The 576,716-nt window shown below is 40.2% G+C and overlaps 9 protein-coding genes and 2 pseudogenes across 34 annotated transcripts; all 11 read right to left on the bottom strand.

Annotated features, from left to right (window-relative positions):
• Window positions 1-30,020: 30,020 nt before the first annotated feature.
• LOC121008795 (protocadherin gamma-A5-like) lies at window positions 30,021-351,848 on the bottom strand. 26 transcript variants are annotated; one of them, XM_040441526.1, is made up of 4 exons: window positions 349,397-351,848; window positions 38,366-38,424; window positions 36,131-36,222; window positions 30,021-30,798 (listed from the first exon to the last, which is right to left on the bottom strand). In XM_040441526.1, exons 1-4 carry the CDS (start codon window positions 351,812-351,814, stop codon window positions 30,575-30,577), a joined length of 2,793 nt encoding a protein of 930 aa, XP_040297460.1. In that variant the 5' UTR covers window positions 351,815-351,848; the 3' UTR covers window positions 30,021-30,574. The 26 variants fall into 26 exon arrangements, with proteins under 26 accessions (XP_040297460.1, XP_040297435.1, XP_040297553.1 ...); XM_040441501.1 differs by lacking the exon at window positions 349,397-351,848 and adding an exon at window positions 342,596-345,086; XM_040441619.1 differs by lacking the exon at window positions 349,397-351,848 and adding an exon at window positions 336,540-338,966.
• Window positions 48,543-50,982, bottom strand: LOC121008922 (protocadherin gamma-C5-like). Its single transcript, XM_040441694.1, has one exon. It carries the CDS (start codon window positions 50,980-50,982, stop codon window positions 48,592-48,594), a length of 2,391 nt encoding a protein of 796 aa, XP_040297628.1. The 3' UTR covers window positions 48,543-48,591.
• Window positions 143,347-145,906, bottom strand: LOC120986761 (protocadherin gamma-B1-like). The gene has a single exon (XM_040415472.1). The coding sequence runs from the start codon at window positions 145,801-145,803 to the stop codon at window positions 143,347-143,349; it is 2,457 nt and encodes an 818-aa protein (XP_040271406.1). The 5' UTR covers window positions 145,804-145,906.
• LOC120986762 (protocadherin gamma-B1-like) lies at window positions 152,672-155,173 on the bottom strand. The gene has a single exon (XM_040415473.1). It carries the CDS (start codon window positions 155,126-155,128, stop codon window positions 152,672-152,674), a length of 2,457 nt encoding a protein of 818 aa, XP_040271407.1. The 5' UTR covers window positions 155,129-155,173.
• Window positions 171,049-173,615, bottom strand: LOC120986763 (protocadherin gamma-B1-like). Its single transcript, XM_040415474.1, has one exon. The coding sequence runs from the start codon at window positions 173,515-173,517 to the stop codon at window positions 171,049-171,051; it is 2,469 nt and encodes an 822-aa protein (XP_040271408.1). The 5' UTR covers window positions 173,518-173,615.
• Window positions 179,573-182,339, bottom strand: LOC121008911 (protocadherin gamma-B1-like). Its single transcript, XM_040441682.1, has one exon. It carries the CDS (start codon window positions 182,100-182,102, stop codon window positions 179,634-179,636), a length of 2,469 nt encoding a protein of 822 aa, XP_040297616.1. The 5' UTR covers window positions 182,103-182,339; the 3' UTR covers window positions 179,573-179,633.
• On the bottom strand, window positions 190,519-192,522 carry LOC120986764 (protocadherin gamma-B1-like). Its single transcript, XM_040415475.1, has one exon. It carries the CDS (start codon window positions 192,520-192,522, stop codon window positions 190,519-190,521), a length of 2,004 nt encoding a protein of 667 aa, XP_040271409.1.
• On the bottom strand, window positions 275,596-277,963 carry LOC120986765 (annotated as a pseudogene).
• A 54,028-nt stretch (window positions 351,849-405,876) lies between the features above and the next one.
• Window positions 405,877-431,820, bottom strand: LOC121008779 (protocadherin gamma-B5-like). Its single transcript, XM_040441499.1, has 8 exons — window positions 431,776-431,820; window positions 420,291-422,690; window positions 414,733-414,787; window positions 408,375-408,527; window positions 407,684-407,959; window positions 407,256-407,461; window positions 406,256-406,366; window positions 405,877-406,128 (listed from the first exon to the last, which is right to left on the bottom strand). Exons 1-8 carry the CDS (start codon window positions 431,818-431,820, stop codon window positions 405,877-405,879), a joined length of 3,498 nt encoding a protein of 1,165 aa, XP_040297433.1.
• A 7,471-nt stretch (window positions 431,821-439,291) lies between these two features.
• On the bottom strand, window positions 439,292-458,708 carry LOC121008849 (protocadherin gamma-B1-like). Its single transcript, XM_040441599.1, is given in 6 exon segments — window positions 439,292-439,318; window positions 453,132-453,161; window positions 455,476-457,035; window positions 457,037-457,430; window positions 457,432-457,858; window positions 458,513-458,708. Coding segments are annotated over 6 exon segments (2,634 nt in total).
• A 7,925-nt stretch (window positions 458,709-466,633) lies between these two features.
• LOC121008916 lies at window positions 466,634-470,972 on the bottom strand (annotated as a pseudogene).
• Window positions 470,973-576,716: the final 105,744 nt, after the last annotated feature.

Below are 576,716 nucleotides of genomic sequence, written 5' to 3' on the forward strand. Positions count from 1 at the left end.
TTGATATTGACTAACTGAAGGAAAGTTCGTTTTCAGTAGTAGTTGGCTCAGGGCAGGCTTAAAACAATTGTGCACTGCACCCACAAAACACATTTGCTGTAGATCGCTGAGTAAAGAAGCAGTTCTTCATAAAATTTCTCCCTGATCTCTCCCTCACAGCAGCTGCAGCCTATCCCTACACTAATCCGAGCAGAGTGACGGGCGGTGCTAAGTGACTCCAGCTTAAATAGAGGCTGGGTCACATGCTGCAGTTGGCCAATCACAGCCATGCCAATAGTAGGCATGGCTGTGATGGCCTTTTGGGGCAAGTAGTATGACGCTTGTTGATTGGCTGCTTTGCAGCCTTTCAAAAAGCACCATAAAAAAAAACACTGAATCCGAACTTTTACGTAAATGTTCGGGTTCGGATCCGGGTGCCGAAAACCCTAAAGTTCGGTACGAACCCGAACTTTACAGTTCGGGTTCGCTCAACTCTATTGACTTAGCTATTGAAATGAAGCATTCAGCCAAAATTTTTAATAGCATGTTAAAATATGATTTTTATGCCAGAGATGGCTGCATAGAGCAAGAACATGTGAGCAGCTGATCAGAGCCAGAATACAGGGAGATAGCAGAGACATAGTTACAATAAGGGTCCATTCACATGTCCGCATAAATGGATCCGCATTCGTTCTGCAATTTTGTGGAACGGGTTCAGACCCATGCATTTCAATGGGGCCGCAAAAGATGGGGACAGCACACAGTGTGCTGTCCGCATCCGCACTTCCGTTCCATGGCCCCACCAAAAAGATAGAGCATGTCCTATTCTTGTCCGCAGCCACAGACAAGAATAGGCATCTCTATCATAGTGCTGGCCATGTGAGGTTTGCAAAATACGGACACCAATCAATCAAGGCTATTGATGCCCCCCCATATAATGCTAAAACAATATGCAGTGTCTAGATAGACAGTCAAATAAATGAATGAACAAGTGAATACGGGTGCATCAAATTGGCTATCAAGTGTAGGATCATGTGTGCAAACTCTAGGTATAAGCTAATAGGACCAATGTTGTCCCTTCAGTAAAGACAAGTAATGCAGGCTTGCACACATCTAAACCCAATCTTATCTGAATTATTCTTCATCCTTTTTTTTTTAAATCTTGCTTAGAATTGATACCATCTGAGCATGTTTCTCGACAAATGATTAAAATGCTATGAATAGCACTTATTAAAAGCTTTCGCATAATACTATCAAGGAGTTATTTTATGCTGAATGTACTTCTCAGGCAGCATAATATATCACATTGTTTCAGATTTGGCATCATGTAGGGTGCTGGGTGAGTCACACAGATAATGACCCATTCATAATAACTAGCTTGTACTTGCTGAAAGCTGATAAGCACATTTCCTGTCTTTTCTTTTACTGCTCCACATAATGAGGGTAAGTTATATATATATATATATATATATATGGTAGGAAAGCGCAAGGGGCCGTCATCGATGGAAGATATGTGTCACTGAGGTTCCTGGTGAGGTAAGAGCCGGTAATTTTAAGTGTCAGCAGCAGCTAGTGCTGACTGACACTATTGGTTATTTAGTGTGGCTGTAAAGCCGATCCGGGTCGGGGCTCTTACTGGGAGAAGCCAAAGTGCAGGGTGGGTGGCTGTTCCCTGTGTTCCAGGCTGGGTTTTGGTTTGGTGCCAGCCAAACCTGCCCGGGACGTACCCCCTGTAGACCCAGCCCCGGTGGTCTACTGGCGGTGTCACAAGTCTGGACACGTAAGAGCCGACTCTCCCCATCGGGGTGAACCCATGGAAACCAACTATGGCTACCGCCGCTCATTGTATGCCAGGAAGCTGTGCGCCACAAGTACCTCAGAGACTGTAGACAATAGTCACCTGTGCCAGGTGGAAGCGGGGGACACTCTGGCGGTGTCACTGCTGGATTCAGGGCCCTGGTAAGAGCTGCCCTGATGCGGCCTGCCGAGTATACTGGCCGAAAAGTCGGCGTTGTCTGCATTCATGGGGACTTAAAGGACTATCCCACCGCCCTGGTCTCTCTGTCAATGATGGCCAGCAGGTGGACGCATGAGGTGGCCGTCACCACAAAACTTCCGTATGAGTTAATAATTGGGAGAGACTTCCCCGGTTTCCCGGCACTATGGCCGGATACGAAAGTTACCGATACTCGGCGGACAGATGTAACCCTAGCAGAGTGGCCCGGCTCAGGGGGGAGACCAGAACCCTGGGAACCTGAGTCAGAAGGGCCAGCAGTAGGGGTGACGGCCACTTCGGTGGAAGAGGGGGAGACAACCCCATTATGTGTGATGGTGGGAGACATGGAGGACTTGCTACCGGGTCCTGAGCTGGCAGACCTCAATGTCTCTGGGGATAATTTTGGTACAGTACAGCACCAGGACCCGACTCTGTCTCGAGCCTGGGAAAATGTGGTAATAGTTGAGGGTGAGTCGCAACAACCGGGAGCCGAGTCTATGTTCCCCTGTTTTGTGGTTCAACAGATGCTGTACCGGATAAATCAACTAGGGGGGGAACATATTGAACAGCTGGTGGTGCCCAAGGCGTATCACAAGCTAGTGTTGGAGTTAGCCCACCAACATGTTCTTGGGGGACACCTGGACCAGCAGAAAACGCAGGACCGGATTCTACAGCGGTTCTACTGGCCCAGTGTGTTCAGAAAGGTGGAAGAGTATTGAAAGTCTTGCCCAACCGGCCAGATAATCAGCCCCCAGCCAAATTTCCATAGTCCCCTGGTCCCTCCCAATTATTGAGGTTCCATTTGAGCGGATCGCTATGGATCTCATAGTCCCAGTACCGAAGTCTGCTAGAGGGCACCAACACATCTTGGTCATCCTCGAATACTTCACTCTGTATCAGGAAGCGGTGCCACTGCGTATTAAATCAGCCAAACTCATAGCTAAGGAGTTAATGGAGATGTTTTCCCGAGTGGGTATGCCTAAAGAGGTTCTGACTGACCAAGGGACCCCTTTTATGTCCAAAGTCATGAGAGAACTCTGTAAGTTGCTCCACATAAAACAGTTTTAAATGGACGGCCTGGTGGAGAGGTTTAATCAAATATTAAAAAATATGTTAAAAAGAGTGGTGTCTACGGATGGGAGGGACTGGGATCTTCTTTTGCCCGATCTCATGTTCGCAGTGCGAGAGGTGCCTCAGGCCTCTACTGGGTTCTCGCCCTTTGAACTGCAATACGGCAGACACCCTCGCGGTCTGTTAGTCGTGGCCAAAGAGGCGTGGGAGCAACAACCCACACTGCACAAAAGTGTTGTTGAGTATGTCAGCCAGATGCAAGGACGGATGGAAACAGTGTTACCTCTGGTTAGGGAGCATATGGAGGCAGCGCAGCGAGCCCAGAGTATGGTCTATAATCGTCAGGCTCGGGTCTGGAACTTTAACCCGGGTGATCGGATATTGGTGTTGGTACCAACCATAGACAGTAAGTTCCTAGCTAGGTGGCAGGGGCCCTACGAGGTACTTGAAAAAATTGGAGAGGTAGATTACAAGGTACATCAGCCGGGGAGGAAAAAGCCGGAGCAGGTTTACCATGTAAATCTGCTCAAACCCTGGAAAGATAGCCCACGTCTAGGGTTTCTAGGGGTAGTGGAGTTGGTCCCTCTGTCTGAAGCAAGGGAAGAGGCTGCCACAGTGAAAATTGCTGACAGCCTCTCCTCTAAACAGGCTCAGGAAGCCAGGGAGTTTGTTACTCGGAACACGGATGTGTTCTCGGACCTTCCTGGACGCACTTCCCTAATCCGACATGACATTATCACTGAGCTTCAGGCAAAAGTCTGGTTAAAACCATGCCGGGTACCCAAGGCTCGGCGACAAGCCATCGCGGAGGAAGTGCAGCTAATGCTACAGCTAGGTGTCGTTGAGGAGTCAAAAAGTGAATAGGCCAGTCCGATAGTCTTAATACCCAAGCCGGATGGGACATTAAACCTCAGGTAAACAAAATTGAGGCAATTCGGAAATAGCCACGACCGGACTTGGACTACTCGGCAAGTAAAGTCATTCCTGGGACTGGTGGGATACTATATGAGGTTTGTCCCCCACTTTGCTACAGTCGCTGCACCATTGACAGGCCTTTTGAAGGGACAGAAGTCAGTGACGGTCCACTGGAATGAGCAGGCGGAAAAGGCTTTCTCCGCACTGAAGTCGGCCCTGTGTGGGTCCCCGGTGTTGGTTACGCCCGATTCAAGAGGGAGTTTGTGGTACAGACCGATGCCTCTAAAGTAGGCCTCGGAGCTGTACTCTCTCAGGACATCAATGGGGAGAAAAATCCCGTTGTTTTCCTAAGCCGCAAACTTACCCGCAAGCTTACCCTAGCCGAGACTAGGTACAGTATAGTGGAGAGAGACTGCCTGGCCATCAAGTGAACACTCGAGTCTCTGGGCTATTATCTGTTGGGGAGAAAGTTCTGTCGGGTAACCGATGACTTCCCTCTCAAGTGGATGAGCCAAGCCAAAGAGAGGAATGCTCGGGTCACCAGGTGTTTTTTGTCTCTACAGAACTTCAAGTTTTCCGTGGAACACAGGGCAGACAGGCTACAGGGAAATGCAGATGCCCTGTCCCGGGTACACTATCTGGCGGGTGTTCACCCCTCAGGGTTGAACAAATGGGGGAGGTATGTAGCCCAAGGGGCCATCATCGACGGAAGATATGTGTCACCAAGGTTCTTGGCCTTGGTGAGGTAAGAGCCGGTAATTTTAAGTGTCAGCGGCAGCTAGTGCTGTCACTATTGGTTATTTAGCATGGCTGTAAAGCCGATCCAGGCCAGCTCTTACTGGGAGCAGCCAAAGTGCAGGGTGGGTGGCTGTTCCCCACGTTCCAGGCCAGGTTTTGGTTAGGGATATAAAACCCAGCCAGCAGTCTCAGCTGGGTGTGGATTATCCTCCATTTCACAGTGAATCTGTGAAGTCTCTGTGGTTTGAGATCTGCATGATGTGTGCCGTACTAAAGGGCTGAGAGCCGTATTGCTGGGAAGCAGGCCCTAAAGCCTGTTGGGGACTGCTACTGCCAAAACCGCTGACAAGTTGAATGCTTTTTGTTCTGTGGACTTGCCATGGTGTGAATGAACACCAACGAACTGTCATTTTTGTTTATGTATGAATAAACACTGCACTGTTTAAGTCAAAGACTTTGTTTTTGTCTCTGTACTGCGTCCACTAATCTGACTACCAGAGTGAATCCCCAAAATATATATATATTATATATATATATTGTGGGAATTCGCTCTGGTAGGCAGATTAGCGGACGCAGTACAGAGGCAAAAACAAATTTGCCCAGTATCAAATTGTTGAGAAAAAAATGTGGGTGGAATCTATGGCAACAAGTGAGGGCACAGATTAACGTTGCCATCTCTGTGCCACTGATGGCACGCATAGTGTCTGACTCACTGCATCTCATTGCTCATTTTTACAATGTAATAGATAAGCATATAATGGAAAAATAAATATAACGATTCAAGCATCTACATTCCAGAAATAATGACAAGTAATGTTCTGCAGGCAGTGTACTAGGTCTGGATGAATTTGCTTTTCTTACAATAGTAGTCACCATACCACCACATTGCCAAGGAGATGACCAGAGGTGTAACTACTGTAGAAACCATGGGTGCTCATATCAAACCTTGATTGCCACGCTGTCTCGATATTATTATTTTTTATCTGCCATCAATCTGTATTTATTGTACCACTCGCCCCTTCCCTCATCTGCAATGATCCGTTCACACATTCAGGGTTTCATGAGGATTTGGGCATGAATTTTGTTGACATTCTGCATGTAAAAAAAAAAAATCAGCACAGCACTTCCTAAAAATCAGGACTGTGTGACGCTAGGTGATCACTGTCAATGGTATTCAGTATAAAGGGTTAATGGATTGTCCAGTTGAAAAAAACACCCAAGCTGAACTTTCTAGAAATTATATATACCAGAAGAGAGAGAGATCGGTTGAAGATTATAGTTAAGTGAGTAGGGACAACTAGGGGGAAAAACTGGAGGAGTTGTGAAGGAATAGGGTCAGTAGTGAATATTGCTGAGAAGAAAAGAGGAGCCTGGAGACTTTTTCTTCTGTGACTGGGTCAAATGTGGAAATTGAACCTGAAGAGATGCTGGAGGGAAGGGGATCGATGACAATTAGTGTCAGGGACTGAATTTTCTGATGAATGTTTTCAATTTCCTCTCTGAAGTAGGTGACCAGATCTTCAGTGCAGAGTTCTGTAATAGGTGCCTACACTTTTGGACTGAGGAGGGAATAAAAAGTGTCAGTTTATTTTGGATTATTGGATAATGAGGAGATTAGGGTTATAAAATGGGTCTATTTGGCAAGGTGGAGTGCAGAGTTGTAAGTTGTCAACATAATTTGGTAATGGAGGAAATCTAATGTGTGAGTATTTCTCTATAGGTGTTCAGGACTCCTGGAACATCGCTGGAGAAAGTGAGTTTGAGGTGTAAGCCAGGTTCGCTTTCATCTCCATTTAGAGGTTCTGAGCATAGGAGGGTGCTCCTTTATCCAAGGTACTTCTGAGGGTAGTTTTATAGTGTTTTACAGCCAGATCAAGACAGGAGAGGGAATAGATTGGGGACAATAATGACTGTAGAGAATATGTAAGTTTATGAGGGTCAATAGCATGTTGATTTCTGAATGTATGGTAAGTAGGAGTGTGCTGAGATGGATGAGAATTTCTGACAGTAAAGGAGGAAGGCTGAATGCAGGAGAGGAGAGTTTGTAAAGTAAAAAACTGAGCAGAGAATGAAGACCAGGTCAAGGTTGCTACTGTCTTTATGTAGCTGAGAGTTAGAAAGTTGTGAAATAGAAAAAAGAAAAAAGAAGAGGTTAGAGATGGAGGCTGGGAGGCAAATGTGGAGATAGAGCTGTGTATAGGGATGTTAAAGTCACCCAAAATGAGAGTTGGTAATTCTGAGGACAGGAAGTATAGCAGCAAGGCTGCAAAGTTATCCAGGAACTGGGTGGGTGAATCAGGGGCAGATGCGGACACAGACAGCAGAAAGCCCCTGTGCAAAGAATGTGCCTCAACCTAACCTATTTCCTCATAACATTACATACAGCAATACAAAACATACAGGATAAGACTACTTTCACACCTGTGGCAGTACGATCCGGCAGAGAAAGCAAGGAATCAGCCAGACACAAACCGCAGCATGCAGTTTTTGTCCTGTCAATTCTCTGCATTTTTGCTAGATTGTGGCCGGATCTCTGCCAGACCCCATTATAGTTAATGGGCTGGCAGGCATTCTGTCTGCATGTAGCAGTGGCAGATCTGGTGAATTCCGGTAGGATGTTCTCCGCTTGAACAGCCTGCAGGAATAACTAATGAAGATGCGAAAGTAGCCTAATACAGCACCACATACCTCTTACATCCAGTGACGTCTCCTTTGATGTAGATGTTCTCTTTCCTCAACTTCTCCTTTCAGACCAGGCCGCCATGATGATTTATTTCAGTCATCTCTCGACTCTGCAGAGTTTGACAAACAGAAATCTTAGTTTCCATCATCCTCCCCACCTTTTCAACATCCCATCATGCCACCCCCAATACTGTGCCCATTGTGCTACCCAATACTATTCTGCAGAAACAGATAAACCCCCTGAAAATACTAGTGCCACACAGATAGTGCCCCCCTTAATAATTATCAGCACGCAGTGCCCTAAAAAAAACTGTGCCCAGCAAATAGTGTCCCTGACACTAATAGTGTAAACATAATGTCCCCCAAAATGATTGTGCTAAGCTTATACTGTGCCAGTGTGCCCCCCCCCCCCAGTAATAGTGCTCTCCAAAGTCCCACCAATAGTAATAATTCTCTGTCAGAGTGCACTTAGTAGTAATATTAGCCCTACAGTGTCCCCAACAGTAATAATGTCTCCACTGTGGCCCAGACATAATTGCGCTCCTATAGTGCCCATACCATTATTGATGTTCCCCATAGTCCTCCAATTCTAATAAAGCTCACCATAATGCCCCCAGTAGTAATAATTTTCTTTATAATGTGTGGCAGTAGAAAAATGCCCCCTTATGATGTGAGTCAGTACAAAAAAGGCCCTCTTATAATGTGTGCCAGTGTAAAAAATACCCCATTGTGTGGCAGTAAAAAGAAACCTACTCTTAGTGCCCCCAGTAAACCCAATGGTTCATGACACCCTCTGGTTCATGACAGTAGGCTCAGGCCATGGACCCTGCTTGTCACTTGAAGCCTGTCAGTAATTGTTACATGAAGTGAGGTGTCAGAGTGAACGTCAGGATGTCATGATGCAGTTCATGCAAAATGTCGCTGCTAGTCTTGATGCCATCTCTCCTCCAGCTACTGCAGGGTCGCCAGTCGCTGCTACCCCTGCAACACCCATACCGGTGAATCCGGATTTGTGTGCCGCTGCTGTGCAACTCCCTCTGCCATCATGCTATAGGGGAGATCCTAAAACCTGTTGTGGCTTCCTGAACCAGTGCCTTATCCACTTTGAGTTGCATGGGCAGAGGTTTCCCACTGAGTGGTCCAAAGTTGCCTTCATTGTGTCCCTGCTGTCTAATGAGGCCCTTGCTTGGGCAAATTCTATTTGGAAACATGAAGGTCCAGAGACAACTAATTTGCAGTCTTTCCTGGCTACCTTCCGGCTGGGCTTTTAAGAGCCTGGCCGCACGTCCTCTGCAGCATCAGCTATGCTGCGTCTATGACAGGGTTCCTTGTCTGTGGGTCAGTACGCCATCCAGTTTTTTCTACCCTGGCTGCTGAATTTGCATGGAACAATGAGGCTCAACTGGCGCTGTTCTGGAAAGGCCTTTCTGACCAGATTAAGGATGAATTAGCTGGTCGCGACCGTCCTTCCACTCTGAATGACCTGATCACCTTGGCCACAAGAATAGATATGCATTTAAGGGAACATTCTAAGGAGGTCGCATGCACCAGAAGACCACCTCACTTGGCTCCATCCTTCCAGAGGTCAGTTATTCCTCTAGTGTCCACCCCATTTAAAGAGCCCATGCAAATAGAGCACTTTGTGCGTAATTGTCCACAGAAGCTGGGAAACGCCAATGTCTAGGATCAGTTGGAGAGGTGGTCCTAGACAAGGAGAAGTCCTCTCTGAAACTTGCAGTTCCAGTAACTCTCAATCACAAGGGAGTCACAATGTCTGTGCCTGCATTATTGGACTCTGGGTCAGTCGGTAACTTCATTCGGCAAGCTCTGGTCCATCAGTACCAGCTCCCTACCATCTGTCTAGAAAGGCCTCTGTCAGTAGCTTCCGTAAATGCACTGCCACTTCCTAAACCTGTGCTTTCTGTTATTATGCCCCTTAAGTTGCAATCAGGGGTTCTGCATTCAGAGATGACCTCCTTCTATGTGCTGCCAGCGTCCATGAATCCGGTTATCTTGGTCTTCCCTGGCTGTGTCAGCACACTTCAGTTCTGGACTCACACTCCAGTCATGTTCTGAGTTGGAGATCATTCTGTCAGTCCACCTGCTTATCGGAGGTCCTACCTGCTTACTCGCCTACTGTACCTGAAGACCTGCCTGGACTTCCGCAGCAGTATGCCAGTTTTGTGGATGTCTTCAGTAAGAAAGTGGTCGAGACCCTGCCTCCTCATCGTCCATATGATTGTTCGATTGACCTTCTGCTTGGTGCCACTCCTCCTCGTGGTCAAATCTACCCACTCTCGCTTCCCGAGACCCAAGCAATGTCTGATTACATCAAGGAGAATCTTGAGAGGGGGTTTATCTGGAAATCTACTTCGCCAGCCGGTGCCAGGTTCTTCTTTGTGCAGAAAAAAAGATGGATCCTTATGGTCCTATATCGACTATAGAGGTCTGAATAAGATCACGGCCAATAATCGATACCCTCTTCTGCTAATCTCCAAACTCTTTAACAGTATCCAGGGAGCTAAGGTCTTCACAAAATTAGACCTGCGCTGTGCATACAACCTTATCCGCATTCCAAAGGGCAATGGGTGGAAGACTGCTTTCAACACTCGTGACGGTCACTACGAGTATCTCGTCATGCCCTTCAGTCTGTGCAATGCTCCCGCGGTATTCCAGGAGTTCGTAAATGATATCTTCCGCGACCTGCTCTACTGTATGTCTGCATGATAGTGTACCTGGATGATATACTAATCTATTCTCCAGATTTGACCACTCACCGGAGGCATGTATGTTTAGTTTTACAGTGGTTGAGAGAGAATCGATTTTATGCCAAACTCGAAAAATGCATCTTTGAAAAATCTACTGTACCGTTCCTCGGATACCGGGTTACACATGGATCCTGAAAAATTTAATGCAGTAATGGACTGGCCCCGCCTACAGGGTCTTCGCGCCATACAGCGCTTCGTTAGATTTGCTAATTTGTATCGTCAGTTCATCCGGAATTTTTCATCTCTTACATCTCCGATCTCTGCTCTTACTAAGAAAGGGGTGAATGCCTGAGTCTTGACTCCTGAGGCTGAAGCCGCTTTCGTCCAATTAAAGAGGTCCTTTGCTTCTGCACCTGTTCTGCGTCATCCCGATGTCTCCTGCCAATTCTTTTTAGAAGTGGACGCCTCCTCCGTAGGAGACGGTGCTGTTTTACTACAGAAAAGTTCCAATGCCAAGATGTTTACATGTGGATCCAAACTCTTCTCCCCTGCTGAGAGGAATTACTGTATAGGAGATAGAGAGCTTCTGGCCATAAAGCTAGCCTTGGAGGAGTGGTGTTATCTATTGGATGGGGCCAGCATCCAGTGATAATCTTCACCGACCACAAAAACCTTACATATTTGCAGATGGCCCAGCGTCTGAACCCTTTCCAAGCCAGATGGGCGCTCTTCGTCTCCCGTTTTGATTTTGAGCTTCACTTTCGCCCGGCCGAGAAGAACATCAAGGCAGATGCTCTATCTCAGTCATTTGACTGTTCTAACCAGCAGGAGGAGCCCCAGTACATTGTAGATCCTGCTTGTTTGATCACCGTGGCTCCTGTCCTAGTCAAAGACATCAATCCCAGGAGGACATTTGTGCCATCTGCCAAGAGAAGACGTATTCTAGCCTGGGGGCACAATTCCAAACTGGCTCATCACCCGGGGATCCAAAAGACCTTATAACTTTTGTCAAGCCACTACTGGAGGCCAACTCAGCCTAAGGATGTGTGTGAATACGTGTCTGCCTGCCCAGTCTGTGCTCAGAATAAAGTCTCCAGGACCAAACCACCCAGGCTGTTGTTATCTCTTCCTGTTCCTGATTCCCCATGGCAACACATTGCCATGGATTTTGTTACATATCTGCCCACTTCTGCTGGATGTACAGCTATCTGGGTGGTCGTGGACTGGTTCTCCAAGATGGCGCACTTTGTTCCTTTGGCTGGTCTGCCCTTGGCTTCTGAACTTGCTAAACTAATCATGAAACACATATTCCGCTTGCATGGACTACCTTGGCAGAGTCTAGTTTTCTTTTAAGCTCTGGAGAGCTCTTTGCTGGCTGCTCAAAATTGAGTTAGACTTCTCTTACGGTTATCATCCCGATACCAACGGGCAAGTAGAGCTGGTCAATCAAATATTAGAGAACTATCTCCAGAATTTTGTTTCGGCCCAACACGACAACTGGGTGCAATTGCTACTTTGGGCTGAGTTATCCAATGATAACCACTCTAGTGAGTCTACTGGATCCTCTTCATTCTTTATAGTTTATGGGCATGAAAACGAAGGCAGATAAGAGAAGAAGAAAACCACCTTTTCTTGGTGCTGTATTTCTTCAGTTCCCAATATTTGGCAACCATAGGGTTAATGTTGCAATGGAAGTAGGTCCCTTTTGAACTATCCAGGTTTTTTTTATTGCAGGAACCAGGGCTGTGGGGTTTGTCTCTTGGCCAGTTGAAGGTGTGATATGTCACACTCAGGCCTGTTTTTTCTACCTCCTGTATAAAATAAACTTCCTTCTATAATGGGAAGCGTTACAGAACAAACAGCAATTTAATATTCAACGTTCTCCCCATTACCTAGTGTTCAATAATAGCCTACATTTTTAACTAATAAATTATAAGGAGGCTCTAAAACCTGAACCAAGGGATGAAGGTATAAAACTCATATTTTTGAGGGGCAGTCAAAACTGAGATTTTGTACGACTGCTTTCAAGGTGCAAAAGACTTGTGAGTTTTATGTGTCTTCTGTTATTTTCTCCCTTTCTAACAGTTTTGCCCCTTGCATGTCATATTATGTTTTTAGATTTTTTCAAGCACTGTACATTTTTGCATTAAAGCTTTAAACTTTGAAGCTTATTCCTTGCAACTCTACTAACTCATAGCTTTTCAAAGAGTGTTGCCTGACAGCAGTATGTATGTGCTTTTGAATTAATAGATCGATATCTCGCTGGCCATAGTGACTGGATATGCTAGCATGTATTTGGGGTTTGTGGATTGTATTTAGGGTGTGATATATGCTCTACTTGCAGCCTGAAATTGATGGTGAGAAGATTTAGTGAGTGGAGATAGCTTGATCCCACGTCACATGCCGGTCCATGAGGTGGCCCATAACAGTCAATGTACGTTTGCTCTCAGGGTTACTGTTTATTCTTGCAGAGACAACCAGCTGGTGTAGAGAGTGAAACACACATCTGTAGACAGTTATTTGGGGTTCCTTTCTCATGCCTCTCAGTAGTAGCCTTGTGCAGTCAACGGGTGCTGAAAGAGCACTGTGCTCAGACGAGAGCCAGACTTCTACCCATCAGGTATTCATAATGTCTAGCAATAAAATTACTTTAACCCCTTCCCAATCAGCGCCGTAATAGTACGTTGCAGCGGGATTTGACTTGCCGACCAGCGCCATACAATTACGGCGGGCTGATTGGGCGGGTGCAGGAGCAGCGCCCGCCCGATCAGTGGCAGGGGTCCGGCAGTGACTGATAGTCAGACCCCTGCTGTATGCGCCAGCATCAGTGAAAACACTGATGCCGGCGCATTAACCTTTGATGTGCCGCGGTCCGCGCTGACCTCAGCACGTGCGATGTATAGGAGGGAGAGAGCACCCATCTGGTCCCCGCACTGCTGTAACGGGGACTCGATGGCAGGGAAGGCAGCCTAATGCTTTACTTAGGCATCGACGTTGCCTTCCCTCTTAGCCTGTGAGGTCCAGCCCCCTGGATTTCACAGGCAAGTAGGCTGTAAGTGTATTACACTGGTACAGAAGTATTGTGATGCATTGTAAAGGGGATCAAACCCCCATTTCGAAGTCCCAGAGTGGGACAAAAAAAAGGTAAAATAAAAAGTAAATAAAAAGTTTTACAAAAACAATTAAAGGTTTTTAAGTAAAAAAAAGCGTCCTTTTCCCAAAATAAAGTAAAATGTATTTATTTTTTTAAAATAGGGAAAAAAAAGAACAGTAGACATATTAGGTATCTCCCGTCCGTATCAACCGGCTCTATAAAAATATCACATGACCTAACCCCTCAGGTGAAGACCGTCAAAAAATAAAATAAAAACTGTGCTAAAAAAAAACATTTTTTGGTCACCTTACATCACTAAAAGTGCAACACCAAGCTATCAAAAAGGCGTATGCCCCCTAAAATAGTACCAATCTAACCGTCACCTCATCCCGCAAAAAATTTGCCCCTACCTAAGACAATCGCCAAAAAAAAAAAAAACTATGGCTTTCAAAAATGCTTTTATTGTGTTAAATTTAAAAAAAATTAAAAGTAGACATATTAGGTATTTCCACGTCCATAACAACCTGCTATATAAAAATAACACATGACCCAACCCCTTAGGTGAACACCGTAAAAAAAAAATGGTGTCAAAATGGTGTCATTTTTGTCACCTTAAATCACAAAAAGTGTAATAGCAAGCGATCAAAAATTAATTTGCACCCTATAATGGTACCAATCAAACCGTCATCTCATCCCGCAAAAATGATACCCTACCTACAATAGCCCAAAAACTGAAAAAACTATGTCTCTCAGAAAATGGAGACACTGCAGGATGATTTGTTTTGATTAAAAAATGCTGTTATTGTGTAAAACATAAATAAATAAATAAAAGTATACATATTAGGCATCCGTAATAACCTGCTATATTAAAATATCACATGAACTAACCCGTCAGGTGAACACCGTAAAAACTATAAAATAAAAAGTGTGTCAAAAAAGCCATTTTTTGTCACCTTACATAACAAAAAGTATAATACCAAGCGATCAAAAAGTCATATGCACCCCAAAATAGTACCAATAAAACTGTCATCTCATACTGAAAAAAATGAACCGCTACATAAGACAGTCGCCCAAAAAATAAAAAATAAACTATGTCTTTCAGAATATGGAGACACTAAAAAATTTTTTTTTTCAAAAATTATTTATCATGTAAAACTGAAACAAACAACAACAAAAAGTAGTCATATTTGTTATTGTCGCGTCCGTAACAACCTGCTCTATAAAAATACCACATGATCTAACAAAAAATAAAAACGGTGCCAAAACAGCTATTTTTTGTTACCTTGCTTCACAAAAAGTGTAATATAGAGCAACCAAAAATCATATGTACCCTAAAATAGTACCAAAAAAGCTGCCACCTTATCCCATAGTTTCCAAAATGGGGTCTTTTTTGGAGTTTATACTCTAGGGGTGCATCAGGTCTTCAAATGTGACATGGCAGGTTAAAATTATCCCAGTGAAATCTGCTTTCCAAAAACCATATGCAGATGCATATCCTTCTGCGCAATGCCGTGTGCCCGTACAGCAGTTTACAACCACATATGGGGTGTTTCTGTAAACTACAAACTCAGGGCAATAAAGATTGTATTTGGTTTGGCTGTTAAACCTTGCTTTGTTAGTGGAAAAAAATAGATTAAAATGGAAAATCTGAAATTTCATCTCCATTTTCCATTAATTCTTGTGGAATACCTAAAGGGTTAACAAGGTTTGTAAAATCTGTTTTGAATACCTTGAGGGGTGTAGTTTCTAAAATGGGGTCATTTTTGAGTGGTTTCTATTATGTAAGCCTCACAAAGTGACTTCAGACCTGAACTGGTCTTTAAAAAGTGGGTTTTGGAAATTTTCTTAAATATTTCAAGATTGGCTTCTAAACTTCTAAGCCTTCTAATGTCCCTAAAAAATAAAATGGCATTCACAAAATGATCCAAACATGAAGTAGACATATGGGGAATGTAAAGTAGTGACTATTTTTGTAGTTAAATTGAAATTTGGAAATTTTTTAAATTTTTGGGTAAGTTTGGTATTTTTTTTATAAATAAGAATGAAATATTTTGACTCAATTTTACCACTGTCATGAAGTACAATATGTGACGAGAAAACAATCTCAGAATGGCCTGTATAAGTAAAAGCGTTTTAATGTTGTTACCACATAAAGTGACACATGTCAGATTTGCAAAAAATGGCATGGGCAGGAAGGTGAAAACTGGCCCGGGGTTGAAAGGGTTAAAATGCTCTTTGGAACTATTGCTATTGGAAGTTGGCACATAGCAATAGTATCTGGTGGCACATTACAGTAACTTTATATTATCAATGTTTTTTTAAAACTTATTTGGAGCCCTTTTACATTGTATTGGGCCTCATAAAACATAGAGGAACCATACCCAGTTTACTCCTTATTGTTTTTAATTTCCAAAAGCAGAAAGAATAAATCAGTGCAATGTCTTAAAAAGGACCAGTCAGTTCTCCTGACTTACATTATCAATTAAAAATTTGTAGCACCTTTTATTAAGATCTCTGTATTGCTACCGTTGTTTTGTTATTTCCCCTAGAAATGTATGGTATAAATTGACAACGGGGCATTGTCAATTTATAGTGGTACTGACAGTGTCACAGTTTCAGTACCAATTTGACAGTATTAGACTGTGTAAGGCAGGGACAGACCCAATATTAAAAGCCTGGAGAACCCCTTTAATTACCACTGAGAGCTCAGTGTACCCGATGAGCAGCAGAGAAGAGGGCTTGGGTGGCCCCTTGGGCATTGGCCCGTAGGCAAATTTCCCTGTAAGATCTATGGCCAATCCGCCCCTGGTGTAGGACTCCTCTTTGACAAGGAGTCAAGGTACTTTATATCGAGTACAGTTACTCAAATTGAGCTGACATATCCTGTAAAGGAGATGTCCGTGTCGACATATCTCTGTGAATACATTCACAATAACTATTCTTTCTTTTCATGTTACAGTGCAGTATGTGTTACTTTCTGCTATAAATTGAGCTGTTTAATTTGCACGTTTGGAATTTCCCTTTGGTAATATTATTTTCATCTCTTCTAATAATCACAAACATCAAAGAGCTTAATAATGTGCTCGGGAGACAGATTTGAACAGTTTCAAAAAGGGGCCAAGATTGTCAGGACTTAAACATTCTAATTTTATGTGTGACTAGAATAGATGACTCCATCCCTCTCCCTGGGGCTCTGTTTCATTTTTTATTAAAGCTGAAGTGTAAAGTATTTGCATCTTCTAGTCTTGTATTTCTTATTACATGATCACAAATTAGATGGGAGTTAATTAAATCCAAGAAGTATAATGTGTCAGCATGAGCCTTAGTTTAGGTTTTTCAGTCTGGTTTCACAGCGCCCTGCTTTTCAAATGTGTAATACAATGCTTTTGCAGAGCATATAATGAAATCATAGGGCCATGGAGTAAAACTCAAAATTGACCTTTTAAGGCTTAAAATATTGTGCTGATTAATTTCATAATATATATTTTTGTCATTGGCTCCCTGTTTATTGACTTAGCTCCAAATTCTCTACTTCAGACAGACTCAGAGTTGCAAAATAAAATTATGCTAGCCTGCAGTTAACACTAGGTGGAGCTCACTTCATATGGATTTATACCAACTGTACTGAACTTGCTGAGAGCTCTATAAATCTGGAGAAAGCTCCCCGTTAATAACAGCAACAGGTAAACACAATGCTATTGTAAAGACAAGTGGGGAAGTGCTAAGCCTCTCCTGACCATGCTTAGCATTCTCATGTTCTCCCTATATGGTAAGTATGCCACTGTGTCCAATGAGACATTAGATATAGGTTCCCCAACTGCTTATAATGATGATAATAATAATAATAATAATAATAATAACAACAACATATGTATAATAATATATTCTTACAACACAAAAAAGAAAAAGTTTATGTGCGGTAAACTTTTTGATGTCGTGGACTTTGCATGTTCTCCCCATGTTTGAGTGGATTTCCTCCGGGTACTCCGGTTTCCTCCTACACTCCAAAGACACACTGATAGGGAACTTAAATTGTGATCCCCATTGGGGACAGCTTGATTCTAATGTCTGTAAAGCGCTGAGGAATATGTCAGTGCTATATAAGTGCATAAAATAAATAAATAAATAAATAAAATTGTTCTTAGCTTCTTTTGAAATCAGACATATAGCTGTTTTCATCGTTTTTAGCTTACTTTGATATCAGACATATATAGCTGATTTCATTGTCTTTAGCTTCTTGACATCAGATATATAGCTGATGTCATCATCTTAACTTCTTTTGACCTCTGAAGTATTACTGATGTCATCAGTCACTTTTCCCTTCCTTTGACTTCATAGCTGATGTCTTTGTTTTTAGCTGTCTTTGACATCTGGCGTATAGATGTTGTTAATATCTTCCCAATTTTTGATTATAAGTATGCAAATTATGCAGACTATACACAGGTCACAAGGATATATCTTTTGTTCTGAAGTGTGAAAAATATTCCGTTGTATTCTTCTAGTTATTTTTAATCATTTACACTTACAGTATGCATATTCCAACATTTTTCAATTATTTATGCAGCTTTGGAATTTAATGTTTTCACTGTCTGTAGGATGCATAATCAAAAAGCTGAAAATGAAAAAGAAAAATGTGTAAAGCATAAATCAATTCCCCTGATAAAAAAGAATAAAATATGAAAAAATATCAGGTTTTTAAAATGATTTTAAGCTTTGTTTTTTAACACAACTGGAACAGCTTTTTCTAGTGTGGTTTAGAAGATGGAATGTCTTTGTTGCCTTGAGAAACAGTGCTTCATGCATTGACTACACGTGATCACAGAAATTCATGCCTATAGCCTATGCTGATTAAATGTCCACATATTAGAGCTGCAGCATAGAGACAGGCAGAGCATTCCTTTTACAGATATTTTACCTTCTGCAGTTACTACCAGGAGCAGATGGGCTGTCACAGTGAAAATGGATTCCCCCAGTGTCTTCTGGAATGTGGCCACTGCCTAGAAAGAAAAGAGCTTTACGGAATTAAAAAAACTACCATCTGCCATGCTGCAGCCATCCCTGTCGTAACTGCTATATTTGACTCAGGAAACCCTACCATGTCACTAGGCAGACAGCTTCAAGTGAGAGCGTTGATCTCTTTCAACTTCAAAGTCAATCCAAAGTAGATCATATGGTTCGCAATAGTAACACCTTATTTTATTCCAGACAGATGCATGGACAATCCCACCATGGATTACACTAGAGTCCCTGGTATGTTTTGTGGAATACACACACACCGTGAACATATATTCTGTACATACATTTGTACACATGTTTCATTATATATACACACATATTGTACATACTGTGAGGCAGTGAGAGGCCTCATAGCTGCTAGGGGAGATTCATGGCAGGAGTTTCTGTGTCTTCCTCGTCACTAATCAGGTCTGAGGCAGCACCAGGTAACACAAACAGTCTGGGATAAGAGTACCGCCCAGACTGTCAGTCAAAAAGAGAGAATCTTGGTGCAACAGAGGCCTGCTGGAAGCTCTGGAAGGGTGGTCTCAGCCGGGCTGGCTGAGGGGCCACGAGGTTAGGTGTTAGCCTGATCTTTGGGGGACTCCGCAAGGTCTGGGAATCGACGGTCGCTAGGCCGGAGTCAGGCGGACTTCTGGGCCACAATCCCCCAAAGGTACTGGGCTTTGTTACAGCCTGGAAGTGATGGAGTATTGGCTAAGAAAGCCGCATATTGGTATCGTGTTTGAACGGTGCTATAAGTGAGGTAGGGTTATGCTATATTTAGGTAGAGCCCAGACAGGCAGACTTTTATTTTGTACTGTTTTGTTGTTGCTGTGAAAATAAATCTCACGTTTGGACTTGCAATCCAGCTGTAGTGAAGCTAATTGTGAGAATGACCCCCGAAAAAGAGCTAATCCCCCACAATACCTACATGCACACACTGTAAATGCATGCATAAACACATACATACTACACAACTACACTGCTCAAAAAAATAAAGGGAACACAAAAATAACACATCCTAGATCTGAATTAATTAAATATTCTTCTGAAATACTTTGTTCTTTACATAGTTGAATGTGCTGACAACAAAATCACACAAAAACAAAAATATGGAAATCAAATTTTTCAACCCATGGAGGTCTGGATTTGGAGTCACACTCAAAATTAAAGTGGAAAAACACACTACAGGCTGATCCAACTTTGATGTAATGTCCTTAAAACAAGTTAAAATGAGTCTCAGTAGTGTGTGTGGCCTCCACGTGCCTGTATGACCTCCCTACAACGCCTGTGCATGCTCCTGATGAGGTGGCAGACGGTCTCCTGAGGGATCTCCTCCCAGACCTGGACTAAAGCATCTGTCAACTCCTGGACAGTCTGTGGTGCAACGTGACGTTGGTGGATAGAGCGAGACATGATGTCCCAGATGTGCGGGCCAGTCCATAGCATCAATGCCTTCGTCTTGCAGGAACTGCTGACACACTCCAGCCACATGAGGTCTAGCATTGTCTTGCATTAGGAGGAACCCAGGGCCAACCGCACCAGCATATGGTCTCACAAGGGGTCTGAGGATCTCATCTTGGTACCTAATGGCAGTCAGGCTACCTCTGGCGAGCACATGGAGGGCTGTGCGGCCCTCCAAAGAAATGCCACCCCACACCATTACTGACCCAATGCCAAACCGGTCATGCTGGAGGATGTTGCAGGCAGCAGAACGTTTTCCACGGCGTCTCAAGACTCTGTCACGTCTGTCACATGTGCTCAGTGTGAACCTGCTTTCATCTGTGAAGAGCACAGGGCGCCAGTGGCGAATTTGCCAATCTTGGTGTTCTCTGGTAAATGTCAAACGTCCTGCACGGTGTTGGGCTGTAAGCACAACCCCCACCTGTGGACATCGGGCCCTCATATCACCCTCATGGAGTCTGTTTCTGACCGTTTGAGCAGACACATGCACATTTGTGGCCTGCTGGAGGTCATTTTGCAGGGCTCTGGCAGTGCTCCTCCTGTTCCTCCTTGCACAAAGGCGGAGGTAGCGGTCCTGCTGCTGGGTTGTTGCCCTCATACGACCTCCTTCACATCTCCTGATGTACTGGCCTGTCTCCTGGTAGCGCCTCCATGCTCTGGACACTACGCTGACAGACACAGCAAACCTTCTTGCCACAGCTCGCATTGATGTGCCATCCTGTATAAGCTGCACTACCTGAGCCACTTGTGTGGGTTGTAGACTCCGTCTCATGCTACCACTAGAGTGAAAGCACCGCCAGCATTCAAAAGTGACCAAAACATCAGCCAGGAAGCATAGGAACTGAGAAGTGGTCTGTTGTCACCACCTGCAGAACCACTCCTTTATTGGGAGTGTCTTGCTAATTGCCTATAATTTCCACCTGTTGTCTATCCCATTTGCACAACAGCATGTGAAATTGATTGTCACTCAGTGTTGCTTCCTAAGTGGACAGTTTGATTTCACTGAAGTGTGATTGACTTGGAGTTACATTGTGTTGTTTAAGTGTTCCCTTTATTTTTTTGAGCAGTGTATATACAAAGCATAAAAAAGGTTTTTGTAGTCTCATCTCACCCATGTACTTCCCATTTCACAACAGGACCTGGATTTTTCTGAGCTATTTTCAGTTTGTTTTTTAATGAAAATATTAGGGAAGGTAGGGATTCCACATATTGCTCTTTTTCAGGGGACACAATTGGTTTTGTACTACCACCCATGAGTATAATAGAGAGTAATGTATAGCTGAGGTATGTTAGTAAGTAGTAGTCATTTTTTACAGCAGACCTTTAGATTATTGAAACCTGGAAAATCCCTTTAATTGCTTACCACCACATAAAACATTGCAAGTCTTCATATACTGCCTAGCAACAATACTAAAGGCACCAGATAGAGAAATGTAATTGGTGATTATTGCACAGGACTCTAACCTACATTGCACTTATCTGCCTGCTCTGTCTCCAGGCAGTTCAGCTTCACTAATGTATTTCATCCTTTGTTTTGCAGATCTGTAGCAGACAGCTTCTAATCAATAATCCCCTTAGCCAGCTAATTCTCCTCCTTGTTTCTATGCTGCTCTCCCCTCCTCCCCACCAGGCTCCAGACTGTTTACATCTCCGGATCATTTCTTTTCTTGCAGCCTACCTTTCTGTACAATTTCTGCTTCAGCAATTCTAGTTACAGGCACAAAAATAAATCCACAAAAAAAAAGAATGAAAAGAAAAACTGATGCATTTACAATGGTGTGAAAGATTTAGATTTTTTTTTTGCTATAAAAGCCACACTGAACAGTTCTGAAGACCAAATAAAGAGATTGCTCCAAATTTGAGGATAACTAACAGATTACTGGGGGTCCGACCGTTGGGACCCCCACTAATCCTGAGAACAGAAATTCTGTTTCTCTGATCTGATGGAGCAGCAGGTTAAGCATGCACCCTGCCGCTCCATTAATTCTGTATGAGACCACTGAGTACAGTACCCAAAATAAAAATTAAGTTGTTCCATTATTATTTACTTACTTGACCCTGCCCCCTTTCTACAGTCCACTAGACAAGAATATTTGTGACCAGTTGGTTGGGGGCTTCACAGTAATACATTGTGGGACACATGTGACCAGTGGACCTCTGGTTGTGTGCCTCTGCTTTAGGCCCCATTCACACGACCGTATTTTTGGTCCACATCTGTTCAGCATTTTTTGCGGATTGGATGGAGACCCATTAATCTCAATGGGTCAGCAAAAATGGTGCAGACAAGAATAGGCATTGTTACAATGCCCATCCGTATTTTTTGCATATTAGTGTTTTGTGGACCGTAAAATACATACAGTCGTGTGAATGCACCCTTAAATTAATGTTTCAATGCAGCATATTTGCAAACATCTCTGCAACTGCTCCGTACGTGTAATGTAGGTGGGTAAAAATCCATGCACATGCTCCAGAATCAACCACATTCACTTGTATGGAAAGGATTTCCAGTTGCACAACATGAGTGAACCACTGGCATAGCTATAGGGATCGCAGCGGTCGCAGTTACGACTGGGCCCCTAAGCCAGGGGAGCCCAGAGGGCCCCCTTGCCAGTGGTGCTGAATATTTCCCTTTATAAGATGCAGTGCATCTTATAAAGGAATACTAGTGAGCGCTTCCATAATGGAAGTGCTCACTATTATGCAGGAGGATGGGGAAACTCTGTGAGCGCTGCTGTGTCCTGGACGTACAGAGCGCTTTATGACCTGATGCTGCAGGCAGTCAGGTGATTGCAGCACAGGCCCTGAGAACAGAAGAGAGCATGGAGGCCACTGGACCTGGAGAGTGGCGGTGGAGCAGGAGGGTTAAGTTGTTTTTTTTTCCGGCCATTAGCGATGTATCCTTAGATTGCTAATAAGGTCTATGTTAGCATTAAATGTTTTGTTACATACTGAACAGACAAATATGGATGTTTTTGATTCAGCTGTTGCATTTGCAGCTTTGTGTTTATGAAGTGTACGCTTCTCCTGTGCTAGGATTGTCCTTCTTGATTCGTATGTCTGGCAAACCTGATGGATCAGGGAACGCCATGTATAACGATCATGCGCCAGAGATTCCCACGAGGTGATTATGATATCCAGGGACTTGAGAGAGGCTTTCAGTGTTTCTTTGTATAGCTTCTTTTGCCCCCCATGAGATCGCTTACCCTTGGACAGCTCACCATACAAGATCTGTCTAGGGATGCGACGGTCTGGCATCCTTACAACGTGGCCTGCACAGCGATGCTGGGCTTTCATCAATAAGGTGTAAACTGATGGTAAGCCTGCTCTGAAGAGGACTCCTGTATCTGGCAACTTATCCTGCCACTGGATTATCATGATTCTACGGAGGCAAGACATGTGAAAGTGATTCAGCTGTCTAGAATGTCTTCTGTATACTGTCCAGGTCTCACTACATACATCAGGGTGGTTAAAATTACCGCCTGGTATACTTTAAGCTTTGTAGCAAGGCTTATTCCATGGCGGTCCCATGCAATGGTCCGCAGTCTGCCGAATGCAGAACTTGACTTTGCATTTCTGCAGTTGACCTCGATGGAGTCAGAGCATGGATTTCTAACCTGCAGACTCACACTGGTGGATTCCCTCACTGTACAGCAATCTCCTGCATAAACCTCAGTGGGACCCGGCACCCTCCCCTCTTCAGAGCAGAGGGGGCCTGGTTTAATGCTTGGTTTCTCCCATTGACTTCCATTGTGCTCGGGTGCTCTGTAGAGCACCCGAGCATCGCAAAGTGTTCTACTCAAGCACCAGGGCACCTGAGCACTTTGGTGCTCGATCAACACTACTGTATGAGAGGATGTTATAACAACCAACAATGATTTTCAGGTCAGCATAAGGGTATGGCAACATGGTCAGGTTTCCTGATGCGGTTTTGGAGTAAGATCAGGAGTGAGTAATGAAAGGAGAAAAAGTATAAAGAACAGACAACTTTTTATTTGAATTCCCTCCTGGTTTTGGCTTCAAAAACTTCATCTGAAAACCATGATCATTCCTATGAACAATCATTATCAAAGGTGATATGAATGTTGGATAACTTTATTTCATACAAATCTAGTCCAGCACTTAGATTAGAAGGTAATACTCCGTGAGCTACAGTAAATACTCTTTGGTAGTTTGCTGCAATATATCAGTCTGGATTGTATCCACTTGTCAACAGAGGACAGGAAAGGACATGTCCGGGTTTGCAGCCCTCGACTGTAAAATGTAATTTTCTTAATCACTGACAGAAAGAAATATAATAAAAAATGTTGAGAAAATGAAACAAAGAATATTAGATATTTGTAGAACATTTTTAGAAAGCAGTGCTTTCTGTGCCAGTCTTAATATCCCTGTGCTGCCGGAGCATGCACCTAATTTGTGGTGTGGCACATGCCTAGTCTAAACTCAGCACATCCTCTGGCATGGAACCGAACCCGAGTTCAGGATTTTTTTTTTTTACAATAGAAATACATTTATGAAGTAATAACTTCGGCTCATTAGAGCCAATACATTCTAATACTGTACGGCGCTTGCTCCGTACAGTATTGAAACGAGGCTTTATGCGAGTTATAATTATTTTTATTATGCAAATTAGGCCATTGGTGCAATAAGGGTGTCACTATTGCTCCTGTTGCACCCAAGCTCCACTCCTTTCTGTGGCCAGACCCTCTCTTGCTGATTTGCCACTGCCTGGTCAATCAAAGCAGACAGGCAGGGTCTGACCACAGAAAGGAGTGGTGCTTGGGTGCAACAAGAGCAGTGGTGATGCCCTCATTGGACCAAATGACTAATTTGTATATTAAGAAACAATATAATAAATTTAATGAACAGAGACTTGGATCAACAAAGGAAAAACAGCATTTGAATCAGGTGAACCACTGCTATGTGTCTATACAAACAGCTGGATAGGGAGGTCGCCAGTGACAGATTCCATTTAATGAATTGTCGGAACATATATGGAATAGAAGTTCTTTTTATTTGAACAGCAGCCACTCTGCACTATTCTCTTAACTTTTTTCATCTTTAGAAAAAATTGATTACTAAGATGAATCTCCACCCAGCATAAATAACTAGTGGGACTGATGTAAACCAGTTATGCCAAAGGAAAGTGCAAGAACAATGACACTGATATACCATTTCAGCCTCTGAGTCTTCTGCAACTATTTAAAAGAAGGAACTGTGGATTCTTATCTCCTTTATTAGCTCCACTGGAATCTGAAAGTTCACTGTTGCCAGCCTCTCATGCTTAAAATTTTTATCATTTCACTGCCAAGGACATATCTTATACACTCTGGCAAAAAGGCACATCAGCAGCCAATGAAGTGGGAGATATGTCCTTGCTACTCTGTCTCAGGATCTTAGCAGATAAAGCCAGGAGCTAGTTCTTGATATAAAGCTAAGAATGTGGGCTGAAAACAAGACCAACTGAAGAGGGAACTGCAAATACCAGCAGCTCTTACTGCCAAATCTTTTACTATAGGCTCTATAACAGACTGTTACCTTTTGATTTGCCCCAGGCTCTGTTAATATCTCTATTAGAAGCACAGTCAAAATACTATGTTGCAGATTCTTTGATCGTTGATGAAAGCCTAGAGAAGCAGTTCTTTCACCCTTGTCAAAATGATGGACACCTTGGTGGAGTGAAGTGATCCTTTCTATAAGCTGATTGAGTCCATCAGCCACCATTGGTATAAATCATGTAAAGTGGCTTTTGCAGATGTTAACTTAGTCATCCCTTTATGAGCACCCTTTGCTCTCAAATGTTTCAAATAGAAAACTTTTTTTAAATTTATATATTTTAATTAAAGGGTTTCTGTCACCTGAAAAATGGGTATTAAACTGGCTGACATTAGCGATGTGCTAATGTCAGCTTAATATAACTATATTAGTGCCATCTCACTGCCTGCCAGTATTGAGAAAAACAAACTTTTATAATATGCTAATTAGCCTCTAGGAGCAGGAGGCATGTTGCTAATTAGCATATTATAAAAGTTTGTTTTTCTCAATAAAGACTTCAGGCAGTGAACATATAGTTAGCACATCACTAATGTCAGCCAGCTTAATACCCATTTTTCAGGTGACAGAAACCCTTTAAGAATCAAACAATAATTTTCAATACATATAATGAAACATCATGAATACTTTTCTCCATTTTTTAACTTACCCACTCTCTGGCTTGCAGAAGAAGACGGGGGTATTTCGGTCCCCTTTTTTAAGGTTATTGCATGGCCTCTCAGATCCAATGGTTTATGGCAGTGGGAATAGTTCTATCCAATATCTTATAGGGGGATTTAGAGGCCCCCAAAGGGATATTTTTAGTATCTTAGAGACTGGATATTTGGGTCTGCGAGGGAATTACTTCCCGATAAGTAGAATGATACATTTGGTCTGGAATAAAATCAAAATTGATTCTTGGCATTTCACACACTTTACAGTTTACTCCTTTATGGCGTAATAATAATCTTGGGGAATTTTTGTCACTAACGGACTTTAAGTTTTGGCAAAACTCTGGTATCACACTACTATCTAATTTGGTTATTTCTGGGAATATTAGACCTTTAGTGGACTTGCGTCCTGATATAGAATTAGATCCACTTATGAATTTTAGATATCACCAATTAAAACACGCTTTTGTCTGCACTAAGAATAAGCAATATTTTATAACTAAAGATGAGGATTTTACTGATTTCTGTTATAATTTTAGGACAACTAGGGTGTCCATCGCACAAATCTGCAAAATAATTATGAAGGGATTAGGTAAGGTAATTAAGTACAAGGCTGAGAATAAATGGGCAAAGGAGATTGGCACTGAAAATGTCTTGGATTGGAGGGCCATATACAGGAATATAAAAATGGCATCAATATCTAGTAATTTTAGGCTTATACAGTTCAATATAGTTCATAGACTATATTATAAGCCGTTACTGCTCTCTAAGATATACACAAATCAGGACTCCAGATGTTGGAAATGTAAAAGCGAACATGCAGACTTTCTCCATTTGATCTGGAGTTGTCCTATTATTCAGACATACTGGGACAGGATTTTCAATTAACTTAGCCTGATAACGACTTTAAGCCTTTCACCGGAAATCGTGACAGCTGTATTAGGAGATTTCTCGCCCCTGAAGATAGGGAAAAAGATAAAAATTATCTGGGTGAAAGGGTTGATGCTCGCTAGGGTGAATATTGCGAGAAACTGGGGGTCGGATAGACATCCAGATGTCCTGGAATGGAAAAACCTAATTAATAAAGTCAAGAAATATGAAAAATATGCGCTAGCGGGAATCTAAATGTGGAAAATGGGTAACTCCAAATGGGAGGTTCTTCACTGTGGAGGTGTAGGCGTCAGGTGGTTCTAAGTCCCAGTTGGGCTTTGTGTCTCAAGCGCTTGTGGCCGCTCGGCTGGCTCCCAAGACAATGGGGGTGGGTATGGGTTCCCTTTCTGGGAGGGTAAGGATTTAAATGGGTTTTAAGATTGTAGTTAACAAAGTTAATTGTAATCCTTTTTTTTATATTATGGTAACTGCTACTTTCTGAGAAATATTGCTATATGGATTATGATGTTCTTCATTTCTTTTTGTATGGTTCAATTAATAAAATAATAAAGAATATAAAAAAATAAATAAATAAATAAATAAATAAAAAACTACCCACCCAAATGGATTCTTGTTAAAAGCATATAAGATCATAGGACTGCATACAAAGTATTTGGGCCATACTTTGTATGCAGTCCTATGATCTTATATGCTTTTAAGAATCCATTTGTGAGTATAATAAATCATTTTATAATATATGGAGAAGGCAGTGCTTCACTGTGGTTGCGATTCCTTGATCACCTACAGCAGGGTCAGGTAGAGGAGAGACGCCTATCTGTGGAGCTTGATGGTTCTTTTCCATGTCTAGAGGAACAATTGGCCTTGTGCTGAGAGAAAAAGGAGTCTCAGAGGAGTGAGCAGCAGCGAGGTCTTCTATTTAAACAATTTGCTTCATTCTGTGATTTCTACCCACATCACATTGAGGACCTGCAGCGTGAGAATACAGCTACGTATCTGAGTGTATTTTTTTGCTTTAGTGAACCATTTTTCCTCTATATTTCTCTGTTTGTAGAGAACCCTCTCATGTATCTTAATCTTGTTCACCAAATTTAAACATACAGCCACATTTGGTGTATTCCGTGAAAACCAGACCCTAGTAATCAAAAGACTTGCCAAAAACATTACTCTTAATAAAATAATCTTTTTGTCTTTATGGCAATTTACCTTGGAGAGGTCACCCAATATCCAGCATTCTATCAAGAAGGGGATCATTTCTTTTTAATTTTTCCGTAATAACCACATCAATTGCTCCCCAAAATAGAAAATGTCTTTAACATTTATATCATAAATTACAATGAAAACTAAGGTCAGGAAAAATGTACAGAGAACTATTGTTTGGAAGAAAACATTTTATTTGATTTTTTTTCTCTTTCTTCAAAGAAACAAAAAGCCATATAAATATTATTGTATAAAACTTGAGTGTAATACATTGACATTAGTCTATACTGGTATAAGAAGGGTGAAAGAATATTCTAATAATAAAGTACAGGTCAGAAATAGACACAATGAAAAGACAGATGAATTAAATTTAATGTACATTTATATCACAAACCACACAGAAAGATACAGGAGGAATTAAAGTACTGCAGCCCACAAGTTATATACAGGGATGGAAGGATCACGTGATTACTATATTACAATACCACCTATACTACAATGAAGGTTTTGTTATAAAGTAAAGAACTAAAAAAAAATCACCTACTACTAAACAACTTGTGTGACTGCCCTATTGAATAGAGTTACAAGCTCTGAAAAAGGTTATTGTGATACCCAGGTAGAGGGTGAAATAGTGGTTGCATCCTGACCATACAGGATATTGGCATAGTATGCAGAGGTTAGTGTAGGATGCTTTAATATCATATAACTGTAATTAGTGCTGTTATCATTGTAAAGCAGCAAGCACAAGATACAACGCTTCACTGCTCAAGGCATCAGAAATTCTTATCTGCCTACAAAATTCCCAGAACAGAAATTCAAGCAATAGTGAATACAAAAATTCATATTTTCTCATATCTATTGCAAAAATCATTAATCGTTGCCCTTTTTGCTCAGTGAAAAGATAATGTAATATATGTGAAACATATCCCAAAAAATCATTACGAAAAAAGCATCTGCCACTGGATCTTAGCAGCTACCATACTATCACATGTATAACAATAAAAAAATCACAAAGAAATGATCACCTGGAAATGTGAAATAAAAAAAAGAAAAATTATCTGTATTTATTTTAATTTTTGCCAGTGTCATTATAACTATTAAAGGTTTGTAAGACATGAAGCGAATTTCAATTAGAATTTAGTATCATTCTGTTTTTGTGGTGCCCATTTTGCTTTTTCATTATTTTTATTTATATATTGATGCTTCATGTTAAATTTCTTCAATGTGACTTACTTTAATGGGTTATCCAAGCAAGACCCGACAGCAAGCATCCCCACTGATCAACAGTTAAGCAGTAACTCTGACATCAGAACTTGCATTGGAACTACATAGCTCTACTCGCGGCACAAGAGATGGAGCTGGTTACCACAGTGTTGCTTCCATGGAAGTTAATGTAAACAGTGCTGCAGTTTCAACTCTGTCCACTGCATAATAGATGGAGCTGTGGAGTTCTGGCTTTGAGTCCCGACATTGTGCTACTGCATGGTGTGGGGCCACCACTGGTCAGGTAGTGATGACCTATCATAAGACATGAGGAAGTCATCACTTGTAAAGTGTAGGACAACCCCTTCAATTCAGTACATTCGGTCCTTTCTTTTCATTATTAATCATTTTAAAAATCATGGAAAGTCAGAAAACCCTTCATGTCAATCTTTGTTACAATTATTTTTGGTCAAAATGGCTCATTGAAAACAACTGGCCTGCATTAAACGGGCTCACTCTTTTATCATTCTATATAAGAATGCATACACTCCATGCTGGGTACGTACAGTACATGCAGAAGGAAGACGAACCTATAGAATTGCTGACTGAAAGTAATTATTGAACATGCATTCCTTGGTGCAACAATTAAAATAATTGCTCTTTAAGAGCTGAGAATAATCATAATCCTGTCCACTTTCAACATTGTGACTTACAGTATTGCAGGTCTAAATCTTCTGGATTCTACCATGTTCTTGGAACATTTCCAAGAAATTTGAAAAGCTTAATTAATCTTACCAAAATGGACAAGACACTGGCATTCGTTATTTTTGTAGCCATGCTATATTTTTAATCAGGTTCTAAATTGTTTTGTTTTAATTATTTGCATATTTCCATTATTTCAGGTGTCATAACATTCTTTACAAGAAAACTCAGAGACAGGAAATCTCTCTACTAAAAGAAAATTGAACCTAAATTCTAAAACTAAATATCATCTTGTATATTTTTTAATTGTTCATCTTCAAAAAAATGCCATGTGGGTTAACAAAGATTAAAGCATACTTCTCTGATGCTGAAAAATTATAAATAACTATTTAGCAATACATATATACATCGGAAGAATTTCCATAAGGATGCAGAATTCTATCAGCAAGGCTGAACTCTATTTTTATGTAAAAAGCGAATATCATTGGTTAAGAAATGACTTTGCAAAATAGAATAACCTGGCCAATAGAAAATTTTGGCGCATTTTGATAGGGCTCAGATATCCAGTGTCCATACTATTATTCTCATCATAAGCTCTAATAGCAGAGAGCACCCTGCTACTAGCTCTGGTGACGACTGATACAACCAACACTCTAACACTCTCTTCCTTTGTAGATAAGACATCGAACATCACTCTGATATTTTTTCTGAGGATGCTTTTATGGGATTTATATTTTCATTTCTTCTCCTTTTTACCAGATTTCTTCTTGTTTCCTGACGGTGCTCCTGCTTTGCCATCCCGTTTCCCAGCAGCATTAGTGAGGGTTGATGTTGTTCCTGGAATGTAGATATTTTGTCTGTAGTCTGGGACATGTTGCAGTGTGAACTGTGGTCCATAGCGTGCACTAAGACCCATTGTATTTGCTCCTCCTCCGAGAGCAGAAGTTCCTTCAGCAGCTTCTGTTGGAAACCAAAAGAATACTGATCAACTGGAGCATATTAAATAGCTAACTATATTTTGGAGCACATTCATGAAAATGTAGAATAGAACGGTCAGCAGGCAATAACCAAACTATAACAATACATAGAGTTAACTCTATCATGAGGGACATTCAGGTATTGATTTAGTTGTATACGTTATATCCCTGATATAGCTTTACAGAATCTTTTTTAAAGCAGTGAGCAATGAAAAAATATGATTTTTGTCTCACTGCTGGATGGCCCTTCCCTGGTGATCAGCTGTTAGTATCAGGGGAGCGATTTGGCCTTTGAATATGAATTATATCAGGATGGACATTAAAATCCATGGAGGATCATGTTGTCTGCACTCCTAAGCAGCTGCATCCAGAGCGCTACAATATTTCCTCTAGCCTTTACCCCTGTAGAGAAGAGGTTGCCTAAAAATGTTAAGTTCGGTTTGTTTAGAGCTGACAAAAGTCATAGACAGTGTTTAGATTTGTGTAGATCTGTGAGGCAAGACTTTCCTAAAATAAAGTGTAGAAGTGCTTTGTAAAGTGCAACATGATCATGGGAAAAATCCTTAGAAGATCGATTTACCCTTTATCATGTTTAATATTAAAATTCAACTGCAACTCTCTTGAATATATGTCATCAATATCAGAATCTTGAAAAACCTTTTTAATTATACTCTGTGACTTGGGCTCAAGTTTGAACAGGTCTGCCATTGAATACCGTTAAAGTGTGCCTCAGGGTTTGTAAAACTTCTGAGATGTCACAGACATGCCAAACACTTTCATTTGTGGGGTTTATGAGCTGGGACCAAATGTGATCTCTAGCACCAAGGCCCTTTAGCTATTTGATCAGGATCATCAAATTACTAAAGATGTCTGAGAAAAATGTTTTTGGCACTTCTATATACCTGAAAAAATTATAAATCCCCATAGGCATTGTGACCTCATATAAATCTATCACAGCAAATAGACGGTAGTTGGATGTCCAGTAACAATGATCTGCACAGCTGAAAAAAATTATGAAGATATAATGGGCCACATTTCCTTATTGTGTCTAATATTCAGACAGCGTAAACAAAGTAAGCAGGAGATGCACCAAATGTGGCACATGCTCAAGGCTGTATTTAATTCTACACCATTATTTTGTGTTACAAAAAAAGTTGCAAGCCATTAATAAATAAGGTGTATTTTAAGAATCCATTTATTCACTCTGTCTTTTCTAGACACTTTAAAGGGGTTCTCCGGGCGTCTACTATTGATCACCTATCCTCAGGATAGGTCATCAATATCAGATCGTCAGCAGGCACCCACGCCGATCAGCTGTATGAGGAGACGGTGCACGCAGTGTGCATGTGCCATCTCCCTTTTCTCTTCCTGTTCACTGCTGCTGTCTATGGTCTTTGAATGTGTTGAGTTGGGACCAGAAAATGTGGTGCAGCAAAGACTGGAGCAGCATCAAAACAGCAGCAGTGGGAAATCAGTGGAAGTACTTTCTGTCTTTTTGATCACTATTCTTAAAAAAAAAAAATCCCTAAATATATTACTGTCTTTTTATTTAATTGAAACCATTTCGGTAAGTTATTGTGCACATCTCATGTCCCCTTTCCTTGTACATGCTGTCACTGTGTAAATATTTATAGGTCCCTGTATTTGTGGTTTTCTCATTGGTGGTAAAGTGCAGCCCAACCTAACTTAATTGATGGAAACTGAATCTTGTTAAGTGTTGCTCACTACTCCTCCCTTATACGGGAAAACTGTACAATTAGAGGAGAGGAGGCAATTGCCAGGGGAATAAGATACTATGGTGAGGTGAACCAACTGGATGTCTGAGGTGAAATCTGACAAGGAAACAGATAATCTTTAGTGAGTGAGGAGCAGGACTGAAAGGAAGGCCTATAAAGTTGTTCATAATTATTACAATTATCAGCTCAATAGAAAAAATAATCTGCTAAAAAGAAAAGCCCAGAGTAAATAAAAAGTCCAACAAAAGGATGAAAAAGACCAAGCAGTACATATGTCTACCTGATACAAAAATGGACACAGTTCTGCTGTTCATCATCAAATCTAGTTTTGAATAAATAGATTACACAGGAAACCAACATATAGTGATTGAATGTCAAGAAAATTTAGTCAGGTTTTCAGAATAAATACTGCCATTCATTAGTTCTTCCAAAAAGTGGGGCAGCATGGTGGCTCAGTGAGGTCCTAGGTTTAAATCTGACCTAGGATAACATCTGCAATGTTGTTTGTATGTTCTCCCTGTTTGGGTTTCCTCCTGGTACTCTTGATTTCACCCACACTTTAAAGAAATACTGATAGGGAACTTATATTGTGAGCTACTTTGGAGACGGCAAGCAATGATAATGTCTTTAAAGTACTACGGAATATCTCAGTGCTATCTATATGAATAAGATAAATTAATAAAAGTGGTTGTCAGTCTAAAGGAACTGGTACAATTCTTCAATGTTCATCATCAAATCTACCTTTGATTAAATGGATTTGCTGGAAACCATTATATAGTGACTGAATGAGGAGAAAATTAAATCGGGTAACAGAACAAACCCAGCCATTCATGAGTTCTACGGTAAAGTGGATGCACAAATCTTGTTTTGGATAAACTAGTTTGCTGAAAATAACAATACAGTGACTGGATAAAAGTTCCTAATACCATAACAGTAAGCGGTTTCATAAAAGCTTGCCATATTGTAATGGACTTAAAGACTCCAGGCTATTATATTTGTCCATCACATTTGCAACCACTTTAGATTTATATACTGCAATAAAAAGTTTGCAGATCGGATATTGGAGTAACTATGATCAAATTTTATATAATACCGTAATATTTTAGGCATTATAGCTGTAACCTGGAGATTATTTAAATGATTAAAAAAACTGCAACCTACCACATGGAATTAAGTAGGAGGAGTTTAGGTGCAAATACACAGACACACTAACAGGAACAATTTACTATCCCATTAGAAGACCTTGTACAGTACAAAAGATATACAGTATTTCCATTTTTTCACCAACTGAATTCATGTGCTATAATATCTCAGAGGAATTAGATCATAGATGTTAACTGCTTAGAATTCCCAGTGATCTGACACAGCTAAAGGCAAAGGTCCACCATTTGTAGCACTCATGTTTCCAATCAATATGAGTCTATTATTGTGAGGAGCCATTATGAGGCTGAGAACATTTGCCTGTAAGTTCACTTATATAGTACTGTCCAGAAAACTAAATCAAATGGGTAAAACAGCATACGATGTCATCAGCTGTAATATATCTTAGGGTGACTGATTCACCTAAGAGTCAATGAAAAAAATGCTAAACTCTCATTCTACAAATGACACCCACGATACCTGTGCAGTTTATACCAGCCTTCTAACTAAATTAGATCAATGTAGATTATGATTTTCTGATCACTTCAGTGACAACATAGGCCAGTGGACTGAAACTTTACAATGTAATTAATTCAGTTAAATAGCTACTTGTGCATAATTCTCTGCACATATTGATATATGATGCTATAGCCCATCAGAGCACAGTGAATAGTATAGCAATGGGTGTGATCCGATGTGCTCATGGCTAGACAGGCATGGACATTTATACCATGACACAATTATCTGCCATTTCACAAACAGAAAGATGGGGAGCTACAAAATTCTGGAATAAGCAAAAATCAGTCAACTAAGGGAAGAACTTCGACTAAGGGGAGTTCTTAGAGATACAGTACATGGATCATATATTAACACAAATGTCTTGAAAATAAAGGAAAACAATATGATTAAATAAGAATGTACTGAATATAGGAAAACTACAAAAGGTATTTAAAAGTCAAGAGGCGGAGGGTTCAGAAAAAGCGTTCTAGCCTTACAAAGATCTCAACAGGAAATACAAAAATGAAATCAAGTTAGCAGAGTTATCCTCAGGAAAACAAACTGCTAATGACTAAGTGTATATATATATATATATATATATATATATTTATACTGTATATAAATGCCAAAAAGAAAAAAAAATCTGATAACATCGGCCACCTAAAAGATGACCATGGAAATGTAATTTTCTGAGGACAAAGAGAAGGCAGAGAATTAAACTCTTACTTTTCATCTGTCTTCACCAGTGAGCTGCCAGTGCCAGATATCATTCAGGGAGCAGTAATCAAGGTTTTCTGCCAAATATCATTATCTTAACACAAGAAGAAGTACCTCTGTGTCTGAGCAAATTAAATATTGATAAAGCCCCTGGCCCAGATGGCATACACCCTCTGGTACTGGGGGAATGGATGTCAGTAATTCATAAACTGTTGTATCTCATGCTCTTAGACTTTCTTGTTTCAGGGTCAGTGCCACAGGACTGGTGGATGGAAAATGTTGTAGCAAGCAGGTAAAAAGGATGAACTGTGTAACTACCAACCGACAAGTTTGACATCTGTTGTATGTAAAACATTTGAAGGTATTCTAAGAGATGATTTGCAGAAGAATATAGAGGTCAATAAATTATTAACTGATAACCAGCATAGATGTATGCAAAACAGGTCATGCCTAACCAGCATGATGGGTTTGTGTGTGGAAGTAAGTGGTAATCTGGATGCTGGTCATGCATCAGATGAGATGTATTTAGATTTTGCAAAAGCATTTGATACAGTGTCACACAAAAGCCTTGTGCTGAAGCTTCAAATTCAGGCAGTAGGATGCAATATATGCACATAGGTAAAGAATTGGCTACGGGACAGAAAACTGAGTCGTTATAAATGGTACATACTGAAAATGGTCTAAAATCAGCAGTTAGGTACCACGATCATCTGTAGTTCTCTTTAATATCTTTTTTTAATGATATTTTGGATGAGATTGAAAGTAGAGTGTCAGTTTTTGCTGATGATACAAAACTTTCTAGGGTTCTTAAAAAAAATCTGATGAATTGTCAGCCTTTACGGAAAGAACTAGATAAGCTGGCAGAATGGGCAAGAACGTGGCAGATGAATTTTAATGTTGCTAAATGTAAAGCAAATGTAATTGCATGAGGTTACTAGATAAAAAGCTTTTGGGATAACCTGAAAGCCATAGATAACAAAAACAATATGCCAGGAAACAAACTCAGCTTTGCCGTATTATCAATTATGTTATAAGCAAACTACGATAGTCTCATGGATACCTCTTACTTGTAAAGAATGGTTTAATTCATAATGATGTCATGGAAGAAAGGTATTGACATCTCTGCTGCTTCATGGCATTGAGGATTGTCCTCTCTTCATAAATTCACAATATCAAGTTTTGACTTGACCTAGAAGTTTTACATTAAGTGTTATGTAAACTGACCATTTGCTGATGCCAGGATCATTGCTTGTAGTCTTTCTGTTTCAAACTGGTTGTTTGGCCACACTCCAGCTTCTTCTGTGGGTTGTTGTGTTCTAGAGAGATGAAAATATATTTTCCTATAAGAAATAGGCCAATTGTGAGGGAGTAACAGGTGTCTACCCGTGCTGCCAGGGAACACTGAGAGGTGATACTAACAGATGGTTTATGAGGAATGTTCACACATGTAAATGTCATGCTATAGAGGACATTTTTTTTACTCTTTTTTACTCTTTTTTTTACTCTTTTTTTTTTACTCTTTAAACTATGAGAGCTACTCTCATTTTAGACATTTAGGGAATGTCCATAGGATATGTTATAAATGTTGGATAGAAAAGGTTTTCATCTCTGAGACCCGTACCCTATCAAAAACAGACAACAGACATCCTGTAACCCTGTCCCACCTCAGTGGCAGCTGCTGGATTACAGAAACAGCAGTTCTCTGTGCTCGGGTGTTTTTGTAACTGCGCTAGATGTCAATGGGAGTCACCGATATTGTACTGCTATGATGTTTACGTAACTCCCAATTTCAGCATGACCAGCCAACCATCTAAGGACTATGTGGTTGTCACGATTTCTCCTTAACAGATGATGTCAGGAGAAAGAAGGATAGAACTGTTGGACTTCAACATGTCCAATTCTTACGTTTCAGGGATAAACTGCTGCCATTCAGAACATTCTGAAGTGTATAGCCAGTTTTTTGGCACTGATTATAATCTCAGTTAAGTGAAATGGTACTGGATATAGCCAGTATATGTCTAGGGTTCCACTAGAGACCGTGGGGGTCATTTACTTTACTGAAATATGCATAAATTAGGTGTATTTCAGTTCATTTGGAACTGGCGCTGGATCAAACGTCAGTCTTAATAAATGTATCCCTGTATCTCTGCATGTATTTGTGATCCTGAGGCATCAGGTAGGACATGATTTATAATCTGTTTATCCTTTGCAATTGCAGATTACATTTTTTTAATGGGTTTTTACATTAAAGGGGTTGTCTCACTTTAGCAAGGCATTTATGGGTCTGGACGCACTGCTCATGATGTCACCGTGCTTGACGTCCAGGCCTTTCCCTTTACAGAAGTCAGGATCGGAAGCAGAGATAGGGAGCTTTCTGCAGGCAGCACATCAGCCCAGGCCCCAGACAGTAGTGATTGATATTGATATTTATTGGGGCACACCAACATTAACATTGTCACTATGAATGCTGGTAGTAGTATTCTGCCACCTGCCCCTGTGTTGTGCCCCAATAAATATCAATATGAATGCAGATAGCACTATGCTGCAACCTGTCCCTGTGGGCCAATATTAATAGACACAGTGCCTGGTACCAGACAGCTGCTCTTGTGTGCAGCACATGGGCAGCAGACTAGTACCGGGATGTACATAACTATTATTATTGATATTGGGGTGCACGGGCACACAATGTACCCTAATATCATTATAAATGGTTCAGACTAGTACTACTCTGCTGCCCTGGGTACCCCAACATCAATATTAATGGTTCCTGGTACAAGTCTGTTGCTCCTGTGTGCAGCACATGGGCAGCAGACTAGTACCAGGTTACACAGCTGTTCATATTGATATTTGGGTAGCTGGGTAGACAATTTGTCCCAATATCAATATGAATGGTTTAGCCTGCTACTAGTCTGCTGCCCCTGAGTTCCCCAATATTAATATGAACAGTGGCTGGTACAAGTCTGCTGCTCTTGTGTGGCACACTGGCAAACAGGCAGCAGACTAGTACCAGGCTGTACATAACCTTTCATATTGATATTGGGGAATCGGGGCACACAATATACCCTAATATTAAAAAGAATAGTTCAACCTGGTACTAGTCTGGTGGGTAAATATAGTGTTTACATAGCCAATTATACATAGCCAATACAAGTCATAGTGTTGATTTTATGTACATCCTAGATGACTGTGCCTCCAGTGGCCAAACAACCCTTAGTTTGAAAGGCTTTTCATATTTTGGACATACATTGCATATCTGATGGTTGTTTCTGAGATATTAAGCATATGAAAACCCAGAACATAAAAATCAATAAACTATAAAGTCTAGGACCAGCCAAAAATCCAGAGGCCTAACTCTGTAGAGACACTGTATTGTTATATAGAGCAATACACAGCATGAATTACCTTCCTCATTTGGAAGTTTTATACAATATTTGATATGGAAACATGGCGATCACTTACCCACTGGGTCCGGGTCTCTGTGCCTGGGTGAAGCGCCAGTCCGTGTTAGGTTGCCCCTGCTGAATAAAAACAGATAAGTGTATTTAACCCTTATTCGAATATATTAGATCATCTGAAAACAAGAATACATCTTTTTTTATTTTATTATTCTTTTAATGTATAACTTCATTTCAGAGTATGATGTGAATAAATCATTAAAGGAGTCGTCCAACCAAATAAAAAGTAGTTTGAATGGGTTTGTAATTGATTCCACTTATTAATTTGCTTTCAGTAAGATAGCTGCCGGGTGTCCCACTAACGTCCTGCTGCAATTCTGGCTTGGTTTGGATACAGAAATAAAGCTTTTCTCCTTGACTTAGTTATTGCAATGAACCACACTGCTAGCCCCCCTCACGATTGTCACCAATCATGTGTCAATACACAGAAAAGGGGGGTTCTCCCTTTCTGTGTTGGGACCAATTCCCGCTGGGACCGGACATTGGGGCAGCTATTGCACTGAAAGTATATTAATTTCAAACACATTAAAGCAGCAATTTATAATTTCTGAACAACCCCTTATTATTGTAACATGGTAGAAAAGTCTAATTTGTTATAGACATTTCACCAAATACATTTAACTTAATTTGTACAGTACTTAATTGTATAGTTCACAAATTGGTGTATTTTGCAGAGTTGTCTGCCCCACTGGCTGGATCCATCCAGATTTTACATCAGCCATTTTTCTTGCTAGTTGTACATATTATAAGTTAGTTTAGAGTAGGGATGCTCAACCTCCAGCTGGTGTAAAACTAAAACTCCCACCATGCCCTGCTGTAGGCTGTCCAGGCATGCTCGGAGTTGTAGTTTTGCAACAACTGGAGGGCAGCAGGTTGGGAATCCCTGCTTTAGAGCATCGATCTGCAACCTGTGGCTCCTCTTCATTTGCAACAGCTAGAGAGCTACAGTTTGAAGATTACTAAGCTTCAGGTAGGAGGCATCTTAAGGGTGAGTCCTCCAAAAACTGACCATGCACATGTGAATTTGCACCTGATTGATGCAATGTCCCAGCACTTACAAACCATTGGTTGCTGTAGATGAAAACGCTGCCAGATATCTACAACTATCAGAATGACTTCCAATGCAAATGTAGCATGTAAAGTATAAAGTAAAGCAAGGAACCATTTAGATGTCTTGATGTGAGGGTGAATAATAATATAACAAGTTGATTGATGCTTGTTTAAAGAGCATTCACACTAGCTGATAGATGATATATGGGAGCTGAATGATCACTAGTATGATATTTCATCCCTCGCACTTTATATTATGTATATCCTATGTTTATAGAGGGAGATGTGCTTCACCAGTGAGCAGTTGTATGCTCAAATAAAAATCTGATCAAACGAGATCCGACAAACAAGCTGCCCTGTTTTTATAAGAACAATAATGTGGAACAAGGGCTCCAACCTGAAGTTCCAAATGTATTACCACCAATATTACATATTTTTACTGCTCTGGTATGACTGGTAACTTTACTGGTCATATGGCTAACAGTTATAGATATGTCCATGGCCACCAAGGAATGAAACATGATAATTAGGAATCACATGAATGGTTTTACAAGGGACTGTGGACAAAGTTATTGAACTCAAGGTGTCTTATTACATTGGAAAGTAAGCAGCTCTGCTACATTTGAAGGATTTGCATAGGAACAAACCCCATCTTCTACTTGATAGTATGTTGATCTTGAGATATATAATGACCGTCATCACATTGTACTCACAATAATATTATATAAAGTAAAATCATATGATTATGAACAGTCGTCCTAATAAATATCATAGCTAAACAGAAAAATTTACAAGCGCCTATAAAGTGAACTTCCGATCTTTGAGTTTTGGGTTGTTTCTCTGTAGTTAGAATGCTTTACATTCTGTTTTACACAGAACTTTGCAGCTACATCTGTAGATTATTAACCACATACAATGGGACACATTTCCGGCCTCCACTTTACAGTAATGTATGAAGCCTATTGCCCTTTAAGTAATAAATTCAAATATACTAACATAATCCTGGTAGGTTTATAATAATATAATATTATCAGTATGAAAGGCTAGTTCTATAGTCATTAATACTAATAAGGATATCACTTATATTCTCATCTCTATCCAGTGAGTCTCATTTCCTTGTAAATAACATCAGGGAATATTAAATCCTGTTTATAACAGCAGCTTGAAATTATATTCAGACATAATATACATTAATGTCAAAGTGAAGATGTTTTATTGTATTCTAACCCTAATGAAACGGACAATGTGACTGTCCCATGCTCTCAGCTGACTGTAATGGTGAAGCAGCGAGCCATCCGTTCCCTGCTTCACCATTCCTCTCAGCTGCCGGCGCTCCCCAGCAGCACGATGCGGTAACACATCGCACTGCTGGCTGTATAAGAGGAATGGAGGAATCAGCAAGTGCAATGTATGACAGCATCCTGCCTGCTGCTGGGGAACGCTGGCAGCTGAGCTGTGATCATCAGAGGAACTACCGTAGGTGAGTATTTACTGTTTGTTTTTTTACTTTCTGTGAAGACGGCACATGTGTGCATCACTACTCTGAGGGGCCACATCTGGGCATAACTACTCTGTGGGGTCACATCTGGGCATAACTACTCTGAGGGGGCATATCTGGGCATAACTACTCTGAGGGGCCACATCTGGGCATAACTACTCTGAAGGGGCACATCTGGGCATAACTACTCTCAGGGGGCACATCTTGGTATATCTACTGTGAAGGGGGCACAAGTGGACATAACTACTCTGAGGGGGCACATCCTGGCATATCTACTGTGAGGGCACATTTATGCATAACTGCTGTGAGGGGATATATCTGGGCATAGCAATGGTGAAGAGGACACATATTTGGCCATAACTACTGTGAGGGGCACAATGTGGGCATTACTGCTGTGAAGGTGCACATATGGGCATGACTACAGTGTGGGCATTACTACTATGTGTTGGCACAAAGGGGAAATAATTACTATGTGGGGGCATTAAGAGGACTAGGTGTGTATAGTTATGGTTTAGGTAGAGTTAGAGGGGTGGCCTAGCATGAAACAAATTGCCACAGTGCGCTTATTGTCCCTCTTTGCAATTTCCTAAAGTGGAAAGGTATGGAGAAACTCATGTCACATTCTCAGGACTATGGAAGCTGAGTCCTTGTCCTCACACTGATATGTACAAGGAATATAATGGTTCTGAAAGATTACGCAAACACATTTCTTAAAAGCTGCAACTTCAAGGAAATACTGCCAAACAACTCCTCATATCTCAGCTTCCTGTGAGTCATACACAGTGATGGGAATAATAGAATACTGCGGCGGACTTTAGTCACTTCCATTTCCAAGTTTTGACTAGAATTTTGCTTTTAAAGTAGTTTAAAGATGACCATTTAAAATCCTGATGTGGATGACTATAGATAAATAGATAATAGATAATAGAAATATAGATAGATATCAGATAGAGAGATAGATAATGGATAATTAGATGAAATGCATATAGATAGATAGATAGAGAGAGAGAGAGATAGATAGATAGATAGATAGACAAATGGATGGATGGATAGATAAATAAATAGATAATAGAAATATAGATATTAGATAGAGAGATAGATAGATAGATAGATAGATAGATAGATAGATAGATAGATTAGCAAAAAGGCAACACTAAAATATTGACACTTGGGTGAATAACCTTTTTGCATTTTTTTCAATATTTTACAGAGTGCTGTCTTTTTGCTACTCTATTTGTTTCCCCTCAGAAATGCACCTATTTAGTTTTTACTTGTCTGCTACTCTAGTGCTGCCATTCTTCTGCTTTTCTAGATAGATAGATATAGGTGGACGGTTGGATCATCACTGTACGTTGCTTAGATACAGACCTTACAAATACCGTGTGTTCCTGCTGTTTCCTTCCTCTGACCCAATGTGAACCTGATGATTGCACGCTTTTTTCCAGTGTACAGAAAACCAGATCATTAGGGGATTTCATTCCAGCAGTGAGATTACAACTGTCACATGCTGAACTATCATTTACAATGGATATTAGTTTCTGGGTGGGTTTATGCTAGGCATATGTGCATTAAGTGTTTTTTTTTACATTTTGAGACAGGTTTATATTGGAAACACAGGACATACATACTGCCAGCATCTCCCCCTCAAGTACAGAAACCTCCCAATCAATCTAGTAATCAACCAGAATGCTGGGAGTACCAGAAGGAAATTGAGCGTCATTTAAGAAGTGATAAACGGTTGGTGATCTATACAATAGATGTGGCATATTTGCCCTTTGGGGTTGCAGGAACGCTGGGCGACAACATAAGCGTGAGCTCTAATTGTAGCTATACTGGCCGTTACTCAGCTTTCCTGTAAACAGATGTAACAGAAACATTGGTGTCAAATTGTCAACACTTTTCATGGACTTTGCTGGTTTTTGGTGCTTATTATGAGGAAATGAAAAGAAATGCAATACATTTCTAACATGAAAACACTATATCCTGCCTCCTGCTATGCTTAGCTATAAATGCTATGAAAATGAAATAAACCATCTAAAGCAAGGTCTCATGCATATGGGTATATTAACGCTTAGTAAATCTCCGAATAGTATGGAGCCATTATAGGGCACCCATAGACTATGGGACCCAAAGGAAAATTCATATATCTCTGATTTCATATATGTGCAGGGTTTATAAAGGATGCCACACTAAGGAGGCTTTCAGGCCTAAAAGCATTGCGACGCACTGAGTACCATATGTGGCTTTAGGTTGGTTTCACACTAGTGCTCTGCATTGTAACATTGCAGGAAGCTTAAACGTCTGCGTCCGGCCTCATTAGCTATAATAGGGACTGGCGGAGATCCAGGCGCAACCTAGTAAATATGCAGAGAATCGGCCGGAAGAAGCCCATTCAAGCTTCCGATGGAGACATTCAAGCTTCCGGCAATGTCATGATGCAGAGAGATCCGCCAATCGGATCCCTAGCGCTAGTGTGAAACTAACCTTAAAAAAATGTATACTTTTAATCATGATGCATGGTAACATTGCTGAAAGTGATAAATCACGTGATACTTATTATTATGAAATAACAGCCTCTTGTCACATATCATATATCGATCTCTATACATGAACAGCAGTATTATTCCTTCACACTGAATGCTAGCAGCAGAGTGGATGATCTTGAAGGCTTGTAATCCAGCCATACATATAGCATAAGAGGTTTAGAAGAGTTATCTGTGCTGTGAGTATTACCTAATGCTGCCTACACTTAATTGTTGGAGGGGGTGATCTAACCTGTTCTCAGATGTTGGAAGGAACTGAACTATTAATCAGTCTGTTTGTTATTCAATAATTATGCAGGATCATAAGCTAAGATTGAGTAATAGTACATTAGAGCCGGAACAGAGTGAGAGTCATAGCTATGCATTAGTAGTTCTATATTAATGGGACTGTCCTGAGATTGCCATGGTTTACAGTAGTCCTTTTCCCTAATGGAGCTTATAGTCTGCACACACACGCACACACGCACGCACACACGCACACACACACGCACACACGCACACACACACGCACACACACCCATGCACACAGGTCATGTTTACAGGAAGAGAATAACCCTCAGTATATCTCAGTGTGGAAGAAACCCACCTAACACAGGAAGAACATAAAAACTATATGGTTGGATACAAACCAAATACCCAGTGCCACAAGGTTTAGGCCCCTACTTAGTGACTCACGCACGGCTATCTGTGTTCTCCATGGGCAGCACACAGATCCATCGATTTTAATGTATCCCATACATCCTTTTTTTCCAATGAATATGGGTCAGTGAATAAAAATGGAAGCATGCACTACTGTGGTCCATGTTGTTGACCAAACATGCCTATTGAAGTCTATGGGTCCATGAAAACCACTGATAGAACACAGATGGCATCCATATTATTTCAGTGGTTTTCATGGAGCATCATCATGAGATACTCTGGAAATCCCACTATCAGACAGTGCATAGAGAATATAAATGACACTCGGAAGGCAAATAATGGACATACAGTATCATCCAACAAAGACCCTTGATTAACAGCTTTATGGATGAAAGATGGACTTGACATGGACATAGCCTGTATAATGTCTACTTATTTTTACTATTATTTCAGAAATACATGACTTGATTTTTTTCACACTTTTCCTCATTTTTGTCAACCAGAAAGTTTCAAAATGGGCATGAAGACATGTCCAATTGTGTTCAACAGGATTCTGCTTTGCACCAAATACATACAGATGTAGTAGATCTAGATCTAAACGTAAGTGTTATTACATCTCACTATGATATCACAAAAGCCATTGAAAGTCATTGAAAAACTAAACTAACATTTTAAGAGTCAAGACAAGGATCACTATATGTATATATCACTATAATCATGGATGTCACTTGGCAGAGTGCAAAAAGTGCTGCACTCAGTGTGTTCTTAAATGCTAAATTATATTACATTATATTTCTGCATAAAAAAAAAGTTGCATTAGGAGTGGACATACAACAATGTATCATTTTATGCAACATAATGTAAAAAAAAATCTAAAATAGACTTAATAAAAACAGTTTCTACTATAAATACCACCACAATGAGCCAAGTTCAAGAGACATGAAGGATTACACCCTGGGAAAATTATGCAAACTAGTTTTCTCTAATATTTTTTTTACGTAAGATTGCATGGAACATTGATCCCAATAGCAAGGATCTGATCTGTCATTAGTGGGTGTTATAGGTAAGTAAATGCCAGGGTGAGTAAATCTATATATTAGGAGTAAAATCTACATATTAAGTGTAAAATGATGACAACAAAGTACTACTGTATATGAATCACCACTCAACCGAAACCACATGAAACGTAGACTATTAAAACAGTGACATATGAGCCATTTCTCACCTGGGAAGGAGCTCTCATGTTACTAACATATGTAAGCTTGGTTGTGTTCAACATTTCTCCCATTGTAGGAAATGGAAAAGGCTTCAGTAGTGTGAGATTGATGTTTTCTGCTCCTTGTGAAAAATATGTTCTGTAGCACTGGCTTTCTGGGTTGGCTGGATCTTTTCTAACCTCCAAATACTTTAGCGTGCCATCCATATTGAAATGAAGTCCTGGTTGTTGTGTCCCATCATCACTGTCTGGATTGGACTGATTTAAAAACCAGCAAGGATACTGGCACACATGTATGTCTTTTTTAAAACATTTTACTACCAATAGCAATAAAGTAACAATAAATGCCAAGGTAATGGCCACCAATGAGATGACCAGGTACATCACTATGTCTGTGCTATTTCCAGAATACAGAAGAGATAGGAATGTTTTGGTGTTTTCGACATTGCTCACTAATGCTACAAGCAGTGTAACAGTTATTGATAGAGATGGGTTACCCCCATCACTGATAGACAATACAAGTTTCTGCTCAGATTCATCAGTTGACAAGAAATTCTTGACAGTTTTTATTTCTCCCGAAAATGAGGATATATTGAAAGGAAAACCATCAGGAGGATCCACAAAATGAAATGATAGCAGCGCATTGCGACCTGAATCTGAGTCCACTGCAGATACTTTAGTGACCAAATGACCCACTGGCACAGTCTTAGATATATTTAGAAGGCTGGTGACCTCTCCATAAAAGTTTGGGTATAATACTTTTGGAGGGTTATCGTTCATATCCAAAATAAAGACCCATAAAGTGGCATTGGTAAAGAGTTTTGGTTCTCCATTATCTTCCACTTGTACAATGACTTCTAAAACATGTACCTGTTCGTAGTCAAATGAACACATGGCATAAATAACTCCACTTATTGGGTTGACCGATATGAAAGATGAGACAGGCAAACCTCCAAGCTGGTATTCAGCTATAGAATAGGTAAATTTGGCATTATTCCCTTCATCTCGATCCAAAGCAGATAATGTAAAAAGCAAATGTCCAGGTTCATTGTTCTCATGAATAAATGTATTGAAATCTTGATTAAGAAACAGTGGTGGATTATCATTAACATCAGAAATGTTCACTGTAATTGTTACCTGAGATGACAGAGATGGAGACCCCATATCAGTGGCAGTCAAGACAACTTCATAAAGAGAAACATCTTCTCTATCAAGGGGGTTGCTTATAATTAAAGCATAGTGATCCTTGAATGACTTTATTTGAAATGGTCCATCAGGTGACAGGGCTAGTTGTATTTCTCCATTTTTTCCTGAATCCATGTCAAGTACAGAAAAAAGTCCAATAGCTGTTCCTAAAATGGTATCTTCCGGAATCTCACCCAACAGTGATGTTAACATTATCTCTGGCATGTGATCATTGACATCTTCAATTACTATCTGAACAATGCAGCTTCCCTCCATTTGTGGTATTCCTTTGTCTTTTGCACGTACAGTTATCTCATAAAAGTTAGAACTTTCAAAATCTAAAGTCCCATTTGTTTTAATAATGCCTGTGTCTGGATCTAGAAAAAATAATTGTCTGACGGAGATGGGTGTGCGACCATCCAAAAAGTATTCTATTTCAGCATTCAAACCCTCATCCAAGTCAGAGGCATTTATCTGAATTATTGGGGTGTTCACAGGTGAATTTTCTGTCACATTTATTTTGTAAAATGTCTGTTGAAACATAGGAGCATTGTCATTGAAATCTATAATAATGATCATTATTTGTGATGTCCCAGATTTTGGAGGATCTCCACCATCAAAGGCTGTGAGAATGAGGTGATAGTCTTCTCTTTCTTCTCTGTCCAGAGCCTTATTTATGACCAGCTCTGGAGAGAGAGCACTATCATTTGGGCTTCTTGTAGAAAGTGAAAAGTAAATGTGTGGACTTAAACTATATTGTCTAACCCCATTGATGCCAGAATCTTGGTCTTGGGCTTCTTGTAAAGGTAACCTGGTACCTGGATATGCAAATATTTCTGTTATTTTTATCACCTGCTCCGTGCTTGAGAACATAGGAGAATTGTCATTTATATCTAAAATCTCAACGTCCACTCTATACAACTCCAAAGGCTTTTCAAGCACGACTTCTACTGTCAAAAAACATTGTAAGCTAGAGCCACACACACTTTCTCTATCTATAGTTCTATTTACAAGAAATGCACCATTTTGTTGGTCCACAGCAAAATACTGACCACCTCCTGATGACATTAGCCGTATCCTACGTTCAGACATAATAATTTTTGGTACTCCCAAGTCAGCTGTAATATTGCCAACTATTGTGCCTACTTCTACTTCCTCCAACACTGAATAGTAAAGGTTCTCAGAAGATTCACCATTGTTACAAGAAAAAATTAGAATAATTACTTGCCATTTCCAAACTATTGTTGAGATTTGCAGGCCCATTATTTCAATGACATCCCTTGTATACTTATATGTCCTGCTGAAGCCACGTTTCAATGTACATGACCCCAGCCTGTATCTTAAATATGTACAGGGTTTACACTGTAATGTCAGCTGTGCATTCTGTTCTGCAGAATAAGGACATGGAGATTACAAAAATGGAGTATGGGGTGGAGAAAAGAATTACATAGCCTGTAGGACTTTAATAGTTATTAATATTCTCCCAAACATTACAAAGCAGCAAAACTTTGATATCTAACTCACATATGTAGTAGAAAATGTAGGAAATGGTTTGGAAAGCATTAAAAAGTAGTTACATGTAATAAAGTATAAATTACTTTTGGAATATATACATAATGCAGTGTACAACACCACTCACTACTACTCCATTATCCACCAGATAAAAAAATATACTTTTTTTTTTCGGCTTTGAGTTTTTGCCGAATAGCAGCTTGTAAATCTGACATCTTCCAAGGCATTGCTTAAAAACTATGTCAGTGTACTAAAGTTCATGTAAACAGTGGGGAATATGCTGCCCTCTGCTGGATCTACTCAATGTACACGGAATGTATAATCTAGAATTAGGTTGCCTGAGGCTTTTTACCAGCATGTGCTCTAGATTCTGAATTACTATGACTACTTCTCAAATTGCCTGAATATCGAATAAAAACCATATAATTTCGACAATTTGACTTTTTAAAAATACAATAGAATATAGTTCTGTCCATCTATATATAAATATTGCACTGTATAAAGCGTGCCTAGAATTGTAAAAGCAGCAGCAACTTAAATTTCAAATTTACATTAACCTATACCAGACACAAAACCCAAGATAGGCCCTATCTCACCTGTACTGTATCCCTCCACTCAAACTGGGCAGAAATAGCATCATCACTTTCATTGACTAGCTGCTTTAACTGAGGAAAGTTCAAAGACTTCATCAAGTTCAGTGTGTCCCTATTAATGTCTGAAGAACCACTTGTCTTAGGATATTGGCCTTGCTGACTCCCCGGCATCATAGCAACCTCCATGTACCTCAGTGTGCTTGTAGGGTTCAGCTGTAAGGTTTTGTGGGTGTGCCCCATGTAGTGATTCATTTCAGAATTTGCCATTTGATGCTTGTTCCTAAGACATTTTGTGAGCAAAATAATTAATGTCACAAATGACACTACACTAATGGCAACTAGAGAGATAATAAGATACATAGTTACATTGGGGCTTTGTTTGGTCTCAGAAAGTATATCTGTAGAATAATGACTTTCTTTAGATGAGTGATCCTCTAGAGAAATTAGTAAGGTAGCAGTAGAAGACAATGAGGGTGCTCCATTATCTTTTACTACAATACAGAGGTTTTGTACTGGTGAATCTGTCTCTTGGAAGCTTCGAGCCAGTCGGACTTCACCAGTGTGTGGAGCAACTTTAAATAATGAGAGATCTGTTGCTTTAGCAATGTTATAGGTGAGCCATGCGTTGTATCCAGAATCAGCGTCAATCGCTACAACTTTAGTTATCAAAGAACCAGCCTGAAGGGACCTTGAAATAGGCTGCTGTGCTGGAACATGGCGTGAATTTCCAGGGTAAAGTATAGATGGGCGATTATCATTTTCATCCACAATGTGCAGATAGACTGTACTGTTAGATGATAGCTTTGGAATCCCAGAATCCTCTGCTCTAATTGTGAACTGAAGAACCTGAGCTTGTTCATAATCAAATGATTGCTGAGCATAAATGTTCCCATTCTGGGTGTCCATGTAAATAAAAGACATGGCCGGGGATCCATTGATGAGACTGTTAACGATGGAGTAAGTAATGTGTGCATTTTCTCCAAAATCCTTGTCAGATGCTGAGACAGTACAAAGTAACCCTCCTGGCTTATTGTTTTCTTTAATTTCAACATTGACAACCAATCTTTCAAAACTTGGGGGGTTATCATTGATATCGGTGACAGTTACATTTATGGCTGTTTGTGTTTTCAGTTGGGGGTCTCCCAAATCTGTCGCCTGCAGTACAATGGTATATTGACTTGCCTGTTCTCTGTCCAGGAATCCATCTGTTATTAAGGAATAATGGTTTTGGGTAGATGTGATAGTAAATGGAAGATCTGGAGAAATTTGCAAGTGTACTTCCCCATTTTTGCCACTATCTTGGTCAATAACTCTTAAAAGTCCCACAGTGGTTCCTGGAGGTGTATCCTCTGGAATGGATGATACCAAAGAAGAGATAAGAATTTCAGGATCATTATCATTGACATCTTCAATATCTACTTGAATTACACAATGTCCTTCCATTTCTGGTATCCCATGATCCAAAGCCTTAACAGATATTTCATAAGAATGATGTTTTTCAAAATCCAATTGTCTCTTAAGTCGTATTTCTCCTGTTTTACCGCCCAAGCTAAAAACATTAGTTATGTCCTCTGATGATATATCCTCAAAGGTATAACTAATCTCACCATTTGGGCCTTCATCCTTATCTGTTGCGTTTAGTCTTATTACAAGAGTATTTAACTGTGCATTTTCTTTTAAACTGATTTTATAGAATGCATTATCAAAAACTGGGGCATTGTCATTAATGTCTATTACATTTATTGTAATTAAACTTGTTCCAGATCTAAGTGGACTTCCGCTATCAAAGGCAGTCAGAATCAATGTGTGCTCTTCTCGTTCTTCCCTATCTAGAGCTTTTTCTAGAATAAGGACAGGGGAGGGTTTTTCATTTTTCCGGGCCTGTACATTTAAAGAAAAATATTTGCTCTCACTTAACTTGTAGGAGCTCACGGAGTTGATGCCCAAATCAGGATCCTGGGCCCTTTCTAGAGGAAATCTAGTACCAACTGCAGCCAACTCTGTAATTTTAATAGTACGTTCTGCATTCTGAAAAACAGGTGAGTTATCATTTGTATCCAGAATCTCAATTTCTAAGTGATGAAGTTCCAGGGGCTTCTCAAGAACAATTTCCACAGGCAGAATACAGTTTATATTTGTACCACATATTTTTTCTCTGTCTATCCTACTCCTTACTACAATTGCTCCAGTCTCTAGATTGAGAGCAAAGTATTGCTGGCTTTGTTCAGACCCCAGCCTCAGAGCTCGTTCAGAAATCCCTGCTGTGTTTAATCCCAGATCCTTAGCAACGTTGCCTACTAAAGTCCCAGGCTCTGATTCTTCAAGTAAAGAATATCTTAGCTGTGCAGAAGCTAGTTTCAAGATACTGACAAAAAATAAACCCATTACTTGCCAGTGCCAGGTACTGTAGACTCCTTTCTGCTCCATTGGCATTTTTTTTTCAAGATGAAAAGCGAAGAAGTGACAAAATATAATGAACACGACGTGCGAGAGAGGAGAGCAGCTCTGTCTTTTCCAATGTGCTTGGCAGATCTGCTTTCCCGTAGTGCAGTCACTAGTGTGCTGCTTGCAGACATTGAATTGTCAACAATAGAGTTTCATGAGGAGAAATGATGTTGCCATCTAGTGGTGAAATCCTATATAGCAAGTGAATAACAACATACACAGCTCCTGAGGATGCTTTTCACATAGCAACAAAGGTACTAATCTCTCTCAAAACCTCAACAGAGCTTCCTTGGTCTTTGTTAAATTATCAGATTACAAAATTAATCAGGATGGACCTTAAGCCATAAACAAAGAGTTGACCTACTGCCGAATGCTGCAAAGTGTTAAATATACATGTCCTATAATAAAAGAAAATGATCTATGGAATGGAATACACCTATTTATATGATCATTAAACATATAGCACACATACAGCAACCCAAACATAGTATGACACAGTCAGTAAACAACCCTCGTCACTATAGAAGAAAACAACAAGGAAGTGGAATTGATGAACATTATTTTATATCTGTACATGAACAGAGCTTATGTAACCAGCATAAATGCAATAAATGAGCTTAATATCAATAATTTTTCATATTATTATTTTTAAATCACTTTCTAATACAATAAAAGGACAAGTAGTCATTTTACAAAATGCAACTTGTATATAGGTGCATGTGGTATATACATGCCCTGATATCCACTGCAAAAAAAACAAAAACAGCTCAGCTTTCATTTCATATACTAAAACTAAGGGCTCATGCACACGACCATAGCCTGTTTTGCGGTCTGGAGATTGTGGATCCGTAAAACATGGATAGTTGCCTGTTCCTCATTTTGCAGAATGAAACGTCCTGCCTTCTATAGAACGGTCCTATCCTTGTCTGTAAAATGGACAAGAATAGTACATGTTCTATTTTTTTGCGGGTGCAACAGAACAAACATACGTGCGTGCTGTCCGCATTTTTTACATCCCCATTAAAGTGAATGGTTCCGCATCCGACCTGCCCAAAATGCGGATCGGATACGGGAAAAAATACATTTGTGTGCATGATCCTGATTGGAAATAGCACTGTGGACAACAGGGTTAGTTTTTCTGACCACTAATCTTTCAATATACTTTCCGCTGCCTGCAGCGTATATTGAGTTATACTGCATGTCCATGAATGACCTATGTATGTAGGTCCTATTCCCCTATTCAGCCATTCAGAATGTCTACATTCAAATTTGACTGAATTTATAAAAGCATCATCATTGAATGATATATATCAATGTCATTGCATCAGGAATCACACTAGATATATGAAGTGAATATGCCTTTCTGCGTCAACTATATGAAGTAAATGCGCCACAATCCTCTTTTATTTATGGCGTGCTAGACACAAGTAGGGTGAGTTATCAAAGCTATTGTAGTGTAAAAAAGTCACACATTATGGCGCACAGCATATTTGTGACCTTTTAAGCTTTTTAACGCTTAGCTAAAATGGCTAGAAAAGGGGATTGGGCTTAGTGGGAGGAAGTGGGGCTTCACATAGATTTAACTTTCTGGTGCACAGCATGGCAGAGGGACACCTAATTATTAAGAGGCACCTACCTCTTAGTAAATTAGGCGTATCTCACTCTGACGCACAAAGGGATCAAGTTTGGTGTTTGGAAACGTTAGTCTTGATAAATCTCCCCCAATGTATTTTTAGATAACTTTGGCACCAAATTTTAGTCTAGTCCTATTTTGCGCCCTGTTTTATCGCAGCCTTAGTTTTTAGTCTTAGCTCCTGTGGTGCAAAATGGTGTCCTATTCTGGTACATTATGTCACAAACACTGATTTTTGTGGGGCATTGTGTCACATCTTCCCTTAAACACTTTCTGAAAGAACATCCCAGATTTAGACACATTTTACAATCAAAACTATAAATTTGACACAAGCTAAAAATGAAGCAGACATATTATTCTAGCATAAAATAACCCTATCTAAATATATGTAGTACATATACTCTGCATACAAGTCAAGCAAGGTTCTGCTGGTGTGGTAGTGACTAGACTAGTGTGAAACATATTTATTGGATTTCCCAAAATAATTGAAATTGTTAAAGGGGTTTTCTGACACTAATGGTTCCCGCACCCTGTTCTAAACATGTAAAATGAAGTTCTAAAGATGTAAAATGAAGGTACTTTTACATTTACTTGAATTTGGAATGCTGTTGCAATGCAATGCCTGGTTTTGGCTATAGGTTAGGTGATTGTTGATTGAGTGCTTACTTCCTTTTGTGATGATATTCTGCACATTGTGGTCCTGTCCTTTAAATCCACTCCTCCAATGTACAGGACATCATCAGTGGCATGCTGGATGGCATGATGGATTATGGAATTATTGTAGCAAACCTGTCTGCACTTGCTAAGTTATTCCATTGAATAGAACTGCTTATGTGCAACCCATGAAATCTGTTGCATGCCAGGAAATGTAGTTTGAGCATATTGCTGAATCTACAAAACGTCAACAACAGTGCTGTTAGCTCGGAACAAAGAATAAGGTAAGAAATGCAAACTGGGAGAGGCTACTTTCACATAAACGTTTTTGCTGTATGGTTTTAAGATCCGGCAGGGGATCTCAAAACCACAGCAAAACGCTTCCATTCGAATAATGCAGCCAGTTGCATCCATTCAGAACAGATCTGGTTTTATTATATTGAAAATGAAGAAACCGGATCAGGCATTAAAAACTTTGTAAGTCAATGGGCGCCGGATCCGTGCCTGAAAAAAAACTGATCTGGTACCACTGACTTACATGGTTTTCGGTGCCAGATACGGCACATTCAGTTTCCAATGCCGCACACAAAAATGCTGCTTGCACCAATTTTGTGCCCTACATGGAAACATAACAAACAGGACGGAATGCATTCTGATGTACTTCCTTCCGGTTTGCTCACCTTTGTCCCCATTGAAAATGACTGGGGACAAAACTGAAGCGTTTTGCTGCAGTTTTGAGTGCCTGTGCCAGATCTCAAAACTGTAAAGTACAATGCAAGTGTGATAGTAGCTAAAAAAAACTGAATGCAGCTAATTATTTTAACACAATCCACAATTTTTTTAACTTTAAAATCCTTAAATATCCAATGAGAATGCAAGAAAAGATTAACCACACGGTTGTGACCATAGTCTGCTTTGCTTCCAAATGTAAAATCTATTTTTTTATTGAACTTGATTGTAGGCCGACTCTTGAGAGAGATGCTGGACCAGTTAGTATTCTGGCCCATGTGCTCCTGGATTAGTAAAGCTTGAAGATAGTATGTCCTTAACTGCAGAATGCAAATATGGTGAGAACTAATGGAACCACAGCAAGTACCAGGTTCAGCCTGGCAATTAGTGCCAATACACATGCTGTTACCAACTACACTGTGTACTGGCACCTACCATGTGTGAAAAAGTGCAAAAGAAACCTTTCTGAACATGTCAAAAAGTGGTAGAGGGGTGTCATATATTTTAAAGTAATTATGCTAGAAAATTGATGGATCTACCTATATGTAACTATACTTTATATATACAATATCTATTGATCTATACACATATTCCTTAATCAGTAATATTCACATACTCATGTAACTATAGTTACCTGTTTATTAAGATCTGTGGATGCAGAGTCACTTAAAGCATTAATTCCAATCCCAGAGTCATCAGACTCTATTGGATTCTCTATTAGAGCAGTCTGTGCTGGTTTGAGAAAGGCAAATTCATTTTCTGTTGAGTCTAATGCTACAGATATATCATGTGAATAGGGTAGAGTTGATGCTGCATAATTCACTGGGAATCTTGGTCCAACTTGAGAATACATATCTGCTGTTAGGTATCCAAATGTTTTGGGATGACTGGACCTTGCCCTTCTCCACCTGGATACTATGGCAGCCATAACAGTTATAGTAAACAGAAAAGATATTGCTGCCAAAGCTATTACTAGATACATATTCATATTGGATGAGAAGTCAGAGTTTTGTGACTGGGTATTTATCTTTGAAATATCTTGCTGAAAATTTTCGGCGATGACTAGATTTAGTGTTACAGTAGCAGAAAGAGGTGGTGTACCGTGATCCTTCACAATCACAACTACCATGTGTTTCAATGTTTCTTTCTCTTCAAAAGTTCTGGATGTTCTGATCTCACCACTGTATCGACCAATAGTAAAGGACGAGGGTTCTGGAATACTGAGAAACTCATAGGATAGCCAGGCGTTGTGACCAGAATCAGCATCTACTGCTACTACTTTAGTTACTAAATAGCCTTTATTGGAAGAACGAGGAACTGTCTCAAACTGTGTTGACCCACCTCTTCCACTGGAAGGATACAGGATCTTGGGATGATTATCATTTTGATCTATGACATAAATTCGTGCAGAGACATTGCTGGTCAATCGAGGAGTTCCGTTATCTTCAGCCATTATTTTAAATTCAATCTCCCGCAACTGCTCATAATCAAATAGCCTTGGAGCATAAAGGTCTCCAGTTTGAGCATTAATTGAAATGTATGACGATACTGGCACATCACCTATGTTGCTATTAATGATAGAATACCTAATTTTACCATTATCATTAAGGTCCAGATCAGACGCCTGAACTCTAAAGAGTGAGGAACCTGCTACTTTATTCTCTGGGACATATATGTCATATCTTGTTTGGTCAAAAACAGGTGAATTATCATTTATATCTGTCACTTCCAGCCGAATGGTTTTAGTGGTTGACAGAGGAGGAGATCCTTTATCTGTAGCTATAATTGTGATGTTATAGACATCATTATCTTCTCTGTCCAAGGTATTTGATGTTTGGAGTCTGTAGTAGCTGCTAGATGATGTCAATATTTCAAATGGCAATGAGCCTGTGATTTGACAGGAGATATCTCCATTTGCTTCTGAGTCTACATCACGTATATTGATAAGTGCAATCAGTGTCCCTGGTAAGACATCTTCAGGAATTGTGTTGGAAACAGATGATAAAACTATCTCAGGTGCATTGTCATTTGCATCTATAATCTTCACAACCAGCTTGGAATGTGAAACTAGGCCTCCTCCATCCTCAGCTTCAACGATCATGTCATAGTTCTTAGTGGTCTCAAAATCCAGATGACCTTTTGTTCTAATTTCTCCAGTCTTGGGATCCATTGAGAAAATTTGCTGGGCTATTTTGTTGATGTGGCTGAATGAATAGGTAACCTGTCCATTTATACCTTCATCTTCATCAGTGGCATCTAACTGTAACACCAGTGAATTGACTGGTACATTTTCAGCCATGCTTACTTGGTACAGCTCTTTTTTGAATAAAGGAGGATTATCATTAATGTCGCTGACACTTATTTTAATGACAGCTGTTCCAGTCTTTACAGGCTGACCTCCATCCAAAGCTGTTAAAATAATATCAAAAGATGACTGCTGCTCTCTGTCCAGCATCTTCTGTAACACTAGTTCTGGGTATCTTCTACCATCATTGCTAATTTTTTCACGCAGATGAAAATAATTATTTTCAGAAATTTTGTAGCTTTGCAAAGAATTAATTCCAACATCTGGGTCCACTGCATTTACAAGTACAAATTTTGTCCCAGGCTGAGTCAATTCACTGATTTCTAAATTAATGATGCTCTTGGAAAACACAGGGGGGTTATCATTAATATCCTGAATTTCAACCCTCACTGGAAACACAGACAAAGGATTTTCTGCCACAGCTTCAAGGCTTAGGAAACAACTGGATGCAGTCTCACAAATAGTCTCTCTGTCTATTCTTTCTGAGACATAGAGGTTGCCATCTTCTAGGTTCACATGAAAGAAATTCTCCACATTTACAGATGAAATGCGAAATTGTTTCATTGCCAACTGCTTAATATTCAAACTTAAGTCCTTAGCAATTGTCCCTACCAGGAAGCCTTTCTTTGTCTCTTCAGGAATTGAATAACGAAGCTGACCAGATATAGCCTGAAGCCTAGAACAGAGTAATACAAAGTATAGTACTTGCCATTCCATTGTACTCCAAGTTCTTCTGCTTTTGATTTCCTGGAGAACCACTGTAAGAAGTTGATATATCTCTTATGTGCAGAAATATCTTCCACATCTACTGGTTATAGTAGATATATAGTATGGTCAGGATATACTGTACAATCCACTGTCTTTGGGAACCTTACACTCCAGTGTATCGGAAGAGGATGTCTTTCCTTAGCCTGCACTGTCTATTTACTGAAATCTCCAACGGACCTCCTCATCTAACAATGTCACCATACTGGGCAACAGCGACACACAGTGTCTCAGATAGGAATTGCAGGTTTACTGCTATTACTGCTACTGATATTATATTAGAGATTGCATTTTTTATGTTATTATTTATCTACTACATAAGTTTATTAGATATAAACATACAATAGCTATATACGATTTAAATACTAGAAATACATTATTGCAGCAAGCTTTAAGCTGACTTTTCCAATTGCTTTTGTGATGCAAAGTGTCAATTTAAAGTTTGCTGCTTGCTGCAAAAGTATATTAAACATAGCAAGTGTCAATTTAACATTTACTACCTTGTAGTATTGTACTGTAATTATACTAGGTGACCACACATGCACTATTGTATAGAATAATGCCTATATATGTTTCAAGTCCACAAATGATTTATTTACTTTATTTACTTCCTATTTATTTATTACTTCCCACTTAGAATGGCAGGCAACATAAAAAATATCAGACTAATGTACTGTCATCAGTATCAAATACTAACATAAACTAAATTCAATCTGTAGCAGCATCATCTGGAGAAGCAATGCTACTATCATCATATAGCATGCACTTAAAACACCAGGATGTACAGTCCTTATACAGAATCACTGTATAACATAAACTATAGTTTTATAATGACCTTTTATGCTGATCCCAAACTCCTGTCTCTGCAAGTCTCTTCATTAAGAGGGCTAAGTACTACATAACACCTGCAACAATTTTGATCTCAGCCATTGAAGAATAATATCCCACCGCATTGTATGTCCCTACAATATATCCACCAATTACTGTGTCAGTACATATAGTAAAATCCATGACAAATGCACCAAGTCCACATGCAAAATTCTACAGAAAAAAAGGGGAAGGCAGCAGGGATGACTTTTGTGAATTTTGCTGTGGATTCATTGTGGATTTTGCTGTGGAATCCAAACCTAATTCATGGAAAAGTTGCCATATACATGTGAGCCTGAAGCTACTTGTAGTCTGATCAAAAATCAAAAGTGTAACTGAAAAATAACTCAGTATTTACCTAACAATACTTACAGGGTTTTTCAGAGTCTTTAAATGAAATCTGTCACCAGTTTTATGGTGTCCTAACTAAGGGCAACATAAACTACTGACAGATCCCTTTAGCAAAATGCTGGGTCACTTTCTTTAATTGACTCATCTGTGTCACCAAAATCTTGTACTGAACAGCTCCTGTGCATAATAATGAGTCCCAAATAATTATGAGCGCTTGGTTTTCCCCACTCACTTACTGCTGATTTAGTAGGAAAAAACTGTCAATCAGAGGCAGGTGGGCGGGGAGAGCCGTGAACTTATGAATATGGGGACTCATTAGCATGCGCTGGAGCTGTTAGGATTTAGGTGTTAGGGCAGTATAAAACTGGTGACAGATTCTCATTAAAAGGGGTTATGCTGACTGTATATACTGATGACCTATCCTAAGGATAGCAATCAAACAGCAGGCAATGGCAGCATCTCCAGATGATTCCGTTATTCTTCGCACTCACAGAATAGTGTACAGAAAGAGCAGCAAATGCAACGTTTTGGCTATGAAATAGCCTTTATCAAGACTTGATAAAGGTTATTTCATAGCCGAAACGTTGCATTTGCTGCTTTTTCTGTACACTATTCTGTGAGTGTGAAGAATAAAGGAATCATCTGGAGATGCTGCCATTGCCTGCTATTTGATTGTTAATCTGTGGACTGTGGTGGATCTGCAGTCGTGGCCTGGCTGTTGCATTCCAGATAGGTCATTAGGCCCGTGGGTGCTGCTTATCATCATATTTATTTACTATCCTCAGGATAGGTCATCAATATCTTATTGGCGGGGATTCAACAACATGCACCCCTGCCGATGAGCTGTTTAAAGAGGTTACATGCAAGAGCACCATTCAAGTGAATGGAGCAATCATTTGTAATTACACTGCTCCTCCAAAAGGAAGGGCAGTGTAATGAAAATGAAAGCGCTCACACAGTGAGCAGTCTCCTCTTCAAAAACCCGATTGGCGGGGGTCCAAATCAGATATTGATAATCTATCCTAAAAATTGGTCATAAGCATATATAGCCTGCACAACCCTTTTTATACTGATGACTTATCCTCAGAATAGGTCATCATTATCTGATTGGTGAGAGTCCAATTTCTGGCACCCCTGCTGATCATCTGTTTGAAATGACAGTGGAGCTCCGGTGAGTGCCACGACCTCTTTCTAGGCCTGTTATGTCACGTTCATCAGTCACATGGCTTATGCAAAACTCAGTCCTATTTAAGTCTATGCAGTTGCTCGGCAATACCAAGCACAGCAAATATCCTATGGATGACGCTGTGCTTGGTAAGCTGTAACAACACAGTGGTGCTCACTGGTGCAACACAACCTCTTCAAACAGCTGATTGGTGGGAGTGCCAGAAGTCAGACCCCACAGATCAGATACTGATGACCTATCCTGAGAACACTCAGAAAATTCCTTCACATTCACCAGTATACGAATGGTCAACAATGACTATAATGTACAATATTTTATTGATGTTCTAATCTACATTACTAGACCATTGTACAGATGTAGCTGAGCTAAAATTTACTCTGATAACTCTGACAACACGTCACAAAAGCCATTGAAATACTTTGAAAGAGTTAGTTAACTAGGGTTGAGCGAACCCTAAAGTACCGAACTTTAGGATATTTTGACCCCGAACCCGAACATTTCAGTAAAAGTTCGGGTTTGAGTTCGGTGTTCAGCGATTTAATGGTGCTTTTTGAAAGTCTGCAAGGCAGCCAATCAACAAGCGTTTAACTCGCGTGCCCTTAGAAGCTATAGAAACATAGAAACATAGAATGTGTCGGCAGATAAGAACCATTTGGCCCATCTAGTCTGCCCAATATACTATTGGCATGGCTGTGATTGGCCAGTGCAGCATGTGACCCAGGCTCTATTTAAGCTGGAGTCACGTAGCGCCGCACGTCACTCTGCTCTTAGTAGTGTAGGGAGAGGATGCTGCTGCTGTGAGGGAGAGAATAGGAAAGAATCTATCTATATATCAGAACTTGTTAACTTTGCGATCTACAGCGATTTTTTGTTGTTGGTGCAATGCAACATTTTTGTACCCTGCCCTGAGCCCAATAACACAGAAAAATAAGTTTTATCCGTCTGTTAGTTAGGTGGGCGTCGGTGGCCATTTTGTGCAAGTTTAGTGCACCAGCACTGCATATGTGCCAGGGACAATAATTGAATCCTGTTCTTTTAGTTCAGTGGGCAACATATACCCATTATTTAAGTGCACCTGCACTGCATATGTGCCAGGGGAAAGGAAAATAATATAGGTAATCCGTGTGAGTTCAGGGACCCAGGGGGTGACATACTGTATCCCCATTTTTTTCAGTAAAGTACAATCCAAGTAAATCCATCTGTTAGAATCTGTTAGAATCCATCTGTTAGAATCTGGGTGGACAAATTTTTTTTTTTTTTGCTAAACAGTACATTTGTGCCCTGCACTGCATTTGTGATAGTGAAAGAAAATCTGTTAAATCCATCTGTTTACTTGTTGGTGAAAAAAATCATGTTTTTTATTCCATAAAGTACCTTTGCGGCCTGCACTGCAAATCTGATAGTGAAATAGAATCAATAAATCCATCTGTTTCACTGTGGGTGAAAAAAATCTTATTTTTATTTTCCATAAAGTACCTTTGTGGCCTTTGCTGCATTTCTGACAGTCCAATACAAGCGTTATATACTGGTGTTATATTGTGGTTTTAAAAAAACACACATTTTGTGCTAGATACTACATCTGTGCCTTTGCTGCATTTCTGACTGTCCAATACAAGTGTTAAATACTGCTGTAATATTGTGGTTTAAAAAAAAACCCATTTTGTGCTAGATACTACATTTGCGGCCTTTGCTGCATTTCTGACAGTCCAATACAAGCGTTAAATACTGCTGTTATATTGTGGTTTTAAAAAAACACCCATTTTGTGCTAGATACTACATTTGCGGCCTTTGCTGCATTTCTGACAGTCCAATACAAGCGTTAAATACTGCTGTTAAATTTTTGTTTGAAAAAACACCCATTTTGTGCTAGATACTACATTTGCGGCCTTTGCTGCATTTCTGACAGTCCAATACAAGCGTTAAATACTGCTGTTAAATTTTTGTTTGAAAAAAACACCCATTTTGTGGTTGATACTACATTTGCGGCCTTTGCTGCATTTCTGACAGTCCAATACAAGCGTTAAATACTGCTGCTATATTGTGGTTTTAATAAAACACCCATTTTGTGCTAGATACTACATTTGCGGCCTTTGCTGCACTTCTGATAGTCCAATACAAGCATTAAATACTGCTGTAAAATTTTTGTTTGAAAAAAACACCCATTTTGTGCTAAATACTACATTTGCAGCCTTTGCTACATTTCTGACAGTCCAATACAAGCATTAAATACTGCTGTTATGTTGTGGTTTTAAAAAAAAACACGTTTTGTTCTAGATACTACATTTGCGGCCTTTGCTGCATTTTTGACAGTCCAATACAACCAGTCAATACTGCTGTTACATTGTTGGTTGACAAATTAAAATTTTTTGTGACCGTGAAGTAATTGTATAAAATTAGTCTGTCACACTGTTGTGTGACCTCAAGAAAATGTTTCTCTTTATGACACCGGCACAGCCTTACTGTCAGTGAACTTAATTGTTGACTATTGGCGGCTACATTGTCGCCTGACATAAATCATCTGTTAGTTTGGTGGGTGAACGCAAAGACTGAGGAGAGTGTCAAATAAGGAACATGACCCTGGTCGTGGTGCTGTTGGTGTTGGTGGAGCTCCTGTTGCAAAGAGAGGACGTGGTCAATCTGTGCCAGCTACATGCACAAGTGAAACACCTTCCTCAGGTGCGAGAAGGCGACAGAACCTTCAGCGTTACTTGGTAGGGCCGAATGTGGCTCTACGAATGGTGAGGCCAGAACAAGTACATGCTACATTGCCGACAGGGAAATACATTTCACTAATTGTTGGGTGACATTCATCAATTTTTGGCTGTGATATACCCCTGCTCTACCTAGTGGACAGGGAAATACATTTTACTAATTTGTCTGTTACATTGTTGTGTGAAATTCACCAATTTTTGCCTGTGATATACCCCTGCTCTACATGGTGGACAGGGAAATACATTTCACTAATTTGTCTGTTACATTGTTGTGTGACATTAAACAATTTTTGGCTGTGATATACCCCTGCTCTACATAGCGGACAGGGAAATACATTTCACTAATTCGTCTGTTACATTGTTGTGTGACATTCAACAATTTTTGGCTATGATATACCCCTGCTCTACATTGTGGACAGGGAAATACATTTCACTAATTCATCTGTTTCATTGTTGGCTGACATTCAACAATTTTTGGCTGTGATATACTTCTGCTCTACCTAGTGGACAGGAAAATACATTACACTAATTCGTCTGTAACATTGTTGGGTGACAAATGCTCATCCTTTGCGCTAGAAAGTACATTTGCGGCCTACACTGCATTTAGGACAGTAAGAATGGTGAGGCCAGAACAAGTACAGGCAATAGTAGATTGGGTGGCTGACAATGCCTCCAGTTCCTTCACATTGTCTCCCACCCAGTCCCCTGCTAAAAGATCAGAGTTGGCACCTACAGCCCATGGCCATCTGTCTTTTAACTCACCCCCTTGCAAATCAAGCAAGCAGTCTGAGCCACAAGTCATGCAGCAGTCTCTTATGCTTTTTGATGACTCTGCTGGCAGGGTTTCCATGGGCCATCCACATAGCCCTGCCCCAGAAGTGGAAGAGATTGAGTGCACTGATGCCCAACCACTTATGTTTCAGGATGAGGACATTGGAAGACCACCGCAGCACGTCTCTGATGATGACGAAACATAGGTGCCAACTGCTGCGGCTTTTTGCAGTCTGCAGACCGACAAGGAGGGCAGGGGTAAAGATTGGGTGGAAGATGATGTGGAGGATGATGAGGTTCTAGACCCCACATGGAATCCAGGTCATGCGAGTGACATGTGCAGTTTGGAGGAAGAGGCGGTGGTCGCACAGAGGCACCAGCACAGCAAAAGAGGGTGCAAAAGCGTCTGTTACATTCTTGGATGACATTTTACCATTTTTACCATGAATAAACCCCTGCTCTGCATAGGTGACAGGGACCTAAATTTAAAAAAATTGTCTGTTACATTCTCAGGTGACATTTTACCATTTTTGCCATATACAAACGCCTGCTCTGCATAGTTGACAGGGACCTAATTTTTGTAAAATCGTCTGTTCCATTGGTGGGTGACATTAAACCATTTTTGCCATTAAAAAACCCCTGCTCTGCATAGGTAAAAGGGACTTAAATTTCTAAAATTCGTCTTTAATTGACGCGCGCCCCCTCCTTTCATTCGATCCTTCCGCTTTAACAACTTGTCCCACATTTCTGCTCGATCACATTTCAGCCATTGACCTCCCTTGGATGTGGTATCCCTTTCTCACACTCCCTCTCCGGCATGAAAACCTGATTCCCCGTTACCCGTGATCACCATGGTAGGCGCATAAAAGAACATCGAAAGTTGATAGAGAAGATATCCAATTGGATCGTGGACGTCACGGGGACGTGCGACATAGTGGAGCAGTATGTGTGCACACGCCTACACATACTGAATGATGGGTCTGCCCCCTTCAACTTCTGGTTCTCCAAATTGGGCACATGGCCTGAGCTTGCCCTTTACGCCTTGGAGGTGTTGGCCTGCCCTGCAGCCAGTGTATTGTCTGAATGTTTGTTTAGCACGGCAGGAGGGGGTTATCACAGACAAGCGCAGCCGCCTGTCCACAGCCAATGTGGACAAGCTCACGTTCATTAAAATGAACCAGGCAGGGATCCCACAGGACTTGTCCGTACCTTGTGCAGAATAGACATGTATACCGGCCTCATCCAGCCATTGTTTTACTCCAGCACACTTTCTCTTTGTTTTATTTTTTATATTTCCCAATGTTTTGGAGTCTACCCAAATTTGAACAAAATAACAAAATAAAATAAAAATCAAAAACCAGTGTTGGCTACCTCCTCCTCCTCCACCGCCGCTTCCACCTACACCGCCACATCCACCGCCTCCTCAACCTCCTACTCCATATGGACCTCCTCCTCTTAGATCAAGATTATTATTTTTTATTTTTACATATTTTATGTTATTTTAGGTCATTTCCCTATCCACATTTGTTTGCAGAGCAGTTACCATGCTCTTATCCACATTTTGCTGCCTTTTGCAGCCCTCTAGCCCTTTCCATGACTTTTTTTAGTGCCATTTTAGTGCTCCAAAGTTCGAGTCCCCATTGACTTCAATAGGGTTCGGGTTCGGGCTCAAGTTCGGGTCCCGAACTCAAACCTTTTTGCGAAGTTCGGCCGAACACGTCGAACCCGAACATCCAGGTGTCCGCTCAACTCTATAGTTAACCTTTTTGTGCAATTTTTTACTTAAGACATTAACCATCAAGTTTAGCTTGGCTGCATCTATATATACATAGTGAAGAGTAGCAGCACTGTATTTTATTGGGCATGGGCAGCTGTACTGGAGAAGGGTGCAGTGAGTTATGTTTGTTATATCCAAGCATTTGTATTGTCTTTTATATAATACTCGATAGATCTATATACCTTGTATATATACCTGCTTGGGAATTGCTTTAATGTGCTGGAGAGAGAAATGAACAAAAAAAGAGGGGGAAGTTAAAGCATTGAGGGACCTATTTACCCTTTCAAAATTCTATTCTATTTGATCATTATAAATAGTTATAGATTTTTTAGGGCACTAAAGGAACAGGTGAAAATAATATACTTTACTAGTTGTCAGTATACAACATGAAGAAATTGGTACATAATTCTAAGAAACTATTCTCCACCATTAAATCACTTACTATTTACTAATGATACTAAAATGCCCATATACAAGGAAAGATTGTATTTAAGAACCATGGTGATGCATTAGTTAGCACTTTTCCCTTGCAAAGCTGGGGTCCTAGGTTTGAATCCAGCCAAGGACAACATCTGCATGGAGTTTTTACTGTATGTTCTCCCTATGTTTGCATGTTTTTTTTCCCAGGTACTCTGGTTTCCTCCCACCTCTAAAAACTGATAGGAATTGTGAGCCCCACTGGGGACAGTGAGTGACGATAATGTCTGTAAAGCACTACAGAATATGCTGACATTAAATAAATAATATAAATACATTTAATAGATATGAAATGTGATGAAAAAACATGACAACCCTTTGGATATTCAAATATTCAAGAGGGTACATTTCATTGGGGTGATCAAGGAAGTTGCTGTGGGGAAATAAGAAGTTTCAAATCAGGTTGTCTCCAAGGAGAATATAACCCTTCATAGGTTCATGCTGAGTCCTGCTTCCCTGCTTACATAGAGTGATTAATGGGGTTATTTGGTCAAATAAAATGGATTACACATGTAACCTACAGCATTGGTATAATCCTCTCACACAAGGAAAACACCACTAATGAAGTGCCTGCTATATTGTAATAAGACTATTTATAGGAAAATGTACACTGATGCCACAAGGAAAATATCCCCAAAGTGCATTTTGTCAGTCTTCATAATGAGGCAATCAACAAGAAGACAGCCAACAACAATAGCATACATAAAAGCATCCCAGGCCTTAACAAGTTCCCTTGTAGCCAAACAAAAATCAAGCAATCAACTTACAGTAATAAAATCCATACATTCTATCTTTAAAGAGAACCAGTCATCGTAAGAGACAACTCATACATCACCACTGTTTACTCTAATTACTTACTGTAACTAAATCCACAATCCACAAATGGCAACTCGGGGGTCAAGAAGAAAGTTGAGTCATGTGATCTATCACATGATCCTTCTGAGCCAGTGAAAGATCTTGTGATTCCATCGGACCAGGAAGTGCTATAATTTCAGCCTCCTTTTTGACACTATAAAGGCTGTTGCTTTGTGTAACCATACCTAATATATTAATAACTCTGTTCATTTGTCATACTGATGTCCTTATTTTAATAAATCTGCCATTGTAATAGATGAAGAATTAAAGTAAATATTCTACCACTATGTTACTTTCCTAAAAAATTTCATTATTACTTTATCACGTTATCATGTCAGATAAAATGTATAGAAGTAATAATGACATCATATATTAGAAAACAAAATGATTTTTTACATTTTATATTTACATACATTTTGAATACTAGTGCACTGTAAGTCATACTGAAGAAATTACCATTCATAATACGGTAAATACATACCTGAATCTTATTATTTTCCTCAAATAAATAATCTCCGACCTTTTCATTTCCAATGCCAGAATCATCAGCATCTATAAGACTGTCCACAGGAACATTGTGTTGAGGTTTAATAAAAGCAAATTCCTGCTCACTTGGATCCAAAGTCACACAAACATCATAGGAATATGGCAGAGGCAATGTTCCATTGTTAAACTGTGAAATGAATCTGGGATCAATGGGTGGATATAGGTTTGTACTCATAGATCCAAATGTGGTAGAAGACTTTGATTCTTTATACTTGGAGACAATTGCAATAATTACAGTCATCATGAAGAGAAAAGAAATCAAAGCCAAGGCTATTACCAAATAGAATTGTAGATTGGACTGAGATTCTTCTTTGTTTAACTGACTGCTCAGCTCAGGAAGTACCTGATGAAAACCATCAGCAATCACCATGTTTATAGTGACTGAGGCTGAGCGGGATGGAATCCCATTGTCTTTTACTAGAATCGAAATTCCATGTTTCATGATATCTCTTTCTTGAAACACACGTGATGTTCTGATCTCCCCTGTTTGCTGGTCAATGGTAAAAAGTGATGGTTCTGAAGATTGTAAAAAGTAAGACAACCATGCGTTATGTCCAGAGTCAGCGTCCACTGCAACAACTTTAGATACTAAAGATCCTTGTTCAGTGGTCCATGGAACCATCTCAAACACTGATCTATCAACCTCTGGTGACGGGTACAAAATAATTGGTGAATTATCATTCTGGTCAATTATATATATTGTTAAAGTTGTACTGCTATTCAGAGATGGAGATCCATTGTCTCTGGCAATTATTGGGATATTAAATTCTGTATGCTTCTCATAATCAAATGATTGTTGAGCATAAATGACCCCAGTTACTGGATTCATGGAGATATACGAAGATAGGAGATCTTCTTCATTACCTCTGGTCATTATAGAATATGTTATCTTAGAATTGTCTTCACTGTCCATATCTTTTGCTTGAATGCTAAATATTGACGATCCTAGTAAATTATTTTCTGTCACAAACACAGAGTAAATCAGTTTATCAAACACTGGTGCATTGTCATTAACATCTGATATACTCAGTTGGATTACTTTTTCAGAAGTTATTTCAGGAGAACCTTTGTCTGAGGCTTGTATTGTGATGTTGTAGGATGATGTTTTTTCCCTGTCTAGAGTACTCTTTGTAACAATTTTATAAAACTTTCCGGTTGATGATAGTAACTCAAATGGTAAATCACCTTTTATTAGGCATTGAACTTCACCATTTTCTCCTGAGTCACGGTCATGAACTTTAATCAGAGCCACCATAGTTCCAGGGTCAGAATTCTCAGGAATATGATTTGATGATGAGGCTATGGAAATCTCAGGAGCATTGTCATTTTCATCTGTTATTTCTATTAAAACTTTAGCATGAGCAGCTAGGCCTCCTCCATCTTGTGCTTGCACAGAAATTTCATAATATTTTCTTACTTCATAATCTAAGTTTCCCTTTGTTCTAATATCTCCACTTTGGGAATCAATTTGGAAAGCCAAAAGAATATTATCTACTGTGGTACTAATAGAGTAAGTTATTTTTGCATTGACTCCTTCATCATCATCACTTGCAATGACCTTCAGAATTGTTGAATTCACTGGTATATTTTCCCTAACACTTACTTTATATACATCCTGTGTAAATACTGGAGAATTATCATTGAAGTCAGTGATAATTATATTAATTAAGGCAGTGTCTGTCTTTACAGGATTTCCACCATCAGAAGCTGTTAGAATGAGTTCATGCTTGTCTTGTGTCTCTCGGTCTACAATCTTCTCTAGTATGAGCTCTGGAAATACACTACCATCAGAGCTGACCTTCTCTCCAAGAGCAAAATACTGGTTAGCACTGAGTTTGTAGCTTCTCAGAGAATTAATACCTATATCCAAATCTTCAGCTTTTTGTAAAACAAAGCTTCTTCCTGGAGAGGACGATTCACTCATTTCTAATGTCAATATGCTATGAAGGAATTTAGGAGGATTGTCATTTATATCCTGAATATCAATCTTAACAGTGAAGACATTTAGTGGGTTTTCTACCACAGCATCAAATGTAAGAACACATTCAGCTACAGCTCCACACAATGTCTCCCTGTCTATCCTATCAGCAATGTATAGGTTTCCATTATCCAGATTTATGGTGAAATATTTCTCTAACACATCCGACTCAATGCGTAATTTCCTTCTAGAAAGATCCTTCACATCTAATTGAAGATCCTTTGCTAAATTTCCAACAATTGAACCTTTTCTTAATTCTTCATTAATGGAATAATGAATCTGACCAGAGACTGATTGACATAGACAGTAAAATAAAAATGGAAATATTACTTGCCATCTAAGCACTTTCATTGATTGTCCTTTCTGTAGTTGTAATCCAGCCATCTTTCTTTGGAGTAGAAATATAACAGTGAAATTTCTTCTTGCAGTTATAATCCAGCAGAATTAGCAGAAAAATAATGCTTCTCCTTTATGACTCCTATACATGGCACATCCTAATCTAAAATGCTGTGTGTTTCTTCTTTCAGTTGAACACTGCCTGCATCATGGAGGTGATTCTGGATTTGCAGAATATTTCCTTATTGGTGAATAGCGGCGCTCTGAGGTGTATATGGGGAACTGCAGCATTCGTGACAGCTTAATTCCTATCAGAATCTGTTTAAAACTTTGTATATATTTCAAAGGTAATAGAAAACATGCAATAATATCAAAATATAATTGTAAAATAGGCTTTCAAAGATTTGAAAGTAAAGTTACTTCTAAGTCTACTTTCACACTCGCATTTTGACTTTCCGTTTGTGAGATACGTCATGGGCTCTCACAAGCGGTCCAAAACGGATCAGTTTTGCCCTAATTCATTCTGAATGGAAAATTATCTGCTCAGAATGCATCAGTTTGCATCAGTTCAGTCTCCATTCCACTGAGCCAAACTAATCTGTCCTGGCACACAATGTAAGTCAATGGGGACGGATCCGTTTTCACTGACACAATATGGTACAATTGAAAATGGATCTGTCCTCCATTGACTTTCAATGGTGTTCAAGACGGATCCGTCTTGGCTATGTTAAAGATAATACAAACTGACCAGTTCTGAACAGATGCAGAGGATTGTATTATCTGAACGGATCCGTCCATGACAGATGCGCACAAAACGCCAGTGTGAAAGTAGCCTAACATGATAGCAAAGGAAATATTTGTGCTGGACATGGCTGACCTCCAGTCAAATACTAGGACTGATTCTGAGACTCTCTCTGAAGGTTCGAGCATAATATAGTTCCAGGAGAGTAAGTACTGGAACTGAAGACTGCATACTACACAAAAACCTTTTTTCATGTAGTGTTATTGCTCAAGACTTTACAGAAAACACTTAGTTCAAATGCAAAAATAAAATTTTGTTAGGATAACAGGTATAGACATTTAGCTCAGAAACACCCCAAACTAGAGTAAGCACTTTATAGTGTAAGTGATGCCAAGTCCGGTTTTGTAATTTTTATCTTTATACCCACTTGCGTTCTGATGATGTTCTCTGATATACCAGCAGTAAAATGCATTGAAAGGACTCCCATGATAAAGATGAGTCCTCTCAATCCATTTTACTGCTGGTTTGTCGGAGCACAGTGACAGAATACAAGTGAGTATGAAGATAAAAATGACATAATCGGACTATTAAACTATACACTGTTTACTTTAGTTTGGAGTGGGTTTTGGAGCTGACGGATTTCTTTTTAGGGTACTTTCACAATAGCGTTATTCTTTTCCGGCAATGAGTTCCGTCCTAGGGGCTCAATAGCGGAAAAGAACTGATCAGTTTTATCCCCATGCATTCTAAATGGAGAGCAATCCATTCAGGATGCATCAGGATGTCTTCAGTTCAGTCTTTTTGACTTTTCAGGCTGGAGATAATACCGCAGCATGCTGCAGTTTTATCTCTGTCCAAAATTCTGGAACACTTGCCAATCCGGCATTTGTTCCTATTGACATGCATTAATGCTGGATCCGGCCCCGAGTGTTCCAGCAAAACGGATCCGGCATTGTAGTCTGCGCAGGCTCAGACTGCAAAAAATGTGAAAAAAATAGATGCCAGATCCATTTTTCCGGATGACACCGGAGAGATGGATCCGGCATTTCAATGCATTTGTCATACATCTGACAAATGCCATCAGTTTGCAGTTTGCATGCGTTTTGACGCATCCGGCAGGCAGTCCCTGCGACGGAACTGCCTGCCGGAATCCTCTGCCTCAAGTGTGAAAGTACCCTAACAAAAACTATTTATTTTAATAAACAATATTGTGAAAGAAGGAGCCACATTTTCTAAAATGTTTTCTATTGCTGTATCTCTATCTTATAGACAATTCAGTGTGTTCTAAGGACACTTTGGGACACTATGGGAGTTATGGTGAGGACACTAATGGTCATGTATGGTAGGCCATGACTGCTGATTGCTGCTGAACTGTAGTGTTGAGCGCGAATATTCGAATATCGAATTTTTTTGCGAATATCGGCACTTCGCTAATTCGCGAATATTTCGAATATAGTGCTATAAATTCGCTATTTCGAATATTCTTTTTTTATTTTTTTTAATTGTTATATTTTTTTCTTTCCCACTTCCCAAAAGTAGTTCTTACCTGTCCTTAGGATTCCTGGCTTCCTGGCTGCTCCAGTCAGTGCCCGTTGCCGCTTCTGCCGACTTCCGTGCTCATGGAGAGTCCCCATCACCATGGGAACGTCTCCATACTAGAATGTACTGTCGGATTTGAGAATTACGTTGAAATCGCAATGCGATTAATATAACTTGAATTAATCGCATTGCGATTTCAACTTAGCACTGCTATATTCCATATTCGTTAATTCTAACCTAATATGGAATATAGCAGTGCTAAGTTGTAATCGCAATGCGATTAATATAACTTGAACTAATCACATTGCGATTTCAACTTAGACCTGGTTTACTATGGTTGGCTTTGTAGAATTAGCGAAGATGACGAATATGACAAATGTATTCGTCATTTCGTCATATTCCTCAAAACGAAGATAACGAAGTATTCTCCATCTTCGTTTTAGCTACCTATTCATCAACTTCTAGCAATCAAATAGGAAAGTTGACTATAGAGACAGCTGTGTTTAATTCGCTATGCGATTATATTACTTAGCTTTTTTTTAATAAATAGAATAATTATAATACTTGATAATTATTATAATTATTCTATTTATTAAAAAAAAAGCTAAGTAATATAATCGCATAGCGAATTAAACACAACTGTCTCTATAGTCAACTTTCCTATTTGATTGCTAGAATTAGCGAAGTTGACGAATAGGTAGCTAAAACGAAGATGGAGAATACTTCGTTATCTTCGTTTTGAGAAAAATGACGAATACATTCGTCATATTCGTCATCTTCGCTAATTCTAGATATAAAACCAATAGAAAAGTTGACTTAAGTTAAAATCGCAATACGCGATTATTTAAATTGCATATTAATCGCGATAACTTGAATAATGACGAATATTCGATGAATATCGAATATTTTAGCGAATATTCGCGAATTTCGTCGAAATCGAATATGGCACCTCCCGCTCATCACTACTGAACTGTTGCTGAACTCGGAGGTCTCATATAGATTTTGTTAAAGGCAGCATAGTATGGGATCAGGTCCTCCTCTCCTATTAGCCTAAGTGACACAAAAATAGGAAGAAATACAGCAGATTGAGAGTCCACTGTATTAATGTAAATTAACTCCTCATTCCTCCTACACCTGTCATCAGTGACAGATCTGATTGATAGACTGCATATACATGCAGATATATAGTAGACTGTCAGTGAATGTTAATGCTATGTACACTTTCGGGGGCAATTTTTTATTTGAGCTGTTCTGTCACAAAGGGTTATCTGTTTGTCAAGCTATGTGAATGTTCACATCGTGTCAGTCATCTAATAACCCTTATATCTAAATTACTAAAAGATCATTTAAGCCACATTATTTTCAGTAAGATAAGAGCTGAGCTATAATAAGTGTTTATAATGTCAGAAGGTAGCCCATCAGCTCATCTGCCTGACATAAAAGAGTGAAAATTCAGATCCTGCTACATGATAAACTCAAAGCTGTGCAGGGAAAAGGGCTAAACATTTTTAATAAAGAGCAATTGAAAACAATGATTTTTATCTCAAATCGAGTGCAATGCAATAATAAAAAAATGCCCCAAAGCTACATATACAGATGTAGCCAAGCTAAACTTGATGGTGAACACGTTAAGTAAAGAATGGCAAGAAAATGTTTCAATGGATTTCAGTGGCTTTTGTCACGAGATAACCAAGATAACACTATGCAATGTGTTATCATAGTTAATTTTAGCTTGGCTACATCTGTAGCCTTTAAGTGGGGTGGGTGTGGGGGAGCTTTCCCCCTTTGGAATAAAGAGGACTCTTTACTATGAGCCGGCCTTATTCTTTAATAGTCACTATAAGTCAAATGGCACAATATTTTTCTGGGTAATCTGAGCAAATAGGATATTTTCTATATACTACACTGACAGGTATGATTTGAACTTTATTAAAATTATAAATACATACATACTTGGTGCTTTCACTGTTTTACTATTTTTATACCATTAGTTTTATATTTTTGATCATTTTTTAATGCCACAAGACAGTGTTCTTCATTGTTTCTCATATATTATATTATACTAGTACATAATTGTGGCACAATCTGTGACCTTTTCCTCTTCATGCCACTGTTTTGCCATAGTGAGAAAATGGAACATGGTGAGGGCGGGGAAGGGATGTCACTGCAGATCCACCACATTTATCTTTATTTATTCTAGTTTTCTTGTGAGATAAAAAAAAACTGAAACCTACAGCAGCTAAGAGGCTGCCATAGATTTTAGACTGTCAGATGGCCAGTGGGATGGTGCACCAAATATACGAGAGGCTTGTGCCTCTGCATAAATTTGCCTAATCTCACTGTGGTGCAGGGGGGCTCAAGACTGATGTGGAAAACACTGGCCTTGATAAATGTCCCCCTATGTATCTATATCACTATCTTATTCCAACAATTATATCTATTGTTGAGCGAATCAAAGCATCCAAATTCAATCCGAAGTTTAGGAAAAACGTTATTCACTGCAAAGCCGAATTTCCTTGAGCTTTGTGGTAACAAATAGTTTTCCTTAACATGGAGGCTAGAGTTGTCTTAGAAAGAACAGAAAAATAAATACTCACCTCATCAACTTGCTCGCACAGAGGCAATCCACTCCTCTTGAGTAGAAAAGACATGATCACATGGTGACGTCATCAGTGATAGTGCTGGGAGCACATGGTGACGTCATCATGCTCAGCGTAGTTCCTTCGGCAGGTCTTTTCCACTCAAGAGAGGAGCGGGCTACGTCAGTGTGAGGAAGTGAATGAGGTGAGTGAATTTTTTTTAAACCGAAAAGGCCATATTGCACTAGCGTATTACCATTTTCAATGGCCATTAGAAGGGTGCACTTCTGTCTAAGTGTTAAAACCGATCCCATTGATTGATCGGCCTAATAGGGTTTTAACATATAGATTCGTGCTAAACTAATTTATAGCAAATCGAATTTCTTGTCAAAATTCGGCATCTCTAATTATCTTATGCTTGTTTTCTAGGGTCCTCTTTATTATTTGATGGCGTTCTGTGCTGTAACTACTGTTCTGGTTAATACAATAAGTAAAGGCCACTATACAATGATCAAATAATACCAACAAAGTTATCAGATAGCAGCTCTATACATAAGGTAATAACAACAACAATACTATTCACCACAGTGTAATTGTCCAGAGGTCATACCCTCTAGCCATAGGTTTCACCAGTAAATTCTTAATGTTACCAATGTCACTATCATTAACAATTTATTATTTGAAAATCTGATGCCAAATCAAATCAGATAGGAACTATTCTCAGAAAATATATGTCTTATATTTTAAAGGGTAACCTATAATGTGATATTATCTCTGGTTCACAGGATAGAGGGTTACTATTAGATTGGTGGGGGTCACACAGTTGGAACCCCAAAAAATAATTAAAGGAATAGAAAGGCAGGCAGAGCTTGTGCAATAACACTCCATTTATCTCTAAAGGACCACTGGAGATATATGAGTACAGTAATCAGCTATTTCTGGTAGGTCCCATTGAGACAGAGTGTGATACGAAGAGTAGCGTGCATATCACTTAATTTAACGGTGGTTTTCCGGGATTACTCTGGTTTTTAGCAGATATGTTGCTTGACTCTCCTGACCCATTTTCATTATATAAACAAATCACTCTGGTTTGTGTACATCCTATATGCAGCACTTCCTGTTGCTGTATCAAACCAAACCCATAATGCACTTCTTTCTCTGCCACAGCTGCAGCACTGCTTTTACCACATCCAGCAATTTTATAGCTCCTGCCATCCAGCTAGTCACATGGACACTCCCCTAACAATGCCCAGTTAGTTTATACCTCCTCCCATTGAGCTAGTTACATAGACACTCTACTATCACTTCCCATAACAATGCCTAGCTAGTTTATACCTCCTCCAACCCAGCTGGTTAAAAAGTCATTGTGCTATCACTGCTCCTAACAATGCCTAGCTAGTTTACAGCTCCTTTTACCCAGCTATTTACATAGACACTATCCTTTCACTACCCATGTTGCTGCCTTGACACACCCATAGACATAACATTACAAAATGGAAATGGTCATCTGACCACAGCCCTGCATGGAAGATAAAAGTAATAATGGTATTATTATAGCTAGCTTTATAAATTATAACAGAAACCTCTTTAAGATTTTTAATCCTTTGTTAACAAACATTACAATATATAGCAAAGACTTGATAAAGGTTATTTCATAGCCGAAACGTTGCATTTGATGCTCTTTCTGTACACTATTCTGTGAGTGCGAAGAATAAAGGAATCATCTGGAGATGCTGCCATTGCCTGCTATTTCATTGTTAATCTGTGGACTGTGGTGGATCTGCGGTCGTGGCCTGGCTGTTGCATTCTGGATAGGTCATTAGGCCCGTGGGTGCTGCTTATCATCATATTTATTTACTATCCTCAGGATAGGTCATTAATATCTTATTGGTGGGGATTCAACAACATGCACCCCTGCCGATTAGCTGTTTAAAGAGGTTACATGCAAGAGCACTATTCAAGTGAATGGAGCAATCATTTGTAATTACACCGCTCCTCCAAAAGGAAGGGCAGTGTAATGAAAATGAAGCAGCGCTCGCACAGTGAGCCGCCTCCTCTTCAAAAACCCGATCGGCGGGGGTCCAAATCAGATATTGATAATCTATCCTAAAAATAGGTCATAAGCATATATAGCCTGCACAACCCCGTTAATACTGATGACTTATCCTCAGAATAGGACATCATTATCTGATTGGTGAGAGTCCAATTCCTGGCACCCCTGCTGATCATCTGTTTGAAATGACAGTGGAGTTCCGGTGAGTGCCACGACCTCTTCCTAGGCCTGTGATGTCATGTTCATCAGTCACATGGCTTATGCAAAACTCAGTCCTATTTAAGTCTATGCAGTTGCTCGGCAATACCAAGCACAGCAAATATCCTATGGATGACGCTGTGCTTGGTAAGTTGTAACAACACAGTGGTGCTCACTGGTGCATCACAACCTCTTCAAACAGCTGATTGGTGGGAGTGCCAGAAGTCAGATCAGATACTGATGACTTATCCTGAGAACACTCAGAAAATTCCTTCACATTCATCAGTATACAAATGGTCAACAATGACTATAATGTACAATATTTTATTGATGTTCTAATCTACATTACTAGACCATTGTACAGATGTAGCTGAGCTAAAATTTACTCTGATAACTCTGACAATACGTCACAAAAGCCATTGAAATACTTTGAAAGAGTTAGTTAACTAGGGTTGAGCGAACCCTAAAGTACCAAACTTTAGGAATTTTTGACCCCGGACCCGAACCCGAACATTTCAGTAAAAGTTCGGGTTTGAGTTCGGTGTTCAGCGATTTAATGGTGCTTTTTGAAAGTCTGCAAGGCAGACAATCAACAAGCATTTAACTCATGTACCCTTAGAAGCTATAGAAACATAGAAACATAGAATGTGTCGGCAGATAAGAACCATTTGGCCCATCTAGTCTGCCCAATATACTAATGTCATAGCTGTGATTGGCCAGTGCAGCATGTGACCCAGCATCTTAGTAGTGTAGGGAGAGGATGCTGCTGCTGTGAGGGAGAGAAAAGGAAAGAATCTATCTATATATCAGAACTTGTTAACTCTGCGATCTACAGCGATTTTTTGTTGTTGGTGCAATGCAACATTTTTGTACCCTGCCCTGAGCCCTGTAACACAGAAAAATAAGTTTTATCCGTCTGTTAGTTAGGTGGGCGTTGGTGGCCATTTTGTGCAAGTTCAGTGCACCAGCACTGCATATGTGCCAGGGACAATAATTTAATCCTGTTCTTTTAGTTCAGTGGGCAACATATACCCATTTTTTAAGTGCACCTGCACTGCATATGTGCCAGGGGAAAGGAAAATAATATAGGTAATCCGTGTGAGTTCAGGGACCCAGGGGGTGACATACTGTATCCCCATTTTTTTCAGTAAATTACAATCCAAGTAAATCCATCTGTTAGAATCTGTTAGAATACATCTGTTAGAATCTGGGGGGACAAATTTTTTATTTTTTTTGCTAAACAGTACATTTGTGCCCTGCACTGCATTTGTGATAGTGAAAGAAAATCTGTTAAATCCATCTGTTTAATTGTCGGTGAAAAAAATCATATGTTTTATTCCATAAAGTACCTTTGCGGCCTACACTGCAAATCTGATAGTGAAATAGAATCAATAAATCCATCGGTTTCACTGTGGGTGAAAAAATCTTATATATTTTTTTCCATAAAGTACCTTTGTGGCCTTTGCTGCAATTCTGACAGTCCAATACAAGCGTTATATACTGGTGTTATATTGTGGTTTTAAAAAAAACACCCATTTTGTGCTAGATACTACATTTGTGCCTTTGCTGCATTTCTGACGTCCAATACAAGCGTTAAATACTGCTGTTATATTGTGGTTTTAAAAAAACACCCATTTTGTGCTAGATACTACATTTGCGGCCTTTGCTGCATCTCTGACAGTCCAATACAAGCGTTAAATACTGCTGTTAAATTTTTGTTTGAAAAAAACACCCATTTTGTGCTAGATACTACATTTGCGGCCTTTGCTGCATTTCTGACAGTCCAATACAAGCGTTAAATACTGCTGTTATATTGTGGTTTTAATAAAACAACCATTTTGTTCTGGATACTACATTTGCGGCCTTTGCTGCATTTCTGACAGTCCAATACAACCAGTCAATACTGCTGTTACATTGTTGGTTGACAAATTAAAAAATTTTGTGACCGTGAAGTAATTGAATAAAATTCGTCTGTCACACTATTGTGTGACCTCAAGAAATTTTTTCTCTTTATGACACCGGCACAGCCTTACTGTCAGTGAACTTAATTGTTGACTATTGGCGGCTACATTGTCGCCTGACATAAACCATCTGTTAGGTTGGTGGGTGAACGCAAAGACTGAGGAGAGTGTCAAATAAGGAACATGACCCTGGTCGTGGTGCTGTTGGTGTTGGTGGAGCTCCTGTTGCAAGGAGAGGACGTGGTCAATCTGTGCCAGCTACATGCACAAGTGAAACACCTTCCTCAGGTGGGAGAAGGCGACAGAACCTTCAGCGTTATTTGGTAGGCCCGAATGCGGCTCTACGAATGGTGAGGCCAGAACAAGTACATGCTACATTGCCGACAGGGAAATACATTTCACTAATTCGTCTGTTACATTGTTGGGTGACATTCACCAATTTTTGGCTGTGATATACCCCTGCTCTACCTAGTGGACAGGGAAATACATTTAACTAATTTGTCTGTTACATTGTTGTGTGACATTCACCAATTTTTGGCTGTGATATACCCTGCTCTACATAGTGGACAGGGAAATACATTTCACTAATTCGACTGTTACATTGTCGTGTGAAATTCACCAATTTTTGCCTGTGATATACCCCTGCTCTACATGGTGGACAGGGAAATACATTTCACTAATTTGTCTGTTACATTGTTGTGTCACATTTAACAGTTTTTGGCTGTGATATACCCCTGCTCTACATAGCGGACAGGGAAATACATTTCACAAATTCGTCTGTTACATTGTTGTGTGACATTCCCAAATTTTTGGCTGTGATATACCCCTGCTCTACATAGTGGACAGGGAAATACATTTCACTAATTCGTCTGTTACATTGTCGGGTGAAATTCACTAATTTTTGGCTGTGATATACCCCTGCTCTACATGGTGGACAGGGAAATACATTTCACTAATTTGTCTGTTACATTGTTGTGCTACATTAAACAATTTTTGGCTGTGATATACCCCTGCTCTACACAGGGACAGGGAAATACATTTCACTAATTCGTCTGTTACATTGTTGTGTGACATTCCCAAATTTTTGGCTGTGATATACCACTGTTCTACATAGTGGACAGAGAAATACATTTCACTAATTCGTCTGTTACATTGTCAGGTGAAATTCATCAATTTTTGGCTGTGATATACCACTGCTCTTCATAGTGGACAGGGAAATACATTTCACTAATTCGTCTGTTACATTGTTGGGTGACATTCACCAATTTTTGGCTGTGATATACCTCTGCTCTACCTAGTGGACAGGGAAATACATTACACTAATTCGTCTGTTACATTTTTGAGTGACAAATGCTCATCTTTTGCGCTAGAAAGTACATTTGCGGCCTACACTGCATTTAGGACAGTAAGAATGGTGAGGCCAGAACAAGTACAGGCAATAGTAGATTGGGTGGCTGACAATGCCTCCAGTTCCTTCACATTGTCTCCCACCCAGTCCCCTGCTGAAAGATCAGAGTTGGCACCTACAGCCCATGGCCATCTGTCTTTCAACTCACCCCCTTGCAAATCAAGCAAGCAGTCTGAGCCCCAAGTCATGCAGCAGTCTCTTATGCTTTTTGATGACTCTGCTGGCAGGGTTTCCATGGGCCAGCCGCATAGCCCTGTCCCAGAAGTGGAAGAGATTGAGTGCACTGATGCCCAACCACTTATGTTTCAGGATGAGGACATGGGAAGACCATCGCAGCACGTCTCTGATGATGAGGAAACATAGGTGCCAACTGCTGCGGCTTTCTGCAGTCTGCAGACCGACAAGGAGGGCAGGGGTAAAGATTTCGTGGAAGATGATGTGGAGGATGATGAGATTCTAGACCCCACATGGAATCCAGGTCATGCGAGTGACATATGCAGTTTGGAGGAAGAGGCGGTGGTCGCACAGAGGCCCCAGCACAGCAAAAGAGGCAGCAGGGTGCAAAAGCGTCTGTTACATTCTTGGGTGACATTTTACCATTTTTACCGTGAATAAACCCCTGCTCTGCATAGGTGACAGGGACCTAAATAAAAAAAAATTGTCTGTTACATTCTCAGGTGACATTTTACCATTTTTGCCATATACAAACCCCTGCTCTGCATAGTTGACAGGGACCTGGTGGGTGACATGAACCCAGTTTTGTCGTGAATTATCCCCTGTTCTGCATAGTTGACAGGGACTGAAATTTTAAAAAATCGTCTGTTCCATTGGTGGGTGACATTAACCCATTTTTGCCATTGAAAAACCCCTGCTCTGCATAGGTGACAGGGACTTAAATTTCTAAAATTCGTCTTTAATTGACGCACGCCCCCTCCTTTCATTCGATCCTTCCGCTTTAACAACTTGTCCCACATTTCCGCTCAATCACATTTCAGCCATTGACCTCCCTTGGATGTAGTATCCCTTTCTCACGCTCCCTCTCCGGCATGAAACCCTGATTCCCCGTTTCCCCGTGATCACCATGGTAGGCGCATAAAAGAACATCGAAAGTTGCTAGAGAAGATATCCAATTGGATCGTGGACGTCACGGGGACGTGCGACATAGTGGAGCAGTCTGTGTGCACACGCCTACACATACTGAATGATGGGTCTGCCCCCTTCAACTTCTGGTTCTCCAAATTGGGCACATGGCCTGAGCTTGCCCTTTATGCCTTGGAGGTTTTGGCCTGCCCTGCAGCCAGTGTATTATCTGAATGTTTGTTTAGCACGGCAGGAGGGGGTTATCACAGACAAGCGCAGCCGTCTGTCCACAGCCAATGTGGACAAGCTCACGTTCATTAAAATGAACCAGGCAGGGATCCAACAGGACATGTCCGTACCTCGTGCAGAATAGACATGTATACCTACCTCATCCAGCCATTGTTGTACTCCAGCACACTTTCTCTTTGTTTTATTTTTTATATTTCCCAATGTTTTGGGGTCTACCCAAATTTGAACAAAATAATAAAATAAAAAACAATGTTGGCTACCTCCTCCTCCTCCACCGCCGCTTCCACCTACACCGCCACATCCACGCCTCCTGAACCTCCTACTCCATATGGACCTCCTCCTCCTAGATCAAGATTATTTTTTATTTTTACATATTTTATGTTATTTTAGGTCATTTCCCTATCCACATTTGTTTGCAGAGCACTTACCATGCTCTTATTCACATCTTGCTGCCTTTTGCAGCCCTCTAGCCCTTTCCATGACTTTTTTTAGAGCCATTTTAGTGCTCCAAAGTTCGGGTCCCCATTGACATCAATAGGGTTCGGGCTCAAGTTCGGGTCAACATCCAGGTGTCCGCTCAACTCTATAGTTAACCTTTTTGTGCAATTTTTTACTTAACACATTAACCATCAAGTTTAGCTTGGCTGCATCTATATATACATAGCGAAGAGTAGCAGCACTGTATTTTATTGGGCATGGGCAGCTGTACTGGAGAAGGGTGCAGCAAGTTATCTTTGTTATATACAAGTATTTGTATTGTCTTTTATATAATACTCGATAGATCTATATACCTTGTATATATACCTGCTTGGGAATTGCTTTAATGTGCTGGAGAGAGAAATGAACAAAAAAAGAGGGAGAAGTTAAAGCATTGAGGGACCTATTTACCCTTTCAAAATTCTATTCTACTTGACATTTAAGAACACTTTAGCAAATTAAAATAAATATTTGATCATTATAAATAGTTATTGATTTTTTAGGGCACTAAAGGAACAGGTGAAAATAATATACTTTACTAGTTGTCAGTATACAACATGAAGAACTTGGTACACAATTCTAAGAAACTATTCTCCACCATTAAATCACTTACTATTTACTAATGATACTAAAATGCCCATATACAAGGAAAGATTGTATTTAAGAACCATGGTGATGCATTAGTTAGCACTTTTCCCTTGCAAAGCTGGGGTCCTAGGTTTGAATCCAGCCAAGGACAACATCTGCATGGAGTTTTTACTGTATGTTCTCCCTATGTTTGCATGTTTTTTTTCCCCAGGTACTCTGGTTTCCTCCCACCTCTAAAAACTGATAGGAATTTTGAGCCCCACTGGGGACAGTGAGTGACGATCATGTCTGTAAAGCACTACAGAATATGCTGACATTAAATAAATAATATAAATACATTTAATAGATATGAAATGTGATGAAAAAACATGACAACCCTTTAGATATTCCAATATTCAAGAGGGTACATTTCATTGGAGTGATCAAGGAAGTTGCTGTGGGGAAATAAGGAGTTTCAAATCAGGTTGTCTCCAAGGAGAATATAAACCTTCATAGGTTCATGCTGAGTCCTGCTTCCCTGCTTACACAGAGTGATTAATGGAGTTATTTGGTGAAATAAAATTGATTACACATGTAACCTACAGCATTGGTATAATCCTCTCACACAAGGAAAACACCACTAATGAAGTGCCTGCTATATTGTAATAAGACTATTTATAGGAAAATGTACACTGATGCCACAAAAAAATATCCCCAAAGTGCATTTTGTCAGTCTTCATAATGAGGCAATCAACAAGAAGACAGCCAACAACAATAGCATACATAAAAGCATCCCAGGCCTTAACAAGTTTCCTTGTAGCCAAACAAAAATCAAGCAATCAACTTACAGTAATAAAATCCATACATTCTATCTTTAAAGAGAACCAGTCATTATAAGAGACAACTCATACATCACCACTGTTTACTCTAATTACTTACTGTAACTAAATCCACAATCCACAAGTGGCAACTTGGGGGTCAAAAATAAAGTTGAGTCATGTGATCTATCACATGATCCTTCTGAGCCAGTGAAAGATCTTGTGATTCCATAGGACCAGGAAGTGCTATAATTTCAGCCTCCTTTTTGACACTATAAAGGCTGTTGTCGTGTGTAACTGTACCTAATATATTAATAACTCTGTTCATTTGTCATACTGGTGTCCTTATTTTAATAAATCTGCCATTGTAATAGATGAAAAGAATTAAAGTAAATATTCTACCACTATCTTATTTTCCTAAAAAATTTCATTATTACTTTATCACGTTATCATGTCAGATAAAATGTATAGAAGTAATACATGACATAATATATTACAAAACAAAATTATTTTTTATATTTACATACATTTTGAATACTGGTGCACTGCAAGTGATACTGAAGAAATTACCATTCATAATACAGTAAATACATACCTGAATCTTATGATTGTCCTCAGATAAATAATCTCCGACCTTTTCATTTCCAATGCCAGAATCATCAGCATCTATAAGACTATCCACAGGAACATTGTGTTGAGGTTTAAGAAAAGCAAATTCCTGTTCACTTGGATCCAAAGTCACACAAACATCATAGGAATATGGCAGAGGTAATGTTCCATTGTTAAACTGGGAAATTAATCTGGGATCAATGGGTGGATATAGATTTGTACTCATAGATCCAAATGTGGTAGAAGACTTTGATTCTTTATACTTGGAGACAATTGCAATAATTACAGTCATCATGAAGAGAAAAGAAATCAAAGCCAAGGCTATTACCAAATAGAATTGTAGATTGGACTGAGATTCTTCTTTGTTTGACTGACTGCTCAGCTCAGGAAGGACCTGATGAAAACCATCAGCAATCACCATGTTTATAGTGACTGAGGCTGAGCGGGATGGAATCCCATTGTCTTTTACTAGAATCGAAATTCGATGTTTCATTATATCTCTTTCTTGAAACACACGTGATGTTCTGATCTCCCCTGTTTGCTGGTCAATGGTAAAAAGTGATGGTTCTGAAGATGGTAAAAAGTAAGACAACCATGCGTTATGTCCAGAGTCAGCGTCCACTGCAACAACTTTAGATACTAAAGATCCCTGTTCAGTGGTCCATGGAACCATCTCAAACACTGATCTATCAACCTCTGGTGACGGGTACAAAATAATTGGTGAATTATCATTCTGGTCAATTATATATATTGTTAAAGTTGTACTGCTATTCAGAGATGGAGATCCATTGTCTCTGGCAATTATTTGGATATTAAATTCTGTATGCTTCTCATAATCAAATGATTGTTGAGCATAAATGACCCCAGTTACTGGATTCATGGAGATATACGAAGATAGGAGATCTTCTTCATTACGTCTGGTCATTATAGAATATGTTATCTTAGAATTGTCTTCACTGTCCATATCTTTTGCTTGAATGCTAAATATTGACGATCCTAGTAAATTATTTTCTGTCACAAACACAGAGTAAATCCGTTTATCAAACACTGGTGCATTGTCATTAACATCTGATATACTCAGTTGGATTACTTTTTCAGAAGTTATTTCAGGAGAACCTTTGTCTGAGGCTTGTATTGTGATGTTGTAGGATGATGTTTTTTCCCTGTCTAGAGTACTCTTTGTAACAATTTTATAAAACTTTCCGGTTGATGATAGTAACTCAAATGGTAAATCACCTTTTATTAGGCATTGAACTTCACCATTTTCTCCTGAGTCACGGTCATGAACTTTAATCAGAGCCACCATAGTTCCAGGGTCAGAATTCTCAGGAATATGATTTGATGATGAGGCTATGGAAATCTCAGGAGCATTGTCATTTTCATCTGTTATTTCTATTAAAACTTTAGCATGAGCAGCTAGGCCTCCTCCATCTTGTGCTTGCACAGAAATTTCATAATATTTTCTTACTTCATAATCTAAGTTTCCCTTTGTTCTAATATCTCCACTTTGGGAATCAATTTGGAAAGCCAAAAGAATATTATCTACTGTGGTACTAATAGAGTAAGTTATTTTTGCATTGACTCCTTCATCATCATCACTTGCAATGACCTGCAGAATTGTTGAGTTCACCGGTATATTTTCCCTAACACTCATTTTATATACATCTTGTGTAAATACTGGAGAATTATCATTGATATCATTGATAATTATATTAATTAAGGCAGTGCCTGTCTGTACAGGATATCCACCATCATAAGCTGTTAGCATGAGATCATGCTTGTCTTGTGTCTCACGGTCTAGAGGTTTTTCTAGTATAAGCTCTGGAAATACACTGCCATCAGAGCTGATCTTCTCTCCAAGAGCGAAATACTGGTTAGCACTGAGTTTGTAGCTTCTCAGAGAATTAATACCTATATCCAGATCTTCAGCTTTTTGTAAAACAAAGCTTCTTCCTGGAGAGGTCGATTCACTCATTTCTAATGTCAATATGTTATGAAGAAATTTAGGAGGATTGTCATTTATATCCTGAATATCAATCTTAACAGTGAAGACATTTAGTGGGTTTTCTACCACAGCATCAAATGTAAGAACACATTCAGCTACAGCTCCACACAATGTCTCCCTGTCTATCCTATCAGCAATGTATAGGTTTCCATTATCCAGATTTATGGTGAAATATTTCTCTAACACATCCGACTCAATGCGTAATTTCCTTCCAGAAAGATCCTTCACATCTAATTGAAGATCCTTTGCTAAATTTCCAACAATTGAACCTTTTCTTAATTCTTCATTAATGGAATAATGAATCTGACCAGAGACTGATTGACATAGACAGTAAAATAAAAATGGAAATATTACTTGCCATCTAAGCACTTTCATTGATTGTCCTTTCTGTAGTTGTAATCCAGCCATCTTTCTTTGTAGCAGAAATATAACAGTGAAATTTCTTCTTGCAGTTATAATCCAGCAGAATTAGCAGAAAAATAATGCTTCTCCTTTATGACTCCTATACATGGCACATCCTAATCTAAAATGCTGTGTGTTTCTTCTTTCAGTTGAACACTGCCTGCATCATGGAGGTGATTCTGGATTTGCAGAATATTTCCTTATTGGTGAATAGCGGCGCTCTGAGGTGTATATGGGGAACTGCAGCATTCGTGACAGCTTAATTCCTATCAGAATCTGTTTAAAACTTTGTACATATTTCAAAGGTAATAGAAAACATGCAATAATATCAAAATATAATTGTAGAATAAGCTTTCAAAGATTTGAAAGTAAAGTTACTTCTAAGTCTACTTTTACGCTCACATTTTGGCTTTCCGTTTGTGAGATCCGTCACAGGCTTTCACAAGCGGTCCAAAACGGATCAGTTTTTTCCCTAATGCATTCTGAATGGATATGGATCCGCTCAGAATGCATCAGTTTGCATCAGTTCAGTCTCCATTCCACTTTGGAGACGGAGACCAAAATGCTGCCTGCGGCGTTTTGGTGTCCGTCTGATGAAACTGAGCCAAACGGATCCTTTCTGACACACAATGTGGACGGATCCGTTTTCACTGACACAATATGACACAATAGAAAATGGATCTGTCCTCCATTGACATTCAATGGTGTTCAAGACGGATCCGTCTTGGCTATGTTAAAGATAATACAAACTGATCCGTTCTGAACAGATGCAGAGAATTGTATTATCTGAACGGATCCGTCCATGACAGATCCGCACAAAACTCGAGTGTAAAAGTAACCTAACACAATAGCAAAGGAGATATTTGTGCTGGACATGGCTGACCTCCAGTCAAATACTAGGACTGATTCTGAGACTCTCTCTGAAGGTTCGAGCATAATATAGTTCCAGGAGAGTAAGTACTGGAACTGAAGACTGCATACTACACAAAAAACATTTTTCATGTAGTGTTATTGCTCAAGACTTTACAGAAATCACTTAGTTCAAATGCAAAAAAAAAAAATTGTTAGGATAACAGGTATAGACATTTAGAATTATTACCTTACTCAAATGTTATAGTGAATCTGTCAGCTCAGAAACACCCCAAAAAGAGTAAGCACTGTATAGTGTAAGTGATGCCAAGTCCGGTTGTGTAATTTTTATCTTTATACCCACTTGCGTTCTGATGATGTTCTCTGATAAACCAGCAGTAAAATACATTGAAAGGACTCCCATGATAAAGATGAGTCCTCTCAATTCATTTTACTGCTGGTTTGTCGGAGCACAGTGACAGAATACAAGTGAGTATGAAGATAAAAATGACATAATCGGACTATTAAACTATACACTGTTTACTTTAGTTTGGAGGGGGTTTTGGAGCTGACGGATTTCTTTTTAGGGTACTTTCACAATAGCGTTATTCTTTTCCGGCATTGAGTTCTGTCCTAGGGGCTCAATACCGGAAAAGATCTGATCAGTTTTATCCTAATGCATTCTGAATGGAGAGTAATCCGTTCAGGATGCATCAGGATGTCTTCAGTTCAGTCTTTTTGCTGCAGTTTTATCTCCGTCCAAAATCCCGGAACACTTGCCAAAATGTCGGATCCGGCATTTTTTCCCATTTTGTTCCAGCAAAACGGATCCGGCATTGCGGTCTGCGCAAAAATTTGAAAAAAGTAAATGCCAGATCTATTTTTCCGGGTGACACCGGAGAGACGGATCCGGCATTTCAATGCATTTGTCATACGGATCAGGATCCTGATCCGTTTGACAAATGCCATCAGTTTGCATGCGTTTTGACGCATCCGACAGGCAGTCCCTGCAACGGAACTGCCTGCCGGAATCCTCTGCCTCAAGTGTGAAAGTACCCTAACAAAAACTATTTATTTTAATAAACAATATTGTGAAAGAAGGAGCCACATTTTCTAAATTGTTTTCTATTGCTGTATCTCTATCTTATAGACAATTCAGTGTGTTCTAAGGACACTTCATGGGAGTTATGGTGAGGACACTGATGGTCATGTATGGTAGGCCATGACTGCTGATTGCTGCTGAAATTTTGCTGAACTCGGAGGTCTCATATAGATTTTGTTAAAGGCAGCATAGTATGGGATCAGGTCCTCCTCTCCTATTAGCCTAAGTGACACAAAAATAGGAAGAAATACAGCAGAGTGAGACCCCACTGTATTAAGGTAAATTAACTCCTCATTCCTCCTACACCTGTCATCAGTGACAGATCTGATTGATAGACTGCATATACATGCACATATATAGTAGACTGTCAGTGAATGTTAAAGGCTATGTACACTTTCGGGGGCAATTTTTTATTGGAGCTGTTCTGTCACAAAGGGTTATCTGTTTGTCAAGCTATGTGAAAGTTCACATCGTGTTAGTCATCTAATAACCCTTATATATAAATTATTAAAAGATCATTTAAGCCACATTCTTTTTGGTAAGATAAGAGCTGAGCTATAATAAGTGTTTATAATGTCAGAAGGTAGAGATAGGCAACCCATCAGCTCAGCTGCCTGACATAAAATAGTGAAAATTCTGATCCTGCTACATGATAAACTCAAAGCTGTGCAGGGATAAGGGCTAAACATTTTTAATAAAGAACAATTGAAAACAATGATTTTTATCTCAAATCGAGTGCAATGCAATAATAAAAAAAATGCCCCAAAGCTATATATACAGATGTAGCCAAGCTAAACTTGATGGTGAACGCGTTAAGTAAAGAATGGCAAGAAAATGTTTCAATGGATTTCAGTGGCTTTTGTCACGAGATAACCAAGATAACACTATGCCATGTGTTATCATAGTTAATTTTAGCTTGGCTTCATCTGTAGCCTTTAAGTGGGGTTGGGGTGGGGAAGCTTTCCCCCTTTGGAATAAAGAGGACTCTTTACTATGAGCCGGCCTTATTCTTTAATAGTCACTATAAGTCAAATGGCACAATATTTTTCTGGGTTATCTGAGCTAATAGGAGAGAGAGCCTGTCCTTTATTGTGCTGCTATATACTACACTGACAGGTATGATTTGAACTTTATTAAAATTATAAATACACATATACTTGGTGCTTTCACTGTTTTACAATTTTTTTTACCATTAGTTTTATATTTTTGATCATTTTTTAATGCCACAAGACAGTGTTCTTCATTGTTTCTCATATATTATATTATACTAGTACATAATTGTGGCACAATCTGTGACCTTTTCCCCTTCATGCCACTGTTTTGCCATGGTGAAAAAATGGAACATGGTGAGGGCTGGGAAGGGATGTCACTGCAGATCCACCACATTTATCTTTATTTATTCCAGTTTTCTTGTGAGATAAAAAAATAGAAACCTACAGCAGCTAAGAGGCTGCCATAGATTTTAGACTGTCAGACGGCCAGTGGGATGGTGCACCAAATATATACGAGAGGCTCGTGCCTCTGCATAAATTTGTCTAATCTCACTGTGGTGCAGGAGGGCTCAAGACTGATGTGGAAAACACTGGCCTTGATAAATGTCCCCCTATGTATCTATATCACTATCTTATTCCAACAATTATATCTATTGTTGAGCGAATCAAAGCATCCAAATTCAATCCGAAGTTTAGGAAAAACTTTATTCACTGCAAAGCCGAATTTCCTTGAGCTTTGTGGTAACAAATTGTTTTCCTTAACATAGAGGCTAGAGTTGTCTTAGAAAGAACAGAAAAATAAATACTCACCTCATCCACTTGCTCGCATAGAGGCAATCCACTCATCTTGAGTAGAAAAGACATGTGGTGACGTCATCAGTGATAGTGCTGAAAGCGCATGGTGACGTCATCATGCTCAGCGTAGTTCCTTTGGCAGGTCTTTTCCACTCAGGAGAGGAGCGGGCTACGTCAGTGTGAGGAAGTGAATGAGGTGAGTGAATTTTTTTTAAACCGAAAAGGCCATATTGCACTAGCGTATTACCGTTTTCAATGGCCATTAGAAGGATGCACTTCTGTCTAAGTGTTAAAACCGATCCCATTGATTGATCGGCCTAATAGGATTTTAACATAGAGATTCGTGCTAAACTAATTTATAGCAAATCGAATTTCTTGTTAAAATTCGGCATCTCTAATTATCTTATGCCTTTTTTCTAGGGTCCTCTTTATTATTTGATGGCGTTCTGTGCTGTAACTACTGTTCTGGTTAATACAATAAGTAAAGGCCACTATACAATGATCAAATAATACCAACAAAGTTATCAGATAGCAGCTCTATACATAACGTAATAACAACAACAATACTATTCACCACAGTGTAATTGTCCAGAGGTCATACCCTCTAGCCATAGGTTTCACCAGTACATTCTTAATGTTACCAATGTCACTATCATTAACAATTTATTATTTCAAAATCTGATGCTAAATCAAATCAGATAGGAACTATTCTCAGAAAATATATGTCTTATATTTGAAAGGGTAACCTATAATGTGATATTATCTCCGGTTCACAGGATAGAGGGTCACTATTAGATTGGTGGGGATCACACAGTTGGAACCCCAAAAATGAATTAAAGGAATGGAACGGCAGGCAGAGCTTGTGCAATAACACTCCATTTATCTCTAAAGGACCACTGGAGATATATGAGTACAGTAATCAGCTATTTCTGGTAGATCCCATTGAGACAGAGTGTGATACGAAGAGTAGCGTGCATATCACTTAATTTAACGGTGGTTTTCCGGGATTACTCTGGTTTTTAGCAGATATGTTCATGTAGTTGCTTGTCTCATGTAAATCTTTCCCATGCTTTCTTTTTAATCTTGACTCTCCTGACCCATTTTCATTATATAAACAAATCACTCTGGTTTGTGTACATCCTATATGCAGCACTTCCTGTTGCTGTATCCAACCAAACCCACAATGCACTTCTTTCTCTGCCACAGCTGCAGCACTGCTTTTACCACATCCAGCTATTTTATAGCTCCTGCCATCCAGCTAGTCACATGGACACTCCCCTATCACTGACCCTAACAATGCCCAGCTAGTTTATACCTCCTCCCATTGAGCTAGTTACATAGACACTCTACTATCACTGCACATAACAATGCCCAGCTAGTTTATACCTCCTCCCATTGAGCTAGTTACATAGACACTCTACTATCACTGCACATAACAATGCCCAGCTAGTTTATACCTCCTCCCATTGAGCTAGTTACATAGACACTCTACTATCACTTCCCATAACAATGCCTAGCTAGTTTATACCTCCTCCAACCCAGCTGGTTAAAAAGTCATTGTGCTATCACTGCTCCTAACAATGCCTAGCTAGTTTACAGCTCCTTTTACCCAGCTATTTACATAGACACTATCCTTTCACTACCCCTGTTGCTGCCTTGACACACCCATAGACATAACATTACAAAATGGAAATGGTCATCTGACCACAGCCCTGCATGGAAGATAAAAGTAATAATGGTATTATTATAGCTAGCTTTATAAATTATAACAGAAACCCCTTTAAGATTTTTAATCCTTTGTTAACATACTTCACAATATATAGCAAAGATAGTGCAGTACTTTGTTAGACAAACATCTACAGTATGTGATGAATACTTTTGTGTTAAAAATATAAAAGCATTATGGCAGTAATTTGTGGCTAACAAAAAACCTCCCAAGCTTTTGGACCATGAAAGGGCCTCTGATGCCATAAAAGGTTCCAATTATAGTTAATCTGGTTAGCCAATAGAGGTATCACTGTTATGATATATTTGTCCTTTTTAACACTACAGTACTTAGCTATACATTAGAAACATCAAAAAAGACTGCCAGGCAGCTATTAGCAATAAGAAATATCTATATGGATATGCAAGAATCTTAAAAAAACAATATGCTAATTCTGAGGCTTGTAAATAATATCTTTACTTACAATAATATCTGCATTTTAGAAATCAAAAAGGGGCTATATAACTATGTGAACTATAATTGGAACTGGTAGAAGTTTAAAGCTGTTTAAAAAATATCATGTTTTCAATATAAAAGGAGCAAAACAATGAGAAAAATCTATTATTTATACAAAAATGCTGACATATCACATTTTAATATGTTAACTCCCATTTACAAAATGATAACTTATATCATACAACATACCTGTGGAATTAAATTCTCTACAGGTGAACAGTTCTTTATAGTTTCATTTCCAATACCAGAATCATCAGCATCTATTAGACTGTCAACTGGAACATTGTGCTGAGGTTTAAGAAATGCAAATTCCTGGTTATGTGGATCGAGAGTTACACAAACATCATAGGAATATGGCAGAGGTAATGTTCCACTGTTGAACTGTGAAATGAATCTGGGATCAACTGGTGGATATAGATTTGTACTCATAGATCCAAATGTGGTAGAAGACTTTGACTCTTTATATTTGGAGACAACTGCAATAACCACAGTCAACATGAAGAGAAATGAAATCAATGCCAAGGCTATTACCAAGTAGAATTGTAGGTTGGACTGAGATTCTTCTTTGTTAGACTGACTGTTCAGCTCAGGAAGGATCTGATGAAAATGACCTGCAATCACCATGTTTATAGTGACTGAAGCTGAGTGGGATGGAATCCCATTGTCTTTTACTAGAACCACAATTCCATGTTTCATGATGTCTCTTTCTTGAAATAAACGTGAAGTCCTGATCTCCCCCGTGTGCTGGTCAATGGTGAAGAGTGATGGTTCTGAAGATTGTAAAAAGTAAGACAACCAGGCATTGTGTCCAGAGTCAGCATCCACTGCCACCACTTTAGATACTAAAGATCCTTTTTCAGAGGTCCAAGGAACCATCTCAAATGTTGAACTATCAACCTCTGGTGATGGGTACAGAATAATTGGTGAATTATCATTCTGGTCGACTATATATATTTTTAGTGTTGTACTGCTGTTCAGAGATGGGGATCCACTGTCTCTTGCAATGATTTGGATATTAAATTCTTTATGTTTCTCATAATCAAATGACTGTTGAGCATAAATGACCCCAGTTATGGGATTTATAGAGATATAGTAATACAGGGAATCTTCTTTATTAGCTTTGGTCATTATAGAATATGTTATCTTAGAATTGTCTTCATTGTCCATATCTCTTGCTTGAATACTAAATATTGAAGCTCCAGGTAAATTATTTTCTGTCACAAATGCAGAGTACATCAACTTTTCAAACACTGGTGCATTGTCATTGATATCTGATATACTGAGTTGGATTACTTCTCTAGAACTCATTTCAGGAGAACCTTTGTCTGAGGCTTGTATTGTGATGTTGTAGGATGATGTTTTTTCCCTGTCTAGAGCACTCTTTGTAATAATTTTATAGAACTTTCCAGTTGATGATATTAACTCAAATGGTAAATCACCTTTTATTGCACATTGAACTTCACCATTTTCTCCTGAGTCACGGTCATGAACTTTAATCAGAGCCACTACAGTTCCAGGGTTGGAATCCTCAGGAATATGATCTGATGATGAGGTTATAGAAATCTCAGGAGCATTGTCATTTTCATCTGTTATTTCTATTAAAACTGTAGCATGAGCAGCTAGGCCTCCTCCATCTTGCGCTTGCACAGAAATTTCATAATAATTTCTTACTTCATAATCTAAGTTTCCCAATGTTCTAATTTCTCCATTTTGGGAATCAACAAGAATATTATCTACTGTGGTACTAATAGAGTAAGTGATCTGTGCATTGATGCCTTCATCATCATCACTTGCACTGACTTGCAGAATTGTTGAATTCACTGGTATATTTTCCCTAACACTTACTTTATATACATCCTGTGTAAATACTGGAGAATTATCATTGAAGTCAGTGATAATGATATTAATTAATGCAGTGCCTGTCTGTACAGGATTTCCACCATCAGAAGCTGTTAGAATGAGTTCATGCTTGTCTTGTGTCTCTCGGTCTAGAGGTTTCTCTAGTATAAGCTCTGGAAATACACTGCCATCAGAGCTGACCTTCTCTCCAAGAGCAAAATACTGATTTGTACTGAGTTTGTAGCTTATCAGAGAATTAATACCTATATCCAAATCTTCAGCTTTTTGTAAAACAAAGCTTCTTCCTGGAGAGGACGATTCACTCATTTCTAATGTCAATATGTTATGACGAAATTTAGGAGGATTGTCATTTATGTCCTGAATATCAATCTTAACAGTGAAGACATTTAGAGGATTTTCTACCACAGCATCAAATATAAGGACACAATCAGCTGCAGCTCTACACAATGTCTCCCTGTCTATCCTATCAGCAATGTATAGGTTTCCATTATCCAGATTTATACTGAAATATTTCTCTGACAGATCAGATGCAATGTGTAATTTCCTTCTGGAGATATCCTTAACATTTAATTGAAGATCGTTTGCAAAATTTCCAACAATTGAAGCTTTTCTTAATTCTTCATTAATAGAGTAATGAATCTGACCAGAGACTGAATGACACATCCAGGAAAATAAAAATGGAAATATTACTTGCCATCTGAGTCCTTTGATTAATTGTCCTTCCTGCAGTTTTAATCCAGCCATCTTTCTTCCTACCAGAAATATAACAGTGGAGTTTCTTGTTATAATCCAGTGGAATTATAGAATCAGAGAGAGGTCTTTCTTCTTAGGAGTCTGAACCATGTCACATCCTAGTGTGAAATGCTGTGTATTTCTTCTTTCTGTTGAACACTGTCTACATCATGGAGGTGATTCTGGATTTGTAGAATATTTTCCTTATTGGTGAACAGCGGCGCTCTGAGGCGTATATCGGGAACTGCAGCATCAGTGACTTAAGTTCATTGCCATCAGAGTCTATTTAAGTATTTGTAGTTTAAAAGTAATAGCATATATGCAATAATATCAAAATATAATTGGCCCACAGGCAAGATATAATTATAAAAAAAAACTTTAATATAACAAGCATAAATAAATAGAATGCGTACCATCTCAGCTTAACTGAATCTGATCAAAATCTGCAGTAAAAACTCCTTGGCCCACATCAGCACAAATCTAAAATGTGAAAAATTCCAGAGCTTCCTAAAGTCTTATGGGGTTATTTATCAAACTGGTGTAAAGTAGAACTGGCTTAGTTGCCCATAGCAGCCAATCAGATTCCACATTTCATTTTTCACAGCTCATTTGGAAAATGAAAGGTGGAATCTGATTGGTTGCTATGGGCAACTAAGCCAGTTCTACTTTATACCAGTTTGATAAATGACCCAATTAATTTAATATCCATAAAATGGTTGATACAGTTCAAAGTCTACACATTTTAAAAACTAGAGGTGTTCTTGATACTGAATTATGAGCAGGAACTCTTTTAGTTTACAATGGCTTAGAGTTTGGATTGTATTTCCTGTTTTTATGGATACTCATTGAAGACTTTCAATTTTAAGAAGTGCTGGAATTTAATATTTTTAAACTTATTAAATACATTTCAAAGTTAGGTTATTTCTACTACAATACCAAAGGGAATATTCAGGCAAGATAGCCGTGGCAGCCTCTTTGCACTCAAATGGATGAGGTAAGTACAATTTATTTATTCATTTAATCAACCCCTGAAAGGCTTTAGTATTGATTTCAGATGCCGCGACCATTGAAGAACGCGGCATCTGAAGGGTTTCTTTGCAATATGTAAATATGGCTCTAAATTTCACAAGTATATCCTTAAAGAGGTATTCCAGCTTTTATTACATGAGGAACTATTCTGGGGATTATTATTATTTTAAAGCACCATTAATTCTATGGCACTTTACATCAAGAAGTGGCTACATACATGATAAGAATAAAATAAACAAGACATTATTAACAGACTAGTATAGAGGGGGAGACGACCCTGCCCGCAAGAGCTGATCGGTGGGGATCTGACACCCTGTACCCTTACTGATGAGCAGTTTGAGTGTACAATAGTTACAGAGCTGGAAGTCGGCACCAGAACTGCTCAGCTCTGTTTGTGTAGTGGAGGGAGCTCATAACTACAACATTGTTCCCTTTGAAGGCAATGGGAGCAGCACTGCAGTTACATGCTCAATCCAGTGCACAGTTGATTGAGCTGTGTAGTTCCAGCTCTGACCTCCAGCACTGAAGCTACACCCAAACAGCTAATTGGCAGGGGCGGGGGTGTCGTATAGGATAGGCCTTCACTAAAAGAAGGATAACCTCTTTAACGTTACCAGTACTGTATGTCGCTGTCATTTCATTGAGTCAAAATCTGACACAAAGCTTAGTCACATAGAAATTGTATTTAGCATTGATACTTCTTATATTTAAAGGAGTAATTTGAAGTTAATCCCTATTGGTGGAGGTCCTACTGCTGGTACCCACACACATCATGAGAATGGGGAACCTGTACCCCACAGGGTCCCCTGAATTGATCAGGGTAGCAGGTCCTACACTGATGCTCCATCAGTACAGGGAAGGGTACAGGGAAGCCATTTTCAGGATTGGAGGTAAGTTCAACTAGAGAGAAAACCCCACTATCTTACACAAATTCTTTAAGGCAACACTTGTACACAGACCTTTCTTGTAGATCTCGTTCTATAGGAACAGTAAATAAATTAGTAATTTTCTGCCTTTCCATTCTTTTCCTTTTTGAGACTTAATTGCAGACACATGAGTCACATAAAAATGCAGCTTAATGAGGGAGAAAACTACCTAAAAGAAAATGGTCTTTGTTGCCCATACCAACCAATCACAATGCAGCTTTCATGTTTAATAGCATTATAAAAATGTAAACTGCATTGTGACAGTTTGTGATTTAAATATTTGTCATACATGTTCCCCAATGTACAGTATTTATAGCAACATTCACATCTCATCTCAACTCCACAAAATTGATTTCTGCCCTAGTGTATTTATAGGAACATTTGCATCTGTCTATGACTGCAAAAATAACTAAAAATCAGACATTTGAATCTCACTATTACTTCAAAAAAGCTCTAGAAACATCAGTTTTCATAAATCTGTCGTCCGGTATAATTTTAAGAATATTCACATCTCATTATCACTGCAAAAAATCACTAAAACGTCATTTTTCATAAATCTGCCCCAGTGTATTTATAGGGACACTTCACACACAAAAAAATCTGAACTCTGTCTTAGGGTATTTATAGGAACATTGGCATCTCACTATCACTGCAAACCCAATAAATGGGTTGCATAAAACTACAAAAATCACTAAATAAAAAAATCTGTTTTCATAAATGTGATAAATCTGTTCTAGTGTATTTATATGAACATTCGTATCTCACTAGTCACTATCGCTGCAAAAATATTTTTACATATCCTATTCCTAGAAGTTACTAATTGTATTTTGTTCATTTATTTGAAAGATCAACATTTCTCGGGCTCAGTTTACTATTGATGGACTTCTGATGCATCACTAAAGGGTTAGTACAAGAATGGAGGGGAAGTTGGCAAACCCCTCCACTTAGTCAGACCTTTAAAGGGAAGCAGGGCAGATTGGGAATTAATGAAAAGAGGCCCCATGTTTTAGGTACGTTCAAATTGATAGAAGGCGTAGAAGCTTACGTAGGCAGGGCCAGCAATACTTTAGTGCAGCACAAAATACCACCCTAACAGAACCAAATTCCACAGTGCAGCACAATATACTGCCACCCCACCACAGTATTTAACTGTATCACTGTCCTGAGGATACCAATACAGTTTAATTCAGGAGAGCACCTGTCGGCAGTAGAAAAGTGCATAAGTACCTGATGCATCTAGCATTAATTAATGCTAAGAGGATCAGATTTTCATGTACTGTATGTGACTGGTGTCTGTCAAGAGGACTCAGGTGACCCCCTGGCCATCGATCTATTGGGAAATTTCCTTGTACGGTCTATGGCCAATCCTCCCCTGAAGAGAAGCTTGTTTACCTCCTTCTTTATGCTGGCTTCACATTCCTTTTCCTCCAGGCATGCAATGCTTCTCTGGGCAACCTTGCTTTAAACATCTGGTTTGACATCACCGCCACCAGTGACTGGCTACAGCAATGTCAAACCGGATGTTTACAATGAGGGAGCTCAGTGGAGCGTCACAGGCCAGGAGAAGGAACAAAGATACAGTGTCAGGAATCAGCTAAGTAAGGTCTAGCCAATTGGGGAAAGAGGGAGTTGTCTATAAAGAACAATGCGGTTCAAAAGTTATGGAGGGACTTATCATGGGAAATTTAAAGTCAGTATTGCAGGAGTTTATAAAATTTTACACATTTGATAAATTTTACAGTTAAAATTTTTAACGGTATCACTTTTGTCTGGAGACATTACTCCACTTTCTATGCTTCTGTCACGGCCCCTCCCATGACAGAGTTGAGAAGATCAGGGAGATTGGCAACACGTGAGGCTATCTGACATTCTCTGTTCTCACCTTGCAGTTTGTTGTTTAGTAATGACCACACCCCTTGTCGGGTTTTGCCTGTGGTCATCACTGAGGTTCAATTTAGTTCACTCTGACACTGCTTACCATGCAGTTGATATTTCCTGATTGGTGTTTATTGAGATGGTATGTTATTCGTGTGGATCACCGGCTTCTCCATTGCCTCTTTAAAGATAAGTGCTTTTGTTGTGCAATTTGTTGTGACTCTTGTGTGTTGTGTTTCTAGGCCTCAGGGAGATGCTGGGTCCTTCACCTGGGAAAGAACCAGTAGTCTCATTCTCTGCCACCGTTCCTAGGGCTTCCAGGGTCTCCAGGGCCTAGGTTCCGGTGTATGAGTTTTTCCACCTTCAGGGTCTACTCATACTGGCAGGAGTCAGGGAAAGATCTAGGGATTCCTAGGAGGTCACCATCCCTCTTCCTTAGCTTTGAGTTCTAGACTCTGATTTATTTCCTTCTGTGTGTTTTCTTGTGTTGTCCCCTCCCCATTACGTGTGACAGCTACCCCTTTACTGGAATAAAATTGCAACACAATTTATGTCTTTTTAAAAGGCATCAGCTGGTAACTCTAGAGTGAAATTAATAAACATAGCTAACCACATCGAGTTGCCCACGCACTTTGCAACACTTAAGTGGGTGGTGCAAAAAATACAAAACTTAAGCTTAAAAAGTCACAAAGCCTATTTTTGTTGACTTTTTGAAGCCAGAATTCTAGAAAGCAGAGCTTGACATATTCCACTGTCAACCACAACAAGGTAGATACTCCTATGTATCTCTTAATTTAACTGTAAGCCTGCAGGCTGTGAATTAATCCCATCCTGCCCTGACTTTGGTAGGAGTAGGTTAATTCTAGTGATGATCGAGCACCATAGTGCTCGGGTGCTCAGGGGCTCGGGCCAAACCCATCAGGATGCTCGGGTGCTCTACCAAGCACCCGAGTATCATGGAAGTCAATGGGAAAACCTGAGCATTAAACCAGGCACCCCCTGCTCTGAAGAGAAGAGGGTGCATGGTTCATAGGAAAAGGTCAGAAATTGATGAAAACACCACCAAAATGGTTTCGGGAACAGCATGGGGAGGATGTCTGGATGCTTCTTGGACTCCCAGGTCACTGCTGGGAATGATGTTGTCCGAGTAGAATGCCACTTTTACAGACTGACAATAATGCACACAAAACCAAAGATAAAATCGATTTTAGTGAAAAATTTGTTAGGTAACATTCTTTCCTGTATATTTACTTGTGTATAAAGTGCAAGTGATGCCAAAAATTACAAGGAAGAGGTACTCCGATACAACCTGTATATCACATAAAGGAGGGCCTCATTCACATTGTGGTACAATTGTTCAGGTAGTAGGACTCCTACACTAATAAAGCCTATGCACTAAGTCAAAGGGCTGCCAGAAATTACAGGGAATCGGCCGTACAATACACCCTGTGTTACACATAAAGAAGGGCATCTTATACAGCCTTGAAAAATTATGATTGAAGGCCTGCTAGTGAATCTCAAAAACATTTGGAGCAAGGGCCTGCTGATCTGACCATCTAAAACTTTATGGTCGAGGGCCTGCTGCCGCTTTGGTGACTCTAGATAACCTGGGCCCGAGCGCATTTCCTAGTGACGGCGACGATCCATTCGGATGTCTGCCCTATCAACTTTTAATGTTATTTTCAGCTCCAACCACGGTGACCACGGGTAACGGGGAATCAGGGTTTGATTCCAGAGAGGGAGCCTGAGAAACAGCTATGGCTACCACTTCCAAGCAAGGCATCATGCGCGCAAATTACCTATTAGGTATAATTAGGTAAGGGCCTGCAGGTGAGCTGACCCCCAAAAAGATTGTAAGTGAGGGCCTGCTGGTTAGCTGACCCTCTAAAAGATTGTAGGTGAGGGCCTGCAGGTGAGCTGACCCTGTAAATGATTGCAGGTAAGGGCCTGCTGGTGATCTTACCCTCTAAAAAATTATATGCGAGGGCCTGCTGCTGAGCTGACCCTCTAAAGCAGGCATGCTCATCATGTGGTCCTCCAGCTGTTGCAAAACTACAACTCCCAGCATTCTCAGACAGCCTACAGCTATCAACCTACAGCAGGGCGTTGTGGGAGTTGTAGTTTTACAACAGCTGGAGGGCCGCAGGTTGAGCATCCCTGCTCTAAAACATTATGGTTGAGGGCCTGCTGCTGAGCTGACCATTTAAAAAATTATGGGAGAGTGCCTGTTGCTTAGCCGAACATTGAAAAAATGTACAGTGTTCAAAGCAGGCCGGGTCGCCTGAATACTTCAGGTAGGAATAATGGAATAGAACTCCGGTTCTATTTTGTAGGTTTTCGGAAATGGGGCCATGATTAAGAGGAATGGCCGGGGGCATCCGTATTGTGCCGCTAGAGGTGAAATTCTAGGAACGGCGCAAGACGAACCAAAGCAAAGGATTTGCCAGGAATGTTTTTATTAATCAAAACCGAAAGTTGGAGGTTCGAAGACGATCAGATACCGTCGTAGTTCCGACCATAAATTATGACACCGTCTACGGAAAAAGTACACTGAATGTCACAGATACATTTTAGAAGCGCACACGTTACACTGCAGATGTGGCGCTGGTAATTTCACTGTCCGCAGCAGACACCGTCTACGGAAAAAGTACACAGTATGTCACAGATAAATTTTAGAAGCGCACACGTTACACTGCAGATGTGGCACTGGTAATGTCACTGTCCGCAGCAGACACCAGCTACGGAAAAAGTACACTGGATGTCACAGATAAATTTTAGAAGCGCACACGTTACACTGCAGATGTGGCGCTGGTAAAGTCACTGTCCGCAGCAGACACAGACAACGGAAAAAGTACACTGGATGTCACAGATACATTTTTGAAGCGTACACGTTACATTGCAGATGTGGCGCTGGAAATGTTGCTGTCCTCAGCAGACACCGTCTACGGAAAAAGTACACAATATGTCACAGATACATTTTAGAAGGGCACACTTTACACTGGAGATGTGGTGCTGGCAATGTCACTGTCCGCAGCAGACACCGTTTACGGAAAAAGTACACTGTATGTCACAGATAAATTTTAGAAGCGCAGCTATATGTCACTGTCCGCAGCAGACACTGTCTATGGAAAAATAACACTGTATGTCACAGATATTTTTGGTATGCGCACACTTTACACAGGAGATGTGGTGCAGCTAATGTCACTGTCCGCAGCGGACACCGTCCACGGAAAAAGTACACTGGGTGTCAGATTTTTTTTGGATGCGCACACTTTACAGAGGAAATGTGGCGCAGCTGATGTCACTGTCCGCAGCGGACACCGTCTATGGAAAAAGGACACTGTATGTCACAGATATTTCTGGGATGCGCACACTTTACACTGGAGATGTGGCGCAGCTAACGTGACTGTCTACAGCGGACACCGTCTACGGAAAAAGTACACTGTATGTCACAGATATTTTTTGGATGCGCACACTTTACACTGGAGATGTGTTGCAGCTAATGTCACTGTCTGCAACAGACACTGTGTACGAAAAAAGTACAGTGGATGTCAGATTTTTTTTGATGCGCACACTTTACACTGTTGAGGTGTCGCAGCTAATGTCACTTTCCGCAGCGGACACCGTCTACGGAAAAAAGACACTGTAAGTCACTGATATTTTTGGGATGCGCACACTTTACACAGGAGATGTGGTGCAGCTAATGTCACTGTCCGCAGCGGACACCGTCTATTGAAAAATAACACTGTATGTCGCTCATATTTTTGGGATGCGCAGCTAGTGTCACTGTGTGCAGCAGACACTGTCTACGTAAAAAGTACACTGGATGTGAGATATGTTTTGGATGCGCACACTTTACACTGGAGATGTGGCGCAGCTATTGTCACTGTCCGCAGCGGACACCGTCTACTGAAAAAGGACACTGTATGTCACAGATATGTTTGGGATGCACACACTTTACACATGAAATGTGGGGCAGCAAATGTCACTGTCCGCAGCTGACACCGTCTATGGAAAAGTACTGTAACGGTCACGTCCACACACACACAGGGGGAAGGATAGTGACCACTGCGCTCCACCCTCACCCCTGGCCCTGCCTACTTGCCTCACGAGTCCTGATGACAGGGGACAACTGGACGGCATTCCCTAACTTAGGATATGTGCAGGGAAGACAGACAAGACAAAATACGGAATATGAACGGACCGGGTCAGAACCAAGAGAGCTACGCAGTACAACGGATAAAGCAAAGAATGGTCAGGAGAAGCCGGGGTCAAATACCAGGAGAGTAGCGAAGTACAAGAGGAGTCCTAAGAGAGTAGTCAGGTGGGAGCCGAGGTCACAATACCAGGACGGAAGCACAGTACAGGAGGAGCAGGCAGAAGGATGGTCAGGGAACAGGATCAGGTAAGTATTCAGTAGTCCAACAAATAGCCAGGAACCTAGAAATTAACAGGCAACCTGTAGCCAGCAGGCTGCCTGTATTTATAGTGGGGAGTGAGGGTCATGTGACGTGGCCAGCGTCACATGACCGACAGACCAACCAGTCGAGCACCGAGTGATCAGCTCGGCGCTCAAGGCAGACTAGGAGCAGGGAGCCACCCAGCTAGTAAAGCCGCCCTGGGAATGAGGCCAAACACAGAACCTCATTCCAAAAGCTAAGCAACAGTTCTGCGGGCAATGGGGGACCGAGTGCACCTTCGGAACCCCGTGACAGTACCCCCCCCTTTTACGAGGGGCCACCGGATCCAAGACTTCAGGCGATGGCTTTTCAGGGTGTTCTAAATGAAATTTACGAAACCAGTCTAGGAGCATGAACCTCCCTGGCAGGTACCCAAGATCTCTCTTCAGGTCCATACCCCTTCCAGTGAATCAGATACTGCAAGGAGTTACGCACCTTCCTGACATCCACTATTTTAGACACGACATACTCGACAGCATCATTAACAAGAACCGGCGGAGGCGAGGCTTTCGATGGTACTACCGGTTCAAAATATTTTTTAAGTAGAGATTTATGGAACACATTATGAATGTGGAATGACTCGGGCAGCTCCAACCTAAATGATACCGGGTTAATCACCTCCGTGATCTTATATGGTCCAATAAAACGAGGAGCAAATTTTCTAGAAGCTACCTTGAGAGATAGATTCTTGGAGGACAACCATACTTTATCCCCAACCTGAAAGTTCACCCCCCTTGAACGTCTCCTATCGGCCTTGAGTTTTTGAGAACTTTGAGCCTTTTCTAGGTTCGATTGAACCCGGGCCCAAACTGTGCACAGTTCGGAGGAGAGTTTATCAGCTTCAGGGTTAGAGGAGGAGACGGACGACCCAGAATGAAAACGGGGATGAAAACCATGGTTACAAAAGAAAGGGGAGACCCCAGCAGAAGAATTGACACGGTTATTCAGAGCAAATTCAGCCAACGGAAGGAATTTGACCCATAATTGCTGGTCATCAGCAACATACAACCTCAGGAATTGTTCCACAGACTGATTAAGGCATTCAGTCTGCCCATTACTCTCAGGATGGTAGGCGGAAGAAAAAGACAACGAAATTTTACATCTTTGACAGAAGGCCCTCCAGAATTTGGACACAAACTGTACACCCCTGTCCGAAACAATATTTTCCGGGATGCCATGTAAACGAACAATCTCTCTCACAAAAATAGACGCCAGGGTTTTAGCATTCGGAAGTTTAGACAGGGGAATGAAATGAACCATCTTGCTAAACCTATCGACCACTACCCAAACCACAGTCTTACCCTCCGCCAGCGGTAGGTCAGTTATAAAGTCCGTCGAGATATGGGACCAGGGTCTACTGGGAATGGGTAGGGGTCGTAGGTTACCAGCAGGGCGAGTCCTAGGTGTCTTAGACCTGGCACAAACCTCACAGGCTGACACGTAGGACTTGACATCCCTGGTCAGAGTGGGCCACCAATAAGATCTAGAAACCAGATCCTTAGTGCCCTCAATACCCGGATGTCCACAAAAGGCAGAATCGTGACACTCACCCAACAGCTGGAGACGAAATTGTACGGGAACAAACAACTTATCTGTTGGGGTGGATGCCGGTGCCAGATGTTGTTCAGCCTTAATGCGAGCCGAGATATCCTGGGTTAGAGCCGCTAAGAAGATGTTTGCTGGTAGGATGGATTCAGGCGGCGTCTCAGTGGGTTGAAAAGCATGGAAGCTCCGAGATAATGCGTCTGCCTTCACATTTTTACTTCCCGGCCTGAACGTAATGGAGAAATCAAAACGGGTAAAAAACAGAGCCCATCGGGCTTGTCGGGGATTCAACCTCTTAGCGGACTCGAGAAACATTAGGTTTTTATGGTCAGTGACAACAGTTACTCGATGCCTTGCCCCCTCCAAAAAATGTCTCCACTCCTCAAATGCCCATTTAATGGCCAACAGCTCCCTATTCCCTATGTCGTAGTTTCTCTCCGTGGGAGAGAATTTCCTAGAGAAGAAGGCACACGGTCTCAGTTTAGTGAGGCTAGCAGGACCTTGTGAAAGGACTGCTCCTGCGCCGTCCTCGGACGCATCCACCTCCACAATAAAGGGTCTCTCCTGATCAGGCTGGATCAGAATGGGAGCGCTACTAAATGCCTTTTTTAATGTTTCAAATGAAGAAATGGCCTTGGTAGACCAATTCTCCAAATCCGCCCCTTTCTTAGTAAGGTCGGTCAATGGCTTAGCAATTACAGAAAAATTCATGATAAATTTACGGTAGTAATTTGCGAAACCCAAAAACCGTTGTAAAGCCTTTAAGGATGAAGGCCTTACCCATTCCTTAATTGCTAAAACCTTACCAGGATCCATCTTAAAGGCGTGAGGAGTCAAAACATGCCCTAGAAACAGTATCTCCTGTACACCAAAGACACATTTCTCTTGCTTAGCGGATAGCTGGTTCTCCCTCAACACCTCTAATACTTGTTTGACATGGGACACATGAGATTCGAAATCAGGAGAGAATATCAAAATGTCGTCAAGATAGACAATAATAAATTTACCTAAGAACTCCCTAAGAATATCGTTCATTAAGTTTTGGAACACAGCTGGGGCATTGCTGAGTCCAAAAGGCATCACCTGATATTCAAAGTGTCCTATCGGAGTATTGAACGCTGTCTTCCATTCGTCTCCCTCCTTGATTCGGATTAGATTGTATGCCCCTTTCGGTCAATCTTGGAAAACCAGGTTGCCCCCAAAACCTGGTTAAATAAATCCGGAATCAATGGGAGAGAGTATCTATTTTGGACAGTGATTTTATTTAATCTCCGGTAATCAATACAAGGCCTAAGACCACCATCCTTCTTTTTAACAAAGAAAAACCCTGCTCCCATAGGAGAGACTGAAGGTCTAATATGCCCTTTAGCAAGGCTCTCCTTAATATAATCTTCCATAGCCTTGCGTTCGGGCCCTGAAAGATTATAAATTCGACCTTTAGGAAATTCAGCACCCTCAATTAGCTCTATGGCGCAATCATAAGGTCTATGGGGGGGTAGAACCTCTGGAGTAAGGGACGAGAACACATCAGAATATTCCTTAATAACAGAGGGTAATGTATTAGACCTTACTGAAACCCCAGCCTGGACCACGGACAAGCATGAGTCACACTTAGGTCCCCATTTCACCAACTCTCAAGTGTGGAAAAAGAACACTGGATGTCAGATATTTTTTGGATCAGCACACTTTACTCTGGAGATGTGGCGCAGCTAATGTTACTGCCCTTAGTGGACACCGTCTACGGAAAAAGTACACTGGATGTCAGATTTTTTTTTGATGTGCAAACTTTACATTGAAGATGTGGCGCAGCTAATGTTACTGTGCGCAGCAAACACCATCTATGGAAGTACACTGGATGTCAGATATTTTTTGGATGCGCACACTTTACACTGGAGATGTGGCGCAGCTAATGTCACTGTCCGCAGCGAACACCGTCTACTGAAAAAGTACACTGGATGTCAGATTTTTTGGGGATGGGCACACTTTACACTGGAAATGTGGCACAGCTAATGTCACTGTCCGCACCGGACACCGTCTACGGAAAAAGTACACTGGATGTCACTGATATTTTAGGGATGCTCACACTTTACACAGGAGATGTGTCGCAGAGAATTTAACTTTCCGCAGCGGCCTATTAGATGCTATTTAGCACAGGATGCGCAAAAAAAATATACTGCTGCTGTCACACACAATAGACTTTTGTGTCTCTGAAAAGTATTTCTAATAAAAATCTTCCAATAACACTGTCTACACTCTGTCCCTTCCTATGCACAACTCTCCCTAAGGGCTCATGCACACGACAGTATTTTGCGTTCCGTATACGGACCGTATTTTGATTCCGTATACGGTCCGTATACGGAACCATTCATTTCAATGGGTCCGCAAAAGATGCGGACAGCACTCTGTGTGCTGTCCGCATCCGTTGCTCTGTTCCGTGACCCCGCAAAAAGTATGAGACATGTCCTATTCTTGTCCGTTTTGCGGACAAGAATAGGCATCTCTATAATGGGCCTCCTGTTCCGTTCAGCAAATTGCGGAAGGCACACGGGCGGCATCCGTTTTTTGCGGATCCGCAAATTGCGGACCGCAAAAAAAGGCACGTCCGTGTGCATGAGCCCTAAGACTGAGCAATTTAGCGCAGGTTGCGTTACAAACATATATTGCTGCTATTACACACAATATTCCTTAAAAGGACTTTTGGGTCTCTGAAAAGTTTTTGTAAGAAAAATCTTCCAATAACACTCCCTACACTGTCTATCCCTTCCTATGCTCAGCTTTCCCTGACTAAAACTGAGCCGAACACGTATCATCGGGTGCTTTATAGCACCCGGTGACATGCTCTGGCCAGCCAATCACTGTAATGCCAGTAGCCAACATCGCTACGGCATTACAGTGCGTGCCAGTACCTCCCTGAATGTTTATTGGCTGCATAGCAGGCAAAAAAAAGGTGCAGGGAGGAGACTCGAGCATTGCGCTCGAGCACATGTGGTACTTGGCCAAGTACCGCCATGTGCCGAGCATCGAGATGCTCGAGCCGAACAGGTATTTGGCCGAGCATGATTGATCATCACTAGTTAATTCACTTTTTTCATAAATAAATAAAAATTACAATAAGTAAATAAATTCATTTAAAAAATCATAAAAATTAATAAAAAGTGAAATGCAGAAAATAAAAAATTTGAAAGTTATAGGAATAGTTACTAGTATTAGCAAATAGTATAGCAGACTGTGTACACACATACATCCCCCTTTTTCATTCGTATAAAAGTAAAATAAAAAATATACATATATTAATTTTTGCAATAGTATAGTGGAATTTGTGTGTGTAAAATACAAACATATGCAATTTTTTTTCCTTTTTGCTTTTGCTTTCTTAATTAAAAAAAATATATATAGGTATTCGTTTTAGATATATTTATGATAGCAAGATATTTTTTCTGCATGAACTATATACTAAATGTTTTCTGGGGAAAAATATTGACAGCATTCTCAGGATAGTTCATTAATATCTGATTCATGGGGTTCCAACACCTATCACAGCCACCGTTCAACTGATTGAAGAGACTAAGAGACTTCATTATGTAGTGGATATGCTTGGAATTGCATAATAGACACACTTACATGAGTGTGACTGAGCTACGCCTAGGTCATGTGACTCAGGATACACTGGCTTAGTTAGAGGCCTAGATACGGACTCTTCAAATTACTAATTAGCAGGGGTGCTGGCAGTTTTATCACACCAATCAAATATTAATGACCTTTTCTTTGAAGTTAAGGTGGAGGGCCTATCAGTGATTGACAGCTAATACAGTCTTAGAGGGAAGTCTGTCAATCACTGATAGGACCGCCTCCTCGACTTTAAAGCAAAGAATGAGCAAGAAATTAAAATGAATGAAATCCGAGTTATATTGAATCTTTTCCCACAAAACTATTTAATAATTTGCTCTGCATCTCCTGCTCTATAGCATGTTCCCTTTAAGTATCAACAGATAAATGCTGATTTACAAATGTCATAAAAACATACCTGTGAAATGACATTATCTATAGGTGGACAGTTCTTTAAATTTTCACTTCCAATGCCAGAATCATCAGCATCTATTAGACTGTCAACTGGAACATTGTGCTGAGGTTTAAGAAATGCAAATTCCTGGTCATGTGGATCGAGAGTTACACAAACATCATAGGAATATGGCAGAGGTAATGTTCCATTGTTGAACTGTGAAATGAATCTGGGATCAACTGGTGGATATAGATTTGTACTCATAGATCCAAATGTGGTAGAAGACTTTGACTCTTTATATTTGGAGACAACTGCAATAATCACAGTCAACATAAAGAGAAATGAAATCAATGCCAAGGCTATTACCAAGTAGAATTGTAGGTTGGACTGAGATTCTTCTTTGTTAGACTGACTGCTCAGCTCAGGAAGGATCTGATGAAAATGACCTGCAATCACCATGTTTATAGTGACTGAAGCTGAGTGGGATGGAATCCCATTGTCTTTTACTAGAACCACAATTCCATGTTTCATGATGTCTCTTTCTTGAAATAAATGTGAAGTCCTTATCTCCCCTGTGTGCTGGTCAATGGTGAAGAGTGATGGTTCTGAAGACTGTAAAAAGTAAGACAACCAGGCATTGTGTCCAGAGTCAGCATCCACTGCCACCACTTTAGATACTAAAGATCCTTTTTCAGAAGTCCAAGGAACCATCTCAAATGTTGAACTATCAACCTCTGGTGATGGGTAGAGAATAATTGGTGAATTATCATTCTGGTCGACTATATATATTTTTAGTGTTGTACTGCTGTTCAGAGATGGGGATCCACTGTCTCTGGCAATGATTTGGATATTAAATTCTTTATGTTTCTCATAATCAAATGACTGTTGAGCATAAATGACCCCAGTTATGGGATTTATAGAGATATAGTAATACAGGGAATCTTCTTTATTAGCTTTGGTCATTATAGAATATGTTATCTTAGAATTGTCTTCACTGTCCATATCTCTTGCTTGAATACTAAATATTGAAGCTCCTGGTAAATTATTTTCTGTCACAAATGCAGAGTACATCAACTTTTCGAACACTGGTGCATTGTCATTGATATCTGATATACTGAGTTGGATTACTTTTCTAGAACTCATTTCAGGAGAACCTCTGTCTGAGGCTTGTATTGTGATGTTGTAGGATGATGTTTTTTCCCTATCTAGAGCACTCTTTGTAATAATTTTATAGAACTTTCCAGTTGATGATATTAACTCAAATGGTAAATCACCTTTTATTGCACATTGAACTTCACCATTTTCTCCTGAGTCACGGTCATGAACTTTAATCAGAGCCACTACAGTTCCAGGGTTGGAATCCTCAGGAATATGATCTGATGATGAGGTTATAGTAATCTCAGGAGCATTGTCATTTTCATCTGTTATTTCTATTAAAACTTTAACATGAGCAGCTAGGCCTCCTCCATCTTGCGCTTGCACAGAAATTTCATAATAATTTCTTACTTCATAATCTAAGTTTCCCCATGTTCTAATTTCTCCATTTTGGGAATCAACAAGAATATTATCTACTGTGGTACTAATAGAGTAAGTGATCTGTGCATTGATGCCTTCATCATCATCACTTGCACTGACCTGCAGAATAGTTGAATTCACTGGTATATTTTCCCTAACACTTACTTTATATACATCCTGTGTAAATACTGGGGAATTATCATTGAAGTCAGTTATAATGATATTTATTAATGCAGTGCCTGTCTGTACAGGATTTCCACCATCAGAAGCTGTTAGAATGAGTTCATGCTTGTCTTGTGTCTCTCGGTCTAGAGGTTTCTCTAGTATGAGCTCTGGAAATACACTGCCATCAGAGCTGACCTTCTCTCCAAGAGCAAAATACTGATTTGTACTGAGTTTGTAGCTTATCAGAGAATTAATACCTATATCCAAATCTTCTGCATTTTGTAAAACAAAGTTTCTTCCTAGAGAGGACAATTCTCTCATTTCTAATGTCAATATGTTATGACGAAATTTTGGAGGATTGTCATTTATGTCCTGAATATCAATCTTAACATTGAAGACATTTAGTGGATTTTCTACCACAGCATCAAATGTAAGGACACAATCAGCTGCAGCTCTACACAATGTCTCCCTGTCTATCCTATCAGCAATGTATAGATTTCCATTATCCAGATTTATACTGAAATATTTCTCTGACAGATCAGATACAATGTGTAATTTTCTACTGGAGAGATCCTTAACATTTAATTGAAGATCGTTTGCAAAATTTCCAACAATTGAACCTTTTCTTAATTCTTCATTAATAGAATAATGAATCTGACAAAAGACTGAATGACACATCCAGGAAAATAAAAATTGAAATATTACTTGCCATCTGAGTCCTTTGATTAATTGTCCTTCCTGCAGTTTTAATCCAGCCATCCTTCTTCCTACCAGAAATATAACAGTGGAGTTTCTTGTTATAATCCAGTGGAATTACAGAATCAGAGAGAGGTCTTTCTTCTTAGGAGTCTGAACCATGTCACATCCTAGTGTGAAATGCTGTGTATTTCTTCTTTCTGTTGAACACTGTCTACATCATGGAGGTGATTCTGGATTTGTAGAATATTTTCCTTATTGGTGAACAGCGGCGCTCTGAGGCGTATATCGGGAACTACAGCATCAGTTACTTAACTTCATTGCCATCAGAGTCTATTTAAGTATTTGTAGTTCAAAAGAAATAGCATATATGCAATAATATCAAAATATAATTGGCCCACAGGCAAGATATAATTATAAAAAAAAACTTTAATATAAAAAGCATAAATAAATAGAATGCATACCATCTCAGCTTAACTGAATCTGATCAAAATCTGCTGAAAAAACTCCTTGGCCCACATCAGCACAAATCTAAAATGTGAAAAATTCCAGAGCTTCCTAAAGTCTTATGGGGTTATTTATCAAACTGGTGTAAAGTAGAACTGGCTTAGTTGCCCATAGCAGCCAATCAGATTCCACATTTCAATTTTTCACAGCTCCTTTGGAAAATGAAAGGTGGAATCTGATGGTGGTTGCTATGGACAACTAAGCCAGTTCTACTTTATACCAGTTTGATAAAAGACCCCATTAATTTAATATTCATAAAATAGTTGATACAGTTCAAAGTCTACACATTTTCAAAGGCTACACATTTTAAAAACTAGAGGTGTTCTTGATACTGAATTATGAGCAGGAACCCTTTTAGTTTACAATGGCTTAGAGTTTGGATTGTGTTTCCTGTTTTTATGGATATTTATTGAAGACTTTCAATTTTAAGAAGTGCTGGAATTTAATATTTTTAAACTTATTAAATAAATTTCAAAGTTAGGTTATTTCTACTAAAATAGCAAAGGAAATATTCAAGCAAGATAGCCGTGGCACCCTCTTTGCACTAAAATGGATGAGGTAAGTACAATTTATTTATTCATTTAATCAACCCCTGAAAGGCTTTAGTATTGATTTCAGATGCCGTGACTGTTGAAGAACGCGGCATCTGAAGGATTGCTTTGCTTTGCTCCTGTGTGCGCGCGTTCACAGGAAATCTCGCCTCTCGCGAGATGACGCGCCGGCGCGTCCAGGAGGAATGAATCGACCGCCTCCGGAACGCAATCCTGTTTTAGGCGGTCAGTAGGCGGTTAATTCTATGGAACTTTACATCAAGAAATAGTTACACATGTTGGTAAGGCTGATTAGTCAACCTGCATTTGTGGGAGGGGCGGAGGCTCTTCATATACGAGCCACAGCCTCACTCACAGGCATGTGTTCTCAGGTGCACAGGCCGCATGTTACCTTGTCCGTCCAGGTTCAGCCACGGCTGATACTATATGTTTTTGTCTTGTTACCTGGATCGCCCAGGCCGAGTTAAATGTTGTATGTCACCTGGATCGCCCAGGTTCAGCCACTGCAGATACCGGCTATGTCATTTGTCTTGTTACCTGGATCGCCCAGGCCGAGTTACATGTTATGTGTTACCTGGATCGCCCAGGCCGAGATAAATGTTGTATGTCACCTGGATCGCCCAGGCCGAGTTAAATGTTGTATGTCACCTGGATCGCCCAGGCCGAGTTAAATGTTGTATGCCACCAGGATCGTCCAGGTTCAGCCACGGCAGATCACGGCTATGTCATTTGTCTTGTTACCTGGATCGCCCAGGCCGAGTTACATGTTGTATGTCACCTGCATCGCCCAGGCCACGTTAAATTTTGTATGTCACCTGGATCGCCCAGGCCACGTTAAATGTTGTATGTCACCTGGATCGCCCAGGCCACGTTAAATGTTGTATGTCACCTGGATCGTCCAGGCCACGTTAAATGTTGTATGTCACCTGGATCGCCCAGGCCGAGTTAAATGTTGTATGTCACCTGGATCGTCCAGGCCACGTTAAATGTTGTATGTCACCTGGATCGTCCAGGCCACGTTAAATGTTGTATGTCACCTGGATCGCCCAGGCCACGTTAAATGTTGTATGTCACCTGGATCGCCCAGGCCACGTTAAATGTTGTATGTCACCTGGATCGCCCAGACCGAGTTAAATGTTGTATGTCACCTGGATCGCCCAGGCTGAGTTAAATGTTGTATGTTACCTGGATCGTCCAGGCCACGTTAAATGTTGTATGTCACCTGGATCGCCCAGGCCGAGTTAAATGTTGTATGTCACCTGGATCGTCCAGGCCACGTTAAATGTTGTATGTCCCCTGGATCGCCCAGGCTGAGTTAAATGTTGTATGTCACCTGGATCGTCCAGGCCACGTTAAATGTTGTATGTCACCTAGATCGCCCAGGCCACGTTAAATGTTGTATGTCACCTGGATCGTCCAGGTTCAGCTACTGCAGATACCATGCTATGTCATTTGTCTTGTTACCTGGATCGCCCAGGACAAGCTAAATGTTGGGTGACAACTGGACCGTCAGGTTCAGCCGCTGCTGATACTACGCTATATGTCATGTTTTGTTGTTAGAATAAGTCTCTGCCAAACCCCACTCTATCGGTATATCGGGTTTACTCTACTCGCACCCAGAGCTGCGTTCACACGTCCTATACTACTACAGGTTCTTTCCAGGCCCATTTCAAGAACTGCATTCATGTCGCTGTTACATCTATGTTATGCTCCGTTCACAACCAGAGCTGCTGTTATACCAAATTTCATGCTCTGCTTATACCCAGAGTTGTGTTCACACTTATACTGCTACACCACGTCATATACCCCACTCACCAAAGCCGCTTTCCATGTCTGCTGTCACATCAAGTTAATATTCTGTGCACATCCAAAGCTGCATCCGCATGTCTGCTTTTACATCTTGTCCTATACTCCATTCACTACTAGAGCTGCGTTCACGTGTCTGCCTTCGCATCACGTCAATACTCTGATCACTTTCAAATTGCATTCATACGTCTGCTTATACCATGCTTTTCATGCGCTACCCATACTCGGAGCTGCGCCCATACCATGTTTTTTAGGTACCACTCACATCCAAAGCTCCATTCACCCATTTGTTGTTACATCATGTGTTGTACTCTGCTTCCACTCAAAGCTGCATTCTCCTGTTCATTGCTACATCATGGTTTTACTCAATAGTCTCACCGGGGCAGTCTGCACCCACCGCTCTGGTTCTTTAATCCTGGTTCATATTCACTCAGACTGGTCTCCTTTTACTTCTGGTTCGTATTTACTTAGATTGGTCTCCTGCCCCAGTTCACCAAACAGCTCCTCAGCGGAGGTCAGTCGGCCAATAGGAGTAAGTTTCCTGCTATGTTTTCACAAGCTGTTCATTTGTTTGTCACGATAAGAGACTTCTCTTAGCGAACTTGCAATGACTCAGGCTCTTGTTTTTCTCCCATTTCTGTTTCAATTTCATGTTTACATTTATGGTTCGCGGTGGTTAGTGTTATGTATGCACGTGCTTTGGATTTCTAATGTCTATATTTTCAACGCCTGTTGGCAGTTATGTTCCTTAGGCCACCTTCTAGCCAATCCAATCATTCAAGCCTCTGCATATCCTATCAGGTCCGGCTTACGTTTTAATTACTTATCGTCACCGTAACGTCATCCCTCTGGCTTCGGGGGCCTCTGGCTTTGGGGGCCCTATGATTGATCCGGCCTCATGGCTCCGGGGGCCCCTTGACCGTTTTTCATGTTTTGTTTTGTTTGTTAGGGGTACGACATGGTTGTAGGCTGGTTAGTGTCCCAGGTTTGCGGTTGGAGGGGGTCATGGCTATGCGACTCCCCAAGGCTGCATTTAGTTAATGTCCGTTATTATCTCCATTTTCTGTCACGTTTCCCTTCGTCTTTTCAGGTCATGCAGTTGAATTCATGTTGGGGGTCACCTTCCACGTCGGTCATGTCTCGTTCCTAACGATATTTCGCCTTGCATGTTATTCAGGCCACGTAGTTTATCTTAGGTATCGCCTGCCACATCGGTCAGGCTCATGGTTTAATTTCACCTGCACCTTATTCAGGTCACTTATTATAGTCATAATTTCTTGATTTAAAAAAAAAAAAAAACTCTGCCCCATGGCTTCGGGGGCCCGATGACTGCTTCGGCCCCATGGCTTCGGGAGCCCGATGACTGCTTCGGCCCCATGGCTTCGGGGGCCTGACGACGGCTTCGGCCCCATGGCTTCGGGGGCCCGACGACGGCTTCGGCCCCATGGCTTCGGGGGCCCGACGACGGCTTCGGACCCATGGCTTCGGGGGGCCCGATGATGGCTTCGGCCCCATGGCTTCGGGGGCCCGATGATGGCTTTGGCCCCATGGCTTTGGGGGCCCGATGACTGCTTTGGCCCCATGGCTTCGGGGGCCCAATGACTGTTTTCAGTCCTGCTGGGCTGATTGCCTGGTTGGTTGTCCATCTGGGCTGATTTGGCCCGTATGTATCACATACATACCTGCTTCCCTAATTTCCTAATAATCCATGTTGATCGCTCACTTTATGTTTTGACCGCAAACTGGTCCGGTTCGCCCTACAGCATCATTGTCATGTCTTACGCAGATATTTCGTCTTGCTTTAATTGTTTATGCTTTCGTTCAGGTCCTGCCAGAGGAGGAACAAGCAGGGTAATTCCCTCTAGCATTTCAGTCTCCGATCGTAGTCGACCATATCTTGTCAACCAGGTCCCCGCGCAAAGTCTTTGCCTTTTTACCACGTCTAGGAATTCATTTTCGCCGGTAGCTTCACTGCAATTGCATTCCCTCACTCATGGGAGGTCATAGACAGAATCTTGTATATTATGGCTTCGTAGCTTCTTGCCGCACTAACCTCAGACTCTCTACAACCACGTTAAATCGTGTTTTGGACAAGGTTCAGCATTTCTTCACAGTAGAAGATTCAGATAGTAGGTCGGTCTTCACGTCTCAAGCGTTAAAACAATTCTCAGGGGCACACAGTAGAACAACGCGCGGACCACGGCTAGCAGATAGCTGTTGTCTGGGGAACTACTCAAGGATTCTATTCCTATCTACATAGTTCTTTTTGGCCCTCATTCCTGCATAGTCTAGGCAGTTAGGTTTCGGTCCCACGATCTCCTGAGGCTAGGGCATTGCCAGTACTCCCTAGAACCAAAACTTTACAAGGTTCAGTTGGTTTTCATGATCCATTTCACAACGTATTTCCGGTCCTCCATTCCGCTTTGGGGCAGTATCCGCAATATTGAGCATCATGTCTCTGGCCTTGTCATCCACAAGATGGGTTGTAGGTCTCCTTCTGGCCTTGCCTCATACACCCCAAATTTTTTGCTCTAGATCCCTGACGCCTTGCAGTTGGCTTGGGGATTAGTTTGCACATGCCATTAGAGTTCCTTTTCTACCCTACTTGGCTTGGTTTTTGCCCACTTACAGGCCTACCCACGATCATGGCTTAGGGCATACAACAAGCCATTTAGTCAGGTCAGCTAAGACACGCCTAGCTCGGTTAGGTTGTTCCTGTTGTTTCTCTCCCTAGGGTTCTTCGGATATCTCTTGGCCGTAGCCATGACCACAAATGATAAGAATACAATAAACAAGACATTATTAACAGACTGGTATAGAGGGGAGCTTCTAAAATGTATCTGTGACATCCAGTGTACTTTTTCCATAGATGGTGTCTGCTGTGGACAGTCTACGGAAAAAGTACACTGTATGTCACAGATACATTTTTTAACTGCACACGATACACTGGAGATGTGGCCCAGCTAACGTCAGAAGCGGACACCGTCTATTGAAATAGTACACTGTATGTCACAGATATTTATGCGGATGCGTACACTTTACACAGGAGATGTGGCGCAGCTAGTGTCACTGTCCGCAGCGGACACCGTCTACGGAAAAAGTATGCTGTATGTCACAGATATTTTTTAGATGCGCACACTTTATACTGGAGATGTGGTGCAGCTAATGACACTGTCCGCAACGGACACTGTCTACGAAAAAAGTACAGTGGATATCAGATTATTTTTTTTATGCGCACTCTTTACACTGTTTAGGTGTCGCAGCTAATGTCACTTTCTGCAGTGGACACCGCCTACGGAAAAAGGACACTATGTCACAGATATTTTTGGGATGCACACACTTTACACAGGAGATGTTGCGCAGCTAATGTCACTGTACGCAGCGGACACTGTCTACTATGGAAAAATAACACTGTATGTCACAGATATTTTTGGGATGCGCACACTTTACACAGGAGATGTCGTTCAGCTAATGTCACTTTCCGCAGCTGACACCATCTACGGAAAAGTACACTGGATGTCAGATATTTTTTTGATGCGCACACTTTACACTGGAGATGTGGAGCAGCTAATCTCAGTGTCCGCAGCTGACACCGTCTACGGAAAAAGTACACTGTATGTCACAGATACATTTTTTAACCGCACACGATACACTGGAGATGTGGCCCAGCTAATCTCACTTTTAGAAGTGGACACCGTCTATTGAAAAAGTACACTGTATGTCACAGATATTTTTGCGGATGCGCACACTTTACACAGGAGATGTGGCGCAGCTAGTGTCATTTTCCGCAGTGGATACCATCTACGGAAAAAGTACACTGGATGTCAGATATTTTTTGATGCGCACACTTTACACTGGAGATGTGGCGCAGCTAATGTCTCCTTCCGCAGCGGACACCGTCTACGGAAAAAGGACACTGTATGTCACAGATATTTTTGGATGCACACACTTTACACAAGAGATGTGGCGCAGCAAATGCAGCTGACACCGTCTACGGAAAAGTACACTGGAAGTCAGATATTTTTTGGATGCGCACACTTTACTCTGGAGATGTGGTGCAGCTAATGTCACTGTCCACAGCGGACACCGTCTACGGAAAAAGTACACTGGATGTCAGATATTTTTTGGATGAGCACACTTTACTCCGGAGATGTGGAGCAGCTAATGTCACTGCCCGCAGCGGACACCGTCTACAGAAAAAGTACACTGGATGTCAGATTTTTTTTTGATGCGCAAACTTTACATTGAAGATGTGGCGCAGCTAATGCCACTGTCTGCAGCGGACACCGTCTACGGAAAAAGTACACTGGATGTCAATGATATTTCAGGGATGCGCACACTTTACACAGGAAATGTGTCGCGGATACTTTAACTGTCCGCAGCGGCCTATTAGATGCTATTTAGCGCAGGATGCTCTCTTCCTATGCACAGCTTTCCCTAAGACTGAGCAATTTAGCGCAGGTTGCGCTACAAACATAAATTGCTGCTATCACACACAATAGTCATTAAAAGGACTTTTGGGTCTCTGAAAAGTTTTTGTAATAAACATCTTCCAATAACACTCCCTACACTGTCTTTCCCTTCCTATGCTCAGCTTTCCCTGACTAAAACTGAGCCGAACACATATCATCTGGTGCTTTATAGCACCTGCAATGACAGTAGCTAACATCGCTACGGCATTACAGTGCGTGCCAGTACCTCCCTGCACGTTTATTGGCTGCATAGCAGGCAAAAAAAAGCATGCTCGGTGTTTGGCAGAGCATGCTTGATCATCACTAAATAATTCACTTTTTCATAAATAAATAAAAATTACAATAAGTAAATAAATTCATTTAAAAAATCATAAAAATTTATAAAAAGTGAAATGCAGAAAATAAAAAATTAGAAAGTTATAGGAATAGTTATAAGTATTAGCAAATAGTATAACAGACTGTGTACACACATACACCCCCCCTTTTTTCATTCGTAAAGAAGCAAAATAAAAAATATACATATATAAATTTTTGCAATAGTAAACATGAGTGTGACTGAGCTACGCCTAGTTCATGTGACTCAGGACACACTGGCTTAGTAAGATGCCTAGATACGGCCTTTTCAAATGACTAATTAGCAGGGGTGCTGGTAGTTTTACCCCACCAATCAAATATTAATGACCTATCCTGATGATAGCCCATCAATACTAAACTTCTAGAGAAATCTTTTAAAAGGAACCTGTCACCATGAAAATGCTAATTAATCTGAAAGCAGCATGTTATAGAGCAGGAGGAAATAAGCAGATTAATACATAGTTTTGTGGGGAAAGATTATAAGTATAAGTTGTATTTCATTCATTTAAATTTTCTGTTCATTATTTTCTTTGAAGTCAAGGTGGAGGGCCTATCAGTGATTGACAGCTATTACAGTCTGAGAGGGAAGGCTGTCAATCACTGATAGGACCGCCTCCTCGACTTTAAAACTAAGAATGAGCAAGAAATAAAAATGAATAAAATCCGAGTTATATTGAATCTTTTCCCACAAAACTATTTAATAATTTGCTCTGCATCTCCTGCTCTATAGCATGCTTCCTTCAGCTTAGACACCATTTCAGCGTAACAGGTTCCCTTAAAGTATCAACAGATAAATGCTGATTAACAAATGTCATAAAAACATACCTGTGAAATGACATTTTCTATAGGTGGACAGTTCTTTAACATTTCATTTCCAATGCCAGAATCATCAGCATCTATTAGACTGTCAACTGGAACATTGTGCTGAGGTTTAAGAAATGCAAATTCCTGGTCATGTGGATCGAGAGTTACACAAACATCATAGGAATATGGCAGAGGTAATGTTCCATTGTTGAATTGTGAAATGAATCTGGGATCAACTGGTGGATATAGATTTGTACTCATAGATCCAAATGTGGTAGAAGACTTTGACTCTTTATATTTGGAGACAACTGCAATAATCACAGTCAACATAAAGAGAAAAGAAATCAATGCCAAGGCTATTACCAAATAGAATTGTAGGTTGGACTGAGATTCTTCTTTGTTAGACTGACTGCTCAGCTCAGGAAGGATCTGATGAAAATGACCTGCAATCACCATGTTTATAGTGACTGAAGCTGAGTGGGATGGAATCCCATTGTCTTTTACTAGAACCACAATTCCATGTTTCATGATGTCTCTTTCTTGAAATAAATGTGAAGTCCTTATCTCCCCTGTGTGCTGGTCAATGGTGAAGACTGATGGTTCTGAAGACTGTAAAAAGTAAGACAACCAGGCATTGTGTCCAGCGTCAACATCCACTGCCACCACTTTAGATACTAAAGATCCTTTTTCAGAAGTCCAAGGAACCATCTCAAATGTTGAACTATCAACCTCTGGTGATGGGTAGAGAATAATTGGTGAATTATCATTCTGGTCGACTATATATATTTTTAGTGTTGTACTGCTGTTCAGAGATGGGGATCCACTGTCTCTGGCAATGATTTGGATATTAAATTCTTTATGTTTCTCATAATCAAATGACTGTTGAGCATAAATGACCCCAGTTATGGGATTTATAGAGATATAGTAATACAGGGAATCTTCTTTATTAGCTTTGGTCATTATAGAATATGTTATCTTTGAATTGTCTTCACTGTCCATATCTCTTGCTTGAATTCTAAATATTGAAGCTCCTGGTAAATTATTTTCTGTCACAAATGCAGAGTACATCAACTTTTCAAACACTGGTGCATTGTCATTGATATCTGATATACCCAGTTGTATAACTTTTCTAGAACTCATTTCAGGAGAACCTTTGTCTGAGGCTTGTATTGTGATGTTGTAGGATGATGCTTTTTCCCTGTCTAGAGCACTCTTTGTAATAATTTTATAGAACTTTCCAGTTGATGATATTAACTCAAATGGTAAATCACCTTTTATTGCACATTGAACTTCACCATTTTCTCCTGAGTCACGGTCATGAACTTTAATCAGAGCCACTACAGTTCCAGGGTTGGAATCCTCAGGAATATGATCTGATGATGAGGTTATAGAAATCTCAGGAGCATTGTCATTTTCATCTGTTATTTCTATTAAAACTTTAGCATGAGCAGCTAGGCTTCCTCCATCTTGCGCTTGCACGGAAATTTCATAATAATTTCTTACTTCATAATCTAAGTTTCCCCATGTTCTAATTTCTCCATTTTGGGAATCAACAAGAATATTATCTACTGTGGTACTAATAGAGTAAGTTATTTTTGCATTGACTCCTTCATCATCATCACTTGCACTGACCTGCAGAATTGTTGAATTCACCGGTATATTTTCCCTAACACTTATTTTATATACATCTTGTGTAAATACTGGAGAATTATCATTGATATCATTGATAATTATACTAATTAAGGCAGAGCCTGTCTGTACAGGATTTCCACCATCAGAAGCTGTTAGAATGAGTTCATGCTTGTCTTGTGTCTCTCGGTCTAGAGGTTTCTCCAGTATAAGCTCTGGAAATACACTGCCATCAGAGCTGACCTTCTCTCCAAGAGAAAAATACTGATTTGTACTGATTTTGTAGCTTATCAGAGAATTAATACCTATATCCAAATCTTCTGCATTTTGTAAAACAAAGCTTCTTCCTGGAGAGGTCAATTCACTCATTTCTAATGTCAATATGTTATGACGAAATTTAGGAGGATTGTCATTTATGTCCTGAATATCAATCTTAACAGTGAAGACATTTAGAGGATTTTCTACCACAGCATCAAATGTAAGGACACAATCAGCTGCAGCTCTACACAATGTCTCCCTGTCTATCCTATCAGCAATGTATAGGTTTCCATTATCCAGATTTATACTGAAATATTTCTCTGACAGATCAGATGCAATGTGTAATTTCCTTCTGGAGAGATCCTTCACATCTAATTGAACATCGTTTGCTAAATTTCCAACAATTGAACCTTTTCTTAATTCTTCATTAATAGAGTAATGAATCTGACCAGAGACTGAATGACACATCCAGGAAAATAAAAATGGAAATATTACTTGCCATCTGAGTCCTTTGATTAATTGTCCTTCCTGCAGTTTTAATCCAGCCATCCTTCTTCCTACCAGAAATATAACAGTGGAGTTTCTTGTTATAATCCAGTGGAATTATAGAATCAGAGAGAGGTCTTTCTTCTTAGGAGTCTGAACCATGTCACATCCTAGTGTGAAATGCTGTGTATTTCTTCTTTCTGTTGAACACTGTCTACATCATGGAGGTGATTCTGGATTTGTAGAATATTTTCCTTATTGGTGAACAGCGGCGCTCTGAGGCGTATATCGGGAACTACAGCATCAGTTACTTAAGTTCATTGCCATCAGAGTCTATTTAAGTATTTGTATGTCAAAAGTAATAGCATATATGCAATAATATCAAAATATAATTGGCCCACAGGCAAGATATAATTATAAAAAAAAACTTTAATATAACAAGCATAAATAAATAGAATGCGCACCATCTCAGCTCAACTGAATCTGATCAAAATCTGCTGAAAAAACTCCTTGGCCCACATCAGCACAAATCTAAAATGTAAAAAAAAAATTCCAGAGCTTCCTAAAGTCTTATGGGGTTATTTATCAAACTGGTATAAATTAGAACTGGCTTAGTTGCCCATAGCAGCCAATCAGATTCCACATTTCATTTTTGACAGCTCCTTTGGAAAATGAAAGGTGGAATCTGATTGGTTGCTTTGGGCAACTAAGCCAGTTCTTCTTTATACCAGTTTGATAAATGTCCTCACTAATTTAATATCCATAAAATTGTTGATACAGTTCAAAGTCTACACATTTTCAAAGGCTACACATTTTAAAAACTAGAGGTGTTCTTGATACTGAATTATGAGCAGGAACCCTTTTAGTTTACAATGGCTTAGAGTTTGGATTGTATTTCCTGTTTTTATGGATATTCATTGAAGACTTTCAATTTTAAGAAGTGCTGGAATTTAATATTTTTAAACTTATTAAATACATTTCAAAGTTAGGTTATTTCTAGGGATGAGCAAACCCGAACTGTATAGTTCGGGTTCGTACCGAATTTTGGGGTGTCCGTGACACGGACCCGAACCCGAACATTTTCGTAAAAGTCTGGGTTCGGGTTCGGTGTTCGGCGCTTTCTTGGCGCTTTTTGAAAGGCTGCAAAGCAGGCAATCAACAAGCGTCATACTACTTGCCCCAAGAGGCCATCACAGCCTTGCCTACTATTGGCATGGCTGTGATTGGCCAGTGCAGCATGTGACCCAGCCTCTATATAAGCTTGGGTCACGTAGAGCTGCACGTCACTCTGCTGATTCAAGCATAGGGAGAGGTTGCTGCTGCGACGTTAGGGTGAGATTAGGCAGATTAACTCCTCCAAAATACTTAATTCAGTGATCGATCTCCAGCTGTGGATCATTGAAGTGCTGATATTGAATTGCTCACTTTTTTTAGGCTGCCCAGAGCGTTTTTATATCACTTTTTTCTGGGGTGATCGGCAGCCATTTTGTGGCTTGTGGTGCGCCAGCACAAGCTACCACCAAGTGCATTTAACCATCAATAGTGTGGTTATTTTTTGCTATATCCTACATCAGGTGCAGGCTGAGCCTGTGTCACCCAAGTGTATTTAACCATCAACAGTGTGGTTATTTTTTGGCCATATACTACATCAGGTGCAGGCTGAGCCTGTGTCACCCAAGTGCATTTAACCATCAACAGTATGGTTATTTTTTGCTATATCCTACATCAGGTGCAGGCTGAGCCTGTGTCACCCAAGTGCATTTAACCATCAACAGTGTGGTTATTTTTTGGCCATATACTACATCAGGTGCAGGCTGAGCCTGTGTCACCCAAGTGCATTTAACCATCAACAGTGTGGTTATTTTTTGCTATATCCTACATCAGGTGCAGGCTGAGCCTGTGTCACCCAAGTGCATTTAACTATCAACAGTGTGGTTATTTTTTGGCCATATACTACATCAGGGGCAAGTTGAGCCTGTCACCCAGCGCCTAAAAAATAGGCCTGACATTTCTATTCCTCCAAATCAGTACAGTTCTAGCTGGTCAAGTTATATTTAGTGACCATAAAAGCACAGTTTTTGTTCTGGGTTGAAAAACTATTCCCAAATTTGCCATTCTCAAAATTAGTAGTTTCTGCTATATCAGGCCTACTTTAAATCTATCCCAAAAAGTATATCTTAGATTCAAGGTGCTGATAGTGTCATTCTGAAAAACTTAACACACACGCTACCGTGCAGATACAAGTCTAATTCTGTGATTAAAGGTATATCTGTCACACAGCGCGTAAAAAATAGGCCTCACATTTCTATTCCTCCAAATCAGTACAGTTTTAGCTGGTCAAGTTATATTTAGTGACCGTAAAAGCACAGTTTTTGTTCTGGGTTGAAAAACTATTCCCAAATTTGCCATTCTCAAAATTAGTAGTTTCTTCTATATCAGGCCTACTTTAAATCTATCCCAAAAAGGATATCTTAGATTGAAGGTGCTGATAGTGTCATTCTGAAAAACTTAACACACACGCTACCGTGCAGATACAAGTCTAATTCTGTGATTAAAGGTATATCTGTCACACAGCGCGTAAAAAATAGGCCTGACATTTCTATTCCTCCAAATCAGTACAGTTTTAGCTGGTCAAGTTATATTTAGTGACCGTAAAAGCACAGTTTTTGTTCTGGGTTTAAAAAATTATTCCCAAATTTGCCATTCTCATAAATAAGTAGTTTCTGCTATATCAGGCCTACTTTAAATCTATCCCAAAAAGGATATCTTAGATTCAAGGTGCTGATAGTGTCATTCTGAAAAACTTAACACACACGCTACCGTGCAGATACAAGTCTAATTCTGTGATTAAAGGTATATCTGTCACACAGCGCGTAAAAAATAGGCCTCACATTTCTATTCAACCAAATCCGTACTGTTTTAGCTGGTCAAATTATTTGTAGTGACCGTAAAAGCACAGTTTTTGTTCTGGGTTGAAAAACTATTCCCAAATTTGCCATTCTCATAAATAAGTAGTTTCTGCTATATCAGGCCTACTTTAAATCTATCCCAAAAAGGATATCTTAGATTCAAGGTGCTGATAGTGTCATTCTGAAAAACTTAACACACACGCTACCGTGCAGATACAAGTCTAATTCTGTGATTAAAGATATATCTGTCACACAGCGCGTAAAAAATAGGCCTCACATTTCTATTCAACCAAATCCGTACTGTTTTAGCTGGTCAAATTATTTGTAGTGACCGTAAAAGCACAGTTTTTGTTCTGGGTTGAAAAACTATTCCCAAATTTGCCATTCTCATAAATAAGTAGTTTCTGCTATATCAGGCCTACTTTAAATCTATCCCAAAAAGGATATCTTAGATTCAAGGTGCTGATAGTGTCATTCTGAAAAACTTAACACACACGCTACCGTGCAGATACAAGTCTAATTCTGTGATTAAAGGTATATCTGTCACACAGCGCGTAAAAAATAGGCCTGACATTTCTATTCAACCAAATCTGTACTGTTTTAGCTGGTCAAATTATTTGTAGTGACCGTAAAAGCACAGTTTTTGTTCTGGGCTGAAAAACTATTCCCAAATTTGCCATACTCATAAATAAGTAGTTTCTGCTATATCAGGCCTACTTTAAATCTATCCCAAAAAGGATATCTTAGATTCAAGGTGCTGATAGTGTCATTCTGAAAAACTTAACACACACGCTACCGTGCAGATACAAGTCTAATTCTGTGATTAAAGGTATATCTGTCACACAGCGCGTAAAGAATAGGCCTGACATTTCTATTCAACCAAATCTGTACTGTTTTAGCTGGTCAAATTATTTGTAGTGACCGTAAAAGCACAGTTTTTGTTCTGGGTTGAAAAACTATTCCCAAATTTGCCATTCTCATAAATAAGTTGTTTTCTGCTATATCAGGCCTACTTTAAATCTATCCCCAAAAAAATATCTTAGATTCAAGGTGCTGATAGTGTCAGTCTGAAAAACTTAACACACACGCTACCGTGCAGATACAAGTCTAATTCTGTGATTAAAGGTATATCTGTCACACAGCGCGTAAAATATAGGCCTCACATTTATATTCAACCAAATCTGTCATTACTTGTGTGCCTGTATTAGTGTAATACGGTACCTAAATAGATAGCCAGACAGTGTTAGGTGTCTGTAAAAAAAGGCCTGAATTTTAATTCAATACATTGGCCTGAATAATATTTTTCTTATTGTGGTGAACGGTAACAATGAGGAAAACAACTAGTAAGGGACGCGGACGTGGACATGGTCGTGGTGGTGTTAGTGAACCCTCTGGTGCTGGGAGAGGACGTGGCCGTTCTGCCACAGCCACACGTCCTAGTGTACCAACTACCTCAGGTCCCAGTAGCCGCCAGAATTTACAGGGATATTTGGTGGGGCCCAATGCCGTTCTAAGGATGGTAAGGCCTGAGCAGGTACAGGCATTAGTCAATTGGGTGGCCGACAGTGCATCCAGCACGTTCACATTATCTCCCACCCAGTCTTCTGCTGAAAGCGCACAGATGGCGCATGAAAACCAAGCCCATCAGTCTGTCACATCACCCCCATGCATATCAGGGAAACTGTATGAGCCTCAAGTTATGCAGCAGTCTCTTATGCTGTTTGAAGACTCTGCTGGCAGGGTTTCCCAAGGGCATCCACCTAGCCCTTCCCCAGGGGTGGAAGAGATAGAATGCACTAACGCACAACCACTTATGTTTCCTGATGATGAGGACATGGGAATACCACCTCAGCACGTTTCTGATGATGACGAAACACAGGTGCCAACTGCTGCGTCTTTCTGCAGTGTGCAGACTGAACAGGAGGTCAGGGATCAAGACTGGGTGGAAGACGATGCAGGGGACGATGAGGTCCTAGACCCCACATGGAATGAAGGTCGTGCCACTGACTTTCACAGTTCGGAGGAAGAGGCAGTGGTGAGACCGAGCCAACAGCGTAGCAAAAGACAAAGAGGGAGCAGTGGGCAAAATCAGAACACCCGCCGCCAAGAGACTCCGCCTGCTACTGACCGCCGCCATCTGGGACCGAGCACCCCAAAGGCAGCTTCAAGGAGTTCCCTGGCATGGCACTTCTTTAAACAATGTGCTGACGACAAGACCCGAGTGGTTTGCACGCTGTGCCATCAGAGCCTGAAGCGAGGCATTAACGTTCTGAACCTTAGCACAACCTGCATGACCAGGCACCTGCATGCAAAGCATGAACTGCAGTGGAGTAAACACCTTAAAAACAAAGAAGTCACTCAGGCTCCCCCTGCTACCTCTTCTGCTGCTGCCGCCTCGGCCTCTTCTGCTGCTGCCTCCGCCTCGGCCTCTTCCTCCGCCTCTGGAGGAACGTTGGCACCTGCTGCCCAGCAAACATGGGATGTACCACCAACACCACCACCTGCGTCACGAAGCATCTCATCCATGTCACACGGCAGCGTTCAGCTCTCCATCTCACAAACATTTGAGAGAAAGTGAAAATTCCCACCTAGCCACCCTCGATCCCTGGCCCTGAATGCCAGCATTTCTAAACTACTGGCCTATGAAATGCTGTCATTTACGCTGGTGGACACAGACAGCTTCAAACAGCTCATGTCGTTTGCTGTCCCACAGTATGTTGTTCCCAGCCGGCACTACTTCTCCAAGAGAGCCGTGCCTTCCCTGCACAACCAAGTGTCCGATAAAATCAAGTGTGCACTGCGCAACGCCATCTGTGGCAAGGTCCACCTAACCACAGATACGTGGACCAGTAAGCACGGCCAGGGACGCTATAGCTCCCTAACTGCACACTGGGTAAATGTAGTGGCGGCTGGGCCCCAGGCGGAGAGCTGTTTGGCGCACGTCCTTCCGCCGCCAAGGATCGCAGGGCAACATTCTTTGCCTCCTGTCTCCTCCTCCTCCTACTCAGCTTCCTCCTCCTCTTCTTCGACCTGCTCATCCAGTCAGCCACACACCTTCACCACCAACTTCAGCACAGCCCGGGGTAAACGTCAGCAGGCCGTTCTGAAACTCATATGTTTGGGGGACAGGCCCCACACCGCACAGGAGTTGTGGCGGGGTATAGAACAACAGACCGACGAGTGGTTGCTGCCGGTGAGCCTCAAGCCCGGCCTGGTGGTGTGCGATAATGGGCGAAATCTTGTTGCAGCTCTGGGACTAGCCGGTTTGATGCACATCCCTTGCCTGGCGCATGTGCTGAATTTGGTGGTGCAGAAGTTCATTCGCAACTACCCCGACATGTCAGAGCTGCTGCATAAAGTGCGGGCCGTCTGTTCGCGCTTCCAGCGTTCACACCCTGCCGCTGCTCGCCTGTCTGCGCTACAGCGTAACTTCGGCCTTCCCGCTCACCGCCTCATATGCGACGTGCCCACCAGGTGGAACTCCACCTTGCACATGCTGGACAGACTGTGCGAGCAGCAGCAGGCCATAGTGGAGTTTCAGCTGCAGCACGCACGGGTCAGTCGCACTGCGGATCAGCCCCACTTCACCACCAATGACTGGGCCTCCATGCGAGACCTGTGTGCCCTGTTGCGCTGTTTCGAGTACTCCACCAACATGGCCAGTGACGATGACGCCGTTATCAGCGTTACAATACCACTTCTATGTCTCCTTGAGAAAAACACTTAGGGCGATGATGGAAGAGGAGGTGGCCGAGGAGGAAGAGGGGTCATTTTTAGCACTTTCAGGCCAGTCTCTTCGAAGTCCACTACTGGAGGACGAGCAGGACGAGGATGAGGAGGAGGTGGAGGAGGATGAGGATGAAGCATGTTCACAGCGGGGTGGCACCCAAAGCAGCTCGGGCCCATCACTGGTGCGTGGCTGGGGGGAAACACAGGACGATGACGATACGCCTCCCACAGAGGACAGCTTGTCCTTACCTCTGGGCAGCCTGGCACACATGAGCGACTACATGCTGCAGTGCCTGCGCAACGACAGCAGAGTTGCCCACATTTTAACTTGTGCGGACTACTGGGTTGCCACCCTGCTGGATCCCCGGTACAAAGACAATGTGCCCACCTTACTTCCTACACTGGAGCGTGATAGGAAGATGCGCGAGTACAAGCGCACGTTGGTAGACGCGCTACTGAGAGCATTCCCAAATGTCACAGGGGAACCAGTGGAAGCCCAAGGCGAAGGCAGAGGAGGAGCAAGAGGTCGCCAACGCAGCTGTGTCACGGCCAGCTCCTCTGAGGGCAGGGTTAGCATGGCAGAGATGTGGAAAAGTTTTGTCACCACGCCACAGCTAACTGCACCACCTCCTGATACGGAACGTGTTAGCAGGAGGCAACATTTCACTAACATGGTGGAACAGTACCTGTGCACACCCCTCCACGTACTGACTGATGGTTCGGCCCCATTCAACTTCTGGGTCTCCAAATTGTCCACGTGGCCAGAGCTAGCCTTTTATGCCTTGGAGGTGCTGGCCTGCCCGGCGGCCAGCGTTTTGTCTGAACGTGTATTCAGTGGCCTGTTCCAGTGGTGGGTGACGTGAAGCCTGATTCTCTGCTATGACATGAAGACTGATTCTCTGCTGACATGAAGCCTGAATCTCTGTTATGGGACCTCTCTCCTCTGCCTGGGTGCCTGGGCCTAAATATGTGACAATGGTCTGTTCCAGTGGTGGGTGACGTGAAGCCTGATTCTCTGCTATGACATGAAGACTGATTCTGTGCTGACATGAAGCCAGATTCTCTGTTACGGGACCTCTCTCCTCTGTCTGGGTGCCGGCCGGGGCCTAAATATGTGACAGTGGCCTGTTCCAGTGGTGGGTGACGTGAAGCCTGATTCTCTGCTATGACATGAAGACTGATTCTCTGCTGACATGAAGCCTGAATCTCTGTTATGGGACCTCTCTCCTCTGCCTGGGTGCCTGGGCCTAAATATGTGACAGTGGCCTGTTCCAGTGGTGGGTGACGTGAAGCCTGATTCTCTGCTATGACATGAAGACTGATTCTCTGCTGACATGTAGCCTGAATCTCTGTTATGGGACCTCTCTCCTCTGCCTGGATGCCTGGGCCTAAATATGTGACAGTGGCCTGTTCCAGTGGTGGGTGACGTGAAGCCTGATTCTCTGCTATGACATGAAGACTGATTCTGTGCTGACATGAAGCCAGATTCTCTGTTACGGGACCTCTCTCCTCTGTCTGGGTGCCTGGGCCTAAATATGTGACAGTGGCCTGTTCCAGTGGTGGGTGACGTGAAGCTTGATTCTCTGCTATGACATGAAGACTGATTCTCTGCTGACATGAAGCCTGAATCTCTGTTATGGGACCTCTCTCCTCTACCTGGGTGCCTGGGCCTAAATATGTGACAGTGGCCTGTTCCAGTGGTGGGTGACGTGAAGCCTGATTCTCTGCTATGACATGAAGACTGATTCTGTGCTGACATGAAGCCAGATTCTCTGTTACAGGACCTCTCTCCTCTGTCTGGGTGCCTGGGCCTAAATATGTGACAGTGGCCTGTTCCAGTGGTGGGTGACGTGAAGCTTGATTCTCTGCTATGACATGAAGACTGATTCTCTGCTGACATGAAGCCTGAATCTCTGTTATGGGACCTCTCTCCTCTGCCTGGGTGCCTGGGCCTAAATATGTGACAGTGGCCTGTTCCAGTGGTGGGTGACGTGAAGCCTGATTCTCTGCTATGACATGAAGACTGATTCTGTGCTGACATGAAGCCAGGTTCTCTGTTACGGGACCTCTCTCCTCTGTCTGGGTGCCTGGGCCGAAATATGTGACAGTGGCCTGTTCCAGTGGTGGGTAACGTGAAGCCTGATTCTCTGCTATGACATGAAGACTGATTCTGTGCTGACATGAAGCCAGATTCTCTGTTACGGGACCTCTCTCCTCTGTCTGTGTGCCAGGGCCTAAATGTGTGACAGTGGCCTGTTCCAGTGGTGGGTGACGTGAAGCCTGATTCTCTGCTATGACATGAAGACTGATTCTGTGCTGACATGAAGCCAGATTCTCTGTTACGGGACCTCTCTCCTCTGTCTGGGTGCCTGGGCCTAAATATGTGACAGTGGCCTGTTCCAGTGGTGGGTGACGTGAAGCCTGATTCTCTGCTATGACATGAAGACTGATTCTGTGCTGACATGAAGCCTGAATCTCTGTTATGGGACCTCTCTCCTCTGCCTGGGTGCCTGGGCCTAAATATGTGACAGTGGCCTGTTCCAGTGGTGGGTGACGTGAAGCCTGATTCTCTGCTATGACATGAAGACTGATTCTCTGCTGACATGAAGCCTGAATCTCTGTTATGGGACCTCTCTCCTCTGCCTGGGTGCCTGGGCCTAAATATGTGACAGTGGCCTGTTCCAGTGTTGGGTGACGTAAAGCCTGATTCTCTGCTATGACATGAAGACTGATTCTCTGCTGACATGAAGCCAGATTCTCTGTTACGGGACCTCTCTCCTCTGCCTGGGTGCCGGGGCCTAAATATATGACAATGGACTGTTACAGTGGTGGGTGACGTGAAGCCAGATTCTCTGCTATGGCATGAAGACTGATTCTCTGCTGACGTGAAGCCAGATTCTCTGCTATGGGACCTCTCTCCAATTGATATTGGTTTATTTTTATATATTTTATTTTAATTTTAATTAATTTCCCTATCCACATTTGTTTGCAGGGGATTTACCTACATGTTGCTGCCTTTTGCAGCCCTCTAGCTCTTTCCTGGGCTGTTTTACAGCCTTTTTAGTGCCGAAAAGTTCGGGTCCCCATTGACTTCAATGGGGTTCGGGTTCGGGACGAAGTTCGGGTTGGGTTCGGATCCCGAACCCGAACATTTCCGGGAAGTTCGGCCGAACTTCTCGAACCCGAACATCCAGGTGTTCGCTCAACTCTAGTTATTTCTACTACAATAGCAAAGGGAATATTCAGGCAAGATAGCCGTGGCAGCCTCTTTGCACTCAAATGGATGAGGTAAGTACAATTTATTTATTTATTTAATCAACCCCTGAAAGGCTTTAGTATTGATTTAAGATGCCGCAACCATCGAAGAATGGAAGGATTGCTTTGCAATATGTAAATATGGCCCTAAATATCACAAGTATATCCTTAAAGAGGTATTCCAGCTTTTATTACATGAGGAACTATTCTCGGGATTATTATTCCATTAATTCTATGGCACTTTGCATCAAGAAGTGGTTACACACATGATAAGAATACAATAAACAAGACATTATTAACAGACTGGTATAGAGGGGGAGAGGACCCTGCCCGCAAGAGCTGATCGGTGGGGATCTGACACCCTGTACCCTTACTGATGAGCAGTTTGAGTGTACAATAGTTACAGAGCTGGAAGTCGGCACCAGAACTGCTCAGCTCTGTTTGTGTAGTGGAGGGAGCTCATAACTACAACACTGTTCCCTTTGAAGGCAATGGGAGCAGCACTGCAGTTACATGCTCAATCCAGTGCACAGTTGATTGAGCTGTGTAGTTCCAGCTCTGACCTCCAGCACTGAAGCTACACCCAAACAGCTAATTGGCAGGGGCGGGGGTGTTGTATAGGATAGGCCATCACTAAAAGAAGGATAACCTCTTTAACGTTACCAGTACTGTATGTCGCTGTCAATTAATTGAGTCAAAATCTGACACAAAGCTTAGTCACATAGAAATTGGATTTAGCATTGATACTTCTTATATTTAAAGGAGTAATTTGAAGTTAATCCCTATTGGTGGGGGTCCTACTGTTGGCACCCACACACATCATGACAATGAGGAACCTGTACCCCACAGGGTCCCCTGAATTGATCAGGGTAGCAGGTCCTACACTGATGCTCCATCAGTACAGGGAAGGGTACAGGGAAGCCATTTTCAGGATTGGAGGTAAGTTCAACTTGACAGAAAACCCCACTAATATCTTACACAAATTCATTAAGGCAACACTTGTACACAGACCTTTCTTGTAGATCTCGTTCTATAGGAACAGTAAAGTAATTTGTAAATTTCTGCCTTTCCATTTTTTTCCTTTTTGAGACTTAATTGCAGACACATGAGTCACATAAAAATGCAGCTTAATGAGGGAGAAAACTACCTAAAAGAAAATGGTCTTTGTTGCCCATAGCAACCAATCACAATGCAGCTTTCATGTTTAATAGCATTATAAAAAATGTAAACTGCATTGTGACAGTTTGTGTTTTAGATATTTGTCATACATGTTCCCCAATGTACAGTATTTATAGCAACATTCACATCTCATCTCAACTCCACAAAAATCACTAGAAAAGTTTTCAAAAAATTGATCTTCCCTGCCCTAGTGTATTTATAGGAACATTTGCATCTCTCTATGACTGCAAAAATAACTAAAAATCAGACATTTGAATCTCACTATTACTTCAAAAAATCTCTAGAAACATCAGTTTTCATAAATCTGTCCGGTATAATTATAAGTATATTCACATCTCATTATCACTGCAAAAAATCACTAAAACATCATTTTTCATAAATCTGCCCCAGTGTATTTATAGGGACACTTCACAAACAAAAAAATCTGAACTCTGTCTTAGGGTATTTATAGGAACATTGGCATCTCACTATCACTGCAAACAAAAAATAAATGGGTTGCATAAAACTACAAAAATCACTAAAGAAAAAAATTAGTTTTCATAAATGTGATAAATCTGTTCTAGTGTATTTATATGAACATTCGTATCTCACTAGTCACTATCGCTGCAAAAATATTTTTACATATCCTATTCTTAGAAGTTACTAATTGTATTTTGTTCATTTATTTGAAAGATCAACATTTCTCGGCCTCAGTTTACTATTGATGGACTTCTGATGCATCACTAAAGGGTAGAACAAGATTGGAGGAAAAATTGGCAAACCCCTCCACTTAGTCAGACCTTTAAAGGGAAGCAGAGCAGATTGGGAGTTAATGAAAAGAGGCCCCATGTTTTAGGTACGTTCAAATTGATAGAAGGTGTAGAAGCTTATGTAGGCAGGGACAACAGAAGTAGGCAGGTCCAGCAATACTTTAGTGCAGCACAAAATACCACCCTAACAGAACCAAATTCAACAGTGCAGCACAATATACATAGAAACATAGAATGTGTCGGCAGATAAGAACCATTTGGCCCATCTAGTCTGCCCAATATACTGAATACTATGGATAGCCCCTGGCCCTATCTTATATGAAGGATGCCTTATGCCTATCCCATGCATGCTTAAACTCCTTCACTGTATTTGCAGCTACCACTTCTGCAGGAAGGCTATTCCATGCATCCACTACTCTCTCAGTAAAGTAATACTTCCTGATATTACTTTTAAACCTTTGCCCCTCTAATTTAAAACTATGCCCTCTTGTGGCAGTTTTTCTTCTTTTAAATATTCTTTTCTCTTTTACCTTGTTGATTCCCTTTATGTATTTAAAAGTTTCTATCATATCCCCTCTGTCTTGTCTTTCTTCCAAGCTATACATGTTAAGGTCTTTTAATCTTTCCTGGTAAGCTTTATCCTGCAATCCATGTACCAGTTTAGTAGCTCTTCTCTGAACTCTCTCCAAAGTATCAATATCCTTCTGGAGATATGGTCTCCAGTACTGCGCACAATACTCCAAATGAGGTCTCACTAGTGCTCTGTAGAGCGGCATGAGCACCTCCCTCTTTCTACCTGTAATTCCTCTCCCTATACACCCAAGCATTCTGCTAGCATTTCCTGCTGCTCTATGGCATTGTCTGCCTACCTTTAAGTCTTCTGAAATAATGACCCCTAAATCCCTTTCATCAGATACTGAGGTTAGGACTGTATCACTGATTTTGTATTCTGCTTTTGGGTTTTTTCGCCCCATGTGCATTATCTTGCACTTATCAACATTAAATTTTAGTTGCCAGATTTTTGACCGTTCCTCTAGTTTTCCTAAATCCTTTTCCATTTGGTGTATCCCTCCAGGAACATCAACCCTGTTACAAATCTTTTTGTCATCAGGAAAAAGACACACCTTACCATCGAGGCCTTCTGCAATTTTGCTGATAAAGATATTAAACAATATGGGTCCCAGAACAGATCCCTGAGGTACCCCACTGGTAACAAGACCTTGGTCTGAATATACTCCATTGACTACAACCCTCTGTTGCCTGTCCCTCAGCCACTGCTTAATCCAATATATACTGCCACCCCGTCACAGTATTTAACTGTATCACTGTCCTGAGGATACCAATACAGTTTAATTCAGGAGAGCACCTGTCAGCAGTAGAAAAGTGCATAAGTACCTGATGCATCTAGCATTAATTAATGCTAAGAGGATCAGATTGTCATATACTATATGTGGCTGGTGTCTGTGAAGAGGACTCAGGTGACCCCCTGGCCATCAACCCATTGGGAAATTTCCTTGTACGGTCTATGGCCAATCCTCCCCTGAAGAGAAGCTTGTTTACCTCCTTCTTTATGCTGGCTTCACACTCCTTTTCCTCCAGGCATGCAATGCTCCTCTGGGCTCCCTTGCTTTAAACATCCAGTTTGACATCAACGCCATCAGTGACTGGCTACAGCAATGTCAAACCGGATGTCTACAATGAGGGGGCTCAGTGGAGCGTCACAGGCCAGAAAAAGGAACGAAGATCCAGTGTCAGGAATCAGCTAAGTAAGGTCTAGCCAATTGGGGAAAGAGGGGGTTGTCTATAAAGTACAATGCAGTTCAAAAGTTATGAAGGGACTTATCATGGGAAATTTAAAGTCAGTATTGCAGGATTTTATAAAATTTTACACGTTTGATAAATTTTACAGTTAAAATCTATAAAGGTATCACTCTTGTCTTGAGACATTACTCCACTTTCTATGCTACTGTCACGGCCCCTCCCATGATAGAGGTGAGAAGATCAGGGAGATTGGCAGCACGTGAGGATATCTGACAGTCTCTGTTCTCACCTTGCAATTTGTTGTTTAGTAATGACCACACCCCTTGTCAGGTTTTGCCTGTGGTCATCACTGAGGTTCTCACACTGCTTATCATGCGTTTGATAATTCCTGATTGGTGTTTGTTGAGATGGTATGTTTTTCCTATGGATCACCGGATTCTCCATTGCCTCTTTAAAGATAAGTGCTTTTGATGTGCATTTTGTTGTGACTCTTGTGTGTTGTGTTTCTAGGCCTCAGGGAGATGCTGGGTCCTTCATCTGGGAAAGAACCAGTAGTCTCATTCCCTGCCACAGTTCCTAGGGCTTCCAGGGTCTCCAGGGCCTAGGTTCCGGTGTATGAGTTTTTCTACCTTCAGGGTCTACTCATACTGGCAGGAGTCAGGGAAAAATCTAGGGATTCCTAGGAGGTCACCATCCCTCTTCCTTAGCTTTGAGGTCTAGACTCTGGTTTATATCCTTCTGTGTGTTTTCTTGTGTTGTCCCCTCCCCATTACGTGTGACAGCTATCCCTTTACTGGAATAAAATTGCGACACAATTTATGTCTTTTTAAAAGGCATCAGCAGGGAACTCTGGAGTGAAATTAATAAGCATAGCTAACCACATCCAGTTACCCACGCACTTTGCAACACTGAAGTGAGTGGTGCAAAAAATACAAAACTTAAGCTTAAAAAGTCACAAAGCCTTATTTTTGTTGACTTTTTGAAGCCTGAATTCTAGAAAGCAGAGCTTGACATATTCCACTGTCAACCACAACAAGGTAGATAATCCTATGTATCTCTTAATTTAACTGTAAGCCTGCAGGCTGTGAATTAATCCCATCCTGCCCTGACTGTGGTAGGAGTGGGTTAATTCTAATGATGATCGAGCACCATAGTGCTCGGGTGCTCAGGGGCTCGGGCTGAACACATCGGGATGCCTGGGTGCTCTACCAAGCACCCGAGTATAATGAAAGTCAATGGGAAAACCTGAGCATTAAACCAGGCACCCCTGCTCTGAAGAGATGGTTCGGGAACAGAATGGGGAGGATGTCTGGATGCTTCTTGGACTCCCAGGTCACTGCTGGGAATGATGTTGTCCGAGTAGAACGCCAATTTTACAGACTGACAATAATGCGCACAAAACCAAAGATAAAATCGATTTTAGAAAAAAAATTGTTAGGAAACATTCTTTCCTGTATATTTACTTATATATAAAGTGCAAGTGATGTCAAAAATTGCAAGGAAGAGGCACTCCGATACAACCTGTATATCACATAAAGGAGGGCCTCATTCACATTGTGGTACAATTGTTTAGGTAGTAGGACTCCTTCACTAATAAAGCCTATGCACTAAGTTAAAGGGCTGCCAAAAATTACAGGGAACCGGCCATACAATACACCCTTTGTTACACATAAAGAAGGGCATCATATACAGCCTTGAAAAATTATGATTGATGGCCTGCTAGTGAACCTCAAAAACATTTGGAGCAAGGGCCTGCTGATCTGACCATCTAAAACATTATGGTCGAGGGCCTGCTGCCGCTTTGGTGACTCTAGACCTGGGCCCGAGCACATTTCCCAAGGATGGCGACGATCCATTCGGATGTTTGCCCTATCAACTTTCAATGTTATTTTCAGCTCCAACCACGGTGACCACAGGTAACGGGGAATCAGGGTTTGATTCCAGAGAGGGAGCCTGAGAAACAGCTACGGCTACCACTTCCAAGCAAGGCAGCATGCGCGCAAATTACCAATTAGGTATAATTAGGTGAGGGCCTGCAGGTGAGCTGACCCTCAAAAAGATTGTAGGTGAGGGCCTGCTAGTGAGCTGACCCTCTAAAAGATTGTAGGTGAGGGCCTGAAGGTGAGCTGACCCTGTAAAAGATTGTAGGTAAGGGCCTGCAGGTGAGCTGACCCTCAAAAAGATTGTAAGTGAGGGCCTGCTGGTGAGATGACCCTCTAAAAGATTGTAGGTGAGGGCGTGCAGGTGAGCTGACCTTGTAAAAGATTGTAGGTAAGGGCCTGCTGTTGAGCTGACCCTCTAAAAAATTATATGCGAGGGCCTGCTGGTGATCTTACCCTCTAAAAAATTATATGCGAGGGCCTGCTGCTGAGCTGACCCTCTAAAGCAGGCATGCTCAAACTGCGGCCCTCCAGCTGTTGCAAAACTACAACTCCCAGCATTCTCGGACAGCCTACAGCTATCAACCTACAGCAGGGCATTGTGGGAGTTGTAGTTTTACAACAGCTGGAGGGCTGCAGGTTGAGCATCCCTGCTCTAATACATTATGGTTGAGCTGACCATTAAAAAAATTATGGGAGAGTGAATGCTGCTTAGCCAAACATTGAAAAAATGTACAGTGTTCAAAGCAGGCTGGGTCGCCTGAATACTTCAGGTAGGAATAATGGAATAGAACTCTGGTTCTATTTTGTAGGTTTTCGGAAATGGGGCCATGATTAAGAGGAACGGCCGGGTGCATCCGTATTGTGCCGCTAGAGGTGAAATTCTTGGAACGGCGCAAGACGAACCAAAGCAAAAGCATTTGCCAGGAATGTTTTTATTAATCAAAACCGAAAGTTGGAGGTTCGAAGACGATCAGATACCGTCGTAGTTCCGACCATAAATGATGACACAGTCTACGGAAAAAGTACACTGAATGTCACAGATACATTTTAGAAGCGCACACGTTACACTGCAGATGTGGCACTGGTAATGTCACTGTCCGCAGCAGACACCATCTATGGAAAAAGTACACTGGATGTCACAGATACATTTTTGAAGCGTACACGTTACATTGCAGATGTAACGCTGGAAATGTCGCTGTCCGCAGCAGACACCGTCTATGGAAAAAGAACACAATATGTCACAGATAAATTTTAGAAGAACACACGTTACACTGCAGGTGTGGCGCTGGTAATGTCACTGTCCGCAGAAGACACCAACTACGGAAAAAGTACACTGGATGTCACAGATGCATTTTAGAAGCGCACACAATACACTGCAGATGTGGTGCTGGCAATGTCACTGTCCGCAGCAGACACCGTTTACGGAAAAAGTACACTGTATGTCACAGATAAATTTTAGAAGCGCACACATTACACTGCAGATGCGGCGCTGGTAATGTCACTGTCTGCAGCAGACACGGTCTACGGAAAAAGTACACTGTATGTCACAGATACATTTTATAACCGCACTTGATACACTGGAGATGTTCTCCTAGTAATGTCTCTGTCAGAAGCGGACACCATCTATTGAAAAAGTACACTGTATGTCACAGATATTTTTTTGGATGCGCACACTTTACACAGGAGATGTGGCGCAGCTAATGTCAATGTCCGCAGCAGACACCATCTACGGAAAAAGTGCACTGGATGTCAGATAATTTTTTGATGCGCACACTTTACACTGGAGATGTGGCGCAGCTAATGTCACTGTCCGCAGCAGACACCATCTATGGAAAAAGTACACTGGATGTCAGATATTTTTTGGATGCGCACACTTTACACTGAGGTGTCTCAGCTAATGTCACTTTCCGCAGCAGACACCGTCTATGGAAAAAGGACACTGTATGTCACAGATATTTTTTGGATGCGCACACTTTACACTGGAGATGTGGCGCAGCTAATGTCACTGTCCGCAGCAGACACTGTCTATGGAAAAAGGACACTGTATGTCACAGATATTTTTGGGATGCGCATACTTTACACAGGAGATGTGCTGCAGCTAATGTAACTGTCCGCAGCGGACACCGTCCACGGAAAAAGTACACTGGGTGTCAGAGTTTTTTTGGATGCGCACACTTTACACTGGAGATGTGGCGCAGCTAATGTCACTGTCCGCAGCAGACACTGTCTATGGAAAAAGGACACTGTATGTCACAGATATTTTTGGGATGCGCATACTTTACACAGGAGATGTGCTGCAGCTAATGTCACTGTCCGCAGCGGACACCGTCCACGGAAAAAGTACACTGGGTGTCAGAGTTTTTTTTGGATGCGCACACTTTACACTGGAGATGTGGCGCAGCTAACGTCACTGTTTGCAGCGGACACCGTCTATGGAAAAAGTACACTGTATGTCACAGATATTTTTGGGATGCGCAAGGTGGGTAGTCCATTGGCAACTTGGCATCATCCTTGCGACTACCCACCAATACCTACGCCTTTGCTAAAAGGACCTCGGATCATCGCAACAACATACAAAATTTTACACGAATTTCTTTACGAAATAAAGGATACGAAGAAAAAGGTACAAGCTGAACGGCAAACAACCATGTGCTAGATCAGGTGAGACGCCAACTCGGCAGGAAAGAGCGCGCAACATACAGCGTGGACAAGCAAACCGCCAGGAGGATCACACCGGCTACTGCTTCATCAATACAGGAACCAAACTTGGACTACAGGGTGAGTACAAAATATTTGCTGTGTGGGACGCCACCAGCAATAAATAAATATCAAAAATGAACATTGTACAAAATACCCTTTGACGGCAGACAACATCGCCTGTATTTACGAACACTACCGTACCTGAAAATACCATCTAACGATACTGGACTAACTCAAAATCCTTTTTATCTTTATATATAGTCTTTATATATACAATTTTTAAATACATATATTTATCTATACCTTCTATATTTTTATATATCTTTTTCTTGGACAATCATCGTTGTATTTCTTGGACATTCTTGGACTATTTTTATTTTTTTCGACCAATTTTTCGACTATTATTATTGATTATTTTCATTCACTATATCCTGTGTAATTTTCATTGAACATTGATGCTCATCGATTATATTTTTCTCATCGATTATTGTTTTTCCTATCGATTATTTATCGAATATTTACTCCCATCAATTTAAATATCGATTAGATATTTGCATTTCCAACACATATACCTCACCATCCCCTCACCTCCCCACCACCATCTGGGTGATAATCCCAGAACATTCTTACTACAACACCCTATCTCTCATTATAAACCAACAAGAAAACAACCAACCAATAGATTTTTAATAATATACACTTTTAATAATATAATATTTTAATAATAAAAATATTTTTTAAACTTTTGTAAAATAACCAACAATAAATATCCTATAAAAACCAGATATAGAGTGCCTGTCGATTTCTTTACTTCTATCATCTCTATACTTATCAGTAGTTAGGTGAGCCACTCCAGACAAGAGCACCACCCCAGGGAGTAATCTGGGAGAGCCACTATTATTCTTGCATGTTTTGGATGTGCACACTTTACACAGGAGATGTGGCGCAGCTATTGTCACTGTCCGCAGCGGACACCGTCTACCGAAAAAGGACACTGTATGTCACAGATATTTTTGGGATGCACACATTTTACACAGAAGATGTGGGAGCAGCAAATGTCACTGTCCGCAGCTTACACTGTCTACGGAAAAGTACACTGGAAGTCAGATATTTTTTGGATGCGCACACTTTACACTGGAGATGTGGCGCAGCTGTTGTCACTGTCCGCAGCGGACACCGTCTATTGGAAAAGTACACTGTATATCACAGATATTTTTTGGATGCGCACACTTTACACAGGAGATGTGGCGCAGCTATTGTCACTGTCCGCAGCGGACACCGTCTACGGAAAAAGGACACTGTATTTCACAGATATTTTTGGGATGCACACATTTTACACAGGAGATGTGGCGCAGCAAATGTCACTGTCCGCAGCTGACACCGTCTACGGAAAAGTACACTGGAAGTCAGATATTTTTTGGATGCGCACACTTTACACTGGAGATGTGGCGCAGATATTGTCACTGTCCACAGCGGATACCGTCTATTAGAAAAGTACACTGTATATCACAGATATTTTTTGGATGCGCACACTTTACACAGAAGATGTGGCGCAGCTTATGTCACTGTCCGCAGCGGACACCGTCCACGGAAAAAAGACACTGTATGTCACAGATATTTTTGGAATGCGCACACTTTACACAGGAGATGTGGCGCAGCTAATATCACTGTCCGCAGCGGACACCGTCTATGGAAAAAGTACTCTGTATGTCACAGATATATTTTGGATGCGTACACTTTACACTGGAGATGTGGCGCAGCTAATGTCACTGTCTGCAGCGGACACCATCTACGGAATAAGTACACTGGATGTCAGATATTTTTTGGATGAGCACACTTTACTCTGGAGATGTGGTGCAGCTAATGTCACTCCCCGCAGCGGACACCGTCTACGGAAAAAGTACACTGGATGTCAGATATTTTTTGGATGCGCACACTTTACACTGGAGTTGTGGTGCAGCTAATGTCACTGTCCGCAGCGAACACCATCTACCGAAAAAGTGTAATGGATGTCAGATATTTTTTTAATGCACACACTTTACACTGGAGATGTGGCACAGCTAATGTCACTGTCCGCAGCAGATACTGTCTACGGAAAAAGTACACTGGATGTCACTGATATTTTAGGGATGCGCACACTTTACACAGGAGATGTGTCGCGGATAGTTTAACTGTCTGCAGCGGCTTATTAGATTCTATTTCGCGCGGGATGCGCTAAAAATATATATTGCTACTGTCACACACAATAGTCCTTAAAAGGACTTTTGTGTCTCTGAAAAGTATTTTTAATAAAAATCTTCCAATAACACTGTCTACACTCTGTCTCTTCCTATGCACAGCTCTCCCTAAGACTGAGCAATTTAGCGCAGGTTGCGCTACAAACATATATTGCTGCTATCACACACAATAGTCCTTAAAAGGACTTTTGGGTCTCTGAAAAGTCCCTACACTGTCTTTCCCTTCCTATGCTCATCTTTCCCTGACTAAAACTGAGCCGAACACGTATCATCGGCTGCTTTATAGCACCAAATGACGCGTTCCAGCTAGCCAATCACTGCAATGCCAGTAGCTAACATCGCTACGGCATTACAGTGCGTGCCAGTACCTCCCTGCATGTTTATTGGCTGCATAGCAGGCAAAAAAAAGGTGCAGGGAGGAGACTCGAGCATTGCGCTCGAGCACATGCGTTACTTGGCCAAGTACCGCCATGTGCCGAGCATCGAGATGCTCGAGCCGAACAGGTGTTTGGCTGAGCAAACTTGATCATCACTAGTTAATTCACTTTTTTCATAAATAAATAAAAATCACAATAAGTAAATAAATTCATTTAAAAAATCATAAAAATTAATAAAAAGTGAAATGCAGAAAATAAAAAAATGGAAAGTTATAGGAATAGTTACTAGTATTAGCAAAAAGTATAGCAGACTGTGTACACACATACATCCCCCTTTTTCATTCGTATAAAAGTAAAATAAAAAATATACATATATTAATTTTTGCAATAGTATAGTGGAATTTGTGTGTGTAAAATACAAACATATGCAAAAAAAATTTCCTTTTTGCTTTCTTAATTAAAAAAAAATAATCTAGGTATTCGTTTTAGATATATTTAAGACAGCAAGATATTTTTTCTGCATGAACTATACAAATGTTTTCTGGGGAAAAATATTAACAGCATTCTCAGGATAGGTCATTAATATCTGATTCATGAGGTTCCAACACCTATAATAGCCACCGTTCAGCTGATTGAAGAGACTTCATTCTGTAGTGGATATGCTTGGGATTGCAGAATAGACACACTTACATGAATGTGACTGAGCTACGCCTAGGTCATGTGACTCAGGACACACTGGCTTAGTTAGAGGCCTAGATACGGACTCTTCAAATTACTAATTAGGAGGGGTACTGGGAGTTTTACCCCACCAATCAAATATTAATGACATATCCTGATGATAGCCCATCAATACTAAACTTGTAGAGAAATCTTTTAAAAGGAACCTGTCACCATGAAAATGCAGATTAATCTGAAAGCAGCATGTTGTAGAGCAGGAGGAAATAAGCATATTAATACATAGTTTTGTGGGGAAAGATTATAAATATAAGTTGTATTTCATTCATTAAAATTTTCTTTGAAGTCAAGGTGGAGGGCCTATCAGTGATTGACAGCTATTACAGTCTTAGGGCGAAGGCTGTCAATCACTGATAGGACCGCCTCCTCGACTTTAAAGCTAAGAATGAGCAAGAAATAAAAATGAATGAAATCCGAGTTATATTGAATCTTTTCCCACAAAACTATTTAATAATTTGCTCTGCATCTCCTGCTCTATAGCATGCTTCCTTCAGCTCAGACACCATTTCAACGTAACAGGTTCCCTTTAAGGATCAAAAGATAAATGCTGATTTACAAATGTTATAAAAACATACCTGTGAAATGACATTTTCTATAGGTGGACAGTTCTTTAACATTTCATTTCCAATGCCAGAATCATCAGCATCTATTAGACTGTCAACTGGAACATTGTGCTGAGGTTTAAGAAATGCAAATTCCTGGTCATGTGGATCGAGAGTTACACAAACATCATAGGAATATGGCAGAGGTAATGTTCCACTGTTGAACTGTGAAATGAATCTGGGATCAACTGGTGGATATAAATTTGTACTCATAGATCCAAATGTGGTAGAAGACTTTGACTCTTTATATTTGGAGACAACTGCAATAATCACAGTCAACATAAAGAGAAATGAAATCAATGCCAAGGCTATTACCAAGTAGAATTGTAGGTTGGACTGAGATTCTTCTTTGTTAGACTGACTGCTCAGCTCAGGGAGGATCTGATGAAAATTACCTGCAATCACCATGTTTATAATGACTGAAGCTGAGTGGGATGGAATCCCATTGTCTTTTACTAGAACCACAATTCCATGTTTCATGATGTCTCTTTCTTGAAATAAATGTGAAGTCCTGATCTCCCCTGTGTGCTGGTCAATGGTGAAGATTGATGGTTCTGAAGACTGTAAAAAGTAAGACAACCAGGCATTGTGTCCAGAGTCAGCATCCACTGCCACCACTTTAGATACTAAAGATCCTTTTTCAGAAGTCCAAGGAACCATCTCAAATATTGAACTATCAACCTCTGGTGATGGGTAGAGAATAATTGGTGAATTATCATTCTGGTCGACTATAAATATATTTAGTGTTGTACTGCTGTTCAGAGATGGGGATCCACTGTCTCTTGCAATGATTTGGATATTAAATTCTTTATGTTTCTCATAATCAAATGACTGTTGAGCATAAATGACCCCAGTTATGGGATTTATAGAGATATAGTAATACAGGGAATCTTCTTTATTAGCTTTGGTCATTATAGAATATGTTATCTTAGAATTGTCATCACTGTCAATATCTCTTGCTTGAATACTAAATATTGAAGCTCCTGGTAAATTATTTTCTGTCACAAATGCAGAGTACAATAACTTTTCGAACACTGGTGCATTGTCATTGATATCTGATATACCCAGTTGGATAACTTTTCTAGAACTCATTTCAGGAGAACCTTTGTCTGAGGCTTGTATTGTGATGTTGTAGGATGATGTTTTTTCCCTATCTAGAGCACTCTTTGTAATAATTTTATAGAACTTTCCAGTTGATGATATTAACTCAAATGGTAAATCACCTTTTATTGCACATTGAACTTCACCATTTTCTCCTGAGTCACGGTCATGAACTTTAATCAGAGCCACTACAGTTCCAGGGTTGGAATCCTCAGGAATATGATCTGATGATGAGGTTATAGAAATCTCAGGAGCATTGTCATTTTCATCTGTTATTTCTATTAAAACTTTAGCATGAGCAGCTAGGCCTCCTCCATCTTGTGCTTGCACAGAAATTTCATAATAATTTCTTACTTCATAATCTAAGTTTCCCAGTGTTCTAATTTCTCCATTTTGGGAATCAACAAGAATATTATCTACTCTGGTACTCATAGAGTAAGTTATTTTTGCATTGACTGCTTCATCATCATCACTTGCACTGACCTGCAGAATAGTTGAATTCACCGGTATATTTTCCCTAACACTTATTTTATATACATCCTGTGTAAATACTGGAGAATTATCATTGAAGTCAGTTATAATGATATTTATTAAGGCAGTGCCTGTCTGTACAGGATTTCCACCATCATAAGCTGTTAGAATGAGTTCATGCTTGTCTTGTGTCTCTCTGTCTAGAGGTTTCTCTAGTATAAGCTCTGGAAATACACTGCCATCAGAGCTGACCTTCTCTCTAAGAGCAAAATACTGATTTTTACTGAGTTTGTAGCTTATCAGAGAATTAATACCTATATCCAAATCTTCCGATTTTTGTAAAACAAAGCTTCTTCCTGGAGAGGACAATTCACTCATTTCTAATGTCAATATGTTATGACGAAATTCAGGAGGATTGTCATTTATGTCCTGAATATCAATATTAACAGTGAAGACATTTAGAGGATTTTCTACCACAGCATCAAATGTAAGGACACAATCAGCTGCAGCTCCACACAATGTCTCCCTGTCTATCCTATCAGCAATGTATAGGTTTCCATTATCTGGATTTATACTGAAATATTTCTTTGACAGATCAGATGCAATGTGTAATTTCCTTCTGGAGAGATCCTTAACATTTAATTGAAGATCGTTTGCTAAATTTCCAACAATTGAACCTTTTCCTAATTCTTCATTAATAGAGTAATGAATCTGACAAGAGACTGAATGACACATCCAGGAAAATAAAAATGGAAATATTACTTGCCACCTGAGTCCTTTGATTAATTGTCCTTCCTGCAGTTTTAATCCAGCCATCCTTCTTCCTACCAGAAATATAACAGTGGAGTTTCTTGTTATAATCCAGTGGAATTATAGAATCAGAGAGAGGTCTTTCTTCTTAGTAGTCTGAACCATGTCACATCCTAGTGTGAAATGCTGTGTATTTCTTCTTTCTGTTGAACACTGTCTACATCATGGAGGTGATTCTGGATTTGTAGAATATTTTCCTTATTGGTGAACAGCGGCGCTCTGAGGCGTATATCGGGAACTACAGCATCAGTGACTTAAGTTCATTGCCATCAGAGTCTAAGTATTTGTATGTCAAAAGTAATAGCATATATGCAATAATATCAAAATATAATTGGCCCACAGGCAAAATATAATTATAAAAAAAAACTTTAATATAACAAGCATAAATAAATAGAATGCGCACCATCTCAGCTTAACTGAATCTGATCAAAATCTGCAGTAAAAACTCCTTGGCCCACATCAGCACAAATCTAAAATGTGAAAAATTCCAGAGCTTCTTAAAGTCTTATGGGGTTATTTATCAAACTGGTGTAAAGTAGAACTGGCTTAGTTGCCCATAGCAGCCAATCAGATTCCACATTTCATTTTTCACAGCTCCTTTGGAAAATGAAAGGTGGAATCTGATTGGTTGCTATGGGCAACTAAGCCAGTTCTACTTCATACCAGTTTGATAAAAGACCCCATTAGTTTTATATTCATAAAATTGTTGATACAGTTCAAAGTCTACACATTTTAAAAACTAGAGGTGTTCTTGATACTGAATTATGAGCAGGAACCCTTTTAGTTTACAATGGCTTAGAGTTTGGATTGTATTTCCTGTTTTTATGGATATTCATTGAAGACTTTTAATTTTAAGAAGTGCTGGAATTTAATATTTTTAAACTTATTAAATAAATTTCAAAGTTAGGTTATTTCTACTAAAATAGCAAAGGAAATATTCAAGCAAGATAGCCGTGGCAGCCTCTTTGCACTCAAATGGATGAGGTAAGTACAATTTATTTATTTATTTAATCAACCCCTGAAAGGCTTTAGTATTGATTTCAGATGCCGCGACCGTTGAAGAACGCAGCATCTGAAGAATTGCTTTGCAATATGTAAATATGGCCCTAAATTTTACAAGTATATCCTTAAAGAGGTATTCCAGCTTTTATTACATGAGGAACTATTCTCGGGATTATTATTATTTTAAAGCACCATTAATTCTATGGAACTTTACATTAAGAAGTGGTTACACATATGATAAGAATACAATAAACAAGACATTATTAACAGACTGGTATAGAGAGAGCTTCTAAAATATATCTGTGACATCCAGTGTACTTTTTCCTTAGATGGTGTCTGCTGCGGACAGTGACATTACCAGTGCCACATCTGTATATTTACTTGTATATAAAGTGCAAGTGATGCCAAAAATTGTATGAGAGTGAAATGGTAAGGAATCAGCGGCACTGCTGTTCTCACCTCACATATACCCCTTGTTCCAGCAGAGAATCACAGACCAGCGGCTCAGCAATTAGACAGGTTGACGTGGTGCTCAGCGCGAGTGCAAATAGACACTTGATATGATGCAGAAATAGATGAAAATAATCGCGGCACTCACCCTTGTCTTCAAAATACTTCAGTGCTTTATTGCTTTACTATGTTGCAACAGGTTCGCAGGCTGGGGAGCGGGATGGCCCTTCGGTGTGAGTGGGCGGTGACGGCCGTTTCGCACGTGACTTGCGCTTCCTCGGACCGCTATGAGACACACGCACACCGCCGTACTTTTATGGGCGGACCCCCGATCATCACGAAGGCAACCAAGAGACGCTCCACAGGTGCGCAGCTGTGTGTTAAAATGAATACAAAGAGAAGGACAGATTGTGCGCAAACACTGCGATACAAAACAAATGAGCAAACCGTGACAAATCGCAGCAACAAGTTGCAAAAGCCAGACAAATATGTAAGTACATGGGGACTTTACAGAAATACAGCCATATCATTTTTATCGTTTAATCCGTGCGGGCCCATGGCGTTAGCCCTGATGATCCATAGAGCCTCCCGCTGTAGCAGGAGGCGGTGGTGGTCACCGCCCCTGGGGATGGGTCCCATGGCCTCAACGCCAGCAAAAGAGAGGCTCGATGGATCACCATCATGGACCGCGTGGACATGATCAATCAGGCGGGGAGAACCCCGACCTGTCCTAATGGAACTTAAATGCTCCCGCACTCTTTCAAATAGGGGTCTTATGGTTTTACCAATATACCCTATGTAGTTTATGTTACAATGTGTGCCTGCCGGAGGTTTTATATTGGTAAAACCATAAGACTCCTATTTGAAAGAGTGCGGGAGCATTTAAGTTCCATTAGGACAGGTCGGGGTTCTCCCCGCCTGATTGATCATGTCCGCGCGGTCCATGATGGTGATCCATCGAGCCTCTCTTTTGTAGATTTTCGGAAATAGGGCCATGATTAAGAGGAACGGCCGGGGGCATCCGTATTGTGCCGCTAGAGGTGAAATTCTTGGAACAGTGCAAGACGAACCAAAGCAAAAGCATTTGCCAGGAATGTTTTTATTAATCAAAACCGAAAGTCGGAGGTTTGAAGACGATCAAATACCGTCGTAGTTCCGACCATAAATGATGACACCGTCTACGGAAAAAGTACACTAAATGTCACAGATACATTTTAGAAGCGCACACGTTACACTGCAGATGTGGCGCTGGTAAATGTCATTGTCCGCAGCAGACACCGATGACGGAAAAAGTACACTGAATGTCACAGATACATTTTTGAAGCGTACATGTTACATTGCAGAAGTGGCGCTGGAAATGTCACTGTCCGCAGCAGACACCGTCTACGGAAAAAGTACACAATATGTCACAGATAAATTTTAGAAGCGCACACGTTACGCTGCAGATGTGGCACTGGCAATGTCACTGTCCGCAGCAGACACCGTCTACGGAAAAAGTACACTGGATGTCACAGATGCATTTTAGAAGCGCACACTTTACACTGCAGATGTGGTGCTGGCAATGTCACTGTCCGCAGCAGACACCGTTTATGGAAAAAGTACACTGTATGTCACAGATAAATTTTAGAAGCGCACACATTACACTGCAGATGTAAAGCTGATAATGTCACTGTCCGCAGCAGACGACGGAAAAAGTACACTGGATGTCACAGATACATTTTATAACAGCACACGATACACTGGAGATGTTCTCCTAGTAATGTCACTGTCAGAAGCGGACACCGTCTATTGAAAAAGTACACTGTATGTCACAGATATTTTTGCGGATGCGCACGCTTTACACAGGAGATGTGGCGCAGCTAATGTCACTGTGCGCAGCGGACACCATCTACGGAAAAAAGTACACTGGATGTCAGATATTTTTTGGATGTGCACACTTTACACTGGAGATGTGGTGCAGCTAATGTCACTGTCCGCAAGGGACACTGTCTACGATAAAAGTACAGTGGATGTCAGATATTTTTTTGATGCGCACACTTTACACTGTTGAGGTGTCTCAGCTAATGTCACTTCCCGCAGCGGACACCGTCTACGGAAAAAGGACACTGTATGTCACAGATATTTTTGGGATGCGCACACTTTACACAGGAGATATTGCGCAGCTAATGTCACTGTCCGCAGCGGACACTGTCTATGGAAAAATAACACTGTATGTCACAGATATTTTTGGGATGCGCACACTTTACACTGCAGATGTGGCGCTGGTAATGTCACTGTCCGCAGCAGACACCGTCTACGGAAAAAGTACACTGGATGTCACAGGTACATTTTAGAAGGGCACACTTTACACTGCAGATGTGGTGCTGGCAATGTCACTGTCCGCAGCAGACACCGTTTATGGAAAAATACACTGTATGTCACAGATAAATTTTAGAATCGCACACAATACACTGTAGATGTGGCGCTGGTAATGTCACTGTCTGCAGCAGACACCGTCTACGGAAAAAGTACACTGTATGTCACAGATACAATTTTAACCGCACACGATAAACTGGAGATGTGGCCCAGCTAATGTCACTGTCAGAAGCGGACACCGACTATTGAAAAAGTACACTGTATGTCACAGATATTTATTCGGATGCGCACACTTTACACAGGAGATGTGGCGCAGCTAGTGTCACTGTCCACAGTGGACACCGTCTACGGAAAAAGTATGCTGTATGTCACAGATATTTTTTGGATGTGCACACTTTATACTGGAGATGTGGCGCAGCTAATGACACTGTCCGCAACGGACACTGTCTACGAAAAAAGTGCACTGGATGTCAGATATTTTTTAGATGCGCACACGATACACTGGAGATGTGGCGCAGCTAACATCACTGTCAGAAGCGGACACCGTCTATTAAAAAAGTACACTGTATGTCACAGATATTTATGTGGATGCGCACACTTTACACATGAGATGTGGCGCAGCTAATGTCACTTTCCGCAGCCGACACTGTCTACTATGGAAAAATAACACTGTATGTCACAGATATTTTTGGGATACGCACACTTTACACAGGAGATGTCGTGCAGCTAATGTCACTGTCCGCAGCTGACACCGTCTACGGAAAAGTACACTGGATGTCAGATATTTTTTTGATGCGCACACTTTACACTGGAGATGTGGAGCAGCTAATCTCACTGTCCGCAGCTGACACTGTCTAAAGTACACTGGATGTCACAGATACATTTTTTTACCGCACATGATACACTGAAGATGTGGCCCAGCTAATCTCACTTTTAGAAGCGGACACCGTCTATTGAAAAAGTACACTGTATGTCACAGATATTTTTGGATGCGCACACTTTACACAGGAGATGTGGCGCAGCTAGTGTCACTGTCCGCAGTGGACACGATCTACGGAAAAAGTACACTGGATGTCAGATATTTCTTGATGCGCACACTTTACACTGGAGATATGGTGCAGCTAATGTCTCCTTCCGCAGCGGACACCGTCTACGGAAAAACGACACTTTATGTCACAGATATTTTTGGATGCACACACTTTACACAGGAGATGTGGCGCAGCAAATGCAGCTGACACCGTCAACGGAAAAGTACACTGGAAGTCAGATATTTTTTGGATGCGCACACTTTACTCTGGAGATGTGGCGCAGCTAATTTCACTGTCCACAGCGGACACCGTCTATTGGAAAAGTACACTGTATATCACAGATATTTTTTGGATGCGCACACTTTACACAGGAGATGTGGCGCAGCTAATGTAACTGCCCGCAGCGGACACCGTCTACAGAAAAAGTACACTGGATGTCAGATTTTTTTTTTATGCGCACACTTTACATTAAAGATGTGGTGCAGCTAATGTCACTGTCTGCAGTGGACACCGTCTACGGAAAAAGTACACTGGATGTCACTGATATTTCAGGGATGCACACACTTTACACAGGAGATGTGTCGCGGATACTTTAACTGTCCGCAGCGGCCTATTAGATGCTATTTAGCGCAGGAAATATATATTACTGCTGTCACACACAATAGTCCTTAAAAGGACTTTTGTGCCTCTGAAAAGTATTTTTAATAAAAATCTTCCAATAACACTGCCTACACTCTGTCCCTTCCTATGCACAGCTCTCCCTAAGACTGAGCAATTTAGCGCAGGTTGCGTTACAAACATATATTGCTGCTATCACACACAATAGTCATTAAAAGGACTTTTGGGTCTCTGAAAAGTTTTTGTAATAAACATCTTTCAATAACACTCCCTACACTGTCTTTCCTTTCCTATGCTCAGCTTTCCCTGACTAAAACTGAGCCGAACACGTATCATCTGGTGCTTTATAGCACCCAATGACGCGTTCCAGCTAGCCAATCACTGCAATGCCAGTAGCTAACATCGCTACGGCATTACAGTGCATGCCAGTACCTCCCACGTTTATTGGCTGCATAGCAGGCAAAAAAAAGGTGCAGGGAGGAGACTCGAGCATTGCGCTCGAGCACATGCGGTACTTGGCCAAGTACAGCCATGTGCAGAGCATCAAGATGCTCGAGCCGAACAGGTGTTTGGCCGAGCATGCTCGATCATCACTAAATAATTCACCTTTTCATAAATAAATAAAAATTACAATAAGTAAATAAATTCGTTTAAAAAATCATAAAAATTAATAAAAAGTGAAATGCAGAAAATAAAAAATTAGAAAGTTATAGGAATAGTTATTAGTATTAGCAAATAGTATAGCAGACTGTGTACACACATACATTCCCACTTTTTTCATTCGTAAAAAAGCAAAAAAAAAAATATACATATATTAATTTTTGCAATAGTAAACATGAGTGTGACTGAGCTACGCCTAGGTCATGTGACTCAGGACACACTGGCTTAGTAAGAGGCCTAGATACGGCCTTTTCAAATGAATAATTAGCAGGGGTGCTGGGAGTTTTACCCCACCAATCAAATATTAATGACCTATCCTGATGATAGCCCATCAATACTAAACTTCTAGAGAAATCTTTTAAAAGGAACCTGTCACCATGAAAATGAAGATTAATCTGAAAGCAGCATGTTATAGAGCAGGAGGAAATAAGCAGATTAATACATAGTTTCGTGGGGAAAGATTATAAGTATAAGTTGTATTTCATTAATTTACATTTTCTGTTCATTATTTTCTTTGAAGTCAAGGTGGAGGGCCTATCAGTGATTGACAGCTATTACAGTCTGAGAGGGAAGGCTGTCAATCACTGATAGGCCTCCTCGACTTTAAAGCTAAGAATGAGCAAGAAATAAAAATGAATGAAATCCGTTATATTGAATCTTTTCCCACAAAACTATTTAATAATTTGCTCTGCATCTCCTGCTCTATAGCATGCTTCCTTCAGCTCAGACACCATTTCAACGTAACAGGTTCCCTTTAAGGATCAAAAGATAAATGCTGATTTACAAATGTTATAAAAACATACCTGTGAAATGACATTTTCTATAGGTGGACAGTTCTTTAACATTTCATTTCCAATGCCAGAATCATCAGCATCTATTAGACTGTCAACTGGAACATTGTGCTGAGGTTTAAGAAATGCAAATTCCTGGTCATGTGGATCGAGAGTTACACAAACATCATAGGAATATGGCAGAGGTAATGTTCCACTGTTGAACTGTGAAATGAATCTGGGATCAACTGGTGGATATAGATTTGTACTCATAGATCCAAATGTGGTAGAAGACTTTGACTCTTTATATTTGGAGACAACTGCAATAATCACAGTCAATATAAAGAGAAATGAAATCAATGCCAAAGCTATTACCAAGAAGAATTGTAGGTTGGACTGAGATTCTTCTTTGTTAGACTGACTGCTCAGCTCAGGAAGGATCTGATGAAAATGACCTGCAATCACCATGTTTATAGTGACTGAAGCTGAGTGGGATGGAATCCCATTGTCTTTCACTAGAACCACAATTCCATGTTTCTTGATGTCTCTTTCTTGAAATACATGTGATGTCCTGATCTCTCCCGTGTGCTGGTCAATGGTGAAGAGTGATGGTTCTGAAGACTGTAAAAAGTAAGACAACCAGGCATTGTGTCCAGAGTCAGCATCCACTGCCACCACTTTAGATACTAAAGATCCTTTTTCAGAAGTCCAAGGAACCATCTCAAATGTTGAACTATCAACCTCTGGTGATGGGTAGAGAATAATTGGTGAATTATCATTCTGGTCGACTATATATATTTTTAGTGTTGTACTGCTGTTCAGAGATGGGGATCCACTGTCTCTGGCAATTATTTGGATATTAAATTCTTTATGTTTCTCATAATCAAATGACTGTTGAGCATAAATGACCCCAGTTATGGGATTTATAGAGATATAGTAATACAGGGAAACTTCTTTATTAGCTTTGGTCATTATAGAATATGTTATCTTAGAATTGTCTTCACTGTCCATATCTCTTGCTTGAATACTAAATATTGAAGATCCTGGTAAATTATTTTCTGTCACAAATGAAGAGTACAATAACTTTTCGAACACTGGTGCATTGTCATTGATATCTGATATACCCAGTTGGATAACTTTTCTAGAACTCATTTCAGGAGAACCTTTGTCTGAGGCTTGTATTGTGATGTTGTAGGATGATGTTTTTTCCCTATCTAGAGCACTCTTTGTAATAATTTTATAGAACTTTCCAGTTGATGATATTAACTCAAATGGTAAATCACCTTTTATTGCACATTGAACTTCACCATTTTCTCCTGAGTCACGGTCATGAACTTTAATCAGAGCCACTACAGTTCCAGGGTTGGAATCCTCAGGAATATTATCTGATGATGAGGTTATAGAAATCTCAGGAGCATTGTCATTTTCATCTGTTATTTCTATTAAAACTTTAGCATGAGCAGCTAGGCTTCCTCCATCTTGCGCTTGCACAGAAATTTCATAATAATTTCTTACTTCATAATCTAAGTTTCCCCATGTTCTAATTTCTCCATTTTGGGAATCAACAAGAATATTATCTACTGTGGTACTAATAGAGTAAGTTATCTTTGCATTGACTCCTTCATCATCATCATTTGCACTGACTTGCAGAATTGTTGAATTCACCGGTATATTTTCCCTAACACTTATTTTATATACATCCTGTGTAAATACTGGAGAATTATCATTGATATCATTGATAATTATATTAATTAAGGCAGAGCCTGTCTGTACAGGATTTCCACCATCAGAAGCTGTTAGAATGAGTTCATGCTTGTCTTGTGTCTCTCGGTCTAGAGGCTTCTCTAGTATAAGCTCTGGAAATACACCACCATCAGAGCTGACCTTCCCTCCAAGAGAAAAATACTGATTTGTACTGAGATTGTAGCTTATCAGAGAATTAATACCTATATCCAAATCTTCAGCTTTTTGTAAAACAAAGCTTCTTCCTGGAGAAGTCGATTCACTCATTTCTAATGTCAATATGTTATGACGAAATTTAGGAGGATTGTCATTTATGTCCTGAATATCAATCTTAACATTGAAGACATTTAAAGGATTTTCTACCACAGCATCAAATGTAAGGATACAATCAGCTGCAGCTCTACACAATGTCTCCCTGTCTATCCTATCAGCAATGTATAGGTTTCCATTATCCGGATTTATACTGAAATATTTCTCTGACAGATCAGATGCAATGTGTAATTTCCTTCTGGAGAGATCCTTAACATTTAATTGAAGATCGTTTGCTAAATTTCCAACAATTGAACTTTTTCTTAATTCTTCATTAATAGAGTAATGAATCTGACCAGAGACTGAATGACACATCCAGGAAAATAAAAATGGAAATATTACTTGCCATCTGAGTCCTTTGATTAATTGTCCTTCCTGCAGTTTTAATCCAGCCATCCTTCTTCCTACCAGAAATATAACAGTGGAGTTTCTTGTTATAATCCAGTGGAATTATAGAATCTGAGAGAGGTCTTTCTTCTTATGAGTCTGAACCATGTCACATCCTAGTGTGAAATGCTGTGTATTTCTTCTTTCTGTTGAACACTGTCTACATCATGGAGGTGATTCTGGATTTGTAGAATATTTTCCTTATTGGTGAACAGCGGCGCTCTGAGGCGTATATCGGGAACTGCAGCATCAGTGACTTAAGTTCATTGCCATCAGAGTCTATTTAAGTATTTGTATGTCAAAAGTAATAGCATATATGCAATAATATCAAAATATAATTGGCCCACAGGCAAGATATAATTATAAAAAAACTTTAATATAACAAGCATAAATAAATAGAATGCGCACCATCTTAGCTTAACTGAATCTGATCAAAATCTGATGAAAAAACTCCTTGGCCCACATCAGCACAAATCTAAAATGTAAAAAAAAAGTCTAGAGCTTCCTAAAGTCTTATGGGGTTATTTATCAAACTGGTGTAAATTAGAACTGGCTTAGTTGCCCATAGCAGCCAATCAGATTCCACATTTCATTTTTGACAGCTCCTTTGGATAATGAAAGGTGGAATCTGATTGGTTGCTATGGGCAACTAAGCCAGTTCTACTTTATACCAGTTTGATAAATGACCCCATTAATTTAATATCCATAAAATGGTTGATACAGTTCAAAGTCTACACATTTTCAAAGTCTACTCATTTTAAAACTAGAGGTGCTCTTGTTACTGAATTATCAGTAGGAACCCTTTTAGTTTACAATGGCTTAGAGTTTGGATTGTGTTTCCTGTTTTTATGGATATTTATTGAAGACTTTCAATTTTAAGAAGTGCTGGAACTTAATATTTTCAAACTTATTAAATACATTTTAAAGTTAGGTTATTTCTACTACAATAGCAAAGGGAATATTCAGGCAAGATAGCCGTGGCAGTCTCTTTGCACTCAAATGGATGAGGTAAGTACAATTTATTTATTTATTTGATCAACCCCTGAAAGGCTTTAGTACTGATTTCAGATGCCGCGGCCATTGAAGAACGCTTGCAATATTTAAATATGGCCCTAAATTTCACAAGTATATCCTTAAAGAAGTATTCCAGCTTTTATTACATGAGTAACTATTCTCGGGATTATTATTCCATTAATTCTATGGCACTTTACATCAAGAAGTGGCTACACACATGATAAGAATACAATAATCAAGACATTATTAACAGACTGGTATAGAGAGGGAGAGGACCATGCCCGCAAGAGCTAATCGGTGGGGATCTGACACCTTGTTCCCTTACTGATGAGCAGTTTGAGTGTACAATAGTTACAGAGCTGGAAGTCGGCACCAGAACTGCTCAGCTCTGTTTGTGTAGTGGAGGGAGCTCATAACTACAACACTGTTCCCTTTGAAGGCAATGGGAGCAGCACTGCAGTTACATGCTCAATCCAGTGCACAGTTGATTGAGCTGTGTAGTTCCAGCTCTGACCTCCACCACTAAAGCTACACCCAAACAGCTAATTGGCAGGGCGGGGGTGTTGTATAGGATAGGCCATCACTAAAAGAAGGATAACCTCTTTAACGTTACCAGTACTGTATGTCGCTGTCAATTAATTGAGTCAAAATCTGACACAAAGCTTAGTCACATAGAAATTGTATTTAGCATTAAAACTTCTTATATTTAAAGGAGTAATTTGAAGTTAATCCCTATTGGTGGGGGTCCTACTGCTGGTACCCACACACATCATGAGAATGAGGAACCTGTTCCCCACAGGGTCCCCTGAATTGATCAGGGTAGCAAGTCCTACACTGATGCTCCATCAGTACAGGGAAGGGTACAGGGAAGCCAGTCTCAGGATTGGAGGTAAGTTCAACTTGACAGAAAACCCCACTAATATCTTACACAAATTCATTAAGGCAACACTTGTACACAGACCTTTCTTCTAGATCTCGTTCTATAAAACAATAAAGTAATTTGTACATTTCTGCCTTTCCATTTTTTTCCTTTTTGAGACTTAATTGCAGACACATGAGTCACATAAAAATGCAGCTTAATGAGGGAGAAAACTACCTAAAAGAAAATGGTCTTTGTTGCCCATAGCAACCAATCACAATACAACTTTCATGTTTAAAAGCATTATAAAAATGTAAACTGCATTGTGACAGTTTGTGTTTTAGATATTTGTCATACATGTTCCCCAATGTACAGTATTTATAGCAACATTCACAACTCATCTCAATTCCACAAAAATCAGTAGAAAAGTTTTCAAAAAAGTGATCTCCCCTGCCCTAGTGTATTTATAGGAACATTTGCATCTCTCTATGACTGCAAAAATAACTAAAAATCAGACATTGGAATTTCACTATTACTTCAAAAAATCTCTAGAAACATCAGTTTTCATAAATCTGTCCGGTATAATTATAAGAATATTCACATTATCACAGCAAAAAATCACTAAAACATAATTTTTCATAAATCTGCCAGTGTATTTTTTAGGGACACTTCACAAACAAAAAAATCGGAACTCTGTCTTAGTGTATTTATAGGAACATTGGCATCTCACTATCACTGCAAACAAAAAATGAATCTGCAAACTAAAGAACTAAAGAAAAAAATTCAGTTTTCATAAATGGGATAAATCTGTTCTAGTGTATTTATATAAGCATTCGTATCTCACTAATCACTATTGCTGCAAAAATATTTTTACATATCCTATTCTTAGAAGTTACTAATTGTATTTTGTTCATTTATTTGAAAGATCAACATTTCTCGGCCTCAGTTTACTATTAATGGACTTCTGATGCATCACTAAAGGGTTAGTACAAGAATGGAGGGGAAGTTGGCAAACCCCTCCACTTAGTCAGACCTTTAAAGGGAAGCAGGGCAGATTGGGAATCAATGAAAAGAGGCCCCATGTTTTAGGTACGTTCAAATTGATAGAAGGTGTAGCAGTTTACGTAGGCAGGGACAACAGAAGTAGGCAGGGCCAGCAATACTTTAGTGCAGCACAAAATACCACCCTAAGAGAACCAAATACCACAGTGCAGCACAATATACTGCCACCCCGCCACAGTATTTAACTGTATCACTGTCCTGAGGATACCAATACAGTTTAATTCAGGAGAGCACCTGTCGGCAGTAGAAAAGTGCATGAGTACCTGATGCATCTAGCATTAATTAATGCTAAGAGGATCAGATTGTCATGTACTGTATGTGGCTGGTGTCTGTGAACAGGACTCAGGTGATCCCCTGGCCATCGACCCATTGGGAAATTTCATTGTACGGTTTATGGCCAATCCTCCCCTGAAGAGAAGCTTGTTTACCTCCTTCTTTATGCTGGCTTCACATTCCTTTTCCTCCAGGCATGCAATGCTCCTCTGGGCTCCCTTGCTTTAAACATCTGGTTTGACATCACCGCCGCCAGTGACTGGCTACAGCAATTTCAAACCAGATGTTTACAACGAGGGAGCTCAGTGGAGCATCACAGGCCAGGAAAAGGAACGAAGATCCAGTGTCAGGAATCAGCTAAGTAAGGTCTAGCCAATTGGAGAAAGAGGGGGTTGTCTATAAAGTACAATGCAGTTCAAAAGTTATGGAGGGACTTATCATGGGAAATTTAAAGTCAGTATTGCAGGATTTTATCAAATTTTACACATTTGATAAATTTTACAGTTAAAATCTATAAAGGTATCACTCTTGTCTTGAGACATTACTTCACTTTCTATGCTACTGTCACGGCCCCTCCCATGACAGAGGAGAGAAGATCTGGGAGATTGGCAGTACGTGAGGCTATCTGACAGTCTCTGTTCTCAACTTGCAGTTTGTTGTTTAGTGATAACCACAACCCTTGTCAGGTGTTGCCTGTGGTCATCACTAAAGCTTTATTTAGTTCACTCTCACACTGCTTACCATGCGGTTGAGGTATGTTGTTCCTGTGGATCACCGGCTTCTCCATTCCCTCTTTAACCCCTTAAAGACTCAGCCCTATTTCACCTTAAGGACCAGGCCATTTTTGCAAATCTGACCAGTGTCACAAGTGCTGATAACTTTAAAACACTTTGACTTATCCAGGCCATTCTGCGATTGTTTTTTCGTCAGATATTGCAAATCTTGAAATTTTTCAGAAATTTTCAAAAACCCAATTTTTAGGGACCAGTTCAGGTCTGAAGTCACTTTGCGAGGCTTACATAATAGAAACCACCCAAAAATGACCCCATTCTATAAACTACACCCCTCAAGGTATTCAAAACTGATTTTACAAACATTGTTAACCCTTTAGGTGTTCCACAAGAATTAATGGAATATAGAGATCCAATTTCAAAATTTCACTTTTTTGGCAGATTTTCCATTTTAATAATTTTATTCCAGTCACAAAGCAAGGGTTAACAGCCAAACCAAACTCAATATTTATGGCCCTGATTCTGTAGTTTACAGAAACACCCCATATGTGGTCGTAAACCGCTGTACGGGCACATGGCAGGGCGTAGAAGGAAAGGAATGCCATACGGTTTTTGGAAGGCAGGTTTTGCTGGACAGTTTTTTGTGACACCATGTCCCATTTGAAGCCCCCCTGATGAAACCCTAGAGTAGAAACTCCAAAAAAGTGACCCCATCTAAGAAACTATATCCCTCAAGATATTCAAAACAGATTTTTCAAACGTCGTTAACCCTTTAGGTGTTCCACAAGAGTTATTGGCAAATGGAGATGAAATTTCAGAATTTAAATTTTTTGGCAAATTTTCCATTTTAATCCATTTTTCCCAGTAACAAAGCAAGGGTTAACAGCCAAACCAAACTCAATATTTATGGCCCTGATTCTGTAGTTTACAGAAACACCCCATATGTCGTCGTAAACAGCTGTACGGGCACACGGCAGGGCGCAGAAGGAAAGGAATGCCATACGGTTTTTGGAAGGCAGATTTTGCTGGACTGTTTTTTTTGACACCATGTCCCATTTGAAGTCCCCCTGATGCACCCCTAGAGTAGAAACTCCAAAAAAGTGGCCCCATTTTAGAAACTACAGGATAGGGTGGCAGTATTGTTGGTACTAGTTTAGGGTACATATGATTTTTGGTTTCTCTATATTACGCTTTTTGTGAGGCAAGATAATAAGAAATTGTTTTGGCACCGTTTTTATTTTTTGTTATTTACAACATTCATCTGACAGGTTAGATCATGTGATATTTTTATAGACCAGGTTGTCACGGATGCGGCGATACCTAATATGTATACTTTTTTTTTATTTATGTAAGTTTTACACAATGATTTCATTTTTGAAGCAAAAAAAAATCATGTTTTAGTGTTTCCATAGTCTGAGAGCCATAATTTTTTCAGTTTTTGGGCGATTACCTTGGGTAGGGTATAATTTTTGCGGGTTGAGATGGCGGTTTTATTTGCACTATTTTGGGGTGCGTGTGACTTTTTGATCGCTTGCTATTACACTTTTTGTAATGTAAGGTGACCAAAAATTGTTTATTTAGCACAGTTTTTATTTCACATTTTTTACGGTGTTTATCTGAGGGGTTAGGTCATGTGATATTTTTATAGAGCCGGTCGATACGGACGCGGCAATATCTAATATGTATACTTTTTTTTTATTTATGTAAGTTTTACACAATAATATAATTTTTGAAACAACAAAAAAATCATGTTTTAGTGTCTCCATATTCTGAGACCCATAGTTTTTTCAGTTTTTCGGCGATTATCTTAGGTAGGGTCTCATTTTTTGCGGGATGAGATGACGGTTTGATTGGCACTATTTTGGGGTGCATATGACTTTTTGATCGTTTGCTATTGCACTTTTTGTGATGTAAGGTGACAAAAAATTTTATTTAGCACAGTTTTTCTTTTTTCTTTTTTACGGTGTTCATCTGAGAGGTTAGTTCATGTGATATGTTTATAGAGCCGGTTGATACGGACGCGGCGATACCTATTATGTATACTTTTTTTTTTCCTTACTTTTTACCAATTTTTTTTAACTTTATTTGGGGAAAATTACGTTTTTGTTTATTTTTACTTGAAACTTTTAATTTTTGGGGGGGAATTTATTTTTTTTTTAAACTTTTTTTCACTTTATTTTTTTGTCCCACTTTGGGACTTGAACTTTGGGGGGTATATTCCTTTACAATGCATTCCAATACTTCTGTATTGGAATTCATTGGCTGTATGCGTAATACTGTGTGTATTAGGCTGCATTCACACGTCCGTGGTGTGTTGCGGACCCGCAAATTGCGGGTCCGCAACACACCAGCCCGGCACCCCCATTGAAATGCCTATTCTTGTCCGCAAGCCGCGGACAAGAATAGGACATGCTCTATCTTTTTGCGAAGCTGCGGACCCAAAATCGGGGCCGCGCTCCGCAATTGCGGCCGCAGACAGCACACTGTGTGCTGTCCGCATTCATTCCGTCCCCATAGAGAATGAATGGGTCCGCACCCATTCCGCAAAATTGCGGAAAGCATGCGGACCCATTTTGCGTGTGAATGGAGCCTTACTCATACAGCTTCCGGGGCCTGTGAGATCCAAGTGGCTGGATCTCAGAGGCTCTTCACCGGAAGGCAGCGTGATGCCTTCCTTAGACATCGCGCTGCCTTCCATGCCATCGGGTCCCCCCCACAGCCGCATGGGGACCTGATGGCACCGCCGCACAGCTGCCGCAACCGCAGGTAAAGCCGCAAACTGCAGGTCTGAATTGACCTGCGGTTTGCGGCGATCGCCGATACGTGGGGGGGGTCACATGACCCCCCCGACGTTGTGACAGGATGCCCGCTGAATGATTTCAGCGGGCATCCTGTTCCAATTAACCCCTGCCGCACCACAATCGCTGTTTAAACCCATGACGTACCAGTACGTCATGAGTCCTTAAGGACTCGGGAAACATGCCGTACCGGTACGTCATGCGTCCCTAAGGGGTTAAAGATAAGTGCTTTTGTTGTGACTCTTGTGTGTTGTGTTTCTAGGCCTCAGGGAGATGCTGGGTCCTTCACCTGGGAAAGAACCAGTAGTCTCATTCCCTGCCACCGTTCCTAGGGCTTCCAGGGTCTCCAGGGCCTAGGTTCCGGTGTATGAGTTTTTCCACCTTCAGGGTCTACTCATACTGGCAGGAGTCAGGAAAAGATCTAGGGATTCCTAGGAGGTCACCATCCCTCTTCCTTAGGTCTAGACTCTGGTTTATTTCCTTCTGTGTGTTTTCTTGTGTTGTCCCCTCCCCATTACATGTAACAGCTACCTCATTACTGGAATAAAATTGCGACACATTTTATGTCTTTTTAAAAGGCATCAGCTGATAACTCTGGAGTGAAATTAATTAACATAGCTAACCACATCCAGTTGCCCACCCACTTTGCAAAACTGAAGTGAGTGGTGCAAAAAATACAAAACTTAAGGTTAAAAAGTCACAAAGCCCTATTTTTGTTGAATTTTTGAAGCCAGAATTCTAGAATGCAGAGCTTGACATATTCCACTGTCGACTACAACAAGGTAGATAATCCTATGTATCTCTTAATTTGAGGTTTTCAATCCTAGGTTAACAAACCCTAAGATGTATAGCAAAATGAGTATGGTCCTGTGTTAACAAAAAAAAAACCTATACAATGTTAAATACTTTGTGTTAAAAAAGTATAAAAGTATTATTGCATTGATATATCTATTAGCTAACCAGGAAAATTTACTTTGTAAGCATTCACACCATGAAGGGACCTTTGTGCTCTAAAAGCTTACAAGTAAAGAGGTATAGCTGTGAACCCAACATACTGTATAAAAGTGTCAAATTACATTGCAATTTGCTGGCACTCTGTGGCACTGCTGATTGGTGTAACGCACTGTCATTTGACAGCTGCAGTCACAGTGAGAAGTGCTGAGACCAGCAGAAGCGGTTTTGCTGTGTGGCATCCTTGTAGCACCCTGTGACAAGGATACTTTTCAGTGTAAAATGTAAAAGTTGACAGGGAGCGCTCTTCTTAATGTGAGAGCATCCCCTGCTGGCTGTAAAATGAACTGTAAGCCTGCAGGCTGTGAATTAATCCCTTCCTGCCTTGACAGTGGTAGGAGTGGGTTAATTCTAGTGATATCGAGCACCATAGTGCTCGGGTGCTCAGGGGCTCGGGCCGAACACATCGGGATGCTCGGGTGTTAATGAAAGTCAATGGGAGAACCCAAACATTAATCCAGGCACCCACCTGCTCTGAAGAGGGGAGGGTGCATGGTTCATAGGAAAAGGTCAGAAATTGATGGAAACACCACCAAAATGGTTTGGGAACAGCATGGGGAGGATGTCTGGATGCATCTTGGACTCCCAGGTCACTGCTGGGAACGATGTTGTCCGAATAGTACGCCACTGAATGTCATAGATAAATTTTTGAAGCGCACACGTTACACTGCAGATGTGGCCCTGGTAATGTCACTGTCCGCAGCATACACTGTCTACGGAAAAAGTACATTGCATGTCACAGATAAATTTTAGAAGCGCACACGTTACACTGCAGATGTGGCACTGGTAATGTCCCTCTCCGCAGCAAACACGGTCTACGGAAAAATAACACAATATGTCACAGATAAATTTTAGAAGCGCACACGTTACACTGCAGATGAGTCGCTGGTAATGTCACTGTCTGCAGCAGACACGGTCTATGGAAAAAGTATACTGGATGTCACAGATAAATTTTAGAAGTGCACACGTTACACTGCAGATGTGACACTGGTAATGTCACTGTCTGCAGCAGACACGGTCTATGGAAAAAGTACACAGTATGTCACAGATAAATTTTAGAAGTGCACACGTTACACTGCAGATGTGGCGCTGGTAATGTCACTGTCTGCAGCAGACACGGTCTATGGAAAAAGTACACAGTATGTCACAGATAAATTTTAGAAGTGCACACGTTACACTGCAGATGTGACACTGGTAATGTCACTGTGCGCAGCAGACACCATCTATGGAAATAGTACACTGGATGTCACAAATAAATGTTAGAAGCACACACGTTACACTGCAGATGTGGCGCTGGTAATGTCACTGTCCTCAGCGGACACCGTCTGCGGTAAAAGTACCGTAGGATGCACACACTTTACGCAGGAGATGTGTCGCGGATAATTTAACTGTCCGTAGTGGCCTATTAGACGCTATTTAGCGCAGGATGCGCTACAAACATATATTGCTGCTATCACACAGTCCTTAAAAGGACTTTTGGGTCTCTGAAAAGTTTTTGTAATACAAATCTTCCAATAACACTCCCTACACTGTCTTTCCCTTCCTATGCTCAGCTCTCCCTGACTAAAACTGAGCCGAACACGTGTCATCGGGTACTTTATAACACCCAATGACGCGTTCCAGCCATCCAATTACTGCAATGCCAGTAGCCAACATGGCTATGGCATTACAATGCATGCCAGTACCTTCCTACATGTTTATTGGCTGCGTAGCAGGCAAAAAACAGGTGCAGGGAGGAGACCCGAGGATTGCGCTCAAGCATATGCGGTACTTGGCCGAGTACCGCCTTGTGCCGAGCATCAAGATGCTCGAGCCGAACAGGTGTTCGGCCGAGCATGCTCGATCATCACTAGTTAATTCATTTTTTTCAAAAATATATAAAAACTACCATAAGTAAATAAATTCATTTAAAAAATCATAAAAATTTATAAAAAGTGAAATTCAGAAAATAAAAAATTAGAAAGTTACTAGTATTAGCAAATAGTATAGCAGACTGTGTAAACACATACCACCCCCCCCCCAATTTTTCATTCATAAAAAAAGTTATTAGAATAAAAGTTAGTATAGTGGAATTTATGTGTGTAAAATACAAACATATGCACATTTTTTTTCCCTTTTTGCTTTCTTAATAAAAAAAAAATCTAGGTATTCGTTTTAGATATATTTAAGACAGCAAGATATTTTTTCTGCATGAACTATACAGGTGTTTTCTGGGGAAAAATATTGACAGCATTCTCAGGATAGGTCATTAATATCTGATTCATGAGGTTCCAACACCTATAACAGCCACCGTTCAGCTGATTGAAGAGACTTCATTCTGTAGTGGATATGCTTGGGATTGCAGAATAGACACACTTACATGAATGTGACTGAGCTACGCCTAGGTCATGTGACTCAGGACACACTGGCTTAGTTAGAGGCCTAGATACGGCTTCTTCAAATGACTAATTAGCAGGGGTGCTGGGATTTTTTCCCCACCAATCAAATATTAATGACATATCCTGATGATAGCCCATCAATACTAAACTTCTAGAGAAATCTTTTAAAAGGAACCTGTCACCATGAAAATGCAGATTAATCTGAAAACAGCATGTTATAAAGCAGGAGGAAATAAACAGATTAATACATAGTTTTGTGGGGAAAGATTCAGTATAAGTTGAATTTCATTCATTTTAATTTTCTGTTCATTATTTTCTTTGAAGTCAAGGTGGAGGGCCTATCAGTGATTGACAGCTAATACAGTCTTAGAGGGAAGGCTGTCAATCACTGATAGGACCGCCTCCTCGACTTTAATTAATTTTTCTATCACTTTATACACTGCTCGTTTCCATGGTTATGACCACCCTGCAATGCATCAGTGGTGGTCGTGATTGCACAATATAGGAAAAAGCGTCGGCCTCTTTGGTCGCTGGGACCGTGGGAGTGAACATAGGCTAGTGCTTTTTCCTATAGTGTGCAAGCATTGGCCACCGCTGATGGATTATAGGGTGGTCGTAACCATGGAAACATAAAAATAAGTCCTGGCAGTCATTCTTTTTCAATATATCTGTTTTATTCCATCCAAAGTGAAATGTCCCAACAACCAGGATGCGTTTCTGCGTTTTGCCTTCATCAACAGGTAACAGGGACATTTCACTTTGGATGGAATAAAACAGATATGTTGAAAAAGAAGATACGACTGCCAGGTTGCTCCTTCCCGTAGCAGCGTTCACAAACGGATGAGTTCCGACCAACTGGATTATTTATTTGTAACCATGGAAACAAGCAGTGTATAATGTGATTGAAAAATGAATCCATCCAGCAAAGGAAGCAATATGGATAATAACAATACATTAGTTAGTGCCTTGTATTAACTTTCTCTACATAATAAATGCCATTTGTTGAAGTGAGACAACCCATTTAATGAACATTCTGCTTACTGTACTTTTGAGGTAACGTCTAACAGCAATAATCATCTGCAAACCGTTGTCTAGATAAGTTTTATTAGAGTGTATGTCACAGATATTTTTGGGATGAGCACACTTTACACTGGAGATGTGGCGCAGCTAATATCACTGTCCGTAGCGGACACCAACTACGGAAAAGTACACTGGATGTCAGATATTTTTTGATGCACACACTTTACATTGAAGATGTGGCGCAGCTAAAGTCACTGTCCGCAGTGGACACCGTCTACGGAAAAAGTACACTGGATGTCAGATATTTTTTGGATGTGCACACTTTACATTGAAGATGTGGCGCAGCTAAAGTCACTGTTTCAGCGGACAACCTCTACAGAAAAAGTACACTGTATGTCAGGTATTTTTTGGATGCGCACACTTTACATTGGAGATGTGGCACAGCTAATGTCACTGTCCCATCTACGGTAAAAGTACACTGGACGTCACGGATATTTTAGGGATATTTTAGGGATGCACACACTTTATACAGGAGATGTATCGCGGATACTTTATCTGTCCGCAGCGGCCTATTAGACGCTATTTAGCGCAGGATGAGCTAAAAATATATATTGCTGCTGTCACACACAATAGTCCTTAAAAGGACTTTTGTGTCTCTGAAAAGTATTTCTAATAAAAATCTTCCAATAACATTTCCTACACTCTGTCCCTTCCTATGCACAGCTCTCCATAAGACTGAGCAATTTAGCGCAGGTTGCGCTACAAACATATATTGCTGCTATCACACACAATAGTCCTTAACCACTTCCCATCTGGGCCATTTGCCCCCTTCCTGACCAGGCCAAATTTTGCAAAACTGACATATCTCACTTTATGTGGTAATAACTTTGGAACGCCTTTATTTATCCAAGTCATTCAGAGATTGTTTTCTCGTGACACATTGTACTTCATGATAGTCATAAATTTGAGTCAAAATATTTCACCTTTATTTATGAAAAAATCCCAAATTTACCCAAAAATTTGAAAAATTCGCAATTTTCTAAATTTCAATTTCTCTGCTTTTAAAACAGAAAGTGATACCTCATAAAATATTTATTATTTAACATTCCCCATATGTCTACTTTAGTATATGTTGGCATCATATTGGAAATGTCATTTTGGAAATGTAATTTTATTTTTTTAGGACGTTAGAAGGCTTAGAAGTTTAGAAGGAATTCTTCAAATTTTTAAGAAAATTGCCAAAATCCACTTTATAAGGACCAGTTCAGGTCTGAAGTCACTTTGTGGGGCCTACATAGTGGATACCCCCATAAATGACCCCATTGTAGAAACTACACCCCTCAAGGTATTCAAAACCGATTTTACAAACTTTGTTAACCCATTAGGCGTTCCACAAGAATTAAAGGAAAATGGAGATCAAATTTTTAAATTTCACTTTTATGGCAGATTTTCCATTTTAATCAATTTTTTTCTTTAACACATCGATGGTTAACAGCCAAACAAAACTCAATATTTATTACCCAGATTCTGCGGTTTACAGAAACACCCCACATGTGGTCATAAACTGCTGTATGGGCACACGGCAGGGCGCAGAAGAAAAGGAACTCCACATGGTTTTTAGATGCCATGTCCCATTTGAAGCCCCCTGATGCACCCTTACAGTAGAAACTCCCAAGAAGTGACCCCATTTTGGAAACTAGGGGATAAGGTGCCAGTTTTATTAGTACTATTTTTGGGTACATATGATTTTTTGATCATTCATTATAACACTTTATGGGGCAAGGTGACCAAAAAATTGGTTGTTTTAGCACAGTTTCTATTTATTTATTTTTACAGCGTTCACCTGAGGGGTTCAGTCAAGTGAAATTTTTATAGAGCAGATTGTTATGGACGTGGCGATACATAATATGTATACTTTTTCTCATTTATTAAAGTTTTACACAATAATAGCATTTTTGAAACAAAAAAATTATGTTTTAATGTGTCCATGTTCTGAGAGCTATAGTTTTTTTATTTTTTGAGAGATTTTCTTATGTAGGGGCTCATTTTTTGTGGGATGAGGTGACGGTTTTATTGGTACTATTTTGTGGGACATACGCATTTTTGATCACTTGGTGTTGCACCTTTTGTGATGCAAGGTGACAAAAATTGCTTGTTTTGACAAAGTTTTTTTTTTTTTTTTTTTTACGGTGTTCACCCGAGGGGTTAGGTCATGTGATATTTTTATAGAGCTGGTTTTTACGGACGCGGCAATACCTAATATGTATACTTTTTTTATTTGTTTCACTTTAACACAATAATAGCATTTTTGAAACCAAAAAAATGATGTTTTAGTGTCTCCATGTTCAAAGAGCTATAGTTTTTTAATTTTTTAAGAGATTTTCTTATGTAGGGGCTCATTTTTTGCGGGATGAGGTGACGGTTTTATTGGTACTATTTTGTGGGACATACGCGTTTTTGATCACTTGGTGTTGCACCTTTTGTGATGCAAGGTGACAAAAATTGCTTGTTTTGACAGTTTATTTTTTTTTTTTTTACGGTGTTCACCCGAGGGGTTAGGTCATGTGATACTTTTATAGAGCTGGTTTTTACGGACGCGGCGATACCTAATATGTCTATTTTATTTTATTTTATTTTTTCTATATATTTTTTTTTTTTTATTCCTTACTTGGGAACTTTTTTTTTTTTACATTTGAAACTTTATTTTATTTTATTTTTTCAACCCTTTATTTTTTTTATTTTTTTTTACACTTTTCGTCCCCCATAAGGTCATACAAGACCTCTGGGGGACATTTACTTCACTTTTTCTTTTTTTTTTCACTGTTGATTTCTCCTGTAACTGGGGCTGACATAGTAGCCCCAGTTACAGAAGAAATGCACCCCTATAGAGGCTGTACAGCAGCAATCCTGCGCTGTACAGCCTCACAGCAGGGCTGATCGAGGTCTCTGAGAGACCTCACACAGCTCCTGCACACTCCGGTCACGGCGGTCACATGACCGCCGGGCCGGAACAGGAAGCGCACAGCGCTTCCTTCTCTGCAGACACAGCGCTCGGTGAGCGCTGTGTCTGCAGCGATCGTGAAGGCAGGGACACCTGGGAACTGTCCCTGCCTTGTCTTAGGGTTGCCCTGCTGTCACTGACAGCGGGCAACCCGATCAGCAGCTGCACGATTAGCGTGCAGCTGCTATTTCTGACAGGACGTTCTAAAACGTGCTGTCAGAAATAGACGTCCACCCATAGGACGTTTATAGTCTATGGGCGGACGTGAGGCGGTTAAAAGGACTTTTGGGTCTCTGAAAAGTTTTTGTAATACAAATCTTCCAATAACACTCCCTACACTGTCTTTCCCTTCCTATGTTCAGCTCTCCCTGACTAAAACTGAGCCGAACACGTATCATCGGGTACTTTATAACACCCAAAAACGCGTTCCAGCCAGCCAATCACTGCAATGCTAGTAGCCAACATGGCTATGGCATTACAATGCGTGCCAGTACCCCTCTGCACGTATATTGGCTGCGCAGCAGGCAAAATAAAGTGCATGGAGGAGACTCGAGCATTGCACTCGAGCACATGCGGTACTTGGCCGAGTACTGCCATGTGCCGAGCATCGAGATGCTTGAGCCGAACAGGTGTTCGGCCGAGCATGCTCAATCATCACTAGTTAATTCTTAAAACTTTTTTCATAAATAAATAAAAATTACAATAAGTAAATAAATTCATTTAAAAAATAATAAAAAGTGAAATACAGAAAATAAAAAATTTGAAAGTTATAGGAATAGTTACTAGTATTAGCAAATAGTATAGCAGACTGTGTACACACATACATCCTTTTTCATTCATAAAAAAAGTTAAATAAAAAATATACATATATTAATTTTTGTAATAGTATAGTGGAATTTGTGTGTGTAAAATACAAACATATGCACATTTTTTTCCTTCTTGCTTTCATAATTTAAAAAAAAATAATCTAGGTATTCGTTTTAGATATATTCATGATAGCAAGAGATTTTTTCTGCATGAACTATACAAATGTTTTCTAGGAAAAAATATTGACAGCATTCTCAGGATAGGTCATTAATATCTGATTCATGGGGTCCCAACACCTATCACAGCCACCGTTCAGCTGATTGAAGAGACTAAGAGACTTCATTATGTAGTGGATATGCTTGGGATTGCATAATAGGCACACTTACATGAGTGTGACTGAGCTACGCCTAGGTCAAGTGACTCAGGACACACTGGCTTAGTTAGAGGCCTAGATACGGCCTCTTCAAATGGCTGATTAGCAGGGGTGCTGGGAGTTTTACCCCACCAATCAAATATTAATGACATATCCTGATGATAGCCCATCAATACTAAACTTCTAGAGAAATCTTTTAAAAGGATCCTGTCACCTTAAATTGCAGATTAATCTGAAAGCAGCATGTTATAGAGCAAAAGAAAATAAGCAGATTAATACATAGTTTTGTGGGGAAAGATTCAGTATAAGTTGTATTTCATTCATTTACATTTTCTGTTCATTATTTTCTTTGAAGTCAAGGTGGAGGGCCTATCAGTGATTGACAGCTAATACAGTCTTAGAGGGAAGGCTGTCAATCACTGATAAGACCGCCTCCTCGATTTTAAAGCCAAGAATGAGCAAGAAATTAAAATGAATGAAATCCGAGTTATATTGAATCTTTTCCCACAAAACTATTTAATAATTTGCTCTGCATCTCCTGCTCTATAGCATGCTTCCTTCAGCTTAGACACCATTTCAACGTAACAGGTTCCCTTTAAGTATCAACAGATAAATGCTGATTTACAAATGTTATAAAAACATACCTGTGAAATGACATTTTCTATAGGTGGACAGTTCTTTAAATTTTCATTTCCAATGCCAGAATCATCAGCATCTATTAGACTGTCAACTGGAACATTGTGCTGAGGTTTAAGAAATGCAAATTCCTGGTCATGTGGATCGAGAGTTACACAAACATCATAGGAATATGGCAGAGGTAATGTTCCACTGTTGAACTGTGAAATAAATCTGGGATCAACTGGTGGATATAGATTTGTACTCATAGATCCAAATCTGGTAGAAGACTTTGACTCTTTATATTTGGAGACAACTGCAATAATCACAGTCAACATAAAGAGAAATGAAATTAATGCCAAGGCTATTACCAAGTAGAATTGTAAGTTGGACTGAGATTCTTCTTTGTTAGACTGACTGCTCAGCTCAGGAAGGATCTGATGAAAATGACCTGCAATCACCATGTTTATAGTGACTGAAGTTGAGCGGGATGGAATCCCATTGTCTTTTACTAGAACCACAATTCCATGTTTCTTGATGTCTCTTTCTTGAAATACATGTGATGTCCTGATCTCTCCCGTGTGCTGGTCAATGGTGAAGAGTGATGGTTCTGAAGACTGTAAAAAGTAAGACAACCAGGCATTGTGTCCAGAGTCAGCATCCACTGCCACCACTTTAGATACTAAAGATCCTTTTTCAGAAGTCCAAGGGACCATCTCAAATGTTGAACTATCAACCTCTGGTGATGGGTACAGAATAATGGGTGAATTATCATTCTGGTCGACTATATATATTTTTAGTGTTGTACTGCTGTTCAGAGATGGAGATCCACTGTCTCTGGCAATGATTTCAATATTAAATTCTCTATGTTTCTCATAATCAAATGACCTTTGCGCATATATGACCCCTGTTACTGGATTTAAAGAGATATAGTAATACAGGGAATCTTCTTCTTTACCTCTAGTTTTTATAGAATATGTTATCTTAGCATTGTCATCACTGTCAATGTCTTTTGCTTGAATACTAAATATTGAAGCTCCTGGTGAATTATTTTCAGTGACAAATGCAGTGTAAAGCAATTTCTCAAACACTGGGGCATTGTCATTAACATCTGTTATGTTCACTTGAAAAACTTTCCTTGATGTCATTTCAGGAGACCCTTTGTCTGAGGCTTTTATGGTAATGTTGTAGGATGATACTTTTTCTCTATCTAGACTACTTTTTGTAACAATTTTATAAAAATTACTTTCTGATGATATTAACTCAAATGGTAAATCACCTTTTATTTTGCATTGAAGCTCTCCATTTTCTCCTGAGTCACGGTCATGAACTTTAATAAGTGCTACCACCATTCCAGGTGCTGAATCTTCAGGAATAATATCTGATGATGAAGTTATGGATATATCTGGGGCATTGTCATTTTCATCTGTTATTTCTATTACAATCTTGGCTTTGGCAGCAAGACTTCCACCATCTTCTGCTTGTACGGAAAATTCATAAAATCTTGACACTTCATAATCTATATAGCCTTTTGTTGTAATCAATCCATTTCTGGGATTGATAGTAAAAGTCTGAAGAATATTTTTTGCTTTGGTTCTAATAGAGTAAGTGATCTGTGCATTGATACCTTCATCTTCGTCACTTGCACTGACCTGCAGAATTGTTGAATTCACCGGTATATTTTCCCTAACACTTACTTTATATACATCCTGTGTAAATACTGGATAATTATCATTGATATCATTGATAATGATATTAATTAAGGCAGAGCCTGTCTGTACAGGATTTCCACCATCAGAAGCTGTTAGAATGAGTTCATGCTTGTCTTGTGTCTCTCGGTCTAGAGGTTTCTCTAGTATAAGCTCTGGAAATACACTGCCATCAGAGCTGACCTTCTCTCCAAGAGAAAAATACTGATTTGTAGTGAACCTATAACTTATCAGAGAATTAATACCTACATCCAGATCTTCTGCATTTTGTAAAATAAATCTTCTTCCTGGGGAGGTAGATTCACTCATTTCCATTTTAATATTTTCATGGACAAATGTAGGAGGATTGTCATTTATATCCTGAATATCAATCTTTATACTGAAGACATTTAGTGGATTTTCTACCACAGCATCGAATGTAAGGACACAATCAGCTGAAGCTCCACATAATGTCTCCCTATCTATCCTATCAGCAATGACTAGGTTTCCATTATCAAGATTTATATTGAAATATTTCTCAGACATATCAGACACAATACGTAATCTTCTTCTGGAGAGATCATTAATATTTAGCTCAAGATCATTTGATAAATTTCCAACAATTGAACCTTTTCTTAATTCTTCATTAATAGAATAATGAATCTGACCAGAGACTGAATGGCACAGCCAGAAAATTATGAAAATAAATATTACTTGCCCTCTGAGTCCTTGCATTGATTGTCCTTCCTGCAGTTGTAATCCAGTCATTCTTCTTCTCAGCAGAAATACAGATTATTGCCAAAACTCCTTGTTACATTTATAATCCAAAAGAATTAGTAGCAGAAGGTGATGCCTTTTCTTTATGAGTCCTATACATGGCACATGCTAGAGTAAAATGCTGTATATTTCTTCTTGTGGTTGAACACTGTATCATGGAGGTTATTCTGGATTTGCAGAATAGTTCCTTTTTGGTAAACAGCGGCGCTCTGAGGCTTATATAGGGAACTGCAGGATCAGTGACTTAGGATCATCCCTAGTAGATATAACTTAAAATTTTGTGTACTGTAACAGTAGAAAGCTTTGCTATTTTATAAGTATAAACCTTTTCAAAAATATTATATTATGTTATATATTATTATATTAATATTATATGACAAAATATCCTCTGAACATCAGTATATGATTGAAAACCTATACTACTAATAGTAGAAGTTGGATAATCTATTACTATAACTAGGCATGAGAAAATTGACTTCAGACGAAACTTTTGAAGTCGATTCGCATAAAACTTTGGTCCAATACTGTACGGAGCGAGTGCTCCGTACAGTATTATAATGTGTTGGCTCAGTTACTACTTTGCGAAGTCTCGCGTGACTTCGCGTAATAACTTAATAGATTAATTTTTACTGTAAAAAAAACATTTTCTGAACTCGGGCTTGGTTCCAAGTGGTACCTTGGAACCGAACCCGAGTTCGGGAAATGTTTTTTTTTTCACAGTAAAAATAATCTATGAAGTTATTACTAGTGTTGATCACGAATATTTGAATTACAAATTTTTATCGCGAATATAGGTACTTTGAAAATTCGCAAATATTTAGAATATAGTGATATACACTCACCTAAAGAATTATTAGGAACACTTGTTCTATTTCTCATTATTTCAATTATCTAGTCAACCAATCACATGGCAGTTGCTTCAATGCATTTAGGGGTGTGGTTCTAGTCAAGATAATCTCCTGAACTCCAAACTGAATGTCAGAATGGGAAAGAAAGGTGATTTAAGCAATTTTGAGCGTGGCATGGTTGTTGGTGCCAGACGGGCCGGTCTGAGTATTTCACAATCTGCTCAGTTACTGGGATTTTCATGCACAACCATTTCTAGGGTTTACAAAGAATGGTGTGAAAAGGGAAAAACATCCAGTATGCGGCAGTCCTGTGGGCAAAAATGCCTTGTGGATGCTAGAGGTCAGAGGAGAATGGGCCGACTGATTCAAGCTGATAGAAGAGCAACGTTGACGGAAATAACCACTCGTTACAACCGAGGTATGCGGCAAAGCATTTGTGAAGCCACAACATGCACAACCTTGAGGCGGATGGGCTACAACAGCAGAAGACCCCACCGGGTACCACTCATCTGCACTACAAATAGGAAAAAGAGGCACAAGCTCACGAGCTTACCAAAATTGGACTGTTGAAGACTGGAAAAATGTTGCCTGGTCTGATGAGTCTCGATTTCTGTTGAGACATTCAAATGGTAGTGTCCGAATTTGGCATAAACAGAATGAGAACATGTATCCATCCTCTGATGGCTACTTCCAGCAGGATAATGCACCATGTCACAAAGCTCAAATCATTTCAAATTGGTTTCTTGAACATGACAATGCGTTCACTGTACTAAAATGGCCCCCACAGTCACCAGATCTCAACCCAATAGAGCATCTTTGGGATGTGGTGGAACGGGAGCTTCATGCCCTGGATGCGCATCCCTCAAATCTCCATCAACTGCAAGATGCTAACCTATTTTTGTAATGCGAATTTTCGTAATGCAATTGCAGAGTAAAAACATGATTCCTCCCTGCTTCTTACTTGTGGGCCAATGACTCATTGTCCCACAAGCAAGAAGCAGGGAGGAATCATAACTTTAAATGGGAAAAGTGATGAATATTCTAAAAAACAAATATATAGCCCTATATCGAATATATTTGTTTTTTCGAATATTCGTAATATTCTAAAACAAGAATATATAGCAATATAGCGAATATAAAAAAAAAACTAATATAGAGCAATTTAGCTAATATAGTGGTATATTCTACGTTGTCTAATAGTTGTAATTTTTTTCTCATCTGAAGCTACAATTGGAAAAAAATTAAAACTATTGAAAAAAATGATTATAGCACTATATTAGCTAAATTTGTCTATATTTGTTTTTTTACCGAATATTCGCTATATTGCTATATATTCTTGTTTTAGAATATTACGAATATTTGAAAAAATGAATATATTCGATATAGTGCTATGACTCATTGGCCCACAAACAAGAAGCAGGGAGGAATAATTTTTTGCTCGGCTATTGAAAAATTCACGATAAAAATTCGCATTACGAAAATTTTCATATTACGCGATCATTACCTTCTACAAAATATTGGCGAAATATCGCGAATTCGAATATGACCCCTTCCGCTCATCGCTAGTTATTACGCGAAGTCACGCGAGACTTCGCAAAGTAATACCTTCAGCTCATCTGAGCCATTACATTCTAATACTGTACGGAGCACTTGCTTCGTACAGTATTGGACCGAAGTTTTATGCAAATTGACTTCGGATGCTTTATCCGAAGTCGATTCGCTCATCCCTAACTATAACAAAAACCTAAGAAAATTCATGTTGTTCTAGGTTTAGCATCACTTAATTCTTATAAATGATTGATGTTTAAAATCAAACTATTCTACAGGGCACGTCTGTTACTGAATTTAGCGGTGCTTATGTAACTTAATGATCTGAAACTGCTTTATATAAGAAAACAATCACAGGTAAATAAAATACCATTACTAACATTATAGGCAAATAATATGTACCATGCTAATAATAATATGACTTAAGAAGGCAGTAAACCATAGAGGGTACATCAGGTTTATGTGTAATTTCCCACTAATATTAGTTATAAAAGTAGATGTCAGAATCATTTTCAGCTACACACTAGCCTGACAGGTAGTATGACAGCTTCCCATCTTTCACAATCTTAGTATGTGTACGCATCCTTTTGATTTTGATTCAGAGATTTGGGACTGGCTGAGTCAATCATAAATGTAATTTTCGATGTTCAGCAAGTGGCATTTAATATGTAGGGAAAGTTAATACAAGCCACTTACAAAAGTATTGTGATTGTCCATATTGCTTCCTTTGCTGGCTTTATTAATTTTTCTATCACTTTATACACTGCTCGTTTCCATGGTTATGACCACCCTGCAATGCATCAGTGGTGGTCGTGATTGCACAATATAGGAAAAAGCGTCGGCCTCTCTGGTCGCTGGGACCGTGGGAGTGAACATAGGCTAGTGCTTTTTCCTATAGTGTGCAAGCATTGGCCACCGCTGATGGATTATAGGGTGGTCGTAACCATGGAAACATTAAAATAAGTCCTGGCAGTCATATCTTCTTTTTCAATATATCTGTTTTATTCCATCCAAAGTGAAATGTCCCAACAACCAGGATGCGTTTCGGCGTTAACAGGGACATTTCACTTTGGATGGAATAAAACAGATATATTGAAAAAGAAGATACGACTGTCAGGACTAATTTCTTTTTTTCAAGTGGAGGTTGCTCCTTCCCGTAGCAGCGTTCACAAACGGATGAGTTCCGACCAACTGGATTATTTATTTGTAACCATGGAAACAAGCAGTGTATAATGTGATTGAAAAATGAATCCATCCAGCAAAGGAAGCAATATGGATTATAACAATACATTAGTTAGTGCCTTGTATTAACTTTCTCTACATAATAAATGCCATTTGTTGAAGTGAGACAACCCATTTAATGAACATTCTGCTTACTTTTGAGGTAACGTCTAACAGCAATAATCATCTGCAAACCGTTGTCTAGATAAGTTTTATTAGAGTGTATGTCACAGATATTTTTTGGATGCGCACACTTTACACTGGAGATGTGGCGCAGCTAATGTCACTGTCCGTAGCGGACACCAACTACGGAAAAGTACACTGGATGTCAGATATTTTTGGATGCACACACTTTACATTGAAGATGTGGCGCAGCTAAAGTCACTGTCCGCAGTGGACACCGTCTACGGAAAAAGTACACTGGATGTCAGATATTTTTTGGATGTGCACACTATACACAGGAGATGTGGCACACATAATGTCACTGGCCGCAGCGGACGCCGTCTATGGAAAAAGTACACTGGATGTCAGATATTTTTTGATGCACACACTTTACATTGAAGATGTGGCGCAGCTAAAATCATTGTTTCAGCGGACAACTTCTACAGAAAAAGTACACTGGATGTCAGATATTTTTTGGATGCGCACACTTTACATTGGAGATGTGGCACAGCTAATGTCACTGTCCCATCTACGGTAAAAGTACACTGGACGTCACGGATATTTTAGGGATATTTTAGGGATGCACACACTTTACACAGGAGATGTATCGCGGATACTTTAACTGTCCGCAGCGGCCTATTAGACGCTATTTAGCGCAGGATGCGCTTAAAATATATTTTGCTGCTGTCACACACAATAGTCCTTAAAAGGACTTTTGTGTCTCTGAAAAGTATTTCTAATAAAAATCTTCCAATAACACTGCCTACACTCTGTCCCTTCCTATGCACAGCTCTCCATAAGACTGAGCAATTTAGCGCAGGTTGCGCTACAAAGATATATTGCTGCTATCACACACAATAGTCCTTAAAAGGACTTTTGGGTCTCTGAAAAGTTTTTGTAATACAAATCTTCCAATAACACTCCCTACACTGTCTTTCCCTTCTTATGCTCAACTCTCCCTGACTAAAACTGAGCCGCTTTATAACACCCAATGACGCGTTCCAGCCAGCCAATCACTGCAATGCTAGTAGCCAACATCGCTACGGCATTACAGTGCGTGCCAGTACCCCTCTGCACGTTTATTGGCTGCGTACCAGGCAAAAAAAAGGTGCAGGGAGGAGACTCGAGCATTGCATTCGAGCACATGCGGTACTTGGCCGAGTACCGCCATGTGCCGAGCATCGAGATGCTTGAGCCGAACAGGTGTTTGGCCGAGCATGCTCGATCATCACTAGTTAATTCACTTTTTTCATAAATAAATAAAAATTACAATAAGTAAATAAATTCATTTAAAAAATAATAAAAAGTGAAATCCAGAAAATAAAAAATTTGAAAGTTATAGGAATAGTTACTAGTATTAGCAAATAGTATAGCAGACTGTGTATACACATACACCCCGCCATTTTTATTCATAAAAAAAGTTAAATAAAAAATATACATATATTAATTTTTGTAATAGTATAGTGGAATTTGTGTGTGTAAAAAACAAACATATGGACATTTTTTTCCTTTTTGCTTTCTTAATTTTTAAAAAAAAAATCTAGGTATTCGTTTTAGATATATTTATGATAGCAAGAGATTTTCTAGGAAAAAATATTGACAGCAATCTTTAGGATAGATCATTAATATCTGATTCATGGGGTCCCAACACCTATCACAGCCACCGTTCAGCTGATTGAAGAGACTAAGAGACTTCATTATGTAGTGGATATGCTTGGAATTGCATAATAGACACACTTACATGAGTGTGACTGAGCTACGCCTAGGTCATGTGACTCAGGACACACTGGCTTAGTTAGAGGCCTAGATACGGCCTTTTCAAATTACTAATTAGCAGGGGTGCTGGGAGTTTTACCCCACCAATCAATATGACATATCCTGATGATAGCCCATCAATACTAAACTTCTAGAGAAATCTTTTAAAAGGAACCTGTCACCATGAAAATGCAGATTAATCTGAAAGCAGCATGTTATAGAGCAGGAGGAAATAAACAGATTAATACATAGTTTTGTGGGGAAAGATTATAAGTATAAGTTGTATTTCATTAATTTACATTTTCTGTTCATTATTTTCTTTGAAGTCAAGGTGGAGGGCCTATCAGTGATTGACAGCTAATACAGTCTTAGAGGGAAGGCTGTCAATCACTGATAGGACCGCCTCCTCGACTTTAAAGCCAAGAATGAGCAAGAAATTAAAATGAATAAAATCCGAGTTATATTGAATCTTTTCCCACAAAACTATTTAATAATTTGTTCTGCATCTCCTGCTCTATAGCATGCTTCCTTCAGCTCAGACACCATTTCAACGTAACAGGTTCCCTTTAAGTATCAACAGATAAATACTGATTTACAAATGTCATAAAAACATACCTGTGAAATGACATTTTCTATAGGTGGACAGTTCTTTAACATTTCACTTCCTATGCCAGAATCATCAGCATCTATTAGACTGTCAACTGGAACATTGTGCTGAGGTTTAAGAAATGCAAATTCCTGGTCATGTGGATCCAGAGTTACACAAACATCATAGGAATATGGCAGAGGTAATGTTCCATTGTTGAACTGTGAAATGATTCTGGGATCAACTGGTGGATATAGATTTGTACTCATAGATCCAAATGTGGTAGAAGACTTTGACTCTTTATATTTGGAGACAACTGAAATAACCACAGTCAACATGAAGAGAAATGAAATTAATGCCAAGGCTATTACCAAGTAGAATTGTAGGTTGGACTGAGATTCTTCTTTGTTAGACTGACTGCTTAGCTCGGGAAGGATCTGATGAAAACCATCAGCAATCACCATGTTTATAGTGACTGAAGCTGAGTGGGATGGAATCCCATTGTCTTTTACTAGAACCACAATTCCATGTTTCTTGATGTCTCTTTCTTGAAATACATGTGATGTCCTGATCTCTCCCGTGTGCTGGTCAATGGTGAAGAGTGATGGTTCTGAAGACTGTAAAAAGTAAGTCAACCAGGCATTGTGTCCAGAGTCAGCATCCATTGCCACCACTTTAGATACTAAAGATCCTTTTTCAGAGGTCCAAGGAACCATCTCAAATGTTGAACTATCAACCTCTGGTGATGGGTAGAGAATAATGGGTGAATTATCATTCTGGTCGACTATATATATTTTTAGTGTTGCACTGCTGTTCAGAGATGGAGATCCATTGTCTCTGGCAATGATTTCAATATTAAATTCTCTATGTTTCTCATAATCAAATGACCTTTGCGCATATATGACCCCTGTTACTGGATTTAAAGAGATATAAGAAGACAGGGAATCTTCTTCTTTACCTCTAGTCTTTATAGAATATGTTATCTTAGCATTGTCATCACTGTCAATGTCTTTTGCTTGAATACTAAATATTGAAGCTCCTGGTGAATTATTTTCAGTGACAAATGCAGTGTAAAGCAATTTCTCAAACACTGGGGCATTGTCATTAATATCTGTTATGTTCACTTGAAAAACTTTCCTTGATGTCATTTCAGGAGACCCTTTGTCTGAGGCTTTTATGGTAATGTTGTAGGATGATACTTTTTCTCTATCTAGACTACTTTTTGTAACAATTTTATAAAAATTACTTTCTGATGATATTAGCTCAAATGGTAAATCACCTTTTATTTTGCATTGAAGCTCTCCATTTTCTCCTGAGTCACGGTCATGAACTTTAATAAGTGCTACCACCATTCCAGGTGCTGAATCTTCAGGAATAATATCTGATGATGAAGTTATGGATATATCTGGGGCATTGTCATTTTCATCTGTTATTTCTATTACAATCTTGGCTTTGGCAGCAAGACTTCCACCATCTTCTGCTTGTACTGAAAATTCATAAAATCTTGACACTTCATAATCTATATAGCCTTTTGTTGTAATCAATCCATTTCTGGGATTGATAGTAAAAGCCTGAAGAATATTTTTTGCTTTGGTTCTAATAGAGTAAGTGATCTGTGCATTGATACCTTCATCTTCGTCACTTGCACTGACCTGCAGAATTGTTGAATTCACCGGTATATTTTCCCTAACACTTACTTTATATACATCCTGTGTAAATACTGGATAATTATCATTGATATCATTGATAATGATATTAATTAAGGCAGAGCCTGTCTGTACAGGATTTCCACCATCAGAAGCTGTTAGAATGAGTTCATGCTTGTCTTGTGCCTCTCGGTCTAGAGGTTTCTCTAGTATGAGCTCTGGAAATACACTGCCATCAGAGCTGACCTTCTCTCCAAGAGAAAAATATTGGTTTGTACTGAACCTGTAACTTATCAGAGAATTAATACCTACATCCAGATCTTCTGCATTTTGTAAAATAAATCTTCTTCCTGGAGAGGTTAATTCACTAATTTCTATTTTAATATTTTCATGGACAAATGTAGGAGGATTGTCATTTATATCCTGAATATCAATCTTTATACTGAAGACATTTAGTGGATTTTCTACCACAGCATCGAATGTAAGGACACAATCAGCTGAAGCTCCACATAATGTCTCCCTATCTATCCTATCAGCAATTACTAGGTTTCCATTATCAAGATTTATATTGAAATATTTCTCAGACATATCAGACACAATACGTAATCTTCTTCTGGAGAGATCATTAATATTTAGCTCAAGATCATTTGATAAATTTCCAACAATTGAACCTTTTCTTAATTCTTCATTAATAGAATAATGAATCTGACCAGAGACTGAATGGCACAGCCAGAAAATTATGAAAAGAAATATTACTTGCCCTCTGAGTCCTTGCATTGATTGTCCTTCCTGCAGTTGTAATCCAGGCATTCTTCTTCTTACCAGAAATACTGAATATTGCTAAAACTCCTTGTTACATTTATAATCCAATAGAATTAGTAGCAGAAGGTGATCCCTTTTCTTTATGAGTCCTATACATGGCACATGCTAGAGTAAAATGCTGTATATTTCTTCTTGTGGTTGAACACTGTATCATGGAGGTGATTCTGGATTTGCAGAATAGTTCCTTATTGGTAAACAGCGGCGCTCTGAGGCTTATATAGGGAACTGCAGGATGAGTGACTTAGGTTCATTCCTAGTAGATATAACTTAAAATTTTGTGTACTGTAACAGTAGAAAGCTTTGCTATTTTATAAGTATAAACCTTTTCAAAAATATTATATTATGTTATATATTATTATATTAATATTATATGACAAAATATCCTCTGAACATCAGTATATGATTGAAAACCTATACTACTAATAGTAGAAGTTGGATAATCTATTACTATAACTAGGCATGAGAAAATTGACTTCAGACAAAACTTTTGAAGTCGATTCGCATAAAACTTTGGTCCAATACTGTACGGAGCGAGTGCTCCGTACAGTATTATAATGTGTTGGCTCAGTTATTACTTTGCGAAGTCTCGCATGACTTCGCGTAATAACTTAATAGATTAATTTTTACTGTAAAAAAAACATTTTCTGAACTCAGGCTTGGTTCCAAGTGGAAATGTTTTTTTTTTTTCACAGTAAAAATAATCTATGAAGTTATTACTAGTGTTGATCACGAATATTTCAATTACAAATTTTTATCGCGAATATAGGTACTTATATTTAGAATATAGTGATATACACTCACCTAAAGAATTATTAGGAACACTTGTTCTATTTCTCATTAATGCAATTATCTAGTCAACCAATCACATGGCAGTTGCTGCAATGCATTTAGGGGTGTGGTCCTAGTCAAGACAATCTCCTGAACTCCAAACTGAATGTCAGAATGGGAAAGAAAGGTGATTTAAGCAATTTTGAGCGTGGCATGGTTGTTGGTGCCAGACGGGCCGGTCTGAGTATTTCACAATCTGCTCAGTTACTGGGATTTTCACGCACAACCATTTCTAGGGTTTACAAAGAATGGTGTGAAAAGGGAAAAACATCCAGTATGCGGCAGTCCTGTGGGCAAAAATGCCTTGTGGATGCTAGAGGTCAGAGGAGAATGGGCCGACTGATTAAAGCTGATAGAAGAGCAATGTTGACGGAAATAACCACTCGTTACAACCGAGGTATGCAGCAAAGCATTTGTGAAGCCACAACACGCACAACCTTGAGGCGGATGGGCTACAACAGCAGAAGACCCCACAGGGTACCACTCATCTCCACTACAAATAGGAAAAAGAGGCTACAATTTGCACAAGCTTACCAAAATTGGACTGTTGAAGACTGGAAAAATGTTGCCTGGTCTGATGAGTCTCGATTTCTGTTGAGACATTCAAATGGTAAAGTCCGAATTTGGTGTAAACAGAATGAGAACATGTATCCATTCTCTGATGGCTACTTCCAGCAGGATAATGCACCATGTCACAAAGCTCGAATCATTTCAAATTAGTTTCTTGAACATGACAATGAGTTCACTGTACTAAAATGGCCCCCACAGTCACCAGATCTCAACCCAACAGAGCATCTTTGGGATGTGGTGGAACGGGAGCTTCATGCCCTGGATGTGCATCCCTCAAATCTCCATCAACTGCAAGATGCTATCCTATCAATATGGGCCAACATTTCTAAAGAATGCTATCAGCACCTTGTTGAATCAATGCCACGTAGAATTAAGGCAGTTCTGAACGCAAAAGGGGGTCCAACACCGTATTAGTATGGTGTTCCTAATAATTCTTTAGGTGAGTGTATATATATGCGTATAAAAAATATATATAGAGAACGTATAAAATATTAATAATAATAAGTAAATAAATAAATATATGCTAGTGGACATTGTGGAAAGTCTGTGTATATGAGGAAGTGGGTATAAATGTTTTATCTGTTAGAAGAGTGTGGGTTGTGAAAGATTTCTTCAAGTGTGAGCAGGTATATGTGTGCATGATTGTAGGTAGTTTAATTTGGTTGTTCGGTCTGGATTAGACCAGGGATGGGCCCGATATATACATAGAGAAAGAAAGAAAAGAAAGAAAATTATATATATATATATATATATATATATATATAAATATAAATAAAAATATATATAAAAAAATATAAAAGATATTAGTGATAATAATGATAAGGGTAGGTAAAATAAAGAGTGAAAATGAATGAATAAGTATGTGCATGTACAGTTTTGTCAAGGGGTGCTGTCATCCCTTGAATATACAGACAGTGACTATCAGTCATCAAGAGATACTGTGTACAGGTAATTTAGACTGGTGGTGCATGGTTGGTACCTGTATCCTTGTCACCGTAGGCTCAATGGAGGTCACTCTTGTTGGAGATCCCTTTTTGGGGGGAGTATGACGGTCCGCACTGCTGTGGTGGGTGATGAAGTGATGTTTAGTTGGGTGGCATTATATAAAAACAGCATCAGCATGAGGTTTAGTATATGTTCAGTTAAGGGTTAATGAGTGGATATTACTCCACTGGTTGAACTAGGCCTGATGGTGAACTTGGTAATTCTGGTCAGTGCTATTTGTTGGGGGACATGATTGAGTTATTCGTATGGAGAATATAATAGTGAGTGGTATTTGAGCATAAATCCGGCATGTGACAGAAAATAATGAACAATGATTGTCTGTCTGGGATGAGCTTGTAGGGATGGCAATGATTACCTTAATGATGCGGCCGATGGGTGTCCTCCTGTGGTAGCGCTTCTGCACATGCAGCCTGCGGTGTGCAGAAACGCGCTCAATCCAGGGTTTTTGAAGGCGGGGAAGGGGGCGTGGCCGGTGCATGTCTAAAGCCCGGTCATAGGGGTGGGCGGCTGTGTCTGCTGGTGGATGAGGATGCGGGGGGCGGGACTGTGCGCAGTGGGCGGAGTGGAGGGCGGGACTGTGTCTGTTGAGTGATTCGATGTGTAGTTGCGGTGCAGGGGTGGGCTGAAGTAGGCGTGGCTGGGGCACTAAGGGGCGGGAATGTGGGCCGTGGGCGGAGCGAGGTGTGTTGCTGGGGGCACGGCTGGGTTGTCCGGACTAATGGATGGATGGTTGGGGTGCCGTTTGGGGAGGGGGTAGATATTGCAGCTGAAGTGTGTCTGTGGCTTGTGGGGACAGGGCGGCTCCATCAGCTCGCCGGTGTGACGTATGTATAGTGGGTAGGGGTAAGAGCGTGGGCAGCTGGGCGGCGAAAGGGGTGTGGCGGACGGGCGGTCCCGATGGTGGGATGCGCTGCTGTGTAGCTAGTGATAATAAGTGGGTGGCGGATGCAGCAGTGACTGGTGTTGTGATGTATGTGCAGTGGGTGAAATGACACTGAGAGCTGGCAGATGAAGGAAAGGCTAAATTAGTTAAGAGAGTTCTGAGTATTGGAATGGGGAGATGTAGTGAAGAGTGGCTGGGGGTTGTACTGTAGAGTTTGGAAGGGAGTCTGGGGGTGTGGGGGACATGAATGGGGGGGTGGGAATTATGTGGATGTGGATGGAGTGTATGGTGATGGAATAGGGGGAGTAACTGGAAGTGCTGGAGTAGCTGGAAGTGGATAGATGATGAATAAAGGAGGGGGGGCAGCAGGAAAGGGACGCAGACCATATGGTTAGGTGTGGTTGGTGTAAGGTGGCAGTGTGCAGGGTGGACTGGATGTCCGGATGGAGGGTCCCGATGGGAATAATGCTGGATATGGGGCCGAATGCCCCATAGTAGGACGAGCAGAAGCATCAGGACCAGCAGATGATGGGAAGGACAGTCAGCTCCCTTCAGCTGAGGTGGTGGAGCGTTGACTGCCTAAAATCAGGTGCGGCATGCCACTGGGTGATGTGGCGGTTGCTGCGGCAGGCTGGACCACCACATCAGAGCCACGGTTCTCCCAGGCCACTTTATGGTGACGCTGCATATGTTGACACAGGGCAATGTTGCCAACATTGGCACCCTGGCCATGCTTCACCTTCTAACCAAAGATTCTACATATGGCCATGTTCACCTGCTCTGGCGGCTTAACAAAAAACTGCCACACTGGCGAGTAGGTGATTTCTACCCCCAACACTACACACTGACTGACTGCTACCGCTGGTGCTTCAATGAACCCCTGCACCACTACTTTCCGGGCAGGTAGGCTCCTGCGAAGTGGATGGTCTACATTTGGCTCCCGATCTCCCACTGCTGCCACTCTGCTGACTCCAGGCCATGCTAGCGGCTTGCTGGCTCCACCGCTGCCTCGCAGACAAGTGGACACCCTCTTCTCCCTCTTATGACAGCCCATAATTCACCCTGCTTCCAAGTGAAATCAACTACATCAGCATTATCGAGTACTAACTGCACATCACTGATGTCTTCCTCAATGGTCTCTAGGTCAGAAGCCTCATCGCTCACAACACTAGCTCCCATGCCACTCTCCTCATCACTACTTGCCCGCCTAGTGGAGGAAGTGGCGGATATATCCTCCACATCTTGGCTGGCCAGTAGTTGCTGACTGTCCTCTAGTAGCTCGTCCTCGCTGTATAGTGGAGCTGAGAACACAGCATATAATACTTCTCTAGCTGAGGGAACAAAAAAGGACAGAGGCAGGTTGAGGACATTTGAGGGCATAGGGCCTGCTTCCGGGCCATGCCAACTAAGGGTTGTGTCTGACGAACCCACTGACTCTTGGCTGGGGGTGTCTGATGTCACTTAGGACGAAGTGGTTGACCGAGTCAACCATTCAAGAACCGCTGGGTTGCTGCTCAAGACATGACCACTAGATGACACCGGGAGCTCAAGCCTCTCGCTGCGACTCCTGTTGCCATGCCCCCTTACTCTGCTGCGACCTCTGCATGCGTCAGAAACATTTAGGCCTCTGCTACTCCCCTGTGCAGTGCCTGGCAGTTCTCTGTCTGACATACTGTTTGATCAAATAAATAAATAAATAAAAAGGAAATTAAAACACCCCAAAAAGTCAGTAATTTTCTCACTTCACCACACAACTAATGAGCCCTTTTTTTCCACTAATTCAAGCCAAAAAGGGCTTTAGAACATATAACTGCACCGCTGAATGACAAATAATACTTATTTTTTCCCCACTAATACATGCCAAAAAGGGCTATAATTTTGTCACTTCACCGCACAAGGGCAAATACTTTTTTTTCCCACTAATACATGCCAAAAAGGGATTTCGAACATATAACTGCACCGCTGAACGGCAAATATATATATTTTTGCCACTAATACACGCCAAAAAAGGCTGTAATTTTTGCACTTCACAACACAACGGCTAATAAGCCATTTTTTTCCCACTAATACAAGCAAAAAATACTTTAGAATATATAACTGCACCTCACAAGGGCAAATAATACATATAAATATTTCCTTATAATAAACTCTGTTAATGGCGATTCGTTACCATGAAGCGTGAGGAAATTCGGATTCAGTGCAAATCTAATAATTCCTGAAATTCAGAACGAATTCCACTTAGCTTCGATTCGCTCATCTCTAATTATCATCACAAGAGGAAGCTAACACCTCTATTATAAAGTTGGAGGAAGATTCCACCACTGACAATAGGACATAGTTCCTCTCAACAGAGAGTCAAAAGATCCTGAGCCTGATAAAACAACTGCTTCTGCACTTTTTCTGAACATCACAGGAACCTCCTGTCTGACTGTAAGTATGAATTATCTCGTATCTGTTCTGTAAGCTCCAGAGCTGAAAATTGGTTAGAAAATGTAAACACATCTGTATTAACCTCCTCCCGTCCGCCCATAGGATATAAACGTCCGGGAGGTGGATCTCTATTTCTGAATGGACGTTCCAGAACGTCCGTTTAGAGACTGCAGCTGCACGCTAATCGTGCAGCTGCTGATCGGGTTGCCCGCTGTCAGTGACAGCAGGGCAACCCAGAGAGAAGGCAGGGACAGTGCCCAGGTGTCCCTGCCTTCTGGATCGCTGCATACACAGCGCTCACCGAGCGTCGTGTATGCAGAGCAGGAAGCGCTATGCGCTTCCTGTTCCGGCCCGGCGGTTATGTGACCGCCGTGACCGGAGAGTGCAGGAGCTGTGTGAGGTCTTTCACAGACCTCGATCAGCCCTGCACTGAGGCTATACAGTGCAGTATTATGCTGTACAGCCCCTCTGGGGGGTGTATTTCTCCTGTAACTGGGGCTACTATGTCAGCCCCAGTTACAGGAGAAATCAACAGTGAAAAAAAAATGAAAAAGTGAAGTAAATGTCCCCCAGAGGTCTTGTATGACCTTATAGGGGACGAAAAGTGTAAAATAAAAAATAAAAAAAATAAAGGGTTGAAAAAATAAAATAAAAAAAAGGTTTCACATGTAAAAAAGAAAAATTCCCCAAGTAAGGAATAAAAAAAAATGTTAAAAATAGAAAAAATAAAATAAAATAGACAAATTTGGTATTGCCGCGTCCGTAAAAACCAGCTCTATAAAAATATTACATGACCTAACCCCTCGGGTGAACACCGTAAAAAAAAAAAAAAAAACTGTGTCAAAACAAGCAATTTTTGTCACCTTACATTACAAAAAGTGCAACACCAAGTGATCAAAAACGCGTATGTCCCACAAAATGGTACCAATAAAACCATCACGTCATCCCGCAAAAAATAAGCCCATATATAAGAAAATCTCTCAAAAAATAAAAAAAATATAGCTCTTAGAACATGGAGACACTAAAACATCATTTTTTTGGTTTCAAAAATGCTATTATTGTGTTAAAGTGAAACAAATAAAAAAAGTATACATATTAGGTATTGCCGCGTCCGTAAAAACCAGCTCTATAAAAATATCACATGACCTAACCCCTCAGGTGAACAGCGTAAAAAAACTTTAAAAAAAACTGTCAAAACAATCAATTTTTGTCACCTTACATCACAAAAAGTGCAACACCAAGCGATCAAAAACGCGTATGTCCCACAAAATGGTACCAATAAAACCATCACCTCATCCCGCAAAAAATGAGCCCCTACATAAGAAAATCTCTCAAAAAATAAAAAAACTATAGCTCTCAGAACATGGACACATTAAAACATAATTTTTTTGTTTCAAAAATGCTATTATTGTGTAAAACTTTAATAAATAAGAAAAAGTATACATATTAGGTATCGCCACGTCCGTAACAATCTGCTCTATAAAAATGTCACTTGACTGAACCCCTCAGGTGAACGCTGTAAAAATAAATAAATAGAAACTGTGCTAAAACAACCAATTTTTTGGTCACCTTGCCCCATAAAGTGTTATAATGAATGATCAAAAAATCATATGTACCCAAAGATAGTAGCAATTAAACTGGCACCTTATCCCCTAGTTTCCAAAATGGGATCACTTCTTGGGAGTTTCTACTGTAAGGGTGCATCAGGGGGCTTCAAATGGGACATGGCATCTAAAAACCATGTAGAGTTCCTTTTCTTCTGAGCCCTGCCGTGTGCCCATACAGCTGTTTATGACCACATGTGGGGTGTTTCTGTAAACCGCAGAATCTGGGTAATAAATATTGAGTTTTGTTTGGCTGTTAACCATCGATGTGTTAAAGATTTTTTTTTATTAAAATGGAAAATCTGCCAAAAAAGTGAAATTTAAAAATTTGATCTCCATTTTCCTTTAATTCTTGTGGAACGCCTAAAGGGTTAACAAAGTTTGTAAAATCGGTTTTAAGTAAATTGAGGGGTGTAGTTTCTACAATGGGGTCATTTATGGGGGTATCCACTATGTAGGCCCCACAAAGTGACTTGAGACCTGAACTGGTCCTTAAAAAGTGGGTTTTGGCAATTTTCTTAAAAATTTTAAGAATTGCTTCTAAACTTCTAAGCCTTCTAACGTCCTAAAAAAATTAAATGACATTTCCAAAATGAGGCCAACATAAAGTAGACATATGGGGAATGTTAAGTAATAAATATTTTATGAGGTATCACTTTCTGTTTTAAAAGCAGAGAAATTGAAATTTAGAAAATTGCAAATTTTTCAAAATTTTTGGTAAATTTGGGATTTTTTCAGAAATAAAGGTGAAATATTTTGACTCAAATTTATGACTATCATGAAGTACAATGTGTCACGAGAAAACAATCTCTGAATGACTTGGATAAGTAAAGGCGTTGCAAAGTTATTACCACATAAAGTGAGATATGTCAGTTTTGCAAAATTAGGCCTGGTCAGGAAGAGGGCAAATGGCCCAGATGGCAAGTGGTTAAGTCATTGACACCATATAAACTAAATATTTGCCTCCATATTATAATTAATAAAATAATCATTCATGATTTTTATTTTTGAAATTAGATAATGTTAAACTCCATTTATAAAAAAACAAGAAAGATACTCACTTTAAAAATATTTATAGATATATTCAAATACATACCTTTGTTTCTACTGCTGAGTAAGTCTTTACATTTTTACTTTCGATACCTGAATCATCAGCATCTAAAAGACTGTCCACAGGCACATTGTGTTGAGGTTTAAGGAAGGCAAATTCCTGGTCATTTGGATCCAATGTTACACAAACATCATATGAATATGGCAGAGGTAAAGTGCCATTGTTAAATTGAGGAATAAATCTAGGATCAACCTGTGGATATAGACTTGAAGTCATTGATCCAAATGTGGTGAAAGACTTTGACTCTCTGTACCTTGAGACAACTGTGATAATTACAGTCAACATGAATAGAAAGGATATCAATGCCAAGGCTATTACCAAATAGAATTGTAGGTTGGACTGAGATTCTTCTTTGTTAGACTGACTGTTTAGCTCAGGAAGGACCTGATGAAAATTATTAGTAATTACCATGTTTATAGTCACTGAAGTGGACCGTGATGGAATCCCATTGTCTTTTACTAGAACCACAATTCCATGTTTCATGATGTCTCTTTCTTGAAATACATGTGATGTCCTGATCTCCCCTGTGTGCTGGTCAATGGTGAAGAGTGATGGTTCTGAAGATTGCAAAAAGTAAGACAACCAGGCATTGTGTCCAGAGTCAGCGTCCATTGCCACCACTTTAGATACTAAAGATCCTTGTTCAGAGGTCCAAGGAACAATCTCAAATATTGAGCTATCACTCTCTGGTGATGGGTACAAAATGATGGGTGAATTATCATTCAGATCTACTATACATATTCTTAATATTGTACTGCTGTTTAGAGATGGGTATCCATTGTCTTTGGCAATGATTTGGATATTAACTTCTTGATGCTTCTCATAATCAAATGAACGTTGAGCATAGATGACCCCAGTTACTGGATTCATGGAGATATAGGTAGACAGGAGATCTTCATTACTTCTATTTATTATAGAATATGTTATTTTAGAATTATCTACACTGTCCAAATCTCTTGCTTGAATACTAAATAGTGAAGCTCCTGGTGAGTTATTTTCTGAGACAAAGGAGGTATATTCTGACTTCTCAAACACTGGTGCATTGTCATTGATGTCTGATATATGAAGGCTAATAACTTTTCTAGAACTCATTTCAGGAGACCCCTTGTCTGAGGCCTGTATAGTGATGTTGTAGGATGATAATTCTTCTCTATCTAGAATACTTTTTGTAACAATTTTATAAAAATTACTTCCTGATGATTTAATTTCAAATGGCACATCACCTTTTACTAAACATTGAACATCACCATTTTCTTCAGAGTCACGGTCATGAACTTTAATTAGTGCAACCACAGTTCCAGGGATGGAATCCTCAGGAATAAGATCTGACAATGAAGTTATGGATATCTCAGGGGCATTGTCATTGACATCTAGGATTTCTATTAAAACCTTGGCTTTGGTTGCTAAGCTTCCTCCATCTTCTGCTTGCACTGCAATTTCATAAAACCTTGACATTTCATAATCTAAATGTCCTTTGCTTTTTATCTCTCCATTTTTTGGATTGATAGTAAAAGTCTGGAGAATATCATTTGCTGTGGTACTAATAGTGTAAGTAATGTCTGCATTGATTCCTTTATCTTCATCATTTGCACTGACCCGCAGAATTGTTGAATTCACTGGTATATTTTCCCTAACACTTACTTTATACACATCTTGTGTAAATACTGGTAAATTATCATTGAAGTCAGTGATAATGATATTAATTAAGGCAGTGCCTGTCTGTAAGGGATTTCCACCATCAGAAGCTGTTAGAATGAGTTCATGCTTGTCTTGTGTCTCTCGGTCTAGAGGTTTCTCTAGTATAAGCTCTAGAAATACACTGCCATCAGAGCTGATTTTCTCTCCAAGAGAAAAATATTGGTTTTTACTGAGTGTGTAGCTTATTAGAGAATTAATACCTACATCCAGATCTTCTGCATTTTGTAAAAGAAATCGACTTCCTGGGGAGGTAAATTCACTCATTTCTATTCTAATCATGTTAAGAATAAATTTAGGAGAATTGTCATTTATATCCTTAATATTGATCTTAACACTGAAGACATTTAGTGGATTTTCTACCACAGCCTCAAATGTAAGGACACAATCAGCTGCAGCTCTACACAATGTCTCCCTGTCTATCCTATCAGCAATATATAGGTTCCCATTATCCAGATTTATACTGAAATAATTCTCAGAGACCCCAGACACAATCCGTAATTTCCTTCTTGAGATATCCTTAACATCTAATCCAAGATCTTTTGCCAAATTTCCAATAATTGAACCTTTTCTCAATTCTTCATTAATAGAATAATGAATCTGACCAGAGACTGAATGACACAGCCAGGAAAATAAGAAGAGAAATATTACTTGCCATCTGAATTCTTGGATTGATTGTCCTTTCTGCAGTTGTAATTCAGCCATTCTTCTTCTTATCAGAAATACAATAGTAAAATTCCTTGTAATATATATAATCCAGTAGAATTACCAGCAGAAAATAATCCCTCTGCTAAATGAGTTGTATACCCAGTATATCTTAGTGTAAAATGCTGGGTGTTTCTTCTTGCTGTTGAACACTATCTGCATCATGGAGGTGATTCTGGATTTGCTGAATATTTTCCTTATTGGTGAACAGCGGCGCTCTGAGGTGTATATGGGGAACTACAGCATCAGTGACTTAGGTCCATTGCTAACACATATTACATTTAAATATGTTTTTGTTATTAGTGTCAATCATATTATATATGTATGGTATTTATATCACTTATAATAAAAGGTTTTAATTTTTTTTTAATAACTTACTGTGTAAGTGCTTTATGTATATGCATTTTTAACCAGGAGACTAATGTCAAAGTTCTAATACAGGGAATACTCCCTTAATCCTGACTTATACAGGGATAATTTATGAAAACCGTCTAAAAGAAAACCTGTCTTTGTAGAAACCAATTATAGCACAGCTTTAATTTTCGAATATGCTCTTGAAAAATAAAAACTGTGCTATGATCGGTTGCTTTGAGCAACAAAGGTTTTCTTTTAGAAAGTTTCATAAATCTTCCTCGTTTGTGTCTGAGAACACTCTCAGATGCTCAGATATAATATGACCAACAATCAACAACCATTATCTAACTGCTGCTTTTTTTGACCATACGGAGACTTTGGGTCATGCGATCAGAGTTCTCAGTCACGCGGACATCTACGTCATCATACCCGGAAACACACGCTGCTAGTAACCACGAGGAACGCCAACCACTGCAACTATACACAGCGCAGCGCCTATCTTCAGCCACCAACAAGCCTAACACCACCGCAGAATAGACATCAATGTAGGGAACTCTGCAAGGGGGAAGGCCCAGACTAGAGGTAAGACTAGTGCCATAGACTACGCGGGACGCCGCGTTCAAGCACATCCTCGGAACGGCAATATTCCCTTAAATGTGAGTTACCCCAACATTATTGATTATTAAAAGGTGGAATACTGTTCTGGCGATACTGACCTTATTGTGGCTTATGAAGTATTAATTTGGCGGCATTGACTGTACTGTGGTTTGTGAAGTAACATATTGTGGTGTCTGCAATACCGGGACTAATCATTTGATTCCGGAATCACGGACCTAAATGGTTGAACCGAAGTTGCCCTATCGTTTGCTAATACAATATAGTGCCTCCAATACTGGGACTGTCGATTATATATTATACGACGCAGCCAACTATATACGCATAATACCACACAGCATTAGATATTGCAATTGGGTTGAGGAGTCGTCATATTTATCGATTGCTTTTTATCTGGTACTTTTTAACCTTATTAATTATTTAATAATTTTTTAATTAATATATATTTTTTTTATAAATATACATGTATTCAGATAAAAAGTGAGTGCCTGCTGAATTCCATATACAATTTCTACTAAAGTTTGGGTGTACCATAGCAGAGCACCGCTACCATTCAAGTCAGATGGTGGAGCCACCTCACTCAAGCCACACTTTGCTAATGATATGAACAACACTTGGAAACACCAGGAGCGCATTGGCAATGTACCTTACTGGGAATTTTACCTGCAGTGGGCCCATACACAGTATATATATGCAAAAGTATCCACATATATATATATATATATATATATATTTTGGTGATTACTAAAGTAGACTTTTGTGGTTATACCAGGATGCAAGCACACAAATATTACACAGAGATAACTAACACCTAAAAAGTGTACTACAGGGCTCACTGCTAGTATAGAAAATAATTTCTCTAACTAAAAACCTTCATTAGTATTCTTGTATAATGCTCAACATACCAGGCAATTTTAGTCAGAAAAATTGTGCTAGTCTGGTCACAGTGTGTGTGTTCCAAAATGGTATCAACTTGGCTTGGCCACACCACCTCCTAGTTTGGCTCCGCCTACAACATATGGCCACTTCTACAATGGGGACGAGCCCCCTTGAGGCCAGTCACTGTCGCAAGCTGCTATTGTCTGCTCCCCCTTCCCCACCGTGGCCAGATATTTTGATCCAAATGATGGGGAGATGCAGCAGCGGCCGTGCAGGGATCTGGAGTGATGCGGGTGCTGTGGAGCAGGTAAGTATAATCCGTACAAGGCCTGGGGATTAGGGGGGAGTGATATTTTAGATATTGGATATACTCTTTAATAGTCCCACAAGGGGACTATAACATGAAATCCCTATAGTGCATTGCATTTTAATGTCAGTGCCATATTGACATTGACTAGCAAGCTTTGCCAGAGAGGTGCACCCTGCTGTTGAACACTCAAGACAGATTTGGGGCGTACACCAGGTCCCAGCCTGCCTATACACACATTAGCAGTCCTCTCTTTCTGTCACTTCTTCCATGAGGCAGATGCCATTACCTGTAGCATGTAAGAGGATAAACAGCCCTGATCGGCACTCTTGCTGTTCCGGGTTGTTAGAGCTGAGCCTCGCTATCCCCTACTTGGGAGACCTAAGCAGCGATTAGACCGAGCTGCTATGAAAAGTCCATAAAAAGGCAGTATTAGTGGTCACTTAGAGGTTGTGTAAAGTGCCAAAACAAACAAGATGGGGGTCATTTATCATATTTGCTACTGTATGCCTGCTTAGTGGCGCAAAAAGAAGCATGCAACATTTGTGCGTATTTGTGACCTTTGGTGAAATTTTGTGACGTTTGATGTGTAAACCACATCTCACTTGCACCGAATTGTGTTACTATGCACCATTTCATAAATTAGATGCACCTGCACAAACCATAGAAAGACTTAAATCTGACACAAAAACACAACATATAATAAACTCCCCCTATTTCTAAAATGATTGTCCACTTATTCGTTAAACTTTATGTTACTCTATTGCAATACTCATCTATCCTCCTACCTCCTCTAACAACTGCAACTGCATACAAGTAAACATAGATGGATATTTATCAAGTCTGCCAGTCCTGATCTCCCTGTGGTGGAGTAAGATGGAACTTTTTTAAGAAGCAGATGCCTTTTAATAAATTATTCGCATCTCAGTCCCTTCTTGCGCCATGAAACTCAAGTCTACGCCAGACAGGGTCTGGAAAAGACTTGAGCTCTAACTTATGCCAGTTTCTGACTATATAGTAAATCTGGGGGACTAAGTCCTGCCTCTCCTAATAAGTCCCAGCGCCTTTCTAGCCACTTCTGAGTGTTGAGAAGCTTAAAAAGTTGCAAATCATGGTGCAAGTATAGCGTGAACCATAGTTTGCAACTTTTGCAGCATAAACACTTTAGTAAATGTCCCCGTAGTCCCTTCTCTCATGTCCCTAAGCCCTATCTCCATTTCTTTACATCTTGTGTATTTACATGTCAATATGATATGATAGCATATTGCCCGTAGCTACCAATCACAGTGCTGAAACCAAAATGAGGCAAAAACTCCAGCAAAAAAATAAAAATAAAGTTATATATAAAGTTATATATAAAGTTATATATGACCACTATTGGTCACGTATGGACATGCATATAATAATACCATAAAAAACCTGTAAAGTAGATGCCAGACCACTTACAATCAGAATACATTTTATTAATCAGTTAGACCAACACATAAGTTAAAAACAAGTTAGATACAGGGAAAAAGGCGACATCCATTGGAGGAGAACACAGTGGGAACAGTTCATATATGTCCACAAGGAGATAAGAATAAGTAAATAAATTGCAAGTACAGAAAGTAATGAACAGCAAAATGTGCAGGACAAAAAACAGTTACCCATACTGTGTCTTCTCCAGGATAGCGCCAACCCCAACGTGCGTTTCAGCGAACCTTTGCACTTTATTTTCTTATTGTTATCTCCTTGTGGAAATATATGAACTGTTCCCACTGTGTTCTTCTCCAATAGATGTCGCCTTTTCCCTGTACCTAATTGTTTTTAACTTATGTATTGGTCTAACTGATTAATAAAATTTATACTGATTGCAAGTGGTCTGACATCTACTTTATAATTTTTTTTTCAATCACAGTGCTGTACATATTTGGAAATGCAGGTATCACTAATTAAACCATCATATTTGATATAATTATTGTTCAGAAAATATTGTAGTTATAATGCTTAATGGGGATCTATATTTAAAAGGACCTTTCACCACACCTGACATGCCTATTTTAATAATTATATGCATTCCCCATGTAATAATAATTCTGGTGCATCTATTCTTATGGCTCTATGTTGTACCATTACTTTATTTCTACTAGAAGTTGTAAATGAATTACTAGCAGTCTACAGAGGGGTGTTAACAAGTTGGAAGTTTGTCCCTGCACAGTCTGACTCTATTTAAGCAGTGCTGTCATTGTCAGACTATGCAGGTACACCCTCCCCCAACTGGTTACCATCCCTCTGTACACTTACTGCAGACTGCTAGCAATTCATTCACAACTTCTATTAGAAATAATAAAGGAATTATACAACATACAAACATAAGAATAGATGTTCCAGAATTGTTATTACATGGGACATGCATGAAGCTACTAAAATAGGCATGTCAGGAGTGGTGACAGCTCCTCTTTAAACAGTGTTAAAATAATGATATTGTGCAAACAAGACCAACATAACACATTAGGAGGTTTGTACAGGATTAAAAAAAGAAAATTTCTTCTAAACACTTTGCTACATTTTTCCAAGGGTTATGTGTGGTATTGTAGCTCAGATATAGTCACCTTAATAGAATGAAGGTTCAATACCACTCGTGAAAAACATTACCGTAATCTAGTAATTTTTCCCTACTGTATGTCTTGATAGTTTCCTCCCCTTATGTCTCTCTGATAGCTTTTCTAGATGGCATTCTTGGCAGATTTTTTTCTGGGAAATACCCACTTAGCCAATCAGTGGCTGCAGCCTGCCACAGATTATGATTGGCTTAGTGATATTATCCTTCATGTTAAGAGGACCCAGGAAGTATAGACCAGCGGAGACTTGGAAGCATCGGATGAGGGCATTGTGGATTAGTAAAATGAGAAACAAGTTTTTAGGAGATGTTACACCATTTTGAAGCTGTTTAAACACATGTTACCAGCCACAACCTCCTTAATGACTTCCTGTTTTGTGACCATTCTCACTACACACAGAATAGGCCTAATTTCCCTGACAACCAGTAGTCACAGTTGATGCTTTTCCCCATAACAAATTATGTATGGCTCATAATACTGGTGTTTATTTGTCATATTGTTGTAGCATTGTCTGACTCTCAAGTAACTCAAATCTGGTTTCCTGCTATAACCAACTTAAGCATATGGCTTAATACAGGAGAGCTTCAGCGAAACCTTTTTTATCCTTAGGAAGAAAAGTAAATGGGTTCGTAGGGCAATGGCTCACTTCGCTGTGGACCTGGAATGGTGCTCTAGTCTGACTTGAAATCACCCTTTCAATAGTATTACAATTGAGCTAGAATTAGACTTCCACTATAAAATATAGTAGTCACAGGGAGTTAGTAATAATACTTGAATTTATTGTATCACACAAAATTATAATAAAAATATAAATCTAAAACTAAATGAACCCCCCTAAAATTATCTTAAAACATGGGAATATTGTACACATATAAGTACACTTTGTATAATATGGCCAACAAGTGGTACGTATAATAAGTCCCAGATCGGCTGCTTGGGTCACGCAGAATATTTCAGTGCTGAAATCCAGATCTTAATTCAATATAATCCAGTTGGTTCACATGGGTAATTTCATAAATATGGTGCTAATATGGTAAGTTCATATGTGCAGGTGCAAACAGTCCTTTTTGTTTCCCGTATGTGCGCTAGTAATTCAGAAGGATTATCAGATCAATATTATTGCAAACACTGTGTGATCAACCACATCAATATATTCCACCTGGTGTAAATCCTGCAGTTCCAAGGGTTTGCTATCAAGGGTCACTATCTGCGAACACCGAACGAACTGGGATTGCACACACGTCCAAGTAAGCCCACTGAAGTGGGACGCCACAGGGGGCAGACCCTTGGAACTGTGAGTATCATCTATATTCAAGTTTATACAACTCCCAACCCGAATACTCTTACAATGTGGATATGATATAACTCATGAGAAACGGGTAGGATTTACACAAAGTGGAATATATTGATGCGGTTGATCACACAGTGTTTGCAATAATTTTGATCTGATAATCCTTCTGAATTACTAGCGCACATACGGGAAACAAAAAGGATTGTTTGCACCTCCACATATGAACTTACCATATTAGCACCGTATTTATGAAATTACCCATGTGAGCCAACTGGATTATATTTAATTGAGCGACTGACGATTAAAGATCTGGATTTTAGCACCTTAATATGCTGCGTGACCCAAGCAACTGATCTGGGACTTATTATACGTACCACTTGTTGGCCATATTATGCAAAGTGTACTTATATGTGTACAATATTCCCATGTTTTAAGATAATTTTAGGGGGGGTTCATTTAGTTTTAGATTTATATTTTTATTATAATTTTGTATGATACAATAAATTCAAGTATTATTATTAACTCCATGTGACTATTTTATTTTAGAGTGCCAGTCTTATTCTAGCTTTTTTTATCCTTAACCTCTCAAACTTTGACATAAAAAAGACTATAGAATGAAAACCACATAAATAATTTAAAAATAATAAACCATTTTGTAATATTTTATCTACAACATCAAAAGTGTATAAAAAAATGTAGTGTAAACATGTAAATATATGTTACTGATTAAAAATTTCTTTCTATTTGAAACTGTAGATCAGTATATCAGTCATAAACACTGCTACTCTAATTCTTATTTAATAAGCAGCAATAATTCAGATCATGTAGCAACTAATGTGACTTTACTAGGTTTGCAAACCTGAATTTTTTTAAAGTTAACCCAAAAATCACAGAGATTAGCGAAGGTTTTAAGAGGAATTTTAAGTTTTCCAGAAGTGTTTGTTGCTGTAATGTGCATCTGTCTTGAGATTATTTAACATTATATGCCACCCCTTTACTGGACTAAGATTGTAACAACTTTTTATAACGTTTTAAAAACTTTGACATTGATATATCTGGCTTGGATAAGATTTGCAGGTTAATTATGGCCACTTTCCCACTGACTTTTTTATGGATTGTCCAGGAATTTGTGGCATTGGCATTGCAATTTTTATACCACTGTCATTGTGACAATTGATTCTTTAATACAAACCAAATGAACCCCTTCCTCCTACCACACAAGAGAATTTGGACTCAAACCATACAGCTAAAGCTGTGTGGTTCCAATAAACATATGGCATATTTTTATTTCTCAAAGTATAGGAGCACTCTTTCCTAATCATTAACGTAGTTAAGGCAATATACTCTATGCTGCTTTCCCATTGGGGGCTTGAATGCAATGCAGGCATATAAGGGCCACATAAACTCTGGTATAAAAGAAAGCCAGACTTCTTCAACAGATGGCATTGAAAAACGTTTTGCTATGACAGTAATGGAAGTATCCATAATCAGAACTTCAACTTGTTTCAGCAATAACATGTCCATAGTATTATCAAATTAACAGCTTCAATACAAAGTATAAGTCCCAAATGGCTTACAAACCTTTGCAGTGAACTGAGCTCAAGAACATATAAAGCATATAAAATACAAAAATAGATAATCATGGCTAAATCGTACAAGAAAAGACTACTGAAATGAACTTACACATTTGTATATTAATTCATGATTCCCACTTTAAGCACAACCATCATCCACTCATTGCTGAAAATATTTACTTCTATATCAGAATTAATGAATTGTTAGTACATACATTTTATTAATGAAATTGGACTTTCAGATCTCTTTGAGATGACCACTCATATAAGGATCAGAGCTGGTCTTAAATACATACCTGTGTTTCTGTAGATGAAGAATTCTTTAAATGTTCACTTCCAATCCCTGAGTCATCACCATCTATTAGACTGTCCACAGGAACATTGTGTTGAGGTTTAAGAAATGCAAATTCCTGGTCACTTGGATCCAGAGTTACACAAAGATCATATGAATATGGCAAAGGTAATGTGCCATTGCTGAACTGTGAAATGAATCTGGGATCAACCTGTGGATATAGACTTGTACTCATTGATTGAAATGAGGTAGAAGACTTGGACTCTTTATATTTTGAGATAACTATGATAATCACAGTCAACATGAAGAGAAAGGAAATCAATGCCAAGGCTATTACCATGTAGAATTGTAGATTGGACTGAGATTCCTCCTTTTCAGTGTGACTATTCAGCTTAGGATGGACTTGATGAAAATGACCTGCAATCACCATGTTTATAGTGACTGAAGATGAGCGGGATGGAATCCCATTGTCTTTTACTAGAACCACAATTCCATGTTTCATGATGTCTCTTTCTTGAAATATACCTGATGTTCTGATCTCACCTGTGTGCTGGTCAATGGTGAAGAGTGATGGTTCTGAAGACTGTAAAAAGTAAAACAACCAGGCATTGTGTCCAGAGTCAGCATCCACTGCCACCACTTTAGATACTAAAGATCCTTTTTCAGAAGTCCAAGGGACCATCTCAAATGTTGAGCTGTCATCCTCTGATGATGGGTAGAGAATGATGGGTGAATTATCATTCTGGTCTACTATACAAATTCTTAGTGTTGCACTGCTGTTCAGAGATGGAGATCCATTGTCTCTGGCAATGACTTGGATATTAAATTCTGTATCCTTCTCAAAATCAAATGACCGCTGAGCATAAATGACCCCAGAAACTGGATTCATGGAGATATAAGAAGACAGGAGATCTTCATTATATCTGCTCATTATAGAATATGTTATCTTAGCATTGTCTTCACTGTCCATATCTTTCGCTTGAATAATAAAAATTGATGCTCCTGGTGAATTATTTTCTGTGATAAATGCAGTGTAACCTAATTTGTCAAATATTGGTGCATTGTCATTCATATCTGATATGTGAAGGCTAATAACTTTTCTAGAACTCATTTCAGGAGATCCTTTGTCTGAGGCTTGTATTGTGATGTTGTATGATGATATCTTTTCTCTATCTAGACTACTTTTTGTAATAATTTTATAAAAATTTCCTGTTGTTGTTATTAACTCAAATGGCAAATCATCTGTTATTATACATTGAACCTCACCATTTTCTTTGGAGTCTGCATCATGAACTTGAATTAGGGCCACCATAGTTCCAGTGGCTGAATCCTCAGAAATGATATCTGATGATGTAGTTATGGATATCTCAGGAGCATTATCATTTTCATCTGTTATTTCTATTAAAACCTTAGCATTGGCTGCTAGGCCTCCACCATCCTTTGCTTGCACAGATAGGTCATAGAATTTATTGACTTCATGATCAAGTTGTCCTTTTATTTTAACTTCACCATTATTAGGATTTATAGCAAATGTTTCAAAAATTATGTTTGCTGTGCTTATAAGTGAATATGTAATCTGTGCATTGACACCTTCATCTTCATCACATGCACTGACCTGCAAAATTGTTGAATTCACTGGTATATTTTCCCTAACACTTACTTTATATACATCCTGTGTAAATATTGGAGAATTATCATTAGAGTCAATGATAATGATATTAATTAAGGCAGTGCCTGTCTGTACAGGATTTCCACCATCAGAAGCTGTTAGAATGAGTTCATGCCTGTCTTGTGTCTCTCGGTCTAGAGGTTTCTCTAGTATGAGCTCTGGAAATACACTGCTGACTTTCTCTCTAAGAGCAAAATACTGATTTGTACTGAGTTTGTAGCTTATCAGAGAATTAATACCAAAATCCAAATCTTCTGCATTTTGTAATACAAATTTTGCTCCTGGGGAGGTTGATTCACTGATTTCTAATGTCAATGTGTCATGATGAAATTTAGGAGGATTGTCATTTATATCCTTGATATCAATCTTAACACTAAAAATGTTTAAGGGATTTTCTACCACAGCATCAAATGTAAGGACACAATCAACTGAAGCTCCACACAATGTCTCCCTGTCTATCCTATCAGCAATGTATAGATTTCCATTATCCATATTTATATTGAGATATTTCTCTGAGATTTTAGACACAATACGGAATTTCCTTTTGTAGAGATCCTTAACATTTAATTGAAGATCCTTTGCTAAGTTTACCATAACAGAATCTTTTCTTAGTTCTTCATTAATAGAATAATGAATCTGACCAGAGACTGAATGACACAGCCAGGAAAATAAGAAGGAACATATTACTTGCCATCTGAGTCCTTGCATTGATTGTCCTTCCTGTAGTTGTAATCCAGCCATCCTTCTTTACCAGAAATATAATGCTGAAATCCTTTGTTGTATATGTAAAATCCACTGGATCAGAACAGAAATCTATGAATCCTCTTTTTTGTGAATCCTATACCCGGCAAATCCTAATCTGAAATGCTATGTATTTCTTCTTGCAGTTGAACACTGTCTGTATCATGTAGGTGATTCTGGATTTGCTGAATATTTTCCTTATTGGTGAACAGTGGCGCTCTGAGGCGTATATGGGGAACTACAGCATCAGTGACTTAGATTTAAAGTTTTCTGCACATAAACCTATTTATTATAGAAAAGTAGAACACTTACAGAATATAGAAAACTGATTTATATTTTTTTAACAAAGGTGTGCCATATACAATCATTTGTAAACAAAACTCTATTCTAAAAATAATAATAAAAAAAAAAAGTAGTATATTTTAAATCCCATAAGAATGTTCAGTTAAATCTATTTTCCCTCTGCTTCATACTTATTGCTTTTTTCCTCTGATATGCAATAATTCTATTACATCAAACCCTTAGTAAGTCTAAAACGAGTGCCGTGGTACTCATAATCATGGTCCAGTGATATCATAGTGAATCAACCAGTGGCCTTGAAGAAGTCTTTCTATGGCCTAAATATGCTCTTTAAATGAAATAAAGTTTATTGGATGACTGCTGCCTTGAAAGAATGATCTTCAGAATTATGACCGTGCTACTTTTACAAAATTTTTAATAACAACATTTCCAAAAGCTACATAGAAATGAAACTCAAAAATAATTAAATGTTAAAACTAAATTTGGGATATCGATTAATATAAAAATAAAAATCAGACATTATATAGCACATGACAATTTCTTTCTAACAAAGCTAGAACCAGCCCTGTACCGCATGTGGATCCAGAGATCTCATTCATTGCTCTGTTGCATTTATATCAAACTGTCAGCTCAAGGGGAGGGTCATCTCTGCTTTATCTAAGGAGGTATGTCCATTCTCTCTCCCTACCACTGCTCAGGAGGCAGTTCAAAGATGAAACTGAAAATGTGCGGCCTTCTTAGTGAACCAGACAAAGAAATAAGAACAGGATCAAAGAGCAGGTGGCTCTTTACAGAAGACTTTATTGAATAACTATGTTGCAGAATTTTTTATTATATGCAATTACAAAAGTATTCAGATCCAGGTGCTTGTTTGAAAACTTTAGAATATTTTTCTAGGGACAACCCCTTTAATGGTGATAAGAAAAACCTGGGCTTTTGATAGGTGCCATGAATAACTTGAGAACTCTCAAAAGTGTTGTTAGAAATTAATAACTATACCTATTGTCAGTTAAAGTTCCACCCTTTCCAATGCTATGTGCTCATGCATCCTAGTCTTCTCTAAGTTTCTTAGTTTACACATTCAATTTAGCAGTAAGGCAACTATACTATTTTATGCACTCATCAACATATATGTAAGCACAGAATCTTCAGCCTCGCCACATATCTACTCTCTATATCTGTCAATCTTGTCTATATTACTCTCATAGTTGAGCCACTTAACTTGCTGTTAGTTGTTTAGAGTAATATACAAGAGAATTGCGCCTAGACACAAATACAGTACATCACAATGTATAAAATATGTAGCTCTGCAAAAGTGGTCTAATAGTACACTTTAATAAATTACATTTCACCTCATTAGTTTTATACATGAGGACTGTGTGTTAGATTGTTATAAAAGCAAAATAAAGGAGCTCAAAAATTATTGCATGTTATGACGTATAATTGCATATTATATATTCACTAGGTTGGCTAAAGATCCTGTTAAAAAACCTCAAAAGACACAGTTAACAAGTCCAACACAACAAAGTGTCCAAAACACAAAGAAACCGAGTCAACTTTAAAAATATCTGGTATTGCAGCTTATCCCTGTCTCTGATCTTGCTCACTAATATATCTCTTTGTCTATGGAAAATTTTATAATATCTAATTAATTTCATTGTGGCCAATTTATCATTACTTTAACCAAAATATTATGATAATTTACATAGTACACATAGTTTGTTCTATGCAAACACAAATTTGCTAATTATCATGAATCTTTAAAAAAAAATGCATATAAATCTGCCATGCTTCTGATTCTATGTGTCATGCTGCCTACAGATCACATGCATATTCGCTATGACTGTCTCCCTTAATATTAAAGGTCATTGCTGGTCATAGTAGAATGGCACAAACAGGATAGGTCATCAGTATCTGATAGTAGGGTGGAAACACCTGGGACCCCCACTGATCAGCTGTTTGAGAAGGCACCAAAGCTCCTGAGAGTGCTGCAGTCTTCTCCATGCTTACCAAGCATAGCGCCATACATCATATAGCAGCTATGCTTGGTATCGCACTCATCTCTTTCACTTCTATGGGGCTGAGCTGCTCCTACGCCATGTGACCGATGAACATGTCGTCACTTGCCTAGAGAAAGCTAATAGAAGGCCGCGGTGCTCATAGGAGCACTGGTGTCTTTCTCAAACAGCTGATCGTCTGGGGTCCTACAGTAGGTGTCAGACACCCATTGATCAGATACTGATGACCTATCTAGAGGATAGGTCATTGGTTATAAAGTCTCAGAAAACCCTATTAACTGTACAAAATCCAGTGGGCAAAGGTTTTGTATGCAATTATTGATAACGGCAAAAAGATACTTTTTAATAGTGACTATAAACACCATATTACAGCAATAAATCAAATTTAGTAACACATATAAGACACTATACTATGAACAGATAAAATACATACCTTTGTTAAAACTGTTTCCGCAGGATCACGGTTCTTTAAACTTTCAATTCCAATCCCTGAGTCATCAGCATCTATTAAACTATCCACAGGAACATTATGTTGAGGTTTAAGGAAAGCAAATTCCTGCTTGTTTGGATCCAATGTTACACAGACATCATATGAATATGGCAGAGGTAAAGTCCCAGCGTTGAACTGTGGAAAAAATCTGGGATCAGCCTGTGGATATAGACTTGTATTCAAGGATCCAAATGAGGTAGGAGATTTTGAGTCTCTATATTTGGAGACAACTGCAATAATCACAGTCAACATGAAGAGGAAGGAAATCAGTGCCAAAGCTATTACCAAGTAGAATTGTAGATTGGACTGATATTCTTCTTTGTTAGATTGACTGCTCAGCTCAGGAAGGATCTGATGAAAATGACCTGCAATCACCATGTTTATAGTGACTGAAGCTGAGTGGGATGGAATCCCATTGTCTTTTACTAGAACCACAATTCCATGTTTCATGATGTCCCGTTCTTGAAATGAACGTGATGTCCTGATCTCTCCTGTGTGCTGGTCAATAGTAAAGAGTGACGGTTCTGAAGATTGTAAAAAGTAAGACAACCAGGCATTGTGTCCAGAGTCAGCATCCACTGCCACCACTTTAGATACTAAAGATCCTTGCTCAGAAGTCCAAGGAACTATCTCAAATATTGAGCTATCACCCTCTGGTGATGGATAAAGAATGATGGGTGAATTATCATTCAGATCTACTATACAAATTTGTAATGCTATACTACTGTTCAGAGATGGAGAACCATTGTCTTTGGCAATGATCTGGATGTAAATTTCTTTATGTTTCTCATAATCAAATGACTGTTGAGCATAAATAACTCCAGTGACTGGGTTTATGGAGATGTAGGTGGATATAGGATCATGTTCATTACTTCTACTCATTATAGAATATGTTATCTTTCCATTGGCATCACTGTCCATATCTCTTGCTTGAATACAAAAAATTGAAGCTCCTGGTAAATTATTTTCTGGTATACATGTGAAATAAGCCAATTTCTCAAACACAGGGGCATTGTCATTCACATCTGATACATCAAGTCTAATAACCTTTCTAGAAGTCATTTCAGGAAATCCTTTGTCTGAGGCTTCTACTGTGATGTTGTAGGATGATGATTTTTCTCTATCTAGACTACTTTTTGTAACTATTTTATAAAAATGACCTGCTGATGATAATAGTTCAAATGGAATATCACCTATAATTTTACATTGAACTTCACCATTTTCTTCTGAATCAGGATCATGAACATTAATTAATGCCACCACAGTTCTAGGGGCTGAATCCTCAGAAATGATGTGTGTTGATGAAGTTATGGATATCTCAGGAGCATTGTCATTTATATCTATGACTTCTATTAAAACCTTGGCTTTTGCTGCTAAGCTTCCTCCATCTTCGGCTTGCACTGAAATTTCATAAAACCGTAACACTTCATAATCTAAATATCCTTTATTGTTTATCTCTCCATTTTGAGGGTTGATAGTAAAAGTCTGAAGAATATCATTTGATGTAGTTCTAAAAGAGTAAGTGATCTGTGCATTGATACCTTCATCTTCATCACTTGCACTGACCTGCAGAATTGTTGAATTCATTGGTATATTTTCTCTAACACTTACTTTATATACATCCTGTGTAAATACTGGAGAATTATCATTTATATCACTGATAATGACATTAATTAAAGCAGTGCCTGTCTGTACAGGATTTCCACCATCAGAAGCTGTTAGCATGAGTTCATGCTTGTCTTGTATCTCTCGGTCTAGAGGTTTCTCTAATATGAGCTCTGGAAATACACTGCCATCAGAGCTGACCTTCTCTCCAAGAGAAAAATACTGATTTGTACTCAGTTTGTAGCTTATCAGAGAATTGATACCCACATCCAGATCTTCTGCATTTTGAAGAAGAAATCTTCTTCCTGGAGAGGTAGATTCGCTCATTTCTATCCTAATTGTGCCAAGAATAAATGTGGGTGGATTGTCATTTATATCTTGAATATCAATCTTAACACTGAATACATTTAGTGGATTTTCTACCACAGCATCAAATGTAAGGACACAATCAGCTGCAGCTCTACACAATGTCTCCCTGTCTATCCTATCAGCAATGTATAGGTTTCCATTATCCAGATTTATACTGAAATATTTCTCAGAGATTTTAGATACAATGCGTAATTTTCTTCTGGAGAGATCCTTAACATTTAACTGAAGATCTTTTGCTAAATTCCCTACAATTGAGCCTTTTCTTAATTCTTCATTAATATAGTAATGAGTCTGAGCAGAGACTGAATGAAAAATCCAGGAAAAAAAGAAGGGAAATATTACTTGCCATCTAATTCCTTGCATTGATTGTCCATTATGCAGTTGTAATCCAGCCATCCTTCTTCTCAGAAGAAATATAATGGTAAAGTTCCTTGTAATATTTGTAATCCAATGGAAAACAAGATATGAAACCTTTTCTATGAATCCTATTCCCAGTATAACCTGGTATGAAATGCCATGTATCTCTTCTTGGTGTTGAACACTGTCTGCATCATGGAAGTGATTCTAGATTTTCTGAATATTTTCTTTATTGGTGAACAGCGGCGCTCTGAGGTGAATATGGGGAACTACAGCATCAGTGATGTTTCAGGTTCTTTGCTAATAGATGATACGTTTTTGTATGTATTCTTAAAATACATATACAGTATTTATTTTATAAATGTGATTTTTTAAGTTCAAAGTACTAAATATTCTTTATTCATAGTTTTATCATTTTAAATAATGAATAATTGCATTGTTGTTCATTTGGTAATTTTATCAATTGGTTATATACACTCTACACACAACTCAACTTTGAGCTCAATTCAGATGAATTTGGAACTGCAACTGCCATTTTTGAGAAACTGATCAGTTTTCTGGTTATCCATTTATCCAACTGTATACTTTAGCTAAGCTGTCAACAGTAAGATATACCATATACCATAACTAAGAATATTTTTGACTAAATTTACTAAAATAAAGACTAGCCTTTTGCTCATAGTAACTAATCATAGTGCAGGTCTTCAATTATCGGATCTATATTAAATGTTATATAAAAATCATCAATATAACACATTTTGCAATACATATGACACAATGAAAGACGAATAACACCTACATAACCACTAAAATATAATGTTATAACTATCCTTTGCCATCTTGTGCTTGTGCCTCTGATCCTCCCGTCCTGATATTTCATTATACAGATTTTAGATAACTTTTTGTATTTGCTAATACACTGCCTATAGTAGGGGTACATAACCTTTTCTGGTTACTGATGGCAGCAGTTAGAAATATTGCTCATGCAAATCCTTGGTGGCAATGCTCTGATCTCATATAGTTGCAATATTTCTTATGCTGACTCCTAAGTGGCTTATGCTCATGACAGAACTATAGCACTCTGTTACTATAACACAGGCTTCAATTGTGGCTTAGTATAGGATAGCAGAGGATCTCTAAAACAACCCTGGTCTGGTAAATTATATCTTTAGCTTAATAAGTCTCCAAATTTTAACATACAATAAATAAAAAAAAGTCTATAGAAACCTTTAACCCCAAGTACATAAAATGGCTCAACAGATATCCAAAGATATCACGTGCCTTTTTGGAGAAACAAGATTTTGTGATACCCTCTCCATTATATATATATATATATATGTGTGTGTGTGTGTGTGTGTGTGTAGCCATCCATTGGTGATGTTTTAGATTGAAGCAAGGGTTTTGCTAGCCTGTATTGAATTTGTTTAATGAGAAATTTACTGTAGGTCCTTAACTAAATTGAAGCTAAAGATAGACACTTATGACTCCTGTCTTTTCCATCTGTACACCACCATTAAATCAGTACTGCTAAAATGAAAGACTTTTGTGTTATTGTCTAAGACTTTAAATAAGCAGGAAATACTTTTTTTAGAGGGTTTGTCCCATAAAATATATTTTACAGTTTTCAAACCAGCACGTTGATCTGAATACTTTATAATTGCATGTAATTACAAATTTAGCTAAGATACTGAGTTTAAAAAAAAGTATCTTGATAGTGCCACCTTCTGGTTGTTTTTTTCGCACATGCTCATTTCCATCCTTCAACTGCATCCTGAGTTATGCTAGGGAGAGTGTTAAACATCGTCCAGCTGCAGCACAATGGACACGCCCAAAACTACACTCCCCTTAAGCTGTTAGCTTTATATAAATCTAGGAGAGCAATCAATGGGGAGATCTCTGGATCCATGTCAGGTACAGGGCTGGTTCTAGCTATATTAAAAAGAGATTGTGATATACCATATGATTTATATTTTTTAGATTAGTTATGAGTTAACCCCTTTAAGGCACTTTGGGGTTTGTTTTTGGGTATAATTCTTTCCATTGGTGAACCTGTACTATCATATGAATTTTAATTGATATTTAATTATGACAATTTATTAGTTCTCTAATACAAAGCCAGACTCTATTTTCATGACACAAGAGAGCATCACTTCAAATTTTTTCTTATTGGTTCCAAACATATATGGTCTCCCTAGTTATTGACTGGACTAAAATTCTGGCACCACTTACTTGGTCTTTGATATCCCTTTGCACTGTAGGATTTATCCAATTTATAATGAAGCACAGGTCTTATGGTACCTCCTGACGAAGCCTACGTGGTGAAACACGTGTCGAAGTCTAAGCAGTGGGGGAACTGTGTCACCATTCTACAGCAGCAACATGGGTAGGTAACCTGGTATCTGGATTAAGGTGGGACGAGTGGCTTGTAGTTCATCATATATGTCATCCTTATCAGTTTTATCGCACCGTCCATCTACACCCTACAGCATCCAGCGGATAGACGCTTTGAATGGGAGTCAGATAGTTGTTTTTACTAGGGAATAGCAATTGCACCCGCAACTACTCTATTATTCACAGCCTCAGTTAAAATTGTTTGTTACCTGCTGTATATGGTCACATTATCTCCCATTGTGATTCTCCACATTCCAGAGCCCTTGTGGCCTAGTCTCCATGCCTTGTCCCTTTTGAGTCTTATCTGTATTGATCATGTGATTTATATTGAATAAAATGAGATTGATTATCTTTCAAAATCCTTGCTCTTTTTTTGTACAAGTTGTAGTAGGTTGGGGAGTGAGGTTCTGTTTTTGGGTTATTGTAGGCTCTACTTACTGGGAACATCTAACAGCACCACAGTGACTGATCTGATGAGATCTGGACTTTGCAAGAATCCTCCTTTTTGATGACTAACAAATCTACTGTGCTATGTAAGAAATCTGCTCCAGGTCCAGGCTTCGTTGTTTTAATTGTGTTTATTATGTGGTCTGTTTCACAAGGACTTCTTTGGACTTATTTTGAGCCACATATAAAATTCTATGCTATCCTTGTTTATTTGTTTCCCACATTGACCATAATGGGAACTGGTGGGGATCCAGCCACTCCTCAGCATAAATGGCAGGATTTGGCCAGACAAAAAAGGTTGCATAGAGCAAATTTTGACAAGCCGAATCGATATCAGGAAAGCTTATATAAGCATATGTAACTATATGCTCACCAACACAAAGTTTCTCACATTTTAGGACTTTTTTTTATAAAATACATATGTACAGTCTCTATGAAACAACTGCTCAAATATGTAATTGTAATCTGGAAGGTAATGTGTCATCAGTAACTATTGCTTAAATGTGGCTTTTATATTAAACATCAGCAGAGCACCCGAGCACAATGGAAGTCAATGGGAGAACCCGAGCATTAAACCAGGCAACCCCTGCTCTGAAGAGGGGAGGGTGTCTGGTTCATACAAAAAGGTCAGAAATTGATGGAAACACCACCAAAATGGTTCAGGAACAGCATGGGGAGGATGTCTGGATGCATCTTGGACTCCCAGGTCACTGCTGGAAACCATGTTGTCTGAGTAGTACGCCACTTTTACAGACAATAATATGCACCAAAACATAAAATCGATTTTAGAGGAAAAATTGTTAGGAAACATTCTTTCCTGTATATTTACTTGTATATAAAGTGCAAGTGCTGCCAAAAATTACAAGGAAGAGGCACTCCGATACAACCTGTATATCACATAAAGGAGGGCCTCATTCACATTGTGGTACAATTGTTCAGATAGTGGGACTCCTACACTAATAAAGCCTATGCACTAAGTGAAAGGGCTGCCAAAAATTACAAGGAACTGGCACTCCAATACACACTTTATTACACATAAAGGAGGGCATCATACACACCCTTGAAAAATTATGATTGATGGCCTGCCGGTGACCCTTAAAAACATTAGGAGCAAGGGCCTGCTGGTGACCCTCTAAAACATTAGGGGCGAGGGCCTGCTGCTGATCTGACCATCCAAAACATTAGGGGTGAGAGTCTGCTGCTGAGCTGATCATCTAAAAAAATTAGGGGTGAGGGTCTGCTGCTGATATGACATTCTAAAATATTAGGGGTGAGGATCTGCTGCTGAGCTGACCATCTAAAACATTAGGGGTGAGGGTCTGCTGCTGAGATGACCATCAAAAAAATTAGGTGTGAGGGTCTGCTGCTGAACTGACCTTCTAAAACATTATGGGTGAGGGTCTGCTGCTGAGCTGACTATGTAAAATATTATGGGCGAGGGCCTGCTGGTGACCCTCTAAAACATTAGGGGTGAGGGTCTGCTGCTGAGCTGACCCTCAAAAACATTAGGAGCGAGGGCAGCTTAATAAGCATGTTGATATGATGGAGGAGAAGGACGAGAAAAGGAAGATTGAACCATATAACCTTTTTTTGTGGTGGAATACAGTTTATTCAATACACCAAAAAAGCCACATTTAAAGTGCCTTTATGGTCAGCCGCTATCCTCTGGTGGAGTAGAGTAGTCAGGGGCAATCCACACCTTGTTCATTTTGATAAAAGTCAACCTGTCAGCATTTTCAGTTGACAGTCGGATGCGCTTATCAGTTATTATGCCCCCAGCAGCACTAAATACCCGCTCTGAAAATGCTGGCAGCAGGGCAGGCTAGCACCTCCAAGGCGTAGAGTTTGTGCCATGTGTCCAGCTTGGACACCCAATAATTGTAAGGCACAAAGGGATCATTGAGGACGCTGACACTGTCTGCTATGTACTCCTTCAACATCTTCCAAAAATTTTCTCTCCTTGTGACACTAGGCTGCGCATCAGGGTGAGGGTGCTGGTGGAGTGTCATGAAACTGTCCCAGGCCTTGGAGAGTGTTGCCTTGCCTTTGTTGGAACTGCTGTGTGTTCCCCTCATCTCCCCTCCTTGGTTGTCTTATGAACTACGTACTCTGCTGCCAGCGTTGTCAGCTGGAATTTTTTGGAACAATTTTTCCACAAGGATCTTCTGGTATTGCACCATTTTGCTAGTCCTCTCCACCACAGGAATGAGAGAAAAGAAGTTCTCTTTCTAGCGGGGGTCGAGAAGGGTGAACAACCAGTAATCAGTGTTGGCCAAAATGCGTATAACACGAGGGTCACTGCAAAGGCAGCATAACATAAAGTCAGCCATGAGTCCCAACAGACAAGACTTCGCTGTCCTCATCAGGTGGATGACTCTCAATCTCCTCATCCTCTTCCTCCTCTTTGGCCCATCCACATTGAACAGAAGGAATAAACCTGCTATGGGTACTACCCTCTGTAGCGGAGGCAACTGTCTCCTGCTCCTCCTCCTCCTCATCATCCAATTTGCTCTGAGAAGACAAACTAAGGGTGATCTGGCTATCACCCTGTGTACTGTCTTCCCCCATTTCAACCTCTTCCTCATGCAAAGCGTCCGCCTTCATTGTGAGTAGCGAGCGTCTCAGTAGACACAGAAGTGGGATGGTTACGCTGATAATAGCAGCATCGCTGCTTACCATCTGTGTTGATTCCTCAAAGTTGCGTAAAGCCTCACAGAGGTCAGACATCCATGCCCACTCGTCGCTTGTGAAGAGCGGAAGCTGACTGGAAAGGTGATGAACATGTTGCAGCTGGTATTCCACTACTGCCTTCTGCTGCTCACAAAGCCTGGCCAACATGTGGAATATGGAGTTCCAGCACGTGCTCACATCGCACAACTGTCGGTGAGCTGGCAATTGCAAGTGTCACCTAAGAAAATAAGTGTCAACACGATCTGTTGCCGCTTCCCCACTGCAGTGCTACACTGCTTCCACCTACTGACTGATGGCTGACTGGTGCTGCAAGATGAGAATTCAGAGGTGGACGTGGAGGAGGAGGAGAAGGGGGGGTTGCAGGCACTAATGTAGGTGGTGGCAGAAATCCTGATGGAAGTAGGGCCGTCGGTAGCACCTGTGCCATCCTAGGGTACGACTCGCTCCCGGCCTCCACAACATTAACCCAGTGTGCCATCAGGGAAATGTAGCGTCCCTGGTCACAAGCACTTGTCCATGTGTCAGTCATTAAGTGGACCTTCCCAATAACTGCGTTGGTCAGGGCACCGGTGATGTTACGGGACAAATGCTTGTGTAAGGCGGGGACGGCACAGTGGGAAAAATAGTGGCGGCTGGGGACTGACTAACGAGGGACGGCCTCTGCCATCAGGCTGCCGAAAGCCTTGGTGTCCACAAGCCTAAATGGCAACATTTTCAGGGCCAGAAATTTAGAAAGATGCGCATTTAGTGCGATGGCCTGTGGGTGAGTGGCTGGGTATTTGCGCTTTCATTTAAAGGCCTGGGGTAAGGACATCTGTACGCTGCTCTGGGACACAGAAGTGGATGTGGTAGATGATGGTGCTTGCGAAGGTCCAGGTGCAGGGCGGGAAGCATCCTGGCCTGCGTCTTGGACAAGGGATTGGCCAGCACGTAATACAGGGGAAGAGCAAGCACTGGTGTGACCTGCAGACACTGATTGTGGACCCAGGCGTTCGGTTCACCTATTAGGGTGCTTTGATGCCATGTGGCGGATCATGCTGGTAGTGGTGAGGTTTTGATACGGCACAGGTTGCAAATTACAATTCATTTATCGTCCGCACTTTCCTCAAAAAAGCGCCAGACTGCTGAACACCTACCCCTTGGCAAGGGAGATTTCCGCAAGGGGGTGCTCCAGGGAACAGTTGCGGGCCTGTTTCGTGTGGCCCGTCATCTCCCTTTTTCCACCCCACTGCCTCTTCCAGCCTGTTGCATGTTGCAGTGGTGCGGATCCCTTCCCCTCTGTACTGCTGTCCTCGCTCGGCTTGCCACCTTCCCAGGTTGGGTCAGTGATTTCATCGTCTAACACCTCCTCTTTCACTTCCTCACTCTGGTCATCCTCCTGACTTGTTGACCTTACAAGAACCTCACTTATTGACAACTGTGTCTCATCCTCATCATTAACATCTTAAGACAGTAATTGCCGTTGACTTATTGGCAACTGTGTCTCATCATCATCATCCACCTCGTGAAACACTAATTGCCATTCCCCACCGTCATCTTCTTCTGACTGTGGATGCTCAAGAGTTTGGGAATCAGTGCACAAGATCTCTTCATGTCCCTCTTCAAGCATGCTTGGCGAGAGGCCCAAATCAAGGAATGGCGATGAAAAGAGCTCCTCGGAATATCCGAGTGTGGGATCACTTGTGTGCCAAGACTCTCCATGGTGGGAGGAAGGAGGATCATGGTGAGGATTCTGTTGACCAGACTCTTGGGTACTAAGACTGAACTTTGTGGAAGACTGGGTGGTGCTTAAACGACTGGAAGCATTATCTGCTGCAATCCATCCGACCACCCGGTTGCACTGGTGTGACTTCGAGAGTGGTGTCATGCACCGCTCTGCAAACTGGGACATGATGCTAGGTATCGTAGAAGAGTGTGTTTCTTGTGCTCTGGCAGCAGGCACAGTTTCACCATGCCTAGGACCACGGCTTCTTCATGCTCCATCAGCAGTACGGCCACTTCCCCATCCCTTACTGCTTGCCTTGAGCATATTAAATGGTATATATGCTTGAAAGAATGTCACATTTAAAGTAGCATAGATTTTGTTGGTGTATGTGCAAATAAATTACACTGAATGTCACAGATATTTAGGATGCACAAACGTTATACAGGAGATTTAGAGCAGGTAAAGTCCCTGTCACCAGCGTCTAAGAAAAAATTACACTGAATGTCACAGATATTTAGGATGCAGAAACGTTATACAGGAGATGTAGCATAGGTAAAGTCGCTGCCATTAGCAGCAAAAAAATTTGAGTGAATGTCACTGATATTTAGGATGGGCAAACGTTATACAGGAGATGTAGCAGAGGTAATGTCGCTGCCAACAGCAGCGAAAAACTTAGAGTGAATGTCACTGATATTTAGGATGGGCAAACGTTATACAGGATATTTAGCACAGATAATGTCGCTGGCAACAGTAGCGAAATAATTAGACTGATTGTCACTGATATTTAGGATGGGCAAACGTTATACAGGAAATGTAGCACAGGTAATGTCGCTGCCACCAGCAGTGAAAAAATTTGACTGAATGTCACTGATATTTAGGATGCGTTAACTGTCACTGTTAGCAGCGGCCAAACAATGGCAGCCAGATAAAACAATAGTCCTTAGAAGGACTATTGGGTCTCTAACACCTTTCACCAGTAAAACCTGACTAGCAAACAAACCAATTCCTGTCCCTACACTATCTGTCCCTTCTGCTGCAGCTCTCCCTGACTAAGACTGAGTCGAACCATGTGTCATCGGGTGCTATATAGCACCCGATGACGCGTTCCTGCCAGCCAATCACTGTTGTGCCAGTAGCCAACATGGCTATGCATTACAGTGACTGCCAGTACCTCCGCGCACATTTATTGGCTGCGTAACAGCCAACAAACATGCGGGGAGGAGACTAGAGCATGCACGAGTAAAAAAGTGTTCAGCCGAGCATGCTCGCCCAACACTACACTGCGTGCAGAATTATTAGGCAAATGAGTATTTTGACCACATCATCCTCTTTATGCATGTTGTCTTACTCCAAGCTGTATAGGCTCGAAAGCCTACTACCAATTAAGCATATTAGGTGATGTGCATCTCTGTAATGAGAAGGGGTGTGGTCTAATGACATCAACACCCTATATTAGGTGTGCATAATTATTAGGCAACTTCCTTTCCTTTGGCAAAATGGGTCAAAAGAAGGACTTGACAGGCTCAGAAAAGTCAAAAATAGTGAGATATCTTGCAGAGGGATGCAGCACTCTTAAAATTGCAAAGCTTCTGAAGCGTGATCATTGAACAATCAAGCGTTTCATTCAAAATAGTCAACAGGGTCGCAAGAAGCGTGTGGAAAAACCAAGGCGCAAAATAACTGCCCATGAACTGAGAAAAGTCAAGCGTGCAGCTGCCAAGATGCCACTTGCCACCAGTTTGGCCATATTTCAGAGCTGCAACATCACTGGAGTGCCCAAAAGCACAAGGTGTGCAATACTCAGAGACATGGCCAAGGTAAGAAAGGCTGAAAGACGACCACCACTGAACAAGACACACAAGCTGAAACATCAAGACTGGCCAAGAAATATCTCAAGACTGATTTTTCTAAGGTTTTATGGACTGATGAAATGAGAGTGAGTCTTGATGGGCCAGATGGATGGGCCCGTGGCTGGATTGGTAAAGGGCAGAGAGCTCCAGTCTGACTCAGACGCCAGCAAGGTGGAGGTGGAGTACTGGTTTGGGCTGGTATCATCAAAGATGAGCTTGTGGGGCCTTTTTCGGGTTGAGGATGGAGTCAAGCTCAACTCCCAGTCCTACTGCCAGTTTCTGGAAGACACCTTCTTCAAGCAGTGGTACAGGAAGAAGTCTGCATCCTTCAAGAAAAACATGATTTTCATGCAGGACAATGCTCCATCACACGCGTCCAAGTACTCCACAGCGTGGCTGGCAAGAAAGGGTATAAAATAAGAAAATCTAATGACATGGCCTCCTTGTTCACCTGATCTGAACCCCATTGAGAACCTGTGGTCCATCATCAAATGTGAGATTTACAAGGAGGGAAAACAGTACACCTCTCTGAACAGTGTCTGGGAGGCTGTGGTTGCTGCTGCACGCAATGTTGATGGTGAACAGATCAAAACACTGACAGAATCCATGGATGGCAGGCTTTTGAGTGTCCTTGCAAAGAAAGGTGGCTATATTGGTCACTGATTTGTTTTTGTCTTGTTTTTGAATGTCAGAAATGTATATTTGTGAATGTTGAGATGTTATATTGGTTTCACTGGTAAAAATAAATAATTGAAATGGGTATATATTTGTTTTTTGTTAAGTTGCCTAATAATTATGCACAGTAATAGTCACCTGCACACACAGCTATCCCCCTAAAATAGCTAAAACTAAAAACAAACTAAAAACTACTTCCAAAAATATTCAGCTTTGATATTAATGAGTTTTTTTGGGTTCATTGAGAACATGGTTGTTGTTCAATAATAAAATTAATCCTCAAAAATACAACTTGTCTAATAATTCTGCACTCCCTGTATTAAACATATATTATAACAATATTTTTTTTAATTTTACATAGTTTTCTGTCTAGCGATTGAGCTTCATAATAAGCTGGTACTTTCTATTCTGAGCTCAATTCTCAGCATTTATTCATTACCATTACAGGCAAGATTATAACAAAAGTTATCATCTGTATATAGAAATGTTGATATTACTAGATTACACCATTTACAATAGGTTATGCCCATAGCTCACTTCCTTGCACCTCCATATACAATGGCATCTGCACAATCACAGAGCATGCCTATAACACTCTCACACAGATATCATAGAGTTGTCTCTAGACTACAGACTCTTATGATGTATGTTGCTATGATCACCCTCGTGATCACCACACTCATAATCATGTACAGAAACCAAAAGACCAAAATAAAAACAGAATAGAAATAAAAATATGTATCAGAATCTAGTCTTAATGACCATAAAATAAATTATAGATTGAAAGATAATTTTCGCAGAGATGCATTATAACAAACAGTGACTATGAAAGTATTGAAAACAAGACCGGTTTTATTACATACCTGTGTTTCTGTAATTGAAGCATTTTTTAAGCTTTCACTTCCCATCCCTGAATCACCAGCATCAATTAGATTATCCACAGGAACATTGTGTTCAGGTTCAAGGAAAGCAAATTCCTGATTATTTGGGTCCAGAGTTACACAAACATCATAAGAATATGGCAGAGGTAATGTTCCATTGAACTGTGAACAATATCTAGGGTCAACTTGTGGATATAGACTTGTACTCAGGGATCCAAATGAAGTAGTTTTGGACTCTTTGTACTTGGAAATAACTGCAATACTCACAGTCAACATAAAGAAAAAGGAAATTAATGCCAAGGCTATTACTAAGTAGAATTGTAGGTTGGACTGAGATTCCTCCTTTTCAGACTGACTGCTTAGTTTAGGAAGGACCTGATGGAAATGATCAGCAATCACCATGTTTATAGTCACTGAAGATGAACGAGATGGAATCCCATTGTCTTTTACTAGAACCACAATTCCATGTTTCATGATGTCTCTTTCTTGAAATACACGTGATGTTCTGATCTCCCCCGTGTGCTGGTCAATGGTAAAGAGTGGCGGTTCAGAAGACTGAAAATAGTAGGACAACCAGGCATTGTGTCCAGAGTCAGCATCCACTGCCACCACTTTAGATACTAAAGATCCTTGTTCAGAGGTCCAAGGAACCATCTCAAATGTTGAGCTGTCAACCTCTGGTGATGGGTACAGAATAACTGGTGAATTATCATTCTGATCTACTACATATATTCTTAGTGTTGCACTGCTGTTCAGAGATGGAGATCCATTGTCATTAGCAAAGATTTGGATATTAAATTCTTTATGCTTTTCATAATCAAATGACTGTTGAGCATAAATTATGCCAGTTATTGGATTCACGGAGATATGTGAAGACAGGGATTCTGCGGAATTACCTTTGGTCATTATAGAATAGGTTATCTTAGCATTATCTTCGCTGTCTATATCTGTTGCATGAACACTAAAAATTGAAGCTCCTGGTAAATTATTTTCTGGTATAAATGCAGTGTAACCTAATTTCTCAAACATTGGTGCATTGTCATTTATATCTGATATATCAAGCCAAATAACTTTTCTAGAAGTCGTTTCAGGAGACCCTTTGTCTGTAGCTTGTATTGTGATGTTGTAAGATGATATCTTCTCTCTATCTAGACTACTTTTTGTAACAATTTTATAAAAATTATTGGCTGAAGGTATCAACTCAAATGGCAAATACTCTTTTATAAAACATTGAACCTCACCATTTTCTCTTGAGTCACGGTCATTTACTTTAATTAAAGCCACGACTGTTCCAAGGGCTGAATCCTCAGTAATCTTAGTCAACATTGACATTATGGATATCTCAGGAGCATTGTCATTTTCGTCTAATATTTCTATTAGAACCTTGGCTTTGGTTGGTAGGCCACCTCCATCCTCTGCTTGCACCAAAATCTCAAAGGATTTTGTTGTTTCATAATCTAAATATCCTTTTGTTTTAATTTCTCCACTTCTAGGATTGATAAAAAAGGCATCAAGAATGTGACCTGCTGTTGTGCTAAATGAGTAGGTAACTTGTGCATTTACACCTTCATCTTCGTCACTTGCACTGACCTGCAGAATTGTTGAATTCATTGGTATATTTTCCCTAACACTTACTTTATATACATCCTGTGTAAATATTGGAGAATTATCATTGATATCACTGATAATGATATTAATTAAGGCAGTGCCTGTCTGAATAGGATTTCCACCATCAGAAGCTGTTAGAATGAGTTGATGCTTGTCTTGTATCTCTCGGTCTAGAGGTTTCTCTAATATGAGCTCTGGAAATACACTGCCATCAGAGCTGACCTTCTCTCCAAGAGCAAAATACTGGTTTTTACTGAGTGTGTAGCTTAACAGAGAATTAACACCCACATCCAAATCTTCTGCATTTTGTAAAAGAAATCTTCTTCCTGGAGAGGTTAATTCACTCATTTGTATTCTAATCTTTTCATGGGCAAATTTAGGAAAATTGTCATTTATATCCTGAATATCAATTTTAACACTGAAGAAATTTAATGGATTGTCCACCATAGCATCAAATGTAAGGACACAATCAGCTATAGCTCTACACAATGTCTCCCTGTCTATCCTGTTAGCAATATATAGACTTCCATTATCCAGATTTATACTGAAATATTTCTCTGATACATCAGATACAATGTGTAATTTCCTTGAGGAGAGATCCTTAACATCTAATCCAAGGTCCTTTGCTAAATTCCCAACAATTGAACCTTTTTTTAATTCTTCATTAATAGAGTAATGAATCTGACCAGAGACTGAATGACACAGCCAGGAAAATAAGAAGGGAAATATTACTTGCCATCTGAGTCCTTGCATTGCTTGTCCTTCCTGTAGTTGTAATCCAGCCATCCTTCTTCTTACCAGAAAAATAATGGTAAATTGTTATATTTATAATCCAGGAAAAGCAAATAAATCTTTCTTTATGAGTGCTATACCCAACTCATCCTAGTTTGAAATGCTGTGTATTCCTTCTTTTTGTTGAACACTGCCTGCAACATGGAGGTGATTCTGGATTTGCAGAATATTTTCCTTATTGGTGAATAGCGGCGCTCTGAGGTGTATATGGGGAACTGCAGCTTCAGTCACTTGAATAATTTTACTATATACAATATTCCAAATAAAGTTTTGTGTATAAGTAATTGACATGGTTTTTTAAAGATTATTTTGAAGAAATATATTCTGAGCTTTAATTTAATTTTAAAATATGCAAGCCTTGATTTAATTAGGATTATTTTTAAAAGGTAACACATACTACTGTAGTTTTTAAATGTTAAAAATGTGGTATAACATTTTAACATTGCTATCTAAAGTACTATAAAAACAAATATATGTATATTTTATAAAAATGAAATGTGTGTATATATATATATATTCACTCACCTAAAGAATTATTAGGAACACCTGTTATGTATCTCATTAATGCAATTATCTAGTCAACCAATCACATGGCAGTTGCTTCAATGCATTTAGGGGTGTGGTCCTGGTCAAGACAATCTCCTGAACTCCAAACTGAATGTCAGAATGGGAAAGAAAGGTAATTTAAGCAATTTTGAGCGTGGCATGGTTGTTGGTGCCAGACAGGCCGGTCTGAGTATTTCACAACCTGCTCAGTTACTGGGATTTTCACGCACAACCATTTCTAGGGTTTACAAAGAATGGTGTGAAAAGGGAAAAACATCCAGTATGCGGCAGTCCTGTGGGCAAAAATGCCTTGTGGATGCTAGAGGTCAGAGGAGAATGGGCTGACTGATTCAAGCTGATAGAAGAGCAACGTTGACTGAAATAACCACTCGTTACAACCGAGGTATGCAGCAAAGCATTTGTGAAGCCACAACACGCACAACCTTGAGGCGGATGGGCTACAACAGCAGAAGACCCCACCGGGTACCACTCATCTCCACTACAAATAGGAAACAGAGGCTACAATTTGCACGAGCTCACCAAAATTGGACTGTTGAAGACTGGAAAAATGTTGCCTGGTCTGATGAGTCTCGATTTCTCTTGAGACATTCAAATGGTAGAGTCCGAATTTGGCGTAAACAGAATGAGAACATGTATCCATCCTCTGATGGCTACTTCCAGCAGGATAATGCACCATGTCACAAAGCTCGAATCATTTCAAATTGGTTTCTTGAACATGACAATGAGTTCACTGTACTAAAATGGCCCCCACAGTCACCAGATCTTAACCCAATAGAGCATCTTTGGGATGTGGTGGAACGGGAGCTTCGAGCCCTGGATGTGCATCCCTCAAATCTCCATCAGCTGCAAGATGCTATCCTATCAATATGGGCCAACATTTCTAAAGAATGCTATCAGCACCTTGTTGAATCAATGCCACGTAGAATTAAGGCAGTTCTGAAGGCAAAAGGGGGTCAAACAACATATTAGTATGGTGTTCCTAATAATTCTTTAGGTGAGTGTATATATATATATACAGTACAGACCAAAAGTTTGGACACACCTTCTCATTCAAAGAGTTTTCTTTATTTTCATGACTATGAAGGCATCAAAACTATGAATTAACACATGTGGAATTATATACATAACAAACAAGTGTGAAACAACTGAAAATATGTCATATTCTAGGTTCTTCAAAGTAGCCACCTTTTGCTTTGATTACTGCTTTGCACACTCTTGGCATTCTCCTGATGAGCTTCAAGAGGTAGTCCCCTGAAATGGTCTTCCAACAGTCTTGAAGGAGTTCCCAGAGATGCTTAGCACTTGTTGGCCCTTTTGCCTTCACTCTGCGGTCCAGCTCACCCCAAACCATGTCGATTGGGTTCAGGTCCGGTGACTGTGGAGGCCAGGTCATCTGGCACAGCACCCCATCACTCTCTTTCATGGTCAAATAGCCCTTACTTTCAAAGTTTTCCCAATTTTTCGGCTGACTGACTGACCTTCATTTCCTAAAGTAATGATGGCCACTCGTTTTTCTTTACTTAGCTGCTTTTTTCTTGCCATAATACAAATTATAACAGTCTATTCAGTAGGACTATCAGCTGTGTATCCACCTGACTTCTCCTCAACGCCACTGATGGTCCCAATCCCATTTATAAGGCAAGAAATCCCACTTATTAAATATTGTGGAGGCCGGGAGCGAGTCATACCCTGGGATGGCACAGGTGATACCGACGCCAAGGATTGCGGGCCTTAATTCCATCAGGGTTTCCACCACCACCTACATTAGTGGCTCCAGCCCCCACTTCTCCTCCTCTGCCTCCTCCTCTACTTCCACCTCAGAATTATCATCTTGCAGCACCAGTCAGCAATCAGTCGGTAGCTGGAAGCAGTTTAGCACTGCAGTGGGGAAGCGTCAACAGGCCGTGCTTAAGCTGATTTGCTTAGGTGACAAACAGCACACCGCCGCAGAGCTGTGGCAAGGGATACGAGACCAGACTGAGCTGTGGCCTAGAACCAGGCATGATTGTGTCTGATAATGGCCGTAACTTGGTGGCGGCGGCTTTGGATCTCGGCAAGCTCACACACATACCATGCCTAGCCTACGTCTTCAACTTAGTGGTTCAGCGGTTACTGAAAACCTACCCCAATTTGCCTGAGCTACTGGTGAAGGTGAGCCGCATGTGCGACCATTTCTGCAAGACATCTTCTGCCGGTCAGGAAACGCTGCAGCAGCGCTTATAATTGCCAGCTCACGTGAGCACGCGCTGGAACTCCACGTTCCACATTTTGGCCAGGCTTTGTGAGCAGCAGAGGGTAATAGTGGAATACCAGCTGCAACATGGTCGTCGCCTTTTTAGTCAGCTTCCGCTCTTTACAAGCGAGGAGTGGGCATGGATGTCTGACCTCTGTGAGGTTTTAAGCAACTTTGAGGATTCAACACAGATGGTGAGCGGCGATAACGCTATTATCAACATCACCATCCCACTTCTGTGTCTACTGAAACGCTCGCAGATCACAATTAAGGCCGACGCTTTACATGTGAAAGAGGTGAAAATGGGGCAAGACATTACACAGGGTGATAGCCAGACCACCCTCAGTTCGTCTTCTCAGCGCAAATTGGATGATGATGAGGAGGAGGAGCAAGAGGTAGTAGTTGCCTTCCATCTGTTCAGCGTGGATGGGTAGAAGAGAAAGAAGAGGATGAGGAGATTGAGAGTCATCCTCCTGATGATGACAGCATAGTCTTGCCTGTTGGGACTGTGGCACACATGACTGACTTTATGTTACGCTGCCTTTCCCGTGACCCACATGTTTTACGCATTCTCGACCCCCGCTACAAAGAGAACTTCTCATCTCTGATTCCTGTGGTGGAGATGACGAGCAAAATGTTGCAATACCAAAAATTTCCAGCTGACAATGCTTGCGGCAGAGTACGTAGTTCCTTGGGCAACCGAGGAGGGGAGGGCAACACATATCAGTTCCAAGAGAGGCAAGGCAACACTCTCCAAGTCCTGTCACAGTTTCATGAAACCCCGCCAGCACCCTCACCCTGATGCGCGGCCTAGTGTCACAAGAGAGAAAAGTTTTGGAAGATGGTGAAGGAGTACGTAGCAGACCGTGTCAGCGTCCTCAATGATCCCTCTGTGCCCTACAACTACTGGGTGTCCAAGCTGGACACGTGGTATAAACTGGTGCTCTACGCCTTGGAGGTGCTGGCCTGACCTGCCACCAGCGTTTTGTCAGAGCGGGTATTTAGTGTTGCTGGGGACAGAATTACTGGTCAGCGTTTATGCCTGTCAATTGAAAATGCAGACAGGTTGACTCTTATAAAAATAAACCAGGCCTGGATTACCCCTGACTTCTCTAGTCCACCAGAGGAAAGCGGCTGAACATAAAGGCACTTTAAATGTGTTTTTTATAATGTACGGTACTGAATACACTGTATTCCCATGCACCCCTTCCACCACAAAAAAGGGTATTTGGTTCAATCTTCCTTTTCTCATCCTTCTCCTCCTCCTCTTCCGTCTTATTAACATGCTTATTTGTCTGCCCTTGCTCCTAATGTTGTAGAAGGTTAGCTCACCTGCAGGCCCTCACCTACAATCTTTTAGAGGGTCAGCTCACCTGTAGGCCCTAGCATGCAATGTTTTTAAAGGTCAGCTCACCAGCAGGCCCACACCTACAATCTTTTAGAGGTTTAGCTCACCTTCAGGCACTCGCATATAATGTTTTAGAGGGCCAGCTCACCAGCAGGCCCTCGCATATAATGTTTTAGAAGGTCAGCTCACCAGTAGGCCCTCACCTACAATCTTTTAGAGGGTCAGCTCACCAGCAGGTCCACACCTACAATCTTTAAAAGGGTCAGCTCACCTGCAGGCCCACACCTACAATCTTTGAGAGGGTAAGCTCACCTGCAGGCTCTTGCATGTAATGTTTTAGAGGGTCAGCTCAGCAGCAAGCCCTCACCTACAATCTTTTAGAGGGTCAGCTCACCTACAGGCCCTCGCATATAATGTTTTAGAGGGTCAGCTCAGCAGCAGGCCCTCGCATGTAATGTTATAGAGAATCAGATCACCAGCAGGTCCACACCTACAATCTTTTAGAGGGTCAGGTCACCTGCAGGCCCTCTCATATAATGTTTTAGAGGGTCAGCTCACCAGCAGGCCCTCACCTACAATCTATTAGAGGGTCAGCTCACCTGCAGGTCCTCGCATATAATGTTTTAGAGGGTCAGCTCAGTAGCAGGCCCTCGCCCCTAATGTTTTAGAGGGTCACTAGCAGGCCCTTGCTCCTAATGTTTTTGAGGGTCACCAGCAGGCCATCAATCATAATTTTTCAATGCTGTGTATGATTCCCTCCTTTATGTGTAATAAAGGGTGTATTGGAGTGTCGGTTCCTTGTAATTTTTGGAAGCCCTTTCACTTAGTGCATAGACTTTATGAGTTTAGGAGTCCCACTACCTGAACAATTCTACCACAATGTGAATGAGGCCCTCCATTATGTGATATACAGGTTGTATCGAAGTGCCTCTTCCTTGGCAGCACTTGCACTTTATATACAAGTAAATATACAGGAAATAATGTTTCCTTACAATTTTCCCTCTAAAATCGATTTTATCTTTGGTTTTGTGCGTATTAGCGTCAGTCTGTAAAAGTGGCGTAGTACTCGGACAATATCATTCCCAGCAGCGACCTGGGAGTCCAAGATGCATCCAGACATCCTCCCCATGCTGTTCCAGAACCATTTCGATGGTGTTTGCATCAATTTCTGAACTTTTCGTATGAACCAGACACCCTCCCCTCTTCAGAGCAGGGGGTGCCTGGTTTAATGCTTGGGTTCTCCCATTGACTTCCATTGTCCTTATGTGCTCGGTAGAGCACCCGAGCATCCCAAGGTGTTCGACCCCGAGCTCCCGAACACCCGAGCACTTTGGTGCTCGATCAACACTAGTACTTATATGCCGCTTGATTAATAACAAAAAAAATTGGATCCAACACTTCTCTCTATAGAAATTGATAGACACTGAAAATTCTATCCTTTTACTCTGTAACATCTCCCTACAGGTACCATTTTATTCATTAACCCAGGTAAGGAGTTTTTGAAGCAGATGATAATTAGGAATTTATATGATACTTATACAGAACATTAAAGACCATTTAACAGCTCATACATTCCCATAGCTATCAATACCACCTATAACCTGATGACACTCAAATCTACCTCTCTGGCCTAGATGTTGCTTTTTTGTCTGTCAGCATTTCTTTCTTATCTTTCATATCTTCATTTTTCTCCTTCCACTTCTTAAAACTCAAGCCATCCACAATCTGATCCCTCTTTATAGTTCTAGCCTGCTTTCCTTATATATACCCACACATAATCTCTTATCCTCACAAGACCTACTTCCTTGCCTCTCTTGTCTATTCCTTGCACAATTTCTCATGTGCACCTCCCTTATTCTAGAAATTACTACCCCAGCACACCAGTCACCAGACTCTCTCCAACATCAAACCTTCAAAAGCAATCTGAAAACCCACCTCTTTAGGAAAGTCTACTACCTTCCACCAAGCCTCCCAGATTCTAACCCCACAAAAATGTATATCTCAGGTCCCTAAATTAATTTAGACACCAGACTAGGCCACAAAATTTATTCAGACCACAGACCAGACCCCTCAAAACCTCAGATCACACCCACCAGTTTTTACTTACTTCTTATGGGTCTTCTAGGTGTTTCACTCTCAAGCAACACTATACTAAATATCCTGCTGTTGACCAGTAGCAGGACTTTGTATAAGCCACTGCACACATCCATTCATTTCTGCAATCAGACCAATTAGCATAGCTACCACTTTAGCACTTTTTTATATTTATGGTTATAATGAACAAACCTTACAAAACCAGCAAAAATTATTCATAAAATAACTATATATATAATTGTTCATAAAATGATTGTATGATTAAATAGCTGGGTATAGTTATACCCTTTAGGACCAAGCCATTTTTAACATTCATGACTAAGCCTTATTTTGCAAATCTGACATGTCACTCTATGCGTTAATAACTTTGGAATGTTTTTACCTATCCAGCCGATTCTGAGATTGTTTTCTTATGACACATTGTACAGGTACTTCATGTTAATTGTAAATTAGAGTCTATATGATTTACCTTTATATTTAAAAAATCCAAAATTAACAGAAACTTAGAAAAAGTTGCTAAATTAGAATTTCTATGCATTAAACACAAATAGTGATACCTCATAAAAAATTTTGAATTAACATTCAACATATGTCTTTGTTATGCCATCATTTTGCAAATGTCATTTAATTTATTTGGACGTTCTATAAAATTTTCAAAACAGACTTTTTAAAGAACCAATTCAGTTCTGAAGTCACTTTGAGGGCCTTACATAATAAAAACCATCCCATTTTAGAGAATATACCCCTTAAGTTATTCAAAACTGATTTTAAAAACGTTGTTAACCCTTTAGGTATTCCATAAACATTAAAGGAAAATGGAGGTGAAATTTTAAATGTTTATTTTTTTGTGCAGATTTTTATTTTGATCCAGTAAATCAAACCTCTCAAGTAAACGATTTTTATCCAACAAGCCTGTTATAGAATTTAGAAACACTTGGCTATGAATATAAAAATGAATATTTTTACAATTTTTTTTCGCTTAAGCCCTAAATTTTTCATTTTCACAAGTGGTAACAGGGTTAAATGCAACCGTGTGTTAAGTATTTTCTCCTGAATACAACAACACCCCAAATATGATTATAAACTGCTCTATGGGTAGATGGCAAATTTCAAAAGAAAAGCAGCGGCATCTGTGTTTTCTTACATAGAATTTGCTGAAATTGATTTTAAGGGCCATTACTTTTTTACTTTTTTGTTGACTGAGCTGTGTGAGGGCTAAGTCTTTGCTAGACATACTATAGCTTTTATTGGCACCATTTTTAAATATGAATGACTTTTCGATTGCTTTTTATTTAATTTTTTAGGATGTAAAGTGGGCAAAAATTGAAAATCTGTAAGCGTTTTTTATTTTTATGGGGTTCTCTATACTGTATATTTAATATAATTGTATTCTGCTGGTTGATACAATTACAACAATACCAAATTTGTATATCACAAAATCACTTTTAAATAAAAATCTAAGACCCATAACTTTTTTTTCCATCAATGAAGCTGTGTAATTTTTTTTTTTTTTTTACAGGATAGGCTGCAGTTTTTATCGGTACCATTTTTTGCAGTACATATGACTTTCTGATCGCTTTTTATAGAATTTTTTCCATTTTACGATTCTCTTGGTGTTTTTTTTATTTTTATAGGGTTCTCCTTGTGGTATATTTGATATAATAATTGTTTTCTGTGGGTTGTTTTGTTTCATGTTTTACCACTATTATATTATAAAATCACTTTTTATGAAAAATAATTTATTTTTGCATCCTTATGTCTAAGACCCATAACTTTTTTTATTTTTTTGTCAACATAGCTGTGTGAGGGCTTGTTTTCTTTGCTTGATGAGATTTCGTTTTTTTATTGGTACTATTTTGGGTCACCTATGATTTTTTATTGCTTTTTATACCGTTTTTTGGGGAGATGAGGTAACAAAAACAGCAATTGCGTCATTATTTTTCAATTTTTTTATGGCGTTCACAACGCGGGATAAGTAACATGATCATTTTTTAGATCAAGTTGTGTGTAGTTTATTTATTTATTTTTTTCATTTCTTACTCGATTATAAACAGGGGATATGGGAAAAAACTATATTTTTTCATTTTTATATTTTTTTCATTTTTTAAACACTTTTTTAAAATCAATTTCTTCTTAATTCTTGAAGATCCACTGGGGCTGATGGCTGTATTGTACTAAGCCGCCGCCATCACCATTCAGTAATCAGACTGACTGATCCCTGGAGCAATCAGGGGGCAAAATAGAAGTACAATGGGGCACAGACGTCTACTGAGGGCCTCGAGGGACACCTTTATGCAGGCTCTAATCTCCTTTGTCATAAATGGAGATCAAAGCCTGAAAGCAGCATTTTCAGCTGAAATACACCCTGATTGGTTAGTCTCTATGACCTAACCAATAAGAGAGATCATTGACAAAGGACCACTTTAATTGGTCCCTTGCCGGCATCTACAAAGTTTCTTCTGTCCGTGACAGTAGAGACACCAGCACTGTGAAACTTCCTTGTGTCATAGCACTAGTTAGGGGTTTGAGCGTAACTGTAAGCCCAGGTGTATGTAGTTAGTGCTTACCTGGATGTACAGTTCCCAGGTGAGAGAAGTATTATTTGCTATTGATAATAGAATAAATGTGGATTGTCTAAAAGTATTAGTCCTCCATTTACCTAAACATTTAAATAATATTAGTAGCAACACACTACAATATTCGTGGCAAAAATGATCCGATCAATAAAATACAATATATGAAAGGTGAGAAGCAGTGAAATATACACTTTAATCTTCACTTGCTTTATTATGTTTACTATTTAACTTTCTTATGTAGTAAAACTTAACCCTTTATAAATCATACCTGAAATATGGGATTTTCTGCAGGTGAAGAGTTTTTTAAAGTTTCATTTTTAATGCCAGAATCATCAGCGTCTATAAGACTGTCCACAGGAACATTGTGTTGAGGTTTATGCAAAGCAAATTCCTGCTCATTTGGGTCCATAGTCACACAAACATCATATGAATATGGCAGAGGTAATGTTCCATTGTTGAACTGTGAAATGAATCTGGGATCAATCGGTGGATATAGACTTGTACTCATGGATCCAAATGAAGTAGATTTGGACTCTTTGTACTTGGATATAACTGCAATAATCACAGTTAACATAAAGAGAAATGAAATCAATGCCAAGGCTATTACTAAGTAGAATTGGAGGTTGGATTGAGATTCTTCTTTGTTAGATTGACTGCTTAGCTCGGGAAGGACCTGATGAAAATCATCAGCAATCACCATGTTTATAGTCACTGAAGCTGAACGGGATGGAATCCCATTGTCTTTTACTAGAACAACAATTTCATGTTTCATGATGTCCCTTTCTTGAAATGGACGTGATGTCCTTATCTCCCCTGTGTGCTGGTCAATGGTAAAGAGTGATGGTTCTGAAGATGGTAAAAAGTAAGACAACCAGGCATTGTGTCCAGAGTCAGCATCCACTGCCACTACTTTAGATACTAAAGATCCTTGTTCAGAGGTCCAAGGAACCATCTCAAATGTTGAGCTATCAATATCTGGTGATGGGTAGAGAATGAATGGTGAATTATCATTTTGGTCTACTATACAAATTCTTAGTGTTGTACTGCCGTTTAGAGATGGAGATCCATTATCTTTGGCAATGATATGGATATTAAATTCTTTATGCTTCTCGTAATCAAATGACCATTGGGCATATATAACCCCAGTTACTGGATTCATGGAGATATAGAAAGACAGTGGATCTTCTTTAGTTCTATTCATTATTAAATAGGTTATCTTAGCATTCTCTTCAGTATCCGTATCTCGTGCTTGAATATAAAATATTGAAGCTCCTGGTGTATTATTTTCTAGAATAAATGCAGTGTAAATCGATTTCTCAAAGACCGGTGCATTGTCATTGATGTCTGATATGTGAAGGCTAATAACTTTTCTAGATGTCTTTTCAGGATACCCTTTGTCTGAGGCTTGTATTGTGATGTTGTAGGATGATATTCTTTCCCTATCTAGATTACCTTTTGTAATGATTTTATAAAAATTACTTGCTGATGATATTAGTTCAAATGGTAAATCACCTTTTAATATACATTGAACCTCACCATTTTCTCCTGAGTCAGGGTCATAAACCTTAACCAGTGCTACCACGGTTCCAGGGGCAGAATCCTCAGGAATAAGACCAGATGATGAAGTCATGGATATCTCAGGAGCATTGTCATTTTCATCTATTATTTCTACTAAAATTTTAGCGTGAGCAGCTAGGCCTCCTCCATCCTTGGCTTGCACAGACATGTCATAATATTTAATGCCTTCATAATCTAAATATCCTCTTATTACAATGTCTCCATTATTAGAGTTTATGTTAAATATCTGTGGAATATCATTAGCTGTGGTTCTAATAGAGTAAGTGATCTTAGCATTGACACCTTCATCTTTATCACTTGCACTGACCTGTAGAATAGTTGAATTCACTGGTATATTTTCCCTAACACTTACTTTATATACATCCTGCGTAAATACTGGGGAATTATCATTGAAGTCAGTGATAATGATATTTATTAAGGCAGTGCCTGTCTGTAGGGGATTTCCACCATCAAAAGCTGTTAGAATGAGTTCATGCTTGTCTTGTGTCTCTCGGTCTAGAGGTTTCTCTAGTATGAGCTCTGGAAATACACTGCCATCAGAGCTGACCTTCTCTCCAAGAGAAAAATACTGGTTTTCACTGAGTTTGTAGCTTAACAGTGAATTGATACCCACATCCAGATCTTCTGCATTTTGTAATACAAATTTTGCTCCTGGAGTGGTAGATTCACTGATTTCTAATGTCAATGTGTTGTGAAGAAATGTAGGAAAGTTGTCATTTACATCCTGAATATCAATCTTAACATTGAAGACATTCAGAGGACTTTCTACCACAGCATCAAATGTAAGGACACAATCAGCTGCAGCTCTACACACTGTCTCCCTGTCTATCCTATCATCAATGTATAGATTTCCATTATCCGGATTTATATTGAAATATTTTTCAGACATGTCAGACACAATGCGTAATTTTCTTCTGGAGAGATCCTTAACATCCAATCCAAGATTTTTTGCTAAATTCCCAATAATTGAGCCTTTTCTTAATTCTTCATTAATAGAATAATGAATCTGACCAGAGACAGAACGAGACAGCCAGGAAAATAAGAAGAGAAATATTACTTGCCATCTGAGTCCTTGCATTGATTGTCCTTCCTGCAGTTGTAATTCAGCCATCCTTCTTCTTACCAGAAATATAAAGGAAAAACTCCTTATTCCAATTATAATCCAGAAGATTTAGCAGCAGAAAATAATCCCTCTGCTTGCCACATCCTAGTGTAAAATGCTGGGTGTTTCTTTTTGCATTTGAACACTGTCTGCATCATGGAGGTGATTCTGGATTTGTAGAATATTTTCCTTAATGGTGAACAGCGGCGCTGTGAGGCGCATATGGGGAACTACAGCATCAGTGCTAAGTATTTTTACTGTATAGAGTATACAAAATAAAGTTTCTATGCAAGGAATATGGCATTGTTTATGTTAAGATTATTATCATTACGAAATATAAATACTGCACAGACATCATTTTAACTTCATAGAAATACTGAAATTATTATGAAGTATTATCTATTACTGTGAAGCAAATCTATTTTTTCGGTGTAACTATAACTTATCAAGAAAGACTTAGAGTACTTAATTTGTATAGCCTTGAAGACAGGAGGGAGAGGGGCAACATGATCAATCATTTATATACGGTTTGTTAAAAGTTTATATAATATTCAGGAGAAAGTGTATTTATAAGAAATTAAATACAAAGGTCTAGCAGATATGGTAAAATCTACAGTAATTAAATTTAAGCATGCTTTGGAAAACACATATGTCTATCCTAAGACAACATTTAAAATTACATACTATAAGGGCAGACTAGATGTACAGAACGTTAACAGTCCAGCTTGCCTGAGTGCTGATAAGATGCACAGCGAGGCCAAGGAACAAGTACCATATTCATAGATGGTCCAACATCCAATATAGGTAAAACATTTCAGGCTTATTAATACCAGTACAAATCCAATACAGAAGAATAATGCACTGCTAATCTGTTTTGATCTCTGTGCCATGGTCCTTACTTATACTTGGTGGTACAATATTAAAAGTATAGTTATAATGGTATATCCAATGAAAATGCTGTGTGCCAAGTCACATGATATACATTAAGAATAGGTTATCTATTTGGAATTATATGATTATCCAATTTATATCTTAGTAGAAATCTGATCAAGTAATTGCTTTTAAGTCTTCATGAGAAATTTGAAATAACCCACATTATGTTTTTAATTAATTTCATGGATCCATTAGGTTCAGTAAAGACATACATTTTTTTGCACAATAAGTACAACAGGTTTATTATTTTTTGATGTATACAGTTCCTCTCTATGCTTAACTATTCTGACTACAAAAAAGGTGAAGAATTTGGAGGATAGAAACAAGAAACATAACCCATTTGTGAACCAATCATTACATTCCATAAAGTTCTGCGCTTTTCTTGTAACAGGTATAGAAAACAGCTACTGCGTATTTTGATATTGGATTTATACTTCAAATATTATGCTAAGTCTGCCAAGAAAATCTATTACTAGCAAAAATGCTATGTTGACAAAAATTGTATTTTCTTATTCAGTGCTGTGTCTAAACTGAAATCCAAAGGTCAAAGGATGAAGTATTTAAAGTAAGCAGTCTACTGGTCTACAAACACAGGCCTAGACATATATTCAAATCCAGTAATATTGATACATTTAGGTCCACCTTACTTTAGAATCTTTGATGGGCGCTGCTTACCAAATTACATATACTATTAAAGCACCTGTAATGTACACCCAACATATAACAGCTCTTTCAACAGACGTCTAAATTTCTTCACAGTGTACTGTTATCAATGCTTGAAGTTACAGACCAACATTTTTATAGCTGCTACACTATGATAATCTCTTGACTACATGATCTTTTGTTAACCAGCGGAGGAACAGACTGCCAGAATTCACTGAATCCAGCATACAGTACATACTGGCTTTTGACTGGACAGAAAATGCTATATGCAGCATTTTTTGTCCAGCTGAAAGCTGGCATATATGTTAGAAAGGGACCGGATCCCCGCCAGATCCAATTACAGTGAATGGGGGTCCGGCGGTGCACGGTGGTCTCTGGCAGTCTGTTCCTCCATCGGAACAGACTGCCGGAGTTCATAGCGCATATGTGAAACCAGCCTTAATGTGGCCATAGACATTAGATAAATTGTGGCCAAAGGTGTACGGTGGTTTCCTGAATCTTTTTCAATGGCAGATGTCAGGTAAAAGGTCAGGCATTTTGGATTTCAGCATTCCTAATCTTTTTAATTCTAAGAGAGGTAAGCTAAAACCAGAGGTGTATGACAGTGGTTTATTCCCTTCTTCAATGTTCTGACTTAGTGGTAATAGGGTATAGCTGTTGGATAAAGATGAGTGAATTTCTCAAAAATCCTTTCAGGTTGGAATAGTCTTCTACCTGAATAAAACGTACCGTACTTTAAATGCCTGGAAACATATTTTTCTCTCTCTATCGCTCTTGAAAAATTCTCCCAAATTAAATTTGAAGGAATTCTAATGAATCAAAACATTTTTAAAAATTGTAGTCAAATTTCAAATCAAATAAATTGATCCGCTCATTTCTTCTGTTGGCCAAATGTCTGTTAGGTGAACAGCTATCTAAGAGATTATAACCACCTTCAGACACTGCTCAAACTGAATTTACAGTGTATATAGGAGGTTCTATATGTGACAAAAAATAGAACTCTAACAGGTATTTCCCATGTATGCCACAGTACAGGTATAGTGTGACACATGTCACCTCATGATATCCTTTTTAGTGGGTTAACCCTATAGCAAAGCATAGTGAACTATGCTATTTATTATAGTTAAAACAAAAGGTGTGCTGAGGAACATTTCCCTACCATATATCAAAAGGACACTTTTTGGAATAAGACAGTGAAAAGGCTAATAGATACATATGAATAAAATATACACAAAGAACTTTCTTGATACATACTACAAACATATGACCTTATCCTTCACCATGAAATGCAGTGTAATCTGGAGGCAGCATGATATTGAGCAGGAGGAGCTAAGCAGATTGATATTTCATTTTGTGAGAAAAGATTCAGTAAAATTTGGAATGTATACATTTATGTTTACTTTTTTTAAATCTCAGTTGTACACTGAGGATGTGTTATCAATGATATATAACATTCTCTGTGAGCATAGATAGGTAGCTGTCAGTTACAAATAGCTGTATAGGAGAGTGGACATAAGTTCAGAAAAATACAGAGGTTTAAATGTATAAATAACAGGTTTTACAAATATTTGTCTTACAACTCTATATATCGTTTTAACGGTGACTGTTAAGGACACTGTCTACTTCAATGTTATCAGAGACATATTTGTAACTTTAAGTCATCATTTATGTAAATGTCCATACACAGACAATTAATTTTAAAAATTACCTAGTAAAAATCGGATTGTTAGTGATTAGTGTTGAGCGAATCGACTTTGATCTGAATTTTAGGATAAATTTGATTAGCCGTGAAGCTGAATTTTCTTGTGCTTCGTGGTAGCAAATCATTTTAACCTGAAATAGTGTAAAAAAAACAAAAACAAATCATACTTTCCTGATCCATATGCTTACGATGGGCTGGCCGCCACAATCTTACATGAAGATCTCGGCCGAAATCCTGTGTCTTGCAAGCAAGATGGCGGCTGCCAGCCCATCGAGAGCAATTGGATCAGGTAAGTATGATTTTCTTTTAAAAAAATTACACTCTATGTTATTTATATCAGATACTCCGATCATGTATGAACTCGGCATACATAGGAGCGGCGCATTCACCCGTCCCTGTGATTGCACCAACTACAAAGAAATGCGCTTCATGATGAAGTATTTTGTCACAAAGCAAATTGTTTTGTCAAATTCAGCAAAGTAGCCAAATCGAGCTCTTGAATAATTCGCTCATCACTATTAGTGACACTTTTATGCAGAGGCCATACCAAGTACTTTGGGTTACAGGACCTCTAGCTCCTCCATCTTACTTTGGTTAATACAACTGTAAGGGATCGCTCTCTCTCAGGGGGTCACAATCACAGACTTCTCCTCTGACAACGGGGTTCAAGTCCAAAAGATGCTTTATTTTTGCACTTCAGCATAAATATCGAAAATAAACACCTGCCCATTTAGGCACTACCTAATACACGCGTTGTTTCTCCCTCACCTATAGAGCGCCATTCACACATGGGATTAGATCTGGCTTACTCAGCAATATATACTGTCCAGCAGCTTCCAGGCTGTGACCACACCAGCACCCTTAGGGGGAGATGGTCCAGAAGTCCTCCCGACTCTGACCGTGTGACCCTCTTTCTGTAGGCGCCGCTGGGCCCCCCAAAATTTAGGTTTTAGAAAGCCTCATGACCCCTCAGCCCTCCTGGCTGAGACCACACAGAGCATCTCAGGCTCCTCTCTCTCTCAGGCTTCCTCAGCCTTTCTTCCTCAAAGTCATACACAGAGGGTTGTTTTATCCCTCCTTGATTACAGCAGCAGGCCTCACCTACGATCACCTCTAGCAAAAGACAATACATGTAGTGGAAGGGTGTGGATTGGCAGATCCCAATACCAAACCTATCCCGCAGTCCACATGAAATCCAGCCCAGAACAACATCTAGTCAAAAGTGTCTCGGCAAACAACACGTTGCTGAAACCACTGCAGCTTTCTGGATTTCAGTTATCTCACCCAACTGAGGGATCTGGGTGGGATATACACTCCTCCCAGCACTTATACTGTACACATCACCACACAACTTATAAATTAGTCTGATAAATTAGTCTTTACAAGTAATAAGCAGCAAATATCCACTCATTACATATCCATAATCATACATACATATTAGCTTATTCAGGTATTATTACGCAGCAATTTCTTTAAATCTGCAGGATCCTGGCACACAACAGAGGAAATAATTATGAGGGCCCACCTTCCATCTATATAGAACACATGTACATCCACTTTAATTGCATGATAGACTTTTTTTGTTATGATTGCAAATTGAAAATATCATCAGTAAGATCCAATAAATTAATTATAAATCATTGCAAAATAAATGGCAAATGGCAATCAATTTCTCCTCAATGTCAGCTCCTAATGGCATTGGGGGTCATTTATCAAAGACCGGTATTTTCTATCAGTCTTTTATATTGCACTAAATTTATAATATCATGCACTAAATTTATAATATCATAAATAAGGTACAGCCTCCAGCAGTCTGTGCATCTTGGATGGAGTAAATTTCAATTGTTTTTACGCCACAAAACTGGTATAAATGAAGTGAATGTGCTAGGGAAATTACCTTGCCTATATCACACCCTACATCACTTATACCGCTTTTTAGGCAGCATAGAAACACCTCATTCACCTAAATTTAGGTGCAGTAGTGTTCAAAAAGTTGCTTAACAATTGAACCTCATTGTCTTTGACTAGAATTTTGGAGCTCAATATTGTGCCCGACCCTAAGTCCACCAGATAATCCTTGGGTATTCTGATCAACTAGTATTACCATGCTTATGGATGTTAATTGTAAAGAAAATTGGGAAATACCCTGTTATTGTAGTAACAATAATAAAAGGATCATAACATATCTAATTTATCATAGATTTTTTTTCTTTTTGATATTTTCTTTTAAAAAATCGTAGTTTAGTAACATATGAAATGTACCTGTGGTATGAGATTTTCTGCAGGTGTTCTTCAAAGTTTCATTTTCCATCAAAGAATCATTAGCATCTATAAGACTATCCACTGGAACATTGTGCTGGGGTTTAAGGAAAGCAAATTCTTGCTCACTTGGATCCAATGTTACACAAACATCATAAGAATATGGCAGAGGTAATGTTCCATTGTTAAGCTGTGAAATAAATCTGGGATCAACTGATGGGTATAGATTTGCACTCAGGGATTCAAACAAAGAAGATTTGGACTCTATACTTGGAGACAACTGCAATAAGAATAGTAAACATAAAGAGAAAGGAAATCAAGGCCAAGGCTATGACTAAGTAGAATTTGGACTGAGATTCATCCTTGTTTGACTGACTGCTCAGCTCAGGAAGGACCTGATGGAAATTACCTGCAATCATCATGTTTATATTGACTGAAGCTGAGCGGGATGGAATCCCATTGTCTTTTACTAGAACCACAATTGCATGTTTCATGATATCTCTTTCTTGAAATATACATGATGTTCTGATCTCCCCTGTTTGCTGGTCAATGGTGAAGAGTGATGTTTCTGAAGATTGTAAAAAATAAGACAACCAGGCATTGTGTCCAGAGTCAGCGTCCACTGCCACCACTTTAGATACTAAAGATCCTTTTTCAGAGGTCCAAGGAACCATTTCAAATGTTGAGCTATCATCTTCAGGGGATGGGTACAGAATAACGAGTGCATTATCATTCTGATCTACTATATATATTGTTAGTGTTGTAGTGCTGTTCAAAGATGGAGAATCATTATCTTTTGCTTGAATACTAAATATAGAAGCTCCTGGCAAATTATTTTCTGGAAGAAAAGCAGTGTAATCCGGTTTCTCAAACACTGGTGTGTTGTCATTAACATCTGAAATGTCAAGTTGAATGACTTTTCTTGAAGTTGTTTTAGGAGATCCTTTGTCTGAGGCTTGTATTATAATTTTGTAGGAGGATATTTTTTCTCTATCCAGATTACTTTTTGTAACAATTTTATAAAAGTTACTGGCCGATGATGTTAGTTCAAATGGAATATCACCTTGTATTACACATTGAACCTCCCCATTTTCTCCTGAGTCACGGTCGTGAACATTAATCAGGGCCACCACAGTTTCAGGTGGTGAATCCTCAGGAATAAGATCTAATGATGAACTTAAGGATATCTCAGGAGCATTGTAATTAATATCTAGGATTTCTATTAAAACCTTAGCATGGGCAGCTAGGCCTCCACCATCTTCTGCTTGCACAAAGATTTCATAATATTTATTTTCTTCATAATCTAAATATTCTTTTGTTGTAATCTCTCCTTTTCTTGGATTGATTGCGAAAGTCTGAGGAATATGCTTTCCAGTTGTGCTTAATGAATATGTGATCTGTGCATTGGCACCTTCATCTTTATCACTTGCACTGACCTGCAGAATTGTTGAATTCACCAGTATATTTTCCCTAACACTTACTTTATATATATCTTGTGTAAATGCTGGAGAATTATCATTGATATCATTGACAATTATATAAATTAAAGCAGTGCCATTCTGTACAGGATTTCCACCATCAGAAGCTGTTAGAATGAGTTCATACTTGTCTTGTATCTCTCGGTCTAGAGGTTTCTCTAGTATGAGCTCTGGAAATACACTGCCATCAGAGCTGACCTTCTCACCAAGAGCAAAATACTGATTAGCACTGATTTTGTAGCTTATCAGAGAATGAATCCCTATAGCCAAATCTTCTGCTTTTTGCAATACAAATTTTGTTCCTGGTGATGTAGATTCATTAATTTCTAATGTCAATACTTCACGGGCAAATTTAGGAGAATTGTCATTTATATCCTGGATATCAATCTTTATACTGAAAACATTTAGTGGATTTTTCACTACAGTATCAAATGTAAGGACACAATCAACTACAGTTCTACACAATATCTCCCTGTCTATTCTATCAGCAATGTATAGGTTTCCATTATCTAGATTTATACTGAAATATTTTTCAGAGACCCCAGACACAATATGTAATTTCCTTCTTGAAAGAACCTTAACACTTAATTCCAAATAATTTGCTAAATTTCCAACAATTGAGCCTTTTCTTAATTCTTCAAGAATTGAATAATGAATCTGACCATAGACTGAATGACACAGCCAGGAAAATAGGAAGTGGAATATTACTTGCCATCCGAGTCCTTGCAATGATTGTCCTTTCTGCAGTTGTAATCTAGCCATCTTCTTCTGATCAGAAATACAATGTGTGAAATTATTTGTTGTATGTGTAATCCAGGAGATTAACCATAAGAAAATAATTCCTCTTCTTTATGAATCCTATGCTCAGCACATCCTAATCTAAAATGCTGTGTTTTTCTTTTTGCAGTTGAACGATTCTGGATTTGCAGTTTCATTATTGGTGTACAGCGGCGCTCTGAGGCGTTTATGGGGAACTTCAGTATTAGTAGCTTAAGCAGTTTTACTATATATACTATACCAAATAAAGTTTCTTAAGTAAGCAGTGTAGCATAGTTTTATATTAAAACTATTTTTAATATACTTATAGTGCATGAACATAATTTTAAACATATGTTAAAACTGAGTGTTATTTTAAGTACATTTTACTAGTAAAATAAACTTTTTTATTTATAACAATGATTTTTACAGAATATCCTATAATGGTTAAAGCTATACAAGATAAGCAATTCGCTACGAATTTGTGGAATATTTTTATTCACCGTGAAGCCAAATTTCCTTGTGCTTCGTGGTGACAAATCAATTTTCCCTGACATGGTGCCAAAAGTTTCTTGGTTTCTGTTTGCATCTGTATTGTGTACTGTATTTTGTTTTTATAAGGTTTATGATGAATATAAAAGATTACATATTATGTGTCCATATATAATGCATATCATCAATACATTCAGTTCAGTTCAGTTAATTTTTGCAAAACAGATTTAATTTTATATTGTGTACAACAATTCAGGATTCTACTCTTTTGTAACTAACAGAAACAATAGAAACTAAGTGGACAAAGCATAACCTATGTGCGAACCAATGTTGTAACCTAAAGACCCCTTCACATATGTCTAGTGATCAGGTTCAGTTTCCCTCTGGTGTGAAGTAGAAAACGCTGGAGGGGAATTGAAGCCAGAACTGATCGCATAGATTTCTATGGCATCATTCTCATATATCTGGCACATCAGTTGTAATGCCAGATGCCAAATAATGCCTGACAAAAATAATGCATGCTCAGTTTTGCTGTCTGGTGCTATCAGTGGATAGACTCTAGAAGTACTATTCACATATATTGGTGGTGTCTCCTGGACTAAAATAGCTGGCCATACACAACTGATAGATATGAAGCCAGCCTAAGACTGTAAAAAAAAAAAATTTCCTTAGGCCTAAAAGCCAATGGTATATCTGTACTCTAAAATATAAATGTCAAGGGATGAGGCAATTAAAGTAAGCCATCCACTGGTTTAAGAAAAAAGGCATAGACATCTATTAAAATCCTGCACTATTAGATATTGTTTAGGAAATAAGACTGTAGACAGACACATTCTATACCTCTCAGTTTAAATTAGCAAAGTTCACTGAAGTTCACAAATAAATTTGTTTTGTGTCATGAATCGCATTCCAATGTACAACTTTAAACATCTAGTAAACTTCGATTCGCTCAACACTACTTCTCAGTGCATGATTTTCATTGTATATTGTCTCAATAGACAAGATGCACATAATGGATGACTAGAGCCAGTGAACAACCAAATTTTACTGTGACCTCAGTTCTCTCTTTCAAAGGAGGGGACATACTGTATAGTTCATACTCCACTGAGCAATTCAGTCGGCAGTGTAGCAGCGGTTCGTGGCCACAGGTACATTTGTGATACTGAAGCTCTCCTCTGGCAGCACTAAACTCTCCAGTTCTGGAGGTGGGACGAACCTCTGCTTTCTATCGACCCAACAGTGACTTAGCTGGAGCATACACTGATGGCAAATCCCCCACAAAGTCACAGAAACAAAACATGCCCATGGCAGAAAAACACAGGGTTTATCCCCCCAAAAAGATGATGCTGGTAAATAGCTGATCCAGACCCTCTCCATAACAATTGAGGCCATAATTCATTAACATCACATGGTCACATGTCCTAGCCAAAGGAACAATTTGGCATCATAAATTTTTTTTAAAGGAGAAACATACAGTGGATATAAAAAGTCTACACATCCCTGTTAAAATGTCAGGTTTCTGTGCTGTAAAAAAATTAGACAAAGATAAATCATTTCAGAACTTTTTCCACCTTTAATGTGACCTATAAACTGTACCACTCAATTGAAAAACAAACTGAAATATTTTAGGTGGAGGGAAAAAATAAAAAATAAAGTAATGTGGTTGCATAAGTGTGCACACCCTCTTATAACTGGGGCTGTAGCTTTGTTCAGAATTAAGCAATCACATTCAAAATCATGTTAAATAGGAGTCAGCATACACCTGCCATCATTTAAAGTGCCTCTGATTAACCCCAAATAAAGTTCAGCTGCTCTAGTTGGTCTTTCCTGAAATTTTCTTAGTCGCATCCCACAGCAAAAGCCACGGTCCACAGAGAGCTTCCAAAGCATCAGAGGGATCTTATTGTTAAAAGGTATCAATCAGGGGTTCAAAAGAATTTCCAAGGCATTAGATATACCATATAACAGTGACATTACCAAGAACTGGACGTCCTTCCAAAATTGATGAAAAGACAGAACAAAACTGGTCTGGGAGGCTACCAAGAGGCCTACAGCAACATTAAAGGAGCTGTAGGAATATCTGGCAAGTACTGGCTGTTTGGTACATGTGACAACAATCTCCCGTATTCTTCATATATCTGGGATATGGGGTAGAGTGGCAAGACAAAAGGCTTTTCTTACGAAGAAAAACATCCAAGCCAGGCTACATTTTGCAAAAACACACCTGAAGTCTCCCAAAAGCATGTGGGAAAAGGTGTTTGGTCTGATGAAACCAAGGTTTAACTTTTTGGCCATAATTCCAAAAGATATGTTTGGCGCAAAAACAACACTGCACATCACCAAAAGAACACCATACCCACAGTGAAGCAAGGTGGTGGCAGCATCATGCTTTGGGGCTGTTTTTCTTCATCTGGAACTGGGGCCTTAGTTAAGCTAGAGGGAATTATGAACAGTACCATATTGGCACAAAACCTTCAGGCTTCTGCTAGAAAGCTGAACATGAAGAGGAACTTCATCTTTCAGCATGACAACGACCCAAAGCATACATCCAAATCAACAAAGGAATGCCCTCACCAGAGGAAGATTAAAGTTTTGGAATAGCCCAGCCAGAGCCCAGACCTGAATCCGATTGAAAATCTGTGGGGTGATCTGTATACTTTTTATATCCACTGTATTAAAACAATACCAAACATTTATTCACCCTGACAATTGCAAATTTAATTATTTTAATAAGATCCAATACATTACTGTATTTGGAAATTATAACAAAATAAATGGCGAATGATTGGCATGATTGTGAGATTCTAATGCCATTATCCTCTGCTGGACATTTGAAGCCTCTATTGTGCCAGACTGTAGTGCTTACTAGATAGCTAATATGAACATATTTATGATAAAAAAATTTACATTGCACAGAATATAGACATAATATTCTTTAATATAGTTACTTTAAGAGTAGTATATTTAATAACATAAAAATGTACCTGTGATATGAGGTTCTCTGCAGGTGAAGGGTACTTTATTTCATTTCTAATCCCTGAGTCATCAGTATCTATTAAACTATCCACAGGAACATTGTGCTGAGGTTTGAGAAAAGCAAATTCCTGCTCACTTGGATCCAGAGTTACACAAACATCATATGAATATGGCAGAGGTAATGTTCCATTGAATTGAGAAATAAATCTGGGATCAACTGGTGGATATAGACTTGTACCCATTGATCCAAATGAAGTAGAAGATTTGGACTCCTTACATTTAGAGACAACTGCAATAATCAAAGTTAACAAGAAGAGAAATGAAATCAAAGCCAAGGCTATTACCAGGTAGAATTGAAGGCGAGACTGAGATTCTTCGTTGTTAGACTGACTTCTCAGGTCAGGAAGGACCTGATGAAAATTATCAGCAATAACCATGTTTATAATGACGGAAGCTGAACAAGATGGAATCCCATTGTCTTTTACTAGAACCACAATTCCATGTTTCATGGTGTCTCTTTCTTGAAAGACACGTGTTGTCCTGATCTCTCCTGTGTGCTGGTCAATGGTGAAGAGTGATGGTTCTGAAGACTGTAAAAAGTAAGACAACCAGGCATTGTGTCCAGAGTCAGCATCCACTGCCACCACTTTAGATACTAAAGAGCCTTGTTCAGAGGTCCAAGGAACCATCTCAAATGTTGAGCTATCAGCCACTGGGGATGGGTACAGAATGATGGGTGAATTATCATTCTGGTCGACTATATATATTCTTAGTATTGTACTGCTGTTCAGAGATGGAGATCCATTGTCTTTAGCAATTATATTGATGTTAAATTCTTTATGTTTCTCATAATCAAATGACATTTGAGCATATATGACCCCAGTTACTGGATTCATAGATATATAGGAAGACATGGGATCTTCACTACTTCTAGACATGATAGAATATGCTATTTTAGAATTTTCTTCGATGTCCATGTCTCTTGCTTGAATACTAAATATTGAAGCTCCTGGAAAGTTATTTTCTGGTATAAAGGCAGTATAGCTTAATTTCTCAAACAGTGGTGCATTGTCATTGACATCTGATATTTCAAGTCTAAAAACCTTTCTAGAAGTCATTTCAGGAGACCCTTTGTCAGAAGCTTGTATGGTGATGTTATAGGATGATGCTCTTTCTCTGTCTAGACTACTTTTTGTAACAATTTTGTAAAAATTGCTTGCTGATGATATTAGTTCAAATGGTAAGTCACCTTTTATCATGCATTGCACCTCACCATTTTCTCCTGAGTCACGATCTTGAATTTTAATTAGTGCCACCACAGTTCCTGGGGCTGAATCCTCAGGAATTAAATCTGATGAAGAGGTTATGGCTATGTCAGGAGCATTGTCATTTTCATCTGATACTTCTATTAAAACTTTAGCATGAGCAGCTAGGCCTCCACTATCTTTGGCTTGGACAGAAATTTCAAAACATTGATTTTCTTCATAATCCAAATATTCTTTTACTTTAATTTCTCCATTTCTGGGATTAATAGCAAAAGTCTGAATAATATGCTTTTCATTTGTACTAAATGAGTAAGTGATCTGTGCATTGATGCCTTCATCTTCATCACTTGCACTGACCTGCAAAATTGTTGAATCCACTGGTATATTTTCCCTAACACTTACTTTATATACATCATGTGTAAATACTGGAGAATTATCATTGAAGTCAGTGATAATGATAGTAATTAAGGCAGTGCCTGTCTGAATAGGATTTCCACCATCAGAAGCTGTTAGAATGAGTTCATGCTTGTTTTGTGTCTCACGGTCTAGAGGTTTTTCTAGTATGAGCTCTGGAAATACACTGCCATCAGAGCTGATCTTCTCTCCAAGAGCAAAATTTTGATTTGCACTTAGCATATAACTTTTCAGCTTATTAACACCAACATCTATATCTTCTGCTTTTTGTAGTACAAATCTTGCTCCTGGGGAGGTAGATTCACTCATTTCCAAAGTCAATGTTTCATGGACAAATGTAGGTGGATTGTCATTTATATCCTGAATATTAATCTTAACACTGAAGAAATTCAGTGGATTTTCTACTAAAACATCAAATGTAAGAACACAATCAGCTGCAGATTTACACAATGTCTCCCTGTCTATCCTATCAGCAATGTATAGGTTTCCATTATCCAGATTTATGCTAAAATATTTTTCAGACCAATCAGACACAATCTGTACTTTCCTTCTGGAGAGATCGTTAACATTTAATTGAAGGTCCTTTGCCAAATTTCCAACAATTGAGCCTTTTCTTAATTCTTCATTAATAGAATAATGAATCTGACCAGAGACTGAATGACAGAGCCAGGAAAATAGGAAGGTAAATGTTACTTGCCATCTTAGTCCTTGCATTGATTGTTCTTCCTGCAGTTTTAATCCAACCATCCTTCTTCTCATCAGATATATTATTATGGATTTGTTAGATATATAATCCAGCAGAATTAACAGCAGAAAATAGTCCCTCCTATACCGTGCACATCCTAGTGGGAAATGCTATGTGTTTCTTCTTGCAGTTGAACATTGTATAATGGAGGTGATTCTGGATTTCCTTATAGGTGAACAGCGGCGCTCTGAGGCACAAGTAAGGAACTACAGCATCAGAATTTTAGAATTTATTTCTATTAAGTATTGCTTAAAATATAATTTTGCATACAGAAACGATGCATAATAGAGTAAATCTTTACTACTTGGAACTGTAATAATTGCACACTTGATGGCTAAATGAAGTGATTTAATGTATATAATATCTAATGTTAAAAAACTGTGAGCTCATAGTAAATAATAGTCACAATAATTTAATTATAAATTAAGTGCCCATATTAAATATTGTAGTGAGCATTCTCATTGTCAAATTTTTATTTAGATATAATTTGTAGTATTGCCTAGTGTTGAGTACCAGGACTTATCAAATAAAAATGCATATACTGTAGTGAGATTGATATTTATGTTAAGTTAAAATGGTATATATGACAGGTTTCCAACATAACCATAACAACATTTAGATGTGTTTCTATAGATATAAGTATATGAGCAAGGAATAAAAAAAAAAAGATAGTGACAGAATGGATAAAAAAGGGTGATAGAGGAAATCCTACATGAAATGTGGAATTGAAAGTAGACCCTTAAAAGAGTTTTTGAAGATTTTAATACTGATGACCTATCCTCTACATAGGTCATTAATATCTGATCTGTGGTTTTCCGACACCAGTGTCCCCAACCAATAAGCTGTTTGAGAAAGCACGGGGACTCTTGTGAGCGCCATGGCCTTCTCGCAGCTTACCAAGCACAGCGATGTACAGTACATTGTATATCGGTTGTGCTTGGTATCGCGCTCAGCCCCATTCACTTGAATGGAGCTGAGCTGTGCCTAGGCCATCTGACCAATGAACATGTTGTCACTGGCCTAAGAAAAGCTAAGAGAAGGCCGTGGCGCTACTGCAAGTGCTGCTGCCTTCTTAAACAGCTAATCAGCGAGGGTCCCAGATGTCAGATCTCCACCGACCAGATTCTGATGACCTATCCTAAGGATAGGTCAACAGTATTAAAATCTTGGAAAACTCCTTTAAGTATATATTTGTGAAAGTTCAGATTCCAGATGAGCAAAGCTTTGAAAAATTTGATTTGGCAACTTCGGCGAAGTCAGCCAAGGATTGGGGAAGGGGGCAATAAGCGTATTATTGCTGTTCTTGCCTGCAATATCCTGCAGGTTATTGCAGGGAAGAACAGCCGAACACATAATATTATCAGCTCTGACATACCCACTTCTCCAACTCCAGCGCTCTTCTGACCTATAGGTGGGAGCCCTTCTTCTGTCATCTGCTTTTCCTCCTTTTCCACGTCATTTAATATTGATGAAAACAGCTAGCTCCCCCTCTCTCTGCATCTTGCTGACTTTTCCTTTAAATTCATATAGACTTTGCAAGATGATTTGGAAGAAATAAAGCTTGCAAACAATGAAAATGGTCATTACTAAGACATGGCCACATGGCCCCCCTAAGGGGTACAGACTGGATGATATTGGTTGACATGCTGACACTATAATACTAAAGGCCTCCATCTAATTGGTATTGAATTACATATCTTAGTTTACGGCTGATGTAGGAATAAGTAAATGTAGGAATAAACAAATAAAGCTGACACAGAATAAGTCTCCCTGCACTCTCCCTGCACTCTCCCTGCACTCTCCCTCTCTAATATTCTTCTTTTAATCATTTTAAGCAACTCTGTCCCTAGCACATGAGCGCTTGTCACGTCTCTCCCTATGCTTAGCTCACAGGACAATGACAGAACCCACGCAAAATGAGGGTTTTATAGGACTGCAACCTCGGCGGATTGGCTGGCTGCACGGAAATATAGGTGCTCTCCTGTTCCTGGGCTTCTTACTTTCACTTTGTAACATGTGCAGCCGCCATTTTATGAAAAAAAGATTTTTTACTACGAAGCGCAAGGAAATCCGGATTCAAATTTAAGTTTTCCTAAACTTCAGACCAAATTCCTCTTTGAATGCTTCGCTTTGCTCAACACTAGTTCAGATAGTTATATCCTGTCAGTACAAAGTTATATAATACAATTATGACTACATAATAGAAAGCTAATAAATGAATGCACAATGTATGCCAGCAGTTACCGTATTTTTCGCCCCATAAGATGCACTTTTTTCCCCCAAAAGTGGGGGGAAAATGGTAGTGCGTCTTATGGGGCAAATGCTGCTATTTTTACTCTGATAGCACTCATACATCGTGGGCCGTGATGCTGCACAGTGCGGCCTGCGATGTATCAGCGAGGAGGGAGGAGGGGCTGGAGGCCGGCAACTGCTGGAATCGCAGCGTGGCCTGATGCAGTCACTGTACTCTATTACACCGGGCCTCGCACACAGCAGTATTCATATATAAAGTGTAGGCAATCCATATGTGAAGTGTGGAAATCCTCTGCAGTAGGGCTATCCACCTAATACTCACTATGAAACTCCCGTACTAGCAGGCAGGCTGGCCGGTCACTCACTTCATCAGGGCATGCTCTGCCTGCTTCATTAATAAAGTGGGAGGAGCATGTCCATGACCAAGTGAGTGACCGTCCAGCCTGCCTGCTAGTACGGGAGTTTCATAGTGAGTACTAGGTGGATTGCCCTACCGCAGAGGATTTCTACACTTTACATATGGATTGCCTACACTTTACATATGAATACTGCTTTTTGCGGGGCCCAGTGTAATAGAGTACAGTGACGGCACTGGGCCCCGCCGCGATTCCAACACCAGTTGCCGGCCTCCACCCCTTGTATTAGGGGTCACTACACAGGGACAGTCTTATGCGGGGGATCTTTAGATGACACATATATAGCATAAGATGCTATAGATGTGTCATCCACAGATCCCCCATAGCAGTGTCATCCACAGATCCCCCCATAACAGTGTCATTCACAGATTCCCCCCATAACAGTGCTATCCACAGATCCCCCATAACAGTGCCATCCACAGATCCCCCCATAACAGTGCCATCAACAGATCCCCCATAACAGTGCAACCCACAGATCCCCCATAATAGTATCATCTACAGACCACCATTAGTTCAAAACACACCAAAAGCACACCTTTTGATTCAAAATATTTTGTTTTCTTATTTTCCTCCTCAAAAACCTAAGTGCGTCTTATGGGCAGGTGCGTCTTATAGGGCGAAAAATACGGGTAACTGTTATTTAGTTAGAATTAGTTTATATAGAGCTATTCTAAAATTATATGTCTAATATGTTTAATATAAATAAATAATAATATAACAATAAAAATACATTGAAGTTAAATCCATACATATCTATTTAACCCTTTCACGACTGCAATCTGTATATATACGTGATAGCTGCACATACCCCGTGCAGCTATCACGTGTATAGACGTCAAGCCAGCTCTTTAATCCAAGCGCTGCAAAACGCTTGGATTAAAGCTTCTGCCCGTGTCCTGCTGCTGTCACGGACAGCATACAGTCTAGTAATGCCAGCAAGGGGCCAATCAGAGTGGCCCCTTGCCGGCAATCGATCCGATTAGTTAGTCTGGGCAGACTAACCAATCGGATCGCGGCAGTGTTAAAATGCCCGTTTCAGGCTCTGATCTGCGCTCTGCAGATCAGAGCCTGAAAGTCGATAGTGTTCCTCATGCCCCCCCCCCATCTGTGCCGCTCTAAGTACATGGTGCCCCTCTGTGTGCGCCCCCCCCCCCATCTGTGCCCCGCCGATCTGTACCGATCTCCTTCCTGCTCCTCTATCTCCTTCCTGGCATGCGATCCACCCCCTGCATGAATTTTCTAGCCGCCCCTCCTGCGGCTGCCCCATTGTAGTCTGTACCCCCCGACCCCCCCATCCCTTCCAGCGCTGCCCCCGATTCCCCATTCTGTGTGTGATGGCGGCGGCTCCATTCCTGAGCCGCCGCCATCAGCAGAGAGTGTCAGCTCTATGCTGACACTCTCCTGTAACCCTATAGATGCTGCGGTTGCGGCATCCATGGGGTTAACAGAGGGAGGGAGCTCCCTCTCTCCACCATCGGGGCTGCAGCGCTGTGATTGCAGCACCCGATGGTTGCCATGGCAACCGGACGCTTTGCAAAAGCGTCCGGTTGCCATGGCAAAGGCGTCCAGTGCTGCCACCTACAGGCAATCTGGAAGTATTATACTTTGCAATGCAAGAGCATTGCAAAGTATAGTACAACTATCAGCCCCACTGGATCTTCAAGATCAAAGAGGGAACTGATAAATAAGTGAAAATAATAAAAGTAAAAATAAATCAATAAATAAATAAAAATGTAAATAAAAAAAGACATTGCCTTTTCCTATAAAAAAATAAAAAAATAAAATAAAATACACATATTAGGTGTCACTGCGTCCGTAACGACCGTCTCTATAAATATATCACATGATGGACCCCGTCCGATAAACACCATAAAAATAAAATAAAAAAAACAGTGCCAAAAAAGCTATTTTTGTCACCTTACATCACAAAAAATGCAACAGCAAGCGATCAAAAAGGCTTATGACCCCCAAAATAGTACCAATCAAACTGTCACCTCGTCCCGCAAAAAATGATACCGTATTTAAGACAATCGCCCAAAAAATAAAAAAGCTATGGCTCTCAGACTATAGAGACACTAAAACATCATTTTTTGGGTTTCAGAAATGCCATTATTGTGTAAAACTTAAATAAATAAGAAAAAGTATACATATTAGGTATTGCCACGTCCGTAACGATCTTCTCTATAAAACTATCAAACGACCTAACTCCTCAGATGAACGCTGTAAAAATAAATAAATGAAAACTGTTCCAAAACAGCCAATTTTTGGGTCACCTTGCCCCATAAAGTGTAATAATGAATGATCAAAAAATCCTATGTACCCAAAAATGGTACCAATAAAAACTAAAAATAAAAAACAAATGGCGTTCAGAAAACCAATCCAGCACAATCTACCTTCCAAAGACCGTACGGCATTCCTTTCCTTCTGCGCCCTGCCGTGTGCCCGTACAGCAGTTTACGACCACATGTGGGGTGTTTCTGTAAACCGCGGAATCAGGGTAATAAATATTGAGTTTTGTTTGGCTGTTAACCCTCAATGTGTTAAAGAAAAAATATATATAAAATGGAAAATCTGCCAAAAAAGTGAAATTTTTTAATTTCATCTCCATTTTCCTTTAATTCTTGTGGAACGCCTAAAGGGTTAACAAAGTTTGTAAAATCAGTTTTGAGTAACTTGAGGGGTGTAGTTTCTATAATGGGGTCATTTATGGGGGTTTCCACTATGTAGGCCCCACAAAGGGACTTCAGACCTGAACTGGTCCTTAAAAAGCGGGTTTTGGAAATTTTCTTAAAAATTGTAAGAATTGCTTCTAAACTTCTAAGCCTTCTAACGTCCTAAAAAAATAAAATGACATTTCCAAAATGATGCCAACATAAAGTAGACATATGGGGAATGTTAACTAATAAATTTTTTATTAGGTATCACTTTCCGTTTTAGATGCAGAGAAATTGAAATTTGGAAAATTGTGAATTTTTCAAAATTTTGGGTAAATTTGGGATTTTTTCATAAATAAAGGTGAAATATATTGACTCAAATATATGACTATCATGAAGTACAATGTGTCACGAGAAAACAATCTCAGAATGGCGTGGATAAGTAAAAGTGTTCCAAAGCTATTACCACATAAAGTGACACATGTCAGATTTGTTAATTTTGACCTGGACACTGGGGCATCAATGACCCTTGGTCATGAAAGGGTTAAATACCCCAAACCCTATATCTGGAAAATATGTATAATTTCCATATTTACAGTATATGCAAGTTACTCTACATTTCAATTCAAGTTGGATGAGTTACAGTTATTATTTAATTCATGACTTATGTGACAAAGCTAAAATTCTACTTTTTTTTTAATCAATTCTGTCAAAGTATAGGGTGAGAAATTTACTAAGTATACAAAGTATGCAAAAATGAATTACAGAAAGTTTTGCATAGTTCTACATAGGAACAAAGGGGCATATTTATTAAGACCGGCGTTTTAGATGCCGGTCTTAATAAAGCCCCATAGCTGGCGGTGGATTGCTGAAGTTATGAAGAGGCGTAGACCTCTTCATAACTTCTCTGTATCTAGCGCATATTCTAAATATAGGACAGCTTCCGAGATGTCTTACATTTAGACCTTTTTCTAGGCCTGCTGACCCATCCCCTTCCCCACTCATAGGAAGCCCACTTTTTTTTAGACCTGCCCTATTTTTTTTAGACCTGGCGTATTTCAGCTTGATAAATGACCCCCAAAAACTGTATAAACTGAGGAATTGGTCAGAAGTTTAAATTTTAAGGGGTTCTGAAATATAAGCTGATACATGCTATATTATGTAACGTGCGCTCTATTTCACCAATGATTAGTAAATAATATGATATATAAAATGGCATTGACAGTACAACAATAGCCTTATGGTGACATTCTAATTTGACAAATTTTATACAGAAATGAATATACTGAAATCGTGGTATATATCTAACAATGATAAGGTTAGCTGACTTATGTAGGCCTCATTCACATTTCCATTTTTCACTGACGTGTGCTCTCCACATTTTCTGCGGACAGCACACTTATCAATTGATTTAAATGTGTCTGTTTACATTTCAGTATATTTTTATTGACCGTGAGTCATAAAAAAAAATCACGAGGACATGCACTACTTTGATCCGTGATGCAGACCAAGCACGCCCATTGAGATCACAGTCGTCATCTGTGTTGCGTCCATTTTTCAGTGACGTCTAATAGGAGATTCTTTGTAAATGAATTTTTAGCTGAGCAACGACAGTGAATTACGGTTGACACACGGATAGTAAAAACGTACACACGGACCAACCATGGACAATTTCACGGACGAAACACTTACACTTTTTTTCATAGATATGACACTGACACGGAAATATGAACGAGGCCTTACCATAAGAGCGTTTGTTATGTCTAAATGACGCTGAGTGATGTTTTCTCTAAGATTACTACTTTTCTTAACATTCACCTATTGAAAGTGTTTTTCACTGTAACAGATTCCATAATCTTCAATCTAACATATCCTTAAATATGTCTGCCCATGAATAAAGGTATGTATGAACGTGCCATTCTGTATCATGTATATGCATGTAAATGCATACAGTAACTGCATAGTATGTACACCAGAAGTCATGAATAGTTTAAAATCTATTTAATGCACACAATTAGTTTTCTATGCAGTCAAAGAAAAGACATAAATGGTCAAATCTTCAAAACATCAGTGTTCTGTTCCTTAAAAAAATAAATTAAATAGGATAATGAACAGTCCATATACAGTAGATACTGTAACTGTTTGCAGATACATTACAGACTCAGCAGTCATATGAAAAAGCTGCTGTGCCTGCATAAATAACAAAGGTGAACATTTTGATCACAGGAACACTACGACTCCTAGACTGTGCTAATTGGTGGGGGTCTCAGAAGGTCTTCCACCAAGAAAGCATTTTGTAGGCAGTCTATGTTAATATGTTTTTATCCTAATTTTGTAGATAGTGTCTGATGAAAGAAGACTACTTTACATTACCAAGTCTTAAAGTAATTAATATAATAAGTAAATTATACTTAAAATCAGCATTTCTAATGACATCTTCCTTGTGTACCAATATTAACACAGTGACACAGTTATGGCATTGTGGTTGCTAAGTGTATTTGACTTCAGAATGACTGAAACTTTATATATAACAGAAGTATTTTCAATAATATAAAGAAACAGATGGAACAAGCTCAACATGAAAACAGCATTAACAAATTGTTAATGCTGTGTAAAAGCATTTCTAGATTTAAGGTTTTTATATAAGCCATTATTAGTTATCTACCAGGTATGGGACAAGCTCTCTTGGCACTCAAGGCTGGTTTTATACAGATATATAGTACACAATTAGTTTTTACTACAATTCCAAAATGTACATTACCAAAAGCTCCATTCCAATGGTCCTCATTTTCCTAAACAAGCCAACAGCAAAGTATGTAGTAGATACTGTTGTTCATAGCAACCAATTACGATGTAGTTTCTTCCTTTATTACAATTGACGAAATAAAAGCTGATCCTTGATTGGTTGCTATGAGCAACATGGCAATTTGTTTTATGTTTGTTAGAGGGTTTAAAAGATTTTTCTTGACACAGTTTGGCACCACATAGGTCATCTAGAATTAAAGTGTTGCCAATAACAATGGAAATTGATTTGTGTCAAAGGAGCAGTTATGCTCATTTATAGTTGTACATGTTACAAAAAGGGTCACATAATTCCTTGGTAAAGTGTCCTTATTTTTAATTTACCTGACATTTTACTTTTTAGAAACCCAAATTATTATGTGTTGTGTATTGAACAATGCAGGTACATCATCAGATTTTAACATGAATAAAGTATGACCTTATCTCAGAACATAAATAATAAACTTCAGGCCAGTCCCATGGAACTCTATATCTTCCAAATGTTATAAAAAGCCAAATGCTGCCATTTTTGAGAATATTGGGTTCCACTAGGCCACAGCTGAAGCCTTTGCTGAAAATTGCAACATGATAACGGCGTTTCATTGACTTGAGCTGCCTAGCAGGTAGCATAGCTGTTGAACACTAAAAAAATGACTATATTTTGGGGATTCTCTAGATGTATGGCATTTGTAAATATATGATGAACAATAATGAGCAAAAGAAACAGTATCTGTAGGACTATAAACCTGCTCTACTAGTTAAAATTCTTTAGATTTTTTCAAAGGATAAAACCACAAAATATTTAGTGTTAGTGCAGAAAAGTCTATTAAAGACTATAAAACATACCTGCGGAATGTGATTTTCAGCAGGTGAGGAGTCCTTTAAAGTTTCACTTCCAATCCCTGAGTCATCAGCATCTATTAGACTGTCCACAGGAACATTATGTTTTGATTTAAGAAAAGCAAATTCCTGGTCGCTTGGGTCCAGAGTTACACAAACATCATAGGAATATGGCAGAGTTAATGTGCCAGTGTTTAATTGTGAAATGAATCGGGGATCAACCTGTGGATATAGACTTGTACTCATGGATCCAAAGGAAGATGATTTAGACTCTTTATATTTGGAGATAACTGCAATAATCACAGTCAGCATGAAGAGGAAGGAAATCAATGCCAAGGCTATTATCAAGTAAAATTGTATATTTGACTGTGGCTCTTTTTTACTAGGTTGACTGTTTAATTCAGGAAAAATTTGTTGAAAATTAAGAGCAACCACAAGATTGAAATTGACTGAAGCTGAGCGTGATGGAGTTCCATTGTCTTTCACTGTAACTACAATTCCATGTTTTGTTGCATCTTTGTCTTGAAAAACTCTCACCGTCCTGATCTCCCCCGTGTGCTGGTCAATGTTGAAGAGTGATGGTTCGGAAGATTGTAAAAAATAAGATAACCAAGCATTATGTCCAGAATCAGCGTCCACTGCCACCACTTTAGATACTAAAGATCCATGTTCAGAACTCCAAGGGACCATCTCAAATATTGAGCTACCAACCTCAGGTAATGGGTACAAAATAACTGGTGAATTATCATTCTGGTCAACAATAGAAATTTTCAACGTGGTGCTACCATTTAACGATGGAGATCCATTGTCTCTGGCAATGATTTGGATGTTAAATTCCTTATGCTGCTCATAATCAAATGACTGTTGTGCATAAATCACTCCGGTTACTGGATTAATAGATATATAGTTAGACAATGGAGCATCCTCATTATTAATACTGAATATTGAATAAAATACTTTAGCATTGTCCCCACTGTCCATATCTTTTGCTTGAATATTGAATATTGAAGCTCCTTGTGCATTATTTTCTGATACAAATGCAGTGTAAGTCACTTTCTCAAACACTGGTTCATTGTCATTGACATCTGATACATCCAGTTGGATGACTTTTCTAGAAGTCATTTCTGGAGAACCTTTGTCTGAGGCTTGTACTGTGATGTTATAGGATGATATCTTTTCTCTATCAAGACTACTTTTCGTTATGATTTTATAGAAATTAGTCGCTGATGACTCTATTTGAAATGGCACATCACCCGTAATAAGGCATTGAACTTCTCCATTTTCTCCTGAGTCTTGATCCCGAATTTCAAGCAGTGCTACCACTGTCCCCAATGCAGAGTTCTCAGCAAGAGGGGTTGATATTGAAGTAATGGATATCTCCGGAGCATTGTCATTTTCATCTACTACTTCTATTAAAACCTTGGCATAAGCAGCCAGGCCACCTCCATCTTTTGCATGCACCGAAACTTCATAATTCTTTGTCACTTCATAATCTAACTGTCTTCTTGTTTTTATCTCTCCATTCTTTGGATTTATAATAAAAGTTTGAAGAATAATTTTTGATGTGGTACTAAATGAGTATGTGATCTGTGAATTGATACCTTCATCTTCATCACTTGCACTGACTTGCAAAACTATTGAGTTCACTGGTATATCTTCCTTCACAGATATTTTGTACATGTTTTGAGTGAATATAGGAGCATTATCATTAAAATCTGTAACAACTAACTTTATTATTGTTGTTCCTGTTTGAATAGGATCTCCACTATCAGAAGCAGTTAAAGTGAGTTCATATATGCTTACTTTCTCCCGATCTAAAGACTTTTCTAGAACTAGTTCTGGAACTATACTGCCATCAATACCTATCTCTTCTTTCAACCTAAAATGCTCATTTTCTCTCAGTCTGTAACTTATCAGAGAATTACTTCCCACATCTAAATCTTCTGCTTTTTGTAAAACAAACCTTCTTCCTGGGGAGGATGATTCACCCATTTCTATATTAATGTGATCAAGAATAAATTTAGGAGGATTGTCATTTAAATCCTGAATATGAATCTTAACATTGAAGACATTTAGCGGATTTTCCACTACAGCATCAAATATAAGGATACAATCAACATTAGCTCCACACAATGCCTCCCTGTCTATCCTATCAGCAATGTATAGGTTTCCATTATCTAGGTTTATACTGAAAAATTTCTCAGAAACACGAGAAACTATGCGTAATTTCCTTCTGTAGAGATCCTTAACATTTAATTGAAGATCCTTTGCTAAATTTCCAACAATTGAACCTTGTCTTAATTCTTCATTAATTGAATATTGAATCTGACCAGAGACTGAATGACAAAGCCAGGAAAATAAGAAGGGAAAAATTACTTGCCATCTGAGTCCTTGTTGCCTCTGCTTTGCTTGCATTTTCATTCTTGTACTTGTGAGATATTGAAATCCTGTTTTGTATTAGAATCCAGTTGTAAAAAAATCTCAAGCTTTTTCTTTATACAACCAGCATCTGGCACATCCTATGTATAAATGCCTTGTATTCCTCTATACAAATATGCACTGTATTTAGCAGAGCTTTTCTAGAGAGCCAATTTCATTTCCTTCTTGGTAAACAGCGGCGCCCTGAGGTAAAAGTGGGGTATTGCAGCACTAATATATTTATTAATGTGTACATGGTTAGTTTTCATTAGTTTGTATCTTAAATTATTAAGGTAATAAAAAAATTAAAACAATTATTAACATGATTAAAATCATAATAACAGCTTTTCATGAAAGAAAAGTTATTATATAACCAAACCACTTATTGCAGTATATAGACACCTGGTATATAAAAAATAGTACATTAAATATGTTGCCATTTGCTGCTACAAAGTAGCTAATGTTAATAGCAAAGATGTTACATTAAAACAAATCAAACATAAATACTGGAACTATACTGCCATCAATACCTATCTCTTCTTTCAACCTAAAATGCTAATTTTCTCTCGGTCTGTAACTTATCAGAGAATTACTTCCCACATCTAAATCTTCTGCTTTTTGTAAAACAAACCTTCTTCCTGGGGAGGATGATTCACCCATTTCTATATTAATGTGGCATATAATGTTATATATAATCAGAGACATATCTTAAAGCTCATAGGCCACATCATTTGATATTATTATATTGGTGTTCACTTATTTTGCAGAAGATACACAATGATTTACTAAGTCTCCCATTACATTATTACTTATTGTATTATTATATTATATTTAATGCAGACCACTAGGACAGCATTATGATCCCAAACCTAGAAAACCTGCCAATATTTAACTTATTTGAAAATCCTGGCAACAATGATTATTTATGTGATTTTTCTCAGTAACAAGATGCTTATAAATATAGCTCTTATAAATTTTGGATTCTTATTCTTAAAATTGGCAAATTGACCTCAAAATAATTGTTGGTTCTTTAATTTGCATTGGTTAATTTGATACCTAATATGTATAGTCTAAAGTAGATGGTGTGACTATGGCGAAGGCTTGGGTTGGTGAGAGATTTTTATTTTTTTATCTATATTTTGTTATGTATTTTTTATTTTGTTTTAATTGTATGTATTTTTGGTGTACTCTGTGTCTACCAAGAGGTCAAAAGGGACATTTATATGTAATTTTTTTATTTTGCACTTTTCCACTGTAACTATAGGAATTTCAGAGGAAAATAGTGGTGACTCTTTTCATTGATATGGGTCTGCTAACACCAATTAGCTCTGCTATTTCACAAGACACTAGTGCTCATTGAGTTTCAAACCAAGCTGAGAACCCAACCTGTTCCTACTAGATTGCAGGAACTTTGCTGCAACATCACTTAAATATGTCGCTGTAGGTTAGGGACCTGCACCAGCTTTCATCAAAATATGGTGGGTGGTCATTAACATGTTTATACAAAGTGCCTTAGTTGGAATGTATAGTTATTTAGCAATATATTTATAAAGCTACCAAATACTTTATACAGTTATTTTCATATAAACATAAAAAATATCATACATATAGATCAAAAGTTGGTTAAACCAACTCTTGTTTATATGGGGTCTCCTTTGTGTCACCTGTTTACAGATATCTGGAGACAGAGTATGAAGAATCATCCATCAAGCAGTCATGTTGGGTGTTTATTTTAATGGAAGATAAACTGTATTCAGAGGTGTTTGCAGCAGCCAATTTACTTTTTTATTATGAATTTCTATTGGTAAGTTGAGTTAATATTTGGCTGAACACTCATACAATAATGTGTATGTTTTTTTTTAGAAATGCAAAGTTTTTTTTTTTTTTTGCATATAGTTCCCCAATGTCCCAACAGAAGCTGGTTGTTTAGCGAAACCCAGCGTCAGGTAAGTTTGCCAGATGTGCTGCTCCATTTATGATTCTACTGAGTTACCTCAAGTGGTGATATATGGAAAACACATGATTTGTTAGACTGTTGTTTATATTGTTTGCACACTAGTGCTTAGCAGAGATATTTAAGTTGTATATTGATAAAATGTGACCTTTTTATCTCCTGCTTTGAAAATGTATAGACTTATACTAAGTGCCTGTAGTTGGATATTGTATATGATATAAAATGACTTTAATAGCAGTGTGATTACATAAATCTAATTTGAGACAAATGGTAAGGGTAATCCATAAAATTGACAGTCATTTGAAAAGCTTTACGCAAAAGAACAATAACCAAGAATAAAAAATAAAAAAAATGGCATGAAAGCACATGCATGTCAAAGACAGGGGTCCAAACCCTGTGATTAGAGACAAGATAAGTTTTGAAAAATTTGATTCAGCAGCTTCGCCAAAGTTTGACAAGAAATTTGATTTGTTAAGAAATAATTAATTACAAATTGCTATGTTAAAACCCCATCCAGCCTATCAATCAATGCTACCATTTTTCTGGCCGCTTAGTCAGAAGTGAAACTGTCTAATGGCCATTAAAAACAGTAATACGCTAGTGCAATATGATCGTTTGGGTTTAAGAAAAAAAACACTTTCCTCATCCACTTGCTCATGCAGAGACAGTCCATTCCTCTCTTGATTGAAAATGACCTGCCAAAGGAACTGTGCTGAGCATGATGACATCACTGCAAGCTCCCAGCTTGATCATGCGGTGACGTCACCACATAAGCACATGGTGACATCATCACGCTTAGCATAGGTCCTTCGGCAGGTCTTTTTCAATCAAGAGAGCGGTGGAGAGAGGTATTTTTCCCCCATTCTTTCTAAGACAACTCTAGCCGCCATTTTAGGAAAAATGATTAGTTACCACGAAATATAAGAAAATTTGTCTTAGTTTAGAATCAGATTTTTTTCTAAATTTGGACCAAAATCCCTTTGAATGCTTTGCTCAACACTACTTCTGATAAACACTAGCTTTTATTCTGGCAGACTTAAATCATCCATATATTATAGCAGATCAATAGCCACAATTATATGTAGCAGCCAATACAAGGGAAATGCATAGCTGTTGCTGGGTGTTTTGGGAACCAGATTTTAGCTCAAAAGAATTATACTGTATATGATGAGACAACCTCTTTAACAAATTATGTAACAACATAGCAGCAGATCAAGGTAAAGTTAAAGTGTAACTGTTTCAGTTTATTTTTAAAATAGTTGATGGACAGGGATGTTGAACACTTTTGTAATATACTTTATTAGGGAGAGATGTTTCTTTGTACTAGAAAATAGGGTGTAAGGAGTCATTTTTTTTTAGCAAAAGAAAGTCTGTCTTCAGCATTTTACTGAGTGCTGAAGATGCCTGTTTGTGACATACAAATGCTTCTAGCTGCCTCTTGCCACTTCCACAGATGATGACTATATACATATGCCAAAGCAATCTGTTCGAAGATAGCACCAACGTCCCACTTTATGGAAGCGATCCACGGTCACCAGCGGTCAGGCTCCTTTCCACCCCAAACTATAGAAAATAAAGCAAATATGACCAGTGTATTCTCTTTTTGCAAGTTTATTTCGATCAACACATCAGACAAGGCAATGTTTCGGCTTATAACAAGTAGAGAAAGGTTTGGTATAAGCCAAAACATTGCCTTGTCTGATGTGTTGATCGAAATAAACTTGCAAAAAGAAAAGACGCTGGTCACAATTACATTATTTTATATATATATATATATATATATATATATATAAAAACAAAGAAAGGACAGCACTCCAAGTAAAAATATACTGGTCTTTAATCACCCGTGTAGATGGCAACGTTTCAGCTCCAAACAAGAGCCTTTTTCAAGCTCGAAAAAGGCTCATGTTTGGAGCTGAAACGTTGCCATCTACATGGGTGATTAAAGACCAGTATATTTTTACTTGGAGTGCTGTCCTTTCTTCGTTTTTGTTCATCTGGGGTAAGCAGCAATATCCCTGGACATAGCACCCATATTGCTTGTTTCCAGTGCCGCCGCTATCTTTCCTTTTTTTATATATATATATATATATATGCCAATCACCATGTCTATGTGACTTTGTACACATAGGCATGATCACTGCTCAGCAGAACACTGAAGACTGACTCTCCTTAGCAAAGGTTATTTAGAGCTTTTCTAAGATCCGGTACACCTTGTTCTCTAGTATAAAGGAACATCTTACCCTAATTGAGTATAATAGAAAAATGTTTAAAATCCCTGTCCCAACATTATATTAAAAATAATCTGAAATACTGTATTTTTCGCCCTATAAGACTTGCTTTTACCGCCCCCCCACCCCCAAAAGTGGGGGAAAAATAGGACTGCGTCTTATGGGGCGAATGCTGCAATTTTACACTGATACATCGCTGCCGCGCTGCTGCACAGAGCGGCCGGCGTGTGTATCAGCGGGAGGGAGGAGGGACTGGGGGCCAGCATCTTGTTTTGTAATGGCAGCGGGTCCTAGTGCAGTAACTGTATTCTACTACACCGGGCCCCACTCACTGTAGTAATCATATAGGCAAGGTTAATTCATCTCCAATCCAGGCTGTAGTACGATACTTACTACTAACTTCCATAGAAGGCAGGAGGCCGGGGGCGAGCGGGCAGGAGCCGGCAGCATAACTCACTACGTCATGCACCTGCTCCGCCCACTTAATGAATGAAGCAGGCGGCACAGGCGCTTGACGTAGTGAGTTACGCTGCCGCCTCCCACCCGCTCTCCCGGCTTCCTGCCTGCTATGGAAGTTAATAGTAAGTACCGTACTACAGCCTGAATTGGAGATGAATTTACAGTTTGCCATTGCCTATATGATTACTACAGGGTGTAGTAGAATACAGTGACTGCACAGGGCCCTGCTGCCATTACAAAACAAGATGCCGACCCCCACCCACTGTATTGAGGGTCATTCACTACACAGGGACACTGTTATGGGGTATCTGTGGATGACACATAGCATAAGATGTGCCATCCCCAGATGCCCCAATAATAGTGCCATCCCAAGATGCCCCCCCATAATAGTGCCATCCACAGATGCCACCATAATAGTGCCATCCCCAGATGCCCCCATAACAGTGCCATCCCCAGATGCCCCCATAACAGTGCCATCCCCAGATGCCCCCATAACAGTGCCATCCCCAGATGCCCCATAACAGTGCCATCCCCAGATGCCCCCATAACAGTGCCATCCCCAGATGCCCCATAACAGTGCCATCCCCAGATGCCCCCATAACAGTGCCATCCCCAGATGCCCCCATAACAGTTCCATCCCCAGATGCCCCATAACAGTGTCATCCACAGATGCCCCATAACAGTGCCATCCACAGACCCCCATAACAGTGTGTCATTCACAAACTCCCATAACAGTGCATCATCCACAGATCCCCGATAATAGTGTCATCCACAGATCCCCCATAATAGTGTCATCCACAGACCACCATTAGTTCAAAACCCACCAAAAGCACACATTTTGGTTCAAAATATTTTTTTCTTATTTTCCTCCTAAAAAACCTAGGTGCGTCTTATGGCCTGGTGCATCTTATAGGGCGAAAAATACGGTAACAGTTACACTTTAAAGGGAGTCTGTTCTCATAAAATGCGTGATAAACTTGGGGAAATGCCTTGTAATGGTCCCTTTTGCATAGTGATCACTTTATTCTGGAGAAAAAGTACTTTTGTTCTATATGCAACTGGGAAATTAAGTGCACTGAGGGCAGATCCAATCTACTTTTTTTTTTACTCCCTGTTTCCTCTAAAAGCAAGTCTTTCTTCTTGATTTTCTTGATTGACAGGAACAGGTTCTTGCATAGTCTTCTAAACTGTGTTGTCAATCAAGGACTAGGAGACGAAGGGACTGGAAGAGGAAGCAGGATTAGTAAAAGTGCACAGAGTGGCTTGGACCCTCCATTGGTGCATTTAACTGCTCATTTATATATGGATTAAAAGTAATTTGTCTCCAGAATAACACCACGGATCTCTAGGTGAAATGTATCATTACATTTAACTAAGCTAGTTTGACAAGGCATTGTGGCAACAAAATACAGGAGTAGTACCAATATTATAGTAACTATATAATGTAATAGGGGAGGAGTATAGCATTACCTGATTAACATTTTGTGAGATATAATAACCCTGCACCAAGCAGAGGGGAGCAAAAAAGGCCTAAAACCGAAGTATTTTAGTTAGCAATCTTTGTTCATTTTTAGAATATACTAACATAGGAAACATTCAGTCTATATAAAAACCAACGAATACCTTTATATAATCATAATTTCACCACCACCCATTGTTTTATCTCAACAGAGAAACATTTAATAAATTGAAATAAATTGGATAACATATGCAAAGTCCTAAGAAAATTGGGACACAAAAATAAAATTATATTAAAATAAAGTTGGAGCATTTTTAATTTTCACACATTGAATTGCATATTAGGGTCAGTCTAGTCTTGTCCTTTAGCATAGCAAACAACCTTTTCACTAGTTTTTATAATTGCCTGCCTATGTTATATAGTGTAGGAAATTATTCATATACTGTACCAACTTATACATATAAGTATACATGAATTTGTTTTCCAACATCAAAGTATAGGGTTTGAATGAAAATCTTATAAAAGAAACATTTATAATTCAAACTTTAAATTACAGACTATAAATTCTTTAGTTCTATATTCTTAAGTTTAAAGAAATATAGATAAGTGACCTAACAGAAGTTGCCTTATCTTCACACTTTTCAGCACAATAATTTCATTGAGTTCTGTTACACAGTGCAGAGTTGCTAATTATACAGATGTAGCAGACGTTAAAGTAATTTCCCGGCACCTTAACACATAAGCTTATAGCTCTGACTTAGTTGACAATGTGCAAAGCTTTTAAACCTTAAAGTTGGCATTGAGTTACAATAAGGGCTGTGGTTCTGGGTTATCTGAGGGAGGTAGAGATATAGAGGTAAAAGCTTATTAGTAGAATACTAATACTTGCTAGAGTTGTGGTGGTTCAAACTTGGTGTACAGAAAACTTCCCTCAGATAAATGAATTGGATAATTTGATCCAGTCAGTTAAAAGATATGAACAGATCTATTATAGAATGAAGAGCCATCCCTATGTAGTGGAAAAAATTTGGTCTCCTTGGCGGTTACATGGATTGGGTTGGTAAAATTATTTTTGAAAGTATTTTACATTGAATATGTGGAAATTTGGGGATTGAAAAATTCATGTAATGTTTATTTTAATGTATTTTTTGATATTCAATAAAGTAAAAAGAACAAATAAAATATTTTTAAGTTTAAATGAATATAGATTGATACATGACCTTATAAAGGTTGCCTTTTCTCCAGACTTTTTCAGCACATTAATTTCATTGAATTCTGTTACACAGTGCAGAATAGCTACTGATGTAGCAGATGTTAAAATAATTCCCAACACCTTAACTCCTGAGAGTCAGCGTTCTTCCTGCTATGCTGTGCTTTGACCTAACATCATATAGCATTAGGTCACAGAGCACCAACACCCACACAGTGTGCGGTGCCTAAGAAGACCAAGAAGCTGTGAAAACAGATCCAGTACAGGAAGCGCTATATTTACAACCCAGTCCTACTGTACTACTGAGAGTTTCCATAATGGAAGTGTTCATTAGTATTAGCCCCATAAGACATACTTAAATTCCCCCTCTCCCACTTAAGGGGGAAAAAGGTGCATCATAGAGTAGAAAATATGGTATTTTCCTCCTACATGCAAATATAACATACACCTTTCTTTGATGCATTATGTATTGTGTCTTAGTACAGGACACAAAGCTCAGTCTTGAAGTACTCCACTATGTAGAATGATAGCTATAGCAGATGTAAAATGATCTATTTATACTGTGTAACATGATGTCACAGGTTACATTTATACTATGCCACCTGTTAAACCCAACACCTGGCATAACCATTAGAAATAAGCAAAGTTTACAAAAATGTAATTTGCCTGCTTTGTCAAATTTCACAAAGAAATTTGCTTTGTGATAAACTACTTCGTCATGAACCAAATTTTTAGTAAGGAGAAGGCGCAATGATGGGGAATGGTGATTGTGCTACCCCTTGTCGTTGGACGCCACAGATGCCGCGTTCATCACTGATCAAGGCATCTGAGATGAAAAATGAGGGCTTTCAGGGGTTAATCAGTTTAAAAAATAATAATACTCACCTCATCCATTTAAGCGTGAGGAGACCACCCCGGCCAACTTGATTAAAGATCCAGCTCAAAATCTTGTAAGGTGCATGATGATGTCATCATGCTGGCTGGCGTATTGACGTCATACATCACAGAGCACGAGAATTTATGTGGGATCTTCAGTCAAGGTGGCTGCAGTGGCCTCTTCACGTTTTTTTTTACCTCTATTTCAGTGAAAATGTATTTGTTACCACTAAGCATGAAGAAATTTGGCTTTGTGGCGAATCAAATATTCCCTGAAATTCAGATTGAAGTTCACTTCGGATACTTCAATTCACTCAACACTAATAACCATAAAATAATTACCTTATGGCATACGATTTACATCAGTTCCAACTCATATAGTTTACACCCACCTGTATACAACTACTAGTAGAATCTTTCAAACTCTCATTTCCAAGTCCTGAATCGTCAGCGTCGATTAGATTATCTACTGGTACTTCTTGTTTTGATTTCATATAAGTGAAGTCATTTTCGCAAGAATCCAAAGCTACACACACATTGTATGAGTTTGGTATAGGTAGAGAGCCATCACTATACCAGGAAAGAATTCTGGGATCAATTGGAGGATACAGGTTAGTCCTTAGAGTTCCAAATTCTGGTGTAGGTTTTGATTCCTTGCATTTTGAAACAATTACTACTAGGACAGTTACAATAAATAGCAAGGAGATGAGTGCCAAAGAAATTACCAAATATAACTGTAAATTAGATTGAGTCTCTTCATTGATTTCATTGCTGAATTTTGGAACAACCTGTTGGAGATTATCCGCAATAACAAGACTAACAGTGATAGTTGCTGAAAGTGAAGGAATGCCATTGTCCTTCACCATAACCACAACCTTATGATTTAATATGTCCTTTTCTTGAAACATCCGTAAAGTCCTTATTTCACCTGTTTGCTGATTAATGGTAAAATAAGATGAGTCTGATGCTGACAAAAAATCATAAAAGAGCCAAGCATTATGTCCAGAGTCTATGTCCACTGCAACCACCTTTGTTATTAAAGAACCTGGTTCAGATGCAAAAGGCACCATTTCAAATACAGCCAGTCCACCACCATCTGGTGAAGGGTACAGGATCTTTGGAGCATTATCATTCTGATCTACAATCCGAATAATTACTGTAGCATTGCTGCTCAAAGATGGAGATCCATGGTCTGTAGCAGTCACTTGTACCACAAACTCTTTATGCTTTTCATAGTCAAATGATCTTTGAGCATAAAGATTTCCAGTCTCTATATTGATAGAGAGATAAGATGATACTGGTTGATCTTCTGCCATGGTGGTGAAAATTTTATAAATTATCTTAGCATTGTCTCCAGTATCAGGGTCTGAGGCTTGGATGCTGTAAATTGAAGCTCCAGGTAAATTGTTTTCTGGTAAACTGACGATATAAGATGATTTCATAAATATAGGTGGATTGTCATTAATATCAGATACCTCCAAAGTGATAGATTTTCTGCTGGAAAGTGAAGGAGATCCTCTATCATTAGCTAATATTGTTATGTTGTAAGTGGATACTTTTTCTCTGTCAATGAAATTTGCAGTAACAATTCTATAATAACTATCAGATGTTAAGATCAAATCAAAGGTTATTTCTTCCATAAGTTTACAGTCAGCTTCTCCATTCGCTCCAGAATCTTGATCATGGACTCTTATCAGAGCTATAACAGTACCAGGTGGAGAATCTTCTGGAATGGGAGTTGATAATGAGGTGAGGGATATCTCAGGAGCATTGTCATTCAAATCGATCACTTCTATCAATAATTTGCAATGGGAAACAAGGCCTCCTCCATCTTTTGCTTGTAAAGAGAGCTCATAGTTCTTTATAGCTTCAAAATCTAATGGTTTGTTGGTTTTAACTTCACCACTTATAGGGTGTATTCTGAACGCACCTGTATGATGGACGTTACCTGATGTTTCACTAAAGAAATAAGAGATTTGGGCATTCACACCCTCATCTCTATCAGTTGCATTCACTATAATTATTGTAGTATTGATTGGTATATTTTCATTTACATTGACTTTATAAACTTCATGAGTAAATATAGGAAAATTATCATTTGAATCACTAACAACAATTTTTACTATAGCAGTGCCAGATCTTATAGGATTTCCTCCATCAAAGGCTGTTAACACTAATTTATGTGTATTCTGGGCCTCTCGATCTAAAGGCTTCTCTAAAACAAGCTCTGGAGATCTACTCCCATCATTGTTAATCTTCTCATTCAGTGTAAAATATTGGTTATCATTGAGCTTGTATGACTGTATAGTATTCATACCAGTATCTGGATCCTCTGCACCTTGTAAAGCAAACCTTGTTCCTGGAGAAGTCAGTTCTACCATTTCTATTGTAAATGTTTCATGAAAAAATCTAGGAGAATTATCATTGATATCTTGAAGTTCTACTGTCACTCTGAAGACATTAAATGGTTTTTCAATCACAGAATCAAAGGTTAAGAAGCAGGAGGCTGCTCTACCACATAATGTCTCTCTGTCTAGCCTGTCCTTAACATACAGATTTCCATTTTCTAGACTGACATAGAAATATTTCTCTGAAATTTGGGATAGAATTTGTAGTTTTCTAGATGAGAGCTGCTTAATATCTAAGCCAATGTCATCTGCAATATTTCCTATAACAGAGTCTTTCTTAATTTCTTCTTCAATGGAATAATGAATCTGACCAGAGACTAAATGACACATCCAAGAAAAGAAAATAGAAATGGTTACTTGCCATCTGAGTCCTTTGTATTTCTGTGTGTGATTTTGCATCTCAGCCATTCTCACTCAAAATCGTATGTCTTTTATTTAGATAACCTTTTATAATCCAGTAGAGCAGAATATAAATTGCTGTTAGTAGTAGAAATCCACCAAAGTAATATAAAATTTCCTGTATTTTGTGTAGAAAGCATCCAGAATATGCTTGTGTGTCTGCTTCCAGGTCTTCAGTATGTGTGTAAGTAAGGAAAATACCAGTGGATCTCCAGTTCTATATTATTCTCCTTATTGGTTAAACAGCGGCGCTCTGAGGTGAAAGTGAGGAACTGCAGTATTGAAATAATTTTCATGTTCATTACCAGTATTAGATATTTTAATATGTTCATGTTTAAAAATGTTAAAATGTATTTTTTTTCTAATAACATATTCAATTAAATATAAATATCTTATAATTGAATAAATATATTTGAAACATTTTGAAGGCCATTGAATATTCATTACATATAGGGGAAAGGGTTTGTTAAAGTTAAAAGTTTCTTTAGAGTTAGAGTGGTCAAACTATGTAGTATCCAACCCCAAGAGGTAGTAATTGCAGTTAGTGTGTCAGATTTTTAAAGGGAACCTGGAATGCAATACTGACTACAGGCAGCGTGTTATAGAGTAGAAAGAGCTGAGAAAATTGTTTTAATTATGTGGAAAAAAATTCAGAAAAATTTAAGCATTTAAGTATTTTGCTCTTTTTAAGTTCAGTTGTATATGGGGCTGTCTTATCAGTGACAGCTATCTCTGTATACACACTTACATGTTGAATTCTATCAATCACTGATAATGGCTGAATGGGCTGTCTTGAGCTTAGAAAGTGCAGAGAAATAAAATGTATGTAATTGCAACTTTTATTGAATATTTTCTTATAAAAGTACAGTATATACAGTATGTTAGTATGTCCTCTTACTCTATGAAATGCTGATTTCACTGCATGTTGTGGTGATAGGTTTTACTTAAAAACAAGGGCTGGATGTTTATTTAATAGCAAATGGCATTGTTACACTTTATCTAACAATTAATGCTGTATAATTGATAAAGAAAAGTTGAACATGATGGTCCTATGTATATTTCAAACTAAAAGCTTAGTTATTTGCATTGATATATCAAATATATTAGAAACATTTATATAAATATGCAGTATTGTACCTAACTGTATCCTTTAATTGAACATACGAGAGTTAGAAACCTTACTAGCACCATCCAGAACTATTTGTTGTAATTAAGGAATGATGATGGGATACTAGCGCTAATAAAGTCTCTTTGATGATGAATTTTATTTAGCCAAAAAAGGAACATAATTTACTATAGTATTACTAAAGGAGAATAAATACTTTCGAAAAATATCACCTACAAGGAAATCCCTTGTTCTTGACTGTTTAAAGTTAAGCTAGGACATAACTGATACAATTGCCATTGCCATGGTCTCTGGGCTTGCGCTGTGGATTTTCACTTTCAATACTGTTGAAGGTCATATTTTTGAAGACTCTACAATTTTATCATTGAAATAGCCAAGATGCCTTGTTAATCTACTAATTGCATAAGTTCCTTAAAAGTAAATTCCAGGTAAAACAAAGAAAGACTCCATTAAGCATTACATACTTGGCTTGTCCTTATTTCAATGAGTTTCACCTATGAAGGTTTGTATGTCCTGTTGTCTTGTGTCCCAAGCACTTTATATTACATTTTTTCTTCTTTCTATTTGCCTCCCTTGTCACTCAGGTTACCATAACCCATAACAGTGGATCATGAGTAAGTTCCTGTTAATGAACCTACAGGTACTATACAATACTTCCTCCAGGCATTAGATTATTTTATATAACAGAGCTACTAAAGTATTCCTACAGTAGCCCTTGGGATTGCAATGTGTGTGTGTGAAAAGATTCTGTTCATAGTTACATTATAGCTTGCATAGGTTTTTAGAGAATTAGGGAAAAGGCTGATGATGAAGCTGACCCTCCCACACAGGGCAGTCATCAGGACAGTACTGGCAGTTATGCAGGGCACATAGCAGCCGGGGTGCCCAGGCCCAGCCACTTGAGTACTGTAACTTTGTTAGCCTAATAATTATTCACTTCAGTGAAGGCCCTCTCCCAGCAAACATACATTTGCAAATAAATTATTTTATAGGTTATGGCTAAAAAATGTTGATGGTACAAAGAAATATGGAAAGTAAAAGTTATATTTTTCTGCCATATCCATTAGTTCCATTTTCCAGCAATAACCTTTACCTCGAAAATATTTTACAAGTCTTTGTTGGGAACTCTCAGTATTTCAGACAGGAATTTTTTCCCTACATTATAGAACCACATAGATATAAAGATATGTAGTATTACTATTTTCTTCATAGGTACCATATAACATTATTAGCCTGACACACACACAAAACTATGACTATGAATATGAGAATGACCATAGTGGCTGTTTAGTTTATACATTTTACCTGTATAGGACCCTGCCCTGAAATTCTTGGTGGCAGCCCTGCTCCTGCATGATAAGAAAAGCATTACAGCTTCTTACATGAACATAAATGCCAAACATACTCTTATCACTAAGGCAAAATAGAAAGTAACTGGTTTAAATACCTATGTATTTGAATCGGAAACTTTGAGCATCAGTTATGTTCCATTTGTGTTAGTTCTGCCAGCTTTCAGTTATCTTTTAATGAAGAAAAAGTTCTATCTATTGTACTTTCTCTCCATTCAACATTAACAAACCTGACAGAATTGATATATACTGACGGAAACTTAGCATAGCTGATGCTCAAAATACAACTAGTCAGTTTTTTTTTCTTCTTTTCCTCTGACATTGAAACACAATGCTGATAAAAATTGAGGGAAAAAATACAAAATGTGCTAATATACACTCACCTAAAGAATTATTAGGAACACCATACTAATATGGTGTTGGACCCCCTTTTGCCTTCAGAACTGCCTTAATTCTACGTGGCATTGATTCCACAAGGAGCTGATAGCATTCTTTAGAAATGTTGGCCCATATTGATAGGATAGCATCTTGCGGTTGATGGAGATTTGAGGGATGCACATCCAGGGCACGAAGCTCCCGTTCCACCACATCCCAAAGATGCTCTATTGGGTTGAGATCTGGTGACTGTGGGGGCCATTTTAGTACAGTGAACTCATTGTCATGTTCAAGAAACCAATTTGAAATGATTCGAGCATTGTGACATGGTGCATTATCCTGTTGGAAGTAGCCATCAGAGGATGGGTACATGGTGGTCATGAAGGGATGGACATGGTCAGAAACAATGCTCAGGTAGCCCATGGCATTTAAACGATGCCCAATTGGCACTAAGGGGACTAAAGTGTGCCCAGAAAACATCCCCCACACCATTACACCACCACCACCATCCTGCACAGTGGTAACAAGGCATGATGGATACATGTTCTCATTCTGTTTACGCCAAATTTGGACTCTACCATTTGAATGTCTCAACAGAAATCGAGACTCATCAGACTAGGCAACATTTTTCCAGTCTTCAACAGTACAATTTTGGTGAGCTCGTGCAAATTGTAGCCTCTTTTTCCTATTTGTAGTGGAGATGAGTGGTACCCGGTGGGGTCTTCTGCTGTTGTAGCCCATCCACCTCAAGGTTGTGCGTGTTGTTGTTTACACAAATGCTTTGCTGCATACCTCGGTTGTAACGAGTGGTTATTTCAGCTTGAATCAGGCCCATTCTCCTCTGACCTCTAGCATCCACAAGGCATTTTCGCCCACAGGACTGCCGCATACTGGATGTTTTTCCCTTTTCACACCATTCTTTGTAAACCCTAGAAATGGTTGTGCATGAAAATCTCAGTAATTGAGCAGGTTGTGAAATACTCAGACCGGCCCGTCTGGCAACAACAACTATGCCACGCTCAAAATTGCTTAAATCACCTTTCTTTCCCATTCTGACATTCAGTTTGGAGTTCAGGAGATTGTCTTGACCAGGACAACACCCCTAAATGCATTGAAGCAACTGCCATGTGATTGGTTGACTAGATAATTGCATTAATGAGAAATAAAACAGGTGTTCTTAATAATTCTTTAGGTGAGTGTATATAGTGGGGATAGTGATCAAAAGAAATGATGAGGACATAGTGGTCATTGTCCAGAAACAATAGGTTCTCAAGCGTTCTGTTCTCTTTCTCTTTAGTTTTGAGTGCTACTTTTCGTCTGTCGGTGGGACATTTGAAGTGCCCCGCCACTGGATTGCATAATAGCGGGACGAGATAAGGCAACTTTGGTGGTACATCTTGCCTCGCAACATCCATTACTGTCTGGAGAGATGACCTCTGTCTAATGATTTATTGTTTATGTATATTTATTTTTCATAATTATTTCACTTTAGATCCAATATTTTACTAGGTATCCCTACCACTGTTGCCTACCTTGTCAGCGAATGATTATGGCTTTGTTTTGTGATCACATGGATCACATCCTCTGTCACTATGTTTCCTGTTACATCATGACATGTTGATCGGGCGCACGGTGTACCAGATAGGGGATGGCCTGGTGCTGTCTGTATCCTGCACCTGCGTAACAGCTTGTATGGGACGCCAACACTAATATGTTCCCACTGGAACCACCAATGGTGAGCTGAGACAATAGATTTGGTATGATTATATGCACACAGCTGCGACTGTGTTAATCTCTTTTTAATAATTATGGTTTTAACTCACGATGCACAGGTCATCTATGAATTACTTTTTATATTTGATTATTTATGCTGCATTAACTAGGAATCATGAATAGGATCACTTATTATATGTAAGACACTGTATGCAATCTGAAAAGTCATGTTATATATGAATTATGTAAGTTTTTTTTCACAAATGATTTGTTACTAAATAATCATGCTACCAATTATTGGCTAATCGTGTATAAGGGTGTTTATAGACAAGTGTCACTACTACATTGCTTGACAAAGGCTTCATTGTGCTGGGCTGAAACCTTGCCTTGGGAATAAAGGGGTGTTCACCCTTTTCACTATACCTAGCGCACTGCCTCAAATTTTGTTTCACAAAATACCTACCTTCCCTGAGAAATTGCACCCGCCATGTTTTTGGATGACCACATACATAAACATCCTGGGACAAGCTATATACTTGTGTTATCATATGGACCTATAACTTTCAGTGATCCTTAAGATGTCAACAACCTTATCAAATCATCAGCAACATTGAAAGGTAGTAAAATTATATATTACTTTATCCCTCTATATTGGAAGTCTTTGATACTTTCTATTTCTTATTTCCATGTATATTAGTCTTTGAGCTATATTTCACCCTTCTGTTTCATATGTCCAAGAGCAGAGATAAAACTCAGGCTAACATATATGTATTCTCAAGTTATTCAGTAAAAAACACCTCATAGAAGAAACCATTCTAGCACTTTTTCCTGTTATGTGCATGGCTGTCACAATCGTGTTGTAAAAATGAAAGCAATGCAACCAGAGAAGACAATATAAAACTCTTCAAAATTGCATTACAAATTGGCGATCAAATTGGATTGAGGAATATAACTATAGTGGTTAGGGCATGATAATTTTTGCATTATATCTCTCTTTCTGTATTTATACTATGGTTGACAGTGCAAGCCTCTATGATTACGAATAAGAACATATGATTTTCATTGAGAATCATTTCTGTTTTTTTATACAGGGGTGCTTCTGACCAATGTGTAGCCTGAGGCAAAAGTGGAATACCACATCCCTCAAATTAGAGAGAATACAGTTATTTGGGGAGATTGATCAAAACTGGTGCAAAGGAAAGCAAACTTTATTGCCCATAGCAACCAATCAGATTGAGACTTCCATTTTCCAAAAGAAAATATTGTATATTGAGAAATTAAAGGTAGACTATGAATGGTTGCTATGGTGACTGAGCCCATTTTCCTTTGCACTAGTTTTGAAAAAAAAAACCTCCCTCATAGACTGTAGAAGGCTCCCACCTGAAACAAAGTTCTCACTTTGGCTTATGGATGTTGAACCCCGTTTATATGTTTCATGTTCATTTAACAACATTTTTTTTGTCTGATTGAAAGCAAAAAACATTTAAAGTTTTATAGAGGTATGATTTACAACTCCAGATAAAGGACATTCTCATATCACAATCCTAGTATAAGCCGCACAAGTATTAGTGATACAACCATATAAATAAAAAATTACTGATCTGTCCACTTTAATTGAATATATTATCACAAGCTGCTAGCAAAACCATAAAAAGGCTACAATCCACATCTCAACCACTGAGTAACCACATATAGGCAAAAATAACATATATATCTCCTGACAGAGTATCATAACATAATTTTTTTTTTTTTTCAAAGGTGGGCATCTTATGTCACTTGTCTTGCAATAGGGTGAATCGATAGGAAAGGTAAGGAAAAAGAGACATATCTGTGTATTAGAATTGCTTAATATAAACTAATAAACAGTGTATGCTCTATTAACATGAATAATGCAAATTCTAGTTTTTCAATAGATAGTTCTTAAAAAAAAAGAACAGTATTGTGTCATTTGTGCTAAAATTATGTCTATTTTAAGTTTATACATTCTTGCATTCAAATATAAACACACCTCGAAATAACTGCTTGGTGGCAACCTTTCTTTGCTACTTTAATTTCCAAGTCCAGAAGCATCAGTATCAATAAGATTATCTATAGGGACATCTTGGTTTGGTTTAATGTAAGTAAAGTCATTTTTACTTGAATCCAAAGCCACACAAACATTGTAAGAATAAGGGAGAGTTAAAGTCCCATTTGGAATCATTCTAGGATCACCAGAAGGATATAAACTGGTGCTTAAAGCATCAAAGACTGTAAATGGCTTGGTCTTCTTACACTTTGATATAATGGTCAACAGTACGGTTATAATAAAAAGAAGCAAAATTACCGCAAGGGTGATCACCAAGTATAACTATAAATTAGATTGGGGCTCTTCATCAGTGATTTTATTCCCAAATTTGGGAAGTATCTGCTGAAAGCTGTTGGCAATGACAAGATTGAAAGTAACTGTAGATGGAAGCTGTGGATCTCCGTTGTCCTTCACCATCACCACAACTTTATGGCTTAATATATCCTTGTCTTGAAAGACTTGTGATGACCTGATCTCACCTGTGTTTTTATCAATGATAAAATGAGTTGTGTCAACAGTATAAAATGATAGGAGAGCCATGAATTATGCCCAGAGTCCGAATCCACTGCCACCACTTTAGTTATTAAAGAACCTGGTTCTGAGTCAAAAGGCACCATCTCGAACACAGATGACCAATCACTATCTGGAGATGGGTACAAGATCTTTGGTACATTATCATTGTGATCCACTATGCGGATAATTAATGTAGCATTACTGCTCAAAGATGGCGATCCACTGTCATTTGCTGACACTTGTATTTGGAACTCCTTGTGCTGTTCATAATCAAATAATCTCTGAGCATAGAGAACTCCAGTTTCTATATTAATAGAAAAATATTAAGAAACAGGAAATTCTTCTGAATTAGTGCTAAATATTGAATAAATAATTGTTGCATTATCACCAGCATCTGGATCTGTGGCGTGTATACTATAGACTGAGGCACCTGGTGAATTATTCTCTGATACATAAGCCATATAATTAGATTTTGTAAATATTGGTGGATTATCTTTAACATCTAATACCTCCAGTGTGATCACTTTTCTAGTAGACAACAGAGGAGATCCTTTGTCACTAGCCAAAATGGTAATATTATAAGTAGGTATCTTCTCCCTGTCCATGAACTTTGTGATAACAATTTTATAACTACCAGAAGATAACATTAAATTAAAAGTTAAGTCCACCATTATCATACAATCAACTTCTCCATTTGCTCCTGAATCTTGGTCTTGTAATCTTATAAGAGCAACTATAGTGCCAGGTGGCAAGCCCTCAAGTATAGGACTAAATAATAAAGTGATAGATATCTCAGGAGCATTGTCATTTTCATCTATAACATCTTTCAATACTTTACAATGGCCAACAAGTCCTCCTCCATCTTTGGCTTGGATAAATAGTTCATAATTCTTTATCTGCCCAAAATCTAATTCACGACTTGTTTTAATTTCGCCAGTTATAGGGTGGATGCTGAATGTTCCTGTTTAATGGACATTTCCAGATGTTTTACTAAAAGAATATGTGACCTGTCCATGGACCCCATCATCTCCATCGGTTGCCTTTACAAGAATTATTGCAGTATTTACTAGAGTGGTTTCACTAACATTGACTTTATATACTTCATGTGTAAACATTGGAAAGTTGTCATGTGCATCAGTTATAATAATCTTTATCAACTGTAGTTGCAGATTTCACAGGATTTCCTGCATCCATAGCTGTTAATAATAATTTATGAATGTTTTTTAACTCTCTATCTAAAGTTTTCTCTAGCACAAGCTCTGGGGATTTACTCCTATCACTGCTGACCCTCTCTCTCAGTATAAAATATTGGTTGTCATTGAGCTTATATGCCTGTATGGAATTTAATTCAATATCTGGATCCTCTGCACTTTGTAAAACAAATCTTGTTCCTGGTGATGTTGATTCTATCATTTCTAAAGTGAGAGTCTCATAAAATTTTTGGGGGAGGATTGTCATTAATGTCCCGAATTTCTATCTTTGCTTCAAAGATATTTAAAGGATTTTCAACCACAACTTCAAAGAATAAGAAACAGAAGGCTGTGGTCCTACACATATCTCTGTCTATCCTTTCTTGTAGATGCAGATTTATGTTATTCAGGTTAACATAGAAATATTTCTCTGAAACATCTGATACAACCCTCAGTTTTCTAGATAAGAGCTGTTTAATATCTAATCCAAGGTCATCTGCAATATTTCCTAAAACAGAGTCTTTCCTCATTTCTTCAACAATGGAATAATGAATATGACCAGAGACTGAATGACACAGCCAAGAAAATAAGAAGGAAATGGTTACTTGACATCTGAGTCCTTTGGATATCCATATAGGAAGTGTCATTTTGCTCTTTATATCTTCTATGGCAGCAGTTTGTCTATACATTAGTTGTTAGCTTCCTGTGTAGATGGTAAGCCTTTTTTTTTGCAAGAAATAAAATCAAATATCCACAATTTCTTTAGAGAGATTCTTTTGCAGATCTGCAATCTGCGCAAGCATTGAAAGTACCAATGGATCTCCAGTTAGTTTTACTTATGCTTATTGGTTAAACAGTGGCGCTCAGAGTTGTAATTGAGGAACTACAACACTGATATATATATATTTTCTGTATACTTTGATGTTATTTTCTTTTACTATATGTTATGACATTGAATTTCTAAAATGCACGTTTACAGGTTTCAAAAACTATCTTTATCTTTATTATTTTTTTATAATCTGCTACCAAAGCTCTAGGTCTTTGTGTTGTTAAAATTTCTGATGGCAATATTCATTTTATAACAGATTTGTTTGCAAGCTAGTAACATTACTCAAAATTTTTTAACATTTAAATTAATAACCTAGGCTAAAATCAATACCCAAAGCTTTTATACTTTATGTTTTATTAGCAAAAGTTTAACAAGTTGCATTATATATTAATCTAAATACTGAATGTTATTTTTCCTATTCCAACAAATGTATAAAATGTTTTCTTGTTATTGTTTAGTGTACATATTTTATGCCACATTACTATAATGTTTGTAAAATCCCATGAACTAAAATCTCAATTCCATGTCTTATTATTAATTATCCAAATATGTTATCAATCTGTAGACAATGTTTTATTTTTATTTATTCTACTAAAATATATGTACTGTATTAAAAGGAATTGAATAAATTGAAAACTGGTTACCTTTCCTCTTGTCAATGATGTATATTGCTATATAGGAATATATGTCCTAATGATGTATATTCCTATATAGGAGGACAGGTCTTTAAGTAATACTTTAAACAGATAGGAAAAACTCCATGTATCCCAGCATCTTTTAATCATATTTAGCACCTCAAATATGTGACCAGAAAATATGTTTAATGATAGACACCTGTAATTTGTAATCTCAGAAGATCCTATATAAACAGATTATACAATTTTAGATGCTATACCACCAAAAAATACACTGTATCTCAGATTCTTATCTATCCAGAAGATATTGTTAAAACACTTATCCTATTTCTATTTAAAAAACTTTATCTTTGTACAAATTTTATTCAGGCATCATCTGTTATGTTAAAAGAGTTTTCCAAAATTATAGAATATTGCTATAGAACTTCAGTCCCCTCACAGTTTTTCCCTATACAGTGATGATCCTGCCCAACGTCTCTGTAGGAAATTGCAGCATGACCCTTTTTTAATTGAATGATATAGTCCAGTGGTGCACTGCTTGGCGTGGCATAGCACTAAACCAGCATTATAGCCCTGTTATTCTCATCATTCTTTCAGAGGGGAAAAAGATCAGACACTTACCAATCATAATGTGATTGCATATCCTAGTGATGTGCCATACTTAACAGTGGAAATACTTCTGCATAATTATATAGTAGTTGAAAGGCCTACTGCTCAGTGTGCTGACATTACAGAAGATATATTTACTTTACTGTAAAAAGCAGCAATAACGCAAACAGGTGAAATACATTACTAAGGTTTACAGGACAAAATGCTAATGATGATGAAGCTGTTCTTCAAACATACAGGACTGGTGTTCAGGGGTTAGTACTAGTGTTGAGCGGAGCATCTGAAGTGGAATTCGATTGAAGTTTAGGAAAAATTTGATTGGCAGCAAATCCAAATTTCCTCATTCTTTGTGGTAACAAATAATTTTTTCACTAAAATGGCAGCTACACATGTTACAAAGTGAAAGTAAGAAGACTGGGAACGTGAGATCACCCATACTGCAGCAGAGACAGACAATCTCCCTGTAGACCGGGATATAGCTGATTTTACACACTTCAACAAATTAATTCAGAAGTAAACGAAATTCTGTGGAGCGTCCAAATCGAATTTTTTTAAAATATGTTAATCTCTAGATAGTACCCTACATACAATCACTAGCTGTCAGTCAGTCACATAGTCTGGATTTTGGAACCCCCTAAAAAACACTTTTTGGAGAGAAAAAAACATATGTTCCACTAACCAATAAGTTTAAAGGACCCTATCATCATAAAAATGCAGTGCAATCTCTAGGCTGCAGGTTATAGAGCATGAGAAGCTAAGCAGATTGATATACAGCTTCATGAAAAAGGAGGCCTGCCTCCTAGACTTTAAAGCCCCAAAATGAGCAGGAATTTAAATATATAATATACAAGTTTTACTACATCTTTTTCTACAAAACTATAGCTCAATCTGCTCAGCTTCTCCTGCTCTATAACATTATACCTTTGACTACTCACGCCATGGTAAACATGACAGCTTCCCTTTAACGAAGCTACTTTATACCTTGAAAGCAAAAGTATTATAAGATACCATATTGAACTTCCAAGGCAGTTTCCCACAGAAAATACTTAACACATATTCACAAGAAAGGTAATAGATGTTTTGTAAGTGGGCCAATCACTAGGAAGAAAGCCCTAAGTCCAGCATTCTCCTCTATCATGCAGTTAGGGCTAAAACATATAACGGATATATTAATCGTCCGAATCAGAGCTCCACCAAGCTCTCTATTCGCAATATGCCATTACACAATTATAGACAATTTTTATCTTGAGTTTTAATAATACTTAATAGTCCTATTGGTTATACAAAGTTTCAAGTTGATTAAAAATAAATCTTGTAGCTGTGTCTCCATGATACAATGGAGCAAATGGAGCAAAAATTGGAGCAAAAAATGTCAGCCTATTACTGTGATGGCTAACCTCCGGCACTCCAGCTATGGTGAAACTATGACTCCCAGAATGCTCCGTTCATTTCTATGGAGTTCTGAGAACAGCCAGGCAAGTGTGCATCTTTGGAGTTTTACCACAGCTGGAGTGCTGGAGGTTAGCCATCACAGGCCTATTATTTCTGCTATAGTGGTCACTGTGAAAATGGCAATCACAGTGGATAGTCACTTAAAAATATATTTAAAAAATGTAAACATAAAGATCTAGAAGACTATGAATACGTAGTAATAATATGTTATTTTGCTTTATGGCATCATGCATGCTAAAAGCTAAGGACTATTATTTGTTTTAATTTAGATACAAATCCTTTAAAACATTTACTGTAATCTGTATTTGCACTCATAGACCTTTAATGGGGACAGTCTATAGGTAGAATATTACTTTAACTCACCTGCATAAAACTATTAGAGTGCAGAGTGTCTTTTGAAGTTTCATTTCCAAGTCCAGAGTCATCAGCATCAATAAGATTATCAACAGGGACTTTCTGATTTGGTTTCATGTAAGTAAAGTCATTTTCAGTAGAGTCCAAAGACACACAGACATTGTATGAGTAGGGAAGTGTTAATGTTCCATTTCCATATTGAGAAAGGATTCTGGGATCAACTTGTGGATATAAATTTGAACTTAGAGGACCAAACATTGGAAGTGGTTTGGACTTTTTATACTTTGATATAGTAACCAACAAAATAGTTATAATAAATAGAAATGAAATTATAGCAAGGCTGATTACTAAGTAAAACTGCAAATTTGAATGGTGATCTTCATCAGTGAGTTTGTTCTGAAATTTAGGGGCCACTTGTTGGAAATTATTTGCAATAATAAGATTTATGGTGACTGAAGATGAAAGACATGGGTCTCCATTGTCCTTCACAATCACCACAACCTTATGATTTAATATATCCTTCTCTTGAAAGATGCGTGATGTTCTGATTTCACCTGTATGTTGGCTAATTGTAAAGTATGGTATTTCTGATCCTGGCAAAAAATTATAAGATAGCAAAGCATTATGGCCGGCATCTACATCCACTGCAACCACCTTGGTTATCAAAGAGCCTGGCTCAGAAGCAAAAGGAACCATCTCAAACATATTTGATCCATCATTTTCTGGTGATGGGTACAAGATTTTTGGAGTGTTATCATTCTGATCCAATATACGGATATTTAATGTTATATTGCTGCTCAATGATGGAGACCCATTGTCTCTTGCTGACACTTGTATTAGAAACTCATTCTGCTGCTCATAGTCAAATGATCTCTGAGCATAGAGAACACCAGTCTCTATATTTATGGAAAGATAAGCCGTCACTGGAAGATCTGTATCAACATTGGAAATTGAATAAATAATTTTAGCGTTGTCCCCTATATCTAGATCTATGGCTTGAATACTGTATATTGAGGCTCCTGGTAAGTTGTTCTCTTGAACATAAGCAAAATAAGTTAATTTTGTAAACACTGGTGGGTTGTCATTAACATCTGATATCTCCAATGTGATTGCTGTTCTACTGGAAAGTGGAGGAGATCCTCTGTCAGTAGCTACAATTGTGATATTGTAGGTTGACACTTTTTCTCTGTCCATAGGGCCAACAGTGATGACTCTATAATAACTGGTAGATGATGTTATTAAATTAAAAGCATCTCCATCAATAATTTTACAATCCAATTCTCCATTTTTCCCAGAATCCTGATCATTGACTTTAATAAGAGCAATTATAGTTCCAGGTGAAGAATCCTCAGGAATAGGAGTAGAGAATGAGGTGATGAATATCTCAGGAGCATTGTCATTCTCATCTATTACTTCTATCAATACTTTACAACGAGTCACAAGGCCTCCTCCATCCTTTACTTGAACAGATAATTCATAATTTTGCGTAAATTCAAAATCCAACTTATTATGTATTTTAATTTCTCCAGTTACAGGGTGGATGCTGAATGTTCCAGTATGATGGACATTTGCTGATGTTTTACTAAAAGAATAGGTGACCAGTCCATTGAGACCTTCATCCTTGTCGGTGGAACTCACTGTGATTATTGTAGTATTTATTGGTGTATTCTCATTTACAATGACTTTGTATATTGGCTGTGTGAATATTGGGAAATTATCATTAACATCAGTAACTATGATCCGTATTGAAGAAGTTCCAGATCTCATAGGTTTTCCTCCATCCATAGCTGTTAATATAAGCTCATGAAGAATCTGTGTTTCTCTGTCTAATGGCTTCTCTTGGACAAGCTCTAGAAATGTGCTACCATCTGAATTACTTTCTTCACTCAATGTAAAATATTGGTTGTCACTGAGCTTATATGACTGTATAGAATTAGAACCAGTATCTGGATCTTCTGCAGTTTGTAAGGCAAATCTGGTTCCTGATGATGTTAATTCAATTGTCTCTATAGTAAATATATCAGAGTAAAATGCTGGAGAATTATCATTTATATCCTGGATTTCTATTTTGACACTAAAAACATTTAATGGGTTTTCAATCACTGCATCAAAAGTTAGAAGACACAACGCTGCTCTCCCACACAATGTCTCTCTGTCTATTCTATCCTTTACATATAGATTTCCATTATCTAGGTTTACATAAAAATATCTCTCTGAGGTTTTGGATACAATCCTTAGTTTTCTAGATAAGAGATGTCTAATGTCTAATCCAAGGTCATTTGCAATATTTGCTATAACAGAGTCTTTCCTCATTTCTTCTACAATGGAATAATGAATCTGACCAGAGGCTGAATGACACAGCCAAGAAAATAACATATAAATTGTTACTTGCCATCTGAGTCCTTTGGACATCAATGTTGAAGGTGTCATTTTTCTCTTTATATCTTCCATGGCAGCAGTTTGCTAAAGCTTAGTTGTTTTCCACCTGTGTAGATGGTAAGTCTTAAATAAAATAAAATATCCACAATGTCTGTAGAGAGATTCAAAAAAATGGCTGTACCTTCTTTTGCAGATTTGCTATGTCTGCAAGCAATGAAAATACCAATGGATCTCCAGTTAGTTTTAGTTCTGCTTATTGGTTAAACAGCGGCGCTCAGAGGTGTAATTGAGGAACTGCAACACTGATATATATTTCTGTATATTTTGATATTATTTTGTTTTACTATATTTTATAACATTTAATTTTTTTTAATATATGCTGAGAAGTTTCGAAAATGATCTTGCATTTTATGTAGTCTACTGCCAAAGTTCTAGATCTTTCTATTGTAAAAATATCCAGACAATTTCTTCTGATTAGAAATATTTATTTTATAGCAGCATTTAACAGCATTACTGAAAAAATTGTAAATTTAAAATTATAACTTAGGCTAAATCAATGTCTAAAGCATATTTGCACTTCATGCTTTATTACCAAATGTATAACAAGTTACATGAGGTATTATTCTAAATTTTAACTTTGCTGTTATTTTATAACTGTTCCAAGAAACGTATTAAATATTTTATGTTGTTCTTGTTTAGTGCACACATTGAACAGTATGTCACATTACTATAATGTTTGTAAAATCGCATAGAGTGCCGCCTCCTCTTCAAACGATTGGCGGGGATCCCAGGTGTCGGACCCATGCTGATCAGAGATTGATGACCTAGCATATCCTGACAATACATCATCAATATTAACAGCTGGTCAACCCCTTTAAGTAATATTTTTCACATATATGAAAAATCCCATATGCCCCCACACATTTCAGTCATATTTAGCACCTCACATATGTGACCAGGTAATATTTTTGATAGACATATGCAATTTGTAATCTAAGAAATTCTAAAGTAAACAAATTTAAAGAAAAGCTCTATCTTTGTGCAAGTTTAACACAGGTATTCTTTGTTATGTTAAAAGTTTTTTTTTCCCCATCTTACTATAAAATCTTGCATTAGCACTTCATCTTCGTCACTGTTTTTCCTGCTCTGGGCCTATGCAGGAAATTCCAGAATAGCCATTTCAAACGGAATGGCACAGTGTAGAGGTTCCCTGCATGGATGGCAGGTGTGGTATAGCATTACACCAGTACTATAGTCCTTCATTCTCATCATTCTTTTGAGGGGCAGAGGTCACAAACTCAGTGATTATAGCGTGATTACATATACTAGTGATGTGTCATTCTTAGCAATGGAAATACTATTGTATAATGTTATATTAGTCATAAAGCCTGTTGCTTAGAGGGTTGACATTACACAGGGTATTATCTTTGATACGCTGCAAATATCAGCAGTAATGCAAAAAAGGTGAAATACATTACTAGGAATTACAGGGAAAAAATGCTACTGATAACAAAATAGTCCCTTATTAAACGTACAGAACTTTTGTTCAGAGGTTAATATGCAATCACTAGCTGTCTGTCCTTCACAAAAGCTTAACTGTGGAACCACCTAAAACACACTTTTTGGAGAGATAAAGACATATGTTCACCTAACCAATAACTTAAAGAAAACCTGTCACCATGAAAAGACAGTCTGCAGGCAGCAGGTTATAGAGCATGAGGAGCTGAGCAGATTGATATACAGTTTAATGGAACTGTCTCCTTTACTTCAAAGCGCTGAATGAGCAGAAATTTAAATGTATAAATTATATGTTTTATTGAATCTTTGCCCATGCAATTATATATCAATCTGCTTAGCTCTTTCTGCTCTATAAACATGATAACTTTGACTCACATACCATGTTCAATATTATAGCTTCCCTTTAACGGAGCTGAAAAACGCAGTCTGATGTTCGACTTTTTAACTGCATCTTTTGCCTTTTTTTTTCAAATCTTTTGGTTTTATGCCACCTTTGCCACTTTCCCAAAAGAGGGCATGGCAATGGCGGGAAGGAGGCATGGGCAGCCAACCTAACAAATATATCTTCATTTTTGCCAGTTTTCAGGCGTATCTGAAGCCAGAAATCTATGGGAGCTTTGAGCTTTTAAAGATTTCTGCTTATTGGATGGACTGCCAGATGGTTCAACTAAGTTATGATAAGGTATAAATTAGATACATCCTTTGGCAGCACAGAGGATACAAAAAAGCATCCGCCTTGATAAATCTCCTCCTAGATTTGGGAACATATCTATGCAATACATTTTAAACAGTAGCTTTGTCTTCATTTTACATTTTCTAAACATTGTGTAGCATGTACATTACAGTAGGAGCTATGACTGGTGATCTAGAAGTCTGTTAATTAGACAAATTAAAAAAAACACAATAAAAAATAACATACTGTTACATATAAAGTTGTGGCTATTTATTTTTTAAAACTTCCCTGGGGCTGCCATGTTGGAGTTACAAGCATTACTTACTTCCTGTTTTATCTGTATAGACAGCGTGTGTATATATAAGGCCTGCTTTATCAGTTGTATCTGGCCAGCTATTTTATAGTGGAAACAACCAACATATGAGAACTACACATCAGTACAGAGATCCAGCATCTATCCACTGACAGTGCCATAAAGAAAAACCAAGCATACCATTTTTTTCTGTCTAGTGCTATTTGGTATCAAGAATTACACCTGCAATATATGAGATCAGTTCTTGTTTCAGTTCTCCTCCAGTGTTTTTTTTATTCATGCCAGAAGGTAACTGAATCTGATCACCAGACATACTGTATGTGAAAGGGGACTAAACAGAGTGTTTGATTTATAGCAGCTACCATGAATTGGAGTCCATTGACAGAGCTGTTTTATAGACTATTATAGCCTCCTGAAAATGTCATTGTCCGCTAACACAGAAAATGAAGAAAAAAGAGAACTGTATATATAGCCTTATCTTTGTGTGTTTAGTGATCTCTTTTAGTCTCCAGCAGTTCATTAGTTATTACAATGGTTAGTAAATAGTGTTGATCGCAAATATTCTAATCGCTAATTTTTATTACAAATATTGGCATTTCGAGAATTTGCGAATATCTAGAATATAGTGCTATATCATTGGAATCGCGAATATTCTAGATTTTTTTTATCAGTACCCATGATCCCTCACTGCTTCTTGCTTGTGGACCAATGAGAGGGCTGCAATATCTTTGACTTTTGGAGTAGTGTTGATAGCGAATTTTCATATGGTGAATTTTCCGATTGCCGATTTTTGCAATCAAGAAAATAATGACTGGAGATCACGAATTCTCGAATTCGTGAATATAAGACGAATATTCGCCCAAATATTCACAAGATATTGCGAAATTGAATATTGCCCCTGCCACTCATCACTGTTAGTAAACCCTCCACTTTCTGTTGACCCTACCCCAGTCTAAATAGCAAAGCTGAGCAGTAGGGAATAGAAAACAGGAAGCAAAAGAATGACAACTTATTATGTCTGCTTTAGTGGACATATGAAAATGGTCGTCACAGTCACTTAAAAATATATATAAAAAAATACTAATACTATGAAAAGTAAAAATAAAAATGTTCATAATAAAAGTAATATGTGATTTTATTATGATCCTTAAACACAATGATCGAGAGGATTTTTAATATGTAATAATAATATGTTGTTTTGCTAAGGACTATATATATTTTTTTTATTTAGAAAAAATTCCTTTATAGGCCTTTATAGAACTTCAATGAGGGAAGTCTGTAAGTAGAGTTTTACTTTAAGTCACCTGCATAGAACTATTAGTGGGCATAAAATATTTTGAAGTTTCATTTCCAAGTTCAGAATCATCAGCATCAATAAAATTATCAACAGGGACTTTCTGATTTGGTTTCATGTAAGTAAAGTCATTTTCAGTAGAATCCAAAGACACACAGACATTGTATGAGTAGGGAAGTGTTAATGTTCCACTTCCATACTGAGAAAGGATTCTGGGATCAACTTGTGGATATAAATTTGAACTTAGAGGACCAAACATAGGAAGTGGTTTGGACTTTTTATACTTTGATATAATAATCAACAAAATAGTTATAATAAATAGAAAGGAAAAGATAGCAAGGCCGATCACTAAGTATAACTGCAAATTTGAATGTGATTTTTATCAAAGAGTTTGTTCTGAAATTTAGAGACCACTTGTTGAAAATCATTTGCAATAACAAGATTGATAGTGACTGAAGATGAAAGACATCGGTCTCCATTGTCCTTCAAAATCACCACAACCTTATGATTTAATATATCCTCCTCTTAAACGATGCGTGATGTTCTGATTTCACCTGTATGTTGGCTAATTGTAAAGTACTGTATTTCTGATCCTGCCAAAAAATTATGATGTTCTGATTTCACCTGTATGTTGGCTAATTGTAAAGTATGGTATTTCTGATCCTGGCAAAGCATTATGGCCGGCATCTACATCCACTGCAACCACCTTGGTTATCAAAGAGCCTGGCTCAGAAGCAAAAGGAACCATCTCAAACATACTTGATCCATCACTCTCTGGTGATGGGTACAAGATTTTTGGAGCAATATCATTCTGATCCAATATACAGATATTTAATGTTATATTGCTACTCAATGATGGAGACCCATTGTCTCTTGCTGACACTTGTATTAGAAACTCATTCTGCTGCTCATAGTCAAATGATATCTGAGCATAGAGAACACTAGTCTCAATATTTATGGAAAGATAAGCCGTCACTGGAAGATCTATATCAACATTGGAAATTGAATAATTTATTTTAGCGTTGTTCCCCATATCTAGATCTATGGCTTGAATACTGTATATTGAGGCTCCTGGTAAGATGTTTTCTTGAACATAAGCAAAATAAGTTGATTTTTTAAACACTGGTGGTTTGTCATTGACATCTGATATCTACAGAGTGATTGCTCTTCTACTGGAAAGTGGCGAAGACCCTTTGTCAATTGCTAAAATGGTGATATTGTATGTAGACAGTTTTTCTCTGTCCATAGGACCAACAATAATGATTTTGTTATACCTGGTTGACGATGTTATTAAATTAAAAGCATCTCCATCTATAATTTTAAAATCCACTTCTCCGTTTTTCCCAGAATCCTGATTATTGACTTTAATTAGAGCAATTATGGTTCTAGGTGATGAATCCTCAGGAATAGGAGTAGAGAATGAGGCGATGAATATCTCAGGAGTATTGCAATTCTCATCTATTACTTCAATCAATACTTTACAATGAATCACAAGGCCTCCTCCATCCTTTGCTTGAACAGATAATTCATAATTTTGCGTAAATTCTAAATCCAACTTATTATGTATTTTAATTTCTCCAGTTACAGGGTGGATGCTGAATGTTCCTGTACGATGGACATTTCCTGATGTTTTACTAAAAGAATAGGTGAAGCAGGGGTATTATATACCAATCATATACTTTGCGTTACCTCAGCTGCATAGAGTGACAAACGCTATTAGAACAATTCATTTCTACTGGTGTGATATACCAGTTGCCCCCCATAAAAATTAATTGTAGCAGAGGTGTTATAAACAAATAATATACTTTATATATAGTGCATTTGGGTAGTGCAGCATTTGTTTGCGGTTTTGATGCGCTACCTCAGCTGCATAAAGTGACAAACGCTATTGGAACAAATTATTTCTACTGTTGTGATATACCAGTTGTACATTCTCCCACAAATGCTGCTCTTCTATAGGGACTTTTGTCATTGGGTCATTTTTAAAATGACAGGCAGAGGAAGAGGCAGGCCATTCCGCAGGGGTGGTAGGAGTCGGGCAAGTGCGCCAGGCCGGAGCCTAAGTGGTAATTTGCAGAAGGTGCGTGTGATTATGTCAAAGGATGCACCAGACTTGGTTGAGTGGCTCATTCAGCCTCCTCATGCTCTCTATCTGCACCCTCTTCACTCTCTGCTGTGTGCACCCCCAAAGACACCATCACCACCACCATATCCCCTCCGCTTCAGTCAGAGGAATTATTTTGCTATCCATTCCAAGACCTTACCGATGCACAGCCGTTCTTGGCATCGGATTAGGAAGAGGAGGTATCAACGTTCTCCACCCAGCGGTCTGATGACAGTACCCAGATCGGCCCAAGGAGGGTGGTCTCCGCTGTTGCTGCCTACTCCGAGATCTCTAATGTCAGTGGTGGTGAAGGTGATGATGATGACGTGTCTATGGACGTCACGTGGGTGTCCACAAGAGATGAAGAGGAGGGGAGTTCAGAGGGATAGATGGAGCAGCAAATAGGGAGGAGAAGGAGGAGAAGCAGGCAGAACTTACAGTGCAAAAAGCAGACTGCTAATGTATCTGCAACGGGCCATATACCATGCACTGTCACATCTGGCACTCCCAGAATGCTGGCACATGGCTCTGCAGTGTGGGCTTTTTTTTTAACGTGTCAGCTGCTGACAATAGTGTTGCCGTCTGCAGCCTGTGCTGTCAACGCATAAGTCGTGTTAAGCCCAACACTCACCTAGGGATGACCACCTTAAGAAGGCACCTGGCTTCCCATGACAGAGCCCATTGGGAGCAACACCATCAGAACCCACAAAGCCACACTCCCGTCGCTCCACGTCCTGCCTCTTCTCCTGTCACCTCCAATTTTTCCTCCACTCCACCTTCCACCATGCCTTCGTCACGTTCATCTTGCAAAAGGCAGGCTTCTGCAGCCCAAATGTTCGAGTGTAAAACTATGATGAAGCCGGATTACCCTCTTGCCCAACAGCTGACCGCTGGTAGCCCGCCAACTGCTGCCAAATAAACTGGTGGACTCTGAGGCCTTTAGAAAATTTGTGGCCATGGGCACACCGCAATGGAAGGTCCCTGGAAGGAAATATTTCTCTCACAAGGGCATCCCAGAGCTATATGGCCACGTTCCGCAGCAAGTGACTGTATCTCTGGCACACAGTGTCAGTGGCAAGATACATCTGACCACAGACACGTGGTCTAGCAAAAACGGGCAGGGAAGGTACATAACTTTTATTGCCCACTGGGTGAACCTTCTGACGGCCAAGAGCCACACCGGTCCTGCACTCCTTTCAGCTTTGCGGTCATAGGCCGTTCAGTGGCTAACCCCGCTCAATTTGACAGTTTGTAAAGTGGGGTGGGCGACAATGGTGCCAATCTGCTGAGCGCGCTGAAACAGGGCAAAATGACACATGTGCCGTGCATGGCACACGTCCTGAACTTAGTCGTGCAGCTATTCGTCGCCAAATACCCCGGGGTCCAGGACGTCTTGCGGCAGGCCATAAAAATCCCTGACCATTTTAGAAGATCTTTCACGGCCATGGCTCGCCTTGCTGACATTCAACGGCGACACCTCCTGCCCGTCAGACATCTGATTTGTGACTGCCCAACGCGCTGGAACTCCACCTTATATATGCTTGATAGGCTGCTCCAGCAGAAACAAGCAGTTAACGACTACGAACTCTGCGGCAGGACAGGTTCTGGGGAGCTTGGTTTCTTTTCACCGTGCCAGTGGCTGCTCATGTGCGACGCATGCAGACTTCTGCGGCAATTTGATGAGATCACCAAACTGGTCAGTTGCAGCCAGGGCGCCATCAGTGACATCGTACCTTACGCCTTCTTTCTGGAGCGTACATTGCATTGTGTCATTGATCAAGCCATCGAGGAGTAGGAGCAGAAAGATGAGGAAGTTGCAATGCTGGATAAATTCCCAGGGGGGGATACTCTTACATCTAAGACAAGTCAACAGGAGTCTGAAGAGGAGTCAGAGGAGGATGGTGCAGGGGCGGAGGAGGAGCAAGAAGAGCATGCTTTACATTTTTTGGGATCCCTGGTGTTTTCCGTGGATGGGGGAAGGATACACCGCTACTAGTTTAGTACAAATAGGGGCCTTCATTCTCCAGTGTTTGAAGAGGGACCTCAGTATAAAAAGCATAAAGGGCAAGGACCAGTACTGGGTGGCAACACACTTAGACCCCCGGTACAAAAATAAAATGGCGGACATGTTACCAGCATCACAGAGGGCTGTCTAAATGCAGCACTTCCAGGCCTTGCTTCGAGAAATGCTGCATTCTGCTTTTTGCAGGCGCTGGAATTGCCACTCACAGAGAAACAGTTGTGGGTACCAATCCAACAGCGCATGCAAGAAGAGGGCGGTTTGAAGATATGTTGATCACTTTGGATATGAGATCATTCTTGCAACCAACCCATCGACAGCCGCCCTCCGGATCCAGCTACAGGAAATGCCTAGACCGACAGGTGTCCGACTACATCAAGTTAATGTCCAATGTGGACGCTCTGAGAAGCGAGGAACCCTTGGACTACTGGGTGTACAGGATTGACCTGTGGCTAGAGCTGGCACAATTTGCCATGGAACTCTTGGCTTGCCCCTCATTGAGTGTCCTGTCCGAAAGGACGTTCACTGCAGCAGGGGGGATCGTGACTGATAAGCGCACTCGGCTAGCTCACGACAGTGTGGACTACATTACATTTCTAAAAATGAATGAGGCATAGATCTCGGAGGAATTCAACACATGTGACGAGTCGACCACGTTTAATTGAATTTCCTCATTACAACACACAAATATCCGCCACCACCCAGAAAAAATAATGGTCCCTGTCTTAGGTAAATACAGCGGCATAAAAGGCCTTTTCTGTCTGTTGAATGCCTAATGCTTTGGACCTCGGAGGAATTCAACACCTGTGACGATCACGTGTTTCAACTATTATTATTATTATTAGGGTTTTTTCAAGAGGGGATTTCGTTAGCCATGTTTTTATTTCAATGTTATATTTTTAGTTCTTTTATATATGTATTTGACCTATATTTGTATTGGCCTTCAGTAAAACTGATATCCAATGACTGGGTAATCTACCTCCAGCCACATACTTACTTGTTCTTTTCTGTACGCTGAAGGCATAATTTTTGGGGCCTGTAGTCCACTGGCCTGCTGTTAAATTGACATCAAATGACCGGGTAATCTACCTCCAGCCACATACTTACTTGTTCTTTTCTGTACGCTGAATGCATAATTTTTGGGGCCTATATTCCACTGGCCTGCTGTTAAATTGATAACCACTAACCAGGTAATCTACCTCCAGCCACATACTTGTTCTTTTCTGTCCACTGAATGCATATTTTTGGGGGCCTATAGTCCACTGGCCTCCTGTTAAATTGATATCCAATGACCGGGTAATTTACCTCCAGCCACATACTTACTTGTTCTTTTCTGTACGCTGAATGCATAATTTTTGGGGCCTATAGTCCACTGGTCTGCTGTTAAATTGATAACCAATGACCGGGTAATCTAACTCCAGCCACATACTTACTTGTTCTTTTCTGTACGCTGAATGCATCATTTTTGGGGCCTATAGTCCACTGGCCTGCTGTTAAATTGAAATCCAATAACTGGGTAATCTAACTCAAGCCATATAATTACTTGTTCTTTTCTGTACGCTGAATGCATAATTGTTGCGGCCTCGGAGGAATTCAACACCAGTGATGACGACCACGTGTTATTGAATTTCAACTATTATCATTACGAGTTTTCTTCAAGAGGGGGGATTTCGTTAGCCATGTTTTTAATCCAATTTTATATTTTTACTTATTTTAAACATATGTATTTGACTTGCAGTAAAATTGATATCCATTGACCATGTAATATACCTCCGGCCACATAATCACTTGATCTTTTCTGTCCGGTGAATGCCTAATGTTTGGGACCTATAGTTCAGTGGCCTACAGTAAAATTTTTAATCCATTGACTGCATAATGTACCTTGAGCCACATAATCTGAATTTCTTTTATCTTAGGTGAATGCCTAATTTTTAAGGCCTGTACTCCCGTGGCCTAAAATAACATTTTCTAGGCTCCGACAGGGCACATTTCAGAGAATTTCCCTTTAAGACGCATAAAAATGTCCCCTGATTAAGACACATTTTTTTTATTGGAATTTTTGTCATTGATCCCGCTCTAGTATGTCACTGTCCATGTTGTGGGACTATTTGTGCAAATATGATTTGAAGGTTTTTTTAAGTTCGCATGCCATTATAGTGAATGGGGCCCCCCGCGAACTTGCGAATCGCGAACATTTGATCGTGTTCGCGAACCGTCCCAGCCGATGTTCATCCATCACTATATTCTATTAGAATTTTGTCGGTTGGCAACTGCTCCCCCTAGCAACCAGTGGGGACCAAAGCTGGTAAGCTGATGGTAAGCTGATGGTTAGACCAGCTTTAAGTCAAGAGGAATGATAAAAAAGAATATACCATACTTTTTTTTAGTTCATAAATCGGAGCAGATCTCAACAGTCCAAGTGGTCTTGATCATCATCATCTTAAAGAAAAGAGGAGGATGAAACCTCTGCTTAATAGTGTAGTATTTTATATGCAATACGCTATGTAAAATTAATTTCACTTACATTTATATTGGAAAGAAACTTGTCATAATAAAACGTATCTCAATTTTCATCATCTCAGCTCTAAAGAAATGGACTAGGAACAATGAGATACCATTCAAAACTCATTTACATCTTTCAATTACAACTTTAATTGAATACAATAGAAATGATCTCAGATTTTCACAATCTCATATAGTCTATAGACCACTCCTTCAGAGTTTAGAAATGTTGAGGATTTCAAGTTTAGAGTCGAGCAAACCCGAACTGTAAAGTTCGGGTTCATACCGAACTTTACAATTTTTGGCACCCGGACCCGAACCCGAACATTTCCGTAAAAGTTCGGGTTCGTGTTCGGTGTTTGGCGATCTCTTGGAGCTTTTTAAAAGGCTGCAGGGCAGCCAATCAACAGGGGTTTAACTACTTTGCCCTAAGAGGCCATCACAGCCATGCCTACTAATGGCATGGCTGTGATTGGCCAAGTGCAGCATGTGACCCAGCCTCTATATAAGCTGGAGTCACATAGCGCTGCACGTCACTCTTCTCTTGTCAGTGCAGGGAAAGCTGCTGCAGCTGCTGTGAGGGACAGATTAGGGCAGAATTCTGGTGTTGTACAATCTGCAAACTACAGCGATAATTGAGGGTGCTATATTACAATATTGTACCCAGCCCTGAGCCCAGTGATACTCCAAAATAATTTTTAATCCATCTGTTAGTGAGGTCAGCGTCGGTGGCCATTTTGTTAAATGCAGTCACCTTGAAACTGCATGTTAACTGTCTGTGTGCCAGGGACATTAGTCTACTTCTGTTCTGGTAGCTCAGTGGAGGTGAAATTCACTTTTTTGGCAGGTCAAGTACCCCTACAGCCGGTAGTGCATGCCTGGCATTGAAAATTATTTAATTACATTAGTCTGTCAGACTGTCACACATTTTTTGCGACCTAAAGCGAGTTTTTTTTATCTGTCTGCCACAGGCACTGCATATCTGACAGTCCAAAAAAAAACGTTAAATAGTGCCGTTACCTTGCTGCTGTAAAAGAGCAAAATTTTTGTGCTAGATAGCACTTTTGCGTTCAGCGCAGTATTACCTATTTTATAATTATACAGTGAAATACTGCATTTCTAGAGTTGTTTCCCCCAAAAACTGTTCTAGTGCCACAGTGCAAATTTGCATACAGCGCAGTATTATCTATTTCATAATTAAGCAGTGAAATACTGCATTTCTATAGTTGGTTGCCAAAAAAAGTGTTTTAGTGTCACAGTGCACTTTTGCGTACACCTCAGTATTAATACTTATTTTATAATTAAGCAGTGAAATACTGCATTTCTATAGTTGGTTGCCAATAAAAGTGTTCTAGTGCCACAGTGCACATTTTCGTACAGCGCAGTATTACCTATTTCAAAATTAAGCAGTGAAATACTGCATTTCTATAGTTGGTTGCCAAAAAAAGTGTTTTAGTGCCCTAGAGCACTTTTGCGTACAACGCAGTATTACCTATTTGATAATTAAGCAGTGAAAAACTGCATTTCTACAGTTGTTTGCAATAAGCACTGGTTTCGGCCTATATAGCTGATCTGAGGTTACCCTCATGTGAAGTAACCAGTGGAATTCCGCATTTACACAGTTGGTTGCCAAAAAACACTGTACTATTGCCCCAGAGCACCTTTACGTACAATGCAGAATTAGCTATTTTTGAATTTACCTGTGAAATACTGCATTTCTAGAGTTGTTTGCAATAAACACTGGTTTTGTGGTAGATTGCAAATTTTCAGTATATGCTGCGTTTCTGACAGTCAAATTAAACCGTTATCTTCTGCAGTTAAATTGTTGGTTTGAAAATTCTAACTTTTGGTGATAGTGAAGTAATTGTATTAAATTAATCTGTTACACTGTTGTGTGACCTAAAGAAATTTATTCTATTTATGACACAGGCACTGCCTTACTGTTAAAAGGATTCTGTCACCTCAGTTTAGGTTATAGAGATGCGGACATGCACGGCCAGATCGCCGCTAGCATGTCCACAATATACCAGTCCTATAGGGCTGTGTGCTTTTATTTTGTTTAAAAAATTATTTTAGAGATATGTAAATGAGTCTTGTAAGGTGCCCAAGGGGCTGTACAAACCTTCCTGGTGCCCAGCCACGCCCCCCTGTGAAGGAGCCCAGCACCGCCTATGTCCTCAGAATCTCCTCCTTTCGACACAGTTAGATTGCCGTAATCTTGCGATGCGCGAGCTCGCGCATGCGCAGTGCCGGTATAGTGTTCCTTCCCTGTGCTGGCATCAGCCTCAGGGAAGGAACTGCACATGCGCAAGCTCTCGCATCACGAGATTACGGCAATCTAACTGTGTCGAAAGGAGGAGATTCGGAGGACATAGTCGGTGCTGGGCTCCTTCACAAGGTGGCATGGCTGGGCACCAGGAAGGTTCGTACAGCCCCTTGGGCACCTTACAAGACTCATTTACATATCTCTAAAATAATTTTTTAAACAAAATAAAAGCACACAGCACTATAGGACCGGTATATTGTGGACATGCTAGCGGCGATCTAGCCGTGCAGCTCTATAACCGAAAACGAGGTGACAGAATCCCTTTAAGGAAATTAATTGTTGATTATTGGCAGTTTAATGGACACCTGGTGGGTGAACGCAAATAATGAGGAGAACATCAAATAAGGGACGTGGACATGGTCGTGGTGATGTTGGTGGAGCTCCTATTGCAGGGAGAGGACGTGGCCGTTCTGCGCCAGCTACACGTCCAAGTGAAACACCTTCCTCAGGTGCGAGTAAGCGCCAGAACCTGCAGGAGTTATTTGGTAGGCCCCAATGCCGCTCTACGGATGGTGAGGCCAAAACAAGTACAGGCGCTAGAAGATTGGGTGGCTGACAGTGGATCAAGTTCCTTCATGTTATCTCCCACCCAGTCCTCTGCAGAAAGCTCAGAGTTGGCATCTGCAGCCCATGCCCATCAGTCTTTCACCTTACCCCCTTGCAAATCAGCCAAGCAGTCTGAGCCCCAAGTCATGCAGCAGTCTCTTATGCTTTTTGATGACTCTGCTGGCAGGGTTTCCCAGGGACATCCACATAGCCCTGCCCCAGAAATGGAAGACATTAAATGCACTGATGCCGAACAACTTATGTTTCAGGATGAGGACATGGGAATACCACTGCAGCATATCTCTGATGAGGAGGAAACACAGGTGCCAACTGCTACGGCTTTCTGCAGTGTGCAGATCGACAAGGAGGGCAGGGGGGAAGACTGGGTGGAAGATGATGAGGAGGGCGATGAGGTCCTAGACCCCACATGGAATGAAGGTCATGCAAGTGAATTTTATAGTTCGGTGGAAGAGGCAGTGGTCATACCAAGCCAACAGCAAAGCAAAAGAGGGAGCAGGGTGCAAAAGCAGAGCCGCCATCTCGAAGACAGTACGTCTGCTATTGCCCACCGCACCCAGGGACCGAGCACACTAAAGTCAGCTCCAAGGAGTTCCCTGGCATGGCAGTTATTCACACAATGTGCTGACGACAAGACCCAAGTGGTTTGCATGCTGTGCCATCAGAGCCTGAAGCGAGGCATTAACATTCTGAACCTGAGCACAACCTACATGACCAGGCATTTACATGCGAAACACAAGCTGCAGTGGAGTAAGCACCTTAAAAACCAAGAAATGGCTCAGGCCCTCCTGCTCCCTCTTCTGCTGCTGTCTCGGCCTCTTCCTACACCTCTGGAGTAACATTGTCACCTGCCGCCCAGCAAACAGAGGATGTGCCACCAACACCACCACCTCCGTTACCAAGCATCTCCACCATGTTACACGGAAGCGTTCAGCTCTCCATCTCCCAAACCCTGGAGAGAAAGCGGAAGTACCCACCTACCCACCCTCGATCCCTGGCCCTGAATGCCAGCTTTTCTAAACTACTGGCCATTGAAATGCTGTCATTCCATCTGGTGGAAATGGACTGTTTCAGATAGCTGATGGTGGTTGCTGTCCCACAGTACGTCTTTCCCAGCCGCCACTACTTCTCCAGGCAAGCCGTCCCTTCCCTGCACAACCAAGTGGCGGATAAAATCAAGTGTGCACTGCGCAATGCCATCGTGGCAAGGTCCACCTAACCACAGATACGTGGATCAGTAAGCACCGGCAGGGACGCTATATCTCCCTAACTGCACACTGGGTAAATGTAGTGGCTACTGGGCCCCAGGCGGATAGCGGTTTGGCGCATGTCCTTCCACCACCAAGAATCGCAGGGCATTATTCTTTGCCTTCTGTTGCCTCCTACTCGGATTCCTCCTCCTCTTCTACCACCTCCTCATCAAAAGACCTTCACCACCAACTTCAGCACAGCCAGGGGTAAACGTCAGCAGGCGGTTCTAAAACTGATGTGTTTGGGGACAAACCCTACACCGCGCAGGAGATGTGGAGGGGTGTAGAAGAACAGACCGAAGAGTGGTTGCTGTCAGTGAGCCACAAGCACGGCCTGGTGGTGTGCAATAATGGGCGAAATCTCGTGTCAGCTCTGGGACTAGCTGGTTTGACGCACATCCCTTGCCTGGTGCATGTGCTGAATTTGGTGGTGCAGAAATTAATTAACAACTACCCGACATGTCAGAGCTGCTGCATAAAGTGCGGGCCGTCTGTGCGCGGTTTGGGCGTTCTCATCCTGCTGCTGCTTGCCTGTCTGCGCTGCAGCGTAACTTCGGTCTTCCCACTCACTGGTTTATATGCGACGTGCCCACCAGGTGGAACTCCACCTTGCATGTGCTAGAGAGACTGTGCGAGCAGCAGCAGGCAATAGTGGAGTTTCAGCTGCAGCATGCATGGGTCAGTCGCTCTGTGGAACAGCACCACTTCACCACCAATGAGTGGGTCTCCATGCGAGACCTGTGTGCCATGTTGCGCTGTTTCGAGTACTCCACCAACATGGCCAGTGGCGATGACGCCGTTATCAGCGTTACAATACCACTTCTATGTCTCCTTGAGAAAACACTTAGGGCAATGATGGAAGAGGATGTGGCACAGGAGGAGGAGGAAGAGGGGTCATTTCAAAGGGTTTCAGGCCAGTCATTTAGAAGTGGCTCAGAGGGTGGGTTCCTGCACCAGCAGAGGCCAGGTACACATTTGGCCAGCCAGGGCACAGTTCTGGAGGATGAGGAGGAGGAACCATGTTCACAGCAGGGTGGCACCCAATGCAGCTCGTGGCCATCACTGGAACGTGGCTGGGGGGATCCGGAGAACACAGACGATACACCTCCCACAGAGGACAGCTTGTCCTTACCTCTGGGCAGCCTGGCACATGTGAGCGACTACATGCTGCAGTGCCTGCGCAACGACCGCAGAGTTGCCCACATTTTAACGTGTGCAGACTACTGGGTGGCCACCCTGCTGGATCCCCGTTACAAAGACAATGTACCGTCCTTAAATCCTTCACTGGAGCGTGATAGGTAGACGCGCTCCTAAGAGCATTCCCAACTGAGATCGGGGAACAAGTGGAAGCACAAGGCGAAGGCAGAGGAGGAGGAAGAGGTCACCAACGCAACTGGGTCACCGCCAGCACCTTAGAAGGCACCTTAGCATGGCCGACATGTGGAAAAGCTTTGTCACCTCGCCACACCAACCGGCACCACCAGCTGATATGGAACGTCTTAGCAGGAGGCAGCATTTGAACAACATGGTGGAACAGGACCTGTGCGCACACCTACACATACTGACTGATGGTTCTGCCCCATTCAACTTCTGGGTCTCCAAATTGTCCACATGGCCTGAGCTTGCCTTTTATGCCTTGGAGGTGCTGGCCTGCCCTGCAGCCAGTGTATTGTCTGAACGTGTATTTAGCACGGCAGGGGGCGTCATTACAAGCAAACGCAGCCGACTGTCCACAGCCAACATGGACAAGCGTTCATTAAAATTAACCAGGCTTGGATCCCACAAGACTTGTCTGTACCTTGTGCAGAATAGACATGTATACAGGCCTTACCCAGCCATTGTTATACTACAGCTCAATTGCTCGTTGTTGTATTTTTGATATTTCCCACTCTTTTGGGGTGTACCTTAATTAAAAAAATAAAATAAACTGTGTTGGCTACCTCGTCCTCCTCCACCGCCGCTTTCACCTACACCGCTACGTCCACCGCCTCCTCAACCTCCTACTCCATATGGACCTCCAACTCATAAATCAAGATTATATTTTTTCATTTGTACGTATTATATTTTATGTCATTTCACTAATTTGTCTGTTACATTTTTGGTTGAAATTCACAAATTTTTGGCTGTAATATACCCCTGCTCTACCTAGAAGACAGGTAAAAGCATTTCACTAATTTGTCTGTTACATTCTCTGGTGAAATTCACCAATTTTAGGCTGTGATATACCACTGCTATACCTAGTAGACAGGTAAACAAATGTCACTAATTTGTCTGTTACATATTCGGGTGAAATTCACAATTTTTTGGCTGTAATATACCACTGCTATACCTAGTAGACAGGTAAACAAATTTTACAAATTTTTCTGGTAACATATTCGGGTGAAATTTGCCAATTTTTGGCTGTGATATACCCCTACTTTACCTAGTAGACAGGTTAATAAATTTCACACATTTTTCTGTTACATTGTTGGGTGACATTCACACATTTTTGACTGTGATAGACCCCTGCTCTACCTAGTAGACAGGTTAATGAATTTCACTAATTTTTCAGTTACATTCTTGGGTGACATTTTACAATTTTTGCCGTGAATAAACCCCTGCTCTACATGAGTAACAGGGCACGAAATTTTTTAAAATCATCTGTTTCATTGGTGGGTGACATTAACCCATTTCTGGTCATGAAAAACCCCTGCTCTGCATAGGCGACAGGGACTTAAATTTCTAAAATTCGTCTTTAATTGGCCCTTTCATTCGATCCTTCTGCTTCAATAGCTTCTCCCACATTTCCGCTCGATCACATTGCAGCCATTAACCTGCCTTGGATGTGGTCTCTCTTTCTCACGCTCCCACTGCGGCGTGGAACTCTGATTTGCTGATAACCGTGATCAACATGGTAGGAGCAGAAGGAGTGACATTTTACCAATTTTGCCGGATAGAAACCCCTGCTCTGCATAGGTGACAGGGAATTAAATTAAAAAAATTCTTCTTTAATTGATGCGCGCCACCTCCTTTCATTCAATGCTTAAACTTTAACAAGTTGTCCCACATTTGCGCATCAATAGTTTGTCCCACATTTCCACGCTATCATATTCAATTTGAAACAATTAACCTCCCTTGGATGTGGTCTCCCTTTCTCACGCTCCCTCTCCGGCGTGGAACCCTGATTCGCCGATGATCAACATGGTAGGCGCAGAAAAGAACATCGAAAGTTGATAGAAAAGATATCCAAATGGATGGTGGACGTCACGGGGGCACCTCTGCATAGGTGACAGTAACATAAATTTCAAAAAATCGTCTGTTACATTGTCAGGTGACATTTTACCAATTTTGCTGGATAGAAACCCCTGCTCTGCATAAGTGACAGGGAATTAAATTTCAAAAATTCTTCTTTAATTGATGTGCGCCATCTCCTTTCATTCAATGCTTAAACTTTAACAAGTTGTGCCACATTTGCGCATCAATAGTTTGTCCCACATTTCCACTCTATCATATTTAATTTGAAACAATTAACCTCCCTTGGATGTGGTCTCCCTTTCTCACTCTCCCTCTCTGGTGTGGAACCCTGATTCGCCAATGATCAACATGGTAGGCGCAGAAAAGAATATCGAAAGTTGATAGAGAAGATATCCAAATGGATGATGGACGTCACGGGGGCACCTCTGCATAGGTGATAGTAACATAAATTTCAAAAAATCATCTGTTACATTGTCAGGTGACATTTTACCAATTTTGCCGGATAGAAACCCCTGCTCTGCATAAGTGACAGGGAATTAAATTTCTAAAGTTCTTCTTTAATTGATGCGCGCCACCTCCTTTCATTCAATGCTTAAACTTTAACAAGTTGTCCCACATTTGCGCATCAATAGTTTGTCCCACATTTCCACTCTATCATATTTAATTTGAAACAATTAACCTCCCTTGGATATGGTCTCCATTTCTCACGCTCCCTCTCCGGTGTGGAACCGTGATTCGCCGATAACCGTGATCAACATGGTAGGCGCAGAAAAGAACATCGAAAGTTGATAGAGAAGATATCCAAATGGATGGTGGACGTCACGGGGGCACCTCTGCATAGGTGACAGGGACATAAATTTCAAAAATTCGTCTGTTACATTGTCAGGTGAAATTTTACCAATTTTGACGGATAGAAACCCCTGCTCTGCATAAGTGACAGAGACTTACATATCTAAAATTAGTCTTTAATTGGCCCTTCCATTCAATCCTTCTGCTTTAATAACTTGTCCCATATTTCCGCTCCATCACATTGCAGCCATTGACCTCCCTTGGATGTGGTCTCCCTTTATCACGCTCCCTCTCCGGCGTGGAACCCTGATTCACCGATAACCGTGATCAACATGGTAGGCGCAGAAAAGAACATCGAAAGTTGATAGAGAAGATATCCAAATGGATCGTGAACATCACGGGGATGAGCGACATGGTGGGGCAGTATGTGTGACTGATGGGTCTCCCCCCTTCAACTTCTGGGTCCCCAAATTGGGCACATGGCCTGAGCTTTATGCCTTGGAGGTGCTGGCCTGCCCTTCCGCCAGTGTATTGTCTGAACGTTTGTTTAGCATGTCTGGAGGGGGTTATAACAGGTTATATTTCCCAATGTTTTGGGGTGTACCCTAATTTAAACAAAAAATAATTAACACAAAAAGGCAGTGTAGGCTACCTCCTCATCCTCCACCGCCGCTTCCACCGACACCGGTTATTTAAAGTAATTTCCCTATCCACATTTTTTTGCAGAGCACTTGCCATGCTCTTAACCACATGTTGCTGCCATTTGCAGTCCTCTAGCCCTTTCCATGACTTTTTTAGAGACATTTCAGTGCTCAAATGTTCGGGACCCCATTGACTTCAATGGGGTTTGGGTTCGAGGTCAAGTTCGGGTCAAGTTCGGGTCCGGAACTCAAACTTTTTTGTGAAGTTCGGCCGAACCCGTCGAATCCGAACATCCAAGTGTCCGCTCAACTCTATTCAAGATATCTTATGACAAATGACTTTCCAAAGTTAGTCTTTTGCAATGCTTTTATATGGTGCTTTGCATATGGAATGCTAATTATTAGGCTCAGGCAGGGGCATACATAGAAATCATGGGGCCCCATAGCAAAACTCAGTATTGGGCCCCTCCCTCCCCGCACAAATATAAAGTTCAATTTAAGTTATATATATATATACAGTATATATATATATATATATACACACACACAGCAGGAGTGTACAAAGAAATCATTAGGCCCCAGAGCAAAATTCAGAATTGGGCCACCTCCCCTCCCACAGTAAGTCCTCATTCACATTTTCGTGAAAGTTTGAAGTTAAAACAACTATCCACGTTTCATCTGTTAAAAAGTGTCTGTGAAGGATCCGTGTTTTAGTTTTTTGCCCTCCGCATTTCATCCGTATTCCACAGACAATGCTCAGGTGAAAATTTATTTCCAGAGTGTCTCCAATCAGTGAAAAATGGACCAAACACGGATGCCATCCATAGACTTCAATGGATCTGTCAGTGAGACATAAAAATCAATGGGTACGTGTGCTGTCTGCAGAAAATACAGACAGCACATGTTTGTGAAAATGGAAATGTGAATGAGGCCTAAAAAGTGCAATTATTGCACTAACCTAATAAGAATGTTATGGGTAAATGTTATGGGGCACATTTATGTAGACAGGCAGTTTAGACGTCCTGGCAGTGGTTCCGCAGAAATTATGTAGGAGCGCCTGCATCTCCATAACTTTCTCGCATCCAGCACCAGTTCTAAATGTAAGATGACTTCCGAGCTGTCTGACATTTAGACCATTTTCTATGCCTGTCCCCTTCCCCGCCCACAAATTTAGACCTGGCGTGAGCAGGAAAAAGTCGTAGATAGCAGCGCAGCTAACTGCTGCACCACCCTCTGTGCCTGAATTACTACTAATTTAGGCGTATTTCAGTATAATAAATGACCCCTATGTGCATAACCTTTGTTACATCAGCATGCTGCATGCCCCCTAACCATCCCCTCTAAAGGGTTAAAATGGCAGAATTGTTGCTTGCTCCAGCCCTGCCAACTTAACCTATGTGTCAGTTGTAGGTTATAGCTGACAAAAACAGTTGATGGCACAGGCTCAACTTCTGAGCCTGCACCATCACTGTGTTACACATCTAGGTAGCATTCCCTGCCCCTCAGTGTCCTATTAGAAATAGGATATTACTAATAGGGCAATAAAGGGCAAGGACTGAATCTCTCAGAACTTGAATATGAACATACAAGGGATCTATGGATGGTCTATGTTATTAAATATATAGTATATGCTATATATATATATATATATATATATATATATATATATATATATATATATCACTTACAGCACAGTGTGTGACTACACTAACAGTCACTTACAGAATTATTGGCTGTCTACCCCATCTGTGCTGGCTAAGGATGGGCTCCAGGAGTAGGACCTATGCTTCTGATGGCTTCTTTCTGCGCTGTTTCCAGTCCAAATTCCAGGCTACAGATCACATAGGTCAGGAGTCAGGAGGAGGTCAGAGCAGCGGAGCACTTCTGCATGTGACGTGGGTCATCTATTTCTTTCTCTCACAGGGGTCTGCTGCTTTTTCTCTGTAATGATGACAGATACAGCAGGCACATGAAGCAGCAGAGTCCAGAGTGAGATCAGGAGTTGGGGTTTAAAAATCAGCTAGCCAATAAGCAGTGCATAGAGTGAACCATCTTCCTGCTTATTGGCCAGCTGTGTATCCCACACACACCATGGAGGAACCAATTCAATTATAGATTAGGCAGCAGCAGAGGCAAGGAAGAAAGGAGACAGTAGTCAGAAAAGAGGCGGAGCTATTCAGCCTCACCGGGCCCCGCAGACACACGGGCCCCATAGCAAGTGCGTGCTCTGCCTCTATGGGCAGTATGCCAGTGGGTTCAGGTCTCTTTCTTCTCTCTCTCTCTCTTTCTTCTTCAGCTTCAGTTCAAACATGGGTTGTCTTTATGACTATTTATACTTTATGCTATAACAATTTTGGTAAATACTTATTATCGATTCATACAAATATAGCAGGTAACCAACTGACACCAATAATCATAAGCTTGTGCCAGATAAATAAAAAAGAAAGACTGTGCCACATTTCCTGCATTATTGAAATACTGGGATGATGTCAGCTATCTATTGATGAGCAATCCCTGATAAATGCCCAATTATGATAAAAAAATATTAGTGCATAGCAGTAAAGGTGGAAAATGTGAAGGCCTGCATCATGATACTACTACATTTATTTAAACTAAAAACTTGCTGAATTAAATTTATACGTTTATTTGATTACTAAAATAATTATTCCTTAAAATAATAAAAACACCAGCAGTTTTCCATTGCATACCACTAGCATAACGTTTAAAGGGAACCTTTTACCTCAAAAATGCATCTACAGCCGCCAGCAGTACATCTTAGTAGTCCGCAGCCTGTTAATAATCATAAATTTCATCCTGTTGTCCGATGCTGCGTAAGTTAAAAAAACACAGTTTTATTCTCCATCAGCGCTATAGTGCCGGCCAGCTTGATTTCAACGGGCCATCGGGCTCAAGATAACCATGCCCCCTAACCGTCCCCTCTTGCCTGAGAGTGACAGCCTGCAGTCCCCAACTCTTGCGCATGCGCATTGCGCCGCTGAAAAACCCGGCTAACAGCGGCAGCAGGAGATGGGATAGCGCATTACTACAGAGCGCACCGCGCATGCGCGAGACTTGGGGAATCGCGGCCGCACTGCAGGCTGTCACTCTCAGGCAAGAGGGAATGGTTAGGGGGCATGGTTACCTTGACTTGAAGCAAGGAGGCCGCTGCCCCCTAGACTTCAATCTGGCCGGCACTATAGCGCTGATGGAGAATAAAACTGTGTTTTTTGAACTTACGCAGCATCGGACAAAAGGATGAAATATATGATTATTAACAGGCTGCGGGCTACTATGAGGTACTGCTGGTGGGTGTAGATGCATTCTTGAGGTGACAGGTTCCCTTGAATTGTAGCTTTTTTAAATATTTTTAATTGCTTTGTAATTGGTAAAATGTAATAGGCCTAGCTATAATGCTAACACCAGCTAGCTAAGTTCTAACACCAGACAAAAACTAAAAATGTAGCTTTTGACCAGATGAGATAGGGTTCTGTTTTACACTAAAGCTTTATCTACTGTGATTCTAAAGATTCTTTGCTGTCCTTAATTGAACTTACCATGACAATAGAGCAACACCATGAACAAATTGGTTGTCAGTGTAGAAAATAGCACAATGGGGGGGGGGGGAGGTTACTAATCGCTATTACAGATTTCTGGCATAGAAAAATAGTAATATTTTAGCGCAATGCTAGTACATTGTCAAAATTTGCTACTTCTCTCCCTATTCTGATGTATTTGCCACTTTTATAAAAAGTAGAAAATGGCCAGGGTGGGAGAAGTGGGAGATAGACTGTAGGTGAGATCTTCACTTTCTGACACATTTACCAATTTGTGAGCAATAAAACATGTGCACATAACACCTGAGATCTATGGCATTAGTGTTGAGTAAATCAAAGCTAAACAAACTGAGTTTAATCCAAATTTTAGAAAAAATTTGATTCCCCGCAAAGCCAAATTTCCTCACGCTTCGTGGTAACAAATCAATTTTTCTTGAAATGGCGGGAAAAACAAGATGTCTTCTTGTCACCATGCAAGATTTAATGTGGTGTCTTTAATCAAGATGGCTGTGACAGCCTCTACGCGAGCAAATTGATAAGGTGAGTATTAATGTATTTATTTTAACCCTGATTAACCCCTGAAAGTCCTAAATTGCAGCCTCAGATGCCTCGTGATCAGCTACATTATGAATGCGTCATCAGAGAGGTTCAATAATGGGAGAGACACAATCGCCGTTCCTCGTCATTGCGCCCGCTATATACAAAGAAATGCATTTTGTGACAAAGTAATTAATCACAAATCTATTTTCTTTGTGAAATTTTGAGAAGCAAATAAATCTAATGTTTCATAACTTTGCTGATCTTTAGCTGGCATACGTAGATTTTATTTTCATGGTTCATAGACCTCCTGAAGATACAGTAAAATTATTAAGAGGCAATCTTATTTTTTATTTAAGACTTGTCAATCAATAAATTTGCCCCCACCAATCAGTATTTTTATGAGCTAACCAGGAATTTTTATTTGAAAGACTCCAGATATTGTTTCTGTTACACATACTATATTGATAATGTGGGTACCAATGCAGGAAGTAACATCTATAGAGTATAAGATATCAGAAGATCCAGAAGGGGGATCTGAGGGGTCCAGGAGTAGGAAACATTATTTTGTTAGTATAAACATCTTTTTAGTTGTAATTTACAATGTTTATTGGATATACAATGTTTCAGTGAATCATTTGAGATTTTTCCAAAAGGCTAAAGCTGTACTCGAAGAAATCAGACCTCCTTCTATTAAACTATAAGTTAGGTAGGATATGTTTATCACTGCACCTGATAACATTTCAACAGAATCTCATCAGTGTGGCCTTAGGCTTTGGACCTATAAATTAACCCTTTCACGCATTTGGACGTTTCTGTATGTCCAAATTGCAAGTGACTTATTGCATTTGGACATACAGTGACGTCCAAACTGCTTACCGGGGTTGTGACACTATAATATGTCACAGCCCCGGAGTCTCGCTCTCTCCTCCGCTCTGCAGACTAACCAATCTGAGCTCTTCAGTGACAAAATGCTGGTTTCAGGCTATGATCTCCACGCTGGAGATCATAGCCTGAAATCAGGTATGACCCCCTGTGTGCCTCCAATGCCCTAAGTAATCTAAAGACCCCCACTGTGGCCCTGATCATGCCCCTATATTGTGCTATTGCTCCCTGATTGTGCCATTGCCCACCATGATGCCCCCTACAGTGAGTGTGATAGCAACGGCTACATTCCTGAGCAGCTGCCATCAGCACAGTGTCATCTGTAACTTATATTTAACACTCTGCTACAACGGCCGAAATCAGTGCTGGCACCGATCTTGGCCGTTTAACCCCATAGATGCCACGGTCAGTAGCCGCCTACGGCATCCATAGGGTTGAAAGGGAGGGAGCTCTCTCTTCCATCGGGCCTCCGCTGCAGCGATGGGTGTGGCCTGATGGTTGCCATGGCAACTGGATGCCTTACAAAGGCGTCTGGGCTGCCATGTACCTAAGGCAGATCAGACCCTGAGGGTCTAATCAACCTTAGAGTAAATGTAGCACTAAATATACAGTGCATTGCAATAGATGACTATTGCAATGCACTGTATATACATCAGGGCCACTGGATCTTGATAAAAAAAAAGTTAAAAAAGTTAAAAAAAGAAAGAAAAATAAAAATAAAAATAAAATAAAAATAGTCTTTTCTCATATCTGTTCATTTATAAGTCATTAAAAAAATGAAAATGTTACTAATCCCACATGGTAAATGCCATAAAAAATGTAAAAACAATGACGAAATTGCTGTTTTTGTCAACCCACCACTACAAAAAAATAAAATAACAAGTGATCAAAAAAGACATATGTACCCAAAAATTATACCAATAAAAACTACAGCCCATATCGCAAAAAACAACCCCCTATACAGCTATATTGGTTAAAAAAATAAATGATATGAACTTTAGTATATCGCGATGCAAAATATCATTTATTTTTGACACAAAAGGGATTTTATGCTGAAAAAGTAGTAAAACATAAAAAATTATATAAATTTGGTATCACCACAACTGTATGAACCCACAGAATAAAATAATCATATATTTACCACAAAAGGAACCCCATAAAAACTAAAAATAATAAACACCAACAGAATTGCAATTTTTGCCCACTTCACCTCCACAAAAAACAGCATAAAAAGTGATCAAAAAGACATATGTAAACAAAAAGGAAACCAATACAAACTAAAGCCCACATATAGCAACATTGGTGAAAAAATAAAAATGTTATGGGCCCTAAACTAATTTTAGCAAATTATATGTTAGAAAATCCTGCTGCTGCTCCTTCCATTATTAATGCTGCCATGCCCCCCAAACAGCAGTTTACGACCACGTATATGGTGTTTCCATATTCAGGAAAAAATGCATGACAAATTGTGTGATACATTTTCTCCTATTACCCCTTGTGAAAATGAAAAATTTGGGTTAAAGTTAATTTATATTGGAAATAAGAGTTAATTTTTCAATTTTCTAGCCATGTGTTTCTAAATTCTATGAAACGTTTGTTTGGTCAAAGCATTCACTTCACCCCTAGATTTATTTCTTGAGAAGTGTAGTTTCCAAAATGGGGTCACTTTTTGGGGTTTTCTTTCTAGGGGTACCTCAGGGTCTCTTCAAATATGACATGGCACCTGAAAACCATTCCAGCAAAATCTGCCCTCCATTAACAATATGGTACTCCTTTCCCTCTGCACCCTGTCATGTGCCCCTAAAGCAGTTTACGAGCACATATGGGGGGTTTCTGTAAACTGCAGAATCAGGGTGATAAATATTGTGATTTCTTTGGCAGTTAATTCTTGCTGTGTTAAAGGAAAATTTGATTTAAATGGAAAATCTGAACAAAAAATAAAATTTTAAAATTTCCCCTTCCATTTGCTTTAATTCTTGTGGAAAACCTAAAGGGTTAAAAAAGTTTGTAAAATCAGTTTTGAATACCTTGAGGGGTGTAGTTTCTAAAATGGGGTAATTTAAAGTGACTCCATAACTGAACTAGTCCTCATAAAAGTGCGTCTTGGAAATTTTGTTAAAAATATTAAAATTTGCTTATAAACTTCTAAGCCTTCTAACTTCCTAAAAAAATAAAATGACATTTACAAAATGATGCCAACATAAAGTACACATATGGGGAATGTAAAGTAATAACTATTTTATGAAGTATCACTATCCGTCTTAAAAGCAGGGAAATTCTAATTTTGAATATAGCTAATTTTTCAAAATTGTCTGCAATTTTTTTATTTTTTTATGCACAAAGGTAAAACGCATCAACTCGAATTCACCACTAATATGACGTATGATGTGTCACGAGAAAACAATCCCAGAATGGCTTGGATAAGTAAAAGAGTTCCTAAGTTATTACAAGATAAACTGACACATGTCAGATTTGAAAACTGGGGCACCAGCATTTGCTCCAAACTGGCTGTCGCTTGAAGGGGTTAATAATCAATCATGAATAATAATAATAATAATAATAAAAACATATTAATAAGATATTAAAAATGGTTAATCTTTTCCATCTATAAAGTAACGTTTAATAGAGCAATACACCTCCTATATGTCAGTCATACTAACAGAACTCACAATAGTACAGGGAGTGCAGAATTATTAGGCAAGTTGTATTTTTGAGGATTAATTTTATTATTGAACAACAACCATGTTCTCAATGAACCCAAAAAACTCATTAATATCAAAGCTGAATATTTTTGGAAGTAGTTTTTAGTTTGTTTTTAGTTTTAGCTATTTTAGGGGGATATCTGTGTGTGCAGGTGACTATTACTGTGCATAATTATTAGGCAACTTAACAAAAAACAAATATATACCCATTTCAATTATTTATTTTTACCAGTGAAACCAATATAACATCTCAACATTCACAAATATACATTTCTGACATTCAAAAACAAAACAAAAACAAATCAGTGACCAATATAGCCACCTTTCTTTGCAAGGACACTCAAAAGCCTGCCATCCATGGATTCTGTCAGTGTTTTGATCTGTTCACCATCAACATTGCGTGCAGCAGCAACCACAGCCTCCCAGACACTGTTCAGAGAGGTGTACTGTTTTCCCTCCTTGTAAATCTCACATTTGATGATGGACCACAGGTTCTCAATGGGGTTCAGATCAGGTGAACAAGGAGGCCATGTCATTAGATTTTCTTCTTTTATACCCTTTCTTGCCAGCCACGCTGTGGAGTACTTGGACGCGTGTGATGGAGCATTGTCCTGCATGAAAATCATGTTTTTCTTGAAGGATGCAGACTTCTTCCTGTACCACTGCTTGAAGGTGTCTTCCAGAAACTGGCAGTAGGACTGGGAGTTGAGCTTGACTCCATCCTCAACCCGAAAAGGCCCCACAAGCTCATCTTTGATGATACCAGCCCAAACCAGTACTCCACCTCCACCTTGCTGGCGTCTGAGTCGGACTGGAGCTCTCTGCCCTTTACCAATCCAGCCACGGGCCCATCCATCTGGCCCATCAAGACTCACTCTCATTTCATCAGTCCATAAAACCTTAGAAAAATCAGTCTTGAGATATTTCTTGGCCCAGTCTTGACGTTTCAGCTTGTGTGTCTTGTTCAGTGGTGGTCGTCTTTCAGCCTTTCTTACCTTGGCCATGTCTCTGAGTATTGCACACCTTGTGCTTTTGGGCACTCCAGTGATGTTGCAGCTCTGAAATATGGCCAAACTGGTGGCAAGTGGCATCTTGGCATCTGCACTCTTGACTTTTCTCAGTTCATGGGCAGTTATTTTGCGCCTTGGTTTTTCCACACGCTTCTTGCGACCCTGTTGACTATTTTGAATGAAACGCTTGATTGTTCGATGATCACGCTTCAGAAGCTTTGCAATTTTAAGAGTGCTGCATCCCTCTGCAAGATATCTCACTATTTTTGACTTTTCTGAGCCTGTCAAGTCCTTCTTTTGACCCATTTTGCCAAAGGAAAGGAAGTTGCCTAATAATTATGCACACCTAATATAGGGTGTTGATGTAATTAGACCACACCCCTTCTCATTACAGAGATGCACATCACCTAATATGCTTAATTGGTAGTAGGCTTTCGAGCCTATACAGCTTGGAGTAAGACAACATGCATAAAGAGGATGATGTGGTCAAAATACTCATTTGCCTAATAATTCTGCACGCAGTGTATATGTAAAATGATGTAACAAATCTCACAGAGCCTTACTCACCTCTATAGGACTGCTTGAAGGAAAATTGTTTTGCAAGCTCTCATTCCCTAGTCCAGAATCCTCAGCATAAATGAGATTTTCTATAGGGATATCTTGATTTTGTCTCATGTAAGTAAAGTCACTTTCACCAGATTCTAAAGCCACACAGACATTGTATGAATAAGGTAGAGTCAATGTTCCATTTCCATAATGAGAAATCATTCTGGGATCAATGGGAGGATATAGGGTTGAACATAGAGGATCAAATGCTGGAAGTGGTCTAGACTTACATTTTGATATAATAACCAACATAATAGTTATTATAAACAGGAAAGAAATAAGTGCAAGGGTGATGACTAAGTATAACTGTAAATTAGACTGAGGCTCCTCATCAGGGAGTTTCTCACTAAACCTGGGAACCACCTCCTGAAAATTGTTGGCAACAATGAGTTTTATAGTAACCATAGATGAGAGAGAGGGGTGTCCGTTGTCCTTCACCATCACTACGATTTTATGATTCAGTGTATCCTTCTGTTGAAAAATACGTGATGTCCTTATTTCCCCAGTATGCTGAGTGATGACAAAATAAGATGGTTCTGATTCTTGTAGAAAATGATAAGAGAGCCAAGCATTGTGCCCAGAGTCTATGTCTATGGCAACCACCTTAGTTATTAAGGAACCAGGTTCACAATCAAAAGGCACCATTTCAAATGCTGCCATACCACTACTGTCAATTGAAGGATATAAGATTTTTGGTGTATTATCATTCTGATCCACTATATGGATAATTAATGTAGCATTGCTGTTTAGAGATGGTGATCCATTGTCCTTAGCAGTGATTTGTATAAAAAACTCAGTCTGTTTCTCATAATCAAATGATCTCTGAGTATAAAGGACTCCAGTCTCTGTATTTATAGAAAGATAGGAGGAGGATGCCTGACTTTCTGCATTATTGCTAAAAATTGAATAAATTATTTTTGCATTGTTTCCAGTATCAGGATCGGATGCTTGTATGCTGTATATAGAGGACCCTGGTAAATTATTTTCTGGTAAATAGGCATAATAGATGGATTTAGTAAACATTGGTGGATTGTCATTAACATCTGATATTTCCAGGATGATAGATCTTTTACTAGACAGTGATGGAGATCCTCTATCAGTCACCAAAATAGTGATATTATAGCTAGCTACCTTTTCTCTGTCCATGGGACCAGCAGTGACAATTCGGTAATAACTCTCAGCGGATGATATCAAACTGAAAGGTCCTTCCTCCATAAGTTTACAGTCAGTTTCTCCATTTTTTCCTGAATCTTGATCATGGACTTTAATAAGGGCTATCATTTTACCAGGGTCGGAATCTTCACTTATTGGACTAAATAATGAACTAACTGATATCTCAGGAGAATTGTCATTCTCGTCTATTACCTCTATCAATACCTTACAATGAGCCATAAGGCCTCCTCCATCTTTAGCTTGCACAGATAATTCATAATTTCTCATCACTTCAAAATCTAACTTATCATTTATTTTAATTTCTCCAGTCACAGAGTTAATACTGAATGTTCCTGTACAATGGACATTTCCTGATGTTTTGCTAAAAGAATAGGTGACCAGTCCATTCATTCCTTCATCCTTGTCCGTGGAATTCACAGTGATTATTGCAGTATTTATTGGTGTATTCTCATTTACGCTGACTTTATATACCGACTGTGTGAATATTGGGAAATTATCATTAACATCAGTAACTATTATCCGTATTAATGCAGTTCCAGATCTCATAGGTTTCCCTCCATCCATAGCTGTTAATATCAGCTCATGAAGACTCTTTGTCTCTCTATCTAATGAACTCTCAATAATTAGCTCTAGAAATATACTGCCTTCTGGATTTCTGTCTTCACGCAGTGTAAAATATTGGTTATCACTGAGCTTATATGATTGTACAGAATTAGAACCAGCATCTGGATCTTCTGCAGTTTGTAAAGCAAATCTGGTTCCTGATGAAGTTAATTCAATTGTCTCTACAGTAATTAGATCAGGGTAAAATACTGGAGAATTATCATTTATATCATAAATCTCTATTTTAATTTGGAAAATATTGAAGGGATTTTCAACCACAGCATCAAAGGTTAAGAAACAAGAATCTTCTGTCCCACACAATGTCTCTCTGTCTATCCTATCCTTAATATACATATTTCCATTATCTAGATTTACATACAAATAATTATCTGAAATATGTGATAAAATTCTCAGATTTCTAGATGAGAGCTGCTTAATATCTAATCCAAGGTCATCTGCAACATTTGCTATAACAGAGTCTTTCTTTATTTCTTCTACAATGGAATAATGAATCTGACCAGAGACTGAATGACACAGCCAAGAAAATAAGATAGACATTACTTGCCATCTGATTACTTTGCAGATCTGTGGATGAGGTTCCATGCTTGCTCCTTCTAATATCTGATATTTGTCTCTCAGATCTGTTGAATAATATTAATTATAATCCACTGGTGATGAACATGTAGAAATCCACTGTTGTCTTAAGATAACATCCAACATCAATGCATGGCATTGAGAAAATCCAGAATATGGCTATGCCTCTGCTTGCAGTTCTGTAATGTGCATGAATGATGAAAATACCAGTGGATCTCTAGCTTTGCTTTCTTATTCTTATTGGATAAACAGCGGCGCTTAGAGGTATAGGTGAAGAACTGCAGGCCAGAATTTAGTTTCATTTATTTTACTTTTTTTTTTTTGTATTTTGTGTTTAAAAAGAAACAAACTTATGAATACATCATACTATGACTTAACTATGTATCAATATTGCTATAAAACAATATGTATACAAATTTGTGTCAAAGCATATCTGAAATTAAAAAAATTAAGTTAAGATTCAAATAGGGTAAGATTAAATGTATGTATAAAAGAAAAAAGTATTTGCATGTTATAAAGTCATAGTGTACAACTATATAGTGACAACTTATGTTTTTATTAAGTGTCCAAACTAAAGGTCAAGCTAAATCAAATTAGACCTTTTTGATAGATTATAATTGTGGTTGTTTCTGGTTTTAGTGAATTTCCCTATTTCCCTCTATAATATTTCCCTTGTGAAATTAAATGATTACAAGGCATTTGTAATTGTAGTAATTCATTTATCTAATAAATTATGTATTTCAATATTACTTTAAAAGTGTTGTCCACTCCTTAAATATCTGATCACCATAGGTCTGGTGCCTGCACTCTTGCTGATAAGCTGTTTCAGAGTTTCTCCTGCAAAGGGAATTAATGCTAGAACTGCAAAACTCCATCCGTTGTATAGTGGACAGAGCTGGTTACTGTAGTGCTTTTCCCTGTAACAACAATAAGAGCAGCCCTGCAGTAATAAGCTCTGTCCACTGCACAATATAGTTTTGCAGTTCTTGCATTGATTTCCTATGCAGGAGATACTCTAAAACAGCTTATCAGCAGGGCACCAGACCCATGGCGATCAGATATTTAAGGGGTGGACAACGGTACTTGTTGATCAATAAAAACATTAATGTTGTTTTAATGAAGTTATGAAACATTTCACCTAGCTCCAGCACTTAGTTCCAGAGCCATAGCTACTCTGAAACTGATCAGATATACATGGCCTTACCTAAGGATAGGCTATAAATAGTAAAGGAGTACACAGCTCATTTTAAATTTAAAAAGTGAAATGTTTTATAATTTCATGAAAACAACCAATCATTAATGTTTTTAATTGCCACTTTCTTATTGCATGGATAAAATAATAGTTTTAACCTAATTCTTTGCAGATATTTTATACAAAATCACTTCATATGTTGTTTTGTAGTTTCATATTTTTTTAATCTTTAATTAGATTAAGATATTTGCATGTTTAGTTTAAACCTGCTTTAAAAAAGACATAGCAAACACACATGACCGATTGTTTAGTTTAGAAAAAGTGTTTTCAATTTTACAAATTGAATTTAGTTGATTTGTAGCAAGACATAAAATGTTTATCATTAAATAGCATTTAGAATTTGAAACCACAACAATTTTGGCCAATTTTTTATTGGAGAAAGGGTATTTGCTTAATATTATTTTTTTTTACTCTTCCAAAATTGTGTAAGGTAATAGACAACTAACAAAGAAAGTTTAACTCTATCCATCGTTTATCCATTCTTAACTTTCAAGGTTGATTTAGTTTATTTTATAAACCCAAACACAAGGATCTAGTGCCTATAGCTGCAATTATAACCTTAAAGGGAACCTGTCCTGTGTGTTCAAGCTATAGACAGCATGCAATAGAGTAAGCGGAGCTAAGCTGATTGATTCTTAGTTCTGTGACAAAGGATTCAGAAAAACTTATAATGTATGTATTTTATTCATGCTCATTCTGGTATTTTACGTCAAGTAGGTGGTACTACACAGGGACCAAAAGCCTTCCCTTTATGGCTTTGCATGAAGCAATAGCTTTCAAGCACTGATAGGACCGCATCCTAGACTTCAAAGCCCAGAATAAACAGGAATTTATTTGAATGAAATACAAGTTATGCTGAACCTCTTCCAACAACCTATATATCAATCAGCTTAGCTTTCCTTCCTCTATAACATGCTGCCTATAGGTTATTTAAAATTTTCATGGTCACAGGTTCCCTTTAAGTACTTCCCTAAGAAAATATTTTTGATATGGAATCGGCAGGAAAAAAGTTAAAAGAAATATGGTTGTCTTGAAAGTATTTACATAAAATACTGTATATAACACTATTCCTCTAAAAGTCTGTATTTTTATAAGAAAAACTATACAGAATAACAATAGAAAAACAAATAAGAAATAATGTACTATATATTGTATTATATTCGTTATATCCATGTTTTACTGTCACTAAGTTACCACATATTAATTTCTACCCAACAGTGGTCAATTGACTACTTCTCAAAAGTCAAGTAGGTTAGTACACCTGATTTAAACTGCCAATCTGTAAGCAAAAAACATCGGATTCCAAATCTTGGAGATTGGAAAAAAGCGATGCAAGGCAAGAACCATAGAGCTAGTGATGCCCCAAGAAAGATATATAGTTAATGGGCAGAATGACTCAAATGTCCCCAAAATTACTGTCTAATATCTATTTTTGACTACATTTTCTTTATGCTTAGCTATAACCAATATTACCAAAAAAACTAAAACACACATATATTACCATAACATATTTTATTGAATGACATCATTAAAAGATAATATGTAAATAAATAAATGTATGAATAAATATATAGCAGCAATGCTTTTAGCGCTGCGAAAAAGCAGCTCCCCAGCAGTTCATAAATAAACTAAAAAAGGGGGTACTACATTAAACCCAATAAAGTGCAATTGCATATATCATATAGTCCATGATTTGAGCGAGTAAAGTGCTACCAAACACTATGTGGCAGGAAAATTATACAAACATTATCATGTATATACAATCATCACTGCTATTAATAAAACAGAGTGAATAATAAATAATACAAATATTATATAAAAACCAATAGTAATAATTCATATAAGGTGATAAGTGCAAAAATGATGCAAAAGTGCAAGTGCCCAGTGAAAAGTGAAAATGCAGTGCGGAGTGACAAAAAATAATTATTATTATTTCTACTAATATTATTTGACCAAAATTCCTGTAACATACAAAAATATATATGTATATAAATAAATAGTCAACACCACAATATTGAATGCCAAAACCCCCAACCCACATAACACCCCAAGGTCTTGGTTCCCCGCCCAATCCATCCATGATAAATTAGTCCATCCGATTTGTCACACTCCATGCCAGCAGCCATGATTAAAGGCTTCTGTCAGCCCACTAAACCGTTTTTTTTTTTTGTTTACTAATAATCCCTACACTGCGAGCTCTGCATACATAAGTTAAATAATCATTTCTGTTCAGTAGAATTTGCTAAAAAGCGATTTTTAAAATATGCAAATTACCTTGCTACCAGCAAGTAGGGCGGCTACTTGCTGGTAGCAGCCGCATCCTCCGACCCTAATGACGCCCCCTCCGCATTGTGATTGACAGGGCCAGGGAATGGAATCGTTCTCTGCGCCTACGCCGGGTGTAGATGTGACGTCATCGGCGCAGGCGCATTGAGGATGGAGCGGCCGAGCGAGTGGCCGTCTCTCAGTGCGCCTGCGCAGATTGAAGATAGGTGCGGCGCAGGCGCCAGATTTTGAATGCTAACAGGCAGGGCCAGCAGAGAACGATTCCGTTCCCTGGCCCTGTCAATCACAATGCGGAGGGGGCGTCATTAGGGTCGGAGGATGCGGCTGCTACCAGCAAGTAGCCGCCGTACTTGCTGGTAGCAAGGTAATTTGCATATTTTAAAATTCGCTTTTTAGCAAATTCTACTGAACAGAAATGATTATTTAACTTATGTATGCATAAATCGCAGTGTATGGATTATTATTAAACAAAAAAAAAAAACGGTTTAGTGGGCTGACAGAAGCCCTTTAACGAAATACCAACTGTACGGGGCATCTAGATATTAGCTGTGTTTCTGAAATACATAAGATCATTAGATAGCAGGATAAGACATATATATAAATGAACTGTTAAAATGACCACATGAACCATTAAAAAAATTACCAGTTAAAACAACAGTCCCAAGCGTCAGCTTTGGACCCAGTACAAGAGATGGACAAAAAGCACCATGGAGCGATCAACAACCGAAAAACATCACCCACACAGACACTAGAAAGGAACTATGTGTGCAAGCAGATCTCTATTTAGATAAAAGGGGCAAAACTGATGCCCTCATTTAGACCCAAAGGAGTAATTGTATTCAACAAAAAAAAAGCTTTTTTTTTTTTTTTTTTGGCTAGTACTTTTTTCCAATTCCCTCCTCTTGGGAAACTAAAACTCGGTCAATACCCCTGACCCATAAGAGGGTACCATCTGAATCATGCCTCTCTTTGAAGTGTCTAGGCACAAGGTCTTCAACTGTGTGCTATCCTCCTCATCTTTGGCTGCCATAATAGAAAGTACATGCTCCCTGACCCTTCTTTTCAATTGTTGAGACGTCATTCCCACATAAATAAGGTCACATGGGCAGGTAGCCCAATAAATGACCCCAACCGTTGTGCCAGTAATCGGGTGTGTAATCCTAAGAACTTTATCGACTGTGGAGTTATGGAAGTGGGTTGCCCTAACCATGTTGGCGCAAGCCACGCATTTCCCACATTCTTTACTTCCCCAGGGGGTCCCTTTGCTCCCAAAAAGGCCCACCTCCTTACGAGCATATTGACTGCGGACCAATTGGTCACGCAGATTCCTAGCTCTCCTGAAGGTTATTGAAGCATGTGGGGGCACCACTTGTAACTGGGGGTCCAACATGAGAATATTCCAATACTTATTCAGGGCTGTATTTACCTCCTTCCATTTATTGTTGAATCCAGTAATAAATCTAATTTGTTGTGGATCTTGACGTGTTGATTTCTTGTGGAGGAGATTACCTCTCTTTGACAGTCATGCTCTCTTATAGGCCATCTCAATGCAACGCTTACCGTATACCGTCTCTATAAATCTTCTACGAAGATCATCAGCCTGCAATTCAAACATTTCACTGGTTTATTATTGATCCAATAACCAAGATGTGAAGAACCCGAATGTAAGAATGCATTAATGGAGGTTTCTTTTCTGTACAGATTAGTTCCAATGTGTCCTCCCAAATCCACCTGGAAGACCACATCCAATAATTCCACATTCGTGCAGGCCACCTTGAAGGTAAGTTTGATGTTTTTACTATTGTTGTTCAATAATCGACTATACCGTCCAAACTCATCCTCAGTCCCCTGCCATATAATCAGTATGTCGTCAATATATCGTCCCCAATACTGGACCTTGTTGGCCTCTGGCAGGGGATCAGCCTGGAGGATCTCCCTCTCCCACAGCCCCAGAAACAAAATTGCATATGAGGGCGCACAAGATGCCCCCATTGCGGTGCCCTGGAGCTGCAGGTAGAAGGACCCCCAAACTGAAAATTTATGAGTTAGGACATATTTGAGAAGGGTCAAAATGAAATTACACTTCTCCTCACCCATACTCGTGGTCTTTAAAAATAATTCCGTTGCCTCTAAACAATCTTGATGTTTGATGGATGTGTATAGAGATTCCACGTCGCATGTGGCAATAAGCATATCAGGTTCCAGGTGAATGCCCTCCACTTTCCTTAAGACATCCATGGTATCATTCAAATATGAGGGCAACTCCTCCACCAACGGTTGCAAGAAGTAGTCAATAAATTTACAAATTGTGTCATTCAGACCGTTCACCCTCGAGACGATGGGTCTACCAGGTGGATTCAACAAGTTCTTATGTACCTTGGGTAGAAGGTAAAAGGTAGGAATTACAGGGTAGTCAGGCAAGAGATGGGAACACTGTCTAGCAGAGATAATTCCCCCCTTAACCCCCGATTGCAGAATTAGTTCCAATTCCTGCTTAAACTGGATTAGGGGGTTGAATGTCAACTTCTTGTAGCAGTCGCCATTCTACAACTGTCTGCGGGCCTCTTTCTCATACATGGCAGTTGGCCAAATCACAATGTTCCCACCCTTGTCCGCCTGTTTGATCTAGGTCACCCCATTTTTCCATCTCCTTCAATGCTCGTCTCTCCCCCCTGGTACAATTATCCCTACCTCCGTGGTAAGAAATTTGAGATATCTCTCCCTCAACCAATTTAACAAAATAACCCACATTTGGGTACAAAGATAGCACTGGAAAATTCATGGATTTCGGAATCATAGTTTTGGAGAATTCACCATATTGTTCTACTGCTTCTTGTTCCTCCAATATTGATGCTAAAATGGCTAATGCTTCCTGTTCAGGTTTTGTAGTGCTGTCGAATTGGAGAGGTTTAAGAGAGAAATTGATGAGGCCTTTCTGGTCTGGGAAAAACAAATCAAGGTTTTCAAAACTAGAAAGTTCCAACGTGATTTGTAGGACATGAAGAGTAATAGAATCTATCGGTGGAAATATAAGACGCAGGAGGGGAGGTTACGTTCTGCATCAATGTCCTTACGGACCTCCATGGGCGAGGAGGGAAGTCTGTCCGGGAAGGACTCATGGAGATACCCAAGGAGAGACAACAAGCGCAAGATGGCGGATGTCAAACAACCTGGGGGTAAAAGATGCCAAGATTGCAGACAGCAATTGCAGGAAATTAATTTGTCTGATCGAGTCCTTATGGATGATCAACTGTCAATATTGGGGAAGGGCTTATCCTTCTCGCCTACCTGCAATTTTGACTATTCCGCTACAGTGAAGGATTTGCACCTTTTCGCCAGACGTCTCATTTTCAAAAAAAATCTTTTATCAGAAGATGGACCCCAATCTCACTACACAACCTGAACAGGAAGCATTAGCCATTTTAAAATCATTATTGGAGAAACAAGAAGCAGTAGAACAATATGGTGAGTTCCCCAAAACTATGATTCCGAAATCCATGAATTTTCCAGTGCTATCTTTGAACCCAAATGTGGGTTATTTTGTTAAATTGGTTGAGAGAGAGCTATCTCAGATTTCTTACCATGGAGGTAGGAATAATTGTACCAGGGGGGAGAGACAAGCATTGAAGGAGATGGAAAAATGGGGTGATGTAATTATCAAACAGGCGGACAAGGGTGGGAACATTGTCATTTGGCCAACTTCCATGTATGAGAAAGAGGCCCATAGACAGTTGCAGAATGGCGACTGCTACAAGAAGTTGACATTCAACCCCCTAATCAAGTTTAAGCAGGAATTGGAACTAATTCTGCAATCGGGGGTTGAGGGGGGCATTATCTCTGCTAGACAGAGTTCCCACCTCTTGCCTGACTACCCTGTAATTCCTACCCTTTATCTTCTACCCAAGGTACATAAGGACTTGCTGAATCCACCTGGTAGACCCATCGTCTTGGGGGTGAACGGTCTGAATGACACAATTTGTTAATATATTGACTACTTCTTGCAACCGTTGGTGGAGGAGTTGCCCTCATATTTGAAGGATACCATGGATATCTTAAGGAAAGTGAAGGACATTCACCTGGAACCTGATATGCTTATTGCCACATGCGACATGGAATCTCTATACACATCCATCAAACATAAAGATTGTTTAGAGGAAACAGAATTATTTTTAAAGACCACGAGTATAGGTAAAGAGGAGTGTAATTTCATTTTGACCCTTCTCGAATATGTCCTAACTCATAATTTATTTATGTTTGGGGGGTCCTTCTACCTGCAGCTTCAGGGCACCGCAATGGGGGAGTCTTGTGCGCCCTCATATGCGAATTTGTTTCTGGGGCTATGGGAGAGGGACATCCTCCAGGCTGATCCCCTGCCAGAGGCCATCAAGGTCCAGTATTGGAGACGATATATTGACGACATACTGATTATATGGCAGGGGACTGAGGATGAATTTGGACGGTATATTCGATTATTGAACAACAATAGTAAATACATTAAATTTACCTTCAAGGTGGCCCGCACGAATGTGGAATTCTTGGATGTGGTCTTCCAGGTGGATTTGGGAGGACACTGTACTAATCTGTACAGAAAAGAAACCTCCGTTAATGCATTCTTACATGCGGGTTCTTTACATCCTGGTTATTTGATCAAGCATATACCAGTGGGGCAGTTTCTGCGGGCTCGCAGGATTTGCTCATCCGATGAAATGTTTGAATTGCAGGCTGATGATCTTCGTAGAAGATTTGTAGAGACGGGATACGGTAAGCGTTGCATTGAGATGGCCTATAAGAGAGCACGACTGTCAAAGAGAGGTGATCTCCTCCACAAGAAATCAACACGTCAAGATCCACAACAAATTAGATTTATTACTGGATTCAACAATAAATGGAAGGAGGTAAATACAGCCCTGAATAAGTATTGGAATATTCTCATGTTGGACCCCCAGTTACAACAAGTGGTGCCCCCACGTGCTTCAATAACCTTCAGGAGAGCTAGGAATCTGCGTGACCAATTGGTCCACAGTCACTATGCTCGTAAGGAGGTGGGCCTTTTTGGGAGCAAAGGGGCCCCTGGGGAAGTAAAGAATGTGGGAAATGCGTGGCTTGCGCCAACATGCATAGGGAAACCCACTTCTACACAAACCCACCCACACCCAAGTCTTTAGGATTACACACACGATTACTTGCAGAACGGTTGGGGTGATTTATTGGGCTACCTGCCCATGTGACCTTATTTATGTGGGAATGACGTCTCGACAATTGAAAAGAAGGGTCAAGGAGCATGTACTTTCTATTACGGCAGCCAAAGATGAGGAGTATAGCACATAGTTGAAGACCTTGGCTAGACACTTCAAAGAGAGGCATGATTCAGATGGTACCCTCTTACGGGTCAGGGGTATTGACCGAGCATTAGTTTCCCCAAGAGGAGGGAATTGGAAAAAAAGTACTAGCCCAAAAAGAAACTAAATGGATTTTTTTGTTGAATACAATTACTCCTTTGGGTCTAAATGAGGGCATCATTTTTTCCCCATTTTATCTAAATAGAGATCTGCTTGCACACATAGTTCCTTTTTAGTGTCTGTTCTTCAGTTGTTGCTCGCTCCATGGTGATTTTTGTCCATCTCTTATACTGGGTCCAAACCTAACTCTTGGGACTGTTGTTTTAACTGCAATTTTTTTATTGGTTCATGTGGTCATTTTAACAGTTCATATATATATATATATATATATCTTATCCTGCTATCTAATGATCTTATGTATTTCAGAAACACAGCTAAGATCTAGATGCCCCGTACAGTTGGTATTTTGTTAATCATGGCTGCAGGCATGGAGTGTGACAAATCGGATGGACTCCTTTTTTAATGGATGGATTGGGCGGGGAACCAAGACCTTGGGGTGTTAAGTGGGTTGGGGTTTTTTGGCATTCAATTATGTGGTGTTGATTATTTATTTATATACATATATATAATTTGTATATTATATGAATTTTGGTCAAATAATATTAGTAGAAATAATTATCAATATTATTTTTGTCACTTCGCACTGCATGGTCACTTTTCACTGGGCACTTGCACTTTTGCATAATTTTTGCACTTATCACCTTATATGAATTATTATTATTGGTTTTTATACAATATTTGTATTATTTATTATTCACTCCGTTTTATTAATAGCATTGATGATTGTATATACATGATAATGTTTGTATAATTTTCCTGCCACATAGTGTTTGGTAACACTTTACTCGCTCAAATCATGGACTATATGATATATGCACACGCACTTTATTGGGTTTAATGTAGTACCCCCTTTTTTAGTTTATTATAGGATGTTCATGACTTTTTAATATTCGGCGACAGGCTCCCCTATTATTATGTGTGGACGTTGGGGGGTGTAGCCCTACACACTTTTATATACATAGTATTATTACCACATCTGTGATGGCAGCGAAGGACTCAGCATCTGTTTAGCTCAGCGCGTAGGGGTCTCTTTTTTTGCGCTGTTATTGTGACATTACCGGTTTCCATAGCTACAGTGCTGAGTGCTAGGCGCTGATAGAGGAGTAGCGGTAGACTCCGATCATGTGACCAGTATAATCATGTGAGCGCTCTAGGATCACGCAAGATTTTGCCGTCCATTTTTGTGAGATGGGACGGGCGGATGTGACGAGGTTTCAGATTCACATATAGTATCGCGTGACGTGAGTGCTCACATTGACCAATTACATGGGGTATTTAAGAGGATCTGGGAGGCAGGTTAGGCACGCCCCTTGAGAAAGCGGAACGAAATGCGCATTGGGGTGCGCTCGCGGCAGGTCCAGGCTTGATCTCCTCACTTAACATTAATCAGGTATTTGCTGCTATTTGACTGTATTTGAGTTAGAATATAGGCATGTGGTTTTCCATGCTGTAACCTCTTTCACCTATTGGGTTCTTGTATCCCTTGCGGTCCTACCTGTATTACTACGTTGGAGTGTACTTTCTACTTTGTTTTTTGAGGAGTCCCTTATGTCTTGTTTATGCATTATGTTAATAGCCACATAGGTTACTCCTAGGGGGGATTCTTAACCTTGTGCACTGTACCTGCTGGGGAGCTGCTTTTTCGCAGCGCTAACCGCATTGCTGCTATATATTTATTCATACATTTATTTATTTACATGTTGTCTTTTAATGATGTCATTAAATAAAATATGTTATGGTAATATATGTGTGTTTTTGTTTTTTTTGGTAACATTTTATGCTTAGCTATGTAACATACATTTAAATATAAAATCTTAATACTAAAACAGGCCAACGTCATTTATAAGGTAAATTAAAATAATAACTATATTTTTAAAGTCTTCTCATTATAAACTTTTTTTTTTACTACAGGACTGCCTGCCCATATAACATTTATTTACCTATAATTGTGTCTCTTTTTTATGAGTTGATGTCGCAAATAAATTTTATTGAGCTAAACATGTATACCCAATGATATCTATATATTGTGGGGTTTTGCTCTGGTAGACAGGATTAGTGGATGCCGTATAGAGGCAACAAGAAGTTCTTTGGATCAAACAGTTCAGTGTTTTATTCACACTTTGGGCAAGTGACAAAACAAGCAGTCATAAACAAGCAAAAAGTCACCTTGCGGTGTTGATGGTAATTCACACCATGCAGCAATTCTGCCTCAAAGAGTCCTTGAGCATAGCAGCAGCAACCTGTTTTTACGTCAAACAGGTAGCAAGCCTTCATCCAGACACAAGGCTCTGATATCTGAACACAGAGCCTCTGCCAGACTCTGGTTCCACACCCTCCAGGATCACACTTCCCAGGATCCCACTCTCCACCCTCTCTCACTCTGAGGTTTCTTATATTCTCAGGTGATTGCGGCACCTGGTATTGCCTCAGGCTTGGCAACTGATGTGGAAGATATGGAAAATCCTGACATACACCTCCCTTATCAGCCATGAGGCCTGTCACTGCCTCACAGTATTTGGGGAGGGGAAAAGAACATGCCCATGGCCATATGTGATCACAAGAAATAAATTAGCTGTTCATTCAGTTTCTTTGAAAATGATATCAAGTCTAACACCCTGTCCCCCAAGAAATTGAACTACGGTAGGAGCTAATATATGCTAGTGCAAATCTGGCAGTAGTCATGAGAATAGATATTGCCATAACCTTGACACTAACTACTAAATCTTGCTAAAAATAATATGAGACTTGCTTTGTCTCACGTCTATGACATTACACTTTGTTTATGTACAGTACATAAAAATTATTTATTGTTCCAAAATCTCATTAACAAAACTGAGTTCAGCTTCAGATTTTGGAACAATAATTTATGTGCATAAATGAAGTGTTATGTCATAGACGCGGGACGAAGCAAGTCTCATATTATTTGTAGCAAGATTTGCCAGGCCTCAGTGGGGCCCATACAGTTTAGCACACTGCGGAGGAGATATTGTAAGCAAAGTATTCAAACTAATCAGTTTCGGATAAAGCAATCCAACCTGATTTTCTCAAGCCTAATGGAGACGATATGACCTATCAGCATCTGTCTACCCACTCCACTCTATGTATTTAGTATATTTAAAAATATAGTCTAAAAATACTATGCATTTAGAAAGTTTTCAGACGACTTCACTTTTTTCACATTTTGTTATTTTGCGGCCAACAATCTGCACTCAATACCTCATAATAAGCAAGAGAAAACAGAATTTTAGAAATTAAAAAAAAAAAGAAAAACTTAAATATTGCATAGACACTACTCTATTGGTGGTCTAACAAAAAAAGAGGCTATGAGCTTTTAAAGTTCCCATCAAAAACATAATTTTATTGGATAAATTTAAACATGACAATGGGATCTAATAATTAAATCGGCAAAATAGGATTCAATAATTATGCCAACCAAAATACTAGCAGGCCGGATGTATGCAAATTCAGAGAATTGCACCATGCTCTGTAATACAACTAATACAAGGTCTGTTTTCATATAAGGCCAATTAATACATGCCAGATAACACAACAAGTATATATGTGCTGATAGTAAGTGATAACAAATGCAAGAAACTATCAACAGTGTGCTAATCAAAACCACCTTGCACCTACCCTAACAATAACATTTACCTATTGAGGTGTAATAGTGATCATCAATACAAATAAACGTTTGCTCACCCTATAGTGCGGTAGTCAATGCGCGTTTCATGTGAGGCTCGTCAGGAGAAGATTTATATGAATTATTTTACAGTGCATGGTGTAATTGTCTATATTTGTATATAGCTGCCCTGCTTTTTTTTTGGTTGGCACAATTATTGGATTCCATTTATATTGGATTGTCATTTTTGTATTTATTCAATAAAATTATGTTTTTAATGGAGAACTTTAAAAGTTCATGCCATTTGTTAGATTGTCAAAGATGAGCAAAGTTTTTCGATTCGGCTGCTTTGCCAAACTTTGTCAAAAAATGTGATTTGTTAAGAATTACTTTGTAATGCATTGCATTCCACTGTATGGAGTGGGCACAATGACATGGAATGGCGATCACGTCACCCCTGTTTCTTAACCCCTCAGATGCCACATTTCAATGCAGCATCTTAGAGTCACATTCAGGGGGTTAATCAAAGGTTAAAACAAAAATATATATATACACTCACCTTATCTATTTGATTGTGGGGAGGCCATTGCGGCCATCTTGATTGAAGAAAATGGGCTAATTATTGCATGCACTGACGTGATGATGTCACCACGACATCACGCTGGGCAGGCGTAGTGATGTCATCACTGATGACCCCGCCCAGAGCCTATACAATGGGTGCGTATGCACTCACATGACCACTACTCCCAACACCTCCGAAAGCTAGAGCTTAACATCCTAAGTGGAAAATAATTTGTTGACACAATCATCTTCTTAGTCTAATGATACACCCCATCCCAAGGTCTGTCAACTACGCAAAATGTCTTTAAGTATGTTAAAGAGGCATGTCTAGTAGTCAACTCTGAGAGACTTTTTATAAGTCATGGGGGAAAGCACTTTTATGCCTTTTTATATAATCAGACCACGATTGTAATCATTTACATATTTTTCTGAGACATAACTGCCTACCAATGTTTGCAACAATCTAACATTTCTATCTAGGCGCGTTATTAATTTACCTTGTCAATGAGTGTATTTTAGGTCTTGTTTTTAAGAAAAAAGTTGTATATCATTTTACTATCTTTTAGATACATATAAGTTAACATTAAGCTGCAGTTGTACTCCTGTCCACTATAATTTTGTCAGTTATGTCTATCCATAGAAAATACATTCCCACCACACACTCACCTGTATGGATAATTGGACATTAATGACATTTATATAAACATTCACAATTTGTGGACAATACATTTGTCCAGCACCATTTATATACATTTTTGAAAAAAACTACTTACTTTTACTGCCTTTTTTGCATTAGCCAGTTTTAAAAGCAATTTTCCTATTTCTTTTTATACTACAATCACACAATGTACTAATACAAGCATTACGAGGAAATCTAAGCTTGAACACCATGGAAAATAGTGTACCACAATATGAAAAACAGGAAAGATATATGTAAAATCCACACACATTATTTTAGAGCAAGCTGTAGGATAAACATGTTTATCATGAATACCAAATCATGAATAATATAATGCTCCCAATGCTTTATCTGACATAAACATAATGTGTCCCACCAGAGCCAAAACTGCACTACAAAGCACACAAGTACTGGCACACAAATCACACCAACCCATTTGTGACTTTAATTTAAAAATTATTTCTTAACAAGGTGGTTGCCCTCTTGAAGAATATCAAGAGATGCACTTGGGTGAGAGACCATTGCAATGCTCAGATATATACCATTTTACTACTGCATACAATGAAGTGGGAAGCTGTAAAAAAAATTCAAATGGGGTGGAATTTGAAAAAACCCCCACAATTTCACCATTTTTTATGGGGCTTTTATGGTGCTCCTATGGTGTAAACTGACCTGTTACTGTACCTTCATTCTCTGGGTCAGTATGATTACCACAATACATCACTTGTATGGTTTTACTTGCATTTTAATGCTGAAGAAACTGAAGAAATAAAAACTTTGGAAAAAAAATTATTTTCTGCATCGGCATACAAACTTTTTTTTTTGCATCCCCATTTTAACTTTTTTATAGTTATGTTTATGGAGCTATGTCATGTCTCATTTATTGGGCAGTCTTTACTTTATATTGGTAGCATTTTGGAGTGTGTTTGATTTTTTGTTCACTTTTTATTTAATTCTGTATGGCCATTTAAATTTTTTTTCCCTTTATGGCATTCACTAGAGATGAGCGAATCTTTCAAACATTCGATTTGGCCGGTTCACCAAATTTTTCAGAAAAATTTGTTTCGATCCAAATTTATTCGCTGTGGATTGCATAAAAAAACGGCTATTTCCTGGCTGCTGAGAGCCTTTATAGTGGTGTAGAACACTATGCCTTGTAGGAACACGCATAGGGAGTCTGCTTTGGTAGTGAAATAATACTGTGAGTCCGTATGACATGCGGATGACAGGCGTCACTCTTAGAATCACTGCATACTTCAGTTATTAGGGTAGTCACTGGCCAAATAACTCAAGTATGAACTCAGCCTTACAGGTCGATGTTAGTGCCAAAAAGAAGCGCACTCCTTTTACACCATCACCAGCTGATTCCATATAGATGTAATCAGAACCTGTTCTATTAAACGCGTATACAAGATGACCCCACCGGACAGTCACTGATTAATTTGCCCTTCCTCTGATCCGTAAGAACAATAACCCACAAAAACGGATCCTGTCTGTGGAGCATACACCTTCACTCGGTCAGCATTTGCTCAATAATCCATCAGTATTGCTAATGCCAAAAAAAACAGGAGTGGATTCAAAACAGAGATGACACGTGAATGGAATATTTGCATGTCTTCTGTGTTTTGTACCCACTCCTGCTTTTGGCTACCAAATCATAAGTCAGTTCTGATGGGACCATACAGGCCTTACAGCTGCTACAAAGACAGGATCCGTTGTGCGTCCCAGAAGTAAGTTCAAATAAATGATGATGTCAGCCAGGCCAAAAGGCAAAATAGTGGCCCAGTCATGAAGTGGGGAGGGTGGGAACAGCATGAGAAGTCCACAGGGTGGACCTATGACATAGTGGTGAAGTGGAAGCAGCATGAGGAGACCACAGAGTGGCCCAATGACAGGGTCTGGATTTTTCAGCAGTATGAGGAGGCCACCGAGTAGCACAATGACAAAGTCTAGAGTTGTGGCTGGTTAAGTGAGGGACACTGGATGGGTGATGTGACCGTTAATATGTTTGTTTACAATTGAATGAGCTATTATATGTGGTTCCTGGTCTACTTGAGGCACTATTGCTATGTACTTTACTAGGCTCTTTGCCTGTGTGTGAAAACCTGCTGTATCTATTTCTTTAATTTTCTGTTACTAACTTGGGGCACCATTTACACTTGTGTATTTATTTGTTTAATTACATTTGTTGCTTCCCCTATATGTATTCACATTTATCGGTCCCCTTCCCCCTGTGTCCCTATTTCATACTTGTTTTACTCCACCCAATGATGTAAGACTCCATTATAGGTGTTTTATTGTGTTGTTCTAATAAAGTATATATTTTTTGCTTACATATGGTCGCTTTTTCTTTAGTGATCTGGGTATACACATAGTGTTATAGGTTGTGGCCGCAGTATGAGGAGGCCACTGAGTGGCACAATGACAGAGTCTGGAGGTGACGACATCAGGAGAAAGCCACCAAGTGGCACAAAGACTGAGTCTGGAGGTGGCGAATGCAGCAACAGCATCATGAGAAGGCCACCGAGTGGCATAATGACAGAGTTTGTAGATGGCAGCAGTCTGATGAGGCCACCGAGTGGCACAATGACAGAGTCTAGAGGTGGCGGCAGCATCAGGAGGTTGTCATTGTTTTCATGTACTTTTTGTATATTTGTTCTTTCATATATATATTTTCCTCACACTTTGACACGTCACATGACCTCATACGACGTCATTATGTCCATACAGCAAAAGGAGTTTTTCAGTCACCCATCATTTTTACCAAAGAAAAAAAAAATTAAATAAAAAATTTCACCACAACGTCATTTGGTTCATACATCAAAAGGAGTTTTGCAGTCACCTATCAACATTGCCGAAAAAAAAACACTTTTAAAGAGTGGTACAATGACAGAGTCTGGAGGTGGTGGCTGCAGCAGCATAATGAGAAGGTCACCAAGTGGCACAATGACAGAGTCTGTAGATGGCAGCAATATAATGAGGCCACCAAGTGGCACAATTACAGAGTCTGGAGTTGGCAGCAGTATGAGGAGGACACCGAGTGGCACAATGACAGAGTCTGGAGGTGGCGGCAGCATCAGGAGGTTGTCATTGTTTTCATGTAGTTTTTGTATATTTGTTCTTTCATAATATATATTTTCCTCACACTTTCAGACATCACACAACCTCACACAATGTCATTCTGTCCATACAGCAAAAGGAGTTTTTCAGTCACCCATCATTTTTACCGGAAAAAAAACCCCACTTTGAAAGAGTGGCACAATGACAGAGTCTGTAGATGGCAGCAGTATGATGAGGCCACCAAGTGGCAAGGTGACATAGTTTGGAGGTGGCGGCAGCATCCGGAGACCACAGAGTGGCAAGGTGACATAGTGTGGAGATTGCAGCAACATGAGGAGACCACAGAGTGGCAAGGTGACATAATGCAGAAATGGCAGCAGCAGCAGCAAGATACCACAGAGTGGCAAGGTGACATAGTGTGGAGATAGCAGCAGCACGAGGAGACCACAGAATGGCAAGGTAACATAATGTGGAAATGGCAGCAGCAGGATACCACAGAGTGCAGGGTGACATACAGATGTAGCAGGGGTAACACACACACTCTTAACTCAAATTTCTTAACTCATCGTGCTATCTTGAAACAAAAGCCATTGAAAAGCAATTGCCTAACGCATTTAGTTGCATTTAGGGTTATATAACATGTCTCATAAATCATGTGTGTTAACCCTGCTACATCCGTAGTGTGGAGATGGCAGCAGCAGGATACCACAGAGTGGCAAGATGACATAGTGTGAAGATGGCAGCAGCATGAGGAGACCACAGAGTGGCAAGGTGACATAGTTTCGAGGTGGCAGCAGCATCAGGAGGCTACAGAGTGGCAAGGTGACATAGTGTGGATATTGCAGCAGCAAGATACCACAGAGTGGCAAGGTGACATAGTGTGGAGATAGCAGCAGCATTAGGAAACCACAGAGTGGCAGGGTGACATAATGTGGAGATAGCAGCAGCAGGATACCACAGATTGGCAAGGTGACATAGTTTCGTGGTAGCGGCAGCAGCATCAGGAGACCACTGAGTGACAAGGTGACATAGTGTGGAGGTGGCGGCAGCATGAGGAGGCCACAGAGTGGCAAGGTGACATAGTGTGGATATGGCAGCAGTAGCAGGATACCACAGAGTGGCAAGGTGACATAGTGTGGATATGGCAGCAGCAGCAGGATACCACAGAGTGGCAAGGTAACATAGTATGCAGATGGCAGTAGCATGAGGAGACCACAGAGTGGCAAGGTGACATAATGTGAAATGGCAATAGCAGTAGCAGCAGTATCAGGAGACCACAGAGTGGCAAGGAGACATAGTGTGGATATGGCAGCAGCATGAGGAGGCCACAGAGTGGCAAGGTGACATAGTTTGGAGATGGCAGCAGCAGCTGCATCAGAAGACCACAAAGTGACCCGGTAACAGAGTGGGTCGGTGGGTGGCAATACTAGTACCCATTGATGAAGGTGGATGCAAGAAGGAGCAGAATAGAAACCAGTTTCTTTTGTCAAATTGTTGGTATAGCCCCATGGATGATCTAGTCTGATGCATAAGGCATTGGTGTGTGGAAATCCTGGCTGATCCACGCCTGATTCATCTTGATGCAGTGTCCCACTATGTGCTATATGTGGGCAGTGGGCACTTTAAACTGTTGCTAAATGTGATTGTGGTATCATGTTATAATTCCCTTTAACAGGCTGGCAGTGTCATTTACCTTTATTCGCCCCTAGGTGGTGCTACCACCACTTATATATATAGGTGGGTGGGGGAGGTCAAGTCAGTGTGTGTGTTGAGGATGAGAATGAAGAGTAGAGGAAGTTAACGGAGGAGGTGGAAATTAGTTTTTCCATCGAAATAATTCACAAAAGATTTTACCACATATAACTGCAATGCTGAAAGCTGCATAAAATTTGTTTTTCCACCAAAATAATTCACGAAAGATTTTACCACATATAAGTGTTGCGCTTAACACTGCATAAAATTTGTTTTTCCACCTAAATAATTCACAAAAGATTTTACTACATATAAGTGCAGTGCTTAACGCTGAATACAATTTCCCCCCCCCCCTGAAATAAGTCACAAAAGATTTTACCGCATATAAGTGCAGAGCTTAACGCTGAATAATTTTTTTTTTTCTACAAAAATACTTCAATAAAGATTTTACCACATATAACAGAGCACAGAGATGGAAAGGGTCTTCGGATTACCCCGCACTGTACGGATGTCTCAGAAATGAACCATTGCTCCCGACAGCGGCTTCTGGGAAGGTCATGGAGCGTCCCGGTCATCCGGCATCTATTCGCTCCAAAAAGATTATTTTGAAAGTGTGTAGAAGCCACATGGGGCTCCCAATCTGCAGATTTATGGAGACATCATGAAGATTTAACCGCATATAACCGCAGCGCTGACTGCTGAATACATTTTGTTTTTCGACCTAAATACTTCAATAAAGATTTTACCACATATAACCGCTGCACTGACTGACTGCTACCGCAGATACTTCCATGAACCCCTGCTACTTCCCGGTAGGTAGGCTGCTGCGAAGCAGGTGCTCTAACCCTGGGCACGTGTGGCTCCTGACCTCCCACTGCTGCCACCCTGCTGAATCCCAGTCATGCTTTTAACACATATAAACGCCAACGTTAACTGAGAATGTATTTTTCTATTTGTACTGAAATAGGCCAGTAAACACTTTCAACACATCTAACCGCTGCCGACATGAACTGAGAATGCATTTTTCTGTTTGTACTGAAATAAGCCAGAAAACGCTTTCAACACATCTAACCGCTGCCGACATGAACTGAGAATGCATTTTTCTGTTTGTACTGAAATAGGCCACTAAACGCTATCAAAACATATAAGCACAGACAACTTGTACTAAGAATGTATTTTTCAATTTGTACTGAAAAACAAATTAACACATATAACCGCCGCACTGACTGACTGCTACAGCCGCTACTTCCGTGAACCCCTGCACCACTACTTCTCGGGCAGGTAGGCTGCTGTGAAGCAGGTGCTCTACCCCGGGCATGTTTGGCTCCCGACCTCCCACTGCTGCCACCCTACTGACTCCCAGCTATGCTTTCAACACATATAACCGCCGACGTGAACTGAGAATATATTTTTCTTTATGTACTGAAATAGGCCAGTAAACGCTTTCAGCAGAAATAAATGCATCAGTGATGTGCGTATATATTTTTCTTTCTGTACTGAAATAGGCCACTGAACGCTTTTGCCACAAATAAGTGCACCAGTAAAGTGCGTATATATTTTTCTTTTTTTTCTGTAATACGCCCCTATACGCTTTCAACAGAAATAACTGCAGAAGTTTACTGAGCATATATTTTTCTTGTTGGACTGAAATAGGCCACTATATGCCTTCACCAGAATTAACTGCAGTAATGCACTGAGAATATATTTTTCTTTTTTTAATGAAATATGCCCCTATACGCTTTCACCAGAAATAACTACAGAAGTGACCTGAGACTATATATTTATTTTTGGAATGAAATAGGCCACAGCTGATTGGTTTCATACAGGCATGTCAATCAGGGTGATCCCGCCTTCCCAGAGTTCCTTGCCCCATGTCCTTAGTGCTCACATATGTAGGCGCCATTTTAGGAAAAATGCGATTTGTTACCACCAAGTGCGAGGAGATTCGCATTCGTTGCGAATCAAATTTTTTCAAAAATTCTAAATGAATTCTATTTCATCAGCTTCGATTTGCTCATCTCTAGCGTTCACTAGAGATGAGCAAAAGTTTTCAAAAATTCGATTCGGCTGCTTCACAGAATTTTATCAAGAAATTCAATTTGTTATGAATTACTTCTTAATGAATGGCATTCCATTGTTTGACAAGCACACTGGTGGGGAATGTTGATTGCACCATCGCCATCATTTAACCTCTAAGATATGGCGTTCAACGCTGATCACAGCATCTGAGAGTCAAATTCAGCCTATCTGGGGGTTAATGAGGGGTTAAAAAAATACACTCACCTCATTCATTTGATCGCAGATCTTGATTGAAGAAAATGTGCCAGTTCTCGAGCACGCTGATGTGATGACGTCAGATGCTAGGCGGGCGTCTGACTTGGTGACGTCACACGTCAATGTGTGCAAAATTTGACGTATTTTCTTCAATCAAGATGGCTGTGACAGCCTCTTTGCGCTGAAATGGATGAGGTATGTTTGTTTGTTTTTATCACAATTTAAGTAAAAATTGATTCATTACCACAAAGCACCAGGAAATTCAGATTTGTGGCGAATCAAATTTTTCCTGAAATTCAGATCAAATTCTACTTTCTTAACTTTGATTCTGTCAACACTAGTGTTCACCATATGAAATATATAAATTTATAATTTTAATAGCTTTTTTAGGCCATGGTTATGCTGATGATGTTTACTTTTTGTCTATTTATTTTTATTATAGGGAAAAGAGGTGATTTGAATTTTTATATTTTTAAAACTTGTTTTACACCTATATTAGAACCTCTTAGGGACTTTAATGTGCAATCTTTAGCTTGCTTCTCATATACACTACTGTGATTTAAAATAGTGGTGCATGGGAAATTCCTTATATTCTTGCCACCTAAAGGGTTTGATAAGAGCTACCACTTCATGAGCCTAGAACATTTTATAAATGTAGGCTATTAGAGAGAACAAACAGCTTCCCCAATCTTCAGCCATGGAAGCTGATTATGGCCAGGAAATGAAGTTCTTCCCAGGGAAATCCAGGGAAAATCACCTCAGATGGTGTGGTCACTGGTATGCCAATTGACCATGGCATCTGAGATGTTAAATCTCTGTGACTGCCATTATCTCGAATCCCAGACATTAGCCCTGGATATCTATTTAAAGCAATCTTTAAAGACTAGACCTCCACTGTAAACGTATGGGGGCAGACTGGAAGGGGTTAAAACATAGTGATCTCGATTACTTGAGTAATTTTAAAGCTTTATCATAGAACAGATGTTATATGTAAGGCCCATTGTGGATTGTGAGTAGGATTAAGCTTGCACATTGGCAACCAATGTAATGAGTTTACAATAATGTTTGTTAAAGCAAATGTAGGAAAATACTAAAATAATTTGTTTCTGTATCACTGGTTATTGACAATGCTTAAAAAAGAAAAACTATGAATTTCTGTTCTATGATGAAATGCAATTTAAATGATCTCACCTTCAGAACATCAGTTGTTTGTAAAGCTTTTTTATCACCTTCGTTCCCAAGTCCAGAATCATCAGCATCAATAAGATTATCCACAGGGACATCGGGATTTGGTTTAATGTAAGTAAAGTTATTTTTACTGGTGTCAAACCCCACACAGACATTGTATGAGTAAGGAAATGGCAATGTTCCACTTCCATAATGAGAAAGGATTCTGGGATCAACTTCAGGATATAGCCCTGAACTGAGGTTACTGAAAATTGGGACTGGTTCCGATTTCCTACACTTTGAGATAATGACCAACATCACAGTGATAATAAATAGCATGGAAATTAATCCAAGGGTAATGATTAAGTACAACTGTAAATTAGATTGTGGATTTTCTTCTATTACTTCTTCATTGAACCTGGGAACTTGCTGTTGGAAATTGTTTGCAATCAGAACATTTAAGGTGACTGTAGATGAGAGAGCAGGGTCTCCATTGTCCTTCACTATCACCACTATCTTATGATTCAATACATCTTTTTCTTGAAAGATACGGGATGTCCTAATTTCTCCAGTATGCTGAGTGATAAAAAAATAAGAAGAATCAGACGACTGTAAAAAATTATAAGAGAGCCAAGCATTGTGTCCAGAATCTGGATCTATGGCAACCACCTTAGTTATTAAGGAACCAGGTTCAGAATCAAAGGGGACCATTTCAAACTCGCTGATACCTGCACTGTCTGGGGATGGGTATAAAATTTTTGGTGCATTATCGTTTTGATCTACAATATTAATAACTAAGGTTATATTGCTGCTTAGAGATGGAGATCCATTGTCTCTAGCAATTATTCGCATTTTAAACTCTTTATGCTGCTCATAATCGAACGATCTCTGTGTGTAGATAACTCCAGTCTCCATATTCATGGAGAGATAAGAGGTTGCTTGAAGATCTTCTGTATTAGAAGTAGAGATTGAATAAAATATTTTTGCATTTTCCCCTATATCAGGATCTGAAGCTTGTATATTGTATATTGAAGATCCTAGTAAATTGTTCTCTGGGACATATGCAATATAAGTGGATTTGGAAAATAACGGTGGGTTGTCATTGACATCTGATATCTCCAATGTGATGGTTCTTCTGCGGGAAAGCGGAGGAGATCCTCTGTCGGTGACTAAAAGAGTGATGTTATAAGTAGAAACTTTTTCCCTGTCCATGGATCTTGTGATAACAATTCTGTAGTAATTATCAGATGATAATACTAAATTAAATGGTATATTTTCTGAAAGTCTACACTCCACTTCTCCATTCTTCCCTGTATCTTTATCATGAACTTCAACCAGAGCTATCATTGTACCAACAGCAGTGTCCTCAGGAATAGGAGTGGATAATGAGGATAAAAATATCTCAGGAACATTGTCATTCTCATCTATTACTTCTATTAATACCTTGCAATGGGCCACAAGGCCTCCTCCATCTTTGGCTGTCACAGAAAGTTCATAATTATCTGTTAGCTCAAAGTCTAACTTATTGTGCAATTTAATATCCCCTGTTACAGGGTGGATGCTGAATTTTTCTGTATGATGGATGTTACCTGATGTTTTACTGAAGGAATATGTGATCTGCCCATTTATTCCGTCATCCTTGTCCGTGGAATTCACAGCAATTATTGTAGTATTTATTGGTGCATTCTCATTTACACTGATTTTATATACTGACTGTGTGAATATTGGGAAATTATCATTAACATCAGTAACTATGATCCGTATTGAAGCAGTTCCAGATCTCATAGGTTTCCCTCCATCCATAGCTGTTAATATCAGCTCGTGAAGACGTTGTGTCTCTCTATCCAATGGCTTCTCTTGGACAAGCTCTAAAAATATGCTGCCATCTGGATTTCTGTCTTCACTCAGTGTAAAATACTGGTTGTCACTGAGCTTATATGACTTTACAGAATTAGAACCAGTATCTGGATCTTCTGCAGACTGCAACGCAAATCTGGTTCCTGGTGATGTTAATTCAATTGTTTCTATACTAAATATATCAGGAAAAAATATTGGAGCATTATCATTTATATCCTGAATTTCCACCCTTATTTTAACAATACTGAATGGATTTTCAACCACAGCATCAAAGGTTAGAAAGCAGGAGGCTGCTCTTACACACAGTGTTTCTCTGTCTATTCTGTCTTTAACATACAGATTTCCATTATCTATATTTACATAGAAATATCTCTCTGAAGCTCTGGATACAATCCTTAGTTTTCTAGATGAGAGCTGCTTAATATCTAATCCAAGGTCATCTGCAATATTTGCTATAACAGAGTCTTTCCTCATTTCTTCTACAATGGAATAATGAATTTGACCAGAGACTGAATGACACAGCCAAGAAAAAAATATAGAAATTGTTACTTGCCATCTGAGTCCTTTGTATTTCTCTGTATGAGGTTTCATATCTTGCAGCAGTGTCAAAATTATTTTCCAATGAACAATCTTTGTTAAATCAATATTGATAATCCAGATATATATATAGCAATTGTTAATATGAATCCAATAGTTTATGGAATAATGTAGAAAGAATCCAGATAATGTCTGTCTCCTTATGTAGATCTGCAGTATGAGTGAGTTAGTAAGGAAAACACCAGTGGATCCCTAGTTCTGTATTCCTCTTTTTATTGGTTAAACAGCGGCGCTCTGAGGCGAAAGTGAGGAACTGCAATTTTGTAGCATTTTAAGTTAGGATTAAGTCTTTATATATTTGTAAACCTTAAAGACATAAAGATTCTAAACTTAATTTTAAGGGCACAAAAACAAGCAAATATGATATGTACTTAACATTTTTGTACATTCTATGTATGTAATATTTTTACAGAAAATTGGCCTAGCATTCACTTAAAAGGGATGCAATATACTACTAAATATAAAAGATATTTTAGAACTTTAATAAATAGTTTTTCATTCCTATCAAATGTTTTATTATCTCTCCTTATTTAGGTTTATACAGCATTTTATCCCATTTGCAAACTACCAAGCAAATATTCATAAACAATATTAGGACAGCTATCAAATATTCAGTTCAATTTCGATCTTTGAAAGTAACTTCAGATCTTTGGATAACTTCAGACACACCTTCAGTTATAGACAGTCTAATACAATTAAGGGGTTCTATTCTTTATATCTATTTATCTTCTATCTATCTATCTATCTATCTATCTCATATCTATCTATCTATATATCTATCTATCTATCTATCTACACATAATCAAAGTGGCAGTATTAGATCCAAATGAAAAAAAGGCACAAAGAGAGGTACAAGCCTAATAGAACTAGACCATTGTCCAAAAGGTAAAAAAACTTGTATTCACCCATGTGGACACAACATTTCGGCTCAATGTTTGAGAAAGGCCCAGCTAAAATGTCGGGTCCACATGGGTGAATAAAAGTTTTTTATTTTTTATTTGAGTGTGTTGCATTTTTGCATTTTTCATCTATCTATCTATCTATCTATCTATCTATCTGAATTTCTGGAAAAAAATTGGATTTGCCGCAAAGCCGAATTTCCTCGTGGTAATGAATCAATTTTCGCTGAAATGGAGATAACAAAAAAAACATACTTCCTCTATTTGAGCGTGAAGAGGCAATTGCAGCCATCTTGTTTGAAGATCCCATGCAAAACCTTGAGTGTGATGATTTATGACGTCACTACACCAGCCAGTGTCATGATGTTGTCACGCACCGCACAAGATTTTGCATGGGATCTTCAATCAAAATGGGTGCAACGTCCTCTTGGCCCTCAAATGGATAAGGTGAGTATTATTAATATTTTTTTCTTATTGATTAACCCCTGAAAGCCGTGATCAGCGATTAATGTGGCATCTGAGGGGTACAAAGATGGGAGGTGGTCTAATCGCCGTTCCCTGTCATTGTGCCCATTACTTATAAAGAAATGTGCTTCATGACAAAGTTATTCATCACAAAGAGAATTTCTTTTTGAAAGTCGTCAAAGCAGCTGAATCAAATTTTTGGAAACTTCGCTAAATATCACAAAATAAACTATTTTGACTTAAAGGAAAAACAGAAGAATAATGCAAGATTTCCTATAGTGTCTCAAAGGAATCATTCTATGAAATAGAATAACACTCTCCTTTAGCTGCGGAAAAACACGAGACTGAAGCAAGGTTAGTAGATATAAACATAGGGGCACATTTATTAAAAATTGTGTTTTAGACGCTGGCCTCTTCATAACTTTTGCGGATCCTCCATAGCTTTAAATCTAAGACAGTTTCTAAGCTGTCTTACATTTAAACCTTTTTCTATGCCTGACACAGGCGTAGAAAATGGTAAATGAGATGGACCCACTGGCCCGTTCCCTTCCCCGTATACGCCATGCCCCCTTTTTCAGACTTGGCGTGAGGGAGAAGTCACAAATTTCGTATTTCAGCTTCATAAATGACCCTTATAGTTTTTATTGAGAAACCTGGGCACAATAAACAGCGCAGTGCTATTAGCATAGGCCTCCTTGATGATCATCTGATCAGCAGGCATGGTTCTTACTTTATATGGGAAGTGCTAGCATTATATTATATAGCATGAGGAGCTGATCAGATTGATAAATAGTTATTTGGGAAAATATTCAGTAAAACTTATAGTTTTTTATTTACTGCATACTCTCTACCCACTGGAATTCTAAGCACAGAAATAGCAGGGATTTAATTTAAACTAATAAATTATACTAAATATTTTTCCATAAAACTATATATCAATCTGCTTACCTCCTTCTGCACTATAACATGATGCCACTTGATTAGACAGTTTTTTGCGATAACAAGAATAAGACAAACATTAGAACCCCCCCAAAAAAATAAAATATCAAATGGTAATTTGTAAAGAAACCCCTAATCACCAGCATAATATTTTTAATATTGTTGCCTTCTTATATGCAAAAGGTGCCTTCAGGCATCCAATTGCCACCTCCATACCCATTATAGCAATGCCCCAGATAAAATGCATAAACTAGTTAAATATTAGGCTACTTTCACACTCACGTTTAGTGCGGATCCGTCATGGATCTGCACAGACGGATCCGTTCAGATAATACAACTGTCTGCATCCGTTCAGAACGGATCCGTTTGTATAATCTTTAACTATAGCCAAGACGGATCCGTCTTGAACACCATTTAAAATCAATGGAGGACGGATCCATTTTCTATTGTGCCAGATTGTGTCAGAGAAAATGGATCCGTCCCCATTGACTTACATTGTGCGCCAGGACGGATCCGTTTGGCTCCGCTTTGTCAGGCAGGCAGCGTTTTGGTGTCTGCCTCCAGAGCGGAATAGAGACTGAGCTGAAGCATTCGGAGCGGATCCTTTTCCATTCAGACTGCATTAGGGCAAAACTGATCCATTTTGGACCGCTTCTGAGAGCCCTGAATGGATCTCACAAACAGAAATCCAAAACAACAGTGTGAAAGTAGCCTTAGATGGAAACAACATTATCCATTGTTAGATACACAATATCCCATACTGTAGTTGTATCACTGATGTTCAATTTATCATAAGATTGATACGAACTAGTAAAAATACTGACATAAGAATATATTATTTTTAATCTCATATCAGAAAGGATACTGCATTAAAGAGAGACTGTCATCAAAAATGCAGTGCAATCTGCAGACAGTATGTTGTAGAGCAGGAGGAGCTAAGTAGACTAATACATAGTTTTAGGGAAAATACTTAGAAAAACTTTTAATTTCTGCATTAAAATATCTTCTCTTTCTATGCACAGTAACTCAAGTGAACCATCTTATCAATGATTGTCAGCTACCCCTGTATGACTATATATATATATTCAGCTCCTACCCTATAACATGATATCTGCATTATAGTTAATTTTATGGTGACAGGTTCTCTTGAAAAAAAGAGGATCATATTATGCATAATAAATAATTTCTTCCATAATCTTCACAAGAATATGCTATTTGAATTTTGTACCACCATAAGATGGATTTCATTATGACTAAAATTTCCAACCATATCATATTCTTCTAGAAGCCTTGACCATATACTTATATTTTAGATAAACTCACCGGCAGAGCATCTGTTATTGGTATAACTTCTTTTATACATTCATTACCATGTCCAGAATCATCAGCATCAATGAGATTATCCACAGGGACCTCTTGATTTGGTTTCACATAAGCAAAGTCATTTTCACTAGAGTCAAACCCCACACAGACATTGTATGAGTAAGGAAATGGCAACGTTCCACTTCCATACTGAGAAAGGATTCTGGGATCAACTTGAGGATATAAACTTGAACTAAGGTTACTGAAGATTGGGATTGGTTCTGATTTCCTGCACTTCGAGATAATAACCAACATCACAGTGACAATAAATAGCAGGGAAATTAATCCAAGGGTAATGATTAAATACAACTGTAAATTGGATTGTGGATTTTCTTCTATTACTTCTTCATTGAACCTAGGAATCACCTGTTGAAAGTTGTTTGCAATCAGAATATTTAAGGTAACTGTAGATGAGAGAGAGGGGTCACCATTGTCCTTCACCATCACCACTATCTTATGAGTCAATACATCCTTTTCTTGAAAGATACGGGATGTCCTAATTTCTCCAGTATGCTGAGAGATTACAAAATAAGAAGAGTCAGACATCTGTAAAAAATGATAAGAGAGCCAAGCATTGTGTCCAGAATCTGTATCCATGGCAACTACTTTAGTTATTAAGGAACCAGGTTCAGAATCAAAGGGGACCATTTCAAATGCACTCATACCTCCAACTTCTGGGGATGGATATAAGATTTTTGGTGAATTATCATTCTGATCTACAATGTGGATAACTAGTGTAACATTGCTGCTTAGAGATGGAGATCCATTGTCTCTAGAATTTATTTGTATATGAAACTCTTTATGCTGCTCATAATCAAAAGATCTCTGAGCATAGATGACTCCAGTCTCTACATTAATGGAAAGATATGAGGTTGCTGGAAGATCCTCTGTATTAGAAGTGGAGATTGAATAAAATATTTTTGCATTTTCTCCTGTATCAAGATCTGAAGCTTTTATATTGTATACTGAGGACCCCGGTAAATTGTTCTCTGGCACATAGGCCACATAAAAACTTCTGATAAACAATGGTGAGTTGTCATTGACATCTGATATCTCCAATGTGATGGTTCTTCTGCTGGAAAGTGCTGGAGATCCTCTGTCTATTGCTAAAACAGTAATGTTATAAGTAGAAACTTTTTCTCTGTCCATGGAACTTGCGGTAACTATTCTGTAATAATTGTCAGATGATAATACTAACTTAAATGGTACATCTTCCAAAAGTCTACACTCCACTTCTCCATTCTTTCCTGAGTCTTTATCATGGACTTCAATCAAAGCTATCATTGTACCCACAGCAGAGTCCTCAGGAATAGGAGAGGATAATGAGGAGAAGGATATCTCAGGAACATTATCATTCTTGTCTATTACTTCGATTAATACTTTACAATGAGATATAAGTCCACCTCCATCTTTACCTTGGACAGAAAGTTCAAAATTCTTTGTTTGTTCAAAATCTAACTTATCATTTATTTTAATTTCTCCAGTTACAGAGTGGATGTTGAATATTCCGGTATAATGGACATTTGCTAAGGTTTTACTAAAGGAATATGTGATCTGACCATAGACTCCTTCATCTTTGTCCGTGGAATTCACAGTGATTATTGTAGAATTTATTTGTGCGTTTTCATTTACACTGACTTTATATATTGACTGTGTGAATATTGGGAAATTATCATTAGCATCAGTAACGATGATCCTTATTAAAGCAGTTCCAGATCTTATAGGTTTTCCTCCATCCATAGCTGTTAATATCAGCTCATAAAGACTCTTTGTCTCTCTATCTAATGGCTTCTCAAGGACAAGCTCTAGAAATATGCTACCATCTGGATTTTTGTCTTCACTAAGTGTAAAGTGGTGGTTTTCACTGAGCTTATATGACTGTACAGAATTAGAACCAGTATCTGGATCTTCTGCAGTTTGCAAAGAAAATCTGGTTCCTGGTGATGTTAATTCAATTGTCTCTAAATTAAATAGATTAGGAAAAAATGCTGGAGAATTATCATTTATATCTTGAATTTCCACCTTTATCTTGACAATATTGAATGGATTTTCAACCATAGCATCAAAGGTTAGAAAACAGGACATCTCTGCTCCACACAATGTCTCTCTGTCTATTCTGTCTTTAACATACAGATTTCCATTACTGAGATTTACATAGAAATACCTCTCTGATGCTCTAGATACAATTCTCAGTTTTCTAGATGAAAGCTTTTTAATATCTAATCCAAGGTCATCTGCAATATTTGATATAACAGAGTCTTTCTTCATTTCTTCTACAATGGAATAATGAATCTGACCAGAGATTGAATGACACAGCCAAGAAAATAAGATCAAAATAATTACTTGCCATCTGAGTCCTTTGTGTCTCTCTGTATAAGGTTTCATCTTTGTCATCAGCTTCTAAATTCTTCCAGCATTTAGCTTTGTAAATCAGTACTGGTAATCCAGAATATTGTAGTAAATACTAAAATAAATCCAGTAATTTAATAATTTAGACATATAATCCAGATAATGTCCGTCTCCTTGTGTAGATCTGCAGTATATGTTAATAAGGAAAACATCAGTGGATCCCCAGTTCTGTATTCCTCTTTTTATTGGTTCAACAGCGGCGCTCTGAGGTAAAAGTGAGGAACTACAGTCCAGATTTCTATCATATATTCTATACTAGTATCAGATGTTCATATATTTTTTAAAGAAATAAAAGATATTCATATTCTAATTTTAAATCTATAAATCCAAACACACACAAAGAGGGAAGATTTAATAAACTAATATTAGCAGTCATTTTTGTCGTTCAGAAATCATGATAGAAACTTTATACCTTTTGAATATATTTTTAATGCTTATCAATTTTATTAGTAACTTCCACAACTAAAAGTATACATAGCATATTCGTGAATATCAAGCAAACATATTTTTTTGACAATATCACCAGACCATTCAACATTTAACTAGAGGCAGAGAAAGAAGAGTCACATTCAGTGTATAAATAATACTAGGATTGTATCTATTGTTATCTAAGGTTGCGCTATAATCTATACTTGAATATCTGAAATATTTTCATATTTCATGATTTAAAAAAACACACAGTCCTTCATATCTCAATCATATACATGACTATATACAAAAAGAGAAGAGAATATTACCATATCCACTGTTGTAGCCAGCGCTCAGATTTGAAGCAGAAAGAATTACTGTGACCAATATAGAAAACTGATAGAAGAAAAATGATAGATTTCCACTGAAATGTCCTTTTATATTGGCAGAAAAACTGCCTATAAAGATCACTGATTAATAATCGATCATTTTCATGTTGCATTTGTCATGAGAGTTGTGTATCAATGATTGAGAATGCACTCACTAATTTATCTTTCCACTCATACAGTCAACTTTATTTTAAACACCACATCCATTCCTTACATGATCGGATGTGCTACAAAACAATAATTTAATGTCCATATAAAAGATATTATAATTAATTATCAATTGCTTCATCATTTGATCTGTTGGGACTGAATATCTGGGAGATAGTTACCCAATATGAGGGTTTTGATAGCATAGAACAAATACTTCTGTAATTGTAGAAAAGGATCAGGCTACAGTATTTCTAGATGAGGATATTATTATAGGTATTGTTTAATTAAAAAACAACCAATTTATATAAAAATAGGCCCAACAATCAATAAAACATAAGGTGTCTAGCTTTAGAAATATGTGGAAATCAACTGTTATGCTAAGAAGAAAATGTGGCCAACCATACATTTCCACTGCATGTGTTGCTTAAAAGAAGGTCCAACTATAAGTGACCAAGTAAGAATGCCAAAGCAAAATCTGTTGTTTGTTAGGAATACTATGGTCTAATAGAGAAGCTTCCAAAGCAGGAGATCTCATTGTTATGTCCATAAAGCCTTACAAGGCTTACAGTATGATATATTTCAGTCGAGCTGTTAAATTAAGCAGGTTACGTTGTGGAATAGAATAAGATTCTTCCATATTGCAAAAGTTAAAGAGGTTGTCACAGCCCAATGAAACAGACAATAATTAGATTAGTTTAGATTAGTTTCAGGCAAAATACAGATATTAACATATATTTCTCTAAGTTCTCCACTAGTGATAAGCAAAGTTTTCAAAAATTCTATTCTACTACTTTGCCAAACTTCTACATGAAATTTGATTTATTCCGAATTACTTCCTAATGAATCACATTCCATTGTGTGGAGTGGGCGCAATGATAGAGAATGGCGATCGCATCACCCCAATCATTTAACCCCTCAGAGTCCGCGTTTAATGTTGATTGTGGCATCTGAGAGTCACATTCAGCCTATCAGAGGGTTTCAGGGGTTAAAACAAACAAAGGTACATACTAACCTCATCCATTTAATAGTGGAGGAGCTGTCACAGCCATCTTGAATGAAGAAAACATGCCAATTCTCACACATGCTGACGTGAGGACATCACTGATGACATCAATGCGTCTGCCCAGCATGATGATGTGGTGACCTTATGCATCATCGCGTGTGAGAATTGCCACATTTTTTTCAAACAAGATGGCTGCAATGGCCTCTCCACGATCAAATGGATGAGGTGAGTATGTATTTTTTTTACTGCCATTTCAGAAAAAATTGGATCGAGTTCTAGTTCGTCAACTTCAATTCACTCAACACTATTCTCCACTTTATAAAATAGTATGGCACATAGGTTAAGTTCTAGTTGGACATCTCCTTTAATTTAGCTTTTGAGCAACCTTGAGCAAAAAAAAAATGACAATGACAAAAGAAAGTCCATATCATTAGTTATATTCTTGTTTAGACATTCACTTCTAATTTACACTAAAGCAGTAGCATCAAGGTTCAATGATAATCTAAGTTCAAAGTAGCAAAGCCAACGTTAACTTTTTTTTTAGCAATTTCTGCTACAGTACCTCTTCTGTGGAATTAGACCAGATGGGGTAGACAATTTCTTCCCATGTGCATTAGTGAGGCTTTGGCATCCCTGACCCTATGGCTGGTTCATCGGTTGTCCTTCATTCATTTGGAACGAGTGATGAGCTTCAAAGTCAATATTCGAATTCGCAATATTTTGCGAATTTTTGGGTGCATATTCGCCATAAATTTGCAAATTCGAGAATTCGTGATCTCCAGTCATTATTTTCTTGATTGCGAAAAATGGCAATGTAATATATTCCCAATAAAAATTAGCAATTAGAATATTTGCGATTAACACTAAGGGGTAGGCAACTTTCCCATTGGTTGCTAGGGATGTTGCTAAGTGCCGATATTCGAGATAGATTCGCGATAAATTCACGATTAGAATATTCACAATCAACACTATTCAGGAATACGAATATATAGCACTATATTCTAAATATTTGCAAATTCTTGAAGTGGCAATATTCGCAATTAAAATTCGCGATTCGAATATTCGCCCTCAACACTATTTGGAACACCCCAAAAGTCCTGCTGTTTTAGAGATGCTCAGAACCAATCTTTTGGTCAATGTCTGAACCAATCTTTTGTCAAGATCACTCAGATCCTAATGCTTGCATTTTTTTAAATCCCACACATCAATTTCAAGAACGGACTGGTCATTTGCCACCTAATATATCCTATCTCTTAGCATTTTACAACATAATCAGTGCTATTTACTTCATAACCCAACAATTTTCATTTTTTGATTGGTGTTTTTAAATTATGTAAGCTGAAGTATAAAGCGGCGGAATGTCTAAATAGACTTTAAATCCATCAATGCAAAAGTATGTGTGGAAAAACAAGATAAACATATACACAATGCCAACACAAATAAATTCATAAACATATTTCAGAAATGACCACTAAGTACGTATCTAAACAAATAGGAAAAAAATGTTTCCAGTTAGGCATAGAAAGCCCACAAGTAGCTCGCTTGTTTCTACCATAATTTAGTATATATATATATTTTATTTGAAATTGGCCAGTATGAATTAGCACAGAGTAATAATATTCCTTTATTTGCTATTATTCATATAAACGCTTTAACCTAGTTTTTAAGAACAACTTGACTAAACCACATATAGCTAAATGACTGGGCTTGTCTGGGCCCTAACCCATTCCTCCCCATTCCAACGTAATGTACAGTACAGTAGATTATTTACATTTAGTCTTAGACTACTAATTTGCCTCGTCTTGCCATGTGTTTATTTTTATTTTTTTATCCCTAACACTTAACTTTTATTATCCTATAATAATCTAACTTGACTAGTGAATTAATTTAAAGTATCAGGGTTACCACCTATCAATTATTATTAGTGCTTGGATATGACACTTACCGGCTGCCAACTTATAAGTGTCATATCCAAGCACTAATAACAATTGATAGGTGGTAACCCTAATACTTTTAATTTATTCACTGGTCAAGTTAGATTATTATAGGATAATAAAAGTTAAGTTTTAGGGGTAAAAAATAAAAAATAACACATGACAAGATGAGGCAAATTAGTAGTCTAAGACTAAATGTAAATAATAATATAAAGCCTCTACATGTGTTAGGGTCCGTTTGTATCATTGTGTAAGTAGGTTGTTAGCACTGTGAGGATATAGGCTCAGGAGCTGTGCCACACCATCACTTTGAGGTGCCAGCTGTATTACACAATCTTAAAACATCATATGGAGTTTCCCTAAGTGTCCAGATACAGCAAACACTTCAATAAATGAACGTTGCTTCTGTGGGTTAGACAAAGTAATATAATGGTATGCTACAATAAGCTTATATTTTAGATAAACTCACCTGCATACAATTGGTTGCTGGCAAAACTTCTTTTGCACTTTCAATGCCAAGTCCAGAGTCATCAGCATCAATGAGATTATCCACAGGGACCTCTTGATTTGGTTTAAAATAAGTAAAGTCATTTTCAATGGCGTCAAACCCCACACAGACATTATATGAGTAAGGAAATGGCAATGTTCCACTTCCATACTGAGAAAGAATTCTGGGATCAACTTGAGGATATAAACTTGAACTGAGGTTATTGAAGATCGGGACTGGTTCTGATTTCCTGCACTTCGAGATAATAACCAACATCACAGTGAAAATAAAAAGTAGTGAAATCAGTCCAAGGGTGATGATTAAATAAAACTGTAAATTAGAATGTGGATTTTCTTCTAACACTTCATTGAACCTGGGAACCACCTGTTGAAAGTTGTTTGCAATCAGAAGATTTAAGGTAACTGTAGATGAGAGAGAGGGGTCACCATTGTCCTTCACCATCACCACTATCTTATGACTCAATATATCCTTCTCTTGAAAGATACGGGATGTCCTAATTTCCCCAGTATGTTGAGTGATGACAAAATATGAAGATTCAGACGACTGTAAAAAATGATAAGAGAGCCAAGCATTGTGTCCGGAATCTAGATCTATGGCAACTACTTTAGTTATTAAGGAACCAGGTTCAGAATCAAAGGGGACCATTTCAAATGCACTCATACCTTCAATGTCCAGGGATGGATATAAGATTTTTGGTGCATTATCATTCCGATCTACAATGTGGATAACTAGTGTAACATTGCTGCTTAAAGATGGAGATCCATTGTCTCTAGCATTTATTTGTATATGAAACTCTTTATGCTGCTCATAATCAAAAGATCTCTGAGCATAGATGACTCCAGTCTCTATATTAATGGAGAGATAGGAGGTTCCTGGAAGATCCTCAGTATTAGATGTGGAGATTGAATAAAATATTTTTGCATTTTCTCCTGTATCAGGATCTGAAGCTTGTAAATTGTATATTGAGGACCCTGGTAAGTTGTTCTCTGGGACAAAAGCAACATAAGTGGATTTGGAAAATGTTGGTGGGTTGTCATTGATATCTGATATCTCCAGTGTGATGGTTCTTTTGCTAAAAAGTGGAGGAGATCCTCTATCCATGGCTAAAACAGTAATGTTATAATTAAAAACTTTTTCTCTGTCCATGGGCCTTGTGATAACAACTCTGTAGTAATTGTCAGATGATAATACTAAATTAAATGATATATCTTCTGAAAGTTTACAGTCCACTTCTCCATTCTTTCCCGAGTCTTTATCATGAACTTCAATCAGAGCTATCATTGTACCCACAGCAGTGTCCTCAGGAATTGGAGTGGATAATGAGTTGAGGGATATCTCAGGAGCATTGTCATTCTCATCTATTACCTCTATCCATACTTTGCAATGGGCCACAAGGCCTCCTCCGTCTTTAGCTTGCACGTTGAGTTCATAACTCTTTGTTAACTCAAAATCTATATGTTTTTCTATTTTAATTTCTCCACTAGCAGGAGATATGCTAAAAATGTTATGCTTTATATTCTTTGAGGTTTTGCTAAAAGAATATATGATATGACCATTAACTCCCTCATCTCTATCAGTTGCATTTACAATGATTACTGTGGTGTTGACTATGATATTTTCTAATACACTAACCTTATATACTTCCTGGGAAAATGCTGGAAAATTATCATTGGCATCAGTAACAATAATTTGTATCAATGTTGTTCCAGATCTTAAAGGATTTCCACCATCCATTGCTATAAGAATAAGGTTATGGATATTCTGTGTCTCTCTATCTAATGTTTTCTCCAATACAACTTCTGGAGATTTACTCCCATCATTGCTGATTTTCTCATTCAGTGTAAAATATTGGTTGCCACTGAGGTTGTAGGATTGTATAGAATTAAGACCTATATCTGGATCTTCTGCATGCTGTAAAGCAAATCTTGTTCCAGGTTGAGTAAATTCCATTATTTCTAAAGTAAATGTGTCATGAAAAAACCTTGGAGAATTATCATTAATGTCTTTGATTTCTATTTTAACTTTAAAAATATTAAAAGGGTTTTCAACCACAGCATCAAATGTCAGGAAACAATAATCATCTGCTCCACACAATGTCTCTCTGTCTATTCTATCAATTATATATAAATTTCCGTTATCTAAATTTATATAGAAATATTTCTCTGAAGCTCTGGAAACAATCCTCAGTTTTCTAGATAAGAGCTGCTTAGTATCTAATCCAAGGTCATCTGCAATATTTGCTATAACAGAGTCTTTCCTCATTTCTTCTACAATTGAATAATGAATCTGACCACAGACTGAATGACACAGCCAAGAAAATAAGATAGAAATTGGTACTTGCCATTTGAGTGTCTCTTTATAGGGTTTCATTTCAGTCATTAGCTTCTAATTTCCTCCAAGAAGTAATCTTTTAAAAATCTGAATAGATAATCCAGAATCTTAATGCAACTAATAATATAAATCCAATGGCTTATGAAAGAAGGAATCCAGAAAATGTCAGAATCCTTTTGTGGAGATCTGCAGTGTGTGAGTGAGGATGACACCAGTAGATTTTTAGTTTCAAATATCTCTCCTTATTGGTTAAACAGCGGCGCTCTGAGGTAAAAGTGAGGAACTACAGTCCTGATTTCTCTTTTTTTATATTCTATACTTATATGAGATATTTTTATATTTGTAACTATAAAGATTTCACAATTTAAATTTAATTTTCATTTTAAAAGCGCACACTAACATTTAAAAAGAACTATAACTGACCAGTGATATTATTGTAGTTACAGATAGAACAGATCTAAATTACTGCTTTAAGTGAAGTAACACAAATTTACTAAGCTAACTTTGAAATTTAGCAATATAACAAATATTCTTTTTGCATAAATCAGTTTACTTTTACCCTCTTAATTTTATCGTTTTATATAATGTGAAATTAAAATCTATTTGCCACAAATACACCCAAGATTATATTTAACATTGATTATCAAACTTCCAATTTCTAAGGCTAGAATATAATTAACTCTAAAATGTATAATTATTGATGAGTGAAGTTTTCAAAAATTCAATTCGGCTGCTTCACCAAATTTTTACCAAAAAATTTGATTCGATATGAATTACTTTGTAACAAAACGCAATCCATGGTATGGAGCAAGCACAATGACAGGGAACATGTTGATTGCTGCATCTGAGAATCACATTCAGCCTATCAGAGAGTTAATCAGGTGTTAAAACAAAAAAAATACATAACTTATCCATTTGATCACAAAGAGGTCATTGCGGCCAACTTGACTAAAGAAAATGCACCAATTCTCGCTCGCGGTGACGTGATGACCTCACCATCTCATCACGCTGGGCGGGCATGGTGACGCCCTCAACCGATAATGTCACCGCGCTTACCCAGCGTGAGGACTTCGTGATGTGAGAATTGGCGCATTTTCTTCAATCAAGATGGCCGCTATGGCCATGAGTGCAGCAATGGCTTCTTTGCAAATGGATGAGGTTATTATGTATTTTTTTTACCGCCATTTCAGAATAAATGGATTCATTACCACGAAGCACCCAAAAATTTGGATTTGTGGCAAATCAAATCTTTCCTTCGGATTGAATTCCACTTTGTTAACTTCGAATTGCTTAACACTATTTATAATGCATTGCCAAATAAAAAACAAGAAAGAGAAAAAAAAAGTTTTAGACACTCATTATATAACCCTTTTCAGACATTATAATGCATAATGTTAGGTTTGTGGACAAGTTCAACATACGGTTCTATGGTAACTTTTGTATGATATAGTAGCACCATGTTGCCACTGTGAATTGTTGCCATAAAGCAATCTATAGTAGGCCTTTGGATATACATGTAATAGTAAGACTAATGTTCACATAGTATCCTATATTTTGTATATTGAAATACTCTACATTAAAAGGATATTAACATGATGATGATCATGAATGTATGGAACATAAAAAACTAAAATCATGATCTGTGACTCATGTCCTTACAAGTGAATGGATTGATTATTTCTAGGAACAAATCTTATTAACTTAAGGTATCAATAATATAAGGCATCACATGTGATGCTAGGGAGGCTCGTCCCTGTCGTGGTCTGCAATTGACTGCTCCCCCCATCGCCAGATGTTTTGATCTACGCAATGGGGAGATGCAGCGGTGACCATGAGGGGATCAAGAGTGGCAAAGTGTGCCAGGTAAAAGGGTAAGTAAAATCTATATGAGGGGCCCAGGCATTGGGGGCATATTTTATAATTTAATAACCCTTTTAACGTTAGTAATTAAAATTACATTTCTGTGATTGTGAGTAGGCAAGAAGCCACAGAAATATATGATGTCCTTTTGTGGTATATGTATCTGCAGTAGTTTAATCTTGTAATGTCACTCATATTTTGAACACCTTATATTGCTTCTGATAAGCCAATTTATAAAATTTCACTCATTAGCTCATTAACTCATTCATTCATTAACTAATTTGCAGATTAATGGATTTCTTACAATAGCTATTTTTCTTGAAATAAGAAAACTGAAAAGTGGACTTATTATAAACATTTCATCCTGTATTGTCTTATATGAGGCTTCTTCATAGGACATTTATCTGTCAAGAAAACACTAGCAATGTTCATTTCTGCTGTGTGATGCTATTATAGGTTCAGGCATTTGTGCTTGACTTTACTCTTACTCTCAGTTTCTTACAAAACAAGCTGCTTCCTATCTCCCATGTTCGTTCCGAGATGCCTCTGCCAGTCAAGCAGAGATTCTCCTCCCTCACTCTCTCTCTCTTTGATGCTATCAATCAAAATGCATATATATTTTATATTTCTTTAAAAAAACAAAGCATTAGCAGTTATATAGCTATTAGAATATCTGTAAAGAATAAATCAAGGCAACTGGACTTACTGTAGATTTCTTGAAAACGTTTCACTCGTTCTTCCAACGAGCTTTCTCAATTCTGAGTGACTGTACAAAAATTCTCTGGGAATAAATATGTAACTGAATCAACATCTGGTAATTATACCCAGCATGGGGTCAGAGGTCATTATACCCAGCATGGGGTCAAAGGTGTTGATACCATTATCATAATTGGAGTCAGTAGGTGATAATGACCTCCCAGAAAAAGGTGTCAAGACAGCATTGTATGTGGCAGACAATAGATGTCTAACCCCCCCGCCTCTATTCAAGCTTGGCTTCTCCATTTTTACGTAGATGGCCTCCTTCACACCTCGTTTGTACCAATCGGCCTCCTTATCCAAAACACGTACTTGACTGTCTTCAAAGGTGTGACCTGTTTGTTTTAGATGTAAGTACACGGCTGAATCTTGACCAGAGGTTTTGGCTCTTCTATGCCGATCTTTACTCCTGCTTCCAAATATTACGATATATGTGGTGCAAGAGAACCAGTTTTGAAAAATACAGAAGATTTAAAAATACTTTGTTTAAAAGATTATACCAAAATAGACCATACAGTATGTGGCCCCTGTTGTGGTTTTTCTCGATGAAGTATTTGTTTTGTGCAAATTTGGAGTCCTTAAAATTTCAAGTGGCCAATTGGAAATGGAGCACAGTAATAATTTATTTGGCAAGAGTTCAATGTAGTATTTGCCTATTTCTTTAAAAGTACAACAGGCGATTACCTGGTGTGGCGATTCAACTTTTTTGTGACTTTTAAAGTTTAAGAGGAGGAAAAAATAAAAATAAATTGTTTTATCAGACCTCAAATCAGACCCCCAATCTTCATCAGACCCCCCAAACTAGACCTTTGATCTTCACCAAACTTCAGAGCAAACCCTTGTATCAGACCTCAGATTAGACCCCCGCCATATCAAACCTCGGATCAGACCTCCATATCAAACCCCAGATCAGACTCTACATCAGACCTCATTTCAGACCCCTATATCCGATCCTACTCCCTATGTCAGATCTCAGATAAGACTCCATATTATATCAGATCATCAATGTCAGACCTTTTAGGGTCACTAGGAGGCACGAGAAACGGGATCGCCCTTATCAGGGCGGCTATTCCGTATCTAGGTAGGGAATTTTACATCAGGGCCAGAGTCAGGGACATCTATCCCTATAGGCCCCACTAACCTACCCTAACCCTTACACAACAGCCTCAGAAGGGTTCTACTACCAGACCTAGATTCTGATTTTCTTTCTTATTTATTATCATTTCTTTTTTTGTATTTACAAGGGTGTATTCACTTTTATATAATAATAATTAAGGTTATATTTTAGAATGGTGGTATTTCTGTGAATTTGTTGATATACAACCTCATTCTACTATAGAATCCCCTGAACAGGATTATGTTCAAGCTGTGAATACATCAATGTCAGACCTCAGATTAGACCCATATTAGATCAGACCTCATCAGTGCTTACATTAGACCCCTATATTAGATAAGACCCCCAACAGTGCTCACAGCAGTCCCCCCATGTCAGACCTCAGCGGTTTCTTCTGCAGTCACACTCCCTCTTCTTCTCTGGGTCTGTACTGCACTGTGACCTGACTGCACGAAGCATCAGATCATAGTGCGCACTATGTCCTGTGCTGTATGCAATCAGGACAGTCTAGCACAGGCCCACAAAAGATAAGGCAGGGAGAGATGAGTATCGGAAGCCATAGCACCACTTTACTCCCTGTAACTCCTGCATACTAGTGAGAAATTCCATAATGGAAGCTCTTACTAGTATTCACTTTATAAAATGCACTGCCATTTTCCCTCAACTTTTAGGGGAAAACAGCGAGTCTTATAAAATGGAAAAAATCATAGTCATGAATAAAAATCTCAATTTTAGCACTTATATTTTTCATTGTAAATGACATATCTAAAATCCAATATCTAAATTTTACCATAAAATAAATCTATATAATGTATAGCTTTAGAGTAATGTATGTGTAAAGAACTTGTGGGGTTCATAGAAATATTCTTGAGTCATTTCAACTAGATATATCAGTAGATATCACTAATGGTGGCTTAGAATTTCTAATCCCCATACACCTCTAAAAGGAAAGGGATATGCTACTATATAAATAATGTGGCCCCACTCCAACATCAAGTTTTGGCACATTTATAAGAACTGTTTATATTTACCCCATTACAAACTAGACAATAGAAGAAAATGTAACTAATGTAGAAAGTTGGTATTAAGCATTGTTATCAAAATGCTTTGCTTTAATAAAAAAGAGAGGGTTACAAAATGTAAAACTTAAACAATAACAAGAAGGAAGCTAGTGAAAATTTGTTGAGCTGTAAATTGTCCTCTCTAAAGCACCTCCACATTTATCTAACTTAAAATTTAAAAAGTTTCTCTACTCCTATGCCTATTTCAGTAGCCAGAGTTACCCCAAAACAGCTGATATCTAAAGTTACAGAGTTTTGGACCTCACCAATGAATCTTTATGGCTTATCTTGAGTATTGATCATAAATATAAAATGAGTTGATAACACCTTTAAACTTTTAATAAACTTTTAATAAAAAGGTTTGCTAGACTTAAGGTGTTCGACTTGCCACCAAAACAATTTTTATGTATTTTTATGAGGTCATCCTAGTAATCCATTCCTATATTTATTTAGGCCACATCTAAGGCATGTGCTAACTTTGACAGTGGCTCAACAATGTCTTACTGTACTGTGAAATACTGTAGTTAGAAAGGGGCAAATCAATATGGAATTCATCCCACCCATTTCGGAACTTCCTATGATAAGAGAGAAAATACTACCCTGGGATTATAGGAAATATATACACTGCTCAAAAAAATAAAGGGAACACAAAAATAACACATCCTTGATCTGAATTAATTAAATATTCTTCTGAAATACTTTGTTCTTTACATAGTTGAATGTGCTGACAACAAAATCACACAAAAATAAAAAAAATGGAAATCACATTTTTCAACCCATGGAGGTCTGGATTTGGAGTCACACTCAAAATTAAAGTGGAAAAACACACTACAGGCTGATCCAACTTTGATGTAATGTCCTTAAAACAAGTCAAAATGAGGCTCAGTAGTGTGTGTGGCCTCCACGTGCCTGTATGACCTCCCTACAATGCCTGTGCATGCTCCTGATGAGGTGGCGGACGGTCTCCTGAGGGATCTCCTCCCAGACCTGGACTAAAGCATCTGCCAACTCCTGGACAGTCTGTGCAATGTGACGTTGGTGGATAGAGCGAGACATGATGTCCCAGATGTGCTCAATTGGATTCAGGTCTGGGGAACGGGCGGGCCAGTCCATAGCATCAATGCCTTCATCTTGCAGGAACTGCTGACACACTTCAGCCACATGAGGTCTAGCATTGTCTTGCATTAGGAGGAACCCAGGGCCAACCGCACCAGCATATGGTCTCACAAGGGGTCTGAGGATCTCATCTGGGTACCTAATGGCAGTCAGGCTACCTCTGGAGAGCACATGGAGGGCTGTGCGGCCCTCCAAAGAAATGCCACCCCACACCATTACTGACCCAATGCCAAACCGCTCACGCTGGAGGATGTTGCAGGCAGCAGAACGTTCTCCACGGCGTCTCAAGACTCTGTCACGTCTGTCACATGTGCTCAGTGTGAACCTGCTTTCATCTGTGAAGAGCACAGGGCGTCAGTGGCGAATTTGCCAATCTTGGTGTTCTCTGGCAAATGCCAAACGTCCTGCACGGTGTTGGGCTGTAAGCACAACCCCCACCTGTGAACGTCGGGCCCTCATATCATCCTCATGGAGTCTGTTTCTGAACGTTTGAGCAGACACATGCACATTTGTGGCCTGCTGGAGGTCATTTTGCAGGGCTCTGGCAGTGCTCCTCCTGTTCCTCCTTTCACAAAGGCGGAGGTAGCGGTCCTGCTGCTGGGTTGTTGCCCTCCTACGGCCTCCTCCACGTCTCCTGATGTACTGGCCTGTCTCCTGGTAGCGCCTCCATGCTCTGGACACTACGCTGACAGACACAGCAAACCTTCTTGCCACAGCTCGCATTGATGTGCCATCCTGGATAAGCTGCACTACCTGAGCCACTTGTGTGGGTTGTAGACTCCGTCTCATGCTACCACTAGAGTGAAAGCACCGCCAGCATTCAAAAGTGACCAAAACATCAGCCAGGAAGCATAAGAACCGAGAAGTGGTCTGTGGTCACCCCCTGCAGAACCACTCCTTTATTGGGGGTGTCTTGCTAATTGCCTATAATTTCCACCTGTTGTCTATCCCATTTGCACAACAGCATGTGAAATTGATTGTCACTCAGTGTTGCTTCCTAAGTGGACAGTTTGATTTCACAGAAGTGTGATTGACTTGGAGTTACATTGTGTTGTGTAAGTGTTACCTTTATTTTTTTGAGCAGTGTATATACACTCACCTAAAGAATTATTAGGAACACCTGTTCTATTTCTCATTAATGCAATTATCTAGTCAACCAATCACATGGCAGTTGCTTCAATGCATTTAGGGGTGTGGTCCTGGTCAAGACAATCTCCTGAACTCCAAACTGAATGTCAGAATGGGAAAGAAAGGTGATTTAAGCAATTTTGAGCGTAGCATGGTTGTTGGTGCCAGACGAGCCGGTCTGAGTATTTCACAATCTGCTCAGGTACTGGGATTTTCACGCACACCATTTCTAGGGTTTACAAAGAATGGTGTGAAAAGGGAAAAACATCCAGTATGCGGCAGTCCTGTGGGCAAAAATGCCTTGTGGATGCTAGAGGTCAGAGGAGAATGGGCCGACTGATTCAAGCTGATAGAAGAGCAACGTTGACTGAAATAACCACTCGTTACAACCGAGGTATGCAGCAAAGCATTTGTGAAGCCACAACATGCACAACCTTGAGGCGGATGGGCTACAACAGCAGAAGACCCCACCGGGTACCACTCATCTCCACTACAAATAGGAAAAAGAGGCTACAATTTGCACGAGCTCACCAAAATTGGACTGTTGAAGACTGGAAAAATGTTGCCTGGTCTGATGAGTCTCGATTTCTGTTGAGACATTCAAATGGTAGAGTCCGAATTTGGCGTAAACAGAATGAGAACATGTATCCATCCTCTGATGGCTACTTCCAGCAGGATAATGCACCATGTCACAAAGCTCGAATAATTTCAAATACATGACAATGAGTTTACTGTACTAAAATGGCCCCCATAGTCACCAGATCTCAACCCAATAGAGCATCTTTGGGATGTGGTGGAACGGGAGCTTCGTACCCTGGATGTGCATCCCTCAAATCTCCATCAACTGCAAGATGCTATGCTAGCAATATGGGCCAACATTTCTAAAGAATGCTATCAGCACCTTGTTGAATCAATGCCACGTAGAATTAAGGCAGTTCTGAAGGCAAAAGGGGGTCCAACACCGTATTAGTATGGTGTTCCTAATAATTCTTTAGGTAGGTGAGTATATATATATATATACACTGCATGCAGAATTATTAGGCAAATGAGTATTTTGACCACATCATCCTCTTTATGCATGTTGTCTTACTCCAAGCTGTATAGGCTCGAAAGCCTACTACCAATTAAGCATATTAGGTGATGTGCATCTCTGTAATGAGAAGGGGTGTGGTCTAATGACATCAACACCCTATATTAGGTGTGCATAATTATTAGGCAACTTCCTTTCCTTTGGCAAAATGGGTCAAAAGAAGGACTTGACAGGCTCAGAAAAGTCAAAAATAGTGAGATATCTTGCAGAGGGATGCAGCACTCTTAAAATTGCAAAGCTTCTGAAGCGTGATCATCGAACAATCAAGCGTTTCATTCAAAATAGTCAACAGGGTCGCAAGAAGCGTGTGGAAAAACCAAGGCGCAAAATAACTGCCCATGAACTGAGAAAAGTCAAGCGTGCAGCTGCCAAGATGCCACTTGCCACCAGTTTGGCCATATTTCAGAGCTGCAACATCACTGGAGTGCCCAAAAGCACAAGGTGTGCAATACTCAGAGACATGGCCAAGGTAAGAAAGGCTGAAAGACGACCACCACTGAACAAGACACACAAGCTGAAACGTCAAGACTGGGCCAAGAAATATCTCAAGACTGATTTTTCTAAGGTTTTATGGACTGATGAAATGAGAGTGAGTCTTGATGGGCCAGATGGATGGGCCCGTGGCTGGATTGGTAAAGGGCAGAGAGCTCCAGTCCGACTCAGACGCCAGCAAGGTGGAGGTGGAGTACTGGTTTGGGCTGGTATCATCAAAGATGAGCTTGTGGGCCCTTTTCGGGTTGAGGATGGAGTCAAGCTCAACTCCCAGTCCTACTGCCAGTTTCTGGAAGACACCTTCTTCAAGCAGTGGTACAGGAAGAAGTCTGCATCCTTCAAGAAAAACATGATTTTCATGCAGGACAATGCTCCATCACACGCGTCCAAGTACTCCACAGCGTGGCTGGCAAGAAAGGGTATAAAAGAAGAAAATCTAATGACATGGCCTCCTTGTTCACCTGATCTGAATCCCTTTGAGAACCTGTGGTCCATCATCAAATGTGAGATTTACAAGGAGGGAAAACAGTACACCTCTCTGAACAGTGTCTGTGAGGCTGTGGTTGCTGCTGCACGCAATGTTGATGGTGAACAGATCAAAACACTGACAGAATCCATGGATGGCAGGCTTTTGAGTGTCCTTGCAAAGAAAGGTGGCTATATTGGTCACTGATTTGTTTTTGTTTTGTTTTTGAATGTCAGAAATGTATATTTGTGAATGTTGAGATGTTATATTGGTTTCACTGGTAAAAATAAATAATTGAAATGGGTATATATTTGTTTTTTGTTAAGTTGCCTAATAATTATGCACAGTAATAGTCACCTGCACACACAGATATCCCCTAAAATAGCTAAAACTAAAAACAAACTAAAAACTACTTCCAAAAATATTCAGCTTTGATATTAATGAGTTTTTTGGGTTCATTGAGAACATGGTTGTTGTTCAATAATAAAATTAATCCTCAAAAATACAACTTGCCTAATAATTCTGCACTCCCTGTATATATATATAGTCTAAAGCTAATTTGTATATATTTTGGTTTTTGGGAAATATATTAAAATTAACTTTTCTCCCTAATGGAAAAGAGAGCTAAGCCATTCTTATGGAAGCATGGAAAGATTAGCTATTTTGTATATATTTTCTAAGAAACCCAGAGCATAGTTGCCAGGCCTACAATAGTCCTTAGGCATACTTGATGCTTTCCATAATGAGAAAGCATACCAACCAAACAACACATATTTTTTTCCTAGAAATCCAGAGTAACATATTAGGCCCTCTCTTGCTCTCCCCAAAATGTAAATCATGAGAAAGCGCAATGTTATACACGCATTTTCAGGGCAATGGGTGTATGTTTAATTTGGATAGAATCAATTCAGACTTTTTGTTTAAATGACCAAATACTGAATAGTACACACATAATTTCAACTGTAGTTAACTCAAAGTACTAAATGTTTGAGAAATAATATTATATTTTATAGGAATATACAGTATTTCAAAGTACCTGTGTTTTCACAGCTAAACGTAAAGTTCAACAACGTATATCCTAGATGGAGTTTAGGAAGTACAAACATGAAAGTAATTATATTCCTAGACTTTATTTTAGGTAAGCTTACCTGCCGCATATCTTTTGGTGGCAAAACTTCTTTTACACCTTCATTGCCAAGTATTGAATCATCAGCATCAATTAGATTATCCACAGGAACATCTTGATTTGATTTCATATAAGTAAAGTCATTTTCACTAGAATCAAACCCCACACAGACATTGTATGAGTAACGAAATGGCAATGTTCCACATCCATACTGAAGAAGGATTCTGAGATCAACTTGCGGATATAAACTTGAATTGAGGTTACTAAAAATTGGGACTGATTATGATTTCCTGCACTTCGAGATAATGACCAACATCACAGTGACAATAAATAGCAGTGAAATTAATCCAAGGGTGATGATTAAGTATAACTGTAAATTAGATTGTTGATTTTCTTCTATTACTTCTTTATTGAACCTAGGAACCACCTGTTGAAAGTTGTTTGCAATAAGAACATTTAAGGTGACTGTAGATCAGAAAGAGGGGTCACCATTGTCCTTCACCATCACCACTATCTTATGACTTAATATATACTTCTCTTGAAAGATACAGGCTGTCCTAATTTCCCCAGTATGTTGAGTGATGACAAAATATGAAGATTCAGACGATTGTAAAAAGTGATGAGAGCCAAGCATTGTGTCCAGAATCTGGATCTATGGCAACTACTTTAGTTATTAAGGAACCAGGTTCAGAATCAAAGGGGACCATTTTAAATGCACTCATACCTTCAATGTCAGGGGATGGATAGAAGATTTTTAGCTCATTATCATTCTGATCTACAATGTGGATAACTAGTGTAACATTGCTGCTTAGAGATGGAGATCCATTGTCTCTAGCATTTATTTGTATATGAAACTCTTTATGCTGCTCATAATCAAAAGATCTCTGTACATAGATGACTCCAGTCTCTACATTAATGGAGAGATATGAGGTTCCTGGAAGATCCTCTGTATTAGAAGTATAGATTGAATAAAATATTTTTGCATTTTCTCCTGTATCAGGATCTGAAGCTTTTAGATTGTATATTGAGGACCCCAGTAAATTGTTCTCTGGCACATAAGCCGCTTAAAAACTTCTGATAAACAATGATGAGTTGTCATTGACATCTGATATCTCCAATTTGATGGTTCTTCTGCTGGAAAGTGCAGAAGATCCTCTGTCAGTGGCTAAAACAGTAATGTTATAAGTAGAAACCTTTTCTCTGTCCATGGAACTTGTGGTAACAATTCTGTAGTAATTGTCAAATGATAATACTAAATTAAACGGTAATTTTTCCAAAAGTTTGCAGTCCACTTCTCCATTGTTTCCTGAGTCTTTGTCATGAACTTCAATCAAAGCTATCATTGTACCCTCAGCATTGTCCTCAGAAACAGCAGTAAATAATGAGGTGAGAGATATGTTATCATTCTCATCTATAACATCAATTACAATTTTACAGTGGGAAACAAAGTCACCTCCATCTTTAGCTTGCACAGAAAGCTCATAAATATTTGTCTGTTCAAAATCTAACTTATCATTTATTTTTATTTCTCCAGTCACAAGTGTTGAGCGCGAATATTCAAATTACGAATATTTATCTAGAATATTGCAACTTCGAGAATTCGCTAATATTTCGAATATAGTGCTATATATTTGCTATATTGAATATTCGTCATTTTTTAACATCTGAAAACATGATTCCTCCCTGATTCTTGCTTGTGACCCACAAGCAACTTAAGCAAAGAGAAATCATGTTTTCAGATGTTAGAAAATGATGAATATTCAATATAGCGTATATATAGCACTATATTCAATATAGTGCTATATATTCGTTTTTTAGAATATTCGTCATTATTTTTCCTTCTTAAGTCATGATTCCCTCCTGATTAAGTTGCTTGTGGGCCAATGACTAATTGGCCCACAAGCAAGAAGCAGGGAGGAATCATGTTCTCTGATTGAAAAATTGACGAACATTCTAAAAATGAATATATAGCACTATATTATATAGTGCTATATATTCGTTTTTTAGAATATTCGCCATTGACAAATATTCTAAAAAAACAAATATATAGCACTATATTCTAAATAGTGCTATACGGTACGGATGGAGTAGAGTTAACACTCCTGTTTTCTGAGATTTCTGAGTTGTGTTATATAATCTAAGCAAACACCTTCAATTGCTTTTCAATTACTTTTGTCTTAAGATAACGCGATGAGTTAAGAAATTTGAGTTAAGAGCTGGAGTGCTAACCCTGCTGTCTTTAACATACAGATTTCCATTATCTATATTTACATAGAAATATCTCTCTGAAGCTCTGGATACAATCCTTAGTTTTCTAGATGAGAGCTGCTTAATATCTAATACAAGGTCATCTGCAATATTTGCTATAACAGAGTCTTTCTTTATTTCTTCTACAACAGAATAATGAATCTGACCAGAGATTGAATGACACAGCCAAGAAAATAAGATAGAAATAATTACTTGCCATCTGAGTCCTTTGTAATTATGTTTAGTTGTTTTCATTGTTTTCCTGAATTGTTCAGATTTGGGTTGCCAAAAGTTGAAGTCCTAGAAAATATCTTAATAAAATCAAATGTTCGGCATTTTCAATAGATATAACCTAAACATGTCTGTGCTTCTTCTTTCAGATCTGCAGTGTTCAAATGTTGAATATATCAGTGTATCCAAGGTACTGTATATCTTTTTTACTTATTGGTTAAATAGCGGCGCTCTGAGGTGAAAGTAAGGAACTGCGTTTCTGGATAATAATTTCTAGCAATTTTTTTTACCCTTGTGCATACATGTGTTACTTTTTTAAAATTGAATACCACAGTTCCACCGTATAAAGTTTCATTAAACATCTTTTATCTATATTTATGACATAAATATCAAAGCATCAATTTTGATTAATAAAATAAGTATTGTTTTTTGTGAACTTTAGAGAACACTTCATGTGAATATATTTGGAAATAACATCTCAGTTTAATATAATACCATACATAATATTCAATAGTACATGTCATTTTATAATTTTAAACTCATTTTATAATTAGAACGCATAAGAGATGAGGGAGATGTCTTAAAAACAAATAGCATGTGTTTGCAGTACTGTGTGCCATAGAAAATAATGAAAACTTATCAAAAACTATATGGGGATCATTTACTATCCAGAATTATGCCTATATTAGGCATATTTCTGGTGTACAAACTACAAATTGGCGTGGTATTAAAAAGCAGGAAGTGCTCAACCCCATATGCAGTGGTGCATCTATACCGAGGGGGGCCCAGGTAGGTTTAGCTTTAGGTCCCGAGCTACTTGAGAAACCTTGGCGCGGTGCTCGGGCTCAGACATGTCCTCACGTAGGACATGTTGGCTAATCTCTCAATTTTAACACCAGTTCCAGTTTGAGGGCTTAGTAAGACCGCAGAGTGCACCTGTGTTTGTTTTTGTTATATTATTTATACTGTTTATCACATCCACACATTTGCTATCCTGTGTAGGCTGTCCATTGTGGTACTTGTGGTCCGCTGCAGGCATCTTCCATTGTATGCATTTTTGCTGGGGATTGCCATTAGCAGCAGACCACAAGTGCAGGATCTGCCCCCCCCCCCTGGTATAGATGCACCACTGCATATGGGGTTAAGCACTTCCTGCTTTTTTATACCACGCCAATTTGTAGTTTGTATTTTGAATTTTTTGGAGGTGTAGAAACTCCTAGTCTGAATGTGCCTTTATTTCCATCTACAGGCAGCATTCTGGTGCACATGTGAGGCCCGGGCTATATCAGCCAGTCTTGGGTGGGGCTCAGAGCTCTCTGCCTCCTCCCATTGTATGCATGGTCACATGTTGGAGGTTACTGGGATATTGCTTTGAGTGCGCTCCTGTAATTCGCCCACTGGCTCCTGGTATTGCCCACATGGCCCAGGTAGGTTTAGCGTTAGGTCCCGAGCTACTTGAGAGAAACCTTGGCTCGTTGCTCGGGCTCAGACATGTCCTCATGTAGGACATGTTGGCTAATCTCTCAATTTTAACACCAGTTTGAGGGCTTAGTAAAACCGCACCTGTTTTAGGCATAGAAAATGGTTTAAATGTAAGCCAGCAAGAAAGCTGGCTTACATTTAGACTGGTGCTAGATCCGTCAAAGTTATGTAGAGGCTGCCCCCAATATGTTTATAAATATATACAAGTGAATTATCAAAACATTTAAAACTACTACCTATATATCATAAATAATTAAAAACATATTAAGTAAGATTACAATTTAAAATAAGCCTTTAAGAATAAACCAGTAAAATGTGTATTTGGCAATTGCATTCATTTAATATATTATCTTTACAAGATACAAAACTCTATTGATTCTTAAAGGAACAGTGTAGTCAAAATTAACATGTTCTATTATGACTATTTCAGGGTCCTAGAGTGAGGTGTATGACATAGAACTGAAGGAGAGAATTCCTTTGACATATATTGCTCCTTTGCTTGGTATAACAGAGATAACTATCTTTACTGAGTATTTCTTTACATAGTTTAAAACAATTTTTATAACTTACAAATGTAGCTAGGTTAACACAAATCTTAACTCAAATTTCTTAACTCATCATGTTATCTTGAAACAAAAGCCATTGAAAAGCAATTGAATGTGTTTGTCTAACACATTTACGTTTAGATAACACGTCTCAGAAAGCATGTACTGTACTTCATAAGTAGAATTAAGTTTCCTTTCATATATGTCTGGCCATCCGGTTCAGTTCCCCTTGGGGTTGAAGTAGAAAATGCCGGAGGGGAACTGAATCCAAAACAGATCAAATAATTTTGCACAAGATAGTTGTCATATTTCTGGAGCATCAGGTGTGATGCCTGATACCAAATAGGTAGCTCCAGACAGAAAAAAATCTCAGTGGATAGATGCCAGATCTGTGAACTGAAGTGCAGTTTACATATATGAGGTTTATCTGGCTGGCCAGAAACAACTGATTCAAGTGGGCCTAATGAATGAAAAGCCATTGAAATGAAAAATTTAGTATAGCCACTAAACCTAATAATAAAATATATTTGTATTGCGCCACTTGCTGTTTGTTCTTTTTATTATTTCTCTGTTGACCTCACTGAAGTGGTTGCATATGTTCAATTTAAATAGTCAATTGTTATAGCTATATCTTCTGTTTAAAGCTGTGTCCATTACAGAAAAAAAAAACTGCAGCTGAAAGGACAAGACTAGAGTTGGGCGAGAATGCTCGGCCGAACACTAATTTTACTTGAGCATCGCAATGCTTGGCACATCGCGGTGTTCGACCGAATACCACGTGTCCTTGAGCGCTATGCTCGAGTCTCCTCCCCGCACATTTTTTGGCTGATACGCAGCCAATAAACGTGTAGGTAAGTACTACCATTCACTGTAATGCCATAGCCTTGTTGGCTACTGGCATTACAGTGATTGGCTGGCCAGAACGCATCATCGAGTGCTATATAGCACCCGATGACACGTGTTCGGCTTAGTCTTAGGGCTCTTTCACACTTGCGTTCTTGTCTTCCGGCATAGAGTTCCGTCGTCGGGGCTCTATGCCGGAAGAATCCTGATCAGGATTATCCTAATGCATTCTGAATGGAGAGAAATCCGTTCAGGATGCATCAGGATGTCTTCAGTTCCGGAACGGAACGTTTTTTGGCCGGAGAAAATACCACAGCATGCTGCGCTTTTTGCTCCGGCCAAAAATCCGGAACACTTGCCGCAAGGCCGGATTCGGAATTAATGCCCATTGAAAGGCATTGATCCGGATCCGGCTTTAAGCTAAACGTCGTTTCGGCGCATTGCTGGAGCCGACATTTAGCTTTTTCTGAATGGTTACCATGGCTGCCGGGACGCTAAAGTCCTGGCAGCCATGGTAAAGTGTAGCGGGGAGCGGGGGAGCAGCATACTTACCGTCCGTGCGGCTCCCGGGGCGCTCCAGAGTGACGTCAGGGCGCCCCAAGCGCATGGATCACGTGATCGCATGGATCACGTCATCCATGCGCATGGGGCGCTCTGACGTCATTCTGGAGCTCCCCGGGAGCCGCACGGACTGTAAGTAGACCGCTCCCCCGCTCCCCGCTCCTACTATGGCAACCAGGACTTTAATAGCCTGGGTGCCATAGTAACACTGAAAGCATTTGGAAGACGGTTCCGTCTTCAAATGCTTTCAGTTCACTTGCGTTTTTCCGGATCCGGAGTGTAATTCCGGCAAGTGGAGTACACGCCGGATCCGGACAACGCAAGTGTGAAAGAGGCCTTAGTCAGGGAGAGCTGGAGAGCAGAAGGGAGAGATAGTGTAGGGAGTGAAATAGGAATATTTTAGTTTTTATACTTGTTATAAACCCAAAAGTCCTTTGTGTGTGGCAGCAATATATATTTTTAGCACAACCTGCGCTAAATTGCTGAAACTTGTTAGAGACCTAAAAGTCCTTTTAAGGACTATTGTGTGTAGCAGCAATATATATTTTTAGCGCAACCTACACTAAATTGCTAAAACTTGTTAGAGACCCAAAAGTCCTTTTAAGGACTATAGTTGTATCTGGCAGCAATATATACTTTTAGTGCAACCTGTGCTAAATAGCTTGCAATTGTTTGGCTGCTGCAGACAATGGCATTATCTGCGCTTCATCGCCTTTGTAACGTGTGCGTAGCTTAAAAATATCTATGACATACAGTGTACTTTTTCTGTAGATGGTGTCCGCTGCGGACAGTTACATTAACTGCGCATCTCCTGTATAACGTTTGCTCATCCTGAATATCAGTGACATTGAGATAAATTTTTTCGCCGCTGGTGACAGCGACATTACTTGTGCTACATCTCCTGTATAACGTTTGCGTATCCGAAATATCAGTGACATTCAGTCAAATTTTTTTGCTGCTGGTGGCAGCGACATTAACTGCGCTACATTTCTAGTATAACGTTAGCACATCTGAAATATCAGTGACATTCATTGTCATTTTTTTAGCCGCTGGTGACAGTGACATTATCTGCGCTATATCTCCTGTGTAACGTGTGCGCATCCTAAAAATATCTGTGATATCCACTGTACTTTTTCTGTAGATGGTGTCCGCTACGGACAGTTACATTACCTATGCTATATCTCATATATAACGTTTGCGTATCCAAAATATCAGTGACATTCATTCTAATATTTTTGCTGCTGGTGGCAGTGACATTACCTGTGCTACATCTCCTATATAACGTTTGCCTATCCTAAATATCAGTGACATTAATTTAATGAAATTTTTAATTAGCTGGTCACAGCGACATTACTTGCGCTATACCTCCTGTATAACGTTTGTGCATCCTAAATATCAAAGACATTAGTTCAATGTAATTTTTTATTAGCCGGAGGTGACAGCGACATTACTTGTGCTATACCTCCTGTTTAACGTGTGCGCATCCTAAATATCAGTGACATTCATTCAGTGTAATTTTTAATTAGGAGGTGGTGACAGCGATATTACTTGCGCTATACCTCCTGTTTAACGTGTGCCCATCCTAAAAGTATCTGTGACATTCTGTGTACTTTATTTGCGTATATACACTTACAAAGCCTGCGATACTGTACGTGTGACATACTTGCAAGCATATATACCATTTAATATGCAAAAGGCGAGACGTAAGGGACGGGGAAGTGGCCGTGCTGCTTATAGTGCACGCAGAGGCTGTGGCCCTTGGCGCAGTGAAACTGTGCCTGCTGCCAGAGCACATGAAGGGCGGGGCAGGACACCCCTCTCGAAGTCACACCAGTGCGACCAGGTGGTCAGTTGGATTGCAGCAGATAATGCTTCCAGTCGGTTAAGCACCATCCTGTCTTCCACAAAGTCCAGTCTTAGTAGCCAAGAGTCTGGTCAACAGAATCCTCACCCTAACACTCCTTCCACCCACCATGGAGAGTCTTGGCCAACAAGTGATCCCACACTCGGATATTCCGAGGAGCTTTTTTCATCGCCATTCCTTGATTTGGGCCTCTCGCCAAGCCTGTTTGAAGAGGGACATGAGGAGATCTTGTTCCCTGATTCCCTAACTCTGGAGCATCCACTGACAGAAGAAGATGACGGTGGGGAAAGGCAAATAGTGTTTCACGAGGTGGATGATGATGATGAGACACAGTTGCCAATAAGTCAAACGCAATTAGTGTCTCAAGAGGTTGATAATGAGGATGAGACACAGTTGTCAATAAGTGAGGTTGTTGTTAGGTCAACAAGTCAGGAGGAAGTGGAAGAGGAGGTGCTGGACGATAACGTCACTGACCCAACCTGGGTAGGTGGCAAGCCGAGCGAAGACAGCAATACAGAGGGGGGGATCCGCAGCACCGCAACAGGCTGGAAGAGGCAGTGGGGTGGCTAAAGGGAGAAGGCGGGTCACACCAAACAGGCCCACAACTGTTCCCCAGGGCACCCCCTTGTAGCAATCTCCCTTGCAAAGGGGGAGTTGTTCTGCAGTCTGGCGCTTTTTTGAGGAAAGTACGGACGATAAAAGAATTGTTATTTGCAACCTGTGCCATACCAAAATGAGCAGGGGCGTTAACACTAGCAACCTCCCCACCATCAGCATAATCCGCCACATGGCATCAAAGCACCCTAATAGGTGGGCTGAATGACTGGGTCCACAACCAGTGTCTGTGGGTCATACCACTGACTCCTCTTCCCTTGTTTTTCGGGCTGTCCAATCCCCTGTCCAAGTCACAGGCCCAGATGCCTCCTGCCATGCACCTGGACCTTTGCAAGCACCATCAGCTAGAACATCCACTTCTGTGTCCCAGTACAGCGTACATATGTCTATACCCCAAGCCGAAAGCGCAAATACCCAGCCACCCACCCACAGGCCATAGCACTAAATGCGCACCTTTCCAAATTGCTGGCCCTGGAAATATTGCCATTTAGGTTTGTGGACACTGAGGCTTTGCGTAGCTTGATGGCGGCAGTACTGTCCCCAGCCGCCAATATTTTTCACGGTGTGCAGTCCCAGCCTTACACCAGCATGTGTCCCGTAACATCACAGGTGCCCTGACCAACGCAGTTATTGGGAAGGTTCACTTAACGACTGACACATGTGCTTTTGGCCAGGGATGTGTCACGGATGATATAGCAGATAGCTGGAAGTTATGGATAAACATCCGACTGGCTTGATCCCAAACTAAGGAGCATAAAGGTGACCCCTATAAAACCCTAAGAGCTCACCCTGACTGCTAAGCACAAAAGGTCTCAAAGGTAGACGAATGCATGCCCTCGTACCTCGACTGTGTGACACCTGAAAACCCTATAATAGTGAGGGGACACGACCACCGGCTCCCTGCACTTAATATGGAGGGAGTCAGGGTCACCTAGAATCAAGCCAGCAAAGAAACACAATACATGAAAGGACTTATCTGAACAAGCAGTAACAGAAGCCTCCAGCAGTGATCACTTCAATCCAGGAAGTAGTATAAACCGCAAAGAGAGGCAGTATGGGAGGGAATATAAAGGACAAAGGATTAGTCTAAATAGGTGACACCTGGGAGAAGGAAATGAGATGACAAAGTGAAACCAAAACAAAGATCATCATGCAAGAGGTACAGAAGAACATCTGCCAGACCTTCTCAGAGAGCTGGCGGTGACAGTACCCCTCCCTCTACGAGTGGACTCCGGACACTCAGAGCCCACCTTCTCAGGATGGGACCTATGGAAAGCCCTGATGAGACGAGTGGCCTTAATGTCCACCACTGGGACCGACATCCTCTCCTCAGGACCATAACCCTCCCAATGAACGAGGTACTGGAGAGAACCGCGGATAATGCGAGAATCCACAATCCTAGAGACCTGAAATTCAAGATTACCATCAACAACAATCGGAGGAGGAGGCAAAGAGGAGGGTACAGTGGGTTGGACATAAGGTTTTAATTGGGACCTGTGAAAAACATTATGGATCTTCCAAGTCTGAGGAAGATCAAGATGGAAGGCAACGGGATTGATGACGGACAAGATCTTGTAAGGCCCAATAAACTTAGGACCCAACTTCCAGGAGGGAACCTTCAGTTTGATATTCTTTGTAGACAACCACACCAGATCACCCACATTCAGGTCCTGACCAGGCACACGTCTCTTATCCGCCACACGCTTATATCTCTCACTCATCTTCTTACGATTACCCTGAATCTTTTGCCAAATAAATGACAAAGAGGAGGAAAATCTCTCCTCATCAGGTAAACCAGAAGACCCCTCTCCAGAGAATGTCTCAAACTGCGGATGAAACCCATATGCACCAAACAATGGTGACTTATCAGAGAACTCCTGGCGACGGCTATTTAAAGCAAACTCAGCAAGGGACAAAAAAGAACACCAATCCTCCTGATTCTCTGCCACAAAACAGCGCAGATATGTCTCCAGATTCTGATTGACGCGTTTGGTCTGACCATTCGACTGCGGGTGAAAAGCAGAAGAGAACGACAACCGAACCCCCAAGCGAGAACAGAAGGCCTTCCAGAATCTGGAAACAAATTGCGTGCCCCTATCAGAAACGATGTCTGAAGGAATGCCATGCAATTTGACAATGTGATCAACAAATGCTTGCCCCAGCGTCTTAGCATTGGGTAACCCAGGAAAGGGAATGAAATGCGCCATTTTGCTAAAACGGTCCACTACTACCAGAATCACAGTCTTCCCCGAGGAACGAGGCAGGTCCGTAATAAAGTCCATGGACAGATGCGTCCAAGGACAGGAAGGAATGGGTAACGGGAGGAGAGAACCCGATGGCCGTGAATGAGGGACCTTGGCACGAGCGCAGGTTTTGCAGGCTGCCACAAAACCCTCAACCGTCTTACGAAGAGCCGGCCACCAGAATCTCAGAGCAATGAGATCCACTGTGGCTCTACTCCCCAGGTGCCCAGCAAGGACAGTATCGTGGTGCTCCTTTAAAAACCTTGTGTCGTAAAGCGAGAGGCACAAACAACCTCTCAGGAGGACAAAGATCAGGAGCCACTGCCTGGGCTGCCTGAACCTCTGCCTCCAAATCAGGATAAAGAGCAGAGACGACCACCCCTTCAGCCAAAATGGGACCCGGGTCTTCAAAGTTCCCCCCTCCCGAAAAACTACGTGACAGGGCATCAGCCTTCACATATTTAACCCCAGGGCGGACCGTGACAACAAAATTAAATCTAGAAAAGAATAAAGACCATCTGGCCTGTCTCGGGTTCAGACGCTTGGCTGATTCCAAGTAGGCCAGATTCTTATGATCGGTAAACACGGTAATAGGGTGTCTGGCTCCCTCTAGCCAATGGCGCCATTACTCAAAAGCTAATTTGATGGCCAACAACTCCCTATCTCCCACATCATAATTTCTCTCTGCGGAGGAGAGTTTCCTTGAGAAAAAGGCACACGTTCGCTATTTGGCAGGAGAGGGTCCCTGAGATAAGACCGCACCCACACCCACCTCAGAAGCGTCCACCTCAACAATAAAAGGTAGAGAGACATCAGGTTGTACCAAAATGGGAGCGGAAGCAAAACTCTCCTTAAAACTAGAAAAGGCCTTAAGCGCATCCACCGACCAGGAGGAAAAATCTACCCCCTTTTTAGTCATATCAGTGAGTGGATTAACAACAAAGGAATAATTCAAAATGAACTTTCTGTAATAATTGGCAAAACCCAAAAACCGCATCAGCGCCTTCTGATTCTCAGGGAGCTCCCAATCAAGCACAGCGCAGACTTTCTCAGGGTCCATTCGAAAACCAGAAGCGGAGAGAAGAAAACCAAGAAATTGAATCTCCAGAACCGCAAACACACATTTTTCCAGTTTAGCGTACAATTTATTCTCCCGCAGAATGAGCAAGACTTGACATAGGTGGTCCCTATGAGTTTTGAAATCAGGAGAAAAAAATCAAAATGTCATCTAGATACACCAGTACAAATTTCCCCATTACATGATAAAAAATGCTGTTCACAAAACGTTGGAAGACGGCCGGAGCATTCATCAAACCAAAGGGCATCACCAAATTCTCGAAATGACCCTCAGGGGTATTGAAGGCCGTCTTCCATTCGTCCCCTTCCCTGACCCTGACTAGATTGTATGCCCCTTTTAAATCCAACTTAGAAAAAACTTTTGCCCCAACAATCTAGTTAAAAAGGTCCGGGATCAGAGGAAGGGGATATGGGTCACGAATTGTGATACAGTTCAGATCCCTGAATTTCAGACAAGGTCTTAAAAAAACATCTTTTTTCTTAACAAAAAAAACCCCAGCGGCAACAGGTGACTTTGAGGGTCGGATGTGTCCCTTTCTCAGGCTCTCAGAGATATAAGTACGCATAGCGACTCTTTCAGGTTGGGAGAGATTGTATGAACGAGATTTTGGCAGCTTGGCGCCTGGGATGAGATTAATAGGGCAATCGTACTCCCGGTGAGGGGGCAGCTCCTGGACACCATTTTCGGAAAACACATCAGAAAATTCGGAGAGAAAAGATGGTACAGTCTTGGTAGAAACCTCTGAAAGAGACGCCGTGAGGCAATTCTTTCTGCAAAAGTCACTCCAACCATTTATTTGCCTTGCTTTCCAATCAATGGTGGGGTTATGTTTAGTGAGCCAGGGTAGCCCCAACACTAGAGGAGTAGGTATTCCGCTTAGGACGAAACATGACATATCCTCAACATGAGCATCACCCACAGTCAAACGGATATTGTGAACTATGCCCTTTAACGATTTTTGAGAAAGTGGAGCGGAATCGATAGCAAAAACAGGTATATCCTTTTCCAAAGTGCATACCTGGAAACCATGTGTTATAGAAAATTAATTATCAATGAGATTGATAGCTGCTCCACTATCTACAAAAATCTCACAAACAATGTTCTTGCTATCTAGCGCCACCCTGGCATGTAGGACAAAATGGGAACTACAAGCAAACGGCAAACCTTCAATTTCTGCATCAACCTTGCCAATAGTAGCAAATGGAAAGTTTTTAGAGGGTTTTTTTCTTTTTGTTTCTTTATTACCCTCAGAAAACTCCCTGAATCTCCTAGAGGGGCAAACATTAGCCAAATGATTTATTCCCCCACAAGAGAAACAAACGCTCCTCTGAGAGCTGAATCCTCTACTATCAGAGGCAAGCAAACCCAGCTGCAAGGCCTCCTGCTCAGAGGGAATTGAGAGAGATTGAGGCCCCTGCGCACTGAATGAAACCCCTCCACTGTTCTTTGACTGAATATGACATGAAGGAGTGGTCTCTCCTCTCTCTCTAAGACGCCTGTCAATACGGACAGCTAGAGACATAGCAGAGTCCAACAAGGCAGGTCTCTCATGAAACGCAAATGCATCTTTCAATCCCTCCGAAAGACCATGGCAAAATTGACTTCGGAGTGCAGCATCGTTCCAACCAGTATCAGCTGCCCATCTTCGAAATTCAGAACAATATATCTCTGCGGACTGTTTACCCTGGCATAAAAGACGCAGTTTAGATTCAGCCAGAACAATACGATACGGATCATCATATATCTGCCCCAGGGCTACAAAAAATTCATCCACCGATCGGAGAGGCCGTGCCCCCACCGGCAGCGAAAAGGCCCAAGACTGAGCGTTATCCCTGAGCAGCGAGATGATGATCCCCACCCTCTGCTCCTCATCACCAGAGGAATGGGGAAGTAGGCGAAAATGGAGTTTGCAAGCCTCTCTAAAGCGAACAAAATTCTCACTACCCCTGGAGAACGTATCCGGAAGCGAGATCTTAGGCTCTGAACAAACTCCATGAACGCAAGCAGAACCAGTCACCTGAAACTAAGACACAGTTTTACGGAGATCTGCTACCTCCAGTGAAACACCCTGCATGCGGTCAATCAAGGCTGAAACCGGATCCATGCTTAAGACACTAATGGCGGTTTATAATGTCACGGATGATATAGCAGATAGCTGTAAGTTATGGATAAACATCCGACTGGCTTGATCCCAAACTAAGGAGCATAAAGGTGACCCCTGTAAAACCCTAAGAGCTCACCCTGACTGGTAAGCACATACAAAAGGTCTCAAAGGTAGACGAATGCATGCCCTCGTACCTTGACTGTGTGACACCTGAAAACCCTATAATAGTGAGGGGACACGACCACCGGCTCCCTGCACTTAATACAGAGGGAGTCAGGGTCACCTAGAATCAAGCCAGCAAAGAAACACAATACAAGAAAGGACTTATCTGAACAAGCAGTAACAGAAGTCTCCAGCAGTGATCACTTCAATCCAAGAAATAGTATAAACCATAAAGAGAGGCAGTATGGGAGGGAATATAAAGGAAAGAGGATTAGTCTAAATAGGTGACACCTGGGAGAAGGAAATGAGATGACAAAGTGAAACCAAAACAAAGAACATCATGCAAGAGGTACAGAAGAACGTCTGCCAGACGTTCTCAGAGAGCTGGCGGTGACAGGATGCTATATTTCCCTGACGGCATACTGGGTGAACATTGTGGAGGCCAGGAGCGATTCGTACCCAGGGATGGCACAGGTGCTACAGAAGCCAAGGATTGCGGGCCCTACTTCCATCACGGTTTCCCCAGCCACCTACGTTAGTGGCTCCAACACCCCCTTATCCTCCTCCGCCTGCTCCTCCACTTCCATCTCTGAATTCTCATCTTGCTGCACCAGTCAGCCATCAATCAGTAGCTGGAAGCAGTGTAGCACTGCAGTGTGGAAGCGGCAACAGGCTGTGCTTAAAGTGATCTTCTTTGGTGACAAACAGCACACCTCCACAGAGCTGTGGCAGGGGATAAGGGAACAGACTGAGCTGTGGCTCTCGCCACTCAAACTACAACCAGGCATAGTTGTGTCTGATAATGGCTGTAACTTGGTGGCGACTTTGTAGCTCGGCAAGCTCACACACATACCATGCCTAGCCCACGTGTTCAACCTAGTGGTTCAGAAGTTTCTCAAAAACTATCCCAATTTGCCTGAGCTACTGGTGAAGGTGTGCCGTTTGTGTGCCCATTTTCGCAAGTCATCGACAGCTTCTGCCGGTCTGGCAACGCTTGCAATTGCCAGCTCACCGACTGTTATTCGACGTGAGCATGCACTGGAACTCCACGTTCCACATGTTGGCCAGGCTTTGCGAGCAGCAGAGGGCAGTAGTGGAATACCAGCTGCAACATGGTCATCGCCTTTCCAGTCAGCTTCCGCTCTTCATAAGCGATGAGTGGAATTTGATGTCTGACCTCTGTGAGGTTTTCCGCAACTTTGAGGAATCAACACAGATGTGAGCATCAATAACGCTATTATCAGCGTAATGATCCCACTTCTGTGTCTACTCAAACGCTCGCTGCTCACAATTAAGGCAGATGCTTTGCATGTGGAAGAGATGGAAATGGGGGAAGAAAGTACACAGGGTGATAGCCACACCAACCTCAGCACGAATTGGATGATGAGGAGGTGGAGGAGCAGGAGACGGTTGCCTCTGCTACAGAGGGTAGTACCTATGGAAGTTTTATTCCATCTATTCAGCGTGGATGGGTAGAAGAGGAGGAAGAGGATGAGGAGATTGAGAGTCATCCTCCTGATGAGGACAGCGAAGTTTTGTCTGTTAGGAATCTGGCACATATGACTGACTTTATGTTTGGCTGCCTTTCCCGTGACCCTCGCCTTGTACGCATTTTGGCCAACACGAATTACTGGCTGTTCACACTTCTAAACCCCCACTACAAAGAGAACTACTCATCTCTCATTCCTGTGGTGGAGAGGATGAGCAAAATAGTGCAATACCAGAAGGTCCTTGTGGAAAAATTGCTTCAAAAATTTCCATCTGACAACACTGGAAGCAGAGTATGTAGTTTCTTGGCCAATCGAGGAAGGCAGACGAGGGGAACACACAGCAGTTCCAACAGAGGCAGGGCAACACTCTCCAAGGCCTGGGACAGTTTTATGACACCCCGCCAGCACCCTGAACCTGATGCGCAGCCTAGTGTCACAAGGAGGGAAACATTTTAGAAGATGGTGAAGGAGTACGTAGCCGACCGTGTCAGCATCCTCAGTGATCCCTGTGTGTCTTACAACTTTTGGGTGTCCAAGCTGGACATGTGGCATGAACTGGAGCTCTATGCCTTGGAAGTGCTGGCCTGTCCCGCCGCCAGCATTTTGTCAGAGCGTGTATTTAGTGCTGCTGGGGGCATAATAACTGATAAGTGCATCCGCCTGTCAACTGGAAATGCTGACCGGTTGACTCTTATAAAAATGAACAAGGCCTGGATTGTCCCTGACTTCTCTACTCCACCAGAGGAAAGCGGCTGAATATAAAGGCACTCTAAATGTGGCTTTTATGATGTATTGAATACATTGCATTCCCATGCACCCCTTCCACCACTAAAAAGGGTATGTGGTTCAATCTCCCTTTTCTCGTCCTCCTCATATCAACATGCTTATTAGGCTGCCTTCACTTCTAATGTTTTAGAGGGTCACCAGCAGGCCCTCAGCTCAGTAGCAGACCCTCACCCCTAAATTTTTAGATGGTCAGCTCGACAGCAGGCCCTCGCCCACTACGTTTTTTGAATGATCAGCTCGGCAGCAGGCCCTCGCCCACAACATTTCTTAGATGGTCAGCTTGGCAGTAGACCCTCACCTATAATTAGTGATGAGTGGCAGGGGCAATATTCGAATTCGCAATATTTCGCGAATATTTTGTTTCGCGAAAATCTGAAATGTAATATACGCGTAATGCGCGCACAATACAGGCGTGGGTCACTATACGGTAGCTAAATTTTTCAAGCTGCTAGAAGTTTCCTGAGACTGGAGAAAATGGTTGGCATGGCAGAACATTATAATAGATTTATATGCAGATAGGGTGCTCCAATATATTTGCGATTGCAAAATCAACACTAATGATGCAAATATTTTGGCGCAATACGTGCAACTTCACATTTTAACAGGTCTGACTACTTATTAGTGATTGGTGCACTACATACATACATACATACATACAGCACTACCGTATTAGTGGGGGGGAATGGCAGTGCGTCTTATTGGGCGAATGCTGCCATTTTTATATCGATAACACTGAAACATCGCTGGCTGCGATGCTGCACAGTGCGGTGATGTATCAGGGGGAGGGAGGAGGGGCTTGAGGCCGGCAACTGCTGCCAATGCAGTCACTGTACTCTTACACCGGGCCCTGCCGCTCACAGCAGTATTCATATGTAAACTGTAATCCTTAACCTCTTCTTAACTTTAGTTAAAGTAGGGCTATCCTGTGTACTACTACTTACTATCAAGCTCCTGTAGCAGGCAGAGCAGCCGGCAGCTAAAACGTCACTCCCTCACAACCCGCGCATGCTCCTCCCACTTTATGAATGAAGCAGGCGGAGCAGCCGTGTGACATGAGTGAGTGACGTTACACTGCCGGCCGCTCTGCCTGCTATGGTACGGAAGCATGATAGTAAGTAGTAGTACACAGGATAGCGCTACTTTGAGTAAAGTTAAGAAGAGGTTACAATTTTAGTTACAGATTCCTTTTTGTTCTTTTTTACTCGTTTTATTGAACGAATTATCAGAAAAGTTCAGAGAAAATCAGTATACATGAAGGTCGATAAGACATTCAAGAACATAAACACTACCATATACATACCATTATCAATAAAGGTGAGATGACAATTCACGTTTGCAAAACATGTACAAATCAATCATATTTAACATAACACATGTGTGTGGTGGGCACATATCCATATTATCCTAGCACTGCGTTGAGATTATCAAAAAATCTAGGAGCTGAGTACATAGTTTGCATAGATGAGCACCATGTTCCCCATACTTTACCAAATTTCTGGGGGCAACCTCGGTTTTTGAATACAATATTCTTGTAGGATACCACATTATTCACTAGTATTTTCCATTGGTTGAGAGAAGGGCGTCTCTCACCCATCCAACGGATCGCAATTGCTTTCTGCGCGAGAAACAATATGTCTCTCAAGAAAATTCTAACATGGTGGGGATATACCTTTTCATCAACTATACCAAACAGGCACATTTGTGAAGTTAGTGGTACCGGGAGGTGTGTAAGTATAGAGAGAAAGCTTGTAATATCAGACCAGAAGGTTTGTATGAATGGACACTCCCATATAAGATGCCAGAAAGCTGCCCCTTCTGAGTCGCACCTATGACACCTAGAGTGTGACAGTCTGCCCATCTTTTGTAACCGGACAGGAGAGAGATAGCTTTGGTGGATAATATATAGCTGTATAAATTTATTGTTAATGGATGGGGAAATCAGTACAGGAGATTCCAATACATCACTAATTTCCTCATTTGTAATACCAGGTATTAGAGTTTCCCATTTGGAGAGTACTAAGAGCGGGGCCTTGTGCATCTTGGTGCTCAGTAAGTGAGTATAAAGAGCGGAGATAAATCCCCTGGGGCCTTGGGAGCGGATAACACAGATCAGTGGGTAATCAGAGATAGCTATTGGGGTACCCTTAAAGTCTGCGTTCATAGTATGTCGTAGTTGAAGGTATCTATAAAATGTGGTTCTAGGTAGGTCATGGTGGTCTTTCAGTTGTTCAAAAGTGTTAAACACATTATTAGTAAATAGGTCACCCAGAACGGTAATCCCATGATCCTTCCAAAAATGCTTATCCATCCCAGCTTGGAGAGAGGGGAACATAGGGTTTTCCCATAAGGGTATATTGGAGGCCATTCCTACATAAGAATGTAACCTTTTACTAGTATCCCAAACCTGAATAGCTAATTTATGTACGGGCAGAAGTGCTCGGTGGAAGAGTCATGGTTGTTCCAGCACTGGCCACAAAGAGATGTTCAAAAACGCAGCAAGCTGTCTTTCTGCCCTATCCAGACCGCCACCAGGGGAGACCCATGATCTCAGCTGTCTTAACTGTCCCGCTAGATAATATAAATATAAGTCAGGGAGGGACATACCTCCGTTCCCTCTAGGGCGACATAGTACATCTATGGATAGCTTAGGTCTATTATTGCCCCAAATAAATGGGGACATTAACAACTTATAGCGTTGGAATATCTTTTTGGAAACAATGAAGGGTGCATGCTCCAACACGTATAACCACTTGGGCAGTATAATTAACTTGATCAGGTTTATTCCACCCGGCACGGATAATGGGAGACCACCCCATACCCTAAATTTGTCTGCACTATAGTTCAGGAGAGGCTGCATGTTGAGGGTATGAAAAGAGGCCGCATCTTTAGTGATATGGATCCCTAGGTACTTAAATTCAGAGACTATAGGTAGCTCGGTGTTGAGAGAGGATGAGGGTAAGGAGTACAGCGGAAATAGAACAGATTTAGACCAATTTATCCTTAAACCTGAAAATTGACTAAATGTCTCAATGAGAGCAGTAGCTCGAGGCAACGTGGATTCCACATTTGACATAAAAAGTACCATGTCATCCGCGTATAGTCCCACTCTGTCCTCCTGATCACCTATAGGTATCCCCTTAAATTGGGCATTGGACCTAATGCGGATGGCTAAAGGTTTGATTGCTAAGGCGAATAGCAGTGGCGACAACGGGCACCCCTGCCTAGTCCCACGGCCCAGATCAAAGTTCGCAGAACACATACCATTCACCAGAATACCAGCTGAAGGCTGTTTATACAATATTGATATCCATCTAATAAATGCAGGACCAATCCCAAAGCATTCCAGGGTGGCTAGTAGGTATGGCCATTCCATCAATTCAATGGCCTTGGCAGTGTCCAGAGACGCCAAGGCCCATCGACTCCCCCATTGAAGGCCTATTTGAGTAACTACATGTACTCTACGGATATTATCCGTTGTGGACCTACCAGGCAAGAATCCAGACTGATCCGGGTGAATAAGGTTTAGAATAACTCTGTTCAAACGCTGTGATAAAATCTTGGCCAAGATTTTGTAGTCCAGATTTAATAGCGATATGGGCCTTTATGATCCACAATCAACTGGATCCTTGCCTGTTTAAGGAGTATCACAATGGTAGCTTCATACAGTGAAGGCGGCAGGATACCTTTCGAAAAGGCGTCATGACACATTTGTAGTAGAGGAGGAGCTAATTGGTCAATGTACCTAGAGTACACTTCTAGGGGTAGCCCATCTGGGCCAGGGGATTTCCCATTCGCCAAAGACTTAATGGCCTTTAATATTTCCTGATCCTATATAGGACCCTCCAAAGATTGAGCCATCTCATGAGAGAGTTTGGTATACTCTAATTCTTGCAGGTAGGTATTGACTGTCTCTGTGGTATAGTCTACTCGGGCCTCATACAGGTCTTGATAAAACTCCCGGAAACGGTGAGCTATGCCCTCCAGTTCCGTTACCACAATGCTCCCCTCATCTCGAATACGTAAGATAGCAGGAGAGGCCTGATTCTGGTGAACAATGTGCGCCAGCAACTTGTTAGCCTGGTTGCAGAGTTCAAAATAAGATTGCTTGCTAAAAAACATTTTGCGATGGGCTTTTTCATGTAACAAAGTAAGGTATCGTCTACCTATTTGTAGCCAATTGTCCCTATTCTGAGGCGTCGGGTCCATGACATACAGCCTCTCCATCCCAGCACATTTCTCAGCCAGGTATTTTTCTTGTTTAGCTAAGTTACGTTTGATAAAGGAAATAGAAGATCTCAAGCATCCTCTTAAGTACGCCTTCAGCGTCTCCCACACCAGTGACTTATCATTATAAGAGGCATGGTCGGACAAGAATACAGACAACTGGTCTGGGATATGATCCGAAGGCGGGAACAGTGTGAGCCAAAAAGGGTGTACTCTCATGGAACACCCCAGACCCCTAACACTAGTTAGTAAGGACAATAGGATAGGGTTATGGTCCGACATACAGTACAGACCAAAAGTTTGGACACATCTTCTCATTCAAAGAGTTTTCTTTATTTTCATGACTATGAAAATTGTAGATTCACACTGAAGGCATCAAAACTATGAATTAACACATGTGGAATTATATACATAACAAACAAGTGTGAAACAACTGAAAATATGTCATATTCTAGGTTCTTCAAAGTAGCCACCTTTTGCTTTGATTACTACTTTACACACTCTTGGCATTCTCTGATGAGCTTCAAGAGGTAGTCCCCTATGCAATTAATATATGCTGACACAAAAATGTACCTTCCCGCATTGTCTATCTGTAGTTTCTTCACCTCCTATCTGAGGGATTTATGCACCATCAGGGAGACTCCCCTAGCCAGATTAGAGTAACATGAATGGCGAGACCATTGGACCCAGGGCTTACACAACCCCATGGTCTTTTCAGGAAGTAAGTGTGTCTCCTGTAGACACAAGATATGGGGGTTAAACTGACCGATCACTGAGAACACCATAGTGAGAACACCAAAGCCCCTAACATTCCAATACATTAACCGTATATCTGCCATTGTAACATCATAGAATAGACATGTCGCTCCTTACTCTCTAATAAATGCGCCCACCTCTGGCTATACATCTTCAAATATCTCACATGATATGATAGTACATACTGTAGGTAAGTATGCAATGGTAGTTAAAAACTAAGAAAATCCAAACATTTAACATTGGTTCATTAAGAGTCATCTAAAAGACAGATCTAGCACCAGGTATCCGGACCATTACATATATGCAACAGGATACAAGGTGATAGATCCAGTGTGGCACAGCAGTATACGGGGTGTGCTATTATTTGACTTAACCCTTCGCACTAAAACGGACTTAGGAAGTACGTAAAGAACTTGTACCCCAACTTCGTATTATGTGAGCACACCTATCTAAAGGGAGAACCCCCCTCACTATGCCAACGATCATATCTCTGCCCTCCCATAGCGATTAATCTACGGCATATCACAGAATACACTTGGTATAGGTGCTGCTTATAAACAGCCAGTGCAGATCAACAACATTGTGCAACAATGCAATACTGAAAAGCAAATGCTATGCAGTGAACATTAAATGCCAGCTATTAGGAGGACAAAATATAAGAAGCACCAAAATATTAGATGAATAAAGCATTCACATGTCAGAGCATATCTTCAAAAATCCCTGAGATTAACGGAGAAAACCTTGACAAATAACGGCATCCAGGGTTTGTGACGAGTGTTCATCTCGGGGATCTCGCTGGACGCGGTTTGCCCTCCAGCCAGGCCACAGCTTCCGCAGGAGTGTTGAAAAATCTGTTTGACTCTCCGTCCACTACCCATAGCCTGGCTGGATAGGCCATTGAGTATGGGAAGTTTAAATCCCGGAGACATCTCTTCACCACTGTGAACGTCGCTCTGCGTTTCTGAAGCTCTGCTGAGAAATCCGGGAAGAGCATGATGTTTGCATTCTCAAAGCGAAGCTCCTGCTTGCGACGAGCCAATTGTAGTATGAGGTCTCGATCTGCAGACGTTAGTAGTCGCGCCACTAACGGCCGCGAAGGCGCTCCAGGAGGTAATGGTTTGGCCGGTACTCGGTGTGCCCTTTCAATAATAAAGGCAGAGGAGAAGGTGGCATCAGGGAAAGTGGCTCGCAGCCATGTAGACACAAATTCACACGGGTTATTACCCTCTGCACGCTCAGGAAGTCCCACTATACGTAGGTTGTTGCAGCGGGTGCGATTTTTGTAGTCGTCGCATTTTTGCTGACAATAATCCACTTTCTTTTCCAAGTCAGCCAAGCGGGCCGGCAATGGGTTCAGTTGATCTTCCACCGTGGACACACGGGTCTCCGCCTCCGTAATACGTTCACGCATGTTTTGCATGTCATGCCTCAGGAGACCAATGTCTATCTTAACCTCCTCCATCTTTCCAGAGAGAGAGGAGCGACAGGTAGCTATAGCTTGGAGCAGTTGATCGGTCACCTGCTTGAGGGAGGGTTCGGTGTCTGGTGCAAAGTCCTCACTAGAAGCAGGAGAGGCACTCCGGGAGGCACTCCGGGAGGCCGAAGTATGCGTGCACGGCACAGGGCCTGCGCCATCTTGGAAATCAGACCGAGCAAACTCTTTGAGCTTTTCAGCGGCCGACATCGCCTTGTTCCGTGCCATCCCGGTTCTGCGGGGGCGTCCCGACCTTCTCTCCTCCGTGAATGTTATGGTTGCAGTTGGTAATTTCAGGATAATGGTGAAAATAGGGCAACGATGACGGAGCTCAGCTAGACACGTCCGTCCATCTTGATCTCAGGCCACGCCCCCTAAGGATTACAGTTTACATATGAATACTGCTGTGAGCGGCAGGATTCGGTGTAAGAGTACAGTGATTGCACCGGCAGCAGTTGCCGGCCTCCAGCCTCTCCTCCCTCCCCCTGATACATTGCCGCGCTGTGCAGCATCGCAGACGGCAATGAGGTTAAGGATTACAATTTACATATAAATAATGCTATGAGAGGAGGGGCCCGGTGTATTGGGGGACACTGTTATGGGGGGGGGATATCTGTGGATGATACATATATAGGATAAGATGCTATATATGTGTCATCCACAGATCCCCCTATAACAGTGCCATCCACAGATCCCCTCCCCATAACAGTGTCATCCACAGATCCCTCTCCCTATAAAAGTGCCATCCACAGATCCCCCTCCCCATAACAGTGCCATCCACAGATCCCCCTCCCCATAACAGTGCCATCCACTTATCCCCCTCCCAATAACAGTGCCATCCACAGATCCCCCATAACAGTGCCATCCACAGATCCCCTCACCATAACAGTGCCATCCACAGATCCCCCATAACAGTGCCATTCACATATCCCCCTCCCCATAACAGTGCAATCCACAGATCCACCATAAAAGTGCCATCCACAGATCCCCCACAACAGTATCATCCACAGATCCCCTCCATAACAGTGCCATCCACCGATCCCCCATAATAGTGTCATCCACAGATACCCCATAACAGTGTGTCATCCACAGATCCCCATAAAAGTGTCATCCATGGATCCCCCATAATAGTGTCATCCACAGACCAGCATTAGTTCAAAACCCACCAAAAGCGCACCTTTTAGTTCAAAATATATTTTTTCTTTTTTCCTCCTCAAAAACCTAGGTGCGTCTTATGGGCAGGTGCCTCTTATAGGTCAAAAAATACGGTATGTATGTAGCATGTATGTATGGACAGCAGAATCAGCTACACTATATCACTATCTAGCCTACACTGACTATCTCCCACTAACTAACGAACTAACTAACTAATGTAATGACACAGGAAAGCAGAGAGCACAGCAATAACACTGCTGTCTCTCTCAGATCTGCAAAATACTGCATACAAGGGCTGCTTGGGAGGTTCTTATATACTAAAGGGGTAGGCACCTTTCCTATTGTTTGCTAGGGATGTTGCTAAGCTCAGACAAAGACATTGCAGCCTTCTCATTGGCCAACAAGCAAAAAGGGAGGATACTGATAAAAAAAAAAATTATTAAAAATATTTGCGAATTCTCGAAGTGCTGATATTCGCAATTAATATTCGCGATTCGAATATTCGCGCCCAACACTACCCATGTTTTAGAAGGTCATCTTTGCAGCAGGCAATCGCCCACAATTTTTTTTAGATGGTCAGCTCGGCAGCAGGCACTCCCCTACAAAATGTTTTAGATGGTCAGCTCGGCAGCAGGCCCTCCCCCACAAAATTTTTAAGATGGTCAGCTCGGCAGCAGGCCCTCGCCCACAAATTTTTTTAGATGGTCAGCTCGGCAGCATGCCCTCGCCCACAAAATGTTTTAGATGGTCAGCTTGGCAGCAGGCACTCACCTATAATGTTTTAGATGGTTAGCTGGGCAGCAGGCCCTCGCCCACAAATTTTTTTAGATGGTCAGCTCAGCAGCAGGCCCTCGCCAATAATGTTTTAGATGGTCAGCTGGGCAGCAGGCCCTCAGCCACAAAAATTTTTAGATGGTTAGCTCGGCAGCAGGCCCTCTCCCATAATGTTTTAGATGGTTAGCTCGGCAACAGGCCCGCACCCACAAAATGTTTTAGATGGTCAGCTTGGCAGCAAGCCCTCACCCACAAAATCTTTTAGATGGTTAGCTCGGCAGCAGGCCCTCGCCCACAAAATGTTTTAGATGGTCAGCTCAGCAGCAGGCCCTCACCCCTAATCTTTTAGAGGGTCACAAGCAGGCCATCAATAATAATTTTTCAAGGGTGTGTATGATGCCCTCCTTTATGTGTAATAAATGGTGTATTGGAGTGCCAGTTCCTTGTAATTTTTGGCAGCCCTTTCCCTTTGTGCATAGGCTTTATGAGTGTAGGAGTCCCACTACCTGAACAATTGTACCACAATGTGAATGAGGCCCTCCTATTGGTGATATACAGGTTGTATCAGAATGCCTCTTCCTTGTAATTTTTTGCAGCACTTGCACTTTATATACGTACAAGTAAATATACAGGAAAGAATGTTTCCTAACAATTTTTCCTCTAAAATCGATTTTATCTTCGGTTTTGTGCGTATTATTGTCAGTAAAAGTGGCATACTACTCATACAACATCATGCCCAGCAGTGAGCTGGGAGTCCAAGATGCATCCAGACATCCTCCCCATGCTGTTCCCAAACCATTTCAGTGGTATTTCCATCAATTTATGACCTTTTCCTATAAACCAAAAACCCTCCCCTCTTCAGAAAAGGGGGTGCCTGGTTTAATGCTCGGGTTCTTACATCGGGTGCTCGACCAATACTAGACAAGACCCCTGAACTGTGATAGGGACAGAGGTATAGCATAAGGACACACCTCCTGAGCTGTGATATGGTTAAAGCTAGAGATGAGCGAATCGAAGCTGACGAAGTGGAATTCAATCCGAATTTCAGGAAAAATTTGATTCACACTGAACCCGAATTTCCTCACGATTCGCGGTAACGAATAGCATTTTTTCCTAAAATGGCTGCTGCACGTGTGAGGACATGGAAGTCCAATTCAAACATGTTTTTTTCTGGAAAATTAAAGGGTGATTATAGATAGTAGAGTTGAGCGAACACCTGGATGTTCGGGTTCGAGAAGTTCGGCCGAACTTCCCGGAAATGTTCGGGTTCAGGATCCGAACCCGATCCGAACTTCGTCCCGAACCCGAACCCCATTGAAGTCAATGGGGACCCGAACTTTTGGGCACTAAAAAGGCTGTAAAACAGCCCAGGAAAGAGCTAGAGGGCTGCAAAAGGCAGCAACATGTAGGTAAATCCCCTGCAAACAAATGTGGATAGGGAAATGAATTAAAATAAAAATTAAAAAAATAAAAATGAACCAATATCAATTGGACAGAGGTCCCATAGCAGAGAATCTGGCTTCACGTCAGCAGAGAATCAGTCTCTTCATGCCATAGCAAAGAATCTGGCTTCATGTCAGCAGAGAATCAGTCTCTTCATGTCATAGCAGAGAATCAGGCTTCACGTCACCCACCACTGGAACAGGCCACTGTCACACATTTAGGCCCCGGCACCCAGACAGAGGAGAGCGGTCCCGTAACAGAGAATCTGGCCTTATGTCAGCGCAGAATCTGTCTTCATGTCGTAGCAGAGAATCAAGCTTCACGTCACCCACCACTGGAACAGGCCACTGTCACACATTTAGGCCCCGGCACCCAGACAGAGGAGAGAGGTCCTGTAACAGAGAATCTGGCCTTATGTCAGCACAGAATCTGTCTTCATGTCATAGCAGAGAATCAGGCATCACGTCACCCACCACTGGAACAGGCCACTGTCACACATTTAGGCCCAGGCACCCAGGCAGAGGAGAGAGGTCCCGTAACAGAGAATCTGGCCTTATGTCAGCGCAGAATCTGTATTCATGTCATAGCAGAGAATCAGGCTTCACGTCACCCACCACTGGAACAGGCCACTGTCACACATTTAGGCCCCGGACCCAGACAGAGGAGAGCGGTCCCGTAACAGAGACTCTGGCCTTATGTCAGCGCAGAATCTGTCTTCATGTCATAGCAGAGAATCAGGCTTCACGTCAGCCACCACTGGAACAGGCCACTGTCACACATTTAGGCCCAGGCACCCAGGCAGAGGAGAGAGGTCCCGTAACAGAGAATCTCGCCTTATGTCAGCGCAGAATCTGTATTCATGTCATAGCAGAGAATCAGGCTTCACGTCACCCACCACTGGAACAGGCCACTGTCACACATTTAGGCCCCGGCACCCAGACAGAGGAGAGAGGTCCTGTAACAGAGAATCTGGCCTTATGTCAGCACAGAATCTGTCTTCATGTCATAGCAGAGAATCAGGCATCACGTCACCCACCACTGGAACAGGCCACTGTCACACATTTAGGCCCAGGCACCCAGGCAGAGGAGAGAGGTCCCGTAACAGAGAATCTGGCCTTATGTCAGCACAGAATCTGTCTTAATGTCATAGCAGAGAATCAGGCTTCACGTCACCCACCACTGGAACAGGCCACTGTCACACATTTAGGCCCAGGCACCCAGGCAGAGGAGAGAGGTCCCGTAACAGAGAATCTGGCCTTATGTCAGCGCAGAATCTGTATTCATGTCATAGCAGAGAATCAGGCTTCACGTCACCCACCACTGGAACAGGCCACTGTCACACATTTAGGCCCAGGCACCCAGGCAGAGGAGAGAGGTCCCGTAACAGAGAATTTGCCCTTATGTCAGCGCAGAATCTGTATTCATGTCATAGCAGAGAATCAGGCTTCACGTCACCCACCACTGGAACAGGCCACTGTCACACATTTAGGCCCCGGCACCCAGACAGAGGAGAGCGGTCCCGTAACAGAGAATCTGGCCTTATGTCAGCGCAGAATCTGTCTTCATGTCATAGCAGAGAATCAAGCTTCACGTCACCCACCACTGGAACAGGCCACTGTCACACATTTAGGCCCCGTCACCCAGACAGAGGAGAGAGGTCCTGTAACAGAGAATCTGGCCTTATGTCAGCACAGAATCTGTCTTCATGTCATAGCAGAGAATCAGGCATCACGTCACCCACCACTGGAACAGGCCACTGTCACACATTTAGGCCCAGGCACCCAGGCAGAGGAGAGAGGTCCCGTAACAGAGAATCTGGCCTTATGTCAGCACAGAATCTGTCTTAATGTCATAGCAGAGAATCAGGCTTCACGTCACCCACCACTGGAACAGGCCACTGTCACACATTTAGGCCCAGGCACCCAGGCAGAGGAGAGAGGTCCCGTAACAGAGAATCTGGCCTTATGTCAGCGCAGAATCAGTCTTCATGTCATAGCAGAGAATCGAGCTTCACGTCACCCACCACTGGAACAGGCCACTGTCACACATTTAGGCCCCGGCACCCAGACAAAGGAGAGAGGTCCTGTAACAGAGAATCTGGCCTTATGTCAGCACAGAATCTGTCTTCATGTCATAGCAGAGAATCAGGCATCACGTCACCCACCACTGAAACAGGCCACTGTCACACATTTAGGCCCAGGCACACAGGCAGAGGAGAGAGGTCCCGTAACAGAGAATCTGGCCTTATGTCAGCACAGAATCTGTCTTAATGTCATAGCAGAGAATCAGGCTTCACGTCACCCACCACTGGAACAGGCCACTGTCACACATTTAGGCCCAGGCACCCAGGCAGAGGAGAGAGGTCCCGTAACAGAGAATCTGGCCTTATGTCAGCGCAGAATCTGTATTCATGTCATAGCAGAGAATCAGGCTTCACGTCACCCACCACTGGAACAGGCCACTGTCACACATTTAGGCCCAGGCACCCAGGCAGAGGAGAGAGGTCCCGTAACAGAGAATCTGGCCTTATGTCAGCACAGAATCTGTCTTCATGTCATAGCAGAGAATCAGGCTTCACGTCACCCACCACTGGAACAGGCCACTGTCACACATTTAGGCCCAGGCACCCAGGCAGAGGAGAGAGGTCCCGTAACAGAGAATCTGGCCTTATGTCAGCACAGAATCTGTCTTAATGTCATAGCAGAGAATCAGGCTTCATGTCACCCACCACTGGAACAGGCCACTGTCACACATTTAGGCCCAGGCACCCAGGCAGAGGAGAGAGGTCCCGTAACAGAGAATCTGGCCTTATGTCAGCGCAGAATCTGTATTCATGTCATAGGAGAGAATCAGGCTTCACGTCAGCCACCACTGGAACAGGCCACTGTCACACATTTAGGCCCAGGCACCCAGGCAGAGGAGAGAGGTCCCGTAACAGAGAATCTGGCCTTATGTCAGCGCAGAATCTGTATTCATGTCATAGCAGAGAATCAGGCTTCACGTCACCCACCACTGGAACAGGCCACTGTCACACATTTAGGCCCCGGCACCCAGGCAGAGGAGAGGTTCATTCAACTTTGGGTTGCCCCACAATATAATGGTCAAATGAAATTAAAAATAGTATTGAATGAGGAAGTGCCCTGGAGTAGAATAATATATTGTTAAGGGGAGGTAGTTAATATCTAATCTGCACAAGGGATGGACAGGTCCTGTGGGAGCCATGCCTGGTTCATTTTTATGAACGTCAGCTTGTCCACATTGGCTGTAGACAGGCGGCTGCGTTTGTCTGTAATGACGCCCCCTGCCGTGCTGAATACACTTTCAGACAAAACGCTGGCCGCCGGGCAGGCCAGCACCTCCAAGGCATAAAAGGCTAGCTCTGGCCACGTGGACAATTTGGAGACCCAGAAGTTGAATGGGGCCGAACCATCAGTCAGTACGTGGAGGGGAGTGCACAGGTACTGTTCCACCATGTTAGTGAAATGTTGCCTCCTGCTAACACGTTCCGTATCAGGAGGTGGTGCAGTTAGCTGTGGCGTGGTGACAAAACTTTTCCACATCTCTGCCATGCTAACCCTGCCCTCAGAGGAGCTGGCCGTGACACAGCTGCGTTGGCGACCTCTTGCTCCTCCTCTGCCTTCGCCTTGGGCTTCCACTGGTTCCCCTGTGACATTTGGGAATGCTCTCAGTAGCGCGTCTACCAACGTGCGCTTGTACTCGCGCATCTTCCTATCACGCTCCAGTGTAGGAAGTAAGGTGGGCACATTGTCTTTGTACCGGGGATCCAGCAGGGTGGCAACCCAGTAGTCTGCACACGTTAAAATGTGGGCAACTCTGCTGTCGTTGCTCAGGCACTGCAGCATGTAGTCGCTCATGTGTGCCAGGCTGCCCAGAGGTAAGGACAAGCTGTCTTCTGTGGGAGGCGTATCGTCATCGTCCTGTGTTTCCCCCCAGCCACGCACCAGTGATGGGCCCGAGCTGCTTTGGGTGCCACCCCGCTGTGAACATGCTTCATCCTCAGCCTCCTCCACCTCCTCCTCATCCTCGTCCTCCTCGTCCTCCAGTAGTGGGCCCTGTCTGGCCACATTTGTACCTGGCCTCTGGTGTTGCAAAAAACCTCCCTCTGAGTCACTTTGAAGAGACTGGCCTGAAAGTGCTAAAAATGACCCCTCTTCCTCCTCTTCCTCCTGGGCCACCTCCTCTTCCATCATCGCCCTAAGTGTTTTTTTAAGGAGACATAGAAGTGGTATTGTAACGCTGATAACGGCGTCATCGCCACTGGCCATGTTGGTGGAGTACTCGAAACAGCGCAACAGGGCACACAGGTCTCGCATGGAGGCCCAGTCATTGGTGGTGAAGTGGGTCTGATCCGCAGTGCGACTGACCCGTGCGTGCTGCAGCTGAAACTCCACTATGGCCTGCTGCTGCTCGCACAGTCTGTCCAGCATGTGCAAGGTGGAGTTCCACCTGGTGGGCACGTCGCATATGAGGCGGTGAGCGGGAAGGCCGAAGTTACGCTGTAGCGCAGACAGGCGAGCAGAGGCAGGGTGTGAACGCCGGAAGCGCGAACAGACGGCCCGCACTTTATGCAGCAGCTCTGACATGTCGGGGTAGTTGCGAATGAACTTCTGCACCACCAAATTCAGCACATGCGCCAGGCAAGGGATGTGCGTCAAACCGGCTAGTCCCAGAGCTGCAACGAGATTTCGCCCATTATCGCACATCACCAGGCCGGGCTTGAGGCTCACCGGCAGCAACCACTCGTCGGTCTGTTGTTCTATACCCAGCCACAACTCCTGTGCGGTGTGGGGCCTGTCCCCCAAACATATGAGTTTCAGAATGGCCTGCTGACGTTTACCCCGTGCTGTGCTGAAGTTGGTGGTGAAGGTGTGTGGCTGACTGGATGAGCAGGTGGAAGAAGAGGAGGAGGAAGCTGAGTAGGAGGAGGAGGAGACAGGAGGCAAAGAATGTTGCCCTGCGATCCTTGGCGGCGGAAGGACGTGCGCCAAATAGCTCTCCGCCTGGGGCCCAGCCGCCACTACATTTACCCAGTGTGCAGTTAGGGAGATATAGCGTCCCTGGCCGTGCTTACTGGTCCACGTATCTGTGGTTAGGTGGACCTTGCCACAGATGGCGTTGCGTAGTGCACACTTGATTTTATCGGACACTTGTTTGTGCAGGGAAGGCACGGCTCTCTTAGAGAAGTAGTGGCGGCTGGGAACAACATACTGTGGGACAGCAAGTGACATGAGCTGTTTGAAGCTGTGTGTGTCCACCAGCCTAAATGACAGCATTTCATAGGCCAGTAGTTTAGAAATGCTGGCATTCAGGGCCAGGGATCGAGGGTGGCTAGGTGGGAATTTACGCTTTCTCTCAAATGTTTGTGAGATGGAGAGCTGAACGCTGCCGTGTGACATGGTTGAGATGCTTGGTGACGCAGGTGGTGGTGTTGGTGGTACATCCCATGTTTGCTGGGCGGCAGGTGCCAACGTTCCTCCAGAGGCAGAGGAAGAGGCCGAGGCGGCGGCAGCAGCAGCAGAAGAGGCCGAGGCGGCGGCAGCAGCAGAAGAGGCCGAGGCGGCAGCAGCAGAAGAGGTAGCAGGGGGAGCCTGAGTGACTTCCTTGTTTTTAAGGTGTTTACTCCACTGCAGTTCATGCTTTGCATGCAGGTGCCTGGTCATGCAGGTTGTGCTAAGGTTCAGAACGTTAATGCCTCGCTTCAGGCTCTGATGGCACAGTGTGCAAACCACTCGGGTCTTGTCGTCAGCACATTGTTTGAAGAAGTGCCATGCCAGGGAACTCCTTGAAGCTGCCTTTGGGGTGCTCGGTCCCAGATGGCGGCGGTCAGTAGCAGGCGGAGTCTCTTGGTGGCGGGTGTTCTGATTTTGCCCACTGCTCCCTCTTTTGCTACGCTGTTGGCTCGGTCTCACCACTGCCTCTTCCTCCGAACTCTGAAAGTCAGTGGCACGACCTTCATTCCATGTGGGGTCTAGGACCTCATCGTCCCCTGCATCGTCTTCCACCCAGTCTTGACCCCTGACCTCCTGTTCAGTCTGCACACTGCAGAAAGACGCAGCAGTTGGCACCTGTGTTTCGTCATCATGCTGAGGTGGTATTCCCATGTCCTCATCATCAGGAAACATAAGTGGTTGTGCGTTAGTGCATTCTATCTCTTCCACCCCTGGTGAAGGGCTAGGTGGATGCCCTTGGAAAACCCTGGCAGCAGAGTCTTCAAACAGCATAAGAGACTGCTGCATATCTTGAGGCTCAGACAGTTTCCCTGATATGCATGGGGGTGATGTGACAGACTGATGGGCTTGGTTTTCATGCGCCATCTGTGCGCTTTCTGCAGAAGACTGGGTGGGAGATAATGTGAACGTGCTGGATGCACTGTCGGCCACCCATTTGACTAATGCCTGTACCTGCTCAGGCCTTACCATCCTTAGAACGGCATTGGGCCCCACCAAATATCCCTGTAAATTCTGGCTGCTACTGGGACCTGAGGTAGTTGGTTCACTAGGACTTGTGGCTGTGGCAGAACGGCCACGTCCTCTCCCAGCACCAGAGGGTCCACTAACAGCACCACGACCATGTCCACGTCCGCGTCCCTTATTAGATGTTTTCCTCATTGTTCCCGTTCACCACAATTTTGAGAATGGCAAATTTGGGAATGCTTTTTCAACCCAGAACAAAAAGTCTGCTTTGACGGTCACTACAAATAACTTGACCAGCTAAAACTGTGCAGATTTGGTTGAATAGAGATTTGAGACCTGTTTTTTTTTTGCGCTGTGTGACAGTTATAGGTTTAATCACAGAATGACACTTCTATCAGCACGCTAGCGTGTGTCTTAGGTTTTTCTGAATGATACTATCAATAACTTCAATGGAAGATTTTCTTTTTGGGATAGATTTCAAGTAGGCCTGAAATACCACAAACTAGTTATTTTCAGAATGGCAAATTTGGGAATGCTTTTTCAACCCAGAACAAAAAGTCTGCTTTGACGGTCACTACAAATAACTTGACCAGCTAAAACTGTGCAGATTTGGTTGAATAGAGATGTGAGACCTGTTTTTTTTTGCGCTGTGTGACAGTTATAGGTTTAATCACAGAATGACACTTCTATCAGCACGCTAGCATGTGTCTTAGGTTTTTCTGAATGATACTATCAATAACTTCAATGGAAGATTTTCTTTTTGGGATAGATTTCAAGTAGGCCTGAAATACCACAAACTAGTTATTTTCAGAATGGCAAATTTGGGAATGCTTTTTCAACCCAGAACAAAAAGTCTGCTTTGACGGTCACTACAAATAACTTGACCAGCTAAAACTGTGCAGATTTGGTTGAATAGAGATGTGAGACCTGTTTTTTTTTGCGCTGTGTGACAGTTATAGGTTTAATCACAGAATGACACTTCTATCAGCACGCTAGCGTGTGTCTTAGGTTTTTCTGAATGATACTATCAATAACTTCAATGGAAGATTTTCTTTTTGGGATAGATTTCAAGTAGGCCTGAAATACCACAAACTAGTTATTTTCAGAATGGCAAATTTGGGAATGCTTTTTCAACCCAGAACAAAAAGTCTGCTTTGACGGTCACTACAAATAACTTGACCAGCTAAAACTGTGCAGATTTGGTTGAATAGAGATGTGAGACCTGTTTTTTTTTGCGCTGTGTGACAGTTATAGGTTTAATCACAGAATGACACTTCTATCAGCACGCTAGCGTGTGTCTTAGGTTTTTCTGAATGATACTATCAATAACTTCAATGGAAGATTTTCTTTTTGGGATAGATTTCAAGTAGGCCTGAAATACCACAAACTAGTTATTTTCAGAATGGCAAATTTGGGAATGCTTTTTCAACCCAGAACAAAAAGTCTGCTTTGACGGTCACTACAAATAACTTGACCAGCTAAAACTGTGCAGATTTGGTTGAATAGAGATGTGAGACCTGTTTTTTTTTGCGCTGTGTGACAGTTATAGGTTTAATCACAGAATGACACTTCTATCAGCACGCTAGCGTGTGTCTTAGGTTTTTCTGAATGATACTATCAATAACTTCAATGGAAGATTTTCTTTTTGGGATAGATTTCAAGTAGGCCTGAAATACCACAAACTAGTTATTTTCAGAATGGCAAATTTGGGAATGCTTTTTCAACCCAGAACAAAAAGTCTGCTTTGACGGTCACTACAAATAACTTGACCAGCTAAAACTGTGCAGATTTGGTTGAATAGAGATGTGAGACCTGTTTTTTTTTGCGCTGTGTGACAGTTATAGGTTTAATCACAGAATGACACTTCTATCAGCACGCTAGCGTGTGTCTTAGGTTTTTCTGAATGATACTATCAATAACTTCAATGGAAGATTTTCTTTTTGGGATAGATTTCAAGTAGGCCTGAAATACCACAAACTAGTTATTTTCAGAATGGCAAATTTGGGAATGCTTTTTCAACCCAGAACAAAAAGTCTGCTTTGACGGTCACTACAAATAACTTGACCAGCTAAAACTGTGCAGATTTGGTTGAATAGAGATGTGAGACCTGTTTTTTTTTGCGCTGTGTGACAGTTATAGGTTTAATCACAGAATGACACTTCTATCAGCACGCTAGCGTGTGTCTTAGGTTTTTCTGAATGATACTATCAATAACTTCAATGGAAGATTTTCTTTTTGGGATAGATTTCAAGTAGGCCTGAAATACCACAAACTAGTTATTTTCAGAATGGCAAATTTGGGAATGCTTTTTCAACCCAGAACAAAAAGTCTGCTTTGACGGTCACTACAAATAACTTGACCAGCTAAAACTGTGCAGATTTGGTTGAATAGAGATGTGAGACCTGTTTTTTTTTGCGCTGTGTGACAGTTATAGGTTTAATCACAGAATGACACTTCTATCAGCACGCTAGCGTGTGTCTTAGGTTTTTCTGAATGATACTATCAATAACTTTAATGGAAGATTTTCTTTTTGGGATAGATTTCAAGTAGGCCTGAAATACCACAAACTAGTTATTTTCAGAATGGCAAATTTGGGAATGCTTTTTCAACCCAGAACAAAAAGTCTGCTTTGACGGTCACTACAAATAACTTGACCAGCTAAAACTGTGCATATTTGGTTGAATAGAAATGTCAGGTCTATTTTTTAGGCGCTGGGTGACATGCTCAACTTGCCCCTGATGTAATATATGGCCAAAAAATAACCAGACTGTTGATGGTTAAATGCACTTCGGTGACACAGGCTCAGCCTGCAGCTGATGTAGTATATGGCCAAAAAATAATCAGACTGTTGATGGTTAAATGCACTTGGGTGAAACAGGCTCAGCCTGCAGCTGATGTAGTATATGGCCAAAAAATAACCAGACTGTTGATGGTTAAATGCACTTCGGTGACACAGGCTCAGCCTGCAGCTGATGTAGGATATAGCACAAAATAACCACACTATCGATGGTTAAATACACTTGGTGATAGCTCGTGCTGGCGCACCACAAGTCACAAAATGGCCGCCGATCACCCCAGAAAAAAAGTGATCTAAAAACGCTCTGGGCAGCCTCAAAAAAGTGAGCAAGTCAATAATAGCACTTCAATGATCCACAGCTGCAGATCGATCACAGAATGAAGTCTTTTGGAGGAGTTAATCTGCCTAATCTCGCCCTAACGTCGCAGCTGCAACCTCTTCCTATACTGATCATAGCAGAGTGACGTGCGGCGCTACGTGACTCCAGCTTAAAAAGAGGCTGGGTCACATGGTGCACTGGCCAATCACAGTTATGCCAATAGTAGGCAAGGCTGTGATGGCCTCTTGGGGCAAGTAGTATGACGCTTGTTGATTGGCTGCTTTGCAGCCTTTCAAAAAGCGCCAAGAAAGCGCCGAACACCGAACCCGAACCCGGACTTTTACGAAAATGTATACAGTTCGGGTTCGCTCATCCCTAATAGATAGCCTTTTGCTTTATGGGCCGAATTATGTAGTGGTGAACTTTTTTATGTGAAACAGGCTTTTTTTGGGAAAATTGATGGGTGATTGTAGACATTATTCTGTATGAACCAAATTCCATTATCATTTAATTGGTGACATTTTTTAATTTAAACATGTTTTTTTTCCGAGAAAATTGATGGGTGATTGTAGACCGCCTTTTGCTGTATGGACCAAATTACTTTGTTGTGGGTCCTTCAGTAAACATAATGAAAACACTGTTGACAACATACCAGCATACTTTGCCTTTACCATCTATTCACAATTAAATCAAAAAGCTTCAGTAAGTTGAAAATATTCATGTGTTTTTATCTGCTTCATCTGCATTTGATTTCAATAGCACACAAGACATGACAGGAGAACCTCTGCTTTGGATTCCAAGTCCAGTTTCTTAAGATCAGGAGTTCCAGCTGAAGCTGGTTGCCCCAAATTTAATTCAGGAGCAGTAAACAGCGGGAAGCAAATAAAGGTGGCTGAACTCCACTGATCTGCAACTCTTGTGAAATCAATGTCTCCAACTATGCCCCTCTCGCGATTTATAGAAAATACATTATTTTCATGTAGAGATCCAAGAATTATGTTGGAGGCATGTAGTGTATGCAAGCCATATGCGACCCCTCTCATCACTCTCACGCTGTTCTGCACCTGGTTTGCCTTGGCCAACGGAGTCACACAGGGGTGGAACTGCTCTGTGTCCTTCATCAAAAAATCTAATCCTGGCTTTCTCCCCGACAACTAAAAATCAGAACCATGGTGACTGACAACGGGAAGAACATAATGTTGGCGTCAAGGAGGGCTGATCCATGCGCCCTGCATGGCACACGTGTTCAATCTAAATGTAATAAACCGGCACTCTTCACTTGGTTGACTACACAGAGAGCAATATAAGTAAAATATACATTTATTTGAACATCAATCATAAAAATTGTTTCTTTATAATAAAATCACTTTAAAAATGTCCCTTTAAAAGAAATATCATTTGAAGGAAGGGGCAGGGGGTATTACCCTTCCATAAAATGGTACAAACAACTGATAAAAATAATACATACAATTAGTACATGGTAAGATTGTAAAATTGCAGATTAATACATGGTGAGATTATAAGGTGCATATACTGGCTTCACCCTTTTAGTGGGGAGGGGGGTTCCCCGTATTTATGGTGCTGCGTCAGTAAAAATGTGGATTTCCTCAGTGGTACCCTATAATCAGGCGTGAAGTAGTTTTTTGTAAGTAGTCACAGATGTATAAATGTGCAAATATAGGTGGCAGAATGAGTGGTCATTCAACGATCATCTCCACCATATATTGCTATTCATTAATTCCCCAATAGGTGATTCGGTCATAAAATGTCTCTCTATGATTTCTAAAGTCTAACTCCGTTAGTATATCCCAGATGACTTTCAATGAAATTAATTTGTTGATTGGAGAGTTAATAATATGTTTGAATTACTGCCTTATTTTAAGTTATATGCCAGTCACTGTTATTAGCAGGGTACATAAAATTGGTCTGTCAGTCGGTTGTTATGCCTAGTGTGGTGTCCCACACAATATTAAGGCTCACACCCTGAATGTAAATACCTTCTCCGATGATTTCGCTGGTTGCAGTTGCCGATGCGTCTTTCGGGACTCTGTGCTGTAAATTTTCTCCTTCGGCGTCCAACGTGTATATGACATCCTTTTTCTATCTAGCGTCCCACGTGTCTCGGATCGGTTGGCGTTCACTGTATTAGCGATCTTTAGGGAAGGTTATAAATTAGAAGCGCTTCCAGGATGTTCAATGGTCGTATCCAACTAGTGGTTTTGTTGCGGGTTTATTTATATTTTCATCACCATAGGCGTTTCAGGGGTCTAAACTGCCTCCTTCATCAGTGGTTACCCGCTGTCTGCCATTGGGCTGGTTTTTATACCCTGTTTCTGATTGTCATTGAAAGTCTGGACTGGATTCCATTATGTGGATCTGGCAAAACGCATGATGTTAGTTTTCTTTTTCTTTTTCTCTTACTTTCTTTATTTTCTTCTTTTTCTTAATTAGATGGTATGGGGAACCGACTTGGTAGTTATATAAAAATCAATATTATCATATTTGGAATAAAAAGGAGAAAGATTGGATAAGGATTCCACACTTATATCACTTATGCGGTATCGCTGATGTGTTTTTTATGTATAGATTACCCATTTGTATTCCTGAGTGTGTTCCATGTTCTCAGTAAATTCCATGGATTGGATTTCACTTTGTAGATGTAGCAGGATACATGGTGTTGGTTTTTTCTTTTCTTGTCTTTTTCTTTTTTAATTTTGATTCAATGATATAAAGCGTAAGCTTTATACTTATAGGAGATCAATATATGTGATTATGTGTTGTATCTGTGAATATCCATATATATGTGTACTTTATAGGGGATATCTATATAGGACTACGTATTTGGGTAGTGCTTAAATCCTCCTTTATAGAGTCTTTCAATTTTTCTACAAGTGAGAGAGAATGACAGTATGACACAGATACAACACACGTTTAAAAGAAGTATAAACTTAAACAAATGTTCTTTATATTGCCCACTTATGTCTAACACAAGTTTTCCTCACAATAAAGCCACTATGCGACTACACAATTATGGATCTCTCACACAAACAATATCGATTTCTACATGATATTCTTTATGATGTCACCTTTTTTTATCCACACTTCTCCACAAAAGGAATTCCCTTTAGATTCAGATGTCCCCTATAAAAAGGCTCTGGAAAATAAATCTTGACATGGAAAATATTCAGGAACACCAGGTGCAAACTATATATAAAAAACCCACCAATAATACAAAAAAACGCAACATTACCGCATAAGCGATTTAACTATGAAAAACTTTTAAATATATATTTTTTTAAATCAAACACTATAATATTGATCTCCCGCAATCATAAAGAAAACTTGCTATATCCTCAAACTAAAGGAATAAAAAGAAAGCTAGATAAAGAAAAAAATAACACATTAATTTAGCCCATAGAACACATTTAGAACATCGAATATACTCAGAAATACATTCAAAGATATGGTACAAACTACATATAAAAATGCATTAAGAATATATATAAAAAATGCAGTGATACCACATAAGTGACATAATCACATATATTGATCTCCTATAAGTATAAAGCTTGTGCTTTATACCATTGAATCAAAATTAAAAAAAGAAAAAGACAAGAAAAGAAAAAACCAACACTATGTATCCTGCTACATCTACAAAGTGAAATCCAATCCATGGAATATACTGAGAACATGGAACACACTCAGGAATACAAATGGGTAATCTATACATAAAAAACGCATAAGCGATATGTGTGGAATCCTTATCCAATCTTTCTCCTTTTTATTCCAAATATGATAATATTGATTTTTATATAACTACCAAGTCGGTTCCCCATACCATCTAATTAAGAAAAAGAAGAAAATAAAGAAAGTAAGAGAAACAGAAAAAGAAAAAGAAAACTAACATCATGTGTTTTGCCAGATCCACATAATGGAATCCAGTCCAGACTTTCAATGACAATCAGATACAGGGTATAAAAGCCAGGCCAATGGCAGACAGCGGGTAACCACTGATGAAGGAGGCAGTTTAGACCCCCGAAACGTGTATGGTGATGAAAATATAAATAAACCCGCAACAAAACCACTAGTTGGATACGACCATTGAACATCCTGGAAGCGCTTCTAATTATAACCTTCCCCAAAGATCGCTAATACAGTGAACGCCGACCGATCCGAGACACGTGGGACGCTATATAGAAATGTGACGTCATATACACGTTGGACGCCGAAGGAGAAAATTTACAGCACAGAGTCCCGAAAGACACATCGGCAACTGCAACCAGCGAAATCATTGGAGAAGGTATTTACATTCAGGGTGTGAGCCTTAATATTGTGTGGGACGCTACACTAGGCATAACAAACGACTGACAGACCAATTTTATGTACCCTGCTAATAACAGTGACTGGCATATAACTTAAAATAAGGCAGTAATTCAAACATATTATTAACTCTCCAATCAACAAATTAATTACATTGAAAGTCATCTGGGATATACCAACGGATTTACACTTTAGAAATCATAGAGTGACATTTTATGACCGAATCACCTTTGGGGAATAAATGAATAGCAATATATGGTGGAGATGATCGTTGAATGACCACTCATTCTGCCACCTATATTTGCACATTTATACATCTGTGACTACTTACAAAAAACTACTTCACGACTGATTATAGGCTACCACTGAGGAAATCCACATTTTTACTGACGCGGCACCATAAATACGGGGAACCCCCCTCCCCACTAAAAGGGTGAAGCCAGTATATGCACCTTATAATCTCACCATGTATTAATCTGCAATTTTACAATCTTACCATGTACTAATTGTATTTATTATTTTTATCAGTTGTTTGTACCATTTTATGGAAGGGTAATACCCCCCCCCCCTTCCTTCAAATGATATTTCTTTTAAAGGGACATTTTCAAAGAGATTTCATTATAAAGAAACAATTTTTATGATTGATGTTCAAATAAATGTATATTTTACTTATATTGCTCGCTGTGTGGTCAACCAAGTTAAGAGTGCCGGTTTATTACATTAAAATTTTATACCAAACCTCTTCTGATTGGGTGAATCAGCTAAACCTTGAGCACCTACACATCGTATTGGTTGGGTAAGCCACCATTAATCCACATTTTTCTCTATCTACGTGTTCAATCTGGTTGTCAAGCGGTTCCTGAAGTCCTCCACCCGTCTGCAAGACATCCTAGAAATGGCCAGGAAACTTTGCATGCACTTTAGCCACTCATACACTGCAAAGCACACCCTCCTTGAGCTGCAGTGGCAGAACGGCATACCACAACATGTTTCCAACTGTTGGAATTCCACCCTCCAAACGAACAGAGAAACGCCATCAACGATTACTTTATGATCCAAGAGGACAGGAATACTCCCCTGTATAACTTCGATGTCAGCCAGTGGCAGGTCATGCGTGACACCTGCCTTTTGCTCAGGCCCTTTGAGGAAGCCATGTTATTTGTCAATCGCCAGGACTCTGGGATGAACAACGTCATTCCACTGCTTCATGTCCTAGAACAGATGCTAGTAAATCTGGCTGGTCAGGGGAAAGGAGACATGGCCCCTAGATCTCACAGCCACATGAGCCCTGTGGGGGATTAACTGGAGGAGGAGGAGGACATTGGAGCACAAGCAATGTTTAACGAAATGGGTAGTTTTTATACATAAGTGACAGGAGAGGAGTAAAAGGAGGAACAGGACCAGCCAGAGGAGCTACAGGGCGATGAGGAAGACAAGGCAGAGGACCCAGACACACCGTGGCATTATGCAGTGGATATGGAAGAGGGAATCCCTTCGAGTCACGTGCAAAAATAGCCCTATGCATGATCACTTGCTTGTGTAGTGACAGCCGAATTGTCACCATTCGGCAGAGGGATTACTTCTGGCTCTCCACCTTGTTGGACCCTCACTACCGGTCCAAAATGGAGGCCTTTTTTTACCCCCTGAGATGGAGGACAAACTGAACTACTATAGAGACATCCTATATAGTCAGTTGGCCGCTGCCTATCTGCGCCATCGTTCATTCTCTCGCAGGTCTGATAGGGGGGGCCCTCTGCGCTCACGTTCCACTGCCATGCCTGCTGGGGAGGGGTGGGGTGGCAGGAGCAGTACCAGCTCTATCAGCAGCAGTCTTAGTCTAGAGTCGCTTATGAGCAGCTTTCTTCACCCGCATGGTGAAAAAACTACTCACCAGCAGCTAGACGTAGAGCAGAACCTGAACCAGCAGGTTGTGGGATAATTGAAGTGCACCCTGCCAGCTGTCATTAAAGATCCGCTGGACTACTGGGCAGCCAAACTGGATTTGCGGCCGAGTTTGCCCTGGAAAAGATGTCCTGCCCAGCCAGTAGTGTGGCATCAGAGCGGGTGTTTAGTGCGGCGGTGCCATAGTTACCCCAAGGAGAACTCGCCTGTCCACCCAAAATGTGGAAAGACTGACCTTTTGTAAGATGAATCAGGCATGGATCAGCCAGGATTTCCACCCACCAATGCCTTACGCATCAGACTAGATGATCCATGGTGCCACACCAATAATTTGCTTATGTCTAGTTAAAGCTCTAGCAGAAGGTCATACCTCCAAAGCTATGATAGGGGTAGAGCTTCATCAGAAGAACACATCCTCTACTAAAATGCACACCCCCTAAGGAAGGACATGCCCCCTAACCTGTCAGCCTTAAATAAATCTAGCAGAGCAATTAGAGAAACTAATGGGGAGATCGCTTGATCCATGTGAGGTATAGTGCTGGTTCTAGCTTTGTTAGAAAGAGACCATCATGTACTATATGATGTCTGATTTTAGTTGTTTACATCAATCATGGCATAACCCCTTTTACCTGTAGTAAAAATCCAATAATATGTAAGACAATAGCATATAGAATATAAATATATTTTCAATGGAAGTCTTCCAAAAATAGAACATGGGGGACACAGAGAAAGTAGTTTTCCTTTGACAAAATAATGAATGTACCTATCAGGTAATCAGTTACTTTTTATGGCATTTCTCTGCCAAATTTAGCCTTAAATGGTTGTCTGAGACTGGGAACCAAGTTAATTCCAAAGAATACTATGCTAAATGTTTTTAGGCTATGTTTGACACTAAAATATTAAATTTCAGTTCCAGCAGCAATAACTGATAACCTATGTGTTTTGAGAGTAAGAGCCACTTCTTGATTTATGGTAGCACAATCTGAAGGTGCTAGAAGCTTGTGGTCAGCTGTCTCTTTAGTAATTTACCCTAGGTTTGACACTCTAGCAATTAATTGAGCTATTACCTATGGATAAGTATGACAACGTTAAAAAAAAAAATAGACAAAAGAACATGGTACAAATCAAATCTGAGGTGTTAAAGCAGGCATCAAATCTAGATACCTATGTAATAAAAACAAAATTGATTGCACTTTAGCCCGATCATGTCAGTGTGACCCACAAGCATGTGTATATTCACCAGACATAATGTCCTCATCATTGTACACATTTATTTCATTACTCAGTCTATGGTCTTTGACTGCTGTATATTATATATGCTAATATTAACTTATACCTCAGAATCCTTTAGCAACCAATAAAACAGTTAAAGTTCCTCTTTGTATGCTATTCTACAGTCAGAGATCAGCACTCGATGCCTCCTTTGGGTAGACTTAATATACAGTAAGTGTATCAGGTATTTGGGATTCTCTTTGGGAAACTTATTGTACAAAGGATGTCCAAAGGCCATATACTCATATCATATTGTGGTAACTCTATATTTTCTGAGCAAATGAAATGTTTCAAAGTGGTAAGCATTATAGATGTTGTGTATAACTATAAATGTACTCATATTGCTTTAAACAGTCAACATCACACTGGCTGGCGTGGTGACATCATAATTCACTGCATGAGATTTTGCACAGTATCTTCAATCAAGATGGCCGTGCTAGCCTCTTTGCGTGCAAATGGATAAGGTGAGTATGTATTTTTTTTAGTTTTTACTGCCATTTCATGGAAAACTGATTCATTACCATAAAACACAAGGAATTTTGGCTTCGTGGCAAATCAAATTTTTCCTGAAATTCAGATCAAAGTCAATTTGTTTGACTTTGATTAGTTCAATACTTATTATAACATTCAAGCAATTCTTGTCTCTATCAGTTTGTTTTGAAATGGCACCTGCTATAGTCAACAAAACGAATGTTATTGTGTTAAGGCTATTGAGTCAAGACATAATACACTTGTAATTTTATGAAGACCTACCTCCATATCAGTGCTCATCAGTAAAACTTATTTTAAACTTTCAACTCCAATTCCACAGTCATCTGCATCAATAAGTTCATGAACACATACATTTTGATCTGATTGAGCAATAACATCACTTTCAGAGGGATCCAAAGCCACACAAAGATTGTAGGAGTATGGCAGAGGTAATGTTCCATCACTATACATAGATAGCACCCTGGGATCAACTGGGATACAGATTTGCACTGAAAGATCTAAAGGCTGTTGAAGGTTTAGACTTCTTACATTTTGAAACAACTGCCAGCATTAAAGTTAGAATAAACAAGAAGGAAATGAGTGCTAGAGCAATTAATAAATATATTTGCAAACTGTTTAGGGGTGATTCGTTACCAAAATCACAGATAGCCTTGAGTTTTGGACCAACTTGCTGAAAATTATCTGTACCAATGAGACTTAATGTGACAGTAGCTGAAAAAGTGGGTTCTACATTGTCCTTTACCATCACCACAACTTTGTGCTTCAATATGTCCTTCTCCTGAAAAGAATGGGCAGTCCTGATTTTACCAGTGTGCTTATTGATTAAAGGGAACCTGTCACCTCAAAAATGCATCTACACCCGCCAGCAGTACCTCATAGTAGCCCACAGCCTGTTAATAATCATATGTTTCATCCTGTTGTCCAATGCTGCATTAGTTAAAAAAAACACAGTTTTATTCTCCATCAGTGCTATAGTGCCGGGCAGCTTGAAGTCAAGGGAGCAGTGGCCTCCTTGCTTCAAGTCAAGATAACCATGCCCCCTATTGCCTGAGAGTGACCGCCTGCAGTGCGGCCACGATTCTCACGCATGTGCATTGCGCCGCTGAAACCCGCCTAACAGCGGCAGCAGGAGATGGGATAGCGCATTACTACAGAGCGCACCACGCATGCGCAAGACTTGGGGAATTGTGGCCGCACTGCAGGCTGTCACTCTCAGGCAAGAGGGGATGGTTAGGAGGCTGCTGCCCCCTTGACTTCAAGCTGGCCGCTGATGGAGAATAAAACTGCGTTTTTTTTTTAAACTTACGCAGCATAGGACAACAGGATGAAATATATGATTATTAACAGGCTGCGGGCTACTATGAGGTACTTCTGGCGGGTGTAGATGCATTTTTGAGGTGACATGTTCCCTTTAAAAAATGAGATGGTTCTGGTGCTTAGATGAAATAATAGGAAAGCCAAGAATTATGTCCAGAGTTGTTCTGCAGCCACCACCTTGGTTATTAAAGAACCTGGTTCAGAAGCAAAAAACACCATCTCAATTTCAACTAGGCTGCCACTATCCAGTGATGGGTACAAGATCTTTGGTGTATTATCATTCTCATCTACTATATGGATAAGTAGTGTTGTATTGCCGCTTAGAGATCCTCTAGGTCTCTCGCAGTCACTTGAATTTCAAATTCCTTTAGCTGCTCATAGTCAAATGTTCTCTGAGCATAGATGACTCCAGTCTCTATATTAATGGAGATATAAGATGAAAATTGAGGATCTTCTTTATTAATTGTGGAAATGGAATAGATTATTTTAGCATTATCACCAGTATCAGGATCTGAATCTTCTACAGTGTAGATTGAAGCTCCTGGTAAATTATTATCTGCCATATAAGTGACAAATAAAAGATAGAAAAAACATTGGTGGAACAAAAAAAAAAAAAAAAAAAACATTCGTGGATTGTCATTAACATCTGATATTTCTAATTTTAAGGTCCTTTTGCAGGATAGTGGTGGTGACCCTCTGCCTAAAGCTATAATTGAAATATTATAAAAATACATTTTCTCTCTGTCAATTTCATTTGTTGTGACAAGTCTGTAGTAACGGTCATCTGATAAGATTAAATTGAATGATAATTCTTCCATTAGTTTGCAATCCACTTCTCCATTTGCGCCAGAATCTTGATCATGAACTTCAATTACTGCTACCACTGCACATGGTGCAGCATCTTCAGGAATTGGAGTTGATAATGATGTGATAGATATCTCTGGCGGATTATCATTTATATCTGTAACTTCTAGCAATACTTTACAATGAGCAACAAGACCTCCGCCATCCTTTGCTTGTAAAGAGAGCTCATAATTCTTTACCAATTCAAAATCTAAAGTATTGTTTTAATTTCTCCAGTTATAGGATGAATACTGAAAGTTCCCATATAATGGATGTTTCCTGAGGTTTTACTAAAGGAATAGGGAATTTCTGAATATACGTATAACAAAACAAAACAGGGTAGAGGGCTCGACACCTAGAGGAATGGATAACGGTGGGTTCACTGCTGACTGGGTCACCCACCCAGTACACAAAACAAATAGAGAAATACAGTATACACATGGGCAGGCACACCACCTTTCGTAGCTGGCATTGGATCAGTTACACAAAGTTTTTGATCCAATACCAGTTACGAAAGGTGGTGTGCCTGCCCATGTGTAAATTTCTGAATATAGACCATCATCTTTATCAGTCGCACCTACAGTAATTATTGTAGCATTGACTGGAATGTTCTCATTCACTCTTACTTTTTATAACTGTTGGGTAAATATAGGAATTATCATTGGCATCCGTAACAATAATTTTTATCAATGCCATGTCTGATCTTATAGAGTTGCCTCCATTCAAAGTTGTTAGAGTTAATTTATGAATATTCTGTGACTCACGTTCTAAAGGTTTTTCTGAAACAAGCACTAGAAATATACTACCATGTGGATTTCTGTCTTCACAGAGCTTATATCACTGTACAGAAGTCAAACCAATGTCTGGATGTTCTGTAGTTTGTAAAGAAAATCTGATTCTTAGGGGTATTAATTAAATTTTTCCATTGTGAAAACATCAGGAATAAATAATGGGGAATTATCATTTATATCGCAAATTTCTACTCTGACCCTGAAAACAGTTAAATTCTGAAATTATATATCCATTTTCAATTAATTCTTGTGGAACACCTAAAGGGTAATCAGTTTGTAAAATCAGTTTTGAATACCTTGAGGGGTGTAGATTATAAAATGGGTTCACTTTTTGGGGAATATCTACTCTAGAGGTGCATCCGGGAGTCTTCAAATATGACATCACAGCTTAAAATTATCCCAATGAAATCTGCTTTTCAAAAACCATATGGCATTCCTTTCCTTCTGCGCAATACTGTGTGCCCGTACAGCAGTTTACGACAATATATGGGGTGTTTTTGTAAACTACAGAATCAGGGCAATAAATTTTGAGTTTTGTTTGGCTGTTAACCTTTGCTTTGTTAGCGGCAAAAAAATGATTAAAATGGAAAATCTGCCAAAAAAGTGAAATTCTGAAATTTCATCTTTATTTTCCATTAATTCTTGTGGAACACCTAAAGGGTTAACAACGTTTGTAAAATCAGTTTTTAATATCTTGAGGGGTGTATTTTTTGGGTCATTTTTGGGTGGTTTCTATTATGTAAGCCTCACAAAGTGACTTCAGACCTGAACTGGTCCTTAAAAAGTGGGTTTTGGAAATTTTCTGAAAAATTTATAAATTTGATTCTAAACTTATAAGCCTTCTAACGTCCCCAAAAATCCAAACATGAAGTAGACATATGGGAAATGTAAAGTAATAACTATTATTTGATGTATCTGTTTTTTAAAAGCAGAGAAATATAAATTTGTAAAGTTGCGAATTTTTTTTAATTTTAGGAAAATTTTGTATTTTTTAATAAATTAAAATTAAATATTTTGATTCAAATTTACCACTGTCATGAAGTACAATATGTGATGAGAAAACAATCTCAGAATGGCCTGGATAAGTAAAAGTGTTTAAAGTTATCACCACATAAAGTGACACATGTCAGATTTGCAAAAATCTGTCTGGTCTCTAAGGTGAAAAATGACCCAGTCCTTAAGGGGTTAAAGCCTTAGAAATACCTAAATCATAATAGAGGAAAATGGGGGATATTTGTTTCTATTATTTTTTATACAAGACCAGATGCATATAATTTTGTTTAGGTTAATGAGAAGTGAACTGTAGTTGTCAATTGGATTTCAGAGAGAAAAAAAAAACTATCCTATAATCACCTGCATTTCTCAAATATCTCCAGTTCTAAGAACTTCCAGAAACACTTCCCAGAAAAAATTATTCAGTTAGGCTTTACATACTGTCAGTTTCAGGCTGGGGTTCTTGGTCCCACCAGAGGATATTGTTCTCGAGGCCCTATATCATCGATAAGGCCCATTAAAATTTGAATAAGAGAACTAAAACCTAGTGGCAAGTGGTTGGCTCCAAAGGCAGACAAATGTCTTTTTTCTCTTAGAACTTTGCTGCCTAGTATGGTAACATATCCTAGGATCACCGGAGTATTCTCTGGTACTCTGGTCTGACCCGGCATACTGTACATAGATAGAAAGCTTTATGAAAACTAGTTCCTGGAAAAAGTGGTAAAAGTACTCATTGTAACCAATCCTATGGCAGCTAAGATAATACCACAAGCTGCAAAGTAAACTATATACAATTTTTTTCACTAGAGAAACGCAATTTAAGTAAAATTCTACATATAAATTATATTATCAATTTCCTTTATGTCATTCAATAGAAAAAAATACCTTCCAAACAACCATAACGTTATGGTAGGAAACCAGTAATGTCGTTAAGAAATCAGCAAGTTACTTACTGTATATGATACATAAAATTCCAAATTATTCAACATTTTAGTAACAAAATTGAACTTTGACTTTGTGACTTACAAAGAAGTTATCTCTAACCCTAGCATAAGAGTTTTAAAGTCAAGGTAAGTGCATACTGGCTATATCATATGCCATTAACTATTCCCTATAGGGAAAAAGTTTGGGGTAACCTGCCATGTTGACATGATTCCTTTAATTATCCTGTGCCTTTTCTATATGTAGAAAAATATTGAGGTAGTCATAGTAACCTACAATGTCAAGTTAACATCATATGACCAAAACTTTACCAACTAGAGACTACAGTAAATTACTGTATAATGGACATTATTGCCAGCATCATATGAAAACAAAGACCAAGTAGAGACTATAAAATGGACATAGCAGCTGTTTTCTATTTATACTATATCTATGTAATATCTACTGAATAAAAAATGTTACATATGTGTTTTTTTAAAGCTCTCCTACAGAACCCTCTTTATTGTCAAGTCTTCTTAAAGGTTTTCTTTCCTATCACCTAAGTCATCAGCATCAAGCAGAATATCCACAAGTACTGGACATTTTGATTTTGCTTCAGTTAACTGAAGTCACTTTAATTGGCATCCATAGGCACACAGATATTGTAAAAATATAAAGTGTTACTGTCTCATTTGTAGGATCAACTTATGTTGAAATGTGAGGGCCATTTTACAGTGATTTTGTATCCGTGCATTTTTATACAATAACCAATATACAGTAACTGTTATAATAAAAAGCAAAGATATGTGCTCATTTGATGACTAAAGACAGTTATAGATTTATTTGAAGCTCTTCAGCTGGGAGTCGGTAGCTTATTTTAGGAACCACTTGGACATTATCTATAACAACTAAACTTATGGTGACTATTGCTCAAATAGAAGGATCTCCTTTGTTCTTCACAATCATAACAACATTTTGCATTGTACCTTTGCATGAATGGCTGCCTCTACTTTAGGCTCTTCCTATCTGTTGAAAGCTTTTAATTAGAGACAAACAAACCTGGATCCTACCTACCCTCCTACCCTAAGTTGATTTTGTAGGCTTAAGCTCAGGAGAGGTACAATAAGTAAAATAATATAGATTTCCATCTGAAGATTGTTGGCAGATTGTTCCATATAGTTTTGATCAAATGTTTGCAACAAACTACAAACAAATTAATATATACCGTATAGTATGTATAGCAGTAATGTAATTCAAAATTGAAAAGCAAAATATGTCATATATATATATATATATCTATATATATATATATATATATCTATATTAATACACACACCACAAACATTCAATATATGCACACCACATACATGCAGTATAGTGTATTTACATATTACATACATATCTGTATCTCCTTCATAAGTCCTTCTGTCCTTCTAGTGAGAAGCATATAAGGACAAAATGTGGTCTCTGGAAAATTTGGGCCCAGGGCTGATAACAAAGATGCCAAACCAACAAATGTATCTTTATTAATATATAATTAATCGATAAAAAAATTAAAAACCATAAAAAATATCAAAGTTCATGGATTAGTAATGGAGGAGTAAATAAGAGGCAACTATAGGGTGGGCCATTTATATGGATACACCTTAATAAAATGGGAATGGTTGGTGATATTAACTTCCTGTTTGTGGCACATTAGTATATTTGAGGGGGAAACTTTTCCAGATGGGTGGTGACCATGGTGGCCATTTTGAAGTCGGATATTTTGAATCCAACTTTTGTTTTTTCAATAGGAAGAGGGTCATGTGACACATCAAACTTATTGGGAATTTCACAAGAAAAACAATGGTGTGCTTGGTTTTAACGTAACTTTATTCTTTCATGAGTTATTTACAAGTTTCTCTTTGTTTACAGCCATTGACATGTCGCCGAGGTTAACACGTGAGGAGCGGATAGAAATTGTGTTGATGTCAGGTGAACGCAGTAACCGGGTCATTGCAGCAGATTTCAATGCAAGACACCCTACGAGACCACCCATCTCCCATGCTACAGTTAGCAAACTGCTTGCTAAGTTTCGTGAAACTGGTTCAGTGTTGGATTTGCCAAAATGTGGACGCATGAAATCTGTCTCTAATGAAGAAACATCAGTGGCTGTCCTAGCTTCATTCAGCAAGAGCCCACAGTGTAGCACTCGCCGCATGTTACTGGAGAGTGGCATTAGTCGAACATCCCTTCGGCGGATATTAGCTACTCACAAATGGCACCCTTACAAACTCCAGCTACTGCAGCATCTCAACGAGGATTACCCAGATCGGTGCACTGAATTTGCAGAATGGGCAAAACAAAAATTGGAACAGGACCCTCAGTTTACGCCGAAGATTTTGTTCAGTGATGAGGCAAACTTTTATGTGAATGGTGAAGCTAACAAACAAAACCACCGCTATTGGTCTGACACTAACCCACATTGGATAGATCCCTCCAAGACTGTTAGAACAAAAATATTGATGGTATGGTGTGGTATATGGGGTACAAAGATAGTGGGGCCATTCTTCATCAATGGAAACCTCAAGGCCACTGAATATGCGAAATTGCTACATGATGATGTGTTTCCCTCTTTATGCACTGAAGCTGGCACGTTCCCTGAGTTTTTCCAGCAAGATGGTGCACCACCACATTATGGGTGTCAGGTCCGAGCATTCCTAGATGAACAGTTTCCTGGAAAGTGGATTGGTCGTCGTGGGCCATTTGAATGGCCCCCAAGGTCTCCCGATCTGACCCCCTTAGACTTTTATCTTTGGGGTCATCTGAAGGCAATTGTCTATGCTGTGAAGATACGAGATATGCAGCACCTGAAACTACGGATACTGGAAGCCTGTGCTAGCATTTCTCCTGCAGTGTTGCTATCAGTGTGTGAAGAGTGGGAGAAGAGGGTTGCATTGACAATCCAATACAATTGGCAGCACATTGAACACATTTTATAAGTGGTTAGAAACTTGTAAATAACTCATGAAAGAATAAAGTTACGTTAAAACCAAGCACACCATTGTTTTTCTTGTGAAATTCCCAATACGTTTGATGTGTCACATGACCCTCTTCCTATTGAAAAAACAAAAGTTGGATTCAAAATGGCCGACTTCAAAATGGCCGCCATGGTCACCATCCATCTTGAAAAGTTTCCCCCCTCACATATACTAATGTGCCACAAACAGGAAGTTAATATCACCAACCATTCCCATTTTATTACAGTGTATCCATATAAATGGCCCACCCTGTAGAGTACTTCAATGTAATGGTGAAACATAATTAAAACAACCAAATAACCATAATATCAAACCCAAATGCAGTCAATACTTAATGACTATAACAACCCATAAGATGTATATGGCCTCAAGAACAGACTAACGCCTCATAAGCCTAATGCACATTTCATAGTCATCTTCTTCATGGGGGTAAAGATAACACAAATAGGCCCAGTGCAGTTGATTCATTTGTACTGAATATACAATTCATTATTGTTGGTGATATTTCTGAAACGTTGACCACAAAGTTCATAAAATAAATATGAGTCATTTTCATTATTTGACACCATGTGTGCCTTGAGTAATCAAGATAACATGTCGCTCATACTATAAGTATGTTTAGTCATAGAATATTTCACAATAAAAGTACAGTATAAAGGGTTTACAAAAAGATATTCATGTGAACTGTGAAAAAAGACTGTAGATTCCTCATATGGATTTGCTGCAGATTGTACCCTGGAGGGGGGAAAAAATTGCCAAATTTGCAAAAAACCCATGCAAAAGTTCATATCTACTGCTTCAGTCTAAAAGTTTTTGAAATGTACAGTACAATTTTCTGCATGATTCAAGCAGATCCTAACCAAACCCAATGTATACCATTATTTGAAGATCCGCACTCAATCTGAAACATTCAATGCCCATTCATTTTTACCTATATAAAAGTTAAACATGACCTCCATCACAAACACAATTATATATTATAGTTCCCCATCTCAATATCTATCACTCTATCTAGACTATTTTTAAATATATTTTAGTCATTTCCTTGTAATGTAACTAATAAAAATACAAACTCTCTTGGGTATGATGCACCAAAAAATTATCAAGATTGATAGGTGCATAATGGTGTACTCTTGGGAGGTCTGTACATTAAAAAATTCAATATATGCCTATAAGGAGTTGGTGTAGACTTCATATGTAATGTGCACTAATTTTCTGGTGCACTTATTAGTAAATGTGTCAGGCCACCTGAGGCCTACCTTGTCCCAACCACCAGCTGTCCATTTTTGCACAAAAGGCCACTTTGCGACTTCTCTGTATAAAAAAATGTAGCATACAAAGTTAGTAAATTCCTTTAGTATTCTTATAAAAAAAAAGCTAAAAGTATAATGTCAGAGTTTGGTCAGTTGGTCAATCTAACTGTACCAGAAGACAAAGTACTTGTAGTTTGGGTTTTAACTAGCTTTCAAATATTGTCCTGCTATATTACAATACATTTAGATAACCGCAAATGCTACAATACAACTAAGTATACATTTGGTAATCACATAAGCAAATATAATATCTTAAACGTTTATTAATTAAAATTGACTGTGTTTAGGTGTAACTACTATTAACATAACTATCCGTTTTATAAAAATTATTGCACAATTATGATAAGAATATAGCAGTTACCTGGGCTTTTGTGTAGCCACACCATTATTTGCTAAACGTCGGTAACAATTTTGTTATAGCAAAAGAATATGCGGAAAAAAACTGTAAGCAGATGAAAAGCACAGCTCCCCATAGATTTATTACATAAATGAAAATGAAATAAATGTTTACAGCCACACACAAAGACACAAACTAATGTTTGGCAGATTATTGTAATTAGTGCCACCTCTTCACCAGAGCTACCTCATTGCACCTACTACATACTAGTGTTGATCACGAATATTCGAATTTCGAATTTTTATCGCGAATATAGAATCTTCGAAAATTTGCGAATATTTCGAATATAGTTATATATATTCGTAATTTCGAATATTCCAATTTTTTTTTCCCCCTTTTTTTTTTATTTGATTTTTTTTTTTAAATCAGTACACATGATCCCTCCCTGCTTCTAGCTTGTGGGCCAATAAGAAGGCTGCAATATACTTGACTTTAGGAGTAGTAGTGTTTGTGAATTTTGCTCTATATTAGTTTTTTTCGAATATTCGCTATATTGCTATATATTCTTGTTTTAGAATATTACGAATATTCGAAAAAACTAAGTTATAGCAATATAGCAAATATTCAAAAAAAAATCGAATATAGAGCAATTTAGCTAATATAGTGCTATAATCTTCTTTGTCTAATAGTTGTAAGTTGATTCGCATATTACACAATCATTACCTTGCCGATTTTTTTAATTTTCGAATATTCGCCGAATATTCTACAAAATATTCGCGAAATATCGCGAATTCGAATATGACCCCTGCCGCTCATCACTACTACATACAATGGACTGTGATTCATGACAAAGTACTTAGTAACAAATTTAATTTTTAGTCTACATTTCGCAAAGCAGCAGAATTTAATTTTTGAAAACTTCACTGATCACTAATAACTATACTGAAGTTAAAAATAAAGGGCAGCATATGTATTTTTTGTTACTTATGAAGAGTCTTCAATGAGTTTGAACCATAATCTTATCCAACATTAAGTTTATAGCACAAACTACCTTTGTAGTAAATTACTATAGCAAATTACATTTTATCATGTAGAGAAAGTTAATACAAGAAACTTACTAATATATTGTAACTGTCCATATTGCCTCCTTTACTGGCTTAATTCATTTTCCCATCACATTATACACTTTGGACAGGTGTTGAGTATTGGATCCCTACTGATTAGATATTGATAGCTTATCTTGAAGATATCCCATCAGTATTAAATTCCTGGACAATCTATTTATATAATAATTTTATCCAGAGTTTATAGTCAACACAAGATTTATTAAGCCAATTAAGATACCACAATCTATTTGTCCATAGGTGACAACACTCAGATTATTTCCTATCATCATGAGGTACATTATATTTAAGTTCTTAACTAATAAATAGAATAGGAGCAGCCGTCATCCAGCAAAACTTGATTGGACCCTTAGACCAGCTAGTCTTTAGCAGAAGGCAACTAGTCGATGTCAAAATGTTAGCATTTCATCAATCTGAGATGAAGGTATAAACAACTGTTTTTAGTTTAGCAAATTTGCAATTTTAAATGTCTAATGGATATGATTAGATAAACTCCAGGAATTGATAATGATGACATCTTCAGGATAGTTCATCATTATCACATTAGCAGGGGTCCGAGTACTGGCACCCCTGTCGATTAGCTGTTGTAGCCATATAGCCATGGCACTCCCTAAAACAGCTAAGCATGCAAACTCCAAGTAACTTACCAAACCCAGTGTCTTATATTGTATAGTGGCTATGCTTGGTATTGCAGCTCAGCCCCACTTCACTTCAATGGGGCTATGCTATAACTAGGCCTTATCAACAAATTACAGTAAGGTAGAAAGAGGCCGCAGAGCTTATGGAGTGCCTGACCTCTTCAAACAGCTGATCTATGGGGGTCCCGGGTGACATCCCCACACCTATCTGATAGTGATAACCTATCGTGAGGATAAGTCATCAATATTTTTTCAGGATAACCCCTTTAGTATTTCATGGATTTTATTTACACTATATAAATACTGCTTGGTTATTTATGGAAACATTTATACAGTCATATTAATGGAGAAAAATATATATTTTTGGCCCTAAAAATCAAGTTACATTCACCCGCTAGAGGACTAGTAAATTATTTGGTAAGATTAGGTTTCAACATTAACTTGAACCTCTAATATAACAGAGAGTAAAACAGCTAAAAAATGAAAATCCAATTTAACCACTGAAACACCCACTGTCTCTTGTCATTTTAGAGGGAGCCGAGCACTTTTTTGAGCACTTTTGCTCCATTAATGGACTATAACTAACAGCTCTAATTCTTAAAGTACCTTTTGCTCTATTGCCAGGATCAGAGGTAACTCCAATTCCAACAGTTTGCACTTATTTTTGCTACAGTCTGTATATCAGCATGATCAAAGGGAATTTCCCTCTCTGAAAGGGTCCCAATGGTCTGACCGGATGCTTGCTTAGCCATAGAAGAACCTAAAAGTGACTGAGGGGCTTTAAGTTCTGTAACCCTGCTGTTAGGGCACACTAATGCTGCCCTAACCTCAGCCTCTGCCATAGAGTGACCATGTATAATGTATTAGCATACAGTAGCTTTTCTGGGATTGTGATACTGATGACCTATCCTGAGGATAAGTTATCAGTTTCTGATTGGTGAGGGTCTGACATCCGGGACCCCTGCCGATCAGCTGTTTGAGAAGGCAACGGTGCTCCTATATGCGTCAAGGTCTTCACTCAGCTTACCAAGCGTAGCGCAAGCCTAACGCGATATATTGTATTGTGGCTGTCCTTGGTATCGTGCTCATTCTCATTCACTTCAATGAGTCTGAGTGCGATATCAAGCAGAGCCGCTATACAACATATGGCTCTGTGCTTGGTAAGCTGTGAGAAGGCATTGATGCTCAAAAGAGCGCTGGTGCCTTCTCAAACAGCTGATTGACAGGAGTCCTAGGTGTCGGACTCCCACTGATGAGATACTGATGACCTATTCCGAGACTAGGTTATCATTAGTAAAATGTAAAAACTCCTTTAATAGAATTATAAAGTAGTGTAATAAAATACACTGCTCAAAAAAATAAAGGGAACACAAAAATAACACATCCTAGATCTGAATTACTTAAATATTTTTCTGAAATACTTTGTTCTTTACATAGTTGAATGTGCTGACAACAAAATCACACAAAAATAAAAAAAATGGATATCTAATTTTTTAACCCATTGAGGTCTGGATTTGGAGTCACACTCAAAATTAAAGTGGAAAAACACACTACAGGCTGATCCAACTTTAAAGTAAGTCAAAATGAGGCTCAGTAGTGTGTGTGGCCTCCACATGCCTGTATAACCTCCCTACAACGCCTGTGCATTCTCCTGATGAGGTGGCGGACGGTCTCCTGAGGGATCTCCTCCCAGACCTGGACTAAAGCATCTGCCAACTCCTGGACAGTCTGTGGTGCAACGTGACGTAGAGCGAGACATGATGTCCCAGATGTGCTCAATTGGATTCAGGTCTGGGGAACGGGCAGGACAGTCCATAGCATCAATGCCTTCGTCTTGCAGGAACTGCTGACACACTCCAGCCACATGAGGTCTAGAATTGTCTTGCATTAGGAGGAACCCAGGGCCAACCGCACCAGCATATGGTCTCACAAGGGGTCTGAGGATCTCATCTCGGTACCTAATGGCAGTCAGGATACCTCTGGCGAGCACATGGAGGGCTGTGCGGCCCTCCAAAGAAATGCCACCCCACACCATTACTGACCCAATGCCAAACCGGTCATGCTGGAGGATGTTGCAGGCAGAACATTCTCCACGGCATCTCCAGACTCTGTCACGTCTGTCACATGTGCTCAGTGTGAACCTGCTTTCACCGGTGAAGAGCACAGGGCGCCAGTGGCGAATTTGCCAATCTTGGTGTTCTCTGGCAAATGCCAAACGTCCTGCACGGTGTTGGGCTGTAAGCACAACCCCCACCTGTGGACGTTGGGCCCTCATATCACCCTCATGGAGTCTGTTTCTGACCGTTTGAGCAGACACATGCACATTTGTGGCCTGCTGGAGGTCAGTGCTCCTCCTGTTTCTCCTTGCACAAAGGCGGAGGTAGCGGTCCTGCTGCTGGGTTGTTGCCTTCCTACGGCCTCCTCCACGTCTCCTGATGTACTGGCCTGTCTCCTGGTAGCGCCTCCATGCTCTGGACACTACGCTGACAGACACAGCAAACCTTCTTGCCATAGCTCACATTGATGTGCCATCCTGGATAAGCTGCACTACCTGAGCCACTTGTGTGTGAAAGCACCGCCAGCATTCAAAGTGACCAAAACATCAGCCAGGAAGCATAGGAACTGAGAAGTGGTCTGTGGTTACCACCTGCAGAACCACTCCTTTATTGGGGGTGTCTTGCTAATTGCCTATAATTTCCACCTGTTGTCTATCCCATTTGCACAACAGCATGTGAAATTGATTGTCACTCAGTGTTGCTTCCTAAGTAGACAGTTGGATTTCACAGAAGTGTGATTGACTTGGGGTTACATTGTGTTGTTTAAGTGTTTTACCTTTATTTTTTTGAGCAGTGTATAATTAAACATTTTTATATAAAAAAAATCAGAAAAATTATATAATCCATTATTTCTAAAATAAAATATTTTATTGTACATCGTTTATGTAAAAAATATTTAAAGTGTAAAATATGTAGTTTCAATAATAAAATAAAAAAGCAATGATTTTTTTTATATTTGCAACACAAAATAAATGTATATAAATTACAACTAATGTATATGTACCCCAAAAAGCACAAAAAAATACAATTTAATTCACACAAAGGTATGCCTTTTATAGCCATGCCAATGGAAAAAACTTATAGCTGCTTAAACATGGAGAGGCAAAAACCGAAGGGGTTAAAAATCTGACTTTGGAGCCAATCACTTTCAACTAGGATTTATTTTTTGTATGTTCTTGTTTAGAAATTGCCATTAATACTATAGGGATATATGACCAGATATTGGTGGTCTTACTTTAGTCTGGCATTGATACTGGTCTAGTCTTTTTAGAGTAGGAATTAAAACTTTTAAAGTAAATATAAAAAGTATAGAGGAGTTATATCACATTAACACTTTTATAAAACATACCTGTTCACTAGTTGGTGATGCTTCTTTTAAACTTTCATCTCCTAGTCCTGAATCATCAGCATCAAGAAGGTTATCCACAAGAACATTTTGCTGTGGCTTAACATAAGCAAAGTCATTTTCAGTTGAATCCAAAGCCACACAAACATTGTATGAGAAGGGAAAGGGTAAACTTCCATCACTGTACAAGGAGAGCATTCTGGAGTCAATTTGAGGATATAAGTTTGTACTTACTGCTCCAAATGTTGTTTCTAAAGATTTAGATTCTTTACATTTTGATATTATAACAATCATGACAGTGAAAATAAATAACAAGGAAATCAGAGCAAGCGCTATTACTAGATATAAGTGTAAATTTGATTGTGTGTCTTCATTTTCAATTTGGTTAGTGAGTTTTGGAGCCACTTGAATATTATTTGTCAAAAAAACATTTATGGTTACAGTAGCTGAGAGAGATGGTTCTCCATTGTCTTTCACCATCACCACAACCTTTTGCTTCAGTGTGTCCTTTTCTTGAAATGCCCGAGTTGTTCTTATTTCTCCTGTGTGCTCACCAATAATAAAATATGATGGCTCTGACACATGTATGAAATGATAGGAGAGCCAGGAGTTGTGACCGGAGTCTGGATCCACTGCTACCACCTTTGTTATTAAAGATCTTGGTTCAGCCGTGATAGAAACCATTTCATATCCACCTGGCCATCCATTTTCTGTAGATGGATACAAAATGTTTGGGCTATTATCATTCTGATCAACTATGTTAATAACCAATGTCGCATTACTGTCCAGAGGTGGGGATCCATTGTCTTTTGCATTTACTTGTATTTCAAAACTCTTGTTCTGTTCATAATCGAATGACCTTTGGGCATAAAGAACTCCTGTCTCTATGTTCATGGAAAAAAAAGATGACATAGATAGGTTTTCTGTATCTTTGGTTGAAATTGTATAAATAATTTTAGCATTGTATCCTATATCTGGATCTATTGCTTTTATACTAAATATAGAAGCTCCTGGTAAATTGTTCTCGGGAATGTATGCACTATATTTAGATGTGATAAACACTGGCGGATTATCATTTACATCTGCAATCTCCAATCCTATGGTCCTTCTATTGGATAAAGGGGGAGATCCTCTGTCAGTAGCCTCAATTGTGATATTATAATAGGCTTGTTGTTCTCTGTCTAGAGTCATGCTTGTGGATAATGTATAATAATTGTCAGATGACAATTTCAAGTTAAAAGGTACAATTTCAACAATTTCACAGTCAGTTTCTCCGTTGAATCCAGTATCTTGGTCATGCACTTCTATCAAAGCTATCATTGTACCTGGCTTGGCGTCCTCCTGGATCGGAGATAATAAGGAGCTAATTACTATCTGTGGGTCATTGTCATTCATGTCTATAACTTCTATCAATATTTTGCAGTGGGAAATTAAACCACCTCCATCTTTTGCTTGCACAGATAGTTCATAATTCCTTGTCACCTCAAAATCTACATTTCTATTTGTTTTAATATCTCCATTTATAGAGTTAATAATAAACATGCCAGTATGATGTATGTTATCTGAAGTTTTACTAAAGGAATATGTAATCTGAGCATTTATGCCTTCATCCTTATCTGTGGCATTAACATTTACTATAGTAGTGTCCATAGGTATGTCTTCTTGTATACTGACCCTGTAAATCTCTTTGCCAAATATTGGGAAATTATCATTAGCATCAGTAACAATGATGCTTATTGAAGCAGTTCCAGATCTCATAGGGTCCCCTCCATCCATAGCTATTAAAGTTAATATGTGTATATGTTCTGCCTCTCTATCCAAGGGTTTGTCTAACACAAGTTCTGGAAATTTACTGCCATCTGGTCTAACCTTTTCACTTACTATAAAATACTGGTTATCACTTAGTTTATATGTCTGCACTGAATTCATACCAGTATCTGGATCTTCTGCACTTTGCAGAGCAAATCTTGTTCCTGGTAAAGCTGACTCTATAATCTCAACAGAGAAGGTCTCATGGAAAAATGTAGGAGAATTGTCATTAATATCCTGAATTTCTACTTTGATTTTAAATATGTGAAATGGATTTTCAATCACAATATCAAAGGTAATGTAGCAGGAGTATTCTGCCCCACACAATGTCTCTCTGTCTATCCTGTCCTTAATAAATAGACTTCCATTATCAAGACTGATAAAAAAATATTTCTCTGAAGCTCTGGATACAATTCTTAGTTTTCTAGATGAGAGCTGCTTAATATCAAATCCAAGGTCATCTGTAATATTTGCTATAACAGAGTCTTTCCTCATTTCCTCTGTAATAGAATAGTGAATCTGACCAAAACCTGAATGATGCAGCCAAGAAAATAAGATGAAAATGGTTACTTGCCATTTGAGTCCATGGTTTGTCTGTGAATAAAGAGTCATTTCTTTTAGCTTTTGCAGTATCCAAAATTTGTAAAAGTTTTGTTTCAATAATCAATATAAAATCCTGAATATGTAAGCAACAATGATGATGCTTTGTTGAAGAGGATATCCAGAAAATGGCTGTGCCTGTGTTTGAAGATCTGTGATACATGAAAATCCAAGTGGATCTTGTTTGGTATTCTTCTTCTTATTGGTCAAATAGCGGCGCTCAGAGGTAAAATTGTGGAACTGCATTCCTGAGAATTTATTTTTTTTATTATTAAATTTAAATTTAAATAAATGTATTTATGGTCTTATTACAATGTTTTTGCAGCATATATGTCCTTGTTTTCATATAATAACGTATAAATAAGTAAATCTGAATAAATATCTATTTACCAATTATGCCAAATGGGTAATTTTCTATCAATCTCTGTATTAACATTTGTTGCTCATATGGCAGAAATATAAAATTGATACTTTTATTTAGATATTTGTGTTTCATTTTATTTTACTTATATTATTGTTTGGTTTATTTTGTGATCCATTTTAAAGTAATACCTCACAAAGATCACTGTTTGAAAAGATCATATGCCAACTGTACTTTTATAGTAGATTTGAAAAGATGATATAATGATGACAGTTATATATAGATTATAGTTATATTAATATGTAAAATATTAAAAATATAAGATGGATAGACAATATCTTAAATTATAATAATTAAAAAATTAATTTTTATATTAAAATTGTATATGTTAAATTATGAAAATTATTAAATAATGAAATTAATATCATATTTTTACATCACATATCTTAATATGCATATATTTTAAAAAAAATTGGTCTTCACATTATAAAAAAAAATCTACTTATTGTTTATTTAAAGTTGTTATGTTAAGTAATACTTGATTTTGATCTATCCATTCCATATAATATTCAATGCAGGGATGTGAGCAGCACAGCATAAATAGTAGTGAAGGGATACCAGCAGTAGTGAGAACGATTCAGCCTCCAAAAATATAAAAACAAAAATTCCATAGCACTTCCCAATGTGTATAAAGAAGTATATTTCAAATCGCCAGACAGCAACATTTCGGTCCACTCACTGTGACCTTTCTCATTCCATTCCATGATTTTAAATGAATACTGCATTTCTGTTTCATATTTATTTTAGGTAGGTGGACTAAATCAATAATTTATGACTTAGGCTAGCTATGGAGTTATAATATCTCCCAAAGAGTAAAGCTGGCCATACACATTAAAAAAACTATAAGCTGAACAATTGTGTATCTGACATCTACTGCATCACTCCCTCCTAATTCACACAGACACACACTTTCTCATTTTGTCTAATATTGCATGTGTTTTGAATGGTGTGAGAGACTCCAGACTCCTCTGTTGGTGGCCCCCCTGCTCCTAGCGGCTAATTAGCATATTATAAAAGTAAGATTTATGGCGTAACGGTGGTATAGATAAAAGCATTAATAGGCTAGTTAGGTTTAGCTGACATTAGCACATCGCTAATGTCAGCAAGCTTAATAGGGTTAAATCTGGTGACAGAATCCCTTTAATCTTAATATGAAGACAGTTTTCACATCTAATCTTGTGGTTAGTGTGCCATATAAAGGTTTAACGCATATATAATATGAATTATTAGTTACATTTACTATTTTCTTTATTTTTCTTTATATGAGCAGAATGAATGTTATATTTAAGGACACTTTCATGATTTTTTTTAATCACATATTAACAACCTAACTGATATATGAATATTCTATATATTTTTATTGCATATAAAATGGGTGAATGGTTTTCTGGATCTAATTTTTTAAGCCACTCCATGTTAAACCTATTTTCATAATGATGATTACCTTGTAGATAATATCTCCCCTTCATAGCCACATTAAACTGACAACGGGCTACCTTTCTATACAGGAGGCCTGATCATGAGTGCTGAATGGTACAAAAGCACAATATTTTGTAGTTTATTTTTAAATGGCATAGTACTATAATTCTAATTAAAAAAAAGTTTTATATGAATACTGAGGTTGTTTTTTGTTTGTATATTTATTTTTATAGTATGAGTTTTGAGGTTATTGCAGTCTTATAATTTATGAATTAAGTCATCATCAAAATGGAATATAAATATCAGTGAGCCTTATCAGAAGAGCACAATCAACATACTAAATAGAAAAAAAGAAGAGCAAATGTGATTTATAGAACAGTTCACGAAAAGGAAATGCAAACAATCTTGATAGAAGATCAGGAAAAATATTGTGAAATACTGCATGCTTTAACATTATATCAATTGTTAATGGAGAATGGTGCATTCAATTCTAAAAGTGTTATATGATTTATTAAGAAGTCTCATTTATCAAAGCTATCTAACTGAAAATTGTGCTTTGTGTAACAGCAGCTGCTGTGCGCCGGTGTTCCCTTGCTTACCGATGCGGTCCCAGGCGCCATGGTCAGTGGTGCTTCCCATTCACTGCTGCAGTCCTGTGCTCTGTCTATATAGGTACTGTTGTTCTTGCATCCGCTTCATAGTTTCCTCTTAGCCCTGACCACAGCATGCTTGCTGCTTGTTTCCTGCAGAACTTCCTCAAGGGCTGGCACTCGTCACTTCCTGTACTTTATGGGTTAGGTCATGTTATCTCGCTGACCAATCCTAGCCCTCCTACACATATATAAGTGGCTCAGCTCCCTTCCCAGATGCCTCAGTGTCAAGGTCCTTGTGTTCTGCTAAGGTTCCAGATATCTGCTTGTGTTCCTGTGTTCCTGACTTATACTTGTATTCCTGGACTCTGCTACCTGTTTGATCCCTGCCTGCTTGCCTTGACTCTCCTGTTGCTGACCCAGATTGCCTGAACTATACCTGTACCACCGGTTCTAACCTATTGCCTGTTTGATTTTGCCTCTGCCTCATCCTTCAGTCCTGCACTGTTGCTCCTGGTAACGACTCAGCCTGCTGACAACACCTATACCTCTGGAACCTTGCTCAGGTACCTCCTGGTCCACCTGGACCAGCTGCCTCATGTGCCAATCCTCCTCAAGTGGCAGCGACCTGGTGTTTCCCTCAGGAAAGTCTATCCCCACCATCAGTGTACGGTGAAGATCGAGGGGTTCACTTAGACAACACCCTTAGAGGAGGTAGGAAATGTGGCACAGTGCTGGTTCACAACTGTCACTATTTTGTTTAATATATCTGCCATCATTGTATTTTGAGGAGTAACTGGAATCAACTGTTGACCATCAAAATCTAAGCGGATAAAACATGTTATGTTCCATTAAGCTCAACCAATAGCTGTAAGAAGTACAGAAAAATAACTGTATAACAACTAATGCTACTTTCACACTCACATTTTGGGCGGATCCGTTATGGATCTGCAAAAACGGAACCGTTACAATAATACAACCGCAGACAGCTTTTTGGTGTCTGCCTCCAGAGCGGAATGGAGACTGAACAGAGGCAAACCAATGCATTCTGAGCGGATCCTTTTCCATTCATAATGCATTAGGACAAAACTGATCTATTTTGGACCGTTTGTGACAGCCCTGAACGGATCTCACAAACAGAAAGCCAAAACGGGAGTGTGAAAGTAGCCTAACAATGTTAGTATCTAAAGGTTTAGGAATGTAAAGCACACAGTGGGATTCCTCAGTAGATTGTAAGGAGATTATTTCTAAACACATCATTCATTAACAAATTATAGTTTGCTGTATCAAAACTGTATCAAAATAGAAAAAAGGGATTTTGTTAGCAATTACAATTCAAATTTAATTTCCTAACTTGCACTAAAAATATAAAACGGGTACTCTGGTTATCAATATTATAGTCATAAAAAATGCACAAATAATAAATTGGATTACTAATAAAGCACAAATATTTCAAATAGTAGAGATTAGATGGGGTGCCCGTTCATAGATTTTTTATTAATTTTTTTATAATTTTGCTGGCTATGATGCTGAAAAAAATTCAGTTTCTCTGAGACTTTATATATAGAGATGACCAATTTCTTACAAATTCGATTTGGCTGAATTACTTTTTCACTAAGTGCATTTTTTAGTAAGTAGCGGGTACAATGACGGAGTTGCGATAGCGCCGCCCCCATCATTCAGATGCCGCGTTCATACATAATTGTGAACCGTAAAATTAACAATAAACATCTTGCTTGAAGATCTTGGCCGAAATCCCGTGCAACACGGGATTATGTCATCATGCCAGCTGGCGTGGTGGTGTATGACACAATCACACCGACCGGTGTGATGATGTAATCTTGCGCCGCATGAGATTTTGGCCGAGATCTTCAAGCAAGATGGAGGCTGGTGGCCCGTCGCGAGAAAATGGAGGAGGTAAGTTAGAATTTTTTAGTTTTTTATACTATTTAAGGTTAAATCGATTCGCTGACACGAAGCACAAGGAAATTCGGCTTCTAGGCGAATAGAATTTATCCTGAATTCCATTTCATGAGATTTGTTTTGCTCATCTATATATATATACAGTACAGACCAAAAGTTTGGACACACCTTCTCATTCAAAGAGTTTTCTTTATTTTCATGACTATGAAGGCATCAAAACTATGAATTAACACATGTGGAATTATATACATAACAAACAAGTGTGAAACAACTGAAAATATGTCATATTCTAGGTTCTTCAAAGTAGCCACCTTTTGCTTTGATTACTGCTTTGCACACTCTTGGCATTCTCTTGATGAGCTTCAAGAGGTAGTCCCCTGAAATGGTCTTCCAACAGTCTTGAAGGAGTTCCCAGAGATGCTTAGCACTTGTTGGCCCTTTTGCCTTCACTCTGCGGTCTAGCTCACCCCAAACCATCTCGATTGGGTTCTAGTCCGGTGACTGTGGAGGCCAGGTCATCTGGCGCAGCACCCCATCACTCTCCTTCATGGTCAAATAGCCCTTACTTTCAAAGTTTTCCCAATTTTTCGGCTGACTGACTGACCTTCATTTCTTAAAGTAATGATGGCCACTCGTTTTTCTTTGCTTAGCTGCTTTTTCTTGCCATAATACAAATTCTAACAGTCTATTCAGTAGGACTATCAGCTGTGTATCCACCTGACTTCTCCTCAACGCAACTGATGGTCCCAACCCCATTTATAAGGCAAGAAATCCCACTTATTAAACCTGACAGGGAACACCTGTGAAGTGAAAACCATTTCAGGGGACTACCTCTTGAAGCTCATCAAGAGAATGCCAAGAGTGTGCAAAGCAGTAATCAAAGCAAAAGGTGGCTACTTTGAAGAACCTAGAATATGACATATTTTCACTTGTTTCACACTTGTTTGTTATGTATATAATTCCACATGTGTTAATTCATAGTTTTGATGCCTTCATAGTCATGAAAATAAAGAAAACTCTTTGAATGAGAAGGTGTGTCCAAACTTTTGGTCTGTACTGTATATATATATATATATATCTTATGACAACTCGTGTAATGAAAAAATAGTGGAGCTTTTCAAAGCAGACAAATAGGTCCAGTTAGTCCACCCCCCCTCCCACTCAGCTGACTGATATTGAAAAAATGAAGTTAAAAAATCAACTTCTAGTTCCCGCTAAGCCACTCCCATATCTGGTTAGGCCACACACCCTCCCACACCTGAGCTGACAGGGATTGAAAAAATGAAGTTAAAAATCAACGTATAGGTCACACTAAGCCATGCCCTGATCTTGTTATGCCACACCCCCTCCACTCCTTAGCCAACAGGGATTGAAAAAATGAAGGTAAAAATCAACTTCTGTCAGCTGCAGAGATGGGAGGGAGGGAGGGTGACTTTCTCCCTGCAGCTCACACTCAGACAGTACAGTGCTGCTGTCTTGGAGTGAGCTGTTTAAAAGGACATGCCCCCAATCCAGTAAAGGCCACTGTTAAGAGGGCGAGCCCCTGTGGAGGTCACTGTCAAGGGGGTGGAATGCTATGAAAGTAACTGTTAAAGGGGAAGGCTGCTATAAAGGTCAAAGTTAAGGGGGTGGGCTGCTGAGGAGGTCCAATTTTAAGGGATGGGGCACTGTGGGAGGGTCAGTGTTAAGGGGTGGGGGGATGTGGAGGTCACAATTTTGGGGGCGGGGTTCTACTGATGTCACTGTTGTAGTGGATAGTGTTGATATATTTTAACAACACACACAAACATTAAATGAAATAGATGAAATATACCAAAGCAAAGCCGGGTCCTTCAGCTAGTACTATCTATAAAGAAGGAGTACTTACTGTTTGTATAGTTTTGGAAAAGCTGTTTAATAAAAACTATCTGATTTTTTTTAAAAATAGCTACCTGATGTATTAGTGTAAATATAAGGATCTTCACATGAATGTTGTATAGAGATTATATCCTACGGTATTGACATAGATATAGATATTCTTGTTGTAAACAATGTCCAGCTCACCTGCTGTCTATATCCCTTGTATCGACTTCCTTGATGCACGGAGACCTTGGTAAGACCGTGAAATAGTAGAAATAAAGCGATGGATCCAGCATCGAAGTTAGAAAATATTGTAGGTTCCTTTATTCAGTGTAGTACAGATCCATACAGTGACAGCATCACCTAAGTGTTCCAAAAGAACGTGTACGCGTTTCGAACAAACATGTTCTAAGTCGTGATCGTCACGACTAAGAACATGTTTGTTCGAAATGCGTAGATCTTCTTTTGGAACACTGAGGTGATGCTGTCACTGTATGGATCTGTACTACACTGAATAAAGGAACCTACAATATTTTCTAACTTCGATGCTGGATCCATCGCTTTATTTCATAGATATAGATATATCAGGATCTTATATATTAATGATAGAAATATTAATTATAGCGGTAGTTGTTATTCAGCTAGATTATCATAAGATAGTGTGTCTGTCAGCCATAATTGTTTTTATACCACTTATAGGATAATTTCTCTACAATGTATGGATGATATATTTATTTTATCTGTGTTAATACCATAGGATGTAATATCTGTACAATCTCTGTGACAATGTATAATGTTGAGATAGCATATAACTATCTATACTCTACAGTTTTGGCAATTTTACAGACACCAACAATCAAATAAAAATTCTGATATTTACACTAATACATCAGTACATCATACAGTAAGTACCACTATTTTACTTCTCTTAAAAAGCTTAATATACTTAGAATAAAAATTTGTTGATTTAATCAACATTTCAATAGCAAATTATTATCTATCCCAGAAGTTCACTTATACAAAATAATAATCTACTAAGAGGGATAGGATATTTTAATCATAGTTTATTTATGGCACCAGTTTGTTTACAGTATTCCAAATAAAATTTTAGTTTTACATAGCAGGTCAAAAACAGTGTCTTTAAAGTTTTTTAGCTATTGGTATATTTTTGTTAAACATACCCTGGACTGAATATTGGGTCATTATCATATTTTTTGTAATAAAGGGAGCTTCTCAATATGAAAGTACTGTAGGCAGCATGTTATAGAGCAGGAGGAACTGAGTAGAATTATTTATAGTTTTGTGGCAAAACTTCTATTTCATTCATTTACATTCCTGCTCATTCTGGGCTTTGAAGTCGAGGTGGTCATATCAGTTACTGACAGCTATCTGTGTATACATAGTCACAGAGAGAAAGCTTTCAACGATTTCAAAGCCCAGAATGAGCACAGATACAAATATATAATGTACAGTATGTTTTACTAAATATTTTCCAATAATGCTGTATATCAGTCTGCTCTGCTCCTCTTGCTCTATAACATGCTGCCTTCACCTTAGACACCATGTTTAACATGGCAGGTTTGCTTTAATCCAAATGATTGTTTAGGAAATTTTCCATATCTTTTTTCATAAACTGCTTTTTAAAATTATGTTTTTATGTTTGTATATTATATAAAACAATGCTGTACTATAAAAAATCCTATCATGTCATGTTATATACCAAGGATTGCAACCTCCGTCACGCCAGGAGGTTACTACATCTCCCATCTTGCACACTTGCTTGGCTGTTGGCTAACAAAAGTGAAAGGAGCTGGGAGTTGAGTTTCACAACAGCTAGCGTTCCAAAGGTTGCTGATCCCTGTTATATACAATAGCTAATGTCTTGAAAAAATAGTGTCTTTGCCAAGTGGGTTTATGCCAAAACCCAGGCAAGCGAGCAGTACCAATAAGAACTATTCATCATACAGTATACACTTTTAAAATATTTTTTTTCCTACACTACATGTGATATGCTTATGATTTGCACTTATTTGCAAGCATAATAAACCTTAACCCTTTCAGGACCCTACCATATTGCATCTTAAAGACCAGGCCATTTTTTTTATTTATTTAACATATGTGACTTTATGTGATAATATCTTTGGAGTACTTTTACTTATACAAGCCATTCAGAGATTGTTTTCTCTTGACACATTATACTTCATCATAGTGGAAAATTTCAGTCAAAATATTTAATCAATATTTATTTTTAAAAAATCCCAAAAAATTGGCAAATTTCTACTTTTAAAACAGATAGTGATACCTCATAAAATAGTTATTACTTTATATTTCACATATTTCTACTTTATGTTTGGATCATTTTGTAAATGCCACTTTGTGGGTCTTACATAGTGGAAACCCCTAATAAATGACCCCATTGTAGAAACCACACCCCTCAAGATATTCAAAACTGATTTTACAAACTTTGTTAACCCTTTAGCTGTTCCACAAGAATTAAAGGAAAATGAAGATAAAATTTCACTTTTTGGGTAGATTTTTCATTTTAATCAATTTTTTCCTGCAACAAAACAAGGGTTAACAGCCAACCAAAACTCAATATTTATTACCCTGATTATGTAGTTTACAGAAACACCCTATCGTGTGGAAACTATGGAAACTGCTGCATGGACACATAGCAGGGCACAGAAGAAAAGGAGCAATATATGGTTTTTGGAGAGCAGATTTCACTGGGATAATTTTAAGTTGCCATGTCACATTTGAAGACCCCCTGATGCACCCCTAGAGTAGAATCTCCGAAAAAGTGATTTTGGAAACTACAGGATAAGTTGGCAGTTTTTTGGGTACTATTTTGGGGTACATATGATTTTTTATTGTGAGGTAAGGTAACAATTGGCTGTGCTGGCACCATTTTTATTTTTTGTTTTTTTACCATGTTCATATGACAAGTTAGATCATGTGCTATTTTTATAGATCAGATTGCTACGGACGTGACAATATCAAATATGTCAACTTTTTTTTGTTTGTTTCAGTTTTAACCACCTCAGCCCCCAGTGCTTAAACACCCTGAAAGACCAGGCCACTTTTTACACTTCTGACCTACACTACTTTCACCGTTTATTGCTCGGTCATGCAACTTACCACCCAAATGAATTTTACCTCCTTTTCTTCTCACTAATAGAGCTTTCATTTGGTGATATTTCATTGCTGGTGACATTTTTACTTTTTTTGTTATTAATCGAAATTTAACGATTTTTTTGCAAAAAAATGACATTTTTCACTTTCAGTTGTAAAATTTTGCAAAAAAAACGAGATCCATATAGAAATTTTGCTCTAAATTTATAGTTCTACATGTCTTTGATAAAAAAATAATGTTTGGGTAAAAAAAAAATGGTTTGGGTAAAAGTTATAGCGTTTACAAACTATGGTACAAAAATGTGAATTTCCGCTTTTTGAAGCAGCTCTGACTTTCTGAGCACCTGTCATGTTTCCTGAGGTTCTACAATGCCCAGACAGTACAAACACCCCACAAATGACCCCATTTCTGAAAGTAGACACCCTAAGGTATTCGCTGATGGGCATAGTGAGTTCATAGAACTTTTTATTTTTTGTCACAAGTTAGCGGAAAATGATGATTTTTTTTTTTTTTTTTCTTACAAAGTCTCATATTCCACTAACTTGTGACAAAAAATAAAAAGTTCTATGAACTCACTATGCCCATCAGCGAATACCTTGGGGTCTCTTCTTTCCAAAATGGGGTCACTTGTGGGGTAGTTATACTGCCCTGGCATTCTAGGGGCCCAAATGTGTGGTAAGGAGTTTGAAATCAAATTCTGTAAAAAATGACCTGTGAAATCCGAAAGGTGCTCTTTGGAATATGGGCCCCTTTGCCCACCTAGGCTGCAAAAAAGTGTCACACATCTGGTATCCCCGTACTCAGGAGAAGTTGAGGAATGTGTTTTGGGGTGTCTTTTTACATATACCCATGCTGGGTGAGATAAATATCTTGGTCAAATGACAACTTTGTATAAAAAAATGGGAAAAGTTGTCTTTTGCCAAGATATTTCTCTCACCCAGCATGGGTATATATAAAATGACACCCCAAAACACATTCCCCACCTTCTCCTGAGTACGGAGATACCAGATGTGTGACACTTTTTTGCAGCCTAGGTGGGCAAAGGGGCCCACATTCCAAAGTGCACCTTTCAGATTTCACAGGTCATTTACCTACTTACCAGACATTAGGGCCCCTGGAAAATGCCAGGGCAGTATAACTACCCCACAAGTGACCCCATTTTGGAAAGAAGACACCCCAAGGTATTCCGTGAGGGGCATGGCAAGTTCCTAGAATTTTTTATTTTTTGTCACAAGTTAGTGGAAAATGATGATTTTTTTTTTTTTCTTACAAAGTCTCATATTCCACTAACTTGTGACAAAAAATAAAAAGTTCTATGAACTCACTATGCCCATCAGCGAATACCTTGGGGTCTCTTCTTTCCAAAATGGGGTCACTTGTGGGGTAGTTATACTGCCCTGGAATTCTAGGGGCCCAAATGTGTGGTAAGGAGTTTGAAATCAAATTCAGTAAAAAATGACCTGTGAAATCCGAAAGGTGCTCTTTGGAATATGGGCCCCTTTGCCCACCTAGGCTGCAAAAAAGTGTCACACATCTGGTATCCCCGTACTCAGGAGAAGTTGAGGAATGTGTTTTGGGGTGTCTTTTTACATATACCCATGCTGGGTGAGATAAATATCTTGGTCAAATGACAACTTTGTATAAAAAAATGGGAAAAGTTGTCTTTTGCCAAGATATTTCTCTCACCCAGCATGGGTATATATAAAATGACACCCCAAAACACATTCCCCACCTTCTCCTGAGTACGGAGATACCAGATGTGTGACACTTTTTTGCAGCCTAGGTGGGCAAAGGGGCCCATATTCCAAAGAGCACCTTTCGGATTTCACAGGTCATTTTTTACGGAATTTGATTTCAAACTCCTTACCACACATTTGGGCCCCTAGAATGCCAGGGCAGTATAACTACCCCACAAGTGACCCCATTTTGGAAAGAAGAGACCCCAAGGTATTCGCTGATGGGCATAGTGAGTTCATGGAAGTTTTTATTTTTTGTCACAAGTTAGTGGAATATGAGACTTTGTATGAAAAAAAAAAAATAAAAAAAAATCATCATTTTCCACTAACTTGTGACAAAAAATAAAAAATTCTAGGAACTCGCCATGCCCCTCACGGAATACCTTGGGGTGTCTTCTTTCCAAAATGGGGTCACTTGTGGGGTAGTTATACTGCCCTGGCATTCTAGGGGCCCAAATGTGTGGTAAGGAGTTTGAAATCAAATTCAGTAAAAAATGACCTGTGAAATCCGAAAGGTGCTCTTTGGAATATGGGCCCCTTTGCCCACCTAGGCTGCAAAAAAGTGTCACACATCTGGTATCTCCGTACTCAGGAGAAGGTGGGGAATGTGTTTTGGGGTGTCATTTTATATATACCCATGCTGGGTGAGAGAAATATCTTGGCAAAAGACAACTTTTCCCATTTTTTTATACAAAGTTGTCATTTGACCAAGATATTTATCTCACCCAGCATGGGTATATGTAAAAAGACACCCCAAAACACATTCCTCAACTTCTCCTGAGTACGCATACACCGACTTGCGTGTAATCTGACAGCAGCGCAATGCTTCTGTCAGAATGCACATCAGTGCTGCAGCTAGTCGATCGGTTGGTCCACCTGAAAGGTAAAAAAAACAAAAGAAAAAAGAAAAAACCAGGCCGCAACGCAATAAATTTATTAACTGTTGAACAGAACATAGAAACTTTTTTTTAACTTTTTTAACTGAACGTTTAACTTTTTTACTTACCGGTAATTTTTTTTTTGTTTAGTTTTTTTTACCTTTATAGAACAAACCTCTCCTTCCCCATGGGACAATGTGCAAAGCGCAAATCGCCCAAAGATGTGGCGAAGTACGTTATGCACTTTATCCCAGGTGAAAGGAGAGGTTTGCAGCAGCTGTGAGTAAAAGGGCCCTAATAGCCCTGTGTGCCTGTCCTGTGAGATGCAATCCCTATGCTAGGTGTACCTGTGTGTGGTACTTCCGGAAACACTCACCAAAGCATAGGGCAGGGTGGTCAGGACAGTCAGGACAGAAATAGCGGGTGTCACGCCTTATTCCACTCCTGCTACAGACACGACATTTTTTTCGGGGTGGCGGTTGGGTTGAGGTACCAGCAACGACACTGGGGAAATGTCGCTCGTGTAGACGGCTAACTACACTGGTGGATGGGGCCACGGAACCTCCTGGATACAGGAGGTTCTCGATGATCTCTTCCTGGAATTTGAGGAAGGATCCTGTTCTCCCAGCCTTACTATTATAGGCAGCCAATTGAATTAAATATACAGACACCTTCTTATACCAGCGTCTGGTTCTGCGGGAAACTAAATAGGGAGCCAACATCTGGTCATTGAAGTCCACCCCTCCCATGAGCGCATTATAGTCGTGGACTGAGAGGGGCTTTTCAATGACACGGGTTGCCCTTTCAATTTGGATTGTCGTGTCTGCGTGAATGGAGGAGAGCATGTAAACGTCACGCTTGTCTCTCCATTTCACCGCAAGCAGTTCTTCATTACACAAGGCAGCCCTCTCCCCCCTTGCAAGACGGGTGGTTACAAGCCGTTGGGGGAAGCCCACGCGACTAATTCGCGCGGTGCCACAGGCGCAAATCCGTTCTAGAAACAAATGCCTAAAGAGGGCCACACTTGTGTAGAAATTGTCCACATAAAGATGGTACCCCTTGCCGAATAAGGGTGACACCAAGTCCCAGACTGTCTTCCCACTGCTCCCCAGGTAGTCAGGGCAACCGACCGGCTCCAGGGTCTGATCTTTTCCCTCATAGATCCGAAATTTGTGGGTATAGCCTGTGGCCCTTTCACAGAGCTTATACAATTTGACCCCATACCGGGCACGCTTGCTTGGGATGTATTGTTTGAAGCCAAGGCGCCCGGTAAAATGTATTAGGGACTCGTCTACGCAGATGTTTTGCTCGGGGGTATACAAATCTGCAAATTTCTGGTTGAAATGGTCTATGAGGGGCCGAATTTTGTGGAGCCGGTCAAAAGCTGGGTGGCCTCTGGGACGGGAGGTGGTGTTGTCGCTAAAATGCAGAAAACGTAGGATGGTCTCAAATCGTGTCCTGGACATAGCAGCAGAGAACATGGGCATGTGATGAATTGGGTTCGTGGACCAATATGACCGCAATTCATGCTTTTTAGTTAGACCCATGTTGAGGAGAAGGCCCAAAAAAATTTTAAGTTCGGAAACTTGGACTGGTTTCCACCGGAAAGACTGGGCATAAGAGCTTCCCGGGTTGGCGGATATAAATTGTGTGGCATACCGATTTGTTTCTGCCACGACTAAGTCCAAGAGCTCCGCAGTCAAGAACAGCTCAAAAAATCCCAGGGCCGAACCGATTTGAGCCTTCTCAACCCGAACTCCAGACTGGGCGGTGAAAGGGGGAACTACAGGTGCGGCTGAAGTTGGTGACTGCCAATCAGGGTTTGCCAGCACCTCAGGGATTCTAGGGGCTCTACGGGCCTGTCTGCGCGGTGGCTGCGACGGGGTAACTAGTGCACGTGCCACCGTACCAGCTTCAACTGCCCTTCTGGTGCTCGCCACGTCACCCTGTTGTACGGCAGTGCTGGTACTAGGTCCAGGAAGGGCTGCGCTGCTGGTGTATGCCTCACCACGTGATCCGGCAGCGACAGCCCCACTCTGCTGCTCTTGAAACGGATCCTGCGTAACCTGTGGTCTAGCGACACGGGGCCGGGTACGCCTGGTGCTGCCAGGGACCTCCACCTCCTCGTCCGAACTTTGGGTCAGAGAGCCACTGCTTTCCACAGGTTCATATTCTGACCCGCTAGATTCATCAGATGAGGGTTCCCACTCCTCATCCGACTGGGTCAGAATCCTGTAGGCCTCTTCAGAAGAATACCCCCTGTTTGCCATTTGGACTACTAAATTTAGGGGTATTCCCTGAGACTACCCAAGAAAAAAAGCAAACCTGTCTTACAAAGGGGAGGCTAGCGAAGTACCGGAGGCTGCTGCGGTTGATAAAAAATATCAAAACTGATTTTTTTATCGCTGCAGTGCTTGTAAAGTGAATGTGCAGTGATCAAAAAACAAATTTTTTTTTGTCACTGCGGTGGGGCGGGCGTGGGTGAACGCACGTGTGGGCGACCGATCAGGCCTGATCGGGCAAACACTGCGTTTTGGGTGGAGGGCGAACTAAAGTGACACTAATACTATTATAGATCTGACCGTGATCAGTTTTGATCACTTACAGATACTATAAAAGTACAAATGCTGATTAGCGATACGCTAATCAGCGAATAAAAGTGACTGCGGTGCGGTGGGCTGGGCGCTAACTGACGCTAACTACCTAACCAAGGGGCCTAAACTATCCCTAAAACCTAACAGCCAATACTAGTGAAAAAAAAAAAGTGACAGTTTACACTGATCACTTTTTTTCCTTTCAATAGTGATTGACAGGGGCGATCAAAGGGGTGATCAAAGGGTTAATTGGGGTGCAGGGGGGTGATCTGGGGCTAAAGTGTGGTGTTGGTGCTACTCACTGTGAAGTCTGCTCCTCTGCTGGATCCAACCGACGAAAAGGACCAGCAGAGGAGCAGAGAAGCCATATAACAGATCATATTTACTAATATGATCTGTTATCTGGCTTGTGATTCGATTTTTTGAAAATCGCCAGCCTGCCAGCCAATGATCGTTGCTGGCAGGCTGGTGACGAAATACTTCTTTAACTTTTGCCGGCCCGCGATGCGCATGCGCGGGCCGGCAATGCACGAAATCTCGCGTCTCGCGAGAGGACGCACCGGCGCGTCCACCCAGAACAACAGGACCGCCGCAAAGACGCAATCCTGCGTACGGCGGTCCTGAGGAGGTTAAATCATGTTTTGTCTCTATATTCTGAGAGCTATTGTTTTTTTTGGGGGGTTTCGGGCGATTGTCTTATGTAGCGTATAATTTTTTGCAGGATGAGATGACAGTTTGATTGTTACTCTTTTGGGGTACATATAACTATTTGATCACTTGGAATTACAATTTTTGTGATGTAAGGTGACAAAAAAAGTTTTTTTATTTTTTATTTTATAGAGTTCAGGTGACGGGTCAATCCCCTCTGTAATGCATTACAATATATCCTATATTGTATTGTAATGCATAACATGTTAGCTTTTCCACTAACAGCCTGCCTATGAGACCCAGCCTAAGGGGCTGGATCTCACAGGCTTCCATAGAAGGAAAACCCTGATGCCTATTTAAGGTATTGGGCTGCCTTCTCTGCTATTGGGTTCCTGTCACTGCAGCGTGGCTATCAATAATTGCCAGGTCCATGCCGCTGATCGGGCATGCGCAGCTCCTGTGCCCGCCTGATCAGACTACAGTACATGTACAGCACTAATCCTTAAGTCGTATCCACCAGCACCATACATATATGGCGTAGGTTCTCTATGGGTTAAAGCCTATGTATAGCTTTAGAGGTAATTTTTGTTTATGATAGCATTTTACTCATTATTTGCTAAAAATCTTATTTTCAATTGGCCTTTAATAAAATATTGACTTTCACTTTCAGTTTGTCATTTGAAAAACCTTATCTCTAAACTACTAAGAGATTATAAACACTTATTTAAGCCACATTCTTATCAATGAGATAAGAACTGAGCTATAGTGAGAGAGCAGAGATAAGACCCTGTCAGCTGCCCAAATGACAGAAAAGACAGAAAATCAACAGGCTGCTATTACAGCATTTCAGCTTTGTACACATATTTTTAATAAAGACCAAATGAAAACATGACTTTTATCTCAAAATAAGTAAAATTCAATAATAAAACAAATTGTCCCCAAAGGTGTATATAGCCTTTAAAAAATGATTTGCTATGTTCTTTATTTCTTTAGTTTGAAAAAGTAAAATTGAATGAAAGATCACACATACCAGTAAATAGCAGCCACTTTAGCTTATAGAGATTACCTTTTATGTCTTTTGAGCCAAATACTTGATTTTCCATTTCTTTCAATATAAAAGTGTCTAAACACTGGAAAAGTACAATGTAGCTTTTTTTTAAATAAATTCACTGCATAAAAACAAATTCAATATATGTAATTCATGACTGACATTAAAACTTCTATGTGACTTTGTAGCTGGTCAATCAATATCCATAAATGAGTGTGATAAACACAATTCAATACCTTAAACTGAACAACATGAAATGCTAGTATGAATTAAATATATTTATGTCCTTTGTATAATGTGTAAATCATGAAGCAATCTTTGAAAAAGCTAGGGGATCACATTATTAAACACTGGGTCTGTACAAACTTAGTATCTGTGTCCAAAATTGTATCTCTGAAAAGAGGATAAACATTTAACTTACTGAAAAAATATATCTATGTTTACTTAGACACTGGTTTTTATCTGTCCTTTGCACCATACCAGCTTTCAACTTTAATAGTGCATACAGTAGAAGCTAAAAAGCTGCTATATTCCATGCACTTTGGTACATTTTTTGGTGGATTAATAAATACAAAATCATATTTGAGATATGAATGCAACAGATTGCTGAGCCATCAATTGTCAAGTTCTACAGTACTAACCTTGAGGTGGAAGAAAATATTGGGGATAAGTACCAATATTACACCATTGAGATACTGTTGCCGGTATGTAAGTTACAGGCAATGTATGAAATCAGGCATTGTCTAAAATGCCTAGGCATTACCTAAAATGTTCAGGCAAAGTATGAAACACTTAATATTTTACACATTTCCTAAGAAATCTATATAATGCCAAAAGGCAAACTAGCGAAGAAAAAACACTCTCTTCCAGAAATCGTGACAGCGCCATAAAATTGCCTAAAATAAAAATAACGAAAGTATAAAACACTTATTTCTGGCAATTTAAAAAATACTCACTTCCAGAGTTTATTGCACAGCAACAGCACCTAAAATCTCCCAGCACCATAAACTCAAAACAAAGTATAAAATACTTCCTTCTAGAGATCATCACACAGCAACAGCACCATAAAATCACCCAGCTCCATAAAATTACCCTAATACAGAGATAGAGCTATAATGCAAAAGTTAGGACAATTATAGTCTCTTTGTCTTGTTTTTCAGTAAGTGTAAAAAGTGTAGTTTATTTAGGACATTTACATTTCTTCTGTGCAAGAACGAGTGCAAAACTATGAAGTGCTCTTGTGTAAGAAAGACAACAGTAAATCAAAACGCTATTCTGGCCTTCCTTGTTGCAACAAGTGAGGACAATACTAGCCCCATTCGTTTGTTTTTCAGTAAGAAAGTTCTGTCCTACAATTTTATCATATAAAGTGTAGTTTTTTTGCCATTTTGTTTATTTTACATTTCTTTCTTTTATGATCACATCAACAAAAGGCTTAACATTTAATATCTGTTAATATTTCATACTTTGCCTAAAGATTACTCATCATTCTATGTAGCAAAGTACATAAAAGACTCAAAAGACACTTAAATACTTTAGCCATTCTATAGAATACCTAGGCATTTTATACAATGCCTGCATTTAATGCATTGCCTATAACATATATGTTTTAAGCTATTAGGATACAGAAATTAATTTTAATTTTAATTAAAATTCCAGACAATACGTATATCGTGACTCTTGATGTTACTTCCTTATACACCATAATACCAATGAAATAGGACTAAAGGGTGTACATTTTTATATGCACCAGGATAAGATGATGAGTGAGGAGCATAAAACAGTTATTGTGGATTGCATTAAATACTGCCTCACCCATAATTATTTTTGGTATGAGGATAAATTTTATTTGCAAGTATCGGGTGTTGCGATGGGTGCGAAATTCATAATTGCATGTCATAATTGCAGGCTGCACAGTTTGCGCAAACTGTCATATTTAACTTTTTTGTATTGTGCATGCAAAGCGTATGTTTGCAATTAGTTTTTTATCTGATATTGTGTATGATTGATTTTTGTATTATGGATGTTTTTAGTGTTGTTTGTATTTAATGCATGTCACCCGCCCTCCGGACAAATCGGAAGTTGGGTGTTGCCCTAGAGCAATTTAGGAAGGATATTTAACACTGAGTCTGAGGGAATTTTGTTCCTCAACCCCTGACAAAGCCTAAGGCGTAACCCGGGTCGGGTGTGATTTTATGAAATGTCTTTTATCACATAGACTTTGTAAGTACAATAAATTGGATACCTAATTTTACCACTTGGTTATTGCGCTATGTGTCTCTTTGTCTTGTGAAGGAATTGGTGCCGTACATTGAAGTTTTCGGTTGGTATCAAGACGCTGCAGGAGACGTCCATAGAAGTGGTTTTATAACAGCTGCCTGCTGGAGCGTGTGTTGAAGTCTGCATTGTGTCTATTACTGCTGGTATGAGCGCGGTCCCTGCAACTACTTGTGGATTTGACTGTTTTAAGGAGACTGAACCTACTCCTGGATAAGGGTTCCGCTGCTTATTTGTGACTGTGCATCTAGCCCCCCCTTTTTTTCTATCTTTAGGTAAAAAATTTAAATCAGACATCATATAGTACATGACAATACTAGTGTTGAGCGAGCATGCTCGGCCGAATACCAGTTCAGCTCGAGCATCGCTATTAGGGTTGAGCGAACCCGAACTTTACAGTACCGAACTTCCCGAACATTTCTGTAAAAGTTCGGGTTCGGTGTTCGGCGCTTTCTTGGCGCTTTTTGAAAGGCTGCACAGCAGCCAATCAACAAGCGTCATACTACTTGCCCCAAGAGGCCATCACAGCCATGCCTACTAATGGCATGGCTGTGATTGGCCAGAGCAGCATGTGACCCAGGCCCTATATAAGCTTGAGTCAACTAGCACTGCACGTCACTCTGCTGTTACAAGTCTATGGAGAGGATGCTGCTGGACTTGTGATTTCAGGTAGAGAATCTAACTCAGCGATCTACCTAGAAATAGTTGTGTGGGTGCAGGGCACAATCATTTTACCTTGCCCTGAGGCCATTGACCAAAAAAATAAAAATTTTTATAATTCTGTTAGTTAGGTGGGTGGCGGCAGAGGCGGCCATTTTATGCAAGCTCAGTGCACCAGCACTGCATCTGAGCTTTTGGGACATTGCAAATCACCATTTTTTTGAGCAAAATACAACATCTGGATTAGTCAGTGTGCATTTTAAGGTAGAAATACACCCATAATTTTCTGGGGTTTGAAAAACACACTTTTTTTTACCCCGAAAAACAGTATTTTCCAGATCTGCAAGTGTTAAATTCAAGTTTAATATATACAGCTTTCATATTCTGTTACCAAAAAGACTTTTTTGGCAATCTACAACATCTGGATTACTCAGTGTGAAATTTAAGCTAGAAATACACCCATCATTTTCTGTGGTTTGAAAAACACACTTTATTTTCCCAAAAAAAACTGTATTTTCCATATCTGCAAGTGTTAAATTCAAGTTTAATATATACAGCTTTCATATTTGGCTTTGGCCAAAATGTACACCAATGCCTCATTCAACATCCAGCATAGAGGCAGGGCAGAGTGCTGGTTGCAGAGTGCTATTGCATTTGTGTTTTTGCATTTGTGTGTGTGTTTCACCATGGCGATGTGCACCTGCATACAGGGTTGTGCTGACTGAATCCCCCACATTTTTTCTATGTAGCTTTCATATTCTGTTACCAAAAAAAAACCTTTTTGGGCAATCTACAACATCTGTATTAGTCAGTGTGCAATTTTTAACTAGAAATACACCCATCATTTTTTGGGGTTTGAAAAACACACTTTTTGGACAAAAAACACTATTTTCAGGTCTTGCAGCAACAGCACGTGAGAAATTACAGGCTTCTATACTGTTGTCAAATTCAGTTGTTAAACAAACACTCGTTTAGTTGGCAGCCTTTGATGCAGATGTCATTGTGAGATACACCCTTAATACATTTGGGTTACATTCAGAGATTTTAAATACCGCCATTTGGTGCACCAATATTGAATTCAGGCCGTGTGAGATACCCGCTCTACATACAGGGGTTTGAATCAGGCATTTGAAATACAGCCATTTTGTGCAAATAAATATTGAATTCAGGCCTACAGTGGTTCAGACCGTGTGAGATACTCCCTCTACATACAGGGGTTTGATTCAGGGATTTGAAATACAGCCATTTGAAATACATCCATTTTGGGAAAAGATATATTTACTTGAGGCCTACAGTGGTTCAGGGTTCAGACTGTGTGAGATACTCCCTCTACATACAGGGGTTTGATTCAGGGATTTGAAATACAGTCATTTTGTGCAAAGATATATATACTTCAGGCCTACAGTGGTTCAGGCCCTGTGAGATAGCCCCTCTACATACAGGCTTTTGAATCAGGCATTTGAAATACAGCCATTTGAAATACAGCCATTTTGTGCAAAGATATATTTACTTCAGGCCTACACTGGTCCAGGCCCTGTGAGATACCCCCTCTACATACAAGGGTTTTAATCAGGCATTTGAAATATAGCCATTTGAAATACAGCCATTTTGGGCAAATATATATTTACTTCAGGCCTACACTGGTTCAGACCGTGTGAGATACTCCCTCTACATACAGGGGTTTGATTCAGGGATTTGAAATACAGCCATTTGAAATACAGCCATTTTGTGCAAAGATATATTTACTTCAGGCCTACAGTGGTTCAGGCCCTGTGAGATATCCCCTCTACATACAGGGGTTTGAATCAGGCATTTGAAATACAGCCATTTGAAATACAGCCATTTTGGGTAAAGATATATTTACTTCAGGCCTACAGTGGTTGAGGCCCTGTGAGATACCCCCTCTACATACAGGGGTTTGAATCAGGCATTTGAAATACAGTCATTTGAAATACAGCCATTTTGTGCAAAGATATATTTACTTTAGGCCTACACTGGTTCAGGCCCTGTGAGATACTTCCTTTACATACTGTTTTTCTATTCTACTATTAATTAACCATCTCAGCTCCCCTAGCTTAAACCCCCTTAATGACCAGACCACTTTTTTACAATTCTGCACTACACTACTTTCACGGTTTAATGCTCGGTCATACAACATACCACCCAAATGAATATTACCTCCTTTTCTTCTCACTAATAAAGCTTTCATTTGGTGGTATTTCATTGCTGCTGACATTTTAACTTTTTTGATATTAATCGAAATTGACATTTTTCACTTTCTGTTGTAAAATTTTTCAAATAAAACTACATTTCTATATAGATTTTTCTCTAATTTTATTGTTCTACATGTCTTTGATAAAAAAAAAATGCAATAAGTGTATATTTATTGGTTTGGGTAAAAGTTATAGAGTTTACAAACTATGGTGCAAAAATGTGAATTTCCGCACTTTGACTTTCTGAGCACCTGTCATGTTTCCTGAGGTTCTACAATGCCCAGACAGTAGAAACACCCCACAAATGACCCCATTTCGGAAAGTAGACACCCTAAGGTATTCGCTGATGGGCATAGTGAGTTCATGGAAGTTTTTATTTTTTGTCACAAGTTAGCGGAAAATGTTTTTTTTTTTTCTTACAAAGTCTCATATTCCATTAACTTGTGACAAAAAATAAAATTTTACATGAACTCACCATACCCCTCATGGAATACCTTGGGGTGTCTTTTTTCTAAAATGGGGTCACTTGTGGGGTATTTATACTGCCCTTGCATTTTAGGGGCCCTAAAGTGTGAGGGCAATGTGTTTTGAGGTGTATTTTTTACATATATCCATGCTGGGTGAGATAAATATTTCTGTAAAAGACAACTTTTCCAATTTTTTTATACAAAGTTGTCATTTTACAGAGATATTTCTCACACACAGTATAGGGTATATTTATACTGCCCTGGCATTTTAGGGGCCCGAAAGCGTGAGAAGTAGTTTGGAATCCAAATGCGTAAAAAATGCCCTGTGAAATCGTAAAGATACTCATTGGAATTTGGGCCCCTTTGCGCACCTAGGCTGCAAAAATGTGTCACACATGTGGTATCACCGTACTCAGGAGAACTAGGGCAATGTGTTTTGGGGTGTATTTTTACATATACCCATACTGTGTGAGATAAATATCTCTGTAAAAGACAACTTTCCCATTTTTTTATACAAAGTTGTCATTTTACAGATATATTTCTCTCACCCAGCATGGGTATATGTAAAAATACACCCCAAAACACATTGCCCTACTTCTCCTGAGTACGGCGATACCACATGTGTGACACTTTTTTGCAGCCTAGGGGCGCAAAGGGGCCCAAATTCCAATGAGTACCTTTTAGGAGGGCATTTTTAGGCATTTGGATTCCAGACTTCTTCTCACGCTTTAGGGCGCCTAAAATGCCAGGGCAGTATAAATACCCCACATGTGACCCCATTTTGGAAAGAAGACACCCCAAGGTATTCCGTGAGGGGCATGGCGAGTTCATAGAAGTTTTTTTTTTTTGGCACAAGTTAGCGGAAATTGATTTTTGTTTTTTTTTCACAAAGTCTCCCTTTCCGCTAACTTGTGACAAGTTCAATCTTTCATGGACTCAATATGCCCCTCAGCAAATACCTTGGGGTGTCTACTTTCCGAAATAGGGTCATTTGTGGGGTGTGTTTACTGTTCTGGCATTTTGGGCGGGGCTAAATTGTGAGCAACCCTGTAAAGCCTAAAGGTACTCGTTGGACTTTCGGCCCCTTTACGCACCTAGGCTGCAAAAAAGTGTCACACATGTGGTATCGCCATATTCAGGAGAAGTAGGGCAATGTGTTTTGGGGTGTATTTTTACATATACCCATGTTGGGTGAGAGAAATATCTCTGTAAATTGACAACTTTGTATAAAAAAAATTAAAAAGTTATCATTTACAGAGATATTTCTCACACACAGTATGGGTATATGTAAAAATACACCCCAAAACACATTGCCCTACTTCTCCTGAGTACGGCAATACCAGATGTGTGACACTTTTTTGCAGCCTAGGTGCGCAAAGGGGCCCAAATTCCAATGAGTACTTTTAGGATTTCACAGGGCATTTTTTACGCATTTGGATTCCAAACTACTTCTCACGCTTTAGGGCCCCTAAAATACCAGGGAAGTATAAATACCCCACAAGTGACCCCATTTTGGAAAGAAGACACCCCAAGATATTCCGTGAGGGGCATGCGAGTTCCAAGAATATTTTTTTTTGGCACAAGTTAGCGGAAAACTTGTGACAAAATTTTTTTTTTACATGAACTTGCCATGCCTCTCACGAAATACCTTCGGGTGTCTTCTTTCCAAAATGGGGTCACATGTGGGGTATTTATACTGCCCTGGCATTTTAGGGGCCCTAAAGCGTGAGAAGAAGTCTGGAATATAAATGTCTAAAAATTTACGCATTTGGATTCCGTGAGGGGTATGGTGAGTTCATGTGAGATTTTATTTTTTGTCACAAGTTAGTGGAATATGAGACTTTGTAAGAAAAAACAAAAAAACAACAAAAATAAAAATTTCTGCTAACTTGTGCCAAAAAAAAATTATCTTCTATGAACTCGCCATGCCCCTCAAAAGTGATCTTTATAGCGCCGCAGCGATTTTACGGTGTTTTTGCAGTGATCAGAAAAAAAACATTTCATCCACTGCGGTGGGGCGGACTGACACAAGTGTGCGCACAAGATCAGGCCTGATCGGGCGAACACTGCGTTTTTTGTAGAGCCTATAGAACATGTCCTATTCTTGTCCGCAATTGCGGACAAGAAAAGGCATTTTCTATATAATTCTGGCAATGTGCGGATCCGCAAAATGCGGAAAGCACATTGCCGGTGTCCGTGTTTTGCGGATCCGCGGATCCGCGGTGTCCGTGTTTTGCGGATCAGTGGATCCGTGGACATCTGAATGGAGCCTTACAGGGGGTGATCAATGACAGGGGGGTGATCAGGGAGTCTATATGGAGTGATCAGAGGTTAATAAAGGGTTATTAAGTGACAGGGGGTGTGTGTAGAGTAGTGTGGTGATTGGTGCTACTTACAGAGCTGCCTGTGTCCTCTGGTGGTCGATCCAAGCAAAATGGACCACCAGAGGACCAGGTAGCAGGTATATCAGATGCTGTTAACAAAACAGCGTCTGATATACCTTTCAGGGGTTAAAAAAATCGCATCTACAGCCTGCCAGCGAATGATCGCCGCTGGCAGGCTATAGATCAGCTCATTTACCTTCCGATTCTGTGAAAGCGCGCTCCTGTGTGCGCACGTTCACAGGAAATCTCGCGTCTCGCAAGATGACGCGCCGATGCGTTTACGAGGAACAAACCGACCGCCCGCAGGACGCATCCTTGCGTTAGGCAGTCGGGAGGCGCGGGGGCAAGATCTTAAATTGAAAAATATGAGGAGAGCATCAAATAAGGGACGTGGCCCAGGTCGTGGTGCTGTTGGTGGAGCTCCTGTTGCAGGGAGAGGACGTGGTCGATCTGTGCCAGCTACACGCACAAGTGAAACACCTTCCTCAGGTGCGAGTAGGCGACAAAACCTGCAGCGGTATTTGGTTGGGCCTAATGCTGCTCTACGAATGGTGAGGCCTGAACAAGTACAGGCGATAGTAGATTGGGTTGCTGACTGTGGATCCAGTTCCTTCACATTGTCTCCCACCCAGTCTCCTGCTGAAAGACCACAGTTGGCACCTGCAGCCGAAGTCTATCAGTCTTTCACCTCACCCCCTTGCAAATCAGCCAAGCAGTCTGAGCCCCAAGTCATGCAGCAGTCTCTTCTGCTTTTTGATAAATCTGTTAGCAGGGTTTCCCAGGGTCATCCACCTAGCCCTGCCCCAGAAGTGGAAGAGATTGAGTGCACTGATGCCCAACCACTTATCTTTCAAGATGAGTACATGGGAGGACCATCGCAGCAGGTCTCGAATGATGACGAAACATAGGTGCCAACTGCTGGGGCTTTCGAAAGTGTGTAGACCGACAAGGAATGCAGGGGTGAAGACTGGGTGGAAGATGATGTGGAGGATGATGAGGTCCTCGACCCCACATGGAATCAAGGTCATACGAGTGACCTATGTAGTTCGGAGGAAGAGGCGGTGGTCCCACAGAGCCACCAGCACAGCAGAAGAGGAAGCAGGGAGCAAAAGCGGAGTCGTTGTCCTCTAGACAGTACGCCTCCTACTGCCCACAGCAGCAAGGGACCGAGCACACCAAAGCCAGCTCCAAGGAGTTCCCTGGTGTGGCAGTTCTTCAGTCAATGTGCTGACGACAAGACACGACTTGTTTGCACGCTGTGCCATCAGAGCCTGAAGCGAGGCATAAATGTTCTCAACCTGAGCACAACCTGCTTGACCAGGTATTTAAGTGCAAAGCACGAGCTGCAGTGGAGTAGACACCTCAAAAACCAAGAAAGGTCTCTGGCTCCTCATACTTCCTCTTCTGCTGCAGTCGCGGCCTCTTCATCCACCTCTGGAGTGACAGTGCCACCTGGCACCCCGCAAACGGAAGCGTTCAGCTCTCCATATCCAAAACGCTGGAGAGGAAGAGGAAGTACCCCCCTACCCACCCGCGATCCCTAGCCCTGAATGCCAGCATTTCTAAATTACTGGCCTTTGAAATGCTGTCATTCCGTCTAGTGGAGACAGATAGTTTTAAAGGCCTTATGGCGGTGGCTGTCCCACAGTATGTCGTGCCCAGCCGCCACTACTTTTCAAGGGGAGCCATCCCTGCACAACCAAGTAGGGGACAAAATCAGGTGTGCACTGCGCAACACCACCTGTGGCAAGGTGCACCTGACTACGGATACGTGGACCAGTAAGCACGGTCAGGGCCGTTATATCTCCATAACAGTACACTGGGTAAATGCAGTGGCGGCTGGGCCTGAGGCGGGTAGCAGTTTGGCGCATGTCCTTCCACCACCAAGGATTGCAGGGCGCTTCAGTTTGCCTCCTGTTGCTTCCTCCTCCTTTTCTGCTTCCTCATCCTCTACCAGCTCCTCATCCGGTCAGCGTAACACCTTCACCACCAACTTCAGCACAGCCAGGGGTAAACGACAGCAGGCAGTTTTAAAACTTATCTGTTTGGTGGACAAACCCCATATCGCGCAGGAGCTGTGGACGGGCCTTGAACAACAGACCGATCAGTGGTTTGTGCCAGTCAGCCTCAAGCCCGGCCTGGTGGTGTGGTAGGACTAGCCGGTTTGACGCACATCCCTTGCCTGGCGCATGTGCTGAATTTGGTGGTGCAGAGATTCCTTAAAAATTACCCCGACATGTCAGAGCTGCTGCAGCTCGCCTGTCAGCGCTGCAGCGTAACTTCGGCCTTCCTGCTAACAGCCTCATATGCGATGTGCCCACAAGGTGGAACTCCACTTTGCACATGCTGGCCAGACTATGCGAGCAGCAGCAGGTGATAGTGGAGTTTCAGCTGCAGCACGTACGGGTGAGTTGCTCGGCGGAACAGCACCACTTCACCACCAATGACTGGGCCTCCATGCGAGACCTGTGTTCCTTGTTGCGCTGTTTTGAGTACTCCACCAACATGGCCAGTGCCGATAATGCCGTTCTCAGCGTTACTATCCCACTTCTATGCCTCCTTGAAAAAATGCTCCTGGCGATGATGGAAGAGGATGTGGCACAGGAGGAGGAGGAGGAAGAGGGATCATTTCGTAGGGTTTCCGGCCAGTCATTTCCAAGTGGCTCCGAGGGTGGGTTCCTGCACCCACAAACCCAAGGTACACAATTGTCCAGCCAGGGCACAGTTCAGGAGGATGACGAGGTGGAGGATGAGGAGATGGAGGAGGAACCATGTTCACAGCAGGGTGGCACCCAGACCAGCTCATGGCCATCACTGGTGCATAGATGGGGGGATACAGAGGACACACAGAGGACAGCTTTTCATTGCCTCTGGGCAGCCTGGCACACATGAGCGATTACATGCTGCAGTGTCTCCGCAACGACCGCCGAGTTGCCCACATTCTAACTTGTGCTGTTTACAGGGTGGCCACGCTGCTGGATCCCCATTACAAGGACAACGTACCGTCCTTAATTCCATCACTGGAGCGTGATCGTAAGATGACAGCGGGGGCACAGTGGAAGCACAAGGCGAAGGCAGAGGACAAGGAAGAGGTCGCCAACACAGCTGGGGCACCGCCAGCAACTCAGAAGGCAGGGTTAGCATGGCCGAAATGTGGAAAAGCTTTGTCAGCACGTCACAACAACCAGCACCACCAGCTGATATGAAACGTCTTAGCAGGAGGCAGCATTTCACCAGCATGGTGGAGCAGTATGTGTCCCCTTCAACTTCTGGGTCTCCAAATTGAGCACATGGCCTGAGCTTGCCCTTTACGCCTTGGAGGTGCTGGCCTTCCCTGCAGCCAGTGTATTATCTGAACGTGTGTTTAGCACGGCAGAGGGCGTCATCACAGACAAGCGCAGGTGCCTGTCCACAGCCAATGTGGACAAGCTCACGTTCATTAAAATGAACCAGGCATGGATCCCTCAGGACTTGTCCGTACCTTGTGCAGAATAGACATGTATACCGACACTAAGCAGCCATTGTTATACTGCAGCGCAATTGCTCATGTTTGTATTTTGGATATTTCACACTCTTTTGAAGTGTACCTTAAATTTACAAAATTTTATTAAAACCAAAAACCTGTGTTGGCTATCTCGTCCTCCTCCACCGCCACTTCCACCTACTCCGCTACGTCCACCGCCTCCTCAAACTGCTACTCCATTTGGAACTCCACCTCATAAATCAAATTTTTTTTTTGTTTGTGTTTTATTTTATATCATTTCACTACTTTGTAATTTACATAAATTTTTGTGTGTATAGTACCACTGCTATACCTAGTAGACCGGTAAAAAATAAAAATAAAAATTCAGTTAGATTTTATGGTGAAATTAACAAATTTTTGGGTGTATAGTACCACTGCTATACCTAGTAGACAGGTTAAACAACAACAAAAAAAAAATTGTCATTTATTTTTTCGGGTAAAATTAACCAATTTTTGGGTGTATAGTACCACTGCTATACCTAGTAGACAGGTTAAAAAAAAAAAAAAGTCATTTACATTTTAGGGTGAAATTCACTAATTTTGGTGTGTATAGTACCACTGCTATACCTAGTAGACCGGTAAAAAAATAAAAATAAATTGTCAGTTACATTTTATGGTGAAATTAACAAATTTTTGGATGTATATTACCACTGCTATACCTAGTAGACAGGTTAAACCCAAAAAAAATTGTCATTTAATTTTTCGGGTGAAATTAACCAATTTTTGGGTGTATAATACCACTGCTATACCTACCGTAGTAGGCCGGTTAAAAAGTAAATAAATTGTCATTTACATTTTAGGGTGAAATTTACCAATTTTGGTGTGTATAGTACCACTTCTATACCTAGTAGACCGGTAAAAAAAAATAAAAAAATTGTCAGTTACATTTTATGGTGAAATTAACAAATTTTTGGGTGTAATATACCCCTCCTCTACCTAGTTAAAGCCTAATAAATTTCTATAATTTTTCTGTTACATTCTTGGGTTGACATTATACAATTTTAGACATGAATAAACACCTGCTATGCATAGGTGACAGGAAATAACATTTAATAAATTATTCAGTAATTAATGCACATCACATCCTTTCATTCAATGCTTAAACTTTGAAAAGTTGTCACACTTTTATGCTTTAATAATTTCTCCCATCTTTCAACTCTAATTTTAAATTTGAAAAAATGAATCCTCCCTTGGATGTGGTCTCTCTTTCTCACGCTCCCTCTCTGGCCTGCAACCCTGATTCCCCTCCACCCGTGATCACCATTGTAGGCACATAAAAGAACATCGAAAGTTGATAGAGCAGATATCAAATTGGATTGTGAACATCACGGGGACGTGTGACATGGTGGGGCAGTAAGTGTGCACACGCCTACACGAACTGACTGACAGGGGCCAGCCCCTGCAACTTCTGGGTCTCCAAATTGGGCACATGGCCTGAGCTTGCCCTTTACCCCTTGGAGGTGCTGGCCTGCCCTGCAGCCAGTGTATTGTCGGAACATGTGTTTAGCATGACTGGAGGGGATTATCACAGGTTATATTTCCCAATGTTTTGGGGTGTACCCTAATTTTAAAAATAAAATTTAAAACCAAAAACCAGTGTAGGCTACCTCCTCCTCCACCGCTGCTTCCACCTACACCGCCACATGTAAGCAGAAATGGAGTATAGGTGTGCTCAACCCCATCACACCTAGCACGGACCACGCCGAGAACCACAGCGTTACTTGAAAATAGGATGAAAAAGGTCCAGCTTGGTTAAAAATATGACCTTTATTTTTCAGTGCGATTAAGAGCCAGTTACAGTCCAGTCTATGCGTTTCAAATCAGAGACAATAGAGATCCTTACTCATGAGTAAGGATCGCTATTGTCTCTGATCCGAAACGCATAGACTGTACTGTAACTGTCTCTTAATCGCACTGAAAAATAAAGGTAATATTTTTCTTCCTACACCGCCACATCCACTGCTTCCTCAACCTCCTACTCCATATGGACCTGGTCCTCCTAGATCAAGATTATTATTTTTTATTTTTACGTATTTTATGTTATTTAAAGTAATTTCCCTATCCACATTTGTTTGCAGAGCACTTGCCATGCTCTTAACCATATTTTGATGCCATTTGCAGCCCTCTAGCCCTTTCCATGACATTTTTACAGCCATTTTAGTGTTCAAAAGTTCGGGTCCCCATTGACTTCAATGGGGTTCGTGTTCAGGGTCAAGTTCGGGTCCCGAACTCGAACTTTTTTCCGAAATTCGGCCGAACCCGTCGAACCCGAACATCCAGGTGTCCGCTCAACTCTAATCACTATGCTCGGCACATGGCGGTACTTGGCTGAGTACCGCATGTGCTCGAGCGCAATGCTCGAGTCTCCTCCCCACATTTTTCACGGCTGCTAAGCATGCAATGAACGTGCAGGTAAGTACTGCCCTCACTGTAATGCCAGTAGCCATGTTGGCTACTGGCATTACAGTGATTGGCTGGCCGTAACGTGTCACCAGGTGCTATATAGCACCCAATGACGCGTGTTCGGCTCATTCTAGGTCAGGGAGAGCTGAGGATAGGAAGGGATAGATAGTGTAGGGAATGCAATCAGATATTATAAATGTACAAAAATGTTTCAGAGACTCAAAAGTCCTTGTAAGGACTATTGTGTATGACAGCAGCATTATATTTTTGTAGTGCAACCTGTGCTAAATTGCTCAGTGTTAGGGAGAGCTGTGCAAAGGAAGGGACAGACAGTGTAAGGAGTGTAATAGGAAGATTTTTATACAAAAAACTTTTCAGAGACCAAAAAGTCCTTTGTGAGTGACAGCCGCAATATATATTTTTAGCGCATCCTGCGCTAAATACCGTGTAATAGTCTGCTCCGTACAGTTAAATTATACACTCCACATCTCCTGTTTAAAGTGTGCACATTAGTGTTGAGCGAGCACCAAAGTGCTCGTGTGCTCTGGCCGAACACATCAGAATGCTCGTATGTTCTATCACTGAGTAATTACTCAGCTTTTCCAGTGTCAGATATCATCCTAGTGTAGATCGCGAATATTCTAATCGCAAATTTTTATTGCGAATTTTCCATGCAATAGGCTACACTAATAAACTTGTCATAAGACTCACTCTAATATTCTTGTCAGAAGACTATGAAACCAATAGATGGCGCTATTGAGTTATGAACAGTGCCCTCTATTGGTTTCATAGTCTTCTGACAAGAATATTAGTCTTGTCATAGGACTGTGAAACAAATAGAGGGCGCTGTTTATAATTTAATAGTTCCATCTATTGGTTTTCATAGTCTTTTGACAGCTGAAAAACAAGGCAGATTCTGCTCATTTGCATGTCTTTCCCATATGCCCATGTTTATGCAAATTAGTTTTTACATGACAAAACTGTATAGAAAGATTATTGAATATTATGAACTTTTTGTCGCCCTAATGATATTGATCTAGGTGTGCAGGTCCACCCAAGCCATCCAACAAATGCAAAATAACTTTGAGGTTTACTGGTTCTCAGTCAGATGAGAGCTGGTTTGGAATATCTCAGAGTGCACAAGGCTGCCATTGTAAGGTAAGCTGGCTGTTATCTGTCTCATGGATAGATTAATGGCTTGTACATACCTGGCTTTTGGCATATAGTTTTTGTGTGGTTGTCTATTGTATGTTGTACATAATAAGAGTCTAAGACGCATCCAGCTATTCTCTTAATGCTGTTTCCAAGCCATTTTGATGGGGTTTCTATCAATTTCATTAACGTAGGCTTTACTTCAATAGCAATTATCCTGGTGATAGATTCTCTTTAAAATTCCTCTACAGCAGTGAAAATAAATGGCTGGGTTGTTATGGAAACCTGAAGTAAAACTGTATGTGGAGGCTGAAGGACCTGAGAGCTTCTATTGGCTGATAAGGGTCATGTGACCAAGCTTCTATTGCAAGCAAGAAAATATTGGAATCCTCTGATGCAGAGATGCAATAAACATAAAGCAATATGATGGGGATTGCCTCTGCTGTACCTGGGTCCTTCCAAGCTTCCTCCCTTAGATTTGATTGTAATTTTTTTATTTATTTGAAAATCAAACAATAGTATATAACCAATATACAATAAGGAAATTGTGCAAAAATAGAAAGCATAGAACATAGTAAATGTTTAACAGAGCGAATGACTAAAAATGGTGTACAAAAGTTAAAATAATGACGCATATCATACTGATACTGCATCTATACTGATGTTATTATACCCTAAATCCATTAACTCCTACCAAATGGCAGTCCACATTCTCAGAGACAGCCTAATGGTGATAATTTAAGAACCATTCTATACATTTGAAATAATTTCTCAATTTTTGATAAAACTTCCAAACATTGCATAAATGATCTGATGATAAGATCTGGCAATCTTCTTATTTAAAAAGTTTTCTGCTTAAAAAGTATAAAACAGCAACATTTGATGTGTTAGCCAGTGAAACTTACTAAAGGATGGGTGCTCCTGCAATTTGATGGTGCATCAGAGCACTTCTCAAAATCTCTTCTCATTCCCCATCATTCCATCACAAACCCTTACCATTTTTCCACCAAAACCCTGAAACTATTCATTTTTTGGCATAATGAGTGCCCCTTATGAGTGTCCCCTTTTATATTCCACCACATGTCAATTGATGAAAAAGGGTGCATGTGCTATATGAATCTAAACCACACAATGCATACACCCAGAACTTCAGATGGGTAGTAGTAGATAACTTGTGGATCATTACTAATGATGACATTTAAAAAGGCAGCACCACCACAGTCACATAACTGCCAGGAAAAAAATTTGAGTGAATAATAGGCCAGTTTATTTTAGGTGAATGAACCAAGCATGAATAAGGTACACAGGCAACTAAAATGTTTAGCCACAAACACCTACAAACCCTTATAAGGAAAGTATTGTTTATAATCAATTCATTATAAATCAAATAAATTCAAATTCTACATTTACTAGAACCTCAAAGAGAAGGCTGACAATAGCAAAATCTCACCTGCTCAATGCTTGGAAAAACTTTTAAACTTTCATTTCTTTGCTCTGCATTCTCAGCATCAATCAGGTTTTCCACATTAATATTTCCATTTGGTTTCATGTAAGAAAAGTCACCCTCAGCAGAATCTAATGCCACACAGACATTATATGAGTATGGTAAAGGCATTGTTCCATCACTATACATTGAGAATGTCCTTGGATCAATTGGGGGATATAGATTTGTAGTGAGAGAAGAAAAAGCTGGTAATGACTTTGGCTGTCTGCATTTAGAAATAATGACCACCATGACAGTTATTATAAAAAGCAAGGAAATAAGGGCAAGTGTAACAAGTAAATATAGCTGTAAGCTATTTTGAGATCCTTCATCCTTGTGCTGATTGCTAAGTTTAGGAACAACCTGATTAAAGTCATCTACAATTACAAAACTGAGTGTGGTTGTAGCAGAGAGAGTGGGGTTTCCATTGTCCTTTACCATCACCACAACCTTGTAGTTCAACGTGTTCTTTTCCTGAAAGCTGCGTGATGTTCTGATCTCACCTGTGTGCTCACTTATAATAAAATAAGTTGAGTCTGCCATTTGTATAAAGTGGTAAGAGAGCCAAGCATTATGTCCAGAGTCTGCATCCACTGCCACCACCTTAGTTATTAAAGAACCAGGCTCAGACACAAAAGGCACTATTTCAAACACAAGTGACCCACCACTATCTGGTGACGGGTACAAGATTTTTGGTGCATTATCATTCTGGTCAACTATATGGATAATTAATGTAGCATTGCTGCCCAGAGATGGGGATCCACTGTCTGAAGCTGTGATTTCTATGAAAAATTCATTGTTTTGCTCATAATCAAATGATCTTTGAGCATAGAGGACCCCAGTCTCTTTATTGATGGAAAGATAAGATGACATTGATAAAGTTTCTGTAGACTTGCAGGAAATGGTGTAAATTATTTTAGCATTGTCTCCGATATCAGGATCCGAGGCTTGAATACTAAATATTGAGGATCCTGGTAAATTGTTCTCTGGTAAATAAGCAACATAAATGGATTTGGCAAATATTGGTGGATTGTCATTGACATCTAATATCTCCAGTTGTAGACCTTGTTTGCTGGAAAGAGAGGGTGATCCTCTATCTGTAGCGATAATAGTGATATTAAAAGAAGAAGTTTTTTCTCTGTCTATAGCAGTTCTTAAAACAAGTCTATAGTAAGTGTCTGAAGACAATAGGTCAAAGGGAACATGTTCAAGAATTTGACAGTCCACAATAGAATTATCTCCGGAATCGTGGTCATGGAATTCAACCAGAGCTATCATTGTTCCAGGAGCAGAATCCTCTGATAAATGATACGTTAATGAAGTAATAGTTATCTCTGGAGCATTGTCATTCACATCAATGACTTCTACTAGTACCGTACAATGTGCTACAAGGCCTCCTCCATCCTTTGCTTGTATAGGCAATTCATAATTCTCTGTTATTTCAAAATCCAAGTCTCCAATAATCTTGATTTCACCAGAATTTGGGTTGATACTAAATGTTCCTATATGATGAATGTTTCTTGAGGTTTTACTAAAAGAATATATGATGCATTGCATTGATGTCTTCATCATTATCTGTAGCATTTAACACAATCACTGTAGAATTAATCGGGATGTTTTCCTTTAAGGTGACTTTGTACATATCTTGGGTAAATATAGGGGTATTGTCATTAGCATCTATAACAATTATCTTCAATAATGTTGTACCCGATTTGATAGGATTTCCTCCATCCAATGCTGATAGTATTAATTCATGGTTCTCTTGTATCTCTCGATCTAAGGGCTTCTCTAGGACAAGCTCTGGAATTTTACTCCCATCAGTTTTGATAGTCTCAGTAATTGAGAAGTACTGATTATCACTAAGCTTGTATTTTTGCACTGAATTACTCCCAATGTCTGGATCTTCTGCACTTTGTAAAGCAAATCTTGCCCCGGGTGATGTAATCCAAATCAAATTGATCATGATAGAACTGTGGAGAATGATCATTTTTATCCTGAATGTCAAATTTGATCTTAAAATTGCTAAATGGATTTTCAACCATGGCATCAAAGGTTAGATAGCAAGTTTCTGCTCTTCCACACAACGTTTCTCTGTCTATCCTGTCTTTAATATACAGATTTCCATTCTCCAAATTTACATAGAAGTATTTCTCTGAAACTCTGGATACAATCTTCAATTTTCTAGATGAGAGCTGCTTAATATCTAATCCAAGGTCATCTGCAATATTTGCTATAACAGAGTCTTTCATCATTTCTTCTACAATGGAATAATGAATCTGGCCAGAAATTGAATAACAAAGACAAAAAAATAAGACATATACTACTTGCCACCTGAATCCTGTGCATCCTTGTATGTGAGATTTCATCTTCACTGATTATTTCCAATTAATTTCAAGTAAGGCTTTTCCATCCAATGTAAATATTAAAATGAAAAATTATATCCTTTGCTCTTTCACAAGGAGAATCCAGAAAATGGCTGTTTTTTCTTCTTCTGCAGATCACCAATGGATATGACAGAGGAAAATGTCCATGGTTTTCTAGTTTTGCTTTATTCTTCTTGCTGGTTAAATAGCGGCGCTCAGAGGTGAAAATACAGAACTGCAAGATCTTTTAAAATTTAAGCATAACAGCTTTCTTTATTTTTACTAATTTTTCTGAGCAAAAATTTATTTAGTTTTATCTGAATGCTAATAGCATGTCCATTTTTTATATCACTACAAAATAATGGCTTTAAGTAGCCTAATGAACACATTTTTTCCTTTTTTTCTAATATTAAAAATTTATTTTTATAAATACATTTATATAAAGCAAAATGGTACCAATATGCAAATGATAATAGTGTATATAGGAGCAGGATATAACACAGTATACTGTATATAGGAGCAGGATATAACACAGTACAGAGTGCATAAGACAACCGCAGTTCAGATATAACATTTTTAAGTCATATATATTTCATGGAAATGTCAAAAATAGCACTTATAGTACTTAACATGAGAACTATCAAAACATACTAAAATCAGACATAATGGCAATGTAGGAATAATAGCAAAGGTAAAGCCAAACAGTATCAAGGCTATATATTTATTAAAATTCAAATCTTTAGCTAGTACTTTAACTATTTTAGCTAATAATCTATGAAATATGTAGTAAACCTTAACTGCAAAAACAGTGAGGAATAAGTTGTTTTCATAGAGAAGACTATGAACTGCCTCAGTCATCTACTCTTTAGTTGCTACTCCAGGGGCGCAATTGGTCAGCGTGCGGTACTTATAAAGCAGTATCTTTAGTTACTGTACCTGGTTTATAATATATATATATATATATATATATATATATATATATATATATATATATATTATTATTATTACTATACTTAAGGTTATTGTAATAATCTGAAAATCTTCCTCTCGGTTCCTTAAGCTTAAAAGGAATGTATAATCAGAAAATGACCTATCATTTAAATCAAGTTTTTATGCTTATATTATACATTGAAACATCTTGTTCTGTAAAGATCTCTTTTCATCTCATTATTATTACTTCATTATAATCACAGGCAGTATTACAATAATAGATAAAACCTCTAAAGATAACACAAGATCCAACATTCACTAGAGATGGTCACAGCTAATCAACCCCTCCCTGTACAGTTTCCTTCACACAGGTTAAAGAGCATGGGCCAGATTTATCATTAGCTCAGGTCAGAATAATGGAGTGAAAAAGTCCCAAAAAAGTCCCAAACGCTAAAACTGCGCACAAATTTGCGACTTTTTTCTGCTCTGCACTATGCTCGCCAGTTTTCTGAAAGTGGGCGTGTTTTCTTATGTAAATGAATCTCTAGACAGATTTACTATTGGGACTATTTAAAAAAGTCGCAAAAAAGTCGCAAAAAGTCCCAATTTCACTCCAGTGAGGACCATGCTTATCTTATGAGACTTTTTAATAGAACATGCGACTTTTTCATAAAAACGTGCGACTTTTTCGTAAAGATGTGCGACTTTTGTAAAGCTGCTTACTGACGGATAAACTGCTACCGTCAAACCACATTTATTACAGTCTTAAAGGGCCGATCATAAATCTGACTTGGCTAAAACTGACTTTAGCCATATGTGAAAGTGGACTGAGCTGTCAGAGTAATGATAAATCTGGCCCAATGGGTTTACAACAGACTATTGTGTCTAAGGCCCATTTGGCCTCTATGAGCATATCTATGAATGTTTATCAGGAAAGATGACCACCCCTATAATGTATTAAATAGAGAAAACAAAGAGAAAAATCTATTAAAAAAAAAATATTTTACTAGGTTTTAATTGTCAGACAAAGATTTTAGGTGACACAAATAATTTAAGTTAGTTGAGTCTGTAGGGATACAAAATCTATGATTTATGTATAAGGAGTGTGAAGAAACCAATATACATAATATAGGTTCTGCTTGTTCTAACAAACAACTGAATCTTATATTGGAACAAGATATTAATCTGATAAAAATTCTTAATATACCACACTTATTCTTATATTGTTTGGTATATCAAGCAGTCTCATATCCAATCAGGCAAGCGCTGAGCGTAGAAAAACTCATACCACTGTAAATAGCAAACTCAAAATATCAGTCCAAAGCAATATAATATAGCATATATTAAGCAAACATCCTCTACGATCTGTCTGGGATAAAGGATGCCAACTTATAGTAACTGGAGTTTCCAAGTTATAGTTTGGTGCATAAAGTATGCTACTATATATTGTAAGTTGAATCTCATATACAGTTCCACAAGATGAATAGTTTGACTATATATAAAAAGGAAATTAACTTTTGGTGCTGGTCATCCAGACAAAGTTTTGTTCAAGTCTTTTTGTGGGGCTATAAATTGTAAAATACTATAATGTACACTGCTCAAAAAAATAAAGGGAACACTTAAACAACACAATGTAACTCCAAGTCAATCTCACTTCTGTGAAATCAAACTGTCCACTTAGGAAGCAACACTGAGTGACAATCAATTTCACATGCTGTTGTGCAAATGGGATAGACAACAGGTGGAAATTATAGGCAATTAGCAAGACACCCCCAATAAAGGAGTGGTTCTGCAGGTGGTGACCACAGACCACTTCTCAGTTCTTATGCTTCCTGGCTGATGTTTTGGTCACTTTTGAACGCTGGCGGTGCTTTCACTCTAGTGGTAGCATGAGACGGAGTCTACAACCCACACAAGTGGCTCAGGTAGTGCAGCTTATCCAGGATGGCACATCAATGCGAGCTGTGGCAAGAAGGTTTGCTGTGTCTGTCAGCGTAGTGTCCAGAGCATGGAGGCGCTACCAGGAGACAGGCCAGTACATCAGGAGACGTGGAGGAGGCCGTAGGAGGGCAACAACCCAGCAGCAGGACCGCTACCTCCGCCTTTGTGCAAGGAGGAACAGGAGGAGCACTGCCAGAGCCCTGCAAAATGACCTCCAGCAGGCCACAAATGTGCATGTGTCTGCTCAAACGGTCATAAACAGACTCCATGAGGGTGATATGAGGGCCCGACGTCCACAGGTGCTGGTTGTGCTTACAGCCCAACACCGTGCAGGACGTTTGGCATTTGCCAGAGAACACCAAGATTGGAAAATTCGCCACTGGCACCCTGTGATGTTCACAGATGAAAGCAGGTTCACACTGAGCACTTGACAGACGTGACAGAGTCTTGAGACGCCGTAGAGAACGTTCTGCTGCCTGCAACATCCTCCAGCATGACCGGTTTGCCATTGGGTCAGTAATGGTGTGGGGTGGCATTTCTTTGGAGGGCCGCACAGCCCTCCATGTGCTCGCTAGAGGTAGCCTGACTGCTATTAGGTACCGAGATGAGATCCTCAGACCCCTTGTGAGACCATATGCTGGTGCGGTTGGCCCTGGGTTCCTCCTAATGCAAGACAATGCTAGACCTCATGTGGCTGGAGTGTGTCAGCAGTTCCTGCAAGACGAAGGCATTGATGCTATGGACTGGCCCGCCCGTTCCCCAGACCTGAATCCAATTGACCACATCGGGGACATCATGTCTCGCTCTATCCACCAACGTCACGTTGCACCACAGACTGTCTAGGAGTTGGCAGATGCTTTAGTCCAGGTCTGGGAGGAGATCCCTCAGGAGACCGTCCGCCACCTCATCAGGAGCATGCACAGGCGTTGTAGGGAGGTCATACAAGCATGTGGAGGCCACACACACTACTGAGCCTCATTTTGACTTGTTTTAAGGACATTACATCAAAGTTGGATCAGCCTGTAGTGTGTTTTTCCACTTTAATTTTGAGTGTGACTCCAAATCCAGACCTCCATGGGTTGGAAAATTTGATTTCCATTTTTTTATTTTTGTGTGATTTTGTTGTCAGCACATTCAGCTATGTAAAGAACAAAGTATTTCAGAAGAATATTTAATTAATTCAGATCTAGGATGTGTTATTTTTGTGTTCCCTTTATTTTTTTGAGCAGTGTATGTTCAGAACTATGCCTTTTAAGCTTTTTAACGCACAACATACTCTCTTAATGAAGAAAACTGTGTTTTTTGTAAAAGCTCTATAAAGAATAATTTAGATAATCGGGTGTTCAGCTGAAGTACTCTGCACAATTTGGTCTTACATCAAATCAATAGAATATATAGTATTTAAGAATTAACTAATATATAATAATATATAGTATTTATGAATACTTGTGTTTCTAAGACCAGTCTTGATACTCTATGCAGAAGTGAGATAAATCTGTTTTCTGCCCATACCAACAGCACTATAAAGAAGAGACAGGTGAGTTGATGTCAGCGGTCTGTCATTTAAAAGTTAAAAGTAAGTGGTTGCCGAAAACCAACATCACAATCATGGCAGACGGGGCCTGGATAAGAGTCCCGGCCACCTGAGAAGAGTCATGGGTTTTCATAAATGTCTGCTTTCCATACCCACTTGCTGATGATTGACAGTCTTCTACCTAGTTTTCTCCCTTTCTCTCTAGAAGAGAACTGCCAACCATCAGCAGATGGTCGGGGAGAGCAGGAGATTATGAATAACCATGACTCTTCTCAAGTAGATTTGACTCTTTTCAAGGCCTGGGCTGCAATGATTATGATGCTAGTTCTCAGCAACCACTTACTTTTAGCTGATGTTTGACACATTACAGAAATCAGAGCATCTGTCACTATTTTATGCTGATTTCAGTGAGATCAACATAGAGTTGATGACAGGTTCCCTTTAAAGGTAGATGCATCTTAGTAATTAGGTATCTCTCTGGCATTCCATATGCCAAATATTCAAAACTTGAGCTTTAATTTAACCTAGTTTATGGTGTATATTTTAGCAGATTCTCTAAGCTACAATCCTCACTCCAAAAATGAGATAAGCAGCAGAAAATGGACAACTTATTATGCAAATGGTAAATCTCGACCCACCAGAGGATCCTTTGGAACTTTCAGTTACATTACAAATCAAACACTTATTGGGGCTCAACCTTAAAGGGAATATGTCATCAAATAATGAGCTATTGTTTACATTGTATTATGTTAAACATATTTTTTTTAAATTTTTTTGATGAGTTTTGCTTTAATTTTTGTCACTATCTATATTCAGGGCCTAATAATTTGTCAAGAGTACTTCATGTTATGTATCGGTAGCATTTCAGTAGCTATCACGTTATTATCATGGCCAGAATTGAACTCACATACTGTATATCAACTCTGAATAGATAGCAAAGGGTCTACAATTTATAATAGGTGGTATGACAGCTTATTTACTTCCTCTTGACCTCTGCACAGAGTTTAACTCAATTCAATTAGGTTATGTTTCTGTGTATCAGGATCTGTTTATCTTGTTCTGTCATACTATGTATTTGTTTTATTTTCTGAGCAGCACATTACTATTATTCGGACATATTTATATTAAGACATTGTCATAATAAGACATTTTATATGCAAAGTACAGTATTCCCAGCAGGCATTAGATATGCAACAATTATTAAGAGGAAAATAGACCTGTGTATCTTTGTAGGTCCATTCTCCAGAACTGAAACCTATATCAACATGGTTCCTGGTGCAGATCTCTGGTGTCATTCATGTTAGCTTCCTAGCATACATTAAATGGCCTAGGTTAGTAATGCACCCAGCATTGTTTTGCTACTTTTTTGGAAATGAAGGAAATGGTATGCAAATTCCCCAAAAAGGTGCAAGTGAGGCATGCTCAAAACTTTGCAACTTTCTGACACCGCTATTCTGGTGTACAAGGGTTGATAAAAGTTCTCCATGGTGTTTGTATTATAATCTGTATAAACTAAAGCCTTTTTTATACCTATCCTAATTTATGAAGTTATGATCATAACTTATACAATTAATGCCCTATTATTTCACTGGCTGACATATGTTTTCTAACTGTTATGTGTGTTAAAATGTGTTTTTACTTGTTATCACAATAGTTTGTCAGCTATGACTAGAGATGAGTGAATCGAAGTTGACAAAGTGGCATTCGATCAGAATTTCAGGAAAAATTCGATTTGCACCGAGTCCATATTTCCTCACGCTTCATGATAACAAATCACAGTTTTTCCTAAAATGGCTGCTGCATGTGTTAGGACAAGGAGCAAGGAACTCTGGGAATGAGGAATCACCCACAATGTCATGCATGCAGCCAATCAGCAGCCAGCCAGCACTGTGATGTCACAGCCCTATAAATAGCCTCAGCCATCTTGGATTCAGCCATTTTCCAACGTACTTAGTACAGTGAGAGATGTTGACAAGCGCTAAGGACAGTGCTAGGAAAGACTTGAAAAACTTATATTTTGCTCAATAGAAGTTCAGGGAAAAAGGATTAGACGTGTAGGGAGATGTAGGGGAGATACTGCTGCCACATCCACACTATGTCACCTTGCCACTCTGTGGTCTCCTGATACCACCTCCACACTATGTCACCTTGCCACTCTGTGGTCTCCTGATGTTGCTGCCACCTCCACACTATGTCACCTTGCCACTCTGTGATCTCTTGATTCTGCTGCTACCTCAACACTATGTCAACTTGCCACTCTGTGGCCTCCTGATGCTGCTGCTGCCACCTCCACACTGTAATTGTGCCATCCTGTGGCCTCCTCCTGATGCTGCTGCCGCCACCTCCGCAATCTGTCATTGTGCCACTCTGCGATCTCCTGATGCTGCTGCCACCTCCACACTATGTCACCTTGCCACTCTGTGGTCTCCTGATGCTGCTTCTACCTCCACACTATGGTCACCATGCCACTCTGTGGTCTCCTGATGCTGCTGCCACCCCCACTGTCATTGTGCCACCATATGGCATCCTCCTGATGCTGCTGCCTCCACTTCTACACTTTGTCATTGTACCACTATGTGGTCTCCTGATGCTGCTGCCACCTCCACACTATGTCACCTTGCCATTCTGTGGCCTCCTGATGCTGCTGCTGCCACCTCCACACTGTCATTGTGCCACCCTGTGGCCTCCTCCTGATGCTGCTGCCGCCATCTCCACACTCTGTCATTGTGCCCCTCTGCAGTCTCCTGATGCTGCTGCCACCACCACACTATGTCACCTTGCCACTCTGTGGTCTCCTGATGCTGCTTCCACCCCCACACTGTCATTGTGCCACCCTGTGGCCTCCTCCTGATGCTGCTGCCGCCACCTCCACACTCTGTCATTGTGCCACTCTGCAGTCTCCTGATGCTGCTGCCACCTCCACACTAGCTTTCCACACAACCTTGCCACTCTGTGGTCTCCTGATGCTGCTGCTACCTCAACACTATGTCAACTTGCCACTCTGTAACCTCCTGATTCTGCTGTTGCCACCTCCACACTCTGCCATTGTGCCACTCTGTGGTATCCTCATGTGGCTATTGCCACTCCACACTGTCATTGTGCCACCCTGTGGCCTCCTCCTGATGCTGCTGCTGCCGCCATCACATCCACACTTTGTCATTGTGCCCCTCTGTTGCCTCATCATGCTGCTGCCACCTCCACACTGTCATTGTGCCACTCTGTAGCCTCCTCCTGATGCTGCTGCCACCTCCAGACTCTGTCATTGGGCCACTCTGTGGTCCCCCTCATGCTGCTTCCATATCACCACTATGTCATAGGGCCACTGTGGACTGCATTCTGTTCCCACCCTCCCCACTTCATGACTGGGCCACTATTTTGTCTTTTGGCCTGGCTGATATTATCATTTATTTGACCCTTCTTCTGATCTGTCAGAAGGAAGGAAAAATGAGAAGAACAAAGGATCCTGTCTATGTAAAAGCTGTAAGGCCTGCATGACATGGTCCCTATTTTGCATCAGAATTGGCTTATGATTTGGTAGCCAAAAGCAGGAGTGGGTCCAAAACACAGAAGACATGCAAATATTCCATTCATGTGTCATCTCTGTTTTGGATCCATTCCTGTTTTTTTTGGAGCTTTAGCAATATTGATGGATTACTGACAAATGCTGACTGAGTGAAGGCGGATGCTCCACAGACAGGATCAGTTTTTTGGAGGATATTGTTCTGATGGCTCAGAGTAAGGGCAAAATAATCAGTGATGTCAACACAAACTTACTGCTGACACCCTTTCCACTTTGCCAGGGGGGCTTTTCTTGTATAAGCATTTAATAGAAAAGGTTCTGTAGACATCTATGTGGAATCAGCTGCTGATGGTGTAAAAGGAGTGCGCTTCTTCACACTAACATTGACCTATAAGGCTGAGTTCACACTTGAGTTATTTAGTCAGTTTTGGCCCCATAACTGCCCAAATAAGTGAAGTGTGCAGTGATTCTAAGCGTGACACCTGTCATCTGCATGTCATAATGACTCACAGTATTGTTTCACTACCATAGCAGACTTCCTATGCATGTTACTGCAAGGCACAGTGTTCTACACCACTTTAAAGGCTCTCTGCAGCCAGGAAATAGCTGTTTTTAACGCGATTCGCCACGAATAAATTTGGATTGAACCAAATGTTTTTTTAATAATTTGGCGAACCGGCCAAATTGAATTTTTGAGAAATTCGCTCATCTCTAGCTTTGACCAAGAGATTATTGCTCGAAACACATAAGCAAAGTATAAATGATATAATAAACAGCCATGTTGACACTGGATATTTTAAATATACTTTGGATACCAATCACAACTTAATATTCTAATATTCTAGTCTAAAGTCTCACCTAATCAGTGCTTGGTGCAGCTTCATTGAAAAGTTCAGTTCCTTCTTCTGCATTATCAACATCAATCAGGTTTTCCATAGGAACATTTCCTTTTGGTTTCATATCAGAAAAGTCAACCTCAGCTGAATCTAATGCCACACAGACATTATAAGAGTATGGAAAAGGCAATGTTCTATCACTATACATGGAGAATGTCCTTGGATCAATTTGAGGATATAGATTTGTACTAAGAGAAGACAAGGTTGGTACAGATTTGGGCTGCTTACATTTGGAAATAATGACCACCATGACAATTAATATAAAAAGCAAGGAAATAAGGGCAAGTGTAACCACTAAGTATAATTGTAAGTGATTTTGAGTTTCTTCGACTTTCGGTAAGTTGCTAAGTTGAGGAACAACCTGTTGAAAATCATCTGCAATAACAAGACTGAGAGTGGTTGTTGCAGAGAGAACTGGGTTTCCATTGTCCTTTACCATCACAACTACCTTGTAATTTAGCATATCTTTTTCTTGAAAGCTGTGTGCTGTTCTGATCTCACCTGTGTGCACACTTATCATAAAATGAGTTGAGTCTGAAACTTGTATAAAGTGGTATGATAGCCAGGAATTATGTCCAGAGTCTGCATCCACTGCCACCACCTTAGTTACTAAAGAACCAGGCTCAGAGACAAAAGGCACCATCTCAAACACGGGTGACCCAACACTATCTGGTGATGGGTACAAGATTTTTGGTGCATTATCATTCTGGTCAACTATATGGATATGTAATGTAGCATTGCTACTCAGAGATGGGGATCCACTGTCTGAAGCTGTGACTTCTATTGTAAACTCATTATTCTGCTCATAATCAAATGATCTTTGAGCATAGAGGACTCCAGTCTCTATATTAATAGAAATATAAGATGACATTGATAAAGTTTCTGTAGCAGTGCTGGAAATGGTGTAAATTATTTTAGCATTTTCTCCGATATCAGGATCTAAGGCTTGAATACTGAATATTGGAGCTCCTGGTAAATTGTTCTCTGGTACATAAACAACATAAGTAGATTTTGTAAATATAGGTGGGTTGTCATTAGTATCTGCTATTTCTAACTTAATTCTTCTTCACCTGAAAAGAGGGGGTGATCCTCTATCTGTAGCTATAATAGTGATATTATGAGAAGAAGTTTTTTCTCTGTCTAAAGGAGTTTTTAGAACAAGTCTATAGTAAAGATCTGAAGATATTAAAGTAAAGGGAAGATCTTCAAGAATTTGGCAGTCAACTTCTGCATTGTCTCCAAAATCTTGATCATGAACTTCAATCAGAGCTATCATTGCTCCAGGTGCAGAATCCTCAGAAATAGGAGAAGACAATGAGATGACAGATATTTCAGGAGAATTGTCATTCAAATCAATAACTTCTACTAACACCTTACAATGTGCTACCAGACCTCCTCCATCTTTTGCTTCTACAGACAATTCATAATCTTGTGTTTTTTCAAAATCCAAGTCTCCACTGATCTTGATTTCTCCAGTATTTGGATTTATATTAAATATTTCTGTATGATGGATGTTTGCTGAGGTTTTAATGAAAGAATATGTGATCTTTGCATTGATCCCTTCATCATTGTCTGTCGCATTTAAAACAATCACTGTAGAATTAATTGGAATGTTTTCCTTTAAGGTGATTTTGTACATATCTTGGGTAAAGATAGGAGAATTGTCATTAACATCTACAACAATTATCTTCAGTAATGATGTACCAGACCTGACAGGACTTCCTCCATCTAGTGCTGTTAGTATTAATTCATGGGTGTCTTCTGTCTCTCGATCTAATGTCTTTTCTAGGACAAGCTCTGGAAATGTACTTCCATCTGTTCTGATATTATATTTAAGTGTAAAATACTGATTATCACTAAGCTTGTATGTCTGCACTGAATTACTACCAATGTCTGGATCTTCTGCACTTCGTAATGCAAATTTTGTGCCTACCATTGTAAATTCAATTAATTGTAAAACAGTTTTATCATGAAAAAACTGTGGAGAATTATCATTTATATCCTCAATGTCTACTTTAAATTTAAAATTATGAAGAGGATTTTCAACTAGAACATCAAAGGTTAGGAAGCAGAAGGCTGCCCTTCCACACAATGTTTCTCTGTCTATCCTGTCCTTAATATAAAGATTTCCATTATCTACATTTACATAGAAATATTTCTCTGAGGCTCTGGATACAATTCTAAGTTTTCTAGATGAGATCTGCCTAATATCTAATCCAAGGTCATTTGCAATATTTGCTACAATAGATCTTGTCCTTAGTTCTTCTGCAATGGAGTAATGAATCTGACCAGAGACTGACTGACAGAGCCAAGAAAATAAGAAACATATTACTTGCCACTTGAATCCTGTGAGGCCATGTATACAAGATTCTATCTTGCCCATCCTGAGTGAATATTTTCAGTGAATCAAGTCTTTATAATCCAATGCAAATGTTACACAGAGAAACTGTTAATGGTATCCATAATTCTCATGTTAAATTATATTCTTAGTTCTGTTTCCAGGAGAATCCAGAAAATGTCTGTTGCTGTCCCTGCAGATCAGCAATGTATGTGGTTGTATGTGGTATAAGAAAATACCAGTGAATTTGTAGTTCTGTACGCTTCTCCTAACTGATTAAACAGCGGCGCTCAGAGGTGAAAATTTAGAACTGCAATCTCCTTTTTATCTTACAAAATAAAATATTTGAAGTCTCAAAATAGTTTATTATTGTTCTTTATATTTTAAACTTTAATATATATATTTTTTTATTAATGTTATCACTTAACCAATGCTGCAGTTTCTTATCAGTGAATTTGAAGAGTTTAAAACACTGAATGGCAGACATTCTGTATTTTATTTTCATAAAAATTGTATGGATCATTAAGAGTTAGCGACATGAATTGCTGGATTTGGATATTAACGGCTTTCAATATACTGCATGAATACAGAGCAAACTTTAACTAGATACATATTGGATCACAGTTATTAAAACTGTTCAACAGGAAAAACTGGGCTCTGTACAACCAATCTGAGCTTAGCTTTCATTTTTGAAATAACAAATACTCCTTAGCAGAGCTACTTTGGGTTAAAAATGTTCTAGTTAGTTTAACCATACCTCCACAATAATAGTCAATCGTGCCTACAAAAGACAGAATCTTTAAAATCTTAATTAAAACCACAAATAAATAACAATAACATTCTCGCAAAATTAGTAAAACATTAGCACAGTCACAATTCTATCCAAGTTCACAGCCCTCCATAATAGTACCCATCTCTTGCAAATAAATGAATGAAGCTCAAGTGACTTTGAGGCTCTATACACTTTTTTCCAATACACAGGTTTTATTGTGGAGGACTGTGAACCTAGACAGAATTGTACCTATATTAAAGTTTTACAATTTTTAGAAAGCAATATTGTTGTTTACTTGGTGTTTTAATTAAACATTCTGAGGTTCTATCTTTGTTTGATATAATTTCTGAAATGTCTATGTGTCCCTGACAATGCTGTGTTTCTGACAAGTTTGTGGGTACCATGTCCAAAAACAGGGATTATAGAAGTAGAGACAAATGTAAAAGAAATATTGGGTGAGCTTTTGGACTTACACATTTTCAAACTCAATATACCCTGTGTGGTGTAATAGGCACCTTGAACGATAAAATATTATATGACTTTTAAAATAATACTGTACAATATTTTTTTACAAATTGTATAAAATGATTGCAGGATATGATCTATCTGTGAATGAAATTATGTCTCGTAATAGATGCTGCCGCACTACTCTCCATGCTGTTGCCTCTATGTTTCTGTCTAGTGCTCTAGCTTTTGTCACCTTAGGGTGTGCAAATGCTCATCTCCAGCCTTTTAAAGAGCCAGTGTACATACTTCCAAATCCTTCCCTTCCTGACTAGTGGTTTCTGGGTACTTAATTTACCCTTTCCAAGCAGATTGTGCCTCAGCTAGTTGGTCTCGCAGATTCCTGGACCGTCGATAGGAAAACAACGGGAGATGTTTGAACTCTGGAACATCCCTACCCAATATGTTCCAATGTTTCCTGATGATCTTATTGATAGAAGGACTCAATTCATTGTATACAGAGACTAATGGGATTCTATCTGGTTTCTGAACCGTTCTATGTTTGGACAGAATGTCATTCCTATCAAGGCTGCATACTCTGTCTCTGTGTTCAGCCAGCAATCGATAGGGATAACCCCTGTCCCGGAACTTAGTTGTCATAAAATCTAGGGCAGGATCAAGTTTGCTTCGATCACTCACTATGCGCTTTCTTCTGAGGAATTGGGAAAATGGAAGCGACTGAATCATTTTTCTAGGGTGAGAACTATTATAACATAAGACTGTGTTAGTATCTGTGGGCTTCGTGAAAAATTCAGTGTGCAATGTACCCTCATTGTAAAGCACCCTGGTGTCCAGAAACTGGATCTCAGTGTTGGAATGTACAAGTGTAAATTGCACATTCTCATCCTGATTGTTCAAAAACATGAAACTACAGCAGTTGGGCCTCAGTGCCACTCCAGATGAGGAAGATGTCGTCAATGTATCGCCACCACCTCAGGACATGTCTGAAGTGGTGGGATAGATAGACGACATCCTCCTCAAAGCATCGCATGAATTTATTTGCGTATGTCGGGGCCACATGGGACCCCATCGCCACACCGCATAGTTGTAAATAAAAAACATCCTGAAAGAGAAAATAATTGTATCGCAAAATAATATTCAGCAATGTAATGATGAAGTCTGATGCTTGAGCAGTATACGTTGACAATCTAAGCATCCTGATAACAGCTGAAATGCCTCTTTCATGTACAATTGAGGTATATAGCGAAGTTACATCAAAGGAGGCAAGCAATACAGGGGGGGAGTGAACTAAGTCCACCTCTCCAAGTTTAACCAGGAAGTCTGACGCATCCTGTATGTAGGAGCTGCCTCCTACTGAATAATGTCGCAGAACCTTATCCAAAAAATGGATATGTTGCTGAAGATAGACTCAGAGCCCGAGACAATGGGACGTCCAGGAGGATCAACCAGGGTCTTGTGAATCTTGGGCAGCACATACAGCACAGGAGTGACAGGATGCGCTACCTCAAGATAATCAGGCAAGTCCCCGTCGATTGTCTCAGACGCCACAGCGTCAACCAGGCATTTACGTATAATCCCTGCGATCTCAAATTTGGGGTCAGTATCCAATTCCTTATAGACCTCCTGGTCCCCCAGTTGCCTCATTATTTCTTGGACATACTTGCTTGTGTCCATGACAACGACCGCACCCCCCTTGTCGGCCGGCTTCAAAGTAAGGGTGGGGTCAGATCTGAGTGTCTCCAGTGCTTCAACTTCAATGCTGGTCAAGTTGGGGTGTCCGAAGTCAAGGCCCCCCCAACAGGAGGACCTGAGTTCAGACACCCCGCTTGACCGCACAAATATAGGCTTCCACTGCTGGTTCATATACAACTGGTGTAAAATCACTTTTTTGGAAGAGATTGAGAGACCCAAGCATGAAATCACTAGTCTGTGGTCTCGCAATCCTTTCTTTGTCACAAAACCATACTTTAAGTTTGATACGGCGAAAAAATGAATGTAAATTAGACTCAAGCTCAAACCAGTTCATATGTGAACTGGGACAAAATGACAGCCCTTTAGACAAAACACTCACTTGTGAGGGAGTTAATATTTTAGAGGACAAATTCACCACAGTCACTTTTTCTTCCTCAGATGTCCCCTGGTCACAGAGGGTCGATTGCGGTTGCTGCGTAGTTTGCCAATTCCTGGAGTGTCTACATCCACCCCTCCTGATGCGACGTCGTGCTGCTCCTGCATCTGTGAGCTGTTGTCTAAAAAAGGCTTGTCCTCAGGTGTAGATATCTGTATATTCTTCCTCCTTTTCCTAACATCCCTCTGTTGGGTATGACCATACCTCTCCGTTTGCCAAATATATACATTGCCATTTTTTATAATCCTCAGTGTCTCTGTGCCATTTAACTCATTTGTTTTCCTCTATCATGGTTTTGGTCAGGGGCGTACATAGAAATCATTGGGCCCCATAGCAAGAATCTGAATTGGGCCCCTTAACACCGCCCACTACCTTGGCCCATCCCACCTCCTGCCCTGGCTCCTCCCCTGCCACACCCCATTTGCCAATAAAGAAATGTATACATGACCTACTGAGGACTCCAGCATAACGCAAACCGGACGGATCCGTTATGCAGACCCTAGACTTCTATTATGACAGAATGAATAATGGAATGCCTATAAAGCTGCCTATAAAGGCATTCAGTTATGCATTCCGTCATGGAATTGCATTATGGTCCATGGTAACGGAATCCATAATGCAATTCACTATTTACCACCAAACGAAGCGTGAACGAATTTTAAAATATGAAATTTGCTCATCTCTAATTATGAACAGACTGCTGGCGTTTTTATTTGTGTTTTTGAGGTGACAGGTTCCCTTTACCAGCAAGCAGAGTTCATGGAGGGGGGTGGCACATTCCTGAGTCCTCTATGAGCCTACAGTACCGCCACCCCCACAGGAACTCTGCTTGCTGCTGCCCTCAGAAAATCCTATACATGAAGTTCTGGAACTGGAACGTTTTATACAGTCTCTATTAGCACAAGCGTAATTAGAAATGACTGGGCCCCACAGGAAATTTTTGAATGGGCCCCACAGGAAATTTTTGAATTGCCCCCCTCCCAGCTGTCCGGCACCTCTGACAGCAGAGACACTTGACTTCCCTAATACAGTCCAATTATCGTCCAATAGACAAGTCATGGAAATATAGAAAGTATACTGTACTAACCAGAAGACCTTTATTCTTACCTTTACTGTCAAAATATCATACTACAGTATACATATATTTCCATTACTTGTCTTTTGGACGATAATTAGAATTTGGACTGTATTAGGGAAGAAGTCAAGTGTCTCTGCTGGTCAGAGGTGCCAAACAGCTGGGGGGGCACGTTCAAAAATTTCCTGTGGGGCCCACTGCCCAGTCATTTCTAGTTACGCCAGTGCTAAGAGAGACTGTTATTAGTACAGACTGTTATTAGTACAGACATTTTTTTCATTAATGATCCCGGTTGTAAAGATAGTCCTACTGTGTGGACGGGCTGGCAGTGGCACAGGTCCGGACTGGCTGTGAGATGATGGTTTTGGGTGGCACTGGCGTCTGTCGCGGCCGGCGGGCAGGCAGCACAACTCACTCTAAAGTTCTTCCATGCTGGGTGCGCGCCTGCTGCCTGCACTGGCTGGGCCAATCAGCAGCAGGATCTTAACACACTGCTAATGCTGATTGGCCCAGTATGTGAAGCAGTGCAGGCGCAGCAGGCGCACGAGCCGAGGGAGCGCGACTGGGTCCTAGGGAGCGCACAGTCAATGAGAAGTCAGACGGGGGGGGGGGGGGGGCGTGTATTATCGGCGGCGCTGGGAGCCAATTATAAGTGTGCAGACCGCCTCTGAGCCTGCAGTGAGCGCAGTTGCAGGGGGCGGGGCCTTCCGAGCGCTCCGGGCCCCCTGGTGCCGCGGGCCCCATAGCAGTGGCGTACCCTTTGGTATTTACAGTTAAGATCGGCACTTTTGAGTACAAAGAAAAAAATTTGGCTTGAAGTACACACTTCAATACAATTTAATGAGTGTGTAGGGAACCTGGATCAGAAGATTAAGATTTCCCAACTTTATAAAAATTTGCTTATAGCACGATTTGAAGTTATCTCCTCCTCTGGCCAGAGGGCTTGGCAAAATTAATGTCCAATTATCCATCTGGATGACCAGGAGAATGTAACTCTTAATTTGGTTTCACATAATTTTAATCACGTTTTGGTACAGTTTAATATTTTACATAGACTTTATGTAACACCTCTTTGGCTTAATAGATGTGGTGTTAGGAATGATTCCAACTGTCCTAGGTGTGATGTTCCTGAAGTGAATTATTTGCATATGTTCTGGTCCTGTGCAGAGTTGAAACAATACTGGGAGGATATTCATAAATATATTGAGGGTGCGGATCCCCTTTACCGCTGAGTGCTGGATATTGGGCGAGTTAGCTAAGGTGAGCTGTCAGCAATGTAAAAAAAAAAAACTTTTACTTAACCCCTTAGGGACACAGCCTTATTTCACCTTAAGGACCAGGCCATTTTTTGCAAATCTGACCAGTGTCACTTTAAGTGGTGATAACTTTAAAATGCTTTTACTTATCCTGGGGAGACTGGAACTCTTAGGCCCCTTTCACACGAGGGAGTATTCCGCGCGGATGCGATGCGGTAGGTGAACGCATTGCACCCGCACTGAATACCGACCCATTCATTTCTATGGGGCTGTGCACACGAGCGGTGATTTTCACGCATCACTTTTGCGTTGCGTGAAAATCGCAGCATGCTCCTCTTTGTGCGTTTTTCACGTAACGCAGGCCCCATAGAAATGAATGGGGTTGCGTGAAAATCGCAAGCATCCGCAAGCAAGTGCGGATGCGGTGCGATTTTCACGCAGGGTTGCTAGGAGACGATCGGGATGGAGACCCGAACCTTATTATTTTCCCTTATAACATGGTTATAAGGGAAAATAATAGCATTCTGAATACCGAATGCTAAGTAAAACAGGGCTGGAGGGGTTAAAATAAATAAATAAATCATTTAACTCACCTTAATCCACTTGCACGCGATGCCCGGCATCTCCGTCTGACTCTTTTACTGTATAGGACCTGTGGAGAGCATTAACTATAGTTTAAGGACCTGGGATGACGTCACTCCGGTCATCACATGGTACGTCACATGATCTTTTACCATGGTGATTCACCATGGTAAAAGATCATGTGACGTACCATGTGATGACCGGAGTGACGTCATCGAAGGTCCTTTAGCCAGGTCCTAAAGAAAAGAATACAGAAGCAGATGCCGGCTGCGCTATCAAGTGGATTAAGGTGAGTTAAATTATTTTTAATTTTTTTTAACCCCTCCAGTGCTGTTTTACTATGCATTCTGTATTCAGAATGCTATTATTTTCCCTTATAACCATGTTATAAGGGAAAATAATACAATCCACAGAACACCGATCCCAAGCCCGAACTTCTGCGAAGAAGTTCGGGTTTGGGTACCAAACACGCACGATTTTTCTCACGCGAGTGCAAAACGCATTACAATGTATTGCACTCGCGCGGAAAAATCGCGGGTGTTCCCGCAACGCACCCGCGCATTTTTCAGCAACGCTCGTGTGAAAGAAGCCTTAGAGCTTCCTCTGTTCTTCCACCCTTCCCCACGACCCCTCGGAGTGGTGGTGAAGTGAGACGCATCGCAGGGGGGGAGGTTTTAGGGGGGGTAATTAAGGTGGTCCAAAAAAAAATTTGGTAATAATGATGTTTTATATAATTGTTATTGTTGGAAGTCTAATAAAGTTTGTTTAAAAAGAAAAAAAGAGATGGGTTGTTGATCCAGGGAGTTATTCTGATTGCCTGATTGGAGTCGGTATGGAATTTTTACCACTTAAGTAAGAACTCTGAATATGGGGAATAGTCTAACTGAGGATGTGGTAGCAGCAGGAATAGTGGATGGTTTTTATTAAAGACTTAGATTAATTCTAAAATTAAATAACATCAACACTTATGTAAATGTCTAGACATCTGGTTCTCACTCCCCTTCTTTTAATTCTAATCTTCACCCATCTTTGGTTGAACTTAATGGACATTTATTTTTTAACCCATACTATGCAACTTCTGACAGCGCATTCCTTTCAACCCAATTTTTTTTCTTAGTTTTCCTATAGTTAGCAGAGATTTCTGATGTAAAAAAAATATGAATTAACATAAATGCATCAATAAACTGTATGCAACTAGCAAAATTGTGTCCAGTAGGGATGAGCGAACCCGAACTGTATAGTTCGGGTTCGTACCGAATTTTGGGGTGTTCGTGACACGGACCAGAACCCAAACATTTACGTAAAAGTCTGGGTTCGGGTTCGGTGTTTGGCACTTTCTTGGCGCTTTTTGAAAGGCTGCAAAGCAGCCAATCAACAAGCGTCATACTACTTGCCCCAAGAGGCCATCACAGCCATGCCTACTATTGGCATGGCTGTGATTGGCCAGTGCAGCATGTGACCCAGCCTCTATTTAAGCTGGAGTCACGTAGCGCCGCACGTCACTCTGCTCTGATCAGTGTAGGGAGAGGATGCAGCTGCTGCTGTTAGGGCCAGATTAGGCAGGGATTTATTCATCAAAAACACTTACTGAAGTGATCGATCTACAGCTGTGTATCATTCAACTTCTGCTAGTTAATTGCTCACTGTTTTTAGGCTGCCCAGAGTGTTTTTCTGTCACTTTTTTCTGGGGTGATCGGCAGCCATTTTGTGTCTTGTGGTGTGCCAGCACAAGCTGCCACCAAGTCCATTTAACCATCAATAGTGTGTTTTAATTTTTTGGTATATCCTACATCAGGGGCTTGGCTGTGCTTCCTATTTTATTGAGGGGTGAAATACAATTGCCAAAATAGCAGTACCCTAAATCTGGTGTTTCAGCTGTGGCTAGCCAATTGTACTACTGTCTGCTGTCTGGCAAAGGATATATTTTTTTCTGGGTTGAAATACAATTCCCAAATTAGCAATTCCCTAAATCAGTGGTTTCTGCTTTATCAGGCCAAGTTTAAATCTATCCATAAAAGGGTAAATTACATTGAAGGTGCTGATAGGGTCATTATCAATAACTTCACACGCTACCGTGCATCTCCAAGTGTAATTTTGTCCGTAAAGGGATACCGGTCATCCATCCAGGGCCTAAATACTAGGCCTACAATTTATATTCAGCTAAATCCGAGGTTACTGCTGTGGCTGGTCAAGTTATTTAGTGTCCGTCAAAGCACAGTTTTTGTTCTGGTTTGAAATACAATTCCCAAATTAGCAATTCCCTAAATCAGTGGTTTCTGCTGTATCAGGCCAAGTTTAAATCTATCCATAAAGGGGTATATTACATTGAAGGTGCTGATAGGGTCATTCTCAATAACTTCACATGCTACCGTGCATCTCCAAGTGTAATTCTGTCCGTAAAGGGATACCTCTCATCCATCCAGGGCCTAAATACTAGGCCTACAATTTATATTCAGCTAAATCCGAGGTTACTGCTGTGGCTGGTCAAGTTATTTAGTGTCCGTCAAAGCACAGTTTTTGTTCTGGGTTGAATTTCAATTCCCAAATTAGCAATTCCATAAATCAGTGGTTTCTGCTGTAGCAGGCCAAGTTTAAATCTATCCATAAAAGGGTATATTACATTGAAGGTGCTGATAGGGTCATCCTCAATAACTTCACACGCTACCGTGCATTTCCAAGTCTAATTCTGTCCCTAAAAGGGATACCTGTCATCCAGGGCCTAAATACTAGGCCTACAATTTATATTCAGCTAAATCTGTGATTACTGCTGTGCCTGTATTAGTGTAATACGGTACCTAAATAGATAGCCAGATAGTGTTAGGTGCCTGTAAAAAAAGGCCTGAATTTGAATTCAATACATTGGGCCAAATAATTTTTTTCTTATTGTGGTGAACGGTAACAATGAGGAAAACATTTATTAAGGGACGCGGACATGGTTGTGGTGGTGTTAGTGGACCCTCTGGTGCTGGGAGAGGACATGGCCGTTCTGCCACAGCCACACGTACTAGTGAACCAACTACCTCAGGTCCCATTAGCCGCCAGAATTGACAGCAATATTTGGTGGGGCCCAATGCCGTTCTAAGGATGGTAAGGCCTGAGAAGGTACAGGCATTAGTCAATTGGGTGGCCGACAGTGGATCCAGCACGTTCACATTATCTCCCACCCAGTCTTCTGCAGAAAGCGCACAGATGGCACCTGAAAAAAAAGCCCATCAGTCTGTCACATCACCCCCATGCATATCAGAGAAACTGTCTGAGCCTCAAGTTATGCAGCAGTCTCTTATGCTGTTTGAAGACTCTGCTGGCAGGGTATCCCAAGGGCATCCACCTAGCCTTTCCCCAGCGGTGGAAGACATAGAATGCACTGACGCACAACCACTTATGTTTCCTGATGATGAGGACATGGGAATACCACCTCAGCACGTCTCTGATGATGACGAAACACAGGTGCAAACTGCTGCGTCTTTCTGCAGTGTGCAGACTGAACAGGAGGTCAGGGAGGAAGACTGGGTGGAAGACGATGCAGGGGAATGATGAGGTCATAGACCTCACATGGAATAAAGGTCGTGCCACTGACTTTCAGAGTTCAGAGGAAGAGGCAGTGGTGAGACCGAGCCAACAGCGTAGCAAAAGAGGGAGCAGGGGGCAAAAGCAGAACACCCGCCGCCAAGAGAGTTCGCCTGCTACTGGCCACCGCCACCTGGGACCGAGCACCCCAAAGGCAGCTTCAAGGAGTTCCCTGGCGTGGTAGTTCTTCAAACAATGTGCTGACGACAAGACCCGAGTGGTTTGCACGCTGTGCCATCAGAGCCTAAAGCGAGGCATTAACGTTCTGAACCTTAGCACAACCTGCATGACCAGGTATCTGCATGCAAAGCATGAACTGCAGTGGAGTAAACACCTTAAAAACAAGGAACTCACTCAGGCTCCCCCTGCTACCTCTTCTGCTGCTGCCGCCTCGGCCTCTTCCTCCGCCTCGGGAGGAACGTTGGCACCTGCCGCCCAGCAAACAGAGGATGCACCACCAACACCACCACCTCTGTCACCAAGCATCTCCACCATGTCACACGGCAGCGTTCAGCTCTCCATCTCACAAACATTTGAGAGAAAGCGTAAATTCCCACCTAGCCACCCTCGATCCCTGGCCCTGAATGCCAGCATTTCTAAACTACTGGCCTATGAAATGCTGTCATTCAGGCTGGTGGACACAGACAGCTTCAAACAGCTCATGTCGCTTGCTGTCCCACAGTATGTTGTTCCCAGCCGCCACTACTTCTCCAAGAGAGCCGTGCCTTCCCTGCACAACCAAGTATCCGATAAAATCAAATGTGCACTGCGCAATGCCATCTGTGGCAAGGTCCACCTAACCACAGATACGTGGACCAGTAAGCACGGCCAGGGATGCTATATCTTCCTAACTGCACACTGGGTAAATGTAGTGGCGGCTGGGCCCCAGGTGGAGAGCTCTTTGGCGCACGTCCTTCCGCTGCCAAGGATCGCAGGGCAACATTCTTTGCCTCCTGTTGCCTCCTCCTCCTACTCGGCTTCCTCCTCCTCTTCATCCACCTGCTCATCCAGTCAGCCACACACCTTCACCACCAACTTCAGCACAGCCTGGGGTATACATCAGCAGGCCATTCTGAAACTCATATGTTTGGGGGACAGGCCCCACACCGCGCAGGAGTTGTGGCGGGGTATTGAACAACAGACCGATGAGTGGTTGCTGCCGGTGAGCCTCAAGCCCGGCCTGGTGGTGTGCGATAATGGGTGAAATCTCATCGCAGCTCTGGGACTAGCCGGTTTGACGCACATCCCTTGCCTGGCGCATGTGCTGAATTTGGTGGTGCAGAAGTTCATTCACAACTACCCCGACATGTCAGAGCTGCTGCATAAAGTGCGGGCCGTCTGTGCGCGCTTCCAGCGTTCACATCCTGCCGCTGCTCGCCTGTCTGCGCTACAGCGTAACTTCGGCCTTCCCGCTCACCGCCTCATATGCGATGTGCCCACCAGGTGGAACTCCACCTTGCATATGCTGGACAGACTGTGCGAGCAGCAGCAGGCCATAATGGAGTTTCAGCTGCAGCACGCACGGTCAGTCGCACTGCGGAACAGCACCACTTCACCACCAATGACTGGGCCTCCATGCGAGACCTGTGTGCCCTGTTGCGCTGTTTCGAGTTCTCCACCAACATGGCCAGTGGCGATGACGCCGTTATCAGCGTTACAATACCACTTCTATGTCTCCTTGAACACTTAGGGCGATGATGGAAGAGGAGGTGGCCGAGGAGGAGGAAGAGGGGTCATTTTTAGTACTTTCAGGCCAGTCTCTTAGAAGTGACTCAGAGGGAGTTTTTTTGCAACAGCAGAGGTCAGGTACAAATGTGGCCAGACAGGGCCCACTACTGGAGGACAAGGAGGACGAGGATGAGGAGGAGGTGGAGGAGGAGGAGGATGAAGCTTGTCTACAGCGGGGTGGCACCCAACGCAGCTCGGGCCCATTACTGGTGCGTGGCTGGGGGGAAACGCAGGACGATGACGATACGCCTCCCACAGAGGACAGCTTGTCCTTACCTCTGGGCAGCCTGGCACACATGAGCGACTACATGCTGCAGTGCCTGCGCAACGACAGCAGAGTTGCCCACATTTTAACGTGTGCGGACTACTGGGTTGCCACCCTGCTGGATCCCCGGTACAAAGACAATGTGCCCACATTACTTCCTGCACTGGAGAGAGATAGGAAGATGCGCGAGTACAAGCGCACGTTGGTAGACGCGCTACTGAGAGCATTCCCAAATGTAATAGGGGAACAAGTGGAAGCCCAAGGTGAAGGCAGAGGAGGAGCAAGAGGTCGCCAACGCAGCTGTGTCACGGACAGCTCCTCTGAGGGCAGGGTTAGCATGGCAGAGATGTGGAAAAGTTTTGTCACCACTCCACAGCTAACTGCACCACCACCTGATACGGGACGTGTTAGCAGGAGGCAACATTTCACTAACATGGTGGAACAGTACGTGTGCACACCCCTCCTCGTACTGACTGATGGTTCGGCCCAATTCAACTTCTGGGTCTCCAAATTGTCCACGTGGCCAGAGCTAGCCTTTTATGCCTTGGAGGTGCTGGCCTGCCCGGCGGCCAGTCTTTTGTCTGAACGTGTATTCAGCACGGCAGAGGGCATCATTACAGACAAACGCAGCCGCCTGTCTACAGCCAATGTGGACAAGCTGACGTTCATAAAAATGAACCAGGCATGGATCCCACAGAACCTGTCCATCCCTTGTGCAGATTAGATATTAACTACCTCCCCTTAACCATATATTCTTGTACTCCAGGGCACTTCCTCATTCAATCCTCTTTTTTTAATTTTACCATTATATTGCGGGGCAACCCAAAGTTGAATGAACCTCTCCTCTGACAGTGGCCTGTTCCAGTGGTGGGTGACATGAAGCCTTATTCTCTGCTATGGGACCTCTCTCCTCTGTTTGGGTGTCGGGGCCTAAAAATATCTGACAGTTGCCTGTTCCAGTGGTGGGTGACATGAAGCCTGATTCTCTGCTATGACATGAAGCCTGAATCTCTGCTATGGGACCTCTCTCCTCTGTCTGGGTGCCAGGGCCTAAAAATATCTGACAGTGTCCTGTTCCAGTGGTGGGTGACATGAAGCCTGATTCTTTGCTATGGCATGAAGCCTAAATCTCTGCTATGGGACCTCTCTCCTCTGTCTGGGTGCCGGGGCCTAAATATCTCACAGTGGCCTGTTCCAGTGGTGGGTGACATGAAGCCTGAGTCTCTGCTATGACATGAAGCCTGAATCTCTGCTATGGGACCTCTCTCCTCTGTCTGGGTGCCGGGGCCTAAAAATATCTGACAGTGGCCTGTTCCAGTGGTGGGTGACATGAAGCCTGATTTTCTGCTATGGGACCTCTCTCCAATTGATATTGGTTAATTATTTTATTTTTTTAATTCATTTCCCTATCCACATTTGTTTGCAGGGGATTTGCCTACATTTTGCTGCCTTTTTCAGCCCTCTAGCCCTTTCCTGGGCTATTTTACAGCCTTTTTAGTGCCGAAAAGTTCGGGTTCCCATTGACTTCAATGGGGTTCGGGTTCGGGTTCAGGGCGAAGTTCGGGTCGAGTTCGGATCCCGAACCCGAACATTTTCGGGAAGTTCGACCTAACTTCTCGAATCCGAACATCTAGGTGTTCACTCAACTCTAGTGTCCAGATAAAAAATATCAAGTACTTTAGAAGCCTATGGCGAGCCAGCCAATACAAGCCTATATGGTGTTGAAAACCATGTAGATTCAGTATAGTAGTGGAATTTTGTAATAATTAAATATAACTATTTTTAGCAGTTGCACTTTAGGGTTAAGGTTTATTGGGTCATCTGGAGAAACTGATTGTGAGGGAATATTTACCATTAATGCAAAACACCAACAATATTTGTCTTTGAGATTAAACTTATCCGTAGTGTCAAGTGATAGGCCTCAAATGGAGTTTTTTTTTATCCTCCGCCCCACTTTATTAAATTCCTATCTTAGGCTTACTATTTTATTTATTAGTTTATTCACTTATTTGGCGATTCAGCCTTACACGTTTCCTCCCCTTTTTAAAAGCATCTATGTTTTATTCAGCGATCAGCCATGTCTGAACGTGTATTCAGCATGGCAGGGGGCGTCATTACAGACAAACGCAGCCGCCTGTCTACAGCCAATGTGGACAAGCTGACGTTTATAAAAATAAACCAGGCTGTAACGGGGTTCCGAAGGTGCACTCGGTCTCCCATTAGCTGCAGACCTGCTGCTTAGCTTCTGGAGCGAGGATCTGTGTTTGACCTCGTTCCCAGGGCGGCTTTGCTAGCTGGGAGGCCCCCTGCTCCTAAGTCTGCCTTGAGCGCCGAGCTGATCACTCGGTGCTCGACTGGTTGGTCTGTCGGTCATGTGACGCTGGCCACGTCATATGATCCTCACTCCCCACTATAAATACAGGCAGCCTGCTGGCCACAGGTTGCCTGTTAATTTAGGTTCCACCTGTGATTTTGTCTTTCCTGGTGTACTTACCTCCTGCTGAATTCCTGACGATCCTCTGCCTGCTCCTTGTGTACTTTGCTGCTCTCCTGGTATTCTGACCCCGGCCTCCTCCTGACGATCCTCTGCTGACTCCTTTGGTATTTCACGACTCTCCTGGTATTTATGACCCCGGCTTCTCCTGACAATTCTCTGCTTGCTCCATTTGTACTTTGTAGCTTTCCTGGTATTGACTCGGTCACATTCTGTTGTTTGTCTGTCTGTCATCCCTGCACTTATTCCAAGCTAGGGATTGCCGTCCAGTTGTCCCCTGTCATTAGGACTCGCGAGGCAAGTAGGCAGGGCCAGGGGTAAGGGTGGAGCGCAGTGGTCACTTCCCTCCCCCCTGTGTGTGTGTGTACGCGACCATTACACAGGCATGGATCCCACAGGACCTGTCCATCCCTTGTGCAGATTAGACACTTATAACTACCTCCCCTTCACCATATATTCTTGTACTCCAGGGCCCTTCCTCATTCAATCCTCTTTTTTTAATTTTACCATTATATTGCGGGGCAACCCAAAGTTGAATGAACCTCTCCTCTGTCTGGGTGCCGGGGCCTAAAAATATCTGACAATGGCATGTTCCAGTGGTGGGTGACGTGAAGCCTGATTCTCTGCTATGACATGAAGCCTGATTCTCTGCTATGGGACCTCTCTCCTATGTCTGTGTGCCGGGGCCTAAGAATATCTGACAATGGCCTGTTCCAGTGGTGGGTGACATGAAGCCTGATTCTCTGCTATGGGACCTCTCTCCTCTGTCTGGGTGTCGGGGCCTAAAAATATCTGACAGTGGCCTGTTCCAGTGGTAGGTGACATAAAGCCTGGTTCTCTGCTATGACATGAAGCCTGAATCTCTGCTATGGGACCTCTCTCCTCTGTCTGGGTGCCGGGGCCTAAAAATATCTGACAGTGGCCTGTTCCAGTGGTGTGTGACATGAAGCCTGATTCTCTGCTATGACATGAAGCCTGAATCTCTGCTATGGGACCTCTCTCCTCTGTCTGGGTGCCGGGGCCTAAATATCTCACAGTGGCCTGTTCCAGTGGTGGGTGACATGAAGCCTGATTCTCTGCTATGACATGAAGCCTGAATCTCTGCTATGGGACCTCTCTCCTCTGTCTGGGTGCCGGGGCCTAAAAATATCTGACAATGGCCTGTTCCAGTGGTGGGTGATGTGAAGCCTGATTCTCTGCTATGACATGAAGCCTGATTCTCTGCTATGGGACCTCTCTAGTCTGTCTGGGTGCCGGGACCTAAAAATATCTGACAGTGGCCTGTTCCAGTGGTGGGTGACATGAAGCCTGATTCTCTGCTATGGGACCTCTCTCCTCTGTCTGGGTCCAGGGGCCTAAAAATATCTGACAATGGCCTGTTCCAGTGGTGGGTGACGTGAAGCCTGATTCTCTGCTATGACATGACGCCTGAATCTCTGCTATGGGACCTCTCTCCTCTGTCTGGGTGCCGGGGCCTAAAAATATCTGACAATGGCCTGTTCCAGTGGTGGGTGACATGAAGCCTGATTCTCTGCTATGACATGAAGCCTGAATCTCTGCTATGGGGCCTCTCTCCTCTGTCTGGGTGCCGGGGCTTACAAATATCTGACAGTGGCCTGTTCCAGTGGTGGGTGACATGAAGCCTGATTCTCTGCTATGACATGAAGCCTGATTCTCTGCTATGGGACCTCTCTCCTCTGTCTGGGTGCCGGGGCCTAAAAATATCTGACAATGGCCTGTTCCAGTGGTGGGTGACATGAAGCCTGATTCTCTGCTATGACATGAAGCCTGAATCTCTGCTATGGGGCCTCTCTCCTCTGTCTGGGTGCCGGGGCCTAACAATATCTGACAATGGCCTGTTTCAGTGGTGGGTGACGTGAAGCCTGATTCTCTGCTATGACATGAAGCCTGATTCTCTGCTATGGGACCTCTCTCCTCTGTCTGGGTGCCGGGGCCTAAATATCTCACAAAGGCCTGTTCCAGTGGTGGGTGACATGAAGCCTGATTCTCTGCTATGACATGAAGCCTGAATCTCTGCTATGGGACCTCTCTCCTCTGTCTGGGTGCCGGGGCCTAAAAATGTCTGACAATGGCCTGTTCCAGTGGTGGGTGATGTGAAGCCTGATTCTCTGCTATGACATGAAGCCTGATTCTCTGCTATGGGACCTCTCTCCTCTGTCTGGGTTCCGGGGCCTAAATATCTCACAGAGGCCTGTTCCAGTGGTGGGTGACATGAAGCCTGATTCTCTGCTATGACATGAAGCCTGAATCTCTGCTATGGGACCTCTCTCCTCTGTCTGGGTGCCGGGGCCTAAAAATGTCTGACAATGGCCTGTTCCAGTGGTGGGTGATGTGAAGCCTGATTCTCTGCTATGACATGAAGCCTGATTCTCTGCTATGGGACCTCTCTCCTCTGTCTGGGTGCCGGGGACTAAAAATATCTGACAATGGCCTGTTCCAGTGGTGGGTGACGTGAAGCCTGATTCTCTGCTATGACATGAAGCCTGAATTTCTGCTATGGGACCTCTCTCCTCTGTCTGGGTGCCGGGGCCTAAAAATATCTGACAATGGCCTGTTCCAGTGGTGGGTGACGTGAAGCCTGATTCTCTGCTATGACATGAAGCCTGAATCTCTGCTATGGGACCTCTCTCCTCTGTCTGGGTGCCGGGGCCTAAAAATATCTGACAATGGCCTGTTCCAGTGGTGGGTGACATGAAGCCTGATTCTCTGCTATGACATGAAGCCTGATTCTCTGCTATGGGACCTCTCTCCTCTGTCTGGGTGCCGGGGCCTAAAAATATCTGACAATGGCCTGTTCCAGTGGTGGGTGACATAAAGCCTGATTCTCTGCTATGACATGAAGCCTGAATCTCTGCTATCGGACCTCTCTCCTCTGTCTGGGTGCCAGGGTCTAAAAATATCTGACAATGGCCTGTTCCAGTGGTGGGTGACATGAAGCCTGATTCTCTGCTATGACATGAAGCCTGATTCTCTGCTATGGGACCTCTCTCCTCTGTCTGGGTTCCGGGGCCTAAATATCTCACAGAGGCCTGTTCCAGTGGTGGGTGACATGAAGCCTGATTCTCTGCTATGACATGAAGCCTGAATCTCTGCTATGGGACCTCTCTCCTCTGTCTGGGTGCCGGGGACTAAAAATATCTGACAGTGGCCTGTTCCAGTGGTGGGTGACATGAAGCCTGATTCTCTGCTATGAGACCTCTCTCCTCTGTCTGGGTGCCGGGCCTAAAAATATCTGACAATGGCCTGTTCCAGTGGTGGGTGGCATTAAGCCTGATTCTCTGCTATGACATGAAGCCTGAATCTCTGCTATGGGACCTCTCTCCTCTGTCTGGGTGCCGGGGCCTAAAAATATCTGACAATGGAGTGTTCCAGTGGTGGGTGACATGAAGCCTGATTCTCTGCTATGACATGAAGCCTTATTCTCTGCTATGGGACCTCTCTCCTCTGTCTGGGTGCCGGGGCCTAAAAATATCTGACAGTGGCCTGTTCCAGTAGTGGGTGACATGAAGCCTGATTCTCTGCTATGGGACCTCTCTCCTCTGTCTGGGTGCCGGGGCCTAAAAATATCTGACAATGGCCTGTTCCAGTGGTGGGTGATGTGAAGCCTGATTCTCTGCTATGACATGAAGCATGATTCTCTGCTATGGGTCCTCTCTAGTCTGTCTGGGTGCCGGGACCTAAAAATATCTGACAGTGGCCTGTTCCAGTGGTGGGTGACATGAAGCCTGATTCTCTGCTATGGGACCTCTCTCCTCTGTCTGGGTGCCGGGGCCTAAAAATATCTGACAATGGCCTGTTCCAGTGGTGGGTGACATGAAGCCTGATTCTCGGCTATGACATGAAGCCTGATTCTCTGCTATGACATGAAGCCTGAATCTCTGCTATGGGACCTCTCTCCTCTGTCTGGGTGCCGGGGCCTAAAAATATCTGACAATGGCCTGTTCCAGTGGTGGGTGACATGAAGCCTGATTCTCTGCTATGACATGAAGCCTGAATCTCTGCTATGGGACCTCTCTCCTCTGTCTGGGTGCCGGGGCCTAAAAATATCTGACAATGGCCTGTTCCAGTGGTGGGTGACATGAAGCCTGATCTCTGCTATGACATGAAGCCTGAATCTCTGCTATGGGGCCTCTCTCCTCTGTCTGGGTGCCGGGGCCTAAAAATATCTGACAGTGGCCTGTTCCAGTGGTGGGTGACATGAAGCCTGATTCTCTGCTATGACATGAAGCCTGATTCTCTGCTATGGGACCTCTCTCCTCTGTCTGGGTGCCGGGGCCTAAATATCTCACAGAGGCCTGTTCCAGTGGTGGGTGACATGAAGCCTGATTCTCTGCTATGGGACCTCTCTCCAATTGATATTGGTTAAATTATTATTATTTTTTTTATTCATTTCCCTATCCACATTTGTTTGCAGGGGATTTACCTTCATTTTTCTGCCCTCTAGCCCTTTCCTGGGCTATTTTACAGCCTTTTTAGTGCCGAAAAGTTCGGGTTCCCATTGCCCCCAGAACGAACAGCAACAGCAAAACTGAATTGAAACTGACATCTTCTATATTTTGACAATAAATGTTTCCATTTTCACCTGAATTTTGATCATGGACTTTATTCAAAGCTATCATTGTACCAGGGTCATATTTCTCAGGAATAGGAGTGGACAGTGAGATGAGTGATAGCTCAGCAGTATTGTCATTCTCATCTATTACTTCTATCAATATTTTAAAATGGGCAAACAGACCTGTTCCATCCTTTCAATGTACAATTTTTTTTTTAGTTTCCTCAAAATGCAAATATCTCTCGGTTTTTACAGTATGACACCTGTTATAATGAATATTTCCTGCTCTTTTGCTGAATGAGTAAGTAATCTGTGAATTGACTCCCTCATCTATATCAGTTGCATTTAGTACAAATAATGTGGAGATTCTGTAAATAAAGGAGCATTATCATTGACATCAATGACAATGAAATTAATTAACCCTTTCAGGACCAAGCCATTTTTCACCTTTCTGCCCAGGCCATTTTTAGCAAATCTGATATTTGTCACTTTATGTAGTAATAACTTTTACTTTTACTTATCCAGGTCATTCTGAGACAGTTTTCTCGCCACATATTGTACTTCATGACACAGGTAAAATTGAGTCAAAAAAATTCATTTTTATTTATAAAAAAAATACAAAATTTACCAAAAATTTTGAAAAAGTTGCAAATTTCAAAATTTCCATTTTTCTACTTTTATATAAGGTAGTAATAACTCCAAAAATAGTTATTACTTTACATTTCCCATATGTCTACTTTATGTTTGGATCATTTTGTGAATGCCATTTTATTTTTTGAGGACGTTAGAAGGTCTAGAAGTTTAGAAGCAAGTCTTCAATTTTTTTTTAAAACTTCCAAAACCCACTTTTTAATAGTGATGAGCAGCAGGGGCAATATTTGAATTTGCGATATATCGCGAATATTTAGTAGAATATAGTAGCGAAAAATTGGCAATATTTGCGTAAAGCACGCAAAATACAGGCGTGGGTCACTATAGCTGCATTTTTCAAGCTGCTAGAAGTTTCCTGAGACTGGAGAAAATGGTTGGCACGGCAGAACATTACAATAGCTTTATATGCAGATAGAGTGCTCCAATATATTCGCGATTGCGAAATCGGCACTAATGATGCAAATATTTTGGCCCAATACGTGCAAATTCACATTTTAACAGGTATGACTACTTATTAGTGATTGGTGCACTAAGTATTGTTGTGAACTTGTTGCATCACCGCACTATGTACAGTATGTATGTATGTAGCATACATACATACATACATACATACAGCACTATGTATGTAGCATGAATGTATGGACAGCAGAACCTATCAGCTACACTATATCACTATCTAACCTACACTGACTATTACTATCTCCCATTAACTATCTGTATTATATAAGCTAACTAACTAACTAACTATCAAATGTAATGACACAGGAAAGTAGAAAACACAGCAATAACACTGCTGTCTCTCTCAGATCTGCAAAATACTGCATACAAGGGCTGCTGGGGAGGTTCTTATATAGTAAGGGGTAGGCAACTTTCCAATTGGTTGCTAGGGATGTTGTTAAGCTCAGACAAAGACATTGCAGCCTTTTTAATGGCCCTCAAGCAAAAAGGGAGGTTACTGATGAAAAAATCTAGAATATTTGAAATTACTAATTTATATCACTATATTTTAAATATTTGCGAATTCTCGAAGTGCCGATATTTGCGATTAATATTCGCTATTCTAATTTTCGCGACCAACACTACTTTTTAAGGACCAGATCAGGTCTGAAGTCACTTTGTGAGGCTTACGTAATAGAAACCACCCAAAAATTACCCAAAAAGGGTATTCAAAACTGATTTTACAAACTTTGTTAACCCTTTAGATGTTCCACAAGAATTCATGGAAAATGGAGATAACATTTCTGAATTTCACTTTTTTGGCAGATTTTCCATTTTAATCAATTTTTTTCCAGTAACAAAGCAAGGGTTAACAGCCAAACAAAACTCAATATTTATTGCACTCATTCTGTAGTTTACCATATGTGGTCGTAAACTGCTGTACGGGCACACAGCATTTCACTGGGATAATTTTAAGCTGCTATGTCACATTTGAAGACCCCCTGATGCACCCCTAGAGTAGAAATTCCAAAAAAATTACCCCATTTTGGAAACTACGGGGTAAAGGTGGCAGTTTTGTTGGTACTATTTTAGGGTACATATGATTTTTGGTTGCTCTATATTACACTTTTTGTGAGGCAAAGTAACCAAAAATTGCTGTTTTGGCATAGTTTTTCTTTTTTGTTATTTACAATGTTTATCTGACAGGTGAGATCATGTGGTAAATAAAGCAGGTTATTACGGACGTGACAATACCAAATATGACAACTTTTTTGTTATTGTGTGTTTCAGTTTTACATAATAAAGTATTTTTGAAAAAATTATATTTTTTAGTGTCTCCATATTCTGAAAGCTATAGTTTTTTTTATTTTTTGTGCGACTGTCTTATGTAGGGGCTTATTTTTTTCGGTATGAGATTATGGTTTGATTGGTACTATTTTAGGGTATGACTTTTTGATCACTTACTATTACACTTTTAGTGATGTAAGGTGACAAAAAATAGCTTTATTGACACACTTTTATTTTTTATTTTTTACGGTGTTCACCTAAGGGATTAGTTCATGTGATATTTTTATACAGCAGGTTCTTACAGACCCAGCGATACCTAATATGTATACTTTTTTATTTATTTATGTTTTATACAATAACAACATTTTTGAATAAAAAAAATCATGTTTTAGTGTCTACATATTCTGAGAGCCATAGTTTATTTTTATTTTTATTTTGGCGATTGTTTTAGGTACGGTATCATTTTTGGGGTATGAGATGATGGTTTGATTGGCATTATTTTGGGCTGGATATGACTTTTTTGATCGCTTGCTATTACACCTTTTGTGATGTAAGGTAGCAAAAAATTGCTTTTTTGACACAGTTTTTATTTTATCTTTTTTACGGTGTTCACCTAAAGGGTTAGGTCATTTGGGATTTTTATCATTCAATATATATTTATTGAGGATTTTTTTCTTTTTTTTCAAAGAAAGGTAAAAGATATAAAACATGAATATCAGTGCATAAGAGACCCATACACCACAGTGTAATACAGGAACCTACAGAAATCACATTGTACAAAGGCATAAGAAGTTATACAATAATGCATAATCTTAAGGGTATACAATATGAATTCTCCGTTTTATGATACAGTTGATGTTATGCTGAATGTGGTACCAACCATATCAGTCCTGTAGTAGCGAGGACCCTGCATAAAAAAGGGGGGGTAGCCCCTTTCGAAAGACATTCACTATAGTATACGGGGGTATTTGTGAAATACCAATATGTAACAGGCTGTAGATCATGGAAAACATAAACAATGACAAAAATAAAAAGCAAAGACAGAATAGTAACTAAAGGCAGAGGTGTTTGGTAGTAGTCAGGTATTGAGGTGTGTGTCATACTAATTAGTACTCATTATCAACGCAGCGCCTGTTGAGATTGTAAAGCTATCTGGGTTCTGTCGTTCCTAACTTATGTGTTGGGGTATAGGTTTGCAATGGATCAATGGATCATTTGGAATTTTTATAGAGCAGGTAAAAGTGAGAAAATACACTTACTTATGTAAATATTTTAGGCTTCTCATGTAGCTTTTATATGGATGTTGTATAAAGCATTGAATAGGTAATATTATAGTTAGTGTTGAGCGAATCTCCTCACTCTTCATGATAATAAAACTTTTTTTTCCTAAAATGGCGGCTACAAGTGTTAGAAAATAAAGACGGGGAACACAAGTTCATCCATAATACTGTGCCAATCAGCAGCTAGCCAGCCTCTATGAAGTCACAGCCCTTTAACCCCTTAGTGACCACCCATATCTGTTCTTGTGGCCATCAATAAGGGGCCTTAGGCTGGGCCGCCGCTTTTTTATAGTGGCCCAGTCTAAAACCGTCCAGAGAAAGTATATCCTTAAATGAATATTTAATATTGTACAGCCACATAAAAATCCAGATAAAATTCACATCTACATTCACAATTGATGAAAACCTGTTCTAGAACATAATTAAAAATAATAAACAAGAATAGAAAAAAAATAAAATAAATGTGTATCATACGGTGGTGATATTGTACTGGGAGATTTATGTGTGGTAGGTCTGCTAGTAGCGTTGTATATGGTTGAGAGTTATCATCCACAGCCTACAGAAAATGACCACAATAAGAACCACAATTGTGGTCGTATTAAGTTATAGATAATAACACATTTACATACAGTTGCAAGAAATATGTATGTGAACCCTTTGGAATGATATGGATTTCTGCACATCTAAGTCACAACAATAGACAATCACAGTCTGCTTAACCCCTTAAGGACTCGGCCCTATTTCACCTTCTGGACTTGGCCATTTTTTGCAAATCTCACCAGTGTCACTTTAAGGGCTGATAACTTTAAAACGCTTTGACTTAGGCTTATTGCACACGACAGTATATTTTCACGGTCCGCAAAACGGGGTCCCATTTTTCCGTGATCCGTGACCGTTTTTTCGTCCGTGGGTCTTCCTTGATTTTTGGAGGATCCTCGGACATGAAAAAAAAGTCGTTTTGGTGTCCGCCTGGCCGTGCGGAGCCAAACGGATCCGTCCTGAACTACAATGCAAGTCAATGGGGACGGATCCGTTTGACGTTGACACAATATGGTGCCATTTCAAACGGATCCGTCCCCATTGACTTTCAATGTAAAGTCTGGAGTCCCTTTTATACCATCGGATCGGAGTTTTCTCCAATCCGATGGTATATTTTAACTTGAAGCGTCCCCATCACCATGGGAACGCCTCTATGTTAGAATATACTGTCGGATATGAGTTAGATCGTGAAACCTCATTTCCGACAGTATATTCTAACACAGAGGCGTTCCCATGGTGATGGGGACTCTTCTAGTTAGAATATACTACAAACTGTGTACATGACTGCCCCCTGCTGCCTAGCAGCATCCGATCTCTTACAGGGGGCCGTGATCAGCACAATTAACCCCTCAGGTGCCGCACCTGAAGGGGTTAATTGTACTATCATATCCCCCTGTAAGAGATCAGGGCTGCCAGGCAGCAGGGGGCAGACCCCCCCCTCCCCAGTTTGAATATCATTGGTGGCCAGTGCGGCCCCCCCCCTTCCCTTCCTCCCTCTATTGTAATAAATCGTTGGTGGCACAGTGTGCGCCCCCCCCCTTCCTCCCTCTATTGTAATAAATCGTTGGTGGCACAGTGTGCGCCCCCCATCGGCCCCCCCTCCCTCTATAGCATTAACAACATTGGTGGCCAGTGTGCGGCCTCCCATCTCCCCCCCCCCCCCCGATCATTGGTGGCAGCGGGTTACTAGCAATAGTACAATAGTAAAAGATTCATACTTACCTGGGAGCTGCGATGTTCGTGTCCGGCCGGGAGCTCCTCCTACTAGTAAGTGACAGTTCATTTAGCAATGCGCCGCACAGACCCTGTCACTTACCAGTAGGTGGAGCTCCCGGCCGGACACGAACATCGCAGCAGCAGCCAGCAGCAGGTAAGTATGAATCTTCTACTATTGTACTATTGCTAAGTAACCATGGCAACAAGGACTGTAGTAGCGTCCTGGTTGCCATGGTTACCGATCGGAGCCCCAGCGATTAAACTGGGACTCCGATCGGAACTCCGCTGCCACCAATGATGGGGGAAGGGGGGGGGGATGGGAGGCCGCACACTGGCAACCAATGTTGTTAATGCTATAGAGGGAGGGGGGGCCGATGGGGGGCCCACACTGTGCCACCAACGATTTATTACAATAGAGGGAGGAAGGGGGGGGCGCACACTGTGCCACCAACGATTTATTACAATAGAGGGAGGGGGGGGGCGCACACTGTGCCACCAACGAATAATTACAATAGAGGGAGGGGGGGGGGGCCGCACTGGCCACCAACCTATTATTACAATAGAGGGGGGGGGCCGCACTGGCCACCAATGATATTCAAACTGGGGAGGGGGGGGGTCTGCCCCCTGCTGCCTGGCAGCCCTGATCTCTTACAGGGGGATATGATAGTACAATTAACCCATTCAGGTGCCGCACCTGAAGGGGTTAATTGTGCTGATCACGGCCCCCTGTAAGAGATCGGGTGCTGCCAGGCAGCAGGGGGCAGTCTTGTACACAGTTTGTAGTGTATTCTAACTAGAAGCGTCCCCATCACCATGGGAACGCTTCTGTGTTAGAATATACTGTCGGTTCTGAGTTTTCACGAAGTGAAAACTCAGCTATGAAAAAGCTTTTATGCAGACGGATCTTCGGATCCGTCTGTATAAAAAGTAACCTACGGCCACGGATCACGGACACGGATGCAATCTTGTGTGCATCCGTGTTCTTTCACGGACCCATTGACTTGAATGGATCCCTGAACCGTTGGCCGTGAAAAAAATAGGACAGGTCATATTTTTTTCACGGCCAGGAAACACGGATCTCGGATGCGGCTGCAAAACGGTGCATTTTCCGTTTTTTCCACGGACCCATTGAAAGTCATGGGGTCCGCGAAAAAAAACGGAAAACGGCACAACGGCCACGGGTGCACACAACGGTCGTGTGAAAGAGGCCTAATCCAGGTCATTCTGAGATTTTTTTTTCATCACATATTGTACTTCATGACACTGGTAAAATGAAGTAAAAAAATACCAAATTTACCAAAAATTGGTAAAAAATTGCAAATTTCCAAGTTTCAATTTCTCTACTTTTATAATACATAGTAATACCTCCAAAAATAGTTATTACTTTACATTCCCCATATGTCTACTTCATTTTTGGATCATTTTGGGAATGATCCTTTATTTTTTGGGGATGTTACAAGGCTGAGAAGTTTAGAAGCAAATCTTGAAATTTTTCAGAAATTTTCAAAAACCCAATTTTTAGGGACCAGTTCAGGTCTGAAGTCACTTTGCAAGGCTTACATAATAGAAACCACCCAAAAATGACCCCATTCTATAAACTACACCCCTCAAGGTATTTAAAACTGATTTTACAAACTTTGTTAACCCTTTAGGTGTTCCACAAGAATTAATGGAAAATAGAGATACAATTTCAAAATTTCACTTTTTTGGCAGATTTTCCATTTTAATAATTTTTTCCAGTTACAAAGCAAGGGTTAACAGCCAAACCAAACTCAATATTTATGATCCTGATTCTGTCGTTTACAGAAACACCCCATATGTGGTCGTAAACTACTGTACGGGCACGTGGCAGGGCGCAGAAGGAAAGGAATGCCGTACGATTTTTGGAAGGCAGATTTTACTGGAATGTTTTTTTTGACACCATGTCCGATTTGAAGCCCCCCTGATGCACCCCTAGAGTAGAAACTCCATAAAAAGTGACCCATCTAAAAAACTACACCCCTCAAGGCATTCAAAACTGATTTTACAAACGTCGTTAACCCTTTAGGTGTTCCACAAGAATTAATGGAAAATAGAGATACAATTTAAAAATTTCACTTTTTTGGCAGATTTTGCATTTTAATAATTTGTTTCCAGTTACAAAGCAAGGGTTAACAGCCAAACCAAACTCAATATTTATGGCCCTGATTCTGTAGTTTACAGAAACACCCCATATGTTGTCGTAAACATCTGTACGGGCACATGGCAGGGTGCAGATGGAAAGGAATGCCATACGGTTTTTGGAAGGCAAATTTTGCTGGACTGTTTTTTTTTTACACCATGTCCCATTTGAAGCCCCCCTGATGCACCCCTAGAGTAGAAACTCCATAAAAGTGACCCCATCTAAGAAACTAAACCCCTCAAGGTATTCAAAACAGATTTTACAAACATCGTTAAGCCTTTAGGTGTTCCACAAGAGTTATTGGCAAATGGAGATGAAATTTCAGAATTTCAATTTTTTTGCAAATTTTTCATTTTAATTCATTTTTCCCAGTAACAAAGTAAGTGTTAACAGCCAAACCAAACTCAATATTTATGGCCCTGATTCTGTAGTTTACAGAAACACCCCATATGTGGTTGTAAACATCTGTACAGGGACTCGGCAGGGCGCAGAAGGAAAGGAATGTCATACGGTTTTTGGAAGACAGATTTTTCTGGACTGATTTTTTTAAAACCATGTCCCATTTGAAGCCCCCCTGATGCACCCCCAGAGTAGAAACTCCAAAAAAAGGCCCCGTTTTAGAAACTACGGGATAGGGTGGCAGTATTTTTGGTACTAGTTTAGGGTACATATGATTTTTGGTTGCTCTATATTACACTTTTTGTGAGGCAAGATAACAAGAAATAGCTGTTTTGGCACCGTTTTTATTTTTTGTTATTTACAACATTCATCTGACAGGTTAGATCATGTGATATTTTTATAGACCAGGTTGTCACGGATGCGGCAATACCAAATATGTATACTTTTTTTTATTTATATAAGTTTTACACAATGATTTCTTTTTTGAAGCCCAAAAAATCATTTTAGTGTTTCCATAGTCTGAGAGCCATAATTTTTTCAGTTTTTGGGCGATTACCTTGGGTAGTGTATGATTTTTGCGGGATGAGATGACGGTTTTATTGGCACTATTTTGGGGTGCGTGTGACTTTTTGATCGCTTGCTATTACACTTTTTGTGATGTAAGGTGACAAAAAATGGTTTATTTTGCACAGTTTTTATTTTTAATTTTTTACGGTGTTCATCTGAGGGATTAGGTCATGTGGTATTTTTATAGAGCCAGTCGATACGGACGCGGCGATACCTAATATGTATACTTTTTTTTATTTATGTAAGTTTTACACAATGATCTCTTCTTTGAAGCCAAAAAAATCATGTTTTAGTGTTTCCATAATCTGAGAGCCATAATTTTTTCAGTTTTTGGGCGATTACCTTGGGTAGGGTATGATTTTTGCGGGATGAGATGACGGTTTTATTGGCACTATTTTGGGGTGCGTGTGACTTTTTGATCGCTTGCTATTACACTTTTTGTGATGTAAGGTGACAAAAAATGGTTTATTTAGCACAGTTTTTATTTTTTATGGTGTTCATCTGAGGGGTTAGGTCATGTGATATTTTTATAGAGACGGTTGATACGAACGCGGCGATACCAAATATGTATACTTTTTATTTATTTATGTAAGTTTTACACAATAACAGCTTTTTTGAAAAAAAAAAAAAAACCATGTTTTAGTGTCTCCATATTCTGAGAGCCATAGTTTTTTCAGTTTTTGGGCGATTATTTTAGGCAGGGTCTTATTTTTTCCAGGATGAGATGACGGTTTGATTGGCTCTATTTTGGGGTGCATATGACTTTTTGATCGCTTGCTATTACACTTTTTGTGATGTAAGGTGACAAAAAATGGTTTATTTAGCACAGTTTTTATTTTTTACGGTGTTCATCTGAGGGGTTAGGTCATGTGATATTTTTATAGAGCCGGTTGATACGAACGCGGCGATACCAAATATGTATACTTTTTATTTATTTATGTAAGTTTTACACAATAACAGCTTTTTTAAAACAAAGAAAATTATGTTTTAGTGTCTCCATATTCTGAGCCATAGTTTTTTTATTTTTTGGACGATTGTCTCAGGTAGGGGCTAATTTTTTTCGGGATAAGGTGACAGTTAGATTGGTACTATTTTGGTGGGCAAACGCCTTGCTGTTGTACTTATTTAGCACAGTTTTTATTTTTTTATTTTTTACGGTGTTCATCTGAGGAGTTAGGTCATGTAATAGGTTTATAGAGCCGGTCGATATGGACGCGGCGATACCTAATATGTATACTTTCCCCCCCCCCCCTATTTTTTACCAATTTTTTGTGGGGAAAATGACGTTTTTGTTTTATTTTTACTTGAAACTTTACATTTTTTTGGGGGAAACTTTTTTTTGCACTTTATTTTTTGTCCCACTTTGGGACTTGAACTTTTGGGGGTCTAATCCTTTACAATGCATTCCAATACTTCTGTATTGGAATGCATTGGCTGTATGAGAAATACAGTGTGTATTACTCATACAGCTTCCGGCATGTGAGATCCAGGGGGCCGGATCTCACAGGCTCTTTACCGGAAGGCAGCGCGATGCTTCCATGCCATCGGGTCCCCCCCACAGCCCCATGGGGACCCGAAGGCACCGCCGACCACCGCCGCAGCAACAGGTAAAAGCCGGATAAAACCGCAGATCTGAATTGAACTGCGGTTTGCGGCGATCGCCGACATGGGGGGGGGGTCACGGACCCCCCCGCGCGCATTTAGCCGAGGTGCCTGCTCAATGATTCGAGCAGGCACCTTGTTCCGATCACCGCCCGCCGGGCGGCGGTGATCGGAACAACACATGACGTACTGGTACGTCATGGGCCTTAAGGACTCGGGAACCATGCCGTACCGATACGTCATGGGTCCCTAAGGGGTTAAACTAATAGCACAATGTTACCATGTTTTTATTGAACACACCATGTAAACATTCACAGTGCAGGTGGAAAAAGTATGTGAACCCTTGGATTTAATAACTGGTTGAACCTCCTTTGACAGCAATAACTTCAACCAAACGTTTCCTGTAGTTGCAGATCAGACATGCACAATGGTCAGGAGTAATTCTTGACAATTCCTCTTTACAGAACTGTTTCAGTTCAGCAATATTCTTGGGATGTCTGGTGTGAATCGCTTTCTTGAGGTCATGCCACAGCATCTCAATCGGGTTGAGGTCAGGACACTCCAGAAGGCGTATTTTCTTCTGTTTAAGCCATTCTGTTGTTGAGCTGGTGGACAGATGGCCTTAAGTTCTCCTGCAAAATGTCTTGATAAACTTGGGAATTTATTTTTCCTTCGATGATAGCAATCTGTCCAGGCCCTGATGCAGCAAAGCAGCCCCAAACCATGATGCCCCCACCACCATACTTCACAGTTGGGATGAGGTTTTGATATTGGTGTGCTGTGTTTTCTCCAGTGTTGTGTGTTTCTTCCAAACAACTCAACTTTGGTTTCATCTGTCTGCAGAATATTTTGCCAGTACTGCTGTGGAACATCCAGGTGCTCTTGTGCAAACTGTAAACGTGCAGCAATGTTTTAGACAGCAGTGGCTTTCTCTGTGGTATCCTACCATAAAATCCATTCTTGTTTAGTGTTTTACGTATCGTAGATTCGCTAACAGGGATGTTAGCATATGCCAGAGACTTTTGTAAGTCTTTAGCTGACACTCTAGGATTCTTCTTCACCTCATTGAGCAGTCTGCGCTGTGCTCTTGCATTTATCTTTACAGGACGCCCACTCCTAGGGAGAGCAGCAGCAGTGCTGAACTTTCTCCATTTATAGACAATTTGTCTTACCGTGGACTGATGAACAGCAATGCTTTTCGAGATACTTTTATAACCCTTTCCAGCTTTATGCAAGTCAACAATTCTTAATCGTAGGTCTTCTGAGAGCTCTTTTGTGCGAGGCATCATTCACATCAGGCAATGCTTCTTGTGAAAAGCAAACCCAGAACTGGTTTGTGTTTTTTATAGGGCAGGGCAGCTGTAACCAACACCTCCAATCTCATCTCATTGATTGGACTCCAGTTGGCTGACACCTCACTCCAATTAGCTCTTGGAGATGTCATTAGTCTAGGGATTCACATACTTTTTCCACCTGCACTGTGAATGTTTACATGGTGTGGTCAATTAAAACATGGTAACATTTAATTCTTTGTGTGTTATTAGTTTAAGCAGACTGTGATTGTCTATTGTTGTGACTTAGATGAAGATCAGATCACATTTTATGACCAATTTGTGCAGAAATCCATATCATTCCAAAGGGTTCACATACTATTTCTTGCAACTGTATGCCAATATATAGTAAAAAATATTGACACAGTTTGTTAAATCCACTGAAATTCTGTCTCCTTATAGAGATAATATCTCCTTTAGGGATACTTCACTCTTAGTAGTGTTTGTAAGTCTATTGGTTAGTTCACCAGATTAGATACACAAATGGTACGTTTGGATGCTCATATTGTATCCGTTGCAATCAGTACACTGACCTCTGTTTCCTCCTTCCTATAGCTGGTTCAGCTACAGATGTAGTAGAGTTAACATACATGCTTTATGAGACGTATTATCTAAACTAAATACTTTAAGCAAACACCTTCAATTGCTTTTCAATGGCTTTTGTTTCAAGATAACACGCTGAGTTAAGAAATTTGAGTTAAGAGTTTGTGTGTTAACCCTGCTGCATTAGTATTGTCACCTCTACTCCCGGCTGTGTTCTCTGCAATCCCCTCTTCAAGGCTCAGGAAGAAAAGAAAACTAGAAGAGAAAGTGCAGAGGAAAAAGAACAGAAGTAAAACTAAAAGTATAATCTATAAAGAAAGAAAAATAAATAAGCAGAAAAATATAAATAATTGTATATACCTGAATATATTATAGCAAGAGGGATAGTTGTTTTAGATAATATTACAGAAATATGGATATTTTTATTTTTGTCTTTATATGTTTGTATGTTTTTTATATATTTTTATATTTTTTATGTTTTTTGGGGCTATACAAAGTTATAACTAAAAAATCATAATTGAGGACAAAAAGCAACTATATACAAAAAACGCATCAATAGACAAAAAAATGCATTGAAAACACATTACAAATGCAATGTGTTTTTTAGAGCCGGTACAATAATATTTTTAATAAAGAAGAAAATTTAGAAATCTGGACGAGTAAAAACTAAATATGATTCATTTGGAAAATTTGGAGCAATGAAGAAGTCCAAAAAAAGGGAGGAAAGCAAAAAATCCAGTTTAGGTTTTTATGATGACTGAACAGAAGGCTATATAAGTGGGCAGGGTATCCAGGTATAGGTAGCCACTGAGAAAGGAGTCGGTCAGGACTCCAAAATGTGTCTGGTGGACATAGACATACCTGCAAACCCTGAGACCCATTTACTAAAATCCATGGATGTATGAAAAATCTCTCTCTACTATTGTATAATGAGAAGCTCTTCATAGACAATACAATCCTCCTCCCAGGGTCCCCAATCTCGCCAAGAGCTTGAGAAGTTTGAAACTGGTGCACTGAGAGACGTGGGACACCGAGCATCAGCATACTGAGTCACGCGGGATGCCAGGTACCGACTTTGGGGATTGCAGAGAACGCGGCCGGGAGTAGAGGTAACAATAGCTGAGCTATAGGAAGGAGGAAACAGAGGTCAGTGTACTGATTGCCACATGGGACGCCAAGGCGAGCAGATGCTATAGACGGACAGCTAGTATCTAATACTGATCACTGGAGGACAGCACCTCTATTAATATGGCAGAGTGTTGCAAAATGCAAACATAATCATACAACATATACAATAGGAGCATCCAAATGTACCACTTGTGTATCTAATCTGGTGAACTTACAAACACTACTAAGAGTGAAATATCCCTAAAGGAGACGTTATCTCTATAAGGAGAGAGAATTCCAGTGGATTTAACAAACTGTGTCAATATTTTTAACTATATATTAGCATATGTAAATGTATTATTATCTATAACTTAATACCACCACAATTGTGGTACTTAAAGTGTTGATTTTCTGTAGGCTGTGTCGATAAAGGCTATTAATACTCTCAACCATATACAATGCTACTAGAAGACATACCACACATACAGCTCCCAGTACTATATCACCACCGTATGATACACATTTTTAAAAAAATATTTTTAATTATTTTTAATTACGTTCTAGAACAGGTTTTCATCAAATGTGAATGTAGATGTGAATTTTATCTATTATTAATGTGGATGTACAATATTAAATATTCATTTAAGGATATGTTGTACTTTCTCTGGACGGTTTCAGCTGTAGAGTGCCTGTCTTAAATATACAATGTTAGAATAGCATTGCCATTAAATGCAATGCACTATAGCAGGGGTACTCAAGTACTTTTTGTAAAGGTCCACATAACTGAGTCTGCTGTAGGATGAAGGTCCGAGCTGCAAAACAAAACAAAAATATAAGGAGAGACAACACCATTGGCGTGTAGCACTGCATTATTTATATATTTTTTTTGCAATAATCCATATCTCCAAGCCCACCTAATCTCCTTTCTGCCAAACAAACAGTAATAATGTCCTTTCAGTGCCCCCTTACAATAATGATGCCCCTTTAATGCCCCTCAGACAGTATGATATCCCTTTAGTGCTCCACAGAGTATGATACCCCTAAGTGCACCCTCATAGCAGGGTGATCCCTTGGTAGGGGTCCAGACAGCTGGCAACCGCGGTCCAGATTTGGACCACGGTTCGCCAGTTGACTACCCCTGCACTATAGGGATAGTGCATTGCATTTTAAAAGCAACCAAAAAGCTGTCTGCTATAGTCCCCTTCTAGGACTATTAAGTGGTTAAAAAAAAGTGAAAAAAAAAATTTACACACTGTATTACTCATACAGCCAATGCATTCCAATACAGAAGTATTGGAATGCATTGTAAAGGATTAGACCCCCAAAAGTCCCAAAGTGGGACAAAAAATAAAATGAAAAAAAAAGTTTCCCCCAAAAAATTTAAAGTTTCAAGTAAAAATAAACCAAAACGTCATTTTCCCCCCAAAAAAATGGTAGAAAATAGGGAAAAAAAAAGTATACATATTAGGTATTGCCGCGTCCATATCGACCGGCTCTATAAACCTCACATGACCTAACCCCTCAGATGAACACCGTAAAAAATAAAAATATTTCCCATATGTTTGGTATTGCCATGTCCGTAACGACCCGTACTACCGTACATAAATATAATTTAAATTATCCCCTACGGTGAACGCCATAAAAAAAAAGACAGCCAGAATTGCTAATTTATTCTTAGTTGCCACCGATAAAACATAAAAACAAGCGATCAAAAAGCGATGTTTACTCCAAAATGATACCAATGAAAGTCGTCCCGCAAAAATCAAGCCCTCACACAAGTCCATAGAAAGAAAAATAAAAAGGTTATGGGTCTTGGGAAGCCGCAATGCAAAAAAAAGTTTTTAATTTTTTATTTTTTTTGCAAAAAAGTTGTAAAATGTAAAGAAAAAACTATATGTATTTGGTATCACTGTAATCATACTGACCCAGAGAATAAAGATATTATGTTATTTAGGCCTCATGCACACGACCATTGTGTGCATCCGTGGCCGTTGTGCCGTTTTCCGTTTTTTTTCACGGACCCATTGACTTTCAATAGGTCCGTGGAAAAATCGGAAAATGCACCGTTTTGCAGCCGCATCCGTGATCCGTGTTTCCTGTCCATCAAAAAAACCTGTCCTATTTTTTGGACGGACAACGGTTCACGGACCCATTCAAGTCAATGGGTCCGTGAAAGAACACGGATGCACACAAGATTGGCATCCGCGTCCGTGATCCGTGGCTGTCTGCATAAAAGCTTTTTCAGTTAGTGAAAACTCATATCCGACAGTATATTCTAACACAGAGGCGTTCCCATAGTGATGGGGACGCTTCTAGTTAGAATATACTACGAACTGTGTACATGACTGCCCCCTGCTGCCTGGCAGCACCCGATCTCTTACAGGGGGCTGTGATCCGCACAATTAACCCCTCAGGTGCTGCACCTGAGGGGTTAATTGTGCATATCATAGCCCCCTATAAGAGATCAGGGGCTGCCAGGCAGCAGGGGGCAGACCCCCCTCCCTCCCCAGTTTGAATATCATTGGTGGACAGAGTTGGGCCCCCCCGCCCCCCCTATTGTAATATCATTGGTGGCCAGTGTGCGGCCTCCCCCGCTCCCCCCTCTATTGTAATATCATTGGTGGCCAGTGTGCGGCCTCCCCCGGCCACCCCCCCTCCCTCTATTGTAATATCATTGGTGGCCAGTGTGCGCTCCCCCCGGCCCCCCCTCTATTGTATTAATATCATTGGTGGCCAGTGTGCAGCCTCCCCTCCCCCCCCCCGATCATTGGTGGCAGTGACACTTACCTACTGGTAAGTGACAGGTCTGTGCGGCGCATTGCTTAATGATCTGTCACTTACCAGTAGGAGGAGCTCCCGGCCGGACACAGACAGCGCAGCAGCCAGCAGGTAAGTATGATGCTTCTAATATTGTAATATTGCTAAGTAACCATGGCAACCAGGCCTGCAGTAGCGTCCTGGTTGCCATGGTTACCGATCGGAGCCCCAGAGCGATTAAACTGGGACTCCGATCGGAATCTCCGCTGCCACCAATGATCGGGCAGGGGGGGGAGGGGAGGCCGCACACTGGCCACCAATGATATTAATACAATAGAGGGGGAGCGGGGGGGCGCACACTGGCCACCAATGATATTACAATAGAGGGGGGGGGAGGGGGGCCGACGGAGGCCGCACACTGGCCACCAATGATATTACAATAGAGGGGGGAGGGGGGGCCGGGGGGGCCGCATACTGGCCACCAATGATATTACAATAGAGGGGGGGCCGGGGGGGGCCGCACACTGGCCACCAATGATATTCAAACTGGGGAGGGAGGGGGGTCTGCCCCCTGCTGCCTGGCAGCCCCTGATCTCTTACAGGGGGCTATGATACCCACAATTAACCCCTTCAGGTGCGGCACCTGAAGGGTTAATTGTGCGGATCACAGCCCCCTGTAAAAGATCGGGTGCTTCCAGGCAGCAGGGGGCAGTCATGTACACAGTTAGTAGTATATTCTAACCATTTTAGGGTTAGTTTTGCTCTCTTTGGCAATGAATCTCTCGGTCTCTAGTTTGGCTGCTTTTATTAGTTTTTTACATATTCTATTTTTTTCCTTATAGTTTCTCAGTGCTTCCTCGCTACCCTCTTGTTTTAGTGATTTAAATGCTTTCTTTTTTTTATTTATTGTCTTCTTTATAGTTCTATTTATCCACATTGTTTTTTTCTTGTTCCTTAAACTTTTATTCCCATAATGTATGTACCTCTCACAATTAGATTTTAGGATGCTTTTAAAAATATCCCATTTTATGGCTATATTTTTTTTTTGAGGACTTTGTCCTAGTTAGTAAGGCCTATGGCCTCTCTTAGTTGGCTAAATTTAGCTTTTTTGAAGTTTGGTATTTTTGTTCCTCCCTGAAGAAACACTGTTTTAAATGATAAATGGAAGGTTATTACTTTATGGTCACTATTTCCCAGGTGTCCCTCATCCTGCACATCTGTAGTTCTGTCAGGTCTATTGGTTAATACAAAGTCCATCAAACCTATGGAAATGACCTATCAGGGCCACATGGAAATTATACAAAACCTACAAACTAAATGTGCATACCCAGGTCATGGATTCTTAATTGACAAAGAATCTTTATTAAATCCAATAAATACGATTAATAAAAAAACATTCAATGGAGTCTACATGATTCAGTGGAATAAAAACATACACAAAAGGAAGACAAATGGGAGGGGGCTGATGATTAATAATATATATAGGAGGAGCAAAAAAAAAAAATATAAACATAATTTTGATCAAACTGCATACAGAGTAATTCTCAACAGCATCTACTGATGGTAAGTAAGTAAAATACAATAAAAATCTCCCAAACAGGCAGTGCATATGAAGGCTTCTAATCAATTAAAGTGCATAATAGTGCCAAGGAGATCAAGGGTGTCAGAAGGCTCCTCTGAGGTTCATAGAAACAATATTACAGCCAGAAAACCCATCCCAGTGTGCCCCACTTACCCAACGCGTTTCGCCAGTATGTCCGTCCCTCTAGTCGGGTCCTGAACCAGTTGGGAAAGGTAATTGTCTTTGGTTATTGCCAAGAACCTGTTTCCTTTATGAGATATACAAGTTTCAGTTTCCCAGTCTATATCTGGGTAGTTGAAGTCCCCCATAATAATCACCTCATTATGATTTGCCGCCTCGTCTATCTCGTTTAGTAGTAGATTTTCTGTGGACTCTGGTATATTAGGTGGATTATAATAAACTCCTATTAATAATTTATTATTGTTTTTGCCTCCATGTATTTCTACCCACAGTGACTCCACATGTTCATGTCCCTCACTTATATCTTCTCGGACTGTGGGCTTTAGATAGGACTTTACATAAAGCCAAACCCCTCCCCCTCTCCGGTTTTGGCGATCCTTTCTAAACAGACTGTAACCCTGAACATTAACCACCCAGTCATAGCTATCATCCAGCCGTGTCTCAGTTATTCCCACTATGTCATAGTCCTCCTCACACATCACTAATTCCAGTTCCTCAGTTTTATTAGTCAGGCTTCTGAAATTAGTATACATATATTTAAGAGGTTTATGTATATTTTTTTACCCTACACCTTTCCTTCTGAACTGTTCTAGTCCCATCTATCCATTCCTCCCTCAGTCCCATTACCTTACCCCCGGTCTCTATCTGCACTATCTTCCCCTCCTATAATGTAATTACCTTCCCCGAAGTCCCTAGTTTAAACACTCCTCCAACTTTCTAGCCATCTTCTCCCCCAACACAGCTACCCCTTCCCCATTGAGGTGCAGCCCATCCCTAAGATAGAGCCTGTAGCCAAGAGAGAAGTCAATCCCTGTATAAGGCACAGAGCTATCTAATTAAACAGTGTCCTTATTTAATACATAAGCAATTCTATTAGGCCTTGATTTTCAAATTGAGGTGAATAAGCTGTCTATTTTTACTGTTATTGGGATGTCCACCTTGTTTTATTATTAAAGCAATTCTATTAGGCCTTGATTGTCAATTGGGGTTAAAACACTTTCTAATTTTACTGTTTTGTGGTGCCCACCTTGTTTAATAGAGAAGAAATTGTATAAGGCCTTGATTCTCAAATTGGGGTAAATACGCTTTCAAATTTGCTGTTATTGGGGTGTCCATCTTGTTTAATAGTTAAGCAATTCAATTAGGCCCTGATTCTCAAATTGAGAGAATTATCTGACTAGTTCTACTACTATTGGGGTGTCCACCTTAAGAAGAAGAAGAAGAAACTCCCTTTATTGTCCCTCAGTGGGGAAATTTTAGCATAACAGCAGCAATCACATTCACAACAGGAGCAAAATAAGAGTAATTAGAAATTAAAGAGTAAAATACAAGAAAAACAGAACACAGAATTTACTTAAAAAATTCACTACTGGGTTTCTGGGAACAGTATTGTTTATAAATCCTAACCGCTGCTGGGAGGAAGGACTTCCGATACGTTCCTTCGTGCACCTAGGATGCAGAAGTCTGTCACTGAAGGAGCTCTCCAGCTCCACAACAGCTTCGTGCATGGGGTGGGAGACATTGTCTAACAGTTATGCTAATTTTGCTAGAGTTCTTCTGTCACCCACCTCCTGCACTGAATGAAGGTGACAACCTAGGTCAGAGCTGGCCTTCTTAATGAGCTTATCTAATTTCTGTCTTTCAGCCACAGATAAGCTGCTCCCCCAACAAACCACACCATAGAATATGGCTGTTGCCACCAATGAGTCAAAGAAGGTCTTTAGGAGCGTCCCCTGCACTCCAAAGGACCTCAGTCTCCTCAACAGATAGAGTCTGCTCTGACCCTTTTTGAAAAGTGCATCAGTGTTATGGCTCCAGTCCAGTTTGTTGTTCAGATGAACACCCAGGTACTTTTAAGAGTCCACCACCTCAATATCTGTTCCCTGTATGTTCACCGGAACCAAAGCAGTGGGCCTGTGTCTGCGGAAATCCACCACCAGCTGCTTGGTTTTGCCCGTGTTGATCTGGAGCTGGTTCCGCTGACACCAGTCCACAAAATCCTGTGTCCCCTGTCTGTACTCTGAGTCGTCCTCACCTGTGATAAGGCCGACTATGGCAGAGTCATCAGAGAACTTCTGTAGGTGGCAACCTGGGGAGTTGATGGAGAAGTCTGCAGTGTAGAGGGTGAAGAGGAACGGTGCCAGCACAGTTCCCTGTGGTGCCCCCGTACTGCAGATCAGCTTGTCAGAGACACAACCCTGAGATTTTACAAACTGTGGGCGTTTTGTGAAGTAGTCCAGTATCCAATGTGAAATGTGGTGGTCCACTCCTGCCATCTCCAGCTTGTCCCTCAGAAGTCCTTGTTTCATAAATAAGCAATACTATTATGCCTTGATTCTTAAAATAAATAAGCTGTCTCATTTTATTGTTATTGGGGTGTCCACCTTGTTTAATAGCTAAAACTAATGTACTGTATTATGTCTTCACTCTCAAATTGGGGTGAATAAGCTGTCTAATTTTACTGTTATTAAGTTATCCACCTTGTTTAATAGATAACCAATTATATTATGTCTTGATTCCCAAATTGGGGTAAATAAGCTGTCTAGTTCTACTATTATTTTGGTGTTCACCTTGTTTAATGGATAAGCAATTTGATTAGGCATTGATTCTCAAATAGGGGTAGATAGTAGATAAGCTTTCTAATTTTACTGTTATTGGGTTGTCCATCTTGTTTAATAGCTAAACAATTCAATTATACCAATTGGGGTGAATAAGCTATCTAAACTTGCAGGATAACAGGCCGAACTGGATAGACAAATGTCTTTTTTTCGGCCTTATGTTCTATGTTACTATGTTACTAATTGTATTGCTATTAGGGTGTCCACCATGTTTAGTAGCTAAAAAGCTGGGTTGTTCAACAATTCTATTAGGCCTTGGTTCTTAAATTGGGGTGAATAAGCTTTCTAATTATACTGTTGAGGTGTCCACCTTGTTTAATAGATAAGCAATTAAAGTAAAGTCGCTTGAGGACGTCAGCGTTGCTTCATGTAGGATCTGTGGGCAGAAAGTGAAGTGTGGCCAGGATGCCAATGTTAGTACTACAGCCCAGTGTCAACACATGGAGCATAACCATAAAGTGGTCTGGAAAATCCATGGCACTAATGTAGTGTTAAAGCCTGACACATCTCCCAGCAGCCCGCACCGCTTCTCCAGCAGTCAAAGCTCCACCACCTTAGCAGCAGGCAGCTGTTTCCTTAATTTTGTCTACTGGTCCTGATGTTCCTCCTACTTCTTGTCACTAGTGTTAAGCGCGAATATTCTAAAAGCAAATTTTTATCGCGAATATCAGCACTTCGAGAATTCGCAAATATTTAGAATATAGTGTTATTTTTTTTAACACAGTACACATCAGGTGATCATCCCTCCCTTCTTCTAGCTTGTGGGCTAATGAGAAGGCTTTGTCACAGCTTAGCAACATCCCTAGCAACCAATAGAAAAGTTGCCTGCCCCTTACTATACAAGTTGCACGTATTGCGAAAAAATATGTGCATCATTAATTGTCGAAAATTCGCAAGCGCAAATATATTGGAGCACTCTATCTGCATATAAAGCTATTCTAACGTTCTGCCGTGTCAACCATTTTCTCCAGTCTCAGGAAACTTATACCAGCTTGAAAAATGTAGCATAAATGAGCCACGCCGGTATTTGGCGCGCATTACGCGAATAAAACATTGACGATTTTCGCAATCAAGAATATAATCTGGAATTCTTAACTTTGCGAATATATGACGAATATTCGACAAAATATTTGCAAAATATTGCGAATTCGAATATTACCCCTGCCACTCATCACTACTTGTCACTCGCTTCATCAGCAATAAATCATCAGGGCGATTACAATGAAATAAAAGTTTACATGCATTCATCCAATGACGCAGAAGCTGAACGTTCTCCTGGCCAAGTTGCTGGTACTACAGTCCATACCTTTCCATGTGGTTGACTCTGCACATTTCAGAGAACTGATGGCTTGTGCCCACCAAATGCGTAGAGTCCCAAGCTGCTACTTCTCTAAAACAGTGTTTCCCAACCAGTGTGCCTCCAGCTGTTGCAAAACTAAAACTCCCAGCATGCCCGCACAGCCTTTGGCTGTGCGGGCATGCTGGGAGTTGTAGTTTTGCAACAGCTGGAGGCACACTGGTTGGTAAACACTGCTCTAAAAAAAAAAGCTGTACTAGCCCTGCATCATACATACAGCATAAGGTGGGCCAGTCCTTATGCCTGTCAGTATATGTGAAAGTTCATGGCAGCACGGAAGTGTGGAGCTATAACCATGGTCAAGGGCAATATATGTACTTCATGGCCCACTTGGTAAATGTGGTTCCTGCCAAGGCACACCAGCAACTTGGCAGGCGATGATAATGCTGCGCTGCATTCTCATGCTGTGATTCCGGCGTCAATGTCCTCCTCTGCCTCCTCACTCTCCACCTTGACCTTAGCCTGTACTGTAGGCACAGTTCTGAGCGGTCCTCCAGCATACCACCTATGTAGAGCATGGCGATGTCAGCCTGTAAGCAATTGGCCAGCCTGGATGAACGGGGTCACACCAGGGAGAAACTGTTCCATGTCCTTCATCAAGATATTGAATGCTGGCTGTCTCACCAACTGAAGATCAGAACCATAGTCACCGATAACAGGAAGAACATTCTTTCCACACTGCATCAAGTAGGGCTGACTCATGCACCCTGTATGGCACATGTCTTCAATCTGGTTGTAAATCGGTTCCTGAATTCTTCAAACCAACTGCAAGACTGTCATGGTCTTACCTTCTTGCTGTTCTCCTTCGTTTGACATGTGCTGGCGGCCATCTTGGTTTCTGGGTTTCTTGTAGCCTTCCACCCTGCGGCTCCTCCTTCCCACTGGGAGGAGCTGGATGCCTAGCTCATATATATAGGAGGTCTGTGGCTTCAGTTCCTTGCTTGGTCCTCTTGTGTTCACATGCTTCTAAGACTGCTGCTGCTTCTGGTTCCTGATCCTGGCTTCGTCTGACTACCCTTCTGGTTCCTGATCCTGGCTTCGTCTGACTACCCTGCTGGTTCCTGATCCTGGCTTCGTCTGACTACCCTGCTGGTTCCTGATCCTGGCTTCGTCTGACTACCCTTCTGGTTCCTGACCTCTGGCTTCGCAAAGACTCTGCTCGGTTTCACCATCCGTTTGGACTTTTGCTTTACAGCTTTATTTTCAATAAAGCCTTCTTATTTTCACTATCTCTTGTTGTACGTCTGGTTCATGGTTCCGTGACAAAGACTTCTTGAAAACGGCCATAAAACTGTGTATGCTCTTCTGCCACTCTTACTGTGCAAAACACGCCTTCATTGAGCTGCAAAGGCAGAATAGTGTTCCCCAACATCACCTCCTATGTGACGTTTCCACATTTTGGAACTCCACCCTCTACATGTTGGACTGACTATATAAGCAGAGGAAGGCCATGAATGATTTCTTGATGATGCAGGTGGACAGGAGCACTCCGCTGTATAACTTCGATATTAGCCAGTGGCAGCTCATGAGTGACATCTGCCATTTGCACAGGCCCTTTCAGGAGGCCAATTTTTTGGTCAGTTGGAAGGCTTAAAGCTGGCTGGACAGAAGACACGAGAATCATGTCGCCTATATATCATGGCCACTTGAGCCCTGTGGGGGTTGAACTGGCAGAGAAGGAGGATAAGGATGATGAGGAGGACATTAACAACCAGGAATTGTATATAGAAATAGGTGTTGTATGTGCCCAAGTGCCAGGTGTGGAACAGGAGGAGTAGGTGGAACATAAGGATCTGGAAGGCAATGAGGAAGGCCAGGCAGATGACATCTGATATTATATCAGAGTTATGATCACTTATATAGTTCCGAAAACATAGTGTATATGGAGCACATTCCTCTTGAGAAGGTACATTTTACTCATATACTAGAGCAACAGCATTTTCTTAATAATCAATATGAACAAAAATTCCAAAAATCTTGCACTTTATTTACTAACACATCTTCAAAGTTCAAAGAGCAGTTTTAAACAATATTAGCTATCATTTTTAAGAGATAGATTGTTATCTTCTATATAGATAATTAATAAAGCATTACTGCTCCAAGAAGAATATCCATAATCTCTAGCAGTAAACTGCATTTGAACTATAATTAAAAAATTTAGTGTTGAAAGTAGACTTGATACCAGTCAGTTGTTCAGCATACTACAGTGTACTACAGGGTTTCTTTTACACCTGAGCGAACTTTATACTATCTTTCTACCTCTAATGGCACACAAACTGTATATTTTATGATGGAGAAATCTGCCAGGCAGCTTTTTGTAATGTCACAAAAAGCATCATAATACTTGTGACACACTCTTCTGTCTCCCTTATCTGGTGCTTGTGGTCACTTGAGACCTATATTTTTTTTTATTGGATTAGAATAAAGAATAGTTTTAAACCATCTTTCAGGCATATCCATTTAACTATATTTGAAAATAACTGTGCTGTTCATAATTAAATGATCTATGAGTAGGGTTAAGCTAACCCGTACTGTAAAGTTCGAGTTCATACTGAACTTTAGGATTTTTAGACCCCCGACCCGCACCCAAACTTTTCAGTAAAAGTTTGGGTTTGGTGTTCGGCGAGTTAATGGTGCTTTTTGAGAGGCTGCAGAGCAGCCAATCAACAAGCATTTAACTCGTGGGCCCTTAGAAGCCATTACAGCCATACCTACTATAGGCATGGCTGTGATTGGCCAGTGCAGCATGTGACCCAGCCTCTATATAAGCTGGAGTCACGTAGCGATGCACGTCACTCTGCTCTGATTTGTGTAGGTATAGGATGCTGCTGCTGTGAGGGAGAGAATAGGAAAGAATCATGAGTGCTTGTTTAACTCAGCGATCTACAGCGATTTTGTTCTGTGGGTGCAGTGCATAATATTTTTACCCTGCCCTGAGCCCAGTGATACTGAAAAAGAACTTTTAAAAATCTGTTAGTTAGGTGGGCGTTGGCGGCCATTTTATGCAAGTTCAATGCACTAGCACAGCATATGTGCTTTTGTGACAGTCAAATACAAGCTTGAGATACTGCAATTATATTCTGGGTTAAAAAAAATTACCCTTTTTTGGCAATACCCTACATATGGTGATTTTGCTGCATCTGTCAGTGTGAAATACAAGTTTGAAATACTGCAATAATATTTTTTATTAAAAAAACACCCATTTTGGGTAAAATACATAATTTGCAGGATTTGCTGCATTTGTTTGTGTGAAATATAAGCGTTAGATACTGCTGTTATATTCTGTTATTAAAAAAACAACCATTTTGGGCAAAATAATGAATTAGCTGCCTTTGATGCATCTGTGAGTGTGAAATACAAGCTTGAAATACTGCAATAATATTCTGTTATTAAAGAAACAACCATTTTGGGCATAATACATAATTTGCGGCCTTTGCTGCATCTGTCAGTGTGAAATACAAGTTTGAAATGCTGCAATAATATTCTGGGTTTTAAAAAACACCCATTTTTGGCAATACCTTACATCTGGGGCCTTTGCTGCTTCTGTCAGTGTGAAATACAAGCTTGAAATACTGCAATAATATTCTGTTGTTAAAAAAAACACCAATTTTGCGCAAAATACATAATTTGCGGCCTATGCTGCTTCTGTTAGTGTGAAATACAAGCGTTAGATACTGCTGTTATGTTCTGTTATTAAAAAAACACCAATTGTGGGCAAAATAATAAATTTGCAGCCTTTGCGGCATCTGTCAGTGTGAAATACAAGCTTGAAATACTGCAATAATATTCTGTTATTAAAAAAACACCCATTTTGGGCAAAATACATAATTTAACATAATATAACAGCAGTATCTAACGCTTGTATTTCACACAGACAGATGCAGCAAAGATGATGTGGAGAACGATGAGGTCCTCGACCCCACATGAAATCAAGGTCATGCGAGTGACCTGTGTAGTTCGGAGGAAGAGGCGGTCGTGGCACAGAGCCACCAGCACAGCACAGAGGGAGCAGGGTGCAAAAGCGGAGCGGCCATCCCCTAGACAGTACGCCTGCTACTGCCCACCGCAGCAAGGGACCAAGCACACCAAAGCCAGCTCCAAGGAGTTCCCTGGCGTGGCAGTTCTTCAGACAATGTGCTGATGACAAGACATGAGTGGTTTGCACGCTGTGCAATCAGAGACTGAAGCAAGGCATAAATGTTCTCAACCTGAGCACAACCTGCATGACCAGGCATCTAAGTGCAAAGGACGAGCTGCAGTAGAGTAGACACCTCAAAAACCAAGAAAGGTCTCTGGCTCCTCCTGCTTCCTCTTCTGCTGCAGTCTCAGCCTCTTCATCCACCTCTGGAGTGACAGTGGCACCTACTACCCCGCAAACAGAGGAACTGGCAGCAACACCACCACCTGGGTCACCAAGCATCTCCACAATGTCCCAAGGAAGCATTCAGCTCTCTATCTCCCAAACACTGGAGCGGAAGAGGAAGTACCCCTCTACTCACCCGCGATTCCTGGTCCTGAATGCAAGCATTTCAAAATTTTAAATGCTGTTATTCCGTCTGGTGGAGACGAAGAGTTTTAATAGCCTTATAGCGGTGGCTGTCCCATAGTATGTCGTGCCCAGCCACGAATACTTTTCCAGGCAATCCATCCCTTCCCTGCACAACCAAGTCAGGGACAAAATCGGGTGTGCACTGCGCAACGCCATCTGTGGCAAAGTCCCCCTAACTACTGATACGTGGACCAGTAAGGACGGTCAGGGATGTTCTATCTCCCTAACAGCACACTGGGTAAATGCAGTGGCGGTTGGGCCAGAGGAGGATAACAGTTTGGCGCATTTCCTTCCACCACCGAGGATTGCAGGGCACTTCAGTTTGCCTCCTGTTGCTTCCTTCTCCTACTCTGCTTCCTCATCCTCTAACGGCTCCTCATCCGGTCAGCGTAACACCTTCACCAACAACTTCAGCACAGCCAGGGGTAAATGACAGCAGGCAGTTTTAAAACGTATCTGTTTGGGGGACAAACCCCACACCGCGCAGGAGCTGTGGACGGGCATGGAATAACAGACCGATGAGTGGTTGGTGCCAGTGAGCCTCAAGCCCAGCCTGGTGGTGTGCGATAATGGACGAAATCTCATAGCAGCTCTGGGACTAGCCGGTTTGATGCACATCCCTTGCCTGGCGCATATGCTGAATTTGGTGGTGCAAAGGATCCATAAAAATTACCCCGATATGTCAGAGCTGCTGCAGAAAGTGCGAGTGACCTGCGCTTTCAGCATTCTCACCCTGCTGCTGCTCGCCTGTCAGCGCTGCAGCGTAACTTCGGGCTTCCCGCTCAACTCCTCATATGCGACGTGCCCACAAGGTGGAACTCCACCTTGCACATGCAGGCCAGACTGTGCGAGCAGCAGCAGGCGATAGTGAAGTTTCAGCTGCAGCACGAACAGGTGAGTCGCTCTGCGGAACCATACCACTTCAGCACCAATGAGTGGTCCTCCATGCGAGACCTGTGTGCCTTGTTGTGCTGTTTCGAGTACTCCACCAACATGGCCAGTGCCAATGACGTTACTCTCAGCGTTACTATCCCACTTCTATGCCTTCTTTGAAAAAACGCTTCGGGCGATGATGGAGAGGATGTGGCACAGGAGGAAGAGGAGGAAGAGGGATCATTTCATAGGGTTTCAGGCCAGTCATTCACAAGTGGCTCCGAGGGTGAGTTCCTGCACCCAAAAAATCCAGGTACACAATTGTCCAGCCAGGGCACAGTTTTGGAGGATGACGAGGTGGATGATGATGAGGAGATGGAGGAGGAGAAACCGTGTTCACAGCAGGGTGGCACCCAGATAATCTCCTGGCCCTCACTGGTGCGTGGCTGGGGGGATACAGAGGACACAGACGATACACCTCCCACAGATGACAGTTTTTTGATGCCTCTGGGCAGCCTGGCACACATGAGCGATTACATGCTGCAGTGTCTCCGCAACGACCGTCGAGTTGCCCACATTCTAACTTGTGCTGATTACTGAGTGGCCACGCTGCTGGATCCACGTTACAAGGACAATGTACCATCCTTAATTCCCTCACTGGAGCGTGATCGTAAGATGTGCGAGTACAAGCGCACGTTAGTAGACGTGCTGCTGATGGCATTCCCACCTGACAGTGGGGGCACAGTGGAAGCACAAGGCGAAGGCAGAGGACGAGGAAGAGGTTGCCATCGCAGCTGGGGCACCTCCAGCACCTCAGAAGGCAGGGTTAGCATGGCCAAAATGTGGAAAACCTTTGTCAGCACGCCAAAACAACCAGCTGATATGGAATGTCTTAGCAGGAGGCAGCATTTCACCAACATAGTGGAGCAGTATGTGTGCACACGCCTAATGTGTGCACTAATTTGTCTGTTAAATTTTCAGGTGAAATTTACAATTTTTTGGGGTGTGATATACCACTGCTATACCTAGTAGACAGGTAAAAAATAAAAAATAACTAATTTGTCTGTTACATTTTCGGGTGAAATTCACCAATTTTTGGGTGTGATATACCCATGCTTTACCTAGTAGAGAGGTAAAAAAAATTCACTAATTTGTCTGTTTCATTTTCGGGTGAAATTCACCAATTTTTGGGTGTGATATACCCAGGCTGTACCTAGTAGACAGGTAAAAAAAAATCACTAATTTGTCGGTTACATTTTCAGGTGAAATTCACAACTTTTTGGGTGTGATATACCACTGCTATACCTAGTAGACAGGTTAAAAAAAATCACTAATTTGTCTGTTACATTTTCGGGTGAAATTCACCAATTTTTGGGTGTGATATACCCATGCTTTACATAGTAGAGAGGTAAAAAAAATTCACTAATTTGTCTGTTTCATTTTCGGGTGAAATTCACCAATTTTTGGGTGTGATATACCCATGCTCTACCTAGTAGACAGGTTAAAAAAAATCACTAATTTGTTTGTTACATTTTCGGGTGAAATTCACCAATTTTTGGGTGTGATATACCCATGCTGTACCTAGTAGACAGGTAAAAAAAACTTCACTAATTTGTCTGTTACATTTTCAGGTAAATTTTACCAATTTTTGGGTGTGATATACCACTGCTATACCTAGTAGACAGGTAAAAAAAATTCACTAATTTGTCTGTTACATTTTTGGGTGAAATTCACCAATTTTTAGGTGTGATATACCCATGCTCTACCTTGTAAACAGGTTTAAAAATTCACAAATTTGTCTGTTACATTTTCAGCCCTGCACTAAGGCTGTACAGTGCAGTATTATGCTGTACAGCCTCTCTGGGGGGTGTATTTCTCCTGTAACTGGGGCTACTATGTCAGCCCCAGTTACAGGAGAAATCAACAGTGAAAAAAAAATGAAAAAGTGAAGTAAATGTCCCCCAGAGGTCTTGTATGACCTTATGGGGGACGAAAAGTGTAAATTAAAAAAAATAAAAATAAAGGGTTGAAAAAATAAAATAAAAAAATGGTTTCACATGTAAAAAAAAAAATTCCCCAAGTAAGGAATAAAAAAAATAATTTTAAAATAGAAAAAATAAAATAAAATAGACATATTTGGTATTGCCGCGTCCGTAAAAAACAGCTCTATAAAAATATCACATGGGTGAACACCGTAAAAAAAAAAAAAAACTGTCAAAACAAGCAATTTTTGTCACCTTACATCACAAAAGGTGCAACACCAAGGGATCAAAAACACGTATGTCCCACAAAATGGTACCAATAAAACCGTCACCTCATCCCGCAAAAAATGAGCCCCTACATAAGAAAATCTCTCAAAAAATAAAAAAAACTATAGCTCTTAGAAAATGGAGACACTAAAACATCATTTTTTTAGTTTCAAAAATGCTATTATTGTGTTAAAGTGAAACAAAAAAAAAGTATACATATTAGGTATTGCCGCGTCCGTAAAAACCAGCTCTATAAAAATATCACATAAGCTAATCCCTCAGGTGAACACCGTAAAAAAAATTAAAAAAAACGGTGTCAAAACAAGCAATTTTTGTCACCTTACATCACAAAAGGTGCAACACCAAGTGATCAAAAATGCGTATGTCCCACAAAATGGTACCAATAAAACCGTCACCTCATCCCGCAAAAAATGAGCCCCTACTAGGGATGAGCGAACACGAACTGTATAGTTCGGGTTCGTACCGAATTTTGGGGTGTCCGTGACACGGACCCGAACCCGAACATTTTCGTAAAAGTCCTGGTTCAGGTTCGGTGTTCGGCGCTTTCTTGGCGCTTTTTGAAAGGCTGCAAAGCAGCCAATCAACAAGCGTCATGCTACTTGGCCCAAGAGGCCATCACAGCCATGCCTACTATTGGCATGGCTGTGATTGGCCAGTGCACCATGTGACCCAGCCTCTATTTAAGCTGGAGTCACGTAGCGCCGCACGTCACTCTGCTATGATCAGTATAGGGAGAGGTTGCAGCTGCGACGTTAGGGCGAGATTAGGCAGATTAACTCCTCCAAAAGACTTCATTCTGTGATCGATCTGCAGCTGTGGATCATTGAAGTGCTATTATTGACTTGCTCACTTTTTTGAGGCTGCCCAGAGCGTTTTTAGATCACTTTTTTTCTGGGGTGATCGGCGGCCATTTTGTGACTTGTGGTGCGCCAGCACGAGCTATCACCAAGTGCATTTAACCATCGATAGTGTGGTTATTTTGTGCTATATCCTACATCAGCTGCAGGCTGAGCCTGTGTCACCCAAGTGCATTTAACCATCAACAGTCTGATTATTTTTTGGCCATATACTACATCTGGTGCAGGCTGAGCCTGTGTCACCCAAGTGCATTTAACCATCAACAGTCTGATTATTTTTTGGCCATATACTACATCTGGTGCAGGCTGAGCCTGTGTCACCCAAGTGCATTTAACCATCAACAGTGTGGTTATTTTTTGGCCATATATTACATCAGGGGCAAGTTGAGCCTGTCACCCAGCGACCTAAAAAATAGACCTGACATTTCTATTCAACCAAATCTGTACTGTTTTAGCTGGTCAAGTTATTGTATTGACCGTAAAAGCACACTTTTTTTTCTGGGTTGAAAAAGCATTCCCAAATTTGCCATTCTCAAAATAACTAGTTTCTGGTATTTGAGGCCTACTTGAAATCTATCCCAAAAAGAAAATCTTATATTGAAGGTATTGATAGTGTCATTCAGAAAAACCTAAGACACACGCTAGCGTGCTGATAGAAGTGTGATTCTGTGATTAAACCTATACCTGTCACACAGCGCAAAAAAAAACAGGTCTCACATCTCTATTCAACCAAATCTGCACTGTTTTAGCTGGTCAAGTTATTTGTAGTGACCGTAAAAGCACACTTTTTGTTCTGGGTTGAAAAAGCATTCCCAAATTTGCCATTCTCAAAATAACTAGTTTCTGGTATTTGAGGCCTACTTGAAATCTATCCCAAAAAGAAAATCTTACATTGAAGGTATTGATAGTGTCATTCAGAAAAACCTAAGACACACGCTAGCGTGCTGATAGAAGTGCGATTCTGTGATTAAACCTATACCTGTCACACAGCGCAAAAAAAAACAGGTCTCACATCTCTATTCAACCAAATCTGCACTGTTTTAGCTGGTCAAGTTATTTGTAGTGACCGTAAAAGCACACTTTTTGTTCTGGGTTGAAAAAGCATTCCCAAATTTGCCATTCTCAAAATAACTAGTTTCTGGTATTTGAGGCCTACTTGAAATCTATCCCAAAAAGAAAATCTTACATTGAAGGTATTGATAGTGTCATTCAGAAAAACCTAAGACACACGCTAGCGTGCTGATAGAAGTGCGATTCTGTGATTAAACCTATACCTGTCACACAGCGCAAAAAAAAACAGGTCTCACATCTCTATTCAACCAAATCTGCACTGTTTTAGCTGGTCAAGTTATTTGTAGTGACCGTAAAAGCACACTTTTTGTTCTGGGTTGAAAAAGCATTCCCAAATTTGCCATTCTCAAAATAACTAGTTTCTGGTATTTGAGGCCTACTTGAAATCTATCCCAAAAAGAAAATCTTACATTGAAGGTATTGATAGTGTCATTCAGAAAAACCTAAGACACACGCTAGCGTGCTGATAGAAGTGTGATTCTGTGATTAAACCTATACCTGTCACACAGCGCAAAAAAAAACAGGTCTCACATCTCTATTCAACCAAATCTGCACTGTTTTAGCTGGTCAAGTTATTTGTAGTGACCGTAAAAGCAGACTTTTTGTTCTGGGTTGAAAAAGCATTCCCAAATTTGCCATTCTCAAAATAACTAGTTTCTGGTATTTGAGGCCTACTTGAAATCTATCCCAAAAAGAAAATCTTACATTGAAGGTATTGATAGTGTCATTCAGAAAAACCTAAGACACACGCTAGCGTGCTGATAGAAGTGTGATTCTGTGATTAAACCTATACCTGTCACACAGCGCAAAAAAAAACAGGTCTCACATCTCTATTCAACCAAATCTGCACTGTTTTAGCTGGTCAAGTTATTTGTAGTGACCGTAAAAGCAGACTTTTTGTTCTGGGTTGAAAAAGCATTCCCAAATTTGCCATTCTCAAAATAACTAGTTTCTGGTATTTGAGGCCTACTTGAAATCTATCCCAAAAAGAAAATCTTACATTGAAGGTATTGATAGTGTCATTCAGAAAAACCTAAGACACACGCTAGCGTGCTGATAGAAGTGTGATTCTGTGATTAAACCTATACCTGTCACACAGCGCAAAAAAAAACAGGTCTCACATCTCTATTCAACCAAATCTGCACTGTTTTAGCTGGTCAAGTTATTTGTAGTGACCGTAAAAGCAGACTTTTTGTTCTGGGTTGAAAAAGCATTCCCAAATTTGCCATTCTCAAAATAACTAGTTTCTGGTATTTGAGGCCTACTTGAAATCTATCCCAAAAAGAAAATCTTACATTGAAGGTATTGATAGTGTCATTCAGAAAAACCTAAGACACACGCTAGCGTGCTGATAGAAGTGTGATTCTGTGATTAAACCTATACCTGTCACACAGCGCAAAAAAAAACAGGTCTCACATCTCTATTCAACCAAATCTGCACTGTTTTAGCTGGTCAAGTTATTTGTAGTGACCGTAAAAGCAGACTTTTTGTTCTGGGTTGAAAAAGCATTCCCAAATTTGCCATTCTCAAAATAACTAGTTTCTGGTATTTGAGGCCTACTTGAAATCTATCCCAAAAAGAAAATCTTACATTGAAGGTATTGATAGTGTCATTCAGAAAAACCTAAGACACACGCTAGCGTGCTGATAGAAGTGTGATTCTGTGATTAAACCTATACCTGTCACACAGCGCAAAAAAAAACAGGTCTCACATCTCTATTCAACCAAATCTGCACTGTTTTAGCTGGTCAAGTTATTTGTAGTGACCGTAAAAGCACACTTTTTGTTCTGGGTTGAAAAAGCATTCCCAAATTTGCCATTCTCAAAATTGTGGTGAACGGGAACAATGAGGAAAACATCTAATAAGGGACGCGGACGCGGACGTGGACATGGTCGTGGTGGTGTTAGTGGACCCTCTGGTGCTGGGAGAGGACGTGGCCGTTCTGCCACAGCCACACGTCCTAGTGAACCAACTACCTCAGGTCCCAGTAGCCAGCAGAATTTACAGCGATATTTGGTGGGGCCCAATGCCGTTCTAAGGATGGTAAGGCCTGAGCAGGTACAGGCATTAGTCAATTGGGAGGCCGACAGTGGATCCAGCACGTTCACATTATCTCCCACCCAGTCTTCTGCAGAAAGCGCACAGATGGCGCATGAAAACCAAGCCCATCGGTCTGTCACATCACCCCCATTTATATCAGGGAAACTGTCTGAGCCTCAAGTTATGCAGCAGTCCCTTATGCTGTTTGAAGACTCTGCTGCCAGGGTTTCCCAAGGGCATCCACCTAGCCCTTCCCCAGGGGTGGAAGAGATAGAATGCACTAACGCACAACCACTTATTTTTCCAGATGATGAGGACATGGGAATACCACCTCAGCACGTCTCTGATGATGACGAAACACAGGTGCCAACTGCTGCGTCTTTCTGCAGTGTGCAGACTGAACAGGAGGTTAGGGATCAAGACTGGGTGGAAGACGATGCAGGGGACGATGAGGTCCTAGACCCCACATGGAATGAAGGTCGTGCCACTGACTTTCACAGTTCGGAGGAAGAGGCAGTGGTGAGACCGAGCCAACAGCGTAGCAAAAGAGGGAGCAGTGGGCAAAATCAGAACACCCGCCGCCAAGAGACTCCGCCTGCTACTGACCGCCGCCATCTGGGACCGAGCACCCCAAAGGCAGCTTCAAACAGTTCCCTGGCATGGCACTTCTTCAAACAATGTGCTGACGACAAGACCCGAGTGGTTTGCACGCTGTGCCATCAGAGCCTGAAGCGAGGCATTAACGTTCTGAACCTTAGCACAACCTGCATGACCAGGCACCTGCATGCAAAGCATGAACTGCAGTGGAGTAAACACCTTAAAAACAAGGAAGTCACTCAGGCTCCCCCTGCTACCTCTTCTGCTGCTGCCGCCTCGGCCTCTTCTGCTGCTGCCGCCGCCTCGGCCTCTTCTGCTGCTGCTGCCGCCGCCTCGGCCTCTTCCTCTGCCTCTGGAGGAACGTTGGCACCTGCCGCCCAGCAAACATGGGATGTATCACCAACACCACCACCTGCGTCACCAAGCATCTCAACCATGTCACACGGCAGCGTTCAGCTCTCCATCTCACAAACATTTGAGAGAAAGCGTAAATTCCCACCTAGCCACCCTCGATCCCTGGCCCTGAATGCCAGCATTTCTAAACTACTGGCCTATGAAATGCTGTCATTTAGGCTGGTGGACACACACAGCTTCAAACAGCTCATGTCACTTGCTGTCCCACAGTATGTTGTTCCCAGCCGCCACTACTTCTCCAAGAGAGCCGTGCCTTCCCTGCACAAACAAGTGTCCGATAAAATCAAGTGTGCACTGCGCAACGCCATCTGTGGCAAGGTCCACCTAACCACAGATACATGGACCAGTAAGCACGGCCAGGGACGCTATAACTCCCTAACTGCACACTGGGTAAATGTAGTGGCAGCTGGGCCCCAGGCGGAGAGCTGTTTGGCGCACGTCCTTCCGCCGCCAAGGATCGCAGGGCAACATTCTTTGCCTCCTGTCTCCTCCTCCTCCTACTCAGCTTCCTCCTCCTCTTCTTCCACCTGCTCATCCAGTCAGCCACACACCTTCACCACCAACTTCAGCACAGCCCGGGGTAAACGTCAGCAGGCCATTCTGAAACTCATATGTTTGGGGGACAGGCCCCACACCGCACAGGAGTTGTGGGGGGGTATAGAACAACAGACCGACGAGTGGTTGCTGCCGGTGAGCCTCAAGCCCGGCCTGGTGGTGTGCGATAATGGGCGAAATCTCGTTGCAGCTCTGGGACTAGCTGGTTTGACGCACATCCCTTGCCTGGCGCATGTGCTGAATTTGGTGGTGCAGAAGTTCATTCGCAACTATCCCGACATGTCAGAGCTGCTGCATAAAGTGCGGGCCGTCTGTTCGCGCTTCCGGCGTTCACACCCTGCCGCTGCTCGCCTGTCTGCGCTACAGCGTAACTTTGGCCTTCCCGCTCACCGCCTCATATGCAACGTGCCCACCAGGTGGAACTCCACCTTGCATATGCTGGACAGACTGTGCGAGCAGCAGCAGGCCATAGTGGAGTTTCAGCTGCAGCACGCACGGGTCAGTCGCACTGTGGATCAGACCCACTTCACCACCAATGACTGGGCCTCCATGCGAGACCTGTGTGCCCTGTTGCGCTGTTTCGAGTACTCCACCAACATGGCCAGTGGCGATGACGCCGTTATCAGCGTTACAATACCACTTCTATGTCTTCTTGAGAAAACACTTAGGGCGATGATGGAAGAGGAGGTGGCCCAGGAGGAAGAGGAGGAAGAGGGGTCATTTTTAGCACTTTCAGGCCAGTCTCTTCGAAGTGACTCAGAGGGAGGTTTTTTGCAACACCAGAGGCCAGGTACAAATGTGGCCAGACAGGGCCCACTACTGGAGGACGAGGAGGACGAGGATGAGGAGGAGGTGGAGGAGGATGAGGATGAAGCATGTTCACAGCGGGGTGGCACCCAAAGCAGCTCGGGCCCATCACTGGTGCGTGGCTGGGGGGAAACACAGGACGATGACGATACGCCTCCCACAGAGGACAGCTTGTCCTTACCTCTGGGCAGCCTGGCACACATGAGCGACTACATGCTGCAGTGCCTGCGCAACGACAGCAGAGTTGCCCACATTTTAACGTGTGCGGACTACTGGGTTGCCACCCTGCTGGATCCCCGGTACAAAACAATGTGCCCACCTTACTTCCTACACTGGAGCGTGATAGGAAGATGCGCGAGTACAAGCGCACGTTGGTAGACGCGCTACTGAGAGCATTCCCAAATGTCACAGGGGAACCAGTGGAAGCCCAAGGCGAAGGCAGAGGAGGAGCAAGAGGTCGCCAACGCAGCTGTGTCACGCCCAGCTCCTCTGAGGGCAGGGTTAGCATGGCAGAGATGTGGAAAAGTTTTGTCAACACGCCACAGCTAAGTGCACCACCACCTGATACGGAACGTGTTAGCAGGAGGCAACATTTCACTAACATGGTGGAACAGTACCTGTGCACACCCCTCCACGTACTGACTGATGGTTCGGCCCCATTCAACTTCTGGGTCTCCAAATTGTCCACGTGGCCAGAGCTAGCCTTTTATGTCTTGGAGGTGCTGGCCTGCCCGGCGGCCAGCGTTTTGTCTGAACGTGTATTCAGCACGGCAGGGGGCGTCATTACAGACAAACGCAGCCGCCTGTCTACAGCCAATGTGGATAAGCTGACGTTCATAAAAATGAACCATTAAATAAGTTTTCAGAGACAGCACACCAATGTAGCTTATTATTCAACCTTTATTTACCAGTGGTACATTCTCAAAATATTCGTATGACATTTATTGCTATTTGCAACGTTTCGGGCCCATTCGGTGCCCTTTGTCAAGCTATAAATGCAAAAATAAACACAGAACAATACAATTAAAAATGGGGGGGAAAAAATTCATATACATATCAATAGGAATTCATATATAAATATGTCTTAGTCCACATGGAACATATCATGTTGTTGCTCCTTGGCAAGTGTGAGTTTCATCCGTAATTCAGCCATAATTTCAAATAAATAATTCATAATTCATATCGTCCAAAGGCACCGTAGCTCACATGTGGGTGATGGTTTTATGTCAATTACATGCATAATTAATGGTTTTGATGGTAGACACCGCTGTGAATAGTGGTTCCTCTATGCAGCGACAGATGCATGAGGCCCAGGTGTGTGGTTTCACATTAAACAAGGAGGAGAGCGGTGGTGTACTAGCATCAAAAAGAAACGTCAGTCAGGGAGCATGTTAAACAAATCTCATCTAGACACATGATTCTACATTGGTTTGAATAGTTCCTTACAAAGATCATTTCAAAGTGGGCACAATTGTGGACATCTGTCCTTCATAATTAGGTATGTATATGAGGGGTCCGCACACATAAATTCATAAAAAAGGGGGGGGGGTTTATGCATCGGTATCAAAAACTGGCATGATTAGAGTAAAATTCATAGAAAATCACAATTCATGAAAAATAATGAAAAATAAGGCATGATTCAAAGACAACATGATTAGGGCATGATTTAAATAAAACATGATTGAAGCAGGGAATCCAAAGAGCCTAGTTAGGGTGAAGGGATCAATAATGGCAGATTAAACACATTATAATTGTGCAGTGCAAGCTAACCAGGGTGGCCTGAGAGTCCGTAATTATAGGAGTTGCCCCAGTTGTGTAGTCACACGCTGCACCCTTATAATCACCCTGGGGAGGGGGGTAGCATATATAATGTAATGTAGGAAGGCAAGAGCCTGTGGCACAAGTGAGGACCGTACAGACCCCTAAGCAGTGCGTGTCTTCTGGAGGCAGCGCAAGGTGAGTAAACATGAATATTGTATACCTGTGAACTGACTCGATCTTGAGCAGAGTAACATACCTGGATGGCCGGTCTGCGTGTTTCCACGGCGTGCGGTAAATGCGGTGCACGCCGTGGTGTATTTATTCAAAAGGCAGGTCGGATATCCGGCGGTCGCCGGCATATGGGGGTGGGTCTATGTGACATGCCCGGCCTCCGTGAGGGAGGAGCGGGCCGGCTTCAGGTTTGTACAAACCCGGCACATGCGCAGTATTTCCCTGTGTCCATAGGCGCCATCTTTGTTCCTGGCACTCAAATGGGAGACAGGGGGTAGCGCCTGCCGAAGGATGTTATGAGGTCCCCTGTTGCAATTTTGAGGTTCTGGCATAAAGGGGGGGTTTATCCACTGTGGTGGAAGTGTACAGATGTGATTTTCAGTGGGTACACATTGCTATAATAGGACGGTCATTATGAGGCACAGTCAATAAGGTGCCACAGGTTCTTGCATATCAGACATATACATTTTCACTCTATGACTATATCTATAGGCATACTATACCCAAAAGTAGTGATACATAAGGTGGGCTATGTATATGTCACATAGACCCACCCCCATATGCCGGCGACCGCCGGATATCCGACCTGCCTTTTGAATAAATACACCACGGCGTGCACCGCATTTACCGCACGCCGTGGAAACACGCAGACCGGCCATCCAGGTATGTTACTCTGCTCAAGATCGAGTCAGTTCACAGGTATACAATATTCATGTTTACTCACCTTGCGCTGCCTCCAGAAGACACTCACTGCTTAGGGGTCTGTACGGTCCTCACTTGTGCCACAGGCTCTTGCCTTCCTACATTACATTATATATGCTACCCCCCTCCCCAGGGTGATTATAAGGGTGCAGCGTGTGACTACACAACTGGGGCAACTCCTATAATTACGGACTCTCAGGCCACCCTGGTTAGCTTGCACTGCACAATTATAATGTGTTTAATCTGCCATTATTGATCCCTTCACCCTAACTAGGCTCTTTGGATTCCCTGCTTCAATCATGTTTTATTTAAATCATGCCCTAATCATGTTGTCTTTGAATCATGCCTTATTTTTCATTATTTTTCATGAATTGTGATTTTCTATGAATTTTACTCTAATCATGCCAGTTTTTGATACCGATGCATAAACCCCCCCCCCCTTTTTTATGAATTTATGTGTGCGGACCCCTCATATACATACCTAATTATGAAGGACAGATGTCCACAATTGTGCCCACTTTGAAATGATCTTTGTAAGGAACTATTCAAACCAATGTAGAATCATGTGTCTAGATGAGATTTGTTTAACATGCTCCCTGACTGACGTTTCTTTTTGATGCTAGTACACCACCGCTCTCCTCCTTGTTTAATGTGAAACCACACACCTGGGCCTCATGCATCTGTCGCTGCATAGAGGAACCACTATTCACAGCGGTGTCTACCATCAAAACCATTAATTATGCATGTAATTGACATAAAACCATCACCCACATGTGAGCTACGGTGCCTTTGGACGATATGAATTATGAATTATTTATTTGAAATTATGGCGGAATTACGGATGAAACTCACACTTGCCAAGGAGCAACAACATGATATGTTCCATGTGAACTAAGACATATTTATATATGAATTCCTATTGATATGTATATGAATTTTTTTCCCCCCATTTTTAATTGTATTGTTCTGTGTTTATTTTTGCATTTATAGCTTGACAAAGGGCACCGAATGGGCCTGAAACGTTGCAGATAGCAATAAATGTCATACGAATATTTTGAGAATGTACCACTGGTAAATAAAGGTTGAATAATAAGCTACATTGGTGTGCTGTCTCTGAAAACTTATTTAAAGCTACAATTTCACTCCGCGGGTGGAAGGAGGTCAACAGGAGACGAGCACCCACAAAAGCCGCTCTAATTAGACGTGTGCTGAGGTCTCACTACGTTCATAAAAATGAACCAGGCATGGATCCCACAGGACCTGTCGATCCCTTGTGCAGATTAGATATTAACTACCTCCCCTTAACAATATATTATTCTACTCCAGGGCACTTCCTCATTCAATACTATTTTTAATTTCATTTTACCATTATATTGCGGGGCAACCCAAAGTTGAATGAACCTCTCCTCTGTCTGGGTGCCGGGGCCTAAATGTGTGACAGTGGCCTGTTCCAGTGGTGGGTGACGTGAAGCCTGATTCTCTGCTATGACATGAATACAGATTCTGCGCTGACATAAGGCCAGATTCTCTGTTACGGGACCTCTCTCCTCTGCCTGGGTGCCTGGGCCTAAATGTGTGACAGTGGCCTGTTCCAGTGGTGGGTGACGTGAAGCCTGATTCTCTGCTATGACATGAATACAGATTCTGCGCTGACATAAGGCCAGATTCTCTGTTACGGGACCTCTCTCCTCTGCCTGGGTGCCTGGGCCTAAATGTGTGACAGTGGCCTGTTCCAGTGGTGGGTGACGTGAAGCCTGATTCTCTGCTATGACATGAAGACAGATTCTGCGCTGACATAAGACCAGATTCTCTGTTACGGGACCGCTCTCCTCTGTCTGGGTGCCGGGGCCTAAATGTGTGACAGTGGCCTGTTCCAGTGGTGGGTGACGTGAAGCCTGATTCTCTGCTATGACATGAATACAGATTCTGCGCTGACATAAGGCCAGATTCTCTGTTACGGGACCTCTCTCCTCTGCCTGGGTGCCTGGGCCTAAATGTGTGACAGTGGCCTGTTCCAGTGGTGGGTGACGTGAAGCCTGATTCTCTGCTATGACATGAATACAGATTCTGCGGTGACATAAGGCCAGATTCTCTGTTACAGGACCTCTCTCCTCTGCCTGGGTGCCTGGGCCTAAATGTGTGACAGTGGCCTGTTCCAGTGGTGGGTGGCGTGAAGCCTGATTCTCTGCTATGACATGAAGACAGATTCTGCGCTGACATAAGGCCAGATTCTCTGTTACGGGACCGCTCTCCTCTGTCTGGGTGCCGGGGCCTAAATGTGTGACAGTGGCCCGTTCCAGTGGTGGGTGACGTGAAGCGTGATTCTCTGCTATGACATGAATACAGATTCTGCGCTGACATAAGGCCAGATTCTCTGTTACGGGACCTCTCTCCTCTGCCTGGGTGCCTGGGCCTAAATGTGTGATAGTGGCCTGTTCCAGTGGTGGGTGACGTGAAGCCTGATTCTCTGCTATGACATGAAGACAGATTCTGCGCTGACATAAGGCCAGATTCTCTGTTACGGGACCGCTCTCCTCTGTCTGGGTGTCGGGGCCTAAATGTGTGACAGTGGCCTGTTCCAGTGGTGGGTGACGTGAAGCCTGATTCTCTGCTATGACATGAATACAGATTCTGCGCTGACATAAGGCCAGATTCTCTGTTACGGGACCTCTCTCCTCTGCCTGGGTGCCTGGGCCTAAATGTGTGACAGTGGCCTGTTCCAGTGGTGGGTGACGTGAAGCCTGATTCTCTGCTATGACATGAATACAGATTCTGCGCTGACATAAGGCCAGATTCTCTGTTACGGGACCTCTCTCCTCTGCCTGGGTGCCTGGGCCTAAATGTGTGACAGTGGCCTGTTCCAGTGGTGGGTGACGTGAAGCCTGATTCTCTGCTATGACATGAATACAGATTCTGCGCTGACATAAGGCCAGATTCTCTGTTACGGGACCTCTCTCCTCTGCCTGGGTGCCTGGGCCTAAATGTGTGACAGTGGCCTGTTCCAGTGGTGGGTGACGTGAAGCCTGATTCTCTGCTATGACATGAATACAGATTCTGCGCTGACATAAGGCCAGATTCTCTGTTACGGGACCTCTCTCCTCAGCCTGGGTGCCTGGGCCTAAATGTGTGACAGTGGCCTGTTCCAGTGGTGGGTGACGTGAAGCCTGATTCTCTGCTATGACATGAAGACAGATTCTGCGCTGACATAAGGCCAGATTCTCTGTTACGGGACCGCTCTCCTCTGTCTGGGTGCCGGGGCCTAAATGTGTGACAGTGGCCTGTTCCAGTGGTGGGTGACGTGAAGCCTGATTCTCTGCTATGACATGAAGACTGATTCTGCGCTGACATGAAGCCAGATTCTCTGCTATGGCATGAAGAGACTGATTCTCTGCTGACATGAAGCCAGATTCTTTGCTATGGCATGAAGAGACTGATTCTCTGCTGACGTGAAGCCAGATTCTCTGCTATGGGACCTCTGTCCAATTGATATTGGTTCATTTTTATTTTTTTAATTTTAATTTTAATTTATTTCCCTATCCACATTTGTTTGCAGGGGATTTACCTACATGTTGCTGCCTTTTGCAGCCCTCTAGCTCTTTCCTGGGCTGTTTTACAGCCTTTTTAGTGCCCAAAAGTTCGGGACGAAGTTCGGATCGGGTTCGGATCCCGAACCCGAACATTTACGGGAAGTTCGGCCGAACTTCTCGAACCCGAACATCCAGGTGTTCGCTCAACTCTAGCCCCTACATAAGAAAATCTATCAAAAAAAATAAAAATATAGCTCTCAGAACATGGACACATTAAAACATAATTTTTTTGTTTTAAAAATGCTATTGTGTAAAACTTTAACAAATAAGAAAAAGTATACATATTAGGTATCGTTACGTCCGTAACAATCTGCTCTATAAAAATGTCACTTGACTGAACCCCTCAGGTGAATTCTGTAAAAATAAATAAATAGAAACTGTGCTAAAACAACCAATTTTTTGGTCACCTTGCCCTATAAAGTGTTATAATGAATGATCAAAAAATCATATGTACCCAAAAATAGTAGCAATTAAACTGGCACCTTATCCCCTAGTTTCCAAAATGGGATCACTTCTTGGGAGTTTCTACTGTAAGGGTGCATCAGAGGGATTCAAATGGGACATGGCATCTAAAAACCATGTGGAGTTCCTTTTCTTCTGTGCCCTGCCGTGTGCCCATACAGCAGTTTATGACCACATGTGGGGTGTTTCTGTAAACCGCAGAATCTGGGTAATAAATATTGAGTTTTGTTTGGCTGTTAACCATCGATGTGTTAAAGAAAAAATTTGATTAAAATGGAAAATCTGCCAAAAAAGTGAAATTTAAAAATTTGATCTCCATTTTCCTTTAATTCTTGTGGAACGCCTAAAAGGTTAACAAAGTTTGTAAAAATCGGTTTTAAGTAACTTGAGGGGTGTAGTTTCTACAATGGGGTCATTTATGGGGGTATCCACTATGTAGGCCCCACAAAGTGACTTCAGACCTGAACTGGTCCTTAAAAAGTGGGTTTTGGCAATTTTCTTAAAAATTTGAAGAATTGCTTCTAAACTTCTAAGCCTTCTAACGTCCTAAAAAAATAAAATGACATTTCCAAAATGATGCAACATAAAGTAGACATATGGGGAATGTTAAGTAATAAATATTTTATGAGGTATCACTTTCTGTTTTAAAAGCAGAGAAATTGAAATTTAGAAAATTGCGAATTTTTCAACATTTTTGGTAAATTTGTTTTTTTTTCATAAATAAAGGTGAAATATTTTGACTCAAATTTATGACTATCATGAAGTACAATGTGTCACGAGAAAACAATCTCTGAATGACTTGAATAAGTAAAGGCGTTCCAAAGTTATTACCACATAAAGTGAGATATGTCAGTTTTGCAAAATTAGGCCTGGTCAGGAAGGGGGCCAATGGCCCAGATGGCAAGTGGTTAAAGTTATTTTCCTATTCACATTTGTTTGCAGAGCACTTGCCATGCTCTTAACCATATTTTGATGCCATTTTCAGCCTTCCAGCCTTTTCCATGACATTATTACAGCCATTTTTGTGCTCAAAAGTTCGGTTCCCCATTGACTTCAAGTTCAGGTTCAAGTTCAGAGTCAAGTTCAGGTTCAGGTTTTTTGTGAAGTTCGGCCGAACCTGTCGAACCCGAACATCCAGGTGTCCGCTCAACGCTAGTCCTGATCAAAAGCACGACTTTTGAGGAACACATTGCAAAACTGAGGCATGTACTAACCCAACTGAGGAAAGATGGTGTGAAACTTTCTTTGCAGAAGCCTCAATGGTGTCGTACCAAAGTCAATTTCCTTGGTCACAAAATCACTGCTGATGGAATCAACCGGCAGAAAAGAAAGGTGGAAGCAGTGACCAATATGAAGTCACCTAGAAACCTCATGGAGTTGAAATCCCTTCTGGGTATGATGAACTATTCACGTAAGTTCATAGACAACTATGCCGAGATCACGAAACCTCTTTTGCAGTTGCTGAAGAAAGGAATGAAATGGGAATGGAGTGAATGCCACGAGCAAGCTGTAAATGAGCTCAAAGCCAGACTCACCCAAGCTCCATACCTTGCTTACCCAGAAGGTGGGAAACCTTTCTTCTTTGAAACAGGCTTCACTGACAAAAGCGTGAGTATAGTCCTCTTCCAGAAACAGGGAAACCTGAATAAGATCATCGCCTATGCCAGCAAGTCCTTATCACCGGTTGAGGTAAAATGCAGTGACTGTGAAAAAGCATTACTGTCAACAGTTTGGGCTTTGCAATATTTCAAGAGTTTTATCCAAGGCGATAAGATCATTGTGGAAACTGCACACCAACCACTGCAATATTTGCAAAGTGATTGAATCAAGCTGGGAAATCTGTCAAACAGCAGGATAACCGCCTGGATGATGTCCTTAATGGGATGGCCATTGGAAATCAGGTACAAACAAAATAAGAAGAATCCAGTTGCTCAAGGATTAGTCGATTGTACCAATGCAGGACATAAAGATAAATCAACCGGAAATTATTTCCTGGAAGAACAATCTTTATCTCCATACAAGTCTTATGAACAAGAGTATTACAAATCTTTACCATGTGTATATGTGGGCGTCTTTTCTTTCCATACCAATGAAGGAACTGAACGTACACTGGTTGCGGGTATTGAAGTCGTGTGGAATAATATATTCCCAGATGTGTCCGTGAGGTACAAATTTGGTCCCAAAAGTAGCCAAGTCGCAGAGCTTTCCGCTGTGTATAAAGCCGTACAAATGGCTATCGAATCTGGTATTAAAGAGTTTTTTATAATCACAGATTCTCATTATGTTCGCAACAGCTTTGTGCAGTACTTCCCTGGATGGAAAAGGTCTAACATGATAAGAAGCAACAACAAGTCTGTCAAGCATAATAAAACGTTTTGTAGGATTGACGAGATGGTTATCCCACGGTCTTACCATTTACTGGAAAAAGGTAAAAGGCCACTCAAAATATTTAGGTGTGGATAAGGAAGGGAATGATTTGGCAGATTCCCTCTCCAAACAAGGAGCCATTAAGGGAGAAGTCCTGAACTTTGATGACCTTATGGGAACGACAAGAAGACAGGCTTAAAAGGAGGCCGAAGCCAATGTGGTGCAATGGAGTCCAGATTCCCCTAGTGAGGATCTCATCACGAGTCAAAAGGGGGATTCGGTCATTGGTATCTTTTACAAACACATTGAAGATCCACAGAATTGTCCCATAATTGTGGAAGACTGTGTAGGCAAAGAAGAGTTACGGATTTTGATGAAGGATAAGTCCCAATTCTCGTTACAGGATAGATTGTTCGTAATAACATCGAAGAGTGGTATTTCATAATGGTTGGTACCCGCGGCATTCCGAGGTTTGATGTTACAGCACGCCCATGACGCCACAGCGGCTGGTCATCGAGGTGAAAAGTTAACATATGAATTATTACAGGATTACTCTTTTTGGCCTCATATGTTGCAAGACGTTTGTACATATTGTCAAATATGTTTAATATGCCCTCAATTCCAGCCACAAGCACCCACTCATAGTGCACCGCTGATGAAAAGGGGGATGTCCATGCCATGGTCAGACATCCAAATTGACTTTATTGGACCAGTAACAACTTTATCAAAAGGCAACGGATATACGTTAACCGTGACTTGTTTATTCACAAAATGGGTGGAATGTCTGGCTTTGCAAAACATCCAGTTCAAGTGTATGCGCATCTCTACTCATTAACCACATATTTTCCAGGTTTGGTCTTCTCCAATGCATCGAGTCCGATCGCGGAAGTCATTTCACTAGTGAGGTGATGACGAAAATGTGGGAGATACTGGGGGTAAAAAGAAAGCTACATATAGCTTATCGGCCAGCCTCTAGTGGTGGAGTAGAACGTTACAACCTAACAATTGTCAACATTCTGAAGAAATTTGTCAATAAATCCGGTAAAGACTGGGATGTGAAGTTGCCTTTGGTTCTCATGGCCATCAGAGCCACCCCAAGTGCGGCAACCAAACTTTCTCCCTTTGAAATGATCACGGGCAAGAAGATGGTGTTACCCCAGCATTTACTCTACCGGACAACAGACCATAATTTGATAAATGCTTCAACAGCTCCTCAGTATGTGGAGAATCTACGCAAGCACCTTCAGCATGCATTTGCATTTGCCCAGAAAAATTTCGAGAAAGCAGCAGTAATCGCCAAAACTCACTATGACCTGAAGACTACTCAAAAGGAGTACCAGATTTCCGATTAGGTTTATCTCTATAAGGTTGCCTGGGATCAGGTAAAAGAAAGGAAGCGCCTGCCTTCCTGGAAGGGACCCTGTGTCGTCATTGACGAATTGTCACCTGTGGTCTACAAGATCAAAATTCCTAAGGGGGATGAGTTTATAGAGAAGTGGGTGCATATTAATCAATTACGTGTTTGTCATCCTAGGTCACAACTTCGCAAGATGGAAGGATTACCGCATGATGAGGAATAAAGAGATATTAAGGTTCCAGCTAAAGACGGAAATCCAGGATTGGCACAAGATGGCATCAAAGATCATTGCTATTATCTACATTGTCCTAGTCTTGGGGAAGGAGTTCCAGGCTAAACCGATTGCTGTATCAGTTCCTTCATCAGGGATCATGCTGCAGAATACCATGGGATTCATTTTGACGAATAACGGGATTCTATACCAGAAGATCTACGTCAGTTTGGATCCACGCATCTCCGTTGAAAGACAGTTCAACATTTCCGAGATTCAGTCTCCAGAGATAAAGATGTGGTATCAAATACACGTTGGTTACTCCCAAGAACGGATTACACAGATCCTGGAACAGACAAGAAAGACCTTGACCAGGGAACAGTTTTCCACGAGTCAACGACCAAAGCATTTAATTTCTGCAATTGCAGCCGCCATAATCTTTGGCGTAGTAGGCGCTGTCGTTGCCACTGGTGTATTAGCTGCTAATTCCACCTCTATTAAGACATTGGAAGACATTGGAGATCGGTTCACTGAAGAAGAATATTCATGCATTGGATGCATGTTTCAGAAATACTTTAGCAAAGCTCTGAATGGAACATTACAAACTGAGTACAAACACCCCGGTTCTTGAGGAACCCGTATGAAAAGCCCTTTTGGACATTCCAACATAATCCGATTTATTTCAATGGATTATATTGTAATGAAGGGGGATTTGTTGTGCTTTTTCATAAGTGTATAAAAAATTGTATCTAAATATCCTAGTTATAGTGGATTTAATAATATATACCTATAAGAGGCCATATGGTTATATATTATGTATATTAAAGTTGGCCGAGAGAGGGTCATGGGAAGGGCACTGTTAATAAGATTTCTTCTCATGAATGTACCAGTCTGAAAAAAGGTCTTGTCTCTTTATGGATTAATGGCTGAGATAAGGATATGCTCTGAACGCAGCTGGTGCTAATTACCTGTACAGATTGGTATTTATTAATGAAGCAGAAAATCTGTGATGTATATGTATACGTATAATCAACCTTAGTTTTGTTTGTATAAGAAAATCAATAAGACATATGTATTGTTTTATATTGTTACGTCTTATTAAGGGCATTTATGTATTTGCTATCGTATATATACATTCTTAGGAACACATATATTCCTATTATATGATGAAGACAGTTTGGGTATGGACTTTGTTAATAAGCATCTGTAAAGATGTGATATTTTTACTAACAATGAATTAACCTTTGGTGTAGCATAGGAGGCACAGATATCTTTGTGAGAAAACAAGCTCATAATTTTATTATCTGTAACGTAAATTTAACAATGTAAAGGGTGTCTAAAAGTCCATCCTTAATTGGTAAAAGTGTCAGAATTAATCACTCTAGCTTTGATTTAGGTTCTAGATGTCAAATGTATAGAATGCAAGATGAAGTCAGACTTGCGTAGTTAACTCTTTATAGTATGATGCTAATAGCTTATACAACAGTGCCACCTAGGTATGAATAGGTGACATTACAACAGTAGACGAAGTGCATTCTGGGTGATGAAGTGACATAACCACCCTTATCACATTTACATGTCTAGCCGACAATGATTGGAAAACACCAAGCTAGGAAGATGTGCCTAACTGATAAGTTTTTCGATAATAAACCATACACTAGAGCAAGGGAAAGAAGAACAAAAAAAAGGAAGGAGAGACCCCAGAAGAAAAATCCTTTTGACCAAAACGTACCTTAGAGCTGACTTCCCTTAGTCTCTGCACATCATCTGCATTCTCGGTAATGTATAAATTAATCAGCCTGATATTTAGCAAACTACCCGCTGTTGGTGGATGTATAGTTGTTAAAAGTGCTACATCAATATTGTCAATATTCAGTAAGATGTATATTACTGAATAAAAGACCTAAATATTGATTTCAGAGGTAACTCTCTGATTGGAATAATTTCATTCCATAGTCAATACCATGCTTGATAATTTATAATTAGTGTGGCAATACTATCAATTTCTGAGATTTGTCATATTTTTAGCAGAGCAAGGGTTCATTTATATACTTGTTATTATTGAGTTTTTATATTTCAGAAGGTGTGGTCGGGACATTGTATTACATCTTATGTCTGAGAGGTACTGTGTATACGCTGATATTTGTGTTGGGTACTGCATATCATCGTTTATCATTGCATATTACTGAATTTTACATTGATTAATCTTTGATTGTATTTTAAATTATTGTATAATAAATCATTTATATTTTTGCATAGATGCTTGTACCTTGTTTTACTGATTGCACAATATAATTAAATAACCGATCAAACTCTTTTTGAGGTGTTATATATGTCCACCTCGAGGATCAATAACCTTTTGAAAAATTTTCTTTTGATTCTTTCTTTTATATGAAGCATTTTGCTTTATATCCCCGACAACTACTTTATTAGTGCTACTCTATTTCTTTATTTTTTTCAACTATGGAGCCATTTGGAAAGAGATCCTGCAGGGGTGCACACCGTTTTTTTGCTTTACTGAAGGGGCTATGTGCTTTGCTTTTTGTTTAACAGAAGGGATTAACAGAATCTTAGTGCACTGTACAATAATGTAGACAGCGCTAAATTACACTTGCCTGTAATACTGATGGCACACTACCTACAGAACAGATGAACTATGAATGTGGGTGCACTAGAACATAATGCACATGGCGTTATCTTTTAAGCCTTTGCACTGAGATTGGGTTACCAAGTGTGATTAATATGATTAGGCAGAGTAGCCTGGGTATACCTAATTAATTGCAGTTCGTGAAAAATAAATTCTGAACTAGTCAAATTTCTTGGCAAATTTTTGGCGAATTGGCCAAATCAAGTTTTTCAAATCTTCACTCATCTCTGGTTAAATTTTTCATAAGTTAACATCTTTAGGCACTATGAGAATAATTAATCTAACATTGCGGTTTAAGTTACGCATATTTATATTCAATTGATCTTTAAACATCAAAAACTCAATTATCTGCATTAAGTAAAACAAATAATGACAGTTTTCATTATTGCTACATATTGCATAACCAATTTAATCATTGTTTTAAATAACAGAATCTGAAATCTGTATACAGTAACATGAGCTTTTATGACATACCATTCAAAATACATATGTATTAGTGTAAATTGGAGTTGGTGCCTATCACCCTTTGTAGATAAAACATCTTCCAATCTTCTGGGAAGGCTTTCCACAAAATTTGGAGTGTGTCTGTGGGAATTTTTGCTCCTTAATCCAGAATGGCACTTCTGAGTTCAGACACATGTTGGATGAGAAGGCCTGGCTCACAATCTCCATTCTAGTTAATCCCAAAGTTGTGTGATGGGGTTGAGGTCAGGGCTTTGTGCAAACCAGTCAAATTCTCCCACACTAAACTCCCCCAATTATGCATTTGTAAACCTACTGTAGATTTGTGCGCTGGGGCAGAGTCATGCTGGAATAGAAAAGTTAAATTTACAATGTCCAAAATGTTTTGGTCATGCTGAAGCATTAAGATTTCTACTCACTCAAACCAAGGGGACTAGGACCACTACTAAAAACCCCATAGCATTATGATTCCTCTACCAAACTTTTAAGTTGGCACAACACAGTCTGGTAGGTCAAATTCTCCTGGCATTTGCTTAACAGACTCATCCATCAGACTATCAGATAAAGAAGCAATATTCGTCACTCCACAGAGCATGTATCCAGTGCTCCAAAAGCCAGTGGCAGTGTGCTTTTTAACTAATCTATCTGACTTTTAGCATTGTGCTTGGTGGTATAAGGCTTGCTTGCAGCTGTTCATCCATAGAAAGCCATGCCATGAAACTCTTGGTGTAAAGTTTTTGCTCTGATGTTAATGCCAGAGTAGGTTTGGAACTTTGCATTTATTGAACAGATTCAGAAATACAGATACAGAGTATTGGCAGCTCTTCTGCACTATGTTCCTCAGCTCCCGGCCACTAAGCTTTGTACCTTGACCTTCATGAATACCTTTCTCCTAAATACTTCCACTTTGCAATAATACCACTCCCAGATGATTGTGGAATATGTAGTTGGTAAGAAATTTCACAAACTTATTTGTTGCAACGGTGAGTGAGCTCTTTAATGTTTGTAAAGGCAGACTGCATGTCTAGGGTCTGTATTTAATACACCTGTGCAATAGTACTGAATGAAACACTTGGTGGATCATTTTTAAGTCAGAGTAACAATTTTGTTGCTTCTACTAGAATCACAGTAAGTCTGGCATTTCTTCAACATATTGTATCCATTTTCTTCAGTATATTGGCCATGGCCTGTTGTCAAACTTTTTAAAGAACATGGAGCAGTATCTTTAGGAGTAGAAGTAAAAACATAATCTGACGAAAATCTTGGACACATATCTGTCACCTATTATGTTCTTGACTAATTTACAAGGCTAGCTCCACTTTAGTTTACTCTTAATTTCACATTGAGTGAGTTCACATAGAGTTCACATTGTCCTTCCAGAGTAAAAAACAAACAAATTTCTTGTATTTTGCTGTCCTGTACTGTACATTCCATCCTTCATCTTTTTCTATCGCATGTGTTAAACTTAGTGTATTATACTGAGTTACTGTAATTGAAATATTTTCATTTATAATTATTTGGGATTTAATGTTTTTTTTTTTATTTGTATCCATACCCTTTAAAATAATTATTTAAAAGACAGCTATAGGTTTGTATCATATTTCTTTTTTTGTCAAATATTTTTATTATTATTTTTAAAATTTTACAAACAAAATAGAAATAAGATAACTTTCAATATAATTTAGCAGAAAAGGAAATTATTGTCAGAGAGGGAACCAAAATTCTATAAAACAATTCTGTACAATTAGATTAAAAACCTAGTAAAAGAGTATTGAGCTTGGGCTTGGCATATTACAAAAGATGAGATGTGTCTAGGCAGAAATCATTCATCAAACATCCTTGCTTCTTGTTAATTTTAACCATCCATACTAGCTCTTTCAGGATTTTGAGTAGGAAAAACAACTGTTTCTTGATAGTGAGGATATATGAACGGCAGAGTACCTATGGGTTCATTATGCATAAATGACTTAAAGGCAATACAACAAGTTTATAAATCAATAACAAATGTAGCAATCCTTGGATAACTTAAGAGTTAAGTAAATGATGATTATATAGATTGAAGTTATATGCATAAATCTATCAGAGGTATGTAGGCAATAACATATTTATTTTACCTTTATTACTCCTATCACCCTTTCGTATCTTTGGTCACATGTCCATGTTTATATACAGTGCCTTTCAAATGTATTCACCACCCTTGACTTTTTTAGTATTTTGTTACATTACAGCCTTAAGTTCAATGTTTCTGAATTTTATGTGATGGATCAGAACACAATAGTCTAAGTTGGTGAAGTGAAATAAGAAAAATATATAAATAAAACTATTGTTTAGAAATAGAAAACCGAAAATTGGTATGTGCGTATGTATTCGCCCCCTTTGTTAGGAAGCCCCAAAAAAGCTCTGGTGCAACCAATTACTTTCAGAAGTCACATAATTAGTGAAATGATGTCCACCTGTGTGCACTCTAAGTGTCACATTATCTGTCATTACATATACACACCTCTTTTGAAAGGCCCCAGAGGCTGTAACACCTAAGCAAGAGGCATCACTAACCAAACACTGCCATGAAGACCAAGGAACTCTCCAAGCAAGTAAGGGACAATGTTGTTGAGAAGTACAAGTCAGGGTTAGGTTATAAAAAAATATCCAAATCTTTGATGATCCCCAGAAGCACCATCAAATCTATTATAACCAAATGGAAAGAACATGGCACAACAGAAAACCTGCCAAGAGACGGCCGCCCACCAAAACTGACGTTCCGGGAAATGAGGGCATTAATCAGAGAGGCAGCACAGAGACCTGAGGTAACCTTGGAGGAGCTGCAGAGTTCCACAGAAGAGACTGGAGTATCTGTACATAGGACGACAATAAGCCGTACGCTCCATAGGGTTGGGCTTTATGGCAAAGTGGCCAGAAGAAACCCATTACTTTCAGCTAATAACAAAAAGGCATGTTGTGAGTTTGCGAAAAGGCATGTGGGAGACTCCCAAAATGTATGGAGGAAGGTGCTCTGGTCTGATGAGACTAAAATTGAACTTTTCGGTCATCAAAGAAAACGCTATGTCTGGCGCAAACCCAACACATCACCAAAAGACACCATCCCCACAGTGAAACATGGCGGCGGCAGCATCATACTGCGGGTATGTTTTTCAGAAGCCAGGACTGGGAAACTAGTCAGAGTTGAGGGAAATATGGATGGTGCTAAATACAGGGATATTCTTGAGCAAAACCTGTACCACTCTGTGTGTGATTTGAGGCTAGGACGAAGGTTCACCTTCCAGAAGGACAATGACCCCAAACACACTGCTAAAGTAACACTTGAGTGGTTTAAGGGGAAACCTGTAAATGGGTTGGAATGGCCTAGTCAAAGTCCAGATCTCAATACAATAGAAAATCTGTGGTCAGACTAAATAGGGTTGTTACAAATTATTTCCTGTCTACAACATAGGGCATAAGTAATGGATCAGTGGGTGTCCAACTGCTAGGTTTCCCACCGATGATAATAATGGGGATCACCACAGATATCACCACTAAAATGAATAGAGGGACTGGTTGAGCTCTTTGGAACTGAGAAAGCTGAGTGCCAGCACTTTTCAGTAGTCCCATAGAGATGAATAGAGCAACACTGTGCATTGGGTCCCCACTCTAATGATCAGTGTGTGTTCCAAAGGTCAGATACCCACCAATTTAATAGATATCCCTAATTCTGTGAATAGGAGATGATCCCAATTTCCATTTAATATCTGCCATTCTAATAAAAATTAAAATACTGGAAAAATTTCATTTCAATCTTCAGTTTCTTTTTGAACATCTTAAGTTAAGAAGGATTTTAAATAACCAAGCAGTCACGGTCCCTCACTGAGTTTGCCTGCCTACCCTGTCCTTATTAGTAGCCATGGTCAAGATTATCATTGTCTATATTTAAATGGAAACATTTCTCTGAAGCTCTGAATGCAACCCTCAGTTTTCTAGATGAGAGCAGTTTAAAATCTGATCCAAGGTCATATTCAGCATCTGCTATAACAGAGTATTTTCTCATTTCCTCTCCAATCGAATATTGAATCTAACCAGAGACTGAATGACACAGCCAAGCAAACAAAATAGAAATGTTCACTTACCATCTGAATGCTTTCCCATATTTTGTTGTTCTTACCTCCTCATTGATACATGGAAGGCTAAATGAAATGATCATGTACAGGAGAATTCAGAAACATATCTGCTTCTTTCCATACACATCATTAGTGAAAAATGATGAAAATACCAGCTTGTTTCTTATGAGTGAACAGTGGCGCTCAGAGGTATAGTTGTAGCACTGCAGGTTTAAAAAACTATTTCTATTTTATTTACTATACTTACATGAAAAATATATGTACTATATATGGAATGAACATAAAAAAAATATTATATATTCAAACAAAGTGTCTGTGGATCACTACAGCTGGTAATTAGGATAAGGTCCTCTTAGTCTTAGTGACCCACCCAGTCACAAAACAGGAAACAATGAAAAAACAATAAGACTAGGCACTCAAATATGCAATCAATTGAGAACAATTTAATGGAGATTTTACTCCCTAAAATGGCAGTGATAAATATATAAAAACAATATGATAGCAGCATAAATCACATATAGTAAATCACATAAATAGCAGCATTAGATACAAAGTATAAAACCACAGTGCAAAAAATGTGAATAACCGCAGTTCATATATTAAATTGATAGCAGCAATGAGTAAAAGACTCCAGTCACTTGGTGATCAAGATGTGAAATGTGGGAAACCGCAATTCATATAATTTTGGTGAATAACACTCTTGAATAATCGCATGCGACTCTAGTGGGTGATCAGTTCCATATGTCGCTGCTACTGGCTTTCAGCAAAATATAGGTTGATGTCACGAGCCCTTGAGAGGACAAACAGCCCTATTAAACAGCCCTGAGTTCTACTGTTGTTTTTCTTCGATTTGATTTCACCAAACGTTTAAGTGATCGCCGATCACGATCATTTAGTATTTTTTCCCCGCCACATTTCTTCCTCGAATACGATGGGTCCCCACTATCCTTCCAGTTTTTAATAATGCGTATGCCATTGATTTGACCCTTCTCAAACAGACTAACATCTTTTCCACGACCACGAGATGTGTCTTTCGACATGATTATTTAAGAAATGAGGAGCAACTCATTGCACCAGTTGGGGTTAAATAACTTATTGACAGCTGAACGATAATCGCCCATGCAGTAATTATCCAATAGGAGGCTCATAACTATTTGCTTAGTTAAATCCAGGTGGCGACTTTTTGGGACAGGCAGTGTATCTGATCTATAGCTACTGTATACTCCCCACTCTCTCTGATTCTTCAGGCCCTATCCCTAACTTTAATAAAAAGGTCCAGTTTATTTTCACTGTGTATACTGTATGTTACAGAATGGAACATGCCCAGTGCAAATTTCTGACTCTGCAAACGTTTGTACATAATGGGTATAAAAAATAAATAATTGTATCCGCGCTGTCAAGTGATTCTTTTCTCTGTGTACTGTAGTGCACAGAGCCGCTGCTAGGTACCTAGAGAGATCGGTGCCTCGATTCTCAAAGTAAGATAAATATCAGAAAAAAAGGGTATGGTATCAGCGCAGGAATAAAAGAACACATGGGGTAAAATCAAGTAGCACTGATAAGTACCTGTGGTAATCGGATATCTGTCGAGAGTGTTCCCAGTAGGTAGAATCTTCACAGTATTGGGTAGTACAGGATAGATACCAAGTTTACTTGCTCAACTTCAAAAATCGCGCGCGTCGCTCCGGCCGGCAGCTTGTACATAATGAAATAGAGACTTCTGAAGTATTCATTGAATGTGCTCTGTTAATAAAATTTTCCAAATTACGTTAACTTCTTATTGAATTATAGAATTATAGAATTTTGTGTAACCTGGAAAATGATATATCAGAATCCATGTAGGACCATATTTATCTGTAATAAATTATCATACACGTGTCCACTCTTTCTTTAGCTACCTTGCTAGAATTTGGTTAAAGAAGAACTCCCACCAAAAATTGTATTCTCTGACCTGTTAGAAAGGTAGATGATATAATGTGTAGTGAATGTCAGAAAGGTAGATGATGTAATATGTAGTGAATGTCACAAATTTTTTACCAGTGGCTGTATTTGTGAGTTACAACTTAATTATGCTTCTCACCTGTGTCATGTGACTGTCACGAACCAGTGGGTGTGAACCCACTGTGCCACGTGACCTACCTCCTAGGGCATTGTCTAAGTGAACCCCTCGATCTTCACAGTACCCGTGAAGGTGGGGATAGACTTTCCTGAGGGTAACACCAGGTTGCTACCTCTTGAAGAGGATAGGCACACGAGGCAGCTGATCCAGGTGGACCAGGAGGTACCTGAGAAAGGTACCAGAGTTACAGGCAATGTCAGCAGGCTGAGTCATTACCAGGAGCAACCGTGCAGGACCAAAGGATGAGGCAGAGGCAAAGTCAGACAGGCAATAGGTCAGGGCAGGCGGCACAGGTACAGGTCAGGCAATCCGGGTCTGCAACAGGAGAGTCAAGGCAAGCACGCAGGGATCAAACAGGTAGCAGAATCCAGGCATACAAGTACGAGTCAGGAACACAGGAACAGTAGCGGATATCAGGAACCTTAGCAGGACACATGGACCTTGATACTGAGGCATCTGGGAAGGAGGCAGAGCCACTTATATATATGTTCAGGAAGGCTAGGATTGGTTGGCGAGGTTACATGATCCAACCCATAGAACACAGGAAGTGACGCGCGCCGGCCCTTAAGGAAATGCTGCAGAAAACAAACACCCCCAACCTTTACAACACCCCACCCCTTAACACCTCCACAGTCCCCTGCCCCCTTAACAGTGACCTCCACAGTGCCCACCCATTTAACAGTGACCTCCACAGTGGCCTGACAATCATCCAATCAAATTCCTTTTTTTACGGGGCATTATGGTCTTTAATTGACAGTATATAAAACCCCACAGAATTAGTATACACATAAGGTCATGTGAGTTACATCAGCCTCTACAACAACGTTGGCTAAGCGTCGCAATCGAAAACATATTAACTCAAACATAAGCTGTCTTATACTAAGAATGTACTTCATTGCTTATAGCAACCAATCAGAGCTCATATTAATGACCTGTAGCAAAATATAAGCTGAGCTGTGATTGGTTGCTATATGCAATCTGATGAATTTCCAGGCTAACTGCCAAAATAGCCAACAGACAGGCTACTAAGCATATTTTCTGGCAAATAACTTGAAAGTGCGGGGCAAAAATTTCCACTTAAAACATAGTTTATGACGTTCCCCGAGTCATAGGAGGCAACTATGCAAAGTTTCGTGATTGTAAATGCGACAGTGCGGATTCCTTTAGCATACATACATACATACATACATACATGCACTCAGCCTTATATATTAGATGTATATACCTCAAAATAAAATGAAAAATTATCCAGCAAAAATCAAGCCCTCACACAGCTCCATAGAAAGAAAAAAAAATTAAGTTATGGGTCTTGGGATGTGGAGATTCAAAAACTTTTTAAAATGTTTTTATTTATTGTGCAAAAGTAGTAAAACATAAAAACCCTAGATATATTTGGCATTGCAATAATCATACTGACCCAGAGAATAAAGGTATTTTGTTATTTATTCTGAAAAATTAATAGAGCAAAGTGTATAACATAGTGGCAGTATTGCTGTTTTTATTTCTCCCAGAAAAAGTTTATAAAGGTTAAACGGTAAGTTATGTGTACCCCAAAATGGAACAATTAAAAACTACAACTTGTCCTTAAAAAAACACCTCATATGGTTACATAGACAAAAATGATAAAAAAGTTATAGCTCTTGGAAGGCAACAATGAAAAAAATAAAAAAATTCTCCTGGTCATTAAGGTCTAAAACAGGCTGGTAACTAAGGGGATAATTGAGCTAAAATGGCTACACTTTCTGTTGTCAAAACAATGCCAATATCTCTGTTAAACAAGCCTAGTTATTAAAATGTAGTTATTGCTATAGCTTCTGATCTACTAATATGCAGTCAATTGTACAGTACGCACTTTTCTGTTGGAAGCCCTCTTTTAAGCGAATGTATCATGAAAAAGTTTAAGATTTTTATCATTTTTCTCAGAATTTTGTATGTTTTATCTCCTATTTCTTAATGGAACTATTTCTTAATGGAACTATCTATAATAAAGCAAAATCTTGAAGATTTTTTTTTTTACTCTGATCACAGGATCATCACAGGCAAGACTAAAATAACAGATAAAACCTGTATATAAATATTACAGGATCCACCATTCACAATAGTTGATAATCACAACTTATCGAAATCCACTGTAAACAGTCATCTCTGCCTAGGTTATAGAGCATACAGTTTGTGACAAACTATTCCACAGAAGTCAATGAGTTGTCTTTAAACTATAGATTCCTACAGTAGGTTCACCTGGCTGCTCAGGCAAGATAACCAAATACTCATATAGAGAAAATGAAAATTACAAAAAAAATAGCAGATACAATGGGGCACATATATTAAGACCAGCGTTTTAGATGCTGGTCTTAATAACCTCTATATCTGGTGGTGGAACAGACGGATTTATGAAAAGGCGCCAGCCTCTCCATACCTTCGGCTCATCCTATGCCAGTTCTCATTATGACAGCTTCCAAGCTGTCTTACATTTAGACCATTTTCTACGCCTAAAACAGGCGTAGAAAATGATGAATGAGATGGGCCTGATGTCCCCTCCCCTTCCCCACCCCTGCCATGCCCCCAATTTTAGTCCTAGCATGAGCGGGGTAAAGTCGCAGATAGTGGCGGAACTAACTTTCAGAATAGTAAACAACCCCCAATGTCTTTAACCTCCCCTCGTCACACTTACGCCAATAGGCGTCAGTGCGGCGGCTCTCTCAGGTCTCGATGACGCCTATTGGCGTCATCTCGTGAGACCCGAGATTTCGCGTGAATGCGCGCGCGCATAAGCGCGCGTTCACAGCAGCGCGCTGCTCGGAAGTTATACTACAGCCTGCCAGCACTGATCATTTGCTGGCAGGCTGTAGATGTTAAAAAAATCGCATCAGAAAGGTATATCAGACGCTGTTTTGTTAACAGCGTCTGATATACCTGCTACCTGGTCCTCTGGTGGTCCCTTTTGCTTGGATCGACCACCAGAGGACACAGGCAGCTCTGTAAGTAGCACCAAGCACCACACTACACTACACACACACACCCCTGTCACTTATTAACCCCTGATCACCCCATATAGACTCCCTGATCACCCCCCTGTCACCCCCCTGCAATTGATCACCCCCTGAAAGGCTCCATTCAGACGTCCGTATGTGTTTTGCGGATCCACGGATCCGCAAAACACGGACACCGGCAATGTGCTTTCCGCATTTTGCGGATACGCACATTGCCAGAACTATATAGAAAATGCTTTTTCTTGTCCGCAATTGCAGACAAAAATAGGACATGTTCTATATTTTTGCGGAACGGAAGTGCGGACCCGGAAGTGCAGATCTGCAATTCCGGATTCGAGCGGGACAAAGTCTGTCCCCATAGAAATGAATGGGTCCGCAATTCCGTTCCGCAAAATGCGGAACAGAATTGCGGACGTGTGAATGGGGCCTAAGGGTACCTTATCACCGCCAGTTAGTTAGCTACTTGTTAGGTAGTTAGCGCCCACCGCACCGCAGTCACTGATTAGTCGCTGATTAGCGTCATCGCTGTCACTAATCAGCACTAGTACTATATAGTATCTGTAAGTGATAAAGACTGATCGCAATCAGATCTATATCAGTACATTAGGGTCACCTTAGGCTCTACAAAAAACGCAGTGTTTGCCCGATCAAGCCTGATTTTGTGCGCACACTTGCGTTCAGTCTGCCCCACCGCAGTGGCAGAAATTATTTTGTTCTGATCACTGCAAAAACACCGTAAAATCGCTGCAGCGCTATAAAGATCCCTTTTGAGGGGCATGGCGAGTTCATAGAAGATTTTTTTTTTTTTGCCACAAGTTAGCGGAAATTGTTTTTTTTTTTCTTACAAAGTCTCATATTCCACTAACTTGTGACAAAAAATAAAATCTTACATGAACTCACCATACCCCTCACGGAATCCAAATGCGTAAAAATGCCCTGTGAAATCCTAAAGGTACTCATTGGAATTTGGGCCCCTTTGCGCATCTTGGCTTCAAAAAAGTGTCACATATGTGGTATCGCCGTACTCAGAAGAAGTAGGCCAATGTGTTTTGGGGTGTATTTTTACATATACCCATACTGTGTGTGAGAAATATCTCTGTAAATTACAACTTTTTCCATTTTTTTTTATACAAAGTTGTCAATTTACAGAGATATTTCTCTCACCCAGCATGGGTATATGTAAAAATTAAATCATACATAAACTCACCATGCCCCTCCGCGAATGCTTTGGGGTGTCTTCTTTCTAAAATGGGGTCATTTGGGGGGTATTTATATTATCCTGGCATTCTAGTACTTCAAGAAACATGACAGGTGCTCAGAAAGTAAGAGCTGCTTCAAAATGCGGAAATTCACATTTTTGTACCATAGTTTGTAAACGCAAACTTTTGCGCAAACCAATAAATATACACTTATTGGATTTTTTCAAAGACATGTAGCACAATAAATTCTGACACAAACTTGTATAGAAATGTAATTATATTTGAACAATTTTACCAGAAAATGTTAAAAATACACTTTTTTTTTGAAAATTGAGGTCTATTTTGATTAATATCAGAAAAAACGAAAAATGTCAGCAGCAATCAAATACCACCAAAAGAAAGCTGTATTTGTGAGAAGAAAAGGAGGTAAAATTCATTTAGGTGCCAAGTTGCATGACCGAGCAATAAACCATTAAAGTTGTGAAGTGCCGAATTGTAAAAAAGGGCCTGGTCACTAGGGGGGTATAAACCTGTGGTCCTTAAGTGGTTAATATTAAATTCATATTACATTCTTTATATTAAAGCGATGCAAAATATTTTTTTTTATTGATTAACTAGCTGAAGGATCCGGCTTTGCACAGGTATATTTAATCAATTTCATTTAACCCGTAGAGGACCCGCGCAGTACATGTACGGCACAGATATCTGTGATTTAACCCCTTAGGGACCCATGACGTATCAATACGGCATGGTTCCCGAGTCCTTAAGGACCCATGACGTACCGGTACGTCATATGTTGTTCCAATCACCGCCGCTCGGAAACAAGGTGCCTGCTCAAATCATTGACCCCCCCCCCGTGACCCCCCAGTGTCGGTGATCGCCTCAAACTGCAGGTCAATTCAGACCTGCGGTTTGCGGCTTTTATCTGGTGCGGCGGCAGCAGCTGTGGTGCCATCGGGTCTCCATGGGGCTGTGGGGGGGACCCGATGGCATGGAAGGCAGCGCGATGCCTAAGGAAGGAATCGCGCTGCCTTGCGGTGACGAGGCTGTGAGATCCAGCCCCCTGGATCTCACAGGCCGGAAGCTGTATGAGTAATACTCACTGTATTACTCATACAGCCAATGCATTACAATACAGAAGTATTGGAATGCATTGTAAAGGATTAGACCCCCAAAAGTTCAAGTCCCAAAGTGGGACAAAAAATAAAGTGAAAAAAAAGTTGAAAAAATAAAGTTTTCCCCCCCAAAAAAAAGATTTATTTTTTATACATATTAGGTATCGCCGCGTCCATATCGACCAGCTCTATAAACCTATCACATGACCTAACCCCTCAGATGAACACCGTAAAAAAAAACAAAAAAAAACTGTGCTAAATAAACCATTTTTTGGTCACTATACATCACAAAAAGTACAACAGCAAGCGATCAAAAAGGCATTTGCCCACCAAAATATTACCAATCTAACCGTCACCTCATCCCGCAAAAAATGAGCTCCTACCTGAGACAATCGCCCAAAAATTAAAAAAACTATGGCTCAGAATATGGAGACACTAAGACATCTTTTTTTTTTTGTTTTAAAAAAGCTGTTATTGTGTAAAACTTACATAAATAAAAAAAAGTATACATATTTGGTGTCGCCGCATTCGTATAGACCGGCTCTATAAAAATATCACATGACCTAACCCCTCAGATGAACACCGTAAAAAATAATAAATAAAAACTGTGCTAAATGAACAATTTTTTGTCACCTTTCATCACAAAAAGTGTAATAGCAAGCGATCAAAAAGTCATATGCACCCCAAAATAGTGCCAATCAAATAGTCATCTTATCCCGCAAAAAATGAGACCCTACCTAAGTTAATTGCCCAAAAAATGAAAAAACTATGGCTCTCAGAATATGGAGACACTAAAACATGATTTTTTTTTTGTTTCAAAAATGAAATCATTGTGTAAAACTTACATAAATAAAACAAATGTATACATATTAGGTATCGCCGCATCCGTATCGACCGGCTCTATAAAAATATCACATGACCTAACCCCTCAGATGAACACCGTGAAAAATTAAAAGTAAAAACTGTGCTAAATAAACCTATTTTTGTCACCTTACATCACAAAAAGTGTAATAGCAAGCGATCAAAAAGTCACATATACCCCAAAATAGTGCCAATAAAACCGTCATCTCATCACGCAAAAATCATACCCTACCCAAAATAATCGCCCAAAAACTGAAAAAATTATGGCTCTCAGACTATGGAAACACTAAAACATGATTATTTTGCTTCAAAAATGAAATCATTGTGTAAAACTTACATAAATAAAAAAAAAGTATACATATTAGGTATCACTGCATCTGTGACAACCTGGTCTATAAAAATATCACATGATCTAACCTGTCAGATGAATGCTGTAAATAACAGCTATTTTTTTTTACCTTGTCTCACAAAAAGTGTAATATAAAGCAACCAAAAAACATATGTACCCTAAAATAGTACCATCAAAACTGCCACCTTATCCCGTAGTTTCCAAAATGGGGTCACTTTTTTGGAGTTTCTATTCTAGGGGTACATCAGGGGGGCTTTAAATGCGACATATGGGGTGTTTCTACAGAATCAGGGTCATAAATATTGAATTTCGTTTGGCTGTTGACCCTTGCTTTGCTACTGGAAAAAAAGGATTAAAATGGAAAATCTGCCAAAAAAGTGGAATTCTGAAATTTCATTTCCATTTTCCATTAATTCTTGTGGAACACCTAAAGGGTTAACAAAGTTTGTAAAATCAGTTTTGTATACCTTGAGGGGTGTAGTTTCTAAAATGTTTCTCACTTTTTTGGAGTTTCCACTCTAGGGGTGCATCAGGTGGGCTTCAAATGGGACATGGCAGCATAAAAATATCCCAATAAAATCTGCTTTCCAAAAACCACATGGCGTTCCTTTCCTTCTGCGCAATGCCGTGTGCCCGTACAGCAGTTAATGACCACATATGGTGTGTTTCTGTAAACTACAGATTCAGGGTCATAAATATTGAGTTTTGTTTGGCTGTTAACCCTTTTTTTTAAATTTAACTTTCTTTATTAACCGCCTCCGGACCGCCTAACACAGGATCGCGTTCCGGATGCGCAGAGTCACGCATATATGTGTCATCTCGCGAGCACACAGGCGCACGCGTTCACAGGATCGGAAGGTAAGCGAGTGGATCTCCAGCCTGCCAGCGGCGATCGTTCGCTGGCAGGTTGGAGATGCGATTTTTTAACCCCTAACAGGTATATTAAACGCTGTTTTGATAACAGCGTCTAATATACCTGCTACCTGGTCCTCTGGTTGTCCCTTTTGTTTGGATCAACCACCAGAGGACACAGGTAGCTCAGTAATAAGTAGCACCAAGCACCACACTACACTACACCCCCCATCACTTATTAACCCCTAATTAACCCCTGATCACCCCATATAGACTCCCTGATCACCCCCCTGTCATTGATCACCCCCCTGTAAGGCTCCATTCAGACGTCCGTATGATTTTTACAAATCCACTGATACATGGATCGGATCCGCAAAACACATACGGACATCTGAATGGAGCCTTACAGGGGGGTGATCAATGACAGGGGGGTGATCACCCCATATAGACTCCCTGATCACCCACCTGTCATTGATCACCCCCCTGTCATTGATCACCCCCCTGTCATTGATCACCCCCTGTAAGGCTGCATTCAGATGTCCGTATGTTTTTTACGGATCCACGGATACATGGATCGGATCCGCAAAACACATACGGACATCTGAATGGAGCCTTACAGGGGGGTAATCAATGACAGGGGGGTGATCACCCCATATAGACTCCCTGATCACCCCCCTGTCATTGATCACCCCCCTGTCATTGATCACCCCCCTGTAAGGCTGCATTCAGATGTCCGTATGTTTTTTCGGATCCACGGATACATGGATCGGATCCGCAAAACACATACGGACATCTGAATGGAGCCTTATAGGGGGGTGATCAATGACAGGGGGGTGATCACCCCATATAGACTCCCTGATCACCCCCCTGTCATTGATCACCCCCCTGTCATTGATCACCCACCTGTAAGGCTCCATTCAGACGTCCGTATGATTTTTACGGATCCACTGATACATGGATCGGATCCGCAAAACACATACGGACGTCTGAATGGAGCCTTACAGGGAGGTGATCAATGACAGGGGGGTGATCACCCCATATAGACTCCCTGATCACCCCCCTGTCATTGATCACCCCCCTGTCATTGATCACCCCCCTGTCATTGATCACCCCCCTGTCATTGATCACCCCCCTGTAAGGCTGCATTCAGATGTCCGTATGTTTTTTACGGATCCACGGATACATGGATCGGATCCGCAAAACACATACGGACATCTGAATGGAGCCTTACAGGGGGGTGATCAATGACAGGGGGGTTATCACCCCATATAGACTCCCTGATCACCCCCCTGTCATTGATAACCCCCCTATCATTGATCACCCCCCTGTAAGGCTGCATTCAGATGTCCGTATGTTTTTTCGGATCCACGGATACATGGATCGGATCCGCAAAACACATACGGACATCTGAATGGAGCCTTATAGGGGGGTGATCAATGACAGGGGGGTGATCACCCCATATAGACTCCCTAAAAATTTTTTAGACATTTATATTCCAGACTTCTTCTCACGCTTTAGGGCCCCTAGAATGCCAGGGCAGTATAAATACCCCACATGTGACCCCATTTCGGAAAGAAGACACCCCAAGGTATTCGCTGAGGGGCATATTGAGTCCATGAAAGATTGAAATTTTTGTCCCAAGTTAGCGGAAAGGGAGACTTTGTGAGAAAAAAAAATCAATTTCCGCTAACTTGTGCCAAAAAAAAAAAAATTCGATGAACTCGCCATGCCCCTCATTGAATACCTTGGGGTGTCTTCTTTCCAAAATGGGGTCACATGTGGGGTATTTATACTGCCCTGGCAATTTAGGGGCCCTAAAGCGTGAAAAGAAGTCTGGGATCCAAATGTCTAAAAATGCCCTCATAAAAGGAATGTGGGCCCCTTTGCGCATCTAGGCTGCAAAAAATTGTCAAACATCTGGTATCTCCGTACTCAGGAGAAGTTGGGCAATGTGTTTTGGGGTGTCATTTTACATATACTCATGCTGGGTAGGATAAATATCTTGGTCAAATGCCAACTTTGTATAAAAAAATGGTAAAAGTTGTCTTTTGCCGACATATTTATCTCACCCAGCATGGGTATATGTAAAAAGACACCCCAAAACACATTGCCCAACTTCTCCTGAATACGGCGATACCACATGTGTGACACTTTTTTGCAGCCTAGGTGGGCAAAGGGGCCCACATTCCAAAGAGCACCTTTTGGATTTCACAGGTCATTTACCTACTTACCACACATTAGGGCCCCTAGAATGCCAGGGCAGTATAACTACCCCACAAGTGACCCCATTTTGGAAAGAAGACACCCCAAGGTATTCCGTGAGGGGCAGAGCGAGTTCCTTGAATTTTTTATTTTTTGTCACAAGTTAGCGGAAAATGATGATTTTTTTTTTTTTCTTACAAAGTCTCATATTCCACTAACTTGTGACAAAAAATAAAAACTTCCATAAATTCACTATGCCCATCACGAAATACCTTGGGGTGTCTTCTTTCCAAAATGGGGTCACTTGTGGGGTAGTTATACTGCCCTGGCATTTTAGGGGCCGAATGCGTGAGAAGTGGTTTGAAATCAAAATCTGTAAAAAATGGCCGGTGAAATCTGAAAGGTGCTCTTTGGAATGTGGGCCCCTTTGCCCACCTAGGCTGCAAAAAAGTGTCACACATCTGGTATCCTTGTACTCAGGAGAAGTTGGGCAATGTGTTTTGGGGTGTCTTTTTACATATACTCATGCTGGGTGAGAGAAATATCTTGGCAAAAGACAACTTTTCCAATTTTTTATACAAAGTTGGCATTTGACCGAGATATTTATCTCACCCAGCATGGGTATATGTAAAATGACACCCCAAAAAACATTGCCCAACTTCTCCTGAGTACGGCAATACCACATGTGTGACACTTTTTTGCAGCCTAGGTGGGCAAAGGGGCCCACATTCCAAAGAGCACCTTTCGGATTTCACCAGCCATTTTTTACAGATTTTGATTTCAAACTACTTTGCACGCATTTGGGCCCCTAAAATGCCAGGGCAGTATAACTACCCCACAAGTGACCCCATTTTGGAAAGAAGACACCCCAATGTATTTCGTGATGGGCATAGTGAGTTCATGGAAGATTTTATTTTTTGTCACAAGTTAGTGGAATATGAGACTTTGTAAGAAAAAAAAACAAAAAAAAAAATCATTTTCCGCTAACTTGTGACAAAAAATAAAAAATTCTAGGAACTCGCCATGCCCCTCACGGAATACCTTCGGGTGTCTTCTTTCCAAAATGGGGTCACTTGTGGGGTAGTTATACTGCCCTGGCATTCTAGGGGCCCTAATATGTGGTAAGTAGTTTGAAATCACAATCTGTAAAAAATGGCGGTGAAATCCGAAAGGTGCTCTTTGGAATGTGGGCCCCTTTGCCCACCTATGCTGCAAAAAAGTGTCACACTTGTGGTATCTCCGTACTCAGGAGAAGTTGGGCAATGTGTTTTGGGGTGTCATTTTACATATACCCATGCTGGGTGAGAGAAATATCTTGGCAAAAGACAACTTTTCCCATTTTTTTTATACAAAGTTGGCATTTGACCAAGATATTTATCTCACCCAGCATGGGTATATGTAAAATGACACCCCAAAACACATTGCCCAACTTCTCCTGAGTACGGAAATACCACATGTGTGACACTTTTTTGCAGCCTAGGTGGGCAAAGGGGCCCACATTCCAAAGAGCACCTTTCGGATTTCACCGGCCATTTTTTACAGATTTTGATTTCAAACTACTTACCACACATTAGGGCCCCTAGAATGCCAGGGCAGTATAACTACCCCACAAGTGACCCTATTTTGGAAAGAAGACACCCCAAGGTATTTCGTGATGGGCATAGTGAGTTCATGGAAGTTTTTATTTTTTGTCACAAGTTAGTGGAATATGAGACTTTGTAAGAAAAAAAAAAAAAATCATCATTTTCCGCTAACTTGTGACAAAAAATAAAAAGTTCTATGAACTCACTATGCCCATCAGCGAATACCTTAGGGTGTCTACTTTCCGAAATGGGGTCATTTGTGGGGTGTTTGTACTGTCTGGCCATTGTAGAACCACAGGAAACATGACAGGTGCTCAGAAAGTCAGAGCTGCTTCAAAAAGCGGAAATTCACATTTTTGTACCATAGTTTGTAAACGCTATAACTTTTACCCAAACCATTTTTTTTTTACCCAAACATTTTTTTTTTACCCAAACATTTTTTTTTAATCAAAGACATGTAGAACAATAAATTTAGAGAAAAATTTATGTATGGATGTCGTTTTTTTTGAAAAATTTTACAACTGAAAGTGAAAAATGTCATTTTTTTGCAAAAAAATCGTTAAATTTCGATTAATAACAAAAAAAGTAAAAATGTCAGCAGCAATGAAATACCACCAAATGAAAGCTCTATTAGTGAGAAGAAAAGGAGGTAAAATTCATTTGGGTGGTAAGTTGCATGACCGAGCAATAAACGGTGAAAGTAATGTAGTGCAGAAGTGTAAAAAGTGGCCTGGTCATTAAGGGTGTTTAAGCTAGGGGTGCTGAAGTGGTTAATAACAGTATAGAACAGCAGTATCTAACACGTGTATCTCACACTGACAGATGCAGCAAAGGCTGCAAAATTAAGTATTTTGCCCAAAATGGGTGTTTTTTTAATAACAGAATAGAACACCAGTATCTAACGCGTATATCTTACACTGACAATTAATTAAAAAAAATTGTCTATGTAGTATTTGCTTGAGGGAGTGGCACCTTCAAATGTGAATGCGCACCTCTTTTATCTTGGGACTAGCATTCCTCTGCACTTTTGCCCCTCCTATCCAATAGAGCGCCTTGATTAGGTGGTATATATGGGTGTGCTTGCTCCTCCTCCCATTGGTTGCTTGATGCACATAGAGGTGACTAGGAGCAGCACACCATATGTGCGGCGTCTGCGCTCCTGAATATAGAAGCCCAATGGCTTAGGTAGGTTTAGTGTAGGACCCGCCTGACCTGAGACCACCTTGGCGCTTGGTAGGCGGGCTCAGATGTGTTTTGATCAAAATATATTGGCTAAGTGTCTCAGATATTATTATATCAGAATGAGGGCTTTGTCCATATACAATGCTTGCATCTACTTTACTAAGTGCATTTCTGTGGTTTTCTTCAATAATATGGCCAGGGACATCCGCACATTTGTATATCATACCGTGCAGGATGTTTTTATCTTAGTTTTTTCTGTGATTTTTTAATCTCACACTGACAGATGCAGCAAAGGCCGCAAATGTACTATTTGGCCCAAAATGGGTGTTTATGTAATAACAAAATAGAACACCAGCATCTAACGGATGTATCTCATACTGACAGATGCAGCAAAGACTGCATATTTAGTTTTTTGCCCAAAATGGGTGTTTTTTTTAATAACAGAATAGAACACCAGTATCTAAAGCGTGTATTTCACCCTGACAGATGCAGTAAAGGCTGCAAAATTAAGTATTTTGTCCAAAATGACAGTTTTCTTATTAACAGAATAGAACACCAGTATCTAACGCGTGTATCTCACACTGACAGATGCTGCAAAGGCACCAGATGTAGGATATTGCCAAAAATGGGTGTTTTTTAAAACCCAGAATATTATTGCAGTATTTCAAGCTTGTATATCACACTAACAAATGCAGCGTATGTCACAGTTGTAGGTTATTGGCAAAAATGGATATTTTTTTGAAACCCAGAAAATTATTGCAGTATTTCAAGCTTGTATGTCACACTAACAAATGCAGAATAGACCCCAGATGTAGGGTATTGCCAAAAATTGGTATTTTTTGAAACCCAGAATATTATTGCAGTATTTCAAGCTTGTATGTAACACTAACAAATGCAGCATAGGCCACAGATGTAGGGTATTGCCAAAAATGGGTGTTTTTTTAAACCCTGAATATTATTGCAGTATTTCAAGCTTGTATGTCACTCTAACAAATGCAGCATAGGCCGTAAATGTACTATTTTGCCCATATGGGTATTTTTTTAATAACAAAATAGAACACCAGTCTCTAACACGTCTATCTCACACTGACAAATGCAGCAAAGGCTGCAAAATAAAGTAATTTGTCCAAAATGGGTGTTCTTTTAATAAGAGAATAGAACACCAGTATCTAACTCGTGTATCTCACACTGACAGATGCTGCAAAGGCACCAGAGGTAGGATATTGAAACCCAGAATATTATTGCAGTATTTTAAGCTTGTATATCACACTAACAAATGCAACATAGGCCCCAGATGTAGGGTATTGCCAAAAATGGGTATTTTTTGAAACCCAGAATAATATTGCAGTATTTCAAGCTTGTATGTCACACTAACAAATGCAGCATAGGCCCCAGATGTAGGGCATTGTCAAAAATGGGTGTTTTTTTAAACCCTGAATATTATTGCAGTATTTCAAGCTTGTATGTCATACTAACAAATGCAGCATAGGCCCCAGATTTAGAGTATTGCCAGAAATAACAAAAAAAAATGTGTGCAGATTAAGTGAAATTTGTATATATATTGATTTTCACTTTTTCCCAATATATGGGATTGAAGCACTCAGATGGTATAGAAATGCTGCGATAAACGGTTTCTAGCGCAGACAAGAAAACCGTGTGCAGATTAAGTGAAATTTGTATATATATTGATTTTCCCTTTTTCCCAATATATGGGATTGAAGCACTCAGACAGTACAGAAATGCAATGCGCTGCGATAAACGGTTTCTAGCGAAGACAAGAAAACTGTGTGCAGATTCAGTAAAATTTGTATATATATTGATTTTCACTTTTTCCCAATATATGGGATTGAAGCACTCAGATGGTATAGAAATGCAATGTGCTGCGATAAACGGTTTCTAGCGCAGACAAGAAAACTATGTGCAGGTTTACTGAAATTTGTATATATATCGATTTTCACTTTTTCCCAATATATGGGATTGAACACTCAGATGGTATAGAAATTCTATGCTCTGCGATAAACGGTTTCTACCGCAGAACAGAAAACTGCGTGCAGGTTTAGTGAAATTTGTATATTTGTGGTCGGATAGGCTATCAGAAAGGTGAACCTAACCTATCTAACCCCTATCTACAACAAGCAGTGGAGTTATGCCATGACTGCCGTGGTAGGGCAGCCTAAAGGGGCCAAAAAGAGAAGACCTTAGTTTAGAGTAAATATATACATACCGTTACGACACACGATTTTGAACGGAAAAGACCTTTCACGATGAAGGTGCAGAATATACCATATATATCACAGTGACTTCCATCTACCTTACCTCTTTGTCATGTGCACCGCCACATCGTTCTTGGAGATGGTTAATGCTGATGCAATTGAAAGAGTGGCTGGTAACCAGGAACGATTTACTCCTATGTTGACTAGCATATGACCATATTACGAGAAGGTCTGAATCCTGAGAGCTGCAGACTGAAACAAACAATGGTGAATCTGTTGGAAGGGCCTAGATGAACTCCAACCATCCGCCAAGGGCCCTGATCGGGCACCAACTGTTCCTGGTGGCAAAATACTTTACCTCTACTTATTCCCCACGCCACACTTTCTATTAAGGGCCCAAAAGTCAGAAAATGGCGTCTGCCGTCTTACTGTAGTAGTAAATTAAGTGAAATGTGTAAACACACCAGGCCTGGCGAACCATCCACAGGAATACATGGCTATTTCGATTAACGAGCTAATGTTGCCTGTAATAAGGACAGAACGTACACAATACCTGCAGTTGTGACAGAAAATGCTTAAGGTCGTGATAAATTATGTATGCTGCACCTGTAGTCGTAATAGTACTTGTCGTGTCAGAAGACATGACAGACTTCGTAAACTGCGCCTTATTACTGTACCTCCTGCTGGAAGATGGACTGATACCCAGGACTTAGGCCGGACACCAACACCCTCAGCCCGAGTTTGTAGATGAAGTAAGCATGCCTGGGAGAAGATGATGTCCGCAAAGGCAGGCTTGGGATGACTGCTTATAAAGAAAACAATGAAAACCCACCAACCTAGAAAATAAAAGTCAGGGAAAACAATAACGTGAGTGAGACTCTAATGGCACAAGCCACCACAAGAAAATTGTATTGCGAGCCACAGATGACCGAGCCATGCGAGCGGGTCTCAAGGCAGAAAAAGACATGGAACTTACTTGTTGTGGGACGATGCAACCGGCCTCGAATGGCGGAGTTATGTGTGTAAAATTTAAACGGAGAAGCCATGCGTGAGAGACTAATGGCGGAGTCATATGTAAAACTAAAAGGGAGAAGCCATGCGTGAGAGACTAATGGCGGAGTCATATGTAACACTAAAAGGGAGAAGCCATGCGTGAGAGACTCTAATGGCGGAGTCATATGTGTAACACTAAAAGGGAGAAGCCATGCGTGAGAGACTAATGGTGGAGTCATATGTGTAACACTAAAAGGGGAGAAGTCGTGCGTGAGAGACTAATGGCGGAGTCATATGTGTAAAACTAAAACGGAGAAGCCATGCGTGAGAGACTCTAATGGCGGAGCCATGCGTGAGAGACTCTAATGGCGGAGCCATGCGTGAGAGACTCTAATGGCAGAGTCATATGTGTAACACTAAAAGGGAGAAGCCATGCGTGAGAGACTAGTGGCGGAGTCATATGTGTACAACTAAAACGGAGAAGCCATGCGTGAGAGACTCTAATGGCAGAGCCATGCGTGAAAGACTAATGGTGGAGTCATATGTAACACTAAAAGGGAGAAGCCATGTGTGAGAGACTAATGGCGGAGTCATATGTAACACTAAAAGGGGGAAGCCATGCGTGAGAGACTCTAATGGCGGAGTCATATGTGTAACACTAAAATGGAAAAGCCGTGCGTGAGAGACTAATGGCGGAGTCATTTGTGTAAACCTAAAAACGGAGAAGCCATGCGTGAGAGACTCTAATAGCGAAGCCATGTGTGAGAGGCTCTAATGGCAGAGTCATGTGTGTAAAACTAAAACGGAGAAACCATGCGTGAGAGACTCTAATGGTGGAATCCTATGTGTAAACCTAAAAATGGAGAAGCCATGCGTGAGAGACTCTAATGGCGGAGCCATGCGTGAGAGGCTCTAATGGCGGAGTCATGTGTGTAAACCTAAAACAGAGAAGCCATGCGTGAGAGACTAATGGTGGAGTCATACGTGTAAAACTAAAACGGAGAAGCCAATGCGTGAGAGACTCTAATGGTGGAGTCATATGTGTAAACCTAAAAACGGAGAAGCCATGCGTGAGAGACTCTAATGGTGAAGCCATGCGTGAGAGACTCTAATGGTGAAGCCATGCATGAGAGGCTCTAATGGCGGAGTCATGTGTGTAAAACTAAAACGGAGAAGCCATGCGTGAGAGACTCTAATGGCGGAGCCATGCGTGAGAGACTCTAATGGTGGAGCCATGCGTGAGAGACTCGAATGGCGGAGCCATGCGTGTAAACCTAAAAACGGAGAAGCCATGCGTGAGAGACTAATGGCGGAGCCATGCGTGAGAGGCTCTAATGGCAGAGTCATGTGTGTAAAACTAAAACGGAGAAGCCATGCGTGAGAGACTCTAATGGCGGAGCCATGCGTGAGAGACTCTAATGGCGGAGTCATATGTGTAAACCTAAAAACGGAGAAGCCATGCGTGAGAGACTAATGGCGGTGCCATATGTGTAACACTAAAACGGAGAAGTCATGCGTGAGAGACTCTAATGGCAGATTTTTTTATTTTATATATATATATATATATATATATATTTTTTTTTTATATGCCACTTATGCAGCACCAGTATGACTTGGGGACTCGCATAACCATGACCCTCTCCGACAATAAACCTAGGACGCTAACCAGCCTACAACCAAATTGTACTCTTAACGAACAACATGAAGAACGGTCATAAGGCCCCCGAAGCCATGAGGCCCCCCCCCCCGAAGCCAAGAGACTGACCTGGATGACCTTACAGTGACGATAAGTAACACTAAAACGGAGAAGCCATGTGTGAGAGACTCTAATGGCGGAGCCATGCGAGAGAGACTCTAATGGCGGAGCCATGTGTAAAACTAAAACGGAGAAGCCATGCGTGAGAGACTCTAATGGCGGATTTTTTTTATTTATTTTTTTTAAACCACTTATGCAGCACCAGTATGACTTGGGGACTCGCATAACCATGAGCCTCTCCGACAATAAACCTAGGACGCTAACCAGCCTACAACCATATTGTACCCCTTATGAACAACATGAAGAACGGTCATCGGGCCCCCAAAGCCATGAGGCCCCATGAAGCCAAGAGACTGACCTGGATGACCTTACAGTGACGATAAGTAATTAAAACGTGAGCCAGACCTAATGGAAAATGCATAGACATTAGTGATCCGAACCACTTGCATGAACGAAACATTAACCAACCGCGAAATTGAAACAGATGCGAGAAAAACAAGAGCCAGATGCATTGCAGTTCGCTAAGGAAAAACCCTTGTCGTGACAAACGAATGAACAACTGTGAAAACATAGTAGGAACTTACTCCTATTGGCACACTGTCCGCTAGGGAGCTATTTGGTTAACTGGGGCGGGAGATGTATGTATGGGTATGAGGATGAGGAGCATGGTATAAAGCAGCCGTATGAATGCAATCTGAAAGTGAGCAGAGTATTAATGTAATGCAACAGCGGACGCATGAACGCAGCTCTAGTAGTGAATGTCGTATAGGACAAAATGTAAATGCAGACACACGGACGTAGCTTTGAAGGTAACAATCCTAACCACGATCATTGGACCATTAGCGCCCAACCCCCTTTGCCCCAGAGCGCTACAAGTCACGGACCGTGTAACCAAGTCCGATCCTACCGTGAATGCCAGCACTCGCCTGACACCTTCTGCCATTGCCCAGGCGCAACCGAACCTCCACATGCTGCTGCCGGAGTTTTTTTTGTTTTTTTTAAATTGACCATTGATCCACATTTACCATCACTTAAACCCAGCACGCGTAGCTTGAGCCAACTGCAGAAACGCGCCCCGCATGTAAACCAGGTATCAGAAAACATACAACCATACCTACTCTAAGCACCTACTCTTAGGCCGGACACCAACACCCTCAGCCCGAGTTTGTAGATGAAGTAAGCATGCCTGGGAGAAGATGATGTCCGCAAAGGCAGGCTTGGGATGACTGCTTATAAAGAAAACAATGAAAACCCACCAACCTAGAAAATAAAAGTCAGGGAAAACAATAACGTAAGGAAAAACCCTTGTCGTGACAAACGAATGAACAACTGTGAAAACATAGTAGGAACTTACTCCTATTGGCACACTGTCCGCTAGGGAGCTATTTGGTTAACTGGGGCGGGAGATGTATGTATGGGTATGAGGATGAGGAGCATGGTATAAAGCAGCCGTATGAATGCAATCTGAAAGTGAGCAGAGTATTAATGTAATGCAACAGCGGACGCATGAACGCAGCTCTAGTAGTGAATGTCGTATAGGACAAAATGTAAATGCAGACACACGGACGTAGCTTTGAAGGTAACAATCCTAACCACGATCATTGGACCATTAGCGCCCAACCCCCTTTGCCCCAGAGCGCTACAAGTCACGGACCGTGTAACCAAGTCCGATCCTACCGTGAATGCCAGCACTCGCCTGACACCTTCTGCCATTGCCCAGGCGCAACCGAACCTCCACATGCTGCTGCAGGAGTTTTTTTTGTTTTTTTTAAATTGACCATTGATCCACATTTACCATCACTTAAACCCAGCACGCGTAGCTTGAGCCAACTGCAGAAACGCGCCCCGCATGTAAACCAGGTATCAGAAAACATACAACCATACCTACTCTAAGCACCTACTCTTAGGCCGGACACCAACACCCTCAGCCCGAGTTTGTAGATGAAGTAAGCATGCCTGGGAGAAGATGATGTCCGCAAAGGCAGGCTTGGGATGACTGCTTATAAAGAAAACAATGAAAACCCACCAACCTAGAAAATAAAAGTCAGGGAAAACAATAACGTGAGTGAGACTCTAATGGCACAAGCCACCACAAGAAAATTGTATTGCGAGCCACAGATGACCGAGCCATGCGAGCGGGTCTCAAGGCAGAAAAAGACATGGAACTTACTTGTTGTGGGACGATGCAACCGGCCTCGAATGGCGGAGTTATGTGTGTAAAATTTAAACGGAGAAGCCATGCGTGAGAGACTAATAACTGTATGCGATGGCCCCACCAGGGCTCTGAATAGCCAGACAAACAATACAAACAACCATGGTTCGACCAGAGCGCTACATGTCGCGGACCGCAGCGTGGGTCCCGTACAAACAACTCTGATCCTACCATGAATACCAGCGCCCTCCTGAGACATTCTGCCGTCGCCCAGCCGTAAGGAGCCTCCACACCATGCTGCTGTATCCTAGAGCTGACCCAGAGGTAGTGAAATCAGCTGAATCATCATCAGCCTGGGCCCACAGGTGCCTATAATTAGCCTAGTAATCAGCCAGCCTGGGCCCACAGGTGCGTATAACTAGCCTAGTAATCAGCCAGCCTGGGCCCACAGGTGCGTATAATTAGCCTTGTAATCAGCCTCCCCTCCCACAAATGCAGCAAAATATTTGCTTAATACATATCGATTTTCACATTTTCTCAATATATGGGATTGAACACTCAGATGGTATAGAAATGCAATGAGCTGCGATAAACGGTTTCTGCCTCAGACAAGAAAACTGTGTGCAGAATCAGTGAAATTTGTATATATATTGATTTTTACTTTTTTCCAATATATGGGATGGAACACTGAGATAGTACAGAAATGCAATGCGCTGTGATAAACGGTTTCTAGCGCAGACAAGAAAACTGTGTGCTGATTCAGTGAAATTTGTAGGAATATGTAGGAATTACAACAGTTTGCATAATTGCCTCCCATTTGTTAAGGGACCAAAAGTAATGAGACAGAATAATAATCAAAAATCTAACTTTCACTTTTTAATACTTGGTTGCAAATTCTTTGCAGTCAATTACAGCCTGAAGTTTGGAACGGATAGACATCACCAGACACTGGGTTTAATCACTGGTGATGCTCTGCCAGGCCTATACTGCAACTGTCTTCAGTTCCTGCTTGTTCTTGGGACTTTTTCCCTTCAGTTTTGTCTACAGCAAGTGAAATGCATGCTCAATCGGATTCAGGTCAGATGATTGAGTTGGCCATTGCATAACATTCCACTTCTTTCCCTTAAAAAACTCTTTATTTGCTTTTGCTGTATGCTTTGGGTAATTGTCCATCTGCACTGTGAAGCGCCATCCAATGAGTTCTGAAGCATTTGGCTGAATATGAGCAGATAATATTGCCCGAAACACTTCAGAATTCATCCTGCTGCTTTTATCAGCAGTCACATCATCAATAAATACAAGAGAACCAGTTCCATTGACAGCCATACATGCCCACGCCATGACACTACCACCACCATGCTTCACTGATGAGGTGGTATGCTTAGGATCATGAGCAGTTCCTTTCCTTCTCCATACTCTTCTCTTTCCATCACTTTGGTACAAGTTGATCTTGGTCTCATCTGTCCATAGGATGTTGTTCCAGAACTGTGAATGCTTTTTTAGATGTCGTTTGGCAAACTCAAATCTGGCCTTCCTGTTTTTGAGGCTCACCAATGGTTTACATCTTGTGGTGTACCCTCTGTATTCACTCTGGGAAAGTCTTCTCTTGATTGTTGACTTTGACGCACATACACCAACCTCCTGGAAAGTGTTCTTGATCTGGCCAACTGTTGTGAAGGGTGTTTTCTTCACCAGGGAAAGAATTCTTCGGTCATCCACCACAATTGTTTTCTGTGGTCTTCCAGGTCTTTTGGTGTTGCTGAGCTCACTGATCCATTCCTTCTTTTTAAGAATGTTCCAAACAGTTGTTTTGGCTACACCTATTGTTTTTGCTATCTCTCTGATGGCTTTGTTTTGTTTTCTTAAGCCTAATGATGGTTTGCTTCACTGATAGTGACAGCTCTTTGGATCTCATCTTGAGAGTTGACAGCAACAGATTCCAAATGCAAATAGCACACTTAAAAATAAAATAAATATGAGCAGGCACTCTATTTATGGGCTCATGGAAGGCAAATTTATTAAATATTAAAATGGAGTTGAAATAGGCATATAACCTACTAAATAACGACAATTCATATAAATAGTCTAACAGTAATAACAATATTTTAGCAGCAGTATCAATCTATAACAGTTCATAAATAGCAGCAAAATCGGTTATTAAATAATGATTAGAGGATAATAGCAAATATAAGCAACATTAGTAATAAATAAATAATTATATATAAAAATGCAGGAGTATCCTTAAAATGGAATTGGTGGAATATAGTTCAATATGACAATCCCCGTATAGTGTAATCCACTATTTGTTCAAGGATCAAATGGCTATATGGTATAGCAGCAATGTTCTTGGTTTTAGCTACTTATGCGCATGCCGCTAATTAGTCACTGAATGACTCTTTTTTCTTTCTTCTTATACGAAAAAGATATTCAGATGTAGTCTCATATGGTGCACATTTGTTTTACTCACGGTTCAGCTGTGTTCAGAAGCGGCGTCCCGCTCTTGATCTGAGAACAAACTGACCTTTCTAGCTCGGGACCTCCGGTAACAGCTTGCTTTAAAAGTCGGCGTGCCACATGTTATGGCGGCGTCTCTATTCAATGTTTGCAATGCCCCTTCAGTGTTCCGATCGCCTTATCACTTTTTTATTCCAGCTGCCGGGGTTCCGCTTTGTAAATATTTGTGAGTGTCTTTAGGTTCAATTCTTCCTGAAGCGCTCCAATAGTGTAATTTCAGTCTTCATATGCTTGTTCACCCAAACATGTTTCGGAGCTCAAACTCGCTCCTTCCTCAGTGGTCAAGCATATTGTTCGTCATGTTCCCCTTTTATCCTGTGTCGGTCTATCAGAAAGACCGGACTTTAATCCGGAATAGCATCTTTGTAAAATCCATTGTTAAATTAGCATTCTCTGTTATAGAGATATTTAAATCATTTATTAGTTGCTCCTATTCATAATACTGTTGTTCATAGATTTTCATTTCATATGTAGTCATTTTATAAGTATAAAAAATATATCTTTTTATTAAAAATAAAAAATAAAAAATCATTAAAACATAACTATAAAACATCACAATAAAATATCAAGGGATATGTCAATATATCAATTATTACGAGGAAAGACTATAACCATAAGCGTAAAATATAAGATATATAATATATAATATATAAAATATGAAAGTGAATTTACGCATATAAAAATCAGTTTTGCAAGGTAGATATATATATATGCATTTTATAAAGTATACATATAAATTTTCTTGAAGATATATATAGACTTCTAAATAGTGTGTTGTTTTGTGGGGGACTCCTAGTTAAGGGAAGACGGGGCTGCTGATTTAAAACAGAAACCACCGTCGTCCGTCAACTAGGGGTACCCCAATTTACAGGAAGCCAAAAATCTCGAGTTCCGCATTTAGGCCATTAGGTTGAATGGAATCGAACTCAAAGATTTTTCTTGATTCCTGTCGGGACATTCTGGATATGTGGTCCCCTCCCCTCCAGTGTTTATTAATTTTTTCAAATGCTGTAAACACTAGGCCAGCGGGGTTCTGGTTATGATATTGTTTAAAATGTCTCGACAGGACATGTTTTTCGTAACCTTTCTTTATATTTCCGATATGCTCAGCTATTCTGATTTTCAAAAGTCTTTTCGTGCGGCCTATGTATTGTTTGCCGCAAGGGCACTGGATCAAATATAATACATTATCTGAATTACATGTAAGCAGGTCATTTATTTCAATTTTAAAATTATTTTGTGTAGACTGTACTGTACCTCTATTGTTTTTCTTGGAAAAGTTGTTTGTTTGCAGTTTGAACATTTTCCACACCTAAAAAACCCTTTTAAGTGGTCCCAATGTTGTAGGATTCCTTTCTTTTTTGTTATAGTTTGTTTTGTCGTCGGTGCTATTTTGCATCCTAGATTTTGTGCCTTTGTATACACAAATTGTGGGTTTTTTGATATTAATGCACCTATCGTTTTATCCTCTAGGATATGATGCCAATAGCGTCTAATGATTCTTTCCACTTTTTTATATTCTGAATTAAAGGGTAGAATAATTCTTGGTGTTCCATCTTTTAAGTTGCTACTGACATTATCTTTATTTTTATTTTTATCAAAAAAGGAATTTCTCTCTTTTTTTCTTATTTTACATAGTGATTCTTCCACTATGTCTATTGGATAATTTTTATCTAAGAAACAAATTTTCATATTCTCAGCTTCCTTTTCAAACTGCTCCACTTTTGTACAATTACGTTTCAGCCTACCAAATTGACCTGTTGGAATGTTCAGCAACCATCTAGGTAGATGGCAGCTGCTAAATAAAATATAACTATTTCTTGATATTGGTTTTTGGAAGGTGCTAATTATGTATCTTCCCTCTTCATTCCTTATTAATAGATCCAAATATTCAATTTCCATATTATTCACATTACTGGTAAATTTTAAATTAAGTGTGTTCATATTAATATCTTCTAAAAACTTTAAAAGTTCCTCTCTTCCACTTTTCCAAATAAAAATAATGTCATCTATAAAGCGTTGCCAGAGCACCAGATCTGTCCCCAGTCTTGGACCAATATAAATGTCCTCCCAATCTGTCATAAATAAATTTGCGTAACTGGGGGCAAATCTGGTGCCCATGGCAGTCCCCCTTGTTTGAAGATAAAAATCGGATCCAAAATAAAAATAATTATGTGATAAGATAAAATTTACCCCATCTTCTAAAAAATGAAAGAAAGAAAGAGTCATTCAGTGACTAATTACAGTTACGCTATTAGCGGCATGCGCATAAGTAGCTAAAACCAAGAACATTGCTGCTATACCATATAGCCATTTGATCCTTGAACTAATAGTGGATTACACTATACGGGGATTGTCATATTGAACTATATTCTACCAATTCCATTTTAAGGATACTCCTGCATTTTTATATATAATTATTTATTTATTACTAATGTTGCTTATATTTGCTATTATCCTCTAATCATTATTTAATAACCGATTTTGCTTCTATTTATGAACTGTTATAGATTGATACTGCTGCTAAAATATTGTTATTACTGTTAGACTATTTATATGAATTGTCGTTATTTAGTAGGTTATATGCCTATTTCAACTCCATTTTAATATTTAATAAATTTGCCTTCCATGAGCCCATAAATAGAGTGCCTGCTCATATTTATTTTATTTTTAAATCTACTTTCAATTGACAAGGGTGAGTCAAATTGAGCAAGAGCACCTTCTCCAGAAAACCAGTGGAGAGCCGCCTCCTCCTGTTATACAAATAGCACACTTGAAATGAACTCTGAACCTTTTATCTGCTCATTATATTTGGGATAATGAGGGAATAACACAGACCTGACCATGGAACAGCTGAGAAGCCAATTGTCCCAATACTTTTGGTTCCTTAACAAGTGGGAGGCACATATGCAAACTGTTGTAATTCCTACAACGTTCACCTGATTTGGATGTAAATACCCTCAAATTATAGCTGACATTCTGCAGTTAAAGCACATCTTGTTTGTTTAATTTCAAATCCATTGTGGTGGTGTATAGGGCCAAAAATGTTACAATTGTGTTGATGTCCCAATATTTATGGACCAGACTGTATATTGATTTTCACTTTTTCCCAATATATTTGATTAAAACACTCAGATGGTATAGAAATGCAATGCACTGCGATAAACAGTTTCTAGCGCAGACAAGAAAACTGTATGCAGATTCAGTGAAATTTGTATATATATTGATTTTCACTTTTACCCAATATATGGGATTGAACACTCAGACGGTATAGAAATGCAATGCGCTGCAATAAAAGGTTTCTACCGCAGACAAGAAAACTGTGTGCAGATTCTGTGAAATTTGTATATATATTGATTTTAACTTTTTCCCAATATATGGGATTGAACACTCAGATGGTATAGAAATGCAATGCGCTGCGATAAACGGTTTCTGCCGCAGACAAGAAAACTGTATGCAGATTCAGTGAAATTTGTATATATATTGATTTTCCCTTTTTCCCAATATATGGGATTGAACACTCAGATGGTATAGAAATGCATGTTTTTTGAGATGCAGAATATTATTGCAGTATTTCTAGCTTGTATGTCACACTGACAGATGCAGCAAAGGCTGCAAATTAAGTATTTTGCCCATAATGGGTGTTTTTTTAAACCAAGAATATTATTGCAGTAATTCTAGCTTGTATGTCACACTAACAATGCAGCATAGGCCCCAGATGTAGGGTATTGCCAAAAATTGGTGTTTTTTTAAACCCTAAATATTATTGCAGTATTTCAAGATTGAATCTCACACTGACAGATGCAGCCAAGGCCGCAAATGTACTATTTGGCCCAAAATGGGTGTTTTTTTAAATAATAGAATAAAACACCAGTATCTAACGCATGTATCTCATACTGACAGATGCAGCAAAGGCTGCATATTTAGTTTTTTGACCAAAATTGGTGTTTTTTTAATAACACAATATTATTGCAGTATTTCTAGCTTGTATCTCACACTGACAGATGCAGCAAAGGCTGCAAATTAAGTATTTTGCCCAAAATGGGTATTTTTTTTAAATAACAGAATACAACAGCAGTATCTAACGTGTGTATCTCACACTGACAGATGCAACAAAGTCTGCAAATTAATTTTTTTGCCCAAAATGGGTGTTTTTTTTTAAACACAGAATATTATTACAGTGTTTCTAGCTTGTATCTCACACTGACAGATACAGCAAAGGCTGCAAATTAAGTATTTTGCCCAAAATAGAACTTTTACTGAAAAGTTCGGGTCTGGGGTCCAAAAATCCTAAAGTTCGGTACGAACCCGAACTTTACAGTTTGGGTTCGCTCAACCCTATTTATCAGTCAATAACTTTATAACTATTGAGGCTATACTCTTGTATTTGTTTCTATTTTGTCTCTTTTTACCCCCCATATAACATAAAGGCATACTAGTTTTATAATGCTTGTGATATTATGTTGTCACCAATTGATGGTTCACCACATAGATATCCTATATTGTTTATTTTGTCTTAAGTAAAACATTTATACTTACCATCCTGATTATTGAATGTATTTAAAATTCAACAAATAGTTAATACCTATTTTTGTACTTACCGTTTATAAGCCATGAACAAGGACAGAACTCAAACGTTGGCCTTGTTTTCTTTAATCAGGTTGTAACCTGGTTCCTGAAGTCTTCAACTCAACTTCAAGTTGTATTGAAAATTGCGACAAAACTGTGCATGCACTTCAGCCACTCTTACTGTGCAACATGCCCTCATTGAGCTTCAATACACGTGTTGGAACGCCACCCTATACATGTTGGACTGACTGTATGAGCAGAGGAAGGCAGTGAACAATTTCTTGATGATGCAACTTTGACGTTAGCCAGTGGCTGCTCATGCATGACACCTGCCGTGTACTCAGGCCCTTTGATGAGGCCACTTTATTTGTCAGTCGCCAGGACTATGAGACAAATAATGTCATTCCTCTCCTTCATGTCCTGGAGAAGATGCTGATAAATCTGGCTGGCCAGGGGACAGGAGATGTGGCCACCTAAACCCTGTGGGCGCTTAACTGCCAAAGGAGGAGGAGGAAGAGAAGGACAAGGAGAAGGTCATCAAAGGGGTTATCTCTAGGATATGCCCCATTTTCTGATAGGTGCGGGTCCCACCTCTGGGACCCGCACCTACAAGGAGAACGGAGTTGGGGAGAGTTGTGGCTGGAGGACCCCGGGTTTCCCGGGGTTCGTCCACCACCAGGCACAGCTCCCCGCCTCTCCCATTGAAGTGAATGGGAGTGCACCGCGCATGCGTGGCCACCGCTCCCATTCTTTTCTATGGGGCCGCTCCGTTCTCCTTGTAGGTGCAGGTCCCAGAGGTGGGACCCACACCTATCAAACAGTGGGGGCATATCCTAGTGATATGCCCCCATTGTCTAAGATGGGATAACCCCTTTAATGGCCAGTAATTTTATACAGAAATAGGTGGTTTACTTCTCCAAGTGACAGTAGAGGAACAGGAGGAGCAGGATGAGCATGAGGAGATGGAGGGCTATAAAAAAGACCAGGCAGATGACCCAGACAGACTGTGGCAATATGCAGTGGAGATGGAGGCAGGGAGATGCTTGCGTAGAGACAGCCGCATTATCACCATTTGTCAGAGTAATGACTACTGGCTCTCCATGATGTTAGACCCTCCCTACCTGGCCAAAATGGGGGCCTTTTTTACACCTGCTGAGAGGGATGAAAAACTTGACTACTATCAAGATATCCTATTTAGTCGGCTGGCCGCTGCCTATGTGCCCCATCGCCCATCCTCAGTGAGGTCTGGCCAGGGGGACCCCCTGCGCTCATCCTACACTTCCATGGCTGCTGGAGGGGGGTGGGAGGCAGGAGCAGCACCAGCTCCATCACCAGCAACTATAGCCTGAAGTCTCTAATGAGCACTTTTCTTTACCCGCCTACTGAAGAAACCACCCAGCAGCAGGATGTGGAGCAGAACCTAAACCAGCAGGTGGTAGCATACTTGGACTGCACCCTTCCACCCCTGATCCAAGATCCCCTGTACTACTGGGCAGGTAAACTTAATTTGCAACTGCAACTGGCTGAGTTTGGCCTTGGCAAGCTTTCCTGCCCAGCCAATATTGTGGCGTCAGAGTGGGTGTTTAGTACGGTGGGAGGCATAATTACCCCAAAGAGAACTCCTTTCAAAAGGAAATTTTGAGAGATTAACCTTTCCAAAGATGAATCAGACATGGATTAGCCAGGATTTCCACATGCCTGTGCCTGATGCATGAGATCATTCTGACAGTAATGTTCTGACTGCAGTGTGCTGCCACACCAGAACATTGTGAAAAATGGCCCCTTACTTCTGGTTACGTACTTCAGCCTCTATTCTGATGCTGCCATCCACATCATTCCATACACCTGCTGCCTCTGCTGCCATCTTCTCCCACTGCCACCTGCCATCTTGTGCTGTTACTGCAACTGCTGTTGCCCCCATCTCTCCACTTTGTGCCTCCATTTGCTTGCAATAGGCTGGCAGCCGAAAAATTTTAGTCTATTTATTTTTTTATTTTTGTCCATCAACTACTTGTCCACCTAATTTGACACTAACTTTCATTGACAACCATATGATAACAACTATTACAATTATATGTTCTAATCGGGGATTCCATCGCAGATTCTGTCAAAAAGACAGGGCTTTTTGTGTGAAAAAAACATGGTTTTTAAATTGAAACTGAATGGACATCATTGTAGTCAGTGGAGTCTGGCCAGTTCTTTTGTTCTCAGTTATGTGCCAAATCCAGAATGTCGCAATTTTATTGTTCTGCTTCTCTAACAGAGTAGAAAAATGAAAATAACTAGTGGTGGTGGAAACTTCTCCTAAGTAATCCCCAGAACGAAATGTTGTAAGTTGGAAAAAAAGGTGTACTATACATTACTTGTGCAAGATGGCTGGTTATATTTCCTGATATCCCAGGGCCAAGAGTGTTACACAGATTTTGCCAGATATAACATTTAAACAGAGATACACATTTATATGGCATTTTAATGGGTTTTTTTTCAAGATACACCAAATCATTATGTCTACAAATAAAAAGTAAAACAATGGGCCATTAAATATTTTTTGAATTAAGAAATATGTTTACTGTGTAATTTGAAATTAAAAAGATGGACATCCTTTAATTAAAAATCAACATTACTTCACCTTTTCACAAGTGTACAAAAAGAAATAAATATATGGATTTACATTCAACAGTTAAGGTCAACCATAACTGATAGTAGCATTTTGCATTCACATACACAAGCACAGAATAAATATATGTTGGAAATTCTTAGGAGCATAGGGCATGTGATATATTTGCTGAGTGATACAATTGTTACAGTAGTTTATGTATTTTTTGTAAGAAAGGCAAGGCAAAAATAAAACCAAACCCATGTGTGATAAGCAGCAACCTTCAAAAAGTTGTAAAATCATTATATACAGATTACATCATAAGTGTATATGTGAGACCTTCACAGTTTGGACAGTTTTTAGTGATATCAATGAAGTTAAGTTTTCAGAGATATTAGTGTTGTTGTGTAAATATGCAGAAAGTTATTTTTTTGTCTTTATTTTTTAACTTCATTTTTTTTAAACTATTTTTTTTTTTGCATCTTTTAACACATGCAGTGGTTAGCCACATGGTGATCTGATAGAAGCAGAAGTGGTGTTGAATGAACAGTACAATACACATGATTTAGAAGATTTAGGAAATGTGATTATTGTGAAAGTGTTACTGAAAAACAAGCAGGTCTTCATAAAAGACCTATTTATATCATTCACAAATATACAGTTTATTGTACAAAAGGTTTGTTTGAAAACAATTTTCCTTGTTAAATAACATTACTTTCTCTATGCATTTCCTCTTCCACAATGTTTCATTTAATTTTGCTTTTTCAAAAACTGACTCAACGTCTAATTATTAATATTGATAAGTATCGTCTAGCAACATAGCAAATCCAGTAACACATAGTATCTTAAGTCATCTAAGGTAAGAAAAAGGTTATTAAGGGGCTTCCCACAGTAGACACATCACCTATCCCCATAATAGATAATCAATGTCTGATCACTGGGGGGCCACTGATCACTAGAATGGAGGTGCTAAGCTCCCCTTTACTCCTCATTGCATGATAACAATGAGGAGCTTGAATGAACCAAGTTCTGCTGTATTTCATTGCTTCTGTCAGCCACATAGATATTGACTGGAACAAAAGGGCAAATGCATGACCACCTCTTTATCCAAATTCCTGGCTTGAAGCTTCTATTCTAGTGATTGGTAGGTTAACAGAAGTAGGTCCCCTAGTGATTACATATTCACTACCTATACCATAAATAGGAAATAAATGTCCTTTGAGGGACACCCTATTTAATATATAGCTAATGTAAATGCAATTTTTTTTTAATTATTAGTTCTTACTGATATTTTTGGTTTAATTGGTCTAAAATGGCAAAACCTCTAATCACAATGTCCTCCACTAATTAAGTTAGTACCTCACAAGTTTGCAGTTTATTTTCACATTTATGTTAGATATGTCAGAAATTACAACCCTCCCCCCCCCAATTCCTTAAACAATGGAGTACTGGTAGTTAAGTACCTAAAAATGATCAGATTTGATCAACAGCTTAATTTGGTAGTTCTATGCTGTAGCTCAGAAACGTTGAGCAGTGGTGCCAATGAAGCTATGCAGACTTTTTGAGAGTTTCATCTCTTTGATGCAATTTTTTTTACATGTCATTGACTTAAAATTTCAGCATATAATACAACTGGAGAACTTACTTAAGGAAATTAAATCTCAAGACACATTGTAATGTAAAGTTTAAATGTATAAACTAAATTTACCTTGTTTAAATAATACAAATCTAAAATTTTTAACTAAATAGGTTTACCAAAGTGCTGCAAATAATCTACTCCAAAAGAGAAACTGTCTGCGCTATATAAGCAGTTTCGGTAATATAGTGCAAATGTTGATTTACTTTACATATCTGCATCTATATCTCCTCTAAGGTAGTCAAATGAGCATTTAAAGCATATGGAAGGTGGTTGGAGGATAGCAGTAATAATTATGTATGGAAATTTGAGAAGCAATGGTACAGTGAGTTTTTAAAAAAAAATAACATGTAGCTATAAGATCCACTGCCTTTCTTTGATTAGTCTTCATATATTAATGAAAAACTTTACTTTAATGATTAAATAATATAATGTATTTTAAAGATATATTTGCATTTTCATAAACAACTAATTAGCTAAGACGGCTTACTCCTGTTATAGATTGCAGCATACAAATGCACTGATTTGCCCCATGATAATGACAATTTTCACTATTGCATGCATTGTTATTTCATGGAAGTCAGTAGAAATTGACACTAGTTTGCACTCACAGCTCAATATTCCCAATAATGTTTCACTCACACTTTGTTTTTTTTCGTACATTCAGGGTATAGGCAGACAAAGATCTCATAGAGCCCAATTTCAAAACTTAGTATAGGCTCCCCTGCACCATGAAGTAGCCAGTATGTGGGGTTAAACATTCCCAGGAAACACAGAATGCAAAGCACAAGGCCCAGAATTTTAGACAAATCTAATTTTTTTTTTATTAAGCAGTGGAAATGTTTATTTTAAAAAATTGCAATAAAAAGTCACCCTCTGCCTACCAACTTTTTCTGACTTCTTTGCCAGAAAAAGTATAACAGGTAGTTCGTAATTATGGTGCTCATTCTGATTATCATGTTTCTCAATATATTTAAATCAGAAACTTATATAAATACATTGATTAATGTCTTGTTTGCAGACGTCTGCCTGCAGCTACCACTAGGGGGAGCTTAGTGCCTAGGAGTTTATAGAGTTAAAATTGCAATAGAAGCTATAATCATCAATTTACACTGAACTTCCACTTACTGGCAACTGCATAAAAATGCAGTTGGGGAGAGTTATCAAACTGGTTTAAAGTAGAACTGGCTTATGAAAGGGGGAATGATTGGTTGCTATGTGCTACTAAGCCAGTTCTACTTTATACCAGTTTGATAAATCTTGCCCCGTGTTTTTAAATTGGGAACAGAACAAGAAGTTCAGGGCTTGTCTCTGGGGCTATGTAGCAGTCGTATGGTCTTACTCTATTAAAGGTTTGCCACTGGGTATAGGTTAGGCAATTACTTGCTAAATATCTGGTACTAGTTTCCTAAGTTGTCCATAGATGCATAGATTATCAATTGTCTGATAACTTAAGTGACACAAATTGCAGATGACAATTTAACATATCATGGGGTACTAGCCTTCTTGTGTATTCTTTAATAAACTAAAAAATGGGAGCTGTAGTAAGGTATTGTTACGCTATATTATTTTGTGTTATAATTTCTGTATGCAGATGATCTATGAGCACACAAACATATATGCTAGTAGCTTTACTATCTTGATTCCTGAGGAATTTATCTCAATTTAAAGGGGTTGTGCATGTTTGGGGCATTTGGCAAACCTCCCTCCTAGTCAGACCTGCGAAGGGAAGCATATTTACCTGCATTGCTGCACTGGCTCCCAGCTCTTTCACTATCCAGCCTCCGCTGTTCCGCTTGGGTCCCTAATTGTAAATCTCCGGTTTGATACAACAGCCGATTGCTGGTCGCAGTAGTGACATGATCTCCTTGTGTGACATGATGGGGAGCAGGTCACTGCTGTGACCTGCTCAAACCGGAAGTCATCCCAAGACGCCCGCGGAGCAGTGGAAGCTGAAGAGTGCAGGAGACGGGAGTCAGTGTCAGGAAGTAGGTAAGTATGTTTTCCTTCACAGATCTGCACAGGAGAGGGGTTTTCCAACCTCCACTAATGTGCCCAACCCCTTTAATGTGTTCAAATTTTTAAATGTCTTTTCAATTTTATGTAAATGGTCATGTTAATCAAGATGCTAAAGTTTAAATGTACTATAATAATAACTTAGACAATCCTATTTGCAATATTTCTAATGATTTAGCTTTAATTTGCCTATTTTCCAAGTGATTATCCTGCTTTATTCTTACCATTTTTATCTGGCTGAAATCCATACTTTTTCATGGCTACCTGAATATAATGCATTTTCTTTATAATACACATAAACTATTTACAAAGACATAGGCCTTAACAGTCACTAACTATAATTTACTGTATGCACAAACTG

The sequence above is a fragment of the Bufo bufo genome, chromosome 1, assembly GCF_905171765.1.
Source record: "Bufo bufo chromosome 1, aBufBuf1.1, whole genome shotgun sequence".
Taxonomy (NCBI): domain Eukaryota; kingdom Metazoa; phylum Chordata; class Amphibia; order Anura; family Bufonidae; genus Bufo; species Bufo bufo.

What these genes read in the sequence shown, in the direction of transcription:
- LOC121008922 (XM_040441694.1), bottom strand. Translation starts at nt 50,982, where the DNA reads ATGGGTTTATTTTTTGTCAGTATCTTGAAACTAGCTTCTGCACAGCTA.
- LOC120986761 (XM_040415472.1), bottom strand. Translation starts at nt 145,803, where the DNA reads ATGGCTGGATTAAAACTGCAGGAAGGACAATTAATCAAAGGACTCAGG.
- LOC120986762 (XM_040415473.1), bottom strand. Translation starts at nt 155,128, where the DNA reads ATGGCTGGATTAAAACTGCAGGAAGGACAATTAATCAAAGGACTCAGA.
- LOC120986763 (XM_040415474.1), bottom strand. Translation starts at nt 173,517, where the DNA reads ATGACTGGATTACAACTGCAGGAAGGACAATCAATGCAAGGACTCAGA.
- LOC121008911 (XM_040441682.1), bottom strand. Translation starts at nt 182,102, where the DNA reads ATGCCTGGATTACAACTGCAGGAAGGACAATCAATGCAAGGACTCAGA.
- LOC120986764 (XM_040415475.1), bottom strand. Translation starts at nt 192,522, where the DNA reads ATGATTAGAATAGAAATGAGTGAATTTACCTCCCCAGGAAGTCGATTT.
- LOC121008795 (XM_040441491.1), bottom strand. Translation starts at nt 283,646, where the DNA reads ATGGAAGATATAAAGAGAAAAATGACACCTTCAACATTGATGTCCAAA. An exon ending in ACTCTAATAGTTTTATGCAG is followed by an intron (nt 38,425 to 281,204) that starts GTGAGTTAAAGT and finishes GTTTTTATTCAG; the next exon opens with CAGGGGCAACCTAACACGGA. An exon ending in GATCCTGGCATCAGCAAATG is followed by an intron (nt 30,799 to 36,130) that starts GTCAGTTTACAT and finishes GGTTTCCAACAG; the next exon opens with AAGCTGCTGAAGGAACTTCT.
- LOC121008779 (XM_040441499.1), bottom strand. Translation starts at nt 431,820, where the DNA reads ATGGTAAAAAAACAAAAAATAAAAATGGTGCCAGCACAGCCAATT. An exon ending in TGGTGCCAGCACAGCCAATT is followed by an intron (nt 422,691 to 431,775) that starts GTTACCTTACCT and finishes CTTTATTCACAG; the next exon opens with ACAAACCATGGACTCAAATG. An exon ending in TTTAATCTTATCAGATGACC is followed by an intron (nt 407,462 to 407,683) that starts GTTACTACAGAC and finishes CTTATATGGCAG; the next exon opens with ATAATAATTTACCAGGAGCT.